The sequence below is a fragment of the Mirounga angustirostris genome, unplaced genomic scaffold, assembly GCF_029215605.1.
Source record: "Mirounga angustirostris isolate CCGP_5_RB_7025 unplaced genomic scaffold, mMirAng1.0.hap1 SCAF_1, whole genome shotgun sequence".
NCBI lineage: Eukaryota > Metazoa > Chordata > Mammalia > Carnivora > Phocidae > Mirounga > Mirounga angustirostris.
The window spans coordinates 137,372,903-137,949,618 of record NW_026991709.1 but is presented as its reverse complement, the minus strand read 5'-3'; the positions used below and the strand labels follow the sequence as shown (position 1 = coordinate 137,949,618).

The 576,716-nt window shown below is 39.3% G+C and overlaps 2 protein-coding genes, 4 long non-coding RNA genes and 1 other non-coding gene across 35 annotated transcripts; 3 read left to right on the top strand and 4 right to left on the bottom strand.

Annotated features, from left to right (window-relative positions):
* Positions 1 to 25,572: 25,572 nt before the first annotated feature.
* LOC123863871 (uncharacterized) lies at positions 25,573 to 77,169 on the top strand. Its single transcript, XR_006795662.2, has 4 exons — positions 25,573 to 25,887; positions 48,713 to 48,835; positions 50,643 to 50,734; positions 76,259 to 77,169. It is a non-coding gene; the product is annotated as an uncharacterized LOC123863871 (long non-coding RNA).
* Positions 77,170 to 116,887: 39,718 nt separating this feature from the next.
* LOC123863870 (small nuclear ribonucleoprotein G-like) lies at positions 116,888 to 117,176 on the bottom strand. Its single transcript, XM_045903897.2, has one exon. It carries the CDS (start codon positions 117,174 to 117,176, stop codon positions 116,946 to 116,948), a length of 231 nt encoding a protein of 76 aa, XP_045759853.1. The 3' UTR covers positions 116,888 to 116,945.
* Positions 117,177 to 119,875: 2,699 nt separating this feature from the next.
* Positions 119,876 to 123,218, top strand: LOC129045396 (uncharacterized). Its single transcript, XR_008505079.1, has 3 exons — positions 119,876 to 120,691; positions 121,601 to 121,712; positions 123,152 to 123,218. It is a non-coding gene; the product is annotated as an uncharacterized LOC129045396 (long non-coding RNA).
* A 39,387-nt stretch (positions 123,219 to 162,605) lies between these two features.
* On the top strand, positions 162,606 to 567,048 carry THRB (thyroid hormone receptor beta). Of its 28 annotated transcripts, XM_054504449.2 has the most exons (12): positions 194,725 to 194,853; positions 287,712 to 287,860; positions 293,556 to 293,652; positions 354,989 to 355,060; positions 460,061 to 460,124; positions 493,349 to 493,609; positions 530,994 to 531,094; positions 536,351 to 536,498; positions 539,356 to 539,561; positions 548,903 to 549,049; positions 554,675 to 554,933; positions 562,112 to 567,048. In XM_054504449.2, the coding sequence occupies exons 5-12, from the start codon at positions 460,103 to 460,105 to the stop codon at positions 562,351 to 562,353; spliced, it is 1,386 nt and encodes a 461-aa protein (XP_054360424.1). In that variant the 5' UTR covers positions 194,725 to 194,853; positions 287,712 to 287,860; positions 293,556 to 293,652; positions 354,989 to 355,060; positions 460,061 to 460,102; the 3' UTR covers positions 562,354 to 567,048. The 28 variants fall into 28 exon arrangements, with proteins under 28 accessions (XP_054360428.1, XP_064444771.1, XP_064444776.1 ...); XM_064588613.1 differs by lacking the exons at positions 194,725 to 194,853; positions 287,712 to 287,860 and adding an exon at positions 193,486 to 193,666; XM_064588669.1 differs by lacking the exons at positions 287,712 to 287,860; positions 293,556 to 293,652 and adding an exon at positions 363,806 to 363,880 and having other exon boundaries at positions 194,482 to 194,745.
* On the bottom strand, positions 184,127 to 195,202 carry LOC123863869 (uncharacterized). 2 transcript variants are annotated; one of them, XR_006795661.3, is made up of 3 exons: positions 195,064 to 195,202; positions 192,987 to 193,100; positions 184,127 to 188,997 (listed from the first exon to the last, which is right to left on the bottom strand). It is a non-coding gene; the product is annotated as an uncharacterized LOC123863869 (long non-coding RNA). The 2 variants fall into 2 exon arrangements; XR_006795660.2 differs by lacking the exon at positions 184,127 to 188,997 and having other exon boundaries at positions 192,283 to 193,100.
* Positions 320,521 to 324,925, bottom strand: LOC135364140 (uncharacterized). Its single transcript, XR_010410804.1, has 3 exons — positions 324,791 to 324,925; positions 323,348 to 323,588; positions 320,521 to 320,653 (listed from the first exon to the last, which is right to left on the bottom strand). It is a non-coding gene; the product is annotated as an uncharacterized LOC135364140 (long non-coding RNA).
* Positions 425,447 to 425,588, bottom strand: LOC123834917 (U4 spliceosomal RNA). The gene has a single exon (XR_006788510.2). It is a non-coding gene; the product is annotated as a U4 spliceosomal RNA (small nuclear RNA).
* Positions 567,049 to 576,716: the final 9,668 nt, after the last annotated feature.

Sequence of the window (576,716 nt, the reverse complement as noted above, 5' to 3'; positions counted from 1 at the left end):
GGCAAAAAATGGAGTCAGGCACACTTGCCTAAAGCACTCAACCTTCCTCCTTTTGAAACCAAAATCACTTCCTCAAGATGATAATATGAATTGGCAGAGAAGTTAGTACCCAATGTGGTATGATGTGAGGGATGCTAGAAAGTTGCATCATCTAAAAATAGCTCATCCCGGGGCACCGGGGTGGCTCAGTTGGTTAAGCGACTGCCTTCGGCTCGGGTCATGATCCTGGAGTCCCCGGATTGAGTCCCGCATTGGGCTCCCTGCTCAGCGGGGGGCCTGCTTCTCCCTCTGACCCTCCCCCCTCTCATGTACTCTCTCTCTCTCATTCTCACTCTCACAAATAAATAAATAAATCTTTAAAAAATAAAAAAAATAAAAATAGGTCATCCCAACCCCTTGCCACTCCTTGCCTGTTGTGACATCCTAAATACACCTAAATACATGCAAAAACAGTAGGTTTCTTGGGATCTTGAAGTCTTTCTTGTGAGGGCAAGAGGGGAGGCTTTAAGAGTTGTCTTTATTAAAATTCCAATATTCCTAGTGTGTCTATAAATGAGAAAGAAGAAATCCAATGAGGGAAATCATCATAGCCAAGCTCTGTATTCTTGATAAACTTAATCTATAATCATCTTTTCCTTGTTTATCTAAATACCAGTGAAATAACTCTGGTGGTTTGGCTCCCACATTAAACCTTCAATCTCTGCAGCAATAGCATGTACGATTACTGCAGCTATGAGGATGATGTTACAGTGGTCTAGCATTTGGTTGACAAATCTTCATTGAGCACCTACTATGTGTGTTTGATACTATGCTTGATATTTGTGAATCAGCAGCAAACAAAGATAGCAGAGCTGCCCCACCTCCGCAAGGAGCTTACATTCCAGTGGGAGAGAAAGCCCATAACAACAGTAATTATGAAACCACAGAAGCTTTTAAATCGCAGTACTTACAAAATTGCAATCAGTGCTATGAGGGAAACAGATTGCTGAGTTGTTTTTGTTTTTGTTTTTAATGGAGAAAGGCCTACTATAGACACAGTGACTTTAAATTGAGATTTTCAAAATGAGGATCAACAAGACACGTTATAGGACATCATGTGAAGAACAAAGAGAAGACTTCCGGCCAACTGAAGGGAGCTGGAAGAAGCCTTCCTGGTGGGGGTTAATCACCTCTCACGTCCTATCCACATTTAGCCACATCCTCTCATTACATAACTAAAATATACTGCTTTTCTATTTCACATATGTGAAATTCTCTAAACAATACTTTCTCCAGACTAAATAACTATAAGGTCTTTCTCTTTTTCCAGATTTTCCCCACAATTGCTATCCTGTAAGTTTGTTCTAAATAAAATGTCCATAATTGATTATAATGTAATTTAAAATAGGAGGTGGATAGGGACTGGTAGTGTTTAGAAGAAAGAAAAAAAAACTTATCAAAGAATTAGGAGGAGAAAAAAGATCACTGAATAGCAAGTAGAAATGGGATAGATTCAAACTTAGGAAACAGGGCAAGTGAAAGAGAATTGCAGAGAGAAAAATGACGTCAGTTCCAAGGTTGTTCAGGGACAGAGAAACTATAAACATTCACGTGACAATTCAGTTAGAGTGAGGCCTTTAAAAAAAAAAAAAGCCTGTCACAAAATGGCAACAGACATATTGATAGAGGTTATGAATGAAGAGAAAAGAGGTAGAGATAAAAGATAGAGGGGTCCCTGGGTGGCTCAGTTGGTTAAGCGTCTGCCTTCGGCTCAGGTCATGATCCCAGGATCCTGGGATCAAGCCCTGTGTCTGTCTCCCCACTGAGTGGGGACCCTGCTTCTCCCTCTTCCCTGCTTGTGCTCTCTTTCTCTAATAAATAAATAAAATCTTAAAAAAAAAAAAAAAAGAATAGATAGAGGGGTCAGGGAGAGTCCCACTGATTTTACCTGGAAAGGCAGAAATGTAAAAGCTATGTTTGAGATTTTTACGGGTTTATAAGATATAAGCCTACCACTAACAGCAGCTCTCCCCAGATACTTCTCCAACTTTTTAATGAGTATCCCATCCAAAATCCTCTCTGCGCAAAATGCTGAGTTGGGCAATTCTCACTTGAGATTGCAGTCAGGTAACTGCTGGAGCTGGAGTCACCTTAGGGCTGGATTGAACTGGAAATCCAAGATGGCACACTCACATGGCTGGAAGTTTATTCTAGCTGTCGTCTGGGGCTGAGCTGGGCCGTCAACCAGAGTGCCTACACATGTCCTCTCCAGTGTGCCAGTCTCAGTGTGGTTAGACATCTTCCATGACAGCAGGCTGCCACCAGCGTCCTCTGAGTGTCTAGGTCTAGGGCAATAAAACCCAACTGTCCCTAACCAGGAGATGGTTCTGATAAAAAAGAAAGGGGACGGGGGTGGACTTGGGGAATTAGAAGGCATGAAGATGAATGTAATCCTGCAGCAAATGTGGGACTCTGCAGGAGCTTAGCTGAAACATCAAACTGGCTACATTTTCTAGAAAGCACAAGACAATCCACCCCTCTCTAAGGCTCCAAAATACCTGAACCACGAAGCACAAGATTCATATTCATATTAAGAGGAAAAATAGATAGCTATGCCTACTTGTTTGACTAGAAAGGCTTTTACGCATCAATAAAAAGCTTGCTTGTCAACATTATGTGGCACGTAGGCCCATAAAGAACAGTTGCTGAAAGTCTTTGCACATTCAGATTAAAATAAAACTGCTGAACAAAAGCTATATTGTATCCAGGTCTAAACTTGAATGGCTAGAGGGGGTTTTATATGAGTGTTTTTAGTGTCATGAACTGAGAATATACCTATCTCTGGTTCAGTGCTTATCAAAGAGCCAGAAGTTTTTATGAGCAAATATATTTGACTGTGCTATGTATATTTTCTAAGGATTACTTTAACTCTCAAGTACACTGAAGTCACATCTAAAAGCTAAAGTTACCCGCTGAAAAACAATAAGCTGATCAGAAAGTGGGCAAATGACTTAGTTGTTTTATTTTTAAAAACATGATTTCTGAACATGATGTCAAAAATACCTATAGGAACCAAGAGCGTAGTAATCTTTGGTGAAAGAATGACTCAGCCTTACACTATCCCTGATCTCATTCACAGCCCAGAAACTTGGAACATCCTCGCTTGACATTGTTCCAGCCAAAAGACAAAAAAACCCACAATTCTAAAATAAAAAATTAAAAACAGAACACATAACTCATGTACCTTATCACCTTTTGTCTGCAAAACTATTGGTCACACTGGGGTCTCAGAGCCATGTGAGTTCCGTCCTGGACTCCTTGCCATGGGTCTCAAGGATGCTCCACTCAGCCTACGCTTCCAGCCTGGTGCCTTTTCCACATGATCTAGGAGGCTCACAACCCCTTTGGGAATTTAACAGGTAAGTGTCTGTGGATTTCTACATCTGGTAGAGCATTGACAAAGACATCAAAGGTATGCAATTTTGGAATCACTCTTATAGAGGAGGATTCATGTGGAGCAATGTTTCTGCCATTTTCCTAACCTGCCAATGTTGTTATGTCACTGAACCAATTTATGAATCACAGCAAAATGTGTCCCCCCAAGGGACTTCATGAGAAAACTGACCAGTTTTAGAAGTACTATTATAGAGTGTTGATTTCATTTTATATTTACAGTTTACATTTTTGATTATGCCTGCCTTTAAATTGTGAAGGGCAGGGTACTGGACATGGAGGCCAGAAACCTGGGACTTTATTTCATTTCTTTTCCTAGCTTTGATCTTGGGCAAATCAAGTCCATGCTCTCTTCCTGCTGTTTCTTATCATAGGGTAAATGAATTTTCTTTCCTTCTTTTTTTCTTTGTTGTGTTTCTCATTCTAAAATTTTATTACAATGAGAAGGAGAACAATAGTAGCCTGGCTGTAAATGTGAGGAAACATCTTTTGCTTAAGAAACTAGAAGCTTTGGAATAAGGCATTACAAAAATATATTGTACATTAGCACAATGAGCACACTGCTACCAATTAATTAATCCAATTTCACAAAAGACTTCTGGATGTTTCATTTTTTTTCATCCCATCTATATAAATGGGACTGAGAAGGTGAGCTGGAAATTTAGATTAGATAAAAATGGTACCTATAAGGTAGAATCAATCATTTACAAGCACTTAGTATTGTCCTTTAGTCAACAAATTATGTTTAGTTTTTTTTAGCAGATTAATAATTGTCAAGCATTTCAACAAATTTTTGACTAACAATATCAATATTTCGGAGCGCCTGGGTGGCTCAGTCGTTAAGCATCTGCCTTCAGCTCAGGTCGTGATCCCAGGGTGCTGGGATCGAGCCCCACATCGGGCTCCCTGCTCCGCGGGAAGCCTGCTTCTCCCTCTCCCACTCCCCCTGCTTATGTTCCCTCTCTCGCTGTGTCTCTCTCTGTCAAATAAATAAATAAAATCTTTAAAATAAATAAATAAATAAAATCTTAAAAAAGAAAAAAAACACAATATCAATATTTCAAAATATGTTTTCAACTAAGAATTTTTAACCTAATTTTCAAGCACTTAGTGTTCATCGTATCCTTTAATAAACAAATCATGTTCAGGCTTCTTGTGTGTATTGGTTGCCACTGTGAATCGAGAAAAAACACAAATTAATTACATGTTGACATTTGGTAAATCAAAAGATTCAGTTAATTCTTCCAAAGTATGCATTTTATTTTTCTGTTCTTCATATTTTTAATTGCTGGTTTCACTTGAAGATTGGCTGGGATGATTTGGAGTCTCTTTCGGCCTTTTATTCATTACTTATCATTTTGGGTTTGATTTTTCTATGATGAAGTTTTTCTTCACTGCTTGGTAGACTTGACTGGGGTGCCATGGGGAAGGCATTTGCCAATTTGGAGTTTAAGGAGGAAGATTGATGACCCCTCTCCAAAACCCTAAGAGGGAGGCCCAGCAGATATAGCAGGTTACAGAAAAGTTGGCAACTCTAGGAGTAGGCCAAAGTTTGCCAGATTTTTTTTTAAATTTCTTCAGAAATGTTGGAGATCTGGGATTTTATGTAAAATCTCCATGACTGGTGGAAAGGCAAAAAAAAAAAATCTCAGATAACATAAATGGATTTAATTTTTAACAATATGAGTGAACCTGAACAAATTTTCATTAACTCCAGGTGTTAACAGTGGCAACTACCTAATAACCTGAAATTCAGCAACAAGAGCTAGGGTCCAGGATTCATTTCGTTGGGAAGGAAAAGTTTTACTATACCCTTCAAGATTCTCCCAGATGGTCTAAGCATTAAATTGACATGAGACAGATTAACAGGAGAAAATCAAAATTAATGACATACTTACCAGGAAACCACATAGACATGAGATTCCAAAGACAGGCAAAATGAGCTATATATGTCATCCTGAACTAAAGAGAAGGGGGCAGGGGTCTGGGACTTCAAAAGGAAGGAAAGCAATTCAGGAAGATGAAAAAGACTCAGTGTTTGGCCAACAAATGGTTGCTGGGCCATCCAAAAACAATGGGACAGGGAGAGGAATTTTAACAAAGACTTTGCTAAGTTCCTCCCTGTTTACCACACCTAGTTCACATTATGCTGTAGTGATCTGTGGTGATCCTTTTCTTCCTGAACCAGGTCCTCTGTCTAAATTCTTTTAAGCAGTTAGGGGGAAGATCAAAGTTTCTTACTCAGTCTTTTGGGCCTTGAATGTTTTAGCAAGAAATAATCTTCATGGCAAAGTGGTAAGGCTTGGGGCAGCCTGCCTTTGGCCCCTACAATTTCAAAAGAAAATTTTTTAAGCAGCATTTTTTTTCTTTCAATACTTGATACCACAGCAACTAATGGTTCATGTGTTTAAATAAATATCCAATTTAATAGAACTGCATGTCTTGATTTTTCATTCTATTTAAAGTGTAGATGTGTATATATTCACAGTCACATTATTTAACAATGTCACATAATTAGTTCAAATTTGAGGAGCAAAAAATTTAGCAGAAATAAAATATTCTGGTGTTTAAAGAGAATCATAAGTCATAGCTTTGTCCTAAACATCAAATAAATATTTCTGAATTTCTTAAGTACATGACTTGCTGATTTGAGAAGTAATGACCTTGAAAACTAAATAAGTATTACAGGAACGACTGGGATCAGGGGCAGATGAATGAAAATGTGTCTCAGAAGCACCAGCAGATGGCAGGAGAGGAGAAAAAATTCCAAACTCAAAGAGACGATTAGCTTCCATGCTAGAGTGTGACAATTTTTTAAAAATATTTTTCTGCTAAGTCATCAGCTTAATATTTCCTTCTCTCTACCTATTATTGTGAGGACATAGGTTGTCTCTGACAGTAAGTCAAGACTTCAGGGCATTTTGCAAAGACTTCTGTAGTGGACACATGACACATCTCTTCACTGAAATTTGGCTTGTGGAAAATGCCAGTAGGCATTAATACCTGTTAGTCCTGGGGGCCTCTGGCATCTCCACTCCAGTCCTGGTTCCACCATTAACTGGTGCAGTGAGGGACAGTCACTGGGCTGCGGTTTCCATTTCTTTTTTTATTTTTATTTATGTATTTATGTATTTATTTATTTTAAGTAGGCTCCACACCCAGCATGGAGCCCACCGCAGGGCTTGAACTCACCGTGAGATCAAGACCTGAGCTGAGATCAAGAGTCAGACACTTAACGGAGCGACCTACCCAGGCACCCCCATTTTTCTTTTTTTAAATTGAGGGGACCAAGTCCCACACAATAATCAAGAGCATATAATTTTAAAGTGAACCAAGGGTGTCTTCTGAATACTTTAACTTTCTCTTCTTTTCAGGCAATATCCAGAAAGGCCTGCGCTGCTAACCAAGATGCATGAATTAGGGCCCCTGATGCAGGGCTGCCATGGTGTCCAAGCCTGGGGTGCCCTTCCCACACAGTCTGCGTGCAGCCTCCTGAGTGGCTGCCCTGTTGAACGCAGACCAAATAGATTAGGGATCCCCAGATTCTCTGAAAGGGTTTTAAAAGCCTCAAATTGAAATTCTTTTACAACTCCCCCAGGGGAACTTTGTCCCAAGTCATGTGTGTATGGGAGGTATGTGTGTATGTACATTACATGTCATTTCAGTGACTCACAAAGTCAGAATCTCTGACTTAAAATTCTTTTCTTCATCTCTTACTTGGCTGTGTGACTTAAAGTAAATTACTTAAATCCTCTGTGCCTCAAATTTCTCATCTGCAAAGTGGAGTTAATAATATCTCTTGTGTCAAGTTATGGTGAGCAGGGCCACTTGAAGACATTCATAGGCAGTAGACAATTTGCAAGTCTGACCTTACAAAATAGTAAACATATTTTAGAAGGCATGTATACACCTTATTAAATATAAGCCATTGTTTTAAAAATATTGAAGAGAGTCTTACTATGTTACTGTAAAAATGGTTAATATTAATTTTACTTTTGCAGTTTTCCTTTCCTTTTTCCTTTTGCCAAAAAATATATTTTGCCAAGTTTCAACCATTTTTATAATTTGTTGCAGAGCCATAGGCCCTAAACACTGTTCGTGTAGGTAACGGATAATACATCTCTTATTGTGAGGTTTATTTTTTTTTTTTTTTAAGATTTTGCTTATTTATTTGAGAGAGAGAGAAAAAGAGAGAAAACAAGCAGGTGGAGAGGGAGAGGAAGAGGGAGAAACAGACTCAGTGCTGAACAGGGAGCCCAATGTAGGGCTTGATCCCGGAACCCAGGGAACATGACCTGAGCCGAAGGCAGACGCTTAACTGAATGAGCCACCCAGGCGCCCATTATTGTGAAGTTTAAAATGACATAATCCACATGAAGAGCTTCAAACTGTGCAGACCCATAGAAAGTACTTGACAAATAGCTGGGATTATTTATCATTTTGACTGTATAACTTCTGAGGCTATCCGGAGTCTTAAGACCAACTAGACCAGGATGCTGCCTAGCTAGCTCATGGCTTTCAATCCTGACTGCCTATTTGATCACCTGTGGATTTAAAAATGCTGATGTCCAGACCACTTGCCAGGTCAAGTATGACATACTCTCTGGGGTGGAGTGTTTTTAACACTCTCCAAGGTGACTCCGGTGTACAAAGTTGAAATCACTGAGATAAGTAGAGGTGAGCATACTCCATGTGCCTCTGCAGTCATGAATTACCCTCTTTACAGAATAATAAGATTTTCCTTTGAAAACAGTGGTTCTCAAAGTGTAGTCCCCAAGCAGCATTGGCATTACTTGTAACTTGTGAGAAAAGTTCACAAGCTCCTCCGAATCAGACCCTCTGAGGGCCCAGCTGTCTGTGTTCTAACAATCCTGATGCACACGGAGTTTGAATCACACTGCTCTAAAGAAACATACTTGTTTTCTGTCAGGATTTCAAAATTCATACTAAAATTCTAGGATAACAGAGTTTGAAAATGCCAATATTATTTAAGTCACAGTGCTCGCATGCGCACCCACACACACACAAACCATTTTCTTCAAGTGGTTGACAAACAAGTTCTCATCACCTCCACCCCAAACTACCTATTCAGGTAGCAATCACACTTTGAACAAACCGATGTACTTGTCACAACTGTCTTTCCTCATATACATGTTAAACTCTCTCAGGCATTATTCTGACTCATCCCAAGAACAGAATTTGTGGTGAGTAAAGTCAGAATTTTTCCTCCCTCTGTATTCTATTAATTCTATGATCTATAAATTCTCCTTTCACAAAAACTCTTTAACAACCTCCCTTTGTACATTTTTAGGCTTCAGGGTTCATAGTACTCCTTTGAACCTTCTTCAAATTACATTTCTCCTTCATACAAGTGATTTACACACCAAAGGTGAGCCTGGACCCAGTCAGTGGGGAGGGTTCCTTGGTCACTCACATAGTGCTCCTGGGCAGGAATTTCTTACTAATTCTGCCTTCACCTCTTTGGTGGGTAACATTCACCCTTGTTTCTTTCGTATTCTTACCAACTTGATCTGTTTTCATTTTGCATTTGCCATATCTCATCAAGTGACCCTATTGAATGTCATCTCATTTATTAGCAACTCCAACAATTTCAATGTGTTTGAAGGTCTACCTTCAAAGCACTACTAATATCTTGTAATTTGGTCACAATTTAGAAACTGTGAAAACCCACTTCCCTAGGATGGTGTCTATAATCTGAGTAATGACCCTGGCTGGTTTTTACTCATCTCTGTCCCAGTCTTTTCTCAAACCCCAGTTTTGGTCCTTTGGGCTTCTAAGGGACTGGCACTGATGCCCCAACATTCCCTTCAGTACAACCTCTAGCTCTACCTCTTTAGCTCTGCCACAGCGAATAGGTGACTCCCAAATGTGGCTACACATTAGGGCAACTAAAGTTCTCCAAAGAATACTGATGTTTGTCAGAAGTCGGTAGAAATTCTGGGGCCCCAGAAATTGATTTAATTGGTCGGTCTGGACTTGAACTGAGACATCAGGAGTTGTTAAAGCTCCCCCCCCCACCTGTATGATTCTAATGCAGCAGAATTTGTGAACCACTGGCCTAGAGGGAAATGCACCCGCCAATATGGCTCCCACACATCCTGTACCTCAGAGCTGCTCTACAGGCCCAACTACCTGGCACTTTGCTGCCCTCTGCTGCCTACTCTCAGCTTCGCCTCCAACTGGCCAGACCCTCCCAAAGCTGGTTCAGAAATGATTAGAAAAGTAGGTTGCAAGTATCCAAGGAATCTAGTGTATTCTCACTCTCCCTTTTTACTTCATTTTTTGGTTTGTTTTTTCACCTGAAACAGTATCTGAGCAGGAAACTAGATTTTTTTTTTTTTTTTCTAGTCAGCTGCTTAGTTTCTTGGCTGAGTAAGAGATACTGACAAACTATGTGAGTCAGGAAAGAGGGGAAAGGAGCTGATACGTGTTCAGAGACACCCCTGACTGGGAGGGTCTTTACAGAATAATAAGATTTTCCTTTGAAAACAGTGGTTCTCAAAGTGTAGTCCCCAAGCAGCATTGGCATTACTTGTAACTTGTGAGAAAAGTTCACAAGCTCCTCCGAATCAGACCCTCTGAGGGCCCAGCTGTCTGTGTTCTAACAATCCTGATGCACACGGAGTTTGAATCACACTGCTCTAAAGAAACATACTTGTTTTCTGTCAGGATTTCATATATATAAGTAGAGGTGAGCATACTCCATGTATGGGAGGGTCAGAGAGGAGTTCTGTGGAGCATGGAGAACTTTCTGAACTCACTGAGAGGCTGGAGTAATGGAATTTTTAAATTTTGAGGGTTTCCTTTTCTGTGCTCATGCTGTACTTTATCACAATAATAGCAATAATATTTGTTGACTTTTTTTTTTAAGATTTTATTTATTTAGGGGCGCCTGGGTGGCTCAGTTGGTTAAGCGACTGCCTTCGGCTCAGGTCATGATCCTGGAGTCCCTGGATCGAGTCCCGCATCGGGCTCCCTGCTTGGCGGGGAGTCTGCTTCTCCCTCTGACCCTCCCCCCTCTCATGTGCTCTCTGTCTCTCTCATTCTCTCTGTCTCAAATAAATAAATAAAATCTTTAAAAAAAAAAAGATTTTATTTATTTATTTATTTGACAGAGAGAGAGATAGTGAGAGCAGGAACACAAGCAGGGGGAGTGGGAGAGCGAGAAGCAGGCTTCCCGCCAAGCAGGGAGCCCGATGCGGGGCTCTATCCCAGGACCCTGGGATCATGACCTGAGCTGAAGGCAGACGCTTAACGACTGAGCCACCCAGGCGCCCCTTGTTAACTTTTTTAATCCTTATTTAATCCTTATTATGTGCCAGCCTTGACTATTGGTGGTTTACCTCTCATCTTACAAGATGTCCCCATTTGAAAGACAAGGAAAATGTCTCAGAAGAATCAAATGACTTGTTTTAAGAAAACACTTAAGAAGTTTAAGAAGCCACTGTTACAGGATGAATTGTGTCTCCTCTAAAATTCATATGCGGAAGTCCTAACTCCCTAATCCTATCTCAGAATGTGACTGTTATTTGGAGGTAGGGTCTTTAAAAAGGTAACTCAATTAAAACGAAGTCATTATGGTGGGTCCTAATCCAATCAGACTGGTGTCCTCATAAGAAGAGGAAGTTTGGACACAGACATGCACAGAGGGAAGATGATGTGAAGACACAGGGAGAACACAGCCATCTACAAGCCAAGGAGAGAGGAAACTTCTCCCACCGCCCTCAGAAGGACCCAACCCTGCCAACACTTTGATCTCCGACTCCCAGCCTCCAGAACTGTGAGAAGTAAATTTCTGTTGTTTGCCACCCGGTCTGTGGCACTTTGTTTTAGCAGCCCTGGCAAACATAGAGTGACAGAGTCAGGCTTTGAATCCAGACCTGGCAAATTTCAAAACTTTGCTCACTGAACCACAGAACAACCTTAATGTCAGGTTATAAACTATTTTATAAATGATTATAACTATTTTATAAATGATTATAACAAGTATTACAAAGCGCTATTATAAAGTATTATGCTCATCCATAGTAATAGGTCCTTATTTGTACTCTTCATATAATTACTTCCTGCACAGCCAAAAAGAGCCTTGCTTTGGTGAAAATACCTTTATATAGTGTCTCACAATATATCTTTATATATATTTTTAAGTGCTGGCTTTTTCTCTCTGGCTATGCTCAGAATTCTCGTTGCAATGCTGGAACTTCCACACCCTTGAGGTTCAATTTAACCTCAAATTGCTTTCATTCATCTTCCTCAGATCATAAACACTCCCCATTTTTACCTCTGTTATCTTCTTTGCTTTCCATGGTTACATTTTCCAGTCATTCTTCCTTATTCATGAAAGTTCTAAATAGACACATGTTTTTCATATTAAAAAAAAAAAAGATAAGCAGGCTCTACCTACTTTTTTCCTAATAAACAACTAGATCATTCAAATTGCCCATTTGAGCCAAGCCCTGTGATTAGCTAATGATCTCATGAGCTGCTCAGAAAAAAATTCATCCATTTTTTATTGTTTTGGAAACTTGCCTTTTCTCTTCCTTTTTGTATAATAAGCTCCTTGTTGATTTCCACTCTAAGGTATCAAAAAACTCCTACCCACCCTTCAATCATTTTTACCTTTGTGAATGAAGTAACAACCACAAATTTTTGGATCCCACTTCCTTCTACTTGCCCGCTCTTTAGTTCACTTGTTTGTTTTTTAAAAAGTGTACGCTAATGCCTTTTCAGCATTTTGAGACCAGCAGGCAGGATTTGTAGATCACATTCCTATTGCAACATCAGGATGAAAATACCACAAACATTTCCTGGGTCTTCACAGCCCACCTGAGGTTTTCCTATGACTCAACATTGAGTCAGTCTGTGAATCATGTAGTCAGAGTGACCACAGGATTAACCTCACTCCATTACCGAGGATAAACAGCTGTTTATAGATGGTGTTTTTACGCAACCACGCAGGTCTTGCTGGAGGTTTTTGAGTGAATTGGGTCCTAAGGATCCTTTGGAGACGTAGCCTACATCCCACATGTGTGTGGGTTTAGAATGTGCAACTCCCAAAGAAGGAGGTTCCTTTCATATGCTGCTGTGGGTGCCCTCAGTGCCACAACTCAGGCTTCTTAGCTGGAAGAAACAGAAAGTGACCCTGGATGACGTAAGCAGAAAACCAATTTATTGAAAAAATATATTCGGTAGCTTCCAGAATTGCCATGAGGGCCAGGGAAGTGAGCTCAGAAAACAGCAGGAAACAAGGGCAAGGCAGGGCCACACCTTGGCACAAATCCATCTAGAAGGAATAGCACTTTCACTTCCACTACATACTGAGTACTATGGTAGCCTCCAAAATTGGAATGCTGCTCAGATTGCAAAATGTATTCTTCACATTGTGGTAGTGGCTTTGTATCTCTACCATCAGACTCAAATCCCGACCAAGCAAGCGTGACTGGCCTGTCACTTAAGTCAGGTGAATGCTTCTTAACTGCCAAGAATGCTATATAACTGAGCATCAGGCCTTTTTAAATTCTAACTAAAAATAAGTTACTTGTTTTTGGGGTGTTGAGTTTGATAAGTTCTTTATAGATTTCGGATACTAACCCTTTATCAGATATGCTGTTTGCAAATATCTTCTCCCATTCTGAGGGTGGCGTTTTAGTTTTGTTGACTGTTTCCTTTGCTGTGCAGAAGCTTTTTATCTTGATGAAGTCCCAATAGTTTATTTTTGCTTTTGTTTCCCTGGCCTTTGGAGCTGTGTCTAGTAAGAAGTTGATATGGCCAATGTCAAAGAGGTTACTGCCTATGTTCTCCTCTAGGATTTTGATGGCTTCACCTTTAGGTCTTTCATCCATTTTGAATTTATTTTTTGCGTATGGTATAACAAAGTGGTCCAGTTTCATATGTGGAATTTAAGAAACAAAACAGGTGAACATTAGGGGGGAAAAGAGGCAAATCAGAAAACAGGCTCTTAAACCATAGAGAACAAGATGAAGGTTACTAGAGGGGATGTTGGTGGGGAGATGGGTTAAATGGGTGATGGGGATTAAGGAGGGCACTTTGTTGAGCACTGGGTGTTGTAAGTGATAAATCACTAAATTCTATACCTGAAACTAATATTATGCTGTATGTTAACTAGATGGAATTTTTTAAAAACTTGAAAAAAAATTTAGGTAGAAATAGACTCTGCCTCCTATCAGGACTCATAAAAGGAGACTTCCCAAACAGAAGCAGAGGTTTGGATGCGGAGTAGCAGACAAAGTACAGATATCCTCCACATTCCACTACTATAGCTGCTTAACACCCTACTTCCCACCCCAAGCCATTGCTACTAGGTAGTAGAACACAATTACCTCCTTATTTCTAAAAATGTACCCTTCCCAAAGGAAGAAAAGTTAAAATCTCATTATTTACTGCATCCAAATCTAGTTGAGGTCAATTCAGTTCTGTCATGATCCTATCTCCCATATTCTCCTTTGGACTCAACTAGTCAATGATTTCTAAAACATAGTTCATAGAAAAATAGCATATAGGAAAAGGAGAGAATTAACTTAATAGATAATATAAATGTAAAAGTTAGCATAAGTAAATACATAAATTACTGCAAGGAAGTATGGTAGAAACCATAGGGTTGTGGTACTCATTTTTACCACTAGTCCCCTGGCAATGGTTGCTATTTATGACTCCTTTCCGCTGGTCCTCATTCCAAATTATTATGACCTCAACTGATCAGGGTTCCTTACCTGGTGGGATAGCCTGAACCTCCATCTCTGAGGGCTCTGACCATCACAAGGGACACCCCAGTACTACACTTCTCTCTTTCCTGCCCCACTGTCTAGTAGCAGCCGTATCTCCTTGACACCATCAATTGTGAAAGCCACCCCTGAAACCCACTTTGACCTGCTCACCCAAAGGCAACAGAAGCCCAAAATAGCCTGGTGGTTGTCTCAGCTTACAATTCAAGGAAAGCAATTTGTATATAAAAGCCTTCATTTCTAAACCAGCAGCTGCTAGTCATAGGGAAAGAAAGCACATTTTTCCAATTGATTCATTAAAAAAAAAAAAAATTGGGATGGGCACACCCTTCCTCTCGTTACTTGGTTCTCAAGCCCATATGTAGGCTATGAAAAAACCTCAAAACCCTCATACATACACATCTTACAATACAACACCCAACTCTCATCATGTATAGTCTCCCAGCTGGTGCTGTAACAAAGTTTTCAATAAACCATGCCACCATTCCATAAAGGGTACATTTTCCATACAGGAATTAGAGTGCAGAGTCAGACTAGTGAATCCTATGTACATCAACTCATTGCTTTACTTCTCTTACCATAAGGCAATTTCTCATTTGGAAGGTCATGGAATATCATGAATGTATAAGCATTCGGGAAGTCCATGGATAGTGGTTCTAGAAATAGTATGGCAGGAGAAAAGGCAAATCTAAATCCACAGTACGATTTTGTTTCACTCCATGGCAGGTAAGGGCTCAATAGTAAATAATACAGCACATAAAATCTACAGTGAAAAACTACTGTTTTGGAGGAAAACATTCTTTGAATCCGTGGAAGTAACAAACATCAAAATAAAAATAAAAATTATATAACTTTAGTGAGAAGATGAGCTAGGTCCTGGATTTTGAGTACATGGAATGTGTTATTTCTCTTACCTCATCCCCCCTCCAGCAGAATTTAGAAACATGTAACCACCTTGTTCATTTATTCAAACACTTATGGATAACAAATTGAGTATCAAACAATCCATTGTATATGTAAGTAGCCATTGTGTATATAAAGAGGAGTTCTGAAGAGAGTCTTAGATTGGAAATAAAAATCTCTGGGCTATGGCAGCCTGTTATTAATTGAGTAAGTGAGTGTGAATGAGGCGGCCTCGGAAGCAGATGTAGGCAAGAAAAGGAGACATTCTAGTCCTAAACCTTGAGGAAATCCAACAGTTAAGGAGATTAATAGACTTCTGTTATCTGTCCATGTCCCCAGGGAACATCGAAATTAAATGAAATATAGCAAATGAAACCTCACTTGTAAACATGGAAAATGTAATCCACCATGGAAAAAATGCTACAAAGAGGGTTATAGAATGACCAATGCAGAAATGGCAGAAATGTGGCACATTGAAAAATTAGAGTTAGAATAATTCTGGATGTCTCCAGTACTATCCAGGGAGAGATCAGTTTTGATTTATCTAGAGAAAATTTTTTCCTAAAATGGAGCAGTGTATGAATTTGCAGTATTTAAAAGAAATGATGTGTAAGCCTTTCTAACCACATTTTTCCCCCAATCCTATGGGGTAGAAGGTTGATGATGTATCGATGTGCTTGAAAAGAAGGAGGAAGTAGCCTTTCATCCTTCAAGCCTGGAGGAAAGAAGGTAAAGGTAAGTGTGAATATAGGAAAATAGGTAGCACGAGGGCAGGAGAGAGAAGGTCACATGTGCTGGCTTGTGATTCATAGCAAATCCTGATGCACAAGATGAATGATGGTTAAATTAGTAGCTTTAGAGGAATGAGGTCATTCTGTCATTTGACAAGGGAAATGGAACAAGTAGCTGGCAGAGAACAAATAAGGGGATATACAGGTGTCAGTAAAGTTTCTGTTCAGGTAAATCACCAAGAATTTTTACATAGGGTTGCTTTATACAAATTTAAGACGAACCTGCCTTTCTAATGGTAGTTGAACTTATGGTAGTTGACACCCAAACAATCAGCTATTTGCTTTTTTAGAGAACACTGAGTATTTAGGGTCTAGTAGGCAAAATTATTAGATAGCTGACTTCTTTACATTCTAAAGCCAGTTGGTTTTCATGGTGCAGATACACCTCATTTTTTCTCAGGGAACTAAAGCAATTAATGTTCTATTCATGGCTCTTCTCTAAATAAATCAGAGAGAACCAGACAGAGGCTGGGAAAGAAACAAAACCAAACAAAAGCCTGTGATATGAGCTAAGACTGCTGTTAACAAGAGTTTACCCCTTTTTGTCCTTACTTCCCACCACACCATTGAATTTATTTCCATGGGCTTCCAGCTCCTCAAGCCCCCCATCTACCTCCACTTCACAGCTCAGGACAATGGCTAAATTATCAAGTTTTAAATCCAGTCGCTGTTAATGAAAGAGACCCAAGGCCAGTCCTGCAGGGTCTGTTAAGAGCCTACTCAACTGTAAGCAACAACCCAACTGTATCATACACCAGAGAGTGTCTTCCCATTTCCAAGGAAAGTTAACCAAAACCGATGATGTTAGATTTTGTTAGTGCTTTTTGCCCCCTGAATGAAGTCAAGCCTGAAAGAAATTGATAGGTCTGAGTGTCATGGATAAATAAAAAGATCAAATCTCATTCAAACCTGTGTCTTTTTACTAGGCAACACAGATTTCCTCCTGGAAGTACTTAATTACCATGCTTGCTCCTCCTGGAACTTGATTTCCTCTTTTTAGAGACATGCTACCCGTTCTTAAAAACATAGGATACTTTTTTTCCAGAATGGCAATGCTGCCTATGTTTGCAAAATATACATTAGGCAAAGAGTTCATTGATAAAACTCTTTTTGAAGTTATTTGACTGTTATTTTGAGATTGGTAAATAAAATTTCCATTTTCCAGATATGCATTTCTCTAAGGAGTTGTAGAGGAAATTACTGAATTTATCAGTACACTGTGTTTTCCTGCATGTTTTTCTAGCCAGTCTCTCCATTAGTGAAATCGACTTGAAAGCCAATAAAATATTTCAATGAGATAGCAGAATTTTAATATCAGCTAATGAAACTAATTTCTCAATTCATCTGTTTGCTTTTTCCAAGGGCATCCAACCAAACCTTTCAGAAAAAAAAATATTATGTTGTCTTCCTTTTATTAAATCAAGTCTGAGATATTAGCCAAAGGCATGTGGAACAGAAATCCAGCTCTACCTTTTAAATCCTTTTGGGCAGCCTGACTGAATCCAACTGTTTAAGGCTCATCAAAAAAGCAGCAGCCTGATGAGGATACATGCAAAATTCTTGGGGAAATGGCAATTTATATGTTCATCTCTTTAGCACTGATTTGTTCTCAGTAAGGTTTACACCCTTGGTTTCCTCCCTTTCTTTGAATCAGTAAGTATTTATATCTTATCTGTATATCACCCTCAAAAAACTGGCCAGTATTTTTTTTTTTAATTTTATAAAGAAGTTTCAGATTCTGCTCACTACAGCCAAATCTCTCTCATAAATATTGTTCTTCATTATTTAAACATAAATTGTTACGTATTTATTGTTTATTTTACAATCTTATTACCGTTTAGAAAAGAGTATATAATATTTGTTAATAAAAGTGTAAAAACGTATGAACTATTTCATTACTAACATAACCCCTGTGTTCAGACGTCTCCCACATATCTTTTCATGTGTTTTAAATGTGCCTCTTTCTCTCCCTCCCCACTGCCATAATCACTGGTATCTCTTGCTCACACTCACTTCCACGCTGGCTATCTCTCTCCAGCTTCTATGCGCTTTCTTATGGCTTGTGCTTGTGAGCTGTCTTCAGAGGACTGCCCTGGGCCTCCTGGAGCAGTGTCACCCACAAAGGAGGAGAGCTGGCAGTGCCCGGGGGCTAAGCTTCCCCAGGGGAGGAGCCACGGCCAATGACCAACCGACTAGTGGGAGCATCAAAGCCCAGCTGCCTTGCTTTGAGGCTGGTCAAAGGCCTCAGTGCAATTTCCTCTTAAGGACTGGCATTGGGATCCGGCTGCCTCCAAGACTCTGTCAGAGGCTCTACCCTGGCATGGCCTTCTCCCCTCCAGGTCTTACTTCCCCCACCTCTTTACAGGTCTCCTTGGGAAGCACTTACTTCATCATTTATACAAAAATCCTCATCTTTGAGCCAACTTCTCAGGGGGCCAGACCTAAGACAGCCATCAAAGAGGTTTCTAGGTCTCTAATATTGCCCTTCATGTTCCCTTGTTCAACGTGTAACAAGAGTACCCCTTCAAAAATCCAAGTCTGTTCATGATATGGCTCTGCTTCAAACCTTGCGGGGGTGCCCCATTGTTCTTATGGACATCCTGAACTTTAATCTTTTTTTTTTCTTTTTTTTTTTTTTAAGAGAAGGAGAGAGGGGGTGGGGGAGGAGAGGGACAGAGGAAGAGAGAGAATCTTAAGCACACTCCACGCTGGGAGTGGAGCCCGACATGATGCTTCATCTCATGATCCTGAGATCATGAACTGAGCCAAAATCAGGAGCCAGATGCTTAACCCACTGAGCCCCTCAGGCACCCCCTGACACTTTAATCTTATGCATGAGTTCCTTTATGACCTTGCCCTACATAATCCTTCACTCTCATTTCTTCCCACATCTCAGTCCTGTTGGAATTTTTCATTTCCTTGGATACTCTCTCCCCAGGCTCTCTCTGGCCTCTGGTCCTTCAAACAGGCTATTTCCTCAGCCTGAATCAATCTGACCGTCTCCATCCAGTCTCTTTAACTGGACCGTAACTCCTACAGGTTCTCACCCTTTCCAGGAAGCTTGTCTCTACCCTCCTCAGACCAGGTCAAGTACTCCCAGACATTATAGAGCTAAACCTGTCTTATGTCTATACCTGCTCCCTGTAGGCCTCCCTCACCAGATTGTAAGTTCTCTGTGGGAATGGGCCATGGCTACACCCTGGTCCCTATCACAATGCATGGCACAGAGTTGGCACTTTATAAGAATTTGTTGAGTGACTGCGGTGACAGATTAAAAGGTGGGTCAACTTGGCATTTGCACGGAGAGCCAATCTTTTTTTTTTTTTTTAAAGATTTTATTTATTTGACAGAAAGAGACACAGTGAGAGAGGGAACACAAGCAAGGGGAGTGAGAGAGGGGGAAATAGGCTTCCTGCTGAGCAGGGAGCCCAATGTGGGGCTCGATCCCAGGACCCTGGGATCATGACCTGAGCCGAAGGCAGATGCTTAACAACTGAGCCACCCAGGCGCCCCACGGAGAGCCAATCTTTATGAGATGCTCAAAACATGTCAAGATGGAGAAAATCTCATTTACAGAATCCTCTCAGGGAAAACATTGTGTGTGATTAAAAGAAATACTTGGATAAGAGGCTATTGGGAGTGCTGATATCTTTAACTGTCAGACTCAATTAACAACGGGTGAACCCCTAACTGCCTTTTTGGGAGAGTGGATCTGGTGAATGACAGGGCTTTTATTTTGCTGAACTAAGTGCAAGTTTGAGGCCAGAGCTGAATGACTTGGGCCAACGGAAGAGATGTAGAGGGCAGCCACTAGGGAGCCTTTTTTCCCACCCGCCCTCCCCTTGCAACCTTTGAAAAATAAAGAGCATCAGTTTAGATAATTAGGCATCAAAGTTATTAGCCTGTCCAGAGATCCCACATATCTTTTAGGCCTGAATGAGTATATTTTTTTTTCTAAAATGAAACAGAAAAGCCTTTGCTCTAACAAACTAGTCCTTGTAATTCAGGTCCTGTCTTTTCTACTGCTGGTGTCACCATAAAAATAATGCCCAATGATGGCAGGACAATTGCAGTGTCTTAAAAAATTTTTATCAGGGAGGGATGTTAAAGAGATAACCCAATAATTCTAGATGTGGGAACCATCTCCCACATCCCCTCAGATCTGGCTGGGAGAGAAGGAGATGGGGAAGATTTCATAGAGCTACAGTTTCACAAACTGCTAAACCCATTTCCTGCTTAATTACTTTGATTCATTTCTGATAACCTTGCCCTTACGTGAAAAACTGTTAAATTTTAATAGGAGAAAAGCATGACATATTCCACTATAATCCAAGATACCCAAGTAATTTCACAGAGAGTAAAATATAAAAATTGAACAACGAAAACAAGACAATGTAAGTCAAGAAAATAAGTAAATACATTTTGTACAAAAAAAGTCATATGATAAACCTTATTGCACTCTCTTTTTTGGCAACAGTTTCTTCATAAAGTTTTCAACTTTTTGCTTGCTCATAATAATCCTGAACTCAAAGTCATTTAAAAATAATGTTCCATCACAGATCATCACCTTTATAGTCAAATATAGGCTAAACACAAGAAAGCTTTGAACCTGGGGAAACAGCACTCATAGACAAGAACCTGAAGAGGAATAGAAGATGCTACCCCTTCATTTTTCTTGCCTGGCATTTAATATAAATCAAAATGTTTGAGGTCCAAAGATAGTAGATAATTCAGTCAGCTTCATTTGATAGTTTCTGTCATGAAATTATTCAGTCAAGAAAATTGGTGAGACTTTCTGTGCCAGAAACTCTAATGTTGATATAATGTTAATATTATTTGGTATTTCATATCCATTTGGTGTGGTTTTGGGTGAAAAATAACTTAAATAAACAAATAAACAAACAAACAAATAATAAAATAAAAGAGTAGTCATTGTTCAAATAGTGCTATGGACTGAACGTGTCCTCCCCAAATTAGTTGTAGCCTTAATCCAGTATGATGGTATGTGGAGGTGGGGCCTTTGGGGGGTGATTAGGTTTGGTGAGGTCATGAGGGTAGAGCTGCTAGGATGCGATTAGTGCCCTTATAAGAGGGGGAAGAGCCTAGCACGCTCACTGGCGTGCGCACTCCAGCCTCCTATCCCCTCAGTGTGGCGATACAGCAAGAAGGTGGCTGTCTGCAAACCTAGCGGAGGGTCTGCACCCAACAGCAAATCTGTCATGACCTTGATCTTGGATTTCCCAGCTTCTAGAACTGTGAGGAAATAAATTGTTTTTGCTGGCCAATCTATGGTATTTTATAATAGCATCCTAACTAATACAAGTAGTATAACTTCTCAAGTGCTATTGCTGTAAAAAGTCATTAACTGAGTATCCATTGTATAAGATAAGTTTGAACTACATAATTTGCTCTCTCGCCCCCTCCCCTTCCTTTCTTCAGGGTCTCCTCAGTGGTGTTGGCTGTGAAATGGGCTGGCAGAGATGTGGAAGGGAACTCCCCATTGATTTTTTCTAATATCTCTTATTTCGTACAATGACTAAAAAACTGTTCACTTTTTTTATCATTTGGTTTCAATATTAAATCCTATATTAGTCTGTGGTAGTTACTGACTTCTGTTAAGAATAAGATTCCAGAAAATCAACTCAGTGTTACCAGATAAGTCTCCACTGATTTCCTATATTCCTTTGTGGCCTGAGCCAAACATATCCTTCCAATCAAAGGCTATGTTTGTACAGCAAACAGCCTTGGAAGCCAGAGATAATATATTCTTCTGGAGAGATTTGAAGACATCCCAGGATAGTAAAGATGTATTGCTCTTCTTCCCTCCCTGGAGAGATCTGCTTAAATTCCAAGGTAATGAGTAATCTTCCTCTCCATAGGGGAAGACAGGTAGATGTGCCTGCAGCCCATAAAAGTTTCAAGTCTCCAGTTTGGGGGTTTCTCTCCTGTGGAGCATCATTGCATGTACAGATATCCATCTGGCACTTATCACATCATCTCTCAGGAACTAGCGCATGGGGAACTGACACAAGATGCTGCCCTGGCTACATGAGAATGATAAACCATCTTTGCCTCTGACTTGTCTTCTGCAGTATATGTACATAAAATCATGGCACGCTAACTTGTTAGTTTGCAATTAGGGTAAAATCTCAGATGTTTCACAGTTTCAGACTTAACATTGAGTTTTCAAAATTCAAAGAAAGTGATTAGGGAACATTCTGGCACATTCTCCCACAAACATGGCACTGCCAACTATCCTTTTGTGTTAAGCACTGAAGTGAAATATAGTCTGAATTTTAAAACAGTGTCTTGTACTATGAGAGAAATATAACTTATCAAAAATAACCAAGAGTTTATTTAAGATTTTTTATGTGGAAACTGACCAATTTTGCTTTAGTTTAGCTTTATTTAGACTTAGTTCAGGATTTCTTAGATGACACAAACTAATGATATGATTAATCTTTTTTAACAATAGCTTGACAAGATGTTGTACCCTTACTTATTTCTTTTTGTTTGCAAGAAACATCTATATTCAAACTTCAAGAACTTGGCAAATATTTATCTCAAGCAATTTCAACAGGAAAATTATGCTCTGACTCAAAAGTTATTATTCTGAATGCCCTAAAATATTTTTGCCCTTTGTGGATGATGATGTCTATTGCTCACAGCCACTGTACCACTTTTATGTTGCGGGAGTGGGTAGAGAGTTCTTGATTGCTGGGAAATGGAAGCCTCTCTAGCCTCAGGAGGTAAAACTGTCTATGATAATTCCTTTGCCAATAATGGGCCCAGAATGGACAAGTGACCCATTCTGGCTAAAGAGATACAAGAAAAAAATTTGCTGGGAAGAGGCATCTCATCCTAAATAAAAAGACTAAGGCTTCTCAGGAAAAGTTGCCCTTTTAATCATTCTTTGGAATGTGGACATGATGTCTTGGTTTGTCACAGCCACTTGGGGACTATCATGAGAGTATAAGCCAACACATTCTGATGACAGAGCACAACACTAGGAAGAGCAGGGTTCTCAAGAGCACTGTTGAATAGCAGAACCAACTTTGGCAACCCTCACTTACCAGCTTCCCCCTGAATGAATAAAATAAACTTTTGCTTATTCAAGCCACCACAAAGTCAGATTTTTTGTTCTAAGCAACTGAGTGCGTTCATAATTGATATGCAAAGAGGTCTCATGAAGAAGATATGTTGGTAAGAAAATAACCCAGTAATTAATTTACTACCTTAGCATTTACATTTTAAAGCATTTATGGAGTGCCTGGGTGGCTCAGTTGGTCAAGTGTCTGCCTTTGACTCAGGTCATGATCCCAGGGTCCTGGGATCAAGCCCCCCATTGGGCTCCGCACTCAGTGGGGAGCCTGCTTCTCCCTCTCCCTATGCCCCCTACTCATGCTTGCTCTGTCTCTCTCTCTAGTGCTCTCTCCCTTTCTCAAATAAATAAATAAAATTTAAAAAAAATTTTCAAAGCATTTATATCAGTTATCAAATGGTTTGCAATACTGGTGATTTTTTTTTAATCAAAGTCTGACACAAAGACACTTACTTCCTTTAACTGTTCTTTTGTTGCAGGATTATCATCCACGAATATAAAAATTTGGCTTTTCAACCATAAGGGTACATTTTATCAACAAGATTATTATCCCAATCTTTCTCCAGATTTAGGAATGTCATTTTTGCTTTAGATCTTTTCCTTCTATAATGGCATTTGAAATTTAGACATATAGATTGACTCATTCTAAATAGTTAATAAGGTCCAAAGGAAACATTTATAGATTTTTTTAACTAGTAATTTTACGAAGGCCAGGAGGACAAATATTTGACTAACCCTCCTGTATAGTTTCTCCCTCTGAGCAAGAGAGGGCTTCAAATTCCTTCTGGAAACATAAAATAAAGTAAATTTAAAATCTCCCTATTCCAGATAGCTACTAGCAACCAATCAAATAATACAAAAGTTATATATAGCCTTCATCTAGTGGTTTAACAGTTAATTTTAATCTTCATTTTAATCAATTAGTAGATGTTTTAAGCATAAAACTTCTCTCCCTTATGGCATTTCAAATGAAATAAGTACAATAAGCCCACTACAACTGACAACTTTACTAACTCCATAATCACACAGATCCAAATAATTCCCCCAAATATAACAACCACATAACCGAAAAGGTTTACCTAGGTTCAATATTTGCAAATCAATCAACATTATACATCACACCAAAAAGAGAAAGGATAAAAACCACATCCAAATTGGTAAGGAAGAAATAAAACTTTCACTATTTGCAGATGACATGATACTATATATAGAAAAGCCTAAAGACTCCACCAAAAAAACAAAACAAAACAAAAAAAACCTACTAGAACTGAAAAATGAATTCAGTAATGTCTCAGGACACAAAATCAATGTAGAGAAATCTGTTGCATTTCTATACACCAATAATGAAGCAACAGAGAGATTAAGAAAACAATCCCATTTACAATTGCACCAAAATAATAAAGTACCTAGGAATAAACTTAACCAAAGAGGTGAAGGACCTGTACTCTGAAAACTAAAACACTGATGGAAGAAATTGAAGATGACACAAAGAAATGGAAAGACATTCCATGCTTATGGATTGGAAAAAAGAAATATTGATAAAATTTCTATACTATCCAAAGCAATCTACACATTTAATGCAATCCTTATCAAAATACCAACAGCATTTGTCACAGAACTAGAACAAACCATCCTAAATTTGTATGGAGCCACAAAAGACCTCGAATAGCCAAAGCAATCTTGAAAGGAAGACAATATCACAATTCCAGACTTTAGGTTATATTACAAAGCTTTAGTAAACATAGTAGTATAGTACTGGCACAAAAATAGATACATAGATCAATGGAACATAATAGAAAACCCAGAGATAAACCCACAATTATATCAGCAATCATTCTTTGACAAAGGAGACAGGACTATGTAGTGGGAAAAAGTATCTTCAACAAATACTGTTGGGAAAACTGCACAAACTACATGCAAATGAATGAAACTGGACCACTTTCTTTCACCATACACAAAAATAAATTTAAAATGGATTTAAGACCTAAATTTGAGACCTGAAACCATAAGAATCCTAGAAGAGAGCACAGGCAGTAATTTCTCTGACATTGGCTGTAGCAACATTTGTCTAGATCTCCTAAGGTGAGGGAGATAAAAATAAACTATTGGGGCTGTATCAAAATAAAAACCTTCTGCACAGCAAAGGAAACAATCAACAAAACTAAGAGGTAACCTATGGAATGGGAGAAGATATATGCAAATGACATATCTGATAAAGGTTCAGTATCCAAAATATATAAAGAACTGATACAACTCAATACCCCAAAAAACAAATAATCCAATTAAAAGTGGGCAGAAGTCATGAACATTTTTTCAAAGAAGACATACAGATGACCAACGGACACATGAAAAAGATGCTCAACTTCACTCATCATCAGGGAAACATGATGAGAGATCACCTCACACATGTCAGAATGGCTAAAATCAAAAACGTAAGAAAGAACTAATGTTGATGAGGATATGAAGAAAGAGGAAACTTTGTGCACTATTGGCAGGAATGCAAACTGGTGCAGTCACTGTGGAAACAGTTCCTCAAAAAATTAAAAATAGAACTACCCTCTGATCCAGTAATCCCACTACTGGGTATTTACCCCAAAAATACAAAAACACTATTTGAAAGGGATACATGCACCCCTGTGCTTATAGCAGCATTATTTATAATAGTTAAGTTATAGAAGCAGCCAAATGTCCATCGATAGATGAATGGATAAAGAAGAAGTGGAATAAAAAGGGGAGGAGCAAGATGGAGGAGGAGTAGGAGGCCTAAATTTCATCTGGTCCCAGGAATTCAGCTAGATAGGGATCAAACCATTCTGAACACCTACGAACTCAAGAGGAGATCGAAGAAAAGAATAGCAACAACTCTCTGAACAGAAAAGCGACCACTTTCTGGAAGGTAGGACGTGCGGAGAAGTGAATCCGAGGCGATATTCGGGAAGATAGATGGCGGGGGAGGGGGCCTCCATCCGCCACTTCTGGCAAGTGATAGAGCCGCGGAGTGCAAAATCGGAACTTTTAGAAGTCGGCTCCGCTGAGGGACGTCACTCCAGTGGCTAAGCAGGGGGTGGAACCCTCGTGGGACAGTGTGGTCTCAGGACCCTCGGGGTCACAGAAAGACTGGGGGTGCCTGAGTGCAGCAGAGCTCCCAGGGATTGGAGCAGAGAAGCTGGCTGCAGAGACAGAGCCGAGGAGTGGGCTCTCAGCTCAGGGTTGCCATAAACCCTGATCGGGGCACAGTCAGGCCACTGCTCTTCCAGCAGGGACCCAACAAGCGGCAGATCCGGGGAGACTCCCCTTCCTCCCCCGGGAGGAGTGGTGCAGGAGCACACCGCAGGGATCTGCTGGGTTTGGAGACTCCACATGGGGTTGGGTGCCAGAGATAGAAATGCTCAGTCACAGGCCGGGTAAGCACAGAGTGCGGCCAGAGACCGGGGAGACAGATGGGAGTGATTGACTGCTTTTCTCTGGGGGCGCACTGAGGAGTGGGGCCCTGAGTTCTCGGCTCCTCTGGGGTGGAGATTGGGAGGCCGACATTTTCACTCTCCTCCTCCAAAGCTGTACAGAGAGCTTGCAGGGAACAAAAGCTCCCAAGAGCAAACCCGAGCAGATTACTTAACTGGGACCAGCAAGGGCGGGGCAATTCCACCTCCGGCAAAGACATTTGGGAACCACGTCAACAGGCCCCTCCCCAGAAGATCAGCGAGAACAGCCACCCAAGACCAAGTTTACCAATCAATGAGAACGGCAGAACTCCAGCGCTAGGGGAATATTGCACATAGAATTCATGGCTTTTTTACCATGATTCTTTAGAATATGTACTGCCTCTTGTTCTTTTTATTGGTAACAATGACCCCAGAAAAATATACACTAAACAAATCAGAAGAGACCTGAAACCAGGGGAAAAGAAAGGGAAAGAAAGAAAAAAGAAAAAGATATAAAAAAACAGAATATGATCAAATATGATCAGGCTGGTGCATAGATCTTTCAAAGTTAATTTTTTTAATTTTCTTTTTTCTTTTTTTTTTTGGATTTTTATTTTTCCTTTTCAACCAACATCTTATCAATCCCTTTTTTAAAAAAAGTTTTTTTCATTTTTAGAATCATATTCTATCCCTTCATAGTAGTTAACCTTATTTTTGATATATATATAAGTTGTTCTCTCTTTAAAAATTTGGGATGCAGTTTCTTCTAACAGACCAAAATATACCCTAAATCTCTAGTGTATGGCTTTGTTCTAGTCTCCTGCCTGATCACATTCTCTCTCTCTTTTTTTTTTAATTCTCTTCTTTCTTTTTTCAACCAGCTTCTTATCTTATCAATTCCTTTTATAAAATCTTTTATAATTTTCATCTTTACAGTCATATTCCATCCCTTCATCGTATTTACCCTTATTTTTGTACATATATAAGTTTTTCATTCTTCAAAATTTTGGGAGGCACTTTCTTCTAACAGACCAAAATACACCCAAAATGTAGTGTGTGGCACTGATCTATGCACCAGCCTGATCATATTTGATCATATTCTGTTTTTTTTTTATATCTTTTTCTTTTTTCTTTCTTTCCCTTTCTTTTCCCCTGGTTTCAGGTCTCTTCTGATTTGTTTAGTGTATATTTTTCTGGGGTCATTGTTACCATGTTAGCATTTTGTTCTCTCATTCATTTATTCTGCTCTGGACAAAATGACAAGATGGAAAAATTCACCTCAATAAAAAGAACAGGAGGCAGTACCGACTGCCAGGGACCTAATCAATACGGACATTAGTAAGATGTCAGAACTAGAGTTCAGAATGACAATTTTAAAGATACTAGCTGGGCTTGAAAAAAGCATGGAAGATATCAGAGAAACCCTTTCTGGAGAAATGAAAGAACTAAAATCTAACCAAGTTGAAATCAAAAAGGCTATTAATGAGGTGCAATCAAAATTGGAGGCTCTAACTGCTAGGATAAATGAGGCAGAAGAGAGAATTAGTGATATAGAAGACCAAATGATGGAAAATAAAGAAGCTGAGAAAAAGAGAGATAAACAACTACTGGATCACGAGGGCAGAATTCAAGAGATAAGTGATACCATAAGACGAAACAGTATTAGAATAATTGGGATCCCAGAAGAAGAAGAAAGAGAGAGAGGGGCAGAAGGTATAATGGAGCAAATTATAGCAGAGAACTTCCCTATTTTGGGGAAGGAAACAGGCATCAAAATCCAGGAGGCACAGAGACCCCCCCCTCAAAATCAATAAAAATAGGTCAACATCCCAACATCTAACAGTAAAATTTACAAGTCTCAGAGACAAAGAAAAAGTCCTGAAAGCAGCTCAGGACAAGACAGCTGTAACCTACAATGGTAGAAACATTAGATTGGCAACAGACCTATCCACAGAGACCTGGCAGGCCAGAAAGGACTGGCATGATATATTCAGAGCACTAAATGAGAAAAATATGCAGCCAAGAATACTATATCCAGCTAGGCTGTCACTGAAAATAGAAGGAGAGATAAAAAGCTTTCAGGACAAACAAAAACTAAAGGAATTTGCAAACACAAAACCAGCCCTACAGGAAATCTAGAAAGGGGTCCTCTAAGCAAAGAGAGAGCCTAAAAGCAACATAGACCAGAAAGGAACACAGACAATATACGGTAACAGTCACCTTACAGGCAATACAATGGCACTAAATTCATATCTTTCAATAGTTACCCTGAATGTAAATAGGCTAAATGTCCCAATCAAAAGACACAGGCTATCAGATTGGATAAAAAAACAAGATCCATCCATATGCTGTCTGCAAGAGACTCATTTTAGACCCAAAGACACCCCCAGATTGAAAGTGAGGGGGTGGAAAACCATTACCATGCTAATGGACACCAAAAGAAAGCTGGGGTGGCAATCCTTATATCAGACAAATTAGATTTCAAACCAAAGACTATAATAAGAGATGAGGAAGGACACTATATCCTACTTAAAGGGTCTATCCAACAAGAAGATCTAACAATTGTAAATATCTATGCCCCTAATATGGGAGCAGCCAATTAATTAATTACAATTAATAACAAAAGCAAAGAAACACATCGACAACAATACAATAATAGTGGGGGACTTTAACACCCCCCCTCACTGAAGTGGACAGATCATCTAAGCAAAAGATCAACAAGGAAATAAAGACTTTAAATGACACACCAGACCAAATGGACTTCACAGATATATTCAGAACATTCTACCCCAAAGCAACAGAATACACTTTCTTCTCTAGTGCCCATGGAACATTCTCCAGAATAGATCACATCCTAGGTCACAAATCAGGTCTCAACCAGTACCAAAAGATTGGGGTCATGTATGGAATTGTTGAATCACTACATTGTATACCTGAAACTAATATAACACAATGTTAACTGAATCGAAATTGAAATAAAAGTTAATAAAAACAGAACTTTACATGACATCATTAATTTATATACATATATATATATTTATAGATTTTACCTATTTGATAGAGAGAGCACAAGTGATGGGGAAGGGTAAAGGGAAAGGGAGAAGCAGACCTCCTGTTGAGCAGGGAGCCTGATGTGGGGCTTGATCTCCCAGGACTCAGAGAGTATGACCTGAGCTGAAGGCAGATGTCTAACCAAATGAGCCACCCAGGTACCCCAATTTATATGTTGAACAATAAAATAATTCTACTACTTATATCTTTTGCTATAACAATTATAAATAATTAACTGAACATGTGAATAATTTCACTTGACTCCATGATTACCATATGTTCTCATGTGTATGTATTCATATATACATGTATGTGTCTGATCTTCATTTACAAATATATATTATACATATGCATTTTCAAGCTTCTGAATGGCTCAGAAGAAAAGATGATAAAAGAAAAAAAAAATGTCTTTTTAGCCAAAATTTAGAACCTGGCATTCAAAGTATGAAACTCACCAATGCACCAGGATGTTGTGTCAAGAATATCAGCCTTGCAATCAGACAAAACTAGATTTGAATTCTAAATCATATTTACTTTACAGAGTTACCATAAAGCTTAAATAATAGCTTGTCAGTTCATGAACAAAGTGCCAGAACATGGCAGGCCCTCAATAAATGTTGGTTCCTTTTTCTTTCTATTAGAACAAGACCAGAAACTCTTGCAGGGCAGGAAGGGCTCCCTGTCATCTCTATATCCACAGACTCTAGAACATAAAATAAATGTTCACAGTTAGTAGAACCAATGATCCCATGAGTCATTTTGAAATAGTAATAGTGCTGTGATTGGCTAGCAGTGGCCATGAATGAAAGACTTCCCTTTCAGCAGGCTTTGAAGGCATGGCTTTGGGGCACCTCTGGACTATGACATGTGGAAGGAGACTTAATGAAAAATGTGTTCATCCCAAAGGAGCTGGGGTGATTTCAGTGTCAGCTCTGGCAGCAACTTTTCATACTGTGTACTCCCAGGATTCAGTCCGTTGCCAGACCCACGGTGAGTTTCAGCCTGGAGTTAAAAGGGTAGAAATGCCTTCTCTGAGGATAAAGAGTCTATACACAGATTCCAGAAATGAATTTCCAGTCTGTTACACTTATTCTTCACAATTTGCAAGCAAAAAGGCAAGTAAGGCAGAAGAGTGGATGCAAACTGACAAGCAAGTGTCGTGGTCTTTTGTGCTAGGCAGGAAATAAAAGCAGAGCTGGTGTCTTGAAAGACACAGAAGCTAGGAAAATAAAATGAGTAAGTAGAAACTAAATTTTCTGACCACTGAAGCAACCCCTTATGGGAAAATGTTGTATTCTTTAATTTGGATGCTAACCACAATATAAGTACCTGTCCCAACCTATAAAACAGTAGAAAGATTCTATTCCTTCTGAGGCCTATCTTTGAGAGGAAAGGAAGGGGAATATTAATCCTTCCTTGGATCCCAGTCATTCTTTTCATCTACCTTCACATTCTGTTTGTGCTTCCATGTCTGTGTGTGTGTATGTGTGCAATCCCAAACGCCCCAACCATTGCAGCAACCTCTGCCACAGTCCTGGGGTAGAGGCGGGGGGCTTGAGGGACAGCAATTCCCTGGCCCTGGTCTCCTTCTAGAATGGCTGGTGAGAATGAATCCGCTTGCTCAAAGCTTTCTGTGTGAAAATGAATGACATTATTATTTGTCATCTTTAATATTTTTAGTGAATCATATCTTAAATTAGATCAAGGGCCTGAACCATTTTACTCTAGCAGGTTGCCAGCCACTGAGAATTGATAGGAAAGCCATAATTTTGGCATATTACAATGTTTGATGATCACTATTATGTAAGAGATGGGAACTAAATGATAAATGATATTAAGTATTGTCTCAGAAGGAAGGAAAATGTAGTGCATGTTGTAACTATAATAACCTTATAGAAAAAGAGAATGTGATGTATCAAAAAAAATTCCTGCCAATTTAGGTAAAAATCAGGTACATATCTTATATAATTTTGAACATTAAATTTGTGGGCATTTTCATTTCAGGAAGCCTACTGAATTCAATACCTAAAAGTTTCTTTTATTAAAAAGAACAAAAATTCTGGAAAAAATGTGTTAAAAATATTTTTAAATGCATTGTGGAACTGACAAGAAAGATAGGAACACACACACACACATACACCAGAAATAAAGGAAGAAAGAAATTGAGAACTCTGGGGAATAAGTAAGCACACAGGTTGATTTCTGGGTTTGCAGCATCCTAGTGACCTTGGCGTTCTGGTGTTTAATGATGACATAGGAGACAGAAGCATAAGCAGGGACACCAAAAGGCTTATCTCAGTGAGGAATAAATCTATAACACAGAGAGGGACAAGGATCCTTGCCTGTCTCATCTTGGCCCCATGTACACAGAAAAATAATTCTTCCCTGAGGATTCATAACAAACCAAGTATGGACCCAGAATTTCAGCAGTCCAGAGTTTTAGCAAGTTATGGAAGGAGGCCTCTTTAACAAAAAAAATACAAGATTAAGAATAAAAGGTTTGGAGCATCTGGGTGTCTCTGTTGGTTAAGCATCCAACTCTTGGTTTTGGCTCAGGTCATGATCTCAGGGATGTGTGATCCAGCCCTACGATGGGCTCCAAGCTGGGTGTGGAGCCTGCTTAAGATTCTCTCTCTTCCTCTTCCTCTGTCCCTACTGCCCCTCTCCCTCTCAAAAAGAAGAAGAAGGAGGAAGAGGAGGAGGAGATAAAGTTAAGTATTTATAATACTTAGGATAAGAACAGAAATCACAACAAAATACAAATTTTAAAAAGCTGACTAATATCACAATGATCAGAAGGAGAACATAACATGTTCTATTAAATAATAATATAACACACCACTTTATTAGTGTTTTCCTACATTTTTTGGCTGCCAATTCCTTGATCAGCTCTTTCTATGACAGAACTTTTGTCATATCAATTAAACTGGGAGGATAAAAAAATAAGTTAGTCTTTTCTAGCATGTTTGACCAAAAACAATTTTCTAAATCAATACTTTGAAAGTTTCTGCTTCACAATTTGTTATTGGTAACATGATTTTTAAAGATTATTGTGAACTATGGCAAAGCTCTATTGTTTCTTCGTTTGTGAGGTGGAAGATTTCAAGGTATTTTACATTTTGTTATGCAGTGATATATCTTCAATACCTGAATTGATGATATTCAATAAGTTCTTTGCCATCTATTGTCCTCATACTGATGTATTATGAATTTTATGCTTTCATCTTCAATGTTAATATCTCCTGTCAAAACATCATGGAATGCAAATCGTTTTCTAATGTGTTTACATGTCTCGTATCCTTTTATCATTTGGATTATTATGAAACAATTCAAGAGTCTATTTGCTACTTCTATTTGAGTTATCTCTTCCTTTTCCTGAAATACTGCCTTTGGTATAAGATTTTTTAAAAATTGTTACAATTTACTTCTTAATGTCAGGATAACTTCTCCTGACTTCATTGATCATCTTTATTGTTTTTGTTTCAAATTCCATTTTTTAATCTGAATTATCTCTCAGTTGTCTAAGAAATAAATTTGAAGATGACAAAATATATCTAAGTAGAAACCTACAATTAATGACTTTTTTATTAAAGCATTCTAAAATGTCCTTCCAAATTGCAGTAAATTATCTAAATCATGTAGTTTAAGCAGAAGAAAATTACGGCAATCATTCTAAAATGCAAGAAAGAATAGTAGACAAACAGTAAGCATGTGGACAAATTTAAACAAGTATTGATGTATGAAGTAATAATGATAATAATGACAAATTATTTGTAGAGTAAAAAAAAAAAGCATGATAAAATTGAAATACTACAACACAAGAGCACTTAAATTGGCAGAGTGTCATCTAAAATGTCCTAAGGTTCCTCCTTGTATTCTTTCAGCAGGCAGCACAAATATTAACAATAGACTTAGTTAAGGGTACACCTTAAGATACAGGGTAAACAGTGAAAAATGGATATACAGAGTATAATCTTCAAAATGATGAAGGAGAAAATGGAATTTAAAAAAAGAAAAACATTCAAAAATGAAAAAAGGAGAAAAAATAAAATAAGGAAAGCACATAGAAAGCACAAAATAAGATGGCAGAAGTAGATGCAAACACATGAGTATTCACAGTCAATTTAATACTCAAAATAGTTTTTAATTGACAAAATTAGAATAAACTGGAAAAATGTACCATCATATAAGGACTGTTTAACATAACTCTCAAAAAGAAAAAAAGTCATTGAGGATATATTTGAAGCATCCTATCAAAAATTATTGTATAATGTAAAGAAAAAGGTTTTTGTGTGCATGAATAGGGCACTCAACAACTGGGGAATACATATTCTTTTATAACATACATGAAACCTATACAAAAATTGACCATAAAGTGAGTCATACAGAAAGCTTCAACACAGGGCATCAAACCTACCGTGTTCACAATGCAGTTAAATTAAAAATCAAAAGCAAAAAATGTAATTGGAAAAAAAATCTACTTGTCTAAAATTAAGGACAAACATTTCTTTTTTTTTTTAAGATTTTATTTATTTATTTGAGAGAAAGAGAGAGAGCCTGAGCAGGGGAGAGGGGCAGAGGAAGTGGGAGAAGCAGACTTCCCTCTGAGCAGGGAGACCAACGCAATCCTGGGACCCTGAGATCGTGACCTGATCTGAAGGCAGACACTTAACTGAGCCAACGAGGCACCCCAAGCATTTCTAAACAAGTAACCTAGGAGAAAGATAAAAGTGTGAATGAAAATTAGAATATATTTGAACTCAATAGTGATGAAAATATTGTAGATTCGTGTAATAAAACTTGTGTAACATAAAGTGATAGATGGAAATTTATTATCATATATGATTAGTGATGTAGAGTAAACATACTAACCATTAATGAGCTAATAACTGACCTAAGAAGTTAAAATGAAAAAGCAGAATAAACTCAAGGCAGGGAGAAAATAATAAAAAGGAAGAATAGAGATCTCAGGTCCCAATAAGGGTATACCAGGTTATTTAGACCAATTCCTCTACTGCAGAAAATTTAGTTGCTGGAAAATTACTTTAAAAATTATTTTAAGGGGCACCTGGGTGGCTCAGTCAATTAAGCATCCAACTCTTAATCTTGGCTCAGGTCATGATCTCAGGGTTGTGAGATAGAGTCCTTTGCCAGGCTCCATGCTGGACACTGAGCCTGCTTAAGATTCTTTCTCTCCCTCCCCCTCTGCTCCTTCCCCCCACTCTTAAAAAAAAAATTATTTTAAAAGCACAGAATTCAATCAATCAATCAATCAATCAATAAATAAAATTTCTAAAGGAAATTATAAAAAATTACCAGGTCAAGGTTCAGGAGAAACTGGAAATGTATAGACATGAGTCTACTATTTGGAATCACTTTTGCCCTGAGGATTGCTAGTTAAGTGAAATGTGAAGTCCAGGGCTCACCAAGTGGGACTCTGATAAATCATTCCATGATTGCATTGCAAACAGAAGGACTGTAACCTAGAAGTAAGGGTGAGCTAGAAGTACACCACCTGAGAGCTGCTCTCAAGGACAGCAGTCTGACTTTGAATCATTTGTTCGGCCCAGAGAATATCAAGTCCTGGAATTGGATTAAGGTTATCTCAGATTGCTAGTGCCTACAGGTGTCTGACAAAAGCTAGAAATATCCTCTCAGTGGAAAACAACATCTTCTTCAGCCTAAAATCACTTCCACCGATAAAGTACAATATCCAGCTCAAAATTACAGATATACATGCAAATTAAGAGATAAATAAATCAGAAACAAAAGAGGGGGCGCCTGGGTGGTGCAGTCAGGTAAGTGTCTGCCTTCAGCTCAGAGTCCTGGGATCAAGTCCCACATCAGGCTCCTTGCTCAGCGGGGAGCCTGCTTCTCCCTCTGCTTGCTGCTTGTTGCTTCCCCTGCTTGTGCTCTCTCTCTCTCCCTCTCTCTCTGACAAATAAATAAATAAAATCTTAAAAAAAAAAAAAAAGAATACCAACAGATAACAAACAAGATAAATTGAAAGACAAAATCCACACTTAGACACATATCAAAACTCCAGAAAGTTCAAAGACAAAGAAAAAAAAAAATCATAAAAATCAGGTTGAGACAAAAGACAATTTACCTCCAAACAGTGGAACTGAAAATAGTAGAATAATATTTTCAGTGTGTGCACCCCCACCAAATCGGCCAGTCAAGAATTTTAAATCCAGCAAAAATGTCCTTCAATATTTAAAGTGAAATATTTTGAATTTTAGTCAAACAAAAACTAAGGAAATTTACTGTCAGCAGACTAACACTAAAAAAAAAAAAATAGAAGGGGCACCTGGGTGGCTCAGTTGTTAAGCCTCTGCCTTCGGCTCAGGTCATGATCCCAGCGTCCTGGGATCGAGCCCCACATCGGGCTCTCTGCTCCGCGGGAAGCCTGCTTCTCCCTCTCCCACTCCCCCTGCTTGTGTTCCCTCTCTCACTGTGTCTCTCTCTGTCAAATAAATAAATAAATAAATAAATCTAAAAAAAAAAATAGAAAAGGAAGAAAAAGTGAAAATAGAAGGTGGAAAATGACAAAAATTGAAATTAAAAAAATAATAAAAATTAAAATTAAAAATAAAAATTAAAAAGGAAAAATGATTGTGGATTGAAGGTAAGAGATATGGGAAAGAATGAAGAAACAAAATAATTATCAGTAAAAGTAAAATGTGATGATATAAACAGTAAAAAAAATGTTGCTGTGTAATATAAAATATAGAAAGAATTAAAATACACAAAAGTAATAGCATAGGGGCGCCTGGGTGGCTGAGTCATTAAGCGTCTGCCTCGGCTCAGGTCATGATCCCAAGGTCCTGGGATCGAGTCCCGCATGGGGCTACCTGCTTGGCGGGAAGCCTGCTTCTCCCTCTCCCTCTCCTTCTCCCACTCCCCCTGCTTGTGTTCCCTCTCTTGCTGTGTCTCTCTCTGTCAAATAAATAAATAAAATGTTAAAAAAAAAAAAGTAATAGCACAGAGTCAGGAGAAAGAAAAATTAAAGTAAAAAGTTGGTCCTTCTACTGTGTGGAGGAAAGAACAGATTAACATTAAATGTTGATTAGTAAAGGATGCAGGTTGCATTTTTCTGAATAATAACTAAAAGAAAAGTATTTAACTTCCAAACTAGTAAAGGAGAAAAATTTTTTAAAAATTTAAAATAGAGCTACCATATGACCCAGCAATTGCACTACTAGGTATTTAACCCAAAGATACAAATGTAATGATCTGAAGGGGCACCTGCATCCCAATGTTTACAACAGCAATGTCCTCAATAGCCAAACTGTGGGAAGAGCTGAGATGTCCATCAACAGATGAACGGATAAAGAAGATGTGGTATATATATAAAATGGAATATTACTCAGCCATCAGAAAGGATGAATACTTACCATTTATTTTGGCATGGATGGAATTGGAGGGTATAATGCTGAGCAAAATAAGTCAATCAGAGAAAAGACAATTATCATATGGTGTCCCTCATATGTGGAACATAAGAAACAGCACAGAGGATCATAGGGGAAGGGAGGGAAAACTGAATGAGAAGTCATCAGAGAGAGAGACAAACTATGAGAGACACTTAAATATAGGAAACAAACTGAGGGTTGCTGGAGGGGAGGTGGATAGGGGGACAGGGTAATTGAGTGATGGGCATTAAGGAGGGCACATGATGTGATGAGCACTTGGTATTATATACAAATGATAAATCATTGAACCCTACATCTGAAACTAAAGATGTACTATATGTTGGCTAATTGAATTTAAGTTAAAAAAATACATTACCAATCCAAAAATAGGGGGAAAAGGCAAAATAAAAGAAATTAGAACAGGACAGAGAACACAGAACATAGACATCTAGTGTGACAATAGAAAGCAGATAGTAAAACAGTAAATGTCAACCCAAATATTTCACTAATTACATTAAATATAAATGGAATCTAGGCAAAGCTTGTTACACTAGATTTATATATACATCTATACATATACATTATTTGCAAGAGATACCTAAGACACATAAGGATTCACAAGGGTTAAAAGTAAAACAGTGGCAAAAGATAGAACACTTAACAAAAGAAAGATCATATAGCTTCATTAATATCAGACAAAGTAAACTTAAAGGCAAAAAAAAACCATTATTCAGGATCAAGAGATTTTTCATGGTCTCTTCATAATGATTATTCACCAGGAAGGAGTAACAATTCTATATTTTTATGTACCTAAACTCAACTTTGAAATATATATATATTTTGATATATATTGAGATATATAATGAGAAAGTAAATAATTACAATCCTAGTAGAAGATTCTAAAACCATTTTTTAAAAGATTTATTTATTTTAAAGAGATAGAAAGCAGAGGAGGGTGGAGGGGCAGAGGGTGAGAGAATCTTAAGTAGACTCTGTGAAGAGCATGGAGCCCAACACGGGTCTGTCTCACAACCCTGAGATCATCACCTGAGCCGAAATCAAGTCAAACACTTAATGGACTAAGCCACCCAGGTGCTCCTAAAGACATTTTTTGATAACTTTTCAAATATGCACCCAAAAATATCAATAATTTAATCTTAAAAACTAATCCAGTACATAAACAGCATTTCACCTAACAACGGTGGAAGCATTTTCTTTTCAAAGACAGACTGAACATTTACAAAATTAATCATTTACTGGGCCATGGAGCATGTCTTAAGAAATTCCAAAGGGCTAAAAACATACAGAGTATGTTTTCTGATCACAATTCATTAAAGCAGGAAATTAAAAGCTTCAGTCAGTCAAAAAAGAGAAAAAGGAATTTCCCATATGGTTATAAATTAAAGCTTAAAATTTATAAATTACACAGGGTTAAAGAAATAATCAAAATGGAAATTAGAAAGTATTTTTAACTGAATTATAACAAAATGTTAATTTCAAAACTCGCAGAATGCTTTAAAGCAGGTTTTCTCAACCTCAGTACAAGTGACATTTAGGACTGGATGATTCCTTGCTGTCTGGGTCTGTCCTGTGCATTGTAAGATGTCTAGCAGCATTCCTGGCTTCTCCCCACTAAAATCCAGTAGCATTTTCCCCACATTGTGACAATCAGAAATATCTACAGATACTACCAAATGTCCCTAGGGGAGGGCAGAATTGTCCCAGGTTGAGAACCACTATTCTAAAGTGATATCTAGAGGAAAAGAGACAAAAAGGCTGACGTTCATAAGGTGAGCACACACCCATCTACCTACTTCAAGGAGTTTGAGAAAGAATAGTATATTAAAAAGTAAGAATGGAGGGAAAAGAAAATGATAAATATAAGCACAGAAAGGAACAGAGAATGAACACAGAATAAAGGGAATCAATGAAGCCAAATTCTCTCTCTGAAAAGATTAACAAAATGTCTATATTTGGGACAAAACTAATCAAGAACAGGAGCAAAAACAAATAGCCAATAACAGTAATGAAAAATACAGATCCTTCAACCATCAGAAAGATGATATTAATAACAACTGTTATGCTAATAAATTGAAAAACTTAGATGAAATAGAAAAATCTTTAGAAAATTACATTTTATCAAAAACTAAAAAATGAAATAAAAAACCTGATTAATCCTATAACCATTAAAATGAATCTATAATTAAATGACTCCCAGTCATGCACATACAAAACAAACACAAAATAAAATAAAACAAAACACCGCTCGAGTCCCCTGATACCTATATAAATCCCAGAAAATGTTACTAAGCATTTAAGGAAGAAATAACATCTACCTCAGAAAATAGAAAGGAAATAATGTTCACCAATTCTTTCTGTCTTGTAGCAAAACCTTGACAGCACAAACCAACAGAGATAGAATGAGAAAGGAAAATCATAGGCCAATCTCATCCATGACCATAAATGCAGAGTCTACACTTAATATTATCTAACAGAATCCAGCAACATATAAAATGATAAAATTATCATGACCAGATTGAATTTGTTATGGGAATACAAGATTATTTGAACATCAAAATTTGCTACATTCAGAAATGAAAAAAGAAATGTATGATTATTTCAATAGATACAAAAAAATTTGATAAAATTTAACATTCACTTATGGCAAATGTGTTTAGCAATCAAGAATATAATAGAAAATTTTAAAATGACAATGGCTAATTTCTCCCCCAATAATCCTATAGCTAACATCATAAAGTTAAAACATTGAAAGGTTTTTCTCTGAAATAGGAAACATGACAAAGCTGATCCCTTCTCTTCAACATGGGAGAAACTTTTCTAAGTCAGGAGGCAATACAACTAAAGAAAACATTAAAGAATTTAAAAAGAAATAAAGTAGGCATCATTTGATGTGTTCATAGAAAATCCAAATGGATCTAGAGATAAATTATTAACATTAATAAGTGAGTTTAGCAAGGCTGCTGATACCACATCAATATATAAAAATCAATTATATTCATATGCCAGGATTAAGCAGAAAATGAAATTTGAAAAAGATATTTGTAATAGCATTGAATTTTGTAATACATTTAAATGTTTAACCCATTTACATACATAATTTTTATCAAAATTATAAAGAACAAATTTACCAAATAATCACTCTAAAGAGGTGTTAAGTAATTTTTTTGTTACTTACTGTTGTCATGTAAGTTTTCAAATAGATTTTTTTTCTTAAACAAAAGAAGAAAACTATCAAATATGGAGTATTTACCTTCAGGAATTCTGCTAAGCAATTTGTTTGATTTACTTCTTGAAACAACAAAGCAGTACAAGCATCATCTTCATATGTTGATTAGGAAATGTGGCAGTGTGGGTACCATCGCTGGAACTCCAGTCTTTCTGATTTCAAAGCCCAACTCTTCACCCTATTTATCCTTTCTTACTAATCTACTTTAAGAATGAACAGTTCCCAGGGTGCCTGGGTGGCTCAGTTGGTTAAGTGTCCAACTCTTGGTTTCAGCTCAGGTCATGATCTTGGAGTCCTGAAATGGAGCCCTGCATTGGGCTCTGCACTAAGCATGGAGTCTGCTTGTCCCTTTCCCTCTGCTCCTCCCCCTGCTTGCACTCTCTCTCTCTCTCCCAAATAAATAAATAAAAATCTTAAAAAAAAAATGGGCAGTTCCCATTTATGTAATTGCTCATATTTACCCCAAATGTCCTTTCAACATTTTAACATGATATTTGCCAAGTATCAAGATCATGTTATCATAATGCTTTTTTTTTTTAAGATTTTATTTATTTATTTGACAGAGAGAGACACAGCGAGAGAGGGAACACAAGCAGGGGGAGTGGGAGAGGGAGAAGCAGGCTCCCCGCAGAGCAGGGAGCCCGATGCGGGACTCAATCCCAGGACCCTGGGATCATGACCTGAGCTGAAGGCAGTCGCTTAACCAACTGAGCCACCCAGGTGCCCATCATAATGCTTTTCAATACCACACTTAAAGAAATTGACAAGTTTATATACTATATTCATTGTAAAAGCCAGGAAATAAATATTTATTCTGACATTTGTGGACAACTAACTGATGTTTTTCTAATTAATTAATGTGAGACTTTATAGTTCTGTGTTTATTATGAAGTCGCTGAATTAAGTATTGCCCAAATTTACTTGTAATATTCTGCATATTGATGTCTTGGAAGGAGGTGAGGGTAGATAAAGACTCTGTAAGTACCAATGCCAGCAGGTCATCATTGTCCTAAACTTTCTACAGACCTTCAATTTTATTAATCAATTTCACAAAAACCCTACTGCATACCATCTATGTACAAGGTCCTCACTCATTCATTCAACATATATTTATTGAGGATCTACTATGTGCTGTCACTGAACTGTACTCTGAAGATAAAACTATAAACAAAAGAGACAAATTTCCTGCCCTCATCCCAGGTGGGCTTTGTGTACACGCTGGAAAAGCTACCAAATCCAAGTGTGGCAGGACTTTTAAAGCCACGGGGAATACTATCAGCAGTGCTTTCTGGAAGTGTAAACCCTCTCCCTCTCAGCTAACAACCTAACTGGCCCTACTGCTGATTCTACAGAGTCTGTTTGGTTTTTTAGTTTGGAGCAGGAATTTTTCATTAGAAAGAATAATGGCTCTGCCAACAGATCGTTTCATTAATAAGAGTTAAATGTAAAGTGACAAAAAGGGGGTGTCCCTTAAGGAAAAGTATCATAAAAAATCACTGTTTTAGAGGTCAGACTTCTATCTTGATCCTACTTGAACAGGTTACATAAGGAAACCAGTGGCAGACCTGTAAAATGGAATTTACATTTCATGCATTTTGTTGAATAACAAGGTAGCGTTAATAAAAAGTATGTTTGAATTGTAAACAAATACGAAGTTCTAGTTAATGATATGCATACTGGAAAAGGTGCACTGATGCACTGAAACTTACTTTGAAATAAATTTTAAAAATACATACTGATGGATGGATAGAGGCAAAGATAGATGGATGGATATGGGATAAAGCAAATATATGAAAACGTTAATTGTAGAATCCAGATGGTGAATGTTGGCTGTATAAGTCTTTCAACTTCTCTGTATGTTTGAAGACTTTTACAATAAAATCTTGGGAAAATGTGAAGCACAAAAATGCTAATCAAAAAGTAAAGTAAATGTTTATTTTTAAGGATGCATTACTACTTTTCTGGAATTGTTTAATTTTTCATTATACAAATATGCATAAGTACATTCTTATAAAAAATATTCACACAATACAGATAAAGTTTCCCTTGACCAACACCCCAATCCTAGACCATTCTCTGAAACTTAATATCACTATGAAATCCATTGGTATGCTCCAAGTTCATCCATATATGTGTATCTAAGGAAATATGCCAGTCTTTCCTTCTCTTAAGTAAGTTACAAACTCTGTGAAGACAAGAACCATTGTTGTATTTTTCAGCTCTACACACAGCATCTAGAGCTTCATCCAACACATAGTAAGTACTCAAGAAATATGTGTTAAATGAATATAATCCTTAATAATAGGTTGATTAAACCATAAGCCCCGGCAAATAGCAGGATAGTAGTAGTACCCTGTAGAAAACCACTTTCTCTGGCTTTCCTATGCCAATTTAGAGTTAGTCCCTCCAGTCCATCCTAGATAGAGAGTTGAACACAATATTGACTTGTTAAAGTGATCACTTTCCAAAGTTAGGTTGTTATTTACTCACTCATGCATTCATCAATGCAATTAATAAGAATTTACTAAGTACATCCTATGCACAAGGCACTATGCTTAAGCTCTCCAGTCACAACAGGGTTTTCCAATCTCTGCACTAATGACATATTGAACAGGACAATCCTTTGTTGTAGGGGTTGTCTTGTGAATTGTAAGATGTTGGCAGCATCCCTGGCCTCTATTTACTTCTTTCCTGTAATACCATTCCTTCCAGTTGTCACAATCAAAAATATCTCCAGACGCAAAATCACCCCTAGCTGAGAACCAACGGGCCACAAGGAGGTTGTGACCTCTATGTGGGGCAGTGGCCTAAGGCCTCTGTTCAGCAGTGCTCCCTTGAGGGCACACACTACCCCATAAGATGAGGACTTAGGTTACTGTAACTTTAAGGATCCAAAGACCACACCACCCTCCCTAACCACTATCTCTCTAGTGTCTGGAAACTTCTTCTAGAATAATAAAAAGAAAAAATATATCATTACTGTGCATTTCCAGACAATAAAGCTACTCCCTTTTTCCAAATGCCCTGTCCTTCTGGGAGACAGAGTACAGATAAGGCTAGAGGGGCTTGGAGAATGAGATAAAAAATTATCCTCAAGAGGCGCCTGCGTGGCTCAGTCGTTAAGTGTCTGCCTTCGGCTCAGGGCATGATCTCAGGGTCCTGGGACTGAGCCCCTCATTGGGCTCTGTGCTCAGTGGAGAGTCGGCTTCTCCCTCTCCCACTCCCCCTGCTTGTGTTCCCTCTCTCTCTCACACACACTCTCTCTCTCAAATTAAAAAAAAAAAAAATTATCCTCAATCCATCCAAGGTGAATCTCACTCTCTTCTGAAGGAGAAAACTTCCTGGTGCTCTCTATAGAGTTAAATAAAACAAGCACAAATTTGACCCTCACTAGGGCATCAGGCTATACACCTAACTTCCCTAAGTCATGGGAATGCCCTGAAGATCACCTGACAAACTGGCCTCTAACTCCTCAAATTCAATTCTATAAGCACAGTTCCTAGTCTAGGGGTGGTACATAGCAAACAATCAATAAATACTTATTTAATGGATGGATGGATGAACCATATTATATAAAATGTAAGATCAATGTGATACTAAACTTTTACTAATGTCTACAGAAATTATTTGATCCTGCTCTGTGATTAAAGCCACATATTTTTTTCTTATAATTCGCAATGCCACCAAATGTACTTTCTTCTTTCATTGGACATTAATTTACTTTTACATGGTGGTTAACCAACCTTCAAACCAATTTGATGAAAGATATATTTTAAAGGATAATAAAAAATAGATCTTTAAAATATCTTCAAGTTAAAACCTTTAAGTTTTCATAAAGAATATTTCATTTTAATTATATCATAATATTTCAGCTCTATATTGGCCATTTTTCTGTAGAATGTTAAAGTAAGTGTGATTCATTAAAAACTCATTCGTTCATTATGAAAATGGAATAGCAATTTATATTCATTGTGAATGGACTCATTATGGGAGCAATTTGCAAATCACATGAAGTCTTTACTTTCTAAAGGAAGTCACATATATTATTCACATGGCAAGTTAATTAACCCATATTCCCTACTTTACAAATTTTGTTTTGTACAAATCTCTCAAGTTCATTTCATCTTTTACACAGAAAATTATATCATGTATATCTGCCTAGCAGAATTATAATTTAATCACTTACATAAAGTTTGAAATAAAGGTAAAAAAAATCTCAGTAGATTATATATTTTTGTTTGTTTTTGATGTAGTGTTCCATGATTCATTGTTTGCATATAACACCCAGTGCTCCATTCAGTACGTGCCCTCTGTAATACCCATCACAAGGCTAACCCAACCCCCCAGCCCCCTCCCCTCTAGAACCCTCAGTTTGTTTCTCAGAATCCATAGTCTCTCGTGGTTCGTCTCCACCTCCGATTTCCCCCCTTCATTTTTCCCTTCCTACTATCTTTTTTTTTTAACATATAAATATTATTTGTTTCAGGGGTACAGGTCTGTGATTCATCAGTCTTACACAATTCACAGTGCTCCATAGCACATACCCTCCCCAATGTCTATCACCCAGCCACCCCATCCCTCCCACATTTAAAAGTGATTTTCTTTCCCTCTCTGATTTCTGTATTTCTGCCTTGACCCTGGGAAACTGTGAAATCATCTTCTCTTTTCTTTTCTATTTTTGTACTATGCCATTTTTTAAGCTATAAAATGCAACATAGAATTCAGGCAGCATAATAAGAGCTTTAAATACACTGTTGAACCCTCTTTGGAGACATAAAATCCATCATCCAAAGAAGGTTTTATGTACTTCCTATGTAACAAGACGCATAATACTGCTTATTATCGAGAACAGACCAATCCAACTTAGTTTCCCAGGGGAAAGAAAAGAGCCCCATTTATTCCACATAGAGATGTCCGATAGAGTAAAGTCCATCATTCTTTGGCAGCTGGAACTGAGAAGCCAGAAGATGTTACTGTTAGAAGATAATTTACCAACAAAAGCTATAGCACCAGATTTCTTAGAAATGGCATCAACAGGGATTGGCAATGCCTCCAAGTGGGTGTTAGCGGGAGGCAGAGGGACAGGCTTGCTTCTGCTGCTCCTTCCCTTCCTGAGTCCACGGATCCCGCCTCAAGACAGATGACCAGTAGTCCGAATTCCCAAATGGAAAACTCTGACCTTTTAAATTTTTTACAAGGTAGTTTCACAATAAAAAATGGAGCGATTATGGCTATTTACATCGTATTTGGAAACATGATGAAAGTTTAAATGTTGGCCCCTCCCCAAAATCCTAAATGTAAAGGTGGCTTAGTAGATCCTGAACTTAAATAGTAAGGGTGTAACCTAGGGACCGTTTATAAAGATAGTGAAAGCCTTAAAATGTGAGTTAAAATGTTGCTCCATTAACATATGAATGACTGTTTATGGAGAGGGAAAAAACAATATTTGACGTCAGCCATAAATGCCTTACGCAAGCTTAGTTGATTGTCAGTATAAAATTTTTAATCATCTATAAAAAGCTAAGATCAATACCAGTGTAATTTTTCTTGGTATATATCTGCAAGTTATTGGTATACTATTCAGATCACGTTTAATTATACTTTATCGTCCTCCAAATTAAACCTACGAGGTACACATGGAGTAGGTAGGTAACAAGTTGTGCAGAAAGACTTGCTAAATGTGGAAGATAGCAATGCAAAAAATGAGGGTTTCAAGGGATCTAAGATTCTTTTTTGTTTCTCCTCAATGAAAACAAAGAAAAAAATGTAGCCAGTCTCAAACCACAAAATCCATGCAAAAAGATATCTTAATTCTATGTTCTTTAAATCACTTACCATTGTGGTAAGGACATTCCACTTCAGACATTCTAAGGACCCCCCCAGCTCACTAGCCAACCCCAGAGGCCGGGCCATTTGGAGGTGTGTTAGGATGCACCAGGGCTCTGGAAAGGTCCCTACAGCATCGTCAAACAGGCCTGCACAGCCTTCCTCCTAAATGCAAACTGCCCTGGTTCACATAGCTCCCCCTGTTCTGTCAGGGACATAGAAATAATTGCAAACACTGAGAATCCAGGGTAAGGATGTGGTAGCCCTGGAAGGACCACATGACCAATACCAGCTGAGGTCCGCCTATATATCAGGGTGATGGCCAAAAGCATTTGCTCTAACTTACTGCCAATAAAAGTCGTTTTTATGGCATCTGGCTGGAACATCATCAGTGGCCCCTGAATAAATCAGTAACTAGTCTCCAAAGATGGTCCCCACAAGAACCATGCTTGCTGATCTTCAGCCCATTGGGTAGACCTTGCATCATATTGGCTTCAACTGGGTCACACTCGCATTTCTAATCCTCACTGGCAAGAGACTAGAGTTACCATGTTTGGTGTTGGATACTCAGGATCCACCTCTTGGAGCTGGAAATGAGGTCACCATCCCCAAAAGCCCAGTCCACAGAGGAGGAGAGCAGACATCACCTGGGAGCTTGCTAGAAATGCAGATTCTCAGGACCCTCCCCATACCTGCTGAATCAGAAGGTACATTCTAGCTATATCCTCAAATTATTAGCATGCACACTGAACTTTGAGAAGTGCTGCCCTAAAGACCAATGGAAAACAGATACATGAACAAAATATGAACACAGTTTGGTGGTAGAAAAAGTAGTTGGAGGAAGTTGTCACTGGTCAGTGCCACACTGTCTACCATGCCATTCATATGCAGTAATGGTGCCTCTGATTGAGTATGAATTTTGCAATGGACAGAACGTTTATGTTCCCCCAAAATTCATGTTGAATTCCTAACCCCCAGTATGAGAGTAAGGATGCAGGGCCTCCGGGAGGTAATTTGGATACAAGGATGGAACCTTCATGAATAGAATTAGTGCCCTTATAAAAGGGACCCTAGAGAACTCTCTTGCCCTCTTTCAGCCAGGTGAGGACAAAGTAAGAAGACTGTCACTCACAAACCAGGAAAAGGGACTTCCCCAAGAAGCCAACAATGCTGGCACTCTGGTATTGGATTTCTAGGCTCCAGAGCTAGGAGAAACAAAGTTGTGCTCTTTATAAGCCACACTGTCTATGGTTCTTTGTTATAGCAGGCCAAACTAAGATAAATTTCTAAGGTGTGTGGATGTAATAAACTCTCCAGTCTTTTAGGACCAAGGGTATTATTGCTTTTCCCTTAATATTGGTGCCTTTTCATCCTGTATGGTGGTAACTGAGGGCCAACAGTATATTTGACAGCATAATAAATGAAATGAAGGGTAATTGTATTTTTTTCCCAATTGGTTATTTTGGTGATTCTTTCCCCATTAGCACACAATTCACTTTAGTCCAACTATACAAACACTTATGAGTCCTTTCTATGGCCATCACCATTCTCAGTGCTGAATATTAAACAGTGTAATGCAGAACAGTAAAGCAATTCTTTCTAAAGAGGAAATTTATGTACCATAGGAGTATGGATACTGGGCCCATTATCCTGGCATGATTTTGGAAATGTTGTTTGGATCTCTCTCTCTCCATCTGTATCTATCTATATCTAACTGTATCTAAATAACTATATCTACAGAATTCTTAGTAGAAATGATATTGAGATTATATTTATAAGACTTTAATCAACATAGTTAGAATGAATGAATAACTGTAGAAAATAAAAATGATGGTGATTATTTTGACTACAGAATAACAAACATTGATGATATGAGGATAAATTGTATTTTTAAGATATGTGTGGGATATTTTTAAAGATTTATTTATTTATTTTGGGGGGAGAGGGGCAGAGCAAGTCTTAAGCAGACTCCACTCTGAGTGCAGAGCCTGAGAAGGGGTTCCGTCTCACAACACTGAGACCATGACACTGAGATCACAACCTGAGCCAAAACCAAGAGTCTGACGTTTAACCAAATCCACCACCCAGGCACGCCAAGAAATGTGTTTTTTAAAAATCCACTTTGTACTCCTGGTCCTTGCTTTTAACAATAATAACCTGGGAGAGAAATCTCTGCTAATAAATGCAAACTCCCTTTTTGCCACCAGCATTGATAGAAGTGTTACTGATGATTGTTTTATTTTCTTCCTTTGCCCAGTTTGAATTTAAATGTAGAGGGTATGAGTTTTAGCCCACAAATTTACAAAATAGTTTTATTTTGTTAGAACTAAGCTTAATTTGTATGTTGAACACTGCACCTACTGGATGGGAGGTGCGGCATTCTGAATACACGCCCCTCAAATCCTAATCCCACATAGTCCTAACTATGAATATGTTACCTTATATGGCAAAAAGGGGACTCTGCAGATGCAGATGGGATTAAATTAAGAACCTTGAGAAAGAGATAATCTCGGATTATCCAAAGTGGGCTCAAAGTAATCACATGTGTCCTTCTAAGAGAGAAGGCAATGGGAAAATGGCAGCAGAGAGAAAAGATGCTATGAGCTTTAATGATAGAGAAAAGAACTTGGAGCCAAGTCATGTAGGTGGTCTCTAGAAGTTGAAAAAGGCAAGATTCTATCCGAAGCCTCTGAAGGAACACAGTTCTGCAGACCCATTTTTTTTAATTTTATTTTTTTTAAGATTTTTTTTTTTTTTTTTTAGGTAATCTCTACACCCAGTGTGGGGTCTGAACTCACAACTCCAAGATCAAGAGTCCCATGCTCCATGGACTGAGCCAGCCATGTGCCCCTGCAGGCCCATTTTCAACTTTTGACCTCTACAACGGTATGACAATACGCAGTTGGCTCTTGAACAACACGGGTTTGAATTACACGGGTCCATTTAAATGCAGATCTTTTTGATAAATATAGTAAATACTGTAAATGTGTTTCTTTTCCTTATGATTTTTTTTAACAGTTTCTTTTCTCTAGCTTACTTTACTGTAGGAACACAGTACATAATACATAAAACATACAAAATATGTGTTAATTGAGTGTGTTATTGGTAAGACTTCCCGATCAACAGTAGGCTATTATTAGTAAAGTTTTGGAAAGTGAAAAGTTACATGGGATTTTCAACTGTGTGGGGGGGGATCAGTGCCCCTTACCCTCACTGTAGAAGGGTCAATTGTATTTGCATTATTTTAAGTGTGTGATAATTTGTTATAGAAGAAATAGGAAATGTATATAGTACTATAAATTCAGTCTTATCAAGGAATCCTCCGCTTCCAAAGGCATATGTCAAGATCCTGGGCATCTGTTATAGTGCTAAGATGTTGGGAGAGAGAGCACCTTGTCTTCCATCATCCATCCACATGTGGCTGCTGAGCAAGTGCCCTTTCTTCTATATGCCCCTTCACCCCATATGTCCCTGTACTGCCTCAGAGGACAGAATCTGGAAGAATCCACATAGATAAGTACTCTACTACTTCCAGAGGGAGCTACATAACTTGTAGGAAAAGCCAGAATAGAGTATCATTAAAGGTCCAAAGTACAAATCTTTTTCCTTTTTTCTGCTCTCTCTCACCTTGTCATAGCATATTTTAGTTGCTATTTGATGCCAGTCTAAATAAAGAAAAATTAAAATATTAAATAATTACCATGAATTTCACTATTTCTCTTTATAGTGTGCAATGCCAGTCATAAGTGCAAATATAGGAGCATTTAACACATATGCATGATCCCTAAATGACACATCATTTGTAGCTAGAGCATATATATATATATTTTTGTTTTGTTTTGTTTTATTTTGTTTTGTTTTTGCCAGAGCGGTGGAAACTTGGCATAAAATTGCACTATTGTTTTTCTTTCACTTCTTGATATATGCACATTCTACCAACACATTATACCTTCAGGTTACTTGTAAGTAAGGAAGGATTGACAGGAAAAGGAACTATGGGTTTCCTGGTCATTTCCTCTCCTTCTACGTCATCATTCTCAGCATAGATGGTTGGCTAGTATAGGGAAGTATACAAAGTAAGAAAGGATATGTCAGGTTTCTTGCTTGAGATCATTCCTGTTTTTTAGAGTACAATTGCCTTCTTTCTACATTTGAACTGAGTTCTGGCTCTGATGGGGAGCATGGACTTCCAGGGCTGTCAGTGTCCCTGATCACTCAGTAACACACTTAACTCACTTTGAGTCCACTGGAATGCTGAGCTCAGGCAGCATTGCAAAATGGTCCTCTGCTCATGTGCATGCTCCTTTTTCCCATCAGACTTCACTTACAAAACACAAATTCAAAGATAAAATCACTAAGGTTTTCAAGAGGTAGCAGCAGAGCATTAAGTCAAGCATGTGGCCCTTCTGAGAGGCTACTTCCTCTCTGGACTCACATCCTCGCTCGTATTTCTTGTCCAGGATGTTGGGTTTAAGGATCCTTTATTTCATTACTTCCTGTTCCCCAAATCTAGAGAAATCTTTATCTAGTTTTGGGTTGGAAGGAAATCTTGCCCCTTTATTTTTTCCTAAAACTTGTGTCTATGCCCCAAATCCTCTCCGTTCCCCTATGGGCTAAGACATCTGCACAGCCCTAAGAAGCACACAGGCTTTTTATTTCCTTGTCCCTGTCCCTATTCCTCATTCATTTCCAGGATGGCCACCGCAAAGCTTTTTGGAATCTTCTCTGTGTTTTCTGGATCCTCACTTCCTCTCAAAGTATGTCTGGACTTACCCTATTTTCTAGGTAAGTGACTGATAAACGTTACTTAGCCTAACCCAGCTTTTTCAGTGGGGTCTGGGGTCCTCAACATTTTGTTTCTGGTTGCAAGTCAGTAGCCAGGCTGTATTCCTAGGACTAGAAAGGGTGTGTTAAGTCCTCCAAGTGTGAAAAGACTCTGGAAATCTCTTTAAGGAATTTTGCTCTTCAAGGCTAACGCATTATGGTTAAATAGAACTGTGTGGGTCAGAGTAAGCTGGTTTTATGAGGCATTGAAAATTGTTATTTATCTCTAATTTTGCAATAAAATATGACTGGCACCACATAAATTCCATTTCTTTTCCAACACACATTCTTATAAAAACTCAATAAAATTGTTTTTTATTGAGAAGAACAGATTTTGATATTTCTTTTAGCTTCCTCAATAAGTTGCCAGATTTCTTTTAAACATAAATTACATGGACACAGTTAATTATATGCTTAAATGCAAATGTATTTAAAATATTTTTTTATTACCGTCTAAGTAATTACTCAGAGGCAATGTGAAAAACATATGTAATTTCATAGACTGAAGATATTTTTATTTTAAGATTTTCTGCCTTGAGGAAGGAAACTGGCATAAACTACTGAAGAACGATTTCTCTCCTAAAAACTTTATTGGAGTGCTTATGCAGATTAAAAAAGAAAATTCCTCCATGTGAATGTATATGTGTTTAGGTGGATGGAGTGACCTTTAAAATAATTTGTAATCATTTGTTTATATAATCATGGTTCAAAGATGGACTGGCAAAGCGGAAACCAGTTTAATTGCCTTTCTCTCCTATATTATCTCATCAAAGTCAAATTCTCACAGCCTGACTCTTCCAAGTAAGAGCAAATTACTTTACATTTACAGCCCTACTTTTTTCCTTATCAAAATCCTACCCGGGAGCATATCACATCAAGAAGAAAAGGAAAACACAATTTTTAGATTACAAGAACAAGGACGATTGGCAGAAAGTTGTGTGTTTATAAAGGCTGTTGCATTAGGCCACTGCAGAGGGCACTATTTACTTTGCACTCTGCGTCAGGCAGCACAGTGACCCTGGTGTTCACTTTCCTGTCATTTCTTAATTTTTTTTTATTATTTCCAATTTTAGAACAGAGGTTAGGAACATGGTGACTGTTCAGTTTTGAATCTTCCCACTTCTCCTGGAAACCAAATAGAGTAAAAAGGAGAACAAAAATAAAGCCATGAAATACATCCTTGGTAAAAGTAGAAGACAGAGAAAAATCCACAAACTCCAAATTATGTATAAATGTGGCCAAAAGAAACTGAGATCAGCAAGTCCTGTGCAGGAAGCTGCCAGAATGAGTGGGGAAGAACAGGGAGTATAGAGGAAGGCTTTTGGTATCAAATGTTAAAGAGCAACAAATATCCCATCCTGAGTAAAACCAATTTGAACAGAAATTAAATATATCAGGGCATAATTACTGGAGAAGGTGGAGAAAGTCATAAAAATTATGAGAGGAACACAGAAGAGGCAAATCTCAAAAAAATCCCTCCTTTTGAAAAAGAGGAGGAATGTGTTAGAAGACAGACTGTCTCCTGGTATCAGCAGCCAGTGGAGGATCCTAGGAAGTTCAGGGTTAATGACAGAGGATTCTGGAATCCAGGTAGGCTCTCAGAGTCAGAGGAAAACTACACAGAGAACCCTATTATCAAGAAATGGTCCATCATGGTAGCAACAAAGGAGCAAGCAGAAAAACCTTGGAAACTCACCTGTCCCACTGCCCACCCCCACATACCACATGTTGAGGTACCTTCTGCATAATAGCTAGTCTAAGACAATTTGAGCTATTTTAATTTGGTAATAACAAAAAGAATAAATAGACTTTTGGTTTCAGCTCTGACATGTAAAGGGCTCAGAAATCATCATTCTGTCTTTACAAGAAAAAAGCTGAACAAACTGAAAATCAGTTTATAAGTTGTGACTTTTTTGGATCTGTCAGAGAACTGAGATTGCAGGGCAAGCTACGACCAAGAAATCTGAGGAAATGGGTGAATCTAGAGAATCATAGCCAAGATCTTCTTACCAGGAGCAGAAGCTGCTAGAGCCAGAATCTAGTAGGAATACATAAATAGTAATTTTGATGAATAGCTGAAGGCTGAGTAGCTTGAGGCTAGGTTGAGAATGAGAAAGTCTTGGGGACCTTCAGTCTTAGGGGACCCTTGCCCTTTTGTAAGTTTTGCCTCCAGGAACTCCATCAAGTTCTTACTTGAAAATCCAAGAAGTGAAGTAAAGATCCAAGAAGGAACCACTCATGATTCTGGAAAAAGGAAGGAGGAAGGGGGTTGGGGAGTAACAATTGTGAAATATACCAAAGCATTCTCCATAACAAAGCCCTATTCTCCAGTGGAAAATATATTACCAGATCTTTATCTCACCCTGGGGAAGGGCATTCTTTGACTCTATCCCCTTCTAGTTTAACTGTGTCAACTAAATGAGGTAAGGGGCATATGGGGAATTGAGGAGCTAAAAAACAGTTGAGAAGGTCAAAGTCAATGGACACGGGCTCACTAAAGAATGAGATAAAATCATAAGATTATAGAATGCTTCTCTTCACCCACACCTTACCACAACACCAACAGGATACCAGTATGGATTACAACTAAAGCAGCTACAAGATGCACTCCAGGGAGGAGTTCTTAGAGAAACCCAAAGACAACAGGGAAACAAAAACAAGGACACTAGAGGAATTTGATAACTTTGGCAGGTACAACTTCAGTAGACATGAAAATAGCCCAGCTCCTAGCCAGGTTAACATAAAACCTCCCACTAAAAATCAACTTACCTCTGTTCCTACTAATACATTATGTCTGGCTTTCAACAAAAGATTACAAAGCATGCTAAGAGGCAAGAGAAAACAGTCTGAGACAAAGCAAGTGTCAGAACAGGACTTAGACATGTCATGACTTTAGAATTATCAGAGAATTTAAGATAGATATGATTAGTATATTACAGACTCTAACTGGAAAAAGCAGACAATATGCAAGATCAGACAGATAATGTAATCAGAGAGATGGAAATGTTAAGAAAGAATCAAAAGGAAAGACTAGAAATCAAAGGCTCCATGACAGAAATAAAGAATGCAGATTGTCTTTGATGGGCATATCAGTAAATTGTATCTGGCGAAGAAAACAATTAGTGAGCCTGAAGATAGGTCAACAGAAACTTCTCAAACTGAAATGCAAAGAGGAAAAAAAGAATGAAAAGAAAGAAAGAAAGCCCCAAACATCTAAGAATTGTGGGACAATTTACAAAGTTATAACATAATTGTGATTAGACTACCAGAAGAAGTGAGAAGGTGGGGCAAAAGAAATTTTTGAAGGAATAATGGATGAAAATTTTCCAAAATTAATGACAAATGCCAAACCACAGATTCAGGAAACTCAGAGACTATCAGGCAGGATAAATATAAAAATATTTATACCTATATACATATCATATTCAAAGTAAAAAGAGAGGGAGAATGAGAGAGATAGAGAGAGAGAAAAACTTGAAAGAAGTCAGGTAAATGAAACACTTTACCTATGGAAGAAAAGGATAAGCATAGCAGACCGCTCATCAGAAACCATGCAAACAAGGGAGTAGAATATTTAGTGATGAAAGAAAAATCCACCAACTTAGAATTCTATAATCAGTAAAATTATCCTTCAAAAGAGAAGGAGAGGGGTGCCTAGCTGGCAGGGAAGGAAGAGCATGAAACTCTTGATCTCAGGGTTATGAGTTTGAGCCCCATGTTGGATGTAGAGATTTCTAAAAATATAAATACATAAACTTAAAAAAAAAGAAGGAGAAATGAAGTCTCTCTCAGATAAATAAAAACCGACCTGCTCTAAGAGAAATATTAAAAGAAGTTCTTCAGAGAGAAGAAAATTACATTGGTCAGACATTCAGATCTTTATATAAGAAGACAGATCATCAGAGAACAAATAAATGAAGGTAAAAATCTTTTGTTTTTCTTCTTCTTAATTGATATAATAAATGTTTATTCAAAGTAATAATAGTAACAACATATTGAATGAATGAAGGGACACATTGAGTAAAATGAATGAAAATAAATGTATAAGGTATGAGAGGGAGGAATTGGGAATATTTGTTACACGGTACCTCCTCTACTCAAGAAGTGGTATAGTTTTATTTGAAAGTAAACTTAGATTCATTGTAAATATATTTTATATCTAGGACAATCATTGAAAATTTTAAAGTATAATTGATATGGTAAGAGAGAATATAACATTAAATCATATAAAATGCTCAATTCAAACAGGGTGGGGATGTGGAGAAGTAAAGAACAAGTTCAACAAATAGAAAGTAGTTACAAACATAGTAATCCAACTATATTAATAATCTCTTTAAATGTGAATGGTATAAATATATCAATTAAAAGACAGAGGTTGTAAGAGCAGTTTAAAAAAATAAAACCCAACTATATGTTATCCACAAGAAACTCATTTAAATATAAAGACTCACACAGGTTAAAAGTAAAGTGATAGAAAAAGATATACTATACTAACACTAATCAAAAGTTGGAGTGGCTGTATTAATTTCAGACAAAGTAGACTTCGGAACAAGAAAAATGTTCATGGATAAAGAAGAGCATTACACAATGATAAAAGGATCAATTCTCCAAAAAAATGTAATAATCAACAGTCTAAAGAAGAAAAGTAATACAATTTTATCAACTGATGTTGAAAAGCATTTGAGAAAATCCAGCACTCATTCATGATAAAAATTCTCATCAAACTAGGAATAGGAGAACTTTCTCAACCTGATATGATAAAGAACATCTATAAAAATCCTGCAGCTAAGATCACACTTAGTGAGAAACTGAAATGGTTTCCCCAACAACTGGAAAAAGGAAAGGTTGTCCTCTCTCGCAACTTCTATTCAACATCATACTCAAAGTCCTAACTACAATAAGACAATAAAAGGAAATAAAGATATAAAGATTGGGAAGGAAGAAATATATATGTTCTTGTTTTCAATTAACATGATTGTGTATGTAGAAAATTTCCCCAGAAATTATAAAAAAAAAAAAAAAACCCTCATGCAACTGATGAGTAAGTATAGCAAGGTCACAGGATACAAGGCTAATATACAAAAGTCAACTCTTTCCTATATACCAGTAATGAACAACTGGAATTTGATATTAAGAAAATATCACTTAAATAGTACCAAAATGTGACATAATTAGGTGTAAATCTAACAAAATATATATAAGATTTATATGCTAAAAACTATAAAACTTTGATGGAAGAAGTGGGAGAGCTAAATTAATGGATGTATAGTCCATAATCATGGATGGAAGACACAACATTGTTAAGAAGTCAATTATTCCCAACTTGATTTACAGATTCAATGCAGTCTTGATCAAAATCTCAGCAAGATCTTTTGTAGATATTGACAAACTGAATGTTTATGTGGAAATGTAAAAGACCTAGAATGGCCAAGATAATACTGAAGAAGAAAAACAAACTTGAAGATCCTCATTATGTGATCTCAAGACTTACGACAAAGCTATAGTAATCAAGCTAGAGACCTGCCAATAAAAAAGGATACACATACATCAGAGAAATGGAATCTAGAGCCCAGAAATAAACCCACACAAATAGCCACTTGATAGTTGGTAAAGGAGCAAAAGCAATTGAATAGAAAAGAATAAACTTTTCAACAAATAATCTCTATATGCAAAAATTTTAAAAATTTAAAAGAGAACTTAGACTTTATACCTTTCACAAAAATTAATTCAAAATGAATTATAAACATATGTGTAAAATACAAAGCTATAAAACATCTAGAAGAAAACATAGGAGGAAAAACAAGTGACCTTGGGTTTGTTAATGATTTTTTAGATCAAATACCAAAAGCATGATCCAGGAAAGGAAAAAAAAATGGTAAGTTGGACCTTCTATTGTTCTGTCAAAAACACTGCCATAAGCTTGAAGAAAAATATATGCAAAACACATATCTGATAAAGGACTTGTATCTAATATATATAAGAACTCTAAACATTCAAATAAGAAGAAAACAAACAAATCACTTTTAAAAAGGGCAAAAGAGGGGCACCTGGGTGGCTCAGTCTGTTAAGCATCTGCCTTCAGCTCAGGTCATGATCTTTAGAGTGAGTCGGGCTCCCTGCTCAGCAGGAAGTCTGCTTCTTCCTCTCCCTCTACCCTTCCCTCATGCTCTATCTCAAATAAATAAATAAAACCTTAAAAAAAGGACAAAAGATCTGAACAGACATCTTATCAAAGAAGATACACAGATGATGTGTAAGTATATAAAAAGATACTCAAATCCTTTACCATCAGGGAATTGCAAATTCAAACAACATGCCACTAAATAGCTATTAGAATAGCTAAAATCCAAAAATAACCAGACAATAACAATTGCTGTTGAGGATTTGGTGCAATGGAATTCACATTTATTGCTATTAGGAAGGAGAATTGCACAGCTTCTTTGGAAAGAGTTTGGCAGATTCTTACAAGCTAAACATACTTTTACCATATGATCCAGCAATCATGTTGATTTGAAAACATATGTCTACACAAAATCTGCACATGAATGTAGCAGCTTTATTTATAATCACCAAAAACTGATATAAATAAATGGTTGAATAAATAAATGGATGGGAGAGAACAGACAAATCTTCCATGGAGAAAAATTCCAAATAATCTATATAGCCTCTCTGCCTTCAAGCAGATAAGCATAACTTCCCCCTCCTTAAGGTGGGATGCCCATAACGACTTCCTTCCAAAGAATACAGTACAGAAAGGGAGGGAAGAGTATAACTTTGCAGAAGAGAAACTTGGCAAACACTACCTTAGTCAAGTGAAGAGGTCAACATCAACAATAAGGCAGGTTGATAGTATATACTCTTGATGTGATATGATGGAAATGAAACTTGTACCTCTTTAGTTCTTCCTGAAAACCCATAACCCCAGTCTAATCATGAGAAAAATATCAGACAAGTGCCAATTGAGGGACAGTCAACAAAATATCTGATCAGTACTATCCAAAGCCATCAAGGTCAGCAAAAACAAGAAAAGTCTGAGAAACTGTCACAGCCAAGGGAAGCCCAAGGAGAATGACAACGAAATGTAATGTGGGATCCTAGATGGAACATGGGCACAGAAAAAAGACATTAGATAAAAACTGAGGAAATCTGAATAATGTACAGACTTTAGTTAACGATTAACTTCGCTAATATAAGATGTTAATAGGGGAAATTGGGAGGGTGGATAAGATAGGAACTCTCTCTACTAGCTTCACAATTTTTCTGCAACTCTAAAATTGCACTAAAAGAGTAGTATATTTTTTAAAAACACCAAGAATGTGGGGCACCAGGGTGGCTCAGTTGATTAAGCATCCAACTCTTGATTTCAGCTCAGGTCATGATCTAAGGGTTGTGAGTTCAAGCCCCACATTAGGCTCCATGCTCAGTGGGGAGTCTGCTTGGATTCTCTCTCCCTCTAAAATAAATAAATAAATCTTTTAAAAAATCAATCAATAGGGGCGCCTGGGTGGCTCAGTTGGTTAAGCGACTGCCTTCGGCTCAGGTCATGATCCTGGAGTCCCGGGATCGAGTCCCATATCGGGCTCCCTGCTCGGCAGGGGGTCTGCTTCTCCCTCTGACCCTCCTCCCTCTCATGCTTTCTGTCTCTCATTCTCTCTCTCTCAAATAAATAAATAAAATCTTTAAAAAAAATCAATCAATAAAAATGCAAGGATCAGGAGACTTAAAAAAAAATAAATAAGCACACCATCCATACCAATTGAGCTATTAGGAACAAAGTGGGCAAAGCAGCAAATCTCCCTATGAAAATGATATCAATATTCCAACAGGAAATTTAAAACAAATTTAATAGGCAAGTACAACTATGAAGACCACAAAGCAGGTGGAGAAGTCAGGGAAAATGGGACCAGGGAACAAGAGAAGTTGAAACAGTTACTAGTAAAACTCAGAGAAGACACAGAAGGAAGAGATGAAATCATTTCTGAATTATTAATACAAGGAGCACACAAGAAAATAGATACCAGAGAACACACAGAACACAGAGCATGGAAATGGAACACACCAATGAAGGGACATGAAAGTAATAAAAGAGATACAAAGAAAAAAGAAAGAAAAAGCTAGCTATAAAAGACAGCCAAGGAAACGACACACACCTGTCAGTGGCCTTTCTGGAGAAGAAAAACAAAACAATAAAATAGAACAATACGAAAAAATATAACTCAGTAAAACTTTTCTGATATTAAAACAAAAGACTTAAATTGTACATATTAAAAAAGAACACCACAATACAGGTAAAATTACCATGGGACCGTCAATATTAAGATATATACTATTAAAATTATTAAAATTTAAAAATAAAGAATCCTCTGGGCAGCAAGATGAGGTCAATTCATTTATAAAGGAAAGAAAGCTAAGCAGGAGACCTGCCACCACCATATTTAATACCTGAGCACAGAAGCCCACCAACTACAAAATACCAGTGGAAAAAACGTGCAAGCCATGCATTTTTGCATCCAACCAAATTGTCCTTTAAGAGAAAAGATTGGGAGCAGAGTTTTAAATATGAAAATTAGAGGGGGTGGGGCAATGTGGTAGGGGAGGGGAGGTTGAGGGTGTGGTGTCAGGGAGGATCAGCCATTTTTTTATTGATTATTACCGGAAAAGGCCTAACTCTAACATTTTATCAGGATTACTAGATCATAGACTTGCAAATGGAACATTACTAAGAGAAGTGATAAGTTTCAGATAACCTTGTAGCTTCTGCTATCTTGCAATAATAAAACTTGATTTAGTGCCGTGTACCCTGCCAAGAATTACTCAAGAGTCATAAAGACATGTTGATTTAGGATTCCTGTAAAAAAATAAATTGACAGCAGTGTTTTCTGGATTTGAAAGGGATCATAAACAGACCTTGATAAGTGATTCATCTGTTTAGTTTATGGCCTGATTATTTGTAAGGAATATATGTAACATAAAAACTAAGCAGCAATAACCATAGCTTTTGTTTTTCTAATAATGAAATTTAACTGTGAGTCTTAATCTTTCAACATCACTGCAGTCCAGCAGTCTGGGCTTCAGCAGGTGCTTTGGCAAGATAAAGAAAATTAAATTTTAAATGTCATTGATTAACTTCAACTTTGTTTGCAAGTCCAAATCTTTAGAGTCACATGATCAAAATTGGGATTATTCTCTTAATTAGGGATTTCAAATTAGAATAATCCCTGAGTAGATGAGAATGTATGACCTCCATGTCAGTAAAAGTCTGGTCATATTCCTGGCTATGTATCACAGTCTCATCTGGGAAACTTGTCAGGTAACAATTATATAAAAGTGGCAATTTGTTTAGGCATAAGTGTTTTTAAACTGGGGGCAAAACTTCCTTACAATTTTTTCTTTTTGCCTTTCATATCAATGTGTAGGATTATTTTTAGTCATTGTATAAGGCAATGAAGGATGGAATATATATACACATCGTCACTCTTATTTTTTATTTATTTTTTTTTAATTTTATTCTTATGTTAATCCCCATACATTACATCATTAGTTCTAGATGAAGTGTTCCATGATTCATTGTTTGTGCATAACACCCAGTGCTCCATGCAGAATGTGCCCTCCTCAATACCCACCACCAGGCTAACCCATCCTCCCACACCCCTCCCCTCTAGAACCCTCAGTTTGTTTTTCAGAGTCCATCGTCTCTCATGGTTCGTCTACCCCTCCGATTTCCCCCGCTTCATTCTTCCCCTCCCGCTACCTTCTTCTTCTTCTTTTTTTTTTTTCTTAACATATATTGCATTATTTGTTTCAGAGGTACAGATCTGAGATTCAACAGTCTTGCACAATTCACAGCTATCGTCACTCTTAAGTGCTGTCAGCGAGAGCTCTACGAACTCATTTTCTCCACGAGTTTGTAACGTTGTGGGGAGAGAAGAGGTTCTGTCCAGATCCTTTTGAGAATCTAATGCAAGCTATGAGCCCTGTCCACAGAAAACTTTTCCTCTCTGAATAGACTTTTCATATAATCTCAGGAAGGTCAAAAACCCTGAAGCTTGTGAGTAAAGCCCTCAGAACAGGGGCTCCAAGTTAAGCCTGCTTGATCGAATCCTTCTTTACAACAGAACCAAGAAATAAGCTGTTAATCATGGATCTTTAGCTCATCTCAGTCACATATTTTAGTAAGCCCTATTCTTAAAAAATAATTCTTTCAAGGAAACCTAAATTACATGGAATGTCATACTCTTCCTCTTGTCATTTTATGGTGAATATCATCTTTAGAAAGTCCCCTCAATTTGAAAACTTATATTACAACTTGAAAACTTACAAATATACTCTCACTTCTGGGTTTTTAAAAATTTTTTTTTTAAAGATTTTTTTTTTTTTATTCATGAGAGACAGAGTGAGAGAGAAAGGCAGAGGGAGAAGCAGGCTCCCAAGGAGCAGGGAGCCCGATGCGGGACTCGATCCCAGGACCCTGAGATCATGACCCGAGCCAAAGGCAGACGCTTAACCATCTGAGCCACCCAGGCGCCCTCACTTCTGGGTTTTTAAAGAGTTTTAATTCATATAACCTCACTTTTTATCTTTGTTTTTCTAAATGGTAATATATATGTGAATGAACTTGGTAAATTTCAATTATCATTTTCAGACACTAACAATTTCAGTCATGCATATTTTCTTTTTTTTTTTTTAAAGATTTTATTTATTTGACAGAGAGAGACACAGCGAGAGAGGGAACACAAGCAGGGGGAGTGGGAGAGGGAGAAGCAGGCTTCCCGCGGAGCAGGGAGCCTGATGCGGGGCTAGATCCCAGGACCCTGGGATCATGACCTGAGCCGAAGGCAGACGCTTAACGACTGAGCCACCCAGGCGCCCCTCATGCATATTTTCTGAATTTGAGTAAAAAATATTCTGCATTGTCTTCAGATTTCAACGTGATAATCCCACTGTGGCTTTGCCTTTCTGTTCAAATAGTATCTGTAACTTGCTCAACTTAGTATTGTGCTAAAAGAGAATCTAATACAGTATCTCATAGTTTTATGAAAAGTGCATAGGACCAGACAATTTCTACCAGAGACAATAAAGCCAAAAAACATTATTCTAATATGCAAACCACAGAGATGAGATTATATTTATTTAGCGTAATGCCTGAGTGAAATAATATATACATATAAACTCATTTTTTAGCCTCAGGAAATGGCATTCATCCTGTACTTAATTCATTTTAATCAAAAAGAACAAAAGAATTATCTACCTATGGTGGGACATGATAGAAAGAAGAAAGAAATTTTATTATATCAGATTTTATTGTTTTAGGAAAGGAATAATATTTTGGAACATATATTAAAGTATTCTCCATTGTTAGTATTAGAGTTTTATGTGTCTGTCTACATACACACATATATAGATTTAAGAAGATCATAATGGCTGTGAGTACTTTTAATTAATGAAAAATAGAATGTGGTGGGTAGACTATTGCAGAACGCTTTCCCAGTCAATGAGTTATATTGAAAAGAGATCAACTCTAATTTTTCCACACTCGTGCCTGTAAGTGTGAGATGACTCAAGATCACCATTGGAATTCAACCAAACAGAGCTGAGGTCCCAGCAAAGACTGAACTTGCACACACTAATCACCATAGTAAATTACCTCAAACCCAATTACTTCAGTAAAAGGGCACCTTCTGCACTTGTTGGTATTAAAATAAGAAAAATTTTATATCAATCAAATGAAGAGTTAATGAAGCACAGACAAGTAGTCCTGTCAGCTCCATCTTGGCACAAAGACTAGAGAAGAAATTGAGAGACGTTTGTACAACAGACTAAGGAAATGATTATAAGGGGCGGGGTTGGGTTTTTGCATAGAGGTTGTTAAATTGGACCTTTGTGCAGAGAAGCTGTGCATACCAGCCCTGCTTTTGGTTCTCCCACACCTTTGCTGCAGCCAGAGCAAATAAATCATGCATTCTCAAATATGTATTTGTCCCACCGATTCCATCTCATGTTATCACGGCAAGAAACTGGATTGAGAAACTCAAGGTTAATTCTTGGGTTTTGGCAAAAATTGGCTGGGGATTATAGCCGTGTCTTTTACTGCTCCCTCACCATCTTCCTGGGGGCATTGAGAGAGAGTGTGGGCGTAGACCCAAGCGTGAACCATCTGTATTTACCTGGTATTCTTTTTTAGCAATACTGTGTATTTGAAAGGTATTTTTAAACAGATTAAATGTATTTTTAAAGAAAAAATCATTTATGAGAAGATTTTTCAAGTCATTCTATACATTTAGTATATTGTGACCGCCCAAAGCCAACGAACATTAGTTTATAGAAGATAAAACTTACCAAGCCATTTCACCAGAATTCTGCCTAAATATTTGCATGGGAATTGATCTATCAGCCTTGGTCATAATAGTAGAGACATCAACAATTTGTAAAAATAAGTCTTGAAATTCTTGGACCTAACCTTGAATTATGGGTAAAATGATAGTGCACTTAGAAGCTTCTAATTTAGATTTATGTTCAGGAAGGTCATTTATGCCATGTAATGCCCTTGTGCACAGTGAATCAGTTTGGAAATGTGATAGATTTTAATGTTATCTTCACAATATGAATATTCAGAAACAGTGTTTGATATTTTTAAGTAAAGATCATTCTGAGGTTCAAAGCCACATTGAAGATAAGAACGATTGGGTGAATTGTATTCATTTACATTTAAAGAATTCTAAATTAAGTTATTGGTTTATCCTCCCTGTATCTAACTGCTACCAAGACCCTTATTTGAAAAGTTTACATTATTTTTCAAACATGGCCTTAATCTCATTTAGTTAAAACAAATAAGATTTCTTTCTTTCTTTTTTTTTTTAAGATTTTTTTTTCTTAATTTAAAAATGTGTTTCTTTTGTTTCTGGATATGACAGAGTAGCTAATATCAGACCAACCCTCCCGCTGAGAACATCTGTAAAAACTTGTGTCATGCAAATGAAACAAAACAAAACAATGGAGCTATCTGAAGGCCCTGGAGACAAGGCAAGTCAGCCAGGGGATTTTTAAAAACATAAGATCTAACAAGTTGTTTACAAGACACACATTAAAAAAAAAAGATCAGAAAGACTAAAAATAAAAGGATGAAAGAAAGGTGTAAGAAGTATTAACCAATGTAAGGCTAGAACATAAGTCTTAATATCTGGCAAAATTTCATTCAAGGCAAAAAATAGCATAAGTAGTAAAGAGTAAACATTATGTCCTGGTGAAAGACATAATAGAACAAGACTTTAAGCCACCATAAACCTATACTCTCAAAACAATACAACTTCAGAGCATTTGCAGAAGTTTAGTGAGAAATATGTTTATCAATAATTGTAGTGAACGATTTTTATATACCCATCTCAGAAACCTGGAGTTCAGACAAAAATTAAGCCAATATATGAAAAATCAGAACAATTCAATTAATAAGTTCCAGGTATTAAATATATACAGAGCCCTGAATCACACAAACACACACACACACACACAAATGAAAAACCCACTAACACCAACAAACACGAAAAACATTCTTTCTAAGCACAGGACGAGAAATATTTACATAACTTGATTACAGATAAAGTTACAAAGCCAGAAAGATAAATTCCACAGACTGACTATAATATTGACTATATTCTCTGGTCAAAATGAAATAAAATTAGAAATTAATAATAAAGGGCCAGGGCGCCTGGGTGGCTCAGTCGTTAACCGTTCGGCTCAGGTCATGATCCCAGGGTCCTGGGATTGAGCCCTGCATAGGGCTCCAGCCCTGCATCAGGCTCCCTGCCACTCCCCCTGTTCCCTCTCTCGCTGTCTCTCCCTCTGTGTCAAATAAATAAATAAAATCTTTAAAAAATAATAATAATAATAAAGGGCCAGATTTAAAAAATTCCTGTATGTGCAGAAACCAAATTATATATTGCTAAATAACACTTGGACTAAAAGGGGAAAAATAAATTGCTTAAAACTAAGTGGCAATAAAACAGCTCATGTCCAAATTTATTTGACACAGCTAAAACAACACATAAAGAGATATTTATTGCTTTGAATACATTGATCCAGGAAATAAGACAAGTTAAAAACCACAAGATAAAAATTCAACTCAAGAAGTTAGATAAAGAGCAACATGGGAAATTCAAAGAAACATGATTGAAAGAAACAATAAAGATAAAAATAGAAAACAATGCAATAGGATAATAAGATAAAAATGAATAGCAAGTATTGACAAAATTAAAAGGCGGTTTTTTAAAAGATTACTAATACATATGACAAAACTAGTCAACAATATGGGAGCATATGAAAATAAAATGGAAATGGAAAAATGAGAAATAATCACAGATAAAACAGAAATGTTTCAAATGATAAAGGAAATTTGTGAAAAAATATATGCTAGTATTTATGAAAACCTAGACAGATAAATCTATTGTTAAAAATCATTAAAAAATCAAAGTTGGAACAGAAAAAGTATAAACCATTTCATTCATTCAATAAATGTAAGAATTGAAAATTCAAATAAAATGGAAGATAAATAAATCAAAAAGTGTATTGAAAATAATTAATCATGATCAAGTAGAATTTATCCTGGGATGAAAAGAATGATTCACCTTCAGAATACTTATCACTGTGATTTTTCACATTAATAGATTAAAGGAGAAAACTATGATTATCTCAAAAGTTTTAGGAAAAAAAAAAGCATTTTATAAAGTTTAACACCTACTTATTATTAGTAAATCCAAAACTTTCATCTACTTAGGAATGTTTATACAAAAAATAAATAAATAAATAAGGAGAATATAATAGTTAATGAAGAAATTTCAGATGCATTCTCTTTATGATGTAAAGGACACCTGTGAATAAAAGTCCCAACCAATACTGTGAATAAAAGTCTCAAACAATACTGCGAATAAAAAATTAAGCAGCTTAAGAATTGGACTTTGGAGAAAATACTGTCATTGCTTGGAGATGATAGTGATGATACATCTAGAAAATCCTGCTGAATTTTTTTTAACTATCATAAATAATGATAGACTTCAGAAATAATTGTGGATACAATTTATCTTAGAAAAATCTACTCAATATATAACCAAATAGAAATTATAAATAAAAAGTAAAATCCAGTCCCAATAGGAACAAAAATTATAAAATACCCAGGGGTAATACAGGATATAAAGTAATCTAAGAAGAATATTTTTTAAAACTAATAAAAGACATAAAAAATTATCTGAAATAGAAATGTGTCCCTTGCTATTGGATTGGATAATTTCATATTATAATAAAGTCAATTTAAAATAATAGGAATCCAATGAAGTTCTTACAAAAATTTCTTGGATTTTTTTAGAGGAATTCAACAATCTAAAATGTAAATGAAAGGAATAAAAGAGATGAATAGCTAAGATAACTTTGAAAGAGAAAGTAAATGTGTCCTGCCACATATCAAGCATATAAGGTCAAAATTATAAAAACAATATAATATTGGCTCAAGAATAGAGAAATTGACCAATAGAACAAAATAGGTACTTCAGGAAAAAAAACAGGTATATAATAAAATATTAAAACTTAGGTATATAATTAAATATTAAAAGGAAATAAAAAACCAATGTGAAAAGAACCCAGTATATTGCAGAAAAAACCTGACTCATTCATGAAGAAAAATAAAAATGGGTAGTTGGCTAACATCTGATAAAGACAGACTCACAATATATTAGAAACCTAAGTGTGAAAGTTAAAACTTTAAATTTCATGCAGGATATAAAATCAATGTGCAGAAATCTGTTGCATTTCTGTACACCAATAACAAAGCAGCAGAAAAAGGAATCAAGGAATCAATCCCATTTGCAACTGCACCAAAAGCAATAAGATACCTATGAATAAACAACTAAAGAGGTAAAAGATCTGTACTCTGAAAACTATAGAACACTTATGAAAGAAATTGAAGATGACACAAAGAACTGCAAAAGCATTCCATGCTCATGGGTTGGAAGAACAAACAGTTAAAATGTCTATACCACCCAAAGTAATCTACACATTTAATGCAATCCCTATCAAAATACCACCAGCAATTTTCACAGACCTAGAACAAACAAGCCTAAAATTTGTATTGAACCACAAAAGATCCCGAATAGCCAAAGCAATTCTGAAAGAAAACAAAATGGGGGGCATCACAATTCCAGATTTCAAGCTATATTACAAAGCTGTAGTCATCAAAACAGTATGGTATTGGCACAAAAACAGATACATAGATCAATGGAACAGAAGAGAGAACCCAGAAATGGACCCACAACTATATGGTCAACTAATCTTCAATAAAGCAGGAAAGAATATCCAGTGGGAAAAAAAGAGCCTCTTCAACAAATGGTGTTGGGAAAACTGGACAGCCACATGCAGAAGAATGAAAATGGACAATTTTCTTATACCATACACAAAAATAAAAATTGATAAAACACCTAAATGGAGACAGGAAACCATCAAAATCCTAGAGAACTCAGGCAGAAGCCCTTTGACCTTAGCCATAACAACTTATTAGACACATTGCCAGAGGCAAGGGAAACAAAAGCAAAAATGAACCTTTAGGACTTCATCAAGATAAAAAGCTTCTGCACAGCAAAGGAAATAACCAATAGAACTAAAAGGCAGCCTACGGAATAGGAGAAGATATTTGCAAACAACATATCTGATAAAGGGTTACTGTCCAAAATCTATAAAGAACTTACCAAACTCAACACCCAATAAACAAATAATCCAGTTAAGAAATGGGCAGAAGACATGAATAGACATTTTCCCAAAGAAGAAATCCAAATGGCTAACAGACACATGAAAAGATGTTCAACAACACTCATCATCAGGGAAATACAAATCAAAATCACGATGAGATATCACCTCACACCTGTCGGAATGGCTAAAATTAACAACACAAGAAACAACAGGTGTTGGCGAGGATGTGGAGAGAGGGTGACACTTGTCCACTGTTGGTGGGAGTGCAAACTGGGGCAGCTACTCTGGAAAACAGTATGGAGGTTCCTCAGAAAGTTAAAAATAGAACTACCCTATAATCCAGTAATTGCACTACTAGGTATTTACCCAAAGGATACAAAAATACAGATTCAAAGGGGTACATGCACCCCGATGTTTATAGCAGCATTATCAACAATAGCCAAACTATGGAGAGAGCCCTAATGTCCATTGACTGATGAACGGATGAAGAAGATGTGGGATGTAGTGTATATATATATATACAATGGAATATGAATTACTCAATCATCAAAAAGAATGAATTCTTGCCATTTGCAACAGCATTGATGGAGCTAGAGTGTATTATGCTAAATGAAATAAGTTAGAGAAAGACAGATATACCATATAATCTCACTCATAAGTAGAATTTAAGAAACAAAACAGATGAACATGTGGGAAGGGGGAAAAGAGAAAAAGGAGACAGGGAAACAAACCATAAGAGACTCTAAATGACAGAGAACAGAGTTGATGGAGGGAGATGGGGGGTGGGGATGGGCTAGATGGGTATCAGGCATTAAGGAGAGCACTTGTGATGAGCATTGGGTGTTGTATGTAAGTGATGAATCACTAAATTCTACTCCAGAAACCAATGTTGCACTGTATGTTAACTAAAATTTAAATTTAAAAAAATAATAAAAACTTTAAAGTTCATAGAAGATACTATATGGGAATATTTTTGTGACTTGAGGTGGAATTAAGGAAAAGGACTTCATAATGAAAACATCAAAAATAGTAATTATAAGGACAAAAAGAGAAGAATTTGGATATATCAAAATTTACAACCTCTGTTCAGTGACTACAAATAAAAATAACAGCTCTTTGACAGACTGAAGAAACATCAAGTGATCAATGTCTAGAATATACAAAGAATTCCTATAAATCAACAAGAAGACAGGGATTCCAGCTAAAGAATGGGCAATAGACTGGAAATTTATAATCAAGGAAACCAAAAGGATGGTAATCTCATTGTTGGTTTTGGTGGCAAGAAGTTAAAGGAATCAAGGAATGAATAAAAAGTCTAGACACATGGTACGGAATTTTAAAATTCTAAAATCTTTCAGAAGTTCTGGAGACAACTGATGACAGAAAATACCAGAGGATATGGAGAAGAGTAAATTACAGATTTCTCTCAAAATTGCAGGAGTGGGAATTGTGAAGAGAAGAAATATAAGATGTATGATGGCACCTTCCATTTAGCTCACATTTAATGGGGATTTATGGAACCTCCTATGTGTCAATTTGTTCCACTAGTTCCTTTCATTTTCCTTTCTCTTTAAGGTCAACACACTGGTTTCTCTGTACATGTGAATGTGCTTGCACATAATTTCTGTATAATAAATAAAAACTTCTTAACAATCTTGAGATATTTCTTAACCTACATTTTAAAATTATTAATACCAACTTTAACATTAATATTTAAAAATATGTACACCATATAGATACACAAATATATATACACACTTATATATGTATAATATATCCTACTTCGAAAAGCTTTAAATTATTTTACTCAAAGGCATAGGAAGATTTATTAGCATTTTTAAGTGTTTAATATAAAGCCAGACCTCACTGTGAATCTTGAACCTCAGGTATATTCAACATATCTACAGAAAGAAGAAAGGGTTTCCAATTTTATACTATAAACATGGGTTTTACATATAAAATATCTCTTCATGGACATCTTTTTAGGAACATGTTTGTACTATTTATTCCTCCAACTTCTCTGCAAAGGTGAAACCCTTGGTTGTTCAGGTTGTGCACTGCAAACAGATGCCACATCTAACTGGGCACCATTTATATTATTAATATCTTCATTATTTTTGAGAAGCTTTCATTATAATTAAACAATTTTATGTGAGAATTTTGAACACTTCTGACAGATGGCAGTAAACTCTCTTCTTCGAGCCAACTAAGTATATTTTGTTAGTTTTCTGGTTGATGGAAATAAAGTGCTTAACTCTAAAAGGGTTAAATTTTGGGGCACCTCGGTGGCTCAGTTGGTTAAGTGATTGATTCTTGATTTCAGCTCAAGTCATGATCTCAGGGTTGTGAGACTGAGCCCTGTGTTGGGCTCCACACTGGGCCTGGAGCCTGCTTAATATTTTCTCTATCTATCTGCCCTTCTCCCACCCCTTTCTCTCTCTCCCTCTCTCTGTCTCTAAAAATAAATACATAAAAAATTTAAAAAGGGTTAAAATTTTTTGAAAGTTTCATATTGAAAATACAAAAATTTACAAAGTAGGAACAGGTGTAACAATTAAAATACGTTGTTGACATCATCGAGAAGGAAAGTAGAATGATAGTTCCAGGGCCTGGGGGAAGAGAGAAAGGGACTTACTGTTTAATGGTCTTAGAGTTTCAGTCTTACAAGATGAAGAGTTCTTGAGATGGATGGTAGTGATTGTTGCACAACATTATAAACATAGTTAATACTACTGAACTATATGCTCAAAATGGTTGAGATGGTAAATTTTGTTATGCATATTTTATCACAATAAAATGGAAAAAATACCTTGCTGACCTAATATCTCACGTGTCCTGTGCCACTAACTAAAGAGCTTTTGTTCTTAATGTTGCTATAAGTGCCTTGGCTAAATTTGTCATTTCAGATTGTTATTTATATATTCAGCCATTCACATATATTACTAAATGGAATTGTTGAATACCAAAATAAAATTTAAAAGTATTTTAATTATGCCGTTAAACATGTAATAATTGAATGTTTACCTTTAATAATTATAAATAAACATTATATAAATATAATTATGCTAATTATATTCTAATTATTTGTTTTTAATGAAAATTCCAGTAGAATAAAAATTAATCACTGTAAAATCAAGCCGGTTACAATTTTATAAATTCTAAGATAAAATATTTTTCCTGATGTAAAATAGAAAATCTTATATAGAAAACCAGGACCAGAAAACAGAAAATAGCAAGGTATTAAAGAGGAAAATGAAAAATATTTGTATTGCTAAATAAATTTGGGAAAAATAGCTTGAAGATAAGAAAAATATTTTAGAATTAATTTCTATTAGGTAATTTTTAGTATTTCTATGTTTAGAGCTACATCACAAATGGAGCAGAATACGAATTTCTTTCTCAATCAGAGTAATCGAATTTCAAGGAAAACTGGATAGGAAAAAAAAGACTCCATTAAAATCAATATTCTTTCTGCTATAGAGCTACATGGCAGTGTAGTTCAAATATTAAACAGCGGGCCCTCCCATTGACTATTATCCGTCTCAAGCATGAAATTTTAATTTTCCAAAAGAAGGAGTAGGTAAGAAGTTTCAGAAACATATTAAACACAAATCAATAAACTCTTGGAGGATTGAAAGAGAGAATAGACTCAAGTATTGGCAGCAACATTTATCACATTTTCCTGGTAAAATAAAGAAATCCAAATGTTCATCAAAAATAACATTAATATTCAAAATTGAAATTTAAAATATCTAGCTGTTAAAGCTATAGAACAAGAAAGGTAAAAATCATATAGGTGTGTTAGTGTTAAGCCTGATTAAGTTATTTTTTATTATGCACATAACATAAAATTTACCATCTTAATAATTTTTAGGTGTATAGTTCAATGGTATTAAGTGTGTTCATATATTCATCACCACCATCCATCTCCAGAATTCTTATCATCTTGCAAAACTGAAACTCTATACACATTAAACAATAACTCCCCACTTCCACCAGCCCTGACAACCACCATTCTATTTTCTGTCTCTGTGAATTCAACTGTGTTAGGTCCATCATATAAGTGGAATCATACAATATTTGTCTTTTAATGACTAGCTAACTTCAGTTAGCATAATGTTCTCAAGGTTCATCCACATTGTAGCATGTATCAGAATCTCCTTCCTAGGTTCTAGAGGGGAGGGGGGTGGGAGGATGGGTTAGCCTGGTGGTGGGTATTTAGGAGGGCACATTCTGCATGGAGCACTGGGTGTTGTGCACAAACAATGAATCATGGAACACTTCATCTAAAACTAATGTTGTAATGTAAGGGGATTAACATAAGAATAAAAAAATTAAAAAAAAAAAAAAAAGAATCTCCTTCCTAAAGCTAAATAATATTCACTGTATGTATATACCACATTTTATTTATCTATTTATCCAGAATGGACATTTGAGCCACTTTTACCTTTTGGCTATTGTGAATAATGCTTCTATGAACATGAATGTACAAATATCTCTTTAAGATCTTGCTTTCAATTCTTTTAGAAATACTCCTAGAAGTGAGATTGCTGAACTATATGGTCATGGAGTGAAGTCTCCTGAATGAAAATATTGATTTAAAACATATTTACCAAACATAAATTTGAAACTGTTACCAAATGCACAATGGGAAAGTAGAGATGATGCTGTCCTATCACTAAAATTCCAACCAGAGACAGAGAGCCGTGAGCAGTATAGACTACCAGGATGAGTACTTTAGAAAACACTCCTATATTCCTCTGTAAATTCATTGGTCAGGACTAATTTGGCACAATCACAAAATATTATATACAAAATGGTACAAGAATAAGAACTCAGTGTACCTAATCCTCTTGACTATATCAAAGAATATAAAAATTATTCAAGGAAAAATAAAGCTATCTTCATAAAAATATAATATTGATGAGGTAGTAGATTCTAGGTTATGCTGCCAAGAGTCCCCCATCTGCTAGGGGTGGGGGTGCTGTCTGTCCTCTCCCTGAATTGCTTTTGCTGAAGAGACCCACCTCATCTGAGGGCATATACCTCCTTCCTGGGGCAGCCAAAACTCCAACCTCTGATCAACATGGGGATATAACAGCCAGGCTCTTACACCAACTCCAAATATGAGGAACAATCCCAGCTCCAGATCCTGGTGTGTGGTCAGCTGAGGCCTCGTTGCCCAATTCTGCTTCCTTCCCTTTCCTTTCCTGGTTTCCCTTCCATTCTTCCAAAGGCATTAATCTCAAGAGTGCAATACCAATTTTGTATGTGAGTCTGTCTCTCAGACTCTGCTTTCTAGGGACTCCAACCTACAGCATATGCTAAACAAATTGTCACCAGCTGACATCTACAACAACTTCTCCAATGTAGAAAATACAAGGGAGAAAAAAGGAGAAAGAAAACTTGATTCTCAGGCAGAACGGATTTTCAACCTACATAAAATACAATAGTATCAGCTTTTTTAAGTAAAGATTTTATTTGTTTAACAGACAGATAGAACGAGAGAGAGAGTGAGCACGAGAGGGGGGAAGGGCGGAGGGAAAGTGAGAAGCAGACTCCTCGCTAAGCAGGGAGCCCCAAGGAAGTCAGACACTTAACCGACTGAGCCACCCAGGCCCCCCCCAACCCAGCCACCTTTAAAAGAAAAGTTTAAGAAACTGAAAGAATGTCATGACCTTTTTCATGTTCCAGATGACGTGAGAAATTTGAAGAATCAGTGAATGTGAACAATTGCAACTATGTAAAAATGTACAATTTAAATTGATAAACCTACTAAAGAATGCATATTTATGACATATCGAATATATGATAAACAACCCTTGTTTTTCTAAAAGCTAATACGATGTCTGTTGAAGTCCTACACTGTATTTAGAGCAAAAATTTACCTGACACTGTGAATACTTAGCAGCTGTCAGGATATATTTAACTTACTCAGTACATGTAGCTTCTCAAATTAAAATGTATTCAAAATTATACAAGTTCTACCATAACTTCACAAGAAAGCTATTAAATCTAGTGACTGTCACTTTAGATATCAGAGCAAGTAAACTCTGAACCTATCATAAGGAATTTTATTTCCATGAAAGCAAGATATGTAGCTATTTTTTAACAAGTTGTTAAATTCTAAGACGTTGAACACCTAATTATTATGACTAGAATAAGCTTGTGTTTAATTATTTGATCTGTGTAATTCATACCTCATCACATTGTTTGTTTTAGTTATTATTAGTAAATAATGTACCAACTTTTTTGGTATGCTTGGGCTAGTGGTGGCCTTGCTAAGTTATTGTATCTGATAATTTTTAAAGGGCTAACCAGAAATTCTGTACTGAATCAACTGTTTAAATTGGTTAAATCTGTAACAATAAAAAAATAATTTGCTTTAATCGTTACAACTCCTAACCTTCAGTTTTAGATCTGTATCAGACTTCATTCTGATAGAAGCAAGATAATGTCAGAAAAGTTGAGATAAATTATTTGTAATGGATTGTTGTTACATGAATCATAGTAACTCTAGATCTTCTATTCATTTAGTTTTTGCATAATTACTCAGTATTGTATTAGGTATCTATTGCTACACAATAAATTGCTCCCCAAATTAGCAGCTTAAATCAATGAGTATTTATTATCACACACAGTTTCTGAGGATCAGGATACAGGAACACCTTAGCTGACTAGTTCTGACTCAGTCTCTCAGGAAGTTGCAATCAAGCTGCCAGCCTGGTCAGCAGTCTTCTCAAAACTCAGCTTAAGCTAGAGAACTCAACTCTTCAACTCACTCACACAGTTGTGGCAGTTCTTTGCCACATGAGACTCTCCATGGGACTTCTCACAATATGGCAGCTGGCTTTCCACAGAAAGGAAAGAAAGAACAAGAGAGCACTCCAAGGTAGTAGTCACAGTACTTTATAACCTAATCTCAGAAGTGATATACCATCACTTCTGCTGTATTCTACAGGTCACACAAATCAACTCTGCTACATGTAGGAGAGGACTAACAAGGATGTGGACACCAGGAGGCAGGGATTGGTGGGGGCCATCTTGGAGGATGGCTTACACACATACCTTCTAGTAGGTAAGCAATGCACTGGGCACTAGAGGGGAAATATACATGAATCCTTCTTTCATGAAGCTTCCATTTTGAAAGCTAAACTGACCTTAAACAAATAATTATATTTCTATTTTATTGTAAAACTTGCCTGAAAGAATGAGCTCATGGTGCTAGAGGCAAGTATAATAGCAGAATTACTGAAGGCTTCACTGAGGAAGTGTCCCTTCAACTAAGCTCTATAGGATGCATAGGAGTAGCTTAGTGAAAAAAGCAATATGGGGGATTTAGTTTTGAGGAGAAGGTGGTGTTGAGATAAGCTGCAAATTGAGAGAATTTAAAGGAAAGCATATATGTTTCTCTTTAAAGAAATGTAAGATCAGAAATATGTTTTTTCATTAGGAATGGAAGTCGGGGGGGCTGGGTGGCTCAGTCAGTTAAATGTCCGACTCTCGATTTCGGCTCAGGTCATGATCTCAGGGTCACTAGATAGAGCCCCACAATGGACTCTGTCCTGGGTGTGTAACCCACTTAAGATTCTCTCTCTTCCACTATCCCTCCCCACAAAAAAAAAAAAAAGGAAGTCACTTTTTGAACAGTAAATAACTTGATAACTAGATTTTGAAAGCTGAGAGTCTCAAAGCAGCTACAAGTCTGATTTGACTAACCCAGCTCTTCTTAAGCTCCTGACACCCAAGGACACAGTAAAAATATTCCCAGTGCCAATAAACCTGTTGATTTACTTTATTACACACATTGAGCCCTTGATATAACTAGTTGTTTAAAATGCTTGTGAAACATTGTTGAGTTAATTACTTGAGTCATAAAGCAACAACCATTGTGAAAATTAATGATGGGTTAAAAGCTTTAAATGTTGTTGTAAATGATTCACAAGTAAGCTTAGTAAGCTTTTTCTAAAGGTATATTACACTCCAAGGCTATAAAAACACAATTTGTAAATAAGTCATTAAAAGAGCTCTCCTATAGTTCTCTTCCTACTACAGTAGAAATATTTCAATAAGGTGATTTCTAAAATCTGTTCTTTCCACAAAGCTGAGATTTGATAGAGGGGGAAGATGTGGAAAAATTCCTTCTTGAATTTATAAATCTTAGCAGTTTTTCATATTAAGTATTGCTATATTTTTTAATGGATTTCTGATGCGACCCCTCCCCTAACATGAAAATTCTGCCGTGTGTGTGTGTGTGTGTGTGTGTGTAAGGCACTGGGAGACAGCAGTTGTTTTCAAAGCATGACCCCAGACCACCACCAGCAGCCTCACCTGGGCATTTGTTTAAAAACGCAAAATTTCAGGGAAGCTGCAAAGCCAGAGAGTCAGAAACTTTGAGGGGAGAGCTGAACAGTCTGGTTTCAATAAGCAAGGTGATTCTAAGGCACTGAAATTTAAAAACCAGTGAAATATGGTATCTACTCAATATTGTCAACTCTTTATTATCACTGCTGTGGCTAATCAGGGCCGATAGGTTCTCTTTCGGGGAGGGGGATTCAGCCGTTCCACTGACTATAACACAATGAGCTTCACAGGACTGTTCCCATCCACCCCTCAAAATCGCAGGACATATAAATCAAAAACAGAGATGTGTTGACAACAAAGGATTATTTACAGCTCCCCCAAGCCTTCAACACATTTAGCATTAAATTGAGGGAAGATACCCTTTCTAACACACCCTGATTTAATCAATACTTTTAGCCTTGGAAGAGAGGAAGAGAAGCTGTAGAAGAGAATCATCTGGATTGGCAGTCACGTGCTCTGCACAGACCTCAAGTGTGAATCTGACTTTATTCACAAAATGGGATGACCCTGCATGACCACCTCTAGAGGCCTCGATTTCCTCATCTGTAAAACAAAAGTCCAAATACTGAGTGACCTTTAGTTTTCCACAAAGTAGACCTTTTTAAAAAAGATTTTCCTCCTGCATTTAAATATTCCTTTGATTTTATTTGATTCTGAGCTTATGCCAAATTTATATCATTTTTTCTAAGGGACTTCAATTTTAAAGGGAGTCTTTATTTTATTTTGGGGTGCTATAGATTGAGTTAGAATTAAGGACCACCCAACATTGATCCTTTAAGGTTCAATATGGAAATCTGAATCCAACAAAATCATATTTAGGTTTGGTAACAGCAAAGTGACTTTATTCTGACTACCTTCACCAGCCATTTGAAAATTTATACCATCTTCTATGATGACATACAGATGTTAGGGTGATCCACCATCCTGGTTTGCCCCTACTATCCTCATTTTAGCACTGGAAGTCCTGAGTCTCAGGATAGTTCAGTATGTTTGACTGATGAGTAATATGATCTTAAGTTTTATCCTTAAAAGTTCTCTTCTGCTTTTTTTTTAAATTCCAATTGGCTAAGTGGGCTCATTTGTCCCTTGGTTTAGTAGACTTTAAGCTAGACAAGGTGGAATGGAAATTTAAAACACTCTGACTCTAAGGAGTGGTTTCATAATTCTTCTCCTTGCTCATGATCTCTGATTTCAATCAGAAAACAGAAAGCAACACTCAGGGAGCAAGGGAGGGAGACAGACTCAAACACCCTGGCCTACCTGCAGAATATCCTAGCAGCTTGGCCTCACCTGTCAGGGGAGTTTGCTGTCACGGGAGGGGGTGACCATATTATTACTGTCAACTGTCCATTCATAGGTTTTGTCTTGGCACGTGGCAGCTATTTATCTCTACTTTTGATAGTTTCTAAAAGTGAGTATCTATTTCTTTTCCATATACTTTGACTATATAAATAACTTCATATATTCAATTTTCATTTATTCATAATCTTCAGAGACTCAACCCTCATAATTAAACCTTTTAGACCAATAGGATTATTAAATAGCTTTGCGAATAGCTGGAGGAAATCCTGGTAGTGGGTAATTTTTTCACAGACTGCATTTCCTCGTAGCACTATACCAAGTGCAGAGTATTTTTAGTGAAGTACGGCTTCAGTTATGATAATTTGGTGAATCATCTGATTTAAACTTGGCATGATAACTGATAAGCGGCATGGTGGAAAGGACATTTAATTCAGAGGATCTGGGTTTTTATTATGATTTTTCAGATCATTTAGCCAGTTGACATTGGCAAGTCATTTCACCTTTCTGGGTTTCAGTCTATCATATATAAAATGGTGAAATTAATTTTTGCTTTTGTGCCTGGATATTATAGTCTGAGCTGAAGGCAGCATATATAATAGCAACAGTATAAACACAGGGAAGTGATCAAATCTTAGAATGATTCAAAGCAATGAAATTAAAGATGATTTTGTGTTCCTTTAAGAAATATAGAAGTCCTGATCTTTTAGAAGTAAGGCAAACTAACCTGGTAATATTTGATGGATATTCCAAAGTGTAGTTAAAAGACAGAGTTTAAGATAGAAGAAAGTTAACATGCAGAGAAATTTGGAGGAGAGAAATATTGAGGAAGCCAACACTAGATTGTATCCATTTCCACATTAAAATAAGAAGTGAATCTTCAGCTGGAATGGAAGTATGATGAGGTGAGTGGAGAACATTTGTGAAACTTAGTGGTTTTCAACTAGGAAAGGTTATTAAACCATTGTCTAAGAGTTAAGATGGACTGAACAACTGAATTTAGAAGCATGCATTTTAATGGGTCTAATTATCTGCAGGCACCTAATGGTTAGTTGAAATCTGGGAATTTATGTTTGAAATAATTTCTGTTTACTTTGTTTCTGATTACAAAATTAGTATGTGTTCACTGTAAGAAATTTAGAAAATGCAAACAAAAACAGGAAAAAAAAGAAAAATCTTAAAACTAAGAAGTAACTACCCTTACCATTTTGTTGTGTATCCTTTCAAGATTTTTTCTATGCATATATTAAGATTTTAAATATCTATGTTTTCCTTTCAATGTAACAACTGCATGTCTGTTGTCAAAATTTAAAACATACCAAAACACATATAGAATAAAATAGACAACACTCATAATCAAACACTTAATGTGTACCTGTATGTAGATATATTTTTCTCAAGTAAAAATAGGATTATGGTGCATATTCTGCTTTGTAACCTGCTTTTTCCACTTAAAGATATCATCTCACTTAATAAAATATTATCCATCTCGATGCCAGTGGTTTTCGACCAGAGGCAGTTTTGCTCAGAAGACATTTGGCAATATTTGGAGAGATTTTTTTTGATGTCACAGCTGGGGGCAAGATTACAGGCCAAGGATGTTGCTCAACATCCTACAATGCACAAGGCAACCCCACCCCTAAACGCAAAAAGAATGACCCACTTAAAGTGAACATAGTGCTGAGGTTTAAAAACCCTGCCCTGTTCTCCTAGGTCTTCCCTTTCTGCAGGTCTACAGGGTTCTAGGAATATTTCAGTTACGGTGGCAAACAGGATCCTTGTAAACCCAATCCATCTTGAAAACACTGCCAAGAATCCTTGTTTCTTCCAATCTAAGAGCAAACTTTGCAGGGATACTGAAGGGTGGAAACAACAAAGCCTCCAAAATCTTCTATAGCACAAATTTATTTACACTGAGAAGTACTTGAATTTCTGGAAGGACCAGCAGGTCCACAGCTCCTGAGATGTTCTCAAACATGGATGCTCACATTGACAAACATCGCTGACACTAGAAACCCTTCTATTATTTTTCATTCATTTCCATTGATTCCCTCGATTTCTGAGCTCCAAGGATGCATGAAGACCCAATTCCTTGTGTGACCACAGCGTGACATATATGTACAAAGACACTTGCATGTATAAATCAGGAGATGCACTCAAAATATCCATGGCAGCATTTACTTGCAATAGCCAAATACTGGAAACCATCCATATGTTCATCAACACTAGAACAGGTAAGTAAATAGTAGTATATTCACACAACAGAATACTCCTGAGCAGTGAAAATGAACTACAACCACGTGCAACAATATGAACAAATTTCACTACCATAATGTTGTGCAAAAGAAAAGGCAGAAAGGAATACATATGGCAAATTGATATAAAATTTAAAAACATGAAAAACTTAGTATTTTTAGGGATACATACATAGGTGATAACAAAGAAAAGCAAAAGAATGAATATCACAAATGGTAGGATAATGGTTATTCTTAAAGGAGAATAAAGGGAAATGTACTCAAGAACAGTCTCAGAGCTGGTGGATTATTGGTAACATTCTTTATTCTCATTTTTAGCAATGGTAGTATGTGTGTTCATTATTATTCTTTAAAGGTCATATAATTTTATATGCTTTCCTGTACATGTGTTAGATTTCACAGCTTTTACTGAGAAAATGGAAGTATCCAGCCCACCACAGTCTTCCCCAAGCAACTCATCAGATGTGAGGCATCTGTTCCTTCCACCTTCTTCTTCACACATGGAGTCAGACTTTTCAATCTTATAGAAAAGAAGGAACAATACCAAAAATTATTAATGCAAAATTCCTTGGGTAGTGCAGGGATGGTTTAAAGAAAGTCAGTTAGAAGGGGGGTCAAACCCCCCAAAGAAATGATATCCTCAGCCCACAAATTCCCAAGATTTGGGGCACACAAAATACTGTGAGTAGAATTACTTCCTCTCAGTGTAATGGTTGTGAGGGCTCTGGATTCAGGTAAATCAGTCACTCCATTATATAGCTTCTGGGGGTGCCCTCAGGGGTCCAGGGAAGATCTCTGAGAGTTCAAAAATCTGCCTCCTCCAGAGGCAATTTTGGCAACTTAGACATCTTCTGTCAGGTAAATTTATGCATGGCTTCGACCAGATAGAATAATCCAAAATATTTTTCACTTCCGATATACATGAATAAAAGCTGTAAGTGTTATCTTACTTGAGATTCTTAACTGCAAGCAACAGAAGCTGCCTCTGGTTTATAAAATAGAAAAGGAGTTTATGAAAACAATATTGGGCATCTTACAGAATCCTTGAAAGAAACAGAGACCATATCCAAGCTAAGCTTCCAGGATCAATGTCCAAAGCCCTGCAGTACAGCTGGTCCAATGAAGAGTTGAGGATCACTGCTGTTGCCCCCTGTCAATGCCACTTGCAGGACAAAATTTCAGGCTTGCAATTGTGGCCACTCCCAAAGCTGGAGGCCTCTGCTGTCACCATAATGGGGTCCATATGGTACTCCCTTCTCAAGTTGCTCATTCCCAAATTGAGGTCTCCTATTTGATGTGTCTGACTGGTAGAATTTAGGTCACTAGTTCTAGGTACAAGAGAAGCTGAGAAGGAATTTTCTGGATGCTACCAATGTACTGGGCAGCCAGAAATCATGAACGGTGTCTACTTGGTGGTAGACATCCATGCTCTTTTGCTTAAAAAACTTTCTGTCTGGTATAACTTACGGAATAACAAAAATTCAGTTACTGCCAATTTCTAAGTACATGATTGATGATATTTTTAACTCTCCAGAAAAAGCATGAAATTTCACCATCTGTTTTGCTCTTTTGTCCCTTGTGGGCAATAAATTTCCCAGAGTCCCTGTGATTCAGAGGAGACAGAGCTGGGGTCTCTTTCTGAGTCTGTATGCATACTTTATATCCATTTCCATACCACTCAGAAGGGGGTTAGTAACCAGAAATGTCCAGTTGAACCATTCTGAAGGAAGTAGTCCGCATATAAGAGCCTTGTGGTGGTGAGGATCCACCTTGAGGTAGTTCTAAAATCCTGGAGGCTCGAGGTGATGGCTGGTGGAGAATGGTCACAGGCTGGATTAGATGCCAACTTCATGGCTAGCAGCCATGCCGCTCCCTCACAAGCTGCTGTGTTTTGAAGCTATCTTGCAAGAATTTCTGTCTTGTTGAAGAGGGATTTAAGATTATAAAAGGCAAACTCCTTTTTTTTCTATTCCAGTTAGTAATTTGACACATTTGCTTTCTACACTGGGACCTTCAGCTCCAGAGGACACTGTCTCAGCACAATCTATTTTTACATAGGAATCGAGGCTATCTGGTGGGAGTGAGGGGGGTCAATGGCAGAGGGAAGGGAGGGAAAGCTGCTGGGATTTTTTTTTTTTTTTTTTACTTTAAACAACTTAAAGAAATTTTCTGCATTTATTTGCTCGGTATATTATTACTTCATTACTTTTTTACCTTAGAAATTGCAGTTCAGAGGTTATCATCAAAGTTTTTAAAAATGTTTTCATAATAGAGCTTGAGCTATGTGGGAAAATTTTGCTTTATTTCCTATTTTAACTTTTAAAGCACTTAAGGAAAAAGCTTTGAGCTTTGTGAGTGCCTTACATTCTGTAGTGTCTGAATTATAGGACTGTCTGGGTCAGAGTGAGCTTAAGTGAATGGTTGAGAGTACTCATGGGATGGACAAAACTTCAGATGCAGGCTATGGCACCTGGGACTGAGGTTAGCAAAGGGCTGGATGCAGTAAGGGAGAAGGGCTGATGGAGTTAGCGTTGAGAGTATAATATGGTAGGTACCCTGCTGCTCATTTTCTTGAGAGAATCTCCCCTCTCCTCTTTTCAGAACATTGAGATGGAATGTTAGTCAGTGTTTATTGGATGTCACAAGAAGTAGAGGATTTCATTAAAACATCAGAACTACCTCCCCCTTATGTTCTTAAAAAATACATTGACTCATTCAGGTTCTAAACAGAAATGAGAAAATGTGTTACCTAGAGAGATTATCCATGAAACAAGAGCTGGAAGCTAGTAGAAGCTTCTGCTCTGGATAATTTTAAGAGGACGCAGCTACCAAATGCACTAATAAATTGATGAGTAGAATGCGAAGAGTCCAAAAATAGATCCTATAACATATGCGAATTTCATATATGATAAAGTCACCATTCCGATTCATTGGGGAATAATGGATGTTTTAGTTAATTCAGTTGACCTATCCATCTGGGAGAAATAAAAGTAGACCCCTTCCTCACACCATATGTAAACAAAGTGTAAATGTATATTTAAACATGTAAATGTAGATTAAAAATCTGACCTTAATATAAAAGTATAAGAAGAAAGTATAGGAGACTACATGAATGAGGAACATCTTAAGTAAAAAAAAACTAGATATGACAAAAGAAGAAGTAGACCAATGTACATCAAAATGAAAAACTGTATAGCAAAGATGCCATAAATGATTTTTTTTAAATGCTAGACTGGGAGAAATTATTTGTCATCCATATGGTCCATATCTCTGGTATATTAAAAGTTACAACATATTAATAAATAAAGTGCAAAAATTAGTAAAATATATACATACACTAGAATAGAGATGAAACCTATGAGAAAATGCTCAATATCACTCCAATCTGGGAAATTAAAATGAGGTACAATTTTCACAAGGAAAAAAGAAAGTTTTATATATATATATATGAATATATATATAAAAATATAACTATATTTATAGTATTAGATATTTTTAAGAAAGGAAGGAAAGACCTACCTATAGGCATATATATGTTTTAGAAGATATACATCAAAATGTTAAATTAATTACCTCAGGGTTAGGGAAAGATACTGAGCCAAAAGAAAAGAAATTAATTTTCTCTTTTCATGTATCTTTGTAGTGTTTTACTTCCCTGATGAGAATATATTAATTTTGTGGTTTAAAAAAATAATCTAACAGTGAAGCACTATTTTGACCCTGAGTTCTTCTGTCACATGAGGCTGATGAAGCATTCTGGATCCATGATAACTGAGCCCTGTCTCCATCCAAAGTCCCACCAGACACCTGGAAAATGACAGAGCTGCCAGAACTGTAAGTGTGGGAAAGGAGGCCTGAACTTGAAGAGAGATGACGACCATGGGCATGTTGATGCAACTCTCTGAGCCTGGATTTCCTCATCTATAAAATAGGATTGATATCATTTGTTCTTCATGGCTCACAGAGGTATCATGGGATCATTGCTTTTTAACTCAAAGCCTGGTGTCTTCATGAACCTGTTAAAATAGCCCACTCTAAAGCCCATGGTATCTAGGACTTGGTTGAATGACTTGCCAACTGGACTGTATGAAGAAGAAAGTCAAGTCTTTGAGAGGATAATATGTTTACAAATAAGAGATCTTTGAGAATTAGAAAGATACGAAGGAGAGGGAAGATAGGGGTGATTTGGAATTCAAGTATCTATCAGAATATTAAATCATCAGAAGCCTCAACAGACCTTCTCTGGAACTAAAATCTCTTATCTAGGTCAATGCTTCCTCCCAAAAAAACTTGCATGGAATGTCTTATTCTTAAAAAAGAAAAAAATTATAAATAAATGAAATGATCTTAATTTTTTTTGCTAGTCACATAGAAATTCTTGCAGAATTACTGAAGACTTCATTTAAAATTTCTTGGATAGCTCTTTAGAGAGATGTTTATCATCTAAATCCTTCTCTAAGTCTAAGAAAATGAGATGATTTGTGAAATGTTCAATGAATGTCTGTAATATCAATGGCTGTGTTTACAGCCATAATTCAGTATAATTTCCCTGGGCTCAGTGAGCATTTTCTGGACTATGGGCACCTGATACTGATGATATTTGAATAGTGCTTTGTTCGCTCTGTAGTGGTGATGTCAGGGAAGGTTTACATGGTGGTTAGGAAATGTTAACCCTGATTTTATCCTAAACTGGTCAACCATTAGAGAGTCAGTGACTCTCCCTAGGTCTTTGTTTACCCTTATGGTAAATAAGGCAATTATATAACCTGGGATTCAGATCATTATTTTTTAAAGATTTTGTTTATTTATTTGACAGAGAGAGAGAGAGAGAGCACAAGCAGGGGGAGCGGCAGGCAGAGGGAGAGATAGAAGCAGGCTCCCTGCTGAGCAGAGAGCCCGATGTGGGGCTGGATCCCAAGATCCTGGGATCATGACCTGAGCCGAAGGCAGATGCTTAACCAGCTGAGCCACCTAGGTGCCCAAGGTGCCCTCAGATTATTATTTTTTGCTGTAACATCTTAATAGAAGGTTCCAGTTGGTGGATGGATTTTTACTTTTAAGTTGACTGTCTAGATGTGTCACTTTTTCTTTCTGAGCAAATTTCAATTTATGCATATCATAGTTTGACTTCAGTATCACTGTAATTATGTATTGTATGTGTTAGGAAATTATTGCTTTGAAACTGAAATTAAACCAATTATAATAATGACTGACATTTACTCTTATTAGTAATGATTAACAATGAGGATAGCTAAAACAGGTTTTAGGTTATATAGACATTCTAATTGACAAATTGTAAACTCACTTGATGCTCCCTCATCCATTGTGACCCACCAGTGCAAGGGTCAGTAAACTATGCCGCACAGGTCAAATCTAATATGCCACCTGATTTTGTAAATAAACTTTTATTGGAACACAGCCACGTTCATTTCCCTACATATTGTTTATAGCTGCGTTCATGCAACATCAGCAAACCTGAGTAATTGAGCCAGAGACCTAATAGCCCCCAAAGCCTAAAATAGTTATTATAGGGCCCTTTACAAAAAAAAGTTTACCAATCCCTGCACCAATATATCTCTTATCTCAATTGGGAGGCCTGCCTGCTCTACAGAGGAAACTGTCTATCCTTTTGGCTGACATTTAAGGCCTGATTTACCTAGACAAGGGACTTTCCATTTTTCTCTTCCATGGAGCCTCTATTCCAACCAAGACAGTCTCTTTTCTACTTCTTGCAGATGAAATGTTCTCCCTCCTATCCTCTCCCCAGCCCCAGATTACAGTTAGTCAGGACAGTGACCCTAAATAATTCATAGTGATGTAAATCCTTGCTTTTCAAAGTGTGGTCCACAAACCAGCAGCATTAATATCATCTGGGGGCTTGCTAGAATTGCCGAATCTCAGGCCACAACCCAGACCAATGGAATCAGAATCTGTATTTTAATAAGATCCTCAGATGAATTGAAACACTGATCTAAAATAGTGCTATCCAGCAGAACTTTCTACAATGATGGAAATGATCTCTCTCTCCAATGTCCAGTATGTAGTCACTAGCCACATGTGAATATGGATATCAAGCAACTATGGCTAGTGCAATTCAGATTCAATTTTTAATTTTATTTTATTTTAATTAATTTAAATTTATAAAACCACATTCAGCTGGAAGGCTACATATTGTAGAGCGCAGGTCTAAATTATGCTCTCAGAAAAGAATACTAGGTGGAACAATTACAGCTCACTCCCATAAGCTTCCAAAGTCACCTGGAGCATTCCATCATTGGTCTGAGCCTGGAAAACAATATACCTTATGGAACATCCAGCAAGGTCCCTATGGGGTTTATGGCCGGAGAGCTATATGTCCCCAAAAGCCTGAGATAGGCAGGGACATTGACTATATGTGGGAACTCAAGGGCCAAATCCTCCAAGACAACTGTTGGTCCTAGATAGTAACTGAGACATGGGCATGACTGGGTCTAAGGATCGATCCCAGGAGGGTGGTGAGGAGAGGCAATACCTCCATCAAGCTGGTGTATCCAACTGAGAGATCCAGGCTCAGGCCTGACTCTCCCCTTATCCAAACCACGTAAGCTTAAGGACCAGGGGGCCCCAACCACAAGGACATTTAAAGGTCATCTTCTGCAATAGTTTTACGCATGGTTGCTGCAGCTGAGGCCCTTAGAGGGTGAACAATTTACACAAGGGCGTGCAGGGAGCCAGTGGCAAAGTGAGGGGTGAACCTAGGGCATCTTTTCACAATCTCTAGGAGAGCATCTCCAACTGAAGACAGAGCAAAAGCCCTCTCTGCCCAATCTGGCTCAGGGTCTATATCCTCACCGAGAGTGGGACCCCCCACCCTCACTTTACTCCCAGTGCTCCGAGGCTCACCCTTTATGTTCACGGTCTGGGAGCTGCTACTGAAGAAAGCTGAGACATGCTCTGAGGTGCCCGATTCTTATCTTTCTTGGCTCAAACTCCATTTCCCAGAAGAGCTCTGCCTGTCATAAGCCTAATACATTCATTTATTAGGGCTTCCCTAACAAATTATCACAAACTCCTTGGCTTAAAAAAAACCACAAATGTCTTCTCTCATGGTTCTGGAGGCCAAAAGTCTGAAATGAAGGCCGGTGCTCCCTCTCAAGTCTCTACAGGAGAATCCCCCCTTGCCTCTCCCAGTTTCTGGTGGCTCCTAGTGTTCCTTGGCTTGTGACAACATAACTCCAATCTCTGCCCTCAACTTATCATGGCTCCCTTCCCTGTGTTTCTCTGTGTTTTCTCCTTTCCCATCTCTTAAAGGACACCTGTTGTCATTGGATTTAGGACCCACCCTAATCCAAGATGGTCTCATCTTGAGATCTTTACCTTACTTACATCAGCAAAGAGACCCTCTTTTCAAATAAGAGCAGACTCACAAATACCAGAGTTTAGGATTTGGACATGTCTTTTGGGGACCACTATCCAACCCACTAAACCCTGTGTCCAGGTTTCTTTCCAGAAAGCCCCAGTGCCTTTCTTTCTGTGAGTGTCAGCATCTTCCTCTCCTGGCATTGTCCTACTTGTCTTCCAAACACATGGCAGGGGCTCGACAAAGCTTGTTCCTTGGGGCAGCAGAGGAAGAGGCCCTGAAAGAACTCTAAATGATAGGGTTTCATTTTAGCTATGTACCCTGGAGGCATGGAAACCTCCAGGGTGCTGCCCCTTTTTTCCTGGCCCTGCCTCCCTGACTTAACCTTCCATGGCTTGCAGAAAGGACAGCCCCTTCAATTGCCCCATCAGTTTGGTCCCAGTCCTACAGTCCTCAGTCAGAATGCTCCTATACCCAACAGGAGAATGCCTAAAGACTGCCTCACATTCACCAATATATGAGATGCTCTCTCATTATCTTGCACCTGCAAGCTCTCCATTAAAACTAAATCTCTAGCCCCTAGAGAAGTGGTAGGTCTGGGTCAGGTACATATAGATCATGATTGGGCAGGACTTAGACACCTGGCCTGGGGAAATATCCATAGACGAGGATGAGCCAGAGTCTTTCCAAGGAAATAAGAACTAAGAAGCCTGGAGACTGTGCAGATTGTGTGGGGATGGGTGTTGCTGCTGGCTGTGAGGTCTTGTACATTCTGAATTGGTGATCATGTTGGGTGAGAGCCATGTTGGGTGAGAGCCATGTTGGGAGACAGCCATGTTGGGCTGTGTGCAAGCCAAGGAAGTTTGCCCAGACCAGGGCTGAGGTGCAGAGAGCTGTAGACATGAGACCACTCAGTCTGAGAGTACAAAAGTGAGAGAGAGTGTGAGCGAGCAAGAGCAAGAGTGAGAGAGATGCCTGATAACTTTTCATTTTACTCCCTTCCTGTACTTCAGTTGTGAATGTATCTATTATTTTACTAGAAACCTCCTTTTAATTCAAACAAGCTAGAGTGGGGTTCCCTTTTTAACCAATAAACAGCCAAAAACATATCTAATATGTTACCTTGTAAAGACCAGCCCAATTGGAAGAACATCTTATAAGAGGCATTCAATTAATTGTTATTGAAAGAACAAACAACAAGAAGGAAAAAGATCGAATGAGCAAACTGTTCTTGGGCCCTTGTAATTTAACAAATTGACATCATGATTTATAAATTAATTGCTTGTGAGTTTTGTCAATACAAATTATTCTTTCCCTCAAGAGCCTCATCATTTGTGGACGAGTTGATAAAGTTGTGTTTCTGAATCTGAAATTTGAGGTGACAGTCACAACAATCACAGGAACTTGATTAAGCATCTTGGCGGCTCTACACATTCTTACTACATCTGCTATGGGAGGCTCTGCCAAAGACAGAAAATGAAAATGGGAAGGACAGAAACACAGAATAGTGCTTGATCTTAGTTGAAACTGACCTACCTGAGGCTCAGATTTAGACTTTTACATTTGGAGGATTATTTGTGTTCTGTGGATACACTAGGGATAAGATAACCATGAAAATATTTTGCCTGTTCAACATCATCCTCTTCTCCCCCCAGACACAAATAAGGAGCAGAGAGATTAAAACGAAATAGCCAACCACAGTAATGGTAGGTACAAAACAGTTTGTATTATCCATGTTTTATGGAAGGGATTGAATGTCAGAGAAAAATGGTTTAAAAAAATGTTTTGTTTTCTACAATGTTCAAATGCATGTGTAGAAAACTCTAAAATGTCACCTTTTTGTGCCCTGTTTTCAAAGTTCACATATTAGGCAAGCTGGGGGGAAGACAGCTTGATACCTCGGCGCCAGCTTCTTCAACGTGACATTATGTAACCAAGTTAGATACATTAAGCTTTCCATCATGGCAAACATGTAAAACTTCAGAGAATTTGCTAATCCTTAAATAAATCTTCTATTTTTAGCCTAACTGCTATAATTGAATTTTCTTTTCCCTTTCTCACTCAATAGTTATGAGCATCTTTCTATGAAAATTCTTTGATTTCACTGGAAGTCTTAAGAATTGCGAATCGATGAGAAGAGCAAAGATTTAAAAATCCTAAAGACATGGGTTCAAATCTTAGCCTTAAACTGAATGTTAATTTCTGGATATGCAAAATTATCATGGCAAAGTCTACTTACTAATGTGATCAGGAAGAAGAAATGCAGTAGCATTTATCTGTTCTCAACCTTGGGCTCTCAAGGTTTTTTTTTTTAAGATTTTATTTATTCATTTGAGAGAGAGAGCACATGAGTGTGAGGGGCGGGGGGCAGAAGAGGGGGGAAAAGCAGATTCCCTGCTGAGCAGGGAGCCCGATTCTAGGACCCTGAGATCATGACCTGAGCTGAAGGCAGACACTTAACAGACTGAGCTACCCAGGAGTCCCTTATAACTACCTTTTAAAATATAGGAATGCCCAGGTCTTCTTCAAGCTGGGCTTACTCAGACTCTATGAGAGTGGGGCCTGGGCATCAATATTTTTTAAAATGCTTCAGGTTTTAAAACCTTGAGGGCAAAAGCCCAGTCTTTAAATCACTGTTAACTTGAGACTTATAGGAGGGAAAAAAAAGTGTGTGTGTGTGTGTGTGTGTGTACTTCATAACTAGCTAGCTGATAGTGACGAAGTAGGTTGTAGGGTCTACCAACCAATGAAGCTGTGAGTACCTAATCCCATCCATGTGTTTGGTTAGTAGGATTGTATCAAGTAGCAATTTCAATGGACACTGAATAAAATTAATAATTCCTATTTTAATTCCCCTAAAATTATATCAGGAACCTAGGACATTATGACAGATTCTTGATTAAAGGACATTAGTTGGGATTAAACTTCTATGGATACTTCATTTCCATTGAGATCATGGGGCATATTTCTTTACTAATTATGGGATCCTCTTAACACACCATGATGGCCAGTTTAAAATCTCGTGCAATATTGGGCCCCTAGGTGGCACAGGCAGTTAAGCATCCAACTCTTCATTTCAGCTCAGGTTATGATCTCAGGGTCATAAAATGGAACCCCACACCGGGCTCCAAGTTCAGCAGGGAGTCTACTTGAGATTATCTCTGCCTCTCCCTCCACCCCTCCCACTTGTGCTCACTCACACATGCTCTCTTTCTCTTTCTCTCTCTCACAAAATAAATCTTAAAAAAGGGGCGCCTGGGTGGCTCAGTCGTTAAGCGTCTGCCTTTGGCTCAGGTCATGATCCCAGGGTCCTGGGGTCGAGCCCCTCATCGGGCTCCCTGCTCAGCGGGAAGCCTGCTTCCCTCTCTCGCTGTCTCTCTCTTCAAATAAATAAATTTTTAAAATCTTAAAAAAAAAATAAATAAATCTTAAAAAACAAAAAAATCTCTTGCAACTTGAGCATACGTGGATCTCTGATTCGGTGAACTATGTTGAAAATAGCCACAGCCCACGTGAGACATCCATAAAAGTTCGATGCCATCTTTTCCTTCCCCATAGTCTTTGGCGTACTATAAACTAGCAGATGAATTCATGATGGACCTGAGATGGGTTGGCCATGGGTTTTTAGCCTAGTAACTATAGCCAAAACTACAGTCTGGGTTTATGGTTTCTCTGAACCTTGGAGACTTCCAGTTTAGCAAGGTGCCCCTAATAGACAGGTTACACAAAAGGGAACTGAACTGTGAGTCTTAAAGGAGCAGCTCTTCTTCTGATTTCAAAAACAAATTAAAATTAAAAGCAACCTGTTAGAAATCTCTGCTCATCTCCAATAATATATCGTGCATTGAGAGAATCAAGTTTTAGGTGTTGCTGAGGCTTTTGTTTGTGTTCTCTCTCCTTCTCTCCTTCTTCCTCTCTCTCATTTTAACCAAGCCAATCGCTCTTTCTTTTTAACACCCTAAAAAATAAAAATAAAAAAGCACAGTCACTCTCTTTAGGAATATTGAGTTTCTGCATGTGCTTTGGTACAAGCATGATTCCAAGAGCAAAGCACAGGCTTAAAACTCACCCATGTCCAGCACACCAGATGTGATTCACGAAATGCTTCTCTGGATCTCAAAAATTTTTAAATGAAGTTCAAAAGCAAAAGTTATTACTAGCAGTATTCATCCCCTACTAACAGCTGATCAGCATAAATACACACAGAATCATTTAACCCAAGTGAAGAAACATTCAGTTTCATAAATCAATCTATTGTCATCACTTGAGGGAAATAAAATACCAGAGTTGAAATTTTCTAAAACAAATAGTTTTATAATTTCAGTTGCTGGGATAAGACTGTGTTTATATAGTAGTTCATTATCTTAAAGCACTCTGCAAATTATTTTACAGCTTTCTTAGTGAATGGATTTGATTAAAAACTGACTGTCATGATAAACATTTTGTATTATTCTCACATTTGTTTACTAAAGGTGTTACCAGCAAATTACCTAATCGAAACCCCTGTTACTCTATAAACATTGTCTGTGTCTTGACCTTTATCCTGGTGCTTGTAAAATGATTCCACTCTCATGAGCAGTATATTAATTGCTCAAGAGGGGAAGGGAGGAAGAAAGGAAGAAAGGGAGGGAAGACGAGAGGGAGAGAAAGGGAGACTGAGAGACAGAAAGACAGAGAGACAAAAAAAAATTGCTGAATTTTCTCAATAACCTCTTCTAATCTAAACATGCTAATGTATCTCTCACCCTGTATTCTACTTAACAGACCTCTTTTCAGAAAATACTTTTCTTCCTTATATCTTTATCCATGTAAATTTTCTCTCTTTAGCCCCTACCTAGTAGCATCTCTCAGTGTTTTATACTACCTCCATCCTACATTCGTGGCTTTTTGCTGCCTTTTTCCTAACTTTTATTCAACACCTCCCATCACTAAGTCCTCTTAGTGCCATTATTTAACTATCAATAAGTGACATAACTGGTAGGTGATCAAACATAAATTCAAGGTCCAGTTGGCAATGGTGTATCAGCCTTAGTGATGAATTCCTGAGTTCATCTGGCCAAATTCTTGCTATTAAAATATTCAAACCCACAGTAGCTTGTGGCCAATTCTAAGACATAAGCCATAATCACCTTATGTGATTAAAGGGTGAGAAGCTTGATATCTGTGAACAGAAGCAAAATTGTTTTAAGAAAATATATTGTGCGCTGACAAAGTTCAGGCACTGTACTAAGGAGGTGGGGAAATAGGAGTGGATGAAGAAGAACCTACTCTTACAACAAAGTTAATAACCAAGTGTAGGAGACAAACTTTAATAAGGCATAACATAGGATTGTTTAATTAAATTATACAGTTATGGGGAATACTACAAAAGTGACAGAATGCTATGAGAGTAATTGGATAGCCTAGCCTACTCTGGGTATCATACAAAGTCGCTATGAGAAATCACCATTTAGGCTAAGTCCTAAAGCATGGTTAATCAAAGCAAAAAGGGAGAAAAGAAGTGTTCTAAACTAAGGGAATAGCAAGCCCCAAGATCCTGAGACTGAGTGAAGCTTGGTAAGTAAGAGACATCACAAGAAAGCCAGAGCACCTTGAGTAAAGAAAGCACAAAATGAGTAAACTATGGAGCTAGGCAGGGGTCAACTCTGACAGCCCCTGAGTGGGCAGCCAAGGCAGGATTTTAGGTAGAGTAGTGAGGTGATATGACTTGGATTTTAATAACACTCTGGTTGCACCAGGGAGAATGGACCAGTGGTGGCCAAGGGCAAGAGTAGAGAGAAGGAGACTGGTTAGGATGCTATTGAGGTCCAGGAAAGCAATAATGAATTGGACTAGGGTGGCGACTGTGGAAACCAACAGAAGTAGGAGGATTCAGGATGTATCTAGGAAATGGTATCAGGTATCTATCTAGGAAACACATACTGATGACAAATGGTAGATTCTACCAATTCCACTTTCTAATTAGATCCCAAATCTATATTATATATAAGTCCCAAATCTTTTCATTTGTGTGTGTACGTGTGTGCATCTGAGGGAGGGAAGAAGGGAGAGTGAGCACATGGAGTCAATGAGGTCATTATTTAAGTTTGCTGTAAGCCATGGCCACTACCTCCAATATGAGCTCTAGACTTTCATCTTAAGAAGCTCATTGGTCACTAGGGGACTCTGACGGGAAGATGGCTGGATACTGGACGGATAACGACACTCGATTCTGTTACTAACACCGCAAAAAATTACTTGAAGCATGTATTCTCCTGCCCATGGTGGCATTACATTTGTATAAAAAGAGCAACCAGTATCCATAAAGGCAATATTCTTATCTAACATGATTGAAAATGAAGCATACTATCCTATCAAAGACATAGAAAATATAGATTACTAGCTTATCAAAAATGAGCACATGACAACATTTTGGAACTTAAGTGTTCCTGGGAGATAGGAGAACACAATGGTGTCTATTTCTCACCATTCTACCTTGGAAAAATTAATTTAACTTCTCTGAACATCATTTGTTTCATCCATTACATGGGGATAAGACCACCCATTTCAAAGATTTTATTTTATTTTTTTTTTAGAGAGGGGCAGAAGAAGAGGGAGACAGAGAGAGAGAATCTTAAGCAGGCTCCATGCCCAGCACAGAGCCCAACACAAGGTTTAATCCCACAACCCTGAGATCAGGATCTGAGCTGAAATCAAAAGTCAGACGCTTAACTGACTGAGCCACCCAGGCGGCCCTCATATAATTCTTCCGTTACTTAAATAAAATATTACATTAGAACCTATATTAAAGCTTTTGGCAGTGGGCATAAAAGAAATGTAGCTAAGACTTTTATCCTGAGTCATGATTGTAGATATTATTATGTTATAATTTTTCAAACTGGCTGAGAGTTCTAGTTGACTAAATGCTGGATCATCCAGGCTTTACCATATGTGTTTTTAATGCTGACTGTGGTATTTGGGAATGACTAACTTTGGAAAATTAGAAACTTGGCTGTTTAAAGACAAGTTTGTGGTACATTTTGTGATCTCTGGTATATCCTCACACCCTCCTAAAGAATCCTTAGAATTCTGATTCCATCTTTGCATTTTTAGTCCATGTCAAATCTACCAAGCATTACCAATTAAGGGAGCTTGTATAATGCTAAAAAGTTTCCACCAGAAATTATACCACTGAATGTGTTATCTTTAAATGATATAACAAGTCTGAACAAAGATTCCTCAGAATGTATTACGATAATGTAAAGATCATAAAGATATGTATAATTCATGTATCACTAGTCTGCTTATACAGTCAAGATGACAGCTTATGAGAGTTTTACTAAATGGGTAATAATGTACTCTCTCTCTTTCTCTCTCTCTATACATATATCTCTCTATGTATATGTATATATATACACACAGCACACCCTTAACAGTATATCTCTTTAGCTATGCAATTATTAAGTTATTTCATGCAATTATTAAATTATGATTATCTTAATATGTCATTTATAGAAAGTAAAACAATAATCAAAAGTTATATTGGGTATTTGTATTCTGAACTTTGGATGTTTAATCCAGATTCAAGTAAAAAGGTACACTTTTGAAATAGAAAAATGCGTAAAGATCGGTGGATATCCTTTAAATTTCTATCATATAATTTCTTCGTGCTTCCCTGTAAAACAGCCATTCCCACTCCTTTGACTATAGATAACAAATATATGATGTAATAAAGAATAATATAATCCTATTTTAAAAAGAGAAAGGAAAAAAGTAAACCTAAAGTGATTTTTAACTGGAAAACATACATTTTTTATAAAATCATTGGCTAGGTCAGGATTACTCAACAAAATAACTCATTTTGAATAGATGCTGATTCTATGAAGCAATAAATTTTGGAGTCTCACTCTCATGTTTGCAAATACCCTCCTACACCCTAACCCACTCAACCCCCAGCTGCCCAACCCTACTTTTTCCCCCAAGTGATCCAGGCCTCATCTCCAATTCCTCCTACACCTCAAAAATTCCATGTGCCATTCTCATAATACTCTGGCCTGACAAGCAGTAGGTGGCAAAGGTTATTAATCAGGTAAATTATGTTATGATTTATTAGGCAACTAGCATGTAACTCCCTCCTAGGTGGCATCATGCACACTTCTCTGTTGGGAAAATTCTAAAGAAATAAAACTGATACAAATTTCAAACAATGTGACAAGTAGAAATATTTTGAGTCACATAGGTAACTATCCAGTTCTGGAGAATATGTTGTCTTCTCTTGGAATCTGTGTGAACTTTCATCATCTCCAGGCTTGAACTGGCTACCTTCTTCCTCTAAGCTCAACTGACATATATCTTCTATACTCTAGGCTTCAGATATTATCTTTATAAGAATAGTCCCCAAATCTCTATTTCTAGATTTAACTTCTAGAATGTTCCAGTCTCCATTTTCTTAATACCCACTGAACATTTCCACATAGGTATCCTGCTGGCATCTCAAACTCAGAAGGTCTAAAATGGAACTACTCTACCTTCCATATCATCTTAATTTCTTTGCTTTCCATTAATGGTGTTCAATTTTGCAGGTATTCCAGATCAAGATTTATACCTGGCATTGATTTTTCCCTTTTTCCCTTTGCTCTTGCATACGCATTCAAATGCCAAGAGCGTTAATGAAGTCAAACATGTAGAAGACAGAAACCACCACCCCAGTGAACTCTGGGCCAGTCAGACTCTATGTGGAATAATAGGTCTGATTTTAGCTACCTTATTTTAGGTAGACTATTGACAAATGAAAAGGCATCTAGAAAATGGTGAATATTCAGGAACTGTGTGTGAAAACAAGATCTTTGTCACAGTCAGGAGAAAACAGGGGTCTATTGTAGTTTATGAGATACAAAATTTAGCAATGAGAGCAATGACCAAGATGCAAATTTTTAAAAGAAATATCTAGAATTGAAAAAAAAGGAAAAAAAAATCTAGAATTGGTTATGACATACATGACTTTTCAACCAGACTGTGAATTTTAAAAAGCTAGATTGTTGGATAAGGAGAATGTGTGAAGCAATTTCTTTGGAAAGAGATGTTTGGCCAGTTTCAGTTCCCACATTCCAAACCCAAGTCCAGTGTGTGGGCTGCCATAGCTCTGTGGAGGAGAGTTCTAGATGCATTTCTTACACATAGAGGATAGAGAGGCTTGTGCCTGTCATTTGGAAAGTGCTCTACAGCTGCCAGGCAAATGGGTGTCTGGGTGTCTGTGTCAGTGTCAGTATGAAGGTCAAGGGTATGTGAAACCCAGGGACTAGATGAATTACCTTTGGAAACTGAACCTGAAGTTATATTGAAAGGTATTATAACCAAGGGGGTGGCCCATCAGGGTGAGGGTCACCAATAATAAAGGATAATGATGTGTACCTCCAGGCACTATAGTTGAAAGAGTTCACTAAAGGAAAGGAATTGCATTAACTAGCTACATTAAGAGAACTACAATGAGTGAGTGGACCCAAAGGGGAATCTGCTTGTTACTCAAAGCAAGCAAGATCCATAGCCTAAAATGATCTGTATAAGCTGGGAACTTATTGGAAATGCAGAATCTCAGATTTCACTCCAGGCCTACCTAATCAGGATCCTCATTTTAATGAGATCTCCATGTGATTCATTGCACATTAAACTCTTGAGATTAAGAGCCAGGGCAGGATGGTACCAGTCAGGTAGGAACTTTTCTTGTCCCCCCTCAACTTTTCTTCCTCCCCCTGCTTAGAGCTCCATGTTTGGAAATGGCAGTTACAGAATTGGGAAGATGAGCAGTGAACAGAGTGGAAAAGCCTGCCACTCAGAACAGGAGACAGGAGGGACAGGAAGAAGACTTGCTTCCAATGAATACTGAAGGATCGATGTATACATTTGATTAGACACTAAACCACAGGACTGGGTCTGTGTTTACAACTTAAAGTGACTATAGAATATTTTATTTCCTGAGATTCACAAGTAATGTCATGGGATGGTCCCGGCAGGGGACACTGCATCCTCTCAGAGCAGGCTTGAAAGAAAGTGAGAGACAAAGAAGCAACAGCTCTTTGAAGACTATAGTCCTGGACTTTCTGGTTACTAGTCCACACTGGTAACACTTGTCTCCTAATATTTGGATGATTATCATGTAAAAAAAAAAACAACAAAAAACAAAACACTGAACACTGGCCAATGGTAGACATAACTAAGAGAGATTTTGCTTAGCAGACTATAAGGATCTTCTAGAATTGCTAACAACCGTTAACCAGAAAAGAGTTCCATGCTGTCATACTACCGGAATGGCTCAGCTAGAGGCAAAAATGATGCTCTGACGCCAGATGTTATATTGAGACTTCCTTTTGGGGTGTGAGATAAGGTTTACGTTGACTCTTAGGGTTTATAATTTGTGCTGTAAGACCTGGAGGATTAGCAAAATCTGTGGGACTGTCTCTATATCAGTGACTAAAACTATTACCTAGGCTTCTTGACTTTTCATCTCTATGGCTCTTTACATTTTTCCATCTCTTCCCTTGATGTCAGTTTGTCAGCTATTAGATCTCACTTGCTCCCCACTCATTCTTAATTTGCTGTTTCTAATTGTCTGTGGGCTGCAAAAACATATGGCCCAGCTTGAGAGAATTATGTACAAACAAAGTAAACAAGCTGTGCATGTGAGGTCCTTTCAAAGAGAATTTGGATTTTGTGTCACCTACCTGGCCACTCGGGGTGTCTTCTCTGCTTATCTTCTGATTCTGGTTAACTTGTTCAATAGGGAATTTGTGTAGCCAGAGAAGGCAACTGATTGGCACCTGTGCATGCAGCAAAGCATGGGGGCAGTCGTGGTTTAAGCTGTTCTAAGCATCCTTGCAGTGCAGATAGTTTAATATGTGAATCACAGATCTCTGGGTATAAATTCAGATTCTACTAGTGGAAGCAAATAATCACAGGGAGATTTTTATTCTTTTCATCTCTAAAAGAGGTAATAATACTTACTTTGCAGGGTTGTGGGAAGTAAATGAGGCAATGTTTATGGTGCACCTGGCCTATTTAGGTAACCCAGTAATTTTTAGTTCTCTTCCCCACTTAACTTTACCTTTTCTTAACTCTTGGCACTACAATGCATGTGGGATACAAATAAACTGAGGGAGTTGTAGAGGGATGCAAAACCAAGTCTTAAACGTAGCAGTTCAAAGACCAGAAAATGTTTGCTTTGAATAAGCAAAGACTCAGCAAAGAACTGTGTCTGCAAAGATTTGAAGGACAGACTAAGGGCAGAGAGAAAAGAAATTCCTCCTCTTTATTTTTGGATTCTATCCTGAACTGTCCATCCCCATGGCTACCACCTCATGCCAGGCAATCACCATCTCTCATCCAGGCCCCTGCAGCCTCCTCCATGCTGGTCTCCCTGACTCTTCTCTTGCTCCATACGCCTCCAGTCCATTCTTTGCATCCAGAATGACCTTTTAAAACCACCAAGCTGGTTGTACCCTCCCTCTTCAAAAACTCCCCAGGCCCCGTTTGACAGAAGCCAAGGTCCTTAGCACCCGAGGGCATCTGCGGCTCTTATGCAGCCTCATTTCCCACTGCTTCCTCAGGTTTTCTCCCACCTGCCGTCGTCCACCTTGCTTACACATACCTCATGTTCACCAAAACCCAACCATGTGAATTTCCTTAGAGATATTTATCTGTCTCACTCTCTTCATGCCTGTCTGCCTGGAATATTCTCCAACTTACCCATGCAGTGAAATGCTTGACATTAAGTCATCTTCTCTGAGAAGGCTTCTTGGTCTGTTCTCTGCCCCACCTTCCAACACAGAATTAAGCACTCTCTGCACTACTTCTAGATCTCTAGGGTCAACAGTATGTCCTATTTCCACATTTACCTGTGTGTCACTCCTCTTGGCTGCGAGCTCCCTCTCCACGCACACTTTGTCCCTTTCTCTTGTTCCAGCACAGGGCCAGGGGTCTTCATGTCAACACCATAGCACTTAAAACCTTAAGCACAGATTGAGCTGTTAGCAGCATGCTCAGCAGTAGACAGAATCGTCGTGGTGCCTTCTACCTTAAAGACCTACTATCTTCTGGTTATTATGGTATCTTTTAAATTTATAAAACCAAGCTACTGAGTTTCTCTATTTTGAACATGCCACCATAAAGTGGAAGGATTAGGTCAGAATAGAGCTTCTCAATTTTAATGTATAGAAGAATCACCTAGGAAATCTTGTTAAAGTATGGATTCTGGGGTTGCCTGGGTGGCTCAGCCAGTTAAGCATCTGGCTCTTGATTTTGGCTCAGGTCATGATCTCAGGGTCCCAGAGCAAGCCTGAGTCAGATTCCACACTCAGCAGGGAGTCTGCTTGAGGATTCTCTCTCCCTCTGTCCCTCCTCCTGCACTCTGTCTCTGTCTCTGTTTCTCTTTTTCAAATAAATAAATAAATAATCTTTTTTAAAAAAAAAAGTACAGATTCTGAATCAGGAGGTCAAGGGTGGGGCCTGAGACTTTGACTCTCAAAAGCCCCAGGTGAGGCTGGTGATGCTGATCCATAGACCATCTTCAGTGACTAGGATTTATACATTATATCAAATTCCACTGGGGTTTGCAGGTTGGGTTTAGGATAAAATTGAAGCACAAAACCTCTAAGTCAATGTTTTAAAAATCCAAGCCAAAAAGACCAAACCAAAACAAAAGTCAGTTCAATTAAGAGTCCATGATAGAGAAATAAAAACTGCTTTCCAAAAATGGTATTTTAATGTAACACTTCAGAAAACTGAATATTGAGTAAGGCAGAAAATTTAAAACATGTATATGATATATAAACCTGTTAAAAAGCACTTTTGATTGATTGATTTAAATAATTCTTTTCATGGAGTTGGCAGACTATGTGTCGAGGTAGAAGTTCAAAGAGACTAAGAAGCTGAAAAAAAAGGTTACTGAATGTTAATTTCCAACCATTAAAGTTAAAGCTTTTGATTTCAGTAGAAAAGAAGTTCAGTAAATTACTTGTTCTTAAAAAAATAAATAGAACTCTTTCTCCTCCAGAGGTTTCTATGGTTTCATTTAATACTTTTGCTATTAATAAATACATAAAAAATGGGTTTTGAAACACAATGGACACTAATTAGGAGGAGAGTAACAAAAGGTTGAAATAATTTAAAAACTGAAAAATTGGTTTACACTCCTTGGGTCAATGACTCATAAACAGAAAAGCTGTGCAAAATATTATTCATTTATGTTGCCAGGTATTCAAGTGATGAAGAAACACTTCCAGATCTTTTGCCTTGGAAAATTCTTGGCTAGACATAAAGAGATAGGGAACTGTATAACTTAGCAGGCTGGAAAGACAGAAGAGCTTGTAAACCCATTCTGAGCACAAGAGCTCATACTCTTTTCCTCAGGCACATTTCTATGAATTAACTCTTACTATAAACATCTCTCATATGGAACCCGTGCTGACATAGACTTTAGTCAGCAATACTGAGCCACAAACAATATTATTTTGCGATGTCCTCACACGGATATAAGGACATGCCGCAATATCCAAAGAACAATGCAAACATTTATGGGAAAATGCCACAGGCTGCCATCTCCCATTAGTGGGCAAATGTGAACTTCATCAAAACATGTGTTCTTTGCACAGTGCTCTGGAAGCTGTTTCTAAAAGACATCACTATTGTTCTGTTCTTACATAGATCAATTGATCCCACAATGCGTTCTCTACTCCAGGAAGAAAGTATTTATTTACTCACCAGAGTCGTGTATGTTTTCTCACACTGGTTTGTGACATCTACAAACACATTCGCTATGGGTTTCCAGAGTAAAATCCCCCTCCTCTTTAAGCGAAACTATACTCTATATGCTCATAATGAATCCTGTCACGACAATGCCAAGCGTGATTCTGTTCCAAACTTCTGTCATCTTCTTTGGAAATCCTTCCAAACCCAGGGCCAGGAAACAATGATTATTTCTAGAGAGACTGAATTTACTTAATAGCATCTTGACAGATGGAAAAACCAAGAGCGTTTACATAAGACCACATGAGATTTGAACTATAGATATCCCCAAAAAACTGATTTTAGAAAAAAAAAAAAGAAGAAGAACATTTCTTTACCAATACAAATGCAAAGCAATCTCCTTTATTTTCCTCCAACATCTAAGTCAGGAAACTAGAAAGAACTTCTTTTCTCAAAGAGCTGCTCCCAGAGGGATAGTCTATCAAAATCATGAAAATATGAGCCCTGCCTATGCTCTGTAAAATATGATGCTTATACAAGTCATATTTTTCCATTAGAAAACATGGGTGTATTTTTACTCTCTGAAAACAATCTTTTTCACTGTTTTCTTTTTTTCACTTTCCAGCAGAAGGGATTAGCGTGTGTCTTGTCATTCCTAGGAATGGCGTTAGCATAAAAGCTTACTAGCTTAGTTCCCTCTCAGTCCTGGGAGAGAGAAGGAAAACATAGGTTTGAACTTCACAGTCTAAACCGTCTGGTCAAATTTGAACACCCAAATCTGTTGTTCCCAAACTTAATCTGCACCTAACAATCAGTGGGCTTCTCCCCAGAGTTGCATTGAGTCAGCTGAGGGTGGCCTGTTGAATCTCAACCACTGCCCCATAGGGTGCTGATGCAGGTGGCCTGGGGCCTTGCTTTGGAAAACTCTGCAAAGTCACTGGTCTGTCCAAAATCACATGTTTTGGGAACACAAATGGCTGAAGAAGACAGTAAATTCAGCTCATAACAAAGCTATGGTCCCCATTGAACAATTTAAAGAATGATCATCTAGGAATATGAACATATAGGACAGATCAGAGGGGAGAAATAGCTCTTATTGATTTAGATCAAAAAGTATTGCTTAGACATGAATAATACACTCTTTTTACCCAGTTCTTTGCCTTAAAGATTTTCCTAATTAGCAAACCCAGAGAGAGCTGTCAGTTTTGTTCAGAATTGAAGCAGTTGGTTTAAGTTTTACACATCAACAGTTCCAGGAACTGTTGGACTAGAGGTATAAATAGAAAGTAATAACAGAAGCAATATATCATAAGAGTTAAAGCAAAGTATTTTAAACAATTTATTATCTTGGCGTGGGGGAAGAGTGGGTGGTAGGTGCAGAATCATAGATTTGCTCTGCTTACTTTTATCATAGCTGCAACAATCAAAGGAAATGTCTGGATTTCCGGATGTTCCTCAGAAATTCTGGTCTTAGTGAATTAAGAAAGGTTGTATGCAGGAAGTTGATATGTACCTATCTTTGCCATCTGCTATTTTATCAGTACAGTTTCATTTTTTTTTTTTTAATCAGCAATGGGTATTGTTGCTAGGAGGAGTGGCGGCTTATAGGTGGGAGGGTAGGAGTTGGGTCAGGATGAGAGAGGGAATGGAGGTGGGCATGGGGTTGCAGGTAGGGCTGTAGCAAGCACAAACTAGAAGGAAGAAGGCAGTTAAGTGTTCCATTTCCATCTTAGGCCCCAGTTTTTCTGGGACTTATTGCTCCCTATTTGATTAGTGGTAGGAGTCGTCTGGATAAAGGTGATAGAATGGGTGAAATTGGGCCTATGATGGATGTCTTAGGTTGAGTTCCCCAAAATATGCCCTGAGACAAGGATGTGGCACAAGAGTTGATTTAGCAGGTGATTTCAGGGTAGCATGCTAGAGAACAGGGACTAGTCCCTCCCAAGGACTCTAATTATGTAGAATACACTTCAGCCTTGTCCCACTTGAGGTGTGAGACAGCTGGATTATTTCTCCACCAATTCCCCTCAGTTACTGGTTGAGGATGGGTCCCAGAAAGTATTACATCCTAGGCATTTCTGGTCTGCCCCACACATGCATTAGGTGGACTTCCACAGCCAGAGAAAACCCTCAGGGAAAGAGTCAAAAGACCTCAGGGGTTGGGGTGCCCAGAAATGTGGGAGCTGGGGCAATATGGATGAGGCATAAATGGTAACAACCATAGCGGAAGACACAAAGTGGGCATATCCAGATAGGAGATTCTATTTGCACATAAAGGATAAAAAATGTCTTCTATTGAGAATAGGCGTTTGACTTAAATTCATTTATTTTTCTCTATTTAAGAAATGTGCTTGCTAAAAGCATACTCTACAGCACATAACACACAGCATGGTGACTATAGTTAATGGTACTATACTGTAGTATAGTGACGAACATAACATAATCTAAAAAATGGTACCTTATTGTATATGTAAAAGTTGCTAGGAATAAATCTTAAAAGTTCTCATGACAAGAAAAAATTTTGGAGTTATGTATGGAGACAGAGGATAACTAGTCTTATTGTGACGATCATTTCAGGGTATACAAGTATGGAATCACTATGTTGTACATCTGAAACTAATATATGTCAGTTATACCTCAATTTAAAAAAATGTATTTTTGTAGTCTGCCTGTGCTGTGGTTTTCCCCATGGAAAAACCCTGTAGTCAGCTACATACATAGCATATAATATAAAATATACTATAACACAATACATAATGTATTTCATAAACAACTGCCATGGTAGAAAATGGAAGCCACATTATTCTGTTGCTTACCTAACAGCTCCTTCACTACCACCATCATTCTAAAAATTATGTTGATGATACTAATATTTAATAACAATTGGATTATTATTTAATAACATGTTTTAAAAAAATAAATACCTAAAAACATCCTCTCAGGAGTTTCCTAGTGGAGAGGTATTGCTTCCTCCCATAAGGGCTATCTAGTTATCATTTTTAGGTTTTTTTTCTTCCACAGTTAGCTTTGTAGTTGTAACCTGGAAATAAACTCCTTCAGCTTCTTCCTTCTTTCCTTCCTTCATTTGTTTTTCAGTTGAAGGAGTTGGAGAATTGAAAATCATCTTCGGGTTTCTCTGAGTTTCTAGTTTCAATCTAGGTTTGGGATGGAGATTATTCTGGGCTTCCAGGCTTCTCCAAAGGCTTCTTAATTGCATTGGCACTACCTGACTGTGGTAATATCATCTGCTTCCGGTAGGTGTGCGTGAGGTGCTGAGGAGAGGAAGGTTGGCTACTCTGCAGTCCCTTTGGGTGACCGCCGAGAGTTTTGTGTAGACTTTGGAATGGGTTATTCCCTTGCTGCTGCAACTCTAAGCCTGTGTTATGGAACTACCTGCCAAGGCAGCGCCGGGCTGAGACAGATAGAATAGGGAAATAAGTCTGAGGAGATGGCTCAAATAATCCTAAACCACACTTGAGAGTACCCTAGAGGATGCAGTAGAGGGAAGAAGTCAGTTATCAGATCCCACAAGTGGAAATTTCCTGAAGGACTCCATTTACCATTAACAGCTTGGTTTGAATGGAAATTCCCCAAAAGACTGGGGGTCTTGGGAGAGGGCCGTATCATCTGGAAGGTTGAATTTTAGAGGAATGGTTAACCACCTCACAAAAGTCAGATAATAGTAATCCCCATAACTCCCTGCAAATCCAGAAGGTTTAAAAGCCACTATGGTATAATGACTCTGACTCCAGTTTCCTCGTGGGTACTCAAGTATAAAGCAGCTTGAATTAACCAAAGTTTATGGGGATTTGGTTATTCTGCTGCATTTAATTTTTGTGGTTATAAAACCTTCATTTTGTTTCAACACTTTAAACGTTTTTATCGCTTTTCCACAATAAAAATCTTAAAAGTTGGCATGTTTTATTATTTCTGTCATTTCTGTGTTTAAAATTGATCATTCTGAACCTATTTTTCACCATATACTATTTCCGGTGCAATTAGAAAGGCAATAGAATGTTAGATCCTGAATAGACACTAATGTGAGTTCATTTTCTCATGGTTTATTCTTTCTTTAAAACTCTAGGTAATTAAGGGTTGGTATTAGTAAGGTTATGATAAATTGAGGGTTTGCTATGGTAAATTTACCCTATGCTCATTTGTCCTTGTGTATGAATTTCTTTAAATGTGATTTTAGGAGCTTTTAAATCTTGCTTTGGTTCATTGATCAGGTTATACTGGAGAGCATTCAAAGGCAAGGCCCTAACTTTAATTCAGTGCAGCAAATGTCTACGGAATGTCTGCATGCCAGGCACTTGACCTCATTTCTTTTCTGCCTTCCCATCTTACAGGGTTTACTTCCTTAGGGATCACTCAGTACATGTGCTCTGTGGACATACAAGTGAACGATTAGAACTATCGTTTTGGTGTCCATAACTTGTCACTTTCTCTTTTATTTACAGTTCTCATGAAAATCTTCCCAAGTTCAAATATTGCCCAAACTGTCTTTCTGCCCTCTGCTAGAGGGATTATTATTTCCTTCTTTCAAATATCATAGCACTTTTGGATGCCTGAGATTAATGGTCAGCCCCAGAGGAATCTTTCCACTATCCACAGCCAAGCTCTGGCAGTGCAGAGAGATAACTGCTTGAAAGGAAGGAGCTGCTCCTTTTACAAATGCCCCTGGTACATAGATGGGGTGCACTAATACTGAGGCACACTTTTTTTTTTTTAAGATTTTATTTATTTATTTGAGAGAGAGAGAATGAGAGAGAGCACATGGGGGGGGAGGGTCAGGAGGGTCAGAGGGAGAAGCAGACTCCCTGCTCCTGATGCGGGACTCGATCCCAGGACTCCAGGATCATGACCTGAGCCGAAGGCAGTCGCTCAACCAACTGAGCCACCCAGGCGCCCCTACTGAGGCACACTTAACTTCTTCAAAAAACGGAGGAAAAGGCTTCTTTTTCCCCTCTTATTCTCTAACACCAATGTTAAAACTGTAAGCAAGCACAATTTCTGGACAAAGCTAACATAGGAAACTCACAAAGCAAAGCAGTTCCCCTTACTTTGTTGAATTATGTATAAAATTCTTTCGAGAAGAGGCATTCAGAGCCTATTAGCAACAGGTAAAAATATAACAATCCCATCTCTGCTCCCTGGAAAGAATAATCATAAAGGTCATAGTATAAAGCCCCTTTATCCATAAAGGGTATTTTCAAGAGTATTCACAATGGTAAACCAGTCATTTAGAACTTGACACATATTTCCCTATAAAAATGATGTATAAATAGCAGTATATTCAGATAGGACTTCCTCCCCAGAACTTCATGAAAAATGGTTTCCAAATTCCAAATACTAAGAAAAACCAATTGAGAAATCAGGGAAAATAATTTAAATTCCCCTGCAGGAATTAAACCTAATAATCAACATAGAGACCTTATTGGTTTTAAGGAATATACAAATGTCAAGTCAAAAGCAAGAAGTAAAAAGTGGACACGTACGTGAAGTTGAAGGTCAAGGTCAACTTCTTCAGGAACAAGGACAAGGCTATGTAAGAGAAATGAATCATCTAGTCAGTCACTCAGGCTTGCAGCTGTTGCCATATTGTGTGTTCATAGCCTACATGAACAGTATACCTTACAAAAATCCTATGAAAAGTGTTCCAATGAACAACTTCAAAATAAGGCCTTAAAATGGCAGTGTAGGCACATAATTTGGTGGGGTGCTGTTAACCTTGCCAAAGATACAAATATTACATTCTTTGAATACCTTCCGATAATATTCATTAGCATTTTTCAGTGTTTAAATTTTCACCATAGGCTATAGTTCTTAGTAACTTCCAAACTTATTATTTCTTATCTATTAATCAAATATTTCTAGAAGTTCATAATGACAAGTTTTAAGAGTATGAAGAACAGGGCGCCTGGGTGGCTCAGTTGGTTAAGCGACTGCCTTCGGCTCAGGTCACGATCCTGGAGTCACAGGATCGAGTCCCGCATCGGGCTCCCTGCTCGGCAGGGAGTCTGCTTCTCCCTCTGGCCCTCCTCCCTCTCATGCTCTCTCTATCTCATTCTCTCTCTCAAATAAATAAATAAAATCTTAAAAAAAAAAAAGAGTATGAAGAACATTGGATGTATTTTAAGAATGACTTAAAATTTTGGAAATTCCCAAGAATTCTGATTTCTTATTCCTAAATCTCAGATATGAATATATGTCTGGAATTTGGAAACCTAAAAGTAACAATAAAAAGAAAGTAATTTTTTAAAGATTTATTTGTGAGAAGGAGGGGGGAGGGGCAGAGGGAGAGGGAGAGAGAGAATCTCCAGCAGACTCCCAGCTGAGCATGGAGCCTGAAACAGTGCTCAATCTCACAACCCTGAGATCATGACCTGAGCCGAAGTCAAGAGTCAGAAGCTTAACTGACTGAGCCACCCAGGCACCTCAGGAAAGAATAATTTTTAAAACAGAAGTGCCAGTGGGAGCTGTGACACATCAACATCGGATATTAACATCTTGTGGTAAATTATTAGAACTCCAGCAGCAAGCTCCAAAAGCACCTTAACTTTTTAAAGAAAACACTTTACCCTAATTGTTTCAGTGTGTGTCTCTCTCATAGCCTTTAAGCAATGTTGAGTATAGGAGTTATGTCATCTCCTTCATCACTATTTTCCCTAGTACCCCACACAAAATTGGCCACATAGCAGTTGCTCAGTAAATATTTCCAGAATGAAAACTAGTGAACACATGAACAAGAACAAAAGTATGAGGAGAGTGGTATGTACATAGAGAAGGTGTGGGAAGTGAATATGGGACTTGACCCGAGTACCTGGACTGGAAAGGGGAAGGAAGAAGATCTGTGCATTGAGTAAAACGGAGGAAAACTTCAGATAATGTGACAGCCATGGCTGCCTGAGTACAAAGGACAGTGGTCTTGAAAGAAGAGATGAGAAAGTTGTTCAGATAGTTCACAACGCTGTCTGGAACAGCTCCAAAGGATCCAGGCCATCACGCTTCTTCAGTAAAAACCCCTGCCTTAGGGAACTTGAGTCGTTCTCTCAGCTCCCACCTACAACCCACCCTATGCTGAACTGGACCAGGTAACAGAATTGTGAAGACTTTACAAAATGTTCTCCTTGGATACATTTGAAAGCAAAATCTACAAGAGGACAGAATAGATGCTGAGGTTGGAATCTGTTGCCTGTCCTGTCCCATTTGCCTCTTAGTGATAGGGTTGTAAAGTTAGATAAAAAGTTACTGGAATTTTAAATTTGGGTTTTCAGCTCAGGTGAATTTTTTTTTCACATGCCAAAAATGAATGATTTAGATTGGAGAGTCTAAAGAGTAGAGAAGCAGTTTAAGCCAATTGGAGATGAAGGAAAATACTTTTTAAGGCTGAGAGCTACATAGAGATAGAGCTAGATCTTAAGAGCCTAGTGAAGCTATTCTCAAAGTGTATATCTCATCCTCCAGGTCACTACCACTCAACATGTGGTCCATAGACAAGCAGCAGCAGCATTTCCCTTCAAATACAAAATTTGTTGCCCAGACCTTCTCAATCAGAATCTGAATCTTGTCTTTGACAAGATGCCCAAATTATCTGAGTTTACACTAAACTTAGAGAAGCACTAGTCTAAGAAATGTAGAGTCATTAAGCTTTCATATGGAGAAGTGTCAAACTCATTTGTATTATGGAAGGGGGGTTATAGAGAATGGAGTAGGGGACTGGTATGGAGGTAGAGAGCAGTTACAAGAATATTACAATAGTTTAGGCATGAAATGATGTGGGCTTGACCATCAAGATGAGATGCGAGAAAAAAAAGAAAACATCTAGATTTAATATATATTTAAAAGGTAGAATCAGCATGACTTGGTGACTAATTAGATATGGATTTGAGAGACAAGAGAGGTGTGAAGTAAGGTAGGGAGATACCTAGGTTGTCTCCCAGGCAGGTTGAAGGGGCAAATGATGGTACAACCCTCTTTAAGCACAAAAATACAGAAAAAAATATAAGTACAGAAAGGAAAAATTATCATTTTAGCTTTGGACATGTTGACACCTTAGGTGTTGTAGAAAGCAAGTGGAAATTCTGGTTGGAAAACTTCACAGTACCATTGTGAGAATTAAAAAAGGCATTGTAGCACAAAGACATAGCAAATCATAAACCACTATACAAATACATATAATAGCATTTGAAACAACTTTCAGACTTTTTTCCTCTGTGGTTTTTTAATATTCTGTTTTTGGTAAAGTAAGACATGATTAACAGGCTTAATTATTGTCCTTGTAAAACCTTAACCTGGAGTCTAACAGCAGACAGAAAGCTGAAAACCAGTGATAAAGTTAGGAAATAAGAAACCTAGAACATGGGGAATAGTGAATGGTTGTTTTAGTGTTGACTGAAGGAGAAAATACGTACATAATCAGAAGTCACTGATAGTATGTAGTGTAGAGTTAGTTACATTGTTCAGTGTGGTAGCAACTAGCCACATGTGGCTATTGAACTCTTGAAATGTCACTCATCAAATTGAGTTGTGATGTGGGTGAAAAATATGCACAGGAGTCAAGACTTCATATAAAAAAGAATATAACATTATTGTTAATGTATCATTAACATTGATTTCACCTGTTGCTTTTCATTGTAGGTGGGTCCCATTTGTGACCCACATTGTATTTCTACTTAACGGTATGGAATGGAGCATGACTATGAAACAGTTATTGAGTCCCTTGGTTCTTGCTTCTCATCCTGCACAAACCTTCACCTGTGTCACGTGGACTGGCTTGCCAAAGGTTTCCAGTTCCATCTTGATTTTCTTCTTTGCTCATTGCTTGCCACCAGGAAGTAGTGTAGGTAATGGAAGGAGATGGTCTATGCTTTGCCAAGTTCTCTTTAACAGATCTTCTGCTCTCTTCCAGCACAGCCTGTTCCTTGATTTGTCTGCCACCATAAGTGATCTCTTGAAATTGGGTCAAGGCGATGAGGGTTGGAAGGAATCCTCAGGATAATCTAATCCTCTATCCTTCATTTATGGATAAAAAATGAGGTCCAGAAAATGAGGTGCTGAGGTCCAGAAATGTCACTAAGTTTTGTCCACTATTTAAAACTTTTCCCCCAATTGGACCCCGGTGACCCAGAGTTTTGTCTTCTGAGGTAAGAAACTATACAAAGATGTGGGAGGAGGTACAATGCGGATTTGAACACTTCTTGGAGATAATGGGAGAAGAGTTAAGGGATTTGTTTTATGAAACTTCTGGTTCATCTGGAGAGAGTTTGCTTAGAAGAGGAGAAATTAATCATTTATAGAGTGTGGGAGAGATTTAGGGGGAAAAATGTGGGAAGATGCACAGAGATCCAACAAGAAATGAATAAAAATTTTCCAAGAAGCAGTGAAGGCTTTGTCTCTAACCATGCATCATAGTAAGTTGTCTAAATAGAAAATGTTACAAAAAGATACATGTAGAAGCCTCACTGCCCTGTATTTTCTCCTTTAGATATAACTGATAATGGCTAGTAGTATTTAATTTGGTTATAGACTGGGAAAACATGTGACACTTCTGTGATGCACCAGTTTTTCAATATCATTATCAGACCATCTTTCCTCTGGCTGGAAGAAACTTTGAAAATACAAGGCAGAGTAGTTTGCTAAGGCTGCTGTAACAAAGTACCACAAACTGGGTAGCTTAAAACAACCAAAATGTATTGTGTCACAAATCTAGAGGATAGAATTCTGAGATCAAGGTGTCAGCAGGGCCATGTTCCCTCCAAAATGTGCAGGGGAGAATTTTTCCTCACCTCTTTTTGGCTTCTCCTGGTTTACAGGCAATGCTCAGCGTTCCTTGATTTGTAGCTGTAGCACTTAATCTCTGCCTGTATGATCATATGATGTTCCCCCCCTCATATGTCTGTATCTCTTTGTCTCTTCCCCTTTTCTCATTACCACAAAAGTCCTATTGGAGTAAGAGCTTCACCCTATTCCAATAGGACCTCATCTTAAATAATTACAACTGCAATAACCCTCTTTCCAAATAAGGTCACACTATCAGGTACTGAGGATTAGGACTTCAACATATCTTTTTGGAGGATACAATTCAACCATATCAGGATGTTCCTTCTCTGTGCATGCATTACATTGAATAGAAAGTTTACCTAAGACTTTGGATCCAAAGAAGATGCCATTAACCCAATTCTCCCTGCTCCTCCCTGCCTAATAAAATTATAGGTGTTATAGGTTAAACCCTGGAAATAACAAAAAAAGAAAAGGAGAACTCTAAAATGTGTTAGGAAGATGGTAAACTGGGAGGAAAGACACAGCAGCAGGATGTCTTACATTTTTCCACCCAATAGAAAAAGATGACTCAGACCCTACATTTTCCGACCCCAAACTAGCAAAGGAAGACAGTCTAGGTTGGCTCACTCCTCCTGCAGATCAAATAGATCCTCTGACAACACCAGGTAACTGTCATACCCTTCAAAAGGGGAATCAGTTGGGAGCTCCACTACCAATAAATGGCCAGGAGAAGCACTTTCTTTTCCACTGGGCCTGAGACTCCCGTCTCCAACCAAAAGACACTGAAGGGGCCCAGCAGCACCAAAAGGGATCTCACCAAAACAAGCCTGGTCCATGAGTCTCATTGTTTCCCTAGGCCTGGGACTCTTCTTCCCCACTGGAATCATGGGATGGCCAGTGGGTACCTTTGTGGGAGATCTTGCCACAATAAGCTCCCGGCCCAAAAAATGCTCTCCATCTCCCACAGGCAGGAATAATATCTTTACTACAGGGGCCTGGCCAGGGAAGCCTCTTTCACCTCATAAGCCTGAGACTCCCCTACCCTAATGAGAGAAACCTGCTAGCTGAGTATGTAGAAACCCCTCTCACACCTTAGGCAGCTTCAGTGGGGACCAACAGGATCCCAGTAGCACCAGATAAGCAAACCAAAATACTACTACAAACACTTTAAAAATTAAACTGTCATTGGGACCACAGTCCACAAATGTAGGCCAGGACCTGCAGGATAAACCTAAACAGAATGACTGCATGCTAAAATAAAAGATTTAAATAAGGCCTGGAGTCTCTTAACATAATAGACAAAATGTCCAGGGTACAGTAAGAAAAAAAAAATAACCTGTCAGACTGAGAACCAAGAAAATTACAAGTTGAATGAGAAAAAAACAATCAAATGATGTCAATACTGAGATGAATTAAATGTTGGAATTATCTGACAAGGATTTTAAAGCAGCTGTCATAAAAATGCTTACACAATCAAGTACAAATTTCCTTGAAATGAATGAAAAAATAGAAAATCTCCACAAAGGAAGATAAGTTATTTATTTATTTTTCTTTCTAAAGATTTTATTTATTTATCAGAGAGACAGACAGACAGAGGAAGGCAGAGGGAGAAGCAGGCTCCCCGCTGAGCAAGGAGCCCGATGTGGGACTCGATCCCAGGACCCTGGGATCATGACCTGAGCCAAAGCCAGACGCTTAACCGACTGAGCCACCCAGGCGTCCCAAGATAAGTTATTTTAAAAGCACCAAGTAGAAATTATAGAACTGAAAAATGCAATAAGAGAAATTAAGAAAATCACTGCATTGACTTAATAATAGAGTGGAGATGACATAAAATTGGTGAATTTGAGGACATAAAAATGGAATTTTTACAATTTGTGTCTGTGTGTGTGTGTGTGCCTGTCTGTCTCTCTCTCCCTCTGTGTGTGTCTGTCTCTCTCCCTGTGTGTGTGTGTGTCTCTCTCCCTGTGTGTGTCTGTCTGTGTGTGTGTGTGTCTGTCTCTGTGTGTGTCTCTCTCTCTCTCTCTCTGTGTCTCTGTCTCTGTGTGTGTGTGTCTCGGTGTGTGTGTGTCTCTCTCTTTCTGTGTGTGTGTGTGTGTGTGTCTCTCTCTCCCTGTGTGTGTCTCTCTCTCCCTGTGTATGTGTGTCTCTGTGTGTGTGTGTCTGTGTGTGTGTGTCTCTCTCTCTGTGTCTCTCTCTGTGTCTCTTTCTGTGTCTCTTTCTATGTCTGTGTGTGTGTGTCTGTGTGTGTGTCTGTATGTGTCTCTCTCTGTGTGTCTCTCTGTCTCTCTTTCTGTGTCTCTTTCTCTTTCTGTGTCTCTTTCTCTTTCTGTGTCTCTTTCTCTTTCTGTGTCTCTTTCTCTTTCTGTGTCTCTTTCTCTTTCTGTGTGTCTCTGTGTGTGTGTGTCTGTGTGTGTGTATGTCTGTGTGTGTGTGTCTCTGTGTGTGTTTGTGTCTTTCTCTCTGTGTCACTCTCTGTGCCGCTCTCTGTGTCTCTCTGTGACTATCTCTCTGTGTGACTCTCTCTCTCTGTGTGACTCTCTCTCTCTGTGTGACTCTCTCTCTCTCTGTGACTCTCTCTCTCTCTGTGACTCTCTCTCTCTGTGACTCTCTCTCTGTGTCTCTCTTTGTGTCTCTCTCTCTTTGTGTCTCTCTGTGTGTCTCTCTCTCTGTCTCCCTGTCTCTGTCTCTCCATGTGTCTTTCTATGTCTGTCTCCATCCTTCTGTGTGTGTCTCTGTCTGTCTCTGTATCCACCCTTCTGTGTGTGTGTGTCTCTGTCTCCATCATGCTGTCTGTCTCTCTCTCTCTGTCTCTCTCTCTCTGTCTCTGTCTGTCTGTCTCTCTGTCTCTCTGTCTCTCTATCTCTCTGTCTCTGTCTCTATCTCTCTGTCTCTCTGTCTCTGTCTCTATCTCTCTCTATCTCTCTCTACCTCTCTCTCTGTCTCTGTCTCTCTGTCTCTGTCTCTCTCTCTCCGTCTCTCTCTCTCCGTCTCTCTCTCTCCATCTCTCTCTCTCCATCTCTCTCTCTCCATCTCTCTCTCTCCATCTCTCTCTCCATCTCTCTCTCTCCATCTCTCTCTCTCCATCTCTCTTTCTCCATCTCTCTCTATCTCTACCTCTCTACCTCTCTACCTCTCTACCTGTCTCTGTCTCTACCTGTCTCTGTCTCTACCTCTCTCTCTGTCTCTACCTCTCTCTCTGTCTCTCTCTCTCTGTCTCTCTCTCTCTGTCTCTCTCTCTCTGTCTCTACCTCTCTGTCTCTCTCTCTGTCTCTCTCTCTATATATATATCTCTCTCTGTATCTCTCTCCATCTCTATCTCTGTATCTCTCTCCATCTCTATCTCTGTATCTCTCTCTCCATCTCTCTCTGTCTCTCTCTCTGTCTCTATCTCTCCATCTCTCTCTCTGTCTCTATCTCTCCATCTCTCTCTGTCTCTATCTCTCCATCTCTCTCTCTGTCTCTATCTCTCCATCTCTCTCTGTCTCTATCTCTCCATCTCTCTCTGTCTCTATCTCTCTGTCTCTGTCTCTATCTCTCTGTCTCTCCGTCTCTCTATATATATCTCTCTATCTCTATCTCTCTATATATCTCTCTGTCTCTATATATATCTCTCTCTATATATATATATATCTCTATCTCTCTCTCTCTATATATATATCTCTATCTCTATATATATCTCTCTATCTCTATATATATCTCTCTATATATATCTATCTCTCTCTATATATATCTCTCTATCTCTCTATATATATCTCTATATATATATCTCTCTATCTCTCTCTATATATCTATCTCTCTATATATCTATCTATCTCTCTATCTCTCTCTATATATGTCTCTATCTCTCTATATATGTCTCTATCTCTCTCTATATATATCTCTATATATATCTCTCTCTATATATATCTCTCTATATATATATCTCTCTATATATATATCTCTCTAGCTCTCTCTATATATCTATCTCTCTATATATATATCTCTATATATATATCTCTCTATATATATCTCTCTATATATATCTCTATCTCTATATATATCTCTCTATATATCTCTATCTCTCTCTATATATCTATCTCTCTATATATATCTATCTCTCTCTCTATATCTCTCTCTCTATATCTCTCTCTATCTCTCTATATGTCTCTATCTCTCTATATATATATCTCTATATATATATCTCTATATATATATCTCTATATATATCTATCTCTCTCTATATATATCTCTATATCTATCTCTCTATCTCTCTCTATATCTATATATCTCTCTCTATATATCTCTCTATATATATCTCTCTATCTCTCTCTATATATCTCTCTATCTCTATATATCTATCTCTCTCTATATCTATCTCTCTATCTCTCTATATATATCTCTATCTCTCTCTATATATATCTCTCTATATATATCTCTCTATATATATATCTCTATATATATATCTCTATATATATCTCTATATATATATCTCTATATATATCTCTCTATCTCTCTCTATATATATCTCTATTTCTCTCTCTATATATCTCTCTCTCTCTCTATATATATATCTATATATATCTCTCTCTATATCTATCTATATATATCTCTCTCTATATCTCTCTCTATATATCTCTCTCTATATATATATCTCTCTATATATCTCTCTCTATATATATCTCTCTATATATATATCTCTATATATATATCTCTCTATCTCTCTATATATATCTATCTCTATATATATCTCTCTATCTCTCTATATATCTCTCTCTATATATATATCTCTCTATCTCTCTCTATATATCTCTCTATCTCTCTCTATATATCTCTCTATCTCTCTCTATATATCTCTCTATCTCTCTCTATATATCTCTCTATCTCTCTATATATATCTCTCTATCTCTCTATATCTCTCTATCTCTCTATATCTCTCTATCTCTCTATATATCTCTCTATATATCTCTCTATCTCTCTATCTCTATATATCTCTCTATCTCTCTATCTCTATATATCTCTCTATCTCTCTATATATATCTATCTCTCTCTATCTCTCTATCTTTCTATATATCTCTCTATCTCTATATATCTATCTCTCTATATATATCTCTCTATCTCTATATATATCTCTCTATCATCTCCCTCTCTATATATCTCTCTATATATATCTCTCTCTATATATCTCTCTCTCTATACATCTCTCTCTCTATACATCTCTCTCTCTATACATCTCTCTCTATACATCTCTCTATATATCTCTCTCTATATATCTCTCTCTATATATATCTCTCTATATATATCTCTCTATATATATCTCTCTATATATATATCTCTGTCTCTATCTCTGTCTCTGTCTGTCTCTCTCTGTCTCTGTCTGTCTCTGTCTCTGTCTCTCTGTCTTTGTCTCTGTCTGTCTCTGTCTCTGTCTCTGTCTGTCTCTGTCTCTGTCTGTCTCTGTCTCTGTCTGTCTCTGTCTCTGTCTGTCTCTGTCTGTCTCTGTCTGTCTCTGTCTGTCTCTGTCTGTCTCTGTCTCCCTCTATCTCTGTCTATATCTCTGTCTATATCTCTATCTCTGTCTATATCTCTATCTCTGTCTCTGTCTGTCTCTGTCTCTCTCTCTGTCTCTCTGACTCTGTCTCTCTCTGTCTCTATCTCTCTCTCTCTCTGTCTCTATCTCTCTATCTCTCCCTGTCTCTCTCTGTCTGTCTCTGTCTCTCTGACTCTCTGACTCTCTGACTCTGACTCTCTGACTCTGACTCTCTGACTCTGACTCTCTCTGTCTCTCCCTGTCTCTCTCTATCTCTGTCTCTCTCTAGCTCTGTCTCTCTCTAGCTCTGTCTCTCTCTAGCTCTGTCTCTCTCTGTCTCTGTCTCTCTCTGTCTCTGTCTCACTCTGTCTGTGTCTCACCCTGTCTCACCCTGTCTCTGTCTCACTCTGTCTCACCCTGTCTCTGTCTCACTCTGTCTCAGTGTGTCTTTCTGTGTCTCTTGCTCTCCCTCTGCTCTCTGCCTCTCTGTCTACAGAACTGAAAGAAGTGTTCGTAGTCTAGCTCCATTTCAGAACAAGATCTAGCAAGAACAAAGTTAGTATTCGCTTTCTCCTTTGTTAAAAAAAAATCATACAAATCACAAGTTATTTAACATTTATTTATTGCCTATATGACCCACACTAATAAAGCATTCAAAAGTAAGCCTTTTGATAGTTAACCCCTGAAGAAAATAACAATGATATTATAAATTACAAATATTTTCATAGGATAAATAAGTCACAACATTATCAAATATGGCCAAAAAGAGAGATCTAAAGATTGCTTGATGTAGTTTTCTAGGAATCCAAGAACATCTTTTTTTTATGATTACAAAAGTTTATTTAACAAAAAAGTTCAATATGAAAGTGCACATGACCTGATTTTTATATTGTAGTAAAACAGGTGCTATGGAGGGGCGCCTGGGTGGCTCAGTTGGTTAAGCGACTGCCTTCGGCTCAGGTCATGATCCTGGAGTCCCGGGATCGAGTCCCGCATTGGGCTCCCTGCTCGGCGGGGAGTCTGCTTCTCCCCCTGACCCTCTCCCCTCTCATGTGCTCTCTCTCTCAGTCTCTCTCTCTCAAATAAATAAATAAAATCTTTAAAAAAAAAAAAAAAAAACAGGTGCTATGGAGAGGGGACATGTGGAAGCAGTTGATTTCTTTTGATGAACACACCCATTGTTTATACATGTTCCAAGGCTTCTAATATGATGATACTATTTCCTCGTATTACCACCATTCCAATATTGTTCTGTGGTCCACCAGTTGCCATCTCCACACATTCATCTATCACAAGATTCATAAACAGATCGAACCCCTGCAATATTCCCTGGACATGTCTGCCACCATTTAATTTCAATGATAATTTCTTGCCCATAAATTTTTTCAACTTGGGAGGGTGAGCTTTGCTCATGATGTCTACTCAGCCAGGAACATCTCTTTTTTAAAGAATTCAGGTCCCAAATTCTTACCTAGACTCTATATGGACTGATAGATGCAGCACATACGGGTTAATTATTTTTGCTTCTGTGTAATGCACTGAATACAGCTTCCCATGTTTTATTCAATAAATGAGCCCAATTCCTTTTTCTCCAGGCATAATTCATGATTGAGCACCAACTTCTCTTCAAATCTAAATTAATGTGAAACTATATATATAGTGATAGTTTTGCTTATGAATATCAGTACTTAATCTGTCCCACATGGCAAGTAGTTCAATCTGTAATATCACTTTATGGGGTTTGTCTTTTTATATTACCCTATTTAAATTACCATATTAACATAAGTATGTAACTAAAGATACTCTAAGGATGTAAACAAAATAAACCCTGAGAAAAATATGTGCTATCATTATGAACCAAAGAGTCTGCCTTCTGAAGAGGTTATTTACAATAATACACAGAATTAGTGAGGAATGATGAACAAGGAAATACCACAGTTGATTTACTGCAAGGAAAATATGTAGCAGTCTATGTGTAGTGTGTGAGCCCCAAGACCTTCTGATGCTATTTCCTCCCCAAAAGAGTCTTACAGGCCCAGAGGCTAGAGCTTTGAAATTGCTCTGGAGCCAGGGGACAAGTATGTCTAAAGGAGAGATGGAGAATCTACACTTATTTTTTTTTCTACACTTAATTCTGATGCATGATCTACTGAAAAAATTTGGAGAAATCAGTGTACCAAAGCAAAGTCAGCAATCTTTTTCTGAAAAGGTCCAGATAGTTGATATTTTAGACTTTGGGGGCCAAATGATTTCTCTTGAAACTATTCAACTCCAGCAAGAAAGCAGGCCTACACAATATGTAAACAAACAGTCATGGCTGTGTTCCAGTGAAACTTTGTTTACGGATACTGAAATTTAAATTTCTTCTAACTTTCACATATCATGAAATATTCTGTTTGATTTTTCAGCCATTTAAAAATGTAAAATCCATTCTTAGCTCTCAGGCTGAACAAAAATAAGTGGGAGCCAAGATTTGTCCTGCAGACTTGATTTGCTGAACCCTATATGAAATTACCAATGGTATCAATATTTCCTTCATGAGTAATGATTATAATTTAGTTTATATTGCTTCAGACCTACTGGAAGAACTCAGCATTGATTATTACTTTTCTTTCCTTTTTGAGTTAATATTGCTTAAATAGCTCAAAATCCTATGTAACTTGAAAGCTGACAGTAGAAAAGATTGAAACTGATCTGTTTACATAAGCAGCATGGAATATCAAGGCATTATCCAAATTCTCTGCATTACAAATAAGTGGTGTTTTGTATCTAAGTTAATCAGTTTGAGACTCATCAGCGACAAAATTAGAAAGAATTCTGTCCAGTTCTCCATTTCATTTGTGTAGTTGTAGTTACTGCATGATGCATGATGGTCCATTTATGTAATATGACTTTAAATGGTGTTGGTTTAATTTGAGTAGTTTTTTAATTAAAGCAAACCAACATTTTCTGCTTCATTGCCTAACAGTGTAAATTACGAATGAGGATAATGCAGGAATATGAAAATATGGATAATCTAAAGATGATGATTCAAGATACTTCTCCCATATATTTTCTCTTAATGAAATACAAATAGGGCTTTTACTTGTTCTGTTAAACTACAGTGTAGGGCTTCTGCTGCCTCTCTCTTTATGCCACTGTAGGTAAATATAGGTTATAATATATTTCATTTTGAGGGAAGGGGCTCACACCACCAAATGCAATCTAACTGCAGTTAAATGGTCTAGATAAATAACAAATACAGACAAGAAGGAGGCTTATAATTATTGAGGAACTATTTGTGGGGGTTTTTTGTTAACAGAATTCATATGACTGAATCCAAAAATTCATTCAACAAGCACTTTTTGAAAGCCTACTGTGATTCAGACAAGCTGTAAGGCTAAATAACCCAGATAAGCCTTCCCTCACAGACCTTCCAATCTAGTGGAAAAAGCCATATAATAAACAAGCAAGCAATTAAATATTTAGTTTGCCATATGGTGATAATAAGATAACAGGGAGAAGGGACTATGATTTGGCAATAACTACTACTTTCTATTGGGTGGTGAAGAAATAGACTGTGGAGGTGATATTTGAACATAAAGAACTAAATGAATGGGAAAGCAAGCCATATGGATATCTGGGAGAAGAGCATTCTCAAACAGAGAACAGCAAACACAAAGGCCCAGAGACGGGACTGTGCTAGGAATGTTCCAGAACAGCTAGGTGGCCAATGTGAATAGAGAAAGGCGGGGGGGGAGGATACTCCATAAAGACAGGTATTTTTCTCTGCTTTGTTCACTGTTGGATCCTCTGCATATGAGACAGTGTCTAGCACATAGCAGGTACTAAATATCTGCAGAATGAATGAATTAATTAATAAATGTATAAGAACAGAGAGAAAGAGGGATGCCTGGGTGGCTCAGTCAGGTAAGTGTCTGCCATCTGCCTTCGGCTCAGGTCATGATCCCAGGGTCCTGGGATGGAGCCCCACATCAGGCTCCCTGCTCAGTGGGAGCCTGCTTCTCCCTCTCCCTTTGCCTGATGCTTCCCCGGCTTGTACTCTCTCTCTCTCTCTGTCAAATAAATAAAATCTATAAAAAAAAAAAAAAAAAAGAACAGAGAGAAAGAGAGGGGTGTAGATCACATAGGACCTCATAAGTCAACTGTAACAACTTTGGATTTTACTAAAGTAAGAATAGCAGCCATTCAAGGGATCCAAGCAGAGAAGTATCATGATCTTCTTTGGATTTTTAGAGGATCACTAGATTTACAGTAGATTAGACTGCAGGGAGGAAGGCCTGAGCAGGAGAACAGGAAGAAGGTTAATTCAATAATAAACGCATCTGACAGTAGAATCAGCAGACTCTGCACAACAATGATTTAAGATCTGAATTATAAGGATGTATAAAACTGGTGGGATGTTATATATTAAGTATGGTGGCAAACTAAGCTATAAGGTAGTGAACTAGAGCTAGCTGTGTATTCCAGCTAGATTTTCATGGGAGTCAGGGTACAACTGATGATCTGAGCTTCAGTGTTGTAAATTTAGATTCTTTTGATCAGTTCACACATGGTAATCTGGCTCTTGAACTCGTATCAACTAAATTCCCACAAAGAAGACTGTAGACATATGCTGCAGAACAATACAGGTTATTGGCATCAACAGAACCTGATGAAGGGGTAGGCCAACCAGATGGTTTCTAGGTGCAAATTTATAAAGGCTACAAAAGCATTACTATAATTATATCGCAACTGAAAGAACTGTTTTTATCTAGACTCCTCTCGGAGAGACTACTCTCAAAAGATAGCCACCCAGTGAACCATGTCCCCAGGATTCATAGTCTTGTGTAATCATCTACTCTCTCCTTGTATCTGGGCTGGGCCTGTGACTTTCTTCTTACCAATGGAATGAGGTGGAATTGACCCTGAATGACTTCAGGGGCCAGGTCAGAAGAAGACATCTACTTACCATCTTCTTCTCTTGAAACATTTGTTCTGGGGAAGCCATCAGCTATGTAAAAAGTCCATCTACTCTGCTTAGAAACCACATGGAGGGGTTATACAGACATTCTTTCAAGGCAGGAAACCTGTTTTGGACCCTTTAGACCAGACTAGCTACTAGGCAGATACCACCAAGTGACTCTACTCAAGAATCACCCTACCAAATCCTCCCTAAATTCCTGACCTGCAAAAATCATGTAAAAATAAAGTTGTTGTTTTAAGCCACTAAGTTTTGAGGTCATTTGTTATATAGTACTGGTTAACCAGAACAGCAGTGTTTGTGATTGGTAGGAATAACTTAATAAACCACTCAAGTAGAAGCAATATCCCTATGGGGAATAATCAAATGGTCACTGAAGATTATTAAGCCAAATTCCAATGAAAATGACCAGGTGCAGTTACATACATTTGTGGTATACATGCTTGGAGCAAAATGTTTTAGTTGCTGAGAGCAGAAGAGAGGAGACATGGCCACCAGTGGTCTTTGTTCTCACACAGCACAAGACACCCACATACGTGGATCTAACCTGGGGCATTGGCCACTGTTTCTCTGGTAAGGACACGCATTTGGAAGAAAAACAAATCATATATCAGAAGGTTGCTCTTTGAACAATGGATTGGCACATACAGAGCAGATATCTTTATCAGAATAATTCTTCATTTTTGTCATTTGAGATACAAACTAGATGTTTGAGATGGAGACTAGATGTTTGAAATTCCTCAAAGGACAAAATTCTGACTTCTTTTTAACAAAGGCTTATATTGTGTTTTCCTGACTGGTTTGGGATAGAAAATACTAAAAGCTATTACTGCCATGTTTCTAAAATCTTCTTGTACTTCCATTCTTAATGCAGGAAAAATAACACCATACAATGTGATTTGACCACTATCCTCTAAGATTTCAAGGAACAGGCATATTCTATGAATTTTCTAAGTGTCTGTCAAGACACATCTCAGCAAAACTAGGTAAGTTTAGCTTTTTTCTCACTTATGGGATTCAGTATGTAGACAGTTAATTAGTGTGTAGTATCATTTGGCTTGGAAAATACTGTTTAGAAGACTTATGACTGAAGAACTTCCTTTGGTCTTTGGTATAATTCATGAGAACAGTAATACTTAACAATAGCCAACTTCTAAGGAATGTTCATTTGTGGCAAGTACTATACTAAATAAGTCTTACAAATGTCACAAACACAATGAGGTAGATATTATTGTAATTTATATTTTATGTATTAGAAAGCTAAGATTCAGAAAGCTTTAATTATTCACTCAGAAGTACCTCATTCCTAAGTCTGTGTTCTTAAAACACTACATTATACATGGTTATAATAAGTCTAGGCCTGCCTGCAAGAGTTTCTAAACTTTGCTAAAAGGATAATTTTTTTAGTTTAGAAGTTCATCTCAGTCTTCAAAATATAAAAGAACACATTTGTATGATTTGTTCATCATTAACACTGGAAAACTATGGAAGTATTAATTTGGCATTAGATTACCATCATATAATGCCATATGTAATTGAAAAAGAATTGCTATCAATCAAAGCAACAGAAGAGTTCACCCTCAGGAAAGCATTTAACTGAACTCTTATACTCTTGAAATAAATATGAGAAAAATAATAAAGTCTTGAAAAACATCCAAACCCATTTCACATGTGATTCTAGCAGGCTTCTCTTCATTTATTTGGCCTTTAGGATTTTCATACATTGATGTTATGCCCACCAAAAAAAAAAAAAAAAAAAAAGGAAAAATAGCCATGATTGAAAATATGGATCTTATTTAAACACAGAAAAATTCCAATTGCAACACCCAGTATTCTGGGTGCTGTGTTTTATCTTTTTTTTTTTTTTTGGTGGCCAAAAAACATAAATTTGTTTAATGTGAAAACTGGTAAAGTTGGGCGTTCCCATTTAAAGGGTGTTGAGCTAGCCTCTTTGCCTTCCAACTAAAATATCTTTGAAGTTAGAAAAGCTCACAACGACGCTAAAAATCAACACAAATGATTTAAGGTCAGCATCAAGAAGGAGTTTCTATCAGGCTGATGAAACCAGATGGAGAAAAACCAGAGTACGACCAACTGATGTTTTGCCCCATGAGATAGAGCATCCCTTCCTGCTTAAAAGAATGGAGTAAATATTTCATCCCTTTTCTATTTTCCCCAACTGGATGTGGGGCAATAAGGAAAATGAGCAGCTTTCTCCTGCATGATTCTGCATTTCTGGGTTTCCAGAACCCAGAACTTGCAGAACTTGTAGAACTTGAACTTGTAGCCTCCAGAACTGTAAGAAAATAAACTTTTTTTTTTGTTTAAGGCACCCAGCTTATATTATTCTGTCATGGCAGCTTGAAGCAGACTAGACACACTATTATACAAGGGACTGACTTTTATCATGTGTCTCTCACTTTAGCCCTACAGAGAACCAGGCAATGATGGCAGGAAGTGATTCCAACTTAGTGCTGTAAGTGATTCTCCTTTATGTTAAGAATTATAAAAACTTAATGAATAACATTAAAGAGTACCACAACAAATAGGGAGTAGAGCCATGTTCATGAATATGAAATGCAATATTGTCAGGATATCAATTCAAGACATTCCAAAATGGGACAATAAGATTTTTTATTGTTCAACAAGCTTTTTTGAAAACTTACACAGCACAGCAATAAACCAAGATACTCACAAAGAACACTTGGGAGAAAAAAAAAGAAAAAAGTTTAGGGGAACTTGCTCTTATGATACTAAAACTTGGTATAGAACTTGTAAGTAAGACCAAGATATTTGGTGCAAAGATAGGCAAATAGACCTGAGTAGGAAGACGAGAACCTATATAACATGTATATGGAAGCTTGTTACATAATAGTTGACATTTCAGCTCAGTAGGGAAAAAAAATATATAGAGATGGACTCTGTGGAGGAAAAAGTAAAATTTGATCCCTATCTCACACCAAACATAAAAATCAATTCCAGATGGATTAATGATTTATATGTAAAAGGCAAAATTTCAAAACCATTAGAGTCAATATAGTAGAGTACCTTTATGACATCAAGATGAATAAACCATAAAGCAAACTAAATGTAGGCCTGAGTAGCTATGCTACTACCAGACAAAATAAAAATCAGGACATAAAAGATAAAAAGCAACAATATATGCTGGGAAAAGGAAAAGCATATCAAAAGATGTAAGCTCATGAACACAGGAACCTAAGAATATAGACTCAAAAAATGTAGAGCAACAACTGAGAGAAATAAAGTGAAAAACAGATACATCAACTGGAATTGAAGTTTTCAACATATCCCTCTCAGAATCAAATAAGTTAAACTGCATAACAAAAATAGAAAAAAGTTAAAATATCAAAACTGAACATATGGATCTATATGGAAGTTGACACCCAACCACAGGAGAACACATATTTTCTTGGAATAAAGAAAATAGGTTGCATAAAGTTCCACAATGAGAATCTCAATAAATTTTTTAAAAATTTGTATCATACCTATTATATCATCTATTAGGAAAAAATGGGAAATCAATAATAATAAGTTTAAAAGCTGTATATGTAAACTAAATAACTTGTATACGAAACTAAAGAACTTATAAATAGGTAACCCCCTCTACCAAAGGAGAAAAAAAAATAAGGGAAATCTAAAAACACTAAAAGAAGAAAAACTATGAAAACATTTTATAAAAAATTTTAGGCCATAGCTGAAGTGATATTCAGCAGGAAATTTATAGTTTTAAATGCATACAACAGAAAGCAAAATATACTGGAAAAAATGAGCAATGAAGGAAGATGGGAAAAGAACAATAGAACAAATCCAAAGAGACAAAAAAAAAAAAGAAGGTAATAACAAAGATAAACAAAATAATTAAAGAAATAAAACACATGGAAACAAGAGAGAAGATTAATAAAATCGAAAGCTAGAATTTTGAAAACCTTAATAAGACAGAATGCTGACAAAAGATAATCAAATATCGCTTTCATTTATGAACTTAGATCCAAAGTTAATTAAAGAGATGATAGACAGATGATAGAACAGAATCTTCTAGCTAATATAATCAACAATGTTTTAAAAAAATAAAGTATGCGCAAGATTAATCCCAGTAATTCAAGAAATATCAGGATATCTATCCACACGATACATCATATTAAGGAATTAAAGAAGGAAAAGTGTATGATTATTTGAATACGTGCTGAAAAAATAATGGTAAAAGTTCACCAATTTTTTATTAAAACACTCTGAAAACTAGAAATAAAAATTTCCTAAATTTGTAAACAGCTATAAATCTAAAAGAACTGTACAAACATTATGCCAAAATCGAAAACCATAGACATATTCCAATTAAAATTATAATCAAAAAAAGAATGCTATTATCACCACTACCAAACATAACACTTCAAGTCTTGTCCAGGGTTATATGCTAGGGAAAAGAAATAAGAGGTATAAGCATTTCTTTCCAGATATGATTATCTCCATTGAAAACACAAAAGAATCGATAAACATTAAAATAACAGAATAGAGCCAGGTTGGCATATATAAAGTCTTCCTCTACATCAACAATGACCAAATAGATAATAAGATACTGATTATAGAAATATAAGGAAAAATAAGATGCCACTCAAAGCAGCAATTAAAAATATAAAATATCTATCAGGACCAAACAGGGAGTATACACCACTTTTAGTTTTTTAAAATGGAGGGAATTAAAGTTGCAAATTGGTTTCAAAAGTGATAGGAGAGCTAAAAAGCAAGGAAGGACAGTGAGCCAATCCAGAGAGCAACAACAGAAAGAACCCATTCCCACTGCTAAGTAGGAAAAAGTGTTACGGCTGGAGTCCAGTGGCCAGGCTTACCAGGGAGTAGCTGGAACCGTGGTGGACCTGTCCAACAAGAACTGGAGCTGTGAAGGGGACAGAGAGGAAATCACTGTGGCTTTTCTCTTCTTCCTGCCCTCTAATCTCCCACCACTGCTTCCAATCAACCCAAACAAGCATGAAGCAGCTGACATGGAAGTGTGGAAAGCTCAGCTTATCTAACTAGGATTGTAGCTCCTGTCAGGTGCACCCACTTCCGCAACTCTTGCCTCCAGGTTCTAAGAGCTTCCTCTGATGGGTGCATCAGGCCTAGGGGCAGTATAGGCTTCTAGCTATTGTTCATACCTTGGCTTTCACATCTCTCGTTTCCCTCACCCTATGAGCCTATAAATTGAACTTTTCAATTAAATCCTCTGAGGCGCCATTTGCTTCCTGACTTACAAATGCCAAGTAGGAAATGTTAACTAACACATGCAACAGGACAAAAAACCAAAACAAAACAGAAATTCATTGAACTGTGTTCACAAACTGTGTTTTCTTCTGGGGTCATCTCCCATTGTCAGAAAAGCAAAATTTCAGACTGTAGATTAACAAGGAGAAGATTCTTTCCTAAAATTTGAAATAAGATATAATTCAGTTGATTAAAAACTCAACTCTCTTTTCAAAACTTCTTCCTCCAGTCAGGAAAGTACTTCAACACCAGTTTGACAGTTGTGTTCCCCTAAGGAAAGGTCAAAGAGCTCTAGAAGCAACCAAAAAATGAAATTTAAAAAGTCCTTTGTAGAACATATTGCACCAAGTGCTTCTAATCACTGGTTTCCAATAACTGTCAGATAGGAATCCTGTTTAATTTCTTTAGTTATTTTCTCCTTTTTTATATTCTTGATTTTGAACTTTAAAAATGAATAATTTAGAGAGAATTGAGATTGTCATCTATAAATTTTATCATCCCTTCTTTGGATAACTATGGTATGATGGTTTAAAGGCATTCATAATAGATATCCTCATCCATTATAGATATTTTCAATTTCTGAACAAATTCCTTGGAAGAGTAAAAAGAGTTATGTGTCAATTTCTTAGAAAAAGAGATTGTGAATTAAATCATTTTTATATGCAGGAAAATAATCCAAATCTACCAATACTAATGGCATATGTCACTTTTAGGATTAGAGTTTTACTCCTATTCTTCAAATATCTCTACCTTTATTCTCAAGACCCTGCCACAAACCTAAGCAGACCCTTTTTCCAAAAACTTTTTTCCTCCCTATTTCATTGGGTAATAAATAAAATGCTGTTATATTGACTGTCAGTTTATAAAAAATGAAATGAATTTCATAAAGATTGGTGGTATATGTTCAGGCTACTTTGGGTAGAAATTTCACTGTTTCTCCTCTTGGTGAGATTTCAAGCCATTTCAGTCATAAAAAGGGACAGGAAAGGTCTCTGGATCCCTGGGGGGTCTCTATATTTCCCTGAGAGCGTACTCTTGAGGGCCTTTTACAGTGAAAAAGAGGTTGGTGATTAATTTAAAAACCCACCAATGCAACAATCTACATTGCATGTTTTAAATATATCTAAACCAGAGCCCCCTCTTCATCACAAGCTGTATTTTCATTGCAGTTTGCTTTGTATGGGAGTAGTTACTGGATAGAGCTGGAAATTAAAAAAAAAAATCTATGAAAGAGTAATTCAAACTTGCAAGCTACTCTTTATCATTAGGATGAATAACTTCATCCAGCGTTGTATCTTACGATGTTCCATCATTTTTCCTCTAAGAAGGAAAATAAGAGTTCTATTTTGAGTTCAGGAATTCTAAGCAACTCCTTCAACTGGCTATGCTAGTTATAGGGTAGAGGAAGAGTTTAGGGTTATTTCCCATTTTACTAGAAATTTGTTCATTTTCTTGTGTTTAAAATATCCTATTACATGCTCTGAAAAGACAAAGAAGCAAATGCTTGGAGCAAGGTGTATCCATGAATGGTGCTGCATCTGTTGGTGTTTTTAAGGAACACCATGGCCTCCTTGTAGGAAATCACACCCACAGTAGAGCCTTAAAGATTTGGCCCCATCTGTATAAGCAACCTGACAATTTTTAATTAATTCTATAATTGCTGGCAAGTGCTCATATATTATAGAAAATTATTTTACACAATTGAATTTTAAATGTGTCTTTAAGAATATTTGTTTCATGAAGCTGTTTCCTAGTGTTTCTCAACAGAAAAGTCAGCAAGGATAATTTTTTTATCCCCCATAATAAAGCAAATGTTTAAATAAGTATCTAAGTTTAACATCATACATGTCTGTGGCTAATAATCAATTAACACGTAAGGATGAGAGAAGTATTCCCACGTGCTTCCTTCATTCCCAAGGTCATTGTGAGAAGCTCAGGGGAAAAGCTGAGTCTGTTAAAGACCTTAATAATTTCTAGTGCGTAGTAATTTTCATCATTATCATGTGTCTTTTAGAGATATGAGTGGAAATTAAGGTAATTAAGCCAGCAAATATTGACTTCTATTCTAGAAAATTGCTACTGAAAAAGTGGGAGACAAAGGAGAGAAGAACTCAAAAAGGTAAACACAGTCATAAGAACATATTATTTAAATTTCCTGGAGAAACAAAATTTGGGTTTGAATTAGGCTTCAAACAGGGTTCTTCCACCATGGCACTAATGATATCTGGGGCTGGGTAATTTTTTCACTATGGGAGTATGCCGTAGCATGTAGCATGTTGAGCTGCAAACCTGGCCTCTACTCAGTAGAAGACAATAGTACCCCCTCTTACCAGTTGCAACAACCAAAAATATCTCCAGGCATTGCTAAATATCCTCTGGGAGGACAAATTGTCCCCAGTTGAGAACCACTAGCTTGGAAAAAGGAGTATTTCCTTAGAGACAGGAATAGGTGAGTTCAAGAAATTGACCATGTAAGAAAGGTAAGTGATGCAGTAGGGTTTAAAACTTGCAGACATGATCAAAAGCACCTATGTCGGAGCTCATACTGGAGAGAAAAAAAGGAACAATGATATAAGGGAAAGAATGGGAGGATAGATGAAGAGGTATTAGGAAGGAGGGGGGCAAGGATGAAGCTCTTTGAGAAAAGTAGACAGAGGGAACCCAGGTGGGAATTAGGAGTTGAGACTGGAATAGTCCCTGCTGGAAAAAAGTAGGGGGTAAACTAATTGTCAAATGGGTGATGTTTCTATGAGGATATTGAGGCTCTATGTACAGAAGTGGCCAATCAGAAAGAAGCCAACTGACTGCCTCCTGGAATATTCAGCCAATCATAATTGTCATCTGACCTTCTCAAGGAAAGCTCAATTTCCAGAAGTCACAGCTGAAAGAACTGATTTTGTTATTCACCAAAAATTGGGAATTAACAAAGCCCACAAGCCAGAAAGTAAGATGAGGAAGTATTTTTGTGTAGCTATCAGAGCATTAATTATAATAATTCATCAGAGAAGCAGCAAGGTGGGAAGTAAGGGAAGGAAGGTTTCTCAGTGAGAGAAAAGAAAAGGTTCTGTAAGGTTAACAACGACAGAGATGAATGGAAGTTGTGGTCCAAAAGCAGAATTTGAGCTAGGAATCCATAACAGCTCCAGGTGAAATGAAGAGCCAGAGAAGTTGTTGGAAAAGGAGGAGGATGATAAAACTATGGAGTCAACACATTGGAAAAGTCATAAGCACAGACACTGAAATAACCAAAGAAAAGGGTAGAAAAAGAAGAGTAGAAAAATAGAGCAAGAAAACAGGAGTATAAATGATGTTAATAAAAACAATGTCCTTGGGGCACCTAGGTGGCTCAGTTGGTTAAGCAGCCAACTCTTGATTCTGGCTCAGGTCATGATCTCAGGGTCCTGGGATCAATGCCTTCATGATCAGGCTCCACACTCAGCGGGGAGTCTGCTTCCCCTTTCCCTCTCCCTCTGCCCCTCCCACTGCTTGTGCTGTCTCTCTCTCTCTCTCTGAAATAAATAAATCTTAAAAATAAAATAAAATCTTTTAAAAATAACAAAAGTAAAAACAATGTCCTTAAATTCAAGAAACTTTTAAACTTTCAGATCACTAACTATGTTGACTTTTAAAAGAGAACACTTTAATCCATCATCTGTATCCAAAACTTCTAAATCAAAATGTTCTATAAAGTGCACACAAAATAAATTGCTCTAACTTTAAATATACTTAACAATTTTTCTTCAAATTTGGCTTCCTTTTCATTTCTCATTAAGAGCTGAAATCCTGCCAATGTTGAAGTGTGTAGTTGTACCTATTTTTAGTTAAAGTTTAAAAGACATTTTTATTATCTTTTCCATTATCTCCCCAAGCAAAAACATTTTAGGAAACCTGTTCAAGTTTCCCCCAGATAGGCAAGGATTTTGTTCAAGCATGACAAATTTCACCTCACCACCATTCTTTATTTAATTTTTCCAGTAAAGATTATTTTTACTTTTTTCTGATCCTTTTCATCAGAGAGTAGATGCAATGTGGGGAAAAAATAGCCTTTAAATCAATTCTTTAAACTTATTTCTTTACATTTAAATTAAACTACTTTGTTTTTTAACTGCTTGTAATGCAACATCTGAAGACTAGATTACAGATGGGGCTTAGCTACATACGAAAAGACTGACCTCTAAAACTAAGCAGGTAAGAAGAGGCTAGTATGTTCTTCCTGTTTAAGTCATGTCTATAAGTGGCGGCCAAATCAGTCTTTCTCACATTTGAGAAATATTTTCAATTTTTAATTTTATGTAGTTTATTTTAGAAAAAAATCTATTGGATATGCCTTTTTAAGCTATGTATTCTCCTCCCTTTATTCCAAATATTCTTATTACCCTCCTATTAATCTCACACCTCAACACTTATCAAACTAAATCCAATCTTTTGGATTTTTTTCCATTTCTTCAATTTTGATAAATATCAATTAATCACTAATAAATAGAAATCATTGTAAATTAATTTGAACTGATGGTTGCTATACCCAAACTATGGAAACAAAAGCAAATCATCTAAACTGACTTGCAGTTTTTACTAAAGCCAATCATATGCTTACAGTATGACCCAGAAATTCCATATATATATATATATATATATACACACATATATATATATGCTTACTTCCACCAAAAAGCATGTTCAAAAATATTCATATAAATGTTATTCAGAATATCCAAAAACTGAGATGAATCTAATTGTTGTTATGTTACAGTAAAAAAGAACCAAAATAACAAGTTCAGCAATGTGGCAGGATACAATATAAAGGTTGTAAAAATCAATAGTACTTCCATACAATAGCAGTGAACAACCCAATAATGAAATTAAGAAACAATCTCATTTATAACAACAAAAACAAAGGCATAAACTACCCAGGAATAAAATTTAACAAAAGAAGTATAGGACACATCCAGTAAAATCTATAGAAAATTGCTGAAAGAAATGAAATAAGATCCAAATAAAGGGAAAGATACTCCATATTCATGGTGCAGAAAAGTTAATCTGTTAAAATGGAAATAATCCCCAAGTTGTTCTACATCTTCAGTGTCAACCCTATCAAAATCCCAGCTTTGTTTTTGAAAAAATATTGACAATCTGGACTCATAATAGCCAAAATGATCTTGAAAAGGAACAACAAAGTTAAGGGACTTACACTTTCTGGTTTCAAAACCTACTCCAGATAATGTGGTACTGACATTAAAAAAGACATAAAGATCAATGGAACAGATTTGAGAATCCAGGAATAAACCCTCATGTTTATGGTCAATTGATTTTTGATAAGGGTACCAAGACAATTCAATGGGAAAAGAACTGTCTTTCCAACAAATGTTGCCTGAGAATTGTGATATCTACATGCAAAAGAGAATTTGGTCCTCTCCCTCATATCATATACCAAAATTAACTCATTATAGATCATATACCCTAATGTAACAGCTGAAACTGTAAAATTCCTAGAATAAAACATCAGAGTAAATATTTGTGACTTTGAATTAAGTAATGATTTCTTAGATGTGATACCAAAAGCACAACAGCAAAAGAAAATAGATAATTGGACTTCATTAAAATTTAAAAATTTTGTGCATCAAAGACACTATCAAGAAAGTGGAAAGACAACTCACAGAATGGGAGAAAATATTTCCAAAACATATACCCAAAAGGGTCTTGTATCTTGAATACCTAAAGAAACTTATAAATCAACAATAAAAAGGTAAAAAAAACCTCAATTTTTAAAATAGGTAAGGGAGCCAAATAAGCATTTCTCTAAAGATATATAAATGGCCAATGAGTGCATGAAAGATATCCAGTATCATTAATCTCTAGGAAAATGTAAATCAAAACCACAAAGAGATACCACCTCACATCCACTAGGACTGCTGTAATAAAAAAGATGGACAATAACTAGTGTTGGCAAGTATGTGGAAAAGTCAGAACTCATACGTTGCTGGTGGGCATGTACAATGGTGCAGCCACTATGGAAAATAGTTTGGCATTTCTTCAAAATGCTAAACATTCATAATAACCAAGCAATTGCATCCCTAGGTATAGACCCTAAGAAATGAGAATGTATGTCCACATAAAAACTTGTACAAGAATGTTCAAGCATTATTTAAAATATAAAAAAAAATGAATACAACCTAAGTGTCCATCAACTGATAATAAATATGGTATAATCATAAAATGGAATCTTATCCAGCAATAAAAAAGAAAGACTGATATATACTAAAAGAAGGGTGAACCTTGAAAGTACTTAGCTAAGTAAAAAAGCCAGTCACAAGGACCATATATTTTATGAATCCATTTACATGAAATTTCCAGAATAGGCAAATCTGTAGAGATGGAAAATAGTTTATTTTTTTTAAGATTTTATTTATTTATTTATTTATTTGAGAGACAGAGAATGAGAGAGAGATAGCATGAGAGGGGAAAGAGTGAGAGGGAGAAGCAGACTCCCTACAGAGCAGCGAGCCCGATGAGGGACTCCATCCCAGGACACTGAGATCATGACCTGAGTCAAAGGCAGACGCTTCACCAAATGAAACACCCAAGTGCCATCCAGGCACCTGAGATGGAAATTAGTTTAGTGGTTGCTTGGGGCTTAGAAGGTTTGGGAGGTGAAGGGTGTTAAGCAAGAATGAGGATGATCGCTAATGTGTGTGGGATTTCTTTTGGGGGTGTTAAAAAATTTTTTAAATTGGATTTTGGTGATAGTTGTATAAGTGTTTGAATATGCAAGAAACTGTTTGAACTATGTACTTTCAACAACTCATTGTTGTATTTTCTTTGTTCTGTTTCCAAATGAAGATCCCTTCAGGAAGACCCATGGGAGAAATTCTATATTTTTATATCACTTGATCATTTATTTGTTCTTTGATTTATGGAAACTGATTATTTTTTTTGAGATGCCTGCAAAACAAACAAACAAAAACAAAAACAAAACATAAAACATGTGTGGCCTTTGCCTAACAAGGAATGGGATTTTTCTACATGTATCTTGGATCTCACTGTCACTCTTCACTTTATTCTATGCTTCCACTCATATTCTCTCTCTGCTTCAGTTCTCTGACTTACTCTAACTTGGTTTTATTACATTGTATATATCTTAGAGGTCCATTTCAAGTCATCTTTAGAAAGGGAGATTAAAATGAGCAAACAACAGCAACAGCAAAACAACTTAGTTAAATCAGAATCCAATTAGCTAATCATCTCCGCTCTAGAAGTCAAACACATAGCAGCTCAAGAAATATCCATAGATGTAGACACAGGTGCCCAATTTCACAAAATTTGCTGAAAGAGCATTTTTGGTTTCCTTTATGCTCATCTTAATATCAGAACCCTACTGGCCAGAATGGAATCCTCAGAGGTCTGGAGATTTTGTACATTTTGTTTATTTCTCTAACCCCAGCCACAGGAACAGTGCCTGCCTCATGGTAGGCACTTAATCAGGGTTTGTTGAATTAATTAGTATAGTTTATAAAATGTAGTTTTTCACAACCTCAAAGCCATGGCCACAATTACACCAAATTTCTTACAAACTACCATGAAAATATCAGGTATAGACACATGGTTTATGTGAGAGGCAGAAGTCAATGAAAAGAACCTCATGGATATTGGACAAATCAGATATTCTATTAGTTTTTTTTTAATAGAAAGTTTTTTCAATGGAAATAATAACACAAATTCAGTATGGAATTTTCCATGTAAGACGCTTGCTGCTCTAAATTCTACAAATAAGATTCTCACATAAGTGTAAAGTTTTACCATAAAGTAATCTACAACTTATTTTCTTATAAAATAAGTCATCCCTTTAAATCAGGCAGTATCAATTTCACATGAAGCATTTATGCTACACTTTATAAGAAAGATGGTAAAGGAACTTCTTAAAAAGACATTTAAGGATGGGTAGAACAGAAGAAGGGAGAACAGCAATAAAATATTGTAAGTTGGAAAGCAGATGGGTGAGCGTAATCAAGTTAGCAGGAACTGAAGCATGAGCTAACAACAGGGAACACTGAGAACCAACCTAATCTACACCACGGAATTCTCAAAGGACTCAGAAACTGGCAGCAACAGACATTTCTGAAAGGGGGTGAAGGAGGGAGAGGCTTAAAATAAAAATGATTGCGTAAAAGTTGTAAGAAGTAGTTACTCTCCCAGACACTCCACCACTGCAGGCCACTGAAGGAAAACTCTTCTCTCACCTTAGCAGACTATAATTTTTTTTTCTCTAGAGGGGGCAAATGGAAAGCTTTTGTAACAGGAAGGCTAGGCATTGTTGAAAGTATAACCTCTGAACCAAAAATGAAGACTAAGGGAAAACATGCCTACTGGAGGCTGATATTCCCAACCTTCAGAACACTGGCAGCCAGGCCATCATCCTCCAGGCAGAAAATCAGAAAACTCTCCTCTAGGGAATCCAACTAGCCGAAGAACAAAGATATAAAATGTTCACATTGGAGTGTCTCAGTAAAAAACAAACAGACCACACTATCATCAAGTTAAATGTCAACTAACCCCACTCAGGTGTCAAGAGCTTACAGTTAGCTTTTAGTACAGAAAAACACAACTGATTTTTGTATATTGACCTTTTACTCTGTAAACTCTCTAAATTAGCTTATAGTTGTGGATAATAGTGGTTTGTTGATTCCTTTAAATATTCTACCTAATCAATCACGTCATCTATGAATAGAGATCATTTTACTTCTTCACTTATCTTTGGGCCTTTTATTTCCTTTCTTGCCTGATTGTGAAGGCTAGGCTCTCCAGTTCAATGTTGAATGTAGGGGGTAAAAGTCAACATCCTTACCTTGTTCCTGATCTTTAGGAGCAATCATTTAATGGTTTAACATTAAATATGATGTAAGCAATAGGTTTTTCATATAAGCCTCTATCAGACTGATGAAGTTCCCTTTGTTTCTAATTTGATTAAATGTGTTATTGTGAATGGATATTGAATTTTTTCAAATGCTTTTCTACATCTACTGAAATGATATATTTTCTCCTTTTTTCTGTTAATATGGTGAATTGACTGATTTTCAAATATTAAATCAACTTTGCATTCCTGGAATTTGTTCACCAACATTTTGTTAAGAACCTTTGTGTTTATGGTGGTCCTAAGGGGAAAATACATAGCCATCCAAGTCTCACTCAAAAAAAAAAACCAGAAAAATCCCAAATTCACCCACTAAATCTACACCTTAAAGAACTAGAGAAAAAGCAATAAATGATGCCTAAGCCACGCATTAGAAGAGAAATAATTAAGATTAGAGTAGAGATCAATGAATTAGAAACCAGAAACACAGTAGATCAGATCAATGAAACTAGAAGCTGGTTCTTTGAAAGAATTAATAAGATGGATAAACCACTGGCCAGACTTATCCAAAAGAGAAGAGAAAGGACCCAAATTAATAAAATTATGAATGAAAGGGGAGAGATCATGACTAACACCAAAGAAATAGAAATAGTTATTAGAAATTATTATCAACAACTATATGTCAATAAACTGAGCAATCTGGATGAAATGGATATCTCCCTGAAAACCTATAAACTGCCAAGACTGAAACAGGAAGAAACTGACAACCTGAATAGGCCAATAACCAGTAATGAGATTAAAGCAGTAATCAAAAACCTCCCCAAAAAACAAGAGTCCAGGGCCTGATGGATTCCCTGGGGAATTCTACCAAACATTCAAAGAAGAAATAATACCTATTCTCCTGAAGCTGTTTCAAAAAATAGAAACAGAAGGAAAGCTTCCAGACTCATTCTATGAGGCCAGCATCACCTTAATCCCCAAACCAGGCAAAGACCCCATCAAAAAGGAGAATTTCAGACTGATATCTTGATGAATATGGATTCCAAAATCCTCAACAAAATCCTAGCTAATAGGATCCAACAATACATTAAAAGGATCATCCACCACAACCAAGTGGGATTTATCCGCGGAATGCAAGGGTGGTTCAACATTTGCAAGTCAATCAGTGTGATAGAACACATTAATAAGAGGAGAGAGAAGAACCATATGGTCCTCTCAATTGATGCAGAAAAAGCACTTGGCAAAATACAGCATCCTTTCCTGATTAAAACTCTTCAGAGTATAGGGATAGAGGGAACATTTCTCAAGTTCACAAAATCCATCTATGAAAAACCCACAGCGAATTTCATCCTCAGTGGGGAAAAGCTGAGAGCCTTTCCCTTAAGATCAGGAACACATCAAGAATGCCCACTCTCACCACTATTGTACAACATAGTACTAGAAGTCCTAGCAACAGCAATCAGACAATAAAAAGAAATAAAAGGTATTCAAATTGGCAAAGAAGAAGTCAAACTCTCTCTTTTTGCAGATGACATGATACTTTATGTGGAAAACACTCCACTCCCAAATTACTAGAACTCATCCAGCAATTCAGTAATGTGGCAGGATACAAAATCAATGCACAGAAATCAGTTGCCTTCTTATACACTAACAATGCAACTATAGAAAGAGAAATTAGAGAAATGATTCTATTTACAATAGCACCAAAAACCATAAGATACCTCGGAATAAACCTAACCAAAGAGGTAAAGGATCTGTACTCTAGGAACTACAGAACACTCATGAAAGAAATTGAAGAAGACACAAAAAGATGGAAAAACATTCCATGCTCATGGATTGGAAGAATAAACATTGTGAAAATGTCTATACTGCCCAGAGCAAGCTATACCTTCAACGCCATCCCAATCAAAATTCCAATGACATTTTTCACAGTGCTGGAACAAACAATCCTAAAATTTGTATGGAATCAGAAAAGACCCCAAATCACCAAGGAAATGTTGAAAAAGTAAAACAAAGTTGGGGGCATCATGTGGCCCAATTTCAAGCTATACTACAAAGCAGTGATCACCAAGACAGCATGGTACTGGCACAAAAACAGACATATAGACCAATGGAACAGAATAGAGAGCCCAGATATGGACCTTCAACTCTATGGTCAAATAATCTTCAGCAAAGCAGGAAAAAATATGCAATGGAAAAAAGACAGTCTCTTCAATAAATGGTGCTGAGAAAATTGGACAGCCACATGGCAGAAGAATGAAACTCGACCATTCTCTAACACCATTCACAAAGATAAACTCAAAATGGATGAAAGACCTCAATGTGAGAGGGGAATCCATCAAAATCCTAGAGGAGAACATAGGCAGTAACCTCTTTGACATCAGCCACAGGAACTTCTTTCAAGATACCTCTCCAAAGGCTGGTGAAACAAAAGCAAAAATGAACTTTTGGGACTTCATCAAGATAAAAAGCTTCTGCACAGCAAAGGAACAGTCAACAAAACAAAGAGGCAATCCACAGAATGGGAAAAGATATTTGCAAATGACACTACAGATAAAGGGCTGGTATCCAAGGTCTATAAAGAACTTCTCAAACTCAACACCCAAAAAACAAATAATCAAGTCAAAAAATGGGCAGAAGACATGAACAGACACTTCTCTGAGGAAGACATACAAATGGCTAACAGACACATGAAAAAATGTTCACCATCATTAGCCATCAGGGAAATTCAAATCAAAACCACATTGAGATACCAGCTTACACCAGTTAGAATGGCAAAAATTGACAAGGCAAGAAACAACAAATGTTGGGGCACGTGAGTGGCTCAGTCATTGAGCGTCTGCCTTCGGCTCAGGTCATGATCCTAGGGTCCTGGGATCAAGTCCCACATCAGGCTCCCTGCTCGGCGGGAAGCCTGCTTCTCCCTCTCCCACTTCCCCTGCTTGTGTTCCTGCTCTCACTTTCCCTGTCTCTGTCAAATAAATAAATAAAATCTTAAAAAAAAAAAAAAAGAAACAACAAATGTTGGAGAGGTTGTGGAGAAAGGGGAACTCTCTTACACTGTTGGTGGGAATGCAAGTTGGTACAGCCACTTTGGAAAAACAGTGTGGAGGTGCCTCAAAAAATTAAAAATAGAGCTACCCTATGACGCAGCAATTGCCCTACTGGGTATTTACTCCAAAGACACACACATAGTGAAAAGAAGGGCCATATGCACCCCAATGTTCATAGCAGCAATGTCCGCAATAGCCAAACTGTGGGAAGAGCCTAGATGCCCTTCAACAGATGAATGGATAAAGAAGATGTGGTCCATATATACAATGGAATATTACTCAGCCATCAGAAAGGATGAATACCCAACTTTTACATCAACATGGATGGGACTGGAGGAGATTATGCTAAGTGAAATAAGTCAAGCAGAGAAAGTCAATTATCATATGATTTCACTTATTTGTGGAACATAAGGAATAGCATGGAGGATATTAGGAGAAGGAAGGGAAAAATGAAAGGGGGGAAATTGGAGGGGGACATAAACCATGAGAGACTATGGACTCCAAGAAACAAACTAAGGGTTTTAGAGGGGAGAGGGGTGGGGGGATGGGTTAGCCTGGTGATGGATATTAAGGAGGGCACATACTGCATGGAGCACTGGATGTTACACGAAAACAATGAATTGTGAATCACTACATTAAAAACAAATGATGTATTGTATGGTGACTAACACAACATAATAAAATAAAATTTAAAAAATAAATAAAATAATAAAAAAAGAACCTTTGTGTTTATATTCATGAGTCATACTGTGTGTGTGTGTGTGTAACTATCTTTCTTTTATATATTTTTAATGTTTTTGTTTGGCTTGGATATCAGGGTGTTACTGACCTCATAAAATGAGTTGATTAGGGCAATTGTCCTCTACCTTTGGAAAGATTTTGTATAATATTGGTATTATCTCTTCCTTAAATGTTGAATAGAACCATTTGAACCATCTTGGCCTTAGTTTTCCACATTTAAAACAGACATCCAGACATCCAAGGATTGTTCCTGGTTTGACATTACAATCAACTAGCAAGCTTTGAAGAAATATGCCCCAATAGCAGAGGTTTAGATTTGATTGGTCTGTGGTGTTCCTAAGCATCATTACTTTTTTAAGCCCCCTAGGTTGTTTTGATTATACTCGGAGTGGAGAACCTCTCCTGTAACATGAAAGCTAGAGACAAAAACCACCAGAAAAGAGCAATCTGGAAGAGAGACTGTGCAAGTAAACGACAATTCTAAAAAAAGAAAAAGAAAAAAAAACTACTACTGATATTCTCAAAGACAACAGAGAAGATACTGAGACCATGAAGAAAAGAACAGATGTTAGACTCAGAAGTTAAGTAGTACTGATTTCAAATACTGGATCTCCATATTTTCCTGGTTATGTGACCTTGAGCTAATTAAGTTCTTTGAAACTGTTTCCTCACCTGCAAAACAACAATAATAATAAAATCACCTCTTGAGTTGCTGTGAATATTAAGTGAGACAACACTTGGAAAACAGTTAGGAAAGTGCCTGCCACAAGGTATTAATTAGTAGTATGTAGCAGTCACTCTAGCTGAAACTCCTTTCACGGTGACTTGTTAAATTGAATCAAATAGGAAAAATGCCCTCAGCAGCATTAAATTAAATAAGCTAACTGGTGAAATTACTATCTAAATCTAAAAGGCACCAATGCATTAATGGAAAAGAGTGGAACAAGGGGAAAGGGTGTAAATTAAAATTAGTTAAATGTAGGGATGATTCACTTCTAAAATGTGTCCTCATTTATTATAAAAATTAGCTTGGAAGTTGCTCGCTCACATTTCCTCAGTATTCAGTACAAGTTCAAATTTGCCACAGAAGCCTGGACACTCAACAGCATCTGTGCAAAAATCACAGAACAAACCAGAAGAATGGCTCTCTGGGTGATCGTTCATTAAATATTTTCTTAAGCTTTAATCTCGTTTCAACTTCAGGATTCCCTAATTCAGTAAAGAGTAAAATAAATAACAATTCAATCTACAATTCTCTATTTCTGCTGCAGATTATTCAGACTTCTTAAGGCTAAAGGGAGGAATAAATAAAATAAGGCCTGGAAAGCACATGACTTGGTACATAACCCCAGCAAATGTTCACTGACATCATCGTAATTATCGTTATGACTCAGGGCAAAACTAGCTAATGATGAACTTGAAATTCTTCACATGCAATATGAGAATGTTAGCCTGGAATAGCTCTGTATCCCCTATCTCAAAAAGTCCATTTAGAATAAGTATTTGGGATTCGACAGTTGTTTATTTTCAGTTAGCAATAAATTATGTTGGTAGATATCTGTAATGTTTATTAATACTAAAGATATGCAGAGTGTTTGCTCAGAATCATCTGACCAGCACCATTCATTACTTACCATAACATAGACCCAGCCAAAAATGTGAAAATAGCTTGTTGTTCAAGAGTTAGACTAAGAGAACAGGAACATTCTTAAATTCTGACTTAAATGGCAAGATGCCATTCCCTGGCTAGTTCTTACCTATTTGAACACAAAATTAAAAAAATGACATCCTGCGAGGGAGGCCCATGTCCCATCAGCATCACACCATCTCATTTAAATTTACCTGCATGAGGAGTATACACATTGCCTTTTACCCTTTTGTGGGCTCTTAGACAAGGTGGATAGCAGTAAAGCTCCCTAAGTCTCAGAGAGAGACTAAAAATTACATGTGTCTTAGCTGTCCATAAGCTTTCTATGGAATTGTCAGACCTGAAGTTAATAGTGTTCAGATGATCAACAAAATGTGTTTCAGAACCACCTTTCCCAGAAATTGCCAATAAAGGAAAATAATAAAAATTCTTAGGTTACAAAACACCAAGAGGAAATGGCCCACTTTTCATGCTGCATGACCTGGGAGAATATGAAAAGTCCAGTAACTATCTGCTCCAAAAAATCTCTCCTGGCAATCAAGTAAAATCATCCTTCATAACAAGACCTATTCTTAAAGCTCCTCTTAGTGTCGTTTGCAGAAGGGGGCACCATGTTAGCAACAGCATCTTCAAATGGGAAAAAATCAGTGAGGTCATTACACGACAGGCATCCGGGCAAATGCAGGCAATTTTCTCCTTTTATTTATCTTTGTATTCTTAGGAGCATCTAGCCTACTTAGAGAAAGTAAAAAATAACAATCATCTTAACATTAGGTAAAGGGCCCGAAACTATTTATTTTTAGAGCTATTCAAAAGAAACACACAATTGTACATGCTCACATCAAGAACCCTAATTTTGAGATTGCATCCCTACCTAGAAAATGTCTCTTGATGATTCAGATTCTTCTTTGTATGAGGGCGGCTTATTAGCTTTTAGATCAAAAACTTTTCACTCATGGACCTCCCTCAGCTGCCTGTGGAGACAAGCCATTCCTGCAAAGTTTCCCAGAAGATATATGCCCACCAAGAATTGTCCAAAGTCTTTACTACCAATGTACAACTAGTATCCAGTTGGGAACTTTATACCGGAATGTCAGGGGCCATTGTTTTCACCCATAGGTTAGGAAATGTCTGACTATTTTTTCAAATGCATGTGAATATTTTTTCCTTCTACTCCTATTGATGTGGAAACAAAGGCAAAGGAAAAAATATTAGATTTCCTTACTGCCTATGGCCCATTGACAAGTCCTTGACACAGGTAGAGTAACTTTCCACTGGGAGCTCAGCAGGTGCCCAGATGTTAAAAATGACCTTTTCCTAACAATAGCTAGCCCACTCAAGGTCTTGGAAACCTTGTTTCCAAAATTCCTTAGAGACTTATGCTATCCCTAATCCCCTCCCAATTTGAAAGTATTATAATCAGTCACCCATCACAATCCCAGTGCAGCTCTTTCTGTCCACAGTTCCTGTCCCCTGCTTTAATAATATTTTTTGCACCGAAGACAGCTCAAGAATTCTTTCTTGGCCGTCGGTTCTGAACCCCAACATTTCCTACATCACTATGGTGCTTTACTTATTCTTACTGAGCTTGCATTTCCTAAGACAGTATCTTAGAGAGATTTTACCAAAATGAACCCATGAGATGGTTGCACTGATGATTACAAAACACTGCCATTTGAAAGATTCCCTCCCAAGTTGGGACAGAAGACCAAATCTACAAGGACAGTACCCTTTGCTAGCATTGCTTCTCTCATCAATAGCATTTTTCTTGGAAAACGCTTAGGTAGATGATTTGACTATTTGCACTGTGGATGTACCAAATGTCCACATGATTCTAATTGTCTGTCAAAAAGAAAAATCTTATTAGAAAACTCAGAAGGCATTCGTTGCTTTTACATACTGGTGGTTTTGTGAAGAAGATGTAAATCTTATGTAAACTGACTCTTAATGGGTGATTCACTTAAAGAATGACTTCCTGTTTTGCTATACAAATAAATAACAACTGCTTTTTACTGTCAGTATAATCATCAAGGCAAGGACTCCTTCTGGTGTTAGATTGTATTGTAATTCTTCTTTTTTTTTTTTTAAGATTTTATTTATTTATTTGACAGAGAGAGACACAGCGAGAGAGGGAACACAAGCAGGGGGAGTGGGAGAGGGAGAAGCAGGCTTCCCGCCTAGCAGGACCCTAGGATCATGACCTGAGCCGAAGGCAGATGCCTAATGACTGAGCCACCCAGGCGCCCCAAATTGGCCACTCGTTGATACCTCTGAGACTCAGCAAAATAACAAACTGATTTCCAAAAGCAGCCTTTAGTATACATATGCACTATATATTTAGTATATATATATTTTTTTTAATTAATTTTTTAGAAAAGCCAAACGGCCATACTCCTGCACAAAGAGTTCAGCTGGGCCTGAAAAACAGCCAACCCTGGTTATATAATGAAAATTGACTGTGGCTCTGAAAGCTCACTCAGAAGCTTCCAGCAGGATTTCATCACAACGCAGACTATGGTATTTATATGGATGGGCTAGCTTAATAAGATGTTTCACCAGCTTCTTAACTTTCACTGCAAATATTTCTCCAGAAGCCAAGCCCTCCAATCCCGCTAATTTTGTGGGCTTGAAGTATTAATTATAGCTTAAAATCTACAAAAACAAGCAGAAAAAGCTGTAAGCTTCTATGCCTGTTGCTTTCCACACTGTTTGGTCATGACATTTTTTTTAACGTCTGTTTTAGCCCCACTTAGCAGGAAGTTCAGCATTTTAGAGTCAGTATGATCTATAGATCTTGAAATCTTCCACATATTCTAAGTCCTTAAAGAACCACTTGCCTCATTTTAAAATATATGCTGCATGATCAGGCTTTAAAACAACAATGAGAAAAAATTCACTAAGCTAATGCATGAATCATATTTGGTTGAAATCTCAATTTAACCGAAAGTGACTTTTATTTTAAACTATTTTTGTGACTTAATCAAATGTCTATTCCTTTTATTAAAAGAAACAAACAAAAAATCTTTTACTGTATTCTACCAATTATATAATAAAGATCTTTTTCTAAACCTCTATTGTTATACATATGTGGTTCTTATATGATTGTAATCATCGTGTACATACCATATGATTGCTATTTATTATTTAGCAGAGTTCTCTGTATATCTCCAAAGTTCACACATTTGTCAGACTTATAGGCTATAAAATATTTTATTGATATACCACAGTGAACTAACTCATTTCCCCATATTTGGGCATTTGTCATGACTTTTACAATATATGCATTATGATTTAGTGGTGTAGTAGTTTCCTAGGGATGCCAGGACAAAGTACCACAAACTGGGATAGTTTAAAACAATAGAAATTCATTCTCTCACAGTTCTGGAGAGTAGAAGTCTAAAATCAAGCTGTTGGCAGAGCCGCACTCCTTTTAAACCCTTAAGGGGAAGATCCTTTCTTGCCTCTTCCAGCTTCTGGTATCCCCAAGCTTTCCTTGTCTTGTGGCAGCTTAACTCCAATCTCCATTTGTGTCCTCACATGGCCATCATCCTTCTGAGTCTCTTCTTTTCTTTCTATAAGGACACCAATCATATGAACTAAGGACTGCCCTGCTCCAGTATAACCTCCAAATTAACTTAGCGTACATCTGCAACAACCCTATTTTCATATAATGTTCCTGGAAGGATATGAAATTTTAGGGGACATTTTACCTCCCAGTGCATGTACCCTGAACCATTATTTATACAGGAAAATAAAATGTCTTCACATTTTAATGACATGATTTCCAAAAATATATATGTATGTTATTTATCTTATCTAACCAGTCGGCAGTTTCTGTAAGAAAAAAAATTCTGTTTTTCATATTATTTTTTAAATCCTGATTATCCCACGGACATAAAATCCAACTACTATCCACTATATATGTAAGGGAATAAAAAGGTTTTATAGCCATCCTATATTTAGTTTCATGTCCTCTAATCAATTCTCTTTAACTCCAAAGATAAAAAAATTCCCCCACAGATTCTTATTTTTGACAGAGGTTTCAAATGGAATAAATAGCTATTTATTCCTCAAAGTCTATAGAGGAGATCCCATATCTCAGAAGAGAAGGGAAGCTTATAAACAGAAAAAAAAAAATTTGTATTTCACCCTTCACCATCATCAACATTCTACAAATATTTCTTGATCTTTAAAAAACTCCAGTGTACTCTTTCAAAAAAGGGAACACCCAAAATGTAAGATGAGGATATAGTCTATTCAATGGGGGAAGAGTCTGAAAAGGCAAAGTGCCAAAGTGCATCCATCAGCTTTGCAAACATCCTATGAGAAAGGGATATCTGACATACACATTTCCTTCAACCAACTTTTTAAAAAGGAGTAGACTTTGAACACCCTTATCCCTTTCCCCTCAATTCATTCTCTGTGAATATGTCAGGACATGTTTTCAAGGGTCTTGAAATAGGACAAAACTCTGTGTAAGGGGAAATGAAGAGTGACACCATATTTATTCTGAAGACTGAGATCACTAGTAAAATATTACAATCTGGTGTTTTTTCATTAAGACTATTTTTAGAGCAGTTTAAGGTCATAGCAAAATTGGGGGGAAGGTACAGACATTCCCCATGTTCCCCATGCACCCCTTGCCTGCACACATGCACAACATTCCCCACTGGGTGGTATATTTGTTACAGTTGAATCTACAATGACATAGCATAATCAAAATTCACGGTTTACATTATGGTTCACTTATGGTGGTGTACATTCTATGACTTTGGACAAATGTATAATGACATATATCCATCATTATGGTATCATACAGGCCATTTTTCACCCTAGAAATCCTTTGTGCTCTGCCTGTTCATCCCTTCTCCTGCTCTCCAATCCCTGGCAACCACTGACCCTTTTATTACCTCCATAAGTTTGCCTTTTCCAGAATGTCATATAGTTGGGAATCAAATAGTATATCACCTTTCAAATTGACTTCTTTCACTTAGGAATATGCGTTTAAGTTTCCTGCATGTCTTTTCATGGCTTGAGAGTTCACTTCTTTTTAGCACCAAGTAATATTCCATTCTCTGGATGTACTACAGTGGATTTATCCCTTCACCTACTGAAGGGTATTGGATTGTTTCCAAGTTTTGGCAATTATGAATAAAGTTGCTCTAAACAATTATGTGCTGGTTTTTGTGGAGATATAAGTTCTCAATTCCTTCGGGTAAATACCAGAGTGTGATTGCTGGATCATATGGTAGTAATTTGTTTATAGTTTTATAAGAACTCGCCAAACTGTCTTCCCAGAAGCCATTGGCTTGCTTTGACAACAACTGGGAAAAGAATGACCCTTCACTGGAGTAGTATCAGGCCTTCACAAACACCAGCAGCTGTTCTCTGGATAATGCTAATTATGTTCTGTAGATGATTATATTCTATAGTTTTAAGTTGCTATCCCCCTCCCCCCCCATCAGGTGATCCTGAAGTCCTACATAATCACTGTGAACCTATTATGCTTATACTACATATCTTACCTCCAGTAAGTCTCAGATGTGAAATATATATACTGGTAGCCTTTTCTATTTCTAAATGACATAATCACTTTCACTGGAAAATATTTTTAGGAATGCAAGGTCAGTGACCAAGGCTGCACTTCCCCAAATGACAGCCATGTCACTTCCAGAGACAGGACACTTTCAGAATGAGAGGCCAAGATGAGGCCTGCCATTTGGTGAGGAATTGGAAAAATGAGCCTTGGCATAGTTGCCAGGGAGCTTGGCTCTCCAGAAACAAAACACCTGCCCCTTTTTTTTGTTTTCCCTTCTCAATAAGGCGAGTGAATTCTCAACTTCAAGGTAGGCAGATAGTGTTCTATTTGTTTTGGAGGAGTTAGCGTTAACTTTTCATGGTTGGGACTGCTAAGAAGAAAACAGGGAAATAGAAATAAAGAGTTCCCCAGGAAATAGACTGCCTACAATCAGAATTCTAAAAAGTTCATAAATAGCTGTTTCCCTGATATTTCAGACAAATATGGAGATCTTTTCTTAGATGATGGGGGGAAAATATTTGAGTTATTCTGGTCAGTTTACTAATTCAGCTGGATCCAATGTAAGAAGCGAAATAATTTTATTTTTTAATTGGCAATTCTAGGGGCCAAAGTAACCTAAAGCAACAGCAAGTTAGTCTACTTAGCCAAGACGACAGGGTCACAATTTCCCTGTCCCACCATTCCTTCCCTGTCTGAAAAACCTTCTCCCTACTCTGAGGCTACTTAAGTTGCATGTATGGCTCTTGTTCCCTTCACTTGATCTATTCCCCCCTCCCGTCTACTCATGGTTTGATTCCCCACCATAACATGGCTCTCTCAGAAGATGCCAATGACCTGCGAATCCTAAAATATCTCCGTGCAGCCTTTCTCTTGATAACCAATCTCCTCTTTCTGAAGCTCCCTTCTGTCCCGGCTTAGGTCGCTTTTCTTCCAACTTCATCTCTGATGATTTCCTCCGGTGTACTGTGCTGAGAGCTGAGCTTCTAGGCACATATTACTTACGTTTATTTCCTCACACATCCACATATAATGGTTGAGTGCCTTTTAAGTGCTTGAACTGCCCTGATTCTGATTTCACCTCTCTTTTCTCTCTTATCTCTATAATTTCTCCCTCTGCTATTTCATCCAGACTCAGCTCTGTTCATCACCTCCTTTTTGGCCACGGCTTTAATACATATATCCTTAGCATTTCTTTCCTGGGCTTGTACAATAGGTTCTTCAGTGAGCTTCCTGCTGACAGTTTCACTAACTTCCTTCATCCCATAGAAAGTTGTCTTCCCCTTTCCTTCTTTCCCTTCCTTTCTCTCCATTATTTCTCTACTATTTAGTATGAAATGAGTTTCAAAAATCCCCCCAATTTCTACAAAGAAGAAAAAAAACTGCAAAGCCAATACCCAAGGTCAACCATTTCACCTTCAGTGGGCTTTCTGCCAGAGTTTTCCCAGTATAGATTTTTTTTAAAGGAGTCAGGGGAAGTGTACTTTTTCAGCCTTCAAAGATCAGATAAATCCCAACTATTTAAACTCTTCCAAAACATAAGGAAGAAACCTTTCAAATACTTTTTTGCAGTCAGCAAAATTCTGATAAGAAACCTGATACAGATAACCCACCAAAATAAAACAAAACACAAAAGAACAATATATCAATCTCACTTGTGGAAACTAAAAACACTAAATAAAATATGAGCAAATACAGTCAAAATTTAAAATGCCCAAAAAAAGAGTGAAAAAATTATTTCATATACAGAATTTTATTGATTTTAAATAGGACATTTATAGGACAAGGAGACATTCTAATCATTAACTCAAATAATGCTAAATAAGACCTTTGATACAACCCAAATTACATTCCTACCTAAAAAAGAACTCTGAGCAAAAATAGGAGTGAATGATACTTCCTTGATATGATACTGATGTTCATCTGATCATCATGCTTAATAATGAAAAATGAGAAAAGTTCCCTTGATATCAGGAACAAGAAAAGAAATTCTAGTTTACTATTGTTTGCAAACACCAAACAATGCATATTTGCAGGTAATATGCCAGTATGTGTGCAAAATTTGAGATTATCAACAGAAGGAAAAACCTAGAAACAGTAAGATTTCATTCAGTAGTTTTGCATAATTTTCACAAATAAGACTGATCTGTGGTTTCCTTTGGAGGAACTACCTATGGAATAGTGTTTTCTGGCTTCGCAAATGGAATTTCGTAGTGTTTCTTCTTTTTGTTTTTAAACCATTTAAATAGACTGAATATATCTGATTTTTGAGGGTTGAACAATTCACATGTTAAAAAACAACAACAAAAAAGCAAAACCCTATGCCTGAAGAAAACCTGGTAGGAACCCAGTAAAATAGTTACAAAGTAATTATATATAGTCAATAGTTTTTTTATACAAACAATAACCAAGCACACAATACAATGGATTTAAAAGTATTATCCATAATAGCAAAAGTCTATGGATAAATCTCAAAAGGCACGTGTAGAACACATACACACCCCAAAAAAAGAGAAGAAAAAAAAAAAACTTCAAGCTTCTGCTGAGGGCCATACAGGTGATAAATAAGTAGAAAGATATATCATGATGTTTTATAGGAAATGTCAATAATGTAAAAGAATATTAAAAGTTAAATTTCTAAATTTAATGAGATCCCAATGAGAAATAAAGAAGTTGAAGACTGAAGGAAGCAGGGCTTTAAAAATCATGGCTATGCACACCATGTATCTGATAATGGGTTAATATCTACAATATATAAGGAACTTTATATATATAACTATATAGATATAGATATAGAAATATACATATCATACAACTCAAGAGCAAAAAAGTCAAATAATTCAATTAAGAAATTGGCAAAGGATCTGAATAGATATTGTTCCAAAGAAGGCATATAAATGGCAAGCAAGTACATAAAAAGTTGCTCAACATCACTAATCATCAGGGAAATGCAAATCAAAACCACAATGAGATATCATCTCACAACTATTATCAAAAAGACTAGCGATAACAAATGTTGGCAAGGATGTGGAGAAAAAGGAAACCTTATGCACTATTAGTGGGAATGTAAATTAGCGCAACCACTCTAGAAAACATAATAGAGAGTCCTCAAAAAATTAAAGATAGTACCACTCTATGATCCAGCAATTCCACTTCTAGGTATATACCCAAAGGGAACAAAAACAGTATCTTGAAGACATATTTGCACTCCCATGTTCATTGCAGCATTTTTACAAGATATGAGAACAACTTCAGTATCCATTGATGGATGAATAGATAAAGAAAATGTAGTGTATATATATATATATATATATACACAATGGAATATTATTTAGCCTTAAAAAGGAAAGAAATCCTGCCATTTGTTACAACATGGCTAAACCCAGAAGGCATTATCCTAGGTGAAATAAGCCAGACACAGAAAGACAAGTACTGTTGGATCTCATTTATATGTGGAAAAAAAGATTAACTCGTAGAAACAGAGTAGAAAAAAAAAATAGAAAGAAAAAAGAAACAGAGTAGGATGGTGGTTACCTGGGAAGTGGGGAGACGTTGGTCAGAGTACAAACTTTTGGTTATAAGATGAGTAAGTTCTGAGGATCTAATGTACAAAATGGTGACTATAATTAATAATATTAAACTGTCTACTTGAAATCTTCTGAGTAAATCTAACAGGTTCTCATCACAATAAAAATAAGTAAAAGGTAATTATGTGGGGTGATGGATATGTTAATTAACTTAATTGGGGTAAATATTTTATAATTTATATGTATATAAAATCATCACATTGTACACTTTAAATTATACAATTTTCTTTATCAATATACCTCAAAAAAGCTGGATAAAAGGAGAAAAATTTTTAAATAAAAATTAAAATACTTCATAACTCTGAAGTTCACCCGGAAAAATATATATGTGAAAATAGCTATGAGAACCCAAAAAGAGAGAAGTAACAAGCACTGTCAGCATTTTAAAATATTTAACATTACAGTATTTAAAAGAGTATCATATTGGTAGAGGAATGAACAGACATAGCAATGAAACAGAATCCAGAAACAGATCCAAATACCTATGGGGATTTTAGTCTGTAATAAGGATGGAATTTTTAAATAATGGAGTAAAGATGGATTATTTCATGAAAGGTATTTGAAAGTAGAGTAACAGTTGGAAAAGTTAGCTGGATTACTACTTAATTACTTACAACAAAATTAATTCCAGAAAAATAAAAGGCTTAAATTTTTTTAATGAGACTTTAAAGTAACTAGAAGAAAGTAAGTGAAAACTCAGAAGACGCAAAGGCAAAATTTGTTCTACTTGATAGAATAATACACTTTATCACTTTTTCAGGCAAAGATGCACTAAACAAAGTGAAACGACAAACAAAGGAGTAAAAGTGCATGTGTATGGAATACCTGTGACAAAGTGCTAATTCTAAATATGTAATATACTTGACAAAGTGCCAGTTTAATAGGAAAATACGCTATCTTTGTTTTAATTTTCAGTTCTGTAATTATAAAGGAAGTCGAGCTTCTTTCCATGTGTTTATTGGCCATTTATATTTCTGAGCTGTTTTTAGGGATAGGGAAGGGGAAGGAACTAAGCAAGGATGTGGTCTCAGTTGGAGTCTGGCTTCAGCCTGGTCTCACCGGTTGCTGTAGAGCATGAGCTGCACCAGTTACCTGACCTTGAGACAAAGGGGGCTTGTTCTTCTGTACTCCCATGCCAGTCAGTCACTGACTAGGGGCTAAACTATCTCTTGAGATGGCTCCCATTCACTGAGGACAGTTCTTGAAAAAGGGTACAGTTGTTATCTCATTGCAGCTAAACCACACTCAGCTGGGAGGAGGATGCATGCCCTTCTAATGGGGTTCTGGGAACGGCAGCAACAGCGTCTCCCGTCATCACCAAAATAATCTCACCCTGTTGCCCTGAGCTCCAACCACTCAAGAACACTTGAGTGTTCTGAGGATCTGAATAGATATTGTTCCAAAGAAGGCATATAAATGGCCAACAAGTACATAAAAAGTTGCTCAACATTTTTTAAATATGCCTGGCACATCCATTATTCCATGCCTTTCCCGGAATAACTTTTCTACCCTGTCCAACTATCTAAGTCCCACACAATCTTTGATATAGCCCAAACCCTTTTACATCTGTGAAAGTTCTGTCTCCTCAATTCAGAATGTATTAGCCCTATGTCTCCCATTGGAGTTTCTTCGTACCTCTCTTGTGGCATTTATTTTGTGTGCTTTTTAATACAGTTAAATGTTCACATTTTCTTGCTCCCAAATCAAGATGGAAGTCATTTATTCCATCCTGCAGTTGTAACAAATAATTAGAAGCTCAGTCTTCCTCAAAAGTTTATAAATGCCTTTGGTGTGAAAACGGAGTCTTAGTCACCATCTTTCAGGTCCTTAGTACCTAGCATGAAACCCAGTGAATGTTTGTTGAATTGAGTTGAATCAAGTATAATACCAAAAAAAATAAAAAGGAACTGTTTTTCTATCTGGCCCATCTGGCATGGAAATAAAAAAAAATTTTTTTTTTTAAATCTGATTTCTCATTTGCTGGCTTTCTTTTTAGTCTATTCCTCTCTTTCTTTTGTTATCCTACTAACCCTTCAGTATAAACATTTTATTCACTCTGTTTGGATTTTTTTCATGTACTAACAAATAGCATAATTCAATTGACTGCCCTCTTTATAATTCAATATTTTACATCTTTTAATGGTGATGATTAAGAGAACAAAGGTTTTGTGTTCTGTTTTTAGAGCTTCCCCATCAATTTTCTTAATTATGTTGAGGTCATTTTACCTCTCAGAAAATATGTGACCCACAAGTTTGTTTGAAAAGCATTATCTTTTCAAGGACCTCCCCTTTTTTTTTAAGGACCTCTTATATTAGGCATTTGACATTCCCTTTTGATGTGGATACAAAACTTGAACACTGTGTAAAAAGTGGACTCATTTATAAAAGAAACAATCGATGCCATTATTTCTAACATGCTCGATTTCATAGACATGGGGATATGGAGTCAGAGGTTATGATCTAGTTTAATACTTGCTTAAAATCCTTTAATGGTTCTCCAAGGCTCATAGGACAAAGTGCAAACCTCTCAGTATGGCTTGCAAGGGCCTCCACGACTTGTTCTCTGCTTTATCATACAATATCACCACAGCTATAAAAAGCTACTTCTATTCTGCCAAACTCACTCTGTGCTCTGACACCTCTCCCTGAATCTTTAAAATACTCTGTTTCCGGTACCTTGGGAAACATGCCAACACTCTCATATCCTACCCCCTTGTACAGTTAGCTCCTACTAATCCTTCAGGTCTTAGACGAGATATAACTTCCTGTGCTTGAACTTCCTAGATACCCCCAATTGTTTAGATGTCCCTTCTTCGGGCATCTAAAGTACTCTACTTGAACTTAGCAGGCTAAATTGTCACACCTATTTCCTGATCTGCAATTTCAAATCATACCTCCCTCACCCAGCATTATCCATCCCTTTACTTTAAATCTATTGTTTGTTTTTCATAACATTTGTCACTTTCTGACATACCATAGAATTTACTCAAGGTTTACTCCTGGCCATGACAGAGTTACTGGTATCAAATTAGCACTACTGACATGAACACCTATAAAACTAGAAAAAATATATAGGAAACAAATATTTCCAGAAACTGGACAACCAGCAGCATACATTACGATCCCTACGTGAAGGGAAATTTCAAGGTGAGCTCCACAATAGCCTTGGCTTTCTGCCTGGAGGCACCTTCCAGACCATAGTGCCGGCAGGTGCAGCCCAAGCAGAGCATGGTGTGGTCTTGCTGAACTGAGGAGACTGGACTTCCAAGCTGCTGAGCTGACTGGAATTTGCAGGAAAGAGTTTTGGAGAGGAGACGTTTGCACAGAGAAAGAGCTCCAGACATGTTTACAGAGGTTCCCATTAGTCATCAACTGAAAGCTAAACTGGCTGTGCACCTGAGGGCAAGACTCCACAAAGCCTGGAAGAAAATAAGTGTCAGAGAACAATGAGCTGAACATAGATTCCAGAGTGGCACACAGCTGGGAGCTCACTGGAATTCTGACCAGCCAGTGACTTGTGGGAAAATATCAAGCAGGCTAGTGTTCCTGCAAATAGGGTTGCAGAAGGAGGGAGCGACAGGGACAGAAAAAAATACTTTTTTTTTTTTTTGAAAAAAGAACGGCTGAGAAAAAAATACAAAACCACCAATCAAAAAGGCTCAATTAACCTTAAGCAATATTTTAAAAATCAAGAAGAAACAAAGAAAAAAAAAAAAGACTACATCTAGGCACATTCTAATCCAATGCAAAAATAAAAAATCTAAAAGGCACCAAAAGAAAGAACAGAAGAGAAAAGAAAAGACACATTCCAGGGGACCAGTGGTAAGAATACCAGTGACTTTTCACCAGAAACAATGCAAGCCGGAAGACAATGTTACATCGACAAAGTGCTGAAAGGAAACCCTGTCATCCGTGAATTACATATCTAGCAAAAAATATCCTTCAAAAATGAAAACAGGCTAAAAATATTTCCAGATGAACAGATGCTGAGAGAATTTCCACAATCAGATCTGCTCTACAAGAAATGCTAAAAGAGTTCCAGGCTGTGGGGAAACGATACTGTGTGGAAAGTCAGATCTACATAAAGCGACGAAGAGCATTGGAAATTGAAAATATGTGAGTAACTATGAAAGTCAGGCGAGGAGGAGTACCCACAGGAGAAGGGCGCAGCCTGAAATCAGAGGCTGAGAGGAGCAAAGAAGGCCTCTACTACAAGAAAAGAGAGAAATAACTAATTCCAAGACTGGCCCAGAAAATAGATGAACCTAAAGCTTTTGTTGTTCTAGAAAACAAGGAAGTGGTCAAAGGAATAGGAGCATATGTCAAAAGGACTCAGAAGCTAACTTGAAAGCCAGCAAAATAATTTCAAGCAGCAAATGACAATCATTGATTATAACTTGTTGATGAAAATGAGAAACCATGCATCTATACAGTATAAATAAATGAAATTCAAAGTTTATGAGGAAATGGAGATTTGCTTGACTCCAAAGTACATCCCCATAAAGTACTTATTAATTATGAAGAAGAAAAAAGCAACTTAACAGTTGGCAGACACCCTCTTAACCAAGTAACCAATGTGAACATCATCAGTCATGGGACAAATTGAAAATTGTGTGTCACCTTATACAACACAATAAGAAGAACACAGCATGACTACTATGAAATTGCTGCCAATGAACCGTAAGAGAAAACATCGGAGGAAAAAAATCAAAGTACAATTCCACAAAATAATGACCTTTATTTTTAAAAGTGTCAGGGTCATGGAAATCAAGGAAGGACTAAAGAAGTCTTTCAGATTGAAGAGACGTAAAAACTAAAGGCAACAGATGATATTGAAGTGGACCCTTTTGCTCTATATAGAGGATATTTTTGGGACAACTAGCAAAACTTGATTGAGGTATGGACATTAGGTGACAATAATAAATCAATGTTAATTTCCTGATTTTGATGAGTGTGTAGGAGCATGTCTTGGCTTGTAGGAAATGTGTACTGATGGAGAGTATAATATAAAATATACATACATATATAATATAAAAAACTCCAATGAAAAGGCAGAGATTGTCAGACCAGATAAAAATCAAGATCCTAGTATATGCTGTCTACCAGAAACACACTTAAAAAAAAAAAAAGATTTTATTTATTTGACAGAGAGAGACACAGTGAGAGAGGGAACACAAGCAGGGGGAGTGGGAGAGGGAGAAGCAGGCTCCCCGCTGAGCAGGGAGCCCGATGCGGGACTCCATCCCAGGACCCTGGGATCATGACCTGAGCCACCCAGGTGCCCCAGAAACACACTTTAAATATAGAGAACTTATTCAAATATTATGTTCATTGTTTGTCTTCCCCCAGTAGGATGTAAACCCATGAAGACAAGGATTTTTATAATGTTGCTCTCTCTTTCTCAAGATCCTCAGACCTTAGAATAGAGCTTAGCACAGAGTAGCCATTTAAAATTGTTTGTCGAATGAATAATTAAATATTCCTTTTAGACCATAAGCTCAAGGCAGGGCCCATGTTTCCTACATCACTGTTTCCCCATGGCCTTTCTGTTAGAAATCCCTCAATAAACATTGGTAAAATGAATTTAAAAATTAAGAACAAAGGCATTTGCCTCACCACTATGGAATCAGGCTAAATTCACATGGAATTTCTTGCTGTTTTCCGAAAAGAAATTAAAACAAATAAAAAATTAAGTTAAGCCATTATCTATTAAACACTGAAATGGCTGCTGGACTATGGTGACATACATTTTAAGTTATCTATTATCTGCTCCCACCTCTACCAAAAAAAAAAAAAGAAAGAAAGAAAGAAAAGAAAAGGGGAAAAAAAGAACTATAAATGGAAACATTTTACCAGGTTTTTTATTTCTACTGGAGCAGATATCCCAGGTATTGATTACCAGATGGTCATGATAAAGGCCATGAAACTTCATTAGCACTAAAAATGCTAGGCCCAGCAAAACGTTGCTTACAAGGTTTTAGGTTTCTTATACGATATACTGATAACATGAATTAAAATATCCTTTTAAGTATTCCCTGCCCTGATTTTATTCTTGCCTGTAGTTCCATGCATGAGAAAAAAGAATTCACCTTCCCATTGCAATCCAATATAGATTAAACCAATTTTCTTTTTCCATAGAAAATGGAATTATTTTTAAAAACTAAAAAATGGGAAGTAATCTCAATTTCTTTTAAAAAAAATCTTTGACTAGCTCTGTATTTTGTGACTAATGCAGGCACAGGACCAAAAGCTAATATTGGGCTCAAAGTTGCCACATCCATGCTCATATTCATTAATCCCTTCCTTCTTCAGACACTAATGTAACATTGTAGAAATTAACATTTTTAACACTTTGAATTGGCTTATTACACACATACCAAAAAGGACACAAATCATAAATGCACAGCTCAATGAATTATCACAAAATGAACAATGGACACAGCTGTGTAACCAGAACCCAGGTCAAGGAATAAAACATTATTAGCATCCCCAAGGATAACCTGGTCTCCCAACCACTAGGCCTTCCTCTCTCCCCAAAGATATTCCCTTTCCTGACCTCAAAGAAGATAGATAAATTTGTGCCTGCCTTTGTATTTCATATAAATAGTATCATGGAGTATGTGCAATTTTGGTATTTGGCTTCTTTCACTCAATATTATGTTTTTGTAGAGATTAACTTTTTATCTTAAATTGAAATCCTTATTGAATTTTGGGTGATAAAATATAATCAAATATCATCCCTGACCTCAGTCTCTTTACAAACATGAATTTTAGCAAAATATAACTTTACCAAACATTATAAAGTCACTAAAATAGTTAGATACTGAGACTAAGAGTAGCTAAATCAGATTTTACGAAAGGTAATAAAAGCATCCAAACTAGAGCTCAGCTCAGTGACCTGCAATGCATTGCTGACTTTGTTTCTGTTTGTAAATCATTCTATCTAAAAATTATTGTGGGCATATTAGCATGATTTTTTTTCCAGGGTTGTTCTTTGGTGTTAGATTCGAAGCGGCTTATTTGTAGAGGGAACCGTGCATCTGTGTATACTCTATTGGTCCTTCCCTGTCATTAGGCTGTCACTGATACTATAGAGTTTTACAGATTACAGGTTTCGCCTAAAGCTACAGTCAGCTCTCTCACCCAGTAGTAATTGGATAGACAGATTTGGCTCAGCTCAGCAAGTCTGTACTTCTGTATGCAAAAGAAGGTCTGCATTGAAAAGTAGCCTGGCCAGGTCAGGATAAACAGAGCTCCGTGGGGGAAGTTTAGAAAACCGCTTTAAAGAATGCTTTTGGTCCTGTGCCTGCATCTTTACCAATGGAATTTCGTAGTTTATGGATACATATGCATCATTATAGATTAAAAATAATAACCAAAACTATAGGCTTCATTTAAAAAGATTTCTAAATTCTAAATTTCAAAAAGTTGGCTTCATTAAAAATGGGTGTTTTCTAACTTTCTGCATCCACGTACACACAAACCTTGCAGCTGATATTCAGACCGTGATTTTTATTTGTTTTCAGGACGTACCATTGCCAGAAAAGAAAAAGAAATTGCATGGACGCTACAAGCTGCTGTTTAATTTCAAAAACTCTAAAATCTAAAGTTAATTTGTTCATAACAAACTTGTTCTATAATAAAACTTAAATCTGGAGTAGTCTAAGTAATAAATTTATGTTCAGTGTGGGAGAGCTTATGACACCATGAAAACCTCCACTTTTTCACTTCATAAATTTACTGCTATATTGGCCCAAATATAAGGCTTAGTTAGGCTGCCTTAATTTTCAAAAGAGAGGAAAATTTCAAGTTGCAAAAATAAACTCTGTCACACAAAACTTTCCATTTCTAGCCCCCAGGGCAGTGGAAGGAGTGGAAATGTGCCCTGATACCCCTTCCTTCCTTTTGTTTTACGTGGTTCCAGCTAGTGTTACTGATACTGAAATTTAAATACAATTGCTACCTTAGCAAGCCAGCCAGTCTGTTAGAAGTTGCATTCTGTTACTCAGCAGGCTCCAAAAAGGGGCTAGTGTCTCTCACAGAGTCAAGCATTGTTAGAAACAAAACGGCTTTTGAAAAAGGAGATTTTAAAACAGATTTAAGGTGATTTAATCACCTCCCTTCTCCAATTCTTCCATAGCCTCTCTTCTCTCAGCAGCTCCAAAGGGAGGCTTGGCAAAGGAGGAACAGGTAGCAATTCTTTACAAAAGTAGCGCAGATTCTTGGGAGCTGTTGCCTGCCCTCATCCATGCCAATTCTCTAGCTTGGAGAGGGATCCTGACCCTCTAGACAAACAGCACTTCGCCTGGGTGGCTCAGATGGTTAAGCGTCTGCCTTCAGCTCAGGTCATTGTCCCAGGGTCCTGGGATCGAGTCCCACATCGGGCTCCCTGCTCGGCGGAGAGCCTGCTTCTCCCTCTGCCTCTGCCTCTCTCTCTCTCTCTCTCTCTCTCTGACTCTCATAAATAAATAAATAAAACATAAAAAAAAAAAAAAACGACGACAAACAGCACTTCACGTGTGAGTCCTAGCTTTCCATTTGCCGATCTGTTTCACCCAAGTGTTTGTTTGTTTTTAACCTCTCCAAAAGACAGTTTCATCATCTGTAAAATGGGAATGCTTTTTCTTACCTCCCAGGCTTTTTGTGAGAATTAAGTGAAAAATGTAACTGGAGCCCTCAGCACATCAAAAGCGCTAATAAATATTAACGATTACGACTAGAGCCTTTGCAACAACGGGATGTAGCCCAGGCTGCTACTGTCCGCCACGGACCCATTGTCTTTGTTTTCTGCTACACAGCTAGAACTGGGGGCACATGGCTGAGCGCTAGCCGGCAGAAGGTATTATGTGTGCCACTGGCACTCAAAGCTTTTAAGAAGTTAGTGCCCTCTCCACCTTGCTTTTCTCCTTACATTTAGATGCAAAAGATGACAAGTCCCTATGGAATGGAGGAGCCACAGAGAGGAAAAGCCAGAGTCCCAGAAGAACTGCATGAAGGAAGACAGCCATTGTCACACCCCAGCCAAGAACAACTTCCCTGGGTTGTTCTTTGTGTTGTTATTTATTTGGGGGTCTACTTGTTGCCTCAACCTACCCTGACTAATTAAAACAGCTACAGAGAACCAGGATTCACATCTTAAAGTACTCTCCACCTGGTGGGTCAGGAGTGCTCAACTATAAAACAAATGAGAAATTTTCAGTTGATTAAAGGTCTAGCTTAACCTTGCACCTTCATATTTCTATGTAGTTTCTCCCTTGAGCTGAACTTTCTTCCATTACTGTTCACTCTGCACAGCTCCCAGATATATGTGCTCCCCTTCTGTCTCCGTGACCTAATTTTCCTTAAGACAGCCAAAACGAGGTGCCATTTTTGTGTGCTTTATTTAAACCCAAAGTGCATATGAAAGCAAAATAAGGAGAATCCTAAGAATTTTGATAAAAATGTGTGTGAATTTTATTAAGCATAAAAGCCCTGTAGATACTTAACCTGGATTTTTTCCTATTGAATAAGGGACAGGTGGGGCTAGGTAGGGAGAGAGAGGTAGAGGGCCATGGGATCAGGCTCACAAAATTCAAAATGTGGGAGATGAAGGGAAACCAGAGATAAGGGAACAAATCAGACCATCCTATCCTAGGTGTCAGAGGTGGGGTCTTGTTATAACAGCTACTTGTGACCAACCAAGAATTACCGGACCCTAAAAAGGAAGTAAGCCATTGAAGGTGTTATCACTAGTCCTTACTCAATGGTGCTATCAACAGAGATGTTAAAAAGATTTAAGTTCACTGGTTTGCTTTCTATAAAACACCATCCCTAAAAGCCCTCAGTGGCAACCCTGTCGGGACCCCTCTGACTCCTGAGAACTTTCTGTATCCTTGCTTAATAAACTTCTATCGCTTTACTCACTCTCCTTTGTCCGTGAGATTCATTCTTTGACTCCGTGAGACAAGGACCTCGCTCTCCTGCATCACTGTTCGGTTCCTGGTCTTGAGTGGTGAGTGCCATCTTGTTTCGCCTGCCGAAGAGCAGATGATACCTAAATACACAGCTCTGTTCAGAGAAAAACACGTTTCCTGTGGAATATATTTCCTGATTCAGTCCTCCCCCACCTTGCTTGTCTGGGTACCTAGGACCTGCCTCCACTTTGCAGGATAGATCAAGTTTACAGTCCATGGGTAAGTCAACAGTGATTGAATGCCTTGAGCCCCAATGGATGATGTGACCCCTCCCAGCTCCAATAATAAGCTTCGTTTATTTTCTGAGGTACTCTATTCCTAAAGTCAGAGATTATTAATATCACAAATGTACAGTGTTAAAGAGGTCGTGCCACAGGAGTGAGTCGATCCAGCTAAAGGGCACACCTAAAAATGCCTTCACAGTATAGGAGTGCACAACTACCCAAGCTTCACCTAAAACGTATAGGAATCCATAAAGGAACCACTCTTTCTCTCCAGCTCCATGACAATTCCAGAACTTCTTGGTCATAAAACAAAAACTATCAGTGGTGGAATTATTCAATTTACTGCAGATTAATTAATAACCTAAAAGTATCAACTTTAAATAAAATAAAATCAGCTTTAAATAAAATATAGGAACACAAAGTGTGTCCTATTTCTATAGCCTGTTATCAGCACTAATGCTAAATCAGGGTTACTTTATCAGTATAAAATACTTTGGAACAAAAACAACAGCAAAATCGGATTTTCATTATCTAAGGCAACTTCTCCTGTCTTTAGTCTTTTAAAAATAGTTATGATTTCTCAAGTGCCATATATAGTAGATTCAAAGAACCTCCAAGCCAATGTATATCTGTGCCAATGATTTGAAAATAGCAGAGGGGACTTGGTCAGCGATGACCAGAAAATGCAAATTGGAAGGCAGGTTTGGATGATTAAGTAATTGCTCAAGACCAACCTGAAAGCAGATTTACATTTTAGTGCATTCCTAGCAATGACAAACTAAGATCACAACCTGCTTTGCTAAACAGAGTAGCTTGATGATGTTCTATTCACATCCAGGAATGAAAACTCTGACATCTCGTAACTAATATAGAAGAAGCCATTATCGGAGGTTTAAGCAACTGCTTAGTGCTATGTTAATTATGCATTGCAGGCAAACTGTGATTGTGTCTTTGCCAGTATTTTATTAGAATGTCAATTCAATTGAATTACATCCCATGGGAAAGATTAGCATGGATTTTAGTATGGATGTGTGAAAGTGTTGTTGTGCCTAGGCCAACTTTTAAAAGTTGTGTGCTAATTGGAGTGAAAATGGAAAGAGAAGTGTGAGATTGTCAGGTCCAAGAAATCCTGTAGCCATTCTTCCTTCCACTCCACCATAATCCTGTGTTTGCAAATGGTACAAATTGAACACAAAGCCTCACAGACGTCAGCACTGCACTTTGAGCATCATGAGAGGATAAAAGGGATTTGAATGAGAAAATGTATGTTCATACATCTTCTCTCTAGCTTAAAATAGGAAGGGTATTCAATATGAAGCCATACACCTGATGGGAATTTATTTACAACAATTTTTTTAGTCTTCTCCCAAAGAAACTTAAGAGGAGCAGACTTTGAGATCTGGGGTCACCTATGATAACACCTATCATTTTATTGAAGAAACAGAGGCAGAAAGTTAAGGTCACCTGACTAGCATATTAGTGGCAGAGAAAGGTCCCAGGTCTCCCAAAAGTCAGTCCAGTACCCTTCTTTTATACTATTATTGTTTAGTTTCTAGTTTCTAGACAGTTTCTAGTTTCCAACACTTTCCATTTTTGTCTTTTTTTTTGAAACTTGTAATTAAGGGGAAAATCTGAGTGTATAATACAGGCAGATGATTACTTTTCTTTGGCCAAGTAAAAATAGGACCTAGTAAAGGAGATGGGTAAAAATAGAGGAGACACGTATTGGTGAAATCTCCCGCCCCCCCCCCCGCCCCGCCCCCAAAAGCAAACAAAACCTATAGGTTACAGGTCTTTGAAACAAGCCCCTGAGACAAAGCTGTGAGCTGCTCTTTCTGTGGCCCTCCAGTTCCTGCAGCCTCCTTTGTTTTAGGGTGTTTTCAGGAGTTATCACTGGCTGCCCAGATGAAAATTACAATCACTTCAGAAAAACCCAAAATAGGATTGCCTCCTTTGTGATGACTGGGAAATTAAGCGGCCGTCTGATGATACTTCCAGAATTAAGCTGCCAAACAGAATCAGCTACCCTTGTTGACTATGGGTCCTCTCTCTCCCCTCGCACTGATGGGGGTGGTGGGGGTAATTTTGGGGACGGAGGGCAGCAGTGGACTAGGGCCGAAGAAAGAGAAACTTTTATGCTTCCAAAGAAACTTAGGGTGTGCTAATGTTGCAGCCACTTGCTCAGGCAGCTCCTCCCCATCACCACCCAACTCCCCACCTCTGACTGAGGAGCACAGATGAGGGGTGAATCAGAAGGTGAGCGCGCTCCCTTCGTGGAGCCGGTAAGCCTCTCTGGCCAGGTCTGGGCGTCCCCTCCAGCCCTGGCAGGTAGAGGGCAGTTCCCGCGGACAGGAGCTGCCGGCCACTGAGGCCGGGCGTGCGCTTAGGTCAAGTCAGGCCTATGAAAGTATCACGGCGCCTGCGCCAGTCTAGATGGCGCTCAAGCACGGGCAGGTGCTGATTTTCAAAGCCCAGGGTCATTAAAGAGAAACCTGGCGACTCGGAAAGTCATCCCGTGACTGTTGTTGACTCTTTTCGAATACCCTCCCCCACTTCCCCACCTCTGTCTCCTCCACCCCTCTCCCCCCACACCCCGCCCACCCCCGTCCTGGCTCTGGGTTCCAGAGCTCACAGGGCCACTTCTTTCCCCCATCCTCAGGTCCTGAGCTCGCGGGGTCCCCCATTCCCTCACCTCCCCGAGTTTTGGGATGGGGGAAGAGGCGCGCTCTCTCGCTTTCCTTTTCCAACAATGTCGGGCTTTGGCTTTAGAGGGCCCCACTCCATACCCCACTTCTAGGCTCGGGCTCTCAGGGGACCCCCACTCTTTTTCCCTGTCCCAGATTCTGTACTCGCGGGGGAATCTCCCACCCTCTTCCCCCGCCCGACGCCCGACTCGTGGGCCCCCCCCCCTCTAGCCTGTCGTACCCTCCGCCCCGCCCTCCGCCTGGCCGTCCTCAGGGCAGGCCGCCCGCTGCCCGCCCTTCCTCCCGGCGGGGTTACTCCGGGACAGGCGCCCTCCCCCGCCCTCCCGCGGCGGGAGCCCAAGCCTCTGGCGGCGGCGGTGGCGAAGCCCGGTGCCAGAGCCGAGCCTTGAACTTCCTCTCGACATTGGAACCCTCCCCGAGCCCCTGCGTGCAGGCAGGCCCTCGGCCCCCGCTACAGCCGACGTGGGCGGCCGTGACCCCCGCGGAGGGGGAGCGCCTCGAACTCCGTCGGGTGCCCGCGGGCTCCAAGAGGTGCGCTTAGGCTCCAGGCCCCAGAACCGCGCGGGTCGTTTGTCTTCGCCTCTCTGGGGTTTCCAGCGCTAAAGCTCCCGGAGCCCTGCTGCCGCCCTGCAGACGGACTTAGCGCCGGACGGCCCCTCCCGGATCTCGAACTGGACCCTCCTGGGCTGAACTTCAGGCGGCCCCCGAAGGCCTAGCGCCGTCGCTGACCTGGCACTGCGCGGGGCGAACCGGCAGGTGCGACCGATCTCCCCTAAGTGCGCGCCTAACTCCAGGGCTCCAAGCCCCCGGCACATTTTTCTTTTTAAGGTAAATGTTACTGAGAGCTCCTACACTCTTCTGGGCAAAACCCCATGCGATTGTTTTAATGTAAATTCGATTGCAGTATGAAGTACACGTAAAAGGTGCACATAAAAGGTGCACGGTGCAGAGCTGGATGAATGTTCACGAATTGCATATACCTGTGTAAGCGGCAGCCAAACCAAGAAACAGACCAGGACCAGCACCTCCGATGCCCAGCTCAGCTCCTTCCAGCCCACTACCCACATCCACCCACCCACAACCACTATCCTGATTTCTCACACAAGGATTGGGGTTGCCTGTTTTTATACTTTATATAAATGTGATCACAGAGAATGTGCTTTTCGTGTATCTGATTTCTTTCACTCAACATCATGTCATCGTGTTAGTGAGATTCATTCATGTTTTGGCCTCTGGTGGAAGGTTCTCGTTTCTATATAATATTTCCTTCTATGGATATACCACAAATTGTTCTGTTTTCATGGAAATTTGGGTAGCTTCCAGTTTTGTGGCTATTACAGAAAGTGCTGGTGTGAACATTCTAGTACATGTCTTTTGGTGGATTTTGTGTTTCTGTGGATAAATAACTAGACATGTTTCTGTGGATAAATAACTAGACATGGTATTGCTGGGTCATAGGAAGGCATATGTTCAGTGTTACTGAATACGGCCAGAGAGATTTCCAAAGTGCTATGCCCATCTACCTCTCACTAGCAATTTATGAGAATTCCCATGGCTCCAAAACCAAGTTTTAATGAGGACCTACCATGTACAGTGAACAGGACACACTGAGTTCCCATGCTCTAGGAGTTCTAACAGGAGAGACAAGGAGTATGCACAATGACAAATACCTAGGCAAGCTAATGCGTCGAGGTGGTAAGTGCTGGGGAATGAATAAATGGGCCATGGGGTGGGAGAGGGCGTTTAAAGAAGGCCCCTATGAGGAGGTGACAATGGAGTCCAGACCTCCAAGACAAGAAGGAATTCTGGATAAAGACGGGCCAGGGACATGACGCTGATCCAACTCTCTCCCACCTTTTCCTGCCTCCCAGTTTGTGGGCTCCCTGGACCCGGAGAGACCAGATTTATAGATCCAAATACTCACGTTCACAGTGCTGCTTGCTTAGGTGAGAAAGTCCCAGGAAGGCTTCTGGCTGGACCACCCCCATCTCTCCTGGCCTCTGAACTCCCAGACACTTCTCTCCCAGGGCATTTCCACACTCAGTTGTATAATTAGTGCTCCTTACGCTTTATGGCTGGGCTCCACATTTTGCCAAGTACATTACCACTTGAAAAAATATTTCTGACTCCCAGTTATTGATGAGGTAGCCTGGTGTTAGACACACACAGAGTTCCCACAGAGGAAACAGCATGAAAACATTAACATGCCCAAAGCCAAAGGACAAGTCAGAAAAAGATCAAAGGCAGCTCTGGACAGTTCACACCACCCTCCTCCAGGCGCTGTGCTGAGGGCTTTTGCACAGAGTCCCTTTAATTCTGACAACAAACCCTCCAAGTGGGCATCATTAGCTCCGGTCAACACAAAGTCACATAGTTAATTGAGGGAATTTAGATACAAATCCAGAACTGTCTGACTTTAAAATTAAGTGTCTCGGGTCAAGTTCCCTAGAAGTAGAGTCTATAACCAAGATTCTTGTTGAAACCATTTTCATATAAAGTGCTTGCAGGAAAAGAGAGGGAAGCAGGATAGGGCAGGTGGGAAAGCTGAACTAGAATGTGGTCTCAGCTGGAAACTGGCTTCAGTCTCTTCCTCAAAGAACATGAATTCCATCACAGTGTTAGTCCCACTTTGAAACAAAGGAAGAGGCTTTTGTACCCAGCTGTCAGCCAGTCCTTGGCATTAGTCCAGGGAAGGGGATATCTACGAGCCATTACCAGCCAAGACAACAGTGGCCAAGAGATTGCACCAGCCCAGTGAAGGGGCTCTGGCTGGGGAACCAACAGCATCCACTATTCCCAGTAGCAGTTTGTCTTTGCCCCAGCCTCGTGTGGGACATCCAGGATGTTCAGGAATCACCGTGCTCCAGATACTACAGTCTTCCTAGCTCCCACGGCCCCCAAACTTCCCCAACACCAGGGGATCTCAAACTTCAAAGCACGTGTAGAATTTCCTGAAGGATTTGCAAAAACACGTTGCTGGGCCCCACTCTCAGAGTTTACAATACCCAGGGTTGGATGGCGTCTGACAATTTGCATTTCTAACATGTTCCAAGAAGGTACGATGCTGCTGGTCTGGGACCACCTTTGAGATCCACTTCCCTGCAGCATCATTTCAGGTCATTACACCTGTTCCCGTCTAAAATACTCAATGATCTATCATTTTAACCAGGTTCTCCATAGGCAATATGTCTCCGCAAATGGTTATTCTATTCATGGAATTATGAAAGTCTGTGGCAGATAATTTGGACATGCAAATCTACATGGTACCCTCTTGGTGACCCCCAGGATTCAATCCATTCAAAAAGAGAATTGGGAATCCTGGATTGACTCAAGGCAAAATATTGGATTAGCATAAATTTTCCCCCAGGATCCCAGACGCCCTTTCTGCCTTATGTATTTCCTCCCTATTCCCGTAAAAGCCCCAGAACATTTTATGCTGAAGCTGGCTCTACCTGCTCACAAGAGCTGATTTGAGCCTGTCTCTTCCCAACTGACACAGAATTCAGCAAATGCTAAAAAGCAGGGCTTCCTCCCCACCCCAGAGAGTTAAGTTATTAAACTTTTACTGCACACCGCTGCATCTCTCCCTCCCTACCTTTAAAAGCTGTCTGAAAACAGATTTGAAATCTCACACAATGTATAGTTGACAATAAAATTTAATATTTTTGTGTTCCAAACACTACCTGTTATGTGCCACACTATGCTGAGTGTTTCCCATGTTTTTCTTAATTCTCCAAATAATCCATTGAGGTGTTTTCATACTGAGACTAGGGAAAGTTAAGACTCTCACAAGTTAGCTGCTTTGCCCAAGTTCATATAAACAGAGGTAGCCTCTGGCTTACCAGCCCACATCCACTAACTAATCTCCAAAACCTAGGCTCTTTCTGCTACTGTAGTCCTACTTACTTGCACTTTGAAAGAAGATCAAGTCTAAAACCAAAGAAATGGTTCCTTCCTGCAACAGTTCATAAACGTTGTTTTTTTGTTTTGTTTTTTAAAGATTTTATTTATTTATTTGACAGAGAGAGAGAGATAGCGAGAGCAGGAACACAAGCAGGGGGAGTGGGAGAGGGAGAAGCAGGCCTCCCGTGGAGCAGGGAGCCCGATGTGGGGCCCGATCCCAGGACGCTGGGATCATGACCTGAGCCAAAGGCAGACGCTTAACGACTGAGCCACCCAGGCGCCCCCAGTTCATAAACGTTTTGATCTCAGGACCTCTTAACATTCTCAAATATATTGGGATCCCTAAAGAGCTTTGGTTCTATGAATTATGTCTATCAATATTTATAGTATTAGAATTGAAACTGAGAAATATGTAAGACTTTAAAAAATTCATTTAAAAATAGTAATGGTAGTGGGCGCCTGGGTGGCTCAGTTAGTTAAGCGACTGCCTTCGGCTCAGGTCATGATCCTGGAGTCCCTGGATCGAGTCCCGCATCCGGCTCCCTGCTCGGCAGGGAGTCTACTTCTCCCTCTGACCCTCCCCCCTCTCATGTGCTCTCTCTCATTCTCTCTCTCTCAAATACATAAATAAAATCTTAAAAAAAAACAGTAATGGTAGGGGCGCCTGGGTGGCTCAGTCCATTCTGCATTGGGTTCCCAGCTCAGCAGGGAGCCTGCCTCTCCCTCTCCCTCTGTCGCTCCTCCTGCTTGTGCTCTCTACCTCCTTCTCTCTGTCTGTCAAAATAAATAAATAAAATCTTTTAAAATAAATAAATAAATAATAGTAATGGTAAACCATTACAGGTTAATGTAAAGACTACATTTTTATTAAAAATAACAATATTTTCCAAAACAAGAAAGTATTTAGTGAAAAGCATGTCATTATTTTGCATTTTGTGCATTTCTTTAATGTCTAGTTTAATGGAAGACAGCTGGAGTCTCATAACTGTTTCTGCATCCAGGGGCGCCTGGGTGGCTCAGTCGTTGAGCATCTGCCTTTGGCTCAGGTCCTGATCCCAGGGTCCTGGGATCCAGCCCCACATCCGGCTCCCTGCTCAGCGGAAAGCCTGCTTCTCCCTCCCCCACTTCCCCTGCTTGTGTTCCCTCTCTCGCTGTGTCTCTCTCTCTCTTAAATAAATAAATAAATAAATAAATAAATAAATAAATAAATAAATAAATAAAACGTTTCTGCATCCAATCTGCTACATTATGTTGTTAGGGTTGAAGAAAATGAAGAAATTCTGGCCTTACCCACATAGGGAAAGGGAGTACCTCACAGATCCCTAGAAATATTCTCAGGTACCCCCAGGCACCTTTGAATCATTTTGCTAACTACTGTTCTAATTATTAAATTTCAGGCTTAGAACAGAGATCAGGAAACAATGGGCTTCAAACCCTTAGTCCATCCAATTGTATATTTAGAATTTGATTAATCCAATGAGTTAAACAGCCATACTATAAAGTAAATATAAAAACTATATTGTGGCATTTCAAATATTCTCTCTCTCTCCCTGTCTTTTAAATCGCAGTCACTGCCAGCCCACTGATTTTCCAAATCCCAACAATGGATTTTTCAATACCATGTATTCATTTTGCAAACACATTATTGAGCCTCTACTATGTACCAGGCGCCATGCTAGACATTGGAGACATAGCATGGAAAATACCCAAGCCACTGCCTTCATGGAGCTGACAGTTTAGTGGGAGAGACAGGCTGTGCGAAGCATGCAGAGACAAAACTATGCAGTGCTGTAGAGAATCCTGGGAGATTTTCTACAGAGTCGGGGGGTGTCTTTCCCAGGGAAGTGCTGAGGAGAGGCCTGAAGGAGTCCTAGAGGATAATTTAGTAAAAGTGGGATGGGATGGAAAGCACAGATAGCAAGGCTGAAAATGTGTGAAACTGGGCCAGAGAAATGAGGCTCATTGGCCATGTCAAAGATTTGGGTCTTTTTCTTTTTTTTTTTTTTTTCATGAGAGACAGAGAGAGAGAGCAGAGGGAGAAGCAGGCTCCCAAGGAGCAGAGAGCCCGATGCGGGACTCGATCCCAGGACCCCGGGATCATGACCTGAGCTGAAGGCAGTCGCCCAACCAACTGAGCCACCCAGGCGCCCCCTTTCTCTTAAAAGAAACAAAAGGCCAAGTTTTAAGTGGAAAGAGATGTGTTGTGGGTGAGACCATTCAGAAGAATTTAGAGTAGTCTAGGTCAGACAAGGTAATAGCTTCAGCTCCTATGGGTGGGGGTTGGTGAAGACAAGTACACGGGTTGGAGAGATGTCAGGAGGTGAAACTAGAAGGACCCAATGCTGGTTTGGATGTGAGGGAAGGAGAAGTCCGTGTCAGAGATGCCTCCCAAGTTGCTGCAGACATCTACGGAATACCACCTACCTGCTGGCCACTGCCCCAGGCTCTGATGGCACAGCAGAACAGGAATTAGGGTTGGGCTTGACTAGGAATGACATAAATAAAAACTAAGCATTGCTTGAACAAGACACAAGGGTGGTTTTCTTTTTCCCCCTTTTTTATCTTTTCTCATTGAAAAGTTTAGAAACTTGAGGCTCAAGACTCTCCTCCATGAAATCCTTAGGATTCAAGATCCTTTGACCTTATTGCTACTCTAGCCCAGGTCTCTATTCCCAAGGTCCCCTACGACGGTTCCTCCAGCTCTGGCCATTATACTATACTGGCATTATACGTGCAGCCAGCAGGAAGAGAAGGATGAGAAAAGGCACAAAGCATAAGAAAACTTCCCAAATGCAACCACACGACACTTGTGTTATTTATGTCCGCTACCCAGATTTATTCATCTGTTCCAGAGAAGGTGCCCAGGGATGCTAGGAAACACAGTTTCCATTCCAGATAGCTGTGTGTGCAGGTAGAAATTCTAGTACTTGGAGTCAGGGGAAAAGGATATTGAGGGACAGCGCACATTTCCACAAACACAGAATTAGACACAGGTGTAATTTTGCACTTGTAAAGGCTTGTAACAGTTTGAGGTCAGTGGTTTCCACCTTTTAAATCTGTTTCCCTCATCTGTCAAACAAGAGAATTCCTCCCAGGTGACTTCTATAATGTCTTCTAGTTCTAGAGTACTACGATTCAATGTACACTTCCCTTACAATGGGGCCTTTTCTAACCATTCATTTGTCAAAAGCCTTGATTATATTTGATTTGCTACAAACAAATGCATTTTGCTAAAGACACATACAGTTCTTTCCTACAATGATTCTCTTTGCTAAAGCTGGATTAACTGCAGTCAGTCACATGTGATGTTTTGCTGGCTCTTTACTTGATGCATTTGTTTTGTGGAAAATAAAAAATATTAGAACAGTGGAAAAATGTAAACTTTTTATAGTTGTTTGAATTAACCATGTGGTTTGGAAAATGTTGGGATTAAGTATACTTTCTTTTAAAAGAATACAAAAAACCACTTCTTCAATTAAAAATAATTCTTAATAACAAACATTAATGGTGAGTAGAACAATCAGGAATTATTCAGCAGTATGATCACTATCCCCCCTTATCCGTCTGATTTTAGACAGTTGGGATGAAGAGACAGGTCCCCTATTCTGGTTTTGTTTGTCTGTTGGATAAAATAGGACTTATTGTTCAATGTTTTTCAGGTTCACTCCAATGTTTAGGCTGAATTTCTTGAAGTGATGGTAAGAAGATAACCTATAAAAGCGTTGGTTACTCCCAGGAAAAGAACTTGGGTCTACAATTTGCCAAGGTTACACCACAAAATAGATAATTTATAGCCAGGTTATCCAGTCCTGACTTTTGTCCCTAGGCTCTTCATAAATCTAGCCAGCCATTACAAAAAAAAAAAAAAAAAAAAAAGCCAAATGATAACTTTGACTATACTTCCAATTTTCTATTGAATTAATGAGTTAGTATGAGAGTCCAGTGATTTTTCCACAAAACCTTCCTGATTTGATTTATTGTAACTGAATAGTTCAAAGAACTGTTGACATGAGAAGATTCTACCTGTTTTCCATGAATTAGTGGTTAATTATGTTAAAGACCGCTTAAAAAATATTAAAGACAAGGCATTGAAAATATAAATTTAATGAAAGCACCACTGAAATCATGAAACATGTTTCTTGTTAAATTAATTTAAATAACAAATTTAGCAAACAGGGTGCCTATTTTTTAGAAGTATCTTTTATCCTCACATAAGGACGGTTTGAAAATTAGCAATAAATTATATTTTAAAATTTATCTTTCTTCCTTACTTTTTTTTTTGAAGATTTTATTTATTTATTTGACAGAGAGAGAGCAAGAGAGCACAAGTGGGGGAGTGGCAGAGGGAGAGGGAGAGGAGAGGGAGAGGGAGTGGCAGAGGGAGAGGGAGAGGAGAGGCAGAGGGAGTGGCAGAGGGAGAGGGAGAAGCAGACTCCTCGCTGAGTAGGGAGCCCGATGCAGAACTCGATCCCAGGACTCTGGGATCATGACCTGAGCCAAAGGCAGTCCCTTAACCAACTGAGCCACCCAGATGCCCCTCTTCCTTACTTTTCAACCTAAAATTCAGGCACAAATTTTTCAGGCACAAATTTTTTAGTATGAATGCGTGTGTGTGTTTATGTGTGTTCATATGTAAATAGATTTCCATCTATTTTTCTGTGTGGGTCTACCTGCCTTACAAAAAAAAGTAGGATTTATATCAATTTGTCTGAACTTTGAAATAACTTTTACAATGAAATTATTTAAATATAAACTATTTCAAAGCTATTAACCTTCTGGTAACTTCAGAAATGCAGCAGCCAATGACATGCCATAAAGTACAATTTGTCAGTTGATAAGCTAGGAGCTAAACTTGCTTGCTCAGATTTGGGCACAGATAAGAAACCTGAATGTTTAAGCAAGCCATACTCCAGTTTTACAGTTGCCCAGAGATTTAAATAAGGCGGGATGATTGTCTATCGCAGCTCATAATAATGCTCTTAAATTTAGAGCTCCAAATACCCCCACTCACCAGTCGGCATGCTTCTCGAAGCCTTCAGACTGAAAAACTGCAGCTGTGTTTATGCGGTAATTTAGAACTCCTATTACATATGCAAGCAACTGGGCTCCATGGCTCAATCACAATTCATTCATTTTGCTTTTTGTACCAAAGAAATAAAATCAGAGAACTATACAGCATTATGGCCAGCTCTTGAAAATCACAAAAATCAGGAGATTGAAGATTATAGTCCCACAAAAAACACAAATCTTTTCCATTCCCCATTAAATAAAGTTCACAACAAAAATTCCAGATATCTGTAGCTAAGGTGTGGTATTCAGCTCAGCAAACATTTATTAGGACAAAAAATGTTATCATAACAAGAGCAATTAAAGCATGAATAAGGCAGCCCTCTTACTGTATGGATCTTAGAGTCTGATAGAAGACACTTGGAATCAAATACTCTGTGTGTGTGTGTATGTGTGTGTGTGTGAATGTATAAGTAATATTCTTTATGGAGAACATGGGCAAACAGATTGAGTTTGTTTCCAGATATAAATAAAATTCTAGACTATTTTCCCTTGGAGATATTACAAATCTGTGCAATTGTATTACTGGTGACATACATAGCAACAATTTCTAAGTATTTGCTTACTGTCCAGATCCACAGTAATCCTTACAAAACAAAAATATATGCAGTTCATCTTACTATATATAGTAGCCAGATTCTGAAAAGTTGTGTAAAAATTTGCTTTTGTGTAAATGGAATACTACTTTAATAATACTTAATGGTTCACTCAAATTTAAGTTTTTAAAAATTACAGCATGTTCAAATGTAGGTGTTTATATAAATCTGGGCTTTTCTCATATTATTGTTGCTTGTCAAGTATATGTATGCACAGGGTGAGGAGACTACACTGGCTTATTGCAAGAAAAAAATTTTTTTTTTTTTTTTTTTTTTTTTTTTTTTAAAGATTTTATTTATTTATTTGAGACAGAGAGAATGAGAGACAGAGAGCATGAGAAGGAGGAGGGTCAGAGGGAGAAGCAGACTCCCTGCCGAGCAGGGAGCCCGATGCGGGACTCGATCCCGGGACTCCAGGATCATGACCTGAGCCAAAGGCAGTCGCTTAACCAACTGAGCCACCCAGGCGCCCAAGAAAAAAATTTTTTTTAAAGATTTTATTTATTTATTTGAGGGTCAGAGGGAGAAGGAGACTCCCTGCCGAGCAGGGAGCCCGATGCGGGACTCAATCCGGGGACTCCAGGATCATGACCTGGTTGGCAGTCGCTTAACCAACTGAGCACCCAGGCGCCCGCAAGAAAAATTTTATTCTGAACCACTGACTTTTAAAGGTGCTATAGAGAAGTGAGACTTTTATAATTATATTGGAACATAACAAAGGCTGTATTCATTTTACTCTCAGGTTGCATTTCAGATGTTATGTTGATTAGAATGCAAAAGTTTCTACTGGAAACAATCTCTTAAATGCTAAGTTTTCAAGAAAGCACAGAAGCAACTCATTTATTTAAGGTATGGCTCTGTAGTAACTGTTCTTAAACACATTTTTTCTTTAACACTTGAGTGCTTCAGGGGAGAGAGATCAACAGGCTTCTTATCATTCCACCTCAATAGTCAGGCATTTCATATCTCTGAGTTGCAGTGATTGCTAAGCCAGACTCCTGAGGTGATGGGGGAGACTACTGGGAAGAAAGACCTGAAGGGTAGGACACCTGAGCTGTAAGGGATGAGAAGGTGGGGTAAATAGTAAGGGACCTTTCGCTTCCTTTTCTATACAGCTATAGAACAGAATTGTTACTGCCAAGATGAAAGAAAGGAAAAGAGACATCAAGCACAATGATTCCATCTTATACACTCTTTGATCGCCAAACACAGATAGATGATAGATACATAGATAGGTAGATAGATAGATAGATAGATAGATAGATAGATAGATAGATAGATAGATAGATGATAGATTAGATAGATAGATGATAGATTAGATAGATGATAGATAGATAGATAGATAGATAGATAGATAGATAGATAGATAGATAGATGATAGATGACAGAAGCTTTTAGAGTCATAGAGTCATAGGAAAAGATAAAGGTATACTTGCAGGCCAGTAGCTCCAAGCCTGATTTCAAAGACCACTTGGGTTCTAATCTCTGATTCACTACTTGGAAGTTGCATGATTTGGGGCGAGTACTTAAACCTCTCTAGTTCTGGGGTTCCCTGCCAGAAAAAAAAATAGAGGTAATAATATTACTGAACTCACAGAATGTGGTAAAGGAGATGAGGTCACCCATGTAAAGTGATCCTTAGCACAAGTGCACAACCTAAGAAACTCTCAGTGATTGCAACTGGCAACAGCAGCATTAATTTTATGGCACATAGTTGAAAGTTGCAAGCTATTTTCAACTGGGGATTAGTTCCAGATTAACTAGATTTGTGACCTTGGATAGGCCATTCATTTCCCTGGGTCTTAGTTTTCTCAGGTAATACGAAGGGGAAGATCTGGATAAAGTAATGCCTCTTAAATTCAATGTGCATGCAATCACCTAAGAATCTTGTTAGAATGCAGATTTTGATTCAGCAGACTGGGTGGTGAGCGAGATTCTGAGCTTCTAACAAGCATCTGGAATGAGGCTGATGCTGCTGGTCTAAGTACTACACTCTGAGTCGCCAAAATGTAGGCCATACCCAGTAAAGTCTCTTCCAGCCTCAAAACCGTAGTTTATAATTATGATAGTGGCCCATTTTTGTACATAAGGAAGGGATAAAGAATTGAAGTACACTTAAGAAGAAAACTAGTCTCAATTGTCCTGGGGATTATGTCTGTAGGGCTCCAGTGGATCTTGGAAGGGAAGGACAGGACACTTCTGAAGAGTCAGAAGATAATGCGCTGCTGAGAAGGTGGTCCATTGGGAGTATTTCCTGATGTGGTCCTTGGGACAGAGGCAATTTGAAGAAGTGGTGGTAAAAAAGGGAGGGAGGCTTGAGGAAATGTAAATTGGAAGATTTTTTTTCTTCTTGAGTCTTGAAGGCAGCATGGCACGCACGATAGTGAAGAGTGAGGGCTTTTGTTTGGGCTGTGTAAGGGTGTGTGTTATCAACTAGACATGAGCAGTTATCCTAGCTTGGCAACTTAATGGCTGACCTTAGGCAGATTGCTTAATTTTCCTTAATTCCATTCTCTCATCTATAAAATGGGAATAACGGTACCTCCTTGGGCTCTTGTGAGAGAGAGTCAAGTAAATTAGTGCCTAAAGTATGATGCACAGGGTTTAAGTGCACAGTAAGTGTTCCTAGAGGCTTATCCATTAAATTTATCACTGTCACCATCATCATCGTTACCATTAAGTTAGGAGCCCTGGCAGGGTGAGCATTGTAATCCCAGCTCTATTTTAGTTTCTACAGCAGTGGTTCTCAAATTTCAATGAGCACCAGAATTACCGAGGGGGCTGTTACACCACAGATTGCTGGGCCCCACCCTCCAGAAACTCTGATTTAGTATGGAGGTCTTGAGTGGGGCCCAAGATTCCACATTTCTAGTAGGTCTGGGGACCATCCTTTGAAAACCACTGTTCTACAAAATTACTTCCTATAAATGGCATGATGAAGGGATGAGGCAGCCCTGGTAAGTGAATTTTCCACACAGGTGAGGCTGACCTCATGGGACACTTTCTCACTTCAACCAATTTTTGATGAAAGCTTTTCTAAAATGTATCATTTTTATTTTTGATTTCAGAAGAGATTGAAGAGAGTGACCTCTGATTTGTGAACTTAAAATCAACCCGGAAATTTCCAGAAAGTATCCCTAAAGAGACAGTCATGGATCCCTAAAAGAGATAGTGGGAAACTCACAGTCCGCATGAGTTCCCTGAGAATAAGTATCTCATGCTAACCTTATCTTCTTTATTGTTATGGTTGCTAAACTGGTACATTGGAGAAAGGGTGCAGCCAGGAATATCAGACAACATAATGTGTGTTAAGTTGACTAATGGAGAGGTGTCATCCTGAGGAGATATTTCTTGTAGTGTGCCATCAGATTCTATCCGCAGGCTTATCTTACTCTTTCTCAATTTAGATGAAAACACAGAAGGCAAGGCAAGCCAGACTATAACACATTACCATTCCCCATGGGTGTTAAAACATAGAGAAGCACTTGACGGGAATAATAGATAAAAGGGCTAGAAGTCTGGAAGGAGAGCTAGGGTGGACTTTGAGGGTCCACCCAATCCAGAACTCTATGGATAGTTATAATCACCTATTATGGTACTGTGGCATAATATCCACCATAGACAGGCAACTACCTTGGAGCTTTTGGTCTTTGTTGCCCGGACGACAGCAAATTAACTCTTATTCCCAACAACACCCTTCCTTCTGCTCACCCAACTTTTACCTCTTCATGTATGCCTTCTTCCTTCAACCTGTTCCTAGATTGCTCTCTCAACTCTACAAACGTATGCGAAATCAGATAACCAAACTTGATAAGAACTATGAACATCACAAGAGTATGCAGACCAGTGGAGAACCTAAGGGACCGTTTGTAGGGTTTGGCTTTGGGGGTCCCAGAAGGTGTTTTGTGTTTTGCTTTACATTTATGTTCCAGAGGAATGAAATCATCCAACTTTTGGCCTCCAGAGCTGCCGTGTGTTACTATAATAAGACCCAAACATCTCTTCAGTTATCATTCACATTTCTGAGCAAACCGTGTTCACATTAAATGGTGACTTACTAACATATACAAGGTGAAATAGCATAATGCTCTATATTCTGCCTGAATCTGTTTGTTGTTTGACTAAATATGGTTGCAAGCTCCATGTTCTGGGTACATATATGTATACAGCTCTCATTCACTATGACCAGGGGATAACTCCTAAGGACAAGTGAGGAAATGTTTTAAATGGAAAGGTGTTCAGAGGACACTTAAAGAAAGAATTCTCAAAAAATAAAAAATAAATAAAAAATAAATAAAAAAAAAAGAAAGAATTCTCATTTTACTTCACTACTTTGTTCCGTATCTTGTTTCCCTAGGTGGCACCATATTAGTGAGAACCCTCTAAACTACACACCGTTTTATGTGATAGACTGTCTGATAATGCACTTATCTCCCATAGTCAATGAGTGTCTTAGTCAAGGCTAGGTAGGAGTCAGGCAGGTTTTTCATTTATCATTCCTAATGACCTGTAAATGTAAATGTTCCACTGACTTGGGCTTTTATTTCTGAGGTAAACATTTTGCTAACTAGTCATGGGTCATGTAAGCACATTAACAGCTCACTGCTAACTTATCATCACTGAGCAGCTAAACTCCATTGAGTAAAGCAGATAGTTTTTGCTCTCCTGATTTCATGATGTTGGCAGTAGCAATCCACAACCTGGGAAGATAAACCTTTTTAGAGTCCTTTCAACTTGATTAGATTATTTAACTGCTGATTTATTCCAGAAAGACGAATTGTTTTATGTTGTAACATTTCCACTGAGTAACAGAATATTAGATGGGCAAGGCAGGAGAAAGTATAGAATTACAAATTTAAATACATTGGCTCTGTACTCAGAGATATCCATTAAAGGGAACAAATATTACAAGATATTCAGATACATTCTCAGGGTGCTGTGTATCCCTATTTTTCCTTTGCTACATTTTTGGGGATTCATGCCAAACAAAAGAATTGTAGGTGGCTGATAATTAGTAAGTGTGCTTTTTTTTTTTCTTTGCAGCAACTTTTGTAAAAATCCTCTTATTTCTTGGTACGTTCATTTCTGTCTCTCTTGGGCAGTTTGTGAGAAGTCTATTACTTGAGATGTCATGCTTGAAGAATTTATTTTTTTTAATTTTTCTGTATTTTGAAGAAAACAATTTTTTCATTCAATTAAATTGCTTAGGGTAGAAGTGGATTAAATATCATTTGTTATGAATATTCTCCACATTTTTCTCTATTCTCTATAAGGTGCTAAAACATGCCAGTAAGAAATTTCTAAATCTAGAAAATCATTTTAGCAACAAAGTTCAAATTTTCTGACAATGGGAGGTAGCACAGTAAGTTCTCAACTGGGGATGAGTTTGCCCCCTAGGGGACATTTGGCAAAGTCTGGAGAGATTTTTGGTTGTCACAACCTGAGAAGGGGCAAGGGCAGGATGAGGTAGATATAGGTGTTACTGGCATCTAGTGGGTAGAAGTCAGGGATGCTGCTCAACTTCTTACGATGCAGAACACAACAAAGATTTACCCAGCCCAGAACATCAATAGTGCTGACACTGAGAAACCCTGGAATCTTATTTTATTTATCTATTTTTAAAAAATTTTAAAGATCTTATTTTTAAGTAATCTCTACACCCAACGTGGGGCTCGAACTTACAACCCTGAGATCAAGTCTCGCTTGCTCTTCTGACTGAACCAGTCAGGTGATCCTAGAATCTTATTTTAACTATAAATGAAATGAAAGTGATTGAGACAGCCTGAACTTTGCATACTAGATCACCATCCTTTTCAAAGGTAAGAAGTAGCAACGCTAAAAGAGGAACTCAGCCTAGGATATAAGAAGAAAGGAAATTTTCTTCCTTTCTTCCTAAGAAATACAAGTGCAGGAATCATTCCATTACAGTGAATCTTGACCACTCGTTCATTAGTTCCCAAAAATTGTTGTATTTGTTATTCCTAATTTTAATGCACTGTAAAATCAGGATATGGCATCACCACACACCATGAAACTTGTTCTTCCCCTTTCTGATATTTCATAAGCTGATGATGTGGTCTTGAACTTGTGAAAGTATATGCTCTCTTTCTTCTGCTTTTTATTCTACTTTTAGAACACACCCTTTGAAACAGGGTGATGATTTAGGCAGATGCTCTTTGAAACTATTTTTTGTTCAAATCCAGCAATATGACAAAAGAAAAACACAGGTAAACCTTGAGGGAGTTTTAGGGCAAAGGGTGTTATATATTTCACAATGATCGGATTGTTCTGTTATTATGTATCTATGTATATATATACTACTATGCCTATAATAGTCTTCCCTTAACATTTCTTTCCACTGACCACTGCAGTGTACTATAAAACCCTTTCTTATACCTTGGAGGTTAAGCAAATTATCTTGAATAATTTGCTTCATTTCTTACAAGTCTGTTTTCTCATCTGTAAAGTGGGAATACTACCATTATCTGTCTGAGAGGATTTTTGTGTGTAATAAGTGAAAGCTTAGAAGGTGTCTGGCACATAATAGATGCTGATTAATGATAGCTATTATTTCTTTGGAAAAAAATCAGAGCAGGATTTTGAAATCATATATTCATCAAATATTTATGAGGCATCTTCCCTGTGTTTGGTACTATTCTAGGGGCTGGGGCTGGCTCAGGGAAAAAAAACAACAAAAAAAACCCCTTCTTTATGGAACTTACACACACAGCAACAGACATGCAAAGGCAAACACATACACACAGATAAAAACACATGCACGCACAATGAAAATATAAACATTTGGTGTCTCTTCTCTTACTTATTTCAGAATTTAAATGAAAGTAAGCACTCCTCCAATTGGCCAAAATGGCACAGTGAAGAACAACTATAGAATTCTGAAGGAATGCTTTTTTTTTAACATTTCTTTCAGATTTTGAGGAAAAAAAGGTATATTTCAAAAAAATTATAAATGTTGTCTCTTTGAAATGAAAATCACACAGAATGGCAATTGGGGAAATGAAAGGAACAGGCTCTTTAGGTAATATTTTAATAGCTCCAAGAGTCATTGAAGGAGACCACAGAAGATGTATTTATTACTTTTGAACATGTAAATAAATAATTCATAGACTGCAAACAAGTCAAGTGAATGACAGTGCGGCACAATTGCTAAAAAATATATGAAAAGGAAGTATGAACACATGAGCCTTCCATGATTTCTTGGTTGGAAATCTTTTGTGCCTCAGAAGCTTTGTTACCCTTTTCTTGAAATGCTTCCACCCCTCTTCACCTGGCTGGCACACACTCATCCCTGAGCACATGGCTGACATGTCCCTTTCAGACAGGCCTCCCCTGGCCACCCCATCTGATTTAGGTGCCTTCACTCATCATCCTTCTTCATTCATCCTCTCTTCTTCTTTATCTATCTATCTATCTATCTATCTATCTATCTATCTATCTATCTATCATCTATCATCTATCTATCTATCAATCATTTGGTTATATTTTTAAACATCTTTCTACTTTTCTTGACAAAGTTCCACAAAGGGAGGGATCATTTTACTTTGTCCACCATAATCACTCAAGAGCCTAGCGCCTGATCCCAACTTTGCCCTCAACAAATGTTCATGGATAAGATAAAAGCTACCCACTCAAGGTGAATTGACTGCCAAGAGCACTGAGACTATCAAAGCATGCTTCCTTCCATTTTCTGTGATAGGGTGAATACACCCTGCCCCCATCGTGCTGTGTACAAATACATTGTATTATTTGGCCTTGGTCTGTATTTCTCTGTATGTGGCATAAAATGAGGGTGAGCTCAAACCTGTCATTATCTGACACAGTTCTGCCAAGACCAGTTCATACCCCACATACACAGTGACCTTTGCTCTTGGCTTTGGGTATCAATCTCTGAAGCAACGTAGAAAAGCTTTGGCTAGTCTAGACACAGAAAAATTATTTTTAAGCTGAGCAAAGAATCAGAAAAGGTAAGGGCCCATTAAGATGTTGCTCAATTCTAAGAAAAGAATGAAAGGGACTTATGATTGTTCTTACTTAAAACTTCTCCAGTCAGATGTTTAGCTTTGTGCCTCTAAACATCAGCCATATGCATCAGTCACATTTTAACAAGGCGATACTGCTAATGCTCCCTTCCTTTGAGAGGTAGAGCCTATTTTTCCTCCCTCCAATCTGGCTTGAACATGGGGCTTGCTTTGGTCAATAGAACTTGAACAAACATGATGTAAGCAGAGATTTTGAAAGTGCTTTGCTTTGTTTGGGGCTTGCTCTCTTGCTGGTTTTTGGGCTCCAAGACGACCACATGAAGTCCAGACCAGCCCACTGGAAGATGGAAGACCACAAGGTGCAGAGCTGATCTTGTATAGCTGGGAGCCCCCAGGCCAAGCAGGCTGCCAACTGCCAGACATGTGAGTGAGATGACCATAGAGTATCTGACCCCAAATTAAAGAACTGCCCGGGGCGCCTGAGTGGCTCAGTCGGTTAAGCGGCTGCCTTCAGCTCGGGTCATGATCCCAGGGTCCTGGGATTGAGCCCCGCATCGGGCTCCCTGCTCGGCGGAGAGCCTGCTTCTCCTTCTCCCTCTGTCTGCCGCTCTGCCTACTTGTGCTCTCTCTCTATCTCTGTTAAATAAATAAATAAATAAAAATCTTAAAAAATAAAATAAAATAAAAAAATAAAGAACTGCCCAGATAACCTACAGACCCTGAAAAATACTAAATGACTTCCACTTTAAGTCATTAATTGTGGGGGTGGCTTATGAGGCAGCAAAAGGTAACTGATCCAGTGAAGTCACAGATAATGTATTACTATGTGACTGGTCAAGGAGGCATGCCAGATGGTCAGAAACTGTAAGTTTGGCAGAGTTTGTCAAACTCAGTAGTCCCCTAAGATTGTCCAAGGTATAAAAGGGGACTTACTGATCCAAAATTTGGGAATCACTGCATTGTAAACCATTCTCCATTTAGAGACTGGCAACACAAATGAACACATTAAAGATTTTGAGGAACCATGCCGTAAAAGAAAATAAGCCTGCTAAAAAATTTTAAAGCCCTTCCTGCTTCCCAAACTTTTTTGACCTCTTGACCTTATAGTCTGGACATTATCTTCATTGCTGAAACCCTGGTCCAAACATAACGGGAAGGTGACTGGATGAGAACTATGAGATCTGGATTCGGGTCCAAGATGTAGCATTTATAAACTGTAAGAATCTAACTTTGTAGAATTAGGTAAAATGAGAGATATTATCCTTGCACCAAGTCTCTTCGAGGTCATAGTCAACCCATTCATGTCACTTGGGTTGGAAATTTAGATGATGCATTGACACTTTGTGCTCAGTCCTGTGTTCTGGTTTTGATGAGTTGTGCCAACCTTGAAGTGGCAAATCATTCACTCATCTCAAAATCTTTTTTGAGACCCTGCTGTGTGTCAGCTACTATTCCAAGTGCTGGGGATACATTAGTGACCAAGTCTTTCCTTGAGAGTTTGATTCTAGTAGGAGAGGTGGATGATAAATCTGCAAAGAAATAGTAATATAATGTCAGATGGTAATAAGGACTGTGAGGCAAACACAGTAAAGGGCTAGACCACTATTCTTCAACTTCAGCATGTGTCAGAATCACCTAGCTGATTTGTTAAAATCTAGATTTCTAGGTCCCATCCCCCAGGGTTTCCGAATCAGTAGGACTCAAGTGGGGATTAAGAATTTTCATTTCTAATAAATTCCCAGGTGATGTTGATTCTGTTTGGTGGGAGGTCCATGCTTGAAAACTGGGGAGCTAGAGAGTTGATAGAAAGTTGCTCTATGAGATGACCTCTAGGATCATCAGAAAACTTGCTGAATGAGGGAGGAAGCTATGGGAAGATGTGGAAAGAGAATTTTATGTAGAAGGCAGAGCACAGCACGTGCAGAGGCCCTGGAGGCAGAATCAAGCTTGTTCTGCTGGAGGAATAGTGGGAGGACTAATTTTCCTAATAGTCATTGATGTGGTAGCAGACCAAAGTCCTTGTCACCTATCAAAGCATGAATTATTGAGGGGGAGCAATCTTCATAGGCCATGGCCTGCATGGTTCACTGGCTGGAGTTGAGCTTTCAGGTGAATGACTTCCTGATAATACTCAGATTTAGAGGGCGCCTGGGTGGCTCAGTTGGTTAAGCGACTGCCTTCAGCTCAGGTCATGATCCTGGAGTCCTGGGATCGAGTCCCGCATCGGGCTCCCTGCTGAGCAGGGAGTCTGCTTCTCCCTCTAACCCTCCCCCCTCTCATGCTCTCTCTATCTCATTCTCTCTCTCAAATAAATAAATAAAATCTTAAAAAAAAAAACAAAAATAAAAATACTCAGATTTAGAAAGAGTTAAGAAGAAAAAAGGAACCTTAAGAGCTGCGAAGTTTGAGTTAAATTATGTGCCAAGACCAGAAAAGGAAACTGCTCATGTGTCATGTTTCATTTGTAAAGGTTGACTGGTTTCAGTTTTGACACCAGAACTGGGTATCACTCAAATACATAAAGTCCCCAAGTCTCTGGCTTGTAGAGGGTCTGTGATTTCTCAGGTCACAGCATATCATTTCAACATGCTCCTTGTGCATCTGTGGATTTCCCCAGACAACAGCACATTGTGTTTGTAGGCTGCTGTACACATGGGAGATATTTTTCACATCTCTTATCACATCAGATCCTTACAATTTAATTTCATGATGCAGGAGGGGCAGAAACTATTACTCCCATGCTGCAGATGAGAATACTGGGGCTAGGAGAACCCAACACTGAGAACCATTTCTTTCTTTTCTCTTCATATGGTCCTTTTTTTGAAAGGCAAACTGATTTTCCAAGCTGTGACAAATGTGCAGTCAATAGTGGAGCAGGGTGGTGGGGGCCAAACCCATCATCTTCCCACCACTGCCTCTCCTGAGGACATTTGGTCTCAGTCGCTGCTGACCACTCATGTGCATTTTATCATCACCATCAATCATAAAATGGTGGACTCACTCAGAAGAAAGATCATTTGTGAGAAGAAAAGAAAGCTGAATTTTATTTAGCACCCAAGATCCAGGCATGGTTCAACAACTTGGTTCAGCATTTCAAAGTGTGATTTTAGTGAATCCCCTTGTCAGTGGGGCTTTTCTCCATTTTGTAGGTGAAAAAACTGGGGATGAGGGAATTTAATTAATGGCTTGAGGGCAATAATGTGAGTGACTTGATGTCATTCCTCGCTACTGGTATTCTCTCCAACTTCAGTGACCACAAAGCTTTCTTTCCACTATGGCATTGAAGCCTGGAGGAAGAACCAAGAGGTGGGCACATACATGATAAGAATGAAACAATGCCTGGTAGAACAGTTTCATGTCAGTCAAGCCAACAGTTTGAATCAGCAACACTCTTTCTATACTTAGAGATAAAAGCAGTTAAAAAACTAAGCTAGAGGAAATGTCCATTATATCCTTTAAAAAACGCAAACATCTTCATATGGAGGACCACCCTTCATCATCATCATCATCATCATCATCATCATCATCATCATTATCATCATCATCATCATCTGTTTATTAATACTTTATTTTAGAGCAGTTTTACCTCCACAGCATAATTAAGGGGAAGCTACAGACATTTCCCCTATATCTCCTGTCCTTATACATGCACACAGCCTCCCTCATTATCAATACCCCTCACCAGAGTGGTACGTTTGTTACCTTTCATGAACCTACCCTGACACATCATTATCACTCAGAGTCCATAGTTTACATATGGTTCACTCTTGGTGGTGTACATTCTGTAGATTTGGACAAATGCCTAATGACATGTATTCAGCATACAGAGTTTGTGGTAATCATTGCACAGTATATGTAAATCAGAACATCATGCTATAAGCCTTAAACTTATACAGTGATGTATTCAATTATTTCTCAATAAAAATGGAAAAAACACAAACAAACAAATCTAAAAAAATATAAAAATCACTGGTGCCTGGGCACCTGGGTGGCTCAGTCGTTAAGCGTCTACCTTCAGCTCAGATCATGATCCCAGGCGTCCTGGGATCAAGCCCAGCATCGGGGGTGTCTGCTCTGCGGGAGGCCTGCTTCTCCCTCTCCCACTCCCCCTGCTTGTGTTCCCTCTCTCGCTGTGTCTCTCTCTCTGTCAGATAAATAAATAAAATCTTAAAAAAAAAAAATCATTGGTGCCTATTCGTCCTGTCCCACTCCAATGTGCCAGCAACCACTGATTTTTTTTTTTTTTTTTTTTTTTTTGGCTTCATAGTTTTGCCCTTTTCAGAACGCCACATAGTCGGAGTCATAAGGTATGTAGCCTTTTCAGATGGGCTTCTTTCACTTAGTAATGCATATTACTAAGTGAAATTTAGTAATTTCACTGTTTCTTTTCATGGCTTGAGAACTGACTTCTTTTTAGCACTGACTAATATTCTATTATCTAGAGGTACCACAGTTTTTTATCCTTTCACCTACTGAGGGATATCTGTGTTGCTTCCAAGTTTTGGCAATTATGAATAAAGCTGCTATGAGCAATTGGGTGCAGGTTTTGTGTGGACCTAAGTTTTCAACTCCTTTGCCTAAATACCAAGGAGCACTATTGCTGGATCAAATGATAAGAGTATGTTTAGTTTTGTGAAATCTGCCAAACTGTCTTCCAAAGTGGCCGTCCCATTTTGTATTCTCACCAGGAAGTGAATGAGAATTCCTCTTGCTCTACATCGTGGCCAGCATTTGGTGTTGTTAGTGTTCTGAATTTTGGCCATTCTAATAGGTGTGTAGTAGTATCTTATTGTTGTTTCCATTTGCATTTCCTTGATGATGTAAGACATGGAGCATCTTTTCCTATGCTTACTTGTCATCTATGTATCTTCTTCAGCGAGGTGTCTGTTAAAATCTTTGGCTCATTTTTCAATTGGATGGTTTGTTTTCCTACTACTGACTTTTAAGAGTTCTTTGTGTATTGTGAATAACAGTCTTTTATCAGATATGTCTTTGCAGAGATTTTCTCCGAGTCTGTTGCTTGTCTTCTCATTCTCTTAACATTTTCTTCGGCAGAGCAGAAGTTTTTCATTTGAATGAAGTCCAGCTTATTAATGCTGTCTTCATGGACTGTGCCTTCGGTGTTATATCTAAAAAGTTATTGCTATACCAAGGTCACCTAGGTTTTCTCCTATGTTATCTCATAAGAGTTTGAGAATTTTGCATTCATTCTAAATTTAGATCTATGATTCAGTTTGAGTTAATTTTTGTGAAGGACGTAATGTCTATATCTAGGTTCATTTTTTTGCACATAGATGTCCAGTTGTTCTAGCATCATTTGTTGAAGGGACTATCTTTGCTCCATTCTACTTTGTCAAAGGTCAGTTGACTATATTTATGGGTATCTATTTCTGGGCTCTCTATTCTGTTCCATTGATCTATGTGGCTATTTTTTTTTAAATTATCACATTGTCCTGATTACTATAGTGTTATAGTAAGCCTTAATGTCAGGTAGTGTCAGTTCTCCAACTTTGTTTTGTTCCTTCAATATTGTGTTGTCTATTCTGGGTCTTTTGACTGTCCATATAAACTTTAGCATAAACTTTCAGATGTTGGTATCTGCAAAATACTGCTGCAATTTTGATTGAGATTGCTTTGAACCTACAGATCAGTCTGGGGAGGACTGACATCTTGACAATTCCTATGCATGAGCATGGAATATCTCTCCATTTCTTTAGCTCTTTTCTGATTTTGTTCATCACCATCATTTTTTAATGTCATGAATGAGTGCAAGAATGAGTAGGAATCATTGAAATACCAGAAAAGAATATGTGATGGCCTGAATTTATCAATTCTCTTGCCATTAATTAATTAAATCCAAAAGTGATAGTAAATTTAATCTATAGTTTATCCAAACAAGCAAATAAAATCTTCCTGACATTTGACTTATGTATCTAGTGGAAAATGCTATTAAAATAATCATGGGGGAAAAAAGAAGCTGCTTTCTTGTCTTTCCAAAAGAAGCTGCCATCATGGAGGGAACTTGAGCCCATTTCATTTTTACCCCATGAAGTGGAGAAGAATACCAGATCCAGCTTTTAAAAATTGTATTTCCCAGGTTCTTAGTTTATTTAATAAACTCAAAAATATTGTTAATAAAAGTAAAGAGCTCTCCACAAAATAAAGGTAATTTTTCTGGTCGCTGAATGGAGATAAAATTGTATATACTTTTGAAATGTAAGAACTCAGAGAGATTTTAGGAATCAAACCAATCCCTTGCATTTACTCATATGAATAGGAGGACTAGGAAAGAAATGATTAGGCCAAGGAAATACAAGTAATTAAGAGCATGGCTGAGATCAGATAAGCTCAGCGCCAAATCCAACATTTGGAACTTTCTGGATGACTTTACTTTCACCTGTGTTAGAAAAAAATTTCAGGTAGTCTAGAAACAATATTAGAGAAAGGTATTCTAACTTAAGAAGTTTGTAGTTAGGAAATGCTACAGAAAAAAATATGAAAATATTTTTCTAAAAACGGAGTCATTTCTTCCAAAAGAGCATCATGAAAGGCTGGAACTTGTTGATCAGCAAAGGAGTCTTTTGCCAGAAGATATTATTTTTGCAAATCTGAATTCAGCCATGTATCTGAGTTTGTGCTCAATCTTTGCCAAGATAGGAGTGTCCCTTCTCTTTCAGAGAATTGATATCCTGTTCAAAGACATGTAAGCCCCACAAGGGGAGGGATTTTGATTGTTTTGCTCACTGTTCTCTCTCCAGAGCCTATAATAGTGCCAGCCCAGGAATAGGCAGTTTGTAAATACTGTTACAAATACTTGTAAATATTTGTTGAGTTAATTAATTTAGAAGACATTATCTTTCAAGAAAAGATGTTGGCCTTTGCCATTTTTCTGGACTTTCAAATAGCATAAATTTTTTTTTCAAGAATAACAGATAATATTCATTGAGCACCTGCTATGTGCCAAACACTGTGTACTGCATTATCTGTTTATGATCACAGGTATTTCTCACAACATCACCATCAAGCAGGCATGATTGTTTTCTCCATTTTTTACAAATGAGGAAACGGAGGTGTAGAGAAGCTAGGTGACATGCACAAAATGATCAGCAAAGACACAATGCTCAAATCTTTAACAGCCCATTATTTGATATGAACCACAGTGGGAGGTTTTGCTCTGAGTCTGCATAAATGGAAACTCAGGCCTTCCTTGTTTTTTTCTGCCAGTTCTAAATTTGATTGAGTCAAATGTATCATTTATAGATATCCAAAATGTGGTCTGCAGTTGCATCTGAAGGAGATCTGTACTATTTTATGCAGTGCTTTGTAAACTTAGGATGAGGCAAGTTTATTGTAAAAGAGAGCCATAATATATGAAAATAGAAAAGGTGAATAAACTTATATTGCCCTCAAATTGAGAATCTCATTTAAGCCAACAAAAACAAGTAAATTTGAAGTTATGACTATCACTCTAGATATGACTCATTCAGGGTTTTTAAGGATCTGAAAATAACCCATAATCATAAGCATCATATATGTATTATTGTATCTAGATAAATTAGAATTCATTCTATGAAAATGAGTAAGATTCACCTTTATTCCCTTTCTAAACAGAAAGGATATTTTCACAGAATTTTTTAAAATTACATTTCCACTTTTGTTGCATATAAACATAACTAAAAAAAAAGGAAATACACTTAATTGACATGTTTTGGGGAGGTATGTCATGAACCACTAGATTTCTTCTATGATTGGCAAAGAATTTAACAACGCCCTATACTTTGTGTGCTCACAACGAACATAGCTTATTACAGTCCAATTAGCAATTACTCAGCTCATCTTAAACCTATCCTTCAGAGAGCTGAAAATCAAGATTGAATTTAAAAGGGTTTTGGTATTCCTAAGTTCCTTTCTTCATTCACCTTTTTCCAGATGCACTTTAATTCATCAGCATCTTCATTTTTGCATAGGCTTTTAGTTTGTGGCTACTAGCTGAGCTTGTAATTGCTACATAGGGCCACCATAGATTTGAATATTGATTGTTTTGAAGATTTTTATACTTAGAATATTGGATAATATTTATTCACTCAAGTTCAACTCCACATAACTTTGTTGAATATTTTATTTGTGATAATTGTAAGAATGAAGAGAAGCCAGTAAATGCTAATTGCTCATCTTCTAGTGTCTCATAATTGTGCTAGTACCTCAGAGAGCTTTACTAGAATAATTAAGAAATAATATATTCCAGCAATTCCACTCCTAAGCATATGCCCAAGAGATATGAATGCATGTGTCCACAAAAAGAATTATTTAAGAATTGTCATAGCTACTTTATTTGTAATGGTCTCAAACTGGAAATAACCCAAATATCCCTTAGTTGGAGAATGACTAACAAATTGTAGTCTATTTATATGATTGAATATCAAATAGAAATGAAAAATATAACAACTTTCTAATCCACAAAATAATGTGGATTTATCTAAAAATCATACATTGAGTAAAAGAAACCAGAGAGAAGAGAGAACACATTGTATGGTTCTATTTATATGATGTTCAAGAACTGGTGAAGCTAATAAATGATGACAGAAGTCAAAATAGCATTCACATCTACAAAGGGAGTGGTTATCAACAAAGAAGACCTATAGAGAAACTTTCTGGGTTGCTGGAAATGCCTATCTTGTTCTGGGTGGTCATTACACATAGGTATAAAAATGTAAAATTTAATCAAACTAAACACTTAGAATTTGCCAATTTTACTATAAATAAATTACACTTCAATTTAAAAATTATTGCTCTGGCCTTTTTTTTTTTTAACATAGCCTTTGTTTTGGAGCTATAGTCTTTTTGACATACATAGGCCTATTTTATTATTTTAATTGTATCTATTTAAAGAAAAAATTATGCTCTGGTGGAGTTTGGCTTGGTTGATGGGTGTGTTGGGATGACATGAACTACCACAACAAATAAACTTGCACATTTCAGTGGCTTATTATATGCCAGAAGTTGATTACTCAATCACTGTAACAGTTGAATATGAGTGTTCTGGTTCTTTTCCAGATTGTGATCAAGGGACCCAGGGTCTTTCCGGCTTGTGGCTTGCCATTTCCTGCCCTGGTGCCTCAGAATCTTCTACCTCCAGCTGGAAAACAAAGAGAATGTAATTAGGGAATTTTTGAAGTTTCTAGCTAGTGACATGCTTGTTTTACTTAGGCCTTTTCTGATCCTCCCAGTGAACAGCAGTCCCTTAATCAAGGAGCTAGGGACATGTCCCATGACTCCCAGACATGCTCATATTATCCATCTCCATATGGCTGCCCCATAACTCCCTCTCCTACATAAAGGTAGCCTGATGGACTGGTTAAGAGTATAGCCTCTGCCACCAGTACCTGGGCCTGAGCTTAAGCAAATTATTTGGTCTTCCTATGTTTTAGCTTCCCTATCTGGAAAATGCAGTGCATTATGATACAGCTTCACAGAGTTCATGGGCAATTTCTTAAAAATGTGTGAAGTATTTAGGACAATATCTGGAAATAATACATATTTTAGAATGTTAGCTATAGTACATACTTCTTCTATCAGCATCCATACCAGACTGTCTACTGCATCTCCAACATGCCCTAGGCTTCTACCACAACAAAGGATCAAGTTCTTTTGCCAGGCCAGTTTCATGGGCATGCAATCTGTGCAGTTGCACAGGGTCCAAAACTCAGAAGGTCCCCATGCTTTTAGCCTGGCACTCAGTTTAATACTCTGTTTTCACCGTCTTGAAATTCCCACTAATTTTATCTTTGAATTTGTGTCCACTGCCATTCTTTGCTGCTCCACTCACTGTTAGGGGAGGTCATTGAGAGGCTGTGACCACCTGTTGACTCAAGAGCTGGACCCCGGCAATTAGGGGCTCCTCACCCTTTCCCCTGTCCTTGAAATATGGGTTCCTCTTGCCTTCCCTGCTCCCAGAAGCTACCCCAAGGATACACCCTTGAGAGAGTGATGAGGTCTTGAGACCTGGATGGTATAGGTGACTGAATACCATCAAGGCCTCTACATAAACATTTAAGATTTGGCAGGTGGGTGTGGAGATCTACTTGTCTTGCAGCTGCCCAAGACCAGCCTCATGTGTAAGTTCCCTTGCTCATTAAACTTACCACCTACTAACCTGGAGTGGCTTGACTCTTTGATCTTTGATCTTTCCCTGTCTTCTGTGTATGGGGACCAGTTTCAGATTATAACTGGTAGCTCCCAAGGATCTTGTGAATCAACACTCACATATAACATTCTTGATGCCCCATGAGCACAGAATTCCAATGGCCCCACAATGTGTGAGAGGTCAACAAAACTCAAATTGAGTACAAGACAAGCATGTTACATCTATGACTGAGTAAGGGGGGGGGCACTGACAACCCCTAGAGGCCATGCTTTCCTTTCCATTCCATTCCATTCCATTCCATTCCATTCCATTCCATTCCATTCCATTCTTGCCTTGAATGCAGAAAGAAAGCAACAACCATGAAACTCTATCATTTCCTATCTTACTCATCTTACTTCCCTGCATTAGTTAACCATTTACTCTGAAAGTGAAAACATAGAAGGAAAGGGCAACCCAAAGTTCCTTTTCCTTTCAGTTCTTCCTTACTCATCAATAAGTAAGTCAAAGATAGAATCTTGGTAGAATGGGCACATATCAAGAAGTAAAAATAACAGTTCGTTAGTTTTGTGCTGTGTTTCCACTGTTCTGATAAGAACAAAACACATATGCATATACAAACTGCAAACTACGTGAACTAGCCACAAAAATACAAATTGTGTAATTCTGTTGATTTCACAAAGGAGTTAAATGCTCCTATTTTTTCATTTAAAACTAGCATTGCATAATATAAAGATGAACAGTAAAATGAATGCTAATAATTTAAAATGCTTATTTTTCTTTATTTAGAATGATATTAAATAGTGAATAAAAAATACCATGACAATTTCAAAAAGAGAACATGGAAAAAAGGGAGATAGCTTTATGTTTTGTACCTGCAAGGGCACTTTTTTCCTGCTTTTTGAATTAAGGGCCCCCCATTTTCATTTTGTACTAGGCCTTGCAAATACTATAGCCAGCTGTTTCTTTCCCTCTCTATGACTTCTCCCACAAGATCTATCTGGCCATCTTCTGCAGGAAATCTTACCCCCCCCCCCACCACCACAATTTCTGGGCTATCATGGCCTCCTCACCAGCAATCACCTAGCAAGTTGTATTTATATATTTCTCATTGCACCTTCACTCTTAAAGTAGAGTTAATTTTGAACATGTCATCTCCCCAATAGTCTGTCTTTCCTAAAGGGCAGGGACAGGCTTGGCATTCTTATCTGTCTAGCCAATGGGACCAGAATCACTTCTGGGGCCTTCATAGCCAAAATAAATTCCAGGAACTAACAATAAACAGGCAGAATGAGAATCTCCAGGGCTGGGTCATTTGGCTGCACAACCAGCCTAAGGAGTTGCTGAATGAAAGAAAGAATCTCAGTGGTTCCAGTGCCTGGAATAGCACTTCCTCTGGTTTGAATACTCCCTAGTAAACTCTGGTCCATCCTTGATGGACTGGTTCAAGTGCCATGGTTGCATTCAGTGATATCTCTCCTGATTTCTTCCATTCTCTCATAATGCCCCGCCATCTCTAATTCCCTGACCTAAAGTTCCTTACCATATATTGATTACCTTTGACACTGAGCAAATTCTACTTGAGTTTTACTTTACTGATTAGACTCTGCTAGTATTGAAGGCACAGCAGAATGAGGACCTGCACTTGCCTTGAGTGCATAATTTAAGGGGCATCAAAAACTCAGGAATCAAGAGAAACTATATTTTAATGCAATATAATTAAATATTATTTAATGCAATATATTGTTCAATTTTCTTGAATATATCAAGAGTTTAAATAAAGACAGTTTCAGACCCTGTATTTGTATCACTGGCCTCACTGGCTTCAGTGTAATCCCAGTCCTGTTGGACTTTAGGTTTTATTTATCTTCTCACCCCAGCAGTGGATGGATGAATGAATATAAAAATGAATTGTTTCCTTGAACCAAGGCAGCAACTTGGAATTTGTAGATCCTGGTAATGAGGATGTCTTACAGGTGGCTCTGATGTGCCCTCTCAAACCAGCTAGACTGGAACACGGGGCCATATGCTCTAAAGTCTGAATATAATTTTTGCCTTCAGTCAGGTCCCCATAACATTATTCCTCCATTGTCTGCCTTTGTGAAAACTAAGAAAAAGCAATGCCGCGTTCTGTTGTCAGTCCTTGTTTGCCATCATGGAATCAGCCCTCAGAGGGCCAATTCATGGAATCCTTAGTAGTTCATGTTGTTTCAATAATGTTGCATTAAAATTGCCTTCCCCCATTGTTATATAACATTGTTACAATCACAGTCTCATGAATTGTTTGAATAATACCATGCTATTTATTTCATGTTGTAATTTACTCCTTCTTTCAGAAGTTTCCAGGCAAAATGAGATCAGAAAAACAAAGCCATTTAGACAAAGGGAAGCAACAGTGTTTGTTATACTTCATTCTCTGTATGATGTTTCCTTCTTAAGAAGGAATTTAGCTCCAAGTTATACTCAGGAAGAGAAAAAAAAATTTTAAGTTCCACCAGGGTTTAGGGCCTATTAACCACCTTTGTGAAGGAAGGTTGGCATCACTCTCCTCCCACTTCCCCCCTTATTATGAAGTTGTCTACATGGCTCTGTGGCCCCTGGGAAGACCAGGCTGTCCGCTGTTGCGGCCTGTCAGAGCCAAGCTTTTTCCTCAGTGGCCAGAGTTTTCACCCACAGTTAGCCACCAGGGGGCCACCTATTTGGAACAAACGGTGCAGACTCCACCGCTTTCCTCCAAACCAACCAAAACATCCCGGGGCCGCTTTGGAGCAAAGCCCAGGAACTTCCCTGCAAGGGAGGACAACTCTCCAGCTACAAAACCTGCAAGTCCTACATGGTATAGCCTTATTACGAGTGAAAAAGAAAACAAAGCACGGATTTGTCGCCAAGAACCGAGGGGATTTAAGGTCCATGGAGTCTGACTGGGAGGCCCCTCCCTCTCGCCAGGGAGCCTTGAGGTCTGCGACTTTCCTCGACTGAAGCACCTGAAACACTGCGCATTCAGGCGTAGGCAACAGAATTCCTGACGGTTGTGGTTGTTAATGCTGTTAGCTAGGGTGGCGGCTTCTCGCTCCTTTCCGTGGGATGCTCACAAGAACCTGGAATAAATCACACGTCACCGGCTGGAAATCTGTAAAACTCTCCAATAAATCATCTATGCATTGCTCAGACAGTTGAGGATACAAATCGCCATAGCTCTATCACATTTCTGTACGCATAAATGTGTATATTGACTAATGAAGTAGGAATTGTTTTAATATTATCCATAAGAAAATAATTGTACTATGTCGTCAAAATAGTTTTGTTGCAACTACAGCTTCGTACTGACTGCAGTTTAGCTTTTTGGGGACTCAGTATTTTTACAAGCATTCTTCTAGACCAGAATGCAGCTGCCCGCTTCATTTTCTCCCAACCGAAACCCTTGGCTTTCAAGACTTGAGGTGGGGGGTGGGGGAGGGCATTTTAGAAATTCATATTTGCCTGGGACAGAACTCTTCAAGAGTATAAACGATTTTTGTCTTCCGGGTTTTATTTGTGCATATCCAGGGCAAAGACAAATTAATAGGGCAGCCCTTCTGGAACCTGTGGAGTGTCTCAACTCTGCACACATCTCCCAGGATGTGCATAATGTTGCGGAGGGGTGTCTCGCTCAAAGGCAAGCCAGGTATTTTCCAAACTATCATGGGGGGTGGAGGGGCCGGGGGCCGGGTGACGGTAAGGGAACTCCAGACCGCCCGGCCCATGGGAGGCCCCAGGAGGAGCCAGAGCGCTCTGTCCGCCCGACACGCGCCACAAGTGGTTTGGAGAAAGAGGGAGGAGCGCGGTGGCAGGGGCCGCGCTGGTCTTGCCGGGCGAAGAAAAGCCCGTGCTTCTGGAAGGTCCCCCGCCTCCTTGTCACTCGTCCCCCATTTCTTCCTTTTCTCCTACCAGAGGAATGACGCCCAAACCCGAACCTCGGTGCGCACGCCGCCGGGTGGGTGGACGCGCGGCCACCCAACCCACAGCAACACTGCCACCCTGTAAAGGGCACCCTGGGTGGAGGGCACGGTCGGCACTGGGAGGAGAGGGAGCGCCCGAACCTGGGGAGGCAGGTGCGGAGACGGGCCGGCCCGGGGCGGTGTGTGCGTGGGCCGCGGGGTAGGGGTCCGCGAGCACCGAGGGGCGGACACTTCTGGGCGCCGGCCCGGGGCCGAGCGGGGGGTGTCGGGTGCCAGCCCGGCGGCTCGGGGCGGTCGCGGCGGCGGGGCGAGCGGCGGGGAGGCCATTTCCTCGCTGCGCCCCTGGCGGAGCCGGGTCTGCTTGCTCTTGGCCGCCGCCGGCGCCGCCGCGGCCGCGGGAGTAGGACCGCCGCGAGGGTTGAAGGAGAAACCAGGTCACCGGTTCGCAGACGCGGCGCGGAGCCGGCGCCCCGGGCCCGGAGTAAGGCAGCGCCCGGGGAGCTGGCCGGGGCGGGCCGGGCGCGCGGGGGGCCCGGAGAGGCGGGGAGCCACACTCGCTTCCTACGCCTATAAAAGTGGAGTGGCCGGGGGGGCCGGCGCGGCCCTGGCGGCGGCCGCCTCTCTTCGCCCAAGAAGTTGACATTTTGCAGGACTCGCGCGACGTCCCGTCGCCTGCGCTCCCCGGGACCCCGCCGCCGGGAGGAGGGGGCGGAGGAGGGTGGAGACTGCGGGGCTTGGCCAAGGAAGGCGCACATCCTCGGGCGGGCGGCCGTGACGCGGCGGGGATTAACTTTGCATGAATAATGTGAGTGCGCTTGGAAAGGAGACCTTCGGTTCCCCGGGCTCGGGGCAAGCGCCCGCAGGCTACCTTCCCCGGGCAGGGGTGCTCAACCCAACCGTCTCGAGGGCACTGGTAATTTGGCGAGAGGACTGCGTGGAAGCGGGGGCGTGTGGGGGAGGGGGGGAGGAGGATGGGGCGGCAGCTCCAACTGTCCAGAAGGGTGGGCAGGCTGGCGGCGGGGGTGTCGCGGGAACCTGAGAGGTGCGGGCGGCGAAGCTGGGCGCGCAGGCGGGCGGGCAGGCGGGTGTGGGTGGGTGGGGGGGGTGTCAGCCGCCGCGTTACCTGCCTCCGCCGGGTTTCTGCACCCCGGGTCCGGGAGGAGGTGCCCCTCGTGCTCCGGCACCGCGCGGCCGCAGTCCGGGAGCCCCAGCGTGGGCAGTGGTGGAGCCGGGCGGCTGGGGGCCCCCTCCAATCGCAGCGGCTCTGTTCCTCAAACCCCCAAGCCCAGCTGTTGACAAGCTCCTTGTGAAATGGAGTTTGGCATCCTCAGCGCCGAACCGAGTGGAAGTTTCCATGATGAGGAAGTTCTGTGACACGGGGGTTCGGAAAAGGTTGGCAGACACCGGGGGGCGGGGAGCGGGGAGGCGGTTTAAAGGGACTGTGGGTCCCCCATCCCCCTTTTTCCTCCTGCTCCGGAACTCCGGGGTTTGGAAAGGAGAATAATCCTGAATGTTGGCGTGCGCGGCTGCGGGTGCCTGGCGACTTGGCTTCTCCCCGCCTTCTCAGGGACTCGGTGGCGATTTCGCTCGCCACCTGGGTCGCGCTTCTTTGCCTTGCTCTTCTTTTGACGCAGCATCTTCCTCTGGGTCGACTCGAGTTGGTTCTGGCAACCAGGAGTTGAGCCAGCTGTGCTCTCCCCCGCCCCGGCCTCCCGGCCCCCCGACCTCCTACGGAGGAGGACTAAATTGGGGGAGGTTTTTTTTTTTTTTTCTTCCCTTAATAGATCGCGTCCTTCCTAGCTGCGGTTGTCATTTTGGAGGAGGATTTCCCAATGACCACTGTTGGATTAATATTAGCGCTAATTCTTAAGCCTTCCGATTTGTTGGGGAGGGGGGGAGCATGGGGTGTTTTTTCATTTATTAAAGGTTAAATGTATAATTTTCCCCAAATAGGAAATTTTACAGAGGGTCTAGAAGCTTAACAGTTCATAAAGTGAGTCAAAGAAAAAGGAAAGAGTTTACCTGAACAAACAAGTTCATACTCTCCACCCTCCCCTCTCCACACACATTTAGAATTTGTGAAGATTCAAACATTGTGCCTAATCGTCAGTAAATAAATTTGAAACAGAGTCTTCCTCTTAGCCTGTTACTGGTCTTGGGTGCTAGTGAGATGCAGTTTTAAAGACCAGTTTTGAAGTTCAAAAAATTAAGCATTCCTTGGACAGTGTCTTAATCTCAGAGCACAGCAGTCTTTATAATGGTAAATATTTTGGATCATGTAGACCTGTTGAGCAATATCTTTACATTATTTGGCTTTATTTTAATTTAGTATGCTTATTGACATTTTAATAATATGTAGCACGCACTAGATTACAAAGTAATAAAAATTGCATTTTAGTCAAAATATTCCATGATTCATTCTGAAAATTCACAGTGACTGATCTGCACCCTAATTCACTTCTGCTTACCTTTCTTATTCCGAAACAAGTCAGGAACTAAGAAACATTAAATAGAAAGGTATTTTGATGAAAAGTATTTTGAGCAGTGGATGTTTTCATGCCAGTTGGCTAAGGGTTTTTAATCGAGTCTAACAGAAATTCAATAGTAAGTGATTTGTTTTGGGTATTATATGGGAAGGCACTGATGAACAACCATTTATTATTTGTACATGTTAAACTGATACTATCAGAATCTTATTTTTAATGAATTTCAAAGTTTTATATATATTGGAAGTTGGACCATCTGGTAGTAGATATGATTTGCTTTTCTTTTTTAGTGAGTGAGAGTAAGTGCTACTAAATATAGCCATAGAACTATTTTTTTTAATGAAGCAATTCCTGTTGGCATTATAATGCAAAGGCATAGTTTTATTGACATTGGAATATTGTTTTATGGAGTGACTGACCTTACAAGAGGAATAAACATTCCATTTCTCCCCTTTTAGATTCTTTATTCTGGCATCATAATGAATTAAGACAACTTCTTTTTAATCTAGCATTTGGGGGAAAAGGTGATTTCTTAAAATTTCCTTAAGAGAAGTGAAAGTTGTGGATTCCTTTTCTTTCCTGAGATTTTTGCGGTTGTTTGAAGGAGGGCGTGTGTGGAGCCACAAATGGGATTGAAAGTTTGTTTTTTGTTTTTTGGGGTTTTTTAGTAAGCTCATCTTTTTGATGGAAATCCGAGTAAAGGTGATTGGTTTCTTTAGCTCCTTTTTGTCATTCCAGTGTAAGATTATGTGTCACCTTCTTAAAAAGCCCTTCCATGACCACATGAGCCAAGGCAGTCCCTCATTCCTTCTTAGCACCTTCATACTGTTTTTAGTTTCTTTTTTTTTTCTCTCTCTCTCTCTGTCCTTGGTCTTATTTGCAATCTGAATTGTCATTTCAGTTGGCACTTGAATACCTGTCTCCCCTGTCTACAATATAGAGTCCATGAGAAAAAAAACGTTTGACCACCTCTTTAACTCTTGATTCTCCAGCATCTTACACAGTGCTTGGCACACAGAACTGGAGAAATCTTTGTTAAATAAATGAATTGTTGTGCCCAAACATTGTGTTCCTAAAAATACCTGACTAAGCATCCTAAGTGGGTACCAACTGGGTATGTCAAGACCTGTGTCTGTGTATGTCTATGTGCCATGTATATATGGTTCAGTCTTTATCTCTGTCTCCCCCCACCTTTTTTTTTTTTCTGAGAAGAAAGCTAGTCCCATTCTATATAGTGACAATGCTGAGAGTTATTTCTGCAAGTTCTTCCTGGGAGCATTTGCCTGGAGTACACAGAAATCCCCAGCAGCAGTTTGTCTTAGACCTTACCTTGATTCCCTGAAGACATTGACCTTCAACTCCCTGGGTATCAGCAGAATCTTTATGAGTTCCAGAGGCATTGTCAGTGCTAAGCGAAATTCCAGGGAACAGCCATCACTGGATGATAGCAGTGCCTTCTCACTTGGCAGGTTCTGGGGCAGTGCCTCTGGTCTTGACAGTCCTAAGGGGACCAAGGGCCTGTGGTGGTATAGCTGGTCTACAAAAGTAGCAGTTGGGGAAGGGGCAAAATGGGACTGTCAGGATATAATACAAGATTGAAAGGGCCCTTGGGGGTAGATTTGAAAATACCCTGCTGGTCACCCTGTGTTGGAAGTTAAGTTATTCAACCTTTCCCCTTTGCGTCTTTTCACATTTCGATAAACAGATTCTAAACCAGATGATTGTGGGAAATACTGCATTATCTGAGTTTTCAAGTGACCAAGGTGTGATACCCAAAGGGTCATCTCCAAATTAGCTATTCATGGAAACTCTTTTGACAATTGAGACAAAAAGGAAATCACAGTGGGTGATTATAGTGATTTGTTTTTGTTTACAGAGTATGGACTTTCAGAAATGTGTCTGCAAAAATGCATAGTAAAAATCCCACAAAATGGGGGCGCCTGGGTGGCTCAGTTGGTTAGCGACTGCCTTCGGCTCAGGTCATGATCCTGAAGTCCAGGGATCGAGTCCCGCATCGGGCTCCCTGCTCAGCAGGGAGTCTGCTTCTCCCTCTGACCCTCCCCCCTCTCATGTGCTCTCTCTCTCTCTCATTCTCACTCTCTCAAATGATGAATAAATAAAAAAATAAAATCTTTAAAAAAAAAAAAGTCCCACAAAATGATGACATTGGTAAAAATGGTAGGGGAAGGAAGATCAAAATTTTATACAGGGGTAAAGATAGTTAAACTGAAATCCTAAGTGTTTATTGCTTTGGACTATTTAATTTAGCTCTGAGCTTCTCAGTGGCCAAGTTAACAGAAAAAAAAAAACAGGGTCTGGAGATGGCAGGTATGCATTAAAGTTGTAAGGATACATCACATAACGTTTGTAGAGGGCTTACCATGGTGTCTGGCAACTAGTATATAATTCTATGAAATATCAAATCATGTAATGGCCAGTACTTGAACTTCAGTTCTACAGAAAATGAAGTAAAGTTCTTTATTTGGTCGTCTTTTATGAGAATAAAAAATGCAGAAGGGATAATGATGAAAAGAAACTCAGTGGGAGTTTGTCTTTAGGAGCCTGAGCTACTGTGGTGCAGCAGTGGAAATTCTGGAATTGTCCCCAGTGCAAAAACAGAGCTCAGAAAACCTAGAGGAATGAATGGTTAACATGTTCTTCAGGCCGACTTTCTCAAATATCCAGCGTCTCAGCCAGGCTTTTGACTAGAGCAATCTGAGAGGACAGGACAGCCAGGTACTTGAAAATGACCCTATGGCCATAAACCCTCTGAACAAGTGATCTTGACACTTTGCTTTAGTCTATATAGCTCTTATCAACCTGCAGGGCAGTTTGGGTTTTGTTTCCATTTGTCTGCCCCTCTAAACTGGGATGAAGGACTATGGGTTTATTCATCCTTGACTCCCCAGCACCTAGCAAAGACTTGGACACATGGGCACAGGGAAACACTTGTTGGAAGACGGAATGGGAGAGGGAAAGGGGGTGGTGCTTCTCTTGCTCTTCTGATACTGATACTAAGTGTCATCTTTGGACTTCGTTTTGCCCAAAGTGAATGTTTGCTGCCTGGATTGAATTATATGTCTATATCACAGCTAGAAGGGCTTGTTCTAGTGTCTGAACTGGTTGAGCAATGGATGGCAAATTAACTTCTTGCTTTATTTACAGTAATTTTGATTATTTGACTTGATTTCTCATTCAGTCTACAAAAATTTGTGTACCTACTATGTGCCTCATCTGGTAGTCATTTTGCAGCTCAGTGTGCAGCCTAGTGACCTGTAAGACAATGTACATATATTAACACAAAGGGATCATGAAATGGTCTCCACTGTGATGGAACAGATATGCCTATTGGACTCCTTCATATGGCCCCCTAAAGGAAATAAAGTTATTTTCATCTGAGGAGGTGATTGTTTTGTGGTTTCTATAGCCTGTGTGTATTCGTGTAAATTGCAGTAGGATTCTCTTGGTATCCAAATGGTGTGGGATTGAATATATTTAGGCCAGTGAGTCTCTGATTAAGGATGTTCACTCTTCACCTGAAGTTCCTAAATTTGTGAGTCAATTATGATGTTTAAGTAAGTTGGGGGGGGGGGAGTATCCAAATCACTGAGTCACAAATAATGTATTTCCATATGCTTCTCTTAGCAATCTGGTCGACTGACAGCTAGACTAATGCTCATGTTGTTTGGTCCATACTGTCCTAATTTCAAGGGACTTTGGAGACTTTATGTGCTGGCGTTGTTCCTGGGCAGTACTATTTTTATTGAGTGAGAACCTGAGCTCTGCTGTGAACTTAGGTATCTTTTCCAAATGGCAAGTTAGGAGAGCCTGGAATTAGGACCCAGCAACCTTAAGTCTGTGTCCCCAGGAGCTTATTGTAGCCTTTCCATTATGATGGTCAGATACTCTAACATATACATATCTGCATATAACACATAATAACACATATTATAACGTGTAATGTGTATACAGCAGTGTAACAGTGTAACGCATATTACAGGTGTGTGTGCTGAGTGAGAGTAACATATAACAACTAGGAAAGGATTGATCCGAACTAAATTCCTCATTCGACTTCCTAGTTCCAAATGAGAGGCTTCATGGATCATGGTTTCTCTTCCATGGGCTTTATTCAGAAAATCATGAGTGATAAGCTGATTAAAGTAAAAGCTTGGACAAATCAATGTAAATTGACAGCAGGTATGTCTTCTTAATTCGGGAAATACACTTTTGTGACTCTTCCAGAGATTTCGGGAATGCTTGCGATGAGAAGAGTAGATAAGGTAGTCATGGTTTTAGTGGCATGATGCATGATCATGACATTCAGGAACCCATTGAATATTCTGACTCATGATGCATACTGTTCAGTGGTTCTCAAGATGGTTCAGATATACTTTTCCCCTTTAGACTCTGTTTTCTCAGATTTCAACAATGCTTGCACAGAATAGGTGCTCAAAAAATAGTGATTGACGATAACGATTATGACATTCCTGGGTTTGGGTCAACTTTTTCATATTTCTCTCCCATATGCATAAATGTGTCAGCAACTTGCGTGTCTGTGCATGCAGAATCTGCCTCTGTGACAAGTGTGTGTCATGTTCTTACATACAGTGAAAAAGACAGGCTTGTCTCTGGCTTCAACTGTGCTTCCCAGGCCCAGCTTCCAAATCATAGTGAGAAATGCCACAGCCACACTGATGTCCCAAGCTAAAAACCCTGTCATCACTTTGAGTTCTCGTCCATACTCCTGAATATTTTGGCAGATCTTCATCTTATTTTACGTTTTACTTATTTAAATGGTTACTTATGCTACTCTGTGGTCAATTCTGTTTGGGAAATTCTGAGTTTAATGACTTAACGCAAGAGTTTTTCAGAGACTGTGTTTATGCTAGCGTGCATTATGAATTCCAAGAGGGAGACCAGGTAACAAAACTTATTTGGTCACCATATTCTGTGTGTGGGTGTGTGTGTGTGTGTGTGTGTGTGTGTGTGTGTGTGTGTAAAAACTCAAACGGCTAAATTTCAGAGCAAGAGGTTGCAAGGAACAGTTCATGGCATTACACTTAAAAAATTAGTCTCATTTGTTTTAAGCTCTGACTACATTTTATAATAAGTGATAACTCCTAGGAACAGCATCAGTCCCCACAGCAGAACCTTGTTGCTTTTACACACAAAAAAGCCTATCAGTTTGTATTCAACACTAATTCATGTACCACTGTTGAAATGTTTTGCAATGATGTAAACATGCTAAATTGCTGTTACTTTTTAAATACTATAATCATAAAATGTTTCTTTTCTTGACTTTATTTCTGATATTTAGATGTATTAATTTACATAAGCCAGAGAATGGTTTATTTCTGCCGTATGTGTTTTTGTTTACTTTTTTGAGTTTTCACATAAGCTTCACTGTAATTTCTACTCTAGATCTAGAGATCTAGAATAATGTGTTTTTATCTTAATTGTAGCTACAATAAGGGGAAGTATAAGGTTGTATATTCTTGTATTACTTGTCCTTTAATTTAAAAAAAAAAGGAACCAGGGAAACCTTACACGGAAAAATCATTTTTTTTAAAGATTTTATTTATTTATTTGACAGAGAGATAGAGAACACAAGTAGGCAGAGGGAGAGGGAGAAGCAGGCTCCCCGCGGGGAGCCCGATACGGGACTCGATCCCAGGACCCTGGGATCATGACCTGAGCCGAAGGCAGCCGCTTAATCGACTGAGCCACCCAGGCGCCCCAGAAAAATCTTTTTAAAAACAATTTCAATTATGGCCTATGTGGATGATGAACATATCAATTTATCCTGTAGTGTGGTAGTTGGAAGGGATTTGAAAAACATCTTGTCCCTCTGAGGCATCTCAAAAACAAAACAAACAAAACAAAACTCTTAGGCATTTGGCTTATTAGTTTGATCTCACACTCTATAGCTTCATAAACATAAGGTATTGTTAAGGTGAAGGCATCCTCTGGAATGTACTCTACACACATTCATTTGCTGTTAGTTAAGAATATATGTTTGGATTTATCTTTATCTAGGTTGCCACAAAAATCAAGCCTTAAAATGAGTAAACTTTTTTTTTTTTTTTGTCCTGGAATCTGTCCATCCTTCCATTCCTCCATCTTTCCATCTCTCCATCTGTACCTCTATCCCACTACCCATCATCACATCAATCTCCATCACATATGCATTGGACATCTGCTGGGTGCCAAACTCAGTTGTAGGTGTGAAGACACCATGGTGAACATTTAAAAATCCTTGCTGTGGAGATGCTCAGAGACTCCTGGGGCAATCCACAAAAGTTAATTTAGTGTGTAACAGTGTTTCTCCACCTCAACCACTGGCATTTGGGGCCAGATAATCCTTTGCTATAGAGGGCTACCCTGTGTATTGTAGGATGTTGATGAGTAGCATCGCTGGCCTCTACCCACTAGATATCAATAGCTCCCCCCATACTCCAGTTGCAGTAATCAAAAATGTCTCCAGGTACTGCCAAATGTCTTGTGGAAGGCAAAATCACCCCTCCTACAACCCACTGGTGTAGCGTAAAGAACCAGGTCTATGAAGTGAGAATGTGTGGATTTATAGCCTGGCTTTACCTGGCTTTGTTGCATGTACTCAGTTTCTTCATTACATGGGATCATGTAGCATTTGACCCCACAGTTAAATGTTCCTAAATATTAACTATTGTAGTGGTGGTAGAATTAATACTTCAACAGGCAATTATAATATTGATAAGTTCTATGATGGAGTAAGTACAATGTACAGTGGGTACCCAGAGTTGGGAGTGGGGTGAGTTCTAGGCAGTAAGAACACCATATACCAACGTATGAAGTGGGGTAAAAGTATGAAACCTTTGGGAAACTGCAGGGAGTCGGATCTAATTCATGTTCAATGGACAATAAATGAGGTTGTTGGAACAGGTAGGAGTCACATGGTGAAGACTTTTCTGGCCACAGTAAAGAAGATAGACTTTGTCTTAATAGCATGAAGAGACTAAAGAATGCTCAGCAAGTCAGATTTTTATTTTAGAAAGGGTCTTTGGGATAAGTCTTGAATGGGAAAGAGACTGGAAATGATGAGCCCAGTTAGAGACTCTTGGAATAATCCATTGAGAGATGAAGGCTGTTGGAACTGAGGCAGTTATATGTTGCCGCGATGTCTTTGGGAACAAATTTCACTTTTTCCAAGATGTGGCAAAATTTTTCTAAGTTAATTCCAATAATGAATATTTTTAGCAAGATGGCTCTACATTTGGGAGAATTTCAAGTTTAATTTGAAAGCAGATTACATGATAGATTCTCTTTAGAATGTTTTCAAATAAAGCTTAATTTAAAGACCATCTCACAGCCTATTCATAGCTGAATATTACTCACGGGTTTCGCTGCTATTGTATACATATGTCTACAGTTCCCAGTCAGACAGAAACATCCTTCTTCACAGCTACATTGAATTATCATTTACATTGTTGTGTTCAGATTCATTATTTAGGATTAAGTATTGATTTTCTGACTGATAGGGATTTTATTTCTTTAATGATCAAAATTGGAGGTGGATGGTGAAGATGAATGAGTGAATGGGACGTTATGGAAATACCACCACATTCAGAATAAAAACATTTTGGACAAGTCTCTTGACTTATCTGAGTTTTAATTTCCTTAGTCATAAAAGAGTAAAATTTATCTAGATAAATTAAGTAATCTCAAAGTTATCCTTAGTGTAGGGGCTGGCAAACATTTTCTATAGTAGGCCATATAGTATTTTCAGCTTTTCAGGACATACAGTCTTCACTGAGACTGCTCAACTCTGCTGTTGTAGTGTGAAAGCAGTCATAGATGATCCGTGAATAAACGGTCATGGCTGTGTACCAACAACTTTATTTACAAAAACAGAAGGTGGGTTGTAGTTTGCTAACCCTACTAGCCTGGCAGGAGTACAGTAGAAATATAATGTGAGCCACATGCGTAGTTTGAAGTTTTATTGTAGCCACATTACAAATAAATAAAAAGCAACCAGTGAGTTCAATTTCAATAATATATTTTATTTCGCCCAATATATTCCAATTATTACTAACTTGTAATCAATATAAAAATATTAGTGAGATGTTTTACTTTTTCATATTAAATCTTCAATATCTGGTATGTATTTTACACTTGCAACACATTTCAACTTTGACTAGTTACATTTCAAGTTGGCTAGTAGCTGCTGTAATTGGACAATATGACTTGAGGCCTTAAAAATGTATTTTATCAAATTCCATGCAAAAGTAAGTTATATGCATTATTTCAACTGATTGAGAAAATTTCCTTTTTTTTTTTTTTTTTTGCCACATATGTAGGTTAGGAAAACACTTCACTTTGAGATAAAGAATGGCGGCACCTGGGTGGCTCAGTCAGTTAAGCGTCTGCCTTCAGCTCAAGTCATGACCTTGGGGTCCTGGGATCGAGCCCCGCATTGGGCTCCTTGCTCAGAGGGGAGTCTGCTTCTCCCTCTGCCCCTCCCCCTGCTCATGCTCTCTCTCTCTCTCTCTCAAATGAATAAATAAAATTTAAAAAAAAAAGAAAGAATGCACAGTGGCTAAACAGTTTATTTTTCACTCATGTGCAGTTGAAAACTCTTGTTCTTGATTGATTGGTGGCTATGCTCGGTAGCCTTTCAGGGGAGTCTCAGTTCCTTTGGTCTTGGGCTCCTCCATCTTCCGTTCATGGCTGCCAAGATCATGTCTTCATTGCATCAGACCGCTGGGAGGGAATGAGAGAGTGGAGAAGCACACTGGCTTCTTCACTACCTTGGCTTGACAGTGACACAAAACCATTTTGCTCAGCTTCTTTACTGATGAGGACAAATTGCGTGTCCCCTCCTACATGAAGCGGGATGGGAACCATAGTCCCAACTTTACAGCAGCTGTCCAGTGATGAATCTCTACTGGGGAAAGGGGAGCAAGAATTATTTGGTGGTCAGGGAGCTGTCTTTTCCATACTGTGCTACTCTGTTTTTTTAATTCTCATGTGGCCTTCATCACATCACATCACATCACAGTTTTGTTACTTTTGGAGGCATTGACAAGTGATGAAAGCATCTTGACAGCCATAAGGTAACCCATTTCTATTTTTTGGTGCAGTACCACCCTCCTGTCTGACCTAATTCTCTTTCCTCATTTCCTTCTTATTCGTAGGGTGTCATCTTCAATCTTGCTGGACCTGACTTTTCCTTGTAGTCTTTGACGACCATTTTTATGTCCTTGGTACATTTATGTGGATCATAATATGCACATAATATTGGGAGTTTGCCGATCACTCCTGATACTACTGGCACATGATTAGAGTGCTGATTTTTTAAAGGAAACTAAAATTTAGAGTAGAGATATCAGGGAGCAGGGGCCAGAGCTGATTCTTGATGTGTTGACAGAGGTACTGAAGCCATTTTCCTGTAATCATTTTTACAGAACTTCAGACTGTTTAAATAAATGGCTCATTATGTAATATCTTGACTAAAAATATCAATTTTCCTAGTATTTATCCTACTTGTTGCCGCTTACTGCAATGGGGGCCCCTCTTCCTTTTAGACAAAAAGAGTGTTTGCTTGTTTTCTCCCCAAATTATAAATGTGCTTTATCAAATATTCAGCGTGTTCTATAGAAGTGCCTCCTGTGAAGGAAATGTAAGAGGGGCATGAATAATAAAGGTGAGGTAAGTGAAAAGAACAAAGAAGCCTTTTCCTTCTAACTATGCATATTTTACCTTTCTGAAAACCTTATTATTTAATTATTATTAAAATGTCTAATTCTAAGAAGTAAGGAAATGCAAAGCACACATACATTTTGGATTATTAAGAAATAAGGCCAACCAGTGATAAGAAGTGTCATGTTGAGAACATGTAAAAGAAAAAGTAATTGTATCCCTTTAAATTAGCCTAGGTAAGGCTGTCTTCGACTTCACAAGCCTATTCTTATAAAATATTTTGCAGTGCTTTTGAAAATTAAATTTTGCAATATTAAGAAGTTAATCCTGATAAATGCCTCTCAGGTACAGAATCCAGCTACTTAATTCTTGATGTTCCATGATAGGGAAGAAATAATTCTCTGAATAATCCCTTACTTGTTACTGGCCCATCACCGGGGTCTTTGGGGCTCAGGGTGACTCACAGTGTGGGCGCCAGTAATGTCTTATTTTAAAGTCTGGTCACAGGGCAGGGAGAAGAAACCCTATCCCCCCTCGCCCACACACACCGCTTATTGGCCAAGTGTGTTGTGAAGAGGGGAAAGCTGGGGGTTCTGGGTCCTGGATTGGTTGAGAGATGAGGCACTGGCGAGAGAGATCAGGATGTGGGGTGCTGGACATCCATACAGGTGTTGAGTTGGATATCTGGCTTTGCCCCTTCCTAGCTGATGGTCTCTCCTGCAAGCTCCTTAACTGCTTTGAACTTCAGTCATGCCATCTGTGCAGTGGAAAGAATCCTGGTACTTACACCACAGCATTGTGGAAGAGATCATGAGAGAGCATGATTATTAACTGCTTTGCCAGTACATAGTGCCTTATGAGTGCTTAATACATGGAAAATAATTTTTGTTATCATTTTATTATTGCAAAAATTGTAAAATCAATTGTGTTCAGTACACCTACATCCTGGAGATCTAGAGCATTATTGTCCAAAGGGCAGGAAATTAAAAAAAGAGACCCAAGAGTTAACGTCCGAATTTCTGGAATCATTTTGCATCATTAGTTATTCTTTATTTAGTTTTATGATGTGTTTATTGGTAACATTCTCCTTCTTATAGATGACCTAGCATTTTTCAATCTCAAGAGATATGTTCTATGGTCAATCGTAGAAGTTAGTGAACCTTCAATTTTGAGGAAAATAAGAATAATAGATGTTCAGTTACCTGCCCAGGACTCCAGCCTCTTGAACACGAATTTGACTCTCCCACTTGTAACGAATATGATGCATACGCTGAGTATCACTTCCTTTTTTACATAGCTGCTATGCCCCTCTCTTATTCTGATACACTACTATTGTCCACATTCAAACTTCTTCACTTAAAATCCATTCTGTATTTTTCCCTGCTTCTGTTTTAACCCAGCTTCCCAAAATCCTTCATTCAAGAAGCTCCCGAAATCCTGCCCTGATTAATTAGGATTGAGATCTAAATTCTCTCTAGTTCTGCCCTGCTGACACATGCCATTTCAATGATAGGTTTTCTCACCCCCTCGTCCAAGGTAATATTACATAGTTAGTCACTTACTATATATATTTCTTCACTGTCCAGTGTCCAAACCTCATATCAGTCAATGAAATAGACATTTCTTTGCTAGATTTCAAGTTCCAAGAGGGCAGGGACTGTGTGTTGAACAAGTTTAGTGGAGTCTACGAAGTAGGCCCAGAAAGTAGGTGCTGAGTAATGCTTTCCTGCTGTTTTGACCAACCACACGTAGGCTGTTTTCATATAATCTAATTTTAAAATGAACAACCGTGTGTCCTCAGATGAACCAGAATATACACTTACAAGGCTCTGCTGTCCTGCATTATAAATAAGAGAATAAGTTGTCCGGCAGGCAAAAGCTTTGCTGTCCTTTTCCCTTAAAAAAAAAAAAAAGCTACCCACACATAAGAACTGAGATAGAAGATCTTTCCATCTCCTCAACTAAGTTGACAATAAATCGGGGCCACGAAGTAGATGCTCTCTGCAAAGGTGAAACCCAGCAGAAACCCACAATCCAAGAAGAGGGGCTTCTGAGGATTTGTAAAGAGTGGCTTCTGAGGAAGTAAACATCCTTAAAAATGGCTTATGGTAGATAGACCCAGAGATTGGCGGCCTGATTCCACAACTTGTGTAGCAACAAGGACTTCCTTAGGTGATGGGTTCAAGTTTCTGCAGGGACAACATTCTGAGACGTGACCCTTACACATGTTGCTGCTGTGGCATCTTTCACAACACCTAGCTTTTGTGTGGACTTTTTCTGTTCCTCAAGATCTTAGTGTCTGAGTTCCCATCGCATGGAAGATAAGTGATTTAAATTGCCCCGGGCAGGTTTACAATTCTTTTCTCTTCTTTGTCTAGCAGGGTTTTGAAATAACTGTTTCATTTTTGCTCTTATGTGGTTGTAAATCCCCACCGGTGATTCATTAAATTTTCATTTGAACCAGGGCAGTGGTTGCTGTCCATCTTTGCCTCTTCCCAGTGCTAGAGTAAGACCCCCTCTCAGAGTCAAGTGTTGCTACCTAGTTGAGTTCTTGCAGAAGTTTGACTGTAGGGGCATTTGAAACTAACAGGGATTATGTTTGCATTTCCCTCCATCCTTAAGCAAAAGATATGGTTTTGTTTATTCTCTCAATGGGGGAGAAAGGAATGTGCCTGGAATTGTGTTTCTGATAGTCTGAAAGAAGTGGGACCAGAGCCTGCAGCTCAGAGGAACCCAGTGATTCTGTGCTCAGGAACTTAAGGATGGAAAAATCGGTCCCTCTAAAACAGAGGACTCAGAAATCTCTTTTATCAGAGGCACCTGAGGCTCAAGTGGCTGCCAGCTGGATATTCCTTCAAAAGACTTGCCATAAGAGTTCTATCCCCAAAAGCAGACCCTAAGACGAAAATTCATGTGCAAATTATTTTAAGAGGAAGATCAAGAAAACACCAATAGGAGATGGGTAAGTCAGCCAGGTCAGGGACGATAGCCAATAAGGTGGCGTGATCAGGGGCGCCTGGGTGGCTCAGTCAGTTAAGTGACTAACTTTGGCTCACGTCATGATCCTGTGGTCCTGGGATGGAGTCCCACATCGGGCTCCCCCTGCTCAGTGTGGAGCCTGCTTCTCCCCCTCCCTCTGCCTGCCACTCCCCCTGCTGGTGCTCTCTCTCTCTCTCTCTCTCTGTCAAATAAGTAAATAAAATCTTTAAAAAAAAAAAAAAGGTGGCATGATCAAACCAGTTACCACTGTGGTCACCTGAAGCTTAGTCTCCCTGGTGAACTCTGGGAGACAGCGTGGAACATGTGTCTCATAGTTACCCCACCCATGATTCAAGAGAGAGCATATTTCTTCACCAACACCTGTCAGACATTAGTTGAGGACTGCCTCCAGAGGTGATTGATTCCCTGGTATTTCAGGACTAACACTTGGGCAGCCGTGAGCACACCTCCGGCAAAGGAATGCAGTTTTGGGCAGTCAGAAGACAAGCTGGTGGGCCCTGACATGGTGCCCATGAGTAGAGGGTCAGGGCACCAGCAGCCTCTACTACACTTAAGCCTTTCTAGTCATTGGCATATTACCATGCAGGGCAGCCTATATGCCCATTTCCACCCCAGGATCGCTGGTCTCCTTTGCATTTCTGCTTCGTTCTCAAGAGGTGCAAACTGCCTTGAGCTGATGCAGTGGAGCTGACCCCACCAGCATTTGGTCTAGGATTGACTAGAGAAGGATCCATTGAATCAGGAGGTACAGCGAGATTTCCCACCCTCTTGCTCAGCCCCATCATCTCTCTCCCACACTGTCTTCATGCTAAGACCTTACTCTTCACCTGAGTTAGCCTAGTGGTCCTGGTGAGCACATTCTTTCTCCTGGTCGTTTCTATTCCTGCCTCTTCCATGCCTCCCCCCGCCCCCCGGAGCCAGGTTTCTCAGCCTGGGTAGGATTGACAGTTTGGGGCAGATAATTTGTTGTTTTGGGGAACTGCCCTGTGTATGGTAGAATGTTTAGCAGCATCCCTGACCTCTACCCACTCGATGCCATTAGCATTCCACTCTCGAGTTGTGTCAATCAAAACTGTCTCCAGACATTGCCAAGTGTCCCCGGGGAGCCATAACCGTCCCCCTTGAAAACCGCTGCCTCAAACCTTAGTTCCAAATCTTAATCCCACCCTCCCCCGTCCTCATCAATTATAGATATCCATTTATTATGATCCTAGTCCTAAGGGGAGGGGTCAGGAGAGGCATTCCAAAATCTGGGAAATGTGAATATTCTCCTCAGTTGACTCCGATATACCTCCTACTCCAACATCCCATGCACTCCTCTAACCAGGAATTCAGAATCACTGTCCTGGTCTGTCTGTCTGTCTTTTTTCCTCCCCTCCTTTCTCTTTTCCCTACTTGCAATGTGGACAATTGCAATTTGGAAGATGCCACTTTTCATTTCTGCCCCCTTTGTAAAAGCTCTTGCTCAATTCAATAAAGCAAACACTAATGGCAAATCAGTGAATAAAGTATATAGTAAGATGTTACATGTTATTTGTAAAATTATGTCCATCCATTCATGCTCTTATCAGGCATTTTTCCAGCACCAAATATGTGCCAGGTTTATACTCGGTACAGCAGTGAGCAACACATTCCCTGGTCCCTTCAGATAGATACATAAAATGATAACACAAAAGACAGCCTCATCAAAATGATGAATATTTTTATTTTATCAATACACGTATGCCCTAAATTCTGGAAGCTGGAAGCGCAGAAAGCCAGGATTGTACCAGGAACAGTTGTAATTACTGGCGCAGTCTTCCCTAGTTTGGGAATTCTACCTCTATGGTTTAGAAGTAGGACATTATGCTTTGAATTACAGGATTTATTTCTGTCCCATTCACAAATATTTTATGAGTACAGTCCACCTGGACAAGCAGGTTTCACAGTGTAACAAGTTCCTGAAGTGAAATGTTAATAAATCTTTCACACTTTTGTTTGCCAGAATCTCTTCTGCTTGTCCTGCTTTACCTCATCTAACAGTTGTCCACATTTTAGGCAATCCCTTCAAAGGGCCTTCCAAGCAATTAGAAACAGGGTTGCCCTTCCGCAGCTTTTTTTGGGTGGGGGTTGGTTATGGAGAAACCAAAAAGCATAGTGGGCACCGGAAAGAGGACTATAAAGACTCCGATGCCCCTGGGAGATCTGCTGAAGGATGTCTTCTTGTTTGGCCGCATCGAGTGGGCTGTGTGCAGCCTGTGGAAATGCTTGGAGTGTCCTCAGCACCAGTGGAGGCCCTTGTTCTGACAAGCATTAGCTGTAAGGGGTTGGTCTGTAACGCAGTCACTTCTGTCCCTCCCCAACCCCTCAGACTAACTTCTGCACCCTCAGTTCTCGGAATGTGCTGCCTCCAGAGCAACCCGTCCACACCACCTGGTTACACAGGCAGCATTTGGCCCCACCCCAAACCTGCCAGACCAGAATCTGCATTTCAGCAAGATCCTCAGGGTTCATGTGCCCTTTGGAGTTGGAGACTTGTGCTTTTGTTCTGTATTCACCTTCTACTTCTCATTATGTAAAAAAACCCAAGCAGAATCCAAAGGCATAAAAGACTTGATGTGATGCAGTAACCCTGGTGTGTATTGCTTAATCCCATTTATAGCTAATTTATTGTTTTTCAGACGTGGTTATCAGCACATTAGTGGGCCTTGAATCAACATAAGGAGTCACAATCAACAAAAGTTTGAAGTAGAAAAAAGACTAGAATAGAAAGTATTAGAGGATGTCACGTTTTCGAAACATTGGTTTCATAAAGAAATGCAAATATACACATACACAGACACACTTTTTTTGTATGCCCTGGCTCATGATTACAAAGTGGAATTCTGGCTGGGATTACAGTTAAAAAAAAAAAAAATCCTGAAAACCACTGTTGTAAAGAATGAAAATATCTCTTTATATATATTGGTCAGTGTTTTAAAAAAAAATCGAAAATACGCATTTGATGACGTTAAGCCATTTTTCTCTCACCTGAGATTATGAGATTATATTCTGTAATTCAGACTCCTAAACAAGTAAAATGTCCCCATAGCATTTGCGTATGTTAAAATTATCTGAACTGCAAGTTAATGATAGTAAGAATTTTAATTTTTTCACTCAATTTCAGAAAATAGTGTTCTATCAGAGAATGTCTCAAAATCTTGAAAAAGACACTTTTAGAGAAAAGTTCATTTTAAATCAAGAAAAAACAACTATAGGCTGACCAAAGCACATAGGTTAACTTGAAGGGAATAATAATTTGGAACCCAGAAGACAGTCTCCCGGTTATGGGAGATCCCAGATGACCCAAAAGTGGTGGTGCAGTTTTAAGTTTTAATATCCTCAGAAGCATGACTGCTACAAACTTACCAAAAAATTGATTTGGAAGTTCAATCACTTACATTTTTTCAACAATTCATTTAGCTTTGCAGATTTTGAAAAGTAGATTTTCCATTTTAATTTTTTGTTCCAGTCTCTCTGATTGAAGATGGCAACCATTGAAACTATAAATTAAAAATGCAAAATTTACTTCTCAAACTCCACAAAGCTGAATGAGTGTCAAAGAAATTTAGATAGTGAAACTTGCAAAGGTGTTCTTGTCTAAATTTGTAGCGTTAATCCTTCTGAAGATAGCACCCTGTCAAAGGAAGGAAAACCATGTCACTCTTTAAGCACGGGTCTGTGTGAAGCTGAGGCAGACCTGGAGAGTCAGATTTCACCACGTGTGGGAAAGAACCAGTCCTCAGGGGTGAAACCAAGGCTCTCTGTGAAGGAGGGCGCTAATGCCAGGATGAGACGCGGTTACAGGGAAGTGCTTTCAATCTGGCAGGCAGGATCTGTGCCAGACAATGAGTTGTCTTTGAAAGTGCCTTTGCCCCATGAGAGCATCAGCTGGGTGAACGTAAGAGCTCTGTCTGAGCTTCCCCCATCTGTGGAGCCTCTGATTTTGATGAAATGAAGCCTGACTTGAGTGTTGAGTGTTTACTTACAAAGACTTGAGTGAGCTATTAAGCAATGTTTTATTAAAATTATTTCAATATGCTCTTAAGGAACAGTGAACATATTTTTGTTATTCTATAATAGGTATGTGAACTGTATAGAATCTTTGCTTTGCTAAAATTAAAACAAATCGATGGTGTCCATATTCTTTGAAAATCTTGTGTTTGGGGGAATTTTTAAATAACTTTACATGCCGTAAAAGGTGAGATAACTATTATTCTCCTTTAGATATAGGTGTTAAAGTACGTGCTTTTGCTTATTTTCTTAAACTATCCTGTTTTTTTCATCCAAAACTAATCTTTTTGCTAGTGCATAGCCCTTTGAGGAAAAAAAAAAATATATATATATATATTTGAACATATATATATATTCAAATACATAATTTGAGTACATATGGAATATATAATTTGAACATATGTTGAATATATACTAAATACATGTGATTTGAAAATCGATGAGAAAGAGTATTAGACATATTATAAATGGTAGCACTTCTTACATTTATTTCTAAATAGAGTAACTTACTCAATATTGGGGTTTGATTTTTTTCATAAATTGTCTTTTTATTTTACCAAATAAAACATTGAGTTTAATATCAACTTGCAGTGCTCCTATTTGTTATAATGTGTTTTTAGCAATTTTTGGCTTGTTTGAAAAAAAAATTGTTTTGTAATGGTTACAGTTGTATAAAGTAGCCCGCCATCCTCAAGACCAATGAGAACATGAGAAATTTTGAGGCTCTTGCCAAAGAGGACATTTTGTTCTAAGAACATTAGCTATATAGAAAAACACATTAGTTTAGTTGTTTTCCTTTTTTTTTTTTTAAGATTTTATTTGTTTATTTGACAGAGAGAGAGAGATAGTGAGAGCAGGAACACAAGCAGGGGGAGTGGGAGAGGGAGAAGCAGGCTTCCCACGGAGCAGGGAGCCTGATGCGGGGCTCGATCCCAGGACCCTGGAATCATGACCTGAGCTGAAGGCAGCCGCTTAACCACTGAGCCACCCAGGTGCCCCAGTTGTTTTCCTTTTTGATTTATCAATAGATGTTACGTTCTTTTGATTAAAAAGTGCAGTTTATTGTATTAAGTCATTCTTTTTTTTTAAGTCATTCTTCTTATCTATAGTATATTGGACAGATTTAGTATTTCTACTTTTCAAATTAGCAAGAAAAGTAAAAGTTTCAACATGCACCAATCTGATCCGAATCCACACAGTTGAATTAATTGTGCTCATCTTTACATGTTTGAGGCTTGAACCTCTCCCTATACTACCAGTTCCACAGTTAGCTGTACATAGCACACATGTTCTGCAGCAGTTTTCTGATCCATCAAAAAATTAGAGTTTTGTTTTGTTTTATTTTGTTTGGATGAAGTATTAAAGACAGGATCCTTGCTGGAAGTATTGTGTATTTGAATTATTATAGTTTTTTTTTCCCACATAAGAAACCTAAAGCAAAACAGTAGTCATTAATCCTGCAAACTCTGGTAGATCTATCACAAAGCATAGGATGGCAAATAGTTCTGTGCCAACTCGAGTAGGTTTTGGTGGCTGATGTGTTTGAGAAGTATTTTATGGGGATCTCTAGGCTTAGCAATAAAGAGTGTTGTGATTGATTAGTGATATCTGTTATTGTTGGAAGAACAATTTGAAAGCAACAGCCTGAGTGTCATGTGTTTTCTTAGTCTGTGTCCATACCTAAAGAGGATTAAATCCTCAAGATTGTCCCATTATGTTGTTTTAGGCTTTATATTTTGTGCTTTTGAAGGGGTATTGTGCCTGTTCTGATTTGATAGCAAATCAGAAATTTCATCAGTAAATCAAGGAGACCATGAAAGAGTGTTTCCTTATTGGCAAATTTAGTGTAATACACATAAAACAAAGCATGCGGTGAACTTTTTTTATTGTGTCTTTGGTTTTCTGAGTCCTGAGACTCTGTATATAAATACATAATTAATAGTACTTTAAAAATTGAAATATCAAAACAGTTGGAACTCTTTCAAGAACATGCCAGTTTCTCAAAATAAGATTGAAAGACAATATTTTCTACTATATTTAAAATGGCAAAATTGTATTTGTGTAATTTATTACTTGGACTTCATGGTGTACTTTATTTCTCAGTTACAATACTTATCCTCACAGGAAGCTTTGGCCAGCCTCTTGACATGGAGAAAGGAAGGAAATAGATTGTGTGTGAGATGAAAGATAAATGGGGGATCACAGACAAGCACCTTTGGATCTTCCAAGCTAGGGAGATAGAAGAATTTTGCAAAGAAGGCACAAAAGTGCAAAACTGCAGTTCGAAGATCAACAAACGCTGTGTTTCTTACTCCACCAAGTAAAATGGACTGTTCTGTCAATCAGTATGATTGGACTCCCTTGAAATCTGCCTCTGAGAAGACCTGAGTAGTGTTTTCCTTTTCATTATTACTCAACTGTCTGCCAAACGTGGAAGCTCATAATTGCTTCTATTACATTAAGGAACTATAAGGTCTTCAGGAATTAAGGAGGTGAAGAAAGAAATCTTTTGTACAGTTGGTTTTGGCATTCTTTCCGTAAAGAGTTGAGTCACCTCTTCAACAAGTCCAGGACTTGACTCTGAAGATTGGCATAGAGAGCAGTAGGAGACAATTGGCTTTGTGTTCTAACCACTTACACTGTTGGCTTTCCTTTTTAGGGGCTGGTAGTCTTCAGGACAAAGTGAATGTTGGCCACATGTGTCTTTATACCTTCGGGGATTCTTGTAAAATGGGACCAAATGCTAGATCCTTATAGATGTTACAAGATGTTACCATTATGGTAGCTGAGATATGTGTTGTTTTGGTCATCAATAATTAAGTTCAGTATTCTCTGGAATGAAGGGTGGGTTAAGAGAGTCTCAGAGATCATCTCAACATCTTCTCTTTTTTTGTCCTGCCCTGTACAGCTTTAATAGTATTAGTATAATGTAGTAATATAACATAAGATGTGAAATATGAACCTCAGTAGACAGACCTGAATATAAATACAGTGTCCCTACTAGTTAGCTGATATGTGATGTTGGGAAAGTTGCTTAACTTCTTCTCTGAGCTTCAATTTCCAATTCTATAAAAATGTAAAAAAACAGAAACAAACAAACAAAAAAGCCTACCATGTAAGAATATGGTAAAGAGTGGAAATACCTGGAGAAGTTATAGTATAAAATTAAAAGGAACTAGTCTAGGCAGAGCTATGCCTTTGAGCTGACAGGTTTTGAGGCCATGCCTGGTTAAAGGCCATTTTCTCCTAGTTGAGGGAGAAGGAGGAGTAGGAAAAAGAAAGGAACAAAGGGAAACTTAAGATGAAGACCTACAGCTTCTCTGCTCATAAGGAATTGCGGGTTTTTTTGTTTGTTGTTTGTTGTTTTTTTGTGGGTTCTTTTGAGATTTTATTAGGGATTTGAGAGCAAAGCAAGTTCCTCATAGTTTCCTCTTGGATAAGATGGAGATATGCAGTCTGATAATAAGAAAGTTCACAAACCATATGCATGAGATGTCTTCAGGATTAACAACAGGCTGAAAGAGGGTGATCTGCCAAGGATCTCCGGCCTTCTGCCCCAGCTCTATATGGAAGTTATGAGTGACACCATGAAAAAAATGAATGATATGCTTATCAAATGTTCAGGTGTCACAAAGCTGGAGGGGAGAACCAGTATATCCCAAAACAGAGTATGAATTCAGAGAGATTTTGAGGGGCTGGGACAGTGTGAGTCCAAATCAAGAAGACCTAAAGGAAGATTTAAAACCACAACCTTAAATTAGATACACGTTGAAGGCCCAAATTCTAGGAGAATGCCAGTCATCAGTTTAGCATGAGCTAATAAGCAATGTAGGTACCTCAACCTACCAGTACTGTGGTCTTAAGTTTCATTAAAACAGTGGTTCTCAAACTTGAGCTGAATCATAATCACCTGGAGGGCGATACAGATTGCTAAAATCTATCCCTTATGTTTCTGATTCAGTAGGTCTAGATTCTAGCTGGAGAATTTACATCTTGAGCAAGTTGCCAGGTAATGTAGATTCTTCTGCTCTGGGCACCCCACATGGAAACGGCTACATTAGAACAACCTTCCTAAATCTAGGGAGATGACTGTAATCTCTGGAAGGATTGAAGCAATTTTGGGTCCTGCTTTTCCCGTTAGGACAAAAGCCAGACGGATGGGAAGAATTCTAGAAAGCAAATAATATTGAGGACCACTGAGGAAAAAGGAGCTTATGGAAAAGAGAAAAACTTCAGAGGTAGAGTAGCTGTCTTCAAACATTTGAGAGACCAACATGGTGACGAGTCTTGGTTAAGAGCATATACATTGGAACCAGATAAACCTAGATTTGATTCATAATTTTGCCAATCTTTTATATATTTAACAAACACTTCTATGGTGCTTATTAAGTACCAGGCACTATTCCAAATGCTTTACACATATTAACTCATTTAATCCTCATAACAAACCACCTTATAAAGTAGGTTCAGAGAGGTTGAACAACTTTCTTAAGGTCACATACCTAGAAAGCGGTGGAACTGGGATTCAAATCCAGGTAGTCACATGGAACCCATGTTCTTAAATATGATGTGACACTGTCTCTCCACTTTGGGATCCTCTCCACTTAATTGATTGTGAGTCCTTAATGATATCCCAACTTCTCTGCGACTCGGTTCCTTCATTGTTAAAATAGAGAAAATCCTTTTCTCATAGGGTTGTTCTGAAGAGTCAAAAGAGATATATTTGTAAAGCATATAGCTTGTGTCTGGTATTAGACTTTTGTGATACTGAAAACTAGGAGCAAGCAGTGGGTAAAGTTAGTGCGTGGGGGTCAGACTGTGACAGAAGAGTGTTAAAATCTCCCTCTCAGTTATGGAAATCCAGAGACAGAGCCGGGCTTCAGCTGTGAGAGTATTTCTTGGAATCCACATGGCCCTCTATAAGGACAGTCCTGGGCAGCATCCATGACTTGAGGAGGAGGCTAAACTAACTGATATTCTGACTTTAAAATTCTACAACTGTTGAGGCACCTGGGTGGCTCAGTCGGTTAAGCATCTGCCTTCAGCTCAGGTCATGATCTCGGGATCCTGGGATCGAGCCCCACATCAGGCTCTTCTCTGAGCAGGGAGTCTTCTTCTCCCTCCCATTCTACCTCTGTGCATGCACTCTCTCTCTCTCTCAAATAAATAAATAAAATCTTTTTAAAAAATGGAAAAAAATTTCTACAAACTGACTTCATTCATTTGAAAGTGTCAGTCTTCGTCAGATTGTTCAATTATTTCCCCCTTTGCTCCCTTCAGCTTTATGCAGATTCTAAAAGACTCTGCCTGTCACTGTTAAGACAGTTATAAATATAAGTTACCCAAACTGTTTGCTATTCTTTACTCATTCCTCACTCTTCAGCAGCACAGACACCTGTTCATAGTCTGTTGCTCTTCAACACTTTCGTCTAAATAAGTTAATAACATTTATTCTTACATCCAGTAGCTATTTCTAGCCTGGTTTCCTTATACCTCAGTTTTCCTTAGTAACAATGTATTTTGATTTTCACATGTATCTGAAGCCCTCAAATTTTAAAGCAATAGTGATTATTTTCAGGAGATATTTTGTTATACTACTATGAAGCAGTTTGAATGCTTTCCCTGATACACATATAGAAATGTGATAAGGAAAACCAGACATGAGAGAGGAAAAGTTTGTCTGGGGTGGCCTGGTTTATTGAGGAATTGTACATCCAGGGATAGAACGAATGTCCATGCCAAAGCCTATGACAGTAGAGTTTACTTGAAGTGCTTGCCCAGCTCCTGTTTGGCTTCTGCATGTACAAGCAGCTCCCTTATCTGGGCTGCCTCAGGAGTTAATTAATAACTCATGAATGTGTTGAGCTTATTACATACTTGTAGCTGTGCCAGGGGCCCATAAATCCAAAATGGATGGAGCTGGTTCTGGAGGTGGATAGATGTTTAACTAGGCAGTTACAGAGGCAAGGGATACCTGCTAAGATAGGGGAAACCCTGGCTTCTATTAAAAGGCTCAATCAGATGTCTCTGTGGGAGATCATAGAGAACTTCCCAGAGGATGTGATGCTTCATCCGTTTTTGAAGAATTAGTAGTATTCAGCCTGTGTGTGTGTGTGTGTGCATGCATGCACATGCACAAGTGTGAATTAGATAAATGTGTGCATACTGGACACATGACTCCCAAACCTCTTCCCCCACTAGGTTTCCAGAATCCTAGCATCCAGGCCTTCACTCTGCAGACAGTAGTTTGAAAAAAGTCTTTCCTGGGAAATCTAAGCAGCCCAAGAAGAAAAATCTAAAGGGGCACCTGGGTGATGCAGTTGGTTGGGCATCCAGCTCTTGGTTTTGGCTCAGGTCTTGATCTCAGGGTCATGAGATTGAGCCCCATGTTGGACTCAGCACTCAGTGTAGAGTCTGCTTGGGATTCTCTTTCCCTCTCCCTTTGTCTCTCCCCACCATATACTCTCTGTGTCTCTCTCAAATAAATAAAACTTAAAAAAAAAAGTCCTAAAGAGATACACTGAATTATGCCCAATCATATCGATCAATAAAGTAAAAGGTAAAATTGAAAAAATCTCCCAGAAAGAAGATGGTGATGGTAAATAGGAGAAGAAAAAAAATAAGATAATTAAAAGGTAAGTTTAGTCAGCCCATCATCTTAATAAAAGAAATACCAAGAAGAGAAAATGGAAAAAATGAGCAGAAGGAACCTATTAACAAACTAATTCAGAAGGGTGCACAGGTGTGGTGGGAAGAGAGAGAAATGAGCTGCTTCTCATGCTCTGTAGTGGGGAGTAAATACATACTAACTAAAACTGAAATGTCATGTAATGCAATCATGTTATTAGGAACATGGAAATAAAGCCTTCTTTTCCAAAAAAAAATGAAAGAGCTTAGAGGGGTTACCTCCAGGAAGGGGAGATGGAGAGTAGTTTTTACTAATTGATACTTTAAACTACATGCAAGTATAAATTTGATAAAAATAAAAAACAAAATTTTTTTTGTTAAAATCTGGTGAAAGAGCAGACTAGAAGAAGGTAAGGAAAAAGTGACTGAACTTGAAGATGGTGCTGATGCGATCACCTAGCATATAGCTAGGACATGGAAGTACAGACTAAAGGAAAACCCTAAGTCCTACATAGGATAAATAAAAGTAAATCCACCCTTGGACTCATCCTGATGAGAATGTGGTCAATTGAATGTAAAGGGGTTAGAGATAATATTATTTGCAGAGAAATCAGCATTGGATGGTAGCTAACTTCTTATCAGCAACACTAGATGCTAGATACCTGCAGAAAGTGATTTTCAAAATGCTGAGCAAAATCATCAACCCCAGAATTTATATTGGCTAAAGTAGAGGTCAAAACTAAGCATAAACTGAAAATCTACTCAGATAAATAAGACTGTGCTAATTAACCTTACTGAAAGAACTGCTAAAGGATATACTTTAATGAGAAGAGAATTAAACCAAGAAAAACATGTAGGTTGCAAGGAAAGATAGTGAGCAAAGAAACTGGTTAACATAATGGGAAATCTACATAAGCACTCTTGGTAAAACACCACCAACTATAGTAGTCCTTTTTTTCTTCTTTTTTTTTTTTTTCCATTCCCTATTAGTCCCATTCCCCCACCCACCTCCCCTCTGGTAACCATCTGTTTGTTCTCTATAGTTAAGACTCTTTTTCTTGGTTTGTCCCTCTCTCCCTCCTTTTTTCCCCCTTTTCTCATTTGTTTTGTGTCTTAAATTCCACATATGAGTGAGATTATATGGTATTTTTCCTTCTCTGATTGACTTATCTCACTTAGCATTATACCCTCTAAGTCCATCCATGTTGTTGCAAATGGCAAGATTTAATTCTTTTTTATGGCTGAATAATATTCCATCATATATCTATACCACATCTTCTTTATCCATTCATCTATCAGTGGACATTTGGGCTGCTTCCATAGTCTGGCAGTAACAACTTTGGTGTGTTTATTAAAAATAATACAGAACTACTGTACCATAATAGCATGGGATAAGGAGGAAGTAGAAGTAATATCTTTCATAGTCTTTGTATTACTCTAGAGAAGAATAGAAAAAAGTTTTTTGAGTATAGTTGATGTACAATGAATGTTGCCTTAGTTTTAGGTATACAACCTAGTGACTGGACAAGTTGATACATTATGCCATGTTCACAAGTATAGCTACCATCTGTCCCATTACATTACTATTACAGTATCATTGATTGTATCCCTTACGCTCTGCTTTTTGTAAGGACTTACTCATTCCATAACCAGAGACCTGTATCTCCCTCTCCCCTTCACTCATTTTACCCAACCACCCACCCTCCTACCCTCTAGCAACCATCTCTTTGTTCTCTGTATTTATAGTTCTGATTCAGTTTTTTGCTTGTTTATTTATTTTTTAAGATTCCATATATGAGTGGAATCATATGGTATTTGTCTTTCTCAGTCTGATTTATTTCACTTAGCATAATACCCTGTAGGTCCATCCATGTTGTTTCAAGTGGCACGATCTCATCCCTTTTTAATATTCCATTCTGTATGTATACCATGTTTTCTTTATCCATTTGTCTATTGATGGACACTTAAGTGTTCCCATGTCTTGGCTATTGTAAATAATGCTGCAATAAACATAGGGATGTATATATCTTTTAAGTTAGTGTTTTCCCCGCCCCCCCCCAGATAAATACCCAATAGTAGAATTATTGGGTCATGTGGTATTTCTAGTTTTATTTTTCTGAGGAACCTCCATACTGTTTTCCACAGTGGTGGTACCAATTTACATTCCCACCAGTAGTGCATGAGAGTTCCTTTTTCACCAAATCCTCACAAACACTTGTTGTTTCTTATCTTCTTTTTTTTTTTAAGATTTTATTTATTTATTTATTTGAGAGAGAGAGCAAGAAAGAGCACAAGTGGGGGGAAGGCCAGAGGAAGAGGGAGAAGTAGACTCCCCACTGAGCAGAGGGACCATCGTGGGGCCCAATCCCACGACCCTGAGATCACAACCTGAGCAGAAGTCAGCCGCTTCTCCAACTGAGCCACCTAGGCCCCTCGTTTCTTGTCTTCTTGATTTAGTTGGTGTACAAATTTAGGGATAACCTCCCTAGAAATAGAGTGACTTCCAAACTGGTGGAAGGGAATAAAGAAAATTCAATCAATCAATAAAATAACAAGAAAGAAGGGGAAAAAATACCAAGGAAAAAGTGTGGCCAGTATAAAACAACAACAATAAAACAACTGAAATAGGTCCAAATATATATATTTAACCATAATAAAGATAAATGAATTAAATTCTCCAATTTGAAGACAAAGATTGCCAGTTTGAAGACAAAGAATGCCAGATTGCATAAAAATACAAGTTCTGGCTATATATCATTTATAAGCATCATACCTAAAACATAGTGACTCACAAACCATGAATATAATGTGATGGAAGCAGCTATATGAGGTAAATATGAATTAAAATAGAGTTAAAGTAAGAACATCCATATTAGGTTAAATAAGATATTAAGATGAGGCTTAAAAAAAAAAAAAAAAAAACTATGTCATCACCTTTGACCATTTGGGCCAGAATTTAATGACCTAGTTAATGGGCCAAAATTTAATGACCTAATGATTTATCTTTATCTGTGCATTTCTGTTGAAATGCATCATATTTACCAAGTTAATTCAACCATTTTTAAGGGCGTTCTTACACATTTTTGAAGTGTCAATAACTTTTTCATAAAGGATCCCATTTAATAAATCACTGCATCAGTGTGCTAAATGGTTGCAATATGACCCTACATGGGTAGTTCTACACCCATCGGTGTCCATTAATACTTAGAGAATAGTTGGCAATTCTTGCTAATCGACAGCTTCTAAGTCTGTCTTTCTAATTCTTGGGAAGTAGTTTGTCCCCCCATGATATTCTAGGCTGAAATCAAATATATTTTTGAACCAATTTTTAATCACAGTGAAAATTGCCCAAGCAGATTGAATTTTAAACTTGCTTCATGTAGCAGTATCATAATTACCCATGCCTTTTAAAATACAATATCAGCAGGGTTTTTAAGGATTATTATTAAGTTTAGAAATTAGATGGTGTAAAGGGAACCCTTTCACCCCTCCTTCAAACACTTTTTCTACCAACAAAGTTAGGTAGAAATCTTAATCCGTTTAACATTCTGTTAAGGTTTCAGATACTTCTTCCTCCCTTCTTAACTGGCCCTTGCTACAGAAAACAGCTCCGTGTTCTTATTAATCAGGCCAAACCAATCTCTTTGTCAATAGCAGGGCCCAAATAGATACTGTGGGATGAGTCTCCCCTCTGTCCAGGAGAGAAGCCAAATTGTGTAACCCTACAGTAGGGACGGGAGCAGGGTTATACGGTGTGGGTGGAAAATTGCTCTTGCTCATGCATAGAAGCAGATCAGCTTTGGGTACTAGCTCCTCTCAGCTGGGTGCCTTGCCCAGAAGGGGGTGGGGCTGGTAGCCTGAGAAACTGGGTATTTTTCCCAGGCTTCTGGGTCACTGCTTGCCGCCTTTCAATGCCCTTTAAAAAGCACCTCGAGGAAACTTCTCATTGGCAGCTGAAGAACCTGCTAGTTCCAGGGGAAGAATCTGGGCAGGACCAAAGAAGAATTTTCTCCCCTCTCTCTTTTTCAGGACTCATAGAAAGTGGGATTCAGCACATTCGTTTTAGACACAGGGCCAAAAGGTAGCAATTTAAAACATGTTTTGTTCTGTTTGGATTTTTAGGCTTCAAGTAATCTGATTTCTTTGCTACTTATTATGTAAAACAATTTTAATCACATAGGTATTTTCCTGATATTTAATAGTTGGACCAGGGCATGATGTTAGCAATACCTTGCTCCCAGAATGCCGTGAGTGATAGTTCCATTTAATTCAAAGAACTTTACATCTGAGAATTTCCTTAAGAAAACCATCGACTTCTCACAACAAGAGTCTGTTCTATTTTACTTGAGTCATTTATTCCAGAATTATGGCTATCAATTCTGGGATTTTTTTTTTTTTTGACTGATTTGTCAAATAAAATGTGAATCCATTTTAAAGGTACATTATGTACCAGATTGTTTAGTTTGTGAGCCCGTATGTATACTGAGCCCCTTACCCATTTCAAATGATTTTTTTCCTTTTATTTTTTGTTAATTATCAAAGGAATAACATCCTTATTATTTAAGAAAAATCAACACAGGAAATGTTGAAAATAAAATGACCTCATTCCAGTGTCACTCCTGTGACACCACTCATCATTTGTGGGCTAGCTTGAAAAAACCAGAAAAGCTTTTCTGCCACATGTGGATAATTCTGGAATTCTAGAATGTCAAACTGGAAAGGAACATAGAGATCATTTATTCAAACCTTCTCAATTCCAGACAGCAATATTTAACCCAAAAATGAGGTGGTAACTTGTGTGAAGTTATCATTTCAGTATGCCCGTGGCTTCGCCTTGAGCCCAAGTCCAGGTCATCTTGGACCATTTCTGGGATATCGCACTGCTGATGAGTTTTTAATCTTTAACCATTCACTTTTAATACCTTTTATTATTATTCTATTCACAAAAGCAAAAATGCTCAATGTAGAAACTCCCCATCATCTTGCCACCCACCAGTAAATGTTGGTATATTTCCTTCCAGGCATTTTTCTGTGTCATTGTTGTACAAAAATGGGATGAGACTTCACATAATTTTGTGCATTGCCTTTATTCCTTAATGTATGATGAACATTATTCCATGTCAATGAACATGATTCCTTAAAATTATTTTTTATAGTTACTTGCTAATATGCTATAGATGTACCATATTTTAAGTCCCATTAACATCCATTTAAGAAAAGTGTCAATTTTTCAACAAAAAAATGTTGTCTTGAACATAGCTGAATACAAAATCCTCGGGCACCTGGGTGGCTCAGATGGTTGAGCATCTGCCTTCGGCTCAGGTCATGATCCCGGGTTCCTGGGATCGAGTCCCGAGTTGAGCTCCCTGCTCAGCGGGGAGCCTGCCTCTCCCTCTGCCTCTGTCCCTCTCTCTTTCTCTCTCTCTGCCTCTCATGAATAAATAAATAAAATCTTTAAAAAAAATCCTTGAATATTTTGCATGCTATATAAAAACCTTTGAGTGTAGAAGTCACAGTTGTTCTATAATTTGGAAAATTCTTGGAAAACTTTTTAGTGAATCTTTAAAACCTAAAGTTATGTCATGTCACTAGATTAGATATCCTATAGTTAAAGTAAATAAAATCAGATCACTTAAGAGAACAAATGTATTTATCTCTGACTTGGTCAAAGATGACTTAATCATTAAGCTAATTTGCCACACCACTGTTTTATTAGCCATCTGCAAGAAGTGTTAGAATAATCTGCCTTATTACTTGGTAGATAAAGCTTCTGCCTTCCCATCATCTTTTATAATGCTAATAAAACAAGTAATAATAGTAAAAATAGAAGCAGCTACTATTTATTGAGAGAATACAGCATGCCAACATTGTGCCAAGCTCTTTGCAAACATTATACTTAATCTTCACAACAGCCCAAGGATGTAGGCTCTAGTTTCATCCCCCCTTTAGAGAGAAAAGAACTGTAGTTCAAAGAGGTTGAGTAATCTGCCTGAGGTGGCACAGATAGCGAGTGGCATAATACAGACTTGAACCTAGATCTGTCTCACTCCGAAACTCAAAACTGGGGGCTGACTTTTCCAAAGTGGTCATTCTGATTCTGATGGATTTTTTTCTTGCTGATTCAAATTCCTTTATTAGTGGTGGTTCTTAACCTTTTAGGGATTGTGAAACCATTGGAGAATCTATACTCCTTGCCTAGAAAATGGTGTATTTGAAGATAAATGCATAACTTTCCATCAAATTTCAGAAGTTACAATCTGTAGCCTGAGAACCCCTACACTTGAGCAGTATCCTTTGGGTCTTTACAGTTGTTCAGTCTTCTAGAATCATTTGCAGCAAAATAAATAACCCTGTAAGAGGAACTCATGAAGTATTTATTAACTAAAATTCTGAGCTTTTGCAGGAATACAGTATTAGTAAATGGAAGCAGAGGGGGTGGGAAGCACTAGTTACACATTTCACCTGTTCGTCATTTGTTTCTGGGACCAGCCAGCTCTGGAAGAGACCCTTAAAAATGTTAATACTGGGGCACCTGGGTGGCTCAGTCAGTTAAGCGTCTGCCTTCAGCTCAGGTCGTGATCCCAGGGTCCTGGGATCGAGCCCCACATCGGGCTCCCTGCTCAGCGGAGAGCCTGCTTCTCCCTCTGCCTGTCACTCTGCCTATCTGTGCTCTCTCTCTACGCGTCTGTCAAATAAACAAATAAAATCTTAAAAAAAAAAAAAAAGTTAATACTAACACTGAATCCTAACCAGAGAGTAAGTCCACAGACATGATCTCACAGCCAAATAACTAACTCTCTGTATACTCAACAATTACTCAATGAAATACGAAGTGAAACTTTCATGTTCCTCACGCTTAGAAGAGGTTAGGTTAAAGGAACAAAAGAAAAGCATATAAATGTTAGTCTGTACAACATGTTAGAAATATAAAAAGAAAACTAGTGCAAAAAAATTGTGAACATTATAAAACCCACACAGTGGGTTGACAGTTTTCTATGCCCCTGCCCCCATCGTTAATATATATAACTGAGAGTAAATTGTTTTTCAGTGCATTTTTTTCTGATCATCTCTAAACTCTATGATGCTCCCAATGATGATAGCTTTATAATTTAAGTCAATCAGTTTATTTCACACTGGGTGAAATAAAATAAGAAAAAACTTCTGCTTAAATTTAGAAAGATAAATCACAGATAGATAAGGCCGTTCTTTTCACTTTTCTATTTTGCTATTGGAATGACAGAGTTCTCCAGGTAATATATTCTAAAATCCCATTAGGAAAATGTGCTAAATGAAATCTCCTTAAAGTACATAGTTAGGGGAAGTGGGAGCAAAGTAATGGGGACAGTGCGTAAGACGTTAGGCACGATGTGATCTATGCGGTTTGAAATGATTTCTTAGAACTGAATAAGATTTTTTTTAATTTATTTTTAATCTGTGAACTTTTTTTATTAACATATTATGTATTATTTGGGTGATGGGTATTAAGGAGGGCGTGTGTTGTGATGAGCACTGGGGGTTATATTCAACTAATGAATCATGGAACACTACATCAAAAATTAATGAATGGCTAAAATTTAATGCTTCTGCTATTTACCAAAATGTATATTGAAAGTAAAAATGTGGTATTGTGCCTCCCAAATGCAAATAAATACATTCTCAGTTAATATTTACATGACAAGTACTTACATAAAAACTAGGTACCTTGATTATTTTTCTTTTAGGATATTTATAATATGCAACATATTTGAGAATTAAAGGCCATCTCGTGTGGACATCTGAAGCTCTATCTAAATGTCTTCTTTCTTGTTATGTCACTGTTATTGTTTGGAGTTTGGTCTTTCTTTTTGAACAATAGGAGTCTAATTCTCCCAGAGCTTAGTAAGTTGGGTGTTCACAGAGGAACATTTATTCTTGCAGGCCACTGATAGATTTATTGCACTTTGGGGGAAGAAGAGGATGCCTTGACTCAGTCAGTTTTACCATTTATAAATGGTCTGATGGAGGAAATTGAAACTAATAGGCTAAATTATTAGCAGTCAGTATATGAACTAGTATCCTACTGAGTGGTCTGAAAGAGTTGAAAATGTTTAACTCACTGAAAGGCAATGATATTGCAGTTGGGGAGAAGAAAACTACTTTTTTTTTCATACCCAAAGGCAATTGAATATAAATTACAGGGCATAATTTCAGTCTTCTCTAGAAGAAATGGGGTCTTGAGCTCTGCTAAGCGTGCCTGAAGAGAGCTTGAAAGTAGAGCAGTCAACCAAATTAAGCTGCTTCATCTTTTAGGAACGAAAGGTGATGCTGAAATAATTTGTCTGGGCAGGTATTATTAGGCTGCCATGACTACTGTCCTTTAGCCCAAAAGTGTTTGTTTGTTTTTTTTCTTTTACCTTGCTACATTTTTTCAGAACCTCACTATTCAGATGGGTCCTGAGGCAGCCCCAGAGCAGCTTATTAGCAATGCAGAGTCTCGGGCTCTACCCCAGAGCTGCAGGGCTAGAATTGCACTGAACAAGATGCCCAAGTGACTCGTCACTGTCTGAGAAGCTCTCCTTGAAATCTCTGAAGCAATGACTGAATAATCACCACCATTATGACCCTGATGATTTCACGGAGCTCCCGAAGGTGCCTAACCTTTCTCTAAAGGCAAATGTCCTCATTAGGAAATCTGACCTGCTAGTATAGAAAAGTATAGGATTATAAAGTGTCTTAGGTTCCTTCCCTCGCTCCCCTACTTTCTTCCAAATATCGTGTAGTCCCATAAGGCCTAACTAGGAGTTAGGTGAGATTTGTGAATCTATGACACCTAAAAACCCCATGCCCCACAATTTACCCCAATTTTATCCTCTTTTCCCCCAAATTATTTCTAGAATGACAAACCAGGAATTAAGTGATTTCACAATTCCCCACCTTTGCCCCCTTACTCTCTCTGGAGGCTAGGCAATGCTCTATCTAGGCCAAATGAGTCAAGACTCTGAAAGGGAATTATTAATAAACTGGAGAGCATACAAACTGGTTACTGAATGAGAGGAAGATGGTTATACACATTAGTCACTATTAAGTGCAAAACTCTAATTCATAGTCTCATAAAATGGAGAGGAACCTGGTTTCCTTTTGACACAGTTTCTATCCAGTGACAACCAACACAGATTAAATGAATGCATTCCTATAAGCTTTATGAATACTTTCAATTTATTTTTAAATGCCTTGCTCTGAGAATCTAAAAAGACTGTATGCTTTCTTTCTTACTGACTTGCGTGAGAAGATAATAGTTTGCTGAGAAATTCAGTGAAGCGCTTGATAGAATGCTTTAAAAATGTATTTCAAAGAGTAGAGCAATAATAGTGATGTCAAAACAGCATCATCACATTCTCCATCCCACTTACACCAGCACTAGGCCTGGCACATTCATTTCTCCTCATCAGCCAGACTACATGGAGTAGTAAAAATTAATCCTGTATTTCATGGAATCTTATAATACAGTTCTCTCTTCTCTGCCTGTTAATAAAATATCCCCTTTGGAAGGAAGCCAGAATTCTCTTAGGCAGTTCAGACTTTCTGACATAGAGGAAAATTGGGAACGGGAGGTAGCAAAGGAATATAGAAGTGAAAAATTAACTTTCAGGGTCAAAATTCCTATCTGAACAGATTGACTAGTCTGATTATTTTTTAAAGTAGCATGTTGATACCAGTGTTTTGAATTGAGTCATAAGTAATGATTTAACTGAAGTTATGCTGTCTCCTCAACCCTCAGCAACACTGAGAAACCAAATCACTTCTTGAATTCATAGTTCTCACTGTGCTAACAGAACACATGGGATCATTGAAGCCCCCAAATTGGGTGAGATCTCTCAGGCATCAGAGGCAAGTGTTTGATAAAGAAGGGAAGGTAGGAAGAGAAAGGTTTTGCTGGGAAGATTGAAGACAGGATTCAAAATCAAATTGAATATCCTTTTACCATGGCTTCCAACCCTACTTAGGAACTGAATGATGGAGGTGACCACTCCAAGTGTTCAATGCCAAAGAAAGAGACCCAAATCTAAACTTCCTAGTCTCCGCTGTCTTTACGAACAATGGCAAGTCTTTATTCCCACAGTGCCTAGCACACAGACAAGCACTTGGTTAATGTTAATTGAAGAAATGGATCAAGAAGAAGCAATCACTGTGTGGTCTTCATCTTTTCTCTCCTCATATATTGAATGGGATTCTTTTTCCATGCATGAGACTTAGTTGTGTAGAACTTTGGGCTGGTGCCATTTTGGAAAATGCCATGCACTCCTCTGCATTTCATATAGTGTTGTTGAAAAATAAAAATAAAGTTTTCGTATGGAAATCTCCGATTCTCTTTCTCATTACTTTTATAATCCTGGGAAAGATGTTTATTCTCTTGGGCTCTTAGTTTCCTTACTCTAAAATCATCATCTTTTACATCTTGTTGCACTCTAAAAACCTATAAATCTGACCCAAAGATTTTAAGTCTGCCTCTAAACAGTGTCAGAGATGAGAGACTAGGAATTGTAAGCGAGGGAGATCATAAATTCTTTTTCATGAATTATGAAAAAGTTGTATCTAAAACTCATCTTCTTTGCTTGAAAGCAAATTATAGACACTCTTTGGTTAAGCCATACCCACCATTGTAAATGCCAAACATAGGTCTAGTTTTAAGTGTAGCAAAAAATATATTCCGTTATTTTTCATAGCAACCTTATTGAGATTTAATTCACATACTATGCAACTCACTCATTTAAAGTATGTGTACCATTCAATATTTTTTAAATATATGCAATGATCACCACTAACTTTAGATCATTTGTGCCACCCCCAAAGGAAAGCTGGTTCTTGTTAGCACTCACTCCTCATTCTCTGCACCCCCCACCCAGCCCTAAGCAACCACTACTTTATTTTGTCTATGAATTTGTCTGTTCTGGAAATTTCATACATCTATGATGTAGCGTGTATATCTTTTTATTGCTGAATAATATTCCATTACATAGATATATCATATTTTATTTTCCATTCATCAGTTGATGAACTTTGGGGTTGTTCCACCTTTTGGCTATTATGCATAATGCTGCTATGAACATTTATGTGCAAGTTTTTGTGTAGACATGTGGTTTCCTTTCTCTTAGGTGTATACATACTTAGGAGTAAAAATGCCGGGTCATATGGTAACTTTATTTTTAACCTTTTGAAGAACTGCCAGACTGTTTTCCAAAGTGCTGCAGCATTTTACATTCCTGTCAGCAGGATATAAGGGTTCCAATTTCCCCACATCCTCAACAGCAATTAATATTTTCCACTTTTTGGATTATTACTATCTTGGCAGGTATAAAGTGGTATCTTACTGGGATTTGGAGTTCCATTTCTCTTATGGTTTGTCAATGATGTCAAGCATCTTTTCATGTTTGTTTATTGATTATTTTTGTATCTTTTGTGGAGAAATGTCCTCTCAGATCCTTTGCCTGTTTTAAATTGTGTTGTCTTCATATTATTGAATTGTTTATATATTCTAGATACAAGTGCCTTATCAGATATATGATTTGCAGTTTTTTTCCCATATATCCCAATGGAATATAAGTTCTATTCTTGAATGCATTCATTTATTTTTTTAGGAGTATTGGAATCCTAAAGAACAGGTACCTTGATCTCAATCCAAATAATTATCTATTATACAGAGACATAAAGAATCTATCTTTATTCCTAAAACATCTATGACACAACAGGACCATATAAAATCATTTACAATATAAAATTAGCTATTTCCTGATGAGAGATTTGGCACTAATGAGAAAATCAATCTCTAAGTTATGAAGAGAAATAAGTAATCAAAGATATGTGATTGAAATTTCCCATAGCTTATCATTGAAAGAAGGTTATGGAACACCAGTATGTGCTATGATTACATAAGAACAGTTGAGAGTTTGATTCTCATCTTACTGGGATTGATAGTCATGATGACAACACAGGAACTTAAAAAAAAAGCTAGATATATTGTAAGATCTTTGAAAAATCATTCTTTAGAGACTTTTGGTTGTTACCTTCTATGTATTTTCCAAAGATTGAATATTTGATTTTATAATTTTTGTTTACATGTTGGAAACAAAGAAGTAGAACACACACACGTATATGTGTGTGTGTGTATATTTGTGTGTCTGTGTATATATATATATGTATATATATACATATTTTCTTTATTTTTAAGGATCTCTCTTGCTAAAATCAATGATATTAATTATTTATGTGCCCTCTTCAGTTAATTCATAGAAGTCTTTATAAGAGCTCTCCCAGAGTTAACTCATTCATTCAGCAAATAACTGTACTGTCAACTTCAGGCTCTGGGTTAGGTGCTGGGAATAAGGTGGTGGATAAAACAGACTTTGTGCCTCATATGGGGCTTAGAGACAAAAATCAAGTAAAAATACAAATAAATGTAGTTACAAATTTTTAAATTGTTATCAAGGTGAGGAAGAGGTGCTAAGAGAGAATAGTAGGAAGAGCTATTTTAGACTAACATGTCAGGGGAGTACCCTGAAACATATGGAGGATTGGATGTAGCTAGCCAGGGGAGGAGGAGAGCTTTGCAAGCAGAGGCAACAGCATGTGCAAAGGCTGTGAGGCAGGAAAGAGTTTGCTGTGTCCAAGGAAGTGCAAGAAGGCCAGTGGGATAGAGAGGTGCTAAGTGAGGTAGAAAATGGTAGGAGATAAAATCTCAGAAGAGGGCAGAAGCTAGTTCACATAAGAGGTTGTAGGCCACGTTAAGGAGTTTGCATTTTATTCAAAAGTAGCCAAATCATTTTGAGGATTTTAGCAGAGGAAATGACATGATGTAAATTTTAAAAAGTTTCATAAAGATTGATGTGTGGAAATGAGGTAGAAATAAAACCAAGATGACCAGTTAGGAGGCTTTTGCACTTGCTAGAACAGGCAGTGATGGTAGCTTGGACAAAGATGGGGCAGTGGAAAACCAATAAGGTTGAATGCATTTCAGATTATTTTGAAGATATGGTGTAATGGTTAAGAGTGTTAGTTCTAAAGATGGAGCAACTAGGTTAGCATACAAGTTCCCCCCTCACATGAGCTATATGACCATGGGCAAATTAGCTTCTCTATTTCCTTAATAGTAAAATGGAAATAATAATAGAGTTGTTATAAAAATTGAATGAGTTAGTAATGCTCTATATGCACCATAAGAGTACCTGTCAAATAGTGAATGCTTTAGTAAGTGTTGGTAATGTTTCTATTATTTAAATGAGGAGGTTTTGATGATGCTTTGGATCTTATTTTAGATATATTTGAGATGTGCATAAGATATCCAAGTGGAGATGTGAAAAAGCTGGAATCTGGTGCCCAGAGTAGTGTCCTGGGCCAGAGATAGAGTTTGCATTCAAGATCAAACTACAGTGTACTGGATAAATTTGCAAAACAGTCAGCACTTGGAAGTGACCCAGCCTTGTCCTGGCCTGGCCAATGGCATATCAAAACATTCAGTGACTCCGACTTTCCTTGGAGAGGTAGCAAATATGACAATGCATCTGGAGAGTGTCATCAAATAGACCATCTTTTGAATTTTACTCCCCCATTTACAAGTTGGCTAACCATGGACTGTTAGGAGTGTTGGCAATAGGTGCAGTTGATTCGAGCAGAAGAATCATGGACAACTCTCAGGCTTCTGTCTTGAACACCAGGTAACTTGTAGGGCCAGTTCTTGAGTGAAGGAAAGTGGAAGAAAGCCTGTTTCCTAAAACCTTAGCTTCCTTGGATGGAGGTTTATGTCTTCCTCATAGGTGAGGACCAGAAAGAATGCAAATAAATGCCTGGCATAGTACCTGGAATATGGTAGATGCTCACTAATGTTTTTCTTGTCTGCTTTGGGCTCTTCTCCTCTTCCTACATCAGCTATAAGCATCTCTACCACGCTGCCTAGATCTGCTTCCATTTGTAGATTCAGACGTAAGATGGAAACAGCGAGGTAGGTGGCAGAGCAGGGCCAGCTCTAAGGTGAGGTGAGCGAGGCCTCACTCACCTTGGGCACCAAAAAACTCAGTAATCAAGATAAATATTTTAATACCATATCTTGAAAAGTCAAAAGCAATGTAAAAAATCCATGATGAATGAAATATTGTATGTTTAATAAAGATAGAACAAGTATTACTGATATCTCCTCTAGTCTCTCCCTCTAGCCCTCAGTATGGCACTGTGACAAGGTGAAAGCAAAGGAAAAAAGCTTCCACTCCTAGGTCTCCAAGAGTCTTTCTCATTTCTTCTAAAGTTGGTAGCTAAGAGCCAGTCAGCAAACTTGTGTACTCCGATGATCTCTAGAGGCTAAAGAATGTGTTCTAACAGCCTGCAATACTGGGTACTTTGGGGGTTGAGGCCTCTACTAGCCCAACCCCCCACCTTCTTCTATCAGTTGCAATGTGGGAGTTGGAGCAAGGTTCCCGGGTTCGCCCCACCTCGGTAAACGCAGACCCTTGTGACCCTGGAACTGTTGAGCAAACACAAAGTGAAATAACCCAATGCTCTATTAAAGGCTGGGGTTTAAAGGTCAGCTTTGTGCTTATCGGCTTCAGGCCTAGTTCACTCCCTCGATGACTCTCAAGGTTGTTTTGTGCTTGCAATATGGACTGAGAAGATGAGCTTTTCCTTCCAGAGTGGGTAGCTATTTGCTTTGCAAGGAGCCATCACTGCCAACAAGAAAACAGCAGGTCAGGAGCGGGCTGAAGAGGAATGGAGGTCCCCGTGCAATGAATGCTTCCTTCTGATTTTGACTTAAGAAGCTAAAGGTACACGTGGTCCATGCGGTGGCTTATGGCTTTCAGCTCTTTCCCATGAAAAGCCGAACATTTCCAGCTGAAACAATTTGGTAATTTAAACACTGTCAGCAGGTAGATAATGAGTAATTAAAGGACAGATTTGTCAAAGCTCATATCTATCATGAAGAAACCAATTGTGGAATTTTGAGCGGGCGGGTCACTTTTCCTCTAACAAAAGCTGGGTATGGGGAGCCAAATTTTAAAAAGTTCTATTAAGTATTTTTATCTGAATTTAAAGAAAAAAATCTTCCTAGGTTTGAAAATGTTTTACTGCAAATGTGGCATCCCATCATAATGTACATTTATGAATGATTTGGGGCAAAACAGTGAGTAAAGAGAAAGAGTCACATGCATTACTCTGAGGCTGCTGCTGAACACGGTCTACATGTCAATGGCACTTTAAGATTGCAACATTTTGTTTGGTGACCTTCATACCAGTTGCCTGCCTGCACCTTAATCTCGTTCTCAAAAAAGCTGAGCCTGATGTAGATTGGTCAGTTGTTTCTGTTTTTGTTTTTTTACCTAGTTTTTCATTTACCTACTACGTTAGTACGCCTGGTTTAATTTGTACAAAAGGATGAAGTTCATTATTATATAACAGAAACCCATCTTTGAGTTTTTAGGAAAAAATAAGTGCAAGGCTGTCATGAATTGAGACTGAAGGTCCTCCTAGATAAATCAGGTGGTACACTTTTAATAGTAAAAGTAAAGAATGCTTCAAAAAAAATTGTAGAATATGTACACAAAGGGGGAAAATGTAATAAAATAATTTCTTGTAAGAAAGTAATTTTCAGTCTGAAACTTATAACTAAAAGTTTAGAGGCAGAATAAATATTGGGACAAATCAGCTTTTTTGAGGGTTGCAATCTGTAAATATGGGGTCTGAATATCCCTTTATTTCTCGAGAATGAATACAAAGACTTTTCAGACTATGAGTAAATAGCGCACGGTCCCTGAGCTGCAGCTGTACAATATACCCAGGGAAGTTATTTCTTAAGGAATTAAACAAAATTTGGGCGCCTGGGTGGCTCAGTCGGTTAAGCGACTGCCTTCGGCTCAGGTCATGATCCCAGGGTCCTGGGATCGAGTCCCACGTCGGGCTCCCTGCTCGGCAGGAAGCCTGCTTCTCCCTCTCCCACTCCCCCTGCTTGTGTTCCCTCTCTTGCTGTCTCTCTCTCTGTCAAATAAATAAATAAAATCTTAAAAAAAAAGAATTAAACAAAATTTTTAATTGTCTAAGTAAGAATACTAAGTAACTAAGTTGTGATACTTTGTTTAGAGAGGTCTAATGTGCTGTCCTTTCCTTTCCTTTTTTTCCTTTCCTTCCCTCCCTCTCTCCTTCCTAGGTAACTACCTAGCTGGCTAATTCTCCTCCCTCCTTCCTTCTTCCCTCCTTTCCCCTCCTCCCTTTCTCCCTCCTTTCCCCCTCCTCTCTTCATTTCTTTGCTCATTCTTATGATGTCCATTTGACTGGTTAGATTATCTTATTTCTACCTCTTTAATTATTAGTTTTAAATCAAAGCAGTTAGTCCAACTAAGAACCAAAAAGCCAAGTTAGTGTCATTTTTTAACCTCCTACTAGTCTTCCAAACTTAATCTTCTTTTTTCCCCATTACTACAGTTATTACCAAAACTAGTGTTTATGCAAAAATTGTCAGTAGTATATGCCTCCTCCTTTGATTTAAGATAGTCTCACATATATGTAATATTATATAAAAATATATATATATACATATATATATATATATTAGCTGACCAATGTCTTATATTTCTTAAAATGGCTACCCCATTTTGAAAAATCGATACTTAAATCTCTAAAACAAATGTGAATGGCCACAGAATTTGTGGACAAGCATCATTCAGAAAACCATTAACCTGACTCAATTTTCAGGAGAGAATGTAAAAAATTCCACTGCAAATTACAGCTGTTGGACTAAATGTTAGCCTATTAATAAGCAGGGAGAAAAATTGAGTTACCTTCCCTGCTGGGCTAAAATATAGAACTGCTATCTTTTCTCTGGTGGTGTTCTCCAATGTGGGTTACTGGGTGCTGTCTGAAAGCCCATTTCTGTCAATTGGCCACTGCACATTCCTGGGGAATGGGTGGTGTGGCAATGATGTGACATACTGAATTTTCATGTGAGAGCGGCCTGCCCGGATCTCAGAAATGACTCATGCATATGTGAACCTTCGAGAACAGTTGGGATCCGGTTTAAAGCAAAGAAAATTCATTACACTGGTATACAGTGTTCACCATGTTTCTACTAAAATATGCCTGTGGGTAGCTTATATTCAGGAATCTGAAATCATCATTTCTAAAGTACGTTTGGTTCCCTCTTGTCCTTTCTTTGCTTGTCATCGACTGACTTTGCAGCCACTGCTTGTTGCTTCTCTAGCCAGCCGCGTGCCTTCCCATCACTCCCGTCCATCAAATACCGAACCTGCCTTGACCTTCAAACTCAGGCCATGCCTGCTTTGTCTTCCTTCTGTCTTACCTTTGTCCTTGACCTCATTTTGGCTGGTTTGTGCACCATTCTCTAAATTCGTACCTCCCTGGCCTGTCTTTGTGCAAGCTCCTCTGTCATTTATTTTTAACTGGTGGCACATGGTCTTCCACTGTCATCTGCTAGCTTGCATTCTCCTTCCTTCTGAAAACCAACTGCGGGATTTTTCTTCTCTGGAAGGACCTGGAAATATTAGATTTTGTACTTAGGACTCGTTAACTCTTGATCATTTTAATATATATTTAGTCAAACAACATGAAATTGTTGTAAACTTTCAAGGACCAAGATTTTTCTTTTTTTATAGGTTTTGTAATCTCATGACAGGTGCTTAATGGGGTGTGTCTCGGTTCCGGAAATGAACTTCCAGGTTGTGGCCCTGGCAAGATGAGGTGTAAACAAGTCTATTTTACTAAGAACCTGTATATTAAAGCTGCTTCTACCTGTGATGAAACAAACCAGGGAAAGACCAGCTTATCTGTGTATTTTAGCTTTCCTAATTGATAGCCTTTGTCTCTGTAAAATTATCTATACAATTATCTCAGGTGGTCACTAATATTACCCACATTGTAAATTTCATTTTGTTCTACCTCTTTTGGCAATGTTGCCTTTCTCAGAATTAAACAAAAGTGGTTTGTTTTAATGGAGACTTTTTTGCTGTCTCAACCATTTTTAAGTGTACGGTTCAATAGTATTAAGTACATTTATATTGTGCAACCATCACCACCATCCTTCTCCAGAACTTTTCATCTTGCAAAATTAAAATTCTATACCCATTAAACAATAATTCCCCATATCCCCTCCTGCCAGCCCCTGGCAACCAATGTCCTACTTTGTGTCGCTGTGAATTAAACTACTCTAAGTATCTCGCGTAAGTAGAATCACGCAGTATTTGTCTTTTTGTGACTGGCTTATTTAAGGTAGCATCAGGTCCTAAAGCTTCATCCATGTTGTACCATGTGTCAGAATTTCCTTCCTTTTTTAAGGCTAAATAGTGTCCAACCAATGGACACTTTTTAAAGAATTTTGCAATGGCATTTTGACCCCTGACTTGGGTTTACATGCAGTTATGCTGATTATTTCATATATGGAAGTATTTTTAAAATAGTTGTTAGGTTATACCCTTGTCTTTGTTGATGGTTACTGAAATTAGATTGTGATGGTATTAATCTGACTTTCCTTAAATTCTCAAGGTCCCCAAGGCATTCACAATTAATAATAATGTCCTATTTCATTACATATAGGAAAAGATATATCTTTTATATTTTCTTACATCAAAAGAGGAAAGATTTTTCTAAAATAAATAAAATAGCCATTTTCATCACCAAAATACAGATTAAATTAATCACTTGTCAGCATTAGACACTTTTCAGACATTTATAAACATTAAAAATAATTTTTAAATATACCATAAAATTTTTCATTATTAAAGTGATCATATTACAAAACATTTGGAGAATGGGCATTAGAAAAAATCATTTATAATTCCATCTCTGAAATATAACTTAGAATTTTAGTGTCTTTCCCTCCAGTCTTTTTAGCTTACATATATTTTTATTACATGGTTTTAATTGTGGTACGTTAGACATGCCCTTAATACTTTAAACCAGAAAAGGCTGCACAAAGAATATGAACACTTGTTTCATTGAACTCAAAAGCATGTTGGGCAGCACTATGAGAAGAGCACAATTCACATGTTGGGTTTTTTTTTTAAAGCATGTCATTACAGAAAGGGGAACCCTCTTATACTATTGGTGGAAACGCAAGTTGGTACAGCCACTTTGGAAAACAGTATGGAGGTTCCTCAAATAATTAAAAATAGAGCTACCCTATGACCCAGCAATTGCATTACTGGGTATTTACCCCAAAGACACAGATGTAGTGAAAAGAAGGGCCGCATGCACCCCAATGTTCACAGCAGCAATGTCCGCAATAGCCAAACTATGGAAAGAGCCGAGATGCCCTTCAACAGATGAATGGATAAAGAAGATGTGGTCCATATATACAATGGGATATTACTCAGCCATCAGAAAAGATGAATACCCAACTTTTACATCAACATGGATGGGACTGGAGGAGATTATGCTAAGTGAAATAAGTCAAGCAGAGAAAGTCAATTATCATATGGTTTCACTTATTTGAGGAACATAAGGAATAGCATGGAGGACATTAGGAGAAGGAAGGGGAAAATGAATGGGGGGAAATCGGAGGGGGAGAACAACCATGAGAGACTATGGACTCCAAGAAACAAAATGAGGGTTTTAGAGGGGAGAGGGGAGTGGGAGAAGGGTTAGCCCAGTGTTGGGTATTAAGGAGGGCACATAGTGCATGGAGCACTGGGTGCTATACGAAAACAGTGGATCCTGGATCACCACATCAAAAACTAATGATGTATTGTATGGTGACTAACATAACATAATAAAATAAAATAAAGCATGTCATTACAGCAAACTTGTTTTTTTTTAAAGATCTTATTTATTTATTTATTTGACAGAATAGAGGGAGAGCACAAGCAGGGGGAGCGGCAGGCATAGGGAGAAGCAGGCTCCCCACTGAGCAAGGAGCCCGATGTGGGACTCGATCTCAGGACCCTGGGATCATGACCTAAGGCGAAGGCAGATACTTAATAACCGACTGAGCCACCCAGGCATCCACAATTAACGTGTGTTTTGACATCAAGGTTCTGCTTGTCCCCATGATTAGGGATGACTGGGTGAGCAGTGGGCATCCTCTGGTGACTTCATCAGAGCTGGTAGGAGCCACATTGAAGTTGGCCATATTAATGGAAAACAGATCTGTCACTGGGAAGAAAGAAGGAAACAGGGAAAAGCAGAGTTGAAAGACGGAGACCCTGTGGGTGCCCTGGCAACCCTGGCTCCTGCAGTTCTTCCTCAGAGTCTGAGGATGTCTTAGTATCCTTCCACTAAAGCTCCTTTTCTGATTAGCTTTTGAAAATTGGGGTTCTGATTCTCATCAGTGAAAGAGACCGGAATAATCTGCCTTGCCTTTGACTTATTAATGTCCTGTTTGGGTTGTCTGAATGATTTACTAGCTTGATACTCTTCAAGCTGATACTACTACTCTCCCATGAAATTCCACCCAACAAGCAGGCAGGGGTTTCCCCTATGGCTCTGTGACTGGCATAAGTAGGTACTTAATAAATGCTTACTGAATGAAGTAGTCTTAATGACAAATATTCTCTTTCCTTGAAACCTGTAGCAGTCTTGTTGGGCAGCAAGAAGCAACTATTGTCTCTTTGTAGTTCAAAATCCTGTGATACCATTCAGGTGGCCACTGAAATATGAATCGTTCTTTCCATACCTCTTCCTATTTGCAGAGCACTGACCCCTGACAGATTCTAATGGTTTTCACTGGTGATTTATCATCTAATCCCTGGCCATCCCTTCCCCTCCAGGACTCAGTCCTTAGAGTGTTGGTATATAGAACTTTAAACTTACATTAAGGGGGACTACCACCATTCAGATGAAGAGCTACCACCATTCGTTCTAAGGAAAGGGTCCTCATGTTACTGATTATACATAGGGTAAGTAGAAGTAAAGTGGAAGAAGTAAAGATATCCCTGTTTCATAATGGTTATTTAACTGAAAATTGACATCTGGTAATTGAACTTAAAATTAATGTATTAACAGGACAAGATAAAACAAAAAGCATTCCCTCTGGGATCATACTTTCTCCCATTACTGCAAAGAAAGGTGTGGCGTGAGAAAGCTCTATCTAGGTTTACAAAAGTTCACTTAGACCTATCTGAGTTGTTGAGATTGTTTTAAATTCAAGAGTTGAATGGGTTTATGTTTCTTTATTTAATGGTTAAATCTAGTTAATTGTTACAGAAGGTAGGTTGTATAGAATATTCAGTAATACATAAAATGAGTCAATGGGTTTTTCTGATAGTAATGTATTATAATTTATAACATTTATTAAATGCTTCAGATATTTTCTTGATTGAATTAAAAAACAGTTGTTTGAAATTCCATTGATTTGAGTTGAAAAGTAATTGGAAAGGGGATGCTATGCTTGCTAATTTTCTAATTAAAATATATGTTGCTAAAAAGTTTCATTTACTTTTGTTTTCAAATTATTTGATTTCTTATAAAAAGTAAAGGCAATATTTGCATAATTGTGTTTCCTATGATCATGGGAGACTGGAAGTTTGCAAAAAATACTTTGCAAGGAGAACGGTATCAGGCATTTGCAGGGAGGCTAGAATGCAGTCAGTATATGTTGAACTGTTGCTTATTCCCTTTGCGAAAATAGGGGTGTAATTAACACTATATAATATTATTACTTATTATTTCTTTACTTTTAATTACTTGTAAGTTATTATAATTTACTTATAATACTTATTCTTTACTTACAATTATTATTATGCACAGATGACCCAAAAGATCCACTGTACCACTATACTGTTTTATAAGTCAAAGAAATATCACCATCAAGACCTCAGACTTTGATTAAGATCAGAGGAGAGGGAAATGGTAGAGGGAGGAAGATGCCGTGGCAATGAAGGAGGAGACTATAATCTATGAACTCTGGGTTACTCTAAGTATGACTGTTCCTTCATGGCTCTAAAAGATCATGCTGTTCAGGAAATTCTGGGATATAATCAAGGGACCCTTCAGTAAAACAGTCTGGGATGATCAGTTTAATCTCTCAACGTTTATCTATTTGTCAAATTAGATAACAAAAATCCCCCAACTTTCTTCCCCAAATATCCTTTTTCTTATGAATGTATGCATGTCTCACCAACTGGAATATTAGCTCCCTGAGGAAAGATACTACAGAACATGGACTTGTAAAGAAATAGTTCTACCTTCTAGGAACTTAACTTCCTGTTGGGTAAGATTAAACAAACAAACAAAAAAACACCTACCAAGATAACTAAAAACTTGAAACAGTATGTTTCAAGTGTCATAGGGATTGGTAGAGTTTATCAATTTGTGTAAACTTGTTTAAACTACAAGAAGTTGGGGCGCCTGGGTGGCTCAGTCGGTTAAGTGGCTGTCTTTGGCTCAGGTCATGATCCCAGGGTCCTGGGATCGAGCCCCGCATCGGGCTCCCTGCTCAGCAAAGAGCCTGCTTCTCCCTCTCCCTCTGCCTGCCGCTCTGCCTACTTGTACTCTCTCTCTATCTCTGTCAAATAAATAAATAAAATCTTAAAAAAATAATAAACTACAAAAAGTAGTGGGTGATTCCAGCTCTTATGGGTGTTCAAATTCCTCAGCTGGTGGCCCCGCATCACTCTGACCTTTGCTTCTATCCTTGCTCCTTGTCTTGACTCTTCTGCCTCTCTGTCTGATAAGGACCCCTGAGATTATATTGGGCCCATCCAGATAATGCAGGACAAGCTCTCCATCTCAAAATCCTTACCTTAATCACATCTGTAAAGTTCCTTTTGCCATGTAATGTAACAAATTCACAGATTCCAGGATGAAGATGTGGATATCTCTGGGGACCATTATTCAGCCTCCCACAGCCACATTGTATTTCCCAGAACCCTAGAGAACACCCAATAAATATTTGCTAAATATCATTGAGAGATTAGATTAGTTTTAGTAAAGCTCCCTGAATTATGCCCCTAAAGGAGAAATGGACTTCTGAGGTCATAATTGCCGTAGGCTTTGCAGGAATTTTCAAGAGTATAGGGGTTTTTTTGAGCAGTCTTTCTAATGTGGATAGTGTTATGAAATGATAGTTTAGCAGAGGAGAATGCATTTTTACAGAAACACACATCCTTCCCTCAATAATCACTCAGCATGCTGACATCCCTCCAGACCTCTTCCCATGTTGGGATTGTTTTATTGTGGCCAGACTTTGAGTGGGAGGAAAGTGGGGGTTGACAGAGCTGAGCAGAAAGAGGCCAGAGTGGAAGGAGTCGAGAAGGAATTAGCCAGATCTGATGGAGAGGTGGCTTCTGGGATGATTCCTTTTAGAAGCTAAGGTGGTTTGTGAGACACCCATTCCACCATTTCTCTCTGAGATAGAGCAGTAAAATTAGAGGGACACAAAAGGCAGACTTCTTCATTTCCTTAGAAGGTCATGTCCAATGGGTCCAGCTTCTTGTTTTTCTTGTCAATCATTGTTTTGTTCTCATCCTTTATAAAATAAATTTTTTTCTGATGTTTATTGTAGAAAATAAAAATTACCTACTCTAATATTCGGATATAGCCACTGTAACATTTTGGCATAATTCCTCCAATTTTTTTCTCTGTATATATTGCTATGTTACAGAGTCAGGACCAGCCTCTAGATATAGTTTTATATTTTACCTATGTTCACTTAATGGGAAACATTTTCTCATGGCATTAAATATTCTTCATAACATGATTATTTAATGACTGTATAATATTGGACTTTGGGATGTACAGCTGTAGCTGAGTGTTCCTGCTTCTTCCTAGAATAAGTGATGCAGCCTTGCATTTCATCTTTTACAATCTTCTTACTTCCTTCGACATGATAGTAGATGCAATCAAAGGATGTGAGCGTGTTTGTAGTTCTTCTTAGATGTAGCCAAAGGTATTAATTTACACTTACAATGGCAGTGTATCAGTGTCTGTCTCTCCTCACACTTGACAGCATTAAGCATTAATCATTTAAAAATTTTTTGAATGCTTACTAGACATTTATACTAATTCTTTTGTAACTTGTTCATCTATCTTCTTTGCCCATTTATCAACTGAGGTGTTAATATTTTGCTTATGCATTGTATTAAAGATTCTTTATCATATCTCTGGAAGTTGTTTTCCTGGTTGGGTGTTTGCCTTTTAATTTTGCATATTGTACTGATATATGACTTTTTTCATGTTTAATTACTGCAGTCAAATCTGTTACTGCTTTCTGACTTGTGTTTGAAAATTCTTTGCTTGGCCCAATATGCAATAAATAACCACCTAGATTTTTCATGATCCTTTATAACTTTATTTTTTCAATTTAATATATAATTCATCCAAAATTTAGTTTGACATATTATATGAAGTAGAGATATAATTTTTTATCTATTCCAATAGTTATTCCAACACCATTTATTGAATAATCCTTTTTTCTTTAGTTGCAATTAAATCTATCTTTAATTAAATTGGCATACATTTCCATATCTGGGCTCTCTGTTATTTTAATTTTTTTACTGTTGATTATTGTAGCAGAATCGTATTGTATTTTGTATAGCACATTTCCATTTCTGATACAGCAAACCCTAACTCCTTCATTATTCTGTATTTTAAATGTAACTTAAGCATTATCATCTGAGCATTCTTCAAGGTAAATGTTGAAATTAATTTTTGATTAAAAATATCCTGGTGTATTCTGCATGGATTTATATACAAACTCTGAATTATTTTGAAGGAGTTGAATCTTTACAATTTTCAATGATTTCACAATATGCCTCTGTCTTTTCAAGTCCTATTTGATGTAATAGAAAAATCATTTCTTCCTACCAATCCTACGTATTTTTAAAGGTTATCCCTAGGTATTATATACCTTTTATTTAATTATATTTGGGATTTTATCTATTGTTTTCTAATTGGCAATTACTGTTTATGAAAGATAAATTTTTATATTTTGTGTTTTATTGTTTATTAATAATTATTTTTTTACCTAGTTCTTTTTAGTTTTCTTAGTAAACAATCATACTCTACCAAATAATGATTCTATTATCTTTCTAAAGAACATACCTTTTATTTCAGAATTATGTCTTATAGCATGAACTGGAATTTCCACTGCAGTATTAAATGCACTTACTGGTATTCCATTCTTACCTTGTTTCTGATTTTATTCTTTCTGATAGGTTTTTCCAACCATGTTAAGTAATTTTATTGCATTCCTAATATGCTGCAGGGAGTTTTTTAATCAAGAAGGGTTTTGAAATATTATAAAATGCCTTAGGATTTATTTTGGTAAATTATCATTTATGAGGAAAACATAACATGGAAGCCAGAATATAGGCTTTATGGTCTGACAACCATGGGCTCAAATCACACCCTTTCCCTTAGAAGTATATAACTGTAAGTTATTTGTCCTCTTCCAATTTCAGCTTTTTGTGCTATAATACGAGGACAATAATATAAATATCTTATAAGAGTATTGTGAGTATCCAGTGGGAATTGTTTGCAATTCACCAGACTTGATATATAGTATCATATTAAAAAAATATTGTGTAATTTTTGCCTTTGATCTATTAAAATGGTGTACTATAATCACAAATTTCCTAATATTTAATCATCTTTTTGTTCTTGGAGTAAAGCCTACTTGGTCATGATGAAATGTTTTCATAACTCACTGTTGCATTCAATATTTATTTAAGATTATTGCATCAATTTGCATAAGTTGGTCTTAGTTGAATTTTTATGCTATCTTGTTAATTTTTACCTCAAAATTATCTTAATTTCTTATAATGATTGGGAAGTTTTTATTTTTTTCTGCGCTGTAGACCTACAGGAATTATATTTTCCTTGAGAATTTTAAAGAGGTTTCCTGTGGGATTTTCTGTGTCTGGATGATTTTTTGAACTAGATAACGCTTTCGTAACTTTTTAAGATTTTTTTTTTCTATGTGCTGGTGTTGTTTCTCTAATTATTTACTCAGTGTGTCTGTTTCTGCTTGTCTGGATTTTGGTAATTCATATTATATGTAAGAATTGTCCTTTTGTTAGTATTTTTAAAATAATAAGCATGGAATTGAACACAGTATTCTCTCATAATTTCTAAGATTTTTATATCTGTATTTCTCTCTCTTTTTTTTTAGTTTATTTTATAATTCTGAGATTTATTTGACTGATTTTAAAGAACTACCTCTTGGATTTATTTACCCTGCTGTCTTTGTGCCTCTCACTTCTGTAACATAATATTGTAGTGATTAGACCCTAGTTTTTATATACTTCTGATCCTGCTACCTCAAAAGTAGTCATTGGTAGTCAGAGATCATTTGAGTGCCTTAAGAGAGTAGTTGACATCTATTATATTGGTGTCATTCCAAGGTTGTGACCTGTTGCAGATGAGTCTGCCTGGATTCACATCCCAGCTCCACCACTAGACAACTCAGCAAGTTACCCAGACTTTTCATGTTATAGTTTCCTCATCAGAGTGTGAGGAAGCTCTGGAAACAGTGCCTGGCATGTAGGAAGTAGCTTTTAGCTATTGTCAATATTGTATTTAATAATAAACATTGGGGTTGTTCTCAAGGTTACAGTGTATAGACATAGTTGTAAGTGGAAAATTCTAAGACAAATTGAACGTTAAAATATTCTTATCTGTGATGTTTGCAGGGGTGTCCAGGCTTTAGAGGAATCAGATACTCGAAATCCAAGATATTCCAGGTATTTGAAGAAAAAATAAAATAAAACAGACCATGCAGTTACAGTTAATCTGTTCAAAGTCCTCATTGGTAGAAAAACAGAAGTTCCTCACATGCTTCTCCCATCCATGTGGGTCCCTACATATCTGCTGAGAGCTGTATTCCAAAAGTCAGAGATAAAGGTGTTTTCTTGAGGGAGCCAGCAATTCACAGAACAACTCAAGTATTATTGGGGGGGGTATTAGTTAGATAAGCTGTGTGTGTGTGGAGAAGGTTCTTCAATGATGCAAAATATGTATTTTTTTTCTCTCTGGTATGTGAAGGGCACACCTAATCATAAAGGCAACAGGACAAGGTGTAGTTTTGCTTCCTCACAATTGTCACGTAGGCAGGTGAAGTGATTAATTATAAACAGGTGATTCCAGTGCATGTGTGGATTGTACTGTGCTGATGTATTTATTGCCTTCATTCATTCGATGATCTTCTCTAGGAGGGCTTTGCTTGCTAGAAGACTTTATCTTAACCCCTGCTAGCTACTTGCAGCATTTTCCTGTACCTCCCCAAAGGGAGAGGCCTTCATCAATGAGCTTCCACAGCTTTCAGGATAAAGTTCAAACTTCATAGCAGGCACAGAGGGCCCCTCGGCGTCCGTATCCTACCACCGTGTTCTTCACTGTTCTTCCCTCCTCGTGCTGCTAACCTCTGTGGCAGGCAAAAGTCTCAGGTGGCCCCCCCAAGATGCCCATCTCCTGCGAGTATGATGGGATTGTCACTCTTTTGACTACTTTGCATAAAACTCTCTCTTAGCCGAATGGAGAGAGAGATTCCCCGGCTGGCCTTGAAGAAGCAAACTGCTGTATTATGGAGAGGACCCCAGGCGGAGGGTGGCAGGGTGCCTTGAGGGGCTGAGAGCAGCCACCAGCTGGCAGCCAGCAGGGAAACGTAGCCCTCAGTCCTGCCAGGCAATGAACTGAATTCAGCCACCAATCAGCGAGCTCGGAAGGGACCCCCAGGCCTCAGATGACTTTGTAGCCTCAGCAACCCCCTGATTTCTGCCTGGCAGGATCCTGAGCAAAGGTCCAAGCCAACCTCAGCCATGGGACTGACCCATAGAAACTGATAGACAGATGACAGATATTGTTGCTTTAAGGGGCTGAGTTTGTGGTAATGTGTCGTGCAGCAAGAGCAAAATAATGCAGTCATTCAACTCTTATCTTTGCAGTCATCCCCCATCTTCCTTAGTACCGCTGCATTCCGGGTGTCCCCAGCTAGGGCTCAGTCACCATCCCTTCTGCCTCCTGAGAATTGTCATCCTCTCCTGTGTGGAAGAAAATGAATTTTTTAATTCGGAAATCATACTCTAGATATTGGTCCTTGCCTCTTCGGATTATTTTTATCCATAACAGCTTCATATTCTGTTTTTATATTCTGTTAGATGAATGTAACTGCAAATATATTATGAATTAGTTATTTCACATTCTTCAAAACTCAGTATATCTGAATCCATATCTGAAAGAGTGAATTCATTGTCACATTTAGAGTGGGTCTTGGAACAAGCATGAATTAAGTGAGAACTATAATGGCTTCTGGGAGGCTGGTCTGTAGTGGCAAGCTATGAGGACTCACTCTTGGCCCTCTCAAGATACTGTTTTTTATCAATAATTTTGGTGCGGATATAGATTGCATATTATCAAAGTCGTGGTTGACATGACGCCCGGAAGCATGGCACATACTTTGAATAACAGAATTGGGATCTGAAAGGATCATTTCAGGTTGGAATGATAAGCCAGCTCTAACGAGGGGAACTTTACATGAATAGGAATAAAAGCCTATAGTAAAGGGATAAAAAACCCAATCTAGAAACTAAGGATGGGGTAAAACAGACAGCATATGCAAAAATATTTAGATTAGTTGTTTACAAGCTAATGTAAATCAGTGGTATATCAGGGCTTGAAGCAGAGCCTATTTGAATCATGAAGTTAATTTTAGATTCTATTAATTGAACTGCTATGTCTAGAACAAGAATAGTCCTCCTCTGTTCCACATAAGTCACACCACTCCTGGAGGGTGGGGTTCTCGGCACCTCCTTTAATGGGGTCATAGACAAACCAGAATTTCTCCACTGGGCAGGGACCAGATGGGTGAGCAGATTTGAGTACATGAGTACAATATTGTGGAATAATTTGAGTTGTGGATATTTTGTCTGTGAAAGAAAAGATATCTAAGGATCAGACTTCCTTTCTATGACTCTGGTGAATGGAAATTATGGGGAAATCGATTTTTTATTTTATTAAACAAGTAACTACAAACATGTATTTAATAACAAAATAGACTTAGTAACATTTGGGACTTATTGAGCCCACTGTCCCTGAGCTATACAAACAAAGGTTAGCAGATTTGTGAAGAGGCCTTTTGCCTGCATTGCCACAATGAGACAATGATGGACCAAAAGACACTAACACATACAGGGGCAAGAAAGTTTCATTAAAGGTAAAGAGTATAGAAACTTATGTATAATGGTTTCCTATAACACAGCATAATTCCAGGCAGAGCATTGGCTCCCCCAGGTTGCCCACAGTTCCCCAAGCATGGGTATCCACCCCTGAATTAGTCCCCCCAGGTGGAATGCAGATTCCTCCAGGTGTGAGAAAGGGCCTGTAGCAGAGGCTGGTGGTGCCCCACGCCAGTCCCCTTTCCTGGGTGGGTGCACCCATCCTACAGCTGCTGCGAGTGTTGGCTGCCAGCTTTTCACATCTGCCTCTTTCCCTTTAAGATCGCCCTTGACTGATGACATTTGTCGCATACAATGATGCCTGGGAGGTTACAGTACCCATCCCTGGGGAAGCCCTTGGCCAATAACTGGCTGATGCAGAGATATGAAGGCTCAGTCCCTTTGTGTCGGTGCAGGACGACCTCTGAGGAGTAATTTACACTCCAGAGCTCCTGGCGGGATCAGGCCAGACTTCTCCTGACGCCACATCTCTATTACCTTCCCCTCTGCCCTCTCCTGCCTCCCTGACTCCCTCATACATTCCCTCCAAGAGCCCTGACTTGCATAGGAATTGCCATCTTAAGCTAGGCTTTGCTTCTAAGCCTCCTTATCGAGCCACCGCCTTTGCCTTTCTGTGAGCATTTGTAACCTTTTGCCCCTCTGCTTATAGGAGCTTCTGCCTTTTCATCTACCCTCCAACCCAGTGCTGGTAACTGGGCCAAGATATCATCCTCTATGTTTATATCATGAGACTGGGTGAAGAGGAGGTCATTTTGCCAGAAGCATCCCCAGCAGGTGTGTCTGAGCACCTTTCCAGCAACACTGGAAGAGATGCCTCTGAGAGCTCAGCCCACCTCAGCATCAGTGATTCTATACTTCTCCTAATACCGCTTCATCCCCCAAGTACACAGTGGGTGCACACACATGCACACACACACACACTCATGCACACGACTTGCTGTGCTCCTTCTCTGACGACGGCGATGCTGCCTGACTCTCTCATGGAGATGACAGATCAGAGGCTCTGCAGACCCAGCAACAGTGTTCCAGCCGTTGTCAGATTAGAGAACGTGAAGACCAGTTGGTGTGTGTCTCCCTTTCTCATTTGAACTGCCTTATGTTTCTGCTCCTGTGTTCTTTTCTCCAGAAATCCTATTTATAATAAGTACCTGGCTGATCACCAGCCGTGTGAGGTGGCTGGCAGGAGAGGAGGAGGAAGAGCTTGGCGTGGGGAAAAGAGGCCTGGTTTGGGGTAGAGATGGAGGTACTCAACTCCTGACTCCAGAATTCAGCTGGACAGCTCTGTGACCTTCAAGTCACTTAACTTTTCTTTATCTCATTCCCTCATGTATGATATGAGTGGAATGGGCTCGCCCTACCTGACAGGCTTATGAAGACCAAGTGAGATAGGACATCCTACAAAAGTATAAAGCCCTTGACAAACATGAGACATTATTCAGACACCATTTTAAAATGCAATTTTGCTCATTAAGAGCTTGCAAAATAGTAAGAAAGCTGAGGCACAAACATACATAGAAACTGTTTAAGGTGGAGATGATCCATGTCCCCAGGGAGGGACAAAGTTGTATAGGAGTTCAGAGGAGGGTGAACCTGTTTGTTCTTTGGGCGCAAATGTATGTTCATCTTCTTCCTTGTATTTCCTTTCTGGCTTGGGGCTTGTAAACGGCAGGACCTTTGCATAAAAATAGAGAAGTAACAAAAATCTATTACCCCTTTTTATGCTTAATGGAGAAAAGAGCCTAGTATCTGTGTGTGTGTGTGTGTGTGTGTGTGTGTGTGTGTGTGTGTGTGTGTGTGTGGTTGAAGCGTCCAACTCTTGGTTTCGGTTCAGGTCATGATCTCAGTGTCGTGGGATCGAGCCCCATGTCGGGCTCCACACTCAGCAGGGAGTCTGCTGGAGATTCTCTCTCTCTCCCTCTGCCCTACCCCTGCTCGCTCTCGCGCTCTCTCTCTCAAATGGATAGATAAACCCTAAAAAAAGACATGAATATATGTATTATATATATATAAAGAAACCTGACTTTTGAGTTCTGACTCTTTCTTAATCAAGTCATGGATCACAGCTTCCCTGTTGGCTGCTGTGTGTTTATAAAGGGTGCTGTCCTGTCCTGAAGCCAGCCAGAGCACCTGGAGTGGTGCTTCTATCGGACCTACATCCCTCACAGTGTCAGGCTGTCCTCGTTGTGACTCAGTCTCCTGCCATTTTCCTTTCTTCTATTCTTACTTGTTCTTAGAAAAGTGGTAGCTCTTTTTGATCTCCTTTGCGTATTCCTTGTTGTGGGGAAGCACAGTCCCCTGTACTCACTTCCAGATATATGCCAACATTGTTATTCCAATATTATTTCTTACTCTTCTTTTCCCTCGGACGGGGATCCTTTTGTTTTCTGACTCACCCTGGGGTCTGTCTAATCCCCTTCTCGGTACATAAGTGTCATTTCTTATTCTCTGCCCGTCCTTGCTTTCTCCCACCACTGCTTTTAAGGGCACATTTAATGATTCTTATGTGTATACTCATCTATGTAGTTCTTTGATTTCTCTAGCCACTTAAGCTGCAATTTATTTCTACTTCTGTGAAAGAGAATTAATTATACTGAGGCCTAATCATCTATTCTTCCTAAACAGTTTGGAGGGGCTGAGGAGGAGGAGGCCAGCCGAGCATCCGCGTGTATGCACATTGCTGCGTGCTTTGTTTCCATTCCTGGGCCCACATTACTCATTGTTTCCTATCTCGCTTTTTCAGTACTTTGGGGACTGATTTGTTTTAAGTTCTTAAGTGGTTGTGGCTAGGGCTGGGCTCTGCATTCTGACCTCAGAATATGGGAAGGCCTCATTCCCCTTGGCTCCTTGTTGCAAACACATCAAGCTCATATCGTGTGCAAGGTGTATGCTGAATGTTTAGAATTCTCAAGTTATGGAGAGAGGAAATTTTCATCTCCACCTGAGCATGCATGTCCTTGGGGTTTTGGTGTGGCTCTTTGCTACCTATTTCTGCCCTTCATTTCCTGGACCTCATTCCTGCACTTGGGCACAACTGGCTAGTGCCTTGCTCATTTCTCTCCATTTGCTTCCTTTGACTTTTCTATTTATCTCCTCCCCTGTCCCGCTGCCCACACCTAGCCTGTCTCCTTTGCCTCACTTTGCCCAAGTGGCTTTAAAGATTTTCTAGCATTCTGATTGTATCTTCACCTTCCATCTCCCCAGTGTTTTAAGTCAACTGTTTCTAGTCCCAAACTTTGTTCTCTCTCCCTCCCCCTTTGCTTCCAATGGCACCAGGCACCTAATCAGCCAAGCTGGAAACCTCCAGGTCGTTACCAACCTCTTCTTCCCACCATCAGTCGGTTTTCAGTGAAAGGTCGCCCCCGCCCATCCCCATCCCACAACCCCTATCCCAGGCCTAGGCTATTTCAACATCTTGGCTACCTCTACCCATTTTATTTATTTATTTTTGTCTAAAAACCAAATCTGAACATGCCACACCCCTGGCAATGGGTGTCTCTTTGGTTGATGAATTCCGACACAATAAAATTCAGATGCACAACATGGCACACACAACCCTACAGTGGCAGACCTTGGCCTTCTTCCCTACTGCTGTCTGTTCCTCCCCACTATGTGCCACAGTGGCAGACCTTGGCCTTCTTCCCTACTGCTGTCTGTTCCTCCCCACTATGTGCCAGACACACTAACTTCTCATTATTTTTAGAGGATGCTTTTCTGCCTTTTCCACATACCATCTTTTCTCCCCCAAAATGTCCTCATTTTCTCTAGCTGGCAAAGATCTATTCTTCTTTCAAAACCACCTTGTAAAGTTTTCTGGATTTTCTCATGTTGAAGTTCCTTTGTGTGTCAGCTGAGTGTTGTCCGTGTCTCTATCATGACATCTAACCCCATACTGAGGGTTTAAAAAAAAAGGAACTCTTTGCATTTGCAGAATAATTTATAGATGGCAAAACTTTTTCACAGACTTTCTCTCCATGGTGAGTTGGAAAAAGCAGAGTTATGAAAGGGAGATTGTGTTCAACAGCACTTTGGTGTCTGTTCTATTTTGGTCATTTTTGATCCCCGGGTACTGTTATCTACACCTTTAGCAACAAGGAAAGTGTGTCAAACGTCCTGCCACTTAGGAGGATAAGAGCCTGGACAGAACACTTGGTAAGGATGGCCAGCCAACCTGTTCTTGAAAGTGATAGTCTTGAATTAATGACAGAAGGACCCAGGGGAAATCTGTAAGGACTCTTGGAGCTAGGATTTTTTTGCTAAGAACATTCTTTGTAAAACATCGAACTTCTAAGCATAAATTTAAGCTCAGAATGGCTTGACCTCCTTTCGTCTTCCTTTTTGGTTTAATCACAGAATTAGGCTTGCCTGGTTAATCAGTGCCCAAAACAAAGATAACCTAGGGGCAGTTGGCACTAGATAATCCAGACACTAGCTACAGGTTAAACCAGAAGAGAGGGAGGGGGGTGACTCAGAAAGCAGGTATTGGCTACCTTAGTGAGCATATAGTCATTGAATTTTAGAGCTTGAAGGACCTAGCCTCTGAGTATAGCTGAGGAACGAGGCCTGGGGAAGTCAAGCACGTGTCAGGACCCTCGGCATTAATGGCTGTGCGCTGTCTCCAATCCACGTTCCTTTCCCCACCTCATTAATATATGCAAAGGTACGAAAATGGTCTGTGAGGGAAAATAATTGGGGGCACACTGATACAGTTGCTCGTGCAACTGAGTCTTCATTTTGGGTAAATTAGGTGGATGATAACTTTAATAGAAGCCAAGAAATTTTTACTGGTTTATCTCGTTTGTGATCCTCACAAAAATCTTGTGAGATGATGTATTCGTTTCCCGTTGCTCTTGCAACAAATCACCACAAGCTTTGTGGCTCAAAACAACACAGATGGGTAATCTTACAGTTCTGCAGGTCGGAATTCAGAAATTAGTTCCACAGGACTAAAGTCAAGGGATCTACATACCTGGTTCCTTCCAGAGGCTCTAAAGGGAGAATTCATTTCCTTGCCTTTTCCAGGTTGTAGGGGCTGCCTGTTTCCTTGGCTTGTGGTTCCTTCCTCCATCTTCAAAGCATGCCATGCAATCTCTTCTTCCCTCATCACCTAACCCTCTCCTCTGCCTCTGATTCGTCTTCATCCCTCTTACAAGGTCCTATGTGATTGTAGTGGGCCCACCAAATAATCCAGCATGATCTCTTCATTATGAAATCCTTCATCAAATTTGCAAAGTCCCTTTTGTTATATAAGGTAACATATTCACAAGTTCTAGCAAGTGGGACATGGACATATTTAGGAAGCCATTACTCAGCCTACCATGGAGAGGTTCTGTTCTACCGCTGGGGAAACGGAGGCTCAGAGAGGTGAAGAAACTTTCATAGAGTTAGGTAGTTACTGAGGAGGAGTCATGCATTCTTACCACTATCTCTGGAACTGAGTTAGAAGAAATAAAAAATAAACGACAAAACTGATTTCAAGGTAAATATGACATAGTATTATTATATTTTTAAGACCAAAAAAACTAAACCTGTGGTCTGAATTATAAACTATAATCCATTATAAGAAAAACAAAGATTCTGTAAACTCCTTTTTTTTCTTTTTTTGAAGGGTAACATTCTTTAAAAGCACTAGGTAATTCTTGGACTATAATAGGCCACCATCCAGAGTTAGTCATCCTGCTAGCTGCTGTGAGCTGATATTTTAATTTTCAAAGCTTAAATCAGCTTCAATACATTTCTATCCATTGGTAGTGGGTGGCCACTCTATATGCAGAATAAAGCTAAAATTTTTAAAACTTGACAGAATTTCTTTTTAATTTTTGAATCAGCTATCATATTTCTCCTAATCTCTCTCTTCTCTCAGTTGAGTACCTCAAATTCAGATTTAGGTAGCCATTCATATGAGGTGGATTTTTGACATCTCAGTGTCTACATTGACTTCCCCTAGAAACTCTCTAGTACTTACTTCTCATAAAATATGGTTGTAAGGATTGATCATGATATATAGTTCAATAGTCTTGAACCCAGTTGAATGTTCCCCTTCCTAAATTGGAAAGTGTACCTCTGTAATCTTATATTATTAACAGAATTAATAGAAAGTTGGACAGACCAGCCCATTTCCAGAAGGAAACTAATTTCAAGCTGTAGCATTGACTGATAACCCACTTGAAGTCCAGAGAAAGAAGCAAAATATTTCTTAACATCTCAATCATCTGTCAGTGCTGCATACTCAGCTTTGATGGGCTTAAGAAGACCTGCCTTCCTTGGTTTGTCTCTCTCTCTCTCCTTGATGTATTTTATTTACAAATACATTTATATTTTATAACATATAATAGGCTATGAAACTTAATAATAAAATAAATCTCTCATGAAATCAATGCCCAACTTAAGAAGTAGGACATTACAATATGGTTGATATTGAATATCTAGCGTTCTTCACTGTTCCTATCTCCTGCCTCCCTCCACTGAGGTGCACGGTTATGAATTTTGTATTTATCAGTAAGGAGGTTTTTTTGTTTTATTATATGTGTGTATATCTCCCAAAATAATATGTATTTTAAAATTTTGCTTGAATGTGAACTTTATAAAAATAGTTGTGTGCCATATATACTTCCCCGAAACTTGCTTTTTCATTCTTAAGTGTATTCCTAAGATTTTTCCATCCAGGATATAAAGCTAGAATTTGTTCCTTTACCCCTGTTGTATGATACTGTGTCATGTAAACATACCACTTTATTTATTTGCTTGTCTGTGGATGGACTTTTAGGTTATTTCCTGTTTAGGGGTTTATTTCCGGTATTTTGCTATTACAAAAATGCTGTTGTGAATTTTCATGCACATTGTCTTCTGGTACATGTGAGTAAGAGTTTCTCTAGGAATGGAATTGCTGGGTCAGAAAATAAATGCTGTCTTTGCTGGGTGATTCCAAATTATTTTTCCAAGTGGTTGAGCCAGTTGAAGCTCCCTTTAGCAGTATGAGTTCTTGTTGCTCCATATCCTTAACATTTGGGAATGTCAGGCTCTTAAATTTCACCCATCTACAATGTATCTCTTTGGGGTCTGAAAAAGCATCCCCTTGATTTCTAATGAAGTCAAACGTCTTTTCATATGCCTATTTATCATTCATGCTTCCTTTTTGGTGAAATACTGTTCATATCTTCCCCCATTTCTCTCTTAATTCATAGTAGTTAATAGGTGTGTGTGTGTGTGTTTTTGTAGAGAGAGAGGGAGAAAGAATACTAATCCTTTGTATCGGTTTTAGGGGTTTCAAAGTGCTTCTCCCAAATTGTGGCTTGCCATTTCACTTTGTGGTATCTTTTAATGGACAGAAGTTCCTTTTTTTTTTAAGATTTTATTTTTAAAGTAATCTCTACACTTAATGTGGGGCTCGAACTCACAACCCTAAGATCAAAAGTTGCCCGCTCCTCCGACTGATCCAGCCAGGAGCCACTGAACAGACATTCTTAATTTTAATGTAGTCAAATGTATCAATCTCATTTTATGACTAGTAACTTTAAATTTTACCTTAGAAATCTTTCCCTTCCTATTCCATATTTTTCCTAGTAGTTTTAAAGTTTTATCTTTATGTTTAAGTCTACATTTCATCTGGAATGGATTTTTGTGTTCCACAGCAGGAGATAGAGATCCAGTTTCATTTTTCTCACAGGAAAAATATTTGTACTAGCATCATTTGTTGAGCTGTCCGTGATTTCCCCTTTGACCTTCAATGCCAAGGCTTTCATAAATTAAAATTTTCATTTATGTGAGGCTGCTTTTGGTCTTTCTATTTCATCATACAATTTGTTTGTTTCTGTGTCAGTACCTCATGTTTGCTTTCCTTTCTGTCTTTCGTTTTCCATTCTTCTGCCTTCCTCTAAGCCTCCTGGATCTTTCCTTCCATAATTCGCTTATGTCCAAGGTCAGCCAGTTTTACAGGAACATCCGGATAGACTCCATAGTGGATCAGTAACAAAACAAACAGGGCTGTCTCTTGTTTGTGGTGATTTCCTCTCATAGCACATGCGCTCAGTATATTAGGAAGTCCCCATCCCCACCCCCACCAGAAAGACCATGGAATGAAGGGGACAAAGAATATGTTCAGTTACTCTTTCTCTATGATCTCACTACAGTTTGGTTTTTTTTTTTAATATTTGCCACCATATCACTCTGATCTGGGTTTATTTTTTTCTTCTAAACTACTGTCGTTCATGTCCCTCAGCCCTGCACCCTGTACTTCCTAATTGTTTTTATATTAAATGTATACTTTAGGGGCACCTGGATGGCTCAGTCGGTTAAGCATCTGCCTTCAGCTCAGGTCATGATCTCAGGGTCCTGGGATCGAGTCCCATGTCAGGCTCCCTGCTCAGCGGGGTGTCTGTTTCTCCCTCTTCCTCTGCCCCTTCCCTTGCTTGTGTGCTCTCTCTCTCTCTCTAATAAATAAATAAAAATATTTAAAAAAATAAAACAAAAAAAATGTATGCTTTATATTTTCTGTGATAAATGTTATCTAATTCATTTTGATCCATTTGTTCAGATTAGTTTTGAAACATAGTTATATTATCTCAACTCTCCATTACCATTTAACTGTGATGATAATCCTAACTTCATCCAAAATCAATGTAATAACAGTTGACAGGAGAGAGCTCACTAGCATAATTCTGTGTATCGTCTCCTCAATTGGCATTTATTAATTAATTAACAATTGTTCAACTCATCTATTCATTTTTTTGTGATTTAGGTCATATTCTACCACCTTACCCGACAATATCTTGCAAGACTTTGTCAAGCATCTTACTGAAATAGGCATATGATGATATACCTTGATATATAAGTATATATAATATAATTTAGCATATCATATATGTTGTATCATAACTCAAGTATCACATATCATGTGTTTATATCTCCTCCCCAACCCCATGCTACTCTTTATTGATTACCTCATAATTTTTCAATAGTGTTCACAAATCAAGTATTTAAATTTAAACTGAAGTTTTTATGGGTATGATGTTGTTTCCCATGCCCACCTCTCCCTCCACTGCCCTGAGCTCCTTCTTTTGATAATCATGACAAAATTTACTTTTCTCATATCAAAAAAAAAAGTTTATTTTGTGCTTGCTTGTTTGTTTCCCTCCATTACTTCTAAAGATCTAATGTCCTTGAGCCTAGTGACTTGAACACAATTGGGTGCTCACTGTCAATTTTCTCATTTTTTTTCAGTTTACTACTAAAATTAACCACTTAAGGTCTCGTCTTTGCAATTTGAAGATCATTCTTTTTGATGAAGTTACAAAAGCAACAGGGAGAAGGATTGTTTTCCTTCCTCTTTGTTATATACTAACATTGCACCATTTGGCTCAGGCCATGGGTCTAGCCCTTCCTTATTCTTCTTGCCCTGAATGTAACTGAAAGTGCATTTTTACATATTGAGCATTTTCTTTGCAAGCTTCAGTTCATCCTTGACTTTAGCTTTGTTGATGTTATTCTGACATCTGATCACGCTGCTCACAACCAGATTGGACTAGGAAAGGTAAAAGAAAACTTGTCAAGACCTAGTGAAGCTAACCTTAAACAAACACCTATATTGCTGGTGACACTGGCAATTACTCCTACTGAGCACTTACTCCCAAAAGAGAATTGGCGGCTAAGAGATGTGTTTGAGCTAGAGACACATGTGAACTCTGTATGTGATGCTGTTACCATATGACAAAGAGCATTCTTTACAATATCTAAAGGATGGTTCTGAAATAACATCTGTGCCTGAGAATAGCAATACTGTCCATGGTGTTAATTTTCCGTGCCTAGCCCAATGCCAAGCACATAGTTCTCAAAAAAATTTGTTTATCAACAGAATGCGAACAATACATATTGGAGGAGAGAAAAAAAAGATTATTCCCTTCCAGTCACCTGAGGGACTTAAGTTGAGAATATGGATTTAATTTTTCATATTGTCTTTGGGTGATTTGACATTTTTCATTGTAAGATTCTGACCACTTTGATCTACAGGGAAATATTAGTGAAAATATGGTATATACTTCTTGGAAAATGCTCTGCTTCAACAAATTAAAGACATATAAGCTAGAGCAAGTATGCAAATCTTCCCTGTTTGAACTGAAAGGAAAGGAAGCAAAGGAAGAAATTAATGGAAATTTTCAAATCTTTGTCTTTTTCTGATATTCTTGATAAAAGGAGTGTCAACAAGGAAGAAGACCTAGCAAGTCTTCTTGGTTAGAGATATTGTAATACTAACGATGTAACTTTGAAAATTTCGGAAAGGCATTTAGTATTTTCTCTTGAATAGGAGTCATTAAGATTGTTTTAGTACTCTAAGTTAACACTCTAAGTTTACAGAAAAGTTAAAATTATATGTTTGTGTGTGTGTGTGTGTGTGTAGATAGATGGAGAGAGAGAGAGAGAGAACCCTTTTTTCCTAGGGCTCAATGATTCAATATGTGATGTAGCACAGGGCTTTGCAGAAATTAACTTGGACAGCTCCTGGTGTTGTATGTAATAATCTCTAAGTTTGCTTAAATCTTTTTGGAACTAGGCATGGCATAAGTGATCAATTAATAATCAATTCCTTACTTATTTGTGTTGATTCTATATCTCACTATTCACACTTGCTAAACATTCATTCAAACTGAGACCCTTTTTTGGTTATAAAAAGTATGCAATGATATGAGCTTTGTTAACTGGTTACTAGCTGGGAAGGTTTTCCTCAGTCACAGATCCAACTTCAGTGTAGGGTTTGCTATTTTTAATCACAGAACTTAGGAGTTTAATTCAGTTAAAAAGGGAGGAAGTTGTCAAGGGAGGGTTGCTAAAAGTTCATGCTAAATTTGCTTAGATCCAGATTGTGTTCATTAATATTTATACATCTATGGTTGGGAAGGGGCGATTATGCTTCTTTAAAAACACTGGGTATTCATTTTCCATGTATCGCATAGCCTTCTGATTAGGGAAGGTGGGTTTTCATTGTACGATCAATGGAGATACAGATGGAAACCATCTGGCGCCTCATCCCCTTTTTGTCAAAAACCTTGTCTTGTCTCTCACATGTCAATGATGAATGGAAGGATTTCAATCTCTAGCTGAACAATGCAGTTTGAATCCCTCAGCTAGCCAAGGGGTTTTTGGCAAGCATCGATGGGCTTAATATTTTAAAGAAACCAGCAATCATTTTAATTCATTAGTTGAGGCCTGTTGTTCTAGGCAGTGTTTTTGATTTGTATTTTGGGCATTGGCTTTGTTTTTGATTCACAAGCGTATTCCATATGGGTATATTTTCTTTTACACAGTGTAAATCATAGGGACAAAAGTGGGAGTTGTATCTGCTAAGATGACCAAAATGCTGAGAGTTTCTTTTAATCATTTTCTGTATTAATTATGATTCATATTAAGAGTTCAGACCAAAAATTTCCTTGTTAGCTGGTACAGAGCATATATCGGAAACGGAATTTAGTTAAGTGAACTATAGATGATGAATCTGAAAATCAATGCAGTGCTCTGCTTTGTGCGAGGAAACTTAGCACAGACCTGTCTAAGAGCATCTTGGGTACAGCACTTTTATGGTTTGTCTGTCTGCTGGAGGTGAGTTCCTGGGTGGAAGCAAAGCAATAGACCCACATTGGTTAGCTTTGACAGTCAGGCTCCAGCTAACAAAAAACAGATTGGTTTTTCTGCACTCTACATTTAGTAGAAAGAGGTGAATCACCAAAAAGCAAGTTGATGCCAGAGCCTTATTTTGAAACTCATTTCTGAGTACATCCTGAAGTTGGGAGAGATTCAGCCCAAGTCTGTATACCTGCCAAAACCATGGTGGCCTCTTTGGAGGGTATAGGTCCCCCCTCTGACATTTTTGTGGGTCTCTAGTTAAGAGGGCACACGACACACATGTTTGCATATCTAATTGTAATAATTATGGTATTAATACATAGTGCTTACTACCTGCCAGGCACTGTTCTAAATGTGTTATATATCATTACTCATTTAATCCTAACAACCACTCTAATAGGTAAATTCTGTTATTATCCTCATTTTACAAACAAGGAAATTGAAGCCCAGAGGGATTAAGAACTTGCTCAAGTCCCATAGCTATTAAATGGAAGGGATTCACTGATATGAGGAATTCTTAATCTCAGGAAACAAACTGAGGGTTGCTGGAGTGGTGGGGGGTGGGAGGGATGGGGTGGCTGGGTGGTGGACATTGGGGAGGGTATGTGCTATGGTGAGCACTGTGAATTGTGTAAGACTGTTGAATCACAGATCTGTACCTCTGAAACAAATAATACATTATACGTTAAAAAAAAAAAGAAGATAGTAGGAAGGGAGAAATAAAGGGGGGAATTTGGTGGGGGAGACGAACCATGAGAGACTATGGAGTCTGAGAAACAAACTGAGGGTTCTAGAGGGGAGGGAGGTGGGGGGATGGGTTAGCTTGGTGATGGGTATTAAAGAGGGTATGTATTGAATGGAGCACTGGGTGTCATACGCAAACAATGAATAATGGAACACTACATCAAAAACTAATGATGTAATGTATGGTGATTAACAAGACATAATAAAATACAAAAATAATTTTAAAAAACACTTTGTACATAGTATCAGTTATCTGTTACTCACAGATTTAATTAAAAGCAATAACAAAAAACTTCACTGGTAAACTCTCTGCTTCCAGGCATTTTTGGAGAAGGGGGCTGATTCGGAACTTTGTTTTATTTTATTAGCAAGCTGGATTGATCTAAAAAAAATAAAATAAAATAAATGGAAGGAATTCAAATCCAGATAGTTAGGCTCTGAAATATGTGTGTTATACCATTGTGTGTATTGTTTCTCACAATAACCTCTTGAGGAAGAGGTCATTTGTGTTATTTATGTTATAAGGATGTGGAAACGAAGGCACTGAGATGTTATTTGCCTTACTCCAAGTCAAACAACTGATAGCCTGTGAAGCCAGAACCCAGACTTTCTGAATCCCATTCTCTTTACACAATGCAAAATTCAGAACAAATGCCCTGACACACCAAAAAATCTTCAATCATTAAAGGACTAAATTTTGTTCAGGATAGTGCAGTCATAGGAAAGGGAAATATACTGATTCTTTAGAGATTTTCAATACTGTAATCCAACCAAATTATTTATAGTTTATTTTTTATTAATAAGAAATTGAAATTAACTCATTCTGATGCTACTCAACTGAGTCCTTGTTTTATATATATATATATATATACACATATATATAAGTTTTTACGTTTTGATAGGAAAAAATCTGAATACTCACATTTTAAAAAAATGGACAAAGAATGAGAATAAATACAAATGAACTATAATTTTTTTAATGCAAAATGATTTAACCTCATTAAAGAAGAATGACATGAACTCGTCCTGGTACTCAAGGGACAAAGATTAAATAAAATGGTAATATATAGAATTACCATATGCTGAAAGGGAATTGGCATTCTCTTCTGCTACTAAGGGTGTAGGGTTTTTATTTTAAAAGATTTATTTATTTATTTGAGAGAGAGATAGCATGATTGGGGGAGGGGCAGAGGGAGAGAGAGTGAGAATCTCAGGCAGATGCTGGGCTGAGTGCGGATCCCCATGCAAGGCTCAATCTCACGAAGCTGAGATCATGACCTGAGGCAAAACCAAGAGTCTGACACTTAACAGATGGGGCCACCCAGGTGCCCCAAGGGTGTAGGTTTTTAAAAGAACAATTTGTCAACATATATCAAAACCCTTAATGTTTATACTTTGATCTATCAATACCACATCTAGGAACTGATCCCAAGAATGGCATCATGGATATGTGAACAAAGATTTTTTTTTTAATAATTGATAAAAACATTATTTATAAAAGCAAAAGTCTGAAACATTAGGCTTGATTAAATACAGGTATATTCATATGATGGAATACAAGGCAACTCTGGGAATATGATGTCTGAAACATTTAATAGACTATTAAGATGTAAAAGATGTGGTAGGTGAAAAAGCAGGATAAGACACAAAATAATATGTAAAAAGTGAATTTATATCACAATGTTAATGACTTTATTTCAAAGTAGTATTGTAGTTTGTTGTATTTTGTTTTTTAGTTTTTACTTAAATTCCAGTTAGTTAACATGCAGTGTAGTATTAGTTTCAAGGGTAAGGAGTGTAGTTATTTTTGTTCTTTCTGCTTTTCTAGTCTAACACAATAAACATAAATTATAAACTCAGAAATAAATCAATTAATTTTAATATTTCAAGTTTCGTTACTACACTTTACAACCCTGTAAAAAAAAAAAAAGATATTCTGACAAGTGGAAGAGGAATTCGATTTGTGCCAATTAGATATTGAGGAACAACAAAGGGACACAGAATCATTAGCCATTTTAATTCAGTGGTTCTCAAACAGTAGCCTGTGGCAAAATCTTTTGGAGGCTGGGCCCCACCCTTAGACTTTCTGATTAAGTAGGTGTAGATGAGGCCTGAGAATTTTCATTTCCCAGAATTTTCCTAGATATTGCTGATGCTGCTTATTGAGGGACCCCACTTTGAGAACCACTGACATGGAGTCTTTTTTTTTTTTTTTTTTTTTATTTGACAGAGAGAGACACAGTGAGAGAGGGAACACAAGCAGGGGAAGTGAGAGAGGGTGAAGCAGGCTTCCCGCGGAGCAGGGAGCCCGATGCGGGGCTCGATCCCAGGACCCCGGGATCATGACCTGAGCCGAAGGCAGACGCTTAACGACTGAGCCACCCAGGCGCCCCTGACATGGAGTCTTAGGATGATTTTGCCATTTGCCTAATGTTATAAAGCTATTAGTGGTTGGAATTCAAACCCAAGGCTGATTCCAAAGCCTAAACTATTTCAACCATGTTTTCAATCTTAGGTGAACATTAGAATCATTTAGAGAACATTAAAAATAAATCTTGGTGTGTGGTGCCTACCCTAGAACAGTTGAGTTAAACTTCTAGGGGTTAGAGTGGAAGGATTCTAAGTCCTTCTAGTGGCCAGTTATGGTTGAGAACCACTCCCCACCACCACTTTCATGCCATCATCTTGATACTATATTAATTTCAGAATTTAAAAAACTGAAGTCCCTGTCTTAAATTAACTGAACTATAAATACTTTGAAGATCCTTAGTAACAAAGGAGGCATTTTTAGTAAAATGATTCTCCATTGACATGCTTAGAATATCCCTGGAAAGCACTCTTACAAAATTTCTTTATTTAAATATTTTGTCTTCTGCTAGATTGAAACAGAATTTTCCTTTGAGAACTTTTTGTTAAGAAGTAAATAAAAGCTTTCTTTAAGTAGGTCATATGTACCTGGCTATTCATTTTTTCTTTTAGGACAAAACAAGATTCAATAAACAGCTTGCCATAACAAGTATTAATTAACATAAAATTACCCATAATCATGCTCGACACACTAAACTAGATACAATATGCAGATGGGTAGATAAGCACTGTGACTTAGCTCCTTGGAATTGCTCAGTACCAACCCAGTATTTCATATCTGCCTTACATACAAAGCAATAGTCTGACACATAAATGAACATTGATATTTATGTCACATGAAGGTCAGGAATGAATGCTGAAGTGCATTGAATAAGTTGCCATCTTCTGAACAAGTTTTGTTCCAAATGTGCATTGAAGATTACTTCTGGGGAATGCAGAATTTATTTTGCTATGGAAATAATGGTCGTTAGATCTCCCTTTTTAAAAATCCCAAAGCTAGGGCAGTGGGAGCCAGGTAAAACTGGTAGCAAAGTAATTTTTTCTCACCAATCCTTTCTTTCCCTCATAAATGTTCTCCTTTCTGCTGCACATCACCTTTCTCCAGCTATTTCAGCTACTTATTGTTGTATGACAAACTACCCATGACTCAGTGTCTTCGAATAACAGTGATTTACTCTGTCTCATCATTCTATGGGTCAGGACTTCAGAGAGAGTTAGTGGGCAGTTCTGTTGCTCCCTTTGACACTGGTTGGGGATCAATCATTCAGCCTGATTCAGTATGGCTGGGCTGGGCTAGAAAACTCCAAGAAGGTTTTACTCAATTATCAGGTGACCTAATGCTTCTCTTGTGACTTCTTGTAGCTCGTTTGTGCTCTCTCACAGTGTGGTGGTTTGAGGGTAGTCATAGTTCTCACATGGAAGCTAGTTTCCAAGAGGGAAGAAGAAAGAGCCTCCAATCCTCTTACATCTGGGGCTAGGAAGTCCCAGGAGCCAGCACACCACTTCTTCCGTGTTACAAGTTACAAGGGTACCCGGAATTTAAAAGGGAGGGGAAATGGACCCTACCTGTTCAAAGGTTGGGGGTGGGCATGTGCATATGGGGAAGGAAAAGAATGATGGTGGCCATCTCAGAGACCATTCCTTCACCATGGGATCCTGGAGGAGGTTGAGAGGTAAGGCCCTAACTCTTCCAAGTAGAACCCACCAATATGGTCGTGTCCCAAAAGTAAGTTCAGTGGAGGCCAGAGATGTAAAAATTCTTCAGCAGCAGCTAAAAGGATGGTGAATTCATGTGCATCCCTCTTTTAGCTCCCATTTTGTCATAAAAAAGTCAAAAATACAAGTTTGCATCTGGGGAGGAAATTGAGGAGAGTGGCTGTATCAGGATTAGCTTCAGCTGCAAGTATCAGAAACCCAAAATAACAGTGCAGTAAAAAGAAGTTTGTTTCTCACATAAAGTTTGAAGGCAAACAGTGTAAGGCTGGTATGTGTTCTTTCAGCTCACTATTCCACCCCCAAAACAGGTTTGGAAAGTGACAGTTCTTCCAGAATCACTGCACAGAGAAAATATATATCCCATCCCAAGTTCAAATTATCACAATTTTTCACTCGTGAGTCTTTGTGCAATTATCCATCCATGCTACCAAGTTTCCTACATGTCAAGTTTTTATGAAAATTTTGATAACAGTCTTTGTGATTATAAATTACAGAGAGAATGTCAAGCTTCATAAAATTGGCCAAGGCCCCCAAATATACTTAAATGGTATAATGAGTTATTTACTACCTTATTCCATTTCTTCCTTTTTCAAAAACCACAGGAAATTATTGTTACAGGGGTGCCTGGGTGGCTCAGTCAGTTAGGCATCTGCCTTCAGCTAAGGTCATGATCTTGGGGTCCTGGGATCAAGCCCTGCGTTGGGCTCCCTGCTTAGTGGGGAGTCTGCTTCTCCCTCTGCCCCTCACCCTGCTTGTTTTCTCTCTCTCACTCTCTCTCGCTCTCAAAGAAATAAAATCTTTTTAAAAAAACTTTAAAAAAGTAATTGTTGTAATCATTATTGTCAGCTGGAGTCATAAAACAATATACTCAGAAATAGAAGAGACAGACACATAAATGCTACTTTAACCATATTTTTGTTGCTTGGAATAGAAGGAACACTGGATTAGGAATCAAACAAGCAGGAGTCTTCAGATAATCCAAGGAGCATGAATTTTCAGGAAAATCTCTAAATGTCTTGCAAGCTTAGTTACAAGAACCTGTAAAATGTAGATGGTAATATGTGGACAGTGTGTAGGGAAAGAGGCATCAAATGGGATAATGGTGTAAAAGTAATGGAAAACAAAACAACTCTACAAACTTTAGATATTTTACTTTCATAAATTTTATAAAGAGTCTCATCATCATTTTTTGTTAAATTCACAGTGCTTCCTTCTGAATTGTCCATTAAAATCATTGCAGATTCTACTCATTTTGCCAGAAAGCAGACTACCTTATTTCTAATAACAGGTGTAAAGCAAGAAAAGGGGAGGGGCAACTAAAATTTGCTGAGCACCTCTTATATGCCAGGCATGTATCCATGTCATTTACACCGTTTCTCCAGAATGACTCTAGGAGGTAAATGAGTTCATTATTTTATAGATAAGGAAACAGATTCTCAGAGAGGTTAAGTCATTAGCATAATGTCACACAGCTGGGTAGAGGTGGAGCTGGGATTCAAGCCCAGATGTGTCTGACTTCAATGTTCTTATTCTTTTAACCCACTCCTGGCTGCTCCATGGTTGAGATAAAAAAATACCTACTCTTCATGGGTGTGTTTTTATTTTTATTTATTTATTTATTTATTTATTTATTTATTTTTAATTTTATTATGTTATGTTAATCACCATACATTACATCATTTGTTTTTGATGTAGTGTTCCATGATTCATTATTTGCGTATAACACCCAGTGCTCCATTCAGTACGTGACCTCTTTAATACCCATCACCAGGCGAACCCATCCCCCACCCCCCCCAGAACCCTCAGTTTGTTTCTCAGAGTCCATAGTTTCTCATGGTTCGTCTCCCCCTCCGATTCCCCCCCCTTCATTTTTCCCTTCCTGCTATCTTTTTTTTTTTAACATATAATGTATTATTTGTTTCAGAGGTACAGGTCTGTGATTCAACAGTTTTACACAATTCACAGCACTCACCATAGCATATACCCTCCCCAATGTCTATCACCCAGCCACCCCATCCCTCCCCCGCCACCACTCCAGCAACACTAAGTTTGTTTCCTGAGATTACGAATTCCTCATATCAGTGAGATCATATGATACATGTCTTTCTCTGATTGACTTATTTCGCTCAACATAATACCCTCCAGTTCCATCCACGTTGTTGCAAATGGCAAGATTTCATTCCTTTTGATGGCTGCATAATATTCCATTATGTATATATACCACATCTTCTTTATCCATTCATATGTTGATGGACATCTTGGCTCTTTCCATAGTTTGACTATTGTGGACATTGCTGCTATAAACATTGGGGTGCACGTACCCCTTCGGATCCTTACATTTGTATCTTTGGGGTAAATATCCAGTAGTGCAATTGCTGGGTCATATGGTAGCTCTATTTTCAACTTTTTGAGGAACCTCCATACTGTTTTCCAGAATGGCTGCACCAGCTTGCATTCCCACCAACAGTGTAGCAGGGTTCCCCTTTCTCCACATCCCCACCAACATCTGTCATTTCCTGACTTATTAATTTTATCCATTCTGACTGGTGTGAGGTGGTATCTCATTGAGGTTTTGATTTGGATTTCCCTGATGCTGAGCAATGTTGAGCACTTTTTCATGTGTCTGTTGGCCATTTGGATGTCTTCTTTGGAAAAATGTCTGTTCATGTCTTCTGCCCATTTCTTGATTAGATCATTTGTTCTTTGGGTGTTGAGTTTAAGAAGTTCTTTATAGATTTTGGATACTAGCCCTTTATCTGATATGTCATTTGCAAATAGCTTCTCCCATTCTGCCAGTTGTCTTTTGGTTTTGTTGACTGTTTCTTTTGTTGTGCAAAAGCTTTTTATCTTGATGAAGTCCCAATAGTTCATTTTTGCCCTTGTCTCCCTTGCCTTTGGCGATGTTTCTAGGAAGAAGTTGCTGCAGCTGAGGTTGAAGAGGTTGCATGGGTGTGTTTTTATGGGGTGATTTTATACTTCTGCAGAATATAGATTAAACTGTGATTAAAGGTGTGTAGTTTACAATAAGACGGAGTTGCCATCTGCAAAACATATTAACTTATCCCTAGTTGAGGCTGGCCTAATGAAAGGTTCTCAAAGATAGAAACTATGATATGTTAATATGATCAAGAGTGATATCAGAATTACAAGACAAAGGCCTGACTCTGCAGTGCTATTTTATAAGCCAATTGCATCGAGGTTCTTAAATTTATGAGTAGCAGTAAACTAGGAGTCCAGAGACCTGATTTCTACTTTTGACTTTAAATAACATTGGGTAAGTCATTTGACTTCTCTGAGTGTCAACTATTAATTGAAAGAGGATGATCCTACAGTTTTGGTAAAAAGGTTCAACATAACTAGAACCTTAAGTAGGAAGCCCTATTGGCTTTCCATTTAGAGGGAGGTCCTTAAGCGAGAGGAAGGAAAGGAAAGAGAAGAGAGGAAGAACCTTCTATCCCAGTACACTGACATTTCCTTGAGTGGGCTGGCTTCCTCACCCTATTTGTGGGCCTTTGGCTCTGTCTGCCTCCAGTAGCCAGGGTTGCTTGCCTGCGATAGCAGTGAGCATGCCAGCAAGCTGGGAGAGGTGGTGCAGGACACTTGCTGAGGAGGGAGAAGGGTGAAGCTCAAAATTCACTAGTCTTTCTCAATCATGATTTAACTCTTTTGCTTTCTTTCTGTTTCAATGCCCTTTGGGCCAGGACCTGATGGCCATGAGCTATTTGGTCTAGAGCTATTGCTCTAGAATTGATTGGGAGTGGTTTCACAGTCATGGGTCCAGGCTCAGCCAACAAGAATGCCATGATTGATAAATGATGTCTGTCATGGGCAGTGGATGTATGGAGGATGATAGATGTGGCTCGTATCCCATCTATTAGATGTTTGCCATCCCTAGTTCAGCATAGACTTTGCAGAAATATGGAAATAAGTGACTGAACAGCCATTTCTGTCAGTGTTAACTTTGTTTTAACTGAGAAAAGTGTAGTTCCAGAAGTTGACTAAGAAGATTCTAGAAAATTTAGGGTATTGTCTTATATAAGTGAAAAACATGGATTTTCTCTTGTTCTTTCAAAATGTGGATCACAAAGTACTTGCATCAGAATCACCTAGCTAGCTTAGTTAAAGTACAATTTTCTGGGCTGCATTCAAGACTAAGTTCATCAAAATCTTTGGATGGCTAAAACCCAGAAATCTGCATTTTCAGTGTCTTCAGTGATTGGTGTGTGTGTGTATGTGTGTGTGTTGAAGTTGGCAGAATCATTGCCTGATAAGATTGGGCATGAAAAATTACATCTTTAAAACTGGCAATATTTTCATCTAGCACATCATAATCTCAAGAAGTCACTTTGCAAATGGTGCTAGAATTCAGTAATGGGTTATAAATATACAGCTTGATTAAGTAAATTTTTTAGTAATAGTTGTGGGGGATCTAAATAAAACTTAAGGACAAATAAAAAGTCTTTTTTTTTAAAGTCTCATATTGTAGCTTACTCAAGCCAATAATGTTGGATGAGGTCACAGAAATAAGACATTCCCATGTCTTTGATGTGTGTGTGTGCGTGTGTGTGTGTACATATCAATGTGTAAACCATGGAGGGGGAACAGGATTGCAGAAGACTACAACAAAGATTGAAGGGTGGAATCTATTTTAAAAATGACCAACTTCTGGGGCACCTGGAAGGCTCGGTTGTTTAACCAAATGCCTTCGGCTCAGGTCATGATCCCAGAGTCGTGGGATCAAGCCCCGTGTCAGGCTTCCTGCTCAATGGGGATCCTGCTTTGCTTCTCCCCCTCCTTCCCTCTGTCCCTCTGCTTTGCCCCTCTGCCCTGCTGTGCTCTCTATCTCTCTCTCTCTCAAATAAACAAATAAAATCTTTAAAAAAGAAAAGAATGGCCAACTTCTAAGAGATAATTAGACAACAGCAAATTGACATGGGTGAGAGCAGGGAAGAAAAGGGGAGGTATTGGACAAATACTCAGAAGGCCATTAGAGAAAGTATTCCGATTTGAGCGGGCAGTTACATAAGAGCAGGACAGTATTTCTGAAAGGACACAGTCTTGGGCCAGGCAACCTCAATTTGAGTCTGAATCTACCACTTAGCTAGTCCTGCGATTCTGGGTAACTTATTAATTCCTCTAGATCCCTGTTTCCTCATTTGTGAGACTGGATAATGATAGAATCAACACAACCAGGGGCACAGGTAGGTGGTGGTAAGAGTTAACAAGGACAACAAATATGAGGTGCTGGTATGTAATAAGCTCTCAATGGCATCCATTGGAGAGGGGCCAAGGTTAAAAATGACTTTCTCTTTTGATGTATAGACAATCAATATTGTTATTTTAATGTGGAATCATTTTCCTGTGAGGGCATGTGTTAATTTCACTGATACTCAGTTTCTCACACATGAGGAAAGCCTTATCAGAAAGACAAAAGGGTTCTACAAATAGCATCACTAGCTTCCAGAATTAGCTTGAAGTCCAGAGATTCTCCCTGAGGAGGGAGCCATTTTTTTGTTCTCCTGAAGTCAGACAATCCCAAACTATACCTTAATTAATTAAATATTCAACAAAAATACTTTAAGTTTGAGACTATTCTAATGAATCAGCCTATGGTCCTTGCCCTATGGTTGTTCACAAGCTTCTGGACCTGATCTAGATGCCATAGAAATATAAAGTGCCAACTCACTCTGTCTCTAGAAACAGGGGGTGAGGGAATTTTACTGATGAGAAGACATATGAGTTTGGTTTTGAAGGATGAATTCAAGTTTTCCCGATAGGTTCCAAGTGGGGAAGACATGCCAGGCAAAGGATAAAGTGCTTTCCTTAGGTAGACTCTAAACAGCAGATGGTTAAATAAGAGCAAGTAGGTGAATTTCCATCCCTATTGTTCATCCACTTATGCAGACAATAGAAAATTCATCCTTGGTGAGTTTGCCAGCCAGGACTTAAGGATTTTAGTTTAATTATGGCAGACTAATGGAGAGGAAGGGAGAAATCTTTGCTTCAGAGGAGGAAATGGCTAAATTCCTGGTGACATACTTTGCAAACTGAACCCAACATAGGAAACCTTCCTTAATGGGAAACCTTCCCATAAGCTCCTCATCTTCAATCATCTTTTAAAGTCAAGAAGTTAAAAAACTTATGTATTTTTCCTGGAGTTCCAAAATTAGAGGCCAGACAGGGATAATGCATCATGACATTGACATTCTGTCCTTTCTTATTTATTTTACATAATCAGTGTGTTCTCTCAAGCCTACTTGCATAAACACACAATGATAACATATTTAATGAATTCATTCTTAAACAGCTATAGAAAATGTACTTTATTAATATGCCACTTCAATTTTAGGGAGCATCCAATCAGATATGTATGTGTGCTTGGCTTACAAAATGAATCAATCAATGAAGGATAAATATGCATAAGTAAAAGTAGATTTTAGAAGTGCCCTATAAGCTCATGAAACTACTTTTTCTTTCTGAGGCAAAAGAACTGTTATCTTCTTTCTTATTTAAAAGGAATTGTGGGTCAAATTGAGCCCATGTTTAAAAACATTAAATTCAGGGCAAAGTAGTGTGCAATGTAAGCTTCTCTATAGAAATAAACTCTGTCTAGCCCACTGAATCTCAAAATTCATTCCATTATCCAATTCCATTGGGAGGCTTATTAGAATGCAGATTCCTGGGCTCGCCTAAAAAGATCGATTCAGTCGGTCTGGAGTGGGGCCCAGGAACCTGCATTTTAAATAACCCAGTGACTGGTGCAAGTGGTGTCAGTATCAGAATTGAAAAACTCCACTTTATGCCTGGCTGGGTCCCTTGTGGGCAGATGAAGTTAATAGGTTGCAGAATTAGAGCAAAGCATCAGGCTGTTGTGAAGGGGGAGTCCTGTGAGGCTAAAGAAGCACCCATTAAACACCTGGGTTAGTATATGATAAACAGAACACTTGATACATTGGACAGCCCCAAGTAAAGCTAACAGATTCTTGTTCTTGTTCTCCTTCTGTTAATCCTTTTCACTGTTCATTAGCGCTTCCTCCTACAGGTAAGTACAGTTCCCAAAAGGCAGCTCCCAGTAAAATGTGGGAGACCCAGAGGCCTTGAAGCCTTCTTCATCTCATCAGCAGTCCATTTACACACGTCACTCTGGGAAAGCTTCTGTTGGCTCCCTAATCTACTTTCTGTGACTTCCAGATAGTTGACTCTGACCTCTCTGGGTTTGCGTATCTCGTCTCTTCTAAACTTATAACTTTGACTCCTTTGATGTATCTACTCCTTACAGATCCTAAAATCTCTCTGAAAGCACTTGGAAAAAAATATGTTTATATCAGGCAGTATCATTAATGTATTTTTATGCACCTCAAGGTAATTGACCTGGAATTTTACAATGGTGTGCTTGAATACCCAGTAAAATTACATTATGTAACAAATTTTTCTGAAACAATTTTGATTTCAAATATTCCATTCCATGACCACTATGAATACATATTTATACTTGTTGGAACATGATTCCAGATTATTGATTCAGAAACTAAAATTTTAGGTATCAACTGTCTTACTACTAAGTTAGGTAGGAGAATATTAAAAATCCATCTTGCCCATTTGGCATTTCCATAGCAAAGGCACAAGATACCTGAAAAATGTTTGAATTTTATAATTCTACTCCCATTGTTCTGGACTTCTGGAGTCCCTTAATTGGAAACAAATATTTATTTTGTGGTATAAGAATTAATACTTAAGGGCTCATGGGTGGCTCAGTTGTTTAAGTGACTGCCTTCGGCTTGGGTCATGATCCTGGAGTCACGGGATCGAGTCCCGCATCGGGCTCCCTGCTCAGCGGGGAGTCTGCTTCTCCCTCTGACTCTCCCCCCTCTCATGCTCTCTCTCTATCATTATCTATCTCAATAAATAAATAAAAATCTTTTTTAAAAAATTTAAAAAAAAGAATTAATACTTAATATACTTAATACCTTGTAGTTTGGATTTCTTGGACTGATTTTTTTTTTCTCTTTCAATTACATGTTTCATTTGATTCCTTAAAAATTTGCCCCAGTAATGGTACCAGTAACAAAATAGCTTCTACAGTACTAGGAACTAGACCTTTTCCTCTGAGAGACAAATATTTATCTGAAATTAGGCAGAAACAGTTAACTTGGTTAAAGAGCACTAAGTGAACTTCAGTCAGTCCTTCAGAATCAAAATCTCATGCTTATGACACTCTTGCCTGACAAGAACTGTAAGGATCTGAGATTTTTCCCCTACTGCAGGCTAAAAGCCTGTCACAGTGAATGAATGAGGGCAGAAAACATGACACTCTTGGGTCAGAGATAAAGTAGAGTTTGTTATTCACTGCACTAACAGTAGCCAGAAGATCAACATTTTTTGGTGCCTGTTCCCTGAGTCCTAATTCCCACAAGGTGATGTAGAGGTCTGGGTGACACCTGAACAGGCAGTGAGTTGCATTACTGAGGAATCCTGAATTTAGGGAACCCAAATATTTTCTAATGGGCTGTAAACATGCCTGGCCTTTGATGCGACAAGAGATTATCTCTGCCCTCCACGTCTATTCACTGTGCTAACGTCCTTGAGAAGCTAGTCTGGAACAAAGGTAGTCAGTGTCTCTGCTTATAAGACATACAGAAACTTGAAAGACCTATGGAGAATTTTCCCTCCATAATACCATAGAAAATACTTTGTTCTTGAACATATTTATTCAAGCCTTTTAGGTATGGTTTTCCACAGATGCCAATTCACTTTAGACATGCTTGTTGGCTAGCATAGCTATGGAGCAAATCACTCTTTCTACCAAAATTGATACCATTTATAAGTGTCACTGATGATATATAATACTCATGGAAATCTTTGTTTTTATTTATTTTCCTTCTAATTTAATGCATCCACACCCAGAATATAGCTGAAGGGCTGACTATTCCATATTTGCCCCCAACAAATAATTTAGTATCAGAGTTTATATGGCTGTGATATGATTAGGTATTCTCGAAGATAGTATTCAAAACTGAATTCTCTAGGAACATCGAAGCATACATACCCTGAAGCAACATTTTTTGTTTGTGGATTTGTTTGTTTCTTGACATCATGGAATGTGGCTTTGTCTAGATGGTCAAGAAAAAGTTTTTGTTTGTTTAATTTTTTCTGAATTATCTGGTCTGAGTTATCACACGATTATTCAAGTCTATTTTCTTTGCTTGTGTTGTAGAGCTTCTAAGATACAGATACATGCTGTTCTTTTAGCATTTCTGGAGACATAGAAGAAGAAGGATAGCAAATAAGTTCTCACCATTAACTTTGGGCTTCCTGTTGGATTGACTTACTCAAAGTAAACTTGACATACTTGCACTGGGAGTGATTATTTACTGTCTCCTGAATCACGATAAAGGATTGGCAGGCAACAGTCAGCTTTTGTTTCTGGAAACATTGGTTTTTCTCTTAATAAAAATGCATTTTCATGGTTGCTTCATTTATGCAGTATCTTCCTTGAATTCCTTCTTAGCACCAATGCCATTGTTATAAAGGTAGAGTTGGAATTTAGTGTTTCCATCTGCTTATACAAGTGCAATACTACTTCCTACCATTTGAGATGTATCTTAAAATGCAAATACACCATAGGGGTCCAAGGCAAGTGTGAAACAGAGATTTAAAAAATAGCTGGTAATATGTTTTTTGTCCTTGGGTTGGTCCAGAGATGACTCCAAACATCCCTTTTCTATGCCCTTTCTTCCCAGTGCACTCTGCTGAGTGAGTGTGCATAGTCAATTCAAAAGTGACCAAAACTAAAACTACCCATTCTTTGGGGTTTCCTATTGGTTATTGTCTGCAAAAGAATGATAAAAGCCAAGGGTTAGGGTATTTGTAGGTGGAACAAAACTTTATGAATAGCTAATAACTGAAGCCTACCATTTGACATTTTAGCTTCTAAGCAATGAGTGACAAATTGTTGTTGATACTGCTCTAGTTTTCTATACCATTAAATTATTTGCTGGTTGAACTCAGAACACTAGGGGGCACTAATTTGCTCAAGAAATCACTTTAACTCATCAGGACATGACCTCAATCTCACCCAATTACATTTAGATCTAGAGAAGACCTACGGGTTAATTTAGGCCAGTTTTATAAATATTTATTTCAAAACCAGAAGGAAATGACTTGCCCAAGGCTAACACAGGCAAGCGAGTGTCCTAGTGATTTGATATTCTTTCTCCTCTACCATGATACTTTTGTCAGAGAATCTGGAATAGCACCTTTTTAATCATCAGTAGTAAATGCCTGCAACTCTATGTTTAGAGGATACTGTTTTGAACAACATGGTTCTGTTCTCAGATTGCTCATCAGCTAGGAAGACCCATTGACTGATTAACTGAATTTTAACAAAAACTATTATGGAAGAGTATAGCAATGAGATGTCAGACTTCCTTGTTTAGCTGAACCTTTAATGAAAAGGAAATTGGTAAATAAGAAGCAATAGGGAGGGAAGATTTAATGGTAAGAATTAAGGATGATATGATAGTACTGAGATAGGAAGGACCAAAGGAACTTGGAGGACCTGAAAAACCTAGTGGGACAGGAGCATAGAGGCAGAGAGGGAGAAAGAGTGGCACAAGATGAGGCTGGAGAGGGAGGAAGCCAAGTATCCAGGGCCACATGGGCCATGTGGAGAATCAGGGAGCACCTTATCTTAAAAGGGTTATGGAGAGTCACTGAAGGGGCCAGAGACAAATGCATGCATTCTGTGTGTACACACACTGACTTAGAATAGAGAGGAATGTGGTTGGAAAGAGGAAGGGAAGTTAAGATGCAACCCAAGTCATCCAAACAAGAGATGATGGACAAGAACTGCGGTGGTGGTAGTTCAGGGTGTTGCTTTCCATCTGTAAAGGGTGACTTTCCTCTGAAGCATCCAGATGAGACAAGTACCCCCAGCTGCATCCTGGCAGGGTTGCTGCTAGAAGTCTTCCTACTCCTCTTCTTTGTCCCACCTCTTTTTTGACTCTTGCAGCTATGGCTTTCTTAATTTAGTACTAGAATCCAAATTAGAACCAACTAGAGTCTTACCCTTGCAGTTGAGCATAGCCAGGTTTGTTCCATCATCCCAAAAGTTACATGCTGCTATGGCTCTCTCCAAGTTGAACTCACCCTTCGGAAGTTTACAGAGATGCCAGGGTGTCAGAGGAAGCAAAGGCAAGAAACAGATATGCTTTGTGCCACTTGATTTGTTCAGCTGAGTTTTGTGTTGTCATGGGATTATTATTATTTCTTAAACTTTTTTACTGGATAAGAACATTAAGTACTCATTGTAGAAAATCTAGAATATAAAGGAAACTGAGAGAAAAAAATCACCCCCTAATTCCTTTCCCCCCAATTCTGTAATTTAAATCAAATAGCCTTTATAATCTTGGAATATTTCTCTTTTTTCTAAGCATATTTTTAGTATATTGGGATCTCAGTATGAAAGGTTTATGTACCATTTTTACAAAAATATTGCTAGCATTTTAAGTACTTATTGTGTGTGAGACTCTGAACAGAGTGATTTGCAAACTTTACTCAAATTTAATTGTCCAAACAACCCTATGGGGTAGAATCTATAATCCCCTTTTACGGAAGAGGAAACTGAGGCATAGTGAGATTGAACAACTTCTTTAAACAGATTTATTGAGGTATAATTGACATACAATGATCTGTACATATTTAAAGTATACAGTTTGATAAATTTTGACATATGTATATACCTGGAAATTTTTATCATAGTCAAGATGATGAACTTATCATCACCCCCAAAGGTTTCTCTTTTCCCTTTGTTATCCATTCTCCCCAGTGTCCACATCCCTAGGCAAACATGGATCTGCTTTCCATCACTATAGGTTAGTTTGCCTCTTCTAGAACTGTGGATTCATACATTATGTATTATGTTTGTTGTCTGGCTTCTATCACTTAACATAATCGTTTGCGATTTCATGTACTAATAATTTATTAATATTTATGGCCAAGTAGTATTCTATTGTATGGATACCACAATATATTTTATCCATTCACCTGTTGATGAGTATTTAGATTATTTCCAGTTTGGGCATCCACAAATAAAACGTCTATGTGCATTAGTGTACAAATCTTTGTATGGATTTACGCCTTCATTTTTTCTTGGGTAAACACCTAGGAGTGGAATGGCTGGATCATATGACAGGTGTACTCAAAATACATAAAGAACACTCAAAACTCAATAATCAGAAAACAGGCAACACAAAATAAAAACAGGCAAAAGATTTGAACACACACTTTACCAAAGAAGATATACAAATGGCAAATAAGCACATGAAAAGAGGCTCCGCATTATTAGTCATTAGAGAAATGCAAATGGAAACCAGAGTGAAATACCACTACACTCCTATCAGAATGGCTAAGATGGCAAGACTGACCATACCAAGTACTGGTGAGCATGTGGAAAAACAGAGTCTCTCATACTCTGCTGGTGGGAATATAAATGGTTACAACCACTTCAGAAAATTGTTAGGTAGTTTTTTAAAAGATTAAACATAAACCTACTATATAAGTTTCCTGTGGCTGCTAAAACAAGTTACTGTAAACTTGATGGGTTATAACAGCAGAAATTTATCCTCTCATTTCTGGGGACTAGAAGTCCAAAATCAAGGTGTCAGCAGAGCGTTGTTCCTTTCAGGTGCTCTCACAAAGATTCTATTCTTGGCTTCTTCCAGTTTCTGGTAATTGCCAGCATTCCTTGGCTGGAGGCTACGTCATTCCAATTTCTGTCTCTGTCTTCATATCACCTTCTCTTCTGAATGTCTGTGTCTAAACTCCCTCTGCTGCTTCTTACAGGGAAACATGTGACTATATTTGGGACCCACCTGCATAATCCAAGATAAGCTCCTCCTCTCAAGATTCTTCACTTAAGCATAGTGTTTGCCATATAAAGTAATATTCACTCATTTGTCATATAAGATAATAGTCACAAGTTCTGCAGATTAAGACATGGACATATCTTTTGGGGGGCCACCTACACCTACCATAAGCAACTTTTTAACCTCATATTATAACACAAGCATGATCCCATTTTTATTAAAATTCTTTTGTAAATATAATTTCAAATGGTCACAAAATGTTTGCCACATGAATGGATCCATCACAGTTAATTATTGAACACATTTCAACTACTGAATATTAAATAAAACATTCAGAAGAAATTTCTTATTTAAAATAAGACTGCAGTAAACATCGTAGTGTGTAAGGCTGTTTTTTTTCTTGTATTTTGGGATTCCCCCCACAAATGAGTTCAGTGAGCCAAAAGCTATAAATATGAATTCCTTTGCATATTTTCCAGAAGCTTAGTACCAACTTACATTCTACCTATAAGTAAGAAAACCTCTTTAACTGCTCTTTCCTATTTAAAGTAAAAGTTTTGGGGGTAAATTCATAAGTAGAAGATTGGTATTTTAATTTATATTAATAATGAAATGAGATGATTCCTTATATTTTTTTAAAGATTTTATTTATTTGACAGAGAGAGACAGAGTGAGAGAGGGAACACAAGCAGGGGGAGTGGGAGAGGGAGAAGCAGGCTTCCCGCCAAGTAGGGAGCTCGATGTGGGGCTCTATCCCAGGACCCTGGGTTCATGATCTGAGCCAAAGGCAGATGCTTAACGACTGAGCCACCCAGGCACCCCTGATTTCCTATATGTTTTATTCAAAATATATTTCTTTCTCTTGTGTCCTCTGCCTAACTGGGTAGTGCTTTTTTAAAAAAAAATGATTTTTATATAAACTCTAGATAGTTGAAAATACAGACACTTTAAAATTTGTGTTGTGAATGTTTTTCTGAGTCCGTGGTTTGCTTTTGTATTTTGCTAAGTTTGAGAACTGGGGATTTTGACATACAGAAGTGTAAAATTCTTTGACATTGGGACATTGTATTGAGGTTTCTACTGCCAAGGTAGGAGGATTTAAGAAAATTTTCCCACATTCAGAGGGCAGATATCTATTATAACTATATCTAATTTTGCTTTTTTTTTTCTTCTTTGGTAACTCTTTAACCCATCCATATTTTTATTTTGCTATGTGGAGAGAGGTTGAGATCATAACTATGTTTTTCCAAACTCCTAAAGAATTAAATGATTATCTCAAAAGCACTCTTATTGAATAATCCCATCTCTTTAAGTATTGATTTGTGATGGTTCCTTTATCATTTTTCTAAGGTTCTCATATAAACTGGGCTTTGTTTAGAGGACATTTATTCTATTCCATTAATCTATTTTTGGCCAATATGAGAGATTTATATTGAAATTTTAAAATATATTTTAATATACAGGTAAATCAGGGCATGAAGTTATCATTTGTCTCTAATCAGAGAAACGTTTTGCTTAAATACAATGCTGTGATTGCGTGTTATAAGAGCAACCTGGCTAGCATATAGATTATCCCGCCAATAATTTATATCAGTTTTTATTGCTATTAATTAGCATGTCTTTTTTTGACTCATTATAATGGAGTACTCTCTATATATAATGTTCACATTTTCCCTTCTCCTGATTTTATTGTCTCCCCAAACTCATTGCCAGATGATATATTGTGTTTGGAAATGTCCTTGAAACTGCTAAACTATTTGATAAATACTCTTTTAGCTTGCTAAGTTGTTGTTTTTTTTTCCTACCTCAGCCACAATAATGACCAGCTACTACCCAGCTGACCAGATCCCAGATCCCTCAATCTGATTTGGTTATTTAGATCAGGATTTTTCAACCTTGGCACTGTTGACAGTTAGGGTTAAATAATGTTGTGTTGTGTCCTATTCACTGTAGGATATTTAGCAGCATTCCCCGCTAGTTACCTCCCACCCCAGTTGTGACCATCAAAAATGTCTCCAAATATTGCCAAATGTCCCTTTGGGAACAGAATAGCCCCCATTGAGAACTATTGATTTAGATCAAAGTAGTCAGACAGCATGCAGCATAGTAAATTTATTTAACTTTTATTTATAATTATTACTATTTATAATCTTAGTAATACAATCAGGTTGAACCTAAGGCAAACCAATTATTTGCACAATGATTCACTGTCATTGCCTTGAAAAAAATCAACCCTAGGGCATTCTGCTTGGCCATGTGACTTAAACATGACCATAGGAAGAATAGTGACATTATCCTTGTTCAAAATAAAACATCTCAGAGATCTCTTTTGGTTCACCTCTCCCTACTTAGCTTATGTTGATGGTAAATTTGAAAAGCTGTCAATTTGATAACCATATTGGTATATGTAAATGAAATTATGCCCTGAGTTTTAATCTTGTATTTTGTGATACTTAGAAAATGGCTCAAACTCTAAGCCCATAATTCTTTGAATCGTCTTGCCTTTGATTTTAGCATATAACCATGGCTGTCTGAGCTAGTTAGTTCAGAGGGCTTTTACAAGATGATAATGAGGCCAATGTTGCAGTTTCAATTAGCTTCACAGAAGAAAAACCCAGCTTCACAGCAGCAGACTGAACTGCTAACCCCTGCCACCACTCTCAGCCAATGGCCAAAAGGAACATGAGAACAGAGAATGTTGTCGACTCAGCACTCCCAGGACCATTTAGCCTGGACAAGCAAAGGTCACATCTCATTGCCGATGATGGCCCATCCGTGTTATATTCCTACACCAATTCACTGCAGAAACACAAAATGAAGAGTACTCTGTAAATCAGAGCTGCCTTTATAGCCAATGTAGATCACTGAGGCAAAGACTTGTTTATTCTAATTTTTTTTTTGGAACAGTGAATAGGACAGCTGCAGTTTTGAAAGGTATTTAAGCAACTTTCATTTTTGTTTTCAAATTTGCAATTTTGACCATATATTTAAAGTTAAGTACATTTTATTCACTCATGAAATTATTTTCTAATCATTCACTTAGAGGGATGGGTCATTATAATCATATGTCTGCTACTATGTCAATATAATAGTTAAATCAGGCAATTTTTCCTTGGAATGAGAAGACTTTTATAAGCATTAAAATGGAAATGGAATTTTACTTGCATTTAATATTATGGGCAGAAGGGTATTAACAGGGATCCCTGGCAGCAATTTCCCTAATACTGATTTATGTGCTGTATAAAATGTAACATCCATGGAAACATGACCCTCAACTTCTGCCTTTTCTTGCAAAGATTGGACTTAATTCTGCTTTTAAAATATTTGTATTGTTCCTGTTAAACTGCCTAGATAATAATGGATGCAGGTGAATGTTGCCCAGTTTGGTTTATGTACTCAGTTGCAGCATTAAGATATGTTTCTTTCCTTTTTCCTCTGGTTTTTGAATTCGGATCATACTCATCCACTCCCAGGTCACACTCTCCCAGTAGGGAGCTTCATGGAGCTTAATATCATTTATATAATGGTTTTCCTTTCTCACTGGTGCCTAAATTTTCCTTCTGACTTACCAAGAGATCCATAGGAATTTTCAACAATGTTGGTATTATATTCTGATGATGAATGGATATCCAATTTCAAGCTCTTCCATTCACAGTGCATTCATCAAAACACAATCAACTTTAGTAGCCCATAGAGAAAATAGCTTTTAGAACCTGATATTTACTTCACCTCATCAAAGGTCTGCTAAACATATTGAGTCCTAAATGAATAGCAGTGGACAAGCCAAACAAATTGAGCCTTGAATGCAAGAATGTCTACAGATGTTTCCATGAATTGCTTTTTAATCAATGAAATCAGGAACATGTGTGGTTTTTTTTAAAAATTGATTCCTACAGTTGCAGCTGCATGAGGACCACATTTTCCCAACTGCCTCTCTGTTACCATTCAGAATCTCATTTCAATATACATGATATTCTCTTCCTAAAGTCTAATATTTATCTAGCATTTCTATGTGTCAGGTACTATGCAAAGTGCTTTCATGGATTATTTAATTTAATTTTTTACACATACCAGATATTTTTATTATTCTCATTATACAGCTAAGGGAACTGAGTGGTAAAGGTTAGTCAGCCCAGGAATATACAGCTAACAGTAACACATGACAGAGCCAGATCCTGAGTTTGGTCTGCATGAATCCAGAGTCTATAGTCCTAACTGCTACAAGGTACTGCTTCCTGAAAGTCATTATCACAAAGATTTGTATTATTTTTTATTTCTAAGAATAATATGATTTTATTTCTGTTATCATATTTGATTTGAAACAACTAAAAATGATACCCAAATATCTTTTGTGTCACCCAACCTGAATTCTTACAGAATGTATCCTGTGTTAATTTGACCTATAATTGGGGCTTCATCCCTCTGGTATTCATGGGTCTTAAATTTGTAGCTAGAAACCTGTTCATATTTTAAGTAATTGTATTTCACGCCCTATGACATTTTGGCACTTAAAACATGTTCGACAATATTTTAAAGAATGCAATTCTTTAAATGCACTTCCTTTAGAAGACTATAAATAAAATAATGATAGAAAGTGTCAAGCCATAATTACATCGAGAGTTTTAGTAACCTCATAAACCACAAGAATGAAATACCAAAAAAATTTTTTTTCAACCACCAGCATCAAAATCTCATTTGCTGATTCTATTTTTGCAGCATTGATGGAAGTAATCCAGTTAGGCTGACATTTTTATAGAGGATAGTTTGATGTTCAAATAAGCCGTGTTATTTCACCATCTTTATTATTCTTTATGGGAAGGGTTTTTTCCTTCTGTAATGATTTGAACTGTGCTATAAAGTAAATGAAAATGTGTCTTGTAGGTTGGATTATGGCTCCCAAAGACACATTTCAGTTGACATAAAAGTCTTTGCCATAACCACAGTTGATGTTTACAGATACACAGATACACACCCCTTCTCATTTTTAATGTTGTTGAATTTCTTAATGAATCTAATCACAGAAAATATGTCAAAAGGAAAGGGATGCTTGGTCTCAAACATATGCTTGGGTTTCTGTTAATCAGGAAACAAATATCCAAATGCGTTTGCACACAATCTCACACACATGCTCATGCACGTGCTCACACACACACTCAAGTTTGGAGCCAAGTGTGAACCCGGTGACACGGTGGCACTTAGAGCCAAATACTAAGCATATGTCAAAATTTGGTGTGATCACAACAGCAGAATGGTACAATATTGTTTCGTTCAGCATGATGCAGAAAGAGAAGCCAAATAACAGAAAATCATAAAACAAATGTCATTTCCTTCCCAGAAGCATTATGTTTCAATAATTGAGAAAAAAATAAGACCAATTTGTTTCAATCTGACTTTCTTGTCACTGGTAAATTAATAGATACATTTCTACTCCATAAGAGAAAATAGGCCAATGAACCTTTAATGGTCAAGATGGGCTAGATAAAATTGCTAATATCTGATGTTTCTGTCCTATAGATCAAAATATATCTATCACTCAGCAAAAAATAGTATCAACAAATTTATATAGTTCAGTTTGACAGAATAGCACTCATTGTATTCATTTTTATCCTCTTAGGATTTCATTCTCTCTGTATTTTTTTAAAGATGGCATATTTTAATCATGTAGAAAACTCATAGCTTTAGAGATGGGCCTTACTGATACAAATAACTTGCATATGGGTCAAATATTTTTGATATGTTATTATCCATGAATTCCTTTTTGAGAGCCAAGGATAGAATAGTTGTTCATCAGTAGCAAATTTCACCAAGAATGAGAATTAGAATTCTTTCAGGATCCTTTGATACCTTTGGCTAATGGGCAAACGATAACCTCAGGGAAAAGTGAATGGGCGCCAAATGCTACCTCCTTTAAGAAATCCTCCTATATCATGTTAGAAAGTCATAGCTAGATGGAATGGTTGATAGATTCACGGAATGGAAATGCCATTGGAATTATCCAGCCCAACAGTTCTCAACTGTCCAGTTAGAGGGTCCAGATCCACATGGATAGGTTGTTATGAGCAGTGAGGTATGCTGTATGTTTTTTTTTCTAATGTTCAAAGTACTGAGATTAGCAAATTATTCTTTTATAAATTAGAATGTATTTGAAATTACCCATCCAAAAATGCCACACTAATTTAATAGCATTTCAAACCAGAAAGAAAGAAGTGTAGTTTCAGCTAGTGGATCTCGTATTACATACCTGTCCCATGGAGATACCCATGGGAATGAATCTTGCATGAAAACAGAGGGGTGATGTTTCCTAGCGGAAAAAAAGCTCTTGATCTGAAGTTCTAGGCACTTCCTCTAACTTTTCTGCAATCAGCAGAGATTGCTGAAATCATAAGCCAAAAGTTGATGGTGTACATGGAATCAGCAAAGGGCCATAATCTTGAAGGATATTTCTCTAGGGCCTGGTGAGGCCTGAGGAAATGACTGTACCACCACCGTGGAACACATTTTTTGTAACTCGACGTTTAGAACTCTTGGAGTCTCTGTCTCCTCCCTGCCGACAGCACCTAGCTCCTGCTGCCAAAGTTTGTTTTCTCTGAGCTCAGTTTATCTAAAGTGGCCGTACACCAAGGGTTGACCTTTTCTTTCTACGGATGTGTTAATATCATGGATTAAGCTCTGTAGTTGGTCTCAATCCATGGCTATTCTCATAGACCTAGAAGAAGTGTTAATTCAGTGCTTACAGGAGAACCTTATTCCTTTATCTATGAGTAATTATTTGGAGGGCTGAAAGGCACCTCACAATTGCCCCCATTTAACAAGATATTTAAGATCTACATCTGACTCTATTATTGTTATTGCTGTTTTTAACTGCGTGATGATGATAACCCTCTAGGTTATTTAGTGCAGGAAATTTGTACCATATCTGATTCTCATGATCTTCATTCTATGAACCCCTTTTTTTGACTTATAATTTGTATAAATTTATAATCTTAACAGCTGTAAACTATTATAGAAGTAGACCAAAGATGTGACTATTCCAATTCCTTTTACAGCACAGGGCAATCCCAACAGAGATGACACCAAAACCTTATAATTCAACCTTATAGGTTGACAAACCCCAAGTAATATATGAGCAGACTCAATCTAGCAAGACATAAAAACAAGAACAAACCATAACCAAACAGTTGGTTCTTAAGGACATAAGAAATTTTACTATTAGAGTAGTCTATTGTCATAATTCATCTTATTAATGGTTAAATGAGAAAAAATTTATCATTCTATGTTCAAAAAGAACTTGATTTAACATACACTGCTGATGAAAATTCTTAATGAAACATGAAGTCTATTTACTTAAAATGATAAAGATTTTTTATTTGAAACAAAGATTAAATTTTTCATTTGTAAAATTCAGTATGTATTTTCATTGAGAAACAAGAAGAGGATTACAAATTTATTGACAAGGAAAAAATTAGATAAGGTTATTAGAAAGGGGAAGTAAAAAAACCACCACTTGTCTATATTGAAAATTTAAGAGAACAAACTGAAAAAAAAAAAAGCTATTAGAATGGTCAAGATTTTAGTATTACAAAATTTTCCACTACACTTCTTACAAAAATAAATACATAAAAATAAAGTACTTATTGGCCCTAATCAATTAAATAATAAGCAGAAAAAACCCACACATCACAATAGCAACTAGGAATAAATATAAAAATAAGTGGATAAGACTACCAAAAAATGTATAAGATTACCTTGAAAAAAATATAAAATAATTTGGAAGAAGATGATATTTAACAGGGAAATATTCTGTACTTCTCAACAAAAAGAATCAATATTTTAGGCATTAAATTCTCCCTAATGTAATCCAACCACTGAGTGCATCTGAACTCAGAATCACCAAGGGATTCTTTTAATAATGTGACAAAATAATTTAAAAATTCATGCGAAGTAAATTGAAAAGCAAAAATAGCCAATAACTTAGTTAAAAATCAATGCTCCCAAAAGGTTAAGAACAATTATATTAAAAGATTTGATCAAGTTTCAACATAAAATGTGATACTCTATGCAATGAAGAAAAATCACAAACAAAATGAAAAGACTATAAACATGATGGGAAAATATCTGTAAGACAAGATTTTTTTTTAAAGATTTTATTTATTTATTTGTCAGAGAGAGAGAGAGCACAAGCAGGGGGAGTGGCAAGCAGAGGCAGAGAGAGAAGCAGGTTCCCCTCCAAGCAGGGAGCCCGATGTGGGACTCAATCCCAGGACCCTGGAGATCATGACCTGAGCCAAAGGCAGACACTTAACCAACTGAGCCACCCAGGCGTCCCAAGGGTTTTTTTGTTTTTTGTTTTTTGTTTTTAATATATAAAGCAGTCTTACAAATATGAAAGAAAGAAACAGTATTCCTATAGAATCCACAAGACCAAAGGCCAGCAAACCTTTTCTGTAAAGGACAAATAGTAAATACTTCTGGCTTTGTGGGCTGTGACCACAATTCTCTACAATTACTCAACTCTGCCCCTGTAGCACAAAAGCAGCCATAGACAGTGCATAAAGAAATAGGTATGACTGTATTCCAATAAAACTTTATTTACAAAAATAGAAAGTGAGACAAAGTTGGCCCACAGACCACAGTGTGCCAACTCCTGCAATAGACTTTCTAGGACTATATGCCAGGTCTACCTAGAAGTAAGATGGTATAAATAAAATGCTCAACAAATATATGTTGAAAGAACAAGTAAATAAATGAATACAAGTAGGACAACCCACAAAAAAATTAACATCAACAGTAAAATATGTAAAATTGTTCAAACTCACATAATGAAAGAGGGACAAATTAAAATCATGACATAACATCTTTTTACTCTCAAATTCACAAATTTTGTTTCTTAAATGATAATTTCTAGGTTTGGTAAGGATATAGGCTCATGCATATCCATGCTGCTGGTAGGCTTTTTTACTCTTTTGTCTTTAGCTATATACATAGGGAAAAGTGTAGAAAATAATATCAGAGGTTCTTTGTATCCTCTCCCTCCATTGGCAGTTTTCAAATTGAGTTCATTCTTAAAAATTATTGAGAACCCCAAAGAACTTTTGTCTGTTAATGTTTATATTTACATTAGAAATTAAAACATAAACATTTAAAATATTTGTAATTCATTTAAAATAGCAATATAAACTATATGTTAACATAAGTAATACTTTTGACTACATTTTCTAAAGAAAAAGAAATTATTGAGAGGAGTGACATTGTTTTACATTTTTGCAAATCTCTTTAATGTCTTGCCTGAAAGAAGACAGTGGATTCTCATACCTGCTTCTGAATTCATTCTGTTGTGCCATGCTTTTTGGTGAAGTATATGAAGAAAATCAATCTTCAAACAGCTATATAGTTGGAAAAGGGAAGAGTATCTTAATAGCCTTTTCTGATAACCAAAAATTCTGCTTTGATAGTACACCAAAATTCAACAAGTGATAGTTTCTTTCTTTTTTTCTTTCTTTTTTTTTTTAGATTTTATTTATTTGAGCGAGAGTGAGAGAGAACAAGCAGGGGAAGCAGCAGGCAGAGGGAGAGGGAGAAGCTGAGCAGGGAGCCCAACGTGGGGCTTGACCCCAGGACTCTGGGATCATGACCTGAGTCAAACCGACTGAGCCACCCAGGTACCCCATCAACTGGTAGTCTCTAAACAGGTAGTTGTAATGTGGAATCTAAAATCATATCACTGAACTTTCTGTGTTTCGTTACATTAAAATCTGTTCATTTATCTTACAATTTGAGTGGATATTTTACTCAGGCATGGTCTTGTAACATCATGCACTGACCATTTAGAAAAAATTGGTTCAACGAGTAATGCAAATCTTCCAGATGTAGATACATTTTGTCATACAATATTCAAGATTCTATTTACTACATTTCCACCTATCTCAGAAAAGTCTTTAGATATTAGGAAATTGTCAAGCCCTCTGTGGTGGATACAAGTTTACCAAAATACTAATTTTCATTTGAAAGCTTGAAATTTTATCACTGACAAAAACTGCTGTCTGTTGTTTCTTCATTCACTTTTGAGAAAAAGTCGGCCAAACACCCAAGTCTGAATAACCATAATTTGTCTCTTACTCATTCTTTTAAGAAAAAAATGATGTTCTATGAAGAAAGCAGGTAGTTCAGTTCACAATTCAATCATCATACTTTCATATGCAACAGAAGTGCTATATTCATACTATTTTGTCACTCAGAATATTTTTTTAAATGTTCTAGTGTTGAGATTTAAGTAAAATCATTTTTATTATTCATTAAAGACACTGTTGAATGAAACTGGCTTTTTTGGTTTTGGTCAGACTATAGTGAGCATGCCGTGAAAGGCACAGTGACTATTCATGTGACTTGCGCTGCTGCCTCGATCCATGCTAAGTTGCCACAGGTTTACCCACCACTGATTTTGCACCATCAGTGCAAATGTCAACATGGTGGAAAAAACAAATAATTTTTAATTTTTACATAAATAATTCCATCCTATATGTGTGCTTTATAATTTTAAAATTTTACATAAATAATTCCATCCTGTATGTGTGCTTTGACCAAGATTTTTTTTTTTTAAGATTTTATTTATTTATTTGACAGAGAGAGACACAGCGAGAGAGGGAACACAAGCAGGGAGAGTGGGAGAGGGAGAAGCAGGCTTCCTGCCGAGCAGGGAGCCGGATGTGGGGCTCAATCCCAGGACCCTGGGATCATGACCTGAGCCAAAGGCAGACGCTTAACAACTGAGCCACCCAGGTGCCCCTTGACCAAGATTTTTGCATGTAACATTATGCCATTACTTTTTTGAGATAGATCGAGGTTGATACATATAGATCTAGTTCATATATTTTTTTTTGTTTTTTTTTTATGAGCTACCCAGGTGCCCCTCTAGTTCATATATCTTAACTGCTGTGTTATATTTATGCCTTTGTTCCTACATTGATGGATATTTAGGTTATTTCCAACTTTTTACTATTGTGAATATTTCCTTAATCAAGAGTCATCTAGGGGCACCTGGGTGGCTCAGTTGACTAAGCATCCAACTCTTGGTTTTGGTTCAGGTCATGATCTCAGGGTCATGAGATCAAGCCCCATATTGGGCTCCTCAGCAGGGAGTCTGCTTCCCCTCTCTAACCCTCTACCCCTCCCCCTACTCATGTGTGCACACTCTCTTTCGCTCCCAAATTAAAAAATCTTAAAAAAAAAAAAAAAAAGAGTCACTTTAGGTTGTATACCATGATGTGGACTTTCCAGGTCTAAAAGTATATATATATATATATATGTACATATATGTATATGCATATATACATATATGTATATATACACACACACACACTCAGTTTTCCATATTTAGATTATGAAATTGCCTTTAACATGGCTTTACCAACTTGCAACCTAATACGGTTCTTTTTTTAAAAAAAGATTTTATTTATTCATTTGAGACACAGAGATATATATAGAGAGAGAGAGCATGAGCAGTGGGAGAAGCAGAGGGGGAGGGAGAAGCAGACTCCCCACCGAGCCAGGAGCCCGATGTGGGGCTCAATCCCAGGATCCTGGGATCATGACCTGAGCTGAAGGCAGACGCTCAACCATCTGAGCCACCCAGGTGCCCCCAACCTAATATGGTTCTTAACGGGTACTCTCTTCTCTAGGTGCAGTTTGTCAATGTGTGTCAAGCATTCTAAGGAAAGACAATTTTTGAATCAGAAATTCCAAGAATTGACCATGAAGGTCATTTGGCCAGGAATGAGTACAAAGTTTTGGGTTTTTTTACATAGTTGCTTATGATTACTTATAAAGCAGAAAATCTAGACAAAAGCTTCTAGATGTTTAATAATAGGTGACAAAAATATATTGTGGTATCTTTTCTTGGATATTATGTAACCATTTTATATCCTAATTTTATTTCATTGATACACATTATTTTATCTAACTGTATTTATCAAGATGGTGATGGAAGTACAGGTAATTTTTTCTTCTTTGTGTGTGTGTGTGTGTTAAATTTTCTTGTTTTACTGAGAACATGTTATTACAGAAGGAAAGAAAGAGGGGAGGGAAGATAGACAAATAGATGAGAGCATATATTCTGAAACCTCATCCTAAACTAAGTGTCAAGTGAGGCCAAAAAAATAAAACAACAGTACCCAAATTTGACACAGCATAGGAGTGATTTTTAAAGCCTCCTGAAACCCCCAGAGACTTTGATTTGGTGGGACTGGGGATCAACAAGTCCCTGAAATGCATAAACCTCACACGTTAAGAAATACTAATTCAGAAACCATAGCTGATTCCATCAGACTTGCCTGCATTAATGAAAAATAAGGAGTCTCGTCCTTTTTAATATTTCGCAGGGAAAAGAGACAAGCAATGGCTGGGGCAAGTTCTGGTGGTGCCTCTCTTCCTGGAAGCTGGAAGCTGAAGGCAGGAGCCTCTGCAACCACATCCTGGGGCGGGAAGGAATTCTGTTTCCTGCAAACCTATCCCAGACTTTGCTTTCTTCTCCTTGGCATTGGCAGCCTGCCCTGAAGCAGACAAGGTCAAGTCTGCAGGTGGTGGCTCCAGGTGTTCCTCCTCAGTTCTCTCCCATCCCTCCTTCCCTGGCATTTGGGTCAACTTCCTCTGCAAATGTGAGCATCAGAATCTTTGGGTGAGCTTGTTAAGACACAAATTCCTGGCCCCCAACCCCAGAGCTTTGAATTCGTGGGTTGCATTTGTAATAAGCTTCCAGGTGATGAAGCTTCTGGCCCATGGACTGCATTGAGGTATAGACAATAAATAGACTCACTAGAGGGAGCTAGCCTGAGACTCAGGGGCTGAGCAATAAAATGTTATCAGAGAGGGAGACAAGCCATAAGAGACTCTTAATCATAGGAAACAAACTGAGGGTTGCTGAAGGGGAGTGGGGTGGGGGTACGGTGTAACTGGATGATGGACACTGAGGAGGGCACATGATGTAATGAGCACTGGGTATTATATAAGACTGATGAATCTCTGACCTCTACCTCTGAAACCAATATTACATTATATGTTAATTAATTGGGTTTAAATTTAAAAAACAAAATAAAGAAAAAAGAAAAAAAAAGAAACCACTCAATATTTTCTGGAATGAGTAAAATAAAGAAAAAGGATAACACCGGGGCACCTGGGTGGCTCAGTCGTTAAGCGTCTGCCTTCGGCTCAGGTCATGATCCCAGGGTCCTGGGATCGAGCCCCGCATCGGGCTCCCTGCTCTGCGGGAAGCCTGCTTCTTTCTCTCCCATTCCCCCTGCTTGTGTTCCCTCTCTCGCTGTGTCTCTCTCTGTCAAATAAATAAATAAAATCTTTAAAAAAAAAAAAAAAGAAAAAGGATAACACCAAGTTTCAATGAGAATGTTGAGGAATTTGAATTCTCATATATTGCTGATGAGAGGGTAAAGAGTACATTCATTCACTTTGGAAAACTGTTTTGTAGCTACTTATGAAAGTAAATATTTACCTACCGAAGGGGAAAAAAATATTATTCACTAGAATTCCCATCAGATGGTCATTTAGAAATGCAGATGTGGATGCAGTAGTAGTAACAGCATTACTAGTGGTAATAAGAATAGCAATAGTAATAATAGAGATAGCAATAATAGGAAGATTAATAATGAAATCGCACAAATAAATAAGAACTGGTTTTCTCCCCATGTTTTGATGAAAGTCTTGAACACGGTGTTGCCAGACCAGAGACAAGATTTCAGATGCAAAAGTGTTATGAAATCACGTATTTAAAAAATGTCTCTTTAAACTGGATATGTTACATTTTTAGTGAAAGCAAGGTCTTTAAAAACATGCCAGACCTTATGATCCAGAAAAAGCTGTTTCTTTTCCTCCTGCAGGGTATTATTTATCTTTGGTTAATAGATTCAGCCAAGCCATTTTTATAGTCTCACATGTTATCAAAAAGTGTTTTTATTTCTCAATCTAACTACTCCCTTTCTCAACCTATTGCATTAATTCTGCCTGTAGCAGCCAAGTATTAACTGAAGTCTAGATAAAAGAGATTTTTTCAAAACCCATTTGTGTTTTTCCTTTTTGTGTTAAATTATAAATACGGTAATTGGTGGTTAATGAGATGTAAGTGCTGTAGTCTCAGACTCTTTGGGTTACTCATGTCTCTGCACCATTTTCATGCGGCCCTCATTTTCCACACACCAGACCTATAATTATGCCAAAATTTATCCAAGCCAGAGAATATTTTGTTTTTCCCTGTTGCTACCTATAGACTGTAAAGTTATGGAAAGCATTGTATATGCAAAACTAATTTTAAACCCCACCCAGTAAAAATTCTGAGGGGCAAATCAATAAGATATAATTAAAGGGTTGTGCATCGTAGATTTCAGAGATCACCGAGGCATCTAGAAAGCATCTGATCCAGCTGTTTGGCTTCGTATCAACCCCATTTTGCAGATGAATTAACCACATATGTGAAGCTGGGATTTGAACCGGAGATCTATCTGGCCCTAATCCCCGTGCCTTGTTGAGAGGGGTTGACAGGTGTCTTTTGCCTCTCTGAACAGTGGGGTTTTTATTGCATCATGCTGTTTGCCAGCCTACCTTGAACTCTTTCATCACCTGCTTGAATGTTTTTATAAGCTTTAAAGCTTCCTTTATATTTGATTTGTACAGTATCTTTTAACAACAGTGTCCTTGCACCAGACATTTTGTTGTACTAAATTTACACATACACCTGAGTGAGGAAGACACATGCATTTTGTATTGTACAAAAAAAAAAAAGCTCCAGTCTCATGTTTACGTTGAAAATGTCAGTCTCTGTTTCCACTCAAGTGCTAATCTTTCTAAAAATGTCCCTCACGTTGAAGGACATCCAAAAGGCAGTAACTTATTAGAATCTTGGGTTCAGATTACAAATGCGTTTGGCTAGCTCAGTGTTAAAGTTCAAATTATCTCAGAATTATTTTAAATATTTGGGGGCACCTGGGTGGCTCAGTTGGTTAAGCGACTGCCTTCGGCTCAGGTCATGATCCTGGAGTCCCGGGATCGAGTCCCACATCAGTCTCCCTGCTCAGCGGGGGGTCTGCTTCCCCCTCTGCCCTCTTCCCTCTCGTGCTCTCTGTCTCTCATTCTCTCTCTCAAATAAATAAATAAATAAAATCTTTAAAAAAAAAAGAATTATTTTAAATATTTGTACAGGAACACTGATTAGCTTACTAACGCGTTGCCTCATAACCATCCACTAATAACCACCTTGGTCTGTGATTGTTAACTCCAAGGGCTCAAGTGAGCTCGTGGCAAAGATAATTTGCTTCAGTGTTTGAAGCTGTCATGTGATTGATACCTTTTCCCTAGGACGTGGAAGAGTTGACTCAGAAAAGGAATTTGAAATGGATTTTTAGACTGCATTTTATTATTTGCACAGAAGAGTTGAAAAGGAAGTTCTGATGAGGTAATGTCCTCCCCTCACTGCCCCCTTTTTTGTAGTTAGTATTTCCTAATTATTTACATTTAAATTGGAGACCAGTAGCATGGTGCAGGGGAAAGACTGTCAGTGTGGGAGTCGGGCTACCTGGGATTTAGTGCTGGCTCTGTCATTCAACTCATGACCTTAGACAAGTCATTTAGTTTCTCTGGGTGTTGGTTTCCATAAATGAGAAAATGACACAGGATCATTCCTAAGCTGTAGAGTCTGTGTATATGTGTGTTTTGCCAAGAGAAGCTAAACTATCTAGAAAACAGCAGACCCAGGTATAGGTTAGGCAGATGCTGCCTCCCTATTCCTAACCTGTTGGCAGGGCTGACTGCATGGACAGCAACCTGTGCTTGCCATCTTGACATTCTATAATTTTTGAACAAGGTCCCTGCGTTTTCATTTTGCTCAGCACCAAATTATGTAACAGGTCCCGCCTTTTGATGATACATTTCTTACCATTGTGTCGCTCGGCTGGAAAAATGAGTCATAACCTCAAATTGGTCGCTTTTGCCACCATTGTACCTTTTGGTTAGACTGAGGGGAGCAAAATTCAACAAAAACTTATGTGTGGAATTTTGTGGTTATTTTCAATGACCTGAGTTTTTTACTGTCTACATTTTCCTTTGTCAGTGCCTCCTTGCCCTACCTTATCCCGAGGAGAGACATTATGCTCTTCTGGGTGGCTATGTGAATTTCTGGTTTCCTCTCTTCACTGGTAAACTGTGTATCCTACATGATTCGTATCTTGGAATCTTTGTAAAGTCATGTTCGATCCCATTTTGTGACACATAAGGGTTAATTCCTGGTATTTGTACTAGGTATTTTCAGTCTCTGCATTCCACATCATTCTTGTCATCGCCACATGATCAGTTATAGTAAAATATAGAGGATACTTGTGTCAATTTTGCTGTTAATCTTTATGCTTCTGGAGAAGTTACAATTACAATAGCTGATAGACTAAGAGATGACTTCTCCTCCAGCAGCTGCTTTGTTTTGACCAAATGAGCTCTCCTTCACCTTTGAAAGTAGAAGAGCCATCCTAAATGAGACATCTATTCCATATAAAAGGAGACTTGCTGAATGTGCTAAAATGCACATTCATGCAAGAACCAGCTTCATTGTGCACATTAACATTGATAAAAATTACTCTGTGATTGCAATAGACATATGCTTTCTTCATTTATTCATTATTGCATGCCAAAGGATGAAAGAGCAAAAGAGAGAAAGTGTTTCTGTGTACCCATTGATGGCTGGATGTGGTTTTATATTATGAGTCTACTTTCAGAAATGTAGAACAAATCCCTAAGCAATGAAATGACCAATTTACATATCACATCCAAGATAATACATTGTTTTGATGGGCCATTCCCGAGTGTCTGATTTCAAAGCATGAAAAATACCAAACCAATCCTCAAACACTATTTTTTTTTCCTTTTACAAATCCAGTGTTCATCATCTCCCCAAATGCTGTTTTTTTGCCCTCAGTTAATAAATTCTGCTATTTAAAACTTGATAGCAGCTTTTAATTATATTAACAGTATCTAAATGTTTTAAAATATTTAGCTAGTCTTTTTCCTTCATAAAACTGAAAGTGACTGTATGTTGAATACTTTTTTCCCCTGTTTTTTTTAAGTTTTAATTTAAATTCCAGTTAGTTAACATATGGCATAATATTAGTTTCAGGTGTATGATGTAGTGATTCCACACTTCATACAACACCTGGTACTCATCATGACCTATGTTGAATTCTAACTGCTGCCCTGACTCCTAGCTTCCAAATTGGGGAACATGTCATTTTTATTTTTTGGATCATATAAACTAGTGTTTTGACTCATAGTTATGCTTAAGAATAGGAAAGAAACAATTGATAGATTTTTTTTAAGGGAGTGCTATTGGTCATTAGATCTGGCACTGATAACAAGAAAAACAGCAGTCCCAAGTTCTGTTTATAAGTTCTTTCTAGCCAATGGATTGGACTGTTCTAGCAATAAATTAATAGCTTTGAAACTGTGGGATTTTAGATGAAAAGAACCAAAGTGAAATTCCTCAATTAGGTAAATGGTTTAGTTCTATGCATTTTATTTCAAAACACCTTTTGAACACTACTTTACAAAGATTCCAAAATAAGAGCCATAGAAGCCTAAATACACAGTTTACCTGTGAAGAAAAAGAACATCGGAATTTCAAGTATCCATTGGGTAGAGTATAATGTCCCCCTTCAGTGACCTCCAGGAGAGGAGGCCACCCATTCAGTATCTTACAAATGTTGGTCTCTTCTGGAGAGGGACCCTAAAGGTGCCAATTAGCATCATAGTGATAACTCCTGGCAAGTGTCTAAGATGACATGTGATCCAACAAGACACTAGGCAGAAACACCTATAAGGAGAAGTGGGTATTATGGCATTTTACCCCTCAGCAGGAAACTCAATGTTTGCACCTTTGGCTGCAACTTGGAATCACCTGGGCAGAGAAAGCAAAAAATACTGGGTCCTGCCCAGAGAGATTCTGATGTAATTGGTTTAGGGATTGGCCTGGGCATTGGGATTTTAGAAGTCATCCCAGGTGGTTTTAAGGAGCAGCCAGGGCTAAGAACCAAGGTTTGAACTGAGGTTTTTTTTAAGATCTTTAACAGCTTTATTGAGATATAATTCACATAGTATCCAATTCACCCATATAAATTGTACAATTCAGTGGTTTTGAGTACATTCACAGAGTTGTGCCACCATCCCCACAGTCAATTTTACAACATTTCCACCACCCCAAAAAGAAATCCATTAGCAGACACTCCCCATTTCTCCGCCACTCCCACCCCAGCCCTAGGCCACCACTAACCTACTTTCTGTCTCTATAGATTTGCCTAGTCTAGATATTTCATGAAAATGGATCATACAATCTATGGCCTTTTGTGAATGACTTCAATCTCATGACATGTTTTTAGGGCTCATACATATTATAGCGTATATCAGTACTTCATTCATTTTTATTGCCAAATAATATTCCATAGCATGGGTAATAAAATATTTTGTTTATCCATTCACCTGTTGGTGGATATTTGAGTTGTTCTAAATTTTGGCCATTATGAATAATGCTGCTACAGACATTTTGTACAAGATTTTGCATGCACCTATGTTTTCATTTCTCTTGGGTATATATCTAGAAGTAGAATTACTGGGTTTTATGGTAACTTTGTGCCTAACTTTCAAGGAACTGTCAGATTTTTCCAAAGTAGCTGTGCCATTTTCCCTTCCTCATCAGTGTCTGAGGGTTCCAGTTTCTCCACATCCTTGTCAACACTTGTTGTTATCTATCTTTTTGATGATAGCCATTCTAGTGGGTGTAAAATGGTATCTTTGTGGTTTTGATTTGCATTTCCATCATAGCTAAAGAAGTTGAGCATTTTTGCATGTGCTTATTGTCCATTTGTATATCCTCTTGGGAGAAATGTTTATTTAAATCCTTGCCCACTTTCTAATTCAGTTATTTGTTTTATTGTTATTGAGTTGTAAAAGTTTTTATATATACTAGATACAAGTTCTTTATAAAAAATATGATTTGCAAATATTTTTCTCCATTCTGTGGGTTGTCTTTTCACTTTCTTGAAGGTCTCCACTGAAGCAGAAAAGTTTTCAATTTTGATAAAGCCCAATTTATTGTTACTTTGTTGCTAGTGCTTTTGGCATTCTATCCAAAAAGGCCTTGCTTAACCTAAGGTAATGAAAATTCTCTCCTACATTTTCTTCTAAGTGTTTTACAGTTTTAGCTCTACATTTAGGTCTATAATCTGCTTTGAGTTAATTTTTCTGTACAGTGTGAGGAAAGGTCCAACTTTTTTTTTGTATGTGGTTCTCCTAGAGCGAGTTTTTAAAATAATCTCTTCACTGATGTTTAGTGAACATCTTACTCTAAGTCAGCTGTGTGATGAACTTCATGGGGCATGGCATATGAGCCATCTATGCCAAAAATGAATTGCCAGAGAGTTCCAACTTCCTCCTGCTCGCCCCCAGGGAGCCTATACACTGGTTGAAATTCTAAACACACACTTGGAACTACTAAAGAACGCATTTACACAGCCTCTGATCAATATGCTGAGGTCTCCCTAATGGGGAGTAGGAGGTTGGGGGGGGAGTACTTAGAAATTAGATGAAGAGTGGTATCAATCACTGAAGGTTTCTGAAGGAGTTGTCTTCACCTTTGTGTGCTAATATACACACACACACTTAAACTGTAGTGTGTGACCTGTAAGTCAGGAAATGTCCGGCGGAATGCTATGGTGCTATTGATCATGTTTGTTTGCTTTGTGCTCTTACCTATTTGAATGAAAGAAGGAGACTCCCTGAAAATTATAAGTAAATTATTTCCAAGAATGTGATGAAATTGTTTTGTCTGCAAATGCTCAGGAAAACAGCAGATAAACCATCCCTCCAGAAGGCCCTTGAGTGAAATGTAGTCCAAAGAAGAAAGTTATACCATCCATACCCAAAGTTCTGTGTTGTGCTGCTATGGGGGGGTGGTAGATAGGATTGGGAACAGTTCCACCAATAAGCAAGGAAACCCCTGTCAAGTCACCAGAAGGAGAGTCCAAGTTTAGGAACAAGTCAAGTTCCTTCCCTCTCTTCAGCTCTAAAAGTGCTGATTCTTGTGCACGTGGGTTCATCTGCCACAAATGGCTTCTGTGTGCTTGTCTAGGAAGGGAACATGCAAGACAAATATCTTTCTATACTGCTGAGCTTAAGGAAGGCAAGTTAAGGTATGCTTTGGGGGATTATATTGAAACTTCTATCACTTCTCATAAATCCCCTAGGCAAATACCTTTTTATCCCAAGAAGGCAACAGGGAAAATGGGCACAGAATCTCATAGGCCTGGGTTCAAATCCTGACTCTACCACACAATCTGGGTAATTTTCAGCAAAGTATCTAACTTCTTTGAGCCTCATCTTTTTCTTCTGTGTTATGGGAATCTAAAAATATCTATTAATGGTCATCATTGGATAAACTGAGATAAGTGTAAAATCCCTGCCTTGAGTTGGGATTTAGTGTATGTTATTTTCCCTCTCCCTTTTAATACCAAAGATATGGTGCACTCCCAGTTTTAAAATTTGTTTTTCATGCCTTGAACCTAAAGAACTAAAAGGACCATTAGCCAAAATGAAAGTTGGACTTACAATTCGACATGTCAGATCCCTCTCCTATATCATTCTGTTCCTTCAGTAGTCTGAAGGCCCTTGTTTTTTGGCAGGGTATAGGACCTTGCCTCATGGGGTGTTCCTGCCACCCTAAGAAAAACATCACTATTGTCCATGTCTTTGGTGATTCATCAGCATTCCAGCGAACTACCCAGCTGTTTAAAACAGCAGGTATTTATTTTCTTTGGTTTGAATATGCAAAGATGAAATGCAGCTGCCTGTTTTTGGAAAAGCTTTCTTGGTCTGTATCATTTGGTTAGGTTAAGCACTGGAATGTGTTATGACCTTGGTCTGCACACTAACCTTCCCCAGGTGCCTGTAGAGCTTGTTTATGCAGGTATTTATGGGCCACCAAGCTGAAATTAAGTCCAAGTTTGCCTAACATTCTTTTTGGAGAGGCTAATTGTTCAGCAGGAGTATTCATGTGACTGTCAGTAGGAGGGAACATTTACCATGACAAGTGTGTGAGGCCTTGTACAGAGGAAGTTATAAGGAGGCATGAAACTTAGTTTGCTTCTTCAAGTGACCTGGGGCATGTAATCCTCTCTAGCACTTCCACTGCCTCTCTATGATGAGGAAAATACTGATCTTTTCTTCCATGGGCCTCCCTGTAATGGAGGGAGGTCATCAGTAAAATAACAAGCATGGGAGGATTTTGCCCCAAGAGCAATGTATACTTCCAGGTAAGTGGCATCTATATTATTTGTATTCCTATGGAATTCAGTTCAGCTGCTATCTACAGAACACTTAGAATTCCCTTAATGGTGATGTGTCAAAAATGGAGAAGAACAAATTTGAGAAGTGTAAATGAGTAAGCCTGAAAAGAAACAATAATTCAATAAGAAATTTAAGAAACAATAATCCAATAAGGAATTTAGCACTTATTTTTACTAGGCCACATTATCATACATGTCCTTTTTAGAAACAGTGTGGATATAAGTAGAGATATTAAAAAGTAGAATAAACTACTTACTCTCTACATTAAGAGAGGAGAACAGAGGTATATATAAATGCCAAGCAGTATATAGCAGTATATATTCCAAACCTCAAAATCCTTTTTTGGAATTTGGCCCAGAATATATAAATCTGGACATATAAGTACAAAAGTTACTCATATAACTATAAATATGTAAAGCCTAAACTATTTGATTTTGAAATGCAGTCTGTTATAACTTAAGACACATTTAAATATACTCCATTTCTGTTGGAGTTGAGCACATCCCCTTGAAAAATGTAGGACTTTATAATGGGAAAAAGAAGCCATAGAGAATAATTTGACGATGCTTTACAGTTGATCATAACTTTAACTTTTTTAGATGGAGAAGTCCATAGTGTAACTTTAGATTAAATCTAGAATTAATTCTCAAATCTAGAATTTACGTTTGGAAAAAAATAGCCAAACTTCAATAAATGCAACAATAATAAAGTATTCTATAATATCCCTAGGCTTGGAGAAAATAAAATGGGGGTTTCCAGTTTAAACAAAATCTTGTGTGATTGTAAGGATCAAGTGAAAAGGTGCAAATAAAAGTGCTTTGGAAATGGCGGTGTCTTCAACAGGCTACCAGGGGGGCCATAGAACAGCATGGTAAGGAGCCTGGCTTTAGAGCCAGATTGCGTGTGTCCCAATTCCAATCTGACTGCTCTTGTATGGATTCTTTAACATCTTTGCACCACAGTATCCACATCTGGAAAAGAGGGATCATAATAATTCCCATGACTACTACAAAGAGAAATCAGTTAGCACGTGTAACACTGTCAGGACAATGCCTGGCATACAGAAAGGGCTCAGCTAATGTTGGTTATGATGATGGTGGTTGAGATGATGATGCAAATGTATTTGGGAAAAATGAGAGTACAAAGAGGAAGAAGTATTTGTTTTTGAAGATGGGGGATAAACCAGCTGACCCAATCAGCTCTTTAAAGAGGAATAAACAGAATGCTAGCAACTAATTAGATTTGGAAATAGAATGGAAATGGATACCCAGTTCATACATACATTCTAAGTTGAGAGGATTCTTGATACTTACAGAAATATTAGCAGCACTTAGCATAATTTACAAATGAAATATTTTGAGCAATTATTGCATATATACTACGGAGCCACAAAATTACAGTTTAAAAAACAAAGCTTAACAAAAATTTAATAGTAAGTCTCACAGAGATGATGAAATGATGATGTGTGATAATAAAAGTTTTTATTGCCACAAATATGGGATGACGGCATTATTCAAGAATGGTAGGCAAAACAGCCTGACTCCAGAGAGAGGGACATCTCTTCACAAGATCTTTTCCAAAGCTAAGCTGTAGTTATTCTTCTTGCCTTTGGCCAGGTTTTACCACCCATTTTCTTTTTTGTTTTTTAAGATTTTATTTTTTATTTGACAGAGAGAGGGCACAAGCAGGGGGAGTGGCAGGCAAAGGGGGAAACAGGCTTCCCGCTGAGCAGGGAGCCCGATGCAGGGCTTGATCCCAGGACCCTGGGATCATGACCTGAGCAGAAGTCAGATGCTTAACCGACTGAGCCACCCAGGCACCCCTACCACCCATTTTCTAAAACAATGGCCAAATATTACATACTGGAAAGCCAGAGCCACCTGAGCCTTTTTATGCCTGTCACCCATGTGCCTGAGAAATGCACCTCAACTCTGGCTGGGATGCCCCCTCCCTCCTTGCTGCCACAGACACAGGCTGGGTAAAATGGCCCCCAAAGAGAGTCATCTTTGTTTCTCTACCAGCTGAGGAAACTTGTCTGTGGACTATTTCAGATCTGCCAAAATTATTCCAGCAACACTTGGCAAAAGCCCAGGCTGTGAGATTTTCATGCTAAAAATGGAGAATTGGGGCCAATATTCTTACTATAATTTTCTTAATTCCAAGAGTTTAAAAATAAAATATATACATATATATGTATTCAGTAAAAGGGTTGGGAAGCAGCTGGGCAGCCTGGCTGAGAGGCTGGATAAAAAAGAGAGCAGCTGTGTTGGTCTTAAGCCTGAGCTGGCTGCATAACCCTTGATTTCTTTGAACTTGGGGCCTGAGGATTCAAGGCCGTAAAACAAAGCCAACAAGTGTTGAGCTATCTGATTTCTTGTGAAACATAAAGAAGAGAGTTGATTGTTAAGCAGTCTGCAAATGGAAAGTATTGCAGAAATGCTTATAATAATAGGCTTATTATAGTATTTTCCCAGGTTCTGGGACTACTGTAATGGGAAGGACAGCACATACAAGACCTAACACGTCTATCAAAGAGCTGGTGGGATGTATGCAAAAGTAAATACTCTATTATATATGGTGATATCTCATATGCTGATCAACATAATAAGTCTAGCTGGACAGCTGCTTTAGTATAAGATAAGCAAAGCAAGCATGGGAGTGTTTCAAAGCCATTTATGCACAGGTAAATAGAGCTCAATTATGTTTCAGCAGGAGAGTAGGGATCAGGGTCGTGTCACGCATGTTGGTATCTTCACGCTACCTTACGATTATTAAGTGCTTAACATTCTGTCTTATGCATAGTAACTGACCAATAAATCATCAGTCTTTCCCTTTCCCCTAGCATTTTGTCCTCAGTGGGAGATGGCTTGAAGACAGGGTCATGGGGAGTTTTGAGTGCCAAGAGCATACAGTCTAAACAAAACCAGTAGGTTTACTATACACATGTAGCCTTGGGATGATGCCACCCTATGTCACCCTACCAGATTGTTACCTTATGTCATGCCTATGAAGACATTTTTGACCTGTCATTGGTTATCTTTTATTCAGCGAGTGCCATAAAGTTACCTGTTGATTCTACTACATCTGTTATGGCTATTAACAGCATTTTTAAGGTTGTGACTCCCTTTAGTGAACACCGCTGAACAGATTCTTATTTGTTGAGTATTGCTTATTGCTTCAGCTGTCTTTATAAACACTGCCAAAAGCCTTTAATCCTCTCAGTCCAGTGCAACTTTGGTGTTGTTTTTGTGGTTAAAACTAACCTTTTGGCAGAGAGTGGAGTGAACGAGGAAAAGGGAACTGGGGTAGGAAGCAGGTTGTAGAAAGATCATTGGGAAAAGCCCCTTTCCCTGCATTACACTTTGCATTCCATTAGAGACAACGGATTGAAAACAAAGCACAAACCTGGCTGAGAACATGAAAGACAAGTTTCAGCGTGAGTGAATTTTTAACAGCCTCAAAGAGGGAGTTAAAATGAAATTCTGACAACCTTAACTGCACTTTTTCTCAAAGTATTGCTATCATGATAGAAGGTGAAATGTCAGCAGTCACCTATTATCCTGTCTAACAGTACTTGATCATTTTTCCTCTGTGGGAGCACTTGCCCTTTTATAGTTTTGACTCTGTGTTTTTGACTGACTGCCCAAAGATCACAATTACTTCAGCCATTTACCTGCACGTGGGCAGCACAGCCAGGACCTGCTCTGCATCGCCAGATCCTCCTGGGCTTTGCTCCTGGTGGCTTCAGCTAAGCAAATGAGGCCTGTGATATGGGTTATTTACTGCCTCAGGTTTTTAAACCACTCCAATAACCGGTACTCTTCCTTAAACTCTGGAAACACACTAATGGTCATGTTTTCCGAAAAGAAGAGCTGCTTTCTGTGTGTCAGGGAAACATCTTTCTACATCCAGAAAGTCACAGAGTCTCCCTCAAAATAGTCTAGAAGAGTAGATACTGCTTCCCACAGAGTGGTGAAGGGGTCTTCTATTTAATTCTATTTGCATAACAAACATGCTTTGAACAGCTGCTACTTCACCACCTAGAGCATCTGCTGGGGGAAAGCTACCAATGTGACAGTTACACAGACCCAGCCTGTAAAGAGGCTTACATTTTGTGGGAAAAGTCAGATGAGAGGTATAAGTCATTGAGGGACATAGGCTGACCAAGGAGGTAGCCTACCTTGAGTTTAGAAATTGGAATATTAGAATCGGTCATGACCCATCAAACTCAAATGTCCTTGGGGCTGAACAGGTAAAAGAAATGAATGAAGGATGTGTACGGACGGTAGCACAGTGGAGGGTATGAGCACCATTTAAATGGAGCATTCACCATCCCTCAGTAAGAGCTCTCAGCACCACGCAAGTGCTGGCCCATTATTGCAGACTTTCAGCATTTTCAAAACTTAAAAAAAAATTTTTTTGACAAATATTTTACCATGTCTAACCACTGAAAGGTATACACAAAAACAATTCTAGGTACCAAACTTAGCCCAAAGGCCAATAGTTTTTTCCCTCTGGGTTATGGTATATGTTGTTATAAAATTCCATCTCATCTTCATTGTTATTGATTGTCACAGGTTAGGTTGCATGGGAAGCAGATTCTGAAATACAATTTAGCCGGGAGGTGGTTTATTCTGCAGAGTGTTCTTGAGAGCAACACGCTTAGTGGGAAAGAGAAGGAAGGAGCTTTGGATAGAGGCAGAAGTTGAGCTGCAGCCCAGTCTCAATGGAGGTCTCAGCCAACCTCAAAAAGGCTAAAACTGGATGGTCCTGCAGAGTTGCTCCGAGTAGGTCTTTATACCCAGCATGGACCAGTCATCAGATGTGGGTTGCTTTGGGAAGGGGTATGACTTTGAATGATGAGGATCTCCTCAGCTAAAGAAATATCCATTGGGACAAGCACCACTCTGAGTAGCTGGGGAATCAGTCCTTCCTCTCTGAAGGGGGATCTGGATGGTGCATCACAGCATCCATCATAGAATTTTTTCTGCATGGACTGTGTTGTCCCTGAAAACAAGGGACGAAGTCTCAATCATCTTTGAACTGATCTGACATCATGCCCTGGAGAAGAGAGATGATCTCATATACACCATTTTCCCAGTCCCCCCTTTTTCTTCCCCACATCTTGCTGGCCTGTGTACCTCCCCGAGAAGCTATTGGAACAGCATTCCTAAATCCCCTGAGGAATTCCTAGCCCCTTGATTCAACCTCAGAGCTGTAATGTGGCCTACAATCCATATTGTGGGCATTTGTAAGGATAAAGGTTCAACCTAAGTGTATGGAGATGTAATGAAATGTAATCATTCATTCATATTTACAACATGTGCTTTTTGATAGCCTACTATGTGCCAGGCCCTGAGCTACCCACTTTGAACAAAATATGTTCTCTTCATGCAAGAAAGTTGGTATTTAGGGGCACCTGGGTGGCTCAGTCATTAAGCATCTGCCTTCAGCTCAGGTCATGATCCCAGTGTCCTAGGATCGAGCCCCGCATTGGGCTCCCTGCTCCGCGGGAAGCCTGCTTCTCCCTCTCCCACTCCCCCTGCTTATGTTCCCTCTCTCGCTGTGTTTCTCTCTTGACAAATAAATAAATAAAATCTTTAAAAAAAAAAGAAAGTTGGTATTTAGTTGGCAATGCAGATGCATAGGGAGGCAAATACAGTGTGATAGGTGCGGTCATAGGGCTGGTCACAAGTGTTGTCTTGTAAAGCCACTTGGATTAAAGCCTCTAGTTAGAAACAATTATAATAATTTTCATGAACAACAATTCACCAAGGCAATCAAGGCCAACTGGGCCAGAGAATGTCAGATTATAAAATGTGTTAAGGAGGTAGTCTCTGCAAGATTTGGTGAGTATTAGCATAATGAAGAGGAGGGAAGTGAGGGCCTTAACACATTTTCCAGGTTGCAAGCTTAAGCATGATTGCAAAATGGGAAGATGTGAATGAACAATGGGATAACTAAAGAGAAAGATGCAAAGCACAAGGTATAAGCCACTGATAATTAAGATGTAGTTTAGTGCTTAATAACTGTTTATGGAATTTATTCTTCCTTGTGCAATAAGGCAGTCATTCATAACTCTTACATCTGTCATATTTTGAAAAGTATAATTAGAGCCATGGACAGTGCACTGTGGAAGGACAAAGGGGAGGAAGGCATTCATTCCAATTGATGAGATGGGAAGATCTTCTTGAAGTAGGTTAATAATGATGATGATGACAATAGCTGGTATGAATGGCTGTTAAGTACTAAGGCCTGTGTTAAGTGCCTTTTATGTCTTAACTCATTAAGTCCTTTCCATAATCCTATAATATCAATACTATTACCATTCTCTCTGTATAGAGATGGGGAAATTGAGGTTCTCAGAAACATTAAGCAATTTACCTGAGATTTGATGAGAGGAAAGTGGTGGCCCTGGAATTTGAACTCTGAAGCCGAAGTCTGCTGTCTTATCATAAAATTGTACTCTCTTCCACCTGAAATGGACCTGGAAATAAACATGGGAAAGCAGAGAGTTCCAACTGAAGGAAACAGTTTTTCAGAGGTCTGATGATATTTTGAGTTTAGGGAGGGAAATGCATGAGGTATGACCAAACATGAGGTCCAGGGGTGGGAGCATGGTTTGAAGTTTAAGTTTGGAAAATTAGATGAAAGTGTACTGGTCGGTGGCCTTAAATACCAAAACTCAGTTTTAGTCCATGTGGAATGGAGAGCCAGAGGGGGTTGTGGAAGGGGAAGTGGCAAGATCTGCATGTGGAAACAGTAACTATGATTATGAAGGGTAGACAGATAAGTGGACATATTGGAGGCAGGTGCTACCGAGGAGGAGGCCCTGAATGTTATCTAGGCACTTTGTACGAGGAGAAGGACAGGACAAGTAGACAGAATGGAAGAAAGAGACCTACTGGAGGTAGGAGGTGGGAAGCAAAAGATTTGGTTAGTGCAGTGGCTCAGGTTTTGAGTTTATGATGTTGGAAACACAGGATAAAGATAAGGTTGGGTGGAGAGAGAACATGAGCTCACTTTCAGGTTGTAAAGTTGGAGTTTTGGGCTTCGAGAGAGGCTCTTCTAGAAGAGACTTGGGAACCTCCACTTAGAGGTTCTCATGGATGCTGGAGCTTGGATGGGGTGGGATTGAGGTTAAGGAAAAGACATCTAGGTTGAGTAGTCTAAAAGTATACATTTAAAGAGAAGGTAAAGGAAAATGACTTTTAAAAAGTTGTACATCATATTATTAAATAAGAAATGAGCTGCTCCTATAGCCATAGGCTGGAAAGAAATATGTGAAGTTGTAGTTTTAGGATAAGAGTTCATATTTAAGATTGGGTAAAATGTTTCATGAAAGGGTAAGATTAACACATGATGATTTGTTGTGAAATTTTCTAGAAGCTCAGTAGTCCAGTTCCATATGGGAACATAGCCCTGACTGCCCGTGGAGGGGTGGTGAGCTCAGGTTATTCTAATGTCTTAATTATTTTTTGTGCTACTCGGAATATACATTTTTCTGTTAAACCATTGTATGATGCTATTGAATTCTGACTTATTTAGAATGAGTATAGATTATTACTTTTATTCTAATGACAATATAATTGCAGAATCCATTTTTATGATATATAGTTCAAAATCCCAAACATTTAAAGGCAGATTATGTTAGATGTAACAGGAGTGAGGAATCCCCCAATATTTATATAGTGTGACGATAAATCCAGCCCATCTCTGCTCCTCCAGTACATACAAATGCTGTGTGTGTGTGTGTGTGTGTGTTTATAGTGCATTTTATTTTTGTCTGGGAATTATTTGATAATTTGAGTGCTCCCCTAGACATAAGTGAGAATGTCAAAGCCAAGAGAGGAAAGAAATTTCTGTTGCAGAAATTTTTAACATAGTTTATTCTCCCAAGTAGTAGGCTGGTGGCCAGTTGTCTTTGCCTAATTATTAATAAAGAGTCAGCATTTCAAATTACATTCTCATTCTCCAGCAGTTATTAATAGAGCCCCATCTTTAGGACACCTGCAAGACATCATTTATAATAGAATTCTTGTTATACCATAAAATTCCTATTAGATCTTAGAAATGACAATCAGGTTGTGTCATTTTTCTTGGTAAAAATTTCTCTCCCCCAATGAAGCCTTACAGAAGAAAATTATACCTTTACTTAAATTTTGTTTTAATCAAGGGATTACATTTATACAGTCATAAATCATAAATTATAAATGGATGGCTTCATGAATTTTTACATATATATGTACCTGTGGAGCCACCAGCCACATCAAGTTATAGAACATTTCCAGCACCTCTGGAATGAGGCTCCTTCTCTCATTCCCCCTCACTGTCAGTCTCCTGCCTCAAAAGTAACCTCTGTTCTGACAGCTATGATATTGGTCAATGATGCATGGGTTTTAAGTGCAATACTTACATATCAGTATTTTGAACCATATCTATTGGAGTGTGCTAGAATTACTGGGAAGTACTCTTGACTTCTTTCCAGAGTTCACTTGTATAAGAACTCTTTCTATTCAAGTGACTAATCCTTGGGCTTTTGCAATCAGAAGTGGCACACTCTAATTATACTAAGGGTGAATAATACCAAGGGTGGAAATTATACTAAGGGTGAATGATTTTATGGAATTCTGCCCTCTAAAGGAGGTCATGGATTTTCACAGAATCAAATTTCTACTAAATTTTGCTCTCCTTTCACCATTCCCCCACTCCTAAGTGCACTGGTGGATATTATCTGGATGAAATTTCTTTGTGTCCATTGAATCAAATTATAGTATAGTACAGTATTGATAATACCTCATAATACTTCATCTTGTCCTGATTATCCTTATCTCCAGCTCTGGACATTCTCCTGGCTGGGACAGTTTCCAACACATAAGAATGCAGAATTTGATAAAAATGACAGTTCAAGATCATCCCTCTCATTTAACAATTCAGGACACCTGAAAACAAAACCAAATGGCCTTGCTTTATTTCTGCTCTATAGGGCTTATTCTATGGGTTGTTCTACATTTGTACTCTAAGTCCAAACTTGACGCTGTTGAGAAACCAAACATAGAGATCTATCATAGGCTCATTTCTTCAGTTAAGTCTGATGAAAGGTGGCAAGACTCGGTATGGCCCAAATTGCTGCTGCTGCTGAGATAATTCTCCAGACCAAAGAGGCATCTGAGAGAGACTCGCAATAGGTTAAATAGAAATAAAGGTAAAGAAAGGGTTCTTTGGTTATTAATTCCAAAAATTCTTCCCTAATTGTTGAGAATTTGCCTTCCTGAATTGTTGCAGAAGCTGGTAAATTCCATCAAAGGAAGATACTCTAAGGCAAATTAGGTTAATGAGATTTGTTTATTAATCAAAATTAAGAGAATCTTATTTCCCATACATTGTTCCTTTCTGTGAAAAGACTATGACAACATGACTTAGTTTCCTGGGAGAATTTTTCTAACACCTTTAATGAGGAAAAAAAAAATGTGTGTTTGCATGAGTATGTAAACACATGTAAGAATGCTTGTGAGAGGATCTATTTACTCTACGCTTGAAATAGAACTGAATTGAGTTGGCAAGAGAAGGGAATTGTGTTAATATGAAGGTTTCTCAGAGTTACAATTATAGTCCTATTGACAGGATAACAAGAAACTATTTAATTACCCTTCTAGGCTGAAGGAGACATTTTCAGGATATACTTGATCTCATGTCATCAACAAAATATGTTATGACATTATTTTTAAATTATTCAGTGCACCTCATGGAAATGAAAACAAATTCAAACACTTAAAATAAAAGGTAGTCATTATTGCTTTTCATCCCCATCCCTTCCCCTAGTCTCAATCCCTAGATAACAACTACAGTTATTAGTTCTTCCAGGTATTTTTTTTTATTTGACACAGAGAGAGAGAGAGAGAGAGAGAGCACAAGGGGGAAAGGGAGGGAGAGGGAGAAGCAGGCCCCCCACAGAGCAGGGAGCCCAATGAGGGGCTTGATCCCAGGACCCTGGGATCATGACCTGAGTCGAAGGCAGACGCTTAACCGACTGAGCCTCCCAGGTGCCCTTCTTCCAGGTATTTTTAATGGAGCTACTGCACGAATGGATGGATGGATAAATGGATAGAAGGATGGATTCGAGTGAATGTATTTATTTATTCCATTTCTGAGTCAGTTACCTTCTTGGGGATTCAATGATGAACAAAAACAGATATATCACCAACTTTCCTAGAGATTATAATTCAGCAGAGGGAAATCGATACTAATCATACACACAGGTAAATGTATGATTATAGATTAATGCAACAAAGAAGAGCACGTGAGTTTCTCTGAGGAAGTGACAACCGCACTGGAATCTGAAGGAAGAATGGAAAACTGAGTTGGGATTTAGAGGGGAATGTTCCAGACAGAGAAAAGACTGTGTGTCAAGAGGACCATAACTTGTTCAGGGAACTGAAGGTGCCCAGGGTGGCTGGAAGGTAGATTGAGCAAAAGGGGAAGTGCCTAGTTAGAATCCAGTTAGGAGGCTATTGCAGAAGTATAAGGCAAAGAATAAAGGCAACTTGGACTAGCATATCACTGAAGAAAAAGGGAGACATGTCATGGTCCTTTGGAAAATAAAGTCCACATGATTTAGTAATCCATTGGATGTATATGGCAAGGAAGAAAGAAACCCTTTGGTACAGACTATGCTATAATTTGAAAAGAGTTTTTGGGGTGTTTGCTTTTGACAGGCAGTTCAATGCACTTACTTCCCCAGCTTCAGCTCCCCCTTCCAAAGAGTCTTCTTACCTTAGGTGAGTCAGTGTCATGGTAGTGGGTCAAGATTTCTACTGTAGCTCAGTCTACAAAAATTTTTGTAGCCTACGTTGCTTACTGGCCCCTCAGAATGCTGCCCTCTGAATTATGGGGCATTTGTCCGATTCCCCCCAAATTTGTTCAACTCTCCCAGAACTGCTTTGCTCTCCTAGAATTGCTTTGGAAATAGAATCACTATCTCTTGGATCTCTACACTGTTATATCTCTCTTTCCCTGATCACCATCTTTCAGATATTGTTTTGCCAGATTGTATCTCTTCTTTTGTTTGAATGTTGTTACTATTTAATGTTTGAAATTTTTACTCACTTTACTAAATTTGGGAGAAGGGAATTTTGGCTGCATGACCTTGACTATATCTGTTAGCCTTTTGTATCAAATTTTCTTATCTGCAAAATGAGAACAAATAATGGCTACCGTTTCAGTTTTTAGGACCAAATCAGATAATTTATTAGAAAGTGTTTTGTAATAAACAACCTAACATTATACCTCAAGGACTAGAAGAAAAAACAAACTAAATTCAAAGTTAGCAAAAGGAAGGAAATAATAAAGATTAGGGCACAAATAAATGGAATAAGAATAGGAAAATAATAGGAAATATTAACAAAATTAAGTGGGAATTCTTTGAAAAGATAAGCGAAACTGGCAAACCTTTGGCTAGACTAACCAAGAAAAAAGGAGAGAGGACTCAAATAAAATTATAAATGAAAGATAAGACATTACAACAGATACCACAGGAACACAAAGATCATAAGAGACTACTATGAACAACTATGCATCAACAAATTAGACACCAAAAGAAATGGATAAGTAGTTAGAAACATACAATCTACCAAGACTGAATTATGAAGAAATAGGAAATCTGAATAGACCAACAACGAGTAAGGAAATTGAATCAGTAATCGTAAATCTCTCAACAAAGCCCATAACCAAAAGCCCATAATTCACTGGTGAATTCTATGAAATGCCTAAAGAAAAATTCACACGAATTTTTTGCCAACTCTTCCAAAATATTGAAGAAAGAGAACACTCCCAATGTCATTTTATGAGGTTAACATTACCCTAATACCAAAGCCAAATAAAGACACTACAAACAAACAAACAAGCAAAGCAGGCTAACATCCCTGATGAATATAGATGTAAAATTTCTCAGCAAAATACAAGGAAACTGAGTTCAACAACACATTAAAAGGATCATATACCATGATAAATGGGATTCATCCTGGAATGCAAAGGTGGTTCAACATAGACAAATCAATAAAAGTGATACATCACATTAATAGAATGAAAGATAAACATCATACCATCTTCTTGATAAATACAGAAAAAGTGTTTGACAAAATTAAACATCCTTTCATGGTACAAACTCTCAGCATATTGAGTATAGAAAGAACATACCTCAACATAATAAAGACCATAAATGACAAGCTCACAACTAACATCATACTCAATGGTGAAAGGTTGAGAGCTTTTCCTGTGAGATCAAGAATAAGACAAAGATGCCCACTCTCATCATTCCTATTCAACATAGTACTGGAAGTCCCAGCTGGAATAATCAGGCAAGGAAAAAAAAAGCATTTAAACAAGAAAGAAAAATTATTTCTATTTGCAGATAACATGATCTTTTTTGCAGATAACATGATCTTATACATAGAAAACCCTAAAATTCATTTAAAAAAACTAATAAAATTAATAAATTCAGTGAAGTTGCAGGATACAAAATTGATATACAGAAATCAGTTGCTTTTCCATATACTAACAACAAACTATAATTTGTGACTATAATTACCAGTACTGTATTGTATACTTGAAAGTCTCTAAGAAAATAGATCTTAAAAGCTCTTATCACAAACTTAAAAAGGTAACTATGTGAAGTGATGGATGTGTTAAGTAATACATATATATCAAATCATCACATTGTTTACCTAAAATTTACACAATGTTGTGTTAATTATATCTTAAGAAAGCTGGAAAAATAGGGGAAAAAAGATGCTTTGTGAGCTGTCATTTTCTTTAAATGAGTAAATTATTCTTGACTACTATTTGTTTAGATGGGACACACAGAGACAAAAGTAAAGACTAGGGGGGCGTCTGGGTGGCTCAGTCATTAAGCGTCTGCCTTCGGCTCAGGTCATGATCCCAGAGTCCTGGGATCGAGCCCCACATTGGGCTCCCCACTCAGCGGGACACCTGCTTCTCCCTCTCCCACTCCCCCTGCTTGTGTTCCTTCTCTTGCTATGTCTCTCTCTGTCAAATAAATAAATAAAATCTTAAAAAAAAAAAAAGTAAAGACTAGGATGATATATTCTGAGCACTAAATGATAGAGTGTGTATGTGTTCATAGGAAGGTATGGTTAAGCATTTAGGGCTGGTATATAAAGTTAAATGGACTTGAAAGAATTAGTAATTCTGTGGTGGAGAGGAGTAGGGTGGATACAAAGAGATGGTGGAGGGGGTGTGCTCGGTATGTTGAGAGACCACCGAGTACCACAATTTCATTGAAATAGCAGGGTCAGAGAACAAAGTAGGAGGGGACAAACAGAGTTAGGAAGTGGTGAAATTATGAAGACCTGATTGAGGAAACCAGACACTTTTTTTTTTTTTTTAAGTAGGTTCCACTCCCAGTGTGGAGCCCATTGCGGGGCTTGAACTCATGACCCTGAGATCAAGACCTGAGCTGGGATCAGGAGTCAGACACTTGACCAACTGAGCCATCCAGGCACCCCAAACATGGATTTGATTTTTAAAACCTTAGCAGAAAGCTTACACTTTATTTTTAAAGATGATTATGTGGCAATGGTATGCAGGAAAAATGGAGATGAGGAGAAAGCAGATGAGGAGGTTCCCTAAGTGTGCCCAAGACAATCAGGTTTAAACTTGTACCAGAATAATTACTAATAGTGGCCCCTTTTCCTCTTAATGCTGCCTATAATGAAATAATTGTGATAGAATATTATTCTAGGACCTTGACCAGGGTTAGGACAATGGGTAGGTAAAGGAAGGAGCCAATGCCAGGATATAAAAAAGAAAAAATTGGTAGTTTGATGCATTAGGAGTGAAGAGGGGAGAGTAAAAGTGGGTCCAAATTCTCTGCCAGAGAAACTGGGATAATGGTGGTGAGTGATTTAAAAAAAAGCATTATGGCAGGGACTGGAAATAACATGGCTTAAAGAGAACAAGAATTATCTTGTTGAGGACTGTTAAGTTGCTGAAGTCAAAGAGGACACAGATTGGTTGATCGTACATAGAATTGTATGATGAAGCTTAGGAGTTACATATCACATTTAAGAAAACATTCATTGACTTGTGCTCAACATTGTGGGGTGGAGTAGAGATGCCAAGTCCCCTTTCTGAGTCACTTCTCTGAATTTTGGAGACTTGTCACAGAATCTTCATGTCCAATAGGAATTGCATTATAGTACTTTACACTCCTAGAAGGGGGTAAGTGGCTCAGACAAAACAAATAATAAGAAACACCCAGATACATTCTGTTATACTCAAAAATCTTTCCACTTCAATGATCCTGAGTCAGGTGTTTCTCTTGGCTTTAGAAATTAGTCTCTTTTCAAGTCAGAAAACATTCTCAAGATTTTTGTACCCTTGACTCTCCTTTCTTGGAGCTCAACACCTGACAAATAACAGTTGACCTTTTCTGATCTCTCAAAAAAGTTTGTGGCTTTTTGTGACATCATTGGAAATCTTTGTTTGATATGTTGTAACTGAGAAATAGAAATCACTAAATACTATGTATTAGTTATAACATTTAGGGCACAACTATGAAAATTTGTGCATATATGAATATAGAAACAAACACATAAATGCATATATAAATGTATATGCACACATATATGTATTTACACACACACACACACACACATTTGCATCCAAGACAGCATAACACTTAAGTGCACAGGCTTTGGAATCAGGCAGGCTGTACAACACTCATCTATAAAGTAGGAAGAATACCTGCCCCATAGGGTTAAATGAGATGATGATTATAAAATGCTTTCAAATGATTCTGGCATTAAAAACAAAACAAAAGATCAGAAAAAATATATACCCAATTTTTAAAACACAATTATATTTGGGTTGTGGGATTTGGGAATGTTTGTTTTCTTCTTATACGTCTCTCTTTTTCCCCCCAAGATTTTCTCTGTTATTCTTTATAAGAAGATAAAAATAAAATAAAATTGATACAGTAAAATGTATTAGTAAGATGAGTTTTTCAAAATAGTATTTACCATTGGAAAAAAATTCTTACATGTTTATTAATGAGTTTTTTGAGTTCAAAATTCTTAGTTCGTATATTTCCTATCTGTGGCACATCCCTCCTGGCTTCTTGCCCTTTGTCAATTCTTCCCCTTCTAAAGAGGTAAGGATCAGTGACCTATTACTAGGACCATTGTCACCTAGCCTCAAAGACCTGACAGGCCATTGAGTCAGAAAAGAAATATCTAGTATTTTTACAGATCACTCAGTTATGTCTTCATTCATACTTCAGTCTTCCCACTTCTAAGAACTAGCCTTTCCCTGATCACAAGATTAAAAGATGGATAGAATGGTCTCTTTTCAAGTACAAGAGGAATTTCCCACTAAACATATATTTTCATTAAGACGAATTAAGAGCTACCTGTAGATCTAAAACAAATCCTTGTTCACAATGGGAATTTCAGGTGATCCTAACAAATGCATAGATTACAAACAAGTATAATTTTACTACATTTATCTAAATATTTGCACAGTCTTTTCTCCTTTTTATTCATAACATCATCCCTAAATCATCATGTCTAATTTTACACATTAGAAAGTAGAGGAGGTATTAAGGGATTTGTTCAAAAGTCCTTAAGAGACAGTAGGGCTGAGGGAAAACAATAGTCCACTTGCCCTATTTTGTGTGTCTTATTCATGCTGAGTTTCTCTTGAGCCTGTGTTACTGAATGTTAGAATTGGTTTAATTCAACCTTGAAAACAAGAGAAAATTAGCCTAAGAATCAACAAATCAGGGCACTGGGAGGCTATATGAGCTTTTTCTTCAAGCTTGGTCACTGGATTCCTGTATCTCTCATCTTACACCCTTTCTTTGTTGGCTTGAACAAGTCACTTTCATAAATTAGCATTAACCTGTTATCTAGCTGACTTTGGAAGGTCCCTTATTTCATAGACTCATGAAATTTTGTAGCTAGAAAGAGCCCTAGAAAGTCTCTCTTCTCAGTTTACAGAGAGGGGAGGGAGAAAAGTAAGAGATTTGCCCAAGATAATACAGCTCTTTAACAAGGAGCCAGGACTATCCATTTCCAGCTATCAAATGTTGATTGTCTCACTAGACAGTTATGTTCTGAGTCACAGTCTACACAGTCTAGCATACATGCTACCCCGAGCATCTGAGGCCCTGTCGGAACTGTTATGGCTTAATAATCTAGACCTAGAAGACTTCTGAATCCTACCCTACCAGGTTTACAAAGTCATTTTGACATGATTGATTAAATCCTAGGGCACAAATGATGTCATCGTGGCTGCACTTCTTCCTCCTCTCTGTACAGGCTAACTCTCTGTAACCCCTGTGATGCCATCAGCACCCCTACCTTCACATCACACTAGTTTGAATGAACACACCTTTAGGGGACAGATGCCAAAGAGGGTTCTCACTGGCCCAACTCCTGTCATATGGCCCATGCTGTGTCCCACAGGTAGGACATTCTATCTCTCCTGATCACTTGGCCACTAGTGAGAAGAGAGGGTCCTGGCTAACTCAAATGGAATCTGCTCCATACACGAAGGAAAGAATTCCTTTTGCTATAAATCTGTGTTCCTAGAAGAGAAATACACGTTGGGCAGGCAGAAGCAACAACTATCCACCTCAGATGTCAATCAGACTACACGCGTAGTAATTTTTTATCTGACGGTGGACATTGTGAATGTGACAATGCTAAAACTTTGGATATCATTGTCGTCTTTTAGAAAAGGATGAATTTTGATCTGGCAAACCTTTCCTTTTCTGGCAGATGAACTGGAGCTAGTGGAGGCTTGGCCTTAGGGCAGATCTAGAGTGGTCCTTACTCTAGGGCTGGAGTATTATAAGGCATTGCCTTTTTGGGGTCTCAGCTGAATCTTGGGAGTGTTCAGGAAGGTCTCTTTTCTCTGGATGGTTGGAGTTCCAACATCTCCTTGCAGTGTGCAACCTTCAGAAACCCTTTTCTGCTCACATCATAGCTGTTTTGGCTAGGCCTTGTGTGTACTCGGCTTAATATTTGGCTAAAGACTCAAGGGAACCCTTATGCCTATTTCTGGAGTTCTTTCTTCATGCAGCTTCTTCTTTAATACCCTGCCCCACAATGTCCTGCCATATCTGCCAGCCAGATCTCCATTTCCTCCACCCAGCTGCAAATCTGTTTGGACTCCACTTCCTGAGCCGCAGTTTGAAAAGTGCCCCTAGGCAGAAAGCCAAGAGGAATGTGGAGCTCATCTCCTGTGTTTCCCTCCTCTCAAGGATAAGTTATGTACCGCCTATTGTCCAGTTACTGAAAACTGTTGCTCCAGAATTTTGTCCAGGTTTATATTCGCTTACATCCATCTACCCATTGCAGCCAAATGTACAACCTTTTTTATGATACTGTAACTGAAGCACAAATAGATTTCATCACGCAACCGAGCTTGGCTCTATATGCAAGGCTACTTCATAGTCACAGAAAATTTCCTGAAAAATACTGAGGACAACTCAGTTCTCTTTAAATGAGTTATGGGAGGTGGGAACTTAATCTGGGGTAAATCCTTTGTGAAAATGAATAATCCTTTCCTGATTAATCTGTATCTCTAAAAATTCGGATATTTACTTATCTCCTTATTTTCTTTTCAACAAGAATGTGATTGCCTGTTGAATTTGGAGTAAGGGGAAGAGAAATGGCCTTAAATTTAGAAGATCCATTTTCAAACCCCAGCAGACCTTGACATCTCTGTGCTTGAGGTTGTCTGTAAACTAGCTAAAAATGCCAACTTTTCAGGATTGTTATGATTATTTTCCACATTCTTGCATTTTTTTTTTTTTGACCAGTCATGGTGTAGGGGACTAGGCAAATCTACAACTAGGTGACATTAGAGCTATTCCTTGAGCTAGCTGATGTCCTTTTTTCTATATAGCTAAATATAATATTATTAAAATGTTTGAACATGAGGTATTTCAATATGAGAAAGCAAGCAAATCCAAAATTATTACTGAAAGAAAAGACAGTATTTGCCACTTTAAAATATGTCTTTTAGCACTTGGGTTTGCCTTATAGAAGTTTGCATTTCTTTTCTTTTCTTTTTTGTTAATACCTGAGTCATAAGATCTGAGTCTTTATAAAAGAGAAGTAAACCAGAGGGAAAAAAACTGTGTGCCAAAGAATCCGTGTATTTGAGTGTTTAACAGTTTCATAATCCAGGTTTATAATGTGTGGAGAACAGTAGACTATTTTAAGCACATTAGCTTTGCTAAAAATTAACTTTTTACATTCCTAGTAAATACGGTGAAATTTAAGCTTTGAATATTTTCCATCATTGCCTATGTTCTGGACCTCGGTTTGTTAACATTCATTTGCAAGCAACATGACTCAAGCATTTTATCTTCGTACATATATCCCTAGGAGAAAGTGAAATAGGTAGCCCGTGATAAACTAAAACTTAATTTTAGCCTCACTTTACTTTTCATTTCTGTTTGTGTTCATTGTATATTCTCATTAAAATCTAGAAAGATAAATGTTTAAAAACCCTCATCCAAAAAAATATAATATTCTGTCCTGGATTCCACAAATGTTTTAATTCACAGTCATTTTATATGATGTGAAAATGTTATAACTATTTGTTTTTTTAAATAATAGTATTGGTCTTAAAGACTTTATTTCACCAAGAAGTTATACATTTTATTAGTCTTTAAAAAAGACATTATAAATATATACACATAAACAAACATTTAAATATGTTACACATATATACATACATATACTTAAATACTCTTTAAAGCATAACAGAAACAAATAACATATATGTATTCTCTTTCTATGTATTTTTCCATTGTAGCTTCAGGATGAGTATTTGTTTTTAAAAAATAGGTGCTTCAGTGTCTATCTTTACCTATAAGCTTATAATGTTGTCTCAAAAAGTATTTAGTGTTTAATTTGTTCTGAATTGCCCCAAAGTTAATAAAGTTCTGTGCAAACTAAATTTATACCGTTTGATTGGGTACATCCTCTGTGTCTCCTTTTTTTACTTAAAATAGTTGAATTACTCTGGTGAATTAAGACGTTTTTCTTTGTTACTTCAGTTTTCCAACTTAAACGCATTATAAAATGACGGCATGTTTGCAGGTCTGAAAACCAGGTGTCTGTTTATTGTAATCCCCATCTGCCTTGTCTGTTTTCGTAGGGGGCTTGTGAGAGGTCCCTTGCTACTGTCACTCCAGCAAGTATGGGAAGAGTACTACCTTTGTGTGCTCATTCAGGCAGCCAGGAGTCGTGGCTAGCCTCCAGGGCGTCAGCTGAGGCCCCAGCGTGCCTGGGCTGTTTGAGAGGTCATCTGATAGAAAACTCACCAGTGAGGTTGCCATAAATGGTATCCACTTGCTTTCAGAATGGATCAGACTGGGGCTAAAAGACCTGTGTTGACTTTAGTTCACATACAATTTCATTCTCTCCTGGGTGTTTGCACATATATTATCTTGCCAGATCATGGGAAAAGAGCAGCCAGAAGGCTCCCTTTGGTTTATGAGAGCCAGTATCTCACACCAAGGAGTCTTGTTTAAGTTTTGTTTAAAAATTAACAGTCTAGACTTTGGTCTTTGCTGGGGGCTTCCAACCTTTTTTTTAAAGTCATAGAACTCTTTCTCCAAAAGAAATCTTCAGCTGACACCCAATATATAAAAGTGCTTATAGCACATTCGGGTGGGGGGTTCAGAGTCTTTCCCTCGTTGGCTTTATCTTTTCGATGTCCCTGAGGAGGTTCCTATACCCCTTGTGGCTCCATGGAGCATAGTCTGAAAACCATTGCAAAAATGGACCTATAGGAATCCTACCTCTGACATCCTGTTTTGCTTTCGATGGATGTCCTGTCACACTTTATAGAAGGTTTTGTTTTTCACAGTGATGGACGAGGCATCCTGGTGCAGTAGTGAAGGCCCCCAATCATGATTCAGTTGGGCTTTAATGTAGTATGTGACTTTGAGCAGGTCATTTGATTTCCTGGACTTTGGCCTCCCCTATCAGTAAAATGGGGGTGGTCAGACAGGCATGAAATATGCCTAGAAATTGTCTGCTTAAAGATATTGTGTCAATGGGATTAGACAGAAGAAGCTATTGATCTCTGACTCACCCCAGTTTACATGGTGATCTCTGGATCACTCAGGCACTACTTCTCTGGTCCATTCGGTTGTAGCCAGGGTAGGGTCTCAAAACCAGAGCAGATTACGATATGCTGAAGTGTCTATGGCTACTTTTCCCATAAGGGAACTCTGCATCACATGTGTGTACGGTCTTGAGATTTCCTCTTGCATACATTGGGCTAGATACTGGTTTTAAATTAATACCATAAATATTTAATCTGATGGCATATACAGAACACTGGTTTCGGAGTTGAAGGATCCCGTGTTGTGTTGGAGATGGCTTGTACCACCTCAGGAGAGCCAACATGGCACATCCTCCCAACTCGCATGCAGTGACATCATGTTGGTAGCTTGAAAATGGCTGTAGAGGGATTGGTAGTGGTAGCACTCTTGTTGCCAATTTTTGTTGGGAGGAGAAAGAATATGAAGAGCATGAACTTAACCTATTTTCCTTCAATAAAGAGATAGAATGAATGTCACTCATACCAGATCTTACAGATCTTATAAACACAAAATTACATATGCTTTTAAAGAGTCATAAATATCAAACATAGGTTGAACTACCTTGAAATGTATTTGAAGTCACTCTTTAAAATGGAGCCACAGACTAATAAAGGACCCATGCCTCCAGCACTTCCAAGGATTAGGACCACTGGGTACTGAAGGGTTTCTGTTGGGCACAAGCTTCCAAAGTGCCCTGATTTCAGCCCCGAGGATGCTTCTGCTGATACCACCATGACACAGTATAGATGAGGAGATAGGAATGGCTTTCTTCTTCTTATGGAAGGTGCAAGAAGCCAGGCAGTGTCTTACTTTGTGAGTAATACTCATCTGTCCACACTAGGATCTGGATGAAAGGGTGGCCATCAGTGATCCTAGCACTGCTGGCAACTTCTAGAGGGGCTTTCAAATTAAACCTAAAAGAAAATCCCTGCATAAAGCAATGGATGGATAAATGATTATCATTAATAGGATAATGACATAAAACTTCTATCCAGTGTACTTCAAAGAATGTGATCTTGTTCACCTTTTGAATGAACACATAATAGTAATCTTGTCTTAAGCCTTACCCAAAACAAACAAACAAACAAAAAAAGGATGCCTGGGTGGCTCAGTCAGTTAAGCGTCTGCCTTCAGCTCAGGTCATGATCCAGGGTCCTGGGATCGAGTCCCGCACCAGGCTCTCTGCTCAGCGGGGAGCCTGCTTCTCCCTCCGCCTGCCGTTCTCCCTGCTTATGTTCTCTCTCTCTCTGACAAATAAATAAATAAAATCTTTTTTTTTTTTTTTAAAGCCTTACCTAATGTTCACTAGTTGTACATTCAGTATAACCTTTTTCTTTTTTGTGGACCAGGGCTCTGGTGATGTTACCCTGGGGCCTATAGGGTTCTTGGGTAAAAAATATTTTCAAGACTGGTACAGAGACAAACCTGGACCTTTTACTTTGTACTTGAATCTTAAGCTAAATTTGTCATTTTGAAATTGTGCTTGTCATAGCTAGGATTTTAAACTTCTTTATTGCTTAGCAGTATACTATACTGGTTAAGAGAATGGACTTAAAAATTAGAACAGTCTTGGAGTTTTGGCTCTATTACCTACTGTTTCCCTGACCTTGTGAAGTTTCTTAACCTCCTTAAGCCTCTGTTTCTATAGCCATCAAATGGGACTAATAATAGTCTTTCTTTCCTGGGGCTCTTTTGAGAATTACATGCAAACAGAGCTTAATTAACGTAAAGCCATTAACCTCTTTAAAGAAATGAGCCCAATGGTAATATGGGCTAAATTCAAGTGATAACTTCAGTTAGACTCTTGACCAGCAATGTGGTGAAACTGGAGCCAGAGTGGCCAAAGCTAAAAATGAAGCCACCTCCCAGCTTGGGAAGCCCTTGGAGTCAGTCTGAACTCGTCAGAAGTAAAGCTGATGTGGAGAAGATAGGGTGAAATGGTGTCTGAAGCATGGCATTATGCCTGGTGAGATTCCTTAGCACTCCCTGTAATTATCCACTTGGGTTTGGGGGGCTGTTCCGCAGACCAGTGGGGTGACTATGGAATACTCTGGAAGGGTGAAGTGTCATTTCTCCCAGTAGTCACTCTGTGAATTATTAGCTATGTTGAGTGGTGCATTCCATGTTGGGGAATCTCCACCTCCTGCTCCTTTGTGCACACGCACGTGCACACATCACACACACCCTGCCTCCATCATCTTGACACCATGCCACAATAAAGCCAGAGTGGCAATGGACCTCAAAGGGGAGCCCAATGCATTGTGAAGTAATGGAGCATGCTAGAAAGAAGAGTCATCCATACAGATTTTTTTTTTTTTTCAACATAAAGATTCCAGGGCAGAGGCCTACCAACAGTGAGATGGTGGGAATTGTCTGTCCCAGGCACTGCAGGCAATGAGGGGCACATTGTCCGCAAATAATTTTAAAACAATAATAAAACCAACAAAAAGTCTGTTGGCTTTTTACTAACATTCTGCCCTGTTCTAAACAATCTCAATAATAAAACACTCCACCTGCAAAATATATTTTGTTGATCTAAGTTCTATGTAATTGCTGCAATGAAATTGTTAAGTGCTAGATATTTCAGCATCAAATTAGTACAGTTTAGTACTTATCTTTTGATGAACATAAATTCATGTGCAAGGTAATTTGGGGAACTCCCAGTTACCCAACCAGCCCCAGCACACAGGACTCTGGGGCACGTGTTAGTTCCCAGAATTAGTTCCTAAAGTTTTGAATGATGATGTTTGATGCTTTGAGTACAGTTTAAGTCTCCAACCCTTGGGGCAATACATAGTTAGCAGTTAAATAGATTCAAAATAAACAATGATAGCCCAATGCTTTTACAGTCAAGGAAAACAGAGCTTGAGTTTGTGACCACCTGGAATTTTTGTGTTTTAAATTTAAAACAGTTGAAACAGAGCGTATACACTGGGAGGTGAAATATTTGTGTTTGGTGAGTACAGATTTTACTTAAACATGAAATATGTTTGTTTCCTTTTACTATTGTTGTTGAAAAAATGTTTAAAAATGACCCAGCCCAGAGGTAAAATAGTGCTCCAGTGTTGGGTTCAGACAAACGGACAGACCTCTATCTTCTGACCTCTTGCAATAAAAGTTGATTTTACTATTTTCTTCTCATCCTTCCTTTCTGGAGCTGTTCCCAAAATGCAGAACTCCCTGTTGTGGGAACAGTGTGTGTAGTGAGAGGCCCTTTGAAGCCAGTAGAGACCAGAATTCAAACCTCAGCTCTGCCACTCACCAGCTCGCAGGCCTCCCTGGGATGCATTGCTTAATCCCGCCTTCCTCTTTTGCAAAATGAGAATACAATTTGGTGGCAGAGTCGTGAAAAAGAAATCAGACGTAGCGTGGCAGGTGTCCTCCACAGCGCTTCACGTGGTAGATACGAATGTTAGTTTCCTCCTCCCTCCCCACCTTTCTCCTTCTCGTTCCCTCATTGCCACGTTATCTCACCTGCCAGGGCTCTTGTCTTCACAGGATTAGAATAGTTGAAAATAATATCTACATGATATTAATAGCACCTTACATACTCAACAACTAATATAAGACCACTGTTTATAATCTGATCCGTCCCCCCTGAAACCCTCCCAACTCCACTTACAAATGCGGGACTTTCTGAGCTACAGTCCAGGTGTCAGATGCTGTGTAAAACCTGCCTGGATGGGTCAAGTCATTCTTGCACACACACAGTGAGGGAGGAAATGCTTGTACGTCGTGAGTTCAGGCGTACGTGACATTTTGTGTTCTTAGCCATTGCCAGAGAAACAGGGTAATCAAGGTGACCGTAGGCAGAGTGTTGGATGGCAGCTTCTATTGGCTTCTGCAATGAAGGACATACACACCTGGAAGAAAGGAAACGGGACTCAATTAGGTTGAGGCAGTTTATTTCATTTTTGTGGCTAGTTCAGTGTGTGCTGGTAGGTGGCCCCCAAAAGAGCATTTTCAACGTTTCCTCAACCTTTCTATCCCTTCCTTCTCTGAAGTTGGAGCGTTGTGTCTAATCCTCTTTGGTGTATACCTAACATTAATTTTTCTAGTACCTCCTGTCTTATTGTATCCAACAGGATAAAAGCTATTCTGCCTTTGACTTAGCTTATAGCAGTTGTAGAAGGATCAAATTAGATAATATAGAGGAAAGATATTATAGATCATAAAGCAGTTACATATGTTAGACATTATTAGTCTCTTATATCGGAGTCACTATGACCCACAGACCAATTCTAGCTTTCCATCTGTTTTTGTGCTAACCTGGTTAGTCCCTTTTAGGATTTTGGCTTGAAGTAGGTCTCAGGTGTAAGTCCACTCATATTAAGCCCCAGGCTTATGCTCCCAGTCTCACATATGGCCCCGTGGCAATTGCAGTTTATTCATTTGCTCACCACCACTTTTCTTGGTTTAGTTCATCATACCCCTTCAAGATTATCTGCAAGCCCAGCATTCACACATTTTGCTTGCTGTAATCTAGTTGTATTGCTGTGGGAAGTCCTCCAGAATATCCAACAAAAGTGGAAATCTAGGGGCATCTGGGGGGCTCATTCGATTAAGTGTCCAACTTTTGATTTTGACTCAGGGTCATGATCTCAGGGTGTGAGATCCAGCCCTGCATCAAGCTCTGTGCTGAGCATGGAGCCTGCTTAAGATTCTCTCTCTCCCTCTCCCTGTGCCCCTCCAGTTCCCCTGCCCCAGCTCTCTCTCTCCAAAAAAAAAAAAAAAAGGTGGAGCTCTTCAGAGCATGTTACATGCCTTAGTGTTGCTATTGTAGGTAAGAAAACAGGAAGTCAAGCAACTTTGCTGTTTTATAGCAGGACTTGAACCCAGTCAATCTGAGCCCAACCCAAAGACTAACTTCTGTACTATATAGTAAGCAGCTATATCAAGCCTGAATGGTGGTATGTACCCTGTGGGGAAATAAGCCCAAGGGATAGTTATTTCATGTCCCTGTTAATCCCAGCATGGTTAATAAAGACCACAGGGTTTTTTCCCCTGACTGCAGTTCCCAACTTAAAGCATTAAAATCTTTGTTTAATATATAAAATGTTTTTACCATTTATTCCTCTGAGTTAACCAGGTGTTTAACCACCATGCTGGTGTTGAAGGCTTCCCTGGGCTCGTCCCGTGTGTGAATGTTCACTCCCTCTTCAGTGTCTTTATTAAGCTCTGCCTGCAGGTCTTCTAATTCTTCTGGAATGGTTCCATATCCTTCTTCCCCATAAGCTGAAAGTTCTTTGAAGGTAAGGAGTCCATATGTGAGTCAGCTTTATATCCTCGGCCCCCAGCTCACTTCCTGGCAAACAATTGGTGCTCAGTACACGTTCATTGAAGGAATTCTGAACGTGTCATCAAATCTGCAAATGTTGACTAGCAGTACTTAAAAAGGAGCAGCTGTGTCATACTCACAGAAATAATGAACATGAAACCAAGACCTGTTGAGTGGCAATACAAAAACCTCACTTCTGGGTTCTTAAAATGATCAGAGCACACATGCTTTCAGGAAGTACAGAGACTGACAGGTTGGTGAGCAAAGACATGGGTGAAGAAAGCAAGCAGCCGAGGTTGGCCTTGACCTCTCTCTCCCACCATTGCTGCCACCTGGCCATGACTTTCCCCAAGCTCATGGTAAAGGTGAAGTGAAAGAGAAATTCTGTCTTGCCCCAACTCACCCAGCTATGGTCTAGATTGGGACTTCTCTGGAAGTCACCAGCATGTAAGATAGGATAAGATAATGACTACATTAGGACAAATGGCAGATGCTTATTCTATATGGATTGAGTCAGCTCTGACTCCAGTCTGGTTGATAGCTAGCTGTCCAATTGACACACTGTGTATATCCCTACCGCCAAAAACTGGAAGTGGATAGAGTTGTCTTTAAAGGCTAATCTCTACGTTGACTGACACATCTGGATTACAATGAGACTCTTTAGGTGTAATTACATGGACTGGTTTCCTAAGAACAGTTCCAATTTCAAATATCTCACCCCATTTTAAGTATACCTATACTTGTCATTCATATTTTGCTTTTTAGTTTGGAAAAGGCAATACTAGGTTTTAATACGCCAATAATGTGTACCTGATTAATATTGGAAGTAGCCAAGTAAACAAATAATTCTGACCTTCCAAATGCATTACACAGGTTTTTAGCTAATAAGTGTGGTTGAGGTCAAAATACCCCTTGTTAAAACTTCTTATTTCTTTCTCTCCTTTCTAAGTTTACCAAATGTGGCAAAAGTTATTTGCTTTGCCAATACATTGAGATTATTGATGAGGAGAAAAATATACTCTCAGTGAATTTGTATTTCTCATGAGCATCCAGGAGCCATATAAAATGGTCACTAAGGAAGGAAATATAAGACCTAAGAAGTACAAATGTTTTTACAAGTACAGTGTTATTACAGGAGACTCCTGTAAAGTAATTGTACCATGCAGTATTGAGGCTTTTAAAGTTCAAACTCTTAAAAATAAAATTAAGATTATTAAGAAAATCAAATTAATTTTTCCACCTTCATATGACAATTGATCATCTTGTTTACAAGTGCCTTATTTCTTTGTGATTCCCAAAGTAGCAATCCAGGTTGTAATAATGACTATCAATGGGTTTGCTCTTTACACAGTATTTTATCTACAGCCCAAAGATTAAACTTCCCAGGACCTTTTCAAGCAGCCACGTTATTAAAGTTGTTTAAGCAGTTCCAGTCGGTTGAAAAGCCTTAGTTTATTTGTTTTTATAAAGTCCAGTGACATAAAGTTGGCTGCAGCCTCTGTGGCATTCATCATTTCCTCTCTGCAGTCTGTCAGCTTCCAAACATGGGCAGACAGAGTGCCCGTTCTGCCCTCTGCCTATTCCTGCACACTCCTGAGCACCTCCAAGTCCTGACGCAATGGCTCTTTGCTGGATGGGCTCACTCTTTCAAGTAACTCTTGGTGAAGAAGCAGGAAATCATGCTCTTGGATAAAAAATAAGCTAATAAATGTGGCAGGTAACTGATTTTTCTTATAAACACAGGGCTTAGAAATGTTTTTAAATGAGGCAGCGGTCTCTAACATGCTAGAAATGGAGAAGCCTTCACTTGGGGCATTATTCTATACATACCTCAAAGTAAGATACAGCAGAGTGGATAAAATTAGGAAAAATGGGCATCCAGATACAGAGACTCTGGGTGTTTATACATAGATATATACATATCTGTGAGCCATAGTCTCACTGTAAAATGATGTCTTTTGCTTATTTGTTATTTCTCGGAAGCAACACAAATTTTTAATAATATTTAAAATATTTTCATAGAGTTTTTCAAGGCCTACTTTAATCAGCTGTTTGTCATAAAAGGTATAACCTCCATGGCTATTCTCTCTTGTTTATTGTCACCTTTGTAACTGTTTATGTGACCATTCTCAGCAACCCTTTCTTTAGGGAGCAGTATAAGCCACATAAAATTATTTGTTATCATTTATAGTCTTGTTTTTGGGCAGGTGGTAAAGAAAGATTTGGGGCTCTGGAATCAGAACTAGGTTTGAATTCTGATCAGCTCAATAACTAGGTAATATGGGACAGTTTATTTAAACTTTTCAAATCCCAGTTTTCTCATCTGTGAAATGGGGTTACTAATATCTACTTCATAGGATTATTGTAAAGATTAGAAATAATTTGTGGGTCTGTACCTCTGAAACAAATAATACATTATATGTTAAAAAAAAATGAAGTGGGGAATCAGAGTGGGAGACGAACCATGAGAGACTATGGACTCTGAGAAACAAACAGGGTTCTAGAGGGGAGGGTGGTGGGGGGATGGGTTAGCCTGGTGATGGGTATTAAAGAGGGCATGTATTGAATGGAGCACTGGATGTTAACAAACAATAAATCATGGAACACTACATCAAAAACTAATGAGAACACTACATCAAAAACTAATGATGCAATGTATGGTGATTAATATAACATAATAAAATTAAAAAAAAAAGAATTTGTGGGAAGTTCTATCTCGAAGGCTCCTACTGACTATTGGCTTTATTAAAATATAAAGTATCTGAAACAAATAATACATTATATGTTAATAAAAAATTTTAAAACATTTAAAAAAAAATAAAATAAAGTAGATACCTGAAAGGTATTTCTCTGGGAGAAAAAAAAATATATATATATATATACATATTTATATGTGTGTGTGTGTGTGTGTGTGTCTGAAAAAATAGTAGACATTTAGAAAAGACAGTTTCCTTCCATCCTGAACCACCACATTAACTCACTGAGGTTGGCACGGTCAAGTCATTACTCCAGTAATAGGTCAGATGACTGAGGGGACACGTCACTGTAACTTTGACACATGTCTGCGCACATATTACTCAAGCTCCTCTGTTACTGTTTCCAAAACTTCCCTCTATCTCCTTGGATTTTTTTCCCTACCATCATGTGCTTTTCAAATATCGGTTTGCCAAGTAGTCCTAAATAAACACACGTTTGCATTAAGAGAGCAAAGCCTTCATAACTGAACCCAGTTATCTATTTCGTTTCAAATAAGGCTGAGGTGGAATTTTCATGTTTGTACTTCGAGCAGTCATGAGGGATGCATGAATTGAGCCTTGTGGTATTTCCCTTACTCCATCCATCCTTAGTAACAAAGGAGAAAATTGGGGATTTATGTAAGGAATGGAAAGTAATCTCAAATTGTTTAAGGGCATTTACGTATATTAGAAGGCAGAGTGCCACATTTTTCTAATTTCTCTGTCCTGCGTGTGGAAGTTCAGACTTTTCCACTAGCAAAATACACATACACATGTAGCAAACTACATTTTTCTAGAAATTCTAAAATTTATTATTTGAAATTACTGAGCTTAAAATGTCAAGTCAGCAATTTATTTCTTATCTTCAAATTATATTAAGATTTAAGAAACATCTCAACCATCAAGCTCATTACTTAGTTTCAAAAAATGTTTTCTGCTTGTGTATCTTTTTTCAGACAGTTTTCAAAAAGCATTTGAATACATTATTTCTTTCCTTTTCCTTTCTTTTCTTTCTTTCTCTTTTTTTTTTCCCCCAGAAAAAAACGTGTTTTAATCTTTACTTCCTTGAACTTCGCTTTTTGGTTTGGCCAAACACCGTACGAATGAATGCCGTATGGACTAAGCACTTTGACCCACTGAAAGCTCAGGCTTAAGTAGATTGCTTAATATTTACCAAGTGCTCCCAAGACTTCAGGCACATTCAGCCAGCTCAGGAATCCTGTATTTGGCGTGAGTTGAATTCTATCCAATTTATTTTTGGATGAGGGAATGTTGGAGTGGTCTTAGAAACCGAGTCAATGCATTCTCTGCAAAAGTCTTTCAGAGTCCTGGGGACATATTGGCATTACATGTGGTCACTTCCTACGGTGTCTTTGGACTCCTAAATTCTTTTGCTCTCACTGGATGAAATTCTTAAGCAGTTTAAAGTCAACGTGGCCCTTGACTTACTCACCTCCAGGAAACAGGACTTGCTAAACGATGATTTATTTCCCATCACCATAATACTTCAGAAGGTCCATCTCCTCAACAAATGATTATCCAAGAAGTGGTATCAACTGCTCTGAAAACTAAAAATTACTGTAACCATAGGAAACAAAAATAGTTGACTTTGGGGTTTTTCCTTCATTTTCTCATTGGCTCCCAGTAACTGCCCTAGTCCAAACTACACGTGATATAGCTCCACTCCTAGGATTTAACTGTTGCATTTACGACTTCCCAAAATAATGAATCATGGAACACTACATCAAAAACTTATGATGTAATGTACGGTGATTAACATAATAAAAAAAAAGAAAAAGAAAAGAAAAAGGGGCGCCTGGGTGGCTCAGTCTTTAAGCGTCTGCCTTCGGCTCAGGTCATGATCCCAGGGTCCTGGGATCGAGCCCTGCATCGGGCTCCCTGCTCCGCGGGAAGTCTGCTTCTCCCTCTCCCACTCCACCTGCTTGTGTTCCCTCTCTTGCTGTGTCTCTCTCTGTCAAATAAATAAAATTTAAAAAAAAAAAAGGTCCAAAAGTGTTAAAACAACAATAGAGTGGGTCATAAATTTTTATGAGCTGTCATGTCAAGGTCTTACGTTTATGTCTCCTCCCTACCAGCTTCTCATTTGTGATCTTGGACAAATGCAACATCTTTAAACTTCATGCTCAGCATTTGTTAAGGGGATTAATTATTGCACCTATCTTTTAGGGTTGCCGCAAGGATTAAATCCATCTATTTACTCATTCCAAAAGTACTTCTCAAGTTCCAGCAATGTGCCCAGCATTTTCTAGGCGCTAGGAATACAGAAATGAACAAAATAAAAGAAAACCTTCGCTTTCATGAAGCATACCTTCCAGTGCATGAAGGAAAGTAAAAATTAAAATCAATGAGTAAAATATTGGATGTCAGAATGGAGAGAATGAAAGAAAAAGAGGGGTTGTGAGAATGAGAAGCGCAATTTTAAACAGACTGGTCTGAGAAGGCCTCCTGAGAAAGTCACAGGAATGAAGCTTGCTCTCTGGGACAAGAGTTTCCTCCTCAGGCACACAGTGCAGAGGCTTCATGTTTGAGGAGCAGCAGAAGTTTCTGGAGGCCAGAGGGGATGGTCAGAGAGAGAATGAGTAGGGAAGGGAAATAGGCAGTTGATGGAACTTTGCAGGCTGTCGAAGGGATTTTGTCTCTTACACTAATGAAAATAGGAGCCACTGAAAGGTTTTAAGAAGAGAAGAGCAAGACCTGGCTTCTCTTTTAAAAGAACCAGTGTGGTCGCTGCATTGAGGATGAATAAGATACAACATGTAAGACATTTAGCACAGTGCATGGCCCATCGAAAGCACTTGGTAATTATCACTGCTACTATTATCAGTGATGGTAATGTCATCATCATTGTCGTCACCATCATCATCCTCATTACTTATTTTGATGTTGATGCTGTCTCCATCTCCTTAATCGCCATGAGACAAATGCAACGATGGGGTGTTAGTCTTAGATTCAGGGCCCTCTATCACCTTGCACCCAAATTACATCAGCAAATTCAACAACTGGGGCATCGCTCAGAACCTCATCAGCTCTGTGGCTCAAGTCCCCAGTACCTCAACCACCCCGCCATGGCTTCAGGGAAGCCCTCGCTCTTTACTAGTCCAGGCAAATGAGTTCAGACGTGAGGGGGCCCCAGTGGTGTGGAAACCAGATGGAAAACTTTTCTTCTCGCCATGATATTTCTTGTATACACCTTTATTTCTGGCCCCCACTTTTCTTCTTGAGTCTCCTTTTCTTGGTTTTGCTTCATCACTAAACGGTGCTCAGGCCGTGGGTAGAAATCACTATATAGAAGCACTATATAGTGCCTTGTCCTCACACGGTGGCTCTTTCTGGAACCTCAGAATGCTTCCTGCCCCCTCCTGTTGTTACACATTCCCTGGTTCTGTTGGCAAATCCAGGCATTGCATAGAACACAAAGCTAGGCACAGATTATCATTCTCCAAGGTTTGACAATCTCTAGTTTGGGCTGTGTGTTATATACATTGTCAGAAACAATACTGTGACTCCTTTTTATGCAATGATTCTGGCTTGTTTTTTCCAAGGTATCAGTAGTGGTGGCATGTATAATAATCAGACTTTGGGAGGGTCAAGAACCTCTATAAAAATGACCTTAAATCTATCGAGCATGTTATATCCCTTAATAGACACACATGTACAGAGGGACACACACACACACAAGCAGCCTGCAGATGTAATTTGTTTTACTTACATGTGGTTTTTCAGAAATCTAGATTTGTTGAAAATATTTATTATACAAATCTGGGTTTTAAGTTTCTTCTTCAAAAATCAGAACATTTGGCACTCCTCCACCCAAATTTCTCCATAGCAACCATCAGCTGGAGCTGTAGGAGCCAACCCAGTGGTGTTCAACCTTGACAGTACAATAGAATCACATGAGGCCCTTTTTCAAAAATACTGATGCCCCAGCCCCATGGCAGACCAATTAAAGCACCATTTTCAACAATAACAACAGCAGTTCGTATTCCATCAGTATGATGGAATTCGTATTTTGTGCAAGAAACTACTCTGGAAAGAGGGCTGGATATAAAAAATATATTCATGTTGCAGACATCGAACATGTATAAAAATGATGCTAAGCAAGTATACAAAATATAAGATAGACTTTGTATCAATGAGCTATATAGAGCACTAGTTCTAACTTTGCTGAAAATTAAAACCACATGAAGAGCTTTGAAAAATCCCAGTGCCAGAGTTGCATCCCAGACAAACAAGATTAGAATTGAGAAAGGAGAAAGGAACTCAGAAATCGGTATTTTAAAAGCTCCCTCGTGGGATTCCAGTGTGCAGGATCACTGCAGAACCTGGGGTACAGAGCTGTGCTTCCCAAACTTTAAAAGGAACATGTATCACCCACGGCTCTTAATGCACTAGGTCTGGGCTGGGGCCTGAGGTTCTAACAAGTTCCCAAGTGATACCGATGCCTTTAGGAAGGGGACCACATTTTGTGCAGCCAGGATGTAGGGAAGAATGTGCATTTTAGCTCTGTGACCCTTGCACAATTCAGTTCATCACTGAGCAGTAGTGTTCTTGGCTGTAATATGGGCATAACAGTTCCCACACTTGAAGAGCTGTTGGGGTTCAGTACAATTGTAAGCGTGTATGAAGTGCCTAGTACAATAGATATTCAATATATGCTGCTGTGATCACTGGAATTTAGATGAGAAGGGGATGACTGAGGAAGATGTGCAGGGAATTACCAGCGCTTGTCTTTAGGGGTCTTTGAAATAAGGCCATGGATCAATAAAGAGAACTGGCAACCCTCGTGTCCTTTATAATAACTGGTTGAGTTTCACTATTAATCCTCAAAACATGTACTTTTCATTTTAATTTCCTTTCTGCCTTTATGCAAAATTGCTGCCAAATAACCAGTTTTTTAAAAACTGACAAACTACAGTTGACTTTCTGTGCTCCTGCCACCCTCAGATAGAGACAGCAGCAAGCTGTACAGTGGCCAGAAGAAGGAGGCAGGAAGAATGGATGAAGAAAGCCAGTCCTGCCGAGGGCGCGGCTGTCCCCTTGTACACTGGCAAAGAATGCAACTCGACTGAAAATTTCATTTCAAAAACAAAATACTTTCCAGTTCTGCATCATGTCAGTGTTTCCAGAGGCAGAAATGATGGAGTAGAAAGAATATTGTAGAAAAGTCTTAAGTAATTAAACTAATGTGGGGAAGTTGTCTAGTTGTCTAGTTTTCTACAAATAGAAGATATGGTTTTAAAACAGGGCTACAGATTCTTTGACCTTCTCCCCATAAGAGGCGGAGTGTATCTGGGAGGGCTTGAATTTGGGTTGGGCTTGTGACTACTTTGACCAATAGCATATGGTGGAAGAGACACGATGTGACTTCTGAGACTTTGAAGAATACGGAAAGCCATGCAGCTTTTCCTTTGTTCTCTGGGAGATTCCCTCTCTGGTCCTGAGCCACCCTCTTGGAATTCCAGCTACCCGAAGCTGTCCTGCTAGGGAGGCCACACCTAGGTACCTGTAGGAGATAGTCCCAGCTGAGCTCAGCCTTCCTGTCACCCCTGCCAAGATGTCCTGTCTGGGAGTGAAGCTCTCTTGCCCCTGTAGGCCAGCCCAGCCACCAGCTGAATGTCCCTGAGTGTCCTCAATTAACAGTACATGAAAGCAAACAAACAAACCATACAGGAAAGCAGAAGAATTAACCAAGCCCTGCTTGAATGCTCAACCTACAAAATCAAGAGATATAATAAAATTATAAAATTATAAAATAAAATAAAATAAAATTGGTTGTTGTTTTAACCCACTAACTTTTGAGATGGTTTGCTTCACATTAATGGATAACTGGAAAAGAAATAGTTTTAGTTTTGGTATAAGAGTCCTCTTAACTCTTGCCATTGAAGAATTTTATTTGTGTGTGTCAAGGAAGTTGAGAGAGCATAAAGGACATTCAAAAGTCAAGAAAGCTGGGTTCTTGTATCAATGTCATTTCTTCCTAAATTAATCTATAAAGTAATCTATCTCAATAAAATAGTAGTAGAATTTTTTGGAGGGAGTTTTGACTGGTTCCGTGGCTTTCCGATGTTCTTATGGAGAGACAGTGATGTGAGAGTTGATAGGAAAATTATGGTGGAAAGAGGACAAAGAGGAGGGCCCAATCTTACTCAGATGTTAAAATACACCATAGAGTAAAGGGAATTAAGACAAATTAGTTCCAACACAGGAAAGGCAGGCAAATTAGCAGAATAGAATCGAGACCAGAGATAGAGGTAAATATTTATGGGAATTTGGTATACAATAAAGATGGCATTCAGAACAATGAGAAGAGGATGGATTATTCTTTAATTAATGTTGGGTCAACTGCCTAACTATTGGGGAAAAAATAACAAAGTGGAATACATAGCCACTACTTATGCCAAAATAAATTCCAAATGAATCAAAGATTCCAGTGTAAAAACAAACCATGAAAGTACCAGACAAGTTTTTAAAAATAACTCTGGACTGCATAAGGCCTTTCTAAGCAAGACATGAAACTCAAAAGCCATCAAAGACAGATGTTAATGTGAGTACGTAATAATTGAAACTTTCTTTAAATGCAAAAAAGAAAAATTTCATCAGCAAAGTCAAATAACAAACACCACACTGGAAAATATAGTAGTAACACAAATGACAAATGAAGGCTTATTTAGCTACTCTATAAAGAATTCTTATGAATCAATAAGAAAAAGACCAATCATCAAATAGTAAAATGTGCAAAGCGTTCATTCATTTATTCATCACATATCTACTGAGCAGCTACTAGGAGCCCATCGGAGCCCATCACTATTCTCTGTGCTGAGGACACAGCAGTGAATAAAATGAGTTCTTCACCCAAGGAGCTTCCATTCTAGTAGGCAGATACAAATGACAAAAAATGAACAAGCAAATACATCCCATTTCAGGTAGTGATCAAGTGAAGCAGAGGAAACTAAAGCAAGGCAAGAGGGGAAGTCATCGCTAAAATAGGAAGTTTTCAGAAAAAGAAACAAAGGAGAGAAATGTATGAAAAGATGCATACAGTCAGACTATATTCAATTGCTTGTAGTACCAAGAACAGCAAACAACCTAAAAGTACATCATTAGGGAAATGGTATAGTAAATTACAAATGGAATAAATACAGTGGGATACTATGTAACCCATTTAGAAGAAGAAAGTACATTTGAACATAGCACTATGAAAGGAGTTCAAATTAAGAGCCAAACAAAATGAGCAAGATCCATTTGTTTTTTGTGGTTTTTTTTTTAATTAACATATAATGTATTATTTGTTTCGGGTACAGGTCTGTGATTCATCAGTCTTGCACAATTCACAGCACTCACCATAGCATTACCCTCCCCAATGTCCATCACCCAGCCACCCCATCCCTCCCACCCCCCTCCACTCCAGCAACCCTCAGTTTGTTTCCTGAGATTAAGAGTCTCTTATGGTTTGTCTCCTCTCTGGTTTCGTCTTGTTTCATTTTTCCCTCCCTTCCCCTCTGTCTTGTTTCTCAAATTCCTCATATCAGTGAGATCATATGGTAATTGTCTTTCTCTGATTGACTTATTTCACTTAGCATAATACCCTCTAGTTCCATCCACTTTGTTGCAAATGGTAAGATTTCATTTTTTATGGCTGCATAATATTCCATTATATATATATATATATATATATACTTATATATACTTATATATATATAAGTATATATGTCACATCTTCTTTATCCATTCATCTGTTGATGGACATCTGGGCTCTTTCCATAGTTTGGCTATTGTGGACATTGCTGCTATAAACATTGGGGTGCAGGTGCCCCTTCAGATCACTACATTTGTATCTTTGGGGTAAATACCCAGTAGTGCAATTGCTAGGTCATAGGGTAGCTCTATTTTCAACTTTTTGAGGAACCTTCATATTGTTTTCCAGAGTGGCTGCACCAGCTTGCATTCCCACCAACAGTGTAGGAGGGTTCCCCTTTCTCCACATCCTCGCCAACATCTGTCATTTCCTGACTTATTAATTTTATCCATTCTGACTGGTGTGAGGTGGTATCTCATTGAGGTTTTGATTTGGATTTCCCTGATGCCGAGTGTTGTGGAGCATTTTTTCATGTGTCTGTTGGCCATTTGTATGTCTTCTTTGGAGAAATGTCTGTTCATGTCTTCTGCCCATTTCTTGATTCTATGATTTGTTCTTTGGGTGTTGAGTTTGATAAGTTCTTTATAGATTTTGGATCTATAAAGGGCTATAAAGAATAGCCCTTTAAGCAAGATCCATTTGTAATATGTTCCTTCTTCTATGAAAATAAAAGACAGATACACATGCATGTGTATGCAAGGACCATTTCTGGGTGAATAACAGGCTTTACCAGTGGCAGTCAGCTCTAGGGAGACTCACTTTCCATGGTATACTCTTGAACTTAAAAAAAAAAAAAGTTTAAGTTACACATATATTTTATCTCTATTCTGACAGTAAAAGATACAGAGATTCCAGTCCTGGCACAAGTTTAAGACTGAGAAAGTCGCTTCACCTTTCTGCTTCTCACTTTCCCCAACTGTAAAAAAGAGGAATTTAAATGAAATTATCTCTAAACATTCCTTTAAGCTCTGAGATTTCAAGCCTGAAATATTGGTGTTCTTTGTATATTATTTTCTCTAAGATAAAAAAAAATGAAAGCAGCTAGAAGAAAAACAAAACCATAAAATTGATTTGGGGTTACCAGCCCATTTTGTTTGATTTCAATCTTTAGGCCAAGTGCTACAAAGCAAATAAGAGCCTTATATTTTGGTTAAATTATTGGCAGTCACTGAGAATAATAGCTGGATGCTGAAATTCTTAAGTATGAAGCTCCCTATATTGCCAAAGAATAATTTATTATATGTCTTTCTGTTCCTCTACCCCATTTCCCAAGAAGAAATGTTTTCGGACTGTGGCAATCAGAGCCAGGCTTTGCCGTGAGGCATCTGACATGAGCTCAGGATAAGGAAAGCCTCAAGTACTTCTGTCTTTGTTCTTTCTTGTTTGCATTTTCAGTTTACACCATCATATCTGCTCACCCTTCTAATGAGTTTTTGACCATGAAATCACATTGGGTTGAATTTTTATTAATCATATCTTCAAGTGGTAGGGTCAGAGCTATTTATTGTATAATGATCCAAGTTTTTTTGGCTGAGTTGTAAAAAATCCTTTTAAGAATTTACCTCGGCAATTGTCATAGCTTGGCAGTGCTTGAATAACAAGCAAGAGAAGAATGCCCCTTTTCACATCTCCCTGGAAGTTGGGGCGGGGGGCCACTGAAGGGCCTTTGGTGGTTAAAAGGCCACCATTTCCAGAGTACTAAAGCTTTGTGAGATCTCTGGCATCCTCCTGAGGCCTTTACATCAGCTGTTCTTCTCTGTGGAGCCCACAGGTAGACTTCGAGAGGGTCCATAAACCTCAGCAGGATTGGATGTAGAACTGTAGATGCATGCAAGAGCAACTTTCTCAAATTAAAGCAGCAACAACCACAGAGATGCCATGTTAGGTTCTCAAAGGCATGTATGACTCCCCCAAAAAGATTAGGGACCCACCTGCTGTCAGTATCACTGAGGACTGCTTGTCGTCTCTGGCATCTGACCACAGTGCCGTGCTGGTGCTCTTTCGGGCACCTGAGGAGGGGAGGGGGGCCTTGACCTTGTGATACGGTGAGTGAGTGGAAGAGTCCTGGGCTTAAATTCTACTTCTCACCAACTTGCTTTGGTACCTTGAGAAACTTATTTGGTCACACTGAACCTCAGTTTTCTGATCTTAAAAATGGGCCTCATGATACCTCACTCCTCTGGTTGAAGGTGCTAAAATAGTGTGCTACGAAAAACCTTGTTATTGAGAAGCAGGCCAGCAGCCTTGGCAGCTCCGTGTTAGAAATGCAGAACCTCAGGTTCCACTCAGACCTCTTGAGTCAGAATCTGAATTTTAACCAGATCCCAACATAGTCTAGATTAACTAGTATTTAAATTATTGATTAAAATAAGGCTTTTGACATGTGTCTGGATTTGAAGATGGATTAACTTTCAAGTTCTGCTTTTCATTTTTGCCATATTCTCAGTTTTCTGACTGGTTAACCTGGAGTTGACCACAATCAAAAGAGCATTTTATTTCCATAAGGCACCATTTATTTATTTTTTTTAAGGATTTTATTTATTTATTTGAAAGAGAGAGACACAGTGAGAAAGGGAACACAAGCAGGGGGAGTGGGAGAGGGAGCAGCAGGCTTCCAGCGGAGCAGGGAGCCCGATGCGGGGCTCGATCCCAGGACCCTGGGATCATGACCTGAGCCCAAGGCAGACGCTTAAGGACTGAGCCACCCAGGCGCCCCCATAAGGCACCATTTAGAGAATGATTCACTGTAGTCTCAAAAATGCACTAGCTAAAGCAACCTATTCTAAACAAACCCTCTGAACAAGACTGCCACAGGGGGCAAATGACATTCACCTTGCAGTATATTAGAGAGTTGCTCTAAAGTAGCAGGGACTGGGAAACAGGTCTTGGGAAGCCCTGCAGATCATAGATTCCTGGGACAGATGTCATCAGAGTTCTATCTTCAAGCCAAGTATTAAATGCGAACAAACAAACAAATTATGAGAAACACCATCATTCCCCTCATCCCAGAAAGCAGCAATGCCAGTCACAAAGCTAAAGTTTAGGAGTTTTCAGAATAAGACTCCTGTCTACATTATAATTGCTGAGATTATAGAAGCTCCCCCAAATCCCCGAGCTGCCCCGGGAATGGGTCTCTGTGTGTGTGTGTGTGTGTGTGTGTGTCTTGTGCACATCCTTTCTCCCTCCTGTTGAATATCCTGAGCCTCACTTCCCGGTCGACCTCACCCCAGTTGGCCCTATTCTCTGATAGGGCTGGGCAAGAATTTCAGAGTGGAGAAAATGGTGTTTCTGTACCATTAAATCTCTGTTCCCCACCTCGCTGTCTTTTTTTGCCCTCACACCTAAATGCTTCAGCACACATTCCCTAAGAACAAAGCCAGTCTTCTACATAATCACAATATAGTTATTAAACCTAGGAAATCCAACAATGATATGATCCTATCAATCGACATTCCATATTCAAATTTTGCCAATTGTCCAATAATACTCTTGATAGCAATTTTTTCCCAGTCGGGATCCATTCCACAATATCATGCTGCATGCAGTTGTCTCCTTAGACTTCTCTATTCTGAAACAATTCCTCAGCCTTTATGTTTCTTGACCTTGACATTTTTGGAGGGTACAGGTCAGTTCTTTTTGTGGAATGTCTCTCAGCTTGGATTTCTGATGTTTCCTCAATATTGGATTCCCGTAGTATAGTTTTGAAAGGAAGGAATATCACAATAGTGATCTTGTGTCCTTCTCAGTGAGTTGTATCAGGAAACACATGATGTCAGTTTATTCCACTATTGGTAATGTTAGTTTTGATCACTTGGGTAAGGTGCAAATACCTTGAAACTATACAAATACCATTTTCCTCTTCAAATGTTCACCCACTAATGTTAGCTTCCAGTGATGGTTTTCCAACTCCATCATTCCTTCTGTATTTATTAGTTGGCATTCTACTCTGAAGAAGAGCTTTCACTTTTCTCCTATTTATTTATCCATGGTTTTATTTATATCAGTGTGGACTTACAGATAAATCCCTGACCCTTAGGTCATGAGCCTTCTGTGATCTACGCCTCCCCGCCCCCCGCAACCCCGCCCAAGAATCATGAGAACCACCCAGAGCTTCCATGGAATAGGCTTGGAGCTGCCTGGAGTGGGGACAAGGCAGGGTGGATGAGCATGGAAATCTTCACAGCCATAGGGGATTTGTAGTCTTACTCCCAAACCAAAGTCTTTATCTAACATTTCACTTTTACTCACAGGTTGACACTCTAACCCTGTCTTTGAGATCAGACACCCAGACAGATCACATCATTATGAACCAAATGTCAGTTCCCAATCAGTAATAAGTCTTAGCCTAAAGGCTAGACGATGTTCCAAAGTGTTAGAGAAGTGTACCTTCCCATTATAAGGAAACCCCATGGGTAAATCCTAGTGGCTCTTTATGCTTCACATGTTTTCCCAAAGTAAACATGTTTCTATCTAATTTTTGATAGCATCTGAAGTTCCTTTAAAACTCTTGGCTTAGAAACTTTGAGAGCAGGGCATAAGACGGCCATCTCATGGGTGGTGTACTCATCCCTGTTACTGAGAAATCGTTTAAAAAAATTTAGCAAAGTGTAGCAAAGGACTGTGGTCAGCTTCATTGCCAAAGTCTCAGTATTTATAATTTGCTATGCAGACTTTATTAGATTGTGCTTTATTTAAATTAAGAATTTTTTTTAAATGGACTTCTTAATTAAGTGGCTTGCTAGTAGCAAGGTTGTATAGGGGTTTCTCGTTTCTTTTTTACAATATGGAATTACCTGTCAAATATATAAAGTCAGGAATAAATGATTAAACACATCATCCTGTACTCTTTCCTTCTGCATCTGCCAGTGCCACGGTGAGCCTTTTGTGGTAGCCGTGCTGACAGTCATGGTTCAGGAAAGTGACAAAGTAACTAGAAACCCCATGAAAAATGAAGATGCTTTAGCATGTGCACTGGTGTGCCTGTTAAAATAATTGTGACTACCCTATGGTCCTAGCTTCAATATGGTAGCCTCATTTCTTTGTACTGCTTTCGTTTCCTTTCAAAGCACTATAGAGATTACTCTCTTGCTCACTTTTGCCTGTGAGCTGGACAACATTAATTGCTGTAGGACTGGGGACTTATGCCGAGGGAATTCATGAGCGCGTTCACGTTAACTGTGCAGGCTTTCAGCTAGGCCATCTAAGCCTTTAATGTTATTTATAAACTATAGTTTTAAATTAGTCCTTACAGCCCATGTGAACAATATATGTATATAAAAAAAAGAGTTTTGTTTTTTTTTAAATGTGGTCTTCCTTCATGCAGGTATGTCCAGAAGCTAAGAAGCCATGTTTCATTTTACTTTGCATAAGATTCAGTGATCTATCCAGTCTTCCTTTTCTCCATGTTAAGCTAGAAATTTAACTACTGAAGTTGTCATTAAAGAGAAAATGGACAAAGTTTCCAGATATTTATGAATCAATGAATCAACAGACTAGAAATTATGAAGAAATGCATCATTACATTTTTTACAATGGCTTTTATTTATCTAGCTGTAAAAGCAATCCGTGCCTGTAGTGGAAACTTTGAACAACAAAAAAAGAATAAAGACATTTAATATTCATCCTTGATTTTGCTAGCTGCTGTTTATAATTCCTCTTAACATTTTGGAATGTTTCTATGAATCTTTCTCTATGCATATATAATATTTACCCTTGTGCTTAAAAAATGGTTGAATTCATATTTTGTGTGTATAGTTTTTGACCTGCTTTTACATTTAACATGTTATTGTATTTCTCATGTTGTGATTTGTAAGTACTAGCTTTAATGGCTACACAATTACTTTTTAAAGTATTCCCCCCAGTTTGGAACTTACAGGCTGCTTCTGATTTCATACTACTAAGACAAATACTTCTGTAGACATTGGTGCCTGAAAATCATAGTCTGTATTTTTTGGTTATTTCCCTGGAAGCATCCATGCTTTCTTAGAGCTAAAGTAGAAACAAAGCTTAGGATCCATTTCAGCCCTGATAAATTCCTTATCATTTGCGAATCTTTTTTTGCAAAAGGAATGACCAGTCGGGTTCACATCCCTCTTTGGCCCACAACCTTGTCCTCACAAGGACAGCTTTACCAAATTGCACCATAGTGGTTGTCCCAAACCATGTTTTCCTTTCGTTGGGTGTGGAAAATAAGCCAGGATGGCACTTGCCCAAAAATGATCCAAGAACCTTTTGTAGAGAAAGTCACGTTCCATAGGACAGAATTTTAATATAAAAGTTTTATTAAGGTGAAATTTGTTCCTGCACCAGAAAGGTCAGTTTATTCTCACATGCCCCGACGAGTTCCTTCCAACATGTTTGCTAGCTCTTCTGTAGGCACACAGTTTCAATGACCTGAGAAAGACTTTACACCCTGTAAAGAGAGATAAAGGAAACTCAAGACCATGAACTCCTTTATCACAGCGATGCACATAGATGCTCACACCATTCTTCACTGTCAATTGCAGAACTCTTTGTTCCTCTTTCAAAAAGTGTCTTTGTGTTTCTCAGAATGAGCTGGCTCTCTCTCTCCCAGCTGTCGGAAATGCAAGAGAACTTCATGGAAAGCAAGAGTATATGTAGTCCCCTGTAGGGTTAGAGGTGAGCTCCTGTCACTTCATCCCAGTTGCCATCTGCTCTCAGGTGCACTGGTGCTGCAGACATTGTTACGGTGGTGGGACAGGAAGTGTCTCTCTTACAGCTATTGAGCTTCCTATTCCCAGAGAAGCACAACCCGGCACCTTCGGAGGACCTTTCTTCTCCTGGCTTTGCTCTGACTGATTCACAGTGTGACTTTGAAAGCGTTAAGGACTTGTTCTGGAAAAGAGTATGACAACTTATAAAGCACGTACACTATAATAAGTTAACATAAATTACAACAGAAAAAGAACAAGAAGGCAAAGGAAAACAAGGATAGACACTAAAAACGAGCCGGAGGTTAGGTTAATATGCAGAATGTATACCATTATTCATTTAATAGCGTTTTATTGAATGCCTAACATTTGCCAGAACTCTGGACTTGTTTCTCAAACTTAGTTGCAACAAAACATTAATCGTCTATGACTCCATCTAGTAAGTGGTCACCATTTTTAATGAAATAGGATGTGAAGGTTAGAACAGAGTAGAACAGAAAATATCACAGGGCATTGCACAAATTAAGGTCATTATTCACTAAAAACGTATGTTTCAAGTTTATGTGTGTCTTTGTGTATCTTTGTGTATCTTTCTTATCATGGTCATAGTAAAAGAAAGTGAAAAACTCTGTCCTACAAGTACACACATATCTAGGGCTGAGTTTTCTAGAAGTCAATGAGAAGAGGGAAGACATCAGTTACACAATTTTTGCTGCTCATCTCCTGCAAGAAGAACATATTCTTCACAAAGAGAAAAAAATGAATAACATACTCTACAACTCCTTTACAAAAAACCCTGGTAACTTAAAGCTGTTTCTTTCAGCTTCCTCCCTTTCCCCACCCCATAGAGGTGACAGCATAGCTCTACATTTTGCAAGATGTCTGAAATTTCCCCTGATGTATGCTTTAGACCCTATCATAATTCTTTACCATGTCTGTCTGTGTTCTTATTAATACTAAGTAGGAAACACACATGTGATATTTCTTAAAGTTTTCATAAACTTATGCTTTGAAGCAGAACATGCACATACATTCCATTAAAACACATATATACATTCTATTAAAAATGGTGGTCACAGGGCGCCTGGGTGGCTCAGTCATTAAGTGTCTGCCTTCGGCTCAGGTCATGATCCCAGGGTCCTGGGATAGAGCCCCACATCGGGCTCCCCCTGTTCAGCGGGAAGTCTGCTTCTCCCTCTCCCATTCCCCCTGCTTGTGTTCCCTCTCTTGCTGTCTCTCTCTGTGTCAAATAAATAAATAATAAATAAATAAATAAATAAATAAATAAATAAATAAATAAATAAATAAAATCTTTAAAAAAAATGGTGGTCACTTACTAAGATGGTTTCATGGACCATTAATGTGTTGCAATTCAGTATACAAATCATTAACATACAGCTTGATAAGTTTTCACAAAACATATACACCAATGTAACCACTAGTTAGATCATGAAATGGAACACTGACAAGAAGGACACACTCTTCATGTCCCCATTCATTCTCTCCCCAAAAGACTGAACTCTCCTGAATTCTAAAACTAGAGATTAATTTTGCTTTGTTTTGAACTTTATATAAAAGGCTCATGTAGGATGCATTTCTGTGTCTGACTTATTTTGTTCAATATTATGTTTGTGAGATATTCCATCACTGGTGATTTATTTTCCATTGTATACATATTGCAACTTTTTCTCCATTCAACTATGATGAATATTTTAATTGTTTCCAGCTTTTGGCTATTATGAAAAGTGCAGCTCTGGACATTTTACATGGGTTATTACTGAACATGTATACACAGTTTCGTTGGCTTTGAGGTTGGAATTTCTGGTTCATAACCATATTATTCAGTTTCAGGAGATACTGTAGAAAGGTTAAAGTGATTATATTCTCACCAGCAGTGTGTAAGACTTCCCATTTCTCCCTATCTTCTCCAACACTAGGTATTGGCAGTATTTTTTATTTTAGCTATCCAGTGGAGTGTATAGATAGATACTTCCTTGTGTTTTTAATTTGCATTTCCTTGATAAATGAGGAGGTTGAGCACTTTTTTACATGCCTGTTTGCACTTGAATATCCTCTCTTGTGAGGATACCCAGTCTTTGGCTATTTTTCATTGGTTTACCTTTTTCTTATGGATTTATAGGAGCTTTCTATATATTCTGAATATGATTCCTTTGTCACCATATATATTGCAAATATTATTTTGCACTTCTCTCATTATGGTGAGCAGAAATTCCTAACTTTAATTACTTATTTTTCCTTTATTGTTGTTCATTTGCGTTTTTATTTTGTTTCTTTTTTCTTTCTTTATCTCCTTTTTCCTTTCTTGTTAGTGCTTTTTGTGGCATGTTTAAGAAATCTTTGTTACCTAAAAATCATTAATCTATTTACCTATGTTACATTTAGACCAACAGTCCACCTGGAATTGATTTTTCTGTGTCCTGTGAAATGATACCTACCACTGCTTATTCAAAGCCATCCCTGTCTTGCTGCAATGCAGTATCATCTCTAATGATCAATGATGATATATGGATGGGTCTGTTTCTAGACTCTCTTTTGAGTTCTTTTGATCTATTTGTTTATCCTTGTGTCAACCATACTATGTTGGTTACTGTAGATTCATAATACTGAAACTGGTAGTATTAAGTCTTCACATGTTCTTTCTCAATGTTGCTTTGGCAACATTCTGGCCCATTGCTTTTCCACATAAACTTTAGTATTGGTTTGCTAACTTCCACTAAAAAATACTTACGTGATTTTGATAGGGATTATATTGAACTGATTTGGGGAGAATAAATCTCTTTACAATATTGATTCTTCCAATCTATAATTGTGTACTCCCACCTTCTTTTTTATTTTCAGTAAGGTTGTTTGGTTTTCTGTGTAGAGGTCTCTCATATCTTTTTATTAGATTTAATTTTTAGGTTATGTTTTTATGCTAATATAAATGCTATAATTTACTGAATTTTATTTTCTGTTTGTTGTTGCTATATAGCAATCCAATTGAATTGTATATGTTGATGCTATATCCAGTGACCTCGCTAAATACACTTACTAATTTTAATAATTTCTTTGTAGATATTTTGGATTTTCTCATACAAATTATAATGTCAGAGAATAATCGTGCTTTTATCTCTTCTTTTTGTTCAGTCTTTTTTTTTTCCTTATTGCAGTAGCTAGGACCTCTAGCATATGTTTTTTTTTAATATTTTTATTGTTATGTTAATCACCATACATTACATCATTAGTTTTTGATGTAGTGTTCCATGATTCATTGTTTGTGCATAACACCCAGTGCTCCATGCAGAACGTGCCCTCTTTAATACCCATCACCAGGCTAACCCATCCTCCCATAGCATAGTGTTTAATAAAGATGGTTATAGAAGGTATCTTGGAATGTTTCCTAGTCTAAGAGCAAATTTTCAATATTTATCATTAAGTAAGATGTTTGTTATAGGTTTTATCAGATTGAGAAAGTTTCCTTCCAATCCTAGTTTGCTGAGAGTGGTTATCGTGAATAGATTTGAATGATAGCAAATGCTTTTTTCCATATCCATTGAGATAATCATATGCTTTTTTCCACTTTTCTGTTAATAGGATGCTTTACATTGATTTTTGAATTTTAAACCAACATTCTATTTCTAGAATAAATTCCTCTTGCTCATAATGTGAATCACTTAAAAAACATCTCAGGATTTAGTTTGCTAATATTTTGTTTAGTATCTTTCCCCTAAATTCATATGTAATATTAGTTTGTAAAGTTATTTTTTATAATGTTCTTGCTGAGTTATGGGATCAAGACTATGTTGACCTCATAAAATGAGTTTCATATAATGAATTGAGATATGATCCCTCTTTTTCTATATTATGGATGAACTATGTAAGACTGGTGTGGTGTTCCCCTTAAGTGTGTGGTAAAATTCACCAATAAAGCTGTTCAGGACTGGAGAGTATTTTGTGAGGAAATTTTTAAGTACAAAAAAGTCAATTTCTTGAAGGATATAGGACTATTCACATTTATTATTATTTTCTTGTTTATTTTCCTGTTTGGGCAAATTTTTTTTGGTGTTTTATCCATTTCATCAATATTTTCAAATATTGCCATAAGGTATTCATAGATCCTCTTATCTTTTTAATGTCTCTAAAATCTATAGTGAAGCCCTTTTTTATTCCATATTTGTAATTTTTTGCCTCCTCTTCTTTTTTCTCAATTAACCTGGCTACAGGCTCATGGGTTTTGTTAGTATTTTTCAAGAAGAAATTTTTGGCTTGGGTTATTTTCTCTATTACATCTCTGTTTTCCATATCATTAATTTCTAGTTATTATTTTTCCTTCTACTTTAATTTGGTATTGTCTTTATGACTTAATGAGATAGATAAGTCATTAATTTTCAGGCTTCCTTTATTTCTAATGGATGCATTTAAGTATATGCATTTCCCTCCAAGGACCCTTTTAGCTGCAGCTTACACATTTTTTTTTTTTAGATTTTATTTATCTATTTATTAGAGAGAGAGTGTGTGTGTGTGCGTGCATGAGAGAGAGAGAGAGAGAGAGAGTGGGGGAGGGGCAGAGGGGGATGGAAAGGAACAAGCAGACTTCCTGCTGAGCACAGAGCCTGACACGGGGGCTCAATCCCAGGACCCCAAGATCATGACCTGAGCCCAAACCAAGAGTTGGTCACTTAACCAACTGAGCCACCCAGGTGCCCCAAGCAGCTTACATATTTTGATATGTCATGTTTTCTTCACATTTTGGTTCATAATATTGTTTAATTTTCACTGTACTTTACCTTAACCCATGAGGTAATTAGAAGTATACAGCTTAATTAATTTCAAACATTTGTGATTTTTTTGGTTATTGTTTTATTATCAATTTCTAGCTTAATTCCTCTGTGGTTAGAGAACATACTCGATATGATTTTTGATCTTTGAAATTTTTCCAGGTTTATTTGTTGCCCAGAAAATGCTAAATTTTGGTAAATGTTTAATGTGCATTCTGTGTATTCTATAGTTGTTGGTCACAATGTTCTAAATAGATTAAGTCAAATTTAGTAATCACATTATCCAGATCTATATCCTAATTCATCTTAAAAAGAACATTCTACCAGTTACTGATAGAGATACATTGAAATCTTCCACTCTGATGGTGGATTTGCTTACTTTTTTTTTTTTTTTTTTTTTTTTTAGTTTTACCCATGTTGGCTTTATATATTTTGAGACTTTGTTATCAGGTGTGTTCAGATTTTAAATTGTTATGTCTTCCTATGGATTGATTTTTTTTTTATCATTTTGTAATATCCCTTTGTATCTCTAACAATATTTCTTATCATTAAGTTTATGTGTCTGATATAAGTACAATTTATATGCATTTCTCCAATCCTTTTTCTCTTTCAAATGTTGTGTTCTTATACCCAAAATGTGTCTCATTTAAGCAGCATTTAACTGGGACTTTTTTTTTTCAATTTAGTACATGTATATTACTTGAAGTGTTTAGTCTATTTGTATTTCGTGCAAGTACTGATATATTGGGGTTATAACCTATGATATTACTCTTTGATTTTTTTATCTGTCCCAGCTGTTTAGTGTTTATTTTCCTCTCCTTTGTTTCCTTTTTTTAAATTAATAAGGTGCTTTGTCTCAATTGACTTCTTAGTCATATATTCTTTTACTTTTTTTTAGTGCTTCCACTAAAAATTACAAATTGTATCATTAATTTATTGGTGTATAATATAAACTGTGACTGACTACTTTCCAGAAAATGTAAGGGACTTAGACCATTTTAATTCCATTTACCCCTCCCACCTTTTGTGTTATTATTGCTTATAGTTCAATCTTACATACATTTTTAAACTATAAGAAATTACAATTATTGTTCTAAAGAGTTAATATTCATTTAGATTTGCTGCACATTTGCCATTTTTATTGCTCATCATTCCTTCCTGTATTTCCAAGTTCCCATCTGGATTTTTTTTTTTTTTTGTCCTTTTACCTAATTTTTATTTATTTATTTATTTTTTAACATTGGTCTGCTGGTAGAAAATTCTCTTAGAATTGCTTATCTGAAAAAGTCTTCATTTTGTCTTCATTTTTAAACAACTTTATTGAGGTCTGATTGATATAAAATAAACTGAGTGTATATAAAACATACAATTTGGTAGAGTTTGATATATGTATACACTGTTAAAACATCACCACAATCAATAAAATGAACATATCCATTACCACCAAAAGTCTTCCTATGCCGCATTTTGATTCTCCAAATGCAGAGCATAACTTTGAGGGCATTTGGGACAAACCCATCTTTTCCTGGGCCTTTGCATTGGGTTCAGCATGGAACTAAAAAAAAAAAAAAAAAAAAAAAAAAAGTCTTCCACTTTCTTGGGCCAGTATAATAATAACAATGACAGCTAATATATATCATGTTTATATGTGCCAGACACAGTTCTAAGCACTTCACATATTTTAGTACTTGATTTATTGAATTTACTCTTCATCACAACTTTATGAATTGGGTATTATTATCAGGCCCATTTTACCATTGAGGAAGTGAGGTAGAAACTAGAGGGTGTCTCAGGGCATGAAAAAATATGTGCATCCTTTGGCCTGGTGAAAATCTTCTACCTGGAGATTCACCAGTGTCTCAGTACTAAGCACAGATGTGTTATTTTTAATCTTTTATTTTATTTTTATTTTGGAAAATTTGGAAAATAGAGGTAGGTATCCAGAATAAAATTTAAATCACCAATAATCCAACAACCCAAAGATTACATCTTCTGGCAATTAATTGTATCCTTTGAGTCTTTTGCTATTATAGATAATACCACATGAACATCCTTGTCATTTTAGCCTTGTATATAGCCATAATCATTTATTTAAGATAAACTCTGAGAAGTAGAAATACTGAATAAAAGAACATGAAAAACGTCAGGCTTTTAATGCACTCACTAATGTTTTACTAGTTGAATGGGTAAAGGTGTGGGGGGAGAGTACACAGTAAGCAGATGAATATCAAGGTGAATGAATGTCAAAGAAGTCACATGTAAGAAAGAATAATTCCAATACCACAGTACAGGCAAGAAAGCCTCCAAAGGATCTCTGATGTGATGATTTTGTATATTTGTTTATTTTTTTCCTTTTAGAAAAAATGGAGTTTAATTATTTTGAATAAATAGCTTTCTTTTGGTAGATACCACTGGGTTTGGATATAGACTTTTACGGTCTCTTTTGTTGTTTGTTATTACTGTTAATTATGTTGCTCCAATTACAGTTGTGTTCACTCAATCGAAAGAATCATCACCAAGTTCATTCTGGTATAGAATCTGGACTGACAGCCTCAATGCCCAGCTTCTGCTATTGCTCCTTCATGGGTAGCGGCTTCCCTGCCATGCTTTGTTTGGAGATCCTCCGGGGTTGGTTCTGTGGGGTGATGAATGCCATCTTTGTTTAAGGGGGCAGGAGGGAGAATAATCTAATTCTACCAAAGAGAGACAACAGTAAACCGATCCTGTGTTTCCATTGCTGTTGGAAAAAGAACAGTAAATGACAGCAAAATTGAGTAGCTTGATACTTGCACAGTATAAATTACCCAGCGGAAGAGATGTGTCGAGCAGGAGAGTGAGGATTTGATCTCTGCCTTTCAGTTTGCAGTCATTGTCAACCGCGAAGTACAAAAGTTGGCCCAGCAAACCTTGGCTTCATCCAGGATGCCAGGGAGAGAGCCAAGAGATTTTTTTTCCCCCTGCGGTTGCTCAGGATTGGTCTTTGGTGAATATGTTTACATCGGTGAATAAAGTTAGAGTACTTTAGTCATTTTGCTACAGTAATGTTTTTCAAACTGTGGGCTGTGCCCTATTAGAGGGTAATGAAATCAATTTAGCAGGTCATTGCTAACTTTTCTGTAATGAAATAGTATATACAACAGAATAGAAAAAGATAGAGTTGAAAGGAATAGAAAATATCCAAGTGCAAGACAGAAGTAAGAATATTATTTTGTAAGACTTCTGTTTTAGTTAGATATATACAGGCACATCTATATATATGTACTTGTGTTGCAGATTAAAACATACCTTTTATTGTGGGTCATGGTCAAGTAATTACTGCCAGGAATATTTTAGATTTAGAGATGGGTTTTTTTTTTTTTTCTAGGAATATTTTTGTATATAGACAATTTTCCAAAAGTTGCTTGGAATTGAACAGATCAGACTTTGGGGTTTGGGGTTGAGGTGAGCAGAGAAAGTCTTCATATTGACATGGATAGTAATTATCTTCTTGCTGATCAAAACTCCAAGTAGAAAAGAGGCAGACACTTTCTCCTCTGCTGTCCTGGCTTCTGTTCCCTTGCAGTGTAGTCAATAAACCTCTATCTCCTTTAAAAAACAAAGCAAACAAACAAACAAAAACTCCAAGTAGAAAAAAATTTGGCTTTTCTGAATCTGTCTTTATTATGGTCCTATATGGAAAGTAACTCTGATAACGACACCTCTTTGAAAATGTCAGCTAGAAAACACCCCAAGGTGAGAAAACCACCATAGTGCCATTCAGATACCAAACCAAAGCTCACCAGACTGACAAGAGGATGGCTCATGCTAGTACTATACACCTACTTGCCTGTGATTGGGGTTAAGAATTTACCAGTGAAGATACTAGTAATTGATGGTAATAATGTGCTAATTTCAAAATTTTATGATGATAATTTCATAATAAAATAAGTTTTCATGGATCCAAGTTCCCCCCCCATTCAGCTTTATTTAAATCTGTGTTAATTGATTTAAGTTAACATTAAATAGACTCTTGAACTTGGGTAACATCTAGATAGTGGCCCAATTGTATATAAGTAAGTTCCCCAAATGTGGGAAATATGCATATAATACATAGATACAGATCATATCAGTATGTAAAATGTTCTTCCAAATATATCCATTCATTGGTAATTCATCCATATGAAACTAAAGAACAGTCAATACAATGAATAAAAATAGTTGCTCTAAAGAACAAGGCAGTGGTTTGCCTGGGGTGCTATTTGAGAAAGATTTGGAGATGGTGTTTAGACTCAGCAATAAGGAAAGGCTGCATTTGATTAGTGATATCTGTGATGAACATGGATGGTATCTCGGTTGCATGGATTGCTTTTCTCTGTTTTATATGGGGAGGGAAAAGAGCAGCAGACAGATCTAGCCCAGAGTTAAACCCTTTGGCATCTCTCATTCTCATTTTATTTCTGTTCACATTCATGTAGATTATTTGTTTAGATAGTGCCTCATAAATGTTTGCCTGTTTACTCCTTCCATTACCACTGCTACTGTTAAATTTTTGATCTTCATTAAAAGAAGTATTTATAGGAGCTTTCAAGATCGCTTCCCCGCTGCTGTGCTTACCATTTTTGATAGGATCAGGGGTCATGGGCTCCACTGAAAGCCATGTGAAAGCTACATACCATCTCTCGGAAAACTGAATGCTTACACAAAGTCCTGCCAGTTTGTTCAGAAGGGTTGTGAATTCTCTGAGGTCTGCACTTAGTTAAAAACCCCTAGTCTAGTTGTCTCTCTCCAATCTATGTCCCTCCAATCTCTATCAGAGTAACGCTCCTAACGTGCATGTTTACTCTCTGCTCAGAATCATCTTGTTTCCTGCTGTCTTCAGAACAGGAGTCCAGTCTGATTGGAATCCAGACTCCAAGTTCTCACTTTTGTAGCCCCATCGTCCCCTCCCCACCCCTGCCTCCTCCTCCCAAATGCACAGCCTTCTAAGCCGAACCAGCACACATGCTTGGCAGAGACAGCTGACATGAGTCAACTTCATTCGGTGTCTCTCAACTGCGACAGGCTCGCTGACGCATCTTCTCATGGCAATCACAGGGAAGCAAGAGAAAACACATGAGCGTAACAAGAACTTTTTCAGACTGCTCCAAGCAGCATACATGATAATGTTGCATTGGCCAAAGCAAGTTATATGGCCAAAACCAGACTCAAAGGGGACAGTAAACTAGATTCAGACTCTTTAGTGCAACATTACGTGACAAAAAGGTAGGTACAGGGAGGGGTTAAGAATGTAGGCCATAATGCAATATAGTCTGTCTCAGACTTCAGAACTGACACTAAAGAGATGGATAAATAAACGGATGACATTATTATTTTTTTTTGCCATATTAACCCTTTTAAAACAAAAACTTTGCAATAAAATACACATGGTGTTTTTGCTCGTTTGTTCGGAATGTTTCATTTGTACATAGTTACTGACTGAAAAAGAAATTGACCAAGTAAAGAGCCATTTACAAATAACATATTAATAAACCAAGTTAAAGGAACTTTATTTATTCTTTAACCTTCAATTTGCATTAATTGGGAGCAGTCACGGGAAATCGTGCCAATTTCACCTCAGGTCAGATGGCTCAACAAAATGAACTATTTCATGCCTAGAAATAAATATATTCCAAGTATAAACATGAATCAGTTACAAAACAGATTCTTTTGAAAGTACAAAATAACCACACTGTTAATATATTTGTGCCCCAATTAAAAGTGTGTAAAGAGCACACATTCTAGGCTAAAGTTGTCCCAGGGAGTGATTCTCATTTTTGCTTTGAATCTCATGTAAATAACTGGGCAGGCTCCTTTGAGCCATGAGCAAATTCATGGCCCCCAGTTTTCTAAAGAGAAGAAGAATTCAAAATGGGTATGCTTAAGTTGGAAAGGTCTGGGGCTTGATCTTGCTACTTTAAATTTCCTTCATCACTAAGAAATCATTTGAATTTGTCTAGTTGGAGTACTCTAATTTGGTTTGAGGCACATGATGAAAGAGATACTCTCTGTAGGGATTATGGCAAAATTTGGAAGCACCCTCAGTCGCATTGTTTTTCAATTTCCTTCTCTGCAGTTTTATCTTAAAACCTGGGCCTGTTCTTAGTAATTCATGATATCTTACTACCAGGGTGAAATTCCTGGCTAGCTGCTTCTTCACTGTTTGACTTTGGGCAAAAATGTTAAACCTTCCCGTGCCTCTCCTCTCCTCATCTGAAAAATGGTCATATGATCATTGTGAGGATTAAACTAAGTGAAATTAGGTAAAAGATTAGCACAACCCAGCCCACAAAATGTTCTTAATAAAGGTTATGTATAAGATGCTTATTATTATGAATCATGACGTGAGAATTTTTAGGTTGTTTTCACTGAGTCAGGTTCACATATATTCTTCAAAATCTAAATCAAACTTATACCCTCAAAAAATAAATGGTATTTTCCTACAAAAAGGCACTGATGTTTTTAAATATCAATGTCAAGGATAGTGGTGTATAGTTACTTATATTCACATAAAGCCACAACGACAGTTACAAACACTATCTTCTTCCTGGGCTTGTCCATTTATTCTTTGAGAACGCTTTTAGAATACGCTTCTTAAAAATGTCTTGGTCTTCAGCCTCGTGCTATCCGATTTTCTGATGTTCTAGCAAACAGTGAGGTGATATTGATGGCTTAGGATTTAAAGTCTGTTACAAGAGCAATGGACAGAGACTGATGAAAGCAGGTAAATACAACCCCAAAGTCTTACGTCCTGTTGTTTTAAGAGGGAGGAAAATGAATAACAAGCCGATCAATTTTTAACAAATCTGTTTTGCCTTTTAACACACCAAGCGTCCCTTCTGCTTAGAGTCATGGAGTAAAAGAGCCACAGTGAAAACAAGACACAACAGCATCCTGAGGAGCTCAGAGTCCATCACAGAGGAAACTCACACATCCACACATGCTTATGCACGCCCACACACACCCAACAATCACTTTAATGACGTAACAAGTGCTTTTATGGTGCTATAAATGTTGGGTGTTGAGTGAAAAGACAATGACTTGAGCATATATTCATCCGATGTGGCAGCTACAGGGAATGTGACAGACCAACATGGTTAGCTCTCACATAGACAATGTCAAGTCAAAAATGGAGAATGGTAGATATACATGTACAGAGATTCATATCATAGAGATAAATTTGAAATGCACAAGCACCGTTCATTGTCCTGGATGCATATATTGTATGTAAATGTAAAAAAAAAAAGTGGACTAGAAAAATAGAAATTCATGGTCTGGCCTAAGAGTGGGGTTGTCAAGATTATACCAATGCTCTCTATTTTTTAACTAAAAAAAAAAAAAGCAGCTACGACAAAATTTATCAATGGTCTATTCGAGGCAGCAGGAACGCAGACATTTGCTCTACTAACCTCTGTTTTTCTGAGTTCTAAGTTCCTCACAACAACCACAAAAATTGCGGGACCACAGTTAACTGAAAAGCAGCTTCTTGCTTATTCTTCACACAGACTCTCCGAACCATCTTCTGCTCAACAACTAGATGCCACGGTCTGTTTGGCCGTCTCCTTCACCTGTTTATATGTGTGAGAAGTATCCCCAGCATGATCACACTGAACACAATCTAGACAGCTCCATAGTTCCAAGCCCGGATACGGCCCCTGATGAATTCCTGTCATTTCACCACAAGGCATGGCTGACTCTATTGGTTGAGACATATCCTGGGAACCGTGCTCTGAGGCCCACCGTACCTTCGTTAGCACAAAATCTCTAAACTGTTTAAGATTTACGTTTGCCTTGTAACCATCTTCCCAGGCTGGCAATCCAAAGCTCCTGAGTCTTGTCCACAGCAAAGTAGGTCTTTGGGATCCACAAACGTTGTCCTATGCCTATGATGTGTTACTAAACTTCTGTGCTCAAGTTCCTTTCTCTGAAACCATTTCCCCTTTGGAATGAGAGTTTTATCTCAGTCTAATTTGCATTTATTCAGAATCAGAGACAGCTCTGAAACCGAACCCTATTTAAGCATAGATAGAAGAGCAGTTGCAGGTTAAACAAATGTTGGGGAACTTAAAAAAAAAATGAAAACAAAAACAAAACACATCTATTTACCTTCTGTGTTTCCTTTTTTCCAGATCTGCGGTTTCCCTCCCATTGGCCGGCCTGTGTGGGTGCCAACTTCTGCACGTGATTTAATGGATCAGAAGGTCAGATGTCAGGCTTGACTTGGCTGTTTGCAGACTCGTGATCTTTATGATTAATTGTCACTTTTTAGCACTAGGGGAATTACCTTCTAATTTGTGGCATTGTGACTGTTGTTATTTAACATAGTTGTGACCTCTGTAAGTATTCAGGAGGAATATAAAACATTAAAAGGGCTGGAAAAACATAATGGAGAAAAGGAAGTCTGCAAGAATTAATTTAGGGCGAGAAGAGTAATAATCGGACAAAGAGAGAGAGGAGCCGTATTTCATTTGTTATGTGGGGAAGTTGTGCTCAAGAAAGATCTAGAAGCCCTCTCCAACTGCCTTTTCCTTGGGTGCTAAAAGAAAGTGTCAGGAGTAGCTAAGTGGTGGGTTAGAGCCCGTGGGATAGGGCTCGGCACCTGCACAGTGCACATCCCCTTGCTTCCCAGACAAGCTCTCAATTCTCCTGCTGGTCTGCAGATGTTTGGTAATGTCAAGCAGCCTGTTTGGAAGGCTAGGTTATAATTTGGAACCCAGTTTGTTTACATTATTATAACAACAGTTTCAGTTTGTCTCTGCAGTTAAGATTATGTCAGCACTTTCCTTTCTGTGTTTATTATTTTTAGCAGTTTGAAAGCTAACCGTGAAAAATGGCTTTCTGGCTGTCAGGTGACATTCCGGCGGGGCCGGGGTCTGGTGAAGTCTATAGAGATGCTCCTGAGCTGTGAGAGTGGGTCTTTTGAATGCTGTCTTTGTGCCTCCCTTTGCCCAGGGCCTCTGGCTTATTGTCTAGGCGCCTCAGTCCGGGTGGCGCTATCTGATGGTAACCACTACTAATATTACAGTGCTCAGTGCCCAGGCCCTCCCTGGGGGCCCCCAGTCTGGCTGCCTCTGTCTCCCAGCCCTCCCTCAAGGGAGCCAGTCAAAGCTCTCATATCAGAAAGCACTATTTGCAATTTATAGAATGTTCAAGGGAAAAGTATCAGTGAGGATCACCTGGGCCTGTGGTTCTCTAACTTTTTTTTTTTTTTTACAAAGAACCCTTTTCCCACACGAAATCTCCCAGGGAATCCCAATTTGTAAGACATGGAAAAGTACAGCTGTTCTGTTTGAAGGGGAGGAGGGCTGCCGCAGAGCCCACCCTTCAGCCTCTCTTCACCCACCCCAATCAAGGTGACTCCTCAGGCCCCCTCACCATTCCCAGGAGACCTCCCGACTCCTAGGGATACTGGCACATCATTCTTACAAGGTGATCCCTGCCACTTACAGATAAGGAAACTAAGAGGTGATTTTTATACACGCTTCAAACATGAGACATTAGACACTAAGCCACAAAAGAGTACACACTGTATTAATCCATCTCCATACAGCTCTAGAAAAGGCAAAACTCATCTATGATGATAGAAATCGAAATAGTGATTACCTCGAGGAGAAGAGGACATTGACTGGGAAGGAGCATAAGGTAATCTTCTGGGGTGATAGAAATGTATATCTTTATAGAAGTGTGGGCTACATGGCATTCATCAAAACTCTTCTGTGCTTTTTACTGTCTATAAAGTATGCCTCCATCAAAAAATAAAAACAGAGGGAAAATAAGGCAAACAGATAAATGAACTAGGCATTTAATACAGAAATACTGATGAGCTTCCTTAAATATTGAAAATACTAATGAACATCCTTAAAGCTGTGTGGACTATTTATTGAGTGGGCTCTAAGGTCATTATGCAGTTTTAGAAGATGGGAGACCATGCTCCTCTTCCAGAACTTTCTTTGTTCAATAATCACCAAAGCTGGGGGAAAAAAATTTCTCAGAGAATACCAGACAGTGGAACCACGGACTACCTTTTGGGATCTTCTAGCCTGTGATGTGTCTAAAAGGTGATATGTGGGCAGTCACAGAGTGGAAATCTTGAACCCAGTACTCGATGCGTGCATTGCTTTGACACGTACTATACATGTACTAGTGATAATGCTCCAGAAAGCCTTCATAATTTTTTAATCCTTTGCTTCCTCATCTCAGTGCTTTTCCATCACCTATGAAATGCAAAATTCTCTCTCCCGTATCTTAGTGGAGTGGAACTTCTGGTGACAGAGATTGGGATTCAGGGCTCAAGAGACACCTGTAGAATAGGGCTACTCTGGGTTCGGTCTTTCTGCTTTGGGCATGTGTCAAGTACTCTCACATGATGCGCTTTGTGCCTACACCTTTGCAATAGGCACTTTGACCCTTAAAAAAATACTTCCTTTTCCCTGAAATACTTTGAGCCAACCCTACTTAAATTTTTCTATTTGTGTGTTTTAGAAGTCCTGCAGTAACACGAAAGGTAATTGTTTGGGTTGAAGTGCAACTAAGGACATAGACCAGGCCAGATGGGACCCAGCAGCCAAATCTGCATTTAGAGCCTGATGAGAACCCTAAGTGGGCAGAAGGAAGGAAAATGTTTTGTTTTTTAGTGTTTATTTTTAATGGTTTAAAAAATTTTTAATTTAAATTCCAATTAGTTAACATATACTGTATTATTAGTTTCAGAGGTAGAATTTAGAGATTCAACAGTTACATACAACACCCAGTGCTCATTACATCAAGTGCCCTCCTTGATGCTCATCACCCGGTTACCCCATCCCCCCACCCCCGCCCCTCCAGCAACTGCCAGTTTGTTTCCTATAGTTAAGAGTCTCTTATGGTTTGCCTCCCTCTCTGTTTTCATTTTATTTTATTTTCCTTCCCTTCCCCTATGTTCATCTGTTTTGTTTCTTAAATTCCACATATGGGAGAGCCTGGGGGCCTTAGTCAGTTGGTCGGCTGCCTTCAGCTCAGAACATGATCCCAGAATCCTGGATGGAGCCCCGTGTCAGACTCCCTGCTTCTCCCTCTTCCTCTGCCCCATCCCACACACACCCCCATCGTAATAAATACATACATACATACATACATAAAATAAATAGTAAATAAAAATCTTTTTTAAAAATTCCACGTATGAGTGAAATCATATGGTCTTTGTCTTATAGTCAGTCAGAGGAAGCTTTTTGGGGGGAGGGAGGAGCCGAGGGAGAGGAGCAGAGGAGCTTCTGGAACCTGATGTGGAGCTCGATCTCAGGACCCTGAGATCATGACCTGAGCCAAAGTCAAGAGCCCAACTTTTAACTGACTGAGCCACCCAGATCCCCCAGAAAATGTTTTTGAAAAGGAAATGATGGCAGTGTTAGGAAAGGTAAGAGAGGGTCATGTGGAGCTGGAGCAGGAAGGATTTGAAGATACTCAAATGTTCCAGCCTTTGAGACTATGCAGACAAATTCTCTACTACTTGAGTGATTTCCCAACAAAGGGCCAAGGCCTATTGAACTCCCAAGATTGATCCACATTAACAAAAATTCAGTTCACTAATGACGCCATGGCAAAAATGAACCATCCATAGAAAATAACATTTTAAATAACCAGAACCTATTTTAACCAACACATTCCATGCTTTGCATGCATAAATTTCCTAATCGAATCAAATTTAATTGAGCAAGGTTTTTATTTAACCAATTTAGTTTAATGTGCATAAGAGCAAAAATGAAATTACACGATCTAAGAGTTTGGGCAGAATGTGCTTTTTTTTGCAATCTTATGCCCATTTTAAAGGAACCGTTTCTTCACATCATTAAGAGTCAACTTTTCTAAATGGAAAATGGAAGACAGAAATTGTGTGTCTCCTCCATCCCAGTGATTTGGGGAAAGTGAATTCTCTTGGAGCCTACATTCTTAAAATGTATGAATGCATGTATGTATGCATTCAAGTGGTCTTAAGACAATGCAACATGTGTGTAGTCAGATTCTAGTTATTCATGAGAATGAGGGTAAAATGTCAATAATTGAAGTCCAATCTATTGATAGTTTCTCCCATTGACTACTAAAAATCAGCAATCTGAAACTTTCATCTATTCAGCTGCTTATAAGGACTGTTAACAACGGGGACAATATCCTGATTTGAGTTTTATCCCCCTTTCCTTCCTCAACTATTTTTCCTATTGGTGCCATTGGGATAATAACTGAAAAACAGAATGAAAGAAAAGTAACAAACACTTTAATGTGCATATTAATAATAATATTATATATATTTGTTTATTGTTTATTATTGTTGTTGTTTATAATAATAATTCTTATTATTATTGGTTCCCAGACAAGAAAATTGAGGGCAAAATGAACAGAAGCAATGCCTAAAGAACATAATTGTCACAGTGGCAGGGCTGGACTTGAACTTAGGTCTTTCTATCTGTAAGCCCTGTCTTAAGAAGAGAAGCAATGGCTCAAAACTAATCAAAATATTACATTGACTGGATTGGAGAAATAGCTCCATTAGTGGAGAGAATAAGCTACTATTTGGGACCTGCCCATAACAGAAAACCATAAATAATAGTGACAAATGCTCAAAAGTATTTTTCTCTCCACAGCAACAGGGGGTAGTTCTACAATCATCAGGGACTCAGGCACCTTCTATCTTTCTGTATTTTTATTCTTTACACACGACTTTATCCTTAAGGTTACCTCTTGGTTCAAGATGGTTGCTGGAGCTCTAGCCCTCACGTATAAATTTCAGGCAGCAGGAAAGATGGGAAGAGGAAAGGGAAAGGCACCCATCGACAGCTATGTTTTTCCTCTTTAGGAGGCATTACCAGAATTCCCACCCCACAACTTTTACCTACATTCTACCAATTCCTAGTTGTAAAAGAATCTGGAAAATGTAGTTGGGTACTTTGCTATCCAGAAGTAAAATGAAATTTGGTTATAAAAGAATATCATGGAGGCACCTGGCAGACCTAGTCACAGTTAGGCAAGTATGAGAAGCTTTTTACTTCGGGAGAGGAATGATCAGGGTGGTTCTTTAGAGGAAATGATCTTGTAGCCAACTGAATGATGAATAAAAGGGGGAGCAATAAAAAGTAGCTTTGAAGGGTGTCTGGGTGGCTCAGTTTGTTGAGCGTCTGACTCTTGATTTGGGCTCAGGTCATGATCTCAGGATCATGAGATCAAGCCCCACATCAGCCCAGAGTGGAGCCTGTTTAAGAGTCTCTCTCTCCCACTCCCTCTGCCCTCCCCCCCCCCAAAAAAATGGCTTCAAGGACTTCAGTTTGTGGTGATAAGCTTCTTATTAGTGAGGTTGTATTAGGGACAGGAGAGAAGAGATGGATGTGATAGAATTTATGAAGAATGAATTGACCAAAGAGAATATATTCATTAATTGTGTAGTTCAAAATGGTGTTTCAGCAAACACACACACACACACACACACACACACCATGTGTGTGGGCTGTGTATATGTATATAAATACATTATTTATGTTATGTATATTCATATGCATATAAAGGAATGGCAACTCAGGAAAGACATTTAGCTAAACTTCTAGGAAACAGGATCTAGGTAAACAAAAAAGTTACATGGTATTTGTCTATACAGAATATTGGCTGGGAATTTATGATGCATCCTCTTGGCAATGCATACATAATATATGCATGCATACATAAGTAAATACATGTATGCACCACATACAACACAAACATAAAACTTTTCTAGGGCTCCATAACACCAATAGCAGTGATCTTCAAATTTTGGCATCCCTAAAAAAAGAAAAAGGAAAAATAAAAAGAGACTAAATAATAGGTTTTAAAAGGAATGAGAGGAAAGGGAGCTGTAAAGATAACTAAGAAGTTATCATAAGAAGCCAAGCTAGAGTAAGTAGGAAAGTCAGAATGGGGATGGAAACCAGTTTTTCTTTCAACTCTTCTTTCTTCCTTCTCGCCTCCCTCCCCCCCATCTCCCACCCCCACTTCCTTCTTTCCTTAATTTTATGAGGAATAGAATCTAACTTTGGTAACTATATTTTCATAGACTTTTCATTATGAGCTTCCAAATGAGGAAGAACTTAACCTCCAGGTCGTCATCACATCCCTTTTGTTAAACCAGAGCATAGCGGGTAATGTCTTGCCATTTTGTAGATGACAAAATCAAAGCACATCTGTGGTGCTGGTAGGTTGAAACCAGAGCCTCCTGGCATAGCTGTTTGGGAACTCCATTGCATGCATGGTGCGTGATATACTCACAAATGCACACATCTCTCGTGTGTGTAATCAACAGGGCTGAGCAAAAATGACCAAGTTTCTCAGTACAACTCTCTTGATCCTGTGTGTTAGACATCTTTGGCTGCAAAACAAAAATAATTTTTTCATTTTAGCTTTTAGAATCATCTACCATTGAATAAGCGTAACTTGATTTTCTGATTTTAACCCCCTTTGATCGCACTTTGTAAAGCTAATAAGGTGCACCCTGTTTTACCCACCACATGTTGCAGAGGGGCAGGTTTGGTTGGACTCGGGCTGCCTGCTACTCTAGCTGTCTTCTCAGGGATCCTGCTGAGGCAAAAGTTGTAATTTCTGCTGTCACATCCTAGAAAATGTCTCTCATTAGAAAGTAAATGCCAGGGTGCCTGGCCAGCTCAGTCAGTGAAGCATGCCACTCTTGATCTCAGGGTCATGAGTTCAAACCCCACAGTGGGTGTAGAGATAACTTAAATACATACATAATCTTTTAAAAAAAATTTTAATAAAAATCAAAAGTAAATGCCTATACATTTACATAGTAAAAATATAAAAATACACATGGGAACAATTCACACCAACTGTAAATTCATGGCTACCTTGGCAAGACAAGGGAGGGAGAGGAAAGAGAGGGAGATAGGTCATTAGTGTTTTGTTATGTTTCATTTCTTATAAAGAGAGAGATAAAGCAAATAGAGCAAATCTGAATGGGCGTCTATAATATTGTTTTATATACCTTTTGATGTGTGCAGTATTTCATAATTTAAAAAATATTTGAGCAGGGCGCCTGGGTGGCTCAGTTGGTTAAGTGACTGCTTTCGGCTCAGATCATGATCCTGGAGTCCCAGGATCGAGTCCCGCATCAGGCTCCCTGCTCTGCAGGGAGTCTGCTTCTCCCTCTGATCCTCCTCCCTCTCATGCTCTCTGTCTCTCATTCTCTCTCTCTCAAATAAATAAATAAAATCTTTAAAAAAAAAATATTTGAGCAAATGCCCTTCACATAGACAAAGTGATTGGAGCCCTCCATATTCTTTACCCCACCCTAACAATCTACTTACAATCACATATCATCCTTCTGTGTCTTTGCATATGCGACTTCTCCCTGCCCCCCTCTACTCTTTTCCCAAATCACTCCTCTTCACCTTTCCAGACCCAACAGTGGTATCACAGTCTCTAGGAAACCTTGTCTTCTCCTTGTTCCCAATTCATATCTGGGTTTGAAGGCTCTGCTCATGTCTCAAAGAACATTGTGCATATTTGTATCATGGTATGTGTTACACTGTTGTGTAAACCACTGGTTTGTTTCTCTGACTTCCAGAACTGTTACCTCTGGCTGAGCTGTAATAATCCAGTGAGCACCATTTACACAATGCCCAACCTGCACAATTGTATGAGTCAGTCCTGCCTTCTTCCTACTGGAGAGAGACCATCGTTATACCTCTATGCAGAATACCCTGCCTAGTCCAAATGCAGAATAGACACATACTCACATAGCAAACACTTGTTTAATGAATGAAAAAATGAGCAGTCAATCAAACTCTACTTGCCTTGATGAAGAATTCTCTAGACAAGTGGTTCTCAAAGTGGGGCCCCTGCACCACAGCATCTACATCATCTGGGAACTTGTTAAAATGCAGATTCTCAGGCTCTACCCCAGACCTACTAAATTGGAAACTCTGGAGGTGGAACCCAGGAAACTTTAACAAGCCCTCCAGAGGATTCTGATGCACACTTAACTTTGAGATATATTAACTTAGACTGATCAAAACAAAAAGCAGAGATTTCACGTCATGTCAGTTGAGTCTGGAAAAGTGAAGAGAAGTTGTCTGAGGAAAAATAAGAGTAGGGGGCCAGGCAGAAGAAAGAATAGGAAAAGACAAAGGGGCATGATATGTAATTTGTAAGATGATTATTACAGATGGAGTGAAGAATTCAGGCTGATGGAGCAAGAGAGCTGATGATCAGGTGGTAGGTCACAGAAGTCTGTTTAAGGTATTTGGATTTTAATCTGACAGCAGTAGAGAACCATTTTTAAAAAATTAAACAAGGTAGTGATTTGATCTAGTTTAATATTCAGAAAGAGCCCTATGGCAAGGGTGTGACAGATGGCATGGAAGTGAACTTGGCCACTATGGGCCACGTAAGAAGCTATTAATTAACCCAGGTGGAAAATGATGAGAGCTGAACTAAGGCAGTTCTGCTGGGAATGAAGAGGATGGGATGGGTTCAAGAAATATTACAAAAGCAGAATTGACAAAACATGGGAGTGATAGAATTCAGGAAGCAAGGGAGAAGTCATCAAGGATGGGTCTTGGGTTTGTGTCTTATGCAATGGAAGTCCATTGGAACCATTCACTGAACTGAGAAAGACAAGACAAGGAGGAGATTTGGGGGCTGGAGTCGGGGCTGGAGAAGATGACTTTGATTGGGACATGTGAAGTTGGAGGTGTTTATGAAACATTCATATGAGGCATCAAATTCTCACAGATACATCCTAGGCTGGAAACTTCAGTTTGGTATCTAGGTATTAATCATTTATATATCATTATAAACAATGATGTAGTAAATATGCATAAATTTTGTCTTAATATCTGATGATTTCCATAAGAGATATTTCTAGAATAAAGGTTGTTGATAAATATAAACCAGATTATTTTACAAAAGGTTGTATCATTTCATGCTTCCATTAGCATTGTAGAAGAGAATCTCATCACATCTTCACCAAGATGATTTAATCTTCAGAAACTGGATATCCCAATAGTGAGGTAGGTTGCTTTGAGGTTACTTGATTACTTATAAGGTTGGAAAGATTTCACTTTTTATTGATTTTTATCCAAAGATTATCTGTTCATGTCATTTGTCTATTTTCTACAGGACATTGATTTTTTAAAGCTGATTTTTAAGAATTTTTTTTCTCAATTAAGGATTTTATCTCTGCCAATCTCATGCATTACAAATAGGTTTTTCCAATTTCTCATTTGTCTCTGCTCTGGCACATTACTCTTTCTCTCTGCCTAGAACACCCTCAAGTATTCCTCAAGGTAGCCAGTAAGGGTACCTATTGCGTATGTTTATTTGAATGGTATCACTCTTGAGGTCTACTCTGACCACCACATTTAAAACTTCAAGCACCCAACAAGCACAGCCCTTGGCACTTCTGATCACCCCCTCCTTGGCTCTACTTTCTTTTTTCCCATAGCATTTTCCACCTTTTCCCATACAATGGGAATTATTTATTTTATTGTCAGTCTTTATACACTACATAGCCACCTTAACAGCAAAGACATCTAAACCTTTGTCTGTTTTGTTTATATATATATGCATAATCTCCCAAACACCTAGAAAAATGCCTGACACATAGCAGATGCTTATTAAATATTTGCTTAATGAGTATTAATTCCTTTTATATTTGTATCTATTGTTGTAGAATTTCAAAATTTAATTCATATAAATTTATTAGTCTTTCCTTTGCAATCTCTTCCATTATTTTCACACTTAAATATTTTCCCCATGTAAAGATCAATTACATATTTAGCTGTATTTTCTTGAATTTTTTAAATTTCCTTAAAGAATTACTCTTTAAAACATCTGGGATTCACGAGAGTGTATAGTGTGAGATGAGGCTCTAACTAGGTATTTTCCCCCAGAACTATCAATTTCACCTCATTTTTTTAAACTGCTTCATCTCTCTGACATTAGTTTATAGTCTACCTTTTTAAAATCCTATGCTAAATTCATGTCTGATTAGAACCTAGAAAAATTCACTGGAACCTAGAATGTTCCATTATCTACTGGTAAACGTTTTAAACTTTTGCCACTAGGACTTGCCAACAGTTTTATAGCAAGTATTTGGTTGAACTAGAAGTAAAACTCAAATTTCTTAATTCCTAAATACATTTGTTAGAAGTAGGAGATGGGGAAGGGCTTTCTTTAGCTTTCACTTGGATGAAGAAAATAATTTATCAGAAAATGTTCATCTCTTTCACAAAATGGACAAATTACCTAGTTTAAACACAAGTTTTTGCAACTGTTGTTTTCTGTGTTGTGTTTACTTATTTCATGAATATCCTCAATGGCAACCATTTAAGAAGACCACATTGATTAGACAGCTTTTTCTTGAAATGTGAGCTCATACCAACGCATGATAATTTCTGGTTTTGGATTGTGCTTTTTATTAATAATAGATGGAACAGCTAGTTACTAGCACCCTTTGGGCAAAGTGTTGTCAAATATTTATTAAGCTTTTCTCTATGCAAAACACCAGGCTATTACCAGTGGGAGGCACAAAAAACACAACCAATTATATTCCCCAAAGAAACATAAACTTAACTGGGGAGTCGAGATACATATGCAGGCGGAGGTAAACAATAATCTTAGTTATTCATTATTATTTATGTTTTTGGCAAAATGAATGGGGCAGACTCCATAGTCAAGATATTATGAGAAAGAGATAATGGTGGTTGCAGTGACCTATGAAGCCTTTAAAGGCATTTACTGCAGAATTTGAATCAGGCCTAAATGAATAAGCAGGATCTGATGTTTATAGAAGAGGAGAAAGGAAGAGGGTGGTCACTAGTCCTAAAACCTATTTCCATCATTCAGCAGTTGTTGTGTGTTTTTGTTCTGTGTTTTCATTGTTGCTGTTGTTGTAGGCAACGGGTGGTTTCATTACTAGACAATTGCTGTCTTATGGTTTGATATACATCTAAACAGGGTTTTATTTCTACTTTAAACATTTGATACACTAACATAGCTTGAAGTTGAAATGCATCAATGAGGAAGATCTAGCAGGGATGGTTATACTTAGACTGATCATCATAAGGCAGCAGGAAGCGTGCTCTCTACTCTTTTGCTATTATGAATCAAGGATGGCCCAGTCACTTCTTTCAGTGTTGTTTTCTTCCTTTGAGAGAAGCATCTGCTATGGCAGGTATCATGACAACCATTAGTTATCAATGTATCAGAGGGAGCTGCTCCTCTCACATTATCTGGAGACCACCATTTAGGAATTAGTATAACCTTTTTTTCGCAGGGAACGTTTTATGGGAGTAATTAATAAATAACAGAATTTATCTGCTAAACTATATATTTGGCTTATTTCTCTTTTACTGCTGCTTCTTACTGCCTTGTAGAGGATCAAAGACAGACCGCCAGACATAGGAAGTGGGAGTTTAATCCATAGTCTGAAAAGACAGACCGTGACTAACTAGGAGCTTGCTGCAATCATCCATTTTATTCACCTTCTCTAGATGCTCCCGTTTAATCTAAAATATTCTCATACATATTTTACAGTTTTAATCAAAAATAATATAATATATATATATTTTTCAGCAAGATAGACACAGCATTGGAATATGCTTATTCTAAGAGCATTTACCTCCCTGATTTCCTGGTAATTGGGATTAAGAGACAGACAATCCAGTGTATCCCAGTTAGCAACCAACAAGATATGTAGACCTTGAGCTTTCTAGTCCAAGAGTGGCCTTAGTTCATTTGTATCTTAGATCTGTGAACTACTAATTATGGTCATTTTACTAAATTACATGGTTCATACTTTTATTTAATATGGTGTTAATGGAGAGCAGGGGTTTTTTCCCATGAAAATTTAAAGAGAATAGAAGTTGAGGGAACCTAGGGAGCTCAGTCAGTTAAGCGTCCAACTCTTCATTTCGGCTCAGGTCATGATCTCAGGGTCATGAGACTAAGCTGGATGTGGGATCCCCACTGGATGTGGAACTTGCCTAAGATTCTCTCTTCCTCTCTCTCTGCCCCCACCCAAGACCCCACCACCTGCTAGTATGCACATGCTCTCACTCTCTCTCAAAAAAAAAATTTTTTAAAAGAGAAGTTGAAAGTAAAATTTAATATGTGTACAGTTTTCTGTATGTGTATTTCACAATAAAATAGAGGTTATAACAGAATTAACTGTAAAAAGATGGGCAAATGATACCCAGTAACAACTAGCCACAGAATTCCTCTAGAGAAGGAACTGTGTTTATTTGGGAAAATGCCCTGACTAGTGTGTTTGGAGGTAGAACGATAAATCTCCAAGGGATCTGGATGGAAGTAGAACTGTTTTGCTGGAGACAGGGGGAGGTTTGGACCATTACTCCACAAAGGGGAGGAATGTGGGAAGGGGGGCTGGGGAGAGAGAGGTGACAGAAGGCTTTACATTCAGTGAAGTGACTCCTCTCTGTGACTCCTTAGATCCTCAGTGAAGAAGCTGAAATGTTTGGTGCTAGTTGGTCTGCTGTAGAAAGAACCTACTTTTAACTCAGATCAACATGGGGTGAAACTGAGGCAGGTCTGGTGCCCATGGGAATGGTGTCTGAGGTGGCTGGGAGATTGTAGAAATCCTGCAGAATGAGTCTTTCAGGCCAAGGTGGAAGGTTGACGTAGAGGTTGGACTCTTACCAGAAGTTGCATATTATGACAGTTCAGAGTAGTGCATCTCAAGTTTTAATAATCTACACTCACCTAGAAGTCTTGTTAAAATGCTGATTCAGGGGCGCCAGGGTGGCTCAGTCGTTAAGCGTCTGCCTGCGGCTCAGGTCATGATCCCAGGGTCCTGGGATCGAGCCCCAATTTGGGCTCCCTGCTCGGTGGGGAGCCTGCTTCTCCCTCTCCCACTCCCCCTGCTTGTGTTCCTGCTCTCGCTATCTCTCTCTCTGTCAAATAAATAAATAAAATCTTTAAAAAAAATGCTGATTCAGAATCAAGAGGTCTAGGGTAGGGTCTGAGATCCCATATGCCTAACAGAGCTCCTGGGTGATGCCCACGGTACTGGTCAACAGACCACACTTCAAGTGGCAAAGTGGCTCCAGAATAGATCTTCCAGGTTCAAATCCTAGTTTGCCACGTATTTCTGTGTGACTCTGAGGAAACCATTTAACTTGCCTTTGCCTGTTTTTGCAGCCATAAAATGGAGATAATACCTCATAGGATTGCTATGAAGATTAAATGAATTAATATATGTAAAATGCTTAGAACAGTGAGTGTTTGACAGATAAAAGAGCCATATAATTGTTAGCTTCAGCTATTATAGGCATATTATGTTGTAAATACTTAGCCAGGTGCCTATCTTCCCCCACTCAGTTGAGCCTGGCTGAGGTGAGACTGGAATTATTTGTCTTCTCACCCCTTACCGCCCTCCCATCACCTGCCAGCACCTGGCACAGTATTTGACATATGGTATGTGCAGAGCACTCAATTCATATGGCGAAACATCATCTGCCTGGAGTCAAGAGAAGCAGCAAAATCGTACATTAAAAAGATCGCATATAAGTTTCATTTTCACCTCCATTTAGTTTACATCATCATTCTTTTAGAATTTACCTACACAAAGGAACTGAATATCAGCATCGAAGACAGGGTGGTATACATATTTCCTTGGAATTGATAAACAATTGATGTGATGGAAGCATCTGCGAGTTTTTGTGTTTGCTATGAATATAAATTGTTTTTTTTTTCATTCTTATCAGATATGGAATGAGAGAGATATGTTCCACTTTAAGCAAACCTTACACTGTAGCATTTGTGTTTACAGAATAGATAAATTGAGTAGCAAATATTTATTTAGCAAAATTCTTCTTTGCATAACGCTTCAAGATAGCTGCTTTATGTAACTAGTTACTGAATAAACTTAGATGTGTTTTGCATCCAGCATAATCAGAGATCCAGCTGGGGTGTAAAGGGGCTCATTTGTAGAGATATTCTAGGAACAAAATAGCTGAATCCACATTTGAAAGAACTAATAGATAGTAACTTTGATCCACTGAAAGATTCTAAAATGATTTGGTGATAGACTCCCAGACTTAATTTCTAAATCCTCCTATCTAGATAAATTTCTAAAACTGGTAGTATGACTTCTGGAGTATTCTAGCACAAGTCCTAAGGAGAATCTGCCCCTGCTTATGTCAGCTATTGGTTTCTGGAACACAGAATTATAGAATCCTATAGATGGAAGATTTCCTAGAGATGATCTCCTTTCTACTCAAAGTATGCTTTAGGGTCAGAGGCCTTGGCTCCACCTGGGAGCCTGTTAGAAATGCAGAACCTCAGGGGCCCTGGGTAGTTCAGGCAGTTAAGCATCTGACTCTTGTTTTCTGCTCAGGTCATGATCTCCTGGGTCCTGGGATCAAGCCCCACATTGTCAGGCTCTAAGCTCAGCTGGGAGTCTACTTGAGATTCTCTCTTTCCCTTTGCCTCAGTCCCTCTGCCCCACCCCCCACTCATGCTCCTGTGTACTCTCTCTCAAGTGAATAAATCTTGAAAGAAAGAGAAAAAGAAAGAAAGAAAGAAAGAAAGAAAGAAAGAAAGAAAGAAAGAAAGAAAGAAAGAAAGAAAGAAAGAAAGAAAGAACTTCAGAGCTTTCTTTAGATCTAGCAAATCAGAATCTGCACTTTTTAACAAGATGCCCAGAGGATTCTCACGCACAGTAAACTGGGAGAAGGCTGTCTATACTCAGTACCCTTGCGTGCCGCATGGCTAGCCGCATTGTATGATGCTGTTGTTACCACCCTAAGAACATCTGAAAACAACACAGAACCTTTAAGGCTCCTGTCTTGGCTGGGGAAGCAGTTGCCATTTTAAAGGGTAGAGATGCAGGATCCAAAAAAATATGCTTAGGAACTGTGGTTGCCTGAGGCCTGAGTTTGTTGAAATAAGTCAACTTGTGGAGGAAAACAAGTTGGTAACTTTATCTGTGGGCCTCTTAACGCTCATCAAAATCAATGGCATGATTGTATGAAAATCTTGGACACCAATAGGACTACCTTTTAATGTTCTGAGGGGGAACAGGAAATGGAACGAATGGGAGATGAGTGAGCATGAATGCAGTGCTCATGAGAAAAATGCACTTATGGGTAACTTCACCTATGATTTCCATATCTCTGCCAACCTGAGAACAACCCATTCATCAGCACACAGACAGTGCCTGCATTGCAAAATGTGCTGGGACAGTAGGAAGACGGGGTGGCACTAACAGCTTAACTCTTTTCTATAATTGATTAGGTGCAGGACTATGTAAGAACATGCGATTACACCGACATATTGTTCAGCACAGAAGAGCAAACTCCTATCACAGGAAATACATGTCTTTTGGTAGAAGGTTCTAGGTGAGTCAAAACTTGATAATAACAGTAGAAGAGAAAAAGAAAAAAAATTACAGTAATATTTCTTTGCACCTGGACAGCTATACCCTTAAGGAATTAGCTTTCAGCTCGAAAAGCAGAGGAGAGATTCTGATACCCCCGAAATCTGAAGACCCAAAGTGGAAAACTGCCTTCCTGAAACTCCAGGCAAAGAAAGGAGCTTCAGGAGTTGCTGAAAGACTCTATACACGCTAATTACCTCTAGGAGGGGTCAGAAGACAGAGGTGGAAGCTGGACCTGGCCCAAGGCAAATAATACAATAAACTCTGTTATTTGATGCGTGTAGATTAGATTAACAACAACAACAACAACAAAAATGACACCTAGCCTACTTTTCCCAGGGGCTTAAAAATCCTGTCTCAACCTATGGAAACTGGTTTTAATTTGAAGAGATAAAAAGTGTTCAAGCTTCTAATACTGGTTTATTTTTCTGGCAAAGTGATTAAAAAGACAGTGTGAAATTTATACTTACATCATTGTTTCTCTGGATGTCAGTATTTCACCAAAGTTTATTTTTTTCTCCAAATTCCTCTCTAGCATCTTGCTTGATAATATGCTTTATGAATGTATGAAATATGAATATATTATTCATACATTATGTGTAGTTGTAATTTCTCATGGACTTCTGAGTTCTATTTTATTTTTCCTGCCCTTATACTGTAACCCAGTATTGTCCTCTGAAAATATAGAGTGAGCCACAAATACAAGTCACATATGTAATTTTAAATATTCTGGCAACAGCATTAAAAAATAAAACAACAGGTGAGATTTATTTTAATATTATATTTTACATAATGCAATATCCAAAATATCCCAACAACTAACCCCAAATGCTGTCACACCCCAGCTGAGAAATGCTAAAGAGTAATGAGCATTCCCCAGGTCCCCACCTTGAGTGGTCAGGTACAGCGTGCGTTTGGGGCCAAAGCCCCGTTTGGTAATAAAGAGAAAATACATCTTCCTGGAGCATCGATTTCCCTTTGGTTGGACAGGTATGGCAGACATAGTAAGATTTTAAGGATTTGAAAACTGATCATCCTTGGCTTATCTCACATTTTGGAAAAGCTTTGCAAAAAGACTTTAGAGAACGACTTTATTTCCCCGTTTCTGGCCTTCGTATGCTTACACTCTTCAAAGAGTTTTGACTTTATTCTGAAAAAAATAATTTTCATAGCTTTATTTTTATGAAGTAACTTTCACACAGTGTAACCCCAAGGTGATGAGTTGATTCAAGGTTTATAACTGGGGAAAGGTCCCTGTTGCAAAAATTCCACGATAGTGAGTTTGGCTGAACTCTTTATTCACCCAGCCCCGAAGCCCCAAACATCCACCAGGAGTTGTGCCACAGGTGTGACCTCTTGGGAGGGACTCGTCTTTGTTATTACTTGTGGGAACAAATGGAATTTACCATAATGTTCGGTCCCACAACCCAGTTCAGCTGAGATGTTTCTTGGGTTACGTTCAGTGATGATTGCTTTCCCTGAGCCACAGAGGGGTTATGCAATCCATTCTCTGAATTTTGGGTGAATGATGGAGTGTCTCCTCCATTCCACTCATTTAGATTTCTGGTGATTGATCGGTCGATCGATCGACCTATCACTCTTCAGGAGGCATGACACACATATGCTAAAGTATGTAAGAGTCGATGGATTTTTTAAACAGGTGTACACCCCTGTAATCACTAATCAGGAGATAGAAAACACTTCCAGCATCCCAGAAAGCCCTCTCCTGTCCCGCCCCATCTGGCCCCTATCAGAACCTAACACTCACCCCAAGGGTTACCGCTATTCTGACTTCCGTCACCACCAATTCATTTTCTTTGCCCGTTTTTGAACTTCTTCAACATGAAATTGCATGATACGTACTCTTTCGTATTTGACGCTTCTTTTGCAGTGTATCATCTGTGAGAGTCACACACATCGCTGCGCAGGTCTGTATTGCATTGTCTTTACTGCAGAGTAGCGGTGACTGTGCGAATAGACCACAATTTGTTTATTCATTCTCCAGTTGATAGACATTTGGGTCATTCCCGGTTTGGGGCCGTCCTTTGGTGAGCATATGCATTTCTCCTGGATGTCTATCTAGGAGCTAGGTTGGAGCTCGGTGCGTGTTTAACTGCATGAGAAATTGCCAGGTGGCTTTTCAAAATGGCTGTGTAAACTGAGAGTACCACCAGCAGTCCAGGAGCATTCTAGCTCCTCCTTACCCCCTCCAATACTTCTAATGTCGGTCTTTTTCAGTGTGGTCATTCTGATGGGGCTGTCGGTGTCCCGCCATATGGCTTTAATGTACATTTTCACCTAACATCAGTGAGTCACAAAAATTGTTGAAGTTCATCAAGGTGCCTTTAAATTCTTGTCGCAGTCTACACTATGTGCAAGTTATTAACCCTTTTCAGAAATCCTGTTTCCCCTTCATGAGGGACATGATGCCTAATTGTGCAATCATTCCAGCTTTGTTAGATGTGAAAATTTCTCATCCACGCCCCGAATGCGATATCCCCAGGGTATGGCCCCGATCAGCAGTGCACAGGGAACACCCAGCATTGCTGCCATAGATACCTGGCGATGAGTTTGTCCCTACAGACATAGGGCAGCCTGCCTGTTCAGTGAGTCCCCAGGGAGCATTTACTGAGCACCTACTTTGTTTCAGGCACTGTGCTGAGCATTGAGGAAGCAACAGGGACTTAGGCACGGTCCCTTCTTGGAAGGCTCACAATTTAGTGAGGGAGACAGAAAGTGAGCATACAAGTGTAATGCAGCATGTTACGTGCTTTGAGAAAGGTGTATGCTCAGGGCACTCTGAGGCCCAGAGCAAAGGAGCTTGGAGAGAGCAAGGAAAGTCTTCCCAGGAAGACTGATAACCCAAGTGAGTGTTACAGGAAGCAGAGGGAGGGCATCCCAGGCAAGGGCACTGAGAAGCCAAGTCATGGAGGAGGTAAACTTCAGTATGGGTTTTTCCAGGATTTCCAGGGCAATGGGAACATGAAGGCTGGTGCAGGAGGCCACCGGCAGGAGATACAGCTGGGATGTCTGCAGGGCCATATCTTGCAGGTATACTTAGGTGGAAATCAGTTTGCAGAATTTCAGCCTAGAAAATCTCCAGTGTACCTGCAAACAAAAGGAAGCAAGACTTCCTTTGGCTGTTGTCTCTGAGTTTTGACTTTCACTCACTTTTTGATGTTAAATTGGGAGATGTCAAACTTCTTTCTAACTTCTTATCTGGACACAAACACATTGTCTATTACAGTTTGCAACCAGTGTGTACTTCCTCATACATGATAGTCTACAAATTATATTTTCCTGACTAGGTTTTTTATTATATGCCATCCAGACCCAAGCCCCTGGCTCATAGAATAACGCTGGGAATGGCATAGCCCGCTGAGAGTTTTCTTGTGTAATGCAGTTTTATTCTGGGTTTAGCATCTGTCCTTTTGATTGGAGGAGCAAGGCAGACATTCACACTCCCAATAAAGGATCTACTCATCTAAATCAAGTCAGTCCTGATCATGTCTGACACTTTCTCCCTGAGCAAAGCTGAGGCAGCCATGGGGAATCAGAATTACCACCACTGTATTTAGCAAACACTCGGGTAGCATGTATCTCTTTCCATTTTCCAGGCAGTGTTCTAACTACATTCCACATAGTGACTCACCTAAAGTTGGACAATATTAGTCCCATTTTACAGATGGGGAAGCTGGGGCAGCAAGAGGTTAAGCAACTCGCTCAAATCACGAATGGGATTAGAACCCACACATTCATTCTTGTAAACAGTATACGGTGCTGCTGCTGCTTCATATTTGTGAAATATCCAGGAGAAACTCCGAGAAACAGAGTTCATTCAGCAAACATTTATTGAGCAACTGCCTGGTGGGTGAGTCAGCAATGCCTTTGCCCCAGGAACTCTTAACCTATTTGAGGAGACAGGGGAAAAAAAAAAAAAAAAGTTTGCGATGCAATGTTAACCCAAGGAGGGAAGTAACTGACTGTCTGAGGAACTCGGGGAAGGGCCTGAACCTTAAAGACAGGCTCAGCCTTTTGCGAAAAGGAGTGAACCGAAGGGGCAGCTGTCAGAGTTTGGACGAGGCAAAGCGTGTCTGGGACATGTCAAGTGTGCTTGTGAGGTGTTAAGGTGTCCTATGGCGAATGTGAATATGGGAGATAGGACCGGTGGATGTGTGGCGATCGGGACTGCACTGGGGGTGTTGTATGCAGGCTGAAGAGTAGGGCTTTATCTTGGACCCAGGAAGAAGCCATTGAGGGCTGTCAAGTTGAGAAGTGATACACCATCCTCCTTGCTAGAATCCAGGAGAGGGTGAAAGTTAGCTATGCAGGGCTCTTGAAATCTAAGAGCATCAGGTGGGCGACAATAAAATAGAGAGTCTGAACTATAGCATGCGGAGAGGGGGACGTGCAGGGGGAGGGGACAGACAGGTGAGGGGAAGAGGGAGAGAAGGAGGAAGGAATGGGGGCAAAGAGAGAGAGAGAGAATGATGTCTGCTGAAAGGAAAGAAGAGAGAGAGAGTGGGATAGAGGGAGGGAGGAAACAGGGAGGAAAGGATGGGAGGCAAGAAAAGAAAATGTGCCAGCACCTTAAAAAAGGGGGAAATTTACTGGCAAAAGCCCCATATGACAGGCATTTTGGTGTGTTTTCTCAGCCAGCTTTTAGCCAGCTTTTGTTCGGGTGGTTCACCAGCAGTTCCTGTCATGGCCCTGTAATAGCTCATTGAGATTACTTCTATCTGAGGATAATTTGTCAGGCTTATGTAAGACTTCATTTAAGGGGCATTGCCTTGGCATGCAGACAGCTTCCAGACCTTACACACCAGCAGAAACATGTTATCTGAAGAGCGCAGTGAAATGAACTAAATGCATTGCTAGGCACCCTGGCAGCAAGCAAGTGTTGCTCTATGGGATGTCTTCAGAAGCACGCCTTTCTTTTAAAAAAGGAGGAGGGCGAGGAGGCCATTGGAAACTGACCCACAAGCCTGAACCTGGATGGCTTCAAACCCACAGCAACTTCGAATCGGTGGGAATCCTAAGCCTTATCTCAAGCCAAAGAAATTATTCCCATCCTCTTTGCCGGTCAGAAGCGGCAGCATGCGCGGGGTGAACGGCTTCTCTCTGCGCTTCGGATGATGAGCTGGGAGGAGGAGGGAGAGAGTAAAAGCTCTCGTCGTCCCAGGGCCCGAGAACATGGATAAGGTAACATGCCGGGTGTTAGCTGTCCTGGCAGCCTCCCGGTGTTATAGGAGTCCCATTTCACTAGGGGTTTCAGTTTCCACAAGCCTTGCTCATCTTCCTGCTGCAAGACTGGCTGCTGGTAGCAGGCGGGAGGCATGGTGGGGAATCCCAGATGGAGAGAACAGTCGGAGTGGTGAGCCGTTTGTCTGGGGCGTGCGGTCTGTGGCCAGGCCCTTGCCGAGGTGATGCCAGCTCAGAGTCAATCAGCGCACTCATCTAAGATGCCTCTCAAGAACGTGTAATTGGGAAGGGCGGGACGGCGGAGTTGGGTCCCGAGCGGTTCATTTGCTTAGAGAGTCTTCATCCTACCTGACGTGGAAATAGAGTAGGAGCAGCTCATGTGGAAGGTGTGGAGATGTCAGCAGGTTCTGGAAGCGGGCAGGACAGCAGGGTGAGTGCGAGACTACGATGCGCTCCGTGTGAACTCTAAGGGAGATTTTGTTACAATTCATGGGTGGGTCAAGGTCTGTCCATATTCAGGGCATGGGCTTCCAGTGGCCAACTTTTCTTAAAATCCTAATGTATCATTGCTAAGGGTGAGATTACGCAAATATGCTTTTCCAGGATTTCTCATGTTTCTTGGAGTTGAAAGACAAAGTAAAGGAAATAGAACTCCTGTATTTCAGGCTTTTTTTTTTTTTTTTTTTTGGTGTGAAATCGAAGGGAAGGAGGATCCTAAAGGGATATGGATTATAATCCTGTATTTTCTGAACTTGAAAAAAAAAATGTATTATTCTGGAAGTATAATTGATGTACCGTGTGATATTAGGTTTCAGGTGTACAACATATTGATTCGACAATTCTATAAACTTGAAAACTTTTAAGGAGACTTGTAAGAGGAAAATAAATTATCATCTTATTCTTAAGTAGAATATTGAATGGATATAGGGATAGAAAATTGTAATCAGTTCCCAGTGCTAAGCTTTGAGGGACATTGAATTCTCCCAAGTGCCATGCTTGAGGGGACAACCACAGTGCGTTCCATAGAGGCTAAAGCTTTGGAGATGTTCCATGTTGCACAAAAAAGGTGGGAAGAACTGAGAGTGTCCAGTTGGAGAAGAAAAGGCTGCAGAAGTGACTGCAGCTTATTTTCAAGTAGAAGGCCTGAAATACAGAGTAAGGAGACTACTTGTTCTGTATTTCCCCAGGAGGAGGGGTTTTATCCTTTGGGAAGGGGGAATAACAGACCCCTCTGACAATCCAATTAAAAAAAAAAAAAATGAACAAACTTAGACTTACTCCCCAGAAAAATTTATATAAACACAAAATTGGCTCACACCATCAGGGATTTCATGGAACCTTATGAAGTCCATGTAAGGCACTCCTGCTTGGGATGGTAAGACAGTCAGTGAATGGGAATTTGGGGACTTGGCTTGATCTAAGGAACAATTCTCGAGTAGTTTGGCAAGTGCTACCACGGAACTGGGTTTTTCAAAAGGGGATTTGCTTCCCCCATAACTAGAACCTAAATGAATGGTTGCGTGAGCTTTAGACTCACCAAGACCTAGATCTGGTTGCAAGAGCTGTTGCTTCTAGCTGTGTATCCTCAGACTTATTAGTCAACCCTGCCAAGTATACCTTCAATCCACTGGGAATTGGAGGCAAAAATTCACCACGGGGTGGTTGGGATAATTCAATGACAAAAGGTATATAAAATGCCTATCCCAGTACTAGAGGAAGATGACGAACAAAAATTAACTTTTCTAAGTAATTCTCAAAGATCATGTGTTGAAAGGAAGAACAAGAAAAAGCCTGATTCCTGCCTCTGCATAAGTTCTTCATAATTATGTTCCTTTCTTACTGCTAAGAATATTATAGACAGCATTCTAGCTTTGTGTGGGAAGTTACAATAAATGTGTAACTCCAAATATGCACCAGATTTATATTTTTTTAAAAATAAAACTTTTAAAATGAATTGAAAGGTGATATTATGGAACCTTGAAGTTCTATTTTTTTAAAAGAGCCTTCTAACCAAAGTGTGAATGAGCATTCCAGAAAATGAAATGTTCTTGAAATAATCCAACATATCTTCAATGAGGAGAAACTTATCCTGAATTTCTATTTAATAGAAGAGGAAATGAGGTTGCATTTGAAGGTAATACTTAATAATGGGAAAGAAAAGTAACTATATATCAAGTGAAAAGTGTTAATGTTAAATAATCATAGAGTATATAATAGAAGTTAAATGCCTGTCTTTAAGATTCTAAAAAGGAACATAATTTTTCAAAGGCTTTTGGTAATGGCCTTTTTAAAATGTCCAATTGGGGCATGAATTGGAGGATATGAACATTTAGTCCCGTGGGTGGCAGGATATTCTTGGCAGCTGACAGCTCCGGGGAAGAGCTCCAGAGCATGGGCCACAGTGTGAACCGCATTGCATTCCCCAACCAGCAGATTTGTGGGGCCCACCTACAGGCCTCACTGGATGTGAAGGGGAGATCCCTCACCTTCACAGAACATAAACCAGTTTGGGGAGCTCAGCATTCCTCCTAAAAGGATGAGTGGTGCAGGCAATGATTTCCCAAGTTGTTGAGAGGAAAGAGAGAAGGGTTTTGAAGTCGATGACAGCCTGCAAGGAGGAGGTGAGAACCGTGCTGGGCCATGGAGATGCGTAGGTGCTTGTCTTTCCATCTCAGTATGGCAGCACCATTCTTGTAGGTGTTCTGTCCAAAAACCTAAAAATCGTACTTGCTTCCTCTTTCCCTCGCCCCCAAATCCAAACTCTCAGCAACTCCTACAGCTTCTACCTCCAGAACTTATCTTAAATCTGCACTCAGGCCACTGAAACACCTCACTGGTCTATTAGCTTGTCCCTCCTTCTGCTTTTGGTTCATCATCAAATCCGTTTTCCATAAAGCAGCCAGAGTGAGAAAGTCACTACCACGAATTAAAGTCTGTAAAATATTCCCCTTGGGTTAAAAATAAAGTCTTCGTGCCTCACCATGGCCTCCTCGGCCCTGAGGGACGTGGCCAGCCTTACCACTCTCACCCCCATTCTTCAGCGTGGTCCAGCCACACTGTCTTTGTACAATGCTTCGATCCAGTTAGATGTACAGTAAATTAAAAAATAATGTGAAAATTCCTGAAAGTTATCTAAGGAGATCAGTTCTCAAAATTAGCAAGAGAGCTCGGTTTTATAATGATTCTGCCACACAAGTGTGGACATATAAGTAGAAAATGTCAGCAGCATGATTTGATTTCAAGGACTCCCATGGAAAGCTTCCTTTGTATTTCAAAATTTATTTCCCCCACCAGCTTCATTCAGTTATTTTCAGGATAATATATTTTATTAAATTCCCACCAAGAAGTACAGCCATTGTTTACTGTGTACCAAGTATTTAAAAAAGACATGCAGACCCTATCTTCGTAGTGCTTTCAACCTACTGAGGGACGCAATTACAACAGAAGATCATCACAAATGAGAAGTTTTACAAGATGCCAGGAGAACACAAGGGTGGAGCACCTACCTCTAACTTGGGAAGTCAAAGGAAGCTTCCCAGGGGAAGTGCCATTTTAGCTAAGACCTGAAATAGTGGGGCAGAGGACAGAGGCAAGCATTCAAGTACTCTTGGCAGGGGAAACAGCACGCGCAAAGAGATGGTATTAAAGGAGAGCATGGCATTTTAATGAAATCCAGGAAAGTTCAGAATTGCTGCAACACAATGGGAAAGTGGGGAGAGGGGAGAGAAGAGGAACGAGATATGAAAATTAAGCAGTGTTCTGTGTATAGAGAGCTGTATAAATCATCATAAGGTCTTTGGAACTACTAAGTAACAGATGAAAGGTTTTAAGCAGTGGGATGACAAGATCTGATATGTGTTTTGGAAAGTTCACTCCAGAGAGAGTGTTAGAGGGGGCAAGTCCAGAGGTTGATGGTCCAATTGAAAGGCTATTCTAGGGGTGCCTGGGTGGCTCAGGTGGTTGGGCATCTGCCTTCGGCTCATGTCATGATCTCTAGGTCTTGGGATCAGGCCCTACATTGGTCTCCCCGGCTCAGCAGGGAGTCTGCTTCTCCCTTGCCCTCTGCCTCTCCCCTGCTCATGCTCTCTTTCTGTATCTCTCTGTCTCAAATGAATAAATAAAATCTTTAAAAAAAAAAAAAAAAGAAAGGATAATCCAGAAGAAATGTTGATATAAACCAACATAGAGGTAGAAATGATTGAGAGAAATCCAAAAAAGAGCTATAGCAAGGATAATCCACAAGACTTTTGGAGATGGACTGGATAATACAGGGGCGAATGAGAAAAGAGCAAAAATAGTGATTCTTATATTTCCACCATGGGACCTTTTCCAGGGTACCATTTGCTAAGATGGGGACTCAGGTGCAAAAAGAGGTTCCCAAAGATGGGGAGAAGTCACACCTGATAGTGAGATACTTTTTTTTTTTTTTAATCTGAGAGCAGGTTTTCTTCATGGTATGGGCTCTGGAAATACTGAAAATAGATGGTTGGAAGTCTACGACAAATGGAGAGGAGAAACCAGAAGGTACTTAAGACAATCATTAACTCCCTTTAATTTTGTTTAAGCCCTGGACAAGATGCCAAGCAAGTTCTTCTGTCAATAAACAATATTAAAGAGGATATTGGATCTACTAAGTAATAACAGGGTCCTTCCAACTCCATGGCTCTGTGGCACCTGGTATTTACATTTTCCACAGTCAAGGTGTGTCCAGGATCTTATCTGCTTTGGACAAGGCAGTTGCAGCCCCTTGGGGAATAAAAGTGTTTCCTCATCCCAACTGGCTTCACATCCCTCTTCAGCCATACACAGGTCCTCATTTACATTTTGTATGAGTAAATGTCTGGACTCTATGGTGTTTTATAAGCTTAATGGACATGTGAATGTGGGAGAAACAGACACAGAGAAAGATGACAATAGATATCTGCCTGAGACACCACCCAATTAATTTAATTTCTGTGACATCATCCCACTTTAGCTGAAGTATTCTGAAATAAGTAGCTCTTGTTTTATATGTTGTTTAACCTCTTATTAAACAATGTGCTTCCATGAGACAGAGCGTTCCTTTAGAACAAGTTTTCTCAACCTTGGCACTACTGAGATTTTGAGCTGGATAATGCTTTGTTGTGGGGACCTGTCTTATGCACTGTAGAATATTTAGTAGCATCTCTGGCCTCTACCCACAAATTGCCAGTAAGAGACCCCTCTTTCCCTCTCCCTCCCCTTCAGCCCCTCTCCCCACTCATGCTCGCTTTCATGCTCTCTCTATATATTAAATAAATAAATAAATAAATAAATAAATAAATAAATAAATAAAATCTTTAAAAAAGAAATTTTGAATACAGGAAGGTCTTTTCTCTTCCCTTTCCTTTCTCTTTCAAGAAGGGGAATGAAAGTACATCATTTTATATCTGAAAGGCAAAGATTACTGATAAATAAATTTCTATCATGGAAATTCTTATAGATTCACAACAATTTTTAAATCACATGAAAAGTTTGTTACGCTACACAGAATTCTTCCCCCTTAGTTCACAAAGATCAAACAGTCATAGAGTGATTCGGTATTCAACTGACAAAGAGAAATTATAAGTAAGCACATGGAGGGGGTGCCTGGGTGGCTCAGTCGGTTAAGCATCTGCCTTCAGCTCAGGTCATGATCCCAGGGTCCTGGGATTGAGTCCCGCATCGGGCTCCCTGCCAAGAGAGGAGTCTGCTTCTCCCTCTCCCACTCCCTCTCTCCCTACTCCGCTCGTGCTCTTTCTCAAATAAATAAATAAATAATCTTTAAAAATAAATAAATAAATAAGCGCATGGAAAAACTTTCTGCAAGCAGAATAGTAATGTTGATGTAGAGCTTCCTTTCAGGCTAGTAGGCCCGCTTGTCTGCCCCAGCACTCACTAGCATTTGGAAAGATAGGGCAGATATCTCTGTACAGGAAAACTTTTCTTTGTTTTCTTCCTTAGCTTCCCTTTTTTACCTGTTTGTTCAGTCACCCCTTTTCCACCAAAAATAGCACTAAATAGAGGAGTGGGTTTTTCTGGTTTATTTAAGCAGCAGCTTTATGATGCATCCTACAAATTATAAAATTTCAGATGGAACGTTCCCTTGTTCAAATGTATCTTCAAATTCTGTGAGGTGCTAACCAGTCCAGTGATCTCAGCCTCTTCCATGAAATGCCGGTTGGGTCTCTGAATGTTAGATTGGATTCTGAATATCATTTTATGAGAAAAGAAAATGATGTTCCACTTGAATGTTCTTTTCTTAGGAACACAGGTATGCCAAAATAAGGAATAAAACTTTAGTAAGACTTCATTCATTAACTTACTCATTTTTTCATGTATTGATTTGTTCAAAAACTATTAACTGAGTGTCAACTATATACCAGTGCATAAGACAAATATATATTCTCTGACCTCATGGAGTTTACATTTTTTTGTAGGCGGGGGAAACAAAAGACAAATAACCTAATATTTCAAATTTTGGATTGTATCCTGCCTTTGAGATCAATTTAGTGGGTCACAAATTGCTTTTGTGACTGTTTCTTTAGTGAACAAACTAGAATAGAATAAAGAAATTCGGCTTCATTCTACCATACTTCTTAAGCATGTTTTTTACCAAACTGTTCTTTCAGCTGTGTGTGTGTGTGTGTACATGAATCAATATAAAACATTTCTCATTATATGTTTTAACTTTCAAAAACACTGAAATGCTTAAAACACAGAAATAAGTGAAATGATTTTGAATTGTAATGCATGCTATGAAAGGCTAAGAGGCTAAGATAGAAAATAACAACGTGTTATAATGAGCACTGGGTGTTATATGCAACTAATGAAACGTTAAACACTACATCAAAAACTAATGATGTGTACTATATGTTGGCTAACTGAACATAATAAAAAAATAAAATAAAATAAAATTTAAATTTCACACTTTAAGAAAAGAAGAAAAAAGAAAATAACAAAAAACAACAAGTGCAGAGAGACAGAACCAACACTAGTTATATGGTCAGAGATGGCTTCTCTGAAGAGAGGAAGCCAGCAGGAAAGAGTAGATGAGCCTTCCAGACAAAGGCAATAGCAAGTGCAAAGATTCTATTGGGGCCTGAATACCTGGGGTGTGGCGGTGTGGCAACCTAAATGGAAAAGAAAATGGTCAATTTCCTAGGAAGGAAAATTCTAGAACTTTTGGTTGATTGCAGAACAAAAACAAAAGAGAGGCATAAACCTATTCCAGAAACACAGATAGATTTCACTTCAAAGACATGGAAAATCCCCAAATTCTTCATAGGAGGAAAACACATATTCAATTGAAATCAAACATTTATTAAATTTTTACCATGGCAGACAATAACACAATGGTGAATTCAAAGATGAACAAAAGTAGGGTTCCAAACACACATATACACAAAAGACCAAAGATTATAATTTATTAAAAAAATCAGACAAGATCGGGCGCGTTCAGGGTGGTATGGCCGTAGACTATTAAAAAAATCAGCCATTCTCCTTTTTAAAAAGGCCTTTCCACATGCACCAAATTTATTTTTCTCTATTTGGTTTTGTAACAAAGATTTCACTCACTCCTTGCTGCCCAATTAGATAACAGAATGCTTTCTTCCTAATTAGATTGTCTGCCCTGATCTATATTTCAGAAGATAGGGATGTTCTGTATCCAATGGTTATTTTATATTCTAGGACCTCAAACAAAGCTTTGCAAAGAGACTTATGAGCTCTGTAACACTCGAGTCCTTCACACTGACTCCCAAATTCTTTCATAGAACCCCAAATTCTAAAGCCAACACTTTGATAGTAGTTATGTCCATGTCTGTAACAAATTTACTATTGTTGTTATTGGTTTTATCATTATTACTGTAATGTGCTCTATCTCCTTGCTATCTCACTCAGTTCAGCTGCTTAAGCTCTTTCTACCCAAGCATCCGTTCCCCTACCTTCCTGAAAACTTAGAGCCTGCAACCTCTTCAGAACTTAACCTCCCACTTCTTTTGCCAGTTGGGGAGAACTTACAGAGGCTACAGCAGTGATAACAAAAGCTATTTCAGTGATCACCAATATATACCTATTGTCCTGACTTGACTACAGTGGACTGTGTGATCTCAGGCCATTGGCAAGTGGTCTGGAAACTGGAGACAACATTCTATACTCTAGCTCAAGGCAGCTGGGATCTAGTAAAAGCTGTGAGTATGGACAGAGCAAAGTCTCTGGGAAATTCTTGAAGGATCCTTTAAGCAAAGGTTTGGAACACGGTAATTTGTAGTTGTATCAAGAGCCCACTAAATGTTCATATTCCTTGAAGCAATAATTTGAGAATCTTCTGGAATGGTTTTGAAAATTTTTCCTAAAGAAATAATCCAGAATTCAGAAATAGATTTTGGCACAGAAATGTTATGTGTGGCATTATTTATATTTGAAAATCAACCAAATATCCTTTGATAGGAGAACGTTGTTATATTTATATACTAGACTATTTAAATTTAATATAATATATATTAAATATATATAATATATATAATATAAATTTATATTTATATACTAGACTATTTAAAGTCATTAAAAGGGCTATTTAGAAAGAGATTATAGTGTAGCAAAATGGTTAAGTTATAATGTTCGGTGGAAAAAAGGATAAAAATTGGAATTTATGATATAATTTCAACTATATCTAAAAATAAACAAGAACTCTCATAGGAGATTTCCACTCTTTATTATGAGAAAAAAGAGAATGATGTGTAATCATGGTTTGCTTTAAAAATGTGACCTTTTTTTTTTTAGAACCAGATGTGATACGGTAATTAATTGGCTCATAATAAATATTAGTTACTAAGTTTTGTCAATTAATTTTAGTAAAGAGAAAACTACTTACATGCAGATTCTAGTTGTCTTTAAAAGTGTCATTAGCCTCCAAAGCCCCGCATGGTTACAAGTTACAACGTTATATTTTATGATCTACAAGGTTAGAGTAGTGGACCTATTCAAGGATATTGAGCTACAGACTGGCGAAAGAGAGTTCGAGCCTGACACTTTATTTCTTTACCCACTTGTCAAACTATTTGCTATGCCTTAGGGAAAAAAACAAAAATAAGATAGGCTACTACCCTGATCACCTTGAAAATTTGGTGGGAGAGCAGTCCCCATCCCTACAGGTCAAATCAGTTGGCTGCGTACAGGCGAATACTAAGAAAACTTAACGCTTCCCTTTTGGAGAATTTTTCCTTTGTTCCCCAGCCCCGTTAATAATTTCTGCTCACAGAGAGTCTGTATTTATGACAACCTAATCATCTTGGCCTGAGCACTGTGTCTCAGTGTGAGCCTCCTGTGGAAGGCAGCTTTATAGAGACCACACTGTTGACAGATTCAAGCCTCCTCCCCGTGGGTGGTCAGAGGTGGGGAAATCTGAGCTTTCTATCCCCGGCCTGTCATGTGCCAGGAAATTTAGATTCAGGGAGCTGTTATCTATTACAGCTATGAGCCTCCCCCAAACCAGAATTACAGGTAACTAATATTCCTTTTGCATGCCAAAAGCAAACCCCAAACCTTCAATCCCCAAATGCCTGGGCTATTAATATTAAAATGGTTTCTTTTATATAGTATGTGTAACCATTTGTTAGTCGGGGGGGGGGGCAATGCAATAAAAGCATCATGGAAGGTCTTTAACTTTGAAGCATATCTAAATGAAAAAGGGAGGAAGTATGTTATCTGCTGGAAAAGACTCTGAAGGAATTAGTCCATCATGGAGAGAGACCCCGATTTCTTGGGCACCAACTCAGTCTTAGAAAAAAGTTCTTAAAGGTTTAGTAGAAGGAGCCAAAGCTGGATTAAAGCAAAGCAAACCTGATTTTGAATCCTGCATAGAATTGGGTGTCCTTGGGCTAGTTCCCACACTTTTCTGACCCTTTCTTTCCTCGCTTTAACAGTGGAGCTCACAATAAATACTTTTCACAGTGATATAGGGGAAATAATATAATGGATGTGAAACACTTGGCTTTTGTGGTGTGCATATCACATACCTCTTTATCTCATGATTAAAGCATATCAAAATGCTTCCAACCCGTTGTTATCAGTTGGCACTTAAAGGAAAATGTACTTCTTCTCATTTGATAATTAGAATGCAACATGCAAATGATCATGTTGAACTTAGCTTGGGATCAGTTACCACCTATAAACAGATACTAATATTGATATCTGTACCACCATTGACCTTGACCTCATCCCACACATGCAACTTCTATTGCCAGCAGAAACCCCAACACCAGTGTCTTGATGTTACAAGCACATTCCTACCCAATACTGCCATATACAGTCCACCTATATATGCTAATTCCTACCTCCACATCCTTTGCAATCCATAGAAATGATTTTCCAGGTAATCAGTCATAGGAGTAAATGCCTGTATGTAACTGCACATAGAAGAGACTTGTTTTGAAAAAATATATAAATATATGCATTTATACATAAATTATTATGTATTATACATAAGTTTTTGTATCTGTGTATTATACATAAATATATGTATATATATGTATATATTTATATATATATGGGAGGATAAAATTGTGTGAGCAAGTTCAATCTAACGTGTGGGAAGATAGATTATGATGTTGACAAAAAGAAAGGAAAGTGGGTAGATTTAGGAGACCTACTCCTGAATACAAAGCAAATTATAGCCTTTGGTGTGTAAAATGTATGCCAGTTAGACTGACAACAGTGCCTCTCAAATGTTAGCATGCAATTGACTCCCAGAAGGGCCTTGGGTTCCTGGTCCCTCGCTCCCAGAGCTTCTGATTCAGTAGGTCTCAGTGGAGCCAGATAATTTGCATTTCTAACAAGTTTCCAGGTGATGTTGAGGCTGCCGGTCCTGGAAACCACTCTGAGAACCACTGACTGAAATCATTCGAAAATGAATTTAGGAGCTTTTCATCTTTTTCAGTGGCCCAGATTAGTTTTTTTTCCCTCCAAGTTTTTATTTAAATGTCAGTTAGTAAACATACAGTATAATATTAGTGTCAGGTGTACATTAGAGTGATTCAACACTTCCATACAACACCCAGTGCTCATCACAGCAAGTGCCCTCCTTAATCTCCATCCCCTATGTCACCCATCCCCTCACCCCCCTCCCCTCTGGTAACCATCAGTTTGATCTCTATAGTTAAGAGTCTGTTCTTGGTTTGTCTCTCTTTTTTTCCCCCTATATTCATTTGTTTTGTTTCATAAACTCCACATATGGGTGAAATCATATGATATTTGTCTTTCTCTGACTTATTTCACTTAGCATTATACTCTCTAGCTCCGTCTATGTTGTTGCAAATAGCAAGATTTCATTCTTTTTGGTGGCTGAGTAATATTCCATTGTACAATATATACCACTTCTTTATCCATTCATCAGTCAATGGACATCTGGGCTCTTTCCATAATTTGGCTATTGTAGATAATGCTGCTATAAATATCAGGGTGCATGTATCCCTCCAAATTCATATTTTTGTAACCTTTGGGTAAATGGTCCAGAACAGTTTAAATAGCATTGAAATCATCTGTTCTTTCTTTTTTTTTAAGATTTTATTTATTTATTTGACAGAGAGAGACACAGCGAGAGAGGGAACACAAGCAGGGGGAGCAGGAGAGGGAGAAGCAGGCCTCCCGCAGAGCAGGGAGCCTGATGCAGGGCTCAATCCCAGGACTCGGGGATCATGACCTGAGCGGAAGGCAGACACTTAACAACTGAGCCACCCAGGTGCCCCTGGAATCATTTGTTCTTTAAAAGTTAGTTGGACCCCAACTGTGAAATTGCTTCATCCTGGTATTCCCCTGTCCCCAACACACCCTTTTAAATGACAGAATTTTAATTACTGTTTCAATCTCTTTTTATTAACTTTTTCTCATTCTCCTTGGATTAGTTAATTCCTATTTTGTTAAGAAATAACCCCTTCTCTCTAGAACTTCACATCTATTGCAATAGGATTTAATGTAGTACTTTCTTATAATTACTTTCATGTTTGTGTGTTTCTTCTTTTCAATCCTAATATTTTCCTCTCTTCTTTCCCTAATCATACTCATGCAATGGTTTTATATTTTATAAAAGAAACAGCTTTTGAATTTATTTGTTCTTTCTACCATTTTGGTTTTCCACTTCATTCATTTCAGTATTTATCTTTACTAATTCCATCTTCATCCTTTACTCAGGTTTATCCTTTTGTTCTTCATGGAATTTCTTAGTATTGGCACTGTGTTCATTTATTATAAGTCTTTCAATAACAAAGCTGTCATAACTATAAGCTATACATTTTCCTCTGAATATAGCTTTGGCTATGTTCCGTAAGTTTTGGTAGGAAATAAATATTCTCCTTTTCATTGGTTCTAGGTAGTTTATAATTAAAATTTTGCTTTTCTCATTAATTCTAGAGTTAATTTGAAGGAAGTTTTTTTATTTTATTTTTCAAGTAGTCCAGCTTGACTAGCTATTGCTTTATTATTTAATATCAACTTTATTTGCTTATGATCTAAGATTATGGTCTATTCAAATATCTACTTTGTAAAGTAAGTTAAAATTTTTTCAGCCTTGTAATTTATTTATTTTATTAATGTTCAATTGTGATGCCAGGTCTGTGCAGAAATCTGTTAGATTGTGTGGCTTATGTGTTTCAAATCTTTATGTCCTTTCTTGTATTTGAGCTCCTTGATCAATCCTGAAAATTCCAAATCATTTCCTAAAGCCAATGTTACCTTTATTCCAAAACCTGAGGAACAAAATACAAACCAAAAACTTATGGACCAATTTCACTTATACATACAGGTGCAAACTTCTAAATAAAACAATCCAGAAGGACCCCAAGAGAATAATACGTTATGACCAAGAAGGACTTATTCCTGGAGCATAAGCATGGTTCAAAATCAGGAGAGCTATCAGAATAATTTGTCTCATCAATAAAAAAAGATTATAACAATACATGTAGAAAAAGCATTTGAAAAATTCAACCATTTTTAATTTAAAAAAACCTTACTTTCTATTTCTCTTTTACTTAAATATGATAACTTTAATTACTTTCTACTTCTGTTTTATTTAAATATGATAAAGACTATCTGCCAAAAATAACAAATAACAAAATTATAAATGGTGAAACTCTAAGGCTCTTTACATTAAATTTAGGCATAAGAGAGTGTCTCAATCATCCATTGTCACAATAATACCTCAGAACAAAAAACTACCAAACTCCAAGGGCATATGATAATAAACATATAAGTAACTCACAGTCAGTGGGGATCAGGGGACCTGGGCTGGGCTTTTGTGCCTGTCTGTGGTCAGCTACCAGTCATCTAGGCAGCTCTGGGATAGTGACTGGGCTTACCCACATGTCTGGGGCTGGTTGGCTGTGGACTAATTTAAGATGGCCTCTGCTAGAACAATTGGGAAAATTTTACTCTGTACAAAATGTTCTCACCTTCCCCAGGCTAGCCCAGGCATGCCTTCACGGTGGTGACAGAGGAGTAGGAACGAGAGGAAGCCCAGTGTCAGAGCATTTTTCAAGCCTCTGCTGGTATCATTTTGCTAACATCCCATTGACCAAAGCACTCATGGGGCTCAGCCTAGACTCAGGATGTGAGGGCACTGCAAAGTTTCATGACAAAGGACATGGATACAGGGATAACTGAGACCGTCTTTGCAATCTTCTGCAGATAGAAATCCCTGGTTCCACCAATATTATTCATCATGGCTTCAGAAGTTCCGGTAAATTTATATAGAATAAATATTTAGCATAATTCATGCAACCAGAGAACTAATATTATCATTTTTTTTTTGTTCATGATATAATGGCATATCTACAAAAGTCAAAAGACCCCAGTAAAAAATTGCTACAATTGATAATGATATTTGGCAAGGTGGCAAGATTGAAAAATAAATGTAAAAAAATCAATAGGTCTTCTTTTTAGTCATTCCTTTGACAAATATTTATTGAACACCAACTGAATGAACGCCAAACACTCACCTAGGGCCTAGAGATAATAGTAGTAAACAAAAGGGACATTGCAGTTGGAGGAAATGGAAAATAAACCACAAATGACTAAATATAAGTCAGATGGTAACAAGTGCTATGGAGAAAAATAGAAAGCCAAATAGCTTATAGCAAATGCTTAGTAGGTAGGTGGGCAGCAGGCAAAGGTATGCTGTTGTCTATGGGGTGATCAGGGAAGGCCTCACTGTTAAAAATGTGAACATCTGAGCAGAGGCTTGAAGTACATGAGAAAGCCTGCCATGCAGATAACTGGAAGAAGCCCGTTCTAGTGAGAGGGAACAGCAAGTTCTCAGTCTTTGAGACAGTGTTGTAAATGGTATGCTTTATTTATAATAGTTATCAATTACAAATGGAAGTGGAATTGTTGCCATAACAATACAAATTATAAAATACTTAGGAATAAACTTCAGCAAGGAATTTGAAGAATATAAAACATTATCTGTGAAAACCTAAGAAACTATTTTTAAAACAACAAAAGAAGAGGTTAATTTGCCTACCAAATACTTGAACATATTGAAGGAACCATATCAAAACAACATGATATTGGCAAAGGAGTAAACAAACTGATCAACACTGATTGGAGAGTCCATCTGGAACTAAAGCTGTACCCCTACTTGCTAACATCTTCAAAAGTAAATTCTAGATAGATAAAGGCACACTTTTTTTTAACTGAGCAATTAATACATGTTAGTTGCCTATTGCTGCCATAACAAATCATCACTAACCTAGTAGCTTCAAGAAAACAAATGTAGGGCTCCTGGGTGGCTCAGTTGGTTAAGCGACTGCCTTCGGCTCAGGTCATGATCCTGGAGTCCCTGGATGGAGTCCCGCATCGGGCTCCCTGCTCGGCAGGGAGTCTGCTTCTCCCTCTGACCCTCCCCCCTCTCATGTGCTTGCTCTCTCTCATTCTCTCAAATAAATAAATAAAATCTTTAAAAAAAAAATGTATTATCTAACCATTCTGTAGGTAACAAGTCTGACATAGGTCTCACAGGGCTAAGGTGTCAGCAGGGTTGCATTCCTTTCTGAGGCACTGAGGGAAAATCCATTTCCTTGCTAATCCTAAGGGTTGTCTACATTCCTTGGCTTGTGGCCCCTTCCTCCATCCTCAGAGCCGGCGATGTTGCATCTCTCTAACCACACTTCTGTAGTCATATCTCCCTCTGACCACACCTGGGAAATGTTCTCCCCTTAAGGACTTGTGTGACTAGATTGGACCCCCCCCCAGATAATCTAGGATAATCTCCCCGTCTCAAGTCTGCCCCCTTACCACACCTGAGTCCCTTCTGCCATGAAAGGCAACATTTTCCTAGGTTCCAGGGATGAGGGCATGGACATCTTTGGGGACCTTCTCTCTGCCTACAATAAACATTTTAAAGGAGATTTAAGAGAATATTTTTATAACCCAGATGTCAGGGAAATGTTTATAATCAACAGGGAACTAACTCATAAAGGATAAAGGAAAAGATGAGCATGCTGTACCATGTAATTTCTTTTAATTGTATGACCAAACATATCATAAACAAACTCTAAAGACATATGCTAGATGTCTTCCAACATGTGGCAGACAACATGTTCACGTCTGCATTTTTACAGTGGTTATAAGAATGATTAGGGGAAAAAAAACTTTGGAAAATGGGGAAAAGATCTGAATAGTCAAGTCACATGAAAGCAAATCCAAATGGCCAGTAAAACCACATGAAAATATGTTCAACCTCAGTAGTTTTCAGAAGAACACAACTTTATGGTAACAATGAATATAGTAGTTCCCTAAAGCTGCCATAATGAATTACTACAAACTTGGTGGCTTAAAACAATAGAAATTTATTCTCACAGTTCCAAGGGTGAGAAGTCCAAACAAAATCAAGGTTAGGGACATCCTCTCCCCGAAGGCTCTAGGGGAGGATATATCCTTTGGTCTTCCTGTGTCTGGTGGCTCTAGGTGTTCGCTGGCTGGTGGTTCTATCACCCCAGTCTCCACCTCCTTCTCCACATGGCTTTCTTCTCCCTGTGTCTCTCTTCCATGTGTCTCTTATAAAGATATTTATTGAATTTAGGGCCCACCAGAGAATCCACAATGATTTCATCTAGATATCCTTAGTTATATCTGCAAAGACCCTTTCTCCAATGAGGTCATATTTATAGATTCTGGGAATTAGGGCATGGACATATCTTTTGGGGGGGATGAGGGCTACCATTCGCCCACTATAATAAGATACTAACCCTCCCATCAAATTAGTAAAAATTTTAAAAGAGCCCTAATATCCACCACTGTGGTAGATGGAGAGATGGAGGTGAGGGGGGTGAATCTCATACGTTGCTATAGTCTTGTGAATTTTTGAAAAGTCTTAATGCAAACACACACACACATACACACACATAAACACACACTATATATTACATGACTCAGCTTCTGGGAAACTGGCCCATAAAAATAAAAACATCAGTATGCCAGATTTGGTACACAAGAATGTTATTGCATCATTGTTGTGATGAAGGAAAGAAGAATCTGGAAACAAAATGAATGCCCAGCAATCAGGGAATGATTGAAAAACATTGTGGTACACCTATACCATGGATATGTATATATAAGAGATTTTAGAAATATACGGAAGAATAAGCATCAGCTTTTTTTATGGGCACAGTGATTGGCAGATCGTGCTAGAAGTCATGTTTGAGGTTTTAAGTGGACAAGATTTCTTTCTTTTGAGTCACAATGCCTGGGATCCTGTTTAAACTTCTTGATTCCCTAATTCTTGGTATAACTGAGCAAAGTGACACGTCACCAGCCACCCTGGATCCGTGACTGTCAGCCTCGGGTAGGAGGCCGCCCCTGCTCACCTCTCAAGCTCCTTGATCCTGTGAGTAGATGCCAAATTCCAGAAGGAGCAAAGTGTTTGGGTTCTGCTCCCCCTGAGGCGTAGTGAGGATATTGTTTTGTGATTTGACTGGACAGACACAGAGATGTAATCAGTGGCTTTTGACGGAGTCATTGCTGAGTAAGTGAGAAAGTTCCTGCACCGTTTAGACCAGGAACTGAGAGACAGTTTTAGGATGTTCCATTCAAAGATGCCTTGGCCCTGCTTTCTATAATTCCCCCAGAATATTTTGAGCAATGGGAACACATTGAAAAAGGTACACAGCTTCTTCCTCCAGAAAAAACCACACACATTCAAAGGTATAAACTCTGGTATGTTTGCTTTAAAAAAAAAAAAAAACAAAAAAAAAACACTTGCCCAGAAAGCTCAAGGCTTCCTGGAATCTCTATTAAGAATTCAGATGTACTGATGATAAATTTCTAAATACCATAATTTCAGCCAATACTATTAACAAGTAGAAAAAAGAGGAACAATGTGTGTGTATGTGTGTGTGTTCATAGGAACTATTTTTTTTTTTAATTGTGGGGGAATGCAGTTACACCTGGCAACCTGTGAAAACGTGAGATCAGATAGTTTATTGATCCTTTCAAATTGTTTGCACACTATGTGGTATAGAGCGTCAGGTCTGTGTTAACTCCAGAATACTTAGAAATATTCAAAAATAAATTATCACCTCAAATCTCTTGAAAAGCATCCAAAGATCAAGTAGCTTTTCCCAGAGACCTACCCTGCCCAGGCTCTTGAAGGCCCTTCTTATTTTTAGAGAACACTTGGGTATAATGCATGATTCATAGTTTCTTCTTCTATATTTTGATCTTATTCTATAGTGAATATAAATTACTTTCCTAATCAGAAAAAAACTACATTAACTAAAATGTGATTTGAGAATTACAGTTCATAAAGTATTTTTGGAGTGGATTTTTAAAGAAACAACCAAACGAGTTATAATCCATAATCAGAATTTCATAGTGTGAATGCCGGGAGACCTTTTTTCATGCTGATATTTATAGGAGATTAAACTCTCAATAAGTTACAAATGTGAGAGACAGTGTGCAGCGCAGGGGAAGGGCCTTCTGTGTAAGTGGGACCTAAAGCCAAATGTGGCAATTCGCTTCCTCTCTAAGCCTCTGTTTATTCATTTGTTAAGTAGAGATGACAATAATTCTTACTTTTGCAGAGTTGTTACAAGGCTTAGGGTTACAGAGTGTCGGAAAATTGCACCCAATAACTAACAATATATGAAAATCTGGGAAAATATTTCTCGTGTTCTTCCTTGTTTTCAATAACCATGAGCAAGAGAAATACAAGATGGATTAGGCCATTTGTTTTCAAAATACTCTATTGGCCCATTAATTATCTCTCAATAATTATTTGCTCTAAGTAGGACCACTATACTGCAGTGTGATCATGAGAACAAATAAAACTTTTTAATGAGAAGAAGTGATATTAGAAATCAGGTCTGTGGCTCCCATGGGGCTTGGGTCATGCCTGCGAGGGAAGGCTCCTGGATGACTGGTAAGTGTCAGGTTTTTTATCTGTGTGCTGTTTACATAGTTCATACATTTACATCCCCTGCATGTGTCTATAAGTGTATTACACTTTAATAAAAAGTGGGAACCAAAAAAAGAAAAAAGCAAAGGGGTGTCCCAGAAAGTATCACCTATATAGTCTTGAACGGACCTCATTCTTCTATTTTAATCTTTCTCACATTTCATATACACATGAGAGGAGAAATCAAAATGAGTGCTTTAGAACAGAGGTTTTCAGTACGGTTGGGCATCAGGCTGGCTTTGGAGTTTTTTTTTAAAGTAAACATCCAGGGGCACCTGGGTCGATTGAACATCCAACTCTTGGTTTCAGCTCAGGTCATGATTTCAGGGTTGTGGGATTGAGCCGCACGTTGGGCTCCATGCTCAGCAAGGAGTCTGCTTGAGATTCTCTTTCTCTAACCCCTCCCCCAGCACATGCACTCTCTCACTCCCACTCTTTTTGTAAAATAAGTAAATAAATCTTTAAAAAAAAGGTAAACATCAAGATCTGCCCACCCCTAGAGATGATGATTCACTGGATCTGGGAGAGGGGCCCGGGAATCCGTATTTTTAACTCCAAATTTAGGAATATTCAACTGCTCTCAAGTCTAAAGCAGAGGTTCCTAAACTTTGCTGCATTTTGGAATCACCCAAGGAATTTAAGAAATATTGAGGGCTGGATTCCACCCCTAGAGCTCCTAATTTAATTATCTGGGAAGTGACTAGGGCATCCAGATTTTTTTTTCTGGGCATCTAAATTTTTAAAAGCTCCCCGCCAGATGATTCCAATGTACAGTATTTATGAACAACTATCTAAAACAGAGGGAAGGAGCTTGGAAACCTCTTCTAGGTGTTTATGAACAGCAGTGACAACATGGAGGGAATCTCAGCATCATCTAATTGGCGAACGCCAAATCTGCCACCACTCCATCCACAATTTACCCTGCCCTGTGGCTTTCACATAAGGAAAACATTTATTGTATGTTTCTATAATGAGTATGTATTTGTTTATAGGGCCTTAATATCCTGTCTGAGTCATCATCCTTTTAGCCTGTAAATTTCTAAATGGTGGGGCGAGGGCGGGGTAACTGCTTATACAGACAATGAAGTGCAGCCATTCAATGGACAATCACAAGAATGCAGAAATTGCTTTCTGCAGATCACCGGAGAGGCAGACACCAGCATTTTATATTCCATCTGCCCCAGCGAGTTCAGTGTAGGAAAAGAAAATGCAAGAAACAAACTCTTCTTGGAGACCAAGAGGTTTCACAGAGGTTAGCAATAGACTCTCCCAAGTAAGGTTTGGATTCTAAGATTCCATCAGTCTGGTGATGAAAAATGCTTCTATTTTGACTGGGAACTCAATGCTCCAGATGACTATGCTCCATGTTTATACAAATTCTTAACTCTCTTCCTCCTAACTCATGGGTCCTACCTTGTATTCGGTCCCTTCAAAAGACTGCTTCTTAGGACGCCTGGCTGGCTCAGTCGGTTAAGCATCTGACTCTTGGTTTCAGCTCAGGTCATAATATCAGGGTTGTGAGATCAAGCCCCACATTGGGCTCCACGCTCAGCACAGATCGAGCCCCACATTGGGCTCCATGCTCAGAACAGAGATTCTCCCTCTCCCTCTGCCCTTCCCCCCACTCATACCCTCTCTCTAAATAAATAAAAAATAAAATCTTTAAAAAAAAAAAAAAGACTTCTTGTCTCAGATATGCCTTAGAATTTCCTTTACTATATCCAAGAGGTAGAACTAAGTGGGATTGGAAAGGGTAGGGCTCTTGTCATTTATCAAGGGACTGGAAGTTGCCCTTGAAATAAGCAAAAATCCAGAACCCAAAGTTTGAATCATTTTGCCTATTGGAAAAATAGTTTAGCTAAAAGACTCTTTAGTGAGAGGTGGCAAAATTAGCTCTAATGTCTTACGTTGTTCTCATAAACTTAAGCATAAAGCTTCTGGACAGCCCTATTCAACAGCCATCCCGAAGGAACCATGCTCTTCTGTCAGAAATACCCTCCTCCATCCTTAATACCTTAATACGCTCCTGTTCATCCTACGATAACTCATTCCTGAAACCTTCCCTCGCTGGCCAGGAATTGAGAATGAAGATGTGCTCTCTCCTTGTATTCTTACAACACACTGTTCACATATTGGATTATAGGATGTGTCATGGTGTGTTGTAAATATTTATCTTCTGGCCAGGCTCCTCTTTTAGACCTGGGCTCTTCTTAAAGGAGGAGGGAAACTTACTCAAATTCCCAGCCTTAGAACTTAGTCCGAGGTCTTGGCACGTGGTAGGAATCACACCACCTAATTACAGCAAACGATGTTTGGCAAATGAATTGCCCATCCTGACAGTGTGGCCATATTTATTAGCAGAAGCTCTGGACAGTAAAGCTTTTAACTGAAGCTGACATTATCCTAAAATAGGAAGCCACATCAGTGCTGCCTTTTGACTTGATAAACGTCAGCTCTCATTCCATCCAAATAACTCTGGACTCTCCAAAGGGGCCCTAATGGAAGATCAAAGAGGTTCTTAAGACCTGGTCCTTTTTTCCATTTCAAGTAGTGGGTTAATGCTACAGGTTAATTCTAAGCTCTCGACTCTAAGCTGGAATGGCAATGGCGGCATATCTGACCTTTAATTCTAAGTGAAATGAAGAGACAATGGAGTTGGAGAGGTAAAGGTACAAAAGAGAAAGCTAAGTGGTAAGTTGGGGCAGGAGGAGGGTATAACATTAGGTAAAAAGGGATGGAGATCATCAACCTGTGCTGTCCAATACTACAGCCACCAGCCATGGGTGGCTACTTAATTTAAATGTAGATTGATAAAAATAAAACAAAATTAGATATTCATTTCCTCAGTCACACTAGCCACATTTCAGGTGCTCAGTAGCCACACGTGGCTAATGGCTCCCACTTTGGACAGTGCAGATAAAGAGCATTGCCATTATCACAGTAAGTCCTATTCGACATCATTGGATAAATCCCACCCTTTTACAGATGGGAAGCCGACCACTGGAGAAGGTTAATGACTAGCCACAGACACATGGTAGGCCTACGCCTGGGACCCAAACCTCAGGAACCCCAAGCTGGCCTTCCAACACTCCATGCTTGAGATTCGCCCACTTTCGCTCTGTAATTTTTCCGTGCGAGTCAAAGAAAATGAGGAAGGCTGGCGAATTCCAGTTGAATTCAAAAGTATAAAGTAGCCATTTGGTGCTGTTATACTAAGCAAACCTACTGAAAGAAAATTTTTAAGTAAAAAGTTCAGGTATAGTAATTATCTAAAATGGAAAACTTTTGAACAAAATTTGTCTTTATACTTAAAACACTAAGCTACGTGGTCTTAAAAAGCATCATCTAATCACTCAATGTCAGGTCAGGAAGTTGCATGCTAATCAATAACTCCCGTGCACATACTTGTAGCTCTTTAACTACCTGCTTTTGTATAATAATTACACATTGTTGTGCCGTAAAATATTACCTCCAAAAAATTCACATTTGCATCTTCTAAATATACATAATTGTGGTTAGAGTGGTCACACATCATGCATTGACATAAGTTATTTGGCTTTTCAAAATGTTGCTTACATATGTTCAAATTTCTTTCTTATATCTTGAGCTGGTTTCGATAATATAATAATGTACCCATGTATGCCTTCCTATAAGGAATATCAGCTTTCTTTATACATTTAAATCGGGTTTCCAAGAACCACAGTGATGTTTTCAGACTTGGGGCAACATTTAAAGTAGGATTATGTGATGGGGCGCCTGGGTGGCTCAGTCGTTAAGCGTCTGCCTTCGGCTCAGGTCATGCTCCCAGGGTCCTGGGATCGAGCCCCACGTCGGGCTCCCTGCTCGGCAGGAAGCCTGCTTCTCCCTCTCCCACTCCCCCTGCTTGTGTTCCCTCTCTTGCTTTCGATCTCTCTGTCAAATAAATAAATAAAATCTTAAAAAAAAAAAAACAAAAAAAACTGGGGCACCTGGGTGGCTCAGTTGTCTGCCTTCAGCTCAGGTCATGATCCCAGGGTCCTGGGATCGAGCCCCACATCGGGGTCCCTGCTCAGCAGGAGGCCTGTTTCTCCCTCTCCCACTCCCCCTGCTTGTGTTTCCTCTCTCGCTGTGTCTCTCTCTGTCAAATAAATAAATAAATAAATTTTTTAAAAATAGAATTAAATTTAAAAAATAGGATTGTGTGAGAAATTTGAGTTGGTGTCATAGGTACAGGGACATTTTTTGGTCATGGTTTTTCAGAAGGCTAGCGGGGATTTTCTTGAATCTGCAGATAATTTATCTTACTCTTGAGCGAGAACATCTCTATCCTGTTTCCTTTCGAGCCTTGGATGACCGTGCTGAGAGCCGGTCACTTATTAGAAAGCAATGTACAGCTCGTGTGAAGGGGACATTCCATCTCTAGTGACAGGAGTCCCATGTCCATAGCGTTTGTGTTATTTGACCGGAAGTGCGGGCCCTGCGGTGTGGTTGGGTGATACCGGCGTGAGTAGCTCCAAACTCCAGGGAAAGCCCAGCAGCTTAGCTGATGTAACAACACGTCTCAACGTTCCCCGGTCCGTTCAGGCATCGGAGTGTCTGGAAGTCGTGATCCTCGTGCAGAGCACCGCAACATAGCGGTACAGGGAACTTTCAAAGGTAACCAACCTAATTTTGGGTGAAATCACTAATATTTTATACTTGATTCTGGGACAGTCCCGTGAGGGGTAGCATGTACAAAAGAGCATGAGAAAGAAACAAGAGAAAATTTTGCAGCTAAGAAGTTCTACCAAATGATGTATTTTTCTTAGAAAATTGGTAAAATTTGGTGTTTTTTAAATAAATTAAAATACTTTGGTAGAACTTCCATTTTTGCATTGAAATGCCCCCGTGTAATTTATGGGACATGGGTGTTTTATGTGGCCTGGGAACCCTGGCATAGATCAGTGAAAGGGCCAGGAAGTCAAAGGAACTGGTCCAAATTTGCAGCAAGAATCCTGTGTTTATGGTATTCTGGTATTGTTTTGCCCGAGTGTACTTATAGTATTATTTACACAAAGTCGTAACACTTGTTACCCTTATGGTACTCCGTGTGAAAAGTCTTACAGTTATTATCTCACTCGACCTTCACAAACCCTCTGAGATGGAACTATGTGATCCTATTTGACTGATAAGGAAACAGGTTGAGAGAGGTGAAGCAAACTGCCCGAAGTTGCACAGTTAGTAAGTGATGGAGCTGCATTTGAACCCAGGACATCCTAACTTCAAAATGGCTACAAGATCTTGCCTCACAAAGAAAGGCCAAGGCTCTCCTTGGCTTAGCAGGCTCAGGACTTCTGGAAGAGTTTGGGCTACCAAGCCAGATACCCATGTTCTACAGCTTTCTGTTGGTTTTCAGTTTCAGAGAGCAGTTGTGGTCTTTAGTTGATTTGCCATGTACATCCTGATTCCTCCATCCCCTTCTCCTCTTTCCGTCAAATTCCACAAAGGGAATAATTTAATCAAACTAAATGAACATTTCCTCAAAATCCTTTTCCCAGAACTTCTGGAGAAATTCCAGCAAGCAGTTCTAAATCTTAGTGAAACACATTTTGCAGGAGTAGCTGTCCTTTAACATGAGAGAGAGAGAGAAGCCTTCTGAACTGTGAAAATCAGAGCATGAGTCTACAAAGTCTTCCAAAGAGTGGTTCAAGGGCCTCTAATCTACTCCTTGTGTTCTGAATTTTTAGTTTATGGCTAATTTTGCAAATAGCTTCAAAGCAAGTTGCCCTCCTTCCTTTGTTGATTTTTAAACCTAACATTTAATGATCCTGTTAACAACTGTAGTTGAGATGAGGCCACTGACTTTTATTTATCAACTAGATTTATTGGCTACCCGATATTTGCCAGGTACTGTGCTGAGAACCAGGGATTCATGAATGAGGGCAAGATGGTTCCTGGCCCTGAGCAGGGCGGTTTACCGTCCAGCCGGGGAGAAGGGCAAAGAGCAAAGTGGTGCGCTTAATGCAATGTGTGGGGAGCTCAGAGAAGGAAGCCAATATCTACATCTCGTTCAGAGCCCTGCTTACGTTCAAAATACAAGTATTACATTTATAGACATCCCTAATGTGCCCCTAAGGGCTAAAAGGCGTCATTTTTGTAGACACTGTGACCATGGAGCTCTTTAAAAAGTGTTTTATTAAAAGTAATGCATGTTTATAGTAAAAAAAAAAAGAAGAAGAAGAATTAATGACATTGAGAAGTTCAGAAGGATATAAAATAAAATTTAAAATCCCCATCCCCATCTCCCAGCCCTACTCCCTGCAGGTCACCACTAGTAAAAAAAATTTTGTCTACCTTATCAAAAATTTTGTGTGCACAGCATTTCTACTATACACACACATACACACAAATATGCCTTTGGCACAAATTGGATCATATTCCCTCTATCACACTATGACTTACTCTTTCTTTAAATAACAAAACTTTGACCCCTTCCCATACCTCTCCATATAACTATATTTCACAGGTAACAGGTGTTATGATTTTGTGGAAATACTGTAAATATACTCTATTCCCTCTCATTCTTTTTAATTGCCACATATTAGTCTGTAGTATAATTAATGCACCAAAACTTATTTACTGGGTCCTCTGCTGATGAACATTTACATAAGCCACACTGAATACATCTATCTGAATGAATGTGTCTGTGGGATAAATTCCAGGAGGTGGGGTTGTAAGATCAAGGGATATGTGCTCATGGAATTTTGACGGATATTGCCAAAATGCTGGACTGATTTACACCTCATTGATGATGTGTAAGACAGCCACCGTTTTCTTTCACATGAAATACACCTGACAATAACCCGTGCTTTCACAGAGTGCCTGATGGAGCTTTGAAAGCAAGAAGTGTGCACCTCATATTTGAGACAGATGTAAGCAGAGTCCTGTGTCATTTGCTGATGAGAGAAAAGGGCAGAGCCACAATTCAAAATGCCTCCATTTTCCAGAGTCCTTCTTCTAAAGTCTTTCAACTGCTGTGTCTTAGGAATTTAGTTTAAGTGTTTCCTTGAAATTTGGGTTCAGGTACAACTTGGCTTCTTATCTCCAGTTTCGGGAGGAAAAGGAAAATAGGAACCTATTTTGTGCATCTCTCTTAGTCAGGTAAGGCTCTCTGGAGGGCAAGTGTGATTAATCACAGGTGACCAGGACAAGTGACTGCACCCTCCCTGTCCTTACACAGTCCTGGGGAGTCCTAAGACTAAGCTCAGTTTGAACCTGACCGGCCCTAACTGCTCCTCTTTGGGGTATGGAAATTTGTGGGAACAGGACATGTCTTGGGTAACTATGCCATTTCCCTACAGTCATGTCAGTCAGAAAAATTTCAAGAATCATCTTAGGATCTTTTATTCCACGTCTGGCAGAGCACAGAAGAAATATTAGTCTCTAGGCCTAGATGACTGCTTTGGGATCTCCAAGTAAAAAGTTTCAAGGTTAGTCATTACTAGGCAGTTCAGCCGCTGTGACTGATTTGAACACCATCCCAGGATCAACAATTGCTAGAAAAATCAGGCTCCTCTTGTCAGAAAGATTTTTTTTCAATTTCTGATTAATTAGGGTATTCTAACCACTTAATTGTGCATCATATCTCTTGGGGCAGGAAACTGAATTAACTTGTCAGAAAATCACACCTTTAATAACTTAAGTCCTTAGTAGATCTACAGAGGAACTTTGATCCATAATCATTTTGTTTCAAAATGTTGAACATAGTTTTTCAAGTTTATAGTGAACATGCCTAGGATATGATGCTGACTTGAAAGAACATTTTGTTTACAAGATATCTCTGGTGTCAATTCAGACATTTCAGAAGGGCCCAGAACATGACACACAGCTCTCTCAGACTGCACGGCCCAAGAAGAGAGAAACATGCGTTGCATTTAATTAAAGCAAACTTGCTGGAAGATTTATTTCCCTTCCTTCATATCTAAAAAGAAACGTAACTAAGCACTAGCTATTTTTCCCTCTGCCAGTGTTTTGGGGTTTATCTTGGCTCGTGTTTTTTCAGCCCAGACATTATGGAAAACTTTATTGCCTTGTAGACACGTTTCTGGGCGGCTGAGGGAATGAAAAGGAAGCACAACTTAGTTGATTTCTTCTTTGCTAGGAAATAGTATCCAGAAAAATAAATACTATCTGCCACAGTTAAAAATCAGGAGGAAGAACCTGAACATTGCCTTTGAAAATAAGGAAGTTGTTTATGAAAAGCATCAAAGGTCTTTGCTGGAGATGGGGAAATCTGTAGGTAAAGTTGCAAAAATTTTAGATTTGTCAGCATGATAGGGAACAGCCCAATACTCTGATTTTTTTGTTTATATATAGATAGAGAATTTTTAGTCATGCCAGTAAGTAAGGAAACTGATTTCAATCTCAGGGTATTTAAAAATATTTTAGAGAGACTTCCTTTTTTAAAGAAAGGGATAGTCTTGGGCGCCTGGGTGGCTCAGTTGGTTAAGCGACTGCCTTCGGCTCGGGTCATGATCCCAGGGTTCTGGGATCAAGTCCCACACCAGGCTCCCTGCTCTGCGGGGAGCCTGCTTCTCCTTCTCCCCCTCCCCCTGCTGGTGTTCCCTCTATCACTGTGTCTCTCTCTGCCAAATAAATAAATAAAATCTTTAAAAAAAAAAAAGGGATAGTCTTTATAGATGTTTTAGCCTAGGCTACATTTAATACCCTTTAACCAAGAAACAAACTCCTGGAGATAATTAGGTTTTCTTTAAGTGTAATTGTAATAAATAATCAAGTGATATTTGAAATTTTGTTTTATTTCTGAAAGGCAAAGTCATATTTTAATCCTTAGCACCCTACCCCTAGCTCCCTCCACCCCCCAAAAAAGATTGTTGAATGGTTGGATAGACACCGACACACTGGCTATTTTACCTGAACAAAAATTCGAATGCACTTTCTCTGAAGTCAGAACCAATATAAAACTGCCATTAAAATGAGCAGATTGTGGCACTGTTTTATGTTTCTACCTAAATAGAATGTGCATCTCAAGCACACAAACTTTTGCTTGTATTTACTAAGAATCTAGAACTTTGTGCAAGCCATCAAGCATGCAGTTTATGAAATCTCTCTCTCAAAGTGAAGTTGCATACCTGGAGCTCTTTTTGGTGTTTTAAATCCTATGTGCTTGATTTCTTTAAAAATTCCCTAGTCTTCGTGCGGCTAATAAGCAGCAGTAATAAAGCCCTTGTTTGTCCACTTGCCAACCCTCCCATTTGGCCTGTAAGCCTCTGGCTTGAAATCCCGTACTGGGCTCTGGTCCATTTTTCGTGAGTCTCCTCTCCCCTCCCTTTTCTTAGCCAGCACTCCAGACAACAGTCAGAAATCAGAAGGGCTTTATTTCCTTAAGCAAGTCACTTCTTTCAGCGTTTCTGGCATTGCTTTGGTGCCGTGGCTTTAAACGGATGACCACAGTCCCCAGTAAAAATACATTTTATATAACTCCTGAGCCCACAAGCGGTGTGTGTCTACAAACTCAAACAAAAGTTCCAAAAAACAATCCTTGCTCTCAGTAAGTACAGTGAACTCCTTCCAGTCAACTGTATTTCATTTTTAAAAGATGCTTCTTGCTACCCACTAAATTGATTTCACAACCCACTAATGGATTGGGACTCATAGTTTGAGAAACACTGCTTTAGTGTACTAGATTCAGCCCGAGAATTTTAAGTTTGGCAGTCAATCACAGGCTTGCTTATATCGGCAGAAAAGGCAGGACTATTCATTGCTAGGAACATGGTGAAAACATCCTTTGGCAGCTTTCAGAAGACTTTTTTAATAGCAGTAGAATAAACAGGTATTAAGTCTATTAATGGAAGACTGTCTCTGCCAGAAAATAACAAGGGGTTAAAAAATGGCTGTCATGCACTCTCAGAAGGTAGATAGAATCCTGCAGACTCCGGTTCTAGAACTTTGCTTCCAAGTACAGCTCTCAGCTGATTTTAAAAAAAAAAAAAGAGGGCTGGCCTGTTTTCCAGGTAGTAAGGAATGGGGATATTTCAGATGCAGGCAGTGGGGGGTGGGGGTGGGACTCGGATGGAGAAAGCCTGGCTCTGTGACTGTTGGTCGCGCCTCATTTCCTGTTGGGACCGGGAACGGAGGCTTCTCTGGGCTCACAGCCACTGGCGGTCTTCAGCCATCTCCTGGCCATCCCCCAGTCTCCCTTTTACCACCTTGGGCCACAACTTGTTCTGCTTTGGTCACCTGAGTGAAAACTTGTTTTCTAGATTTGGGACAAACTAAAAGCTGTTCTTAAAACCTGAAGGAAATAGTCTGTCCGGTGCTTCTGACTCCACCGGGTTATCCTGTACCAGATCAGAACCCTATTCCATACCACCTCAGAGCTGCAGCTTCTGCGAAAGCTGTGAGTGTAGAGAAGATCCGGGATACGTGCGAAGTCAATTCTGTGTTTGGCAGTTTTCATTAGTTATGTGAGTAAGTGTTCCTTTCTCTTTCTGGTCTTGGGCTACCAATGTGTCCTTTTTAAGTTTATGCTGAAGTGGGATGGGAATTTATCAGGTGACAACTGAAAGTGGGCCAGATCTCATCAGTCCAGGACCCTAAATTTTTATTGTTTCCCTACCTTGCCACATCAAGTTTAACTTCAAAGGGGCCACCACAGGTGTTCTGCCTTCATACCTTCTGTACTTTTCCCGCACCACTCAGAAAGCATTTTTTATTGTTATGTTAATCACCATACATTACATCATTAGTTTTTGATGTAGTGTTCCATGATTCATTGTTCCATGATTCATTCAGTTGTTCAAATGATAGATTCATACACGCAAACAATGACACCCAGTCATTGCTGGGTGCTCCATGCAGAACGTGCCCTCTTTAATACCCATCACCAGTCTAGCCCATCCTCCCATCCCCCTCCCCTCTAGAACCCTCAGTTTGTTTCGAGAATGCCCAAGAATCTTTACCGTCAGGAACGTCTCTTGATGGCTTTTAAAAATGCTTTCTCAGAGACGAACCATGAGAGACTATGGACTCTGAGAAAGCATTTTTAAAAGCCATCAAGAGAAACACGGGTGTTTACCAGAGAAATGAAGGTCAAGAAGAGGTGTGAAAATGGTGTTTACATGGGAAGAGAGAGACGTTGCAAGGAAGAAGTTGTGTTTCAATATAAAATTTCTATTTCTTCTAGTCACACCATGATCTTAAATCTTGAAACTCTTCTGGTTTCAACATGAGTAAACAAAGCTCCTAGTGAAATGCATTGAGCTTGACATGAGTGAACTCAGCCTCACGGCAGATTCACGTTCTTCAGCTATATCTACAAATAATCTAGCCGTTTGTCCCAATGCAGGCTTTTGAGATGTTTAGAGGAGAGGAACCTGATTGTTGAGGCTAAAATATTAAGCCATTTGCATTAAGTCAGCTTCACACAAAATTTCTCCCTTGCCTCCCTTAGCTAGTGATGGCAACAGGGTTGAGCTATGAAGAAATATGGCATGTCTGGGATTCCTGTTTTTCACTGTGTGTGTAAGCATCTTACTGAACCATGCTGAAAACGCAGTATTAAAAAAATGCTTTCTTTAGAAAGTTGCTATTTTATAAAAGCATGTTGGTATCGGTGAACCCTACATTGTTGATAAAAACTTGTAAATGAGAAGAGACATGTCTTAGCTTGGGCTGCTATAACAAAATACCACAGATTGGGTGACTAAAACAACAGAAATATATTTTTCACAGTCTGGAAGCTGGGAAGTCCAACATCAAGGTGCCAGCAGATTTGATGTCTGGGGAGGACCCTGCTCCTGGTGTGCAGATGGCTGTGTTCACATGGCCATTCCTTGGTGCAGGCACTGGGAGAGAGCAAGATCTCTCTGTCTTCCTCGTCTTATAAAGACACTAATCCCATCATGAGGGTCCCACAGTTAGAGCTTCAACATATGAATTTTGGGGGGACACAAATCTTTATCCCATAAAAAGGGATAACCTTAAAAATGAACATTAAAAAATTTTAAAAAGCTTCTAACTTCAATGGTCAGTGTAATGTAAAATTACCTTTACTCTAGGTAAATTGTGGGTGATAATCTAGCAATTGTTCAAATGATAGCAGAAGTACTGTTTTCTGGGACATGTTAGTTCCACTTGAGACCTAGGAAATAATCAGGAAGTTAAGGTAAGATAGTCTTCTGGGAGGAAAATAAAATATATGTGGCATGAGAAATTGCTTCTATAGCTTATGAAGAGGGAAGAGCAATAAACAAGTACCTTTCGGCCAAAGCAGCCTGGTTATTTGTAGCCATTTTTGTGCCATGGACCCATTTGGCCATCTGATGAAGCTTATAGACTCCTTCCCAGAATACTGCTTTTAAATGTGTGAAATAAAACACATAGGATTACAAAGGAAACTAATTATACTGAAACAGAGCTTCATCCCTGGACCCTTTGGGGACCATGGTCCATGGACAACAGATTAAGAACCCCACATACTTGAAGCTCAGAAGAAGGGTAAAAAAGAGCGATAAGGGAAACAGAACCAAAAGAATTTTCAGTGCATTACCATTACTGTTTCACAAGACAATGCGGGGATGAAGTACTGAGTTCTGACTTGATCTCAAAAGTAGCCTAAGAGCCCATTGCAGTGCTTGAGGAGAGCTCTTGAGAGTGGCCAAACCTGGGACTGTAGAATCTAGAGCTTCTTTCTCGTATGAAGCTTCCAGATGTTTTTCAATATTGGAAGTGTTTTCTCACAGACAAGTCCACAGTTTCACTCTTCCTATTATGAGTATTTCCAGTTCTCTGCTTAAAGAATCAAGGTACCCTTCAAATTATGTCCTATGAAAGCTGAAGGTTTAAATGTAAATGTTATAATGCCATGTACCTGGGTGGTGCCTATTCATTTAGTGAGCCATTCTGAGCACGGCCACGTCGGGGGCTGTGCTGGTTGTGGGAATTATAGATGGCCTGAGATGAGGTTCCTGCCCACAAGAAGTTAAGAGTCTGGAGATAGTGAGAGACTAGTTAAAAGACACTTTCAATGCAGTGGTACCACTGACATTTTAAAACTTGTTCTCAAATGTTGTGACATCAATAGAGGGTTGTGATATAATATGCCTTCCTTTTCCATAATTCTGGGTTGTTTCTAAATGAAAAATACAATGCATTTCTGTACATCATGTGTTGTATATTATATAATATTACACTGCCAATTCAAGAAGCAAAAATGGGCTTTTTCAGGGGATGCTGAGCAGGGTTCAAATGCTGTCTTCCAATTCTCTGCCTTTGGGCAAGATGGACTCAGACTTTGCTAATAGAATGAAATCTGATTGATCATTTTATACATTACCCAACCTTTCTTAGTAAATCTTAGCAGTTTTAACAGTGCTCAAATTATTTCTCATCTCTCTTATCCAGTTTCTTTATAGTATACTTCATGCCTGCTTCTGTCAGTTCTGAAATGGAGATTAGCCAGACACCATAATAGCTTCTATATACTTCAGATAGTTTATCGAATAAAAACATAATGAATTAGTAAGAGATCGAATGAGTGTACACGCAAGGCTTTATGAATCTTTTCTATTTTGTGCTCTGGAAGTCTGGTCCCTTTAATTTTTCTGCCTATCCTCTGTGTTCCAACATCATTATGGATTCCTTTAAGTGGTCTTAAATCCCTAAACTCTTCCTAAGATGAGAAGAATGGAACAAGACTTCTGCCTACTTGGAAGGAAAAATCAAGCTTAATAAAAATATATCCATGCATGGTACCAATATCGTAACATAATTAGTGGCAAGTAAATGATTATTAATGATGCTACCACTTGAGAACATTGATTATTTGGCGAATGCCAAAGGACTGATTTATTGTAACAAACTTGAATTTTAGAGAAAGTGCCAGTAATTCTTTATATCTAGAACTTAAATATGACATTACTTTTGGCCAAGAAAGCCATTGAGGAAAAAGACATCCAGAAGGCAGCAGCTGAAATCTAGGACAGCACATTGACTGCTTACTTTTAAAATGTTATAACTAGTTTAATTCTACACGTCTATAATAAACTGGGCCTTGTTGGTAAATGCCATAAATATAACCTCGGCAACTTTCCACTCAAATTTTGTATAAGTGAAAAAAGTTTACATAACTCTGAGATTTCAAATTTGAAAATGAATATGGAGATTATATAGACCAGTGGTTCTCAAAGTAGAGCCCCCAAACCAGCAGCATCAGCATTACCTGGGAACTTAGAGATACAAATTCTCGGGACCTACCCCAGACCTACTGAATCAGAAATTCTGGGAGTGGGGCCCAGCAATGTGGGTTTTAACAACTCTCCAAGTGATTCTGGTGGTCTACAGTTTGAGAATCACTGATTTAGGCTGACACTCTCAACATTTTGATCCAGATCATTCTTTGTGGTGGGGGCAGTCCCATGTATTGTTTGATGTTTAGCAGCATCTCTGGCCTCTACCCACCAGATTCCAGCAGCACCCCTCCCCAGTCGTGACAATAAAAAATGTCTCCAGACATTGCCAGATGTCCCTGGGGGGCGGGGTGGAGGACAAACCTGTTTCCTGTTGAGAACCACTGCTCCAGACTACCCTACAAGCCTGATACAGGAATCTCCTTTAGAGATACTTCTACTACAGGTGTGAGTTCTTTTCTTTTCTTTCTCCCCTTAGAAGCCATGGAACTCATAAACTCACCCTCTCAAAATATATGATTACTAAAAACTTAAACATTTTAAATATATTTAGTTTTAAAGTATCTATATAATTTTTATAAATGACATGCAATTAATCATATAAGAAACAAGAATGAATTTTTTTTAAGATTTTATCTATAAGAGAGAGAGAAAGAGCACAAGCAGGGGAAGGGGCAGAGGGAGAAACAGACTCATTGCTGAGCAGGGAGCCCGACGTGGGGCTCGATCCCAGGGACACCGGGGTCATGACCGGAGCCAAAGGCAAATGCTTAACCAACTGAGCCAGCCAGGCAACCCAAGAATGAATTTTTTTCAAGTGTGCTTGATTACTGAACTTTCTTCAGAACTTTATTTCAGCACCGTATCACTCAGGCTTCCCAGAGCACACACTGCTCCCTCCCCATCCTACCCACAATAGACACTGGATCTACTCAGATGTTCTCTGCACATTTACTCCATCTATTTGACTCCTTACTTCTATACTCTAAATCAGCTAATCTTATCCATCTTGCCCTTACTCTTATCCCTCATGTCCTAGGCACTGTGCTAAGTGTTTTTAAGTTCGTTTTCTCATACCACCACTATTAAGGCAGGTCCTGTCATCACAGAAAAGAAAATTGAGATTTACCGAGCTGGATACTTTGTCCCAGGTCAAAAAGCTGAGAAATGATGGAGTTGGATTTGAACCAAGGGAGACCTGGATCTCAGGCTGTTAATCAGTGCACTATTTTGAGTACTTAAATGTCTAGTAAATGCATTCACTCTTTAATGCAGGATGAATGAATGAATAATTGACTTGATTACTTAAAGCCAATGATGAAAGCTTTCAGCTGAATTACCTAAAAGTTCATTCATCAGCCTATTGTACAGAGTGAACGCAGGCGTACCTCGTTTCCTTGCACTCCACTTTACTGCACTTCACAGATATTGCGTGTTTTATGAACTGAAAGTTCGGGACTTCCGTGGAGAAAGTCACTGCAGATGTGGTGGGAATAGCAAGAGAACTAGAATTAGAAGTGGAGCCTGAAGATGGGACTGAATTGTTTCAGTCTCATGATAAACTTGAACAGGAGAGGAGTTGCTTCTGACGAATGAACAAAGAAAATGGTTTCTTGAAATGGAACCTACTCCTGGTGAAGATTCTGAGAAGACTGTTGAAATGATAACAAAGGATTTAAAATAGCACATAAAGTTAGTTGATAAAGCAGCAGCAGGGTTTGCAAGGATTCACTCCAATTTTGAAAAGAAGTTCTGCTGTGGGTAAAATGCTCTTAAACAGCATCACAAGCTACCGAGAAATCATTTGTGCAAGAGTCACTGGATGCGGCAAACTTCATTTTTCTTATTTTAAGAAATTTCAGCAGTCCCCCTAACTTTCAGTAACTGCCACCTTGATCAGTCAGCAGCCATCCAGCAGAAAGATCATGACTCACTGAAAGCTCAGACGATGGTTAGCATTTTATAGCAATAAAGTATTTTTAATTAAGGTATGTACATTGTTTTTTTAGATGATAATGTTATTGCACACTTAATAGACTACAGAATAGTGTAAACATAACTTTTATATGCACTGGGACACCAGAAAAAAATGGACTTGCTTTATTGAGATACTCACTTTGTTGCCTTGGTCTGGGACCAAACCCATAATATTTCTGAGGTAGGCTTGTATCGATTATTATATGCTAACCGGCAACATTTGGGAGAATGGTTTTGAAACTGCCCAAAACAGTTACTACTTGGAGAAGTCATATACAATAAAGGCAGTTGGATCTGTTGGCCTTCAGTCCCCAAGTATGACAGTGGCTTAAATCGGAAGGCTGTCTATAAGAGCATGAAAAGGTTAACAAAAGAAATAGAAGAATATAGGGAGGTTTCCCAGACTCCTTTCTTCTCCTGCAGTCCCTGGACATTTCAGTTCCTGGGGAAGTGGCATTTTGGGGGTGAGTACAAAGCCCATTGATGTGTCTAAGTCCAGTAGTTATTCAGCCTCTGATATCCATCAGATCACCTGGAGAGAGCATTTTCAAAATGTAGAGGGTCATAGGAGGTCCAGCGGGACCTAGTGAATCAGGGGCTCAAAGGCCACAGCCTGGTCTTTTGAGTTGTGTTTTAAAGTCCCCAGGTTGTTCAGCTGCACACCAAAGGTCAAGAGCCACTGCAGGTCATTGTCTTTTCCCAGGCAGTCCCCAAAGTCCAAAAGAGGGGACAGAAAAGAAGGCCCACAGTGGTCAGTCACAGAGTTAGATTGCTCTCAAAAACACGCATTTCCATCCTGCTCAAGACAGAGCCAAATGAGAAATACGAATAGGGCCCCAAAAGCAGTGTGACATGATGAGATCCGTAAAACAAGGCTCTCAGAATCATTGGCAGTAGTTTCTTTTCTCTTGAATTCTTCCCCCTCATAAGAGAAAGGATCAGACAGTGAAGTTTCCAATGGCAAAGGTGCCTGTAAGTGCGGGCTGGACTTTTGAGATAGAACAGTCATTTAAAAAGCCAGAAGTATCCTCAAAGATGATCCATGTCAGCTCCTTCATTCATAGATGAAGAAAGCGAGATCAGTGTGGTGTTCAATTTTCGAAGTTTCATAAAGTTAGGAGTGATTATTAACACTTTGGGCAAACAGTCAGAGTCGATGTTTAAATTAAACTTCAGCTGTCCACGGCTTTACCATAACATTTTATTTATCCTTACGTGAATTTAAAATGACTGTTACATGTTGCTTTCTGTATTCCTTTTCCAAACACACATTTATGTTTGTTGCAAAACTCAAGATGCAAACCCCTTGTTTCCGAAACATTTGGAAGAGGAAAGTGCTGGCCAGGAACCAAGTGCCAGGAAAGTGCTGGGCAAAGCAGAGGACGAGACTTGGGAGGAACTCACATGCTCTGATAAGAGCGTATCGCTTAGACTCCTTGAGTCATGGTTTACAAATCCATAAACAGGACATTATGTGAGAGCAGAAAAACAGAGTGCTTTGAACTGATGTCAAGCTGGCACTGAAATCCAGGTTCAAGAATACTGAAATTGAAGTTCCTTTAGTCGTCGAAAGAGTTCCAGTGACAACCCACGGGAAGTGGAGATGGTTTCTGCTGGCAAAAGCAGAACGTGGAGATGATCTTCTCCAGGCTTTTCACACTGCAAGTTTTAACAAGTAGTGATCATGAAATGAATTAAGTGGGTCATATCCAGCATTTTCTCATGCAAAACAATAGATTAGAATAGAAGCTCTATAATAAATCTTTCATTGGAAGGTTAGATAGTGTTTCACGAAACTTGGTTTGGGGTGTGTGGAGAGGGGTGTGTCACAGTGCAAAATATACTTGTTCTAGATCAGCTAGTCCAATACCTTCACTTTATAGATAGGAAAAAAGTTAGACCAAAAGAGGTTGGGGCACCTGAGTGGCTCGGTCGGTTAAGCGTCTGCCTTCGGCTCAGGTCATGATCCTGGGGTCCTGAGATGGAGCCCCATTTGGGCTCCCTGCTCAGCGGGGAGTCTCCCTCTGCCCCTCCCCCACCCCTGTGCTTGCACATTCTCTCTCTCTCAAATAAATAAAATCATTTAAAAAAATAAAGTAGGGCGCCTGGGTGTCTCAGTTGGCTAAGCGACTGCCTTCAGCTCAGGTCATGATCCCAGGGTCCTGGGATCGAGTCCCACATTGGGCTCCCTGCTCTGCGGGGAGCCTGCTTCTCCCTTTCCCACTCCCCCTGCTTGTGTTTCCTCTCTCGCGGTGTCTCTCTCTGTCAAATAAATAAATAAAATCTTTAAAAAAATAAAATAAAATAAAAAAATAAAAAAATAAAGTAAATTAAATAAATAAGAGGTTAAGGGACTTGCCCAAAGTTGCACTCTTATCGAACATAAATTGAGAAATTTGAATTTTAAAAAAACCAGCTCTGTCCTTTAAAAATCCAGTTGTTCCCTGAATCTGAGGAATGATTCTACAATGACAAAAATTTTCCTTAGAAGAAAACCCCAGAGCCTACTGGAGGAACAATAGCACCTGTTCCCATTGGATAGTAGAAGATTAATCATTTTACTGAACTCAATGAACTGGGCTGGATGTCAAGTGCTTTGGAGGAATTACATCATCTCATTGTCCCACAATAACATAGGTGCTCTGCCCTCACAGATGAGTAAACAGGCGCTCGAAGAAATGACGGTTGCTCTACCAAGGGAAGCAGCTGCCTTGTGAGTCCAGAGCCCATGCTTACTTGCTTAGTTGCTCTCTCTCATCTTTCTTTCTCTTCAAAGAAATAAATGGATAGCTCAAGAAAAAAATAGATTGATGCCCAAATCCTAATAGATACACCTATATTTAGAGTTTAGGTATTATATGCTTTATAAGTAAGACCAAATCAAACAAAGAGTTGAAGAACCTTCTCTCTCAGAGAAAAATAAATGGAAGAGCAAACAGTGTAGGATGTTTGAGTGGAGCCTCTGCCGCCAGCACGGTTTTCTGTGAGGCTTAGTGATTCTTAAAATTGAATTAACCAATAACCACTAACTGGGACAACAACAATCTGGTATTTTTGCCATGAACGAAATATGATGAATTTTTGCTTCACTTTCTCCAGGCAGGTGCCTTGTGAATGTCGACTGCTTTGTATGTCACAATTAGGATAAAAATGCTTCTGACTGTGATAATCATAGAAGAGAAATAGACAAATTGGAAAGAATGGGAGAAAAAGAAAACAGAGAGAAGGAATGAGTCATCAAAACTGATCATACAAAGGCTTTACAAGTTCTTTATGCATACATTCATTCATTCCTGGTTTCTTGAGGTAGTTTTTTTGGAAGAGGATGATATTACGAATGTATGTAACCCACAATGAAAGAGAACACAAATGAATCCATAGAAACTTTAAAATAGCTAACACTAATTTGCTTCCCCAGCTAACCTTAATTGTTTATCCCTTTGGTTCTTGCTCTGAACATTCTATAATTTTAGTCCATATAAACAGTATTTCAATGTAGCACGTACCATTTACCATCAGATGCAGAGAATTAGAGATTGGGAAAGTCAGTTTGCCACAGACTCAATTGCTGAATGGAAATAAAAATAACTTAGTCTGCCCTCTCCCAATCACTCTTAGGAGAGCACTCCTTGAAATTAAAGGTCAGAGCAGAATGATAATCTAATGCATCCCACCCCGCCAGCCAGTCCTGACACTCTCATTGTTACTGCTACTCCACTGCTACTCAAAATGTGATCCTGTGACCAGCAGCATCAGCACCACCCGGGAGCTTGCAAGAGATGCGAATCTCAGAGTCCACTCCAAACCTCCCGAATCAAAGTCTGCATTTACCAAGGTGCCCGGGGATTCAAGTGCATGTTTAAGTTTGAGAAGCAGTGGGCTATACCCTTATAAGGCGGAAAAAAACCCAAGGCTACACTGGAGCAGTTGAGATCAAAGTATAACCACAACCACCCAAGTGGGAAAAATTCAAGATGTGATTTGATTATCATTGTGGAATACATGAAGTACTTGGAAGGAGGTTGGTGATTTACCCTTTCAAGTCAGAACAAAAGGAAATTTAAATTGTGTTGGGAGAGATGAAGGTGAATGCTTCTGATTGTGATAATCATAGAAGAGAAATAGACAAATTGGAAAGAAATTAAAATGCTTTCGATCTGATCCATTTCAAGGATAGGAGCATGGGTTAGATCCCCAGGTGTTTTTGGTGGACCAAGGGATATTGTTTGGTCAGTGACCTCTTATGACAAATGGTACTGGTTTGTTTTTTGGGTTTTTTTGTTTTTTCATTTACAGTGGTGATAAAATATTTGCTTTGAAAAGAAGTTGATTTCAGGTTTTTAAGTGGGTCAATTTAAAGAACTATAATAATTAAATAATAGGGCAGATGGATTGAGGGTGGGATATGACCAGTGAGTGGGCTTGCTAGACTAGGTCAGTATCACCCAGAATTTCACATTTCACAGCTGAGCATCATGCTTAAAAAGAAATAGAGAATGGCCAGCTTTTCTATTTTGCCAAAGAAAGATGTTTGAAAACAGAACAAACACTTACTACCTACTATCACCAAATAAAAGATAGAATATTTTCATACCCCTAAAAGCAAGAAAGACAATAGCAGAAAGAAGGATTAGACCTTCCCAAGAAAATATGGTTGGCAACCTTACAAAGCCATATACACATAGGTCAACAGTCCCTTATCCAAAATCCTTGTTAGACGGGTCCCAGAATTCAGATTTTTTTTGGAGGGTATGGGGTTCTAGAAGGTATGAAAGTAGTATTACAGCATCTGAGGGAACATCCCATACCATATGAAGCACACTTATATTTCTGCAGAGAAATATTCACACTGTATATAAATATAAATATTCACACTAAGTTGAATCAAAAAAGACAGAACACCCCTATGAAATCAGGTCAGTTTTTACCATCAAATAAGTTATGAAAAAACTTTGAGTTTTTCTCAAAGCTGTCTAAAGACAGCTTTAGATTTTGAAATTACAAATAAGAGATCATGCACATTTATATTATATAGTATTGCCCTTTTTCTTCTCATTTTGCTGTGGAGCAAGAAGCATTCTATCACTAACAGGAATGATGACACCTGGAGTGTGTTTTTGGCCTCTAATCATATAATTTCTTCACTTATTCTCCACTTAGAACCATAGCCTTGTGGTGATGAGATATATTAATTCATGTCTACATGAGTGTGATTGAAGAGATTTCTAAATGGTCACCTGCTAGAACATGTCTGTGGGGCAGAGATGTCTGTTTTGTTCACTGATATATCCCAAGCACTTAAAAGAGTGCCTGACACATTATAGGTGCTCAGTGTTTGTTAAATCAACGAAAGATTTGCAAGTTAACAACCCACGCAAATACTAAAACTACCACTGAGAGCTCATGGACATAGAGTTGAGTTATGGCGTGTGTGAGTATGTGTTCAATTCAGAGCAATCTGCTACATATTTCCACACACAAAAAAAAATATGTATATGTGAGTTCTTCCCACTGGTTCTTCAGTTGTAAACAGAATGTGAATAAGAAAGTTCCAGATAATGATGTCATATATTGAATCATCTGAAACTCCTGAGTCAACAGAAATAAGTATTTGGTACTGATGATTATTTTTTAAAGACAGAATATTTCGTTTTCTTTGCTATTTTGGATCCAGGTGGTCAAAAAATAAGTGAAAGGTCAGTGAACTTTAATAGGGAAAAAGACCATGAATACAGTAAAATATTCAGTGGAAATAAAATAATTCAGTAAAAAAAATACAGTGAAATTTTAAAAAGAAATTGCTTAGCAACCAAGGATCTGAATTGATTTTCATGATCACAACAAAATATGACTACAGCTGGACAAAATGTGATGGCAAAAGGAAACTAGTGTAACTTTCAGAAAGGAAGTTAAATTGGTTCTCTTCCCTTGACTCATATGGGTATGGTTTTGATAAGTGTGATTAAATGAGCAAAACTTCTTTGCCAGGAAAAAAATTATCCCCGACTAAAAGAAAGGCAGTATCTTCTAAGTAAAGACAACATGTTAGCACATCATAAGTTATTGGCAATCTTTTTCAGAACTAAGACAAAATCCTACAAGCATTTACCAACTATAGTGTACAGTGAAATTTTAAATGGCTCATGATCCCATCCACCAAAGATTATGGAGCTCAATTGTTAGTAACTATCCATTACCTTTGGAACATAACAACCCTTTGACCATTGTAATCATAATGGCTCTCACTTAGTGAGTGTTCACTATTTGCCAGGCACCGTACAATAAACACTACTCATCTCACACACTTATTGGTGTCACCACCCCCCACTGCCATTTTAGAATTGAGGACATTGGAATTCAGAAAATTTCAATAACTTTCTAAGTTTATACCACAGTAAGTGGCAATGTGGGGGTTGTAATCCAGATCCATCTGACCCATATATCACCCATTGTACCACTCTACCTTCCTCCAGCCACACTAGTCACATGAAATGCTAAAACTCTGTGACTCTCTGACGTAAAGGTAACTGACACCCAACAGCAGGCACTTCTGATTACTGTCATTTACTTTCTTCTGTTGAGTGTTTTCATCTTCTGCCGCTGCTTATGACAATAAATGCACCCAGAAAGTCAAGAGCAGTTGATCTCAGCTAATGGTCTTTTCAACTTGCCATTAGTTTCTTACCTGGTTATTAAAATGGCTCATTCTGAAATAGATTTGTGGGATTTTAATTGTCTAATTAATTGTTTTCTTGTACTGTGTACTGTCTTAAATAACGAAACTTTTAGTTAGTTTTGTCAGTCATCACCAGAAAAGAATTACAGAATTCCTATCATGCAGCCTAATTTATTTTAAGCAGAGACTCCACATGTGAACAAACCAAAGTAAGAAAACACTGCCATAGAAGTCAAGTGTAATTAAAACCATAAATCATCAATTCATTCATCTAACAAATGCATTGAGTACCCTGGTTTGTGTTAGAAATTAGTATAGGTGGCTTTGGGGAATCTAAAATCCAAGTTAATAGGGAGATGCGGAGTCTTTCAAGTGAAAAGAGGCTTTAAAATATCCTGTTAAAGGACACCTGGGTGGCTCAGTCCGTTAAGCCGCTGCCTTCGGCCCGGGTCATGATCCCCGAGTCCTGGGATCGAGCCCTGCATCGGGCTCTCTGCTCGGCGGGAAGCCTGCTTCTCCCTCTGTCTCCCTTTGCTTGTGCTCTCTCTGTCAAATAAATAAAATCTTTAAAAAAATAAAATAATAAAATAAAATATCCTGTTAAGGCTGATGTTTGAGATAAGACCATAAAGGCAAGGGATTATTACATATTGTCTGTGGCTGCTTTCACACTCTAATGGCACATTTGAATAACAGTCACAGGGTGGTATGGCCTGCAAAGCCTAAAATATTTACTATTGGACCCTTTATAGAAAAGATTGCCAAGCTCTGATTTAGTGCACTCTAAACACAAACATCTAAAGCACATCACTAGCTTCAGTATATAGGCAGGAATAAATTGTCTCTAATCGTAACTATATAAGTACACAAAATACTTTCTAATAAATAATATTTAATGTCTCATAAATACTATCTCCTTCCAAGGAATCTGTGCTTGTCTACATCTAAAAGCTAAGTAGCCTTTAAAATATTGTTCATGTCGACGTGGGTGGAACTAGAGGGTATTATGCTGAGCGAAGTAAGTCAATCCGAGAAAGACAATTATCATATGATCTCACTGATACGAGGAATTCGAGAAACAAGGCAGAGGATCATAGGGGAAGGGAGGGAAAAATGAAACAAGACGAAACCAGAGAGGGAGACAAACCATAAGAGACTCTTAATCTCAGGAAACAAACTGAGGGTTGCTGGAGTGGTGGGGGGGTGCGAGGGATGGGGTGGCTGGGTGATAGACATTGGGGAGGGTATGTGCTATGGTGAGCACTGTGAATTGTGTAAGACTGATGAATCACAGACCTGTACCTCTGAAACAAATAATACATTATATGTTAATATTAATTAAAATAATAATAAATAATAAGTAAATATTGTTCATGTAACAAGACGATCGCTTCCACAGAAATCCTTTGATAAACGTATTTAGCAGGAGGAAAGCAATAGAGACCAGAATGTAAGTGATGAAAAGGAGGCAAATACATAAGAAATAGGGAGGAATATTAAGAGAGAAGACATAAAATAGGAAATGTAAACACAGCAAAATTCGCCAATTCAAGAGTTATAATACATACAAACATTTTTAAGTTTTCTTAATACTGAACTTAATACTGAAGCCAGCAGGCCGGCTCTGGGAACCCAGAGGGGGTCCCACAGGGCCAGCCAGGAGGGTCCTTGGCTTCTCGTAGGATAGAAATCAAACACGAGCCAGCAGACAGTGAGAGCAGAGTTTACTGGAGATAGAGAGAGACCAGATACAGATGGAGCGTCTGGAGACTCGGAAAGGAAAGGAGTATGAGTCTCGTCTTTGTTCAGGGTCTGGGGAGTCTTATTGAGGATGGTGGTTTAGCGTATGTGTCCTCTCAGGCACCTGGGAACTGGTTAGAACAAAGATGAGGGCCCAGGTGTTATTCCTTGGAGCCAGGGGGCCTTGGCATCAAGATGTGTAGCGCCCGGTGGTCTGGAATAGGCATATGATAGCTTCCTCTGGTCATTTTCACCTGGTCCTTCCTTAGATGTGATCTAATCTAGAGAAATCAGTAACTCCTTGTCCCTTCCGAGGCGGACATAAGCTATTTGATTACAAGGCATGTGTAAAGTGGGGTGGGATGCAGGTCCTAGCAAGAACAGAAGCAGGAAAAGGAGCAAAAAGTAGGTTTTTATGGAGTCCTTCACTTTCCCTGTGTCTGCAATGCTTCTGTTCTGGTCCTAGAAACCTGGTAGGGTTAGCCAACATGGAAACTTTTACATCACAAAACTCTAGATGAGCTAAGTAAATTGTAACAAAAAGTTGTTAATGTACAGCAGATACCAGGACACCACTGGAAGATAGCAGGTACCAGAAATGAAAGAAGACACTAAAAGATAAAGTACGGGTTTCCAGAAATATCACAAGGAAAGCAAATACCACAAGTGAGAGTCATCAGATACTATAAAAAAAAAGTATTACCACCACAAGAACTTTATATGATGGAAACAATTGGAAAGACCACAAGTAGAAATGAGTAAAATAATTAGAGTCAGAATAAGGAATAAATGCCATAAGAAATAAGCTATCATTGTGATAAGAAGAAAAATGGATAGATTTAAAAATGAACTAAACAGAAGTTGTGGGGAAAGTACCTTCTAAATTAAAAGCCTAATAGGATAAACAGGTTAAATAGAAACAGTTGAGCTAATGAAGTAGCAGGAAATTCACAGGAATCCATCACATAATAATAAAGAGATAGAAAATATGAAAGATTGGGAGATATAGCTAGTAGAATAACAAGGTCCAAGATAAAGAGAACCGGATTTTCAGAAGGTACAAGGCAAGGTAAACAGAATGGGCAAGGGACAATTTTCAAAGTGATAATCACAGTTAATTTTCCTAAATAGTTGAGAAGCATAATGAAGTCCTAAGCAGGATAGATAAGAATAAATCCATGCCTAGAAACATTGTCAAGAACAGCCAACACTGTGATAAAATCTTGAAAGCAACTAGAGGTAAGACTCAGAATCCCCATTTAAAAAAAAAAAAAAAAGAAAAGGCTAAGAATTGTTCCTTTAGTCCAAAAGATATGTGATCTACAATGGTGTTGTGTTGTTCCCAAGATGGGGACTCTGCACTCCTCGTGGTGTAGGAGATGATTTTAGTTGGGCCCAGAATGACTGTAGGCAGAAGAGGAGGTGTTGACATGAACTCACCTCTCAGTTCACTTCCAGATTGATTAGACCCAGGCCAAAGCCGCCGCTGGGCTACTCACCCTTACGCACTCTCCACTCCCACCTATCCCTGCAACAGCATTGGGTCTCAGGCTACTGGCTTGTTCCCCAACACCTGTATCTAGCTATCAGTTCCTAGTATGGTCTCATTTTCTACGTGTTTGAGAACCCATACAGGTTTTTCATTTAGAATAGTGACAAATAGTTATCTCTTTCAACGAATTTAAGTTTTTAAAAAGTGTGAGTTGATCTGGAGGGAAGTATCAAGTACAGTTGTTATTCAGATATGGCCAAAATTATGAAAGTTATACATGAGTAAGTAACATTTGGCAATGCTCATTCTTAAAAAATGGAGTTGAGAAACCAGTGTTCTAGCCCCCTGTCCTTTACCAGCTAACAATGTAAACTAGACCATTGCGTTCACCCTCAGTTTCCTTTGTTAGAAGGTATGAGGGTTGAACTGGGAAAACTTTAAGAGATTCCCTGTACCAAAATTCTGTGAGGGTGAACAACCATGAAGATTACCCAAGACGGGCAGTCAGCCAGAACCACTTAGCACACCTCCCAGCAGATTGGCCATTTATTCCCCCACAATAACACTGTGTTTCATTGGAGGACCTTGGGTATGCTTAAAACAACAGTTAAGCCTATTAGATTCCTAACTGTGTAATGCCTCAAATCCAGAAAGAATAAAATAATAGACTTCTTTTTTTTAAGATTTTATTTATTGGAGAGAGAGCACAAGCGGGGAGGGACAGGGAGAAAGAATCTGAAGCCGACTCCACATTGAATGCAGAGCCCAACACGGGGCTCGATCCCATGTCTGCGAGACCAGGACCTGAGCCGAAACCAGGATTCAGAGCCACCCAGGCGCCCCTGGACTACTTCTTCTTCTTCTTCTTTAACTTTAAACCACTTATTTATTTGAATGTGTTTATTTGATATAGTTGACATACAATGTTACTTTAGTTTCAAGTGTACAACATAGTGATTTAACTTCTCTGTACTATGCTACGCTCACCAGGAGTGTAGCTACCATCTGTCACCTTACAACACTATTACTTTTGAAGAAAAATGACTAACAAATTTGTCTCAGGAGTCTGGACCATGAGATGTGCTGCCTGCGATGCTGGGACCCACGAAGATTTTAAGTGCAGGTCAGCTCTCTCCAGTGCCACTACTTGGAGAATAAGAGGTGCCCAGGGCCCTGTGCTACATCTGTATTTGGACTCCTCCATTTCTTTTCATAACATTTTGAAAGGTAGCTTTCACAATAGTATCTGCTCATGGCTCACTTTAGCTCATAAAAAGCCAACAGGTTTTATGTCATGCCTTCCTCTAAACCCGAACTCTGCCACATCCCACTTAAAAATGACTCCCATTTTCTCTTTTGACTTAGGGGGTCAGCCAACAGAATCCTATGGCTTCTTCAGAATTCATATGGGTTGTGTAGGGTCAGAACTTCCGGAGTGCACAGTATCATAGTGCCTTCTCCCCTGTGGTTCCATTTCCCCCTCCCCCCACCCTTTTCTCTCCTGCTGATTCAGTCTGGGTGCTACAGACCCTCTTTAGTATCTGCTCCTTGACCATTTGCATTGTATTTGTGCTTCAGACTTATCTGTTGTGATCACCTTTCCTTTTGCTGGGGACCCTTTATGTCCCTGCTGAGCACATCTCCAACCTTGCTATTCTGCGCCTCCCTAGAATCATGCCTACTTGAGCATTGGCTTAGTGGAAGCATATCTTCTTGGGTATCTCTCAGAGGCGAACTCTCATTCTGGCAGCAAGAGGGGACTCTAACACGCAGATTACAGCCCAGCAAGAAGTTTGCTCCGATCTATGCCTTTCACCATTTTGCTGAAGAACCTACTCTACAGCCTTTTAACTGTGCATGACAACGATATAGATAGCCTGTCTTGTACTTTACATTGATTCCAGAAGGTTCTGGTGCATGACCATTGGTTGAGCTGGAACACTGGTGCCCAGTGGAGAAGGAAAATAAAAAGCAATGCTTCAGCTCCATACACCTGTATTCCCCTGTTGAGTATGGACAAACGTCTGCTAGCTAAGGAGTTCACTGTGCATTCTCTTCCTTCTCCCAAGGACCCCCTCCATCTGGACCAGCTACAGGCTATGTTCCTCCCCATATTTTATTCTAAACATTTTTGTGCAAGATTAGATGAACTCATGCTTTTAAGAACCAAAGGATGTTAAAGAAGGAAAGAAATTTAAAAATAACCTAGTCGAGCTTCTACATTTTACAAAGGGAATCAAAAGGCCAAAGGGAAAAAGAGCCCCTGACTGACTGGGGATAAAGGCAGAGGCTAGAATTCAAGTCTGCCAACTCCAAGTCCAGTGCAATTTTCAGAACACCATCTGACTTAAGTCTCCATGTCCTGAGTAATTGACCCATCGTTAGCTGCTACTTCAGTTCCTTTGCAGACCCTTGCAAGAATTGCATGGATGCTAGCAATGTTTCTATTAAGCCCCAGCTGGAAGGGCTGGGAAGTATCTAATTTCTAGCCAGCTTAAGTAATGGCATTACAGATAGATGCTCATAATGTTAGCACCCAAGACTGCAGATTCACTTGATTAAATGGCAACATGGATCCCTTTACATTCTTATTTTGATAATTAGATGGGATTTCCTCTCTGACCTGACACTTGTATTTCATTTTTAACGTGAGTCAGACAGTGAGTAATTCATTGTAGTGTTGCGGAGCAAACTATGCCTGTAGCTCATTAAAATGTGTTTAAAGTTTAATAAAATTTTACTCCATTCAGTAATAAACCTGGTTAAGTGTCTGGCATGTCATGCATGCTTTTAATGGCCTGTTTGCTTTTCAGAGATGTGAAGCAAGAGAAATTATTAAAAACAAAGACGTAAGATAGCCTTAGTTGCAGTTTTAAAATTCTTCCCATTTTCAACAGAACCATCTGTTACCTTCTATGTTTCCAAAATATAAAATGCTGATCGATATGATCACATTTTTTTAAATGTTTCTTTTCCACTTCCCAATCCGAGTAAATACCACCCATTTGTAAGAAGTTAAATAGCATTGTTTAATTCTTCAATGCTCAAATACGTTTGATGTTGCAAGAAAGAAAGACAAATTAATTGTTTGGGGAGAAGATAATTCAGAAAAAGACAAACAAGGAAGTATGACTGGACAATTTGCAAAGATCTGCCTTTGCAAATTGTCCAGTCATACTCTGCATGTAAAGTGGGGTGCTCACCCGCAGCCCTTTTTCCTGGGCTTCTCTATGCTACTCTCATGCTTGGCTGCATACATCATCAAGTGTATTTTGGGTTTTGTTTTTCTAGAATCACTGTGGGATGCTTTAATTTCCTGAGTCCCCCCACATCTTTCAGAATGCATGTCCTTTGCATCTCACTGATGTTGGTGGAGTCCACTAATCTTCCTCAGTACTTTGTAAATAACTGCCTCGTTGTCTCTAAGGTTGAATATCATTGTGGAGAAATCTTAAGCTAGCCAAAATTATTGCCTTTCTAGGAACGTTCTTTTTCTTCTTAGTTGACTGAAAAATTATTTTCTTAACTTTCAAGTTCATGACTTAACTAAGATATGGCTAGTGGTCCAACATTCTTTATCAGTTTTTTTTCCTGGAACATTGCATGTCCCTCTGATCTGCAGTTTGAAGTCTTCTTTCATTTCAGGAAAAGTTTCCAATATTCCACTCCTTTTCTGTTACATTTCTCATCTCTGGAAGCACCAATTAGCCCTATGTTCTATTGTCTTTGTTCTCTGCCTCTATCCACTTATCCAACTGCTATAAACTGTCTCTTCCCTCTCCACTGACTATTTTATGAGGTCTTTCTACTTGTCATTATTTTAGTTTTATACCCTTTTGTTTCAATATTTCTATTTCTATCATGGCGCCATTTTGGTTCTCAGTTTGTTTTCTAAGCTATTCATCTCCCTTTTAATTACTCTAGTCTTTTATAAATTTGTTTTAATATCTTGTTTAATCTCTTATAAATTGAGTACTTAAAGAAAATTTTCTTATTTTTCATGGGCTATAGCTTCCTCATAGACTAAACTGTTCTCTCTCCCTTTCTCTATCTCTATCTCTCTATCTCCCTCCATCCTTCTATAAGAGGGCACATCCTTGTTTATGCTTGTTCGTGCCAGACTTTCTTTTTTACTCTAGTAGAGTGTAGGTGAATTTTTCTCGACATTTTCCCCATATCATCTCAAAATCCTTTGCCTTCTTTTCTGAGTACAGTTTGTGGGATGACTGTTGGATTCCAACCTCTTTTTATTTGTTTATTTACTTATTTATTTATTTGAGAGAGAGAGGTTGCATGAGCAAGGGGAAGGGGTAGAGGGAGAGGGAGAAGCAGAATCCCCACTGAGCAGGGAGCCCAATGCGGGACTCAATCCTGGGACCCTGAGATCGTGACCTGAGCCAAAGACAGACACTTAACCAACTGAGCCACGGAGGTGCCCCTCCACCCTCTTTTTCGCTAACCTCTTTTTCGAAGCAAGAAAATTCAAATAAGGAAACACCAGCATAGCAGGTTGCCTTTTCTTGGAACCTGGGCTTAGCTCCCTCTTCTAAATCCCATTAGATGTCCCAAACCTGGGTCTCCTCCACCAAATGCAATGGACTCCATGCACTGCAGCTCTTTCTCCAATCTGGATCAGAGCCCTGCCTCTGCCAACATCCCATGACCATACACTGAGCTACTATTTTCTAAGGTGTTTTTCTTGACTTTTCCCAGGGCTACCTCTTCACCTCCCTCAGATCACTACTTTCTGAGTCTAAAGATATCATTAGAGTTTTTGTGGATTCAGTCCATTCACCTTCCTTCCTCTGTACTGTCACAGAGGAGAGAAGTAGAGTTACAGTGTTTCAGGCCAGTTACCTCTAATTCTGTGACCAATACTTTTTAAGATGAGGATATGAAATTATACACCTTTCTTTGCTTTGTGGTTGCTGGCAATATTTTGTTTGGGTTTGTTTTAATATATAATTTTGTTCATTTGTAAGTATTTAAGGAGGGAGACTCCATGATCCAACTTTATACAATGATATTTTCTCTCTGTCATCTCAAAAACCACATCAGCGTCTATACAAAAAAATAGTACTACACAGATTTTGAAAAATTTAAATGAAGATTAAGACTTCCATGTCAAATATTTAATTTCATTATTGATTTTATGATTATAAAAGGATGCATTCTTTAAGAAATTAATATGGAAAAGTATAAAAAATACATAGACATTCTCATATCATTCTCATATCATTTTGGTGTGTTTTCTTTTAGTATTTTATGTATCTGTGTATAGTTTTAAAAATTGGATTCATACTTCATATATGGCTTTTATTTGGTGGCTTGTTTTGCTTCTAACAGTACACTATGAGCACTTAACATAGCCTTAAATATTCTTTGAAAAAAAGCATGGAGGCATGCTGATATATTCAAATAGTCCCCTATTGTTGCATATTTATGTTATTTATAATTTTTGTTAACATTAATGCTGGGGAACACCTTTCTACAGAAATCCTTGGATGTATTTCCTTTAAAACATGTTAGTACTAATCATTATAGGGAAAAGTTTTCAATTAGCAATAATCGTGCCTCGGATAAACCTCATTGGCTACAGTACTGCCACTGCACAAAGCTGAGTAGTACTAATCATTATAAACCTTGGTTATTATTATACAGTGCTATAGAGAGATAAAGAGACATCCTGTACCGGATTAACTCTTGGGACATAAAATTTTAAATAAATTTAGTTGGATGTATCATAGTGCTTTTTCCTCATAAAGTCAAGGTCTAAAATCATGTGAATTCTGATGAATTATTTAATGAAAGCTACTCAGGCATTTTCTAAACTCTTTTCATTGTTTTCAAAAAGTACCACTTTACTGCCTTGATCAATGCCCTCTGGCTTTTTCCACAGAGTTCAGAATAGCATAGTGATTCAGCACACAAACTCTGGGGTCAAAAAGACCTGGGATCTAACTCCAATTGTGTGACTTGTATGATCTGATGCTCCCTCCACTCCTCCCTCTTTGTCTCCTTCTTTATGTTCCAATGACACTGACCTTCTTTCTGTCTCTCAAGCAGGCCAAGATCTTTTCCAACTGGGCTCTTGCTATTCCTTCAAATGTAACACTCTTGGCCCAGTCTACTCATGGCTGACCCTTTCTCCTTCAAGGGTTCATTCTCTGCTCAGCTAATGTTCTCATTAACTTTCCCCTCACGTCATTCTCTGTTCCATTACTCTGTTTTATTTTCTTCATCATACTTCTCATTACTTAAAAGTATCTTAATAGTGGCTCTAAAAGTAATAATAATAATAAAATAATGACTCTGATTAATGTTATTATTAGCTTACCTCAGCACCCATAATTCCCTTCCTCCCACCTACAGCTCTGGTGCCATTCTGCTGGGAGGGCGACTGCCCTCTTGTGGACTTTTAGGATAGTGCTACTAGAAGCGCAAAGACTAGTTTCACTTTTTGTAACCACGGGACTTATTGTTTTGGGGGGTTTTTCAACTGTCAAATATTTGAGACTTACTGATTTTCAGGTAGCTGATTAAGTGTTTAATCTACCTGAAACAGGAATGACCTAAAATGTGAGGTCACCTTGTTTGTAATAATAGTGGTCTCTAAGTTCATGAGTGTTTTCTCAATACCAACCAATGTGCTAAGGGATTTTCATATATTTTCTCATTTAGCTTAAGCATTGTCCACTGAGAAAACAAGGTGGTAATTTGAGACATATAAAGAAAGCTTTCCTAAACTTCTAAATAAAGCTGATTCTCTCTACGTCCAAGTTTGTCTGTGACTTTTCAGGGGAGAAAAATGAAAAGATGGAATATAGGGGTTTTTTTAAGCACCAAAATGGCCGGAATTCTTGACTCAACTCTGACCCTAATTATTGTGCGTCATTTAGAGATTTATTTGTCTTCTCTAGACCTTAGTTTCCTCAGGCTGAGAGTCCTTCCAAGTGTGAAATGATTTTAGGAAGACCCAGGAATCTAATAATTATGCTCGGCCAATGCCAAGGTGAGACAAAAAAATCATTTCTTCCTCCTTCCCGGGACTGGTGGCTCCCAAACCCTAAGAACTAAGACATCATTTTACAACAGAGTTACTTCTTTAAAGCTTCTAGAGGTAATCCTTAACTTATGAATAATAGATATGTTCTAAATGTAATCAATAATAATAGTAATAATAGTTATGTTCTAAACGTAATTAACTATGTATTAATGTAATTATCTACATCTAATTCAACAGAAAATTACTCTGTAAATATTTATTGAGTAGCCACTCTGCCCTGGTGCTTGTATGGAGGAAATACCAGCAAAAAGATCTAACTGTTACCCCAATCCTCATGAAATCTACTATCCAGTGTATCATGAAATTATCCCAGGGTCATCTTCCAAAATCACTGGGAAGTAAGATGCCAAAATTTAAATGCTAGGAAATTGGGTATATTTGTTACATTATGCACATTGATGGTATCATAATATAGGTAGTAAAGCATATATTTTGGGCCTGACGAGTTTCCTTTCAACCTCTTATTAGCTGTGTGATCTTGAGGAAGCCAGCTTACCTCTCTGCACATCTGCCCCCTCACTTGATAAACAGAGATAATGCTCCCTAATTTGCAGGGGTTTTGTAAGGATTAAATAAGATAATGTGTACAAAGGGTCTGGCGTACGCGCTCAATATATGGCAGCTGCTGAGTGAAAAAGAACAGGAAGAGAGAAAGGAAAATTGGAAGCAGTCCAGGAACCAAGTTGAGATTGGCAGAAAGCCAAAAATGGCAAAGTTTCTTAATGTTGTTGTATATAAAGGGCTGGAAGTCATAAAAAAGCTGAAGAGTAATATCATTTTCTATTATGTCTGAAACTAAAAAAGGAATGCTTTGCCCCTCTATATTATACTAATTAATTACCATTGCCTTTCAGGTCTGGGCCCAGACACTCTAGAAAACATGTGCAGTTTTAACTCACCATCTAAATTGGCTAAAAATAGATTTGCAAGAAAATAAATTCTACAAATAAATATGCCAAAACACTATGTGCCCACCACTGTTGAAGGCACCGGAGATAGAAGAATGAACAAAATCGGGGGGAAATCCTATCCTCATGGAATTTACAATCTAGTGGGGGAGAAATAGGTAATAAGTGATACAAAGAAGTAAATCAGGTAGTATATAAAAAGGTGAAAAGCTCTCTATGGAGAGAAAGAAGGAAAGTGGAGTGGGGGATATAACTTCAAATAGATGGTTAAGTAAAATATTGAAAAGGTAACATTTGAGCAAAGACTTGAAAAAAGTGGGAGTAAGATCTTTAAGAATATACTATTTGGGGGAGCAACTTTCCAGCAGGGGCTTGTTCAAAGACCCTGAGGGAGGAGCAAGGCTGGTACTTCTGGGAAACAGCAAGGAAGTTGGTTAGCCTGGAGTGGAGGAAGTGAGGAAGAGCGGCTGATGAAATTGGGGTCATGAGGGACTTTGGTTATCCAGAGTGTGGTAGACCATTGCAGGGTTTCTGCAGAGGGGCAAAATGAACTGACATATAATTCAACCAGTGGAGTCATGTGACATAATTTATGTTTTAAAAAGATCACCTCTGGCTGCTTTTTGAGAATTAAATGTTGGGGACAGGAATAAATAAAAGCAAGAAGACCAGGCTACTATAATGATCCAGGTGGAGATGATGATAGTAACTATGGAGGTGAGAAGAATATTTTGATTCTGAGTCATTTAGAATCATCATTTATGGTGATGAGAAAGACAAAGCGTGCAACAAACAAGTTTGTTTGAGGTAACTTGGGGGGGGGGGCATAGGAAAGGTATATGATCTAGTTTCAGACCTGTCAAGTTTAAGATGTCCATTAGTGTACACAATAGATATGCAAAGAGAGGTCTGGGCTGCAAATAGACATTTGAGGACTATCAGTATATGGATGGTATTTAAAGCCAGAGACAGAACAAGATTACCAAGGGAGTGAGTACAAATAAAGAAGATGTCCAAGGAGTAAGTTCTGGGAGCATCTCAATGGGTAGAGGAAAAAGTACCGGGAAAGAGGGAAAGGAAAAATCAGGAAAGTGTCTTATGCCAGAAAGCCATAGAAGAAAGTGTTTCAAAGAGGAGGTAGTAAACAGCTGTGTCAAATGCTGCTGATAGATCAAATAAAATGAGACTTCAGATTGACCAGAGGATTTAGTGATTTGGGGTATCAAGGGTTACATTGACTAGGACAATTTTGTGGGACTGATAGAGGCCAAGGCTGATTAGAGAAAATGGCAGAGAGGAATTGAAATCAGGGAGTATGGACAGCTCTTTGTTGCAAAAAGGAGCAGAGAAATGGAGGGGAAGTTGAAGAGTAAAGCAGAGTCCAGAGAGATATATTTTTTAAGATCCAAGAAATAACAAGTTTATTAGTCAATGGGTTGACCCAAAAAAGAAGGGACAAGTGATGAGGCAGGAAGGAAAAGGGAGGATTGATGGAGCAATGTTCCTGAGCAGAAGGGCTAGAGATGGAATGCACGGGCAGGAAGGTTGACCCTAGTTAGGATGATAGCACAGAATCTACTGCCATGGTCCCCAAAATGTGGTCCCAGGCCCATAGCATCAGCATCACTTAAGAATTACTAGAAATGCAAATCCTTGGGCCTTTCCCCAAACATCCTGATTCAGAAACTTTGGGGTTGAGGCCAACTAATCTTTTTTAACAAGCTCTCCTTGTGATTCTGATGCACAGTGAAGTCTGAGAACCACTAGTCTATAGTGGACTATATAGGTACAGATGATGGTCAGGAAGTAGATTTGGCCCTGAGAGCATGGGAAATTCTCTCTGGTTGCTTCTAGTTTCTCAGGGACATAGGAAGAAAGGACATTAGCTAAGAGGGAGGATTAGGGAGAAGTTGTTGGAGATTTGATGGAATAGTAAAGGTTTGAAATAGTTGTCTAGGAGAGTGGGAGAGTGAACGATCCAGGGAATGGAGTGTGTGTCGGAGAACATTAAGTGCTCACGTGAGGCTCATGGTCACGTGTCTATGCTGAGACAGTCAATCTGATTGTGTCTTTTCTCCAGCCATGTCTACCTGGAGTTGATAAAGATATAAGAGAAATCTACAAGAGGAATAAATGAATAGATATACGTAGAAGCTTTATAGGTAAATATTGCTTCCCAGCATAGAAACTGCACTATTTCCTAAAGACCAACTTACGTGTTATTCTTGACATCCAAAGTCCAGCCTGGAGGCCTGACCTATGAGCAAACCGGTGAAAGAGTCATGTCTGCAATCTTGCCATCACCTCACAGCTGATGAGTCTCAGGTGCTACGTCTGGCAAGGCCTGCCTGACTAGTGTGTGCACCCACAGAGTGTCCAGAAAAACTGCTTCTTCATTTTCTCCCCTGGGCACCATATTTTCCTTTTTTGAACAAAATTATTATTTAAACAAAAACTTGCCAATCTCGAGAAAGACCACATTTTGTATGATTCTGTTGATGTGAAATGTCCAGAATGGGCAAATCCATAGAGACAGACGGTAGATCTGACAGTGGTTGATTGGAGCAGGGAGAAATGGGGAGACAGAGAAGTGACAGAGAAAGGGTAAGATGTTTCTTTTTGAGGTGATGAAAATGTTCTGGAATTGACTGTGATGATAATTGCATGTATCTGTGAATATCCTATAATCTATCAAAGTGTACACTTTATATGGGTAAATTGTATGTTTAGGAGTTACATCTCAGGAAAGCATTTTAAAAAAACTTGCACACCTACACATTTTATTACTTATTTTTATGGATGAATATCAAGGACTTGTTAATGAAAATTAACTAAATCATTTAAACCTGTAACTGAATTCTTTTGCACCTGTTTTAAAACAAATAGAAGAGCTTCCTTCAAATGCTGAGAACTTTCTGATATGTTAAAAAAAAAAAAAAAAAAGCCTTCTAGTCTCTGATATGGAAAGTAACTTCCAGGAGTTAAGCTATTTTTCCTTCCAAAAAAAAAAAAGAGAGAGAGAAAAGTAAGAAGGAACAATTCCCGCTCTGTAGTGCACTGTTGTAAAAAACTTAGACTCAAGCTGCTATTGATTCTACTTTTCAAGGCTAGGTCCTCTCTGAACGATCAAAACAAATGCTCTGGGAGTCTTAAGGTGATACAGATCTCTTTCGTTCCTAAATGGTATATGCCGTTAAGAAAAAAGTTCATTTCTGCCTTCCATCAGCTTCATTTAACAGTGTTCTTTGTCTTGCATTATCTCTTTTGCTCTAAGCTTAGGGAAGCCCAATCCTTTTTATACCATCATTGAAATGAGCAACTTGCTCCTGTTTTAAAGCATGCTGGCACTTATTTACCTCATGTTCCTGGTGATTTAAAGTGACTCCATGGGGCGCCTGGGTGGCTCAGTCAGTTGGCCAATCTGACTCTTGATTTCAGCTCAGGTCATGATCTCAGGACAGTGAGATTGAGCCTGGGCTCCGCACTCAGTGGGGAGTCTGCTTGAGATTCTCTCCATCCCTCTCCCTCCACCTTTCCTCCTGCTCTCGTGCACACGCTCTCTCTAAATAAATGTTTTAAATCTTTAAAAAAATAAATAAATAAAGTGACTCCTTAACCATTCACCTTGGCCAATTTGTCTTTGTATAGGAAGAGTCCTAACACCACATAGTCCTGTCTTCCAGTATCCGAAAATAAATTCAGAGGGCATCTGATCATTCACCCTCAATTTTTTGATAGATATATATGGAAGTTATTGGATACTCATTGAGCAGCCTAGGACTCTGCAGGCAGAGCACCAAGGAAACGTCTGGAGGCCAAGTTAGCTTTTCTGCCAGTGGCTCTGTGACCTTGGGCAAGCCACTTAATTTTCCATATCCACATCTAAAAATAAGGAGCTGGATCCAGCATCTCTGGAGTTCTTTCTAATGCTAACCTCTAGAAAAGGCAGTGAACAGAGAGGTGAAAAGCTGGGGCCCCCGAGTCAGAATGACCTGGTTGGAATTCTGGGTTTGCTACTTACTAGTAACCTGGTTCTAATTCTTTAGCGTCTCTATCGGCCAGTTACCTACTGTCAAACAAGAGAAGAGAGTCAGACCTGCTGCTCAGGTCCAGCCTCTAAGTTACTGATCACGGGGCCGGCCATCACGTGGAGGCTAAGAGTGTGTCTGTATGCAACTCGACACAAAAGCAAAAGAGATGGCGCCGAACACATTTTTAGTCTAACATATGTGAGATTGATAGCCAGAGAGTACAAAGCAACAGTCCAGAAAAGGCTTGGACAACACACAGGAGCACGTGAGTTTCAGGCGGCTGAGTTCAGGGCCTGGACTGTTGGTTGGGAGAAAATGTAAGCTGAAGCTATACTTGTTTGTTTCTTTCCTTCTTCCCCTCTGGCTCTCCCGAGCTTATTTTGGTTTGAAACCAGGCCCACCCAGGGGAGCTAACCGAGCAGCTGATCCTTCAGGCTTTTCCTGTCTCCGAGCCTCAGACTGGCAGGACCCTCCCGCCCCGTTGGCCCTCAGGCGTCACTTGCATTGCTGGGTGCCCTGCTTGAGTTTTTCAGCTTCCCCCAAATGATTTCTAGGCCCCGGTCTTGGTGCCTAAGCCTGCTCCTAGAATCCTGCCTTTCACCTTCTCTTCCTTCCTTTCTGTTCTGTTCAAAAAAACACTTCTCCAAGCCTGTGGTAAATAATTTATTACAAAGAGAGGGTTGTGTGTATTTGATCTCAGAAAGCTACCGACGTGGTTCTTCACGCAGTCAGTTCCTTGTTGGCGCCCTGGCTGGTTGGGAAGTGTTGCTCTGGGTTGGAGGTGCCAAACCACATTACTGCCGAGTTGTCCGAGCTGAAGCTGCAGCAACAGCTGCTGAATGTCGGGCTCAGCTCGAACTCCCCAGGCTCGATCCCAGCTGGGAGACTGCCCCATGTGTGCCCAACCACGTACCTTCTCTTGCTTTGCCTCTGCGCTCAGTGCATTACAGAACTCACTGCATGTCAGTTGCACAAAGTGCTTTGTTCTTGGGCCAAATTAAGAATGAACATTTCCCAATAAAAGAAACAGGAGTATCCTACTGTTTAGATCAGGGGTCAGCAAACCATAACGGAGGGCTGAATCCAGCCCACTGCCTGTCTTCATAAATAAAGTTTTATTGGACGATGTTCATTCACTTATGCATTTTCTGTGGCTGTTTTCACACCACGTGGTGTGCTGGAGTAGTTGCAGAAGAGACTGACTGGCCCCAACAGCCGGAAATATTTACTATCTGGCCCCACTCAGATAAAGGGTGCCAACCCCTGATTCAGATGTAGAGACACAAGACATGATAGATCCATTGAATATAGCTGAATAAATTATCTAGATTTCTTGTTTCCTGTGAAGCATGTATTTTTCTATAGATTTTATAAAGATCTATTTCATTTTTAAATTAAAACCAAAGGTAACAATAGAAAAATCTTGATAAGCTATGAAGGTCTCTCTATGAATGTCGAGGCTACTCATGGTAGTTTAGGACTAGAAAGAGACCTTAGGTCGCATCTAATCTGATCTCGTCGTTTTGATGTGATGTGGGCCAGGCATGAATGGTCAAGAAAGAATTCTTGAGATGTTTTGGGTGCAAAAAGGTGTTTTTGTTAAAGCATGGGGGCACTACCCATGGGCAGAAAGAGCTGCACTGGGATTGTGAGGAGCTGTGGATTATATAATTTTAAGCTGGGAGGGGTAGAGACAAAAGTTGCCAAAAGGATTTTCATATGTTAAAGAAGACTTACAGCATCCTAGCCGTCTGGCTGGGGTCAAGCTAAGGTTGCTATATTTCTCTGGCAAAGCAGTAACATTAAGACAGTTGTGGGTTCTTTGAGGAATGTCATACTGTGTGCATCTCAAGGACTTGGCAAGTTGTAAGGAAATTTAATTTTATCTATATTTCTTATGCCTTTGTTCTCCTCATCAATTTGATAAGCTGAAGAAACTAGGAACTTAAAGATGGCTGTGCCTGAAGTCACATGACAGGCTATGGCTCTCACAACCCATAACCTGGGGCTTCTAACTTCATGCCCAGGGCTTTTTCCAGCCCAAGTTAGACCAAAAAAAAAAAAAACAGGTCACTGAACTGAGCTGATGGTTGCTTCTGTGAATTCAGATAACCAACCTCAGATGGGCCTTCAACATTGCCCTGAAGTCCTACTAAGTGTCTCTGTTCAACATACTCTTCCACTTTCTGTAATGACTGTTTCAGACTTCATTTTCCAGAAACCTCTACCATCCCCATCTTCCTTTGTTCTCATCTGAAAACTTCACTTCCTGCTCTAGAGAAAATAAGACACACAAACTTGAATTATCCTGACACCAAACACATGAAGAAGCCACCTGTGTCTGCGCCCGTCCTCCCTTCCTCCCTTGTAGTAGGAGACTTGTCCCTTCTCTGGATGGGATCCCTGCCCAAGAATTTTTCAGGATCAGTTAACTCTTCTTTCTCCATCTCTCCCCTTCTCTCCTCTCTCTCTCTCTCCCCCCCCTCCCTCCCTCGCTCATATATTGCATCCATCTTAACAGTTTTTAAACATGTTCACATCTCTTATTAAAAAAAAAAAATGCCTGGGATTCCTGGGTGGCTCAGTCGGTTAAGCGTCTGCCTTCAGCTCAGGTCATGATCTCAGGGGCCTGGGATCGAGTCTTGCATCAGGCTCCCTGCTCAGGGGAAGCCTGCTTCTCCCTCTGCCTGCCACTCCCCCTGCTTGTGCTCTCTGTTTCTCTCTCTATCTGACAAATAAATGAATAAAATACTTTTTTAAAAAGTAAAAAAAAAAAAAAAAAATGCCTATCGTCCACATATCCCCTGCGGCTAACTCCCAATGATTTCTTCTCTCATCTGCAGCCAAACTTCTCAAAAGTGTCAGCAATGTGCACTCTGGGTCCTCATCTCCCACTTTCTTCAACCTGATCTGTCTGGTTTCGGGTCCCCTCTTACCAAGCAAATAACACTCATTAAGTTCATTGATGACCTTCATGTCATTAAATCCAGTGAACGTTTTCCAGACCTCATCTTACTTGACCTCTCGGCAGCATTCAACACCACTGATCACTCTCTCCTTCCTGACATGATGCTCTTCCCTTAGATTCCACGACACAAAACTCTCCAGGATTTCTTTGTATCCCACAGACCCTCTCCACTAGCTCACTAGCTGCTCAGATTCCCACAGGAGAATGCCATGTCAATGCCTTCCGTGACCATTTATTCATACGCAAATGTAGGCCTCTTCTGACTCTTACAACACAAATGGTCACAGCAATTTTTGAAAGGCAACTCTAATCATTTCCACTTCCTCTACTTAAGAGCCTTCAGACTATACTAATTTAGGATAAATATAAAATTATGTCCATGACCTAAAGGCTCTGCCTGGTTAGCCTCCTGTCTGCCTCGCCAGCCCCATCTCATCCCATGCTCCCTTCCCTCACTCCTCAGCCTGCAAGGGCCTTCTGTCACCCCTTACCTGGGCCAGGCTCTCTCCCCGCTCAGAGAATGAGGCTATGCATACTCTACCCCTACGCTTGGAATTGCCGTTCTGTCCCCCTTCACCAGGGCAACCCCTACTCACACTTTGATCTCATCCCTGGGGGCACTTCCAGGAATCTCATCCAGCTCATCATTTCTTCTAAGACTTCCTTGACTAAGTCAAAGCCTGCATTTTAGTCTGTCCCTTATAACACTTAACAGAGCTATATTCTACCTTGAATTGCATAATTAACTTGATTAGTGTCTGTTCTAACCCCAAAGGCAGTAAGCTCCATAAGGACAGATACCATGTATTATTTCTGTTTCATACCGTGTGCCTAGAAGTGGGTAATCAGTGTAGGTACTCAAATATTTCATGAGAGAATATAGTGGGGAAGGAGAGGGGAGAGAGAGTGGGTGAATAGATAGATGGACAGACAGTTATGACATCTTTGATCTTAGATATTCTGCTTTAGCATAGGTTCTAGGCCTACAGGATGAAGATTGTGCAGATTTTCCATTAACTAAGAGCAAAGGAAGCATAAGCACTTGACAACAACGGGATCGCTGCAGTCAGTATCTTGGCCGACACCTCCATACCACTTTCACACTCTTCCCAGGGACACTCGATTTCTAGGGGAATATAATAATAATAACAAGTGCAGTGTGTGTTTCTTAACTACCGCAGATATTTCTAAAATGCAAACTTGTGGCTTCTGATTCATACATGTTGTTAGGGAGGAAAATCCAAGCTGTCACAGGCTCATAAAAACTCTGTATTCTTCTTCACTGTGATTCTACATGACTAATGTCATTAGCCAACCACAGAAACTAAGCCATTGGTCATAGGAAAATAAAAATGGTGTATGTGCTGGTTGTGTTTGGCACAGAGCCTTTGTTTGGGCGGATATGGATGCCAAGGATCCCTAGAATGAACGGCCTCATAGCATGCAGTCGGGTCCAAAGAACTGAGCTCTTATTGAAACAAAACAACGCCCTATAACAATCAACTGAATCCAAATTATTGAGCATTTTCCTAAATGCCTGTGAAACTGGAACCCTTGTGTTGACTCCTACACACTTAAGTGCCATCCTCTTCAATAGTGACCTTAGAAGGGAACATATTTATTTTAGTGACACTGCCCTTACTCTAAATGATTTACAACTCCTCTTTGGGACTGCCTTCAAAGGCAAGAGTATATTATTAAATGCAGCCTCAGTCTTTTGAGAGTAAATTTGATTTTTAGAAAAATCCAGTGTTATAAAGAATCAAGTCTGGTGAATAAAGTTAGGAATCAAGCTGAGTAATAGCATTTGGTCCAAGTAAGATTTAAATCCAAAATGATACAGATTTTCTTATATGAGGAACCAAAAAAAATTTTTAAAAAATGGATCTAAAGAGCCCACTGGTTCTCAATGAGGAGTTCCAGAAATGTTTGCAGAAATGGAAAACATGCATATCTTCATCAGATGACAGGGCTTACAAGTTCTGATGTGTTTGTTTTAAAACTCAATCTCATTTCTTTAGAGATTTGAACTGGCCATCCCCCAGGCCAGCCTTGGCCAGCTACATGTGTTTTATTTGGACAATGCGATGGTTTTCTTTAAAAATTGAGTCGAGATTTAAAAATCAAGAGATTTCAAGTACAAATTTGGATTTCTGATGTCCTCCAGAAAATCTGAAGTTCTGGCAAAATTGTTCCCACAACACTACAGGACAGTCTGCTCCTGGATGAGAATTCCTGCTGCTTCCTTTGTAAAGAAAACAGCCAGGCCTGCATCCCTCACTCCCATTATCATCTGACCTGACCTCACTAATGATGGCTGCACGCCCGCTTCACGGTTTAATGTTCGATAGGACATTTGCTTGTTTAATTGCCTGTGCCATCTCTCTCTAGACTGAAAGCTGATGAAGGAGGGGATTTTTTTCCCTGTGTTTGTTCACTGCCATATCCCAGAGCTCACACTGATACGTATCCGCTGAATGAATGAATGTCTAGCCCCAGTGGGCACTTGCATTTATAACTCCTCCTTTAAAGTCACACTTAATAAACAAGAAGATTTTAGATATAAAATCAAGAACACTTTATTTCTGTCATGTTGTTGCATTTAGTCTTCACAACAATTTTGTAAAGTATGCATTACCTCTGAATTTTCCCGCAAGTTTTTCTATCTTTCTACAGTATTCATTTCATTGTATTGTATCATCTCATTCTTTTGAACAGATACTAAATTCTGTACATAGTTCAGAATCTAAAGGGTAATAACAAGACTGCAGTGAAGTCTCCCTCCAACCCCCATCCCTTAATCATCAAGGCCAGCAATGATGCTTATTTCTTGGGTGTCCTGTCCATGCATAGATATCCTTTGTATACACACCTATATATTCTTTCTCTTTGTGTTCATAGACGTCTCATACCATATACACCATTATGCACTTTGCTTTTCTCATTTAACAATATTTCTTTTTTTTTAAGATTTTATATATTTATTTGAAAGAGAGCATGTGAGCGTGCAAGTGGGGGAACGGGCAAAGGGAGAGGGAGACAGAAAATCCCAAGCAGACACCCTGCTAAGCAAGGAGCCCGATGTAGGGCTTGATCCCACAACCCTGAGGTCATAACCTGAGCAGAAATCAAGAGTCAGCCAGTTAACCAACTGAGCCACCAAGGCGTCCCTAACAGTACTTCTTAAAGTTTATTCAGTATCAACTCATAAGGAGTTCCATCATTCTTTTTTTACACTCATATAGCATTCTATTGGGTGACCATCAGATCCTTTACTTACCTGGTCCCTATTGATGGATATTGATGTTTTTACATACCTCCTTTTATAGGTGTTCAAGATATGGGTGTTACAGGTGTTTAAAAAGTTAGATTGTGGTAGTTTCTATATTTTGCACCATAGTTAGAAAGTCTTCCCATTTTAAAGCTATGAAAGAATCCTCACATGGTTTTTTTCTATGACTCTCATTTGTTATATTTAAATCTTTCCTATACTTGGCATTTAACCAAGTTATAAAGTATAAGGTATGAGTTACAGATTCAACATTGACTTTTGGTCCTAGGTGGTTTATTGGTTGCCCCAACTCCATGACTTGAATAAGTCAGCTTTTATCATATTCTCAGTTTCTATATAGTGAGATTTCTAAACTTTATTTTCTTTATTTTCTGAACTTCTGTTCCATTGATCTGTTATCTATTCATGTAGTAATATTGCATTGTTTTAATCATGAAGGCATGATAGTATGTTTTAATATGTGATAGGGCTAATTCCCCCTCATTTTTCTTTCCCAAATTTTGCACATATCTAATATTATGTCAAGATAATATTCATATAGTCTTGCTTCTCTGTGGGTTTTTAATTTGTCAGGAACAAGCAATGAATATCATCACATTCCATTTTGGTATCCTTCAAGATCAAATACTTTTTTACTCAGTGAACTTATTACTATGATTAGCAATTTTAGTGCTCCTCATACTAAGCCATCCTTGTTTTCCTGGAAATACTCCATTTAATCTGATCTGTTGTTCTTTTGATTAATTTCCAAGAGTTATTTACTGATTTTTCCATCAATATAAATAAGTCATCGGGGCAGATATCTTTTTTTATGCTGTCTTTTTTATATTTTTGGTATCATATCATACTGGTTTCACAAAAATCATTGGGAATGTTTTTTTTTCTTTGTGCTTTCAGAAAGTTTACATAGCTTTTTTTTTTTTTCTATGAAATAATCCGTACATGAAATCATCTGGATTTGGTACTTTCAGGGAAGGGTAGGGTAATTCTTTGACAGTGTTTAATTTTTTCTGTGATTACTAGTCTCTATGGACTTGTCTTTTATTTTGTTACTTTATATTTTTTAAGAAAATGAATTAATCAAGGTTTTCAACTTATTTGCACAAAGTTATTCAAAGTCATCTATTATAATTGTTCTAATTCTCAGATCTGTAACTAATTCCTTTTTCTATTCCTAATTTTGTGAATTACTATTTCTCTTTTTAATTAGGTCCATTGATACTTCACCTATTTATTGTTTTGTCTTTGTTTTTTCCTAAGAGTTAACTTTTGGATATCTTTCTTCATAGTCATGTTACTGTATTTTCTAACTCAATAAGCTTTCTGACTTCTTTCAGCTTTTCTTTACTCTGAGTTCTTTTTCTAACATACTTAGTGTTAAATACATGATGTGTTTGGGGGTTTTCTTCCAACTTTATTGAGGTATGATTTATAAATAAGAATTATATATATGTGGGTTGTAAATGATTTTAAGGTGTGCAATGTTATGACTTAATAGATGTATATGCTATGGAATTATTACCACAATCAAGTTAATTAACATATCTATCACCTCATATGGTTATCGTGTGTGTGTGTGTGTGTATTTATGGCGAGAACACTTATGATCTACTCTCTTAGCAAACTTCAAGTGTACAATACAGTATTATTAACTATAATCACCATGCTTATACCTCAAGGAAAATGAAAAAGAATAAACTAAGGTCAAAGTTAGCAGAAAGAAAGAAATGATAAAGAGAAGAGCAGAAATAAATGAAGTAGAGACTAAAAAGACAATAGTAGGGTGCCTGGGTGGCTCAGTTGGTTGGGCACCCGACTCTTGATTTCAGCTCAGGTCATGATCTTAGGGTCAGGGGATCAAGCCCTGCATCAGGCTCTGTGCTCAGTGCACAGTCTGTTTGTCCCTGTCCCTCTGCCCCTCCCACTGCTTGTGTGCTCTCTCTCTCTCTCTCTCTCTAAAATAAATAAATAAAATCTTTTTAAAAAGACAATAGAAATATCATCAAAACCAAGAGTTGATTTTTTGAAAGATAAAATTGTCAGAACTATAAGTAGATTAACCAAAAGTTTATAGCAAAAGGTATAAAGTTAGGTTGTTTCTTTGAGATTTTTCTTTTTTCTTAATGGAGCTATCACTCTAAACTTCTCTCTTAGAACTGCTTTTGCTACAGCCCATAAGTTTTTGATATGTTGTATTTCCATTTTTGCTTATCTCAAGGTACTTTTTTATTTCCCTTTTGATTTCTTCTTTGATTAATTGGTTGTTCAGGAGCATATTGTTTAATTTCCACATTGTTGAGAAATTTTCTCCCATGATTTCTTGTCTGGGTGATCTATCCATTGATGAAAATGGAGATTAAAGTCCCCTATTGTTCTGTTCATTTCTTTCTTTCTTCAATTCTGTTCAATTTACTTTATATATTTAGGTGTTCCAATGTTGGGTGCATATATATTTGTAGTTGTTATATCCTCTTGATGAGTTGAGTTTTTTAGGGGAGGACTTTCTTGGTTTTCAAGCATTTGCAGTTTTACATTTTGTATGTGTCTGCTTTTCTTTTATTTTTTTAAAACTTCTAAGTTGATTATGTTGTGGAAACATTATTTTGCCTCAAATATTTCAACTTTGGGCAAGATTATCACATACTGGTCACATTTTATAATTATTTGGGTTTCTTTCTATTATTCTGTAATTATTAGGTTTTTCAGGTATAAAATTTCATAATAATGCTAGATTAACATTATTAATAATATTCTGATATTCTTTCTTGTTTTATACTTAATCTTTCAAAGAATGCAAGGTATGTTAAAGTCTTCAACTACTGTTCTGTTTCCATTTATTTTGCCCGGAACTTTCTGCAGTTTTTAACTTCATATATTTCAATGCTATGTTACTTGAAGCCTAAAGATTCATGATGGTTATATTTTCTACCAGATAAATAATTTTAAGGCAGATGGAGACTGAAACTTTGGACCAACAGGTGGTTAATACTACCCGCCAATTTATTGAAACAAATCTCAAAACCAAAGACTTTTCAAGAGTCCAAGGGGTTGGTGACAGGTGTACCTGTGAATGAGCCAAGGACAAATGGGTGTAATAATAAGATGCTTTATTAGTCAAGAAAAGTGACATGAGGCTACGTGCTTGGTCCTCTAATCACTTCTTTCTGGAGTTTGATTCTTATTGCTATAAATTTTGTGAGAAAGGACAGCAACTTTGTCATATCCATGTATCCAGCAACTAGCACAGTGTTCTGCCCTGCCTTGGTAGACACTTGGGAAGTAGTTGTGAATGAATGAATTAATGAATGAAGAATGAATGAATGCAGAAGTACCCAAATACCAAATATGTGTTACGGACCAGGGTAATTGGTACCACATTTGTCCCACCTCTCCGTCCAAACATGCCACTCCTTACAGAGAGCAGACTATTGTGTTCTATATTCCTTCAAAAATTTTCATAGACTCACCCCAGGAGCCCACTCATAATATACTAAGCATTCCTCCTGAATGTGTACAGATTTCTTATTTACTTTGTGATCCCCACTGAGAAGGCATAACAAGCATACCAGAGTTGGGCACCTATAGACCTGGCCATTGTCTAGTTTCTGGGTCAGAGGTAAACAGCCCCTGCTAGAGAGATCCAGTCCCAGAGCAGAAAAGACAAGTTGTCCTTGTAATGAGGCAAAATCACATCCCTCTGGGAGTTGAGTTCCTCACGTTGTCATGTGAAAATACTAGAGACCAAGTGTCAGTTAAAAATAACAATTCTTTTAAAATCTGTAGCAATATGGGGGAAGACTAGAAAGAATAGGTCAAAATATCAGTGGTTAACTCTAGGACAGGTTTCAATTTTTTTTTCTCCTTTATACTTGCTGTGTTTGCAAACATTTCCATGTGAACAGGTATTCTTCTTATGCTTTAAAAAAAAAGTTTAAGAAACGTAACCCTTTGAAGTCTTCCACTCTAACTACCCTTCAGCTCCGGGGGTTGTCATTTCTCACCCCCCGCTCAGTTCTTGGCTGGAAACAACAATTTCTCACACTTCGCAGGAGCATGTTTGAATTCAGTCAGTGCTGCTGGTTCTGGGGCTCTAATGTGTCATGGAACTGCACCTGCTGCCAACATGCAACCTGAGGCTGGGTCATGCCATCCACAGGCAACCGCCAGAAAGATCTGGTACAAGCAATTGGTTATTGCACCGGGGCTGGAGCACCAAAAGAGCAAGAAGGAAGGTGAAGAAACCCAGCTGCGAGAGGCAGCTCTCACTCACCCTTAGAGACGTGGTTACTAGGCTCCAGCTCAGGGCAGTTGTCCTGGGGAGCTGGCTCTCAGAGCGCTGGGAAAGGGCTCCAACCAGCTGCTGCTAGAACCTCTATGGGGTACAGAGAGACTGCTTCTGGAAATGCCCAAAGACATAGGAGGTTCCCACCAGTAGCTGCTGCCGGCAGGTGCTCACGAGGGGTAAGGGGGGGGGGGCAATGAAAAAGAGGGAAGTGCCTTCCCTCTTCTCACCTTCCCCTCTCCCTCTAGTGCCTCCTCGTGGCAGAATCGAATAGAATGCCCTCGGGCAAAGGACTGTGGGAAAGAGTTTGCAAAGTCCGGGCCCCAGAGACACAGAGCAGAGAATAGAAGGGTGGCTTTGGAGCTAGGGGCAATTGGTAACCAAACAGCACTCAGCTTTTGGGTTGGAAAGTCGGCCGTTTTTGTAAGGAGCAGTCAGCCGGCTTTGTCCATTGTACTATTCCAAACTTTCCCTTTGAGCAACTACCAGTGTCCCATTTCCAGCTGTCTCTTAGCATTTCACGAAAAGCACCTTTCCTTTATTAAGGAACTATTCATTGGTAAGCCCTTTATAAACGTTTCTGGCAGCATCGATATGGGACGGAGCCTGGTGGCATAAGAGGGGTCAGGACTCAGGGGCAGTTCATTTTCACACACTCCTCCCCACTTGGTGTATTTGTAAGGCTTATTCTCCTGAACTCAACTACAGAATAATAGGAACAATATCCTCAATCAAATGGAGCAGTGATTATTAATAGAACTTCTAATTTTCTGAACAACCACGTAACCTTTATTGAACTCAGAAAATGTCTCACATCTAACAAGAAATGTCTGCCTGCTTCTTAGGTAATGTGTCTCGCTAACGCTGTGCTGGGCATGTGAGAGACTTTCAGATTCATCACGAGTGAACTTTTCAAATCATTTGTGTCAACCTGTCCAAACCCTGTGTTCCAGATATTAAAATTTCAGCTGCCTAATATTCTGAGCTAGAAATTGTATGTTTTTTTTTTTAAAACACCCCAAAGGTGCAATTGTTGCTCAGCTTTTGACTACATAGGTAGCAATATCGACAATTCGTGGTCAGGACCTTCCACTTAGAAAAGATTTAAGCTCAGATTCTTCAAAAACAAACTTGGCTTAGGGGTCAGGACATAACTTTGATTTTCCCATATTCCAGTCTTTACCTTTAGACATTTAACATAGGAACCTCGGTGTCCTCATTTGTAAAAAGATATAATAAAATGAGGGTTGTGAACATCGGATCATGTAACTTATGTAAAAAGGTGCTATGAATGCATGTAACCACTATTATTCTTGTAAAAGGTGGAAAGTGTAGTGGTTTACAACCTAAAGTATGAATCCACAAGACCTGGCTTCAGTTCCTGGCTCTCCCATTTAAAAATGTTTATGACCTTGGGCAAAGGGGTCACATCTGTTAACTTTAGATTCCCTGACTGTGGAATGGGGATGGGACCACCTACGTCATAGGTTGTTGAGAGTAATAAGGGAGGCGGTGTATGTAGGACGCTTGGCAGAATGGCAAGCACGTAGTAAGCACTCCATAAATGTTACATACTATCACTATTATCGCCGTCATTATAATCCTTACTTTTGAGAGAACCATATAGACATGTTCAGATACATGGTGAGTAATATATTAACATGTTGACATAAATATCATATTCTTTTTTTTCTCTGTTCAATTTCATCAAATGCAAAGAGAAACTCTATATTTGTTATAGATTTTACTACAAAGCCAAGGCCCATGTTGGATCTAGTTGGCCTTTGCGCTGGAGCTAAGAGCTCCGGGTAGCTCTTGGTACACATTCGTGCATTTCATGAGAGAATCTCATTTATTTGGTGTTTTAGAAACTGGCTGATTTCTCTTTTTCTGGAAATCTTTGTTTTCCAATCACTTGAACTTATTTCTCCTGAAAATCCTGTGATTCATTCCTATCTATGGCCGGTAAAATCCACAATGCAAGCTGATGACCAAGGCCCAGGGTCTTTCATATAAGAAAATGGGTAGGCAAGTGGGTCTTGTTTACAATAAGCATTTTCATGACTCTAGAGATGGTACAACTGAAGTGTACCAAATCACATCCATTAAAACTATCATTTTTAGACCAAAACTATGTTTTTGAGGGGAAGTAGAAAAATATTGATTTAAATGTTCTCTCACAGAGAAAGCATTGGTTGAAGTCCCAACAGAGAACACCCGAAAGGTACTCATTAATTGTTTCAATACTGCTTAAAAGAGTCGGTTTTACAAATGCTGCTCCCTCAGGGAATGGGGTTATCCTCTTATCAAATCTTTTACACAATATCAGGCTAGAGAATGGAAATCCCATGCTTTCCTAATGTTGCCAACTATTTTGTGAAAAATTGTTGTGCCCTGACAAATAGTATGCCTAATACTGTGCCCTTTTGTCAACTACAACCATGCATGGAGTAAACCAAGTTCTCCCCAGATAGCAATGACACTTAGTGAGCACTCTTCTCCCTTATGCCCTTTCCGCCCACCTCAGCCACCCCCGGAAGAGAACGAGCCAGCTCCTCTCTCATTGTGCAACAAAATAACCAGGACCTTATGCAGTTAAGTCCTAGTAGCTGGTACTCAATTTTCTAGAACCTATGATTAATGAGACATAACAATAACAACTCACACTTATTGAGCACTTACTACACGTAAGGCCCCATCCTATGTGTAACAGAGACAGGAACTCCAGAGACGTGAACACAGGCCTGGCTTGTGGCAGGCACTTGGTAAATGCGCACGTCTCTTGTATCAACTCATTAATCTTCGTAACATCTCTGTAAGAGACATACTGTCTTTTTCCCAGAGGACAAGTGTACAAATGATACTAAAACAAGCTGATGTAGATACTCTGTCCAAGCATCCAAATTGCATGGTCAGAATAATTTTATCCCAAACACCCACCCTATGCACAACCCACATTCTGAAAGACCCTCAGTTCACAGCTGGGTCTTGACCAGGAAGACTCACATGACCCCCATTGCAAGGATGGCGTAATGACTTGCAGAGCATCTATGTTTTGAACAGTTGGGTTTTTTTGGCAACTCCCCCCCACACATTTCACTTCCATGGCCCTTTGCACTTCTACTAGAGTACCAAATGTGACATCCTCTAATTAAAATCGTTAGGTTCTGTCATCTCTACTGGACAGTGCTAGCAGAGGGACAAGGATGCCTTGGTCATCCCTGCGCCCATCATGGCACCCAGCTGAGTGATATGCATATGGCGGGTGGGAAGCAGTGTCTCAGCAATCAAGAGCACTGGCTCTGGGTTGGCATCCCAACTCCTCCTCTCCCCAGCTGGGAGATACAGGGCAAGTTTCTCTGTCTCTCTAACCCTCTGTTTCATCAATGAGCAGAAAATAACTGTGAGTGTCTCTTCCTTCAATTTGGCTATTGATGAGATATTGGCTATGTCCTCAGGAATTTCTTGGAGACCTAACAGTCCCCAAGAATCTTCCTATATCACAGCATTGCTCACATCTTAGGGACTGCCTAGTGAAATGGTTGAAGCCAGGACTCTGAGCAGCCTCCTGACCTTTCAACCAGACCTTCTGTGCTTGGGCAAGCTCATGTCAAGATTGTGAGCAGAGAAACGGGCAGGTGAGCAGAAGGAAGGTTTCACCCTTCCTAGCCTAACAGAGTGTGCTGTTGAGCTCCCCGGGAGAGGGAGAATGGTCCTCATTGAGCTGTCTCTATCCATCATTTTAATCATCACATGCTGTCATTGTTCCATACATGTTACTAGATAACCAGAACATCAGTGAGTTGAAAGAAGGTTCACAGGACTGTTAGCCAAGCAGCATCTCAGTTCATAGCTTCAGACAAACAGAAATCTGTGATGTGTGGGACAAGTGGCTATCTGCAGACGGTAAATGTCAACATGGCTAGAGTCTTTCTTGGCATTACAAGTTCAAAAGCGTCCAATCCGTACTAAGCTCAGTTTCACACCAAGAGGCTGCTTGCTTTCCAAAACTGCTGGTCCTAAAAAAAGACCAGAATTTGGGGAGGTTTGGAAGTTATTAAGGGAAAGGCATTTAATCCAAATAAATTACTCTTGAGTTAAACCTTGCTCAAAAATATTGTTTGCATTTCTTTACAGACTAGTAGATGTCTCTGGCAGCCCATGAGGGCTAAGGAAGGCTCTCCCAGCTCCGATTCCAAACTCAAGCCAGGGAAAATCCAGATGACTGATGAGAAATAATAACAGCCTATGTTTCTTTTTCAGCTTTAGATCTGACACTGTAGGATGCTTCAGTTAAGTGTGCATTTTTAACAGTTTTATTGAGACATAATTCACGCAACAGAGTCCACCCACTGAAAGTGTACAATTCAGTGGATTTTAGTATTTTCATGGAGTCGTGCAGCTCTCGCCCTAATCTCATCTTAGGGCATCTCCATCACCCCCAAAGAACACTTGCTCCCATTAGCAGTCACTCCCGTCCCTGCGCCAACACGCCACACACCCCCATTGCCCCGCCCGAGATAACCACTCATCTGCTTTCTGTCTCCTTGTGATTTTTTTTAACCTAGACATTGCCTGGAGGTCCCTTCCCTTGACTTATAATTAGAATCAAATGATAAATGTTCCCTCAAAATCTGTCATTTTTGAGAAAATTCACTTTCTTCATGCCTGAGCCTTCCCTCCTCCATTCAGCCCCCGTCTCCACTACCACCTACGGAGGAGAAGATCGTTTTTCAATTCACGAGTATTTATTAAGGGTCTGCCGTGTGCCACACACTATTTGAGCACTTGGGGTAATCAGTGAACAAGACCACTGGCCTCAAGGAGCTGACCTCCTAGCACAGGGAGACAGAACAATAAGCAACAAGAAGAAAAGAAAGTGCGCAGCGTGTTAAGACATGCTACATACTGTGGGGAAAGCAAGAGTAGAGCAGGATGAGGGGTATGGGGAAGGTGCAAGTCAGCAGGGAGTGGGGTGGTCAAGATAGGCATCCCTAAGAGGTTAAGGTTTGCAAGACTTAGTGGAGGTGAGGGAGGGACCTGAGCAGGTGTCCCGGGGTCGAGCATTTTGGGCAGAGGAACAATCCCAGTGCAAAGGCTCTCTGGTGGGGACAAGGATAACATGTTCCAGGAACAGCAAAGAGTTGGTGAAGCTGGAGTAGGGAGGCAAGTAGGAGACCATGACAGAGAGTCAAATGGGGCAGATGATGGTGCCCCAGCAGGGCTTCAAGCAGAGAGCTCACCCGCTGACTTATATATTCTCAAAGGACCATTCGGACTGCCATGTTGAAAGGAGATCCAGAGGGAGAAAGAACAGAACAGGGAGGCCTCCCAGATGCTATTTTAGAGGCCACTTCAGAGCAGTGGTGCTCAACCTGGGCTGCACATCTGAACCTCTTGGGCAGCTTTACAAAACTGAGGCCTGAGTTTGAACTGGTTGAGGGTACAGCTGGGCACTGGGACTTTGCAAAGCCACCCAGGTGATTCGATACCCAGCTCAGGTTGACATTCGTGTTTTAGGAGCTCTAAGTGGTCTCACCGGTTCAACTTTGCAGCTGGGAAACAAAACCCCACAGCTGGCCCCGGCCACCCCTGGGAAAGCTGTGCAGCTCTCCAGAGAGACCAGAGACCTCACGGCTGCGGGAGGGCCAGGGCCAGAACAGGAGGCAGTGTGCAAACAGGCTGAGGCCACATGAATTTGAGGAACGGAACTTGAGGACGTCAGTCCCCTTCTTTGACTGGATCCGAACATGAGCCTGAACGTGAGAGCCGGGCTTTCTCCCCGCACTTGACAGAGGGCTTGTTGTCATCTATCAGGGCAGAATAGAAGGATAAGGCTTGAACCTCGGGAAGTGAGTATGTGAGACATCCAACTGTGTAGTTATGGTGCGCCTGGCATTGTGCAAGGAGCGGCTGGTGAAAAGATAAGGTCTAACCATCCTTGCCCGAGCCAAATGGCTCAAAGTGAATGCCATATAATATTTCAAAATAGGTTATTTATGGGAAGCCTTTAAATAAGGTGGGGGGGGACCCCTCTTGCATATCTGAGCTGTTGGCATTTCTAATTCAGAGGGATGAATAGAACATTATTGTGTTGTATCAGCACAAGTACAGCAGGGAAGAAAAGATGCCTGGAGCCGCCGTGAGCTGAGCATGAATCAGCAATCTCATTCTATTGTTCAGAAAATAATCACAATGCTGGGAGGATGGAATTTAAGAAACATGCAGAAATGCCCTCCTCTCCGCGCCGCCCCCCCCCCCCCCCCCACCTCCCGCCACCAGCAGGAAACACACTGGCTAAACCACAGCATCTTGTTTTTGGCTTCCTGAGCTGGAAGGAATGTAAAAATCTTGGAGGGAATTTAGGGAAAGCTGATTTATAAATATGGAAAATACAACCCAGAAGAAATGCGAGATGATTTAGATGCCGCGTTGGCACCCTCTCGGAGGTGGCAGGCCAGGGCCAGAGTGTTTATTCCCTCCTGATCAGGAAACAGAGCTGCCCTAGCTCCAGTCACTAACAAGAGTTTCCTGAGCACCTGCTGTGTGCTGTTCCCTGGGCCAGCGCATGGGGAGAGGAAGGAGGGTGGTCCCTAACTTTTAGCTTCTGATCCTTGGTAATGGTCAGGCAAGTGCAGGGATGCTACAAAGCAGTGAGTGGTTCTCGAACTCCTGCAGGCACCAGATTCAGCGCCTGGAGGGCTTGCTAAAAACAAGGCTGCTGGCCCCACCCTCAGAGTTTCTGATTTAGTGAGTCTGGGGTAGGGCCTGAACATCTACCTTCTAATGCGTTCCCGGGTGATGCTGATGCTGCTGGTCTGGGAACCACACTTTGAGAAGCTAAGGAAATAAGCACCTGGGCAGGAGAGGGAGGTGAGTGTGGGTTGAGTATGGAAGTCCACTGGTAAGGTGCAATGGATTTGTCGCCACTTTTTAAATGTATTCTCCGGTCCATAGCTAATGGTTTTTGATTATCAGTGTGCTTTGGATAAGCCCCACTGGGCATGATTTTGCCACCACTGGGAAGGATGGCAAGAGGCAGGGGTAGAGAGTTCTCTACAGGCCTGTGAAGTCAAACAGGACATAATAGAGCAGGGCTGTGTCCAGGGACTCACAGCAGCAGGTGAATGGCATCAGGGGATAAGAGAGTGACAGTAGAGGGACCTACCCCCACAGTTGTGTTCATACTCAAGCACTTCTCTCCTGAGCAGAAATTCTCAAAAGAATCAGCTTCTTCTAGGTACACAGGCCTGGGCCCAGACCTGGAGATGGTGTGGTGAGCAAGGCTTCTCAGCTGATTCTGCTGTGAACCCCCTTCTTGAGATTAAGAACCACTTTCCCTGCAGCCTCCATGGTTGAGCCCCATACTTACTGTAAGCAGAGTGCAAAGCCAACCTCTTTGGAAATGCAAAGCTCCTTCCTATACCATGTCTTGTTGTCACTTTAATACTATAAGACTTGAGTGTCTCTGACTCAAGGGTGCCCACTTAAAACACAGTGGCCTTTTCGGAGAAGGTAGCTCACTGTCTACCATCAGAGCTGGTACCTTGGTAAGCACCTTTCACTGTAACGTTCTCCACAAGGCCGACTGTGCTGGTCAGGAATGGAGAAGTGGGGTTTCCTGCCCAGTGGCAGAGCAGCCTACCAAGGTGGCACCTTGATTTCTCTCACATGTTCCCAAATCGTGTAGGCTGGCGGCTCCCAACACGAGATCCCTGGAGAGTATAGTCAGATCACCTGGGAACTTGTTAGAAATGCTGACCCTCAGCTCCATACTCTGCTCCACCCAAGACTGGTTCAGTCAGAAGCTTTGGGGGTGGAGCCCAGCAATCTGTTTTAACAAGCCCTCCAGGTGCTTGCCAAAGTTTGAGAATCACTAGTTTAGTTTACATGTGGCTTCATGGCCACATAGAACTCAGAAAGGGAACAGGATGGAAAAGCAGGTGACCTGCCACCTATAGATCTATTGAAATACTCATACAACTCTTCAGGCATGTTTACCATCTGATGCTCATCTGTCGGGTTTTCACCCAAGGGCTTATGACCGGGCCACCATTGGCATCCCTGTAACTCCCGGTGAAAAATGTGACTTACCGCATTCTCCTTCTTAAGCAATGCAAGGACTGTGTTCTTTCACTTTTTAGAGACTTCATCACAGCTGCCCCTGTGATAGGGGCTCAGGAAACTCTATTGACTGATGGTCAGATCTTGTTTGTTCCCAAAACTGGCCTAAATCCTGCAAAGGCCTCACTCTGCAACTCATTCTCTTATTCTCTACTCCACAGTAGTAAGCCAGGCTGACGTGCTTAGCAACATTAAACGGAAAAGTCAGATTATGTGGCCATGGCCTCACAAAGAGTGAAGGGTGGAAAGAGATCATGTAAACCCCAGCCTTGAACTTTTTCACTGATTCCCGAAACTGTTACAACCATGGTTCCCAAACTCTGTACCAAGACACCCTGGGAGTGCCATGGCAGACCCATAGTTACACAATGGAATGTCTTTAATTTTCAAGGGAAACACAGAAATGACTGTCAGACACCACGCAAATACTTCTATTAGGCTGTTTGGACCTTATTACTTAACAAATAGAGTGTTTCATTGTTTCTTTTGACCTGGGGTCATTGTGAAGAAATTACTAAAACACTACGGTGTCATGAACTGAGAAAGTTGGGATCTCTGCATCCCAGAATCACTAACTCCAGGAGGAGGGACATATGGACTTATATACACTTTCTGCTCAGAATCATACATTTGAGCCAGCACATTTGAGGAAATATACATTCTAACTTTAACTTAAATATCAGGGAATTTAAAAAAAGAAGAAGAAAATTATAACTACGTGAATCTTTCAGGGGCGTTTCCTTCTTATCTCCCACCTAGATCTGTCCACCTCTGGTCCCGACCTCAACCCTTCCCTAGGGTTCCTGTAGTTATTTTGAAATAACAACTTAAATTCTCATTAATGCCCCAGCCCTTCCTTTATGACTTGCATGTAATGGATTCATTCTTACAAATTTGAACGAATAATTGCTCCGGTGCATTCCTGAAAACCACCTTTATATTTATTTTTTTTATTCTTATGTTAATCCCCATACATTACATCATTAGTTCTAGATGAAGTGTTCCACGATTCATTGTTTGTGCATAACACCCAGTGCTCCATGCAGAATGTGCCCTCCTCAATACCCACCACCAGGCTAACCCATCCTCCCACCCCCCTCCCCTCTAGAACCCTCAGTTTGTTTTTCAGAGTCCGTCGTCTCTCATGGTTCGTCTCCCCCTCCGATATCCCCCCCTTCATTCTTCCCCTCCTGCTATCTTCTTCTTCTTCTTCTTTTTTTTTTTCTTATCATATATTGCATTATTTGTTTCAGAGGTACAGATCTGAGATTCAACAGTCTCGCACAATTCACAGCGCTTACCAGAGCACATACCCTCCCCAGTGTCTATCACCCAGTCACCCCATCCCTCCCACCCCACCCCCCACTCCAACAAGTGTTTGTTTCCTGCGATTAAGAATTCCTCATATCAGTGAGATCATATGATACATGTCTTTCTCTGTGAAAACCACCTTTAAAACAGATCGTTCAAAGGCAAAACCCAGCTGTGCGTGCTGTACTATGCGCAGGACACCTCACAAGAAACCATTGTCTTTAGCAGTAAAGTTCGCCCAAAGGACCTTCATCAAGCAGTATCAAACAGGAACCCAATGAAGGGGAGAATGGAGACAATGTAAAGTTTATGAAGTATCTTTCTGTAGGAACTTTGTAACATAGTCCCCCTTCCCCTCCCCCACCATTTAGCATTTAAGAAGTGATAAACAATTATAACAATATTTGTTAGGAGATCTGTTTTCCTCTTCAAGGAATTTTAGGAGCAAATCAGTCTTCACAACACCTCCTTAGAGAAGATGATTCTTTTTACCTGAGGGTTAAAAATCTGCAAGGAGCTCACTGAGGCAGCAGAGCGTGAGCTCAGTCTGGGCAACCCCATCTCCCTGGGATGTAGATGCTCCCTCTGTCAACAGCTGTCCAGGGTCCGTGGGGGGGGGGGGGGGGGGGGGAGGGGGTCGGGGCGGAGAAAGCGAGTTCTTGTTTGTTGTTGTCTAATTCATCATCAAACACTTTTAAGAAATCAATAATAAATCGTTTGCTTCAGTTCTAATGTTTTATTTTCACATTCTCGTTTGTTGTTTTTCACGCATGTGTCTTAGTGAGTCACCTAACCACAATTATATATTCAAGCATCTGGTGGTTCTGCGTGGTGCCCTCATTCCTCGGGAGTTATTTAATTCTCCTGCCATGATGAATTCGTTTCCAGTCCCTTCAACACACACATGCGCGCGCGCACACACACATACACAGAAGCACACACACTTTATTTTCATTGGCCCAGGGAAGCTACCCTACTCTCCACCAGGTGTCAGTAGAAGCAGTTTTAACAGCTTGCTTTGGCCAACAGGGCCTCTGTTGAAGTTATTTCTCCCACTGTGTCAGACGTTTCCTCAAACCCTCCATCTGCTTCCTCCTAAGAGACTAGCTTCCACTCCGAGAAACGTTCAGAGATGATGGTCCACCTGCAGAGAAAGGTAGCTCGGAGGAAAGTGTGCTGTAAACCTAGGCGGCAATCAAGTTGATTCTCATAAAACTTCTACTGGCTGGTTTCTTCTTCTTGACTTTTCTATCACTACATTATGTGGCTACAAATTGTTCCGAGTTCTATCCAGGGTGACAATAAAGTGAATGTAACAGATGGTTTTAGATTCACAGGGGGCTTTTTTGTTTTAAAGCTCAGTCTGAGCCCAAGAACCCCACTCCTACCACTGCCTACCACCTAGTCCTCAGAGCAGAAAACAAGATTTTATTCAGGCTATGGCTCCAGAACCTAGCATGCAAGCATGGAAGAATACTACCATGGGTCAACATTTTACTTGGAGGTGGATGACCTTGTCCCCACCCTGAGAACATTGACTCTTGACTCTGAATGTCCCCTGTGTCATTCTGTTGATAAGTGGCAGGACCCACACTCTTCCCATGCCACAGTGACTTTGCCTGGGAGAGAGAGAAGGAAAGAGAATGGAAGAGAGAGAAAAGAGGACAAGGATTTGGCATGGACATAAGTTAAAATGAAGAGCAGAAATGAGCCTCACAAAGCAATTGTTGGATATGAATTAAAAGGGGTGGGTGGGGTGGAAGTCAAGGCTAATCATTTTACCAAGAACAAAAAAAAAATCAGCCACGGCAAATTAGGCTCAATTTCAATCACAGATCCTGGTTCTATTATCTCACTCTCCAAACGCAAAACACTTACAGCGACCGCCGAAAATCTCAAATGAAAATTATAGCTTTGCCTTTCAATAGTCATTTGCAGATATCTCCTATGTGGGGCCCTAGTTGCTTGCCCACCATATCCAGCAGAGGAATTCTGTCCCTGCCTTCTGCCCCTAGAGGTGATCCACTCAGACTAACATCTGGGCCACAACACAAGTATGAGCTACTACTTTTTTCCACATCTTTATCACAGCCTTATGTTCCCTTTTAACCAGCCCCATTCCCAGTCTAACTGTGCTGGCTTTTAAAATTGTTCCTCTTATCAATTTTTTCTTACACAAAACTGCCAAATAGGGTTAGTCTTACCAAGTGGAAAAGGTGGATCACAGTGTGGTATGATTTGAAATACACCTTGCCTCTATTCTATTTGAGCTCTTATTACTATCATCATAAATTCAACCATTATGTATTCACTTCACTGGAACCTAGATTTACTATTAAAATGCAAAGGCCTCAGCAAAGGACAGCTGGGGCTGATTTAGGAAGTTATAGAATTGGGGATAAATTCATTTGGGTACCCAACCTTCGTTGTTCTCCATAACAAATTTAAATGACCATGAAAGGTAACCCTGAAAGGGAAGAAAATTCCCAAAAGGTAAAATTAAGTCTGGAAAGGGAAACTCCTGAAGGGAGAGGATGTTCAAAATGGGGGCACAAGTCACCCAATGGAGACCCACACCCTCATTGCCCTCCTTGCATGAGGTGCAGACCACTCTGAAGGGGTGGCCATTTGCCCTCATGCAGCTGTGTTTCCAGATGCCACAGACAGAGTAATGGCAGGGGTGGGGACAGAGTGGGGCAGGGGGCTCTGGCCCCATCCCATAAACTCCAGCAGTGCTCAATGTCCCACAATACCAAATAAACTTAGTAAAAACGGTTGCTTGCCGGTAAACACAACTTCAAGACACAATCCCCAAGCATTGCCCTCCACTCATATGGCCATGACCTCTAAAATCCTTCTATTTAGGAAAAATGGATTATCCATGTTTATTCAATGTCAGGTGAGAGGGTGGGTGTGTCCTTCTTTGAGAGCCTTCCTGGTGTTAATCGTCTCAGCTTAGAGTCTGTGGTAACCTGCCATTCAGGCATCTGACCTTTTGAACTGAATCAAGAGATTTGCCCATCAAAGTTACCCCCACCCTACCCCCCAGTGCACTCATGGCTTCCTTGGACAGCCCATGAAGCACCTGCTCAAGTGTTAACAGATAAGCCCTATATACCTCACTCTTCTGATGCATCAGGCCGCATGATACTCTGGTACCCTCACTCCTGAGAGAGCCAAGGGGAGGCACATTAAGAAAGATGGCCCTGAAAAGGCCACCAACATCCCCCTCAGAAAAGGTTGCTATAAAGACGTGAGGGGGATGTGGGGTTCCCTGTTAATTATATACAGACTGTATAAGCAATGACTCACTGGGTCCACATGGAAAGACTTTTCAAGGGGTAATTTTTACATCTGTCCCTTTAATGTTGACATTTCTATAGGGAAAAAGGAAACACAAGGGGACAAAAGGGTGTGCAGTCTGGGCAACTGCACTGGGGTTTTACAAGATGGAGTTAGGGGTATTCTCTCTGGCCCTAGTCTAATACCAAGACAGGAAAATAGCAATGATCCCGCACAAAGAGGTGCCACCAAAGGGGTTGGCCCCCTGAGGAGTCCTCCTCCACACTGCAGCAGAGTTATCTTCCTCTTAAGGACCTTCCCTAGCTCCCTATTTCCCAAATGATGAAGTCTGAATTCCATGGCAAACCTTTCAAGACCCTTCACCATCTGGCCCCTAACTATATTTGCAGCTTCCTTCTTGGGCACATTCTTTTCCCTCCCCACCTCAAATCATGTATCCTGTGCCAAGATGCTCTACCTTTTGTTCTTTTGTTGATCATGAGCCATACTCTTTATTTTCCACCTGGAAAATATCCTGGCTCATTTTTTAAAGCCAAGCTCAAATGTCACTGTGGGTCCTCCTCATACAGATAGAATTAATCACCCTCTCCTCGGTGCCTCCAAACACATCTTTTATCCATCTCTGGTCAACTCTTCTGCCAGTGAGGTACAGATTTGTTCTTCACCTAAGCCCCGCAGGGGAAGGCAACATGAATAATTCATCTCAAATTATCCAGAGCTTATGATGGTGTCTGATGGAATAAATGGAGTGGCCCTAGACCAGATCCTGGGGTTGGAGGATTCCTCTTTAGCCTCAAGCCTTGCTTCTCTGAAACCCATCTTTCTTCCACCCACAAAGGGATCTACTGCTTGTAAGTCCTGTTCGCTTTGCCCCTGACCAAAAATAGCTTACACTGTTGCAGGATTTCTCTGCCTTTAGTGTCCACGCACCACTTGGAAGAATGAAGAGAGAAAAGACAAAGAGTGGTGGGCAGCAAAGCAAAGTTTATTGAGCAAGCGTACAAAGCTCCCAGAGACAGAGGGGACCCAAGAGGGTTGCCCTTGGAGTTTCTAAGTTGAGGGGGTTTTATGAACTCTTTTGCGGAACTATCTTAAGCAATCAGGGTGTACTGAGTTGGGCCAATCAGGGCTTTGGTCACGTATCTGTCCACGCATTAGGTTAATGTCCACATGCTGATGGTCTTCTTTTGCTGACATCTGAGAGCTTGTGTCTTAACTGCCCCTTTGCCGTGATAGTGACAAATGCTTTGTGGTTAATAGTCTTATTTTAGGACATTTTGCAGAAGTCATTTCTGCAAAGGCTGCAAAGCAGAATGCTAGTGTGGTCCTGTCTAAGCTGCAAAACAGGATGTTAGTGCTGTTTTATCTTAGTGTCCTGACTCCATACTTTCTTGTTGAGGACCCTGACCCTGACTACCTCACTGTCCAACTAACTCCTAACAGCACATCTCCTTTTTATTCTATTCAATAGATTGTATTTGTATCAGTGTATGTCTTTTCCATGAGCTTTTGCATTTTAACAATGATCAAAGCCTACCACCAAAACTTTATGTGGCATCTACAGATGGGTTGGGGGGTGTCCACAAATCCCCTAAAAATGTTTGCCAAATTGTCTACCCATCTTTCAAGGGGAGGGGACTGTAACTTTCATTATATTGTTTGAGTAGACAAGAACACCCCAAACAGTTGAGATCCATAGAGCTAAAGGAATGAAGCTTTAGAGGAGAACTTTAAAGGGAAGCGTGGCATGGAGCAGGCCTTTAGCACATCCCCGGAACCATATCACACACCTGGCACCTGCTTTGTTGCAGAATAAAGACTCTGGTTTTCTCAAGAGAGGCTTAATCTGTCCTGAGAACAAGAGCAGCCCGAGGTCGGGAGAAGGTGCGCCTTTGTGCATTTTCTCCTGCCTGGAGATGTGTACCTTCTTGCACCTAAGGTCGAGCAGAGAAAGTCCCCTGTCCCTTCAGCAGTCCCCAGCAGCATCTCTCCAGCCATCCTCTGTCCACTGACACGCTCAAATCTTTCCACATGACAGCTCCTCAAATATTCGAAGACCGTCCCCTAACCTTCATGCGACTGCTCCCTTTTCTAGGTTCTCTTCCACACTTCTTTAAGATGTGGTTTCCATCAGCCTGGACATTCTACTTGAGGTTTTTTCTTAAAATATAACAGCCCAGACATGGCCCGGCTGTTGTCCTATGGGCTACATTTCCGTCCATGCAGGCCAAGATGGCCTCTGAGCTCACAGTACGTTGCATGGAGCCCAGTGTCTCCCGGAGTCCCTGGACCTACTTCCTACATCTTTGTAATAATTCCATTTGCTTTCCAGTTTCAGAAACTCAATAACAACTTCTCCATCAATTGTATTTTTTTAAATATAAATGCATTTTAGGTGTTTTGGAGGTGAATGCCCATTTTTCCATTCTTCCAAAAGGAACAGGTTTCACCCAAGGGACATGGCATTGGACTGAGAGTTCTAAGTGGGCAGACAAAGGCGCAGCTCCGAGTGATTCTCTGCACCACCTCTTGGCACACCGCATATGCGGCTTGTATGTTTAGTTGCTCCTGGCCAGTAGGCTCTGCCTTCCCAGCCAGCCTGTAAAATGGATTATAAATTCCTTGAGGGCCAAGAGCCTCTATCTTAACCTATTTGTATCCCCGGTGTTTATCCCAGTATTAAATGCCCATATAGCATCCATCCCAGTGTCTTATTATTTCTACTTCCTTAATGTTACTTGAGTCCCTCACCCTCCACTGCCACCATCCTAGTTCTAGTCACCTTCATCTCTCCCCTAGACCTGCCGTAGTCCTCTGACCAGTCTGCTTTGGCTCAGTAGCCATGCAGCTTTAAAAGCTCTGATTAGATACTCAAACTCCCCTTAAAACAGCATTAATTAAAAGAATTACCCAGAGTGGTCCCTGTGCCTCAAGCACAAGCATGAGGAGAAAGCACTAAATCATGACCTGTGGAAAGGCCTAGCGAAGACAAGAGCCTTTGGATCCAGAGTCACCTCCACTGAGAAGCCATTCCAGATCGTCCCAGGTGGAAGTGACCTCTGCCCACTTTGTGACCCAGGTTGCTCTGAAGAGACACTTAAGGGGAAAACTGCATACATTTTTGCATTTTTTAACATGATTCTTTCCCTGTTGGATTAGAAGCCCCTGGTGGAAAGGCCCAGGTGTTGTCTTTGGGCAAAGCCTGGGGGACTGCCTGAGCAGAGTAGGCCATCAATCAGGGCCTCTGGACTGACCGACCAAAGAAATGAATGATTCGTGTAAAAGGAATGTTCTCCATTCCAGTGGAGCTTGCCTAGGAGACTATACTGAGTGCCATTCTCCTCCTCAATTGGTGCTGAGATGCTAAAGCTGTGAGAGGAGCTTCACCTTGGAGGGTCCCAGGACACAGACCACGCAGGGTCTAACTGAAGACTCTTCTCTGCCCATGAGTGGTGGGACTGCTGAACGAATGATGTGCAGACTGTGACTCAGCCCTTCCGGGACGGAGAGCCGCCTTCTAACACATGGCCACCTGACCTTCCTCCTCACGGACCTACTCAGTGAAAGCCTTCACTGAGTTTGTTCCCTTCCCTGACCAACACACACACACACACACACACACACATACACACACACACACTCAGCTTTCTTTATTTGTAAGTTCTTTGGACTTTGTTCTCTCCTTTGACCCCACGACCAGCTAGTGAGCCCCAGGCTCTGGGGGACCTTCTCTGTGTCCACTCCTCAGTACAGAGCACTTCGCTGACCCCACGCTATGTCATAGGACAGCCAGGAAAAGAGGCCCCAGACACCTGCCCACTTTGGACTTTCCTGCAATTATATTATAAAACTCTAGAGGGCATTGAAGGAAAATAGCACTCAATACAACCAAATTCCAAAGTACTATAGCAATAGCAGTCCTAGTATACTATTAATGCTCTAGCAATGATGATCATATAGTAATAGTAATGATAATCATAATCCTAAACGAAAACAGTACTGAAGAGACAAGTTAGTACTAAATTTTGTGGTGACAATATTTTTAAAGCCTTAATCAGATTTTTTCTCTTGTTCCTGTGTACTTTCTACTTTGCACACAATACCTTTCTGTAGGTCATATGCCTATTCAATTGAAATTTTGAAAACAAAGATTTTTTTTTTACTTGATGGTAAAGCAAGAACATAACAGGGATTTTATAGTTATAAAAAGGACCCAAAACTATTTTGACACATTTGTATGAATATTTTATTTTAATATCAGTGTTATCAGTCAAGACTCTTGGTTGCAAGTGGCAGAAACCTGACTTGAACCAGCTTCTATAAACACAGGAACTGTTTCGCTCAGGGAGGATTGAGGAACCAAACCCTCAAAGGGACAGGAGGGGCACAGCTTGGCCTCAGGGAGAGCTAGAAGCAGGGATTGGAGGCCACTGCATGAATCTGAGACTGACCCTCCTCACTTGGAGAAGCAAGGATCTAGACGGAAGATGCTAGTCCATCCTAGCCACTCTTGGGAAAAGCAGCAAGTCAATGTGCTGGCTTGAGATGGAAAAATAGATATGTGATCTTGAATAAAATATTATGTTAAAGACGTATTTATAGAAGGAACCCTAAAATTATAATTAAAACATCTTGTAAATTTACATGTATCAGAGAGCCCACCAATGCTTCAATGTCCCTAGTTGTGAGTTGAGAGTAATGAATTGCCTCAAGCTAATTAATGCATGTGATATTGTTTGAAACAAAAACATTATGGAAAATACAGGTTATAACCTGTGGTATTTTTTCTTGTCTTTTTCTTTGTAGGAGGTGTCAGTGAAAAAAAAGGTCCAGAATGATTACTAACCTATGACTCCCAACAGTATGACAGGTATCTACTTTTTAAAATTTTCTTTGCATGTCTCCATTTTTGTGCCACCTAGAGAGAAATAGAGGGTTTCTAAAAGACCAACCTCAGAGTCTTAGCAACAATTATTTCCAGTATTACTAAATGCAGATACACCCTGTGAATACATCCCGACAAATGAGTATTCATCTTCTTCAGAAACAATGAGATGCATCATCACCAGAAACCTATGGTGAAGAAATGATAATTCACAGTAAAAGGCTAGTTTTTAGCTATCCTGAGATAACCCTTGCACACTAGACATGTTGACTCTTTACATTCACTTAGATCAATATAATAAATGGCTCTACACACTTAATGACTAGAGTCCAGGCACCTTCCTCCAAATGGGCTGTTATTCCATTTAGCAGTAGAGTCAGAACAGAATATGGTTAGATTGCAGCAGCTAAATGAGGTAGAAACTCCTAGCAAGGGACAAAGGAGACAGAATGACCACCAAGGAAGATAAGGTTGCAATAGCATGAATTCTTTGTGCAACACAGAGAGCAAGGGTTGCAAACTCAAAGGCCCCAGGGGCCAGGCAAATAACACTAATGTCAGAAACAGGTTGGGTGTAAGGGAAAACACCACACAAAACTGGAATGCTCAGGTTCTCTCTGAAGAACAGCCATTCCCCCAGTGTAGGTGATCACTGACAAGTAGGGATGAAGCCCAGAATGCCCAGAGATTTCAAATTTTCAAAAGAAGTTGGAAATCCAGATTTTAAATGAAATATTCCCCCTCACAAATATTAGCAACTAATTTATAAAAATGTCAAAGACTCATGGGCCCATTAAAATATGTCTGCTGACTAGAATGAACCAGGGACCATCAGTTTACAATCTCTGCTACCTACCTTCCAGCATAGCACCAAGCCCGTCCCCATTGCTGTGGTTCCCGTGACAGCGGGGCAGACACCCATAGACCTCTGTGTGTCATGGGTACAGCTTGACCTTTGATAATCCATTCATGTCATGACAGACTAAACATGCAGGACAATTTCTCCAAGAATCCATTCCCCTGTAGACCTCAGAAACTGAAGTGACATAAAGCTCCACTCAGCCTTCTGCAAGTTTGGAAGCCTCCCGAGGACCATACACTGCCTCTCTCATCATCACTGCCCTGCCCTTCTACCCACCCACACTGGAACTCTCAGTGCAGCCCAAAAGATGGAGTGCCGGAACAAACCAGAATGATTCACACCAAGAAGTGAGGGCCTCAGAGCCACATCTCATCATTTCCTCCTATTTTTACTCATGAACAGGCATCAAAACATACCCACCCCCTTTCTATTGTGCTGCCAACCCAGCCAAAATCCTCTCCCACTTAAGTCTCACCCATTCTATGTCATAAACCTGGTTGTTCTGTGGAAAATTGGTACAGATCAAGCTTAGCTACATCCTTCATGTCTACCGAAGAGTGGGCATCTCAGCCGGAAGGAATGAAGTATAAGTCTCTGCAGGTGCAGGCCCGTGAGAGCACAGATTTCAGACAGCAGCAGGCCACCCTGCAAAACCTAGAGAAAGTGCCCCCCGCCCCAATACGGAATGGTGTGGGATCAAGCGCAGCACGGGGGTGCTCTATACTCCATGATCATCCGCCCACTAGAGAAAGGCCTCCAAAGATACAATCTCAAAGAACATGCCCATCTGAGATGGACCAAAGTGTCAAAGCTTGGTGTAAAAGTGGGTAACACCATTGGTTTCTCTTGCCCTGGGGTTGGTTCCAGATAGAGTGCAGAAGTGAGCATCCATCCCAGGTTCCTATAGAACAGGGGTCAGCAATTTTTTTTAATGAGCCATAAAGATCTCTGGCATTGCCAACTACTCAGATCTGCCCCAGTGGCAGGAAAAGCCATGGACTGCACACAGACAAATGGGTTGTGTGTGTTTTAACTAAACTTTATTTACAAAACAGGCAGCAGGCCAGCTTGCACCCAAGGACTGTAGTTTGTGGACCCCTGGTCTAGAGTCCAAGGTGTCCAGACCATCTTATTGTTGAGTAGAACGCCCAAGGCCAAGTCAGCTCATCTCCAGGACTGAGCTAAGAATCCAGGCTTAGTCCAAGACAATTCTAAACCGAGCCAGCTTTTCAGCTGATTTTGTAGAAGCCAAGATCCTTCCTTGCATACTGAGCTGGAACTGCAGGTGCCTCCCAGTGGAGGAGGGAGTTTTTGCTTCCCAGCATTTGCTTCCTAGTGTAGAAACTAACAGTTGTTTGCTATTTGCAAAAGAAATCTCTTCCATACACACATAATGCTCAGTGCATGTTAATGGACTCAGCTGAGAAAATTATTATGTTAGGCTCCCTTGTTTGTGGATGAAATAAAACAGTATCCTTTTCCCTCTCTCTTTTGTTGTGATCTCAGGCTTTGTGTTTATTTTAAGAAACCTAAAGAGCTTCTTTATTATCGAAGACCATAATAAAGTTGTAAGCCATCGGAACTAAGTGCTTGCTTTAGGAGCATAATTTAAAGGGCAAATATGCGTATTTTCTTCTTTGAAAAACATAATAGGTAATATTACTGTTATGCAATACCAGCTATCAATTAGCCTTTATGAAAATAAAACCATTCTTTAAATGAACAGGAACATTTTTTCCTAAAATGTTTTCCTAAAAGCTATTTTCCTAAAAGCAAGCAGACCAGCATTATCAGATAAGAGCCACGTTGTTGGTATGCAGTCTCTTTCAGCCAGAATGCTTAATAAATTTGTATGTTTTGGATTAACTCAAATGGAAATTTGGTTATCTTTCTGGGGTTATTTAATATCAGCCACAATGGAGTCAGGTCTTGCTAAAATTTTCTTGTTGCTTTACTCTACCTAGTTTGAAATTAGGACTGTATGAAATCACTCATTGAAAAATACTGATTCTTAATGGAGAAAGTAAGAAAGTGTCTTAATATGGTATTTTATTAATCTGGAATTAAGCAGTGCTTCCTAAGTAATCTGAGGGGAATTCTGCTAACATTTATGGCATTATAATGAGCTCAGTTTTGCATAAAACCATGAATCACTGCATTAGGGGGGTTTGTTCCAAGATATGAATACCTAAAAGTTCAAATATGAAAGTTAGAGGCTTTTGGCCTTGGTGGAAAAGAAAACTAAGAATTCAGACTTCTCCACATGTGCCTGAAGAAGCAGAAACAAGGATCTGTTGTTTGCACTGAAACTGGCTTTATGAAATTAGGATATGATATGAAATTAGCACACTATTTGATGTTACCATCCAGCTGGGCCTCCGTCACTTAAAGTCAAAGTCTTATGAATCCTTCCATGTGAATAAAATATCCCCCAGTCAGTTGTTTAAACTGTCCCTCTTCTTCGTGGTCTGCTTGTCCATTTAACTTCCCTGTTGTGATGTTTACCTTTTTCTTTTTCTTTCTCAAGCTATTATTATTGAGTGTATCGCAGGCACCAGGAGAAGGATATTAGCAAGGATATGATCGCTTTCAGTTGTTGACCCAAGGTTTCCACTGTAGGATCGTCAGATTGCTTGCTTGTTTGGGGTCACTTGTTAAGCAATAGGAAGAATTACATAAGTTTTTTAAAAATTTACATTTCTCCAAAAAAAAAGAAAAGTACATTTCTCATTAATTATGAGGTTGAAATTTTTTTTACATGTGTACTGACCACTGTATTTCTTCATCTATCACTCACTTGTTCATATTTATTGTCCACCTGTTCATCCACTCATTGTGGATTTTATATTTTTCTCATTATGTAGATAAGCAATTTATTACATATAAGCCATTTTATATATTAAAGATAATAATTGAGGACATCACCTAATCTCTCTATGAATTCCTTATTTTTTTAACATTTTATGTATTTGAGAGAGAGAGAGAGAGCATGAGTTGGGGGGTGGCAGAGGAAGAGGGAGAAGCAGACTCCTCGCTGAGCAGGGAGCCCGATGTGGGGCTCAGTCCCAGGACCCTAAGATCATGACCTGAGCCAAAGGCAGATGCTTAACCGACTGAGCCACCCAGTTGCCCCACTATGAATTCCTTATTAAATGAGAAAGGGAGACCAGTTCATCTCTTGTTTTCCTTCAACTTTTACAATTAGATTATTACTTCACATTCAAACACGTATAAATCATGTTTTCATAAAGTAGGGCATGGGTGTATTGATGGTTGGATGTCAAGAAAAAGGGACCCTGGAGCACCATGTTTTCTGTTTCTAAGACTATCTTCATGAACAATTTTTCAGAGTTAAACAAAACACTTAGGCTGGGAAAACACTATTTTATTATAAGCCCACATCACTCTTCAGAGATGGCTCTCCAAGTGTTTGTTAGGCTTTCCAGATGCTCCTTATACCTTTTCATTCCTTCAGAAAGAGAAGCACAGTTGCATTTATGTCCTGCTGACCTAAGTAGCTCATCTTTTCATGGATCAGGAGGTTGTTGACAGCAAAATAATGACACCATCCAAAGACAACTAATGAACAGTGTATATATTATGAACATTTTCCATTGTCAATAAATACTCTTCTGAACTTGGATCTTGGTCATGGCTACTTAGTAATCCATCATTTACTGATACAGTCCCTGACTGTTAGACTTTTAATATAATGTTATTTAAGTCATATTGGAATGAACTGCATTGTACATGATTTCACACTTCTATTTCCTCAGGATAAAGCTCTACTAAGTAAAAGGGAATACTAAATTAAAGGGACTGAACATCTTTAAAAACCTTTCCTGTTGCCGGACTGTAACCAGATTATTAGATCAGCTGAGATACCCATCAAGAGGACAGCATTCATTTAATCATAAATCCTCCAGATTTGGAGCTTTTTGGTAGTTAATTCTTGAGGCCATTTCTTAGACAAAATTTTATCACAGCTTTCCACAACTTTATATTTTTCTTACTGACAGTGAATTTGACTACAGATACAAACACACACACACACACACACACACACACACACTGGCCACTTAAAGGTCTTCCCTGTTCAATTAACTTTTCTGTTGTGCCACTTATCTTTTTCTTATGACTTACACATTAAGAAAATAATTCATTGTCTATCATTAATGTTACAACTATTTTCCACTTGTAGTATATGTCTCTTCTTTTCATTTTTGGCAATATTTGACTTTTTAAAATTTTTCTTCTTTTTAATTTTTCTTCTTCTGAAATAATTCCATACTAACAAAAAAGCTTGCAAGATTAGTTCAAAGAATCCCCAGCTACCCTCTACCCAGAGTCCTCAAATGTTAGCATTTTATCACCTTTGCTTAATTCTTTCCCATCTCACATGTATAATTTTTATTTTGAACTATTTACAAATAGTTGCAAACACGATGGCATGGCATTTTTCCACATATACAAGTTTTTAGTTTATATACAGTAAGCTCTATTGCAGTGTCTCTATATGATTTATGTCTTTGTTGTCAAGCTTAGAAATGTCTTCTGGTGAGTACTGATGGGCAAAGCTCAATGGGTTCTTTGTGATGAGTCAGCATTTCTGTTTCCAACATGTAGTTCTTTTTTTTTAGTTTAAATTCAATTAATTAACATATAATGGATTATTCGTTTCAGAGGTAGAGGTCAGTGATTCATCAGTCTTATATAATACCCAGTGCTCATTATATCACATGCCCTCTCTAATGTCCCTCACCCAGTTACACCATACCCCCCACCTCCTTCCCCTCCAGCAATCCTCAGTTTGTTTCCTATGTTTAAGAGTCTCTTATGATTTGTCTCCCTCTCTGATTTTGTCTTGTTTTACTTTTTCCTCTCTCCCTCTATGCTCCTCTGTTTTGTTTCTTAAATTCTACATGAGTGAGATCATATGATAATTGTCTTTCTCTTGACTTATTTTACTTAGGATAATACCCTCTAGTTCCATCCCTGTCATTGCAAATGGAAGAGTTCATTTTTTGATGACTGAGTAGTATTCCATTGTGTATATATATATACATCTTCCTTATCCATCCATCTGTCAATGGACATCTGAGCTCTTTCCGTAGTTTGGCTATTGTGGACATTGCTGCTATAAACATTGGGGTACAGGTACCCCTTCAGATCACTACATTTGTACCTTTGGGTAAATACTTAGTAGTGCAATTGCTGGGTCATGGGGTAGCTCTATTTTCAACTTTTTGAGGAACCTCCATACTCTTTTCCAGAGTGGCTGCACCAGCTTGCATTCCCACCAGCAATGTAAGAAGGTTCACCTTTCTCCACATCCTCACCAACATCTGTCATTGCCTGACTTGTTAATTTTAGCCATTCTGACCAGTGTGAGGTGGTATCACACCAGTTTTGTATTGTGGTTTTGATTTGTATTTCCCTGATGCTGAGTGATGTTCAGCGTTTTTTCATGTGTCTGTTAGCCATTTGTATGTCTTCTTTGTCTGTTCATGTCTTCTGCCCATTTCTTGATAGGATTATTTGTTCTTTGGATGTCGTGTTCTATAAGTTCTTTATAGATTTTGGATGCTAGCCCCTTATCTGATACGTCATTTGCAAATATCTTCTCCTATTCTGTCGGTTGTCTTTCGGTTTTGTTGACTGTTTCTTTTGCTGTGCAAAAGCTTTTTATCTTGATGAAGTCCCAATGGTTAATTTTTGCCTTTGTTTCCCTTGCCTTTGGATATGTGTCTAGAAAGACATTGCTGAGGCCGAGGTCACAGAGGTTGCTGCCTGTGTTCTCCTGTAGGGTTTTGATGGATTCCTGTCTCACATTTAGGTCTTTCATCCATTTTGAGTCTATTTTTGTGTATGCTGAGAGGAAATGGTCCAGTTTCATTCTTCTGCATGTGACTGTCCAGTTTTCCCAACACCATTTGTTGAAGAGACTTTTTTCCATTGGACAGTCGTTCCTGCTTTGTTGAAGATTAGTTGACCATAGTGTTGAGGGTCCATTTCTGGGTTCTCTGTTCTGTTCCATTGATCTATGTGTTTGTTTTTGTGCCAGTCCCATACTGTCTTGATGATTACAGCTTTCTAATAGAGCTTGAAGTCTAGGATTGTGATGCCACCAGCTTGGGTTTTCTTTTTCAACATTCCTTTGGCTATTCAAGGTCTTTTCTAGTTCCATACAAATTTGAAAAAAGTTGAATGATATTTTGATAGGGATTTGAATGAACTGAAAAAAGTTGATGGTATTTTGATAGGGATTGCATTGAATATATAGATTGCTCTAGGTAGCATAGACATTTTAACAATATTTGTTCTTCCAATCCATGAGCATGGAACGTTTTCCATCTCTTTGTGTCTTCCTCAATTTCTTTCATGAGTGTTCTATAGCTTTTTGAGTACAGATCCTTTGCCTCTTTGGTTAGGTTTATTCCTAGGTATCTTACGGTTTTTGGTGCAATCATAAATGGGATTGACTCCTTAATTTCTCTTTCTTCTATAGAAATGCAACTGATTTCTGTGCATTGATTTTATATCCTGCTACTTTGCTGAATTCCTGTATGAGTTCTAGCAATTTTGGGGTGGAGTCTTTTGGGTTTTCCACATAGAGTATCATGTCATCTGTAAAGAATGAGAGTTTGACTTCTTCTTTGTTGACAAATCATATGTTTTATTTCTTTTTGTTGTCTGATTGCTGAGGCTAGGACTTCTAGTACTATGTTGAAGAGCAGTGGTGATAGTGGACATCCCTACCATGTTCCTGACCTTAGGGAAAAGCCCTCAGTTTTTCCCCATTGAAAATGATATTCACTGTGGGCTTTTTGTATATGGCTTTTATGATATTGAGGTATGTTCCCTCTATCCCTACACTGTGAAGAGTTTTAATCAAGAAAGGATGCTGTACTTTGTCAAATGCTTTTTCTGCATCTATTGAGAGGATCATATGGTTCTTGTCCTTTCTTTTATTGATGTAGTGTATCACATTGATTGATTTGCGGATGTTGAACCACCCTTGCAAACCAGGAATAAATCCCACTTGGTCTTGGTGAATAATCCTTTCAAGGTACTGTTGGATCTTATTGGCTAGTATCTTGGTGAGAATTTCTGCATCCATGTTCATTAGGGATATTGGTCTATAATTCTCCTTTTTGGTGGAGTCTGTGGTCTTGGGATCAATGTAATGCTGGCCTCATAGAAAGAGTTTGGAAGTTTTCCTTCCATTTCTAATTTTTGAAACAGCTTCAGAAGAATGGGTATTAATTCTTCTTTAAATGTTTGGTAGAATTCTCCTGGGAAGCCATCCAGCCCTGGACTCTTGTTTGTTGGGAGATGTTTGATTACTGCTTCAATTTCCTTGCTGGTCATGGGTCTGTTCAGGTTTTCTATTTCTTCCTGTTTCAGTTTTGGTAGTTTATACTCTCTAGGAATGCATTCATTTCTTCCAGATTGTCTAATTTGTTGGCATATAGTTGCTCAAAATATGTGCTTATAACTGTTTGTATTTCTTCAGTGTTGGTTGTGATCTCTCCTCTTTCATTCATGATTTTATTTATTTGGGTCCTTTTCCTTTTCTTTTTGATAAGTCTGGCTAGGGGTTTATCAATCATTAATTCTTTCAAAGAACCAGCTCCTAGTTTCGTTGATCTGTTCTACTGTTCTTTTGGTTTCTATTTCATTGATTTCTGCTCTAATCTTCATTATTTCTCTTCCCTTGCTGGGTTTAGGCTTTATTTGCTGTTCTTTCTCCAGCTCCTTTAGGTGTTAGGTTAGGTTATGTATTTGAGACCTTTCTTGTTTCTTGAGAAAGCCTTGTAGTGTTATATACTTCCCTCTTAGGACCACATTTGCTACATCCCAAAGGTTTTGAACAGTTGTGTTTTCATTTTCATTTGTTTCTGTGAATTTTTTAAATTCCTCTTTAATTTTCTGGTTGACCCATTCATTCTTTAGTAGGATGCTCTTTAGCCTCCATGTATTTGAGTTCTTTACAAATTTACTCTTATGATTGAGTTCCAGTTTCAAAGCATTGTGGTCTGAAAATATGCAGGGCATGATCCCGATCTTTTGGTACCGGTTGAGACCTGATTTGTGACCCAGTACAACATGTAGTTCTTTTGAATGAGACACAGGGATGACTGGTTAAAGTTGAAGATTTTCTCAATATACATCCTCTCATATTTATCTTTTATATGCCTACCGTGCACCCAGAGTACTCTAGCCCTATCCCTTGAGGGCAGGGAGGGAAAGCCTGACAGTACTGGAGGTCCTTCTGTCCCTTCTCCCAAAGTCAGAACTGCCAAACCCCAGGTCTTTGTACTGGTTACCCATACAAAGAACACAACTACAAAAGCCAGATGTGGTGCTCTGCTTCCTTTCCCATTTGCTAGAGGAGCTGGGAAACTTTATATTGATTTATACACTCCTGGCATAATCCTTCTGAAAGAGCATCTAGAGGCTTATTTCACTTTCTTCCAAGTTCCTGTTTCCCTGGTTGTGGCCAAAAATAAAACATGGCTTTAGATTCTATAGAGCCAGCTATGCACATTACAAATGTTGCCACAAATAGTTTTGGAGAAGGAAAAATACCAACTTGCCTAAATAGCTAGCTCTACTGTTGGTGGAGCCAATTACAAAAAGAAAATTTGATTTTATTTCTTGAGCATTTACCCACATGAAGCAATGGGGACCATTTTGCTCCCTCCTCAGCATGGTATCACTTCTACAAGAAACAAAAATCTCACTGAAAGTAATCTAGAAAGGAAACATTAGTCTTCCCCAAAATGCCTTGAGGGCAGAAGGGAGGCTATTATATCCATATCATACAGAAAATCTTTAAATTCCTCCTCAGACATCTATTCCACGGATCGTGCCTCACAATAACTGCTGAAACCTCTTGTCCTCTTCTCTCTCTCTCCCCTAAGGCTAAAAATCCTGGTGTGGTGGCTCTGCACACACTGCTTCCCCTCCTCATGCCAGTCAGGATTCTCTTCCCTCTTTTCTCCCTTCTCCCCACCCTGCAACTCCACCTGCTCTTTTCCTTTGAAGGTTGTAGGCCTTTTCTCTCCCTTCTCCCATTTGCATTCCCACTTAAGACCCCACTCAACAAAATAAATGTATCATCCTTCCTAAGAAAACAAGGGAAGGGAAAACCATAAAAGCTTATAATTTTACATCCCCCACTCCCATCACACACAAATTGGTAGAAGAAAGTCACTCCATGGTATCCAGTCTGAGGAAGAGAGGAGCCCAGAACCACAGTTCAAGAATTTTTCCAGTTTGCACCATAACAAGGGAGAAATCAAGAAAACCACGAGAGAGAGAGAGAATTTCTGTGCAAGTAAGACATCACCCTTTTCATTAACACAAAAGCAAATACTTCTTTTTTCTCAGAAAACAGAAAAAATGGTGACCCTTTGCACCATACAAATAAGTAAAGGATGCCAGACCTTGCCATATAGTCTACCTAAAGTGAAATTGGCCCTCTTGTACTCTGATGGCCTCTGTCCTCCCATCCCTCACTTAACTTCCTGAACTTCTCCTGGAAGACAAACTCCCTGCTGAAAAGTATAGAACTTTCTGAAAGAGAGTAGATGATTTAAATCTCACCAAATCTGGCCAGATTAATGAAAATCTTCCCTCAAAACTCTGGGGCCTCCAATACAGCTGCTTCTAGAACAACTTCACTTTCCAAATTTGAGCTGCAGCCAGGTGATCAGGAAGTTGAAATGTCAAAAAGACAAGGCTTTATAGAGAACGAAAGATGGAAGCCCAAGAGCAAAGGAAAAAAAATATTTCTTTAACAACAACTCCTGTATTCTTTCAAGAAGCCACACTTTACAGGGCTTGGCTTTTCCTAGGGGTTTGCCCTTACCCCCAGCCCCACCGACCCTGCTCCCCACCCCAGCCCCTTTGTCAGCACCTTCATCAACTACCCCCATCATGCTATCATCATTCTGATAAACTCATCTCTACCTCCTTCAAGCCTACTGTAATGAAGAATTGCCTAGGCATATCTCTGGCTCCTGCCAACAGCCACAAATAACAAATGTAATGTGACAGGGTTTTGTTATGTTGGGAGTATCTTCTTCTCTGTTCCCCCAGAGGCCACTGAAGATCCATAGCAGTGGCACACAGGCAGGAGCAAGATCCTTCAAAAGAATTGAAAATAACTTTTCCCAAGAAAGATTTACGAAATATTTATGAAAATATGTGACGTTATTTTGTTTGCAGTGAGTCAAGAGTTATCTTTCTATGCCGTCACCATCTGCCCTACCCCCAGCTGACAAGTCCCTCGCTAGGGAACTAGTGTGGAAGTCCGGCTCCCCAAACCTGTAGAGTGCAGATGATTCCCGTCGTGGTGCTGTTGCTGAGCTGGGAGTCACTCCCTCCAATCCTCACATTATACACAGCAGCAGGCAAAGGCCAGTGTCGTGAGGTGACCTGCCTCAGGTCACCAGAGCAGACTGTTGAGTCTTTGGACTCAAAACTTCGGAAACTGGGCTAAATGACTTTAAATCATGATACGTCTCATTTCCTTGTTAGTCTTCATCATGCTCACCGCCAAGGGAGACAAATTGAACAGTCTTTGCTCACCTTATTAAAGCAGAACCCCCTCTTTGGTGGAGGACCTAGCCTTGTCCTGCTCAAACTGGCCTGCACATTAGAATCATTCTGGGAGCTTTTTAAAATCCTGATGCCTGTGCCACCCCAGACGCGGTAAATCAGAATCTCTGGGTGCAGATGCAAGACTCAGTGCTCCTGTAAAACTGTTTAAGGGATTCCACAGTACAACCCATTCTGAAAACCATGATGTGGACACAGAGATTCTCAGCCCAGGCTGTCCATGACAGTCCCTCAGGGATCTATTTAAAAATATCAGTGCCTGTGCCCCACTCTGAGAGATTCCAACTGGGTTGGTCTAGGGTAGAGCCTCTAGCAAGTGGAGTGGTTTTCTTGCCTGCCTTTCTTTTCTTTTCTTTTCTTTTCTTTCCTTTTCTTTCCTTTTCTTTCCTTTCTTTCCTTCTTTCTTTCTTTCTTTCTTTCTTTCTCTCTTCAAGTGATTCTAATGTGCATCCAGTGTTAAGAAAAGTGCAGTTGTCCTCAAACATGGTGATGAGGTATCTGTATCACTGAAAATTTTGGTTTAAAAAAAGACTAAACAAGCTCTATTCTACCAGCTTACCTAGTGAAAAGTGCCTGAGCGTCTGCGTTCCCTATTAGCTTTCCAGGTGATTCTGATACACACAGAAGTTTAAAAACCACTGATCTAGAGGGTTTATTCCCATATTGGATGTGTTTGGGGAAATGTTCATTTTCCAACATTCATTCTAACATTTCATCTGAATGCCTACAAAAGACATCTTAAAATATCACCGGTTAGTCTAGACCTAACCCAGCTGAGGGTGACAAACCGAAATGTAATTAAAGATGCTTTACTACCTGGCTGTGCATTGTTACTTCTACCCGTGAATGACAGACCCACAGTTCCTGCAACTGTGCATTTGGCTGGTGGACTCCAGCATTTTCATTTATCTAAAAATCCCATCAGGATCACAACCTCTCCAGTTCAAGTGATCACAAAGACCTTCAGGAATGTACTCCTAGGGCAGCACTTTTCATCAAAGAAATGGAACTTTATTGGACGTTCTTCTTTAGTAGGCTGTTTTGAAGTTGTGAGGTGTGTTTGGTTATGGGAGGAGTTTTTTTCTTGGGAGGGTTGTTGTTGTTTAAATAAATTAAATAACTTCCATTTTGGCCCTCAAAAGAATGTAGCTCTCTGGTGAGCTGTATCCACAGATTATGGTTCTCAGTCTGGACTGCTCACTTGAGGAGCTTTAAAAAAATTCCCGATGTTGAAAATACTGAACTTTTCTCAAAAGATTGTGGTGAGGATATAAGATTTATAAAAATCATTTAACGCAGGGTGTGGCACATTGGAACACAACATAGACGTTCGGAAGGAGTACCAGGTACATCGTAGGCATCATTAACGTTAACTTAATTGTGAAAAATGGTCCATACAATTAACTGAACTATAATGGGGCAACTAAAACAGATGTAAATGAATGTTTATAGTTTTTCTTCAAGTTTGTTTTGCAGGTTGGCTTACATTTTTATCACTTTGTTTAGCTCATTCCCATAATTCATGTTTTCTCTTTAGTGTCTCATTCAAATTCAGCATCCTATTTAGGATTTCCTGGAAGAATTTTCTATACGACTTAAGGCCTTTCTTTTTCTAAAACTTGAGAGACAAGAAATGCCTTTGTTAGTCCTTATTACTTTATGGAAAGATTTTTTTAATGAAGCATCAATCTAAATATAACATTTGAAGCAAACAATTCACACAAAAGGAAATAGATAATTTTTAATACAATCTCTTCCTTTCTGCAATCCTTGATAAAATAAGCATCTTGTTGGTATTATTATTTCTTCATTTTTTTATTTTTTTTTAAGTTTTATTTATTTATTTGACACAGAGAGAGTGAGAGAGAGAGAGCATAAGCAGGGGGAGTGGCAGGTAGGCAGAGGGAGAAGCAGGCTCTCTGCTGAGCAAGGAGCCTGATGTGGAACTCGATCCTAGGACTCTGGGATCACGACCTGAGTTGAAGGCAGCTGCTTAACCGACTGAGCCACCCAGAGGCAGTATTTCTTCATTTTTTTTAATAGGCATAAGTTCCTATGCCAGCAAAAGCCAAGGGGCCGTACTAACAGTGTTTTCCTGGATGCTTCACATTCCCCAGGATGTAGGATGTAATGTGATATAGGCATTTGAGGTAGGAAGTGACAGCAGAAAGCAAGAGGGAGATACAGGTGACCCTGCTGCTGCCAATAAAAAGAAAGAAAAAAACACGTGTCTCCCATCATTAGATTTCATTCTCCTTTTAGAGTGTCAAATTGTGGGTCCCATTTTTCTGCCAAGACCTTCTTGTAACTTCCCACACATACTCCCTTGAACCCTGGGCTTCCAAACATTTTCCCTGCCAAATAGCATTTATCAAATAATAGAATTCATTGCCTATTTTTAATAATCGAAACATGTAATCTAATATTTTGTTAAGCAGGATCAAATGAACAGTGATCCCACACTACACAGATATAAAGACAAATTGCTATATATTGTTCAAAAACCAGAAGGCATCAGATTTTTCATGAAAGTAGCATAGCCTGCTCCATATCATTGTATCATTCCCCTTGGGCCTTTGCACACTTTTTACATTGTTCATAGTTTCCCTCCAATACTATTTTTATGGACCTCAAGTTAAGACCCATTTGAATGAGAAAATTCTGAATATTCTGTACTCCAATTTTCTCAACTCCAAGTAGGAATTATACCCCTATATTATTTAACTAAATAGAACTATAAATGAAGCCATCAGAATACCAATTACTGCAGGCACTAACTTTAATCAAAAAAGTCTTTCAGTATTATTACAAAGTCACTCTTCAAAGATTAAGTCTACGTAAATGAATATAAAATAGCCTACCATACTCAGTAATGCATAATGAAAATATTCATGAGAATTTCAATCATTTGATTCTGTGCTCCAAAGTAGATCAAGAAATCATGGGCATAAATCAGGACATTAGCAAAGTCTGATTTTTTCAACAGAAAATTCTAATTAAATTTAACATTAGAGCATCTAAGATACTGGATCCTAAGCATACAAACGTAACTAAGAAATAGTCCTTACCTTTGAGAAGCTCAGAGTCAAGAGATCACAATTTCTGAACATATCAATACCTATTTTTTAACAACTGAAAAGACTTGCAGAGGTTTAAAACTAGAAGGAATCTTACAGACCATCTGTTCCAACACCCTGAAATTACAGGTGGAGAAACGAAGCCCATGAACTCCAAGTAACGTGCTTTGGGCCGTGCAGCAATGCACTGCACAGATGTCTCAGATCTTCTCATAAATGATTCTTCACACCTCTCATTCCTTGAGCTTCCATTGGCTCTGATTGCATTTGTAAAAGTTTTAATGATAAAATAGATAAGAAAACTATCCAAAATCATAAAGAGTTTATTAGTAAAATGATGCTCTCTGCTGCAACAAGGAGAACCCCAACATCTCAGCGACTTCCTACAACAAAACTTTCTATCTGATGCATGTTAAGTCCAGTGCCACGTGCTCTTGATTGGTGGGTAACCTTCCCCATGGTCATCTGGAGACCCAGGCTCCTTCCTTCTTGAATTCCCATTCACCTCAAGGACTTCATAATTTTCTCCATTCAACAGGAGAAGGGAGAAAATAAAATGAAAGGAGGTATGGACTTGTTTTATGGGCCAGGCCTGGAAGCGGTGGTGCCCAAGGCTCTTATTCATTCCATCGGCTAGAACCCAGTCACACGGCCACGTGAGACTGCAAGGGAGGCTGGGGAATGTAATCTAGCTATGTGCCCCGGAAGCAGACAGCATGCAGATGTTGATGGTGAGGCTGGGCCACAAAGGGCTATTCAACTGCAGGACCATATTACAGAAGTAAGTGAGGTCAGGAGGGACTTCATATATTGAAGTCATCATTTTTGTTTAAAAATGCCTGGTACAGGGGCGCCTGGGTGGCTCAGTCAGTTAAGCATCTGCCTTCAGCTCAGGTCATGATCCCAGGGTCCTGGGACCGAGCCCCGCATTGGGCTCCCTGCTCCGCGGGGGGCCAGCTTCTCCCTCTCCCACTCCCCCTGCTTGTGTTCCCTCTCTCGCTGTGTCTCTCTCTCTGTGTCAAAATAAATAAATAAAATCTTTAAAAAAAAAAAATGCCTGGTACAGTCCTCTGAACCTCCTCTAGGTAATACCAGCATCTCTAGACAGGGCAGGATGATCTGTTTTGGCCACCATGTCTAGTTGCTTCTGGAGTTCGCATGATAGGGTGAAAAGAACATAGATTTCAGAGCCATGTATCCTTGGGTTCCAATCCCCAGTTTGACCCTTATTAATCTTGTGAATTTGAGCGCATTGCTTAAGCTCTCACAGTTTCAATTCCATTATTGTAAAAAGAGGGCGGAAACCATCCTTGGAGTTGTGGCAAGAATCTAATTAAATCAGTCAGTAAACAGTTATTGAGAGCCCCCTATGAGACAAGTCCCGTGGTACGCTGTAAGGAAACAGCAGAGATGAAGGGGGGAGCACAGAGTCTAGATGAGTAGTATGTGTGCAGTCCTTGTCACTAGCAGGCCCTCAATAAATGGGAGTGCTCTGGCTTCCCCTGACCACCCTCCTCTGCACACTGCAAATTTGTTATCATTTTGTTAGGTTTGGGCCCGATGCATCTAAACTAGGAAGACAGGTTTATCCTTACAAATTCTGGAATAAGTAATAGAATAAATTAATGAATCATGATGCCTCTGAGAGATGGAAAGGTCAAGTGGAAAATGCTTTACTTGTTCCTGTCGTTTGGAAGTGAATGGACATGGTGAGAATTCCATGAAGCATGTTTCATATGTGAGGGCGTAAAATGTAATGATTTGTGCTACATGCAAATAACCTATTCAGTCCCAGCAAGTCTCCTCACACAGAGAAACATCAAAACAGAGGGCACTCTTCAAGGCTGGTGGCCTTTACATTGCGAAGGATCCTTTACAAACCAGAGAAAGAGGGTCTTCTGAGGAAGGCAGTAAGGGTATTGCAACCCGTCCTGCTGGCTGACAGGTCGGGAAGAGTGTGCAAGGCACCCCACGAGAAGCAAGATCAGAGTATCTGCAGGCAGCCACTGCCAAGGGCTTGCTTTTCTTGCTGAGGCTCTCGCCAGAGACCCTACCTGGAGCAACCCTCACCTCTGGCCCTCCTTGACTCCTTGTCTCTCAGCTCATGTTTTATTGCTTCCTATGATTTCCAAATAGGACAAAGGAGCTTTATGTTTGTTTTGTTTGAAAGCCTGCCTTTTTTTTTTTTTCGAGTCTCTTGCTTCATCCCTTCCATGAAGCTCTGTTTTATTTCTCTTTATTTGCTTTTATCTTTTTCTTTTAAGTGCAGAATAGGATGGGGGAGCAGGCAAATAATGAGGACAATATGTCTGTAAACCGGGAAAGTATATATCATATTGCCCAAACCACATCTGTATTGCTGACCCATTAAAATGCAATAGGAGGACCAAGGGCAGAGGCCTGTGGCCAAATTCACCTAGGGTCCTGTGTGGCTTTACCTTTTGAGCTGTGACCTATGGCAAGTTGCTTTCCCATTCTTAATACTCAGTTTCTTCATCTGTGAAATGGAGAGGGTCGTTATTCATCTTGATATTAGCGTAAGGGTCAGAAAGAAATCATGTAATGTGCTTAGGAGTAGGACTGGAGCATTGTGAGCCTCAAGTAATCAATGACAGATACCATCTTCATCATGACCACCACGTCAGTATCTCCAGGCCAAATGCACCACTCCTGCCAGGAAGGCTCAGGGGAAATGCAGCTGTCTTGTTATCTTGCCTCAGACACATTCGAGGATGGACCTGATACATCCCATTAACAAATGCCATCCAGCTCTCTTGAACAACCCATTCCACGGTCCAAGAAGTAAAGAATCCCAGGTGTGAGTCAGAGATGAAGGGGGGAGCACAGAGTCTAGACCAGTAGTGTGCAATCTTGTCACTAGCAGTCTTACAGTCCCATTTTCCAGGACTGATCCTTGAGGACTGTCCGTTCATCTTAAATATCCCTTGCAGATGTTTGTGGAGTAAGACGCCACTGAAAATCCATGACTAAATATTCTAGAATCCTTTTGCTGCTGGTCTGCCTCCACAATACATCCAACTGTATTGTTCCCTCCTTTCCTGACAAGGATTTCCTAAAGATCCTTTTGTTCATGGTTCATATGTAGTTCCTTCTCTTGCAAGAACTCAGGAAACATTGACCAGACCCGCCATGGGCTTAATTGTGTTTAGGCAGGGGCAATTGTAGCCACGGTAGGTTTCCTCTCCTTTCAAACTAACAGTCCATAGCAAGTTTAACAAATAGAGACCTGCTTCAGATTCTCTATTTCCAACATGACCCTGTCAAGCCCCAGCCCTTCACAAGAATTTTCCATATGCTACAAATTCGTTGAAGGAAGGCTTTTGATTGCCACACGTGCCAGCCTGAGCCTTAGAGATATGGAAGACGGGGTCTGCCAGTTCTGGAAACAAGGGGGTTGCTTCATCTGGATGAGGGCCACCTGCCTTCCCCCATTTTCACCCCCAGACAGTCTCAGCTCTCCCTGTGTCCTGTTGGTATCATTTGTATTCGGGGCCATGGGGCAGCAGTGAGGCTTGGCTTTGCTTGTCACTGTCCAAAGGTGAGCTCTAAGATCCCTCTTAGCCCCAACTATTCTCTGAATTGTACTACTCAGAGCCCACTGGGTGAAGAGCAGTTGAGCTAGTTAATTTGCCTGAAACTCAGTACGGCATATTGCCGCATACATGTTTTTCCCATACATGTCCCTAGCTGAGGGTCAGGAGGACAAGGGAATGGGATTCATGAAGTCACCCCAGTGTGAGATGGCTAAGGCAGGATCACTTCGGTTTGGCACCATAAGACACTGGCATAAAGAAGAGTAAAACCTTCCATTTCTGAGCCCTGAAATGAGAAGAAATGACTCGGAAGCTCCTCCCTGCTGCTGATTATCTTGCTCATGCTATGTCTGCTTGACTTGCTTTAAATAAAAGCCGATGCAGCCTGCCATCCAAATATAGATCCACAGCAGTCCAGAGAGAAGACAGCCTGGCACTTACGGTAACAGGGACATTTCAAATACCTAACAAATGGGCCCTATCATACCAAAACCCACAGGTCAATATTAGCAGCAAAGAGAAAGTCAATAAGGTTCGCTTGGGGCACAGCAAGCTTCTTACAGTGTTTCTTTCCTTGCTGGAGAGCCATCGTGATCCATACTAAGTGCAAATAATTGCTTGTAATAAAAAAGTATTCATGATTATATTCCAGTCGATCACATCACCGGTTTGCTTATGTATATTATGACTTTAGAAGGTGAGCAATGCTTCGTAAATTTCACCATCTTTCCCCATCCACTAAAAATAAGTGTCCGTGTTACCATGGACTCCTCCCTAAAACGTCACAGATTGGAGGGGAGTTTAGATGAAATTAATGTCACTTAAAACACAGGTGTTCCTGCTGCTGCTGACTCTATCAGTCATTCGTACCTCAGGGTGTGTTCGTTTAATCGGACCTTTCCTCCCGGCCTCGGTGACACTGACAAGCAGGGTCTCAGAGCAAGAGCACTTGGAAGCAGAGGCCATGAAGAAAACTCCCTCACTCCACAGTTTTGCAGGCAGTGTCTCTCTGCCTCAGCACTGCTGACATGCAGGGGGGGAGAATTCTGATGGCAGAGCGCTATCCCGGGAGTGTAAAAATTCTCGCAGCATCCCTGGCCGATAGCCACTAGATGCTGGCAGTGCGCACACACTCCCCCAAGTTGTGACTGCTGAAAATGTCTGCAGACCTTGCCCACCGTCCCCAGGGAAGCAAAGAGCCTGGGTGAGCACTGCCAGCCTTGAAGCATCCACGGTAACTTCGGTCTCTGTATCCGAGTCACTGTATCGGTCCACCTAATCACCCTTAGACGGAGGTAATGGGCAAGGAATGGGATTTTTCTTCCGGAGCATCTTCCTCCCTTTGTCAAGCTCCTGCCTCTTCCGCCACGGTGCTCGTCGTCCAGGCGAACGTATTTCTAGAATGGAGGCAGTAGTGGACAAGGCGGCCCCAGGGAGTAAGCGGCCTGTTCTGCGTGAGGGAGCAAGTTGGAATCACTTTGTGACACCTTCCACTTTTGTGCCACGTTGTCCTGAATGAGTATGCCAGTGAGAACACACAAGAGAACGGGCCATGTTGAGGTTGCAGAGACACCCCACCCCCCCCATGTTGGTAGTACAGTTCCCTCTGCAAGAAGCTGTCATCTGCAGACATATCCCGGACAAACAGGATAATTGCTAACAGCACGATAATTTTTCTTCTTTTGGTTATTATTTGGTCAGAAAGTATCACAAGCCAGACTTTCATAAAGCCGAAGAGTGTTTGTATCTCAAGCTGAGACTTTTTTTTTTCCCCCAAATATCATGGCTTTCAAGCTCCCAAGCATCGGTGTTCTCAGACACTATTGTTCCATTGCTGAAATCAGACAAGCCTGTTCATTTGAACATAATGTCCTTCTTACATTTCAAAAGCAATATGCCTTTGACTCCATTCTTTGTGAGAGAGATTTGGCTTGCTGAAGCCATGTTTCCTGAGGAAATAGATGAACCTCTCTCAAAGCAATACTCATTCTAAGAGATGAATAATTCCAATAGGATTTCCCATTTGTCATCAAGCCAGCTTGGCCCATCCTGAGGAAGATTCTAGGCACAACAGCACCCTTTAGCTAGCTTTGTGACTGTGGACAAATGCTTTACTCTCTGGCCTACAATTGCTTCATCTGTGTCATATAGCATAAAGGGTATGAGAACAGCTTCCCATTTACTACCTGTAACTTTGGGGAACATCTTTAGTTCCCTCGGCCAAAGATGTCTCACCTATGAAGTGGAGCTAATAACAGCATTCTCCTTCACCGTGTCGTTGTAATGAGCAAATAAAACATAGCACGCACCTTGCCTGGCACACAGCGGACCCTCCCTCAGGGCTGGCTCTCAATATCATAAACTCAAAATGAAATGACCCTTTTGTCAGTTCTAAATTATTTGGTGGCCTTTTCATCTTCCACATGGGCAGCTTAGGAAGCAAACCATTTCTTCCTTACCTTGGTCATTTTAATGGTTTGGTTGGTTGGTTGGGTTTGCCTTCTTTCTATGCTCTTGGGCCACTTGGAGGCAGAGCTCATACCACCATAAACACAAACTTTTTGAAGAGTCAGCAGCAGCAATCAGTGGGGGAAACAGAATCACTTCATGCCCAGCTGTCTCTTGTTTGGTAAATTTACTGGAAAAAAATTTTTTTAATTAGAAAAACAGCTCTTAATGTTTGAGGTATAGAGGGAAAATGTCAGAATTTGAACCAGCACTGAGATTGAGCAATAAATCATTGTTGTATACTTAAAAACATATGTTTTCAGTTAAAAGACCATGGGACGAAGAATCAAAAGACCCATCCCGCCTCTTTGCCCATCTGGGTAACTTTGAGCAAGAAAGTGACCTCTCCGAGCTTTAGTCTCTTTATTTCAAACCTCTAATTACATATTTTTGTTGACAGGATTTAGTTCTCTTGCCTGTGGTGATCATCTAAGTCATTTGGTATTGACTTGCCATAAACAGGTAGAAGTGTGGCAGAGTCAGTTAGACCTATTTGGGTACGGATCCTGACTTTATTATTTACTACTGTGTGACCTTGGGCAAGTTGTTCAGTCTCTCTGTGCCCTAGTTTCCTCATCTGAAAAAGGAGGATAATATTTCTATCTCATAGAGTTACAGTGAAGATTAAATGTTAAATGCTCAGACCAGGTGCCTGGCATAAATGTTAGCTATTACTTTGATTATTTTGTTGGATGTCTTTAGAAAGGAAAACCTGAAGAAAGGTGAAATTCTTTTTTTTTTTTTTAGATTTTATTTATTTTTCACAGAGGGACAGAGAGAGTGTACAAGCAGGGGGAGAGGCAGAGGAAGAGGGAGAAGCAGACTCCCCGCCCAGCAGGGAGCCCGATGCGGGGCTCGATCCCAGGACCCTGAGATCATGACCTGAGCTGAAGGCAGACGCTTAACCGTCTGAGCCACCCAGGCGCCCCGAAAGGTGAAATTCTAACGAGGAATCTTAGTGTTTGGATTTTTCCATTTCACGTACCACATTTACCAACTAACCATTTAGGAAATAAAGACATTAAAGGCACTTCTCTTTAATTTCCCTAACCTGCAACCATCCAACACTATTTTCCCTTCTGATTCCTGAATAGGAAATCTTATCTCTACATAGTAAATATTAAATTGCTCCAAAGTTTAAATTGAGTAACCCCCACATGTAACAAATTCTATCTACTTTACATGGAGACTATGCCCCTGGAACAGAGTATCTGAAACATCCATGTGCTTGGGAATCACATGAAGATCTTGTTAATACAGATTCTGATTCATCATTTCTAACGAGCTCCCAGGTGATGTAGATGCGGCACGTCCCCGGACTACATTTAGAGATACTCACGAGCCATCTGAGGACGGAGGGGGAACGGGGGCACACCTGGCCTTCATTGGGAGCAGACAGGCTGGAGAGGGGCAGGACTGCAGGAATTCGTTGCCCCACACCCTCTCCAGCCCCAGCCTTGCCAGCTGTATTTTAAGCAGTTGAAAAGTTTAAGGGAAAAAAAACCCAGAAAGTGTTAAAATGAGAGTAGAAATCCCACCTGCTTCTCTTGATTTTCCTGCACTGTAAAAACACTGTAGAACAGATCGCAGTTTGACCCATCTGCACTGCTAAATTATCTTCCACAAGATAGGCTGGTAGAAAACAAGTTAATTCTCTCCTTCATTTCTGCTGCTGGGGACCTGCTGGGGCAGGTGCTCAGCCAGATCCTCCCAGGGAACACGACCTACTCCGCATGGCATTGGGTCATAGCACTGGGGCCTATTTAATGAAATAAATTTTTTATGTATTTAATAGTGTTCAGAGGGCCTGAAAACATCCCCAAAGCACCTGCCTTCAAGGAGTCCTCACAATGTAAAAAATCTCGCCTGCTATCCTAACCAAGAGTAAGGAATGTGTGGGTAACGTGGCAGGGCTGCTATTCCTGAACAAAGGGAAAAAGCAAACTTCTCCAGATTGAAATGTTTCCCCCTAAGTGAAGGAAATATCTACATTGATCTTGATGCTATTTACTTATTTTCACAGAAAAAAATATGGAACATGAGAGTGAGATTCTCCGAAAACCCAGAGAAGCATCGATCCCTTGCCCTATATGTTATTACAATTTAACACCAGCATCTATTTTTGTCCATTTTGTTAATCCCTGAGTTTAATTTATTGAAAGACTATGTGTGCTTTGCTGCCAAGTATTTAGGGTGTGTCTATAATACTGATCTGATTACCCAAGAGGCACATTTTATCTCTTTAAGAAATTGTAAATCTCAATTTGTTCTTTATCCACAAATTATACCCCAGTCCCAGTTTGCAAAGTTAGAAAAGGCTCACATGTATTTCCTACTCTGGGAAGGGGTATTTCGAGTGTGGAAACATAAAATGGGGCCAGTCTTACAGACTACCTTATGTGTTTTTTTGTGTTGGTTTTTTTTTTTTTTTTTGAAAATGTGGGTTTGGACTGGCAATAAGAATAAACATGATGACCTGAACTTTCATGCAGGAGAAATCTAATCCTGGCAGTAAACATCTGCTCCCTTTTATGTGCATTTGTGGCTCTTTAATATGAATGTTTTTGCTACAGCTGTAGCTTGTCTAATATCCTAAATGGAATCTCTGTGGCCTTTAGAGTAATTACTTCAAAGTTTAAGTCATCCAACCTGAGGATTTTCTGATTAAATCCAGTATGAATTATGGAAAACCGAATGACCGTTCCTAGGGGAGGATTCCACTGTGTCCTTTGGAAACTACCTTCCGAGTCTCTGGGGCCTCTGGCCAGTGTTCCAGCAGGGGGCTTGCTCCTGTGTGGTTAAATCATTGTAAGATGTTGCTCGTGAACCTGGCCACTGACACGTATTCACACACGGCCCCTCCACATGGAGATTCCACTGTGATCTTGGAACACACATTTTGTTGTTCTGTGTTTAACTTTCTTTCAGCTACACTCTAAAATGGATTAACGTGCACCCCTTTAAAGGTTCTAAATATACACTTTTTAAAATTTTAATGGTTTTCACCTATCAAGAGGTTATCATTGTAGTTTCTAGTTTCAGAATAACTATTCGAGGTTTCTATAGCTATGATGATTGTTTTTCGTTTGGATAATGATTGCCTAATGAAATATACAGGAAAACTGGAGACCCAGGAGGAGCCAGATAAGAAAAAGATTTGTTTCTCTCCGAGCAGCTACCAGATCTCACTCACTTAATGGACTGAGAATCCCTGCCAACGAAATAAGAGAAACCCTCTGTGATAGCAAACTTAAATTCACCTGTGCACAAGGGCAGAGAAGTCCAGTCTCAACAAAAGGGAAAATCAATAGGCAGGTGCTCTGTAAATGAAAGACAAAACCATATAGCAATGGAAGGCAGCCTATCTGAACAAAGAGCCTAATTTTGCCAGACTTTGCCTACAAGAAGATATTCCTGAGGATGCATTTCATGTAACCAAAGGCTGAGCAAGGACCCCAGTAGAACCTCATTTATAAAGTTTCAGGAGTGAATTAGCAGATGAGTACACCCTGATTGGAAGATTTGAGCACATTTCATGGCCCTCCCAGTATCCCATCCATTCATTCATTCTATACACGCATAAATACAATGCTAATAAAGCTTCATTTCTTTTTCAATTTTCAAATAAAATGCAAATAAAAGGTCATCATCTTCTCAAACCCCAGAGTCTAGTTTCCTTAGAGTCCTCTGCTCCAGATCTTGAACTATCCTTAGACACATAGCACAGAGGAAGGAGAGGAAGTGAAGGAGAGGAAGTGAAGGAGAGAAGTTTTGGGGAAACAGTCTGGGGACCAAGAGAAGATCATGAGAAATGGCACTTAGCTGAGCAGGAAGAGGATAGAACAAGCACAAAGGGGAGAAGAATTCTTTCACCATTTCCTGATTCCCACCGAGCTGTGGACGAGCAGGAGGGAGCCGTGGAGAGTGGCTGAGTTTAATTCAGTGCCACGCAAGGTAATGAGCATTCGTTAATGTGCCCGGCCTCGTGCTCCCTGCTGGGGCACAAGCAAACAAGCCACAGTCCCAACTACCAAGGAGCTCATCGATCTAAAGAGGTGAATTAATAATTACATACACTGTAACACCTTCTAAATAGAAACAGGAATCTGATAACTTCCCTCTATGCTTATTTCCTCATTGGTTAAAATGACAGACACAATACCCATCTCTTGGTATTGGAATGCAAGTTAGATAATGTATGAAAAATGCTTAGGATGCTACCTGGCACATAGTAGGTGCTCAGTTAATAGTAACTTTTATTTATGGTGCCTAGTCTAGTAGGCTCGCACACAGTAAGTGCTTGGAAATTTTAGCTGTCATTATTAGTGTTCCTATTATTATGCACATAAAATACCTTGGGCATGATAATAAATATGGTTTCCTTCCTTTCTCATCCTCCTTAGTCACAATTCCTATAGAATTGTGAACTGTGAATTCCTGTAGAATTGGAATCCTGGAAGCCTGCTCCCCAGCTGTGACCCACGGCCCCCATGTCCCACAATGACCAGAACATTCCACTCCATTTTGCAGGCTTAAGTTGTGGAGAATACCAAAGTCATAGCTGGTCACAGTGTTAAGGGCCATCCAGTGCTTCATATTGGGAATGCTAACATACATCAATAAGATATCAGAAGCAATGTGTGATTACACATTATTATAACAAATAATAAATATTTTTCAAAGGAAGAGGAACTCACCACTGACTAGAATAAAGGCAGATGTGCGGCTAGAACCCAAGCTGAGCCGGAGGCAAGGAGGGGGTGGTTCATAATGTTTGTGTGGGTTGAGAGAAGGAGGGAACATGAGAATGAATCCTCCAGGTTCCTTCCCACCCACTGAGAATTGTGGATTTGCTCTCTGCAGTTATCAGTGTAAAATAGGAAGGCAACACTTCAAGAACTTACTATATTTCTGTTCAGTGGTAGACCTTGTGTATATGTCAGTGCATGTAATCTTAACACCAATGCTGTGAGGGATTTTCACTCTAGTTTACTCATGAGACTCAGTAGTTGTGTAACCCTTCCCTCACAATTCTCGAAAGTAGTAATAGTGAATTTCCTTTAAAAACAGTCAACAATTTAGCTTTTCTCTAATTTTGGAGAAATCTCCCTCCCTTGGCCAAATATTCCAAATTCACAAGTCTCATGGCTTCCACTAAGCAAGTGCTGCCCCAAAGGCCTTCATAGCTGCAAGTGGCGAGCCAGGCACTGCAGCCTGGGCCACTCCTGGAGATTTCCCGGCCAGGCAAAGCCACCCTAGAGTATCCCAGGACACTGGCAAGCAAGCCAGCAGCCTGCTCTCTGGGCACTGGCCCACCCATCCCAGATGACAAGCATATACTGCTATGTCAGAGGGCCTGAAAGGGTGGCATTGAGACACCCGCAGCCATACTCTAGTGTCCCATGTGAAGCTCTTCACCAGACACTTGTCTGGGCAGCAGACAACAAGCCACACCTGTCGTTTAGGCAAAGGGTTTCATGGGAGAAAAATGCCAGAGTAAAAACGGTGGGTTTACCCAGTCTGAAGACTAGGATGAACAGAGTCATCTAACTGCCCCTCCCGCCTTCTCTGGGCACAGAACACCTCTCCAGCCATGCTGCAGGGTCTGGTTATGGCCAAGCCCCCTTTGTTGCAGAACGTTGATGCAAACCAGTTCTGGCAGAATGGGTCTCATGTAGAGCACATTATTGCTCAGTGCAGAGAAATTCCTAGATAGATAGAAGTCCATGTGTGCTCTGTTTAGCTTCCAGAGTATTCTGACCTGTCTATATTATGTTAAATTGTTTCCAAGTAATATTTATTCAGGTCCTCTCATGTTAAGGCACTGTGCTTAGAGCTGTGAGAACTGAGAGATGGATAAGTTGATCAGAGTCCAATGGGGGGGGGAGAAAAGTGTGGAAACCATCAACATAATACAAGGAAAACGTGGTGAGTTCTTGCCGCACAGAGGAGATGGAAACAAGTATTATAGATACTCAGGAGGGAGATCCAGAGAGGTAAGAGCAATTTGCCCAAAGTCACAAAGCTGATAAATGCCAAAGCCAGAATTTGAACCTTGACCAGCAGAGCCCAGATTCTTATCCTATCCTGCCTCTAAAAAGAAAAAAAGTTTTCATTTTCTCCTGCGGTTTTGAGAAGATAATACTAGTAGTAGAAAATCTTCGTTGAATTGGTTTTCATAGTTTTGAGTCTTCCTTATGACTTACCAGTGGATTTTAGATAAGAAAACAGGCATAGAGTCTGTACCTAGGAAACAGTTTTCTCTTTGCAAAGTTACCAGATTATTGGGAGATAATCAATGAGGGCATGATGCTAGGCACTGTGTCACAGAAAGAAAAAGAAAGAGAGAGAGAGAGAGAGAGAGGGAGAGAGGGAGGGAGGGAGGGAGGGAGGGAGGAAGGGAGGAAGGAAGGAAGGAAGGAAGGAAGGAAGGAAGGAAGGAAGAAAAGAAAAGAAAAGAAAAAAAGAAAAGAAAAGAAAAGAAAAGAAAAGATGTATGTAAATGGTTAGATCATGAGGTATGGAGTAGAACATGGGTGGAGAGAGATACATGGAAAGTGTTAATGGACGTTCAGAGGGTGGATGGATGGTTCAAGAAAACCTACACAGTCATCTTGGCCTTGAAGGTGGTGGAAAAGGGGTGAAATCCCATGAGCAATATTATATTGCCACTTTACACATGAGGAGAACGGAGGCTTAGAAAAAGGAAGTGATTTTCAAAATTAGACCCTTCAGCCGTTACATGGAAGAGTGGGACTCAGATTTCCAACCTAGCCCTCTCCTCTCTCCACTGAAACAGAGCCACCTCCAGGGCAGTACAGGGATCCCACCCCTTACTTTTACTTTTGATTATCTTCCTTGAGAAATGCAACCCTGATATGTTCCATAAAAGGGAAAATCCAACCTCCAGGTAAAAGGGGATGTGGGGTTGGAGCCCGGTAATTGTTCCTGGTACATCAAGAGGAGGTGAGGAGGATTTGGAAAGGGCACCCCAGGCTTAGGGAGGAGCTTCTGCAAAGACTGATGGGAATGAGTACATGTTAGAAGAAGCCCATGTGGCCAGAGAACAGAGAACAAGGGGCTGAGCCACAGGAGAGAGGCTCGGTGGGATGGACTAGGGATAAATCCCTTGGGGCATTTCAAGCTGCAGTAAGGCCTTAGGACCTCATTCCAATATTGATGGAAGTCATCAGAAGATTGTAAGCACCAGAGAGACATGTTCTGAAATGTACTTTTAAAGCTCACTCTGGCTACTCTATGAACAGTGGGTTGTAGGTGGCTCAGAGTGAAAGCGGGCAGACCAGTTGCGAATATAAATGAGTAACTGAGAAAATTGAATGGGACAATAAACATAGTTGATAAAGAACTTCCAAAGAACTGACAAAATGATACCTATTAATAGGCTAATGGCTACTCATCAAACTAAGGCAAATAATGATAATATATCTGTTAACAGCACAAAAGGTATGAAAGAGTAGATGAAGTGCTTTCTCTGAATTTCAGGTTCCTAGTAAATCAAGCAGTGTCTCACTACGGACTTCCCTGGATGTTCATGAAGATGAATAAAAGTATCTAGTTCAGGATTTGGCCCTTAGTGAATGCTCAGCCAAACATTAGTCTCCTCTTCTGCGTGACTCCACAAATAAAAATCAGTTGATATGTACATAGTCTGAGAATTCGGTGAAGCTAAAATTTATGGGCCTGAGTAAAAAATTAGAATGGAAATTAGAGACATCATGCTAATAGCCTGAGCTATCCAGTGAAAATTCTACACACTCCCTGGGCTTGCAAAGCATATCGTATACACATCCCCCTAATACAGAGTATGGTTTGGGTCTCAATGCCTAAAACTAATGGCCTTTAATGCAAACTAAACACTCCTATAATGAGTGCCATGAAATTCCAGCCCACTCAGCTGACCCTCTCTGACCACTTGGTCATAAGCCTATTTCCTTTGCCTTATTGCATTTCTAAGGTATCAGCTCGCTTTTGTGTCCTGAAATACTTGAATATTTTCATATAATTCTCCCTTTTTTGATGGACAGATTTCTTTTCTATCATATTTAATGTAATTTCCAGAGATAGGTTGTTCATAATTATGTTAATGAGATTTAGGTTTGTTTCTTTTTGCAAAATAACTTTGTAGACTGGGGTTGTGTCATTCAAAGCCAAAAGAATTATAATCATCTAACAAAAATTCAATCATTCGATTCTAAACTCTCTCGAGAAACAGGCCAGGATGCGTCTAGTTATTTTAGTAACAGTTCACATGTTCCTATCTAGTTATTACCTTTAATTTTGTTATTAATTTGCATCATAACTGACAAATTGGTTGTCTTGATGCCTAGAATTATGAAGTATCAAAAGCCAGGTATTAGCTGGGATCCATTAAAGAGCAAAGATTCATACTTTATGTGAATAACATGATCATCTGTAGAATCTCCTTTTAAAAAAAATGTATTTCTACTACTGTGCACATTGTGTCCCAGATAATGCCCAGGACAACAGACTTTTTGGGTGAACATTTATTTATATCCATACCCCCAATCTATAAGAGAACATCCAATTAATATCTGACATTTTTATTGAAATAGAGTTGACACACAATGTTATGTTAGTTCAGGTGTCCAACATAGTGATTTGACAAATCTACATTTTCTGCTCTGCTCACAAGTGTAGCTCCCATCTGTCACCACACAGCACTACTACCATACCATCAACTATATTCCCTGTGCTGTACCTCTCATCCCCATGGCTTATTCATCCCATACCTGGAAGCCTGTACCTCCCACTCCTCTTCACCCATTTTACCCACCCCACACCCTCCTCTCCTCTGGCAACCATCAGTTTGCTCTCTGATTTATTTCACTTAGCATAATATCCTCTAGGTCCATTTATGTTGTTCCAAGTGGCAAGATCTCATCCCTTTTTATGGCTGTGTAATATTCCTATGTGTGTGTGTGTACACACCACTTCTTTATTCATTCATCTATCGATGAACACTTAGGTTGCTTCCATATCTTGGCTATTGTAAGTAATATATTGTACTTATATCTTTTCTAATAAGTGTGTTTTCTTTGGGTAAGTACCCAGTAGTGGAATTACTAGATCATATGACAATTCTGTTTTTAGTTTCTTGAGGAACCTCCATACTGTTTCCTACAGTGGCTGCACCAATTTACGTTCCCACCAGCAGTGCACCTTTCCCACTTTTTCTCCACATCCTCGCCAACACCTGTTGTTTCTTGTGTTTTTTAGTCTAGCCATTCTGACAGGTGTGAGGGGATAGCTCATTGTGGTTTTGATTTGCATTTCCCTGATGATGAGTGATGTTGAGCATCTTTTCATAATATCTGACTTCTAAATCTTCACACAGTTGATCCCAAAACATTGATGAATTGTTTAATTACAAAGTAAATTTACTTCAAGGCTGTGTAAAACAATAGAGCCTAAGAAGGACACTGCACCCTTATCTGAAACCTGCCAGTAATTTGTTTTCCCACCTTCAATTTTCTTAACCCTGTGGATCTCAAACTCTCTTGGGTATCAGAATCATCTGGAGAACTTAGTAAATATACAAATGCCCTGGGCCCATCCCACTTCTATAGGCCTGGTCTCCGTGTTCTTTAATAGCGCCTCAGGTAATTGTCACTCACCAAAGTTTGGGAATCACTGACTTAATCTTTTAATATTTCAATCTCTTTACAAAGACATACTTCATTGGTTTGAGTTTGGGGAGAACCAAGGGATACAAGCATTAGACAAAGAAATATCAGGATATCCCTGAAAACCAGTACTGCCAAGTGAACACATGTGGAGGTAACTTACAGTTCTCACCAACAACAGCATCCTCAGTAGGCAGAATTTAAGGAGCTCGGTATAGTGGGTATCTTATCCCTCCTTGGGAATGGAATGGGAATTGTATGTGTCTCCCTCTTCTTGGAAGGATAAGAATCAAGAATCCTCCTTAAATAAAATCCTCTTGAGCTTTCCCATGACCCAGCCAAGACTTCTCAGTCCCCGGGTTTCCCAGCAGTGCCCCAATCAATAAACCTACCAATTAAGCAGCTGAATATCATTATCATGAATGGAATTACAGACCGTAATTACGAGCCTGTAAATGCCTCCTGTGAATTAAGCCCTTTCCCCCAAACCATCTCAACTTCTTTTCTTAGGAAAATGGATGGCAATCCTATCCCTTGCCTCACCCCAAACATAACCTCCCTTGCTTAGAAGAAATACCTGCTCTTGCTGACTCAGGGGACATGCTGAGCAAGCTTTAATGGGCTGTGCTTTAAGGAGGAATGTCCCCTTGGGTGGAGTCCCTTTCAGCATCTCTCATCCAAGCATGGCCACTAGCTCCTTTCGCTGGGGAGCAGTGACTATCCACCTTGGGGATGTTTCTTAATTTCTGTTTGATCAAGAAAGTTAATAAAATAAAATTTTAAGAATTTCTGCAGAAAAAATCAAATGTTGGAGGCTTTACAAAATAGTGTGATAACTTTCACATTAAAATAGAGCTTTACAAGATACAATTTACCGAGGATTTAGAGAGTCCCTGAAAATAAAGAAGACATCATAGAAACATGCATGGGTCAGAAGGCTTTTCATGTCTGTAGAAATAAAATGAATCCTCTTTAGGCCCAGAGTTAACTCTTGCATTCAGTAGCTTTATATTTAGCTCAGAAAAACCTCAAACCCTCATGGATAATAAACTTGAATGGATTCTACATAGATATGTTTAATTTGAAATGCAACACAATCTCCCAAGATTTTAATCTGTTGTTTTCTTTTAATGGATAGGGAGAATAGGGGCCTATAATTGCACCAGGGGTTGGCTGTGGTTGAATCCAGAGTTTCTGATTCACCAGGCAGTGAATAATGTCATATAATAATGTAGAGAAAGAACTCATGACCTCACACAATGCCTAGCTTAGCCATTTGCATAGGGTGAATTGTATGTGTCTGAATAAGATCAAATGTTATTTCCCAGAGCTGTCACATTATAGAAATTTTTTTGCATGGATTTATTGCTTACTGGCCATGTTATTTCAAGCCACAGCATTTCCATTTACTGTGACAAAGAAATCATGGGTTGATTATTACTTGGTAGTCATTGTTCACAGTCTCCTCGTGGAGTAGAAAGGGAGTGTATGTGTATTAGAATTTCCACATAGTGACCTGAAGACTCAAGGGAAAGTGCAGCCTCCAAAGTGACTGAGAGTAGATCACACTTTTAGAGAAACGATCCTGACCAACAACAACTGAAGACAATTAGTCATTTACAGACGGGGCTTATGAAAACCTAAAGCATTTTGAGCCCTTGCATTAAATAATTTAAAAATCATTTTAAGTGTTGGAAAGGCAGCTTAAAATTCCCAATACTATGCACAGATCAGGATGGACTTGTCTCTCTAATATGGATATCTATGCTCCTTTGGTAATTTCAGCAGAAAGGAGAATTCACACATAAATGATAGTCTTTCAATCACTGTATATGATCACTTTAAAAGTAGAACTCTATTTATATTGTATATTTCTCATTTTGACAGACAGGAGCCTAAGCATTTCCAGAAATATGGATGACCAGATGGATTATGTTTTTTAACGTATATGCATATACAAATATATACATTAGCCTGCTCATTTTTGCTCTGTACATTATATCCATGTACAGTAAAGATATTCAAGGAGGTAAAATTTGCCACCAGGGAAGGTTAGTGTAAGAAAGTTTACATTATATTACTGCATTATATTATTCCATTTCTTCCCATTTTCTAAAGGGCAGATCTTCAATTCCCTTTAAATTAAATAGGAAAAAAAAAAACCCACAATATACATAAATAATTCACTGCCTATACCTCAACCAAAGAGATTCAGGGTTTATCATTCTATCATTAGGGCTGTTAATTTGCCCCCTCCACCCCCCACTAAAGGACTATCTGCTTTCCTTCATTGGATCTCATCACCAATTTGGAACTACATTGAAACTGTTTACAAATTTCTATCTGAAGATCCAGTCTCTTTGTCTTGGGCCATTAAGAGTAGAAGGTTGTAGGAAGGACTGAGTTGTCACTCCCAGAGGAATCACGTGAGCATGTCCCACTTAAGTAACAGGGTGCCCCTCAGGTCAGCCTGTGATAAAACCCAAGTCAAACAAGGCTGAATCCTGGATGTTTTATGTCCTAAGGATCTGAAAAGTGTTCACGGCCAGCCCTGACCCTCAAGACCTCAAACGATCGTCTAAGCAGTCACATAAATTGGTGTAAACTTGCTCTTGGGCCATTGCTGTGGAAGCCTGACTGGTGAAAATACAGCCTTTCCATTGGAGGAACTAATGTCTTTCTAGGCACTAAAAATAAGGGGGAATGTGTTGATTACTCCGACAGGCAATCCAACTGTGGTGGCTAAATGCCCAAGGCTGACAAATTCTGCATCTTATCACTGCCATCAAGGGGAGGTACATGTGAATATTGTCAGCCCCAAAGAATTGAGAAACAACGTGCCTTCCAAAACTGCAACTCAACAAAATCTTGACAATGCCAACAGCTCGTCATCTCGTGTTTTTCAACCCTCCAGAAAATGGCCTTCCAGCCTGGGACAAACCAAAGCACTGTCCAGACCGAGAACACGACTGGAAGCTAGTAGGAATGTCTGAAGCCTGCCTCCATAGGAAGAGCCATGCGGAGAGGCGCAACACATTGAAAAATGAACAGCCGTCACCACATCTCATCCAGACCACTTGGACTAGCTCGATATTCCATCTGGACCATGATGATGTGAACGATCAGAGTGTCCCAAGTGCCCAGACCTTCCAAACAGAAGAAAAGAAATGTAAAGGTAACCCAGTTTTTATTAGACCATAATATCGTGTTTCCACAAGTGAAAAAGAGCTCTGTTGTCACTGTGTGCTCAGCTCCATTTATTCCAATGTATGGTATCCATGTGTTTTCCCCAACTGTTCCATTGCAAGGTTTCTTCATCCCCCAATCCTCTTTTAAACATAAATAAATGAGTCCCAAAGAAAAGCAGTTAATTTCAGTTGCATGTTGCGTTGGACACTTGGGGAAAAGACATTTTTATTTCTCTAATTAGCAGGAGGGTTGTTAGTTTTGGCTTTAACTCTGTTTTTGCATCTGAGTAGAAACAGACATTGCTATCGTTCTGTAGCTACTTGCTTTGATGTGTGTGTGTGTGTGTGTGTGTGTATACATCTCTTTTCCCAATTGTGCCAGTAGCTAATGGGATTTCAAAGACTACCTTTAACCCAAATAGACAATTCACGCTCAAAAGAGAGGTTTTAAGTTGTTTTCTTTTACTCATTAAATCTTTGTGTCATCTTCCTGAAAGGCAAGATTATGGTGTTAGGAGGTTGTCACCTCATAAAAAAAGTGTTAAACTGGACTAAGTTCCTGATTGCATTAGATTTAACTGGTCTTTACCTCAGGTTGCCTCACCCAACAGATGTCTTTGTGCTGATCGCTTTATTGTCTTAGGGCGCCCCAAAATGTTTGCTTTGTAAATTCATTGTGTTTTTAAATGTCCACGTTCATGTGACTTTCCATTGTTTTTCAATTTAGCATGGAGGAAAAATAAGGTCTTTTTGGTTCTTCTTGAAGGATTTTGACTCATGATAAAGTTTTAATTTGTGTATTTGGAAATCTGGCAATCACTCACCAAGATATATTAATGAAAGTTTGTAAAGACTCCTATGTATGAGCCATGAGAGACTTTTGCATACTGTTCTAACTTGAACATAAGCACATGATTATATTTATCCTGTCAAAAAAGTGCTGGTCCTTTAACTTTTATGAAAACACTTAATCAAAAGCTCCTTGGAACTACCAGTTGATCCAAGAAGTTGAGTGTGTAGATCGTTTCTGTTGAAAATAGAATTATCTAAAAATAATAAAATAGTGGCATGAGCTCTGATTTGAGTGCAGTCAAAACTATACATGTTCTCTTTGGAAAGATTTGCGTGTGAACTACCTCTCACCTTTAGTATTTGGGAGATTTGAGAAACTGAAAAGGATATTGAGAAAAAGAACAAAATACGTTTTTTTGAAGAGTCAGCATATGAGACAAACTTGTTTGTATGTGTGTGTGTATGTGCAAATTTGTTTGAGATATAATTGAGATTTAGTCTTAGATTTTGTAACCAGATTGTATCTTCAGATTTTATGAACCAGCATCAAAACCATGTCAGTCCTTGGCCAACAGTGAAACACCAACATGAAACTGTAGTGTCCTCATGATCTAAGAAATTCACAGACTAAATTTGATTCATTCACAGCTGGCACCCATGTTCACTCATTTGTTCATTCATTCATTCATTCATTCATTCATTCATAGGATCTGTCTATGCCTCTATCACTTACAAGAAATCTTGGCCTTGGGTATTCAAAGTTCCTAATACGGTATACTTCTTTTGTTGTTATACCTTAAAAGCAAAAGGAAACAGTCTCTATTTGGACCCAAGACCCTAACTGTAGTGCCGTGGTTAAAACCACAGATTTGGGCTAGAATCCTAGCCCTCCCACGCTGTCCTTGAGCAAACTTATGTGATCATTGATGGAATTAAATAAGATAATGTATTTAAGCATGCATTTAATATAGTACCTCTCCTAAGGGCTCTCTAAATAGCAGCTATCATTATTACTGTGATCAGTATTATTAGCTATGCATCATTAAGTCACATAAATTGCTTGTGCTGCACTGTGTGCCTGGTAAGGAATGGAGAAGGAGAAGAAACCAGGTGAGTGTGGGCTAGGGCATGACGTTTTGGGGTGGATTCAAGCTGATAATCCATTTTGCATTCATTCAGCTCTCCTCTGCTGAAAGAGAATTGTTTAATAAGAAAACATAATTAAATTATTACATTAAAGTCCTTCCTCAAGATTCTCATATTAAAAGGAAAACAACTAGGGAAACCTCTCCGGTAGTTTCTAGAGTAACCAGCAGGGTTCATCTTGGCTTGAATGTGAGGCAATGGCTTGGTTCGGCATGAAAATACCATGGGAAAGCCTACGTTGTCATGGCCCATGAGCTTGATAAACTAAATCTTACTCACTCACAGTGGACGCCTGTATTTAGTGAGGCACCAGGGAGGCCAGAGAAATAACCTGATTAGTCACTTTGTTCTTTTTGGAGTTGGTTCTTCTCCATCTTCTCTGCTTGTCTGCCACCTGCATAAAATCACCATGTGGAGAGTTCTGTTTGGATGCCCCTTTACGCCGGGCATGTATTTCCTGGCTATCTCTGTCCAGCCCCCAGGCATGCTTGATATCTCAGTCCCGGCCTACCATTCCATGCATTCATCCCATCGGTGTTCATTAAGTGCATACCCTGTATAGGACATTACCCTTGATGTCTGAGCATGAAGCAATCGCATTGAGGCCAAAAGTACATCCAACTAGCCCCATTCCAAGGAGCCCAAATTGGCTTGATAAGAACTGAATGGCCCTGAGGGATACAAAGAGTTAAGGATATGCAGTACAAGAGCCGAAAGAACAGATTGCCTGCCGGAAGTTCCACAGTAAGCCCATCGCTCAGGCAGCCATATAGCTGGTGCAGATCAGCGCACCTCAAAGTGTGGTTGGTGCATGGGTACCCTCCTAAAAATTGTTATTATTCCTCTCTATTGATGCAAATATAGAAACTAAGAGTGAGCTTTAGAAACTTTTATAGCAATGTGGCAAATTACTGCTGACATTCAAATACATGATCAGTGGACTCACCTCACTGAATAGGGTCTGGACCAGTCAGGAACTGTCAAACTCGCCTGGTGAGTCATGCATGGCTAGAGCTAGGTAAAAGTCTTGTGCAAGGGCGCCTGGGTGGCTCAGTTGGTTAAGCGACTGCCTTCGGCTCGGGTCATGATCCTGGAGTCCTGGGATCGAGTCCCGCATCGGGCTCCCTGTTCGGCAGGGAGTCTGCTTCTCCCTCTCCCACTCCCCCTGCTTGTGTTCCCTCTCTCGCTGTCTTTCTCTGTCAAATAAATAAATAAAATCTTTAAAAAAAAAAAAAAGTCTTGTGCAAAAGAACCGTGTGCTGCACTATAATGGACCAGATATATTTTTAAATGGTCCTTCAGTTCAAATAATTTGAGACTCACTGATCCGTGCGTTATAGAATTCTTGATGTTTTTTTCCTTTGGCTTATTTTTGGTACATAGTTAATGTTTTGGTTTTCAATTTGGGTCTGAATACTGCTTTCATTTTAATCTGCATATAACTGCGCTTCTCTCTGCTACAGTCATTCTAAGGAAATTAACTGGTAACACATTTAACTGGAATGAGAGCTCTGGAGACTTAGCATTCTGCCACAGCCCACAGTTCCAATCTGCTCGAGTACCAGAGGCCATTTCCAACCAGCAGCAGGTGACCCAAGCCACCCTTCTATCTCCACACTACACCTTCCCTGGAATCTTTGTCACAGTTTGAACTGATTGCTCAGCCACAAGGACCACATCCTACTGCTGCCCACCTCCTTCTCTCCCAGAGTCTGAGATGCTATATTTATTTGGTGGTGCTCAAAGTGCACCCACCAGTGGCACTAGCCGCATCGGGAGCTTGTTAGAAATGCAGAATCTGGGGCCGCACCCCAGACTGCTGAATTGGAAGCTTTGGAAAGGGGCCCAAGAATCTGTGTTTTTTAACCAGCCCTCTGCGTGATTCTTAAAAACCTGAATATCAGAAAATGCTTGCGAATACAGACACTTCAGTTCTTAGTATAAGAAAGGGCCTGCCACCTAGTGGACACTCAGGGAATGTGCATTTTTCTTCCCCTCCTTGACTGTACCTGGAGAGCCACCTAAGTCCCCCGTTCTTGACTGGGCTTCCTTAGGCCCGGTTTATCTTACTTGCCAAATGGATGTTCCGTTTAATCACTCGGCCTGGTAACACATCCATCTGGGAGTTGAGCCCTTCAGAGAATCCCAATCTGTTTGGCTGCGGCCCTGATCCTCTTCTAAGTACTCACGAGGCTCCTTCATGCAGACCTCTCATGACTTCCTGAACTTCTCTTTAGAACCCCAGGGTCCCACCGGTTCCACAAGGATGGGTCCTAGTTAGATACATGCACCCCTGTAGCTGGATCTAGCAGGGTCTGGACCCAAACAGTCAGACCTCTGTACTTAGATGTTTGTGCTCAATGTCAATCAGGGACCTTCTTGATACCCTGGAACCCAGAGTAGGAGAAAAAAGGCAGGGACTGACCCACCTCCCTGGTTGCATCAGAAAAAGGTGGGCAGCAATCCAGTGATCTCACAGAATTTTCTCTGTTGGTCAGTTCTGTGTTTATTTTTTTTTAAGATTTTATTTATTTATTTGACAGAGAGAGACACAGCGAGAGAAGGAACACAAGCAGGGGGAGTGGGAGAGGGAGAAACAGGCTTCCTGCTAAGCAGAGAGCCCCATATGGGGCTCGATCCCAGGACCCTGGGATCATGACCTGAGCCGAAGACAGGCGCCCAATGACTGAGCCACCCAGGAGCCTGGTCAGTTCTGTGTTTAATATCAAGAGAATTGAGTCTTAGATCCGAGGAAGGCAAGGAGAAAAAAAAAAGGCAAAATAATTTTACTAACAAGTTATTTTCTCTCATTATAAAAGCCTTCCATGTTCATGTACAAAACTGAGAATTTCCCAGAAGTTCAACAAAAATAATTTTTAGAAATCATTTGTATTTCCATCCTCCAAAGACAAGCAGTGTTAAAATCTTTATTATATTTCAGTCTTTTTTCTTTGCATATCTACTTTTTACAAACTTGGAATCACACTAGACATAACATTTTTTAACCAGCTTTTAATGCTTAATGACATATCGTGAACATTTTCCTTTCTCATTAAGTATTCTTTTGAATTCTGACTTTTATTGGCTATAAATTATCCTTGTTTATAGATATACTGTAATTTATTAAGCCAGTCCCCAAGATTTAGACAAGTTAAAGTAATTTTTAAAACAGTATCTTATGTCAGCAAAGGGGCAGACTATTAACTCATGCTCTTCATAAGGAGGAAAAAATGAATCAAATCAATGATGACAATTTTAAATGATATATAATTCTCATTTACCAAAATAGCAAAGTGTTCTAAAAATGAGAGATGTAAAGCCAAGTCATTGTATGCATTATAATCCTTCAAGTTAGACATTCACATTTTCAGCGGGTGATCGCTATCTTTGTCCTTAAGTAAAATACAAGGACATCTTCAGGTAAAGGAGTATTTTAGAAGGTGGGGGATTAAAAAGCTTGAGCCCTTCCACTAGTACGACCATCTGCTCCATCCATCTCCGCTCTCCACTCTGCCTGGATTCACCATAGATCAGGGAGGGCGGCCCCAGCTGAGAGCGCCAGTGGGATTCATATACCTCAAGGGGGCTTTAGGAGCTGTAGCCATCAACATGAGAATAAGTGCTCCCCACCAGCTTCTGGTAGATGCAAGAGAGCTGTGATTTGATACTTCAAAGGCAGGAAAGAGCACCCCATAAGTAGACTAGGACAGACAGAAATACAGGGCAAGAAAAGAAAGGAAAGCGATCAGCTGAAGTGGAGGGGAGGAAAAAACTGGAAACAGAGCAAAGGCAAGCAGGCAAATATCAGAAATTCAAGGCTCCTGAATCCAACTTCAGTTCTCACTGAGATACAGCATGGAGCAGGGGATGGACCACAGGCTTCTATCTGGCAGTTTCTATCACAACATAAAATGCAGATATGCTCTGACCCAGCTGTCCCTCTTATAATACTCTGTTCCATGGAAATACTCACAGGGATGAAGAGCTGTGTTCACCTATTTTCTTTGCACCTTTGTTTTTGTTCCTGAAAAATTAATAACACTCCAAATGCCCATCTATAGGGGAATGTTCAAATACACTATGGCATATCTAAAGTATCCACTAGAAAAATAAACAGGTTCTTTAAAAAGGAGGTGCTTTTAGGAATACCAAATAGAGAAGTCACCATGCATTAAGTATAGCGGGATCCCATTTACAGGTTTTTTTATAAATATATTTCTTTCTATCTATCTATCTATCTATCTATTTATTTGAGAGAGAGAGCACACAAGTTGGGGCAGGAAGCCCGATGATGCAGGGGATCCTGACTGAGCCACCCAGGCACCCCTCCCATTTATAGTTTTAAAAATCTGTATCACTGTGTGTGCACAAATGTGCATAGACAAAAGACCCTGGATACACATCAACCTGTAACACCAGGTAGCTTAAAAAGGTAAGACTAGAGCAAAGGAGAATGCTAATATTAACTCCATATACAACTGCGTGCAAGATTTTTGTACAATAAGAATGCATTAATGAATACCTTGTGCGGTTTTCTTTCAAAGTTAAGCTCATATGCTTTATAGTCAGACAGACTTAAGTGGACTCCTTGCTCTTAAATATACCAACTCAGGGCATGTGTTTTTAACCTCTCTGCCCTTCAGTCCCCTTCATTTTAAATAGGGTCATAATATCTGGCTTTCAGATTTGTTGTAAAGATGACAGGTCATGCGTGTAAAGCACCCAGCATAGTGCCTGGCACTTAGTAGAGACGGCATGATAACTGTTCTTAGAATAGAAACATTCTCTTAGCCTCGGGCTCCCCTTCTCCAGTGTTTGTCGCCCTTTCTGACCTTGAAATACATTGACAACCATATACACATAAATGAAGAGAAGCAAAACAAAACATCACATACATAGCTATAGTAGGGACATAAACAGTGGAAAGAAGAATCCACAGCAGCAACCAAGATATTTTTCAAACCCTGTCAATAATGAAAATTTTAAATAAGAAACCCAGAAAAGCATGAAGGAGCTGAACTGGACTTTGAACTCTGGCTCCAACACTAGAGCTCTTGATCATTATACTTTCTCATGACACAGAGAGGCAAGGAAATCCCAGGCACCCCAAGGAAGGAATCTAAGCCACAGGGACAATATGGGTCTACGCTCAGAGGAAGGTACAGGGCAGTGAGACCTGGCATGAGAGGAGCCATGGGCTTCAGCGAATGCCTCGTCATAAAGTCCAAGGTCAAATTCTGGCACTGCTCCTACCAGCCACTGAGCCTCGAGCAAGTCTCTTAGCCTGTCTGGCCTCGGTTTCCTCATCTGTAAAATGGGAATCCTCTCTCACAGAATTGTGGGATTCTATGTGTATTATTTTTAAAATGAAGCTTAGAAAGATGAGAAGCAGATTGGATGTTAGGCATGTAGACGGCTCATGTGAGAATGACCACTAAGGAGATACTGACAGGATTGGAGTTTCTAAAGCTGGGAATATTACGGACACAGGGGGGACAGATACAGTAGTCAAATCCCTGATGCTTCCAACAGGTAGCATCAGACAAAATAGGGTACAGTGTGGCTGGTCAACTTGTAGGATCTGGCACTGAAGTTGAAAAAGTACTGTTGGGAGAGTCTGCCTTACAAAAACATCATAGGTGACCATTGGAATTCAAAGCCTTTCCCTTCCCCAGACATTTCCCACAGGTTGTCCTGAGTGCTCTGTGGTCTTTCCAAATGCAAACCTCCTGGCTGGATATCTTATCAAGTCGCTAGCGTCTCCAAGTGGATGAATTGGGTCAAATTCCTTTCTCCCTTGACAGGGTCCAGTAATGCCAGTGGAAGGAATGGAATGGAAGGAGCCGTGAAGGGGTGAGGATAGCAGAGAGTGGATGGAGAGAGAGAGAGAGAGAGAGGGAATAAGGAGCAGGACTGCCACGGGCCACTGTGCGTGCTTGTCAGGTTGTGCGCTGGGCAGTAGGAGCGGCGTTTACCCACAGTGAAGTCTGTGATGCAGCGCTCTAAAGACAAAAGTCACCTTGCCAAGAAAGACACTGAACATAGATGTTCCAGTCAGATTTGGACATGTGTGAGTGGCATGTTGATCTGGGGCCATCAAAATATTCCAAGATTGATAATACTATAATGTAGAACAAAATCTGCTAAAAGAGAATTTAAATGTTCTCACCAAAGATATATACATATGTATGTATATATTGTATATATTTATATATAAAATATTATATACATTTATATACAATTTTATATATACATAATATCTGAGGTGATGGATGTGTTAATTACCCAGATGGGAGAAATCCTGTCACAATGTATGTGTACATCAAATCACCACAATATACACTTTAAATATCTTACAATTTTATTTGTCAGTTATACCTCAGTAAAGCTGGGGGGAAAGTATTTCAAGAATCCTCAAATTACATAGCTGGCCTGCCGCATTAAATCTTAGGAATGTTCCCTAGCATTTGGTAGGCACACAGGGAATACTGAGAACAGAAGACCATGGTTTGGCTCTTAGGTCTGACATTTACCAGGTATTTAACCTTGGATAAATCACTAATTCTCTCCAGCAAAGAATGTATTCAGAGATTAATTGCCCATAATGAAACCAAGGACATTAATCTACAATTCCATTTTAAAGTACCTCTCTAATACAATAACCATATTTCCCCTGGTGGGGAAAACAGGACAAAATAGATTAAATTAGTACTAACCCCGAAAACCTGAACTGTGATTATCAGAAAAACATAGCAGCACCAGGATTAATTGGGCAATCAGTTGCTTTTCACCGTCCTGTTCAGTGGTCTTACTTCTCTTGGTGGACAGCTTCCCCCAGGAACAGAAGACTTTGGGCTATGAAGATGCCCATTCTCAATTCCCCAGTAAGTCTGGGCTTCTAGAACCCCTGTCAGCTTCGGGAAACATATGCATGCTCCACAATAAGCCTATTCCTCTGAAAGTATTGGTGACCAGTATATCCTTACCTCTCCAGGGCAGATGCTTTGGGTCTGAGTACCCCTGGAGATGTAGAGACTCCACACCAAGGGTAACCTGCACAATAGTGACATTGCAGGGACACCTGGGTGGCTCAGTCGGTTGGGCATCTGTCTTCGGCTCAGGTCCTGATCCCAGGGTCCTGGGATCGAGTTCTGCCTCGGGCTCCTTGCTCAGCGGGGAACCTTCTCCCTCTGCCTGCCACTCCCCTGCTTGTGTGCTCTCTCTCTCTCTCTCTGACAAATAAATAAATAAAATTTTTTTAAAAAAATAGTAACATTGCAGACAAAATAGGCAAGTACACTGGGAAGCCATTTCACTTGTATGTATGACCTATATTGACACAGAGATGGTTTCTCTCTGTAGTTTACTATGTGGCTGATGTTAATATGAGCTATATAGAGAGATCATTTTTTCAGGTTCTGGACCAATTCAGCCACCTTGACTTGAACTGAAATAAATATGATCCACCTTCTCTATCCACACTGCAAAAATACCAGGAACCTAAAATCAACTGAGCTTTGGAAATGAGAGTCAAAAATCCTCCATGGTCCAAAGCCGTCCTCCATGGCATTGATCTGATACAGAATTATTATCTTTGGCAAACCTCTATCCCCATGATATTTGCCAGTATTGACTTATCCAAGGGACTTGACTCTGTTAAACTTCACTGCCTCTTAAAACATAGAACTGTCTTGCAAATATGACTATTTAATTCAATTGTCTATACTGTGAAGTTACTTGGCATTTGAGTTTGAATACTGTGTGTGGGTTGATGGTCTACTAGTCTAGATGGCAGTATTTGGTGAGTAGCAAATTTTACACCAAATATCCATAGTTACCCCATAACGTGCAGTTTATACAAGCCATACTGTCATAAAGCCCAGCCTCAGACCTAATGAAAAGATACTTATTTTGCTCTTTGTTTGCCTAGACCTGGAAAGAACTTCTTATAATCAGCCTAAGATATAAAACTAAAGGTCAAAAATGTGTAAGTAAAAGAAGCTCCTGCCCTTTAAGGGAAAAAAATACATGTTAATTTTTGCAGGAGTTTCAACTGAATGGTTTCCAGGGAAACAGGTATCTGCAATGGGCTCATCCCATTTAATATTTATGGCTGAACCCGGGGAATAGTGCTTTCTTATTATCCCTTCCTGGTTACACATGATATGTTCATTCTTAACTTTCCTTTGAAGTGATCATTCTATGTTTAAGTCTTATTTCTTCCCCAAACAATGGAAACAAATGTTCATTCTATGATAAAGAAGAAGAAGAAGGAGGAGGAGGAGGAGGAGCAGGAGGAGGAGGAGGAGGAGAAGAAGAAGAAGAAGAAGAAGAAGAAGAAGAAGAAGAAGAAGAGGAAGAGGAAGAGGAAGAGGAAGAGGAAGAGGAAGAGGAAGAGGAAGAGGAAGAAGGAGGAGAAGGAGAAGAAAGAAGAAGAAGAAATTTTGGAATATCAAGAATATAAGCCTGGTGATCACCACTAAAAAGGAAAAATATATATATAACACTAAATCAATCTGACACATTTTTCCTAGATGAATGGAGGGGGTTTGATTTTGTTTGTTGTTTTATTGCAAATCTGCTTACCTTTTAAGCTGGTTCCTGCGTTTAAGAGTTGAACTGGAAAAACGAAATTGGTAGAAAAGGACCATCTTCAAGTTTGAGCTGTGTGTTTTCTTGGAAGATCTGCTAAGGCAAACCTATAAATTCCATTTTATATGTGATTTTAAAGTACTCTCTGCTTTACTGAAAAGTTGGAATACTACAGAGAACTCCCACGTGCCCTTCATCTGGAATCACCAGTTATTAACACTTTGCCACATTTGCCTTATCACAGTGCGTGTGTGAATGTACGTCTGCATCTGTTTGTGTATATATAGATTATTCTTTTTCAGAATCATGTAAGAGTCAGTCACAGACATCATACCCCTTGAACTCTAAATACTTTGGAGTGTCCCCTAAAGTCAAAGAAATTCTCCTACAAAACCATGGTACAGTTCTCAATATCAGTAAGTTTAACATTGATGCCTACTATTATCTCATCTACAGACTTTATGAAAATTTCACAAACTGTCTCCGTGAGGGGAGGTAGAGGCTGAGAAAGAATTGTCCCTGGAGGCTTTCATGGGTGTCATCCCTCCTGGACAGGGCCGGTCCAGGCCACCACTACGTGTTCTTCATGTCAGTTCTGTTTCTGATCCAGGACCCAGGCCAGGATTATGTATTTCATGTAGCTTTTGCATCTCTGTCATCTGCTTTAATCTGTAATGGGGTGTCACGACCTTTCTCTTTTTCATGACATTGACATGTTTGAAGAATTCAGGCCTGTGATTTTGTAGAGCGTCCCTCAGTTTGGGTGTGACTGATGTTTCCTCATGATGAGAATCAGATTATGTATTTTTGGCAAAAATCCTAAAAAAAATTGTTGTACCCCATGATGTTTGTTCCTATAAAAATTTAAGTGTGTGATTCAGAAATGGTTTGCAAACTTCCAAACGGCCTACATGTTCATGTGAGGAGTTTTCTATCTTTATTGATGAGCTCACTCATTATCTCACAGGGTTGGAAGAAAGTGTATTTTCTAGAAGCCCACCTATTAAGCATCCATTCAACAGCCTAAGGATGAATGTCTCGAAGTCAAAGTTATTGGTTTCTCTGTCACCTATGAGATTTTTAAGGCTGGAACGACAGTATGATACCTCCCTGGGGGACACCTTTTTTTTGCAGTAGGGATAGAAAGCAGATTCTCTGCAGTCTGAAGACCTCCGAGGATAACACATAGATGCTGCCTCTTTATTCATTTCTGTTTTAACTGGACCTTCCTTTCTTTCCACAATCCAATCCTATTAAATGACAAAACAGTTAAGATTGGAATGTACCTTTGGTTAATCTTGATACCTACTATGTATCTTTCTAGATTATTTTGACATTTGAAATAAAATGAGGAACTTCAATTCACCATTTCTAGATGTGGTTCTCAGGGTACCGACATGAAGTCAATCCAGTTTTTGGAAACTCCTTTACCAATCCTCTTTTGTTCACCTCTTCCATGAAGGCCCCATTCACATATCACTTCCTCTGTGCTTGTTTCTCCTTTCGCCCTCAGAATGAGTCATTTCTTTCCTCATGCTGTCATGAAATGTTACTATACTAGAGCACCTATTGGGTGCTACCCGATCTTACTACAGCTTCGGAACATGCCTGTGTAATTCACTGGAGGTTGAGATCACCTTGATCTATACCAAAAATGTTCTCAAGTGTATTTTGTGTGCCCCGTGCTGCACTGTGTGTTGACTGAAGTTCAATGAGCCTGCTTCCAGCATGGGGTTTCCAAATAGACATGTTGGACGAGCTTTGGGTCTAGACTTGAAATACGCAATGACTCTGTTGATGACCAAGCAATAATGAAAATTCTATTGGCTGGCTGACATTTGTCCTAGAGAAGATTAATAAAGAATTTAACTTATGCTGTTTTGGAAACAGTAAAATTCCACTTCACTCCATATTCACTTAACACATGAAGTGTTTGGTGTGTCAGATACTGTCTTCTGCTTGTTGATACGTCTTTTTAGTTGGGTTGCAAATTTCAGAGGAAGGCCCTGTCTTCCTCTTGTACATGGTATTGATATGTAAATGACGTGAACTTTTAAATTTTTTTATTTTGATAATCAGTTTTAATTAGCTCAAGCTATTCATAAACCCGCATCTATTTTCATGAAGCTTTATTAAGATATAATTTAAGATATAATTTACATAGCATAAAATCCCTCTGTTTTCAGTGTACAGTTCCATAATTGTTAGAGTATTTACAGAGTTTTGCAATCATCACCACAATCTTATTTTAGAACATTTCCATCACCCTGAAGAAACTTGCAGCTGACTTACAGTGACTCTTTCTCTCTGTACCCAGTCCCTGGCAACCACTCATCTACTTTCTGTCCCTGCAGATGGGCCTTTACTGCACCGCACAAAAATGGAATCACACAACAGGACTGGGATCTTTCCCTTGGCATATTGCTTTTGAGGTTCATCCACATTGTAGCATGCAGCATTACTTCGTTTGAACTTTTTACCTTTCATTATTCTTCACAGCATTTTTAAGTATTGGTGTAAGAATGGAGCCTTTAATGAACAAAGAATAAATCTTTTGAAAACGACATCAATTGTGGCAGAGCCTCAATTTTGCACTAGTTGTTCTTAAAGGTGAAAAAGCAAAGTATAATGCAGATGATTCAATCATTCATTCATTATTCCTATTATTAGGGAAATTTGTTTTAAAATTAATCTCTGACATGTTATTCTGGAATAAAGAAAGTATACTATAGCTGTTAAATGTCAAAACCGTTCCACTCAAACAACCACTCAACTTTTCAAATCAAGTCCATCAGTGTGAATTACAATGAAATAATCATCTTGACACATTAAACTAAGTCAAAATGGATCTACTTGCTTTCATTAATTAAAGAGTACGTAAAATGAGGGGCCATATGATATTCATGCAAAGCATAAATGATATTCATAAAAACGTAAAATATTGAAGAGGTTTTGTCCTAGAGGTAGAGGTAAATATATATAAATAAATAGAGGCATTAAATTAAGCTCATCTTTGGAAAAACAGATAAATCATTACAGCGACCTTGAATCTGTGTCAAAACCTATAAATAATTTTCTCTTAGAAAAGTACTGTGGGAAATGGGACAAGCAAGTTCTAGAATAGCAAATCAAGAGCCAAAATCTCTATACTAACTTCTTCCCTTGGCAGTTACATAAGGTTGAGAAAACCAACCCCTCAGTTTCCACTCTTTAAAATGAATGAAAATATCTTCACCACCAGTGGTATTGTTTGGTTATGAAGATAACATGCAATAGACCTCATCATTATTATTTAGCCAGTGTTCAAATTAAAGTCACACCAAACTGAAACTTTATTGGATGTTTTCTAGACTATGATGCAAACTTCGTCAGACTATATTAGCCATTAAAGGTTTGCTTTTGAATCAAAAGTCCATTCATGGAAAAGAGCGAACATTCCCCTGTTGGCTTAGAAAAGAGAGGAATTCAATGCTGATAACATTGGTCTACAATCTATTTCAGAAGCCTTCCTTCTCTTTCAACACCCCAGCCATGAGGAGGCTTGTCTGTATTCACTTCTGTATACCTACATGTTTCATTCGGTCTAGACCCTGGTTCTCAAACGTTAGCCTGCAACAGAATCCCTGGGAGGCCATGTCTCCACGTATGCTGCTGACCTCACCCTGCTGAGTCTGATTCAGTGGGTCTGGGGCACCGATGGAGAATTTGCATTTATAAGAAGTTCCAGGAGATGCAAATGCTGCTGGCTCAGGAACCACACTTTTAGAGCCACTGATCTAAGGCTTGCGGAGTCTATTTTACAGTCTTTGTGGAACTACAAAGGGCTGTTTGCTTTAACCCACTCAATTCTATAAATCGGCATATTTCATCTAGTAGAAAGCTATTGTAATAGGGTCTGTGGTATCTTTTGCACGATTGTGCCAGGATAGCCGGTCCACCTTAATAGAGTAAAACGCGACCTCCAGACCTTAGGCCTGGAAAGAGTGTCCAAGTTAAGGAAGTCACCACGACTGCACTGTGAGAACCTCCTTCTCCTTGGACAGCTCTCAGTTCAGTTACTGGGGCTGCTCCCAACATCTTGGGCCCCAGGAGCATCTTGTTCCCACTTTAGTGTTCTCCTCAGGGCCCTTTCTTTCCCAGTGCACCCAGATCGCAGTCCATTCCCTGTATGCCAGTAAACCATGTTGTCACATTTTCAGCGCATTTTTTGTAAACGTGCATTCTGCTTGATGATGGATTGCAAACAAAAGCCTCCCCTCAGTATCCTTTCATAGAGCTGTAACAGGCCGGCACTATCAAAAAGCTTTTGTCAAATACTAAAGGAGAAAAAAGCAAATTAGAAATGAAGTCAGAGTATAAGTTGTTTGAAAAGAAGAGGGCTTTGTGTTTCTATTCCTACCAAACAGATGCAGTCGCAGAGCCCAAAGGCCCCAGTCTTGTGCAGTGATCACCTAGGATTTGCACTACCTTGTGTCCGGCCTGCCTCTTCTGGCCAGGAGCTTTCCTCCTTAGTAAAGGCCAAAACCAGGACACTCCCCTCAGCAGTTTCCCAGGCTCCTCCTCTCTGTCCCTGGTGTGTGATCTAAGAAAAACACCACTCTTCCAGGGGATCTATCCCTACGAATGGCCTTCCCTCCAGCAATGGAGTCACAGAACAGAATTCTGTGTTTCTGAAAGTATGTTTCATGGAACACTTGTAACAGATGTTAGAAGATACACAGGGTTCTATGATCAGATGTGTTTGGGAAATGCTGAGTCATGTGAGGTCATGCAAAGTCCGACAGTTTTCATCTGAGATTCTCTCAGAGAGGGATACACAATGCATACTTCCCAAACTCATTTGACCACAGAACCTCTTTTTACTGCCTTTTCCTTCAAAGCGTCTCTTGAGACTGGTATTGTGGACCACTCTGGAAACATCATCTGAATGTTAATCCAGTGCCACAGTGTCCACCTAATGAGGATCACACAGTCAAAATAATCAAGGGGAGAATGACTCATGCTAATTAATGTACCTGGGACTGAGGAAGTAAAAAGTTCCAAAATGGTCTGAATTGTGCATGATCCCACGGACTCAAGGTTTTACATCAATTCTTAAGGGGGAGCGTCAAATCCCAGGCCTGGGCAAGTCCCCTGAATTCCCTCCCTTCCTCTAAGGTAGTATATATCTTGGAGGAAGAACCAATGAACTTACTTCTAGGTTGGAGGTAAATAGTGAGGGAAAGTAAGGAGTCAAGGAGACGACAAGGCTTTGTGCTTAAACCCCCAGGTGGATGGTGGTACCTAGATGAGAAGTCTGCAGGAGGAACAGGTCTTAGAAAGAATGAAGTTGGAGATGCCTATTGGTGTGCTAATGGACATGTCAAGTTGACAGCTGGACAGCAGATTCTGGTTGTAGAGGAGACATCTGGGATGGAGACATAATATTTGGGTGTCATTTATCTATTTATTGAAAGCCATTAGAGTGGATGAGATCACCTACAACAGACACTGGCAAACTTCTTCTCTAAAGTGCCACATACTAAATATTTTCAGCAAGCCATATTGTCTCTGCTACAATTACTCAACTCTGCCATTGTAGCACGGAGTAGATAGAGAAGCAGCCATAGACGATATGTAAATGAATGAGCATGACTGTATTTTAATAAAACTTTATTTACAAAGCAGGTCGTGGCCCATGTTTGGTCTGTCAGCCAAAGCTTGCTGACTCTTAACCTAGAGTGAAAATATAGACTCAAAAAAGAAAGTCCAAGACAGAGCCTAAGGCACTTCAATAATGACAATTACTATATTTACATAATTATATCCACTTACTATGCCAGTCACTGTTCTAAATGCTTTACTTATATTGACTCACTTCATCTTCACAATAACTGATGAGGTGGGTACAATTATCACTATTTTACAAAAGAGAAGACAGTTACCTAAATGAAAAAGTTTATTTTTCTCTCTTGAGAAAAAAAATCAAAAGTGCAGGGGCGCCTGGGTGGCTCAGTCAGTTAAGCGTCTGCCTTCAGCTCAGGTCATGATCCCAGGGTCCTGGGATCGAGCCCCACATCGGGCTCCCTGCTCTGCAGGAAGCCTGCTTCTCCCTCTCCCACTCCCCCTGCTTGTGTTCCCTCTCTCGCTGTGTCTCTCTGTGTCAAATAAATAAATAAAATCTTTTTTTTTTTAAGTACAGAGGTTCGCAGTCTAGACTAGTATGGCAGTTCTGTGGCAGTTCTAGGTTCAGCAACCTAGGTTCCTTCCAGCTTATTCCTCTGCCATCTAGAGTACAGCAGTTATTCTAATGGGCCAAAATGGTGGCTGGAGCTCTAGCCATTATATCCACATTCCAGCAGCTAGAAGAAGGAACAAAGAAGAAGCAAATAGTATGCACCAGTTGTTTTTTAAGTCTTGTAGAAACCGCCATACAACATTTCTTCTGCTACATCTCACTGGCCAGAAGTTTTTCACACAGACACATCTAGGTGCAAGGGAGACTGGGAAACAGAAGTCTCTTCCCAAAGGCTATTGCACAACTAAAACTTAGACATTCTATTACTAAAGCAGAAAGAAAGAAAAGTTATTGGAGTAGAAGCTAGCATAAACATTTCATGTTTATTAATTATCTTTCCTTATGTGCCTTCTTGCAAGTATCATTGATAACACTCTCCCCAAGATATTTCTGCTCAGCAGTCTCATATCTCTGGCTTCACTGTTGAAGTCCTGTGTACTCTTCAAAAGCCAACTCGCAGGTCCCCTCTTCCATGACGCTATGCCCAACTCCCTAGGCAGATTCTTCCGGCGTTCCCATGCCACATCACACTTCCTTGGATTTAGTTCTTTCCCGGTCTCTCTCCTTGGCCTATCCCCTCTCCTCAACCAGACAACTCAAGGACAGCTGAAGTTAGGTCGAGGTGTGGAGGGTGAATTTTTAAGAACTAAGGGAAATACGCAGCAAAACTGCAAATGAAGAAAAAGTTAAGTATGGGGGATGCCCATGGCATGGTAAAGGGGCCATGCTTGGGGACCCAGTAGAACAGCAGTTCTCAGATTTGGCTGCCTGTGGAAATAACCTGAGGAACTTAAAAAAAAAACCTTGATGCTCACGTTTTACCCCATCCTGATTAAATCAGAATTTCTGAGCGTGACACCTAGGCATCGACATTTTTTAAAGTGCATGGGTGAGGTCAATGTGCGGCCTTATTAAAGAAACAACACAGCTGAAAACAGAGGAAAAGACACTGAAAGAAGCTGCTTTCCTCCTTCAGAGACCTTGAGGGTTTGTTGTTCACCTACAAGGTTTTCCAAGCAATATCGTTAGTCTTATCCTTTTAGGTTATTTCCTTCCAGCCGAAGACAGAGATGTATTTACATAATAAATTGTTATTGATTGGAACACTTCTAGTGAGAATTATTAAAGCCCTCCCAAGTTTATTTCAGGCAGTCTGATGCACTATGGGTCAAATAACTCTCAAGCTTCCCCTTAAGTAACTAAATTAGAGTAGTCAGCCAGGGAAATAAGAAAACAATCTTACCGAAGCTCACCTCATTTGTGACACATAATACGTTTAAATTGCTTTATCGACTTTACAGAGAAGCATGCCAGATCGATCACGAGTGACAGCACTGTGATTGCTTTTATCAGGGTATGAGGGGCCATATTTCAAACTCAGTGTGAGTGTTGGACTCCATTTTCAACTCACAGTAGTGAGAGCTTCACGCACTTGCTACACGTAAAGAATATCCCCCATTCTTGGAACAAGAAGGAGTGCATTCCAGAAAAGTTTTGTACTGTTTTCTCCAAAAGATAAAAAGTTAGGGAGGGAGCTCTCTTAAATAGGCTTTGATCCTTCTTTTTTCCTGTTCAAAGATTTCTGAGGGAATGCAGAATTGCTTTAATTCCGTGACTCTCGGGTCTTCCACATGTTTTGTAAAAATTGAGGAAAAACGGTTTTGGAGTCGTTCTTTCCCTTTTCGCTGCAGTATGTATATCCAGTTCTGGGGCAGAATTTAACGCTCTGATTTTCCAAGCACATTTGGAGATTTCTGGAAGTTGTTTCTAAGTGTTCCTTTGGCATGGAAGTTGAGACTCTGGCTTTGGTTGATATTGTTACTGGTGAAAAGCAAGAAATTGCTTGGATCTGTGCCTTCGATGAAATAGAAAGGGAGCCAGGAAACGCACTGGCCAAACTGCAGAATTGGCCGGATCCGCCATGTAGCTCCGAACCAGAAAAAGAGGCCTCGGAACATGTGTGTTTGCCAGGAAAGAAAACTGCTTTATTGAAAGGTTAATTTTCAGATTAGTTTGGGGAAATTTGAGATAAATAAATGAAATCAGACAAAAAACATAAGGCCTGGATCCTTTTTCCCGGGGTTTTCAGAAAATAGTCACTGCTTCCAATGAAATGTTTTGACATTTTCAGCAGGGAGAAAATGTTAATTGTAATGTTATGTGTATGTGTTCTTAAAAACACTTGCGAATAAATCTTTTATTCGTTTTAAGATTAATCAGAGAGTAAAAACACTATTAGGATGTTAGCTATGTTCGTTACTCCTTATGGTCACTTTTCTGCTGTTTGGGATGTTGCAGTTCATTTTCACGATTCAAATGTACCAATTTGGAGAACATTCCTTTACTTGTCTTACAGTTCGGTTGCAATTTTTTGAGGAGTCTTATTACTAAACATCCATGGGGTCGGCCTGGGTTTCTTCCCTTGTTCTGTCTCATTTGTTGCTTGCTCTCTTCCCTTGATCAGTGGCTCCCTTACTATGTTTACAAAATCATCAGCACTTGGGACGCCTGGTGGCTCAGTCAGTTAAGTGTCTGCCTTTGGCTCAGGCCATGATCCCAGCGTTCTGGGATTGAGCCTCATGTGTGGCTTCCAGCCCAGCAGGGAGTCTCCTTGTCCCTCTCCCTCTGCCCCTCCCCCTGCTCGTTCTCTCTCTCAAAGAAATCTTTAAAAACAAAAAAATTAAATCATCAGCACTTAAAAAGACTCCCTTGCATGTCGGTGGCCCACTGACTCAGTATACTGAATACGTGTGCTACTGAGCTACTTAGTGGCAGGGGCTGATTGACTTTTGCTCTCTGCTCCCACCACTTCCTTGCTTTGCACTTGACAGACACCCTGTAGGTGTTTGTTGAATGACTGTTACTCATACCTTCCTTTCTCCGGTCATATATCCCTATCCCAGAATCCCATGTTGGAGTTGACTAGAGGTGCATAGCCAAAGAGGAGGTCTCACTGCTGAGTATTACCATATTACATTGTCTGTGGTCGCTTAGGAGGGAAACACCAACAAGGTCACACATTCATGGACCGGCAGGAACCCAAATGTAAATGTCACCACCTGAGTCCCAGCCCTGCAAACTGAGTCTCTGGAAGAAAGAGAAAGAACTTTCAAAGAAAGTTCTAGCTTCAAAGAAAGCAGCTTTGGCCCTTACTGAACCATGATCTAGAACACATGCATATAGTGGGCATCCACATGCTCATCCACATGGAGAAAAAAAGCCCTTAGTAATCATCTTAGCAAGCAGTTAGGGTCTAATTTGATATTTGTTCGCATCTTAGTTAAAAGATACAATGATTCTTACAGAAAACGCTTTTCCCTCTTAAAGATCACGGTCTTTAAACCTCAAGCATGTGAATAATCTCAAAAGCAGATCTGATTGGAATAAAATGATAAATATACACGCTTTCCCACAAACTACCTCCAAGAGTGCTGTTAAGTACAAACGGAGGGGGGAGCCTGCCATAATTGAGGCGGTTCTTCATTTAAGGGCACTGGCACATACTCTCCCTCATGTGCTGATAAACAAAACATAAAAACAGAATGAGCAAAGCTGATTTAAGCTTTAGGTCTCATGTAGATTAGTGCCAACAATGTAGAAAATGATCCGCGGCAAGGAACAAACCTTAACTCATTCACAGATACCAGTGGCATTTTCAGAAGTGGCTTTTCTTGGCATGTTTCTAAAACCTGTGGGACCTGTGTGTCATGAGGAGGATGGCTGGATCCTGCCATTAAAAGCCAATCAGGGGGCGCCTGAGTGGCTCAGTCGTTGAGCGTCTGCCTTTGGTTCAGGTCATGATCCCAGGGTCCTGGGATCAAGCCCCGCGTCGGGCTCCCTGCTCTGCGGGGAGCCTGCTTCTCCCTCTCCCACTCCCCCTGATTGTGTTCCCTCTCTCGCTGTGTCTCTCTCTGTCAAATAAATAAATAAAATCTTAAAAAAAAAAAAAAGCCAATCAGTAACATTCAACAGACTTAACCACCAACACTTGCATGACTAGATTAATGTTTTAGAGTCAGTCATCGGGCTCATTATTACTGGGATTTTCTCTGGGTCATGCTAATAAACCGGATTATTGATTTTAGGATTTTCTGTGTATCCAAGGATATTCTCTAAGATGTCTTTACAAGGTTTCATGCTTAAGTTGTCAACCAAAATGACATCACAATGAGTAATCATTTTCTAATCATGTTAAAAGGGGTTAAAAACGGCGTATAAAATGAATCTTTCCAGCTTTGGGGGAACAGGAGCATTCTTGCTGTCACTCCTCCAGCTGGGTGACGGTCATCCCTACCTGCGTGCCATCTTCCCCAGGACTTAGCTGTGTTCTCAGCTTAAGACCTTTGATAGTCAGAAATCTGCTTTCCAATATGTTTGAATGGCAGGAGAGCTCAAAAGACACCTCAATCTAAATAGGATTTTAGCCCATCAGGTGCAATTCCAAAGTAAAGCAGGCTGGGTGGCTGTACGGGTGGTGGTGTTTATTCATCTTTCCTTCTCGTGTCATGCGTATGGATGGACGCTTCTCGGCGTATATGCCCGGCTCTCGGGGCGTATGGGGCTGGTGAATGCATGCGTAGAGTGTGTGTATATGTAAAGTAGAAACTGAACCAGGGTCACAAAATGAACTATTGTCTGCAAGAAGTATATGAAGTGCACCCCGCTGCCGGCAGCAATTGCTACATGCAGGCCACTGATTATTACACGTATTTTGAAGATAGTCCGGGCTACAGTGGTTGCAACGCTCAGGCTGTGCCCAGTAACAACATATATATGGAACAGGCCTGGGCAGTGAATCAGCCTTATACCTGTAGTTACCCTGGAAACATGCTGAAAAGCAAGGACTCTGATTTGGACATGGCCCTGAATCAATACAGCCAACCTGAGTATTTCACTGAAGAAAAGCCTACTTTTTCTCAAGTGCAGTCGCCATCGTACTCTCAAAAAAAAGGTAGGGACCATTTTACTTGAATTTCTTAAAAGTTTCTGCGTTTGTTTGCGTCGTGTTTCAAAGTTACGATTGGCATCAGCTTTGTCAAATCTTTGACTTTGAACGCTGAATGTTTGAAATTAAAAACAGCACTAAAGAGAGAGGTCGCTAGGTGATTGAAAGGGGTCCATGAGTAACAAAGATTTCCAAGCACTTTTTCTCCAAGCATATGTGAGAGCTGGATTGAGCTGATTTTTTAAGCTGTATACATATATATATACATATATATATATGTATATATATATAGTGTGTGTGTGTGTGTGTGTATTGCCCCAAATGAATATGGTCAGTTTCTTTGCTAAAGAAAATATGTAAAAGGCTTCCCCTCAGTGGATAGGCACTGTGGCTTTTGAAGTGGGATAATTCTCCCCAGTTCAGGTTCAGATTAAAAACTCATTTGACTTTTTCTTGGTATTTCATATTAAAAGTTTATTTTAGTTAACTAATAACTTAGTGATTTTTAATGGTAGTATAATAATATGTTAGATTTTATAATTGTTCATCTTAATATATTTACTGATCCATGTAAGCTGTAAACAATCTACTTATGACCATATTAAGCTGTAAGAATGTAAAACTCAAGAAGGAACTAATATGCTTCTTATTGCCATTTTGTCCCTAAAGTTTCACGTGTCTGGAATCATGTCAAATGAATTCTCTATATGAAAGCAAGAGAAATATCCTTCAAAATATCCAAAGTGAAAACAAGTGCAATATCCATTTATTTTAATAGACACTGTGGCTTTACAATGCTGTGTGCTGTGTAATTTTCTATCAATGGAACATTTCTTCTATATCAAAAAATAAAATAAAAGAAGCAAGCAGGTAGTACTCAGGGAACTTAGTAGCATCTACCAGATATTTTGGAAATAGCTTAAATTCTATTCTATTCTTAAATATGCCAGAAACTGTCTTTTCCTGTATACAATCTACAGGATATTGCATAGGAAAGCGAATTTACAGGTTTCTATAATTTGCAAAAATATGAGGCCCATTGATCCTCAAAGGTGAATTTCTCTGCGAAATTATTTTAAAACAGAATTTGGCTTGGTTGATTATGGTTCCTATAAAAATCATCATTTGCTTTTCTCAATGTGACTCTGTAATTAAAAGTAGCCTATTTTGAAAACAAAATTAAAAAAAAAAAATCTCAAACTCCTGTTTAGTTGTTACCATAGACTGTGTTTGGATTTTCTGTGCTGTTCTCCACCTTCCAAATATGAAATATGAAGGGAATTACAGCAGAAAACATATTCAGAGTAATTCGTCTGCATTTTCATTTAGTTTCACATCCTCTTGAAGGGTATCAGAATTTCTCTCATTTATTACAAAAGGCACACCACAGAAGTCCCCTAATGGGAACATTTGAGATAGATTGAAAGTGTGCTTTCTATTTCATTTAATATTACACTTATAGGTAATTTATCTTTGAAAAGAAGAAGTTAACATTGCTTCATTAGACGTGTCTGGATATGCCTCTCACAGTGTTGTGGGATCGCAAGATAATATTGGTGACTGCCTCTCTATTGGGGCATTCTGCTATTCTTAAAAATTCCTGCAAAACTTTTCAGGCTCTTTTACTCTTTTTTTCTTTTGTCTTTTCATGATATTTTCTTCAAGCAGTGCTGGAGAATATTTGCTCATAAAACGTTAAACCAGAGATTCTTTGCTAATTAATTTGACGCTTGAACTAGAGGCTAAGACACATTGTATGCATATATTGATGTAATTTCCCAAAGCCATATGCCATTGAAAGGCCACGGCCACCTGCCAAACTCACTAAATCAAAGCAGGCAAATATTCTTAAATGCTCCATTATTTACTGTTACAAGTCTTTAAGTAAATCCCAGTAAAACTAAACCCAGCTGTTAACTGTCTCTCAGGACAAAAGGTCGTAGCCAACACGTTTATCCATATTGATCCATTATTGATTTTTGTTGTTGTTGGAGGACATCAGTAGTATCTCCTTAAGGCAAAATTAAGACTATAAACAGGTGTTCAGTGGGTCAGGCCTCATTATTCCGATTGGATTTTTATCTGTTTTCATGAAATTCGTAACTGTTTCATCTGGATTTGTTGCTGTCACTATAGTGCTTATAAACTCTTCAGTAGCACAGCTGTCTTAACTTTGTCATTGTTTGTTTTTTTTTTCTTAAGGATGGCTTATTCTTTAGCCTTTAATTGGAATTTTCTAGTGTAGGAAATGATCATAATCTTGTAAAAAAAATGTACTGCAAGTACACATAGATGAAATAAAGGAAGACTACAGGACCCAGGGTCAAGACTAGTTATCTTAATGGTAGACTTTAGAATGACTTTTAGTTGTCTTTGTGTTGTTTTTCTCTGTTTTTATGTCTGTAGCTAAGAGGGAGAAACATTAGCAAGCTCCTGAAGCTTGGAGGACACGAACAAAGAGTCAGATCCAGTTCATTGAATCAAATTTAAACTAACGCTTCAAGAATTAGGGTGGGGGGCAGAGCCAGTATCATTTTCACTTAGAGGGAAGGCTGAAATGCAAAATGTAATGTCTGTCCTTTTTTTTTTTTTCATATAGAATATGAGAAAAACACATTTTTAATTTTTAAAAGTTAGGGACAAATAAAAAGAGGATACGAGCTCCTCGTTTTTGTGTCTTTCAAGTAACCTCGCCTTGATTTGTTATGTGAAAAATCAGCCATCACAGCCCATTCTGCTCATTCCCTTTACCCTGGCCCCTAGCTCAGGAGGAAGGGAAGAGGAGGTTTGGAAATCAGCTGGAGGGAAGGGAATGGGCAACCAGGGTGTTGTGTCTTCTCTTTTGTGACCATGATTGCAGCATAGTTAAAAGTCAGTGTCTTTTTCTTTACGTTTCCTTTTCTTTTTTTGCGGGGGGGGGGGGTGGGGGGTTGTGAGTCGCTGGCTGTTTCCATCAGAATTTCCAGTCACGTTCCAACATCCCCAAACAGCTTGAGTCTGGCTGCCCTGCAGGCGGCTTTGCCGGTAGGCCTCTGGGTCTGTTTAAATAGAATTGTTCCCTGAAATGTCTGTCCTGTGCGACCCGGGTCCATGGGATTCTTTGCTTTGCCTTCTGTGTGCCGTCTTTTAGGAATTGCATGTCCAAAAAGTTTGTAGTGTGTTTGCATCAGAGTTGGTTATCATGTCCAAGAGAATAAGAAATTCCTGTTTTTTTGAGTCCAGATAAAGGAGATGGGGTCCTGTTCAGTTTGGGTTTTGATCGCACATGTTCTTGTTCTAAAGCCACATTCTTAGTGTTGCAGAGAGAAATATTAATAACCAAAGCAGGAACTGCCCCTCAAACTGTCCTTTCTGACTTTGTCTCGGGGACAGGAATCTAATGTATGTGAATAATCATGTAGACATTAGAAATGGAAATTAAATGGAAAGGTGAGGGATGTTTGAAGTGACCCACAACAAGAGGACTGGATTAAAAAGAGTGAAGCCCCAAAGAAATAAGATTAGAATTTCCTTAGCCTCTTTCAAAGTCAGAGGAGGGTTGCTATACAGTAGAGTTAGACATGGGGTGGTTCCAAAGTCTGCCCAGAAAAAAAAAATGTTCCATGAGAAACAGGTGCTCTTAAGCCCTAGATTCACACCCAGTCTCTGGAGAAACAGGCAGGAAGGAACCCAAAAAAAGGGGAAGATTCATGAGTCTCCCAACCACAAAATCACTCCCAGCCACAAACCTGAAGATGAGATGATCGCACACTATTTCCATTTCTTTCTTAACATTTCCCTCCCCTTCCCCTCCTGCCCCTCTTCCTCCTCTCTGTCACAGACTGACCCCCACTTCCCCTTTACCTCTCTCTCCCAGTCTTTCTCCTTCTGCCCCTCTCTCTCCTGTCCCTTCTCTCCCCTCTAGTTGAATGTGTTTAATTTGAACACATATGATTAGTCTACCTAATGCACTAAGTGTTGCAGACATCATGTCTTTGAAATATAATACTTGAGAAGTTAATGCAGCTGCAGATTCTTCTATAATGCTTATGTAATTGTAGGGATGCTGACATAAGGTTAGGCTTTCAAATTAGGCACTGCCCCCTATATACTATTAAGAGATAATACCACTCCAGAAAACAATAGAACCATTTTTTAAAATATAAAACGCTGCTAAAAAGGTTAAGTAAAAGTGCCTCCACTCAGTGTCTAGAACTGGAAGCAAAGTAAGGAACAGTTGTAGTTTTCAAACCTAGTCCAAGTGCAGTCCAAGTGCATGAGCTGCCTCTTCTGTCCTTTCTTTGCCAAGGGTTAGGTACCTGCCTTGTCAAAGCATGTCCTTCAGAAATTTCATTGGATTCTCTAACCTCATCCTAGAGCACCCACTGCCATTCCTCACAATGGAAGCGAATAGCAGGAGTCCAAAGCATGATGAGAAACTGAAGTCAGATCACGCCAGGCTTGTGAAAGACTGTTGGTGCTGTTTATTTACTGTATATGGGGTTCATGTCTGCCACCTTGCATCCCCGATGAACACTTACCCACAAACTCAAAGCTTTTTTTCTTAGCTCTCAGCATCCAGGTGCATTGAACCTGAGGTCCCGTTGCCTCCCACTCTACCGTCTGTTCAGGTCTAGTTTTTATGACCCCCATCTTCTTGTACTGATACTAAGTACCAGTGCTCACTTAGTGTCTGTATTCTTCCTTGTCCAGACCCTCATGACTGCTGAGCCTCCGTGCGCTGTCCTTGGTACCCCCCTCATCTCCGCTCCCTCTGTGCTGTACTACTGCTTTAGAGAATTTCCTGTTCTGCTGGAGACATGTGCTTTTGAGTAGTCACCCCACCCCCCCCCCATGCTCATCTGCAGAAACTTCCTGCCGTGCTGCGCTGTCCTCTTCTCTCCATGGTCACCCCCTTCTCAAAGCCTTCTGCTTCCAGCCACTCAGTGGTCGTGATTCCCTGCCCTCTGCACCCACCACGGGGCTCCTCCTCAAAGTTTAAAACCCTTTTCCATGCCCTGTTAGATCAAACACTAACACCACCAACTTTTCCCTACCCACAGGGAAGATTCTAGCTTTCCTGCCCTAAAGCGAAGTTGTTTTTTTTAATTTTTTTTTTATTATTATGTTATGTTAATCACCATACATTACATCATTAGTTTTTGATGTAGTTTCCATGATTCATTGTTTGGTTATAATACCCAGTGCTCTATGCAGAACGTGCCCTCCTTAATACCCACCACCAGGCTAACCCATTCCCCCAGCCCCCTCCCCTCTAGAACCCTCAGTTTGTTTCTCAGAGTCCATAGTCTCCCATGGTTCCTCTCCCCCTCCGATTTCCCCCCCTTCATTCTTTCCCTCCTGCTATCTTCTTCTTCTTCTTCTTTTTTTAACATATAATGTATTATTTGTTTCAGAGGTACAGGTCTGTGATACAATAGTCTTACACAATTCACAGCGCTTACCATAGCACATACCCTCCCCAGTGTCTATCACCCAGCCACCCCATCCCTCCCACCCCACCCCCCACTCCAGCAACCCTCAGTTTGTTTCCTGAGATTAAGAATTCCTCATATCAGTGAGGTCATATGATACATGTCTTTCTCTGATTGACTTATTTCGCTCAGCATAACACCCTCCAGTTCCATCCACGTCGTTGCAAATGGCAAGATTTCATTCCTTTTGATGGCTGCATAATATTCCACATAATATACCACATCTTCTTTAGCCATTCATCTGTCGATGGACATCTTGGCTCTTTCCACAGTTTGGCTATTGTGGACATTGCTGCTATAAACATCGGGGTGCACGTACCCCTTCGGATCCCTACATTTGTATCTTTGGGGTAAATACCCAGTAGTGCAATTGCTGGATCATATGGTAGCTCTATTTTCAACTTTTTGAGGAACCTCCATACTGTTTTCCAGATTGGCTGCAGCAGCTTGCATTCCCACCAATAGTGTAGGAGGGTTTTAAAGGGAAGTTTTGATTCTGGCTTTGTACTTCTGCCCACACTCTCTTTTCCAGAAATCTCGACCAGTTTCTCCAGGTACCCCTCTCTCTGCCATACTTCCCTGAACTAGTGATGCTTTTTCTAGCTACTAGCCACTGCCAGCCATACCCCAGTATGTGTGCTGCCATTCTCAGCCCCATCACCTCAGGTCACTAACTCAGCTCAGAACCCACCAGCATCTTCTATTTAACCAGAACCACATTCTCTCCAACACCCTGGCCCTGGCTTCAAATGCAGGTATCCCATGTTTTATACAATAGTACTGAATCATTTGTGTAAACCACCTTTAAAAATTTTTTATGTAATGCGTATTAGACCAGAGTTTCTTGACCTTGACACTACGGACATTTGGGGTCAGATGATTATTGTGGGGGCTGACCTGTTCCTTGCAGGATGCTTAGCAGCATTCCTTGCTTCTGTGCACTCTATTCCAGTAGCACACAACTGCTCCCGTCCTGTTATGACAACCAAGAGTGTGTCCAGATATTGCCAAATGTCCCTCTGGAGCGAAATCACCCCTCATTGAGAACCGCTGCATTAAAAGAATGTAATATCCAGAGAACATCTGAAGTAGAGGATTTTTTTGTAATGTGAAAATCCCTCCTCAGTTTTCATATTGAAAAGTCTAGATTTTTGTGTACCAAGTTGTTTCAAAGTGGAATACACTTGAACATATATATACATGCAACATACTACTTACTTATGTGTTATACTTAACTACTTATGTGTTATAGTTCATTCCTATAGTCTGGAATCAGGTTCTCTTCATCATGTATGCTTGTTTATGTAAACTCTATCTAGATCATAAGCACCATGAAGGCAATCACCTCCTTTACTTCACACTCTGTGAAGTGCACATCTATTATGACCTGCAGGCAGACCAGTAGAGCTTTTAACAACCATGATGGTATCCTGATGACAAATAGTCATTCCCTTCATTAAAGGGAAGAAGGGCTGATAGTCCACGTTTTTAGAGCTATAACCCTAAATCTCATTCTGAATGGATTTTCAGATAAAGAAAATCACCCATTTTGTCTCAAATATGCAGGATTTGAAATAACTGTGGGAACTTCTGTGTAAGCCCAATGCCATAAGCTGACTCTCAGGGCAAAATCAGAGGCAACTAGTACCCATTTCTGATGACCCTTTCTGCTCCCCTCCGATTCCCCACTCTTCTAATACACTTTACCTTCCTGCTTTCCAACCCATCCCCTCTTTTAAGACAGGAAAAGGTTTCATTAGTACCAGAGTTCTAAAACTCCAATGCCTACAAGTGCCAGAGAGCTGAGAGGAATGGGAGAGAGGCACTTTGTTTCATAAGAACTGCTTAATTTAAATTTTTCAACCAACACACATATTGTATGTATGTTATATGATAAAAAAATATTTTTAACCTTCATAAAGAAATATATTCTCGCTCCTTTTCCTTGAATTACTTTTGTCTTCCCACTTTTGACAAAAATTAAAAATCTGTGAAATATTTCTTTACCTATAAAAAGACAATGCAAGGGGCACCTGGGTGGCTCAGTTGTTAAGCATCTGCCTTCGGCTCAGGTCATGGTCCCAGGGTCCTGGGATCGAGCCCCACATCGGACTCCCGGGTCTGCGGGAAGCTTGCTTCTCCCTCTCCCACTCCCTCTGCTTGTGTTCCTGCTCTCACTATCTCTCTCTCTGTCAAATAAATAAATAAAATATTTTTTTAAAAAAACAATGCAAGCAGAAACATAAATGACAAGTGACATTTAGCTGCAGGGTTGGGGCACAATAGGGAGTGGTAGGGACTGCAGTAAACTCAAAAGTATGTCTCTTTCTTAGGAGATGGGCTGCCCTTCTTGGTTCAGTTGATTGTCACCCTATGAGAATTTGGGCTCACTATTGCCAGATCTTCTGATTTTTCACATGAAGCAGGAAATCTGGATTTCACCTAAAATGTCCCAGTTTTAAAAGCTGGCTGAGATTTTTAAACACTCTGCAATCCAAACATTATGGACTGCCAGTGTGTGTGCCCCTTTGATTAAAATTTTGACTGAAACTCATTATACCAATCTATTCCCTTTCCTAGTGATTTGCATCTTCAAGTGTTTTAGTTCTAATTATGGATTGAAAGGTTATGTCAGATACTAAAAACTTGAGTCTATAAGGACAGGGACAAGGAAGTTTAGCTAGTGACTTGTGCATGAAACTTTATTAAACCCAAACTTAGCCTTTAAAATGAATATATTTTAGTCTTAGGAATTTTTGAGTCAGAAGAAATAATCTGAAACTTGCTTTACCCCCCTTTTCTGCCCTAAGATTTCCAGATGGTGGAAATCCAGAGTCCCTTGTCATCATGTCCTCTCCCCTTTTCTGAATTAACACCTCTAATCCAGTCCTCTTTCTGCGTCCCTTGTCCTCCTCCACCCCCAGTGTTTTATAGTTGGAAGACTTAGGACTCCATGCCTTCCATCACCCAGCAGCAAGGGCCTAGACAGCCAGGGGGCAAGGTGGAAAGCAAAGATGCTCAGTGATTCCATGAGGGTAGTAGGGAACATGGAGAGGTGGTTGCTGTTATGAGGAATGATTTGGTGAAATGGGAGCCTCTGGGGCAGCTCTTCTGGAAATTTGCAGACAGCAATGAAAGAATACCTTTAAAGTTAATGCAGTTTCAGGTTTGTATCCAGTGTCTGACATACTAGGGCCATGCATGTATATTAAATAAATTAATGGCTGTCTGTCTGGATGGATGGATAGATAGATGGATTAATACAGTGTTTCTCAGAGAGTTAAAATTAACATGATGTAAAACTTGGTACCTTATACTAGGAATTAAGTGTAAAAGGAATCAGCATTGGTATGTTGGGAAAAGGCTAAGAGATGAGCCATTCAAGATTTTTTACATATATAAAGAAATGACATAGGGAAGAAGGTGCTAGTTGGGGTGGGAGGGAACCTTAAATCAGAAGAGTCTGAGCTGTCAGATGAATTGAGAAAGTTCAATATAAAATTGAAAGAATCACTAAACATCCTAATTATTTAGGTTCCTTAAGGGTACTAATATATAGTCTCATCTGCTATCCTGACCCAAACTACTCAGGATTCTTTGATGGCTCTAAATTGATAGTTCTGCAAGATGAATCAGCAACATGGACCTCTATGAAGCTCCCAGAGTATTTCTGACCACCAGTGATAACCACTGCTCCTTTTAGATAGTTTTGTTTGGCAAGGGGTCCTATACTGAAGGTAAGATTGGCCAGACTGGAAATGGTCTCTGACCTCAGCTCCTCTCCCTTCTGCAAGATCTACCTTCCTAGGCAGCACCTTCTACTTTACATCTACCATTAAGACCAATCTGCCTTATGTTCTATTCCCTAAGCGTTGTGTGTTTGCCAAGGTGACAAGAGGTGCCAGTGTTTCTTCTCGTAGGACCTGAAATGTTGTAATTCACTCAAGAGAATTAAACTAGATAGCCTTCTGATTTTACTCATACATGGGAAAGCCTTGAATCTAGTGCAAACCAAGAAACCAGCTCACTGCCTCTTGCATGATTTCTAGTGTAAATATAAACAACTTCCCCTTCCACATACCAAGTCCCTCTGAGAGTCAAGTTTTTTAAAGTAATGTTAAGCTGCAACATGGATAAACCTTGAAAACATTATGCTAGGTTAAAAGCCAGTCACAAAAGACCACAAAATGTATAATTTCATTTGTGTGAAATATCTAGAATAGGCAAATCTGTAGAAACATAGATTAGTGGTTGCTTAGGGTGGAGGGGGTGAAAGGGATAGGAGGAATGCGAGTGACTTCTAAAGGTACTGGATTTCTTTGGGGGATGATTAAAATGTTCTAAAATTGATTGTGGTGAGAATTTCACAACTGTGAATATAGAAAAAGCTATTGAATTGTATGGTATGTGAATTATATCTTAATGAAGCTGCTATCAAAAAAGATGGGAAAATGTTAGTAATATTTAACCATGTCAACCTATTTTACATGCAGGATAATACTTGGCAATTAAGCAGACGTTGCCAAGTGTCAGATAAAAAGAAAATCTCCAAGTCCTTGTTGAACAAACAGATGGAGTTTGTTTTCATAATAATATGCTTGATAAAGTGGCAGCATAGTTTATTAGTCTAGAAAAACAAGATATCTGAGCATGTAAGAGCTGGGGGAAACATACCACCCTTGGATTATCACATACTGACATGGGTCTTAATTGTTTTCTGGGTGTTATTAACCATGTTTCTCCAACTCACTTCAGATAATTTGCAGATGCAATTCTCAGATGAGCAGTGTGGCTTCCAGAGTTGTGTTTCTCATGTTTGTTTCTAGACAGAACCAAATACTGACATCCATTTAGTGTCCCTTCCTGGTAACAAAACAAGCACTACAGGTGCATTTTCCTTAGCAGGGCATATTTGGCCAGCATGTGGCTTATTTGGTAAGCATGAAAAAGGAAAAAGATGGGGACACAAATTAGGAGAGCAAGAAATAGTTAAGTTCTCTGGGAGAACAAGTTAGCTTGTGATGTTGTCAAATAGAATCAGTAATCTTAAGAGAATCTTCACCTACCTATTAATTATGTGTGGGATGTTACTCCCTGAGGGATGTTATTTAATGATGAATAATGGACTTAGGCATGATAATTGATGTATCATTGCCTGTGGTGACTGTTTTGGGTAAATAAGATGGTTCTGAGTTAATATTTTAGAGAAAAGAAAGAGATGGGTGGGGTACACTAGGATGACCATGTAAGCAGCTGCAACCAACTTAAGTAGATGTTTCTATAAAAGTCGTGACGATTTCACTAAAGACATATGAAATCACCTATTCATCTACCAAGAAGACAATCTAGGAGAAATCAGAGAACAAATCAAACCACCCATAAGACTAGCAGTCAGAAAATGGAAAGAGCCCACTCTACTCACAGACTGAATTATCACTGGATTCCAGGATTCACAAGAACCTAAAGGTCAGAGAGTTCAACCATCTATGTAAATTGTTGAACTACAGGGAGGAGGAAATTTTCAGTATCTTACTGCCAACACCACCAGATAGAGCAGGCAAGTCATGAGGTAGAATGAGAAATGGTGAGGGACAAGTAACTTAACTCTGGTTAATATTCTCTGGCCCTCCCAAGGCATGTCCCATAAGCAATACAGTGTCCAACTGTATTACAATTGGTTCCCGAATATGAGAAGGATGTGCCCTTATCTCTTTCTCCCTTATCTCTCCTGTGGGCCCCTGATACCAAGAACTGAGAAGTCCTCACTCTGATCAACTATACATAACCTCTACATATAAGAGATCAAGAGATAGCTTTCCTGACATGGATATATGTATTCCATCTACCTTTACTAGAACGGTGTGTGTTTTAATAATTGGGTTACTTTGTTGCTTAAAAGTTACTTTGTGTTTTATTAAGCCTGTGTTTCAATGCACACACAAATGTGTGCACACACAGTCACACATACTAATCCAAGATGAAGAAACACCAAAATGCTACAGTGGTTATCTCTGTGGGGGAGAGTTGACAGGCAAATTTCATTTTTGCTCACTTATGTCTTTTACTTTTTCTATAATGAACTGTATTACTTGTATAATTTTTTTATTTAAAAAGAAAGTTTTTAAGAAACTAATACATACATTGCTTTTGATTCCTAAAGACTGATCACTGAATTCCACTGGTGTTAGTTAAGTCCAGAGTATCTCCAACCATTTTCCCTATGACCCTCCCCCCACATTTGGTAACTAGTTATTTCTCTGATCACAGAGCCCTGTTGGAATATTTTGTGTTATTTCTTCCTATAGATGGACTCCCCAAAATTGTGTTTGGAATAAAGCAATGCCCAGTGAGTTTTCCTGTAGATGTTATTAGATTTCTTATTAAATTGGAACCACAGCACCATCAGTTACCTACCAGACAGTGGTATACAACCTTGGGACTTGGGGTTAATGAGAAACCTAGCCAGGAAGCAAAGACTCTTTTGAATGTAATGGATAGTGGGTTAGATAGCTCAAAGTAGAAAGTGGAGCACATTGTATAAAATTCAGACTGCAAATCTTCACTTTTGATGATGGTATCTGAATCAAACTGGCCTGGTCTTTGTGATTTTCATTTCTATATTGTGGGAAAATGGTATTGCCCTTAAGCTCTCTTTGGTCCTGTCTCATTGTATTGAACCTAGTGATCAGAGCAAAGAAAGAAGGACTGAATCTAGTTGATTAGTGAGCATGCATCTCCTCAGATCACTAGGTTTTGGATCAGCTTCAATCTGGATGTGTTAGTTTTAATCTGAGTGGAATCTTGGTTTCTTTACCAAAAATCAAGTTTCTAATGCAGTTTTCATTAGCTCTGAAGTTTGGCCCCCTGAATCTGCATTATCACCTCTTTCAGAAATCTTTTCTGGTATCTTTAGCCTTCTCAGGCACAGCTCCAGGCTTTAAACCTACTTATCTGCAGGTTCCAGATATATCCCTCCTGCTCACGTTCTTCGCCATTGGCCAGTGGCAGAGATCTTGAAAACTGTATGCCATCCATAGAGGGAGCAGGTGTTAGACACGGGTTTCAGCATGAATGTTTTAATCCCTACCCTCTAGCTGGAATTGTACAAACCTATAGTGAATCAAAGATTATGGTCAAAGGGAAGAAAAAATTCACAGGTAGTTATAATACAGATATAAAAGGACTACTATTGGGGAAGCACAAGGAGGTATGGGAGTACCCAGTTTGGACTTGAGCTGGGGGGGAGGCAGGAAGGCTTCTCAAAGGGTTTCCCCTCTGTGATTCTGGACATAGCACTATCCCAGTGCCTTCCACATTATATGCAGATGATCTCTTATTGTCTTTTTCCCCACCGCACTGAAAGCTTCCCCAAGAATGGAAACTTAGCCATCTTTAGATCCTTAGCACACTGCCTGGCACATAGTATACACATATAAATGTTTGTCAAATGGAACCATTCTCTTTTATTTCCTTCATTTCTTTGTTTTTGTAGTAACAGCTTTATTGAAACATATTCCACATACCATAGACCTCACACACTGAAAGTGTACAAAACATACCCATGAAAAACAATGGTTTTTCATTCAGTAGTTTTTGGTATATTCAGAGTTGTGCAACCATCAACACTATAGAATTTCAGAACATTCTTGTCACCATGAAAAGAAACTCTGTACCCATTAACAGTTATTCCCCATTACTCCCTCCCGCCAGGCCTTGTCATCCACTAATCCAATTTCTTTCTCTATGAATTTGCCTATTCTAGACATTTCATAGAAATGAAATCATGCAATATGTGGCCTTTCATGTCTGGCTTCTTTCTTTTAACATAATGTCTTCATTTCATAAGTGTTCATCCATGTTGTAGCCTGAGTCAACACTTCATTCCTTCTCACAGCTGAATAAATTCCATTGTATGAATGTACTACCTTTTGTTTATCCATTCATCAGTTGATGGGCATTTGGGTTGTTTCCATCCCTTGGATATTATAAATAATGCTGCTTTGAACATTCCTGTACAGGTTTGTGTGTGGACACGTATTTTCAGTTCTCTTGGGAACACACCTAGGCGTGGAATTGCTGGGTCATATGTAACTTTATGTTTAGCCTTTTGAGGAACTGCCAAACTATTTTCTAAGGCACATTTTACATTTTTACCAGCAATATATAAAGGTTCAGATTTCTCCATGTCCTTACCAACATTTGTTATTGTCCACCATTTTTATTATAACCATACTAGAGGATGTTAAGTGGTGTCTCATTGTGGTTTGGGCTTTGCATTTCCTTGTGGTGCTGTTCAGCATCTTTCATGTTCTTTCCTTCATCTTCACCTTTTCTTCTCTTGCTAAGGAATGACCAGGACTGGAAGTACACAACTCAGTTTCCTACACGTGCGCCTACCAAGGGAAGAAACCATGCCTTACTTGTTTTTATATTCTCAGCACCAAGCACAGTGCTAAGCACATAGTACATGCTAAATAAATGTTTTCTGAATTTATGAATAGATGAATGATTGAATAAACACACAAATCATTCCAGTCCCCTTTTTTTCTGTCCCAATCCCTCCCAGAATGCTCTTTTTTAAAAATGTCTGATGGAAGTTTTGAACTCTTAAAGCGAATTCAACAGATGACTCATGGTTTGCATGATGCAAAAGTAAACTAAGAAAAGCTGTGATATTTAAGAAAATAATCCTGTACATTACCAGATCTCACTCTGAAGTCATTTGTCTCCCTCCCAAGAGGGGCCATTTTTCTAAAATAAAATCTGAGCAAAGTAATTTCTAAGAAATTGTGAAAAGGACTCATTTTCTTCTGTTTTCTTTGTGGATTTTTTTCTGAAATGTAAGCCTTCTGTGACCTAGTTTAATAAAAGATATATGAAAATGTCATGGTAAAGCATACAGCAAGTCATCTGTCATTTCAACCTGGCTAATCTTTATTGAAACCGTAAGAGCTTACCAAGTCAAAAACTTCATAAGGGGCCATGATCTGGGAAAGGAATGATTTTGTTTTCTCAGCCTTTCCCTTCTCCACATCCCAACAAAGCAGACCTTATTTTGATTTCTGCACTCATCTAAAGATACGTGCTTCAATGGTAAACCACTGATACCATATGAAACTGAATTTGCCCTTTAGAATCAGTTTCTTGTGTTTGAACATTGTCTACAAGTGAAGGGGAAGAGGCAAAGACCGGTGGGAAGTAGGCTGCTTCTGTTTGTTTTTTAAACTTTAGTTTCCTGGGTCAAAGAATTTAAACTAATAAACCAATAGTACACTAACAGAGTTATCATGGTTGGACTTTCTTTTTTTAATTAATAAGTAGAACCTCCATTATTTCACATCACCCAGAATTGTTGGGTTTTGTCTCATAATGGCACAAGTTTACCAAAAAAAATTTTTTAGATGGCTTTGTTCATTCTACTTAAAGTTAACTGTCTATTTTTAGAAAAAGACAAGCATTACTTATACTAGAAGTTAGGAGATCTGGTTAGAAGATCTCTGCTTTAATTTCTAGTGTGACCCTCAGGAAGGCCAAGCAAACCTCTGAAAGTCTGTTCAGCTCAAAATTACTTGATGATCTCCAAGCTATAAAGTTTTCTGAATTTATTGCATGGTGCCTTGATTCCAAAGTGGATCCAGTCTTCTAAGAAAAAATTCTGAAAAAAGGCTTGCAAAAGAGATTATGTTCTCCCAGAACCCAGAGCACTCCAGATGTCTCAAATCTTGGCCTCTCTGTATGATTCATTGGCTCCAAGAGCCTTCAGATATATTCCCACCTGCAGAGCAAGAATGATCACACCTATTTCTAAGGCATTCTGAAATCCTGGGCCTCCTATCCAACTCTATACGTATGAGAGAATGTAGCAGATAAGTATAAGATACGGAGGAAGTATATGAAGTCAGGGAAAGACTTCAAAATTTTTCTTGTTAAATATTTTATTTACCTTTTATATTTAAAACTAAATGATGACAAGATGTAAACACTAAAGCGCAAATTGGATTAAAGTGTATAAAACAATTTGGTCCTGCCTCCTCCCTCATGCGCCTTATCTCCTGTCCTCCTTTTATCCTCTGCCAAGCTATGGTGTGTCTTTGACTTTAGCGTGATATTTTCTCCTCACATTCCTCTTTTCTCCTTCTTCACAGGGTACATCCCCAGTTATTTAGACAAGGACGAGCTATGTGTAGTGTGTGGTGACAAAGCCACCGGGTATCACTACCGCTGCATCACGTGTGAAGGCTGCAAGGTAATTGCCCTGGGACCAGTGAGCTCGGAGCTCAGCCCAGCTCTAGTCCCCGTCCCAGGATTCCACCAGAATGCAACATGAAGTTTAAGTTCAAATTAGAACCAAATTCCAACATTCACGGCCTGTGATCATCCACAGCCTGTGTCTGGCTGTCCTCCTCAATTTTTGGCATGTTTAAGAACTGAATTTATTTATTTTTCCCAAATCAACAATAACTAAATGGATTTGCAAGAGTGTAATGTCTGGCTTTTAAGACAGGGAGAGGGGAAAGAAAAAAAAAAAAGACAGGGAGAGAACTAATAAGATGAAAAGAAATTAATATTCTCACTGTGAATTTAAAAACGCATAGATGTTTTATAATATATTAGCCCAAGAAATAACCATTTCTCCTCTTGTTTTATCTCCAGTGGTTAAGGACACAGAACATACTCTACCACATGCTATTAATCTGAGTAAATATGCCCACTTCTGTTTATTTTTTTAATATGCTCATTTTTAAGGGTTCCATTAGAGAGTATCTTTGAGGCTACTTAGATTCAATTATGTTCTGAAATTATCCATATTGGCTTTCTGCACAGCCTTCAGCCAGTAAATGAATTCTGGGCATCCATCAGCTAATTTTATGCTCTATAGACCCATCTACAGGAGATACTTGACAAGAATACACCCATGATCAACAGTTCACTTCCCAAAAGTGAGCCTAAATTTGCCTACTTACACTCTTCATCATCAAAATTAAGATGAACTTTCTGGCAAATATCTTTTGGCCCAACAACCTAGCCTAGAAAAGAAAGTCTACTATAAAAACAAATAAAGCTCAACCCAGTGCTAGATCCAGCGTTCAGCTAATGTTTTATATATGAGGAAGTATATTAAGTCAGGGAAAGACTTCTTAAATGTTTACTTGCTAAATGTTTTATTTACTTTTTATATTTAAAACCAAATGATCCCAAGATGTAAATCCTAAGGCAAAGATTGTATTAAACTATATAAAACGATTCAGTCTTCCCTCCCGCGACCCACCTCACCTCCTCCTCTCTGTTCCCCTCCTTCAACTACCCCCGTTTCCTCCTAACCTTTGACCCTGAACCCCCAAAATCAGCATGGTAGCTTGGTTTCAAGGTAAGGTGCCCCATTTCTTAATGGAAGATTTTCCATGCAAATTCCCTAGCTTTTGTGCATGAAATTCGGAAACACTTAGCAGAAGCCTGCTGGAAGTGTTGAACTGATACAGCCACGGGAATCAGGACACATCAGGGCGTTTCTAAGTTCCCAAGGCCCTATATCTGCAAGATTTTTGTAATGTGATGTAGTGTGCTCTCATTCATCCAGACACCTTTGATCTGGAATTTGTACCTTTTAAAAAAGATTGTGCTAAATATTGCTATTACATCCATGAAAATAATCTTAAGGAGTTTAATGGAACCAAATACAAGTAAGTCCTGACTGTTTATTAACTGGGGGACTTGCAGACTGTCTCTTGAAAGCACAGTTTTATTGGCTTGATTTGAAAGTAATAACACTGTATTACTTTAGATATGCTCTCTCGCTTTGAAAGCTCAGTAATTCAAACAGGCCTTTTTTCTAAAGTAGCCCCAATTCATAAAGCTTCGCCTACCTGATTATGTAGCATTGAGATTCTTTCAAATCAGTTCCTAATGGTAAATTTTGAGTTCTGGGAGAGACTCTAATGAAAATTCCATTTAATACTCAACTCCCAAAGTGACTCTAAAGACCAAATGTGCCTTACAGAGAACTTAATGCTTATTAGTGATTGACTTAAACAAATGGAGAATCAAGCCTATTAACCTGTGTCCCTGCTTCATGTATGTCTTCATGATGATCAGGAAATCCATTAGCCTCTTTTTCCAAGATCACAGCATGTTTGGGGCCTGATTCAACTGAGGTTTACCTAAAAGAAGAAATCATGTAGCAAAAAGCTAGATTTTTTTCAGCCTCTGTCCCTTTATCTCAGATCAGAATCCTGTTTCTAGAATTGCCTCCATCATAAAATCAGAAAGCAGCTTCCCTGGGGTAATTATGCAGATCATGCATTTAATATAAAGACAAAGTATCTTGAAAAAAGACAATGGAGTTTTTCAAATGAAACACAGTTTTTAAGAGTGGCCAAAGATAAAAAGGGTTATGCTTCACATACTGTTTATTCAAACCGGCACTTTAAAAATATTTCTACACCATACTTGCAGTGTGTATGTCTTTTTTGCCCATTTTTGCCCTGAAGACAGCAAAAATCTTTTGGAGCTGTTTTGTCTGTTTTGATGAGCCAGTTTTTCATAGAAAGAATGTTGATACTTTCCCACAATAAACTATTTTTTTAAGAAAGATTCGTAGCTTATAGCAGTTGCCCAAATATCGACACTTAGCTCCTTATCACACTAATCAGGGCATCGTCTCAGACCACTAAGAAGTAGATCCAGTTCTTCTCAAAATGCAGAGAAACATGTCTGATGTTGATTAATAAAAGAAAAACCTCTCCTCACCAACAAATCATCAGTGAAATATATGGCCTTACTTAGTCCCTGGGACATGTCTTTTGTTAGCTCACCTCTAAAAAGATTTTTGTAGGTAGACTATATTAAATATTTTCTGTTGGGTTCATTTCCAAAAGTTAATTTTTGTCACTTTTTAAAATTAAGGGATCTAGCACCTTTACATTTACTCAAATGAAGTGATCCCTCATCATGTGTCAAATATCCTTCTATTATAACCTAGGGGAAGCCAACATCTTAAAGGGGATTTGGTCCATGAAGCGCCCGAGAAAAGACATCAGGGAGAAGCCATAGAAAAGATGGTACTATTAGGGCGCCTGGGTGGCTCAGTTGTTAAGCATCTGCCTTCGGCTCAGGTCATGTTCCCAGGGTCCTGGGATCGAGCCCCGCATCGGGCTCCTTGCTCTGTGGGGAGCCTGCTTCTCCCTCTTCCACTCCCCCTGCTTGTTCCCTCTCTTGCTGTGTCTCTCGCTGTCAAATAAATAAATAAAATCTTTAAAAAAAAAAAAAAGAAAAGAAAAGAAAAGATGGTACTATGAATAGCAGAGCCTGCTACCCCAACACCTTTCTCGACATAAGCAAAGTATAAATTATTTCATTCATTCCATGTAAAGGTTCACAGAGTAGCCTTTTTGGAAAAATGAATGTTACCCCAGTGTCTGGTATACCATAGCTCGTTCTCTCCTTAGCATTGTTGGACTCTTTGGTCTGCTCCCCGCTTCCAGAACAGGAGTCAGCGTCAGAGTATGTGTGAGAAAAGGGTCTCCCCCAACAACTTTCCTATCCTCCTAGCAGCACACTTTCTCCCTGATGCCCTGGACTTTGGTGCTCCCACCTCTGGGGAAACTCTGCCTTCTCCAGAAGGAGGTATGCTACCCAGCCGCTCTCCTCCCTGTCTGTGACACATGTCTTCTTGCCAGGAATCTCCAGGGTTTTTTTGCTCTCCGGCAGGGATGACCCATGAAGGGTGGGTTGGAGAGAGGGCGGCAGAGGTAGAGTAGAGAGGGTCACAGGGCAGCTTGTCCTTCAGTGCTGTGCATGCCCTGACATTCACGCTGTAGCAGGATGAGCCCACCTTGAATACCCAGGGAAACACACCGCCAGCATGACAAAGACCTGCCCATGTGTGATTGAGTGAATCTTATAACACGATAGCAACATCATTCAAACTAATGGGCATAAGTGTTTAAGGATACAAGACCCAAATAATAATGGGGCCGTTTTCCTGTTAGACCTTGAACAATAGAAATGATAAGGGATTTGCTCACATGTCCCCAATCAAGTTCATTAGTTTCAGTCATGGCTGTCATTTTTCTATTTTATCCTGCTTTGCCCAATATAAAATCCTACCTTTGACCTTTTCATTATAAGGTAGAGAGCTCTTATGTCTGAGTGCATATGCAAGTGGTATATGTACAAAATCAAAGCCAAGAAAAGTTAAATAGGATCATTCAAATTTGGGTTTAATCTAGGCCAGCTGGTATGTCAGTCCCTATTTATGTAACAAAGTTAGAGGTCCCTTTAAGCTTTAGTAGACAGTATCCTTCAACATTTGTTTTTGCCTTGCTAGTCTACTAAAAAAGATAAAGGCGGGGAATGCTATTTATAATCTGTTCATCTAAAACATTTAAATAATACAGTAAAATTGGATTCAGTTTATATCATATAAGCAGTTAGGTAAACAAGACTTGGAGTCTGACTCCTCAGCTCTAGGCTGAGTTTCCCAGTGTACTTACCACATGATTTGGGGCAAGTGATTTAACCTGTCAGAGGCTTAGTTTTTTAATACCTACCGTGGAGATATTAAGAGTACCTACTTCATAAGGTTGTAGAAGAGACAGAAGGATATGGAAGGTGTCTACAGCGCTTTGCAATGTGCCCCTTACAAAAAGTGCACGCTTTCTGCCATCATGAGTGCTACAATACAGAAGCACTGTTGCCAAGATGGGAGTACCATGTCCAGGAAGGTTCTGCTAGAACACACCTTCAAGAAGGTTTATGTCACCTAAACCTGGACTACATGGCATCCTCAGCAGCCTTTATGGTGGCCCTCTCCCATGCCTTAAGAAAGGAAGACACCTATTGAACTTCAGGGAGTATGTCTACCAACACTGGAGAGGAAGAGTACTATGAAAGGAAAAACCCCAATGCCGTGAGCACTGAGAAAAATTGGGTGGAGAGTCTTGAATTTTCTACTCCCCAAGTACTGTTGTTTCAAGGGTTATCTGAGCTGGCCATGGGCATTTCAAGAGTTAAAAACAAGAACTAAACTAAATCTCTAAAGGCTGTTTAATTACTAAATAATTGAATTATTAATTAATAGAGTATCACAAGTATCCAGCTCCTTTATTCTCCAGTACAAAGTGTAGCAAGGTTCTTCACAGCTTAACTTAACAACACAATTATGGCCCTCTATGAAATGAAATAATGTAATTTATTTATATTACTCAGTGTTTAGAAAAAATAAAAATGAACACTAGATTTTCCCACTAACCTCTTTTCCTTACTAAATGCCAAAAAGATACTGACTCTGTGTGTAGGCCTAGACATTTCCTTCAGCTCAGATTTAGAATTCTTTAGATTCAGTTTGGGCTAATTGCCCTATATGTGAATAGGTAGGAGCTACAGGTCCATACCCAGGTAAGGTCCAAAACAATCCATCACAGTTATATGGACACAAAATTCTGGAGTCATTTATTTCTAGAAAATATGAAACTGCTGTCTTGGGTCTTTCTTTCCCATGTAGGGTTTCTTTAGAAGAACCATTCAGAAAAATCTCCATCCATCCTATTCCTGTAAATATGAAGGAAAATGTGTCATAGACAAAGTTACGAGAAATCAGTGCCAGGAATGTCGCTTTAAAAAATGCATCTATGTTGGCATGGCAACAGATTGTAAGTAATCTTCTTCCTTTGTTTCATATTCAAGGAGTGTTCATTGGGGAAAGATTTGATTTAAGGAGATCAACCAGGCAGAAAAGAAAGCAGAAACCCATGTGGATAGAGAGAAGATCCCTAGCACTCCCACAGACCCCTCAGTCCCAGCTACTGCTGGGTGGTTTCCATCCTACCCCTTCCCTATCAACTTCTAACTCTCAAAGTATCCAGACTACACGTGAGGGGGAGTGATTAAATTATCCCTATCACATTTGCAGGACTGTTAGCAATACTCTGTTCACAACAGATTACAAATGAGCGGTCATGTCCAGTCCCCTTGATGAGGCATAGTTTTATGTACGACATTCATGTGGTGAGAGCCTCATGGACTAGTCCTGATATTTTTCAAAAGCAGAGACAGGAATTTATTTTGTGGACATTTTTGGAGATGGGGCACTGGCAGGAAACATCGTGTTCAGTAATTTTTGAAGAATGTGAAGTCGAGTGCTATTGCATGAGTCATCCTGCCGTTGGTTGTTTGTTATATTTTTAGCCCATAAAAACATTCTAAGCTCCAGTCCTCCTACCCAGTTTTCAAAGTGCCACAGCATATGGTGGTGAGATTAGCCACTGGAGTCTCTTCTTCCCGCACCGTGCAAGGGATTTACACCAGTCACTTTAATTAATCTAATAATAAAGTAAGAATTGTGTCATTCAGAATGTGTGACCTCCGTTTTGCCAGGCATCAGGCTTAATGGTTTCTATTGGCATAAGTGTTTTGCACCTCAATGAAAATTTCCAACTTTTAGTTTAAAAAGGAAAGGAAAGAATGTAATGAGGATTTTCCTCAGGAAAGAGGAAATAATCACAGCTCACATTTATGTGAGAAACAGAGTACTCTGAGCTAGAACAACAACAACAAAAAGTCTGTGAAATGTCCTGCTTTGCCCAATAAAGTAGACAGAATGGGGAATCTTTAAAAAGGAGGAGGGTTGTTTGAGGGCTTTAGGCTGGAAATCCTGGGTTAATCCCCACTTCTGGCTGAGTGTGTTGTCTTCATCTTTTAAAGACTTTTAGCCATTGCCAACAATATGCCTGATAAGAATATGTGAAAATGATTGACTAGAACCGAATATTTAGATGTGTCACCCTAAGGGACTGTTACTATTGTGTCCATTTCATTGTTTGATTGAGAAGTTAAAAATAGGAATGCTTATAAAGTTAAAAAAGCTCAGCGTTAATCTGGCCTGGGTGGAAATTAATTTTGAATGCACCCTGCAAGGTATTATAAGAGCTCAGGCTTTATAATCAGAAAAACTGTTGGAGTCCCGTATCTGCCACTTACTAGCTGTGTGACCATCAGACCTAACCTTGGGCTTCCCTTCGGTGAAATCATCGCCTATCTTGCAAGTTGTTTTCAGGATTAAATTAGATAATGCATGTCAAATGCCACAATCCCTGGCATAGAGGAAGCATTTGGGAAACGGGGCTATGAGTAGAGTCCACTCCTCATCCCCCCTTTAATAAGGGAACCAAAGTGACCTAACAAGGCTCATTCACATTTCCCACATTTGCCATCATTCACGGGATTTGGATGATCCAATCCAACCTGGATGACCTGGGGTTTCATTATTCTGTTTGTGGATTAGCTGAGTACTTTTGGTTCTCTTCCTCCTGCTATGTTTGCTTTTTTTCTTTTCCTACCAGGTCACACCTTCATCAAGAAATGGCCCTAGGACAATGATGTTGTAGAACTGGAATCAGGAGTCCTGGGTCTTGCCTTGGCTCTGCCATGAACTTGCTGTGTGACTTTTAGGCAAGTCATGATCTCTCTGGATCAACTTCCTCCTCTGTGAAAGGAGGGAGTTGGGCTAGATAATACCGAAGGTTCTTTCCAGTTCTAAAATACTATGACTCAGTAGCATAAAACCTGAGGCTTTCCATTCCATTGATGGTTACTAAGAGTCTGGTAAAATGGTTTTGTTTTGGAAAATAACCCAGAAGTAGAGGTTTCTTGTTATCTGCCCTTCTTATGTCCCTTTTGCATAAGTGGTAAAAGTCATGGCTCTATGTACTGACCACTTGTAGTACGTTAGCACATTGAATACCATGTGAGGTGGGATTGTCAATCTCGTTTTATACAGGAAGATATGAAAGCTCAAAGAGCCTAAGCAACTTGCCAGAGGTCACACAGCTAGAATGTGGTAGTGTCAGGATTCAAACCCAGCTCTTTCTAGATTCCAAAGCCTGGGCTCTTTAACCACCATTGAGGGTAGACCAGGTATAGACTAGAGCAAAGTAAGTACCTGGGCAGCCTGAGATAGACCGAGCCTCATTCCAATGAACCCTTGAGGGAACTAATAAAGAGTTGGGGTCCTTTTTATCTGAGGAAGAGATCATTAGCCTCCTGTTTACCACTCCAGAACTTTAATTTGAAGTTCGTTTTACTAAGAGCCATTTGAGGGCAAGAGAGGAGGAACAGAGATTCTAAGAGTGAATCCAGATGATTGGCTATAATCTCATATTGACTGAGTACAGACTCATCTGGGAACCCATGGGTAGGACAGATTTTACCTCCCTCTGCTTCCTTCTTCTTTAGAGTCACCTTCTGTGGGGTTGGGACGCCCATTGTCCAGCTTCGCCCAGAGTTTTGTTTTGAAAAGCTGACCAGACATTGGGAGTTTGGCACTAAGTCTCATATCGGACCATAGCTAGTCAATGGCAGTTTGCTGCCGAGGGGAGAAAATACCCCAGTGTGACCCACCCTGCAGGACGTGCTCAGCCATCTGCGCATAGGTGGTCTGGGGTGTAAGCGCAGTCCGCCACATGTCTGCGAGTGTCCGCGTGTTTTGTCTCATCTTTCCTCTTCTCCCAGTGGTACTGGATGACAGCAAGAGGCTGGCAAAGAGGAAGCTGATTGAGGAGAACCGGGAGAAGAGACGGCGGGAAGAGCTGCAGAAATCCATCGGGCACAAGCCAGAGCCCACGGACGAGGAGTGGGAGCTCATCAAAACTGTCACTGAAGCCCATGTGGCCACCAATGCCCAAGGCAGCCACTGGAAGCAGAAACGAAAATTCCTGGTGAGGCTCCCTGGCACAGCTAAATATCAGCTGCATGCTCCACATTTTCTCCTTCAGCTCACTCAGCCCTCATCACCCTGGTGGGATGCTGGTGTGACTGCCCCCATTTTACTGATAGGGAAACTGCATTCCCAAGAAGTCAAGTGACTTGCAGAGTCAGGATTTGAATCCAGGGCTGTCTAAGAACAAAGGTCATTCCTCTCAATTGTTGCTTGTGAGTCACTAAATTTTAAGTAGCTTTTAGGCCACATAATCTGTTTGCTTTTGCTATTAATAAGGCCAGCCTTAAATCAACTGATCAGTAACATTCTTTACCTGTCAGCTTTCCCCTTTTACACCCATTTCTTCTCCCAGATGCCCATTTATATAGTTAGTCCTCTAAACTCACCCCAAGATATCCCCTTTAGAACAATCCCTAGGATGAAGTAGCCCATATCTCAAATGTATTTTTATGTCAATAGAAGTCAAAATGTTGAGCTTAAAATAAATGAACTTGAGTCCAGGAAGACTAGGGGAATGGGGAGTAGGGAGGGTGTTTGGGGGTGGGGATATATAGAGAAAACAGGCTTTTGTGGGCCCTTGGAAGTTCAATGTTTGATGTTTTTATAAAAACTAACAACTGTGAAAGTCCTTCCCATTCATTTCTTCTTTGGACCTCACAATGCTTTGGGTTAGGCTGGAATTACTATCCCCATTTTACAGATATGCAAACCAAACCAAAGGCCTTATTTAGTTCACCCAAGTTCACACTACTAGAAAGTGGCAGCCAAGCTTAGAAGTCCAGATGGACTATCCCACCCCGCCACCACCAGCTGGTGTTTGACCATCTCAGAAACTGACCTTTCCACTTCCAGGCCTGATTTCAGAGTAGTGACCGAGCTGAATTTCAAATAAAGTGGAAGATTTGGGGCACATCTGGACTTCTAAGGAACTTTACACTTCAGTTTTCTCTACTCCAAAAAGAGAATGAATACTAGTCTAACTAAAACCATTTCAGTGGTCACAAGGGTGCTTCCTTCCAGACTCTAAAGCTTTGTTCTTTTGTTCAAAAAAAAAAAAAAAAAACATTTATTGAGCAGCTACTGTATGCTAGGAAGTGAATAAGTCAGCTCTATTCTGGTGGAGGGAGAAAAACAGTAAGGATTAAACAAACAAGATGAATACAGGTGATGGTATGTGCAGTGAGGAAAACAAACATCATGATGGGACAGAGTGATAAACAATTGGAAGTGGAGAGAGACTTCCCTTCTCTGACAGGGTGGTCAGAAAGGTCTCCCTGGGGAGGTGACATGAGCTGTGTCTGAAAGCTAAGAAACAAATTCTATATGGTAAAATCCAGTCAGATCTCTTTATGCCTTGTGGTCTCTTTAGCAAAGATGACACTATTGCTAATGATTAAAACCAGGTCTGCACCTTTAGCTCAAAGGCTCCTAATGCTTTTCATCAGTCTGATCATCTACAGAAAGAACCAAAGAATGTATAGCACAGGTTGATTTGCCATTAGTTTTTTTGTCAGGGCCATGAGGTTATCCAGGAACTAGAGTTTTCTTTGGGAAGCTGACATTTACAGAGCAACTGTTTTATCCACCTGTCTCCCCTCCTCAGTGGAGCCAATGTGAAATGTATATTTTGTAGATCCTTGGTCTGTTCAAGAAATTGTTCCTCTTGGTCCAAATACAAAGAACTGCTTCTCCAGGCCATTTTTTCTTAAGAGTGGTGCTGGGGTCACAGTCCCATCTGTGTCTACAATGAGCTTCATTTCTATCAGCCAATCCCCTTCTATGACTGGGATCACCCCAGCATCTCCTCAATGGAAGGACCATGTCCATTCAGTATTGTCACTTCATTGTCGATCACATGTGTGGTTGAAACTTGTGGTAGCTCTTGTCAAAGATGGCTGCCTTGAGATCCTTTCTTCCCTGTAGATGCAGCTCATTTTCTCCCATGGAGAGGTGAAGTCTATTCCTCTCTCTCTCACTGAACATGGGCTGGGTGTGTGATTACTTTAAGCAACAGATTTTTAGCAGACTGACTTTTAAGGCTGAATCTGGTGCCAGACCAGACATCAGAAATGTGGGTAAAGAAGCCTACAGATGACACCAGCCTCTGCTGCCATTTGAGGACAACTGTATGAGGGACCCCAATGAGAACCACCCAGCTGAGCCCATCAACTCTAAGCAACAGTAAAAATCTGTTGTTTTAAGCTACTAAGTTTTAGGGTAGTTTGTTACACAGCGTAGATAACCAGAACAGAACTCAATAAATATTTGTGAAACAGAATGTACAGTTCCACTGGCCCATCCTCAGAGACAGTACAGTTAAGCCCTCTGTCTCAGCCAGTTTACATATTTACACATCCCCCTTGCAGAAGGGTCACTCCGATTGCGTATGTATGCTCAGGATAAAAATTTCACTAAGTGGTGAATTATTCCTGCAAGGACATTAAGAATCCTTCATCAAAGGCAGCTTTGCTAAATGATATCCATGTCTGAATAGGCTTCTACACATTAGGATTTGTGTCTCCCATGTGGCTGCCTCTATTTGGCTTATAACACTGCTACACATATTATTTCATTTATTTGTATGTGATGATGGCCCATCTTCTTCTGAAAAAGAATTTGAAGAGACCTATTATGTTAATAATAGTATAGTAATAGGGGCACCTGGGTGGCTCAGTCGGTTAAGCGTCTGCCTTCGGTTAAGCGTCTGCCTTCGGCTCAGGTCATAATCCCAGGGTCCTGGGATTGAGTCCCGTGTTGGGCTCCCTGCTCAGCGGGGAGCCTGCTTCTCCCTCTCCCTCTGCCGCTCCTCTCTGCCCCTCCCCTCTGCTCATGCTCTCTTCTGAATCTCTCCCTCTTTTCCTCAAATAAATAAATAAAAATCTTTAAAAATATAATAATAGTATAGTAATATATCAGAAGGGACTAAAAATTATATGTTGTCATAGAAACTGGAAGTATTCATCTATCTGGAACAGGAAAATAACTTACTCTCCCAAAAGAAGATTCTTCATTTTCACCCTAACACCAGGACTCAAGTCAGAAATAGAGACTGGTGGTTTGACCTGGGTTTCAAATCTATATTTGTGTCTGTAGAAATGAGAGTCATTGGCAAATAAACTTTTTAAAAAGCCATGTAGATTTTCATAATAATTCCAAAGCCACTCTTTAAAACTACTTCCAAAAGCATTTAAATAATAATTTTCTAGTTTTCTCCAATCCGCCCAAATTCCTGATGGCACAGAAGTGCCCAATGTAACCACCCTTCGGGTGTGGTGACAGCAATGATGAAACAGAGAAGTGCACAGAGAAGAGAACAAGGGCCATCTGAGCCAAACAAGAGAAGCCGTGTTTCCACCATGGGTAATTCACTTCTACCCCTCCCAGGGGCAGGAAGACACTCGGCTTGGAGTAAACCCCATAGCAGCAACCATACTGTCTGTTGACATGGTGTTTTTATTCTTCTCCCTTCGTTCACATGCAAAGGTACAGCTTTGGATGGATTTTCCATGCAAGTATAAAATGTGACCATCAGAACCAGGGCTGGCCTGCCCTACTTTTCCCCGGCAGAGCTGCTGTCTGATTTCACCTATGCTCTGTTGGGAAAGCCTCAGAAAAGGGGCATAAGCAGAAGGGCCAGGCAGGATGGGTGATTTGGTCATAAGGCAAAAGCAATCAAGTCAGGAAGACTTCTATCGCCCAAAATTATAACTGCATCAGAAGAAGGCAGGGTCATATAGTCATGTGCATGGAGATTCAGACAGCCTGAGTTCAATGCTTGTCTCTGTTGCTTTTTTCTTTTTTTTTACATATATATATATATTTGTTGCTGTTGTTGTTGCTTTTTAGTTATGTGACTTTGGGCAAGTTCCTTCGCCTCTCTAAGGCTCGGATGACTTTACACAACAAGGTATAAAAGTTGTAGACATAAGTGCTCAGCACATCATTAACAACCACACAAGTGGTTCCTATGTGCATTATCCCTACAACCCCCATCCTCACGTCCATCCCTGCTCATCCCAGGAAAAGGGAGAGCCTGTAGTAAGATGCCAAAGCCCAGGGACCTTTAACCACCATTGGTCTGGGCTTTCCTGCCCCCCCTTACAAAGGTGCAGGAAAATACCCTATGATCTCACAAAGGAAGGGCAGAGTCCTGTCTGGCCCCATCCCACTCTGCATGTGCCAGAGAGCTGCAGGTCCAAGCCAAGAAGCCCTCAGCTCTGAGCCAGCCGCTGCAAAGAGGCCAACGGGCAGCATCTGCTACTCACCTTGAATAATACTGATGAACAGTCAAAGCAGAAAGGCACCTAGTCTCCATTTGCGTATCAGCAGCTAGTGACACGACTGAGCTAGTAGAAGCCCACCCCCGCACACACCCCTGAATCTCTCCCTTTGTGCCCCCCCACCCCCTCCACTGCCCCCAAGGAGACATCCTGGATTCTTTATTGTCCTGCATCCCACATCCAGTCAGTCAGAAAGCCCTGGGTCCGGCTCCCAAGAAAGGTTTGAGTTCTTCCACTTCTCTCCATCTCTACTGCCGCCCCATGGTCCAGACCACTTCATGTCCTGCCCAGCTAGTGCTGCTGGCCCATCTCTTCCTCTGGCTCCCCACATCCCTATTCCGCATAGCAACCCAACAACTCCTTTCTCGGGACTTGGCACTGGCTTTTCCCTTTGCCTTAAATGCTCTTCCTCTGGTTCTCTGGAGGGCTGCCTTCTTGACATTCTTCCAGCTAAAGCTCACACATCACTTCTCAAAGAATCTTAGGCTGCCCAGCCTCTTTCTGACCCCCACATACTATCATCTGACCCCCACAGTCTAATCACAAATAGAAATTCTTCTGTGAGAGTATTCTTTTTATTTTTTGTCTGTCTTCCCTCAATACAGTGAAAATTCCTTGAGGGTACATTGTTCATTGATGTAACCTCAGCATCTAGAACCAGGCCTGGCCCCATAGTAGTTGCTCAATAAATATTGGTTGAACATGTATAAACATACATTTATTCACTCAATCAACCAACAAGCATTCTGTCCTCCACCTTTTAGCCCAATGTTTTCCACACAGTAGACAACGAAACTTAAAGTTTATGCCCCCCACCCAAGAAGTTCATATCTTACTATGTACCTACATAACTGCAATAAAAAATGACAGTAATAAATGCCTAAATGCCCTATGAGTGATGTACGTGGGCCACCATCTGTGTTCCAGTGAGATAGGCATCATTTCACACAGGTCATCTGGGAAGACTTCAAGGAGAAAACAGAACTTGATTGGGGTAGGATTTGGAATTGGCAAAGATAAGATGGAAGCAGAGACTTGAGAGAAAGCAGAAGTCCAGAGAAAAGGCAGCTCCAAACTGCAAAAGTGCAAAGCAAGTTGGGGAGGAGACATGAAGAGGTAGGCTGAGCAGGCTCAGGAGGCCCGTTAGGGCAGCCAAGGAAGAAGAAAGTCAGAATGAGAACTGGAAGCACCCCAGTGAGAAAGCTAAGGCAGTTTGAGCCAGAGGCAAAAACCAGGCTTTGTCCACAGTCTACCCTGGTGACTTCTCATCAGTACCTGAGCTTGATCTCAGCGCATGCTCACGTGTGTGGGGGTGGGTGGGTGTATGTGTGTGTGTGTGAGAGCAAATGTATCTCATGTTGTGTATTACAAGGCTATTAGCTGTACTTATGTATCTAATAGATTCACCTGATGCCAACTATTTGTACTCTTATTTCTATCATCTTCCAAATATTGCAGCAAATGATGTGAAAAATCCCTAGGGAAGTCACAGACAAGGTTGCAGTGCTCAACCTTAATTTCTCATACCTCATGTGTTAGGTCAATTCATAGACTCTATCTATCTATCTGTTTTTTTCTGGTATCCAAGATCCATTATGGGAATAAAGCTTGATATAATAAAAAGCTTTTACTTTGTATATGATTTTACTTCTAGCAATTGTATTTTCCATTAAATACCCAAAACCTTAAAAGTACATTTTTTTTTCTACCCTGATACTTATTTTTCAACAGAAAATCTTGTGAGGTGGTTACATTTGGAAGTTTAATTTTAATTAAAATTACCATATTTCCTTGTATAATTCCCGTCCTTTTTTCAAACCCTTAGATGTGCGATTCAAATGCTCCACGAGCCCACAGATTAAATGGAAATTTTTAAAATCGGTATTAACTTAGCAACATTTCAAAGGACACTGATTACCATTCAATACAATCAGTTTAGATCTATCAGTGTTCAATGACAAGACATTTGGCCAAACTATAAAAACATTAAAATATTGTTATTTTTTATTTCTAAAAAAGCTCACCCTATGTGTGTGTGTGTGTGTAAAACTTCTTTTCTTTTTTATTGTATGACCATGTTCCTTTTATCAGTTGATTTTCATAACAGAGTTGTAAAATAAGCAAGGCAGGTGAGATGAGCCTCATTTCTGGGGTGGGAGGAATTATAAAGACCAGCAAGGAGGTGAAGAATGCCAGGAGCAGCAGTGCCCAAAGGAGGACCTGACCTTTTCCCTCCACTCAGGCTGTGTGAGAAAGACAGTCAGCGAGAGAGAAAAGAGAGAAGGAAATTGTATGTGTGATTATTCCGTCAATTCTGTCTGCATCCAGAAAGCCAGCAGAGCAGTAGCCTCCCACGGGCTTCCCATGCCAACAGTTGCCCCAAAACATCGTCACTGACTATGGTAACATGACAGACTAGGTTCCTTTCCCATTCACTTGCTGCCCACAAAGCAAACAATGAAATAAAATAAAATAAAAAACAGAAGAACCTACTGGATAACCCAAAAAAGGTCAATGCTACCAGTTTGTTATGTAATATATATTAAAATCCTCCCCTGGGCTGTAACCACAGCTCCTACCACGCCTTTGGAGAGGGCCTGGGCTGCTCCTATTGACCCCAGTGCCCTAGTAACAAGTCAGTAAAAGAATCATCCTGTGCTTTTCGTTGTGCTAAAAATTAGACGTGAGCAATAATTGGGGAGGTGTGGGAAGAAAATGGTAACTGGATTACTCTGAGCTGGATGTGGTTACTGCCAGGCCAGTGGTTCTCAAAGTGTCATCCCAGACCAGCAGCATCAGCATGCCCTGGGAAGTGCAGATTCCCAGGCTCTGTGCCTGACCTACTGCATCAGAAGCTCTGGACATGGGCACCCATCAGGTGATTCTGATGCAAGTTTGAGGACCATGGCTGTAGGGAGGCCACAGTCTTGTCAAAAGCAGCGCCCTCACAACTCTGCAAGTGAGGGATTCAGCTTTGCTTGACTAGTTCTCGGTGCCAGATCCTCCAGCCCATCTCTGCCTACCGTCCTGCATCTCCCAACCCTGGGTGTGCAGTTATGGTCGGTTCACTGTGCTCTAGGCCATGGGACAGGCCTGAGTCTCTGATCCCTTTGATCACCTTCACAACTTCCAGCAAGGCAGTGGGAGAGGCCGGTAAGGGAAATAATAGGAGTAGAATTCTGCCCCCTGGTGTCAAAAGGGTACAGGTTGTGGGGCACCTGGGTAGCTCAGTCAGTTAAACATCTGAATCTTCATTTTGGCTCAGGTCACGATCCCAGGGTCGTGGGATTGAGCCCCATGTCGGGGCTGCACATGAGTGCTCCCTCTCTCAAATAAATCTTTAAAAAAAAAAAAAAGTGTATAGGTTGTAAAAGCCTTGAAGTAGGGGGTAGATGTGGGGTTCCTGGCAGATTGCTGTGTAGAGGCTGGGTGACCAATATCCAAGTCCTGGCCTCAGGGGATTGTTCTTAACCTCCTTGAGCCCTTTGTTTGCTCATCTGCCAATCAGGATTGTGTGAGAACTACTTGAGATCATGTGCTTCCTCAAAGGGGCTGGCTCACCTGCAGGCCACAGATAAATCGTAGTTATAATTATCACAACAACAAGAAAGGGCAACAGAGAGGATTGTCCCTGGCCGGTAACACAGGTGACGATAGGAGATACGTGAGAGACCGTGATGGTCTTGGAGCCCTCAGCTAAGGAGCTGGAGAATACCAGTGGACATCCGGGAGGCTAACGTGAGCACAAGCACCTGGGGGACTTGTTAAAATGCTGGTTCTGCACCATTAGATCTGGGGAGGGGCTGAGATTCTGCTTTTCTAACAAGTCCCCAGATGACACCCAAGCTGCTACACCACCCTTTGAGTAGCAAGGCTATGGCTTTTGTTCTTGGGCAAGTCAAGGGCAGAGAAGTGCCCCCGGGGACACTGAATACTAGTAATTAATACTGTCTGCCCGAAAGCTTGCCAAGTTTACACAACTCAGTTCCTACAGGCAACCTAGAGGTCTTCCCCTTCAGCCCTCCGAGACCTCCTCCAACTAGAATCTATAGGGCAGACAGGAACTTTGAGCCCCAGCAGCTGGATCAAAAGCAAGAATGAATCCATAGGGTGCTACTTGCCAATGATGTAGTAGACCTCTTCAGGTCCTGTTGGTGAGGTCCAGAGCTGAAGTCTTTGGTGCAAAAAGGTGATTTTATTAAAGCACAGGGACAGGACCCAAGGGTAGAAAGAACTGCTGCACTGGGGTTGTGAGGAATGGCTGATTATATACTTGGGAGTTGGGAGAGGTAAGGAAAAAGGGAGATGTCCAAAAGGACTTTTATATGCTGAAGAAGACTCTCAGAATACTGGAGGCCTTGCTATTGTCAAGCTCAGGTTGTTCTTCCCTCTAGCAAAGCATTAACATTGAGACAGTCGGACACTACATCAAAAACTGATGATGTATTGTATGTCAGCTAATTGAACATAATAAAATAAATAAATAAAAACTTAAAAAAAAAAAGACAGTCGGGAGTTTTCTGGAGGAATGTCACACATATCCCACCCAGGAGTCCAGGAGGTGGGGGGTGGTTAGGGGGTTGTCAGCTGGTGCTTTGTCTTCAGTTTGCCTCTTCTCCCTCCCCCCCAGAGCGTCCCCATCACACTCCTCCATCACAGGCCACACATGCCAGAAAGTGCAGGGCCCTGAAAATGCCACCCCAGAGCCCCTAGCACATATGTCACCTGGCATCCTTTGTGCATTCGGAAGCAGGACCCAAATTCCTGTTGTTTCTCTCTGCCTCCCTCTTTCTCTCACTTGCTTTCCCTTTCTTTAATTCTGCAGCAACAATTCTGTGGAACACTATCACCAGGGGTTATTAAAGCAATAGCCAAGACACATATCTTTGCTCAGAAAACTAAACTACGTGAAAACTGCATAGTTTGTTAATGAGCCAAGTGAAAACCGGAAATTGTATAGCGTGTCAATTCAGAAGAGATTTTCTGCCACATGAGAACGATGATAAATAAAGATCCCTTTAGGTTCTGCATTTAAATCTTTCTTGTTTCTCCTCCTTAGCCAGAAGATATTGGACAAGCACCAATAGTAAATGCCCCAGAAGGTGGAAAGGTTGACTTGGAAGCCTTTAGCCATTTTACAAAAATCATCACACCAGCAATTACCAGAGTGGTGGATTTTGCCAAAAAGTTGCCTATGTTTTGTGAGGTGAGGACACTGTTTTTCCTTCTGCGTTATTTTTCATTATAGTTCCATCAATTTCCAGGAATACGGAGTATTATTTATAATTTAATATTAATTAGTAGGGATTTCGTCATATGAAAGCAATGTCAGTACAAAATGAAAACGCACTGTTTCACTCTTATTCCCCTACCTTCTCTATTCAGTCATTCATTAGCTCATCCACATGAGGCTGAAGATCCTATCTATCCACTGGCTCCAGGCGTAGGGAAATATGACAGCAATAACTTCTGTTCATTTGGCACTTACGGTGTCCCAGTTACCATGCTCAACTCTGCCCACATTAAATCCAATCCTTATAATAGATTTGCAGGATAGCTTTAATTAAGCCCATTTTATAGATGGGGAAAACTAAGATCGAAGAGATTAAGTTAATTTATCCAAACACGGGGCCATGGCTTGAGTCTAAGTCAATATGCTTTCCATTACATATCCTAGCAAAACAGTTGTGTGGTTGTTTCCTCCTCAAAAATAAGGATCCCCCTCACAGAGCAAGGATCTTAACTTTGTAACTCTCCTCTCTTTTCCTACAAGGTCACACTTTCTTGCCCCGTCTTCATGGCACCCTGAAGAGTTCACCCACCTGAGCTCATAGGCTTTCCCTTTGGGACACCTCATCCCTCTTTCCTAACTTAGCAGTCCTACTATGTGGTGCCTGGAAGCATGGGCTCTGCAGTCAGCCGGATGGGCAGGAATCCTACATAAGTTATTTGGTGTCTTCAAATCTTGGTTATTTCATCTTTAAAATGGAAATCATAATAGTATTTACCTCTTAGAGCTATTGTAAGGTTTAAATGGGATCATATATGTCAAGTGCTTGGATAGTGCCTGGGGCCTAAGTTTATCCATAAATTCCAGCTGTTAAGGCTTCTGTTTTATCTATTACATTACCATCCTGCCTCTAACCTTCCTTTTTTGAATCAAGTGGAGAATTTTGCCCTTTGAAAAGCCATCAGGTGCCAATCTACTGCTCCTCCCACCTCCAAGATATCGGAAAGATATCACATACACAGGTCCACGGGCTGCTGTGAGCCTCCTATGTCAGCTACCCGAGTGAGAAGCAAATCTAGCCTCACCTAGAAAGAAGCCCTCTCCTCACCTGGAATGATTCCATCGGACCTTGGCTTCCAGCTCATTTGTGTCTTTGGGTTTGCAATAATGGGAGCCCAGTTGGATTCTGAGAGACCCCAGACACTGTTGGGGACACTTCTCATTGTCTGTTTTGAGCCTCCACAAAAGCCATATCCAGAAGGACAGAGCAGTGGGCTTCAGGATGCAGGTGTCTGACCCCCAGACCTAGCTGAGAGAGTGTGCCTCGATCTTGTCCCCCGCTTCACTGTGGTGGGGGCCAGGGTACCTGATGTGCTGGCTGGCAGCCCTGCAGTACCTCACTCGTACGAGCTACTCGTACCCCACCCCCAGAGGAGCTGGTGAGTCCTGGAGAAGGAATTTTGACATAGCTGTATTTGGTGTGGAGCTTCCCATGTCTCTGACCATCTTTTTTAACTATCATTTCTTAAAGTTTGGAAGGTTATTTAAAATAATATATTCAAGGGTGGCTCAGTTGGTTGGGTCTGCCTTCAGCTCAGGTCATGATCCCAGGGTCCTGGAATCAGAGCCCCACATCGGGCTCCCTGCTCAGCGAGGAGCCTGCTTCTCCCTCTCCCTCTGCCCCTCCCCCAGCTCATGCTCGCTCACACTCTCTCTCTCAAATAAACAAAATCTTTTAAAAAATTTTTAAAAATAACATATTCGAGATATTGATTCATGGTAACACCACCTAAAGATAAGTTACTGACATTTTGGAGCCTATTTTAGTCTTTTTCAATTATGTGTGTTTACATATATGTATATATACATGTACACACACTTACATGAAATATGAAACATGTTAATATAATTTATACCATAATGTACATCCTGCTTATGAAACTACTTTTTAAACTTTTTATTAAAGAGTAAAAGGCACATATCATAAAGGTGCAGCTCAATGAATTTTCACATACTCCACACACCCATGTAATAAACACTGAGGTAAAGAAACATTACCAGCACCCTGTTGTACCAGACTTTTTACCCTCAACAGTGGAACACACATCATTTAAAGGTTCTTTCACAAATAAGTTTTAGTGACCACATACTATTCTAAAGAATAAATCTACATAATTTAGGTTAACTGCTTTGACTAGACCTTCAGTTCATTTCCCATTTTTCACTAATATAAACCGTACAGTGAGCATCCTGGTGCCTATGCCCTGCTCACAACACTACTTCTTAAGGGCAAATCATAAAAGTAGAATTTAAGGACCAAGGTATACACACCTTTTAAGGCTTCTGAGATGTGTTGCCAAATTGCTCTCAAGAAGGGTGCATACTCTCACAGCTGTGCCAAGGGTGCTGGTTTCCTCTGACTCTGGGTGTCATCTTTCTCTTTCGTTCACTGGGTTGAGTTTTTCTTCCTGGACCTTTCTTGGTCCTCTCTCTCTGTCTCTGAGCTGTGTCCCTTGTCCCCATCCCTGGTGTCTGAAGAGAAACTCTGTTGAGGACACTACCCCTACAACTCGAGCTAGCCTATCAGTCATGTCTTCCCCCTTTGAATACCCATCAAAAATGTTTCTTAGAAAATGTAAAACTCATGTAAACCAACCACAGAGAGATATTTCAGTTAAAGAAGAAAGAAAAGAAGCTATCTCCACCACCAGTAACGAACACACCATGCACTTATGGCCATGGCAAGGATGAAGGGTCAACATGGAACTTTCGAGCATGGGCTATGGCCAGCTTCTCTCTTCGCGTTTCCCTCAGAAGTTTAATCCTGCTTCAAAGTCACAGTTCTATCTCTCTTTCAACCCTGATTTGTGTAGTCTCCAAATTACAAAAAAAAAGGGGGGGGGCTACTTTTACAGCAGAGATGCGTATGTTTCCAGTGTTTGTGGCCCCCTGAGGACCTTTAGTCTTTCTCACTCTCATTAGAACCCCAAGGCGGGAAACGAACTGTGTAGGCACCTGAGCTGCCTCTGGAGTGGGCCGGAGATCCCAGGTGGTCTCGAGATCCAGAGCTTTCCTGCCAGAGGCATTTGGGAGCATGTGTTGTTCAAATTGTACTCACAGTAATTTTCTGCTAAGACCCATGCCAACCCCCCAGCAAGGCTGGTGGAAAACCCAGGGCTTTGAAGGATCTAAAATCGCTGCTGACAGAACTGCCAAAAAACACACATTAAGAATCACTTCGGGAGTGCAGGGCACTCTTTGCCAATCGACCTGAATGATATTCTCCTAAGGAGACAGAAGAGCCTGTGGGAGTGTCCCTGCACCTCGGCCTGTCAGGCCCTTCTTGCAATGGTCTCACAGTGAAAGTATTGTGGCAGGTGACCAAGATCATTTACCCACATGTTGAAACAAATCTCATCTGATCCAGTTGTTAAACTGTTGGTGATCCTTGACAAATACTTACTCAGCTTTTATTTCTATCTGAACCAATCAACAATCAGTTTTAAAAAGAAATCCTCTACTTCAACTACAATCAGACTTGGCTACAAGCCAGAGCCTGCCCAAGTTTGCATTCTGTGTGACAGATTCAAAAATAAATAAATAAATGGCTGGGGCGCCTGGGTGGCTCAGTTGGTTAAGCGACTGCCTTCGGCTCAGGTCATGATCCTGGAGTCCCAGGATCGAGTCCCGCATCGGGCTCCCTGCTCCGCAGGGAGTCTGCTTCTCCCTCTGACCCTCCCCCTCTCATGCTCTCTCTATCTCATTCTCTCTCAAATGAATAAATAAAATCTTTAAAATAAATAAATAAATAAATAAATAAATAAATAAATAAATAAATAAATGGTTTGATCTGATCAGTAATTTCTCTTTACTATTCTATGCCAGTGGTTCTCAAGAGTGGGGGCCCTGAAACAAAGGCAGGAGCATCCCCTGGGAACCTGGAGAATGCAGAAACTCAGAGGGTGGGACCAGCAATGTGTTTAACAAGCCCTCAGGTGACCCTGATGAGGCCAAATATTTCCCCGTTCCCCGTAGGCGTTAAAGCCAGCCTCCACCTACTGGGGCCAATTCTCCATCTTACTGGTGGAAGATCTATCCAAGCTCAGGGTTTCCTATTTCCTATGATGATCTTGGGCCAGAAATCCCAGGATATAGTCAAGGAATACAAATTAGAACCTAAAGCAAATCACAGGGATTTTTCTTCTTTAATGAGTGGAAGGAGAAAATTCCTATGTATATATTCCAGAACCAAATATGAAATGACTTTTATTCTGTAGAAAAAGCTAAGTAATTTGAAATTAAATGGTAAGGTGGCTAGGTTGAGTTAGCAAAAAATATGTAATCCCCAGCATTTTAAGTGTAATTCAGTAATATTACCTTCAGTTTTACATAACAACCAAAATTGAACTAGTCGAGTGTTGCCAAGAGTACTGCCCCAAAAGAATTTGTACCTGATTTCATGACAAGGTAACAATTATGTGTAATTTATGTATTCGTTGTCTATGGAAACTTAGTCATATCCTAAGTACTTAAAAAGCGTGTGTTCTCTTCTCTTTGCATTGGATTCTGAAAGATGTAGCTTCAAATCCTAGCCTCACTCACAAAACCCTCATGTGAGCCCTTAGCATGTTACTCAACCTCTCAGTGCCTGGATTTCCACTTCTGTAAATGAAATTGGAATTCGAATATTTACTTCACCGTACTGCTGTGAAGATTAAGTCAGATGACAGACATAAATCTTAGCACGATGCCCAATGCTAAAAAATATCCATTAACTAATGACCTTTCCAACTATTTTGATAATGGCTTTTAATTAAACATTCTCTCCCACCAGAAAGTAAAACTCTGATTTTTTGTTATTTTGCTAACAAAGTTGCTTTTTTTAAAGTTTATTATAAATGTTATCACATTATCACAAATCCTAATTAACAAGGCAACCAAATATATTTAAAACAAGATTACAGTACTGGCAGAGAAATCCAGTGTGTGGAGTAATTCTGGTGCCTGAGGTACTGAGAACATAACCCTAAGAGCCAGGAGGTCTGAATTCTAGTCTCACCTCTGCCTCTAACTCACTGGGTGACCTTAGGCAAAGCTTTTACATCTCTGGGCCTCGGGACAACATGCCTCTATAAGCAACCTTCTCCTTCTGTGCCTTTTGAGAGACCCAAGGAGCAAACTTGCTTCAAAAAACAAATAGAAGCAGAGTTGCCAACTGTTGACTAGTAGAACTATGAGAAATGTAGGTAAGCTTAACATAAACCGTGTTCTCAAGCAGTGATTAGTTGGTGTTACGATACAAACCCCCAGAGTAAGGGATTATTAGTGCAATCTCACACAGGATTGCAATCCCAGTTGGAGATCTATACCCATCATAAAAGAAAGGCAAAGTACTGACATTAAAATTGGTGACCAACTTGGAGTATGAAAAATGGTTGTTGAAAGTCTGCAGCCAAGTCGGAAGGGAAAAGCCATAGGCTCAAAGAGTGTAGGACCATGTTGATCGCAGGATGTGGTCCCTGTTGCTATTAAGATACTGCATGTTATTCCTCACTGATATCTGTGCTCTTGTTCTTGCTGATGTGAGCTGGTTTTTTTCAGCTGCCATGTGAAGACCAGATAATCCTCCTCAAAGGCTGCTGCATGGAGATCATGTCCCTTCGCGCTGCAGTGCGCTATGACCCAGAAAGTGAGACTTTAACCTTGAATGGGGAAATGGCAGTGACACGGGGACAGCTGAAGAATGGGGGTCTTGGGGTGGTGTCAGACGCCATTTTTGACCTGGGCATGTCACTGTCTTCTTTCAACTTGGATGACACTGAAGTAGCTCTCCTTCAGGCTGTCCTGCTAATGTCTTCAGGTAAGTGCTCCCAGACTCATTACTGGGTGACAAAAGAGCTTTTGTGTGTCTCCTGCTAATTCAAGTCACTTGATGGGTTCCTCGTCCCCCACCTCCCCTTTAGCTTCAGAATCATAGTTCACTCGCTTTCAGCAAGCAATTGGGGGTTTGCCAATGAACTGGGAACTGAAGGTGGGTGTCTGGTATCTGATGCTTGCTGCAGTCTCCCAGTGTAGTAGGAAGGAGCCAAAGGAGCCATTTTAAAGACTCTATGAAATGGTCCACCTTCAATGGACACTACCCAGCCTGACATAGTCATTGACCAACCCCACCCCCTTCTGGTTTTATGTACACAGGATATGGGTATGAGTGACCACACCACTCTGTGTTAAGTTCTGGTTGAGGAAATCATGAGTGAAAGCTAAAATTTGTTTATGGCTTAACTACAACTTAATTTTCAGCTATTTATTGCTAAATAGCACACCACCCCAAAATTTAGTGGCTTAAAGCATCCCAAGATGGTGGGGGTTGGGGCTGAGACCTCAAACATAGCTTCAGGCCCCTCTCCGTGCAGCCTGTCCTCTGGCAGGCTAGTTGGACTCTTACATGGCTGGTGGATTCCAAGAAGGAGAGTTCCAAGCACACAAAAGCAGAAATTGCCAATGTCTTAAGGCCCAGGTTTGAGTCATATAGCATCACTTCTGCCACATACTATTGGTCCAAACAAGGCCCAGCACCAGCCCAGAGTCAAGAGCCCACCTCTAGATGGGAGGAATGGCAAAGAGTGTGCAGCCATCTTTAACTTACCCCAAGCTCATTATCAGGGTTCCCGACTCCTTCAGTGAAGAGTGGATAATACAGACACTTTTCAGAGGGCATGTCATAATAAATAAGAAATGCAAAATACGTCAAACCCTTTAAGGAAAGCTAGTCTTTAAATAGAAGGTAGTGGGGCGCCTGGGTGGCCCAGGCGGTTGGGCATCCTACTCTTGGTTTCGGCTCGGGTCATAATCTCAGGGTCCTGGGATCAAGCCCCACGTGGGGCTCCCTGCTCAGCAGTAAGTCTGCTTGTCTCCTTCTCCCTCTCCCCCCACTTGCACACTCTCTCTCTCAAATAAATAAATAAATCTTTAAATAAAAAATAAATAGAAAGTAGTTTCAGAGGCCTCCTGTGCCTTTTCAGAGCACAGTCCGTTCCGCTGTGCCTCAGCGCTTGTCCCTCTGCACTATAGCTGTCAGCTTAACTTAGCCACCTCTCCCTCTAGACTGTTTCGTTTTTGAGGACAGAAGTATGTCTAATTGTACACTTACTGCTTAGGCCAGTGTTTAGTAGAATTTGAAAAAAAGTTTATTGGCTAAATGACTAAATAGATGGGTAAATTATCAGTCACAAGTACAATGAGAATCCTTTATAAAGTTCATGCACTCTGGTTCACTCAGTAGAATTCCTTTTTTTTTTTTAAGCTCATCTTGAAATGTATTTGCTACAGAACATTTAGGTATGGAAGATTTTTTTTTAAAAATTCTTTTTATTATGAAAAATCTCAAACCTAAACATAAGTAGGTAGAATAGCATAAGGAACCCTGTTGTATGCTGTGGCGGACAAGCTGTAGGGCGCCCCCCATGTTGCCCACCTTCTGATGTTTACCCCCTATACAACTCCCTCCCACTGAGTGTGTGCAGAACCTATGACTTGCTTCAACAGAATATGATGAATTCAATGTCACCCTCATGTGATGAGGTTACATTATGTTATATAAGATTCCCTCTTGCTAATAGACTTGCTCCAGAGACTCTCCTTGCAGGCTGGCTGAAGTAAGCAGCCATGTTGGGAAAACTCACATGACAGAGACCTGCATGTGGCCTCCTGGAGCTGAGGGTGGTCTCTAGTCAACAGCCAGTGAGAAACTGGGGTCCTCAGTCCCTCAGGAGAATTATTCTTAAAGAAATAAAATAGGTAACTTATCTAAGGACTCACTACGGGACCTTGAATCAACCCCTTATCTTCTCTGGGTTTCAGTGTCTTTTAAAATAAAGAAATTGAGCTAAGTGGGAATTATATTCCTGGAGGGGGGATTTAAGGTAATTTTTAGCTGAAATTGTAGCGGTACAAAGACAATTTTAAATAACATTGAACCATATAGTGAGAAAGCTTTTTCTCTTAGAGTTTTCTTTCTGCTTATATCTCCTTCTAAATAAGGCAAGGAGAGAGATTCATTTTGGTGCCAGTCTGTCCTGAACGCCTCTCTAAACTCACTGACCTCCCTTTTTAACAGACAGAGTGGGTCTTTGGTGCAGTCTTTGGCAAGAATCTTCAGCTAAAGTTTAATAAAGGTTTTTGTCACACACCCATTTTGGTGGTTACCTTCTATGTATGGCAAATGGATTTTTATTTACTGAATGATAAAAATGTTTCCTCTGTAGTGGGTTAATTTTAACAGACTGTTAAGCAAATAATCTCAGTAAGGTATATAAAAGTATGTGGAGAAGGCAAAAGTTGTGAATATGATACCAAACTCTATCAAGCACTTAACTAGACGATTCTTCCCCATCCTGATTCTGATGACGCTGTCACCACCTGACAGCCACGTGACATACTTAAAACCTTTTAAAAATCTTCTCCACCCTAACGACCTGGGCATTTTTCATTAATACTGCCAGGACCAGAAAAATATTACAAGACACTTTACACTGGCACATGATAGCTCCATATCGGTGCCCCTTGGCTCCAGCCCTTCTCAGGGTTGTCCTCTAAGCCCATTGTTCTGTGTAGCATTAGTTACACAGTATCTTAGGCCTCTTCTTCAAAGCCTTTTCCAGGAGCTGCTACCACTAAGTTCTTTGGTCCTGCAGTGATGAACGGAGAGCTAAAATGGAAATGATCCGAAGGAGTTATCTTTGAGAAATTCTGTCTTAAGGAGTTAAAAACTGTCTTTGACCTTTAAAATACTTCTTCATAAACATGCTTTTTTTTTTTTAAGATTTTATTTATTTATTTGAGACAGAGAGAATGAGAAAGACAGAGAGCACATGAGAGGGGGGAGGGTCAGAGGGAGAAGCAGGCTCCCTGCCGAGCAGGGAGCCCGATGCGGGACTCGATCCCGGGACTCCAGGATTATGACCTGAGCCGAAGGCAGTCGCTTAACCAACTGAGCCACCCAGGCGCCCCATAAACATGCTTAATACCACCTGAACATGATCAAAATGTCCTTTCATTTCCTCTGTGTCATTTATATGACCACCTTATCTTTATCTCTCATCAAAGGACAGAATTTTGAGACCACAAAACCCAGGTTATTTTTTTTTCCCCTTTGAAGGAATACATCCAGAGCAGTATTATGTTGATTTTCTATTTGGATTAAAAGGAAAAGGATCCTGTGGAGAATTTTTCTGGCACACTCAAAGAAAGGAGAAGAGAAGGGGGGGAGGGAGAGGAATTGAGGAGATCCACAGAGCAGCAGCATCAAATACAAAGGAAAACACAACATAAAAATGCACAAATGACAATTCAAGCCAAATAGGGGATGCCAAAAGCCCATATATTTTGTTTAAACTCAGAAGAGGGAATTGAGACATTAGTGCTGAGCCTTCCTTATAGATTAAGCAGACCCCTGTTTTGATTTTTACTAATACAGATCCTTCAATAACTGGACACTTAAAGTGTGAACTTACTTGATCAGAGCCACAAAGAGCAAATAAATGGAGGAGTAGTTGGTGGGTGGGGGAGGTGGTTGGGCTCCCTGGAGCTATATGAGGAATCCAGCCAGGTTTATAAATTATTATTTTTTTATTTTTTTATTGAGGTATAATTGACATATAACGTTGTATTAGTTTCAGATGTACAACATAATGATAGGATATTCGTATATATTGCAAAATGATCACCACAATAAGTCTAGATAACATCTGTCCCCATATATAGTTACAAAATTTTTTTTCCTGTGATGAAGACTTTCCAGATCTACTCTCTTAGTAACTTTCAAATATGCAATAGAGTATCATTAACTATAGTCACCATACCATACATCACATTTCCAAGACTTATTTATGTTATGACTAGAAGTTTGTTTGTACCTTGAGACGCCCCCCCTTCATTCATTAAGCCCACCCCAGCCTATAGCCTCTGGCAACCACCAATCTGTTCTCTGTTTCTACGAGCTTGGTTTTGTTTGTTTATTTCTTTGTTTTTAGATTTCACATATAAGTGAGATGATACAGTATTTGTCTTTCTCTGACTTATTTTCCTTAGTATAATGTTCTCAAGGTCCATCAATGTTGTTGTAAATGGCAAGACTTCATTCATTTTTTATAGCTGACTAGTATTCCATTGTATTTGTATACCACATCTTCTTTATCTATTTGTCCATGGATGGCCAGTTAGGTTGTTTCCATATCTTGGCTATTTATATAATGCTACAATGAACATGGGGTCCATATATCTTTTCAAGTTAGTGTTTTGTTTTCTTTGGATAAATACTCAGTAGTGGAATTACTGGATCATATGGTAATTCTATTTTTAATTTTTTGAGGAACCTCCATAGTGTTTTCCATTGTGACTGCACCAATTTGGATTCCCAGCAATAGTGCACAAGGGTTCCCTTTTCTCCACATCCTTACCAACACTTATTATCTCTTGTCTTTTTGATAAACAGCCATTCTAACAGGTGTGAAGTGATATCTCATGGTGGTTTTGATTTGCATTTCCCTGATGATTGGTGATGTTGAACATCTTTACATGTGCCTGCTGGCCATCCGTATGTCTTCTTTGGAAAAATGTCTCTTCAGATCCTCTGCTCAGTTTTTAATCAATTGTGGGTTTTCTTACTATTGAGTTGTAGGAGTTCTTTTTATATTTTGGATATTAATCCCTTATCATATATATGATTTGCAAATATTTTCTCCCATTCCATAGGTTTCCTTTTCATTTTTTGATGGTTTCCTTTGCTGTATAGAAGCTTTTTCGTTTGATGTAGTCCCACTTTATTTTTGCTTTTGTTGCCTTTGCTTTTGGAATCAGATCCACAAAAATCATCACCAAGACTAATGTGAAGGAGCTTACTACCTGTTTTCTTCCAGGAGTTTTATGGTTTTAGGTCTTACATTCAAGTCTTTAATCTGTTTTGAGTTAATTTTTGTGTATGGTGTAAGACAGGAGTCTAGTTTCACTCTTTTGCATGTGACTGTCCAGTCTTCCCATCATCATTTACTGAAGAGACTGTCCTTTCCTCATTGTTTATTCTTGGTTCCTTTGTCATAAATTAACTGACCATATATGCATGAGTGTATTTCTGGGCTATCTATTCTGTTCCGTTGACTTTTGTGTCCATTTTTATACCAATACCATACTGTTTTGATTACTACAGCTTTGTGATACAGTTTGAAATCAGAGAGCAACCTTCAGCTTTGCTCTTCTTTCTCAAGATTGCTTTGCTTATTCAGGGTCTTTGTGTTTCCATACAAATTTAACATTGTCCATCCTATTTCTGTGAAAATGCCATTGAAATTTTGATAGGGATTGCTTCGAATCTGTAGACTGCTTTCGGTAGGATGGATATTTTAACAATATTAATTCTTCCAATCCATGAGTACAGAATATCTTTACAATTATTTGTGTCTCCTTCAATTTCTTCTATCAATGTCTTATAGTTTTCAGTGTATAGGTTGTTTACTTCCTTGGTTAAATTTATTCCTAGGTATTTTATTCTTTTTGATGCTATTGTAAATGGGATTGTGTTCTTCATTTCTCTTGCTGATAATTCACTATTAGTATATAGAAACAAGACAGATTTTTGTGTATTAATTTTGTATCCTGCAACTTTACTGAATGCATTTATTAATTCCAACAGTTTTTTGATGAAGTCTTGATTTTCTTTTTAAAGATTTTATTTATTTATTTGAGAGAGAACGAGATAGAGAGAGAGAGCATGAGGGGGGGAGGGTCAGAGGGAGAAGCAGACTCCCTGCCGAGCAGGGAGCCCAATGCGGGACTCGATCCCGGGACTCCAGGATCATGATCTGAGCTGAAGGCAGTCGCTTAACCAACTGAGCCACCCAGGTGCCCTTGATTTTCTATATATAATATCATGTCATCTGCAAATAGTGACAGTTTTACTGTCCTTTCCAATTTGGATGCCTTTTATCTCTTTTTCTTGCCTAATTTCTCTTACTAGAACTTCTAGTACCATGTAGAATAACGTGTTAAGAATGGGAATCCTTATCTTGTTCCTGATCTTAGAGGAAAAGCTCTCAGCTTTTCACCACTGAATATGATGTCAGCTATGGGCTTGTCATATAGGCCTTTATTATGTTGAGGTACATTCCCTCTGTACCCACTTTTGTACCCCAAGTGTTTGCAGCCTGGATGTTCCCCAGTCATTTACCCTTCTCATGACATCCCTTTATCATTTTTGTGAAACTGCCTTAAGTCCCCTCCCACATATTTTGGGATGGCCAGCAGTCCTCCCAAGACTTGGGAAGATTTCTTGGTCATTACACAGTCATGGTCTCCTCTAGCTCCAGCTTCCCACCGTGATTCTTCCCTTCTCTGCACCGGGTGATATAGCATGGCTCACATCTTTTCTTTTCATTTTAATTCCCCAAAACACCACCAACAAAAGGCTCTACAGGTAGCAGTTTTACCACATGTATAAGGGATAGGAAGGAGTAGTTCATTACAGCCTGGTAAACAACTAAAATTGGATATTGTGCTTCTATGTCTTCGTGAGAATTTCTCATTGTCTGACACTCCTCCTTTGGCATTCAGGCTTCCTGCAACATTTCCAGTCTCTTCTCACATCTCCCCTTCTTTGCATGTCCATGCTTGTCTTCCCCTCTCTGCCAGGCAGCCAGGGGAAACTCAAAATCTACCCCTTATTATGCACAGTATTTCAACTCTCGAGGTGAGACTTCTCTTTCTGTACCCTAAGAGGGAGGCATCGCCATTCCCATCCAAGGAGGCGATTTGTCTAACCTAGATACATTTATCTGAACAAAGCACTGACTCCCTTTATGTAAATTGTGACACTTCCTGAGACCGTGGTCCCTGATGCCCCAGAGCTCATGTTGCATCCATGCTCAAATCCTAGGAGTTGATAGGTCCCCAGATCTTCCCAGTTCACACTCAAGGGCTTGAATTGGACAAAGCAGGGCTTCTCCTTTCCACTTGTAAATTAACATTCATCTTCGTTCTTCCCCTCAGACCGCCCAGGGCTTGCCTGCGTTGAAAGAATAGAAAAATACCAAGATAGTTTCCTGCTGGCCTTTGAACACTATATCAATTACCGAAAACATCATGTGACACACTTTTGGCCAAAACTCCTGATGAAGGTGACAGACCTGCGGATGATTGGAGCCTGCCATGCCAGCCGCTTCCTGCACATGAAGGTGGAATGCCCCACGGAACTCTTTCCCCCATTGTTCTTGGAAGTGTTCGAGGATTAGACTGACTGACTTCATTCTCGTAATTCCTACAGCACTACTGGGTGTCATTTCATTCCATTGCCTAGATCTTTTTTGTTTGTTCCTTTGTTTCTTTGTGTTGGGAGGGACTGTTTGGGGATAAAGGGAGGTAGTCCTTAGCATAGACATGGATGAAATTGCCCCTTGAATGCGGGTACTTGTAACTATTGCATTTTGTTCTCCAGCCCTTTGATGTGAATGCTTTGAAGGTTTTACAGTTGTGGAGGTAGGGTGGGGACAATCATTAATTCACCAGCACCAAGCCATCACCAGCTCCCATCAGTCCCTGGTCAGAGACTCAAGCAAGCAAAATGGCGTGGAAGAAGACTAATGAAGCCTTAAAACCAAGATAATATGGTCATCTTGATCCAGTCCTGATTTTTGAAGGGCTCAAATTAGCATGGTGCAGACCACCTTTGGTTAGATGTGGCTTTCAGCTTTCTAGGGAAAGGTCTGAATTGATTTTTATCTATTCAAGAGCATGCTGTTTTCAGCACTCTTCATTCTCTCCTGGCAACATGACTTGGGATGTATAGGAATATTTGTTCCTGAAAAATCAGCTGTCCTTTCACTCTGATTTTTATAATCCTATGATTTCATTCAAGTTATACAAGGGTGTGACTCAAAGATGTGCAGGTATCTGACTGACTGAGGCCAACGAGGGAAACAATTTTCCTCAGCAAGCCCAAAGAAATTAGAAAGCTTCACTAATGTCAGTGACTCAACAGTTTCCAAAAATCCACACGGTGTTACCTCAGAGTAGGAAGGCTTCTTTACAGTTTAGGCTCAGAGAAAATTTCCACCAAAATCAAACCGATTTACAGAGTGTTGTCACTTTTCAGTGACATCTGATCTGTCATCTCCCAAACTCCTGAAGTTATTTAATCCTGATTGCATCTTTGCTGAGCTGACAACAGATTTCCCTATGGATTAAATCTTCTAATCAAGGAGAGATAACAAGCTGAAATTTGAGTCTTGTTCTGGAGGAATTCTGAGGAGAGATAAGTGTGGTGCATTCTGAGTTGAACGAAGTGCAGTGTTCTGAGAGTCTCTTCATGTGCTGATGGTTCCCTTTGGTCTTAGATCCTCAGGCTCTTTGCTCTACAAACAACTGTTTCCTAGTCCCCTTTTCCCTCTGACTCTCAGGCTTGACTGTCACTGAACAAAGCCTGGTCTGGCCACTGACCCTCCCTGTCCCTCCTAGAGCGTTGCCCTGACAGATATTTCACAGAAGATACCTGCAGACCATGTACACGAATCCTCACCTTCCCTGCCTAACCTGCCTCCCTGATGACAAACACTGCAGTAGGTTGTGCCCAGAAAACCCATGGTGACCCCTAATCATTTCAACTTCAGAAAATGGGCAAAGAATGTACCCATGCAACTGAATGTATCTTGTTCTTCACCGGCATAGTAGACATGAACTATTCCTTTACCTGCCTTGAACTGCCTTATCCTGGAAATATTGGGGAAAATAAGCCATATCACTGAGATTTAACTAAAAACAAAGGAATGCAAGTCACTATGAAAATCAAGTGGACTAATTCTTTTTTAACTAGCCTAGAAATCAGGGTGCCTGAGTTCTAGTTTGTACTCTGGCAACTGGTGGATTTGTGACCTTGTTGGTTTTCTCACCTGGGAGAAAGTCATGAACCTTAAAATCCTTCCCATCCTTAATATTGTACTAGTTTCGGGGGGAGAAATCTGTTCCTTTTTGATGGTTTCTTTCATATTCAAATTTCTAGCTTTATTAAACAGAAATTATGGCCCTCAACAGTTAGGGAAAGCATACTTGGTGTTGAGTCAAAACAAGAATTTGATATACTATTCATCAGCTATGTAGAGAAAGGCAGGATGGCCTTGGAAAAAGGAGAGGAACAGCACTGAAAAACTTAAGTGTGACTGGGAATAATCTGGAAGGAAAAAGATATGTTTAATGCACGAAATGATTATACTGGCTTCTAAGGAAGAGGAAGCCATATCGCTACGGAACTAGCTAAGCAAAGAAAGGAAGTAGGGGAAGAGATTAAAATTATAAACATGAAGTTCATGGGCAGATTACCTGCTTTGGCTTTATCTACAGACAGTCTGTTTTGTTTTGTTTTCTCTAAGGCAGCCTCTAGCCAGTCTCCTGAAGTCCTTGCTTTGTTAGCAACTGAGCTCTCTCTGTTGACTCTCCTTGAAGAAGTACCCTTTGAAACATAATGCTGAATTACCTTCTACACTCCAGGGTAACTCTGAGAAGCTCTGCGGGTGAGGGGCAAGTTTTCTCTCAGAAGGAATGAAAGGAATGCAAGCAGGAGGGGTACTGGAGGGTTCACAGACCCGTTAGGCATCAAGCCTTCCCTGGGAAAGTTTCCTCAATTTGTTTGACAGTTTCTGGAGTATATGAGACACACCCAGATTCAAATATAAGTACAGAGCCTGATCTAAGGCTAAATCTGAATGCTCTGGGGATTAACCATGACTGGGCATTGGCCAAATGCTACAGTATATCTACAGTAATCCAGCCAGCCCCAAGTAAATTTATGTCTGATCCTCGGTTCCTTAAATGACTGCCTTAAACAGGCAAACTGCTGATCTAAAACTCTTGTTGTAGGCTGAATACTTTATGCTGAGCAGGACACTCCTTAAAGTACTTCAGTTTGAAAGAAAAGGCTGTAAAGACTCAAAGGATCGTGACCCTGGGGTCAAAATGATTCATTTCTTCTGTAACTCGTTGAGGTACTTAGTGCATCTCAAGACTCCATCTCATAAAACTCAATCAGGAGGGATTTACCCTGGATTTTTTTTTAACATTTTTTCTTATATTGTCCGGGCTTTCAGATCAAGTGTGGACCTGATTGAAACCCCTCACAGAGGGGAGACATCCCAGTACAGGAGAACACACCTGTACAACTGGGATTCTTATTTATAAATCACTTCACGTTCGGGGATGAGTGGTGTGGGGTGTGTGTGTGTGTGCGCGCGCGCGCGCGCGTGTGTGTGTGTGTGTGTGTGTGTAATCCTCAAGTGTACTTTGCTCTTCAATTTAGATGTGCAGTATTTCCAGAAATAGTGAAAAAAGTAAGATCTTTTCTTCTTTATGATTCTGCTCAAAACACCACGTGCTGCCTCAGAGCTTTTTCTAGTCAAACGAGCCTCGGTCCTCAATGACGTGCTTGCCGTGTTGATGCCTCAGCCCAGTGATACTCCCTCTCACCTGTGCCCCAAGTGACACCTCTTCCATCTGCAGTGCGGTCTTCGGTCATCGGAGTGGACCACCAGGCTCAGCTCTGCTCCAGCAACGCCATTCTCATTGTTCTTCTGTGGACAGGTGCCCAAGTCTTGGCGCCTCCACAACACTAAGCCCCCGACAGACTCAGCCTCCATGGAACTGCTGAGAACCCTCAAAGCATGTCATTGTCAGTGATCCATTTTTATTCTATGGAACTCTAACCTATTTGTGTCATATTGACCTTTTGATGCATGAGTCATAAATTATGAAATCGGTCTTATGGTTTTTGAAATGTAGCCAGCATTTGTAAGGCTAAACCTTTTTCACAAACTGAATTTAAGTGAATAACCAAGCCGCAGTTCTTCTCCCAAAGGAGAGTGCTTACAGACATTTGAATCTCTTTGCCCTTTCCAACAGCTATGGCATCAGGTTCTAAAATAAGCTTGTAATTTTTCCTGTTATTTTAATAATATGGAAATATTAGCATAGTGTTTCTTTTGATAGTGATAGACTATAATCCATATTTAAATTTTATAGAGAAGAAATTTTATTGTACTGTGATGTAGATATTTATTATCCAGGTAAGGATTTGCCCGGTGTGTATTTTTTACAATTGAAACATTTTACTTTAATCTTTAAAAAAAAAAAAATACATTAAAAACAGACACAAAAAAAAAAAAACAGACTAGGGGGGAAAAAAGGTTTGGCCTTATCACAGAATTTTTACTGTGCTGTATAAATGTTTGCAAATGCAAAAAGTATGCATTTCTAGTGTGTTTCCACATTAATTAATGCCGCCTTCAAGAGCAATATCGTGCAGGTAAAACGCTGTTTGTGGCTTTCTTTTGCACAGTTAAAGCTGACCCACCTTATGCACAAGACAATCAAATATAAATCTGTCCTCCTCAGGATGCAGACAATACTCATGTAAATTATGGAGCACAATGTAAGACAAAAGAAGACACTTTATTTAATTACACAGGTATTGTTGCTATAAAAGATGTAAGGGCATGAATGAGCTGACATTACACCACTTCTTTGTTTTGGTTCTTCCTAATTAACTTGGCATTTTTCATTTGATTATACAGCCAAGTTAGTTCTCTATGCTTTCCCCAGAAAAAACACGTTTCTCGCCCCCCCCATAATGTCTTCATGCCCTGAGAATCAGAAAAATACTACAGAATAGGAAAAGATTTACAGTCATTGGAAGATATGTGTTTTGCAAACAGTGTTAAGTGATATTGCTAAGTTGGTAATATTTTTTTCAGCCTAAAACTCTGTTAAAATCTGTGATCAAAATGTTTTAAACTATCCAAAAAGAAAATTTGTATATTTGGGAAAAATGAATTTTTACATAGCTTTTGTATGCAGATATTAAATTGTAATTATGAATATAGTGGGCGTAGATAAACTCATAAGCTTCAATTCTAAAAAAGAAAAAAGAAAAAGCTTATAACCGACATACTTGCCTGTCTCTTTCTTTAAATATTATTATTTTCTAAAGAAGTACAGGATTGCCTGCTCTTCTCACCTCAGCTACTTCCAAAGGGAGGGTTACAGGGATATAAGGACATTTATTTCATAAGCATCTACTAGAATAAACAAATTTCCTTAGGAGGAAGGCACAGAGGTGGGGGGAGAAGTAAAAGGCTGATGGGGGACTACTTTTTCAAAAGGGGCCACAGTGATGGGGTAGGGAGGTAAGATATAAATTTTCGCAGCTCAAGGACCATTTGCCTTCTCTCAAAATGTTCCAAAATATTATTAATGGAATTATACTCATCTTGGCTATCACTCTATCCCCATTACCCTGAACACGTGTTAATTAGGACTCTCTGTGATGAGTAACAAAAAGCTAAATCAAACTGGCTCATGCATAAAGGGAATTTATTTACTGTAATATCTGAAAATTTCAGGATTCAGGCATGGCTGGATCTGAGTGCTCAATCAGTATTGGTCAGGAGATAGCCCTTTTCATGTCTCTGTGTAGATTTTCCTCTATAGAAATATCTTTCATGTAGACTTCATGCTTACATAGCCTTTTAACTTATGGTGGCCCCCCACTACCTTCAAATTAGTCATAAAGCTCCAAACCAACCGAAAGAGTCCTTCTTTTCCCCAGTAGTTCCAGTAAAAATCCCAGGCTTAATCCTCATTGGTCCAAATCCAGTCACATGCCCATTCCTGAGCCAATCACTATACTGAGGAGGACATATATGCTAATTAGCTTAATCCTCTGAAATCCTGGAACTGGTGGGGGTGGTAAGATAATCAGTCCTATCTAAAGTACGGACTGACAGCTGGGTCAGGGATGATTCCTCAAAGAAAATTCTATGTCTTGCTACTATAAAAAGTGGGGAGGAACAGTGAGCAAGCAAAAGCAACAAAAATGTCCACACCAGTAGCTAAGACTGAGAGTACATCCGTTTTTAGTAAGGCAACGGAGTCTCCTTAACACAGAGGAAGCTCAGCACAATTTGACCAGGACATGAACCAAATAAACACTTTCCAAAAGAAGTGTCTGATTATATCCTACTTGGCTCACAAAGGGGGCCAGTACAGGTAAGATGGAGCAAGCATTTATTATTTCCCTGGGCTAGATCAGTTCAGAGTACTATTTCCTGAGTCTTCTTGCTCTCTATTCAAATCACTATATATAACTTCTATATTTGTCTCTTTTCTACATTATGTACCTTTCCTTTCTTAAAAGATTTTATTTATTTGAGAGAGAAAGAGAGCATGACAGGTGGAGGGGCAGAAGGAGAGGGAGAAGCAGGTTCCCCACTCAGTGGGGAGCCTGACGTGGGGCTCAATCCCAGGACCCTGGGAACATGACCTGAGGCTTAACCAACTGTGTCCCCCAGGTGCCCCATTATGTACCTTTCAACTTCATCCTAATGAACACATTTTCCTTCCTCAAGAAATTACTTTATTCCTTTTGTTTTGGAGAGGTTTTTTTTACATATATATTCCAGCTAGGTACAGTTCTTACCCCCCCACTTTTCTTAAGATTTATTTATTTATTTGCCAGAAAGAGAGAGTTCTTAACCCCTTTACACAGGAAAAGCTAACCCAAAATCAATGTGATATCTAATAGTTTGATTTGGGCTATGGAGCTGGTGTTATGTCACAAACCTGGAGAATTCCAATAATCTAGAATGAAGAAAAGACAGGGAACAGAGTTGCTTTTCTTCCCCACTGAGAGATGACAAATCATCCTGGCTTCATATTTAGCTACTCAGGGCACATTAGCTTTGTAAATAAATGGAATTGTCACTGGGTTAATGTACACAAGATCTGACACATTAAATGCAATTTGTTTGTTCGGACCAAAGCCAAAGTAGTAAAACTACTGAAATACTGAGTGTTATGGATACCCTTTGAATGTGTACCTCTGAGGATCCATGGGCTACCTGACAAAAATGCTCTATGTCTTAAAAGAGAGAATCCATTTACACATATACTGATGAATCATAAATGAAGTCTATATTGGTACAATGGCATTGGTAAAAGGAGAAGAAAGTTGTATTAGCCCGGTTCCCCAGAAAACAGAGCTTATGTGCTACAGATCTATTAGGGAAAGTAGCCCCATGGGAAACAAGAGCAGAGGAGAAAGAGCATGAGGCAGGGTAGGAAAGAGAGTAAATACAGGGGCGCATTGCTGTGCTGGTCACACCAACTGCAACAGAGAACTCAGTCATGCAAGACTAGTTTCTAAAGGGCCAGATCAGTGTAGTTCATCTGAGAGTGGGGAAGTAAGAATTTATCTACCAGTGCTTATCTCTCATTCTCAAAACTAGGGCTGACTCCCCTGTCCATCTACGCCATACATGCCTGGCCACAGAGCAGGTCCTGTGGTCTCACACTTCAGGAGCAAAAGCAGTCCCCCAGGTGGGGAAAGTCAGTGTCCACTCCCACAGCTGGGCAGAGCCCATCTAGACAGGGTGGCAGACCAAATGGGCTGAAACAACTCATCCTGGCCCTGGAAAGATAAACAGAGCTTAGAGGATCTGCAATGATCTGACACAGAGTTTCCTCCAGCCAACAAGATCTTCAGATTATCTGGAGAAAGAACATAGTCTTTCAAGTTCCAAAGAAAATCATGAAGCTCAACCAATGAACCAAACCTATATTTCACTGTATCATCAATTTGTGTATTTAGGGGCTTTTAATTTAATACAAACTGGTCATATAAATTGATTGTCCACTTGGCTATATTTTCTTGCAGTAATCGAAAAACTATTATAGACTGTTCTTTTCATTATACTTATCAGTTTTTCTTACAGGTGGCTCATTTCAAGGGCAAATTTTCTTCTACATAAATACCTAGCTGAAAATTTTATAGAAACCAATGGATTTTTAATTTTTTTTTCATATACAACTTCACTCTGGTACAAACATTTGTGGAAACAATGCCTATGAAAAATGAAATCAGATGAAGTTGCAATGAATTCTTCTTTTAAGACAGACTGATAATATCCCCTTTATTTTCTTTTAACTTTCTTGCAAATAGCACAAATTGCAATGAGGGAGGCAGATGCATATAGAGTAAACCCTAAAGTTAGAGAATTTGAAAATTCTTGTGCCCACAGATCCCAATGGATACAGAGATTTGAAAAGCACTTGTCAGTTTTACCCTGAGTCCTAGAAAGATACTGCAATCTTATTTGTTGCAGATATGCAGTTTCTCTGAATTCTAAGGGTTTTTTTTAAAGATTTTATTTATTTATTTGACAGAGAGAGACACAGCGAGAGAGGGAACACAAGCAGGGGGAGTAGGAGAGGGAGAAGCAGTCTTCCCATGGAGCAGGGAGCCCGATGCGGGGCTCGATCCCAGGACCCTCGATCTCAGATGCTTAACGACTGAGCCACCCAGGTGCCCCGAATTCTAAGGATTTTATGAATTTTTCTATGAGCATGTTTAGCCTTGAACAGAGCTTTTAGAATTTCTTTTCCACTCCCTAAAATGAAAGCCAAATAGAATCTTTGTAACAATTAATCATATCAAAAGATACAGAACCCAAGATCACCAAGGATCATTCATTGGTAAGTAAGCTTCTTTGTGAGAATCCAACTGAACATTTCAGAAAATTCACTTTTATTTTCTCCAGCACTTTGATGAAAGTACCACTCCTCAGTTACTTGTCACTCAATAGTCCCAGCAGCCATCCCAAAGGATGTACCAGTTAGTGCTGTCTTCCAGACTTTCTCACTGTCACACTGTAGCATATAATAATGGCCCACCTTGTTGCGAACATGTACTCTGTGCCAGGAATCATACTAGGCCCTCTACATTACTTCTAATCCTCAAAACAAACCTGTAAAGTAAGTAGGTGTTAGTATCTTCATTTCACAATGGGGAAATGGATGCTCAGTGTGAATAAGCAACTTCTCCAACATCAAACAGTTGACAAGTGTCAGAGCACAGAAGGCTCCAAGATCCATGTTCTTTTTACAACCTGCACTAATAAGACAGCACAAAGCTTTAGGCTCTGAAGAAAGAGAAAAGGCAACTCTCCTCTGGAAACGTTTACCATCCCCCTCCCAAAAAGGCTCACCTGCCCTAATGCAAAAAAAAAATGTGCATTCTAAAGAAAGGCTACCACTTCACCTCTTATTAGGTCGTATCTATTGTAAAACCACTTGTCTGTGTTGCAATATTAAAGAATAATTTCTCTTTGCAAGACTTATATATAACCTAGCTGGCTTATTGATGTGTCAGTCTAACAAGAGGACATTTTTGTTTTGCTAAGGATTTGGGGTGTGAGTAGTTAAGTTTGGGGAAAGCCAAACTGCTCTGCATAATGGAAGGAAAAGAATTTACAGCGATGGAGGTTGGGGGAGGGAGGATGGGCAAAGGACAAGGAACCAAGATGACAGAAGCACTTAAGTTTCAAGATGTGACACCATGCTATAACTCCCTCAGCTTCAGATAATGAACTGAAAACTGGCAAATGTACAGTACAGGTGGATTTCTTGTGGAAGCAAATGAAAAGGGACACCAACATATCATGTTGATATGAGCAGGAGAGCCCCAAAGCAAAGGGGATCTTGATAATATGTCTATTCCAGAATTCATAGAATTCTGAAGCTTACTTTATCTGGTTCTAAAAAATTGAAAGAAGAGTTTTTCAAAGCAATTTCACCTAGCTCTGAAGAGAGGGCTCTAGCTGACATCTGGTAGACACATTTGCACATAGACATGGGGATAAATTAGTAAACTGAAGGTCCTTGTGGAACTTTCCACAGGAAAGCAATAAGAGCCTTTCTTACCCAACTTTCTTTTTTTTAATTTTTTTTTAAGTTTTCTTTTTTTTTTTTTTTTTTTTTTTTTAGTACTCTCTACACTCAGTGTGAGGCTTGAACCCACAACCTCAAGATCAAGAGTCACACACTCTTCTGACTGAGCCAGCCAGGCACCCCTCTCTTACCCAACTTTCACTCTCACATGCAAGTCAAGGAAGACAGCAAACATCTTAAAATATTAGCAACCAAATCCAGATATATTAGACAGAAATTTTTTACAATATTTGCAATGTCTGAAACAGCCACAGGATTAGTATGAGGAATATACAGCTAGATTTTCCAAATCAACAAGGAAAAGACATGCAATTCAATAGAAAAATAGAATATTCACAGAAGGAGAAGCCCAAATGGCTGACAAATACATAGAGAGATGCTCCACCTCACTTGTAATCAGAAATAGGAAAACTGATGCCATTTCATATTCAAAAATTAGGCAGCCAGAAAATATCAAGTGAGGACTTCATCTCCTGCTAATGAGAGTATAACCGGGTCCCTGGCGGCTCTCCTAGAGCCGATGACTCTATACAACCAGGATTCCATTCCCAGGAACACCCCCAAACTCACAAGGATCTATAAGCATGCTCATCCTAGCATCACAGACTTTGCAGTACCAGGGAGTTGAGTTCAGGCTAGGAAGGAGAAGAATAATATTGGGTGGAGGGCCACCCATCATGAAAATCACTGCAGCATCAGAAACACCGGACTAGACTTGCATACAGAAACACTTAAGAAACAAAACAAGACCTGTAACATCAGACTAGGTATGTACACTACAAACACAGATAAAGGAAAGACCATATGTTTTACATGGGATCATACATAACCAAGGACATATATTAAGCACATTAGACTGGGTGCCTATGTAGAAGAGATGAGGGGAAAAAAATGAAATAAAACAGGAGAAAGGCCATGACAGGCTGATAATTTTAACCATCATGAAATGAGGAGTATGATTATCTCAAGCCCCTACACCTGAGGTCCCCATAAATCCTGCCAGGCTTTAATCATTCCTTTATTATCTCTTCCCTGAGTCACCCCTATGTGATAATGGGCCTTCTATGATCAGGTAACAGAATTCTGGTGAGGCACATAATCTATCACCTCAGAATCAGGGAGATGAAATCAAAAGTGGCCCAGAGATGAGGAGAGGAAGAAAAGAGAGAAAGATGTAAACCGTCCTGGTTGCTAAATGATCTTCAGCTGCAGAACTATGTTTCCAATCAACAGATATCAAATGTGAAACCCCAACACGTACGAAAGGAGAGAAAAGGCTCTGGTTGAATTGGTGTGCCCACACAGCCACCCCAAAGTCCCCAGCAAATCCTCCTCTCGACAGATGGCTGAACCTCCATCAGAGTTCTGGAAACCTCTCATTTAGAAGTCCCTGCATTTATAAGCCTCGTCCAGAGTGATAAATGGATGGGTTAACTTTATTTAAAAGTCCAGGATAGAACCACGAAGTCTCCCAAGTATCTGTCAAGTGTCTGCAGTGAGAATAGCCAAGGATCTAAGGCTGTGCTGCCTGCGACAAGAACGGGGAGATGGGCTTCTGCTGCCACTACTCCTTCTTTATCCTTTAAGACCAAATTAACAAGACTCTTTTATTTTTATCAGCTTGGTACTGAATATTCAATGTTTGTGCCATGTAAGTAGGTTAAGCAAATTTAAACTAAACTATTTCCATCTCTTCCAAGTTCCTCTAATTCAGAGGGCTGATGAGCTAGGACCCAATCCATTTCATCTAGGGAATGATCCAAGGAATTGGGAACATTTAGCCTGTAGAAGACATATAATTCTAGCTCAGATCCAAGATACTTGCCAGGTAAAATAAGAAATCAATTTGTTTTGTGTTGCTTCCAAAGAGCATAGCCAGGATTAATGAATGACAGTACTCAGAAGTCAGTATCAGCCCAAAAGAAGAAAGAATTATGTCACAGTTAAACTGTCTACAAGTAGAAATACAGAGTTCCCTACCACTCGAGGTGTTTAAGCCAAGACTAAACTCTTATCTGACAACAAGGTAGTAAGAAGACTAGACATGTCAGACCAAATGACCTCTCAGATCTGTGCCAGCCCCACCCTACATCATGATCATATCCTCAGGGGTCTGCTCCCCATACTTGTTCAAGTTTTAGGCTGTCCCTGATGCTGTATTTTAAGTTCTCCACAGGGAAACATGTGAGATGAACCTCAGTTAGATGTGACTTCTGGTGCCACCTACTTTTAATGTATAATCATTCTCCACAAAAGCAGATGAGCCAGTAAAATAAAGTCTACCATCTGTCTCTCTCTGTTTTTTTCAACAATCGTCCTACTAGCTCTTGAGAAAACCTTCTCTGTGCTGCCATGAATCAGACAGGCTGATCTGAAACCATTACCTGAGAGAATGATGTGTCAGAATCAAAGAGCAACTCTAAAGTGAGATAAAAATATAGCAAATAAATTCTAGGATAGTCTGACACACTGGGAACATTATGTTGCCATTGGTTCATCAAAATTATGTCAAATACTGCCGTTGTTATTAAGTCTCCATCATAACATGAATCTCACTTTAATTGCCTCTGGTTGAGACTCTGCACATTGGTTGTCTGCCCAGGCACGAATTTATTTTAACCAAAATTAGTCTTAATCAGCTTGGCTTCAGCAATGATGTAGCCAAACACACACACACACACACACACACAGAGCCAGGAGACAGTCTGAGAGGCCTCTCCAACAATTCATAGATTAGAAAAGAACAGAACTTTAAAAAATATTTTGCAAGGGATTAATCCCTCGCCTATATTTCAAAACACTTTTATTCAGCTTTAGTGTTAGCAAAAGCCATGATTGTCCACTGTGGAAAGGCGTGTGGAGAATAAAAAAAACACTATGGACAGTCTAGTGCCTTACAATAGAACAGGGAGGCTTGTATTTTGAGGTTCTGCTGTAAGCTCCAAGCTCCTTCTATGTGGGTGTCTTGTGAGGCTTGAAGAGCTAAGAAGATGCCTTATTTTGAAAGTCTATCAAAAGTGGGTATGATTAGATTCTGACCATTCCAAATTACCACAGATTACGGCAAGACTAAAAATGAGCTGGTGTAACTTTTTCCTCCAAAATAGTGATTACAAGTCACATATTTATAAGGATTGATGACACCCGGCCTGTCGTAAAAACACTTCAACAGCAATCAGCCTCATCATCCCCAGGAACCCTTTCATTTCACATCCAAGTACAGGCTCCTTTCCCTCCAGAAATAAGATCATGCGCTCCCCCTGAAAAAATGCACAAATATATTTCATACAGACAGGAGAAGTGGGGTGGGAGGAGGAGCATGAAGCACCACAAAACTGAAGAGTATGGTTCTGTGGCAAATAAAAATAAAACTACTGGGCGCCTGGGTGGCTCAGTTGGTTAAGCGACTGCCTTCAGCTTAGGTCATGATCCCAGGGTCCTGGGATCAAGCCCCACATCGGGCTCCCTGCTCTGCGGGAAGCCTGCTTCTCCCTCTCCCACTCCCCCTGTTTGTGTTCCTTCTCTCGCTGTGTCTCTCTCTGTCAAATAAATAAATAAAATCTTAAAAAAAATAAAAATAAAAATAAAACTACTGACCCCAGAGACTCAAAGAAAGTATATTCTTAACTTGATCCCAAGAATCCCTTGAGGGTTCTGAAATTTTTTCTCAGAAGTCAACAAAATTATTAATTTTTTTTGAATTTTTGACTTCATTCCCAAGTTAATTTTTAAACTTATCATAAAGCATTTTTGATCATCCAGATCAGCTCAAAACCAGAATTTCATTCATTCATTTGCATTCATGTTTACAATACCTTTATACTTACAATGCCTAATATACTTTAATTGTTGCAAGCTAATGAGGACTAAAAAAAGCAGACTTACTATATAAATGATGCAGTCACAACAAAAGGGTCAGCATCATGGTTCATCGGGCCCATGAAGAATTTGGGAGTAGTCAGTGAGAGAAAAGTGGTGGGAACTTGAGTTATCACAATTATGGATACAATCCCAGGCTTCCCAAATTTGGGGTATCTAAGAACCACCTGACAGGCATCTGGCACATACATAAGTAAATTTCTTTTTTTTATTTTTAAAGATTTATTTATTTATTTTGAGGATAAGGGACAGAAGGAAAGGGAGAGAGAGACTCCTCAAGCAGACTCCTCGCTTAGCAGAGAACCCGACATGGGGCTTGATCTCACCACCCTGAGATGGAGACCTAAGCTGAAATCCAGAGTTGGCCGCTTAACCAACTGAGCCACCCAGGTGCCCCCACAGGTAAGTTTCTTAAAAGAAGATGCACCACAATCTTAATACTTTTTCATTAATTATTTAAAGCAGCATGGTGGTGGGGCGTCTGGGTGGCTCAGATGGTTAAGCATCTGCCTTCGGCTCAGTGCATGATCCCAGGGCCCTGGGATCGAGCCCCGCATCAGGCTCCTTGCTCAGCGGGAAGCCTGCTTCTCCCTCTCCTTCTACTGCTCCCCCTGCTTGTGCTCTCTCGCTCTCTCTGTCAAATAAATAAATAAAATCTTAAAAAAAAAAAATAAAGCAGCATGGTGGTTTTGTCAGTGAGGGGGATAGAAGATACCATTTGCAATCTTTCCCCAAAGTGTCTTTGTCTACCTTGATGATGGATGGCCTGTGCTATAGGAGAGTTATTTCTAAAGCAAGGCAAATTTTCTTGCCTGAGCCTAGAAAGCATTGCCTCAATTACTGAAAAGAGATGGCAAGTGAAATGAGCTCAGACGCTGATGGGTCCTGAGAAGAAATTCTGAAGCTGTCCTGGCATCTAGGAGCCCACTGTGGAACAGAAACTTCAGTT

Bases quoted from the DNA above. Each gene is read 5' to 3' on its own strand.
- THRB (XM_045903895.3), top strand. From the start codon at position 515,053: ATGAACTATTGTCTGCAAGAAGTATATGAAGTGCACCCCGCTGCCGGC. The intron at 531,095-536,350 runs GTAATTGCCCTG...TTTCCCATGTAG, and splicing joins TCACGTGTGAAGGCTGCAAG to GGTTTCTTTAGAAGAACCAT. The intron at 549,050-554,674 runs GTGAGGACACTG...GGTTTTTTTCAG, and splicing joins AGTTGCCTATGTTTTGTGAG to CTGCCATGTGAAGACCAGAT.
- LOC123863870 (XM_045903897.2), bottom strand. From the start codon at position 117,176: ATGAGCAAAGCTCACCCTCCCAAGTTGAAAAAATTTATGGGCAAGAAA.